The sequence below is a fragment of the Lichenostomus cassidix genome, chromosome 2, assembly GCF_008360975.1.
Source record: "Lichenostomus cassidix isolate B80296 chromosome 2, HeHo_3.0, whole genome shotgun sequence".
NCBI classification, from domain to species: domain Eukaryota; kingdom Metazoa; phylum Chordata; class Aves; order Passeriformes; family Meliphagidae; genus Lichenostomus; species Lichenostomus cassidix.
Window position 1 is genome coordinate 149,836,836 of NC_139482.1, and position 525,725 is coordinate 150,362,560.

At 44.8% G+C, this 525,725-nt stretch overlaps 10 protein-coding genes and 6 non-coding genes across 17 annotated transcripts in view; 6 read left to right on the top strand and 10 right to left on the bottom strand.

Moving 5' to 3' along the window:
* The first annotated feature begins 102,589 nt into the window (after positions 1 to 102,589).
* TRNAL-CAG (transfer RNA leucine (anticodon CAG)) lies at positions 102,590 to 102,672 on the top strand. The gene has a single exon. It is a non-coding gene; the product is annotated as a tRNA-Leu (tRNA).
* A 2,597-nt stretch (positions 102,673 to 105,269) lies between these two features.
* Positions 105,270 to 482,778, bottom strand: LOC146442497 (lymphocyte antigen 6E-like). 2 transcript variants are annotated; one of them, XR_014850292.1, is made up of 4 exons: positions 482,513 to 482,778; positions 479,983 to 480,102; positions 478,666 to 479,032; positions 105,270 to 105,285 (listed from the first exon to the last, which is right to left on the bottom strand). XR_014850292.1 is itself a non-coding variant. In XM_085053702.1 (3 exons), exons 1-3 carry the CDS (start codon positions 482,562 to 482,564, stop codon positions 478,824 to 478,826), a joined length of 381 nt encoding a protein of 126 aa, XP_084909828.1. In that variant the 5' UTR covers positions 482,565 to 482,778; the 3' UTR covers positions 478,578 to 478,823. The 2 variants fall into 2 exon arrangements, 1 of the variants encoding a protein (XP_084909828.1); XM_085053702.1 differs by lacking the exon at positions 105,270 to 105,285 and having other exon boundaries at positions 478,578 to 479,032.
* On the bottom strand, positions 146,388 to 152,502 carry ARC (activity regulated cytoskeleton associated protein). The gene is made up of 3 exons (XM_085053692.1): positions 149,266 to 152,502; positions 148,559 to 148,727; positions 146,388 to 148,169 (listed from the first exon to the last, which is right to left on the bottom strand). The coding sequence occupies exon 1, from the start codon at positions 152,011 to 152,013 to the stop codon at positions 150,799 to 150,801; it is 1,215 nt and encodes a 404-aa protein (XP_084909818.1). The 5' UTR covers positions 152,014 to 152,502; the 3' UTR covers positions 146,388 to 148,169; positions 148,559 to 148,727; positions 149,266 to 150,798.
* On the top strand, positions 168,772 to 168,844 carry TRNAF-GAA (transfer RNA phenylalanine (anticodon GAA)). Its single transcript has one exon. It is a non-coding gene; the product is annotated as a tRNA-Phe (tRNA).
* Positions 169,427 to 169,499, top strand: TRNAF-GAA (transfer RNA phenylalanine (anticodon GAA)). The gene has a single exon. It is a non-coding gene; the product is annotated as a tRNA-Phe (tRNA).
* TRNAF-GAA (transfer RNA phenylalanine (anticodon GAA)) lies at positions 170,087 to 170,159 on the top strand. Its single transcript has one exon. It is a non-coding gene; the product is annotated as a tRNA-Phe (tRNA).
* TRNAF-GAA (transfer RNA phenylalanine (anticodon GAA)) lies at positions 180,888 to 180,960 on the bottom strand. Its single transcript has one exon. It is a non-coding gene; the product is annotated as a tRNA-Phe (tRNA).
* TRNAF-GAA (transfer RNA phenylalanine (anticodon GAA)) lies at positions 185,257 to 185,329 on the bottom strand. Its single transcript has one exon. It is a non-coding gene; the product is annotated as a tRNA-Phe (tRNA).
* LOC146442504 (prostate stem cell antigen-like) lies at positions 386,207 to 390,265 on the top strand. The gene is made up of 3 exons (XM_085053693.1): positions 386,207 to 386,365; positions 388,596 to 388,697; positions 389,819 to 390,265. The coding sequence occupies exons 1-3, from the start codon at positions 386,314 to 386,316 to the stop codon at positions 390,028 to 390,030; spliced, it is 366 nt and encodes a 121-aa protein (XP_084909819.1). The 5' UTR covers positions 386,207 to 386,313; the 3' UTR covers positions 390,031 to 390,265.
* On the top strand, positions 408,429 to 414,574 carry LOC146442505 (secreted Ly-6/uPAR-related protein 1-like). The gene is made up of 3 exons (XM_085053694.1): positions 408,429 to 408,651; positions 411,554 to 411,673; positions 412,673 to 414,574. The coding sequence occupies exons 1-3, from the start codon at positions 408,600 to 408,602 to the stop codon at positions 412,885 to 412,887; spliced, it is 387 nt and encodes a 128-aa protein (XP_084909820.1). The 5' UTR covers positions 408,429 to 408,599; the 3' UTR covers positions 412,888 to 414,574.
* On the bottom strand, positions 425,988 to 431,093 carry LOC146442506 (ly6/PLAUR domain-containing protein 2-like). Its single transcript, XM_085053695.1, has 3 exons — positions 430,921 to 431,093; positions 427,275 to 427,394; positions 425,988 to 426,720 (listed from the first exon to the last, which is right to left on the bottom strand). Exons 1-3 carry the CDS (start codon positions 430,970 to 430,972, stop codon positions 426,509 to 426,511), a joined length of 384 nt encoding a protein of 127 aa, XP_084909821.1. The 5' UTR covers positions 430,973 to 431,093; the 3' UTR covers positions 425,988 to 426,508.
* Positions 444,104 to 450,638, bottom strand: LY6E (lymphocyte antigen 6 family member E). Its single transcript, XM_085053701.1, has 3 exons — positions 450,479 to 450,638; positions 445,975 to 446,094; positions 444,104 to 444,884 (listed from the first exon to the last, which is right to left on the bottom strand). The coding sequence occupies exons 1-3, from the start codon at positions 450,528 to 450,530 to the stop codon at positions 444,676 to 444,678; spliced, it is 381 nt and encodes a 126-aa protein (XP_084909827.1). The 5' UTR covers positions 450,531 to 450,638; the 3' UTR covers positions 444,104 to 444,675.
* On the bottom strand, positions 460,693 to 467,037 carry LOC146442508 (lymphocyte antigen 6E-like). The gene is made up of 3 exons (XM_085053696.1): positions 465,499 to 467,037; positions 461,808 to 461,927; positions 460,693 to 460,959 (listed from the first exon to the last, which is right to left on the bottom strand). The coding sequence occupies exons 1-3, from the start codon at positions 465,548 to 465,550 to the stop codon at positions 460,748 to 460,750; spliced, it is 384 nt and encodes a 127-aa protein (XP_084909822.1). The 5' UTR covers positions 465,551 to 467,037; the 3' UTR covers positions 460,693 to 460,747.
* LOC146442509 (lymphocyte antigen 6E-like) lies at positions 470,252 to 475,133 on the bottom strand. Its single transcript, XM_085053697.1, has 3 exons — positions 474,825 to 475,133; positions 471,494 to 471,613; positions 470,252 to 470,861 (listed from the first exon to the last, which is right to left on the bottom strand). Exons 1-3 carry the CDS (start codon positions 474,874 to 474,876, stop codon positions 470,653 to 470,655), a joined length of 381 nt encoding a protein of 126 aa, XP_084909823.1. The 5' UTR covers positions 474,877 to 475,133; the 3' UTR covers positions 470,252 to 470,652.
* Positions 482,779 to 496,560: 13,782 nt separating the features above from the next.
* LOC146442510 (lymphocyte antigen 6E-like) lies at positions 496,561 to 499,938 on the bottom strand. Its single transcript, XM_085049892.1, has 3 exons — positions 499,846 to 499,938; positions 497,654 to 497,773; positions 496,561 to 496,741 (listed from the first exon to the last, which is right to left on the bottom strand). The coding sequence occupies exons 1-3, from the start codon at positions 499,895 to 499,897 to the stop codon at positions 496,584 to 496,586; spliced, it is 330 nt and encodes a 109-aa protein (XP_084906018.1). The 5' UTR covers positions 499,898 to 499,938; the 3' UTR covers positions 496,561 to 496,583.
* A 14,834-nt stretch (positions 499,939 to 514,772) lies between these two features.
* Positions 514,773 to 525,725, bottom strand: part of TOP1MT (DNA topoisomerase I mitochondrial) — a 31,368-nt gene continuing 20,415 nt past the window's right edge. The window contains exons 5-14 of the mRNA XM_085049859.1: positions 525,202 to 525,389; positions 521,587 to 521,731; positions 520,680 to 520,823; positions 520,050 to 520,235; positions 519,515 to 519,583; positions 518,402 to 518,516; positions 517,796 to 517,923; positions 517,020 to 517,114; positions 516,390 to 516,539; positions 514,773 to 516,188 (exon numbers count right to left, since the gene is read on the bottom strand). Of these exons, the coding sequence (XP_084905985.1) occupies positions 516,086 to 516,188; positions 516,390 to 516,539; positions 517,020 to 517,114; positions 517,796 to 517,923; positions 518,402 to 518,516; positions 519,515 to 519,583; positions 520,050 to 520,235; positions 520,680 to 520,823; positions 521,587 to 521,731; positions 525,202 to 525,389 (1,323 nt within the window). The 3' untranslated portion in view covers positions 514,773 to 516,085. The remainder of the gene's footprint in view (positions 516,189 to 516,389; positions 516,540 to 517,019; positions 517,115 to 517,795; positions 517,924 to 518,401; positions 518,517 to 519,514; positions 519,584 to 520,049; positions 520,236 to 520,679; positions 520,824 to 521,586; positions 521,732 to 525,201; positions 525,390 to 525,725) is intronic.

Consider the following 525,725-nt stretch of genomic DNA (forward strand, 5'->3'; position numbering starts at 1 on the left):
CATAGGGAAGAATTTCTTCCTAATTCCCTGTCTAAATCTACCCTGCTTCATCTTTAAAACATTCCCCCCTTGTCCAATCCCTCAATGCCCTTGTAAGAAGTACCTCTGCATTTTTTGTGGTCTCCCCATCAGGTATTGGAAGACTCAAACTCACCTGGATTTCCCTGGCAACTGCTGCATGGCCAGGGAGACTCTGAGCAGGAGCTCAGCTCAGTACACAGGGGTTTAAGGATATCACTCATAAAAGGTGACAAGAAATTAATTGAGCAACAAATTATTCACTTGCTTGGTGCTTATCCTTGAATGGCTAAAATCTTCTGGAAAAAAAAGTGTTTTTATCTCCCTGACTCTGCTCCATCACCTCTTAGATTTTAGGATTACAGGCAGAACTACAGGAGGCCTAAAGCTTGGGGAAAAGGGTTCCAGGACTGCTGCTGTCCAGAGCCTTCATCTAAAGCCATCATGGCCCAGGAAGTCCTCAGATGTAATGACTTACCTTGGCCTCTCTGAAATAATTTGTCCTGAAACTCCTGGAATGACTGCAGACCTGTAGGGCTGCCTGGAGGCTCTCATCTCATTTCCCCCTTCCCTGAGCCATGATCCAACATTTCTTCAGTCAGCAGCACTCCATGGTGAGTCCCAAGCCTTCTCCATCCTTCCTATGGAAGTCTTTCTCACCCTACATCTCCTACTCCATAATCCTTGGTGGACTTGGCAGTGCTAGGTTGGAGTTGGTGATTTTAGAAGTCTTTTCCAACTGGAAGAATTCAATTATTGTGTAGCTTTAGCAGCCAGAAAGGAAATACCACCAGACACCTCATGAGGTGATGGCCTGGGAGAGCAAGAGAGCCCAAACCTTGGATCACTGGCATGAGGATGGATCAGGAAGTCCTGCTGCTTCCCACCAAAGGAGGCTGGAATGAGGGAGCACTTCTCCTCACTCTGCCATGGGGTTGTTGATAACAGCACTGCCAGAGGTGGTGGATGCAGGAGATCAGTGTGATTTTGGTTATTATGTAGTGGAGCTGCAAGGGAGGGTCACCGGATAGTTCAGCTTGGAGAGAAATTCCTGAGGTCCCCCTGAACTGTCCTGTGTCCCTGTGATTCTGCATAAAGCCACTTCAGGCTCTAGTCCTAAAAAATAAAGAACCCCTGTACACCTGGGGACACCTCATTGCACCCTCCAGTATTTAAAATGAGCTTAGAAGAATGAGGAGAAGGACAAAGGGAATGGTTTTAAACTAAAAGAGGGGAGGTTAAGATTAGATATTTGGAAGAAATTGTTCCCTGTGAGGGTGGTGAAGCCCTGGCACATGTTACCCAAAGAAGCTGTGGCTGCCCCATCCCTGGAAGTGTTCAAAGGTTGGATGGAGCTTGGAGCAGCCTGGGATAGTGGAAGATGTCCCTTGGCAGGGGTTGGAATGAGGTTATCCTTAAGGTCCCTTCCAACCCAACCCATTCTCTAAATTCATCATCATCTCACACAGAGGGAAGCAGAGCAATGCTGTGGATGTGGATAAATGGTACATTTCACACACAAGAAATACAATGTCTTGGTTGCTACACTGGGAAAAGGTGGCTGTGCTGGAAAATTGTGAAGAATCTGAAAATGGAAGAAATGCAAAGTATTTTACCTGGGCTGCTCTGGATTCACTCAACCCCTTAACCAAAGCAGCAGTAGTTTGTTCCAGAACACAACAGAGGTGGAACCTGAGATGTATCCAGGCCAAGAATTCCTCCAGGAAAACTGAAAAGGAGAAGAGTGACACAGTGAGCATCGATGCACATGAGCTTGGAACACTGATCAAAGCATGAATAGCAGGTGGCTTTTCCAAGGCTCATTTATCAGGGAGCAAAGAAACTTGTGGGGACAAGGAGTTTTATTCCTACATTTACATTTGATGCAATTTGGCTCTGAACCAGGTACTTATTCCATAAATATGACACCTAAATGAGCCCTCTATGAGCTGTCATGGCTGTTCTCTCCTCCTCTGGAGCTGGGATGCCTCTCAAGGTTGCTCCTCAAGGCAGAGAGACCTTTTCCCAACATTGGATCTTTGGATGAGTCCTCTTGGAGTTGTCCCTGCATTCCAACTGTCCCAGAATTCCAACTGGACTCTCCACATGGACAGGTGAGTCTCCCCTGGAGCAGAAACACCCTCAGGGTTTGAGATTCCTGATTGAGAGATCCTTCCTTGTCCCAGGTGGACAGATCTTTACTCATGGCAGATCTTCAATGAGTTGCTGATATCAAGCTGAATTAATAATAATGTCACATTACCAACCTATGCAGGCACTCAGTATTAATTATCATAAACTTTGTGTGGAAAATTCCATTTGGCCTAAACCATTGTCCAAGTCTGAGATTAATATTGGGCCTAGCTGCACCTTAGCTCCATCAGGAGTTTAGACAACAAGATTTAGCCACTCTGAAATTTGTGACTCATGGGAAAGTCTCTTTACCCTTTTGTGTCTCAGATCTCTCTATGCAAATCCTTCTTGTTTGATTCCAACTCAATTTTCCTTTCTACATTTCTTCCATATATTAAATAACAACTAAACTTTTTTTTTACAACATCACATTAACCCCACTTTTGCTGATACCTTTTACAATGGTCCTCTCAGTGATCTGAATCACCCCTTCACTACAGCTGCCCACACAGGAAAAGGTCCATGTGGAGTGAGACAATATTCCTGGGAGATTTTGGACACTTCACAAGGTTTTTCGCTGCAATCTCTCTCTTTTGTGGCTCAGGGGAATGCTTGGGCTCACTGTAGCTCCTGTCTGAGGTGTGTCCAAGATGAATTAAGGCCTGAGGTGAATATCTGCTGCCAAACGAGAAGAGAAAAGAGAAAAGAGAAAAGAGAAAAGAGAAAAGAGAAAAGAGAAAAGAGAAAAGAGAAAAGAGAAAAGAGAAAAGAGAAAAGAGAAAAGAGAAAAGAGAAAAGAGAAAAGAGAAAAGAGAAAAGAGAAAAGAGAAAAGAGAAAAGAGAAGAGAAGAGAAGAGAAGAGAAGAGAAGAGAAGAGAAGAGAAGAGAAGAGAAGAGAAGAGAAGACTACTGGGTCTTTTACATTCATAGTTTCCCCAACCCACTCGTAGCAAGAAAAGTCAGATTCCTCAAGGATCCATGTGGAAGACATCTCCAGGTGCTTGTTCACTCAGATCTATTTTCAGTATTTTCAGTCATGATTTTCCAAAAAATTCCCTGGACACTTGGACACTGATGCGGGCCTTGCTCATCTCCTGTGTCCCAGAAACCACCAAAAAAAAAAAAAAATGATTTTACACATTAGTAAGGAGTAACAAAGCTTCTGAAGAGGGTTTGCAGCCACCACAATGACCAATGACAGGTGAAGTCACAAGACCACCCTCCTGAATAAAGTCCCCACCATCCAGCTGTTTCCCAGATGTTTGTTTCTTTGAAAAGCCACATTTCTTGGCTCCTGAGGAGGTTGCAAGAGCCCTTTGAACAACTGAATCAGGAAGGAAAGGACAGATGTTGGATTTTGGAAGAAAACAGAGGGCAGATGATCCTGATGGTCAGCTTTAAGGGAAAACCCTTCCAGTGTCTAAAGGGGCTCCAAGAGAGCTGGAGAGAGAGACTTTGGATAAGGGAATGGAGTGAGAGGACAAAGGGAAATGGCTTTAAACCGAAGGAGGGCAGGGTTAGATGGGATACTGGAAAGAAATTCCTCCTGGGAGGGTGGTGAGGCCCTGGCACAGGTTGCCCAAGGAGGTTGTGGCTGACCTATTCCTGGACTCACTCAAGACCATTTGGACAGGGCTTGGAGAAACCTGGGATAGTGGAAGGTGCTGCTGCCCATGGCAGGGGATTGGAAGGAGATGATTTTTAAGGTCCCTTCCAACCCAAACAATTCCATGATTCCATGGTGAATTATGATTTATGCAGTACACAGCAGGATGGAGGCTGCTATTTTTTCTCATCTCTAATGGAAAATGTGAGCTTCAAAGACACAGAAATTCGAAATTAAAATACAACACTTTGCGGCAGCACTTTGACAAGTGACCTCTCCAAAGGTGGGGCAATGACCAAAGAAAATTATGCAAATGTTGGGAATGATTTGAAAGCAGGAGAGAAAGAAGGAGGCAAATTCTGCAGGAAATTTGGGAAGTGCAGGGGAGTTTTTATTCTGGGGAAATAATGAAATGAAAAGGGAAATTGTCCTCTCCTGTTCTGTGTGGGTTGAGGGTTTTCAGGGAATGGTCAATCAAAGGGCTGCTTAATGTATACCAGGAGTTTCTTGGCTTTGATCAATTGTCTGAAATAATTGGCAGTTTTTTCACATTATCTCATGTTTGCACCCATTATTACTATGATAACTCAAGCTTTGAGGCTTTGGCCAACACAGGCTTCCATCACTTGTGGATGTTTTGCGTTTCCATGGGGAATAAGAGGCCATGTCCTCTTCAAAGAGTTGGCAACCTGCTGGAAATGTGGGAGCACAGAGGAAAAGGAGTTTGACTCGAACACAGAAAATTCAGCATCAGAGGGAAGGACTAAATGCTGACCATCTGCTTCCTCCACATAAAACCCTTCAGGCCAAGCCATGGTACCACTTGAGGTGTGAAATCCTCTCTGCCAGTTTTGCTGAATTTTCTGGAAGAAGATGAAGGCAAGGAAGGAATTGCCAGGTCTCAGTTGCTGCCTGTGAATTAAACTCCCTTCTGACTCAAGATCAGAGAATTATAGAATAAAAAATGGCCTGGGCTGGAAGAGACCTCAAAGACCATCTAATTCCACCCCCCTGCCACTGACTGGGATGCCTGAGATGGGGAAGGGTTGGCATTTCAGGGTTGACAGCTATTGTTGGTTATCAAAATAGAGTGATATAAAAGATTGGCTTTTTTGATGTTCTCACTGCAAATCAGCTTGGTGTACAAAGGCTCATCCCTGTTCAGTGTCAGACAGGACTTCAGACCCATTACAACAATTAGTAAAGACAAAAGGAAATGGAAAATAGATCACACGGCACAGATAGTCAGCCAAAGAGTTCTTGTCCTTAGAATTTAATTATCTTCATTAAATAAAGCAGCTGATCTCCCTGAGCTTAGATCTGCAATCAGAACAATTTGTCCATTTTCAGCAAAACCTCTCATTGTGGTGTTAGTGGAGAAAATTCATGTGACTGGTGGATAAAAAAAGGGTGCTGGGGGGTAAAAGACTACAATGGGAGTAGGGAATGAGTCAATAAAAATATTCCTCAGTTAAGCTGAAGATTTATTTAATGGTTTTAAATCTGAAGCCTTGGAACAAAAAAAATAAAAAGTTGTTTGCCAATAAAGTTTTGGAGGCAAAACTTTGAAGGACGTTGTCAATACAGAGAAGGATTGAGACATCATCCGAGGAGAACGAGATTGCTGGTGAGAGCAGGGAGAGGAACGGATCAACATTCCATAAAACAGAGTTCAGCACGGAGCTGCTGCTGCAGCCTGGGAGGCTCAACAGATGGGAGAGAGGCTTGGATGCATCCAGGACAATCCCTAGTCAGGGAAAAATAAAATGTCAATTTTGGGGTGTACCAGGAAAGGTCTTTCCAGTAGCAGTAAAGGAGATATTTTTCAAGAACATAGTGGAATTCCTTTGGAACACTGGGTTTGCCCAGGCACCAAAGGGTCCTGGGGTTATCCAAAGTCCTGGTGACTTCCTGATGGTGAGACCAGCACAACTATGGACAGAGAGGAGGGATTCCAGGTGGGAAGGAATATTTGAAATCCTGAGGAACCAGGACCCTGTGGTTGAGCTTAGAGAGTGGCTCCTTCAGTCTGTTTAAAGCACATCAAGAGGTTCATGGCTGAATCCTTTAACCTGACAGATGCTGATGGTGAAAGAGTTCCTGATTATGAAGATGAAAATGAAAAAAAATTAAAACTGGAAGTCAGGATGTGATTCCTTACAGGAGGTGTGGTAATGCCACCCTGAGGGAGAGCTGGGGAGGTAAAAACATGATTGGTTCAAGAGAAAATTTGGAGAATTTGTTGGTTCAACAGAAGGGTGGTAGAGACAGCCACACTCAGTGAGCTACAGGACAGGGTGTTCCTCCTACCCCAGATCCATGTTCCCAAATCTGGACATCAGTGGGGGAAAAAACATTTTCCCAGCTGGAATATACAGACATGGACAGCCTGGAGAGCAGAGCCTTTAGCAGCATCCCATAAACACACATGGCACTCACACAACCATGGACAGCGTGGATGCCTCCATCCTCTTCTTCCCAGCCAACCAGAATTGAAATTGTAGGATATTCACACTAAAATATGTCCCTCCAGCAGCTGGGCTTGGTCTATCCAGCAGTTTCCCCCAGTTCTGAGTCTTTCCCAGTGTTTGGCATGAGGATCCTTGAGCTCCCTAGGCTGGTGGCCCCAGTCTAGGTGCCCCTAAATCTCCTACCCTGATCCCAGCCAGTCTGACTCGCAGCAGATTGCGTTAACATAGGCTCAAGATAGAAATAATAATGCAAATCAGCATTGAAAGTCATTAGGAATGACTTCCCCTAAGGAGACAGGACACTGTGAGGATCAGGGCAGGGCTGGACCTTGACCTGCAGCCTGGGATGTGTGAATGTCCTTTGCCATTGATGCCCATTTGTGTTAATGAAGGATTTCTTAAAGTTACTGCATTCAAAAGAGGAAAGTGGTCCAAATCCACCCAAAAATCATCTTTAGGACCAGTGGGACCAGTCTAGACTCAGCAGTGGGTTTCTCCTATCTGTAGCTCATGCTGGGGAGTCTTTTGAGTGCCATAAACCACAAAAGCTGTCAACAAGAAAGAATCCTGGGTAAAATTATATGGAAAGAAGAGCTTTCCCAAAGATGGGATTGCCTTTAAAGATAGAAGTGCCTGACTGCTCTGCAAGTTCCTCTTTTTTTGGTATTGATTTTTTGAAACTTGTGTAGGAATCCTGGAGTGTTAAGGACTGGTGGTAATTACTCCAAGTAACAACCTTTGCATACCAAACTAAGCTGTTTTCACTGGCCTTTGGAAAACCAGTGATTGTTAAAGATTGTTTGGCAAGCAGAGGAGGGACTTTCTGTTCAAAGGCATTAAGCCTGGGTGTCCTCTGCAGAGAATACAGAGGAGAAGACCCAAATTCATGTCCCTTTCTGCTTATCTGAATTCATCATCCCAGGTTATGGGGGGTGTGTTTGGGGGGTGTGTTGTGGTTGTGGTGTGGTGTTGGTTTGGGGTGGTTTTGGGGTTGCTCGGAACAGCACCGTGTTGTGAGAGGTTCCAATTTCAAAATCCAGGTTGGAATTTCCACTCTGCCATATAGAAACCACATCCAAACTTCCACCCTGATTTTCTATCTTTATAATCAAGGACTTTTACACCATCAGCATCCTTCAGGTTAAGAATTCTCTTTTGCTGCTCCCTCCCTCCTTTCAAAAGCTGTCACTTGGAACAAAGGGATGAAAATATCTTGTTTTAACCTGGCAATGAATTAAGCACAATTCTAATTGTGCTGAGAAAACAGACTTCTTGATCTTTCAAAGCTTTCCAGAGACATCTTTCCTTTGGGAGATTTGGATGGGTTTTTTTTTGGTTTTTTTTTTGGGTGCCTTGGGAATCATCCCTCAAGAGACAGGAAATAATCCAGGACCTTCATAGATCCATTTGAATTCCATCCTGTCCTCTGGACATGGGCAGGCTTGTACTAGACTTGCCCTGTTCAGATACTCACAGACTTTCAAAAGTGAAAATAGGATGTAAGTGTTGCCATTTCCTTTCCAAGAAGAGCTCTGAAGAAGGAAATCAAGGAACACCAGAGAGGAAAAGGAGGAGGGAACTTTCTTTTCCTCTCGCAAGCTTGACTAATTATAAAACTTCTTGGAAAGGCTCCCACTGAGCAGGTGAGGGGCTGAGAATGAAAACTAATCCACGGGGATGAAGTCCATCAATGATCCAATTATTTAGGATTTGATGTCTTTTGTGGCTCCGAGTCGGGCAATTCCCAGCCCTGCGTGTAGAGATGGACAGCATTTCGCACCAGTGAATTTCGGGTGGGGGGAAACACTGCCGAAACCTGCCTTGATTTACAAACGAAAGCCATTAGCATATAAATTGGTGCTGGAGGTTGGCGAGCAGCGCAGCCTCCCCGGCTTGGATGGAGCAGCGGGGCTGAGTGGGGAGGAGGCGAATTAAAGTCTTTGCTCCTTTGGAGTGTCGGCGAGAGAAAATGAAAGTCGTTTTTTGTGTCGGCTTTATTTATCTTTGATTATTTTCCGCTTGCTGGTGCTTTAATTTCTGACTCCTTCTCTCTTCTCCAGTCACTCTTGCTCTCCCTTGCTCTCACATTGGGGTTTTGCACATCCATCCAGCGCTGAAGATCCGCGTTATTTCCCATTTAGCAAAACCAGTCCACATCTTCCGTCTTTTTCCTGGATGTTTTGTCTTTGTGTGCTTTTATCCTTTTTTTCTTGACCTCTCATCTTTTCCACGTGTTTTTTTTTCTTTTTTTTTCGTTTTCCTGCTGCACTTCTCTTTCCCTGTGCCTCTTCTCTTTCTCATGAGAAAACAAGCAAAACTCCAGTAACAGCAGAGCTTCTTGGTTTCCCTGTGCTGTTCCAGTCACATTCCTCTGTCTGTACTTGGAAATTACTCTAAAAATGCACATTTCATATTAACTATCCCTTGAAACAAACTATTCTATGGTGCCTTTCCTTGACCCTGAAAAGTAGGAGGAGAAAAATCCTCTGTAGCAGCAATTTTCTGCGTCGAAAAACAGATTCCTAAACCTGTGGAAAACTCTGTCCCAACCTATCTGCCTTTTCTGGGGAGCTCACAGTGTCCATTGCATGCCTTTGTCCCACCCTGTCTCCATCATTTCCAGGGATTCTGTGCAGCAGATCTCTCTCTCTCTCTGTTTTCCAAACATTTGAGCACAAATATGGCAAGAGGATCATTTTCTCACCTATTTCCATCCTTCTTGGGGCCTTTATCTCACTCATCCCCTTCCCTTAAATACTCCAACCCTAACCACCAATTCCCTGAATTAACCATCTGCTGGTAACACCATCCTCTGAAATACCTGATTTAAAGCCATGTTGGCAAGATTACTGGTAAAGATGCTTTTCCTTGCTTTATCAAATGGGTCCAACTCCCTTTATCTATTCCTGAATCCTGAAACAGGGACTTTCCTCTTAAAACACAAGGGGTTCCTGCTTGGCTTTTATAAATAAAAGGATCCGGTTATATTTTTAGGAAACAGCCTAACAGGGAAAAGCACAAAGAAGCTGTTGACTGCAGTGACCCCAAAATCTACGAGAAAAACTGGTTTTCTAACTCACTAAAGGATACAGACAATACAAATGTCCCAGGGCTTGCTCCAATCTCTGTTCTGGTTCAATCAAAAGGATGTAATTTAAGTTGTCTGTTAAAAATTCCAGATACAGAGGTTAATGCACTCAAGCCCCCAGGCAGGGTTGGGTTTTCCAAGAGGAGTTTGGCTGTTGGGCTCCATCCACTGCTGTGGAAGGTTTTCCTGGCTCCAAGAGTTTTATTTCTCTGCAGATTGATCAAAGATGAACTTTCACACATTCATATTTTGTCACTGTGGGCACAGAGCAGGGAAGGTGTCTCCAGGCTGTCTTATGGGCCACAAGAGCATATTCCTTCTCTCCCAGTTCCCTTTGGAGGGAGGTGATTTGAAAAGAAAAATGGTTTTAATAAAGAGCTGGGTGATATCTCAGCCCTGGGGTAGTGGTACATTAATCTGCACACATTATGGGTTTAATTTGGGCCATGCAAAACCCAGAGAAAACCAATTTTAAATGTTGTAGAATGGTTTGGGTTGGAAAGGACCTTAAAGAGCTTTTTATACCAACACTTTCCACTAGACCAGGTGTCTCCAAGCCCCACCTGAGCCGTCCTTGAACATTTCCAGGGATGCTGGATTTCCAGCCACAGCCTCTCTGTGGATGAGAATGAGTGATTCCATCAAAGAAGGTTCAATGGGAAAGTGCTGCAGAGAATCAAAGAATGAAATTTCCCCTAAAGCACTCAATTACAGCTACCCTTAACAAAGGCATCATCTTCCCAACATGAATACCAGCTTTGAACATGACTTTTTGCCTTAACAGGTGGGATTTCTTTTTGTACTTCCACATGTACATTAGACAAATGAATCAGTTTCTCCCTTCATTAATTTTTCATGTATTAAGTCCCTGGTAAAATTACTCATGCTGCAATAAACCACCTCAGCCCCCTGAGCTGAGCTGGAAACATTGATGTGAAAGGAAAACCAACAGAAATATTTCCTCTGAGCGTTCCAAGGCAGGTGAGTTGTAAATATGAGCACAAACAGCATTTTCCAGAGCAATGGAAAACCTCTTGCTTGATTTAAATGATCAGAGCCCAGGTGGTGGGACAGGATTCTGGGTTGACACAGAGGGTGTTGGAGCAGATCTTTGGGAAAACTTTCCTTTTTTTTGGTGGTTCTGTAATTCAGACCTGCGACTTGAGACAGAATATTTGTTATTGGATTGGGCAGAGACACTTGAGCTGGTGACTCCAAAATCCTGGAGTAGTTCATGGAAAGCCAGACAACCTTAGAAATGGTGTTTGGAGCATCCTAACAAAGACACCCAAAATAAATAATTTAAACAATTTATTACATTCTCCCTTTTCTCTTTGTGTGTTCAGCAAGAGGTGAAGAGGTTGTAGGGAGACAAACTGCAATTCCATCACTTTAGATGAAATTAGTCCAATCCTTTCTAATTTCTCTGTGATCAGCTCTATTTGTGCTTTTCATTAACTGGGTATTGATCGGGTTGGTTCAGAGGACTGCTAATCACTGAAGAATCACAGAATGGTTTGGGTTGGGAGGGACCTTAAAGATCATCTCATTCCAAACTCCTCCCCAGGGGACACCTTCCACTAGACCAGGTTGCTTAGGGCCCCTAAACAATCTTGAAGGTCTCTTCCAGCCCAAAATATCCTACAATTCTGTGAAACTCACAGCTTCCAGGGGTGTTTTCCAACAAAGCAAGGGCATTTCAGCATTTCAGGGATCAGCCAGGATTGTATTTCCCTGCTTATAACCAATGCCAGCGAGCAATAAAAGGATGAGGTTCTGACATTTCTATAGTGAAAAGTATGACCTGTGTTTGGTTTGGTTTCCTTTTTGGTAAATCCAAGTTCTGGATTCTTGGATGTGTAGTTCCAGGCTGCCCAGGGAAGTGGTGGAATCACCATCCTTGGAAGTGTTGGCAAAACAAGTAGAAGTAGCACATTTTCATATGGGTTGGTGGGCACAGGGGCATGGAGTCAAAGGTTGTACTTGATGATCCTGAAGCTCCTTTCCAACCAAAATGATCCCAAGATTCAATATTTCTGTAGCAGGTGTGTTGCTCCAAATATTTCCCAGGATATTTGTGGGCATCTAACTGGGAATCTCGTTTTTCAGGCCACACTGTGCTCTATCTACTCAAAAGAACTGCATTTTATACTGTTTTCTGGGATAAATTGTCCCTTAAATCAGCAGGAATTTATTCTGTCAGCTCTTGATCCTTATTTCAAGGTATGGAGATGTGTCCTTTCAGCACTGCAGGTTAATGTTAGATCAGGCAAAAGGAATAAGTTGTTTACTCATCCTGCAGGTCCCACTCCAGTGCACCAGGATAGGATTTCTTCCTAAGCTGCACTTTGAAATCTTGCCGAGCCCCATGTGGCATTTGAGTGAATCTTCTGGATGAAGAGACACCGAGGAACGCTTCAGTTGCCAATACAGATGGTGGTTAAACATCAGGTCCTCATGTTCCCTGTCACTTGTCACCTCAGCAAAATGCTTCCCTGTAATTTAGCACTCCCTTGCTGATCCCCTTTTCCCAGCTGCCCATCATCTTCCAAAGAAATTACAGTAGCACATCGACATTCAGGAAAAAATACTCTCATTTTCTGAATTCCGGCATAGGGGTTGTTAATGAAAAAATTAATCTGGCAAAATCTTCCAGTCTTTTTCTCGCTCTCATTTTCTTTTCTTTGTTTGTTTTCTTTTTTCTTTATCCCTTTGTCCTACCTGTTTCTTTTTCTGGATGCATTAAGATTTAGCAGCTCATTCTCCAGCAGTTTATTGCTGGGTTACACATGGGAGAAGATTATTTTAACAAGTGCTTACCAGCAAGAGTTCTGCAACAAAGAACATTAAAAGAAAACTCCCCTAAATACTAAAAAAAGTTTAATATGTGTGTAAATTCAAAGAAAAAGGTTGCTTAAAATGTGTTGTATAGAGTGAGTGGGACAGCATAAAATACAGCAAGCTCTGGTGGCTTTCATATTGCAGAAACTGATTTTTTTATCTGGGGGTTTTCTTTATCAAAAACATCTTTCATGCCAGAGATGGTGATTCCTGGCCAGTGTAGGAAGGAAGTTCATACACCTAAGGAGGATCTCAATGCACTTTTTTCCTTTTTTATCAAATCTTCTGCCTCATTAAGCTAAAACTTAATTTGGTCCTGTGTAAAGGATCCATGAGAGTTGCAAATGGCCAATGTTAGGGGATCTAAAAATGGTTTGAGGGTGGTCTGGCAAGTTTGGGTTATTTTTATTGAGGCTTTTTTTTGGCCAATGAAAGATGACCAGGCAAGGTCTTTAATTTCAACACATCAACAAACTCTTCCAAGCTATATCTGAATGGACTTTTGGGGTGGTTTGGTTTGGGGTTTTTTTTGGTGTGTTTTTTCTTTCTTATTTATTTAACTAAATGGAGAAGGAGAAGGAGAAGGAGAAGGAGAAGGAGAAGGAGAAGGAGAAGCAGAAGGAGAAAGAAGGAGAAGAGATGGACTTCCAAAAGGATCAAAATTACCCTTTAAATGGTTACAATTGAGTTGAATTGGGTGATTCCCTTCAATCAGTAAATACATTAAGTTATGCCCTGTGTGGTATAAATTTGCCATCGAAATATTTTGAAAATATCTAATAAATCCTGTGAGAGAAAAATGCTTTTACTTCTCCTCTCTAAAAGACATACAGGGTTTTTTTTAGTTTCCAGCCTCTAGCTGGAAAAGGCTTTTCTGAAATACTTTAACAACCTGAAAGTGAAGCAAAACATTCAATTACAAGTGAAGAAAACATGAAAGTAAATCCCCAAACCAAACCAACTTGACTTTCAGTTTTGTACCAGTCAAGGTGAAAACCACCCACCTCTTTTCCTTTTTTTGGATTCAGACACTCACTGTGTATAATTCCAAGTTTCTGACTTCCTAGAAAACCGACCACTGGGAGACAGTGGATGTTTAGTAAACATGAGTATCAAGGCAATCTGTTTAAGGTCTGTATTTAGGGATCTGGTATTGCAACAACCTTGAAAGAAGTGCCCTGTGTGCAGCAGAAATGAGTCTGACATAAAGAGCTGAGGGACATGTTCATGGAAAACATGGCCTCTGGGCTTCCAAGGATAATTCCTATAAATATAAACTCCTGTTTTGACTCAGGAGAGTGCTTTTTCATAGGAGCAGTTCATGAATCATGGTAAGAAGGAATACTTCAGATTTTAACAGACACCACTTGTGCTCATCTCTATTTCACTAAACCAGAGAATCACAGAATGGTTTGGGATGGAAGGGCTGGGCAGGGACATCTTCCACTATCCCAGGTTGCTCCAAGCCCCATCCAAGCTGGATTTGGACACTTCCAGGGATGGGGCAGCCACAGCTTCTCTGGGAATCCTGTGCCAGGGCCCCACCACCCTCACAGGGAAGAATTTATTCCCAATATCCAACCTATCCTGCAGGCAGTTTAAAGTCCTTTCTCCTTGTCCTTGTGATCAAGTCAAAGCTCCCTCTCCAGCACTTTTTGAGCCTCTTTAGGCGCTGGAAGGGGCTCTGAGGTCTCCCCGGAGCCCTCTCTTATCCAGGTTGGACAGCCCCAGTTCCCTCAGTTTGTTTCCATAATGGAGGGGCTCCAGCTCTTGGAACATCTCCATGGATACCTCTGAACTTATTCCAACAGTTTTTCTTTGATCTGCTCAAGGAAGCCTATTTTTCTGTCTTGGAATCACAGAATGCCAGGTTGGAAAGAGTCTCAAGGATCATCTGGTCCAACCTTTTTTGGCCAAAGCACAGTCTAGACAGAATGGTCCAGCACATTGTCCAGCTGAATTCTAAAATTATCCAGTGTTGAGGAATCCACAACTTCCCTGGGGAGATCATTCCATGCCTCATTTTTTCTCACTGTGAACAACTTAACTCTCATGTTCAGTCAGAATCTCCCTTGGAGTAATTTGTACCCATTGCCCCTCCACTTTTCCATATTACTGCTCAAAAAATAAGGAGTTTCCAACTTTCTTTTTAGCCATCCTTTTAATACTGGAACATGGTGATGAGATCTCCCATGAGACTTCTTTTCACAATGATGAACAATCACAGCTTGTTTATCTCTGTCTTTCCTCATGTCAGTTTTTCCAGACCTTTGATCAGTTTTTGTGTACGTCCTCCAGTCTATCAACAACTTTTTTGTATGGCAGGGATAAAACTGGACAAGATATTCCTGGTGTGGCTTTACAGGCACTGCGTTGAGTGGGATAATGACCTTCATCTCTGCTGGTGAAGCCCTTGTTGTTGCCAGCTAGCATCCTGTTGGCTTTTTTTGATCCTGGCAGAACTCTGCTCATTCACATCGAGCTCAATGTCCACCAGAATTCCCAGATCTCTTTCCACAGAGCTTAGGTAGATCCCAGCCCATTCTTCCCTCCTGGATTATGTTTTCCCAGGTGTAAGACCTTACAAATGTATTCCTATCCATGGAATTGTCCAAGGCCAGGTTGGATGGAGCTTGGAGCAACCAGGTCTAGTAGAAGGTGTCCCTGCCCCTGGCAGGAGGTGGAACAGGATGATTTTTAAGATCCCTTCCAACCCAAACCATTCTATTATTCAGTGATTTTATGATTCATAGTCACCACAGGCCACACAAATTGAGTTAAACCCATGAAAATCTGCCCAGCTGAGCTCACTAAAAGCAACATGTGTTGCTACTTGTTTGTACTGAGCCGAGCAATTAAGATGCATCTCAGGTACAGACTTGACTTGTCTATTCTTATCCTTCCTCCATTATTTACAACTCTGTAGCATTTGCAGAAAATTCTGCTCCATTAAGATTCCCATCCCATCGGAATGGCAGGTTTTTCACCCCATTCTTTGTAAATCAGGCTCGGTGTGAAATGTATTATATATCACACTCATTAACACAGCCCAGGAACACATGGCTGGGAAGATAAGACACTTTGAGAAGAGGGGAAATGCTGATCTCAGCCTGCCTTCCCTGCAAAGGAAATGTCAGGAAAACTTCAGCACAATGGGATTCTTCAATCATCTTCCCCAATAACCCATTCTCCTCACTAACTACCCCTCCAAGTCTCCCTCCCGTTCCCTTTGTGTTTGGCATTTTGAAAAGCAACAGCAAATTATAAATTCACAGGAAGGTTATTGAGCCATTCAGCAGAGTCCAGGAGAGATGGAAAATTTTCTTTTATTCATCTTGCATTAAATATAAGCTCTACAAACATCACCAAGAGGGCAAGGCTCTGAATTCACAAATCAGGGAATTATTGCCTCTCCTTCACTAAACAATATCTCCATCTCCCCTAAGTTTTCAGAAGAGAGAATACTGAAATCCTTCATTCAAAAAATGAATGCTGGCGTTTCTTCCGTGGGTTCAGAAATATGTTCTTAAAAAGTTGCACTTTTCATTTTAGCAAAGCGATAAGACCTTTATCTTCTGCCAGGATATTTCAGGCACAAAACCAGAAGTTCTGACTTTTCGAGCTCGGATTAGTGCTGCATCCACCTCCTTTGAGGTGATTGATTTTTCCTGCCTGTAATTTCCTGGCACACGTTGTGCTGCATCTTTATAACTAATATTTGTTGCTGAACGCTTGTTATCGCTGGGAGCTGAGCAACTGGAGCAGAGTTTAATGTGCCACTTATCATTTTCCAAGTGCTATTATTGCCTTTCCATCAGTGCCTTCACACGAGGCTGCAGGATCACAGCGACAGTGGTGCTTTGCAGGAGTCAGCACTGATTCCCAGAAAATCTGAGATTCTGTCCCATGCCAGCCTGGGCAGCTTCCAAATAATATTTACTGAATCTCCTGCATTGGGTTGATGATGCCCCAATGATATTGGTGAATGAGAGCTGTCCATGGGTAGATGAGAACAGATTCTGAGCTACTGGGTTTTCAAATACCTTCGTATTTTCTTGAAAAGTTTCCTTCTTAACCTGGTGACAATGTCCTGGTGTTTATAAATGAGCAAAGAGACTGAAGGGCTCAGTGCAGAGGAATAGTGGAGGGAACTGAAAAGGCAGCATAATAATTTCTTCATTTTCCCCTGTAAGAAGCACAGATACTTAGCATTTGAAGCAGACTCTCATTTCTAAATTTTCTTCGTTTTACAAAAAGAAAAAAAACTCCATTGAAACATTTCCACAGTTCAAAGCACTGAGTGACTTGAAACATTTCCTTTGGATCTGGCAGTTTTTTGGTTTCCTTCCAAACAGCAACAAAATCATTCTTTTTAAGAAAGCATCAGAGAAGCCACAGACAATTTTTCTTGCTGTGGGGTAGCAGCCACACTCACATGCTGCCTCCCAGCTGTGTCCCTGCTGAGACAATCCCTTCTCACTGACAACAAAACCCATCTCAACACCAAAGAGACACCTCTCAGCTCTCTCCAGACAGAATTTGTTCCCTCCAGGGGTTCTATTCCTTCAGGGAAGATGTTGAACATGTCCAGAACAGCAGAAACTTGAATTTAGAATATCTTGCATGCTGGAAAGTCCATTCCTTCATTGGCAGAGGGGAAAAGTGCATTTTTGGTTCCTTTCTCAGAGCACAAAATTTTCATCCCAAAGTTCCTTGCCCACTCTGTGAGCAAAGGCTGTTGCTCAGAAGGATCAAATCACCACCTACAAACCCCAGATATCAAAGAGCACCTCCTGTACCTCTGTCCAGCCCTGCCCTGAGCTGAGCAGGGAGCAGAGGTGCACAGATGGGTGCAGGTTTGGAATTGTGAAAACAGAGCAGTCATTTAAAATAATTGAGTCGTTAAGGTTGGAAAAGACCTCCAAGATCATCAAGTCCATCCCTTAGCCCAATCCCACCACGCCCACTAACTCATGTCAGAAAGCACAACATTTACTCATTTTTTTAACACTTCCAGGGATGATGACTTCACCCCTTCCCTGGGCAGCCTGTTCCGATATTTAACCACTCTTCCACTGAAGAATTTTTTCCTAATATCGACTGTGATCCTCCCCTGATGCAGCTTGAGCCATTCCCCCTTTTCCTATCAATTTGAGTGGGAAGAAGAATGTTTTTGCTCACAACCTGAAGTTGTCTACAAACTCAGGGGAAAATTAGCAGCACAGTCCCTACAGATGTCAAAGAGTTAGGCTTTCCCTGCTAGAGTCTTCCTCGGCTCTGGAAGACCGCTCTGGAATGATTTGGGATGAAGTGCCAAATCTATCTGCCATAAATTCTTTACCTCCTTCTTTTTCCCTTTCTTTTGCAGCTGGAAATTGAAACTTTTCTCTCTTGTTGTCCTTGATTCTGTGACTGGATCAATTGATCACCTCAGACACCAATAGAGAGAAAATTGACTATTTTATACATTTTATAAATAATATCTCCCTCTCTTTATGGATGAGGAACATACTTGAACAAGTAATTCCTAATAAAATATGGAATATGTGGAGTTACCTCATCCATCAGGGACAGTGAGATCACCTTTGCTGGTATCAGTTGAGGTATCTCAGGAGCTGCTCCTCTCCTCAGGAGCCTTAAGGAAGATTCATGTGAAAGATGTCAGAGTCTGAACATCTCCTTGGATGGCCAAGTGTGCTCTGTAGGAGCAAAGGGCATCACCAGGTAGCTATAAATAAGAAAAGAAAGGAGAAAAGGTCCATCTGGTCTCCCAGAATGACCCAGGGGAATGTTGGGAATGTTGCCTTGGCCAAAATCCCTTCTTCGGGTCAAGCAAAGACTAAACTGCTTGAAGTGGCTTCTCCACTTCCCAGGCAAAGAGAAGGAGTTTGTTTTTTCTCTCTCAAGAGCAATGAAATTCATAGAAATCCCTGGAAAGGACAGGAAGATTTGGAGGCAGGCTTTTAACGTGCTTCACAGCATGGAAAAACCATTCTGCATTTGGTTGTAATTGGGAGTTACTCTTAAATAACTTTGCTCCTCCTCATCCATGTGCTCTTACCCCTTACAGTAGCCACCCCCAGGCTAAAATTACCACAAAAACAGTGGAAAAGAAACAGGAATTGTGAGACGCAGGATAAAAAAAAAAAAAAGCAAATTGTGGTTTTACACTTGGTCCTACGTTCCCACGAAAACACAGCAAAATCCGATTTCATCATGACTGAACAAGGCAAGAGCTCTGTCTGTTAAATCATCTTTACTACAAAGCCCTTTGGGAAGAAATTCTACATGGAAATACAAACTGCATCCCTGACAAACAATGAGCAGACTTTAGTGCACCCAGTTACGGCAGAAATTTCAACAGATGAGCTGTTGCATTGCATTTATTTTCCTCCTGCAGTGCTCAAAACACTGTTTATTCCTCAGCTCTGCCTCTCGCAGTAATGATGATACAGCACAGCGAGAAAGCTGGAGCAGAAATGAAAAGAAAGATTTGGGGGCACAGGGGAAAGGGAAGTAATCTCCAAAGGCATTATAAAAATGTAAATAATAAATGTCATTTAAAACGTCCTCTTGGGCTGAGTCATTTGCACAAAGAGAAGCTGGGTCATACAAGAAGCTGTTGGAATAATCCTCTGGGAGCGATGAATTAGAGTCAGTGGCATTGCTGCCACCATTCTTGGCTCTAATTCTTACTATTTATGGATGGCTGTTCGTTCCCATGTCCCTCCATTTTTTTGCTGGCTGCTGAAACAAGGTGAGAAGAAAAAGCTTTCTGTGGCCTTTTTTACCTGCAGGACTTGGAGCATCGGAATGAGCAGCTTAAAAAGCAGAGGAAATTTCAGATGCAGCTTGCCTCTAAATTAAGTTCATCCCTACAAGCTGCATCTGTCACCTACCCCAATTCTCACACAGTCTTCGGTGCCCTTTTAGCTTTTACGTGGAATTTAAGACAGGAGAGATTTCTGAATGTATTAAATCCCATTACAAAGGCAAGGATAATTCCTATTATCCCTCCAGCTCTGCAGCATGAAACAACATTGCCATTCTTGGGATGTAGCTGCTCCAGGTCTCAGAGTCACTCACCTCAGACACACTCAGTTCACAGCCTGCTTCAATGAGCTGCTGTGCATAAAGAAAGTGATTTTCTCCCAATCCATGCTGGCAGAGGATGCTCTGCATCCACAGGTATTTTTGTCTGATTCCAAAAAAGCCTCAAAACGTGAGGAAACATTCTAAATAGCTGATTTTTCTCTCAAAAAAAAAGCTCCAGGAAGACCTTAGAACCCCTCCCAGTGCCTGAAAGGGCTCCAAGAGAGCTGAAGAGGACTTTGTGCACGGAGATCCTTGGTCTTTAAGTTTAAGATCTGGTTTGGATTGGATAATTGGAACAAATTCTTCCCTATGAGGGTGGTGAGACCCTGGCACAGGTTGCCCAGAGAAGCTGTGGCTGTCCCATCCCTGGAAGTGTTCAAGGCCAGGCTGGACAGGGCTTGGAGCAACCTGGGACAGTGGAAGGTGTCTCTGCCCATGGCAGGAGGTTGGAATGAGATGATCTTTCAGGTCCCTTCTAACCCAAACCATTCTGCAATTCCATAATTCTGTAATTTGTGGTCCCGAATCCTCTACTCCTGGATCTCCTCAGCTGTGCACAAATCTGGGTTTTAACAATGAGTTTAATGAGCTCAGCAACTCCTCATTTAAAGAGCTCCAGGTTTTGTGCCTGTAGCATTGGCTTCGATGTTTATTCTGGAAATTATAGCTCCAGCTTCATGGATAGGTTTGATTTATAACTGCAATATCCAGGACAGAGGTTCTGCTCACCCTTCCTCACTCTTCCTTCATTCCATAGGGTCCTACAATGGTTTGAGTTGGGTTGGAAAAATGACATCTATTTCCTATTTCCAACACCAACTTGCTCAGGGCTCTGTTCCCTGGCCTGGAACAGAGCATCCTCTCCACCCTTTCAGACAGGGAAACAAAGAACTGGAGGCTCCAGGCCTGTGAGATGTGACTCAGCCATGGCCTCCAGCAGCTCTGTCTGGAGCTTCAGTTCTTCAGCTTCTCCCAGAAATAAAAACCCACTGTTCTGGCAGCCTAATTTCCCTCAATTTTTGACCCTCAGCTGTAGAGGAGAAGAGATCTTTAAAATGAGGTGATGGAGGGATGATGTGGTTGCTCTACTGAAGATCTGCAAGGGAATAGTTAATTCTGGGCTCTGCTGGGGAATGCTGTGCTTTAAACCCACCTAGAGGTTGGGTTGGACTCATATTCTCAGCAAGAGAAGTGACAATTCCTCTGTTATTCTTTGGTCTCTTGTCTGATTTATCACTTTCACCAGGCATGACAAATAGCTTGATGCCAATGTTTTTTCTGTTGTCTCTTTGCCAGGAAAGCAAGCATTTCTCCATGGCCACATTTCCTGACTGTTATTTACATCAGGCTTTCCAGAAGGCCTCAGGCTGCAGCCAGATGAGTTTGTCCAACATCTTCATGATTCCCTTAGGGTAGATAAGATACATTTGGTTATAGGATATGTTTAAACTGTTCCTGGGTCAAGGAAATATCTGAGACCTTCAGGAACATCATGTCAGCTTTCTGGCTTGCTGTAGTCAACAGCTTTAAATGGAGAATAGGGGAATTTCTACATGGTGTTAACTCCTCTTCTTGCCACCAGCAATGAAAAATATCAAATTATTTGTTCATGATGATGCCTGAATTTAAACCTGGCCTAAGCCCGCTGCAAGCCATGACCACTCATTTTTAGTCTGGGTTGTAGTTGAAGTTAAATGAGCATTAACTGTAGATGGAACAGACTGTAAAACATTTGTTGATCCTGAGGTTCCTGCTGCATGAACAAGATCCTGAGTCCTGAAAAGGATCCTGTTCATTATATCCCATAGCTCCAAATTCATGATCCCAACTCCTGGGGATCACAGAAACCATTTCAAAGGATTGTGGTTTGGATGATAGACAGGTCTGGCTTCTGGAGTAGACTCACAGCTTTGATTTGCATCTTCTCTGTAAAACTCCTGCTGCTTCTGTGAAGCTTCTGTGAAGATTTAATATTCAGACTTAACGAGGAATTGCTCCCAAATCTTTAAGTCTGCCCTAATTATAGCTCTTTCCATATGGATAATGCTGCTGTCCTTCACCTCCTTTTGCTGCTGAGGTTGATCTGTTATCAGATGTCAATACAGAGATGTCAATTTTTTGGGAGCCCTAAAAACTGAGACTCTTCTCTTGCACTGGAGACTTTCCAACAGCCAAAAGGCTGAGGCAGAATATTCACTCTGGGCATAAAGTTTTATTACTGCTTTTCTCTTTAAAGGATAAAATCCTGAGGGATCCACAGGTATTATTCACAGCTAAATGGGGATGAAGAGAGAGGTCAATGTGAGTAGACCATTTATTTGATTTCTTACATTAGGTGTGATTATATGAAACACAATAATGTTTTCTTGTTTTGTTTTTGCAGGTTGGATGGACAGGTGAAAATGCAGATGCTGCTGTAGCCTGAGTTCTGGAGCTTTATTGAGGAGCAGAAGTGTCAGAATTAGGGGAGGGAAAAGAGGCATAAAAATTGAAAATATCATTTCTGAAAGCTAAGACTAGAAATCTGCTGTTATCATCCTTGTGTCACTTGACCAAGCTCAAAACTCTGGAGTTGGTCTGGGGTAGAGGTCAGTGTGAGGTGTTTTTCTGCTTTGCACTGGCACTATTTTATCTAAATATTTATTTTTGTGAATGTTTGTTATTTATTTGTGAAACTTTGTCTACACTCACATACACACTTCACTTTATTTAACTGCTTGCTCAAGTATTTATTTATTCCATATTTTAAATTTAATTTAATTTAATTTAATTTATTATTTTATTTTATTATATATGATTATTAAAAACCCAAAACATGGCTGCATTCCAAGGATTGATCTTTCCACTTAAATCTAACTCTGATTCTATCTTTTCATATTGTCAAGCTCACCCTCATGTGCTTGGGTTGCTACTAAAGGTCAGAGCTGTCAGGAACCAGCACTGGGAGGATGGGTTGAAAAGGGTAAAATGACAGGCAGGTATGGGAAGAATGAGAATTAAAAATGCTCTCTCTTAGCAGGACAGAAAATCAAATCACCTTCTATGTAATCCTGAATTTCTTGTCATCTCCGTGCTTCTGTCCAGAGCATCCCCATGAGCTGCTTGCTGAGATGTTCTTCACCACAGGGATTAAGAAAGTGAACTCTTTTTTCCTCAACCTTAATTCAAAACACTTTTTATTTTTCAGTCCCAGGCCTAAAAGGAACCTCTTGCCTTTGCACTTCTCTACCAGGAAAGTTTCCTTGGATATTTTAGCCCTGATTGTGCCATGTGAACCCACAGTACTTTGTGCGTTGGATGCAGAGTTTTAATATTTGGAGCCTGATTTCTGGCAGAAAAGGAAATATATGTATAATATATAATATGATAATAAAATAATATTATATATATAATTATAGATGTATAAAATGCTTTCTTCTTCCATGCCAAGAGGATGGTGCCAGACTCTTGCTAGTGCAGTCCTAGGACAGGACAAGGAGCCATGGCCATAAACTAAACCACAACAAGTTCCATCTCAAAACAAGGGAGAACTTCTTTCCACTGAGAGTGGCAGAGCCCAGGGAGGTCATGGATTCTCCCTCTTTGGAGACATTTCAAACCCACATGGAATTCCTGTGTCACCTGCTGCAGGTGACCCTGCCTTGGCAGGAGGTTGGGTTGGATGGTCTCCAGAGTTCCCTTCCAACCCTAATTCTGTGATTCTGTAACAGTAGGACAAGAGGAATTGGCTTCAAGTTACAACAGGGGTGGTTTAGACTGGATATTTGGAAAAATTTCTTTATGGAAAGGGTTGTCAAGCCTAGGAACAGGATACCCAGGGAAGTGTGGAGTCACCAACCCTGGAGGTGTGGTCTTGGCACCTGAGGACAAGGTTTAGTGGTGAATGTGATGTGCTGGGTTGACAGCTGGAATTGATGACCTTAGAGGTCTTTTCCAACCTTAAGGATTCTGTGATTCCATGATTCCATGGTTTTGTGTTTCACTGAAAGCTTTCATTCCCCTGGAACAATCTTCCTAGGCAGTTCCACAGAAGAATGAGAACAACAAGGTGATGTAATTTTGGAACACAGATCTTTTATATTCCATCGCCTGCTCCATTCTCTCTGCATCACTTGGCATTGGTGATTTCCACTTGTCCAGTCCCTGCCCACCACCAGGTGCTCTAAACCCAAACTGACTCCTGGTCCTGTGATGAGGATTTATGAATTTATGGATTTAAGGATTTTTGGATCACAGCTGCGCAGCTTCCCGCTGATAACTCAGCAGCACATTCCATGCATATTCCCCAGTTATCCCACTATTGTTTCCCAGGAGCTGCCAGAGGGTTTGTGAACCTAGATCCAATTAAGATTGGGGTCAGCTTTACCCATGGCATGATAAATGTCCTACTTTATATCACCATGTCCCCAGTGATGGTCAGGATATACATTCCTGAGGGGACTTTGTTCCCATCTGATGCTCAGTTGCTCATCACTGGGCTTTGCCACCCCAAATATCTCTCTTTTGGGCCCTGCATTCATTAGGAGAAACTGGGAAGGTTTGAATTGCAACGGAGAGTGAGTGCTGGATTATGAATTATTTAAATTATTAATTATTATGATTGGATATTAGGAATAAATTCTTCCCTGTGAAGGTGGTGAGGCCCTGGCACAGGTTGTCCTGTGGATCTTCCATCCCTGGAATTGTTCAAGGCCAGGTTGGATGGGACTTGGAGCAACCTGGGATAGTGGAAATTTTCCCTGCCTATGGCATGGGGTGGAACAAGATGGTCTTCAAGGTCACTTCCAACCAAAATCATTACATTATTCCATGTAACTCATTTACTGTCTCTACCAGTCTTACCCCTGATGGTTCTCCAGGTCAGAAGGTAACACAGGTTTCCTCTGATATATATATCCAATCTAAATTTTATCCCCTTTTAACTTAAAGCCATTCCCCCAAAGTCTCTCAAATAGTAAAGAAATTTCCCAAAGTCTCTCAACAGCAAAGAAAGTCCCAAGTCAGTCTCCAAGAGGGAATATTGAGGGAAAAAAACTCTATAACTTCCTCAAGTGTTTGCTCTGTCATCAGACACAGATTATACCACCAGATGTTCTGTCAGTCTGACCCAGGATAACTATTCCTGAAGGTATCTAAAAGCACAGGAGCTTTCTGGTTCCCAAGGGATTTCCCCCAATTTCCCTACAATTATGGAGCAAATTCTCTTTGATCCCAAATTTTCCAGCCACCCCAAATGGTTGTGTCTAGCCAGAATCAACACCCTGACTATTAAGATTCCTCCAGCTGTACCCTGGCAGAATTCCTCACATGCAAATACATTTGTTTGTCTTAAATGACAGTTTGGAACAGAGATCATCTGAGTCTCATTTTTAGCCAATTACCCAGCATTTGCTTTGCCCGATTTGCATGGAGAACAACCTATTATTGCTCTCAGTCTGGGGGGAATTGTTTGCCTTTTGCAGCCTCAGAAGCTGCAGATGGAGCCTAATTTTTTTTTTTTTGTAAATATAGAAAATAAAGCATGGAGGAAATGGTCTGTCTGTGGATGTTGAGTAGGGAGAGAGCAGAGAGCAGCTCACTGCTGAAAATTGTGGCATCGATTATTGCTTGTTAGCTATGAAAAATACTGACCCAATGTCATCAAATCTCCTGCACTGCTTGATTGCAATGCAGCATTTTTAATAATCACGTCTCCATATTCTAAGGAATCTCAAAATTAGTGATTTCTTAGTGGAATTCAAGGACTCCCTACCTTACTGCTTTCCAAAATGCGAGCAAATGTCTTTTAAAATAACCTAAGTAATTTAGATGCCACACTCCCATTTACTTCAGAAGAAATTAAAATACCTCTGTAGGTCTGGTCCCTCTTTGATTTCTCAAACCTTTGTCCATTTTTCTTCTTTGTTTTCACATGTAGCAGCCAAGGAACGATTTAGCTTTGATTAGATGATGAAAAATTAGAGGCAGGACAGTTTCTGAATGCTGGTTTACCTGACTGTAAGTGTGATTTCCAGGAAGTTCCTACTCCAGTCCTATCAATTGCATTTTTATAGCCAAACCAAAATGGTGACAAAGTTTTAAAGCATTCAGGATCCCAATTACCAGGGCCCATTGAGGGTGGGGATGTGTTAGGAGTAGTTTCCTTAGTGGAAATAATTGGAGCTGTGGTAGACAGAACTTTTCCTAGTCTTGAAAATCCATACAAGAAATGCAATGTGTGCATCTCATTACCCCAGAACAAGAAAAAAATATATATAAACATGAGGACGAGAAAACTGTGATTGAAGGTCTCACAGGGAATGAAAAGCTCAGCTCTTGAAGAAGAAAAAAGAAGAAAAAAAAAGAAGAAAAAAGAAAAAAGAAGAAGAAAAAAGAAAAAAGAAGAAGAAAGAAAAAGAAGAAAAAAGAAGAAAAAAGAAGGAAAAAGAAGGAAAAAAAAGAAAGAAGAAGAAAAAAGAAGAAAAAAGAAGGAAAAAAGAAAAGAAGAAAGAAGAAGAAAAAAGAAGAAAGAAGAAGAAAAAAGAAGAAGAAAGAAGAAGAAAGAAGAAGAAAGAAGAAGAAGAAAAAAGAAGATCTGACCTGGCTTAGATCACTAAAATGAGATGATCATACATAGGAGCACCAGGAGCATGGGATAGAGAGGGAGAAGAGCCACTTCACTGAAAAGTCAATACAAGCAGAAGAAAAATATTTAATTAGGCCAGAAATAAATTTTGACTGAAAATTGGAGGATTTCAGGCGATCAGAGGAGAGAAATTCTGGAAAAGGATCCCAACAGAAGTAAAATCTTGAATGCTCAGAAGGCAAAACACAACAGGATGAGAGGAAAGAGCCTCAAGTTGTATCAGGGGAAGTTTATATGGAATATTAGGAGAATTTTTTTCCCCAAAAGGGTTGCCAGGTTCAGGGAAGTTGTTGTGTCACCATCCTTGGAGGGACTTTGTGGCACCTGTAGATGTGGCACTTGGGGACATGGTTTCGTGGTGGGTTTGGCAGTGCTGGCAGAATGGTTGGACTCAGTGATCTCAGAGAGCTTTTCCAACCTAATCAATTCTACCCTTTTATTATCACTTTAAATAACTGGGTTTGTAAGACACAGAGCCCCAGGGGGCTGGAGATATGACCCAGGAGGTCTCTTCGTGTGACATTGCCAGGCTGGGGTTCAGGTGACAAGAGGAGAAGAAAAAACCCAGCAGAAAAACATCTTTCAACACGAGATGTTGGGAAATGCAGAGTCAACCCTCTGGGTGCTGCCAGCATCTGCTTTTCTTTGCCTCTCCGCTCTGTACCTGCCAGAGACCACAAAAATGTCGATTTATGGCTTTTCTTTCTCTTTCCTCACCATGGTAGAAGGGAACTTTGTGGCCCCCAAGAGGAGAAGAACACAAAAACCCTGGACAGAGAGTATGAAATTGGTTTGTTTGTTTGTTTGTTTGTGGGTTTTTTTGCTGCCTCCAACACAGGTGTTGCTCATTTTGATGGTTTTTAACTATGGGCAACTTGTGTTTAAACAACACAAAAATAATCAAAATCCCTGTCCCTACAGGTCTTATTACTGAGGAAAGCTCTTGCCACAGCTTCCTGTCTTGGAAGGAAGCCTGGTTTTAGGAATCAGCAGAACTCTGCCAGTGGGCAGTTGGAAAGGGAAACAGGAATCCAGAGCCTTTTTTGTTTGGACCTGATGAGAATTTAACTGCATTGCTGCAATTCACAATTCATCTTTTTCCTGGTAATTTAAACTGTATTCCAGCAGGGTATAAAAAGCCTTTAGCATCTTTTCACCTGCTGGTGGAAGATGTCCCTGCCTGAGGCAGGGGAGGTTGGAATTAGGTGATCTTTAATCCAAACCATCCTAATTCTGTGATCATACAGAGTTGGAAGCAAGAGGGGTTTGTTAAATCTCACTATTTAGAAAGGAAATAACTCCTCGTGCTTCAAACTACAAACCAAGAGATAACCAGCAAGCAGAAGGGGAGAAATTCCAGTTCTTTACAGGTGAGGTTATTTCCCATTGCCCACAGGGGCAATTTTTAATGGATTTCTCTGCATTACAGAAGAGCAAGGGCTGGTGTCACTCAGACATTTTGCAGAAATAAGGACATTCCTGCAAGACCATCACCACATTGGTAATGACTCACATGTGGGATTTCAGGGGCTGTGAACACTTTGTAGGGTGAATTCCTGGAGTCAGGAGCTGCAGAAGAGAATTCTTAACGGATCAGCAGAGCCCTGTGAGAAGCTGGGAGTCTGAAAAATGGTTCTTTGCTGCTAAAGGATTCCCTCAGAAGAGTCCTGGCATTACCCACTGACAGCCACCAGAAACCACGACCTGCCAGCACCTCGGAGGGATGATTTCATTTCCAGAGGTAAAATAAATGGGCATCCATTTGTGTTAATCTACTGATATCCAGATAGAGAAGCAGCCTGGATCCCTTCAGCTGCATCAATCACCATTTCCAGGAGCTGTTTTATTCTTTTAAGGACTGGAAAAACACCCTGAAGATGTTGTGCAGACACCTGTAGAGCCTTGAGATGTTACCTGCTCCTCCTCTCGTGACACACATCTGCTGTATTGTGTGACACACACCTCATCCACCTCAGCTGGGTATTGAAAATGGGTGAGAATCACTGCATTTTCACAGGAGTTCTTGATTTAAATCAAAACTACCAAAATAACACTTTCTGGAGGGGTTACCACCACTGCACATTAAGCAGCATCCAAGGATTTTCACTTGTTCAGCCATTCAGACCTGGGGCTCCACTTTTACAGTATAAATATCTTCTTTAAGAGAAGCTGCAACCTGACATTAATGACTTATAACTGTTAAATAAACCATCTATACTACACTCACTGAGGTTGCAAATGACACAAACAGCTCTTTAATAAGTCAGTGATAATGGGAAGCAAAATGCATTAGCAGGGAAGGGCTGTGATTTAGGATTATTTGAGGGTAGCAGTAGATCTTGAAGGTCTTTGGAGTGCATCCTTACAAATATATTAATTCCTAAAGGCTGTCAGCCTTGGTTCAGTTTAATTAAAAAAAAAAAAAAAAGCAAATTAAAATGTTGCAATCTACACTTTGGGGGTTTTAAATAATAATAAACCTTACTTATATGCTCATTTTCAAAGCATTAAAGAACCTGCCACTGTGAGGCTGAATAAAATCTAAAAGTTTAATACATAGATCATGATTGTGGGTTGAAAAGACACAAGAAGTGCTTATAATTAGAGGAGGGTGATGCCTTGTGATTTTCAATGTTTTTATTGAAAAGGTTTTATATTTTGCTTCACTTCTGTTTATGGGTTATGCCTTTATTTTATAAATGCATACTTGTTTTTTATCCTCCCTTTCACTCCTTTATGACTTTCATTTACTTATGCAATATTTTTTTTTCTCTGCTAGATGGAGACATAAAAATTTATTGTTTTTTAGAATGCCCAAATTTTTTAGGCATAGAGCAACTCACGGACTTTTATCTGGGAAGATCCTTTCCCCTTTTTTTCTGATGTGATTGATCTCCCATGAATTGTGAAGCATTGGTGAGAGTGACCATGGAGGTCACACATCTTTTACAGCTGTTCCAAGACAGAATTTCAGGGGGAACCTGTTTTGGGCTCATTTTGTAATTGCCTGTGGTCACAGTGGTGCAAAAGGACACCTTTGCTTTGTTTTTTGTGCTCAAGAGTCACAAATTTCATTTTTTTTTGGCCATGATTTGGCACATGAAACCTCTATAAGTGTCTTTATAAATACATCAGCAATAAAAGGAGGGATAAGAAGATTCTCCATCTTTTCTTGGATGAGGGGGGGACCACAGTGAAAAAGGATGAGGAAAAGGTTTTAATAAGGTGGTTGTCACCTCTTCTCCCAAATATCAAGTGGCAGGATGAGAGGAAAAGACAGATAGGTTCTACTCTACCCTACAGATACCTCTGGAGTTGGAGAAGATCCCACTGGATTTAGCAGTCATCAGCTGACTGACATTGCTTTCCACTAATTTGTCTCATCAATTTTTGAAGATACGGAAATATTTAACAACTATTATGTCCTACACTGAGAAGTCTTGTCCCTTTTCTTTCTGCTGTGTGAATTATTTTGCTCATTTCTGAGGCTGCCACCTGCTATTTCCATGTCAGAACTCCCAGTGCCTCATGTTCTATTTGTCCTGTTTTGCATTAAAAAGATGATGCTGAATAAACAGTCCCTCCCTCTCTGAGGCCACTCAGGACCCTGCAGACCTCTGTCACTTCCCAACAAGTCTCATTTTCTGAAATGATGAAGCCTAATTTATTTACTCATTCTTTGCAAAGATATTGTTCCACTTCCCTGATAATCCCCATCACCTTTTCCTGAATCTTTTCCAATTTTATTCAGTTCTGTTGGAAGCAGGGGGATTTGGGAGGCACACAGTAATTAGTGAGTGCATAATGGGTATTTACAGCGGCAGAAGTCTGAAAACAAACCACTGGACTTGCCAACAATGCCATCACAATGCTCACTTTTCTCTTGTATTCCTTCTGTCTCTCCAGTGGGATCCTCCTCTAAAAGGCCTGGGAATGTCCTGGAGACAAAAGGCATCATTTAGATTCCTCCTCAGTGCCTGGCACTGTTGAGTCTGGTGTTGGATTAAACCTGAGGCTGAGCAGCCAGTGCTGCATAAACAACATTGTTTTGAATATTTATAGAATCACAGAATCATGGAATGGTTTGGATTGGAAAAAGCTTAGAGATCATCTCATTCCATCCCCCTGCCATGGGCAGGGACACCTTCCACTATCCCAAGTTGCTCAAGCCCCATCCAACCTGGCCTTGGACACTTCCAGGAATGGGACAGCCTCAAATTTTCTGGGCAACCCATTCATTTGCCTCACCATCCTCACAGGAAAAAATTTCTTCCTAATATCTAATCCAAACCTCTGCTCTTGTAGTTCCGATTGTAGATGTCATCGCCCTAATTTTTGTGTGTGGTGTAGAGATGGAACTCTGAGAAAGGAGTAGCTTTCAATTTCTGCCATTTATTATCAAGATCTATATTGGCTCTTCTCACCAGTTTAGCATCTTGAATGGCCCCACACATCAATGCCAAGAGAAAAGTTCCTGCAGCAGAAGGGCCATCCTGTTTTACATTTCCAAGTTCATCTGTGAGGTGCTGTTACACGCAAATTGAAGCATGAGATGCAATTATTCTGGAGCCAGGGAAGGGTAATAGGATGGCTCTACCTGACCTGACTTTGAAGTGTGGTTAAAACCACTTAAGGACAAGAAGAAATGTGGCTCCCTGCTGCTCATTTTCAGGGGTAAAAAGTGAATCATAGAAAAAATAGTCTCTTATTACCCAAAGTTATTCAAGGATTTGAAGCTGGCTTTGGACACTTCCAGGAATGGGGCAGCCACAGCTTCTCTGGGAAACCTGTGCCATAACATCTCCACCCTCACAGGGAGGAATTTCTTCCCAATATCTAATCTAATCCTTCCCTCCTTCAGCTTAAAACACTTCCCCTTCATCCTATCACTCCATCCCTTGTCCAAAGTCCCTCTCCAGCTCTCTTGGAGCTCCTTAAGGCACTGGAAGAGGCTCTAAGGTCTCTCCAGAGCCTTCTCTCCTCCAGACTGAAAAGCCTCAACTCTCCCAGCTCTAGAGAGCAGAGGAGCTCCATCCCTCTGATCAACTTCATGGCTTCCCCCAGACTCCTTCCAACAGGTCAACAAATTTCTGGTGTTGGAAGTCCCAATGTGACAGGAAATGTGTTCCAGTTGTTCAGTGATCCTCCTCCAATGACCATCACCTCCAGGGAAGGGAAATGAGTGACCAGGTTGGGGTTTTTTGCTGCTACAAAGAAGCAGAAATCTGTCTCAGCGAGTGGAGTGGAGTTAATGATCTCGCTGTGCAGATCTCTCTCTCATGCTCCAGTTTCCAAATGGGAAGTGGCTTTGTACCTCTGCTTCAGGCAAAGTCCTTTTGAAGAAATCATCCATGTGAACAGCTGGATTCAAAACCTGCATGGCAGAGACTCTGCTCTCCCTCATTTTGCCATCAAGAGGCTGAAAGGCAAACTGCAAACATCACTCATTTTCATTTATTATTCCAAATTATAAAGGGGAAGTGGATCTCTTTGGCTTTGGTTCTGCTCCTTTAAGTTTACCCTGTCAGGATGGAGAGCGGGGAGAAGTGTCTTCCTAGATGTGACATTTCAGCAGTATTAAAATATATTTTGGGAGAATTAAAATGCAGTGAGAATAAGGAAGTGTTTTAGCCCTCATGAGTGGAGTTCAAGCAGCTGCCAATGTTTCTGAACAGGAGAAAATACAGAATTAAAATGAATCTGCTCTACTCTCCTGAACTGATATTTTTAAAAACCTGCTTTTAAAAAGTTCCCAAGAGCACAGCTCATGCTGAGTCTTCTCCACAGCAAAATGAAGCTCTAACATATTCAGTGGCAGCTGGCCAGAGGAAAAGACATGGGAAGATGGGAAGATGGAAGGAGAACAGCAGGGAAGTGGAATGGGCAGGCTGGACAAGTGCAACTGTGTCAATCAACATCTTGACCAACAGGTAGCTGATGACTCTGCCAGGATATCACAAAAATTTCAGAAAAAACAACCACAAAACATAAATTTGGGCAATTATTTTTATTTTATTCCATACAATCATGAGTTGGTGGAGGTAGGACTGGTCAGAAATTATGCCTGACATTTTCTGACCAGTTTGGAAGTGTGAAGGACAATATGATTTATCTGCCTTGATGAAAACGTGGTATTTTGTTTCTTACTGTCAACCCAGCTGAATGAATTCAAGCTTCATTGCAGATTTGTTCTAAGGGTGATAATTCTCATTCTCTGGATGAGAAATTAAAAATGGCCACATATTTGCCATTGCAAATCAGGCAGAAATAGGTCACCTTCACCCCTATAAACACAAGAAGTCACCTGGTCATCAGAGGGACTTTGGGGCTGTTTGTTGTAAACTGGACAAGTATTTCCTTTCCTCTCTGTAAAGAGGAAAGACCTGTTCTCCTGAGCAATTTGCCAGCACTTTTCTGGCCTCAATTTTTCTAAGTGACATAATGGAAGTCCTGGAGGAGAGGGAAGTGAGATCTCTTCTTTGAGAGCTCAGTTCCAGGTAAAAGTCTTCCCTGATTATCCCCAGGGACAATGCTTCACTCTGTCCATCAAGTCCTGGCTTGCCCTTTACACAGCAATTAAAAGCATCTGAATGAAGATGGAAACAGCTGCCAGGTAGAACCTGGAAAGGGAATAAGGCTGCCTTTAAAGAGGAGCATGCTTAATCTCGATGTGCTGCTTTAAAACCTGCTCAATTATACAGGCTGAAAAACAAGAGGTAGTCCAGATATGCATGACAGACCATGGTCATCACTCCGAAATTTATTTCACTTACTGTTCCCACAGGGAGCTGGAGAGGGACTTTGGACAAGGGCATGGAGTGACAGGAAAAGGGGGAATGGCTTAAAACTGACAGAGGGCAGGGTGAGATAGGATATTGGGAAGGAATATTTCCCTGGGAGGGTTAGGAGGCCTTGGCACAGGTTTCCCAGAGAAGCTGTGGCTGCTCCATCCCTGGAAGTGTTCATGGCCGGGTTGGATGGAGCTTGGAGCAACCTGGGATAGTGGAAAGTGTCCCTGGCCATGGCAGGGGGTGAAATGAGATGACTTTTAAGCTTCCTTCTGACCCAAACCATCCTGTGATTGTATGAAAACAGCATCAGTCGTTTCTCTGCTGTAGCCTTTAAAAGATGATAGAAAAATATTCAAGCAACACCTTTGTTCCTGTCTCTCAGCATTTCTTGAAAACTAAAGCATGGACACCTTTCCAAGCACAAGCATTTCCAACCTGGTCTTCTTGATATCCAAGTTAGGTCTTAGAAAGAAGAATATCAACAGCATCTTAATATTTCCTGATTGTATTTTTTTTTTGTATGTTAATGATTGCAAGTGAACAGGTTTCTGACAGACACTTAAAGTACTACCCTGAGAATTGGGATTTCTGGATTGAGCTCCCAGCAGCAGCACAAATGCCCTGGGTGGATTTTGACAGGTTCTTTAACTTCCTTGTCCCTTAAATACTAACAGATAAAATGGAGGTTATTTTTCCTAAGGCAGTTGAGCTCAAGCACTAATGACTGTGAGATGCTGCAGCAATGGAGACGTTTGACAAATGTAAGGAATGGTGCTGCTGTTATTACTGTGATGGATCAAAACTTTACTTCATGTTCATTAACTTCATCATTTTCCTTCTGAGTGTATAAACACACTATTTTTGGCAGCCTAGATTCCAAAGGATTCATCATTAGTTATATACTAATAATGTCAGCCTGAAATTCAAAGTAGGGTGGTGCAGGTGAGCGAGGGATTTTTCCCTGCTTTTTGTAAAATCTGATTGTGAAAATTATCTCCCTTGGCACCACTGGATAAAACAAACACAGAAGTTCCCCTCGGTGACAGGAAAGAGGAAGGACTATTAATGGGTGCAGCAGAATTTGAAGAGAATAAATGTGAACAACTTTTGCAAAACATCACAGACAGAACTGGATTTTGGGTGAGCCTTGGCTGGAGCTGAACAGAAAGTGATAAATTTGGCCAAGCAAAGCTGGTCCTGCTGAGGAATTTGGGATGTCTCTGCACCAAGGACCAGGTTGAGCAGCTCCTTTGCTCTGGAGGTGTGCCCTGCAGGAGGCTGGAATGTTTGTGCCATCATCCCTGAGATCCTACAAGATTTTCCATGCCCAAAAATATTCACTGGGGCTTTGCTAAGAGTGGGACACAGGAATCATTTGGCCTCACTGATCCTGTGCTGACTGCCCAGTAAAAGGTGGGATGAACCAGAACAGATTTGACACTGGACACAACATCTGTCCTTATCACCTGAGCTGTCTCTTACAGCTCCATACCAAACAAGGATAGCTGGGATTTCACTTGATTTCGTTGAATCATCAGAACATCACTTCATTTTACAAGGAATCCGAATTTGAGGCATCTGGAGGATGAAAAGCCTCCTGGGTAAGTTTTCAGTAGAGATGACAAAAAACATTAAGTGCCACCCACAGTCACTGGTGAGAGCAATGATGGATCAAAGTACTTCAGCAAGCCCGAGTTTTCCTTGGCTGTGCTAAAAGAAAAGTCCTGGCCTTTTCTCTTTAGGAGATACAAAACAATGCATGACATTTATGGATAATTACACTGTATTGGTTTGAAAACAAACCAGTGGGAGATCACAAGTCAAGATTGAAATTAAAAATAAGTGAAATAATACAAGGAAAAGCACTGACAAAGTCAGATACAACCTAACACCCTGTTAGGGTGGTAGTAGCAGTCCGACTGAAGTAGTTCAGTTGAAGCGGTGATTCTGTGAAGGTCTAGTCTCTAGCTGAAGATCCAGTGGTAGCTCTGGTCCTCTCAGGGAACCCAGTAGACAGGGCTAGCTCAGGCAGTTCTAAGGTTAGGTTATATTTACGTGGGAACACTTGGCTCCTCCCTCCTGGGCAGAGCATCTCACAATGGGATGAGATAAGTCTATGAGTCACACGGTGGGTTTTTGATGGCTCATTGCCTGTCATGCGGGGTGGGTCGTTAGCAAGTGATAATAGCTAACGGATGGCTTATTGCCTGTCATCCGGAGTGGGTGATAGCAGCTAATGGCCCACAGCTGGTGGTAATAGAATATTTAATTACATTAATATTGCAACTTAGGACATTATCTATTCTTTATTTTATTACTATTTACATAGTTTTTACTTAAGATAAGGTCTTTTTGTGGTACACAACAGGTTTTTTATCTGCCTTTATTACCCACTAAGTATAACTAGGTTCTTGGGCAAAAATTACTTTACGGATGGGTTTGCTTTTGCTTGAGGTGGGACTAATTTAAACAGTTTCTTAAAAAAAACTTTTTACGTGTATTACAGGGACTTTATCTCTATCTACTGTGTGCAAAGGTTTGGACTCGGCAGGACCGGCTCGATTGATAGAATTCCTTGTGTTAATCATTTAGGTGGCTTTTGCTAAGTTTAGTTTTTAATTTTTGAAGGTTCCCCCGCCAAGTGCCTTCAAAGTTGTCTTAAGTAGTCTGTTGCACCGTTCAACTTTCCCGGCAGCTGGTGCATGATAGGGGATGTGGTATATTTATTTAATTTCGTGTTCTCTAGCCCAGGTGCTTATGAGGCCATTCTTGAAATGGGTTTCATTGTTAGACTCGATTTTTTCAGGGGTACCATGTCTCCACAGGACTTGCTTTTCTAGACTCAAGATGGTGTTCCGGGCAGTAGCATGAGGCACAGGGTAGGTTTCTAACTATTCCGTGGTTGCTTCTACTATGGTCAACACGTAGCGCTTTCTTTGGCGGGTTTGGGGAAGTGTGATGTAGTCAACTTGCTATACTTCCCCATACCTGTACTTTGATCATCGTTTACCATACCACAGAGGTTTCACCCGCTTGGCTTGTTTGATTGCAGCGCAAGTCTCACAGCTGTGGATGACTTGTGAGATGTTGTCTATGGTCAAGTCCACCCCTCGGTCACGAGCCCACCTGTATGTCGCATCTCTCCCTTGATGACCAGAGGCATCATGGGCCCAACGAGCTAGAAATAATTCTCCTTTGTGCTGCCAGTCTAGATCTACTTGTGACACTTTCACCTTGGCAGCTCGGTCTACTTGCTCGTTGTTACGATGCTCTTCATTAGCCCGACTCTTGGGTACATGTGCATCTACGTGTCGAACTTTCACGGTCAGCTTTTCTGCCCGGGCGGCGATGTCCTGCCAAATCTCAGCGGCCCAGATGGGTTTTCCTCTGCGCTGCCAGTTAGCCTTTCTCCAGCGATCTAACCATCCCCACAGTGCATTGGCTACCATCCAGGAGTCAGTGTAGAGATAAAGCCTTGGCCATTTCTCTCGTTCGGCAATATCCAAAGCCAGTTGGATGGCTTTGAGCTCTGCGACCTGACTCGATCCACCTTGTCCCTCGGTAGCCTGTACAGCTTGTCGTGTGGGGCTCCACACTGCAGCTTTCCACTTCCGATCTGCGCCTACAATTCGGCAGGACCCATCGGTGAAGAGGGCATAGCGTCTTTCACTCTCCGGCAGCTCGTTATACGGGGGTGCTTCCTCGGCACGTGCTACTTTCTCCTCTGCTTCTTCTGAAGATAATTTAAAAGTCTCACCTTCAGGCCAGTTTGTTATGATTTCCAGAATCCCAGGGCGATTTGGGTTTCCAATACGGGCGCGCTGTGTGATGAGGGCAATCCATTTGCTCCACGTGGCATCAGTGGCATGGTGGGTAGAGGGAACCCTTCCCTTGAACATCCACCCCAGCACGGGCAGTCGGGGTGCAAGGAGAAGTTGTGTTTCTGTGCCGATCACCTCTGAGGCGGCTTGGACTCCTTCGTAAGCTGCCAAGATTTCTTTCTCGGTGGGAGTGTAGTTGACTTCAGACCCTCTGTAACTTCGACTCCAGAATCCCAGTGGTCGACCTCGGGTCTCACCAGGCACCTTCTGCCAAAGGCTCCAGGACAGACCATGGCTCCCAGCTGCAGAGTAAAGCACATTCTTTACCTCTGGTCTTGTCCTGACTGGTCCCAGGGCTACCGCATGAGCGATCTCCTGTTTGATCTGGGTGAAGGCTTGCTGCTGTTCAGGGCCCCAGTGGAAATCGTTCTTCTTGCGGGTTATGAGGTAGAGAGGACTCACGATCTGGCTGTACTCAGGGATATGCATTCTCCAAAAGCCTATGGCGCCTAGGAAAGCTTGCGTCTCCTTCTTGTTGGTTGGTGGAGACATCACGATGATCTTATTGATGACCTCAGAAGGAATCTGACGCCGTCCGTCTTGCCACTTTACTCCCAGGAACTGGATCTCTCGGGCAGGTCCCTTGACTTTACTCTTCTTGATGGCAAAACCGGCTTCCAGGAGAATTCTGATGATTTTCTCTCCTTTCCCAAATACTTCCGTTGCTGTGTCCCCCCACACAATGATGTCATCAATATACTGCAAATGTTCTGGAGCCTCACCCTTTTCCAGTGCAGCCTGGATCAGTCCATGGCAGATGGTGGGACTGTGCTTCCACCCCTGGGGCAGTCGGTTCCACGTGTACTGCACACCTCTCCAGGTGAAAGCAAACTGAGGTCTGCACTCTGCTGCCAGAGGAATGGAGAAAAAGGCATTGGCAATGTCGATGGTGGCATACCACTTCGCTGCCTTGGATTCCAGCTCGTACTGGAGTTCCAGTATGTCCGGTACAGCAGCACTCAGTGGTGGTGTGACTTCATTCAGGGCACGGTAATCCACTGTCAGTCTCCATTCTTCACTGGACTTACGCACCGGCCATATAGGGCTGTTAAAGGGTGAGTGAGCCTTGCTGACCACCCCTTGGCTCTCCAGTTCCCGAATCATCTTATGGATGGGGGTCACAGAGTCTCTGTCAGTGCGGTATTGCCGGCGGTGCACTGTTGCTGTAGCAATTGGTACCCGCTGTTCTTCAATTCTCAGTAGTCCTACAGCAGACGGGTTATCTGAGAGACCAGGAAGGCTATTCAGTTGTCTTATGTCTTCCGTCTCTACGGCTGCTATCCCAAAAGCCCAGCGATGTCCCTTCGGGTCCTTGAAATATCCACTCCTGAGATAATCTATGCCGAGGATGCATGGGGCGTCTGGACCAGTCACAATGGGGTGTTTCTGCCACTCATTCCCAGTTAAACTCACTTCAGCTTCCAGTACAGTCAGCTGCTGGGATCCTCCTGTCACCCCAGAAATAGAAATGGATTCGGTCCCCACATACCTAGATGGCATCAGGGTGCATTGAGCGCCGGTATCAACCAAAGCCGTGTATCTTTGTGGGTCAGACGTGCCAGGCCATCGGATCCACACAGTCCAATAGATCCGATTATCCCTTTCCTCTACCTGGCTAGAGGCAGGGCTCCTCTAATCCTGTTTTTGGTGCATGATGTTCTTCTCCTGTAAATGTGTTCCTGAGGTCCCTTCAAGAGGATCAGTCATATTATCACTTCCATTCTGTCTGGAGTTCTGGCCACAAGAGACTGGGGCAGTGTTGTACCTAGATGAGCCTCCTAAAGTGGATGTTTCTTTTTTCAATTCACGTACCCGGGCTGCTAAGGTGGAGGTGGGTTTCCTATCCCACTTCCTCATGTCTTCCCCATGCTCTTGAAGGAAAAACCAGAGGTCACATCGTGGAGTTTGTTTTCTTTCCCTGACTGGAGTACGTCTGCTCCTGATGGCAGAGACTCTGGTTGGTTTCGGTGTGGCATGAAAAAATCCTTCTTTGAGCTCTTTCTTTAGTTTTTGGAGGCTCTCTTCAATTAAGCTCCGGACTTGCGCGGCCAGGTTTGTTTCTACCGATGAGACCTGGGTCCGTAGTGGAGCGGTGACAGTGTCCTCGTAAATTCTCAGTTTGTTTGTTAACACACCCACCTGGTCTTCGCCTTCCCTCCACTGCAATGTTGCCAGGTAACGAGAGTATATCTCTGGTCCGAGCCGCGCGAATCTTAGCCACATTTGTGAAGTGCACCGGACATTATCTGGGCTCTTGGGGAATCTCTCGTTGTCCGAGAAAATGATCTCTAGCACGGCCAATTCCCTCAGGCATCGGATACCTTGTTCTATTGTGTTCCATTTCCTTTGGTGCATCTGGAGGTCTTCTTTGCACAGGTATCTGTCCCGTACACTTGCCAGCAATCGCCGCCAGAGGCTGAGAGTTTCCTGGGTTTTCCCAATCCCCTGGTCAATGACCACATCCTGAGACAGGGATCCCAGTTGTCTGGCCTCACTTCCATCCAGAATAGTGTCGTTAGCTGCAGCGTCCCAGATACGGAGCAGCCAGGTCAAGATGGACTCATTCGCCTGCCGGGTGAATTCCCTCCGTAGGTCACGCAGCTCCCCCAGGGATAGAGAGCGAGTGATGATCTCTGGCTCTGTCTCTTCTGCTTGGTGAGATGGTCCTGCCGCATCCTCATCAGTTGCTGTGCGGACTGACTTGCTCTTGGATTTCTTTTTCTGGACAGGGGCAACCGCTACTGGCTTTGGCTGTTCTGATTCGGCAATGGTCTGTGTTGACACATTGACTGCTCGTTTGGTTCCTTTCCTCTTGGTGGCAGTTTTCGTGGACGTGGTGCCTGCTGACTTGTTTCTTTTCTCCTCCTCTTCGAGAAGACGCTGTACAACACCAAGTATTGTTCTGTTTCTCAGCATGAGGTACACTGTGCTGGTCGCAGAGAAGAAAGAAAACAGAACTGACAGGAAGATTATGCCATCCTTAGCATCCAGAGAGAACTCAATATTGTCAAAGATGGCTGTGCCTGGCCTGAAATGCTGGAAGAAACCGCTCTCTCCTCCTAGCCCCAGAGGGTGGGTGCGATTGCTGAGGAGATCCCAGATGGAGCAGCTCAGGTTAGGCCAGGCAGACAAAGTCGAGTAAATATACCGAATGGTGTTCATCGCCTCACAGGTTACTATGCAATAGGCATAATAAACCAATAGAGCAATTTTCATGCCATGCCCTGATCGTAACAAGAGCAATACGACGGGCAGATAGTTTCCCATTTGAGGAAAGATATAGAGAGCGAGATAAAGCACCCATATAGATAAGCTGAGCATCATGGTGATAGGATTTCTGAGTTTCCCCAGGTAGAGCCCCACGTTGGGCGCCAAAATATGTATTGGTTTGAAAACAAACCAGTGGGAGATCACAAGTCAAGATTGAAATTAAAAATAAGTGAAATAATACAAGGAAAAGCACTGACAAAGTCAGATACAACCTAACACCCTGTTAGGGTGGTGGTAGCAGTCCGACTGAAGTAGTCCAGTTGAAGCAGTGATCCTGTGAAGGTCTAGTCTCCAGCTGAAGATCCAGCAGTAGCTCTGGTCCTCTGGGAACCCAGTAGACAGGGCTAGCTCAGGCAGTTCCAAGGCCAGGTTATATCCACGTGGGAACACCTGGCTCCTCCCTCTTCGGCAGAGCATCTCACAATTGGGATGAGATAAGTCCATGAGTCACACGGTGGGTCCCTGATGGCCCATTGCCTGTCATGCGGGGTGGGTCATTAGCAAGTGATAATAGCTAACGGATGGCCCATTGCCTGTCATCCGGAGTGGGTGATAGCAGCTAATGGCCCACAGCTGGTGGTAATAGAATACTTAACTACATCAATATTGCAACCTAGGACATACACCTTGTAAAGTCCTTTGGACCATTGGATCATTGAGTCCAACCATTAACCAAACACTGCCAAGTCCACCATGTCCCCAGGTGCCACTCCACCTGGTTTTTGAACACTTTCAGGGACGCTGATTCCACCCCTTCCTTAGGCAGCCTGTTCCAATGCTTGACCACCCTGTCAGTCAAGAAATTTTTCCTAATATCCAACCTAAACCTCCTCTGGTGCAACCTGAGGCCATTTCCTCTTGTCCTGCCAAGATGCAGGAAACAACCTCAGGGTAACAACTCCTCAGATGGATATTCCCAGATCTGCCAGCTCCCTTTCCTCCATCCCTTTGGTCAATGTCTGTTCTGACAGAGGTAGGAATGCTGGTTAACATCCACCAAAGATATTCCATATTCCTGTGCCAACAAAAGAAATAATAAATTTGACGAATATTCACTTACCTGATGACAATGACCTTGCAGTGATTTGGGAAAGACCTGGATGGTCACAATCCAGTGTCAAGCACTGTTCCTTACCAAACCTCTCTGGGCTGTAGTGAGAGACATTGTCTGAGCTGGTTTTCTCACCAGAAGCCCTGTAGGGTGAATTTCCCCTTGGACTTATTACCTAATTACCTCATGAGTAGTGGTGCTGTCACTGTCTTTCCATAAATCCTCCTGATAACGAGGCAGGTGAGTGCAGATTCCAAACCTTGGGCTCCTGCAGGTTCGATGAGGAGAAACCTATCAAAGCATTGTGGAACTTGCTGTTACAGAGCTGCTGTGGAAGCAGCACGTAATTAAAAACACTCCCCTGGAGAGGATATCATTTAATCTTCTTCCCCTCGGACAGCAAACATAACAAAAGGAAAGATCTGAATCGCAGGGAAGAGAATGTTTTGGGTGTTTTTTTTTGGTTTTTTTTTGTTGTTGTGTGATTTGCTGGAATTCCTTCTATTAATTTTACTCTCGATATTGAATTGAAGGTCAATCAATATTGCGTTTCAGGTCAGTCACTGAGGCTTGTAGGTGAAAATTGTGGGTTTTATTTCAGCAAACATGACATTTCTGTGGAGCACATGAACATCCCAGACTTGTGGTTTCCAATATGCTCCCCACTCTCAAAAGCACAGCGTGGTCTCAGGGAAACAACAGGGGACTAAAAATGTGATATTTTATTGAAGAACACAGGATTTATTAGACTCAATTAGACTGTGGTCCATTTGTTCCCTTTCCTTGCCTCAAGCAATGAGTGAATTCCAGCATTTCAAAGGCAAGGGGAATTACAGTGAAGGAGGAGACACGAAATTGGAAGGGTTTTTTCACTGACCCAAAAACTCAGTTCTTGCTAAATGGAAACTCCAGAGTGAGCTGTGAGCCCTACAATGAAATTTGGGTCAAGCTTTGACTGATGTCAGGATGAAAATGTGAGCTATATTTGGGCTAAAATGAAAGGACAACTCTTGCTGCCATTTAGGGATGTGAGAGTAACACTTGTTAAACACACGACAGCAGTGGCTGAGGCACCAGCCTTGGCCAAATCCTCCTCATTCTCTACAACATATGAAATAAAACATCTTCCCTTCTTGGTCCTCCTGCTCCATCTTATTTTCAGCAAAGAAGAGAAAAAGGGTCAACAAAAAGAAACATCATTTTTAGCAAATCCTAGTTGCTTCTTGGCCCATATGCCCTTAAAAGGATAATTTTAAAGGGTGAATTCTTTTAAACCTAATTTTTTAGTGTCCACCTTTGTGCTGCGGACTGGAGAGGGCTGAGCTGAAAACTGTAAATTCCACAACAGGGTGGGTTAGTTACAAGCACCAACCTCAGCAGAACCACAGGAAAAGTTCAGTTTCTCATTGTTTATCATGGAATCAAGGAATGGTTTGGGTTGGAAAGAACCTTCAAGATCATCTTATCCACCCCCTGCCATGGGCAGAGACACCTTCCACCAGACCTGGCTGCTCCAAGCCACATTGAAACTGTCCTTGGACACTTCCAGGGATGGGGCAGCCACAGCTTCTCTGGGAATTCAATTCCAGGGCCTCACCACCCTCACAGGGAAGAATTCCTTCCCAATATCCAATCTAAACCTGCAATCCTACTCTGAATTTTTCTTTTCTCAGAGGAGTGTGTTTGGAAGACCTCACAGCTCTCCAGACCCTCTGTGAAAAGTTCACATTGCCCAAGTGCTGCTAATTTTCAATTCTGCAGCCCTGCCTGCCCTGATACTTTGAAGTAAAAGGGAGACTGATTTGAAAAATCACCTGCAGCAGCTGAATTGCTGCTCTATCAGAGCTCATTAGGATTCTCCATTTAGGAGAAAGCTTTAAAAGCCAAAGTAAAGGATCCACGGAGAAATTCACTTAGTGGAGATCAGCCCATGGCAATGTGAATGTCCTGCTGCTCCTCAGGGGAAATGCCTCTCCTTCCTTTAGGATTGGTGTCAGACATGGCTGGAGTTGAGTTTTGGGATCTACTGGTCAAACACAGATGGTGCTGGAGCACTTGGTCAAGTTATAACATCACCATAAATAGTGTAATCTGCATTTCAGGTGATTTGCTTGGAAGTGCTGTGATTACCTGCTCTGGCCTCTTCCCTGCTGAAACAGCAAATGGGATTTTCAGTCCTAATTTCTGCTTCAAATCTAATCGTCATAGTAATGCTAAAGATTAACTTCTGAAGAAGAAAAATCCACTAAAGCAAGTTAAAAAAAGTTCTGGATTTAATAATTGCAAGGATGGAGAATCCATCACAGCATTAGTTAAGCAGATTAAATAGTTAACAGCAGAGTCTTGCAAATGTATTCCTTACTTTCTTCTCTAAATTAGAGCTCTGCAAATAATTGATATTTTGGTTCACTGGGCAAATTAAAAATAAAACAGAAAGAAATTGATAAGGAAAGAAAACATTTTGGCATGAACGAACTCCTCAATTTGTGAACTCAAACACCGCTACAAAGGTCTGAAAAATGTGAAGTCTAATTATAGCAGCCCAGAACTGGAGTAATGAGGGACTAGAGAGCATGACTGATAAGCAGAAGATAATGCTCTGATGGGCATGATGTGCACAGCCCTTCAAAGAGCAACAAAAACTGACGTGAGGCATCTGTGGGATTGTGGAAAGGACAGTAAATGTTTGAAAATGGGATTTAAAGGTGAAGAAGAGCTGCTGAACGTGTGGCTCTGCTGGTGATGGAGTTTTCTTTCATGCTCTGAGCTTGGACAAGGTGATTAACTGGCTGAAATGCACACACCAAGAGGTTACCAGCAGAAAGAGAAACCCTGACCTAAAAGTGAACCTAATCCATGGGCTTGCTGGGCAGCTGGACCCTGCTGTGTGTTGGTTGGTTATGAGCATGTGGATTTTGGCTCGTTGACTTCTGAGTGAGGAAAGAGCAGCACACTTCCAACCTGGAGTCCAGGTGTGCAGGAACAAGAGATTTAGGGTTAGGATGGAAAAAGGGAATAGAGACAGCTTCTGGAAAAGGCAAACTTTTCCAGAAGGTGAAGCAGATTTTGTGAAGAGCAGCTGGCTTTATTTCTTCTTATTATTTCTTCTTCTTATTATTTATTATTATTATTATTATTATTATTATTATTATTGTTGCTGTTATTGTCACTGGTGTTATTATTATAAAAAGAAGACCAAGGATGTTCAATCCTCAGCACAGGAAGGACACAGACCTGTTGGTCCAGAGGAAGCAACCAAGATGGCCAGAGGGCTGGAACAGCTCTGCTGTGAGGAAAGACTGAGAGAATTGGGATTGTTCAGCCTGTAAAAGAGAAATGTTGGGGTTACCCATATGTGACCTTCTAGTGCCTGAAGGGAACCTGCAAATAAAATGGAGAGAGATTTTTTGCAAGGGCAGGTAGTGACAGGATGAGGGAGGATGGATTCAAACTGAGAGTGGGTTTGGATTTGATATCAGGAAGAAATTCTTCCCTGTGAGGTTGGTGAGGCCCTGGAATGAAAGTCCCAGAGCAGCTGTGGCTGCCCCATCCCTGGAAGTGTTCAAGGCTAAGTTTGATGGGGTTTGGAGCAACCTGGGATAGTGGAAGATGTTTTTTTCTCATGGCAGGGGATGGAAATAAATTTTCTTTAAGGTCCTTTCCAACCCAAAACCATTCTATGATTTTTTGTGATGATTATTTTATGATCTTAATATTTTTTCCAATATCAGTGAGGGTATGTTTTTCAGAGGCTGTTAGTCATTCCTCCATCCCTCTTTTCTTCCATTCACCCTGTGTGTGTTGCCCCCTGTCTGGCACAGAACATGACTTCTGTTGCTCTTTTCCTTCCTGTCTCCTCCAAGAAGAGCATTTTGCCTGCATCATGCTCTGTATATTTAATATACATCAAAAAGAAAAAGAAGTCAATTTTCTTGGAAAACAGCACCTTTCTAGTAATACATCCAAAAAGTTTCAACGATGTCATCCTTTTTGAAGGTTTTGAACTGATTCATTGGTTATTCCAGCCAAGGGAAGAAAAAAAAGGAGTTATTTTTTCTATTTCTTTCTACTATTTTGTGTCCTTCTGGTTTCTGTTTCCAAACCTGGTATTCCTATCCTTCCATCATGTGAAGGAGCCTCAAGATTCCTTGCAGGTCAGTGATGGTTGTGCTGCTTTTTCCACTTCTTTTATCCCTTCCTTTTAAAATACAGCCCTTCAGAATCGTTTGTCTTGTTGGAAGCAGGTAGAAAGCAGGTCAAGAAAAAACAATAAACGCAATGAATGGGAAAATCTCCCCCAAACTCACATAATAACTTTTCAACTGGTCAAACAATGCCATGACCAGGAACTTTGTTATCCTCAGAAGTGACAACTTGAAAACCAAGCTCTGAAACATTTCATTCCTCCTCCAGAGATTTCTCTGCCTCTGTTGCAGGTGTGTAATGAATGTCCTTTGGGGCCAACAGGCCATGATTGAATGAAATACCAGTAAAGCAAATGGAATGAAAATTTATAACTTCAGCTGAAGGCCCAAATATCCCCAGAAAAAAGAGATTAATAACCCATGTGGATAGAAAATATAAGCAACACACATTCACCAAAAGCTGGTTAAGCTTTTCTGGTGTGTCCAGCTGCATAAGGTTTTGTGCTGCAACAAAAATTAGGATTTACATTATAATTAGCAGATCACCAGCAATCCTTTCAATGTTCTTTCCGCTCCGGTAATATATTCATGGATTACAAAATTAATTTAAATTATATTCCCATTAGGTAGATATAGGATTTGTGGGATAACATCGCATTTTGTCACCTGATTTGGGGCACACCTGCTCCTGAGCAAGGCAGGATGAGGAAGGAAAGAAAGAACTAATCAGACATAATAAAACTATACCAGGGAATAAATGGAAAAGTGGTCCCTTGGAGATAGAGGCTTCCTAGAAGCTTCCAGCTCTTTCCAGCACTAGACTGAACTTTCCAGATCTCTTGGTTTGACTCATAACCCTAAGAAAACTTCTCCATAAGTTAACTGAAGCAAAAATTGGCAAAGTGCCCCTATGGACTTTCCACGTTTAATTATTTATTTCTTTTGTGTGTGTGAGCACTCTGAGACCTCCAGGAAGAAATGGTTTTGACAAATCCTAAATTGAGAAACCAAACTTTCAATGTTGGGCTACAGGAAACAACTTTGAGAGAAGGTGGCAACTGTGACTTCACTGCAAGCAGAAGGAAATCTTTCTGAAAGAATTGCATTTAAACATGAAAATAGTTGCTGTATCTCAGAGTGACACTAGAGATGAATGTAAGAAGAGATGCTCCAGAGCAGTCCAATCTACCCCAGCGTGTTGTCCTCTCCAGTGAGCAGTGGCAGATGCTTCAGGAAGAGTGAAAAAGCTGATTCCTCCCCACTGGACTCTCCCAGCCCCCAGCATTCTGTGAACTTCCCCTGTTGGAGATACTGTCTCTTGTTTGAAAATCTTTTGATGAAGTTTTTATTTCATGGCATCCTGGATTTGCTGGAGGAGTAACTGAATCTATGAGATTCAGGCTGTCAGAGGAAAGCAGCCCTTCCCAAGCCAGGACTCTTGGTGAAAACTTTGCCCATAAAAGTTGTGAGCATGAGACAGCCTGGAAATAGAAGAAACGCAGAAATTTAGAGCCACAAGGAGAAGTTGTGGGAGTTTGTCCCCCCTATGTTCCTGACTGAATCATGGAATCAGAGGATGGCTGGAGTTGGGAGAGAGTTTGAAGACCATCTTGTCCCAACCCTACCATGGACAGGGACACCTTCCACTATCCCAGGTTGCTCCAAACCCTGTCCAACCTGGCCTGGGACACTTCCAGGGATGGAACAGCCACAGCTTCTCTGGGCAGTCTGTGCCAGGGCCTCACTGCCCTCACAGGGAAGAATTCCTGATATCTCAGCTAAGTTTCCCCTCTTTCAGTTTGAACCCATTACTCCTTGTCCTGTCACTTCAGTTCCAGAAGAAAAGTCCCTTTTTGGCTTTCCTGAAGGCCTCTTCAGGTGCTGGGAATTCACACAACCTTCTCTTCCCCAGGCTCAACATGCTCAGCTCTCCCAGCCTATCTCCTCAGGGGAGATGCTCCAGTCCCCTTATCAACTTTGTGGCCACCTCTGGCTTTGGTCCAACAGTTCCATGTTCTTATGCTGGCACAGGCCATGGGTGGGGACAGCCACCATTACCAACCCAAATTTGAACAGTATACAAAAGACAAAAGTTGCTCATTTCTTTGAGGTGAGACTCAAAGCTATTTGAAACTCATCTGTTTGGATCTTTAAACCCAGTGATCTCAAATTTTGAGCAAACCTGTCCCCTTTTCTCAGTTCTCTCAGCACAAAACCTCCTCAACTGACTGGGCAGTCACGTGCTGTGTTCTGTTTCTGCATGCTTATTAATATGTTTGTAATGAAAAAAAATAATAAAAACCCAGAGAAAAAGTGAAACAGTTCAATAACCTGCTGAAACATGCCAGATGCTTTGGATTATTCACACTCCTGATGTTTGCCTGGACATGGACTGAGCCCAATCTTGTTAATTCACCACAAGAACATTTTGTTTATCAGGAACATGCAGTGAATTAAAAGGGGAAGTCGACTGACAGTGGCTGAGAAATAGCACAACCCTGTGGATGTTCTGCTTTCACAGCCCAAAAGTCTGTGGAGTTGGGTGGAATATGGACATTCTCTTGGTTAAGACTGAGAAGTGCTCGGATAAAAACTTGATGCTGAGTGATTTCCAGGACTACATTTATTCATGTCTCTCAGCTGAGATCTAAAAAGATGGATTTGTTGCTCTATCTGGATGATCTGGGGTGAGCTGCTGAACAAAATATCTGGGTTTGTCCAGTTTGGAGAGAAAGGCTGAGGAAGGGACCTGAGGAGAAAATGGAAGAGGGAGGTGCTGAGTTCTCCTCTCTGGGATCCAGTGATGGGATGTGTGGGATTGGTCTAAAACTGCATCAGGGGAGGTTCAGATTGGATATTAGGAAGCATTCTTTTACAGAGAGAGTGGTCAGACACTGGAATAACTTCCTAGAGAGGTTCAGGTTGGACATCAGGAGGAATTTCTTCATGGAAAGGGTGGTCAGGTACTGGAAGGGGTGGCCAGGGAGGTGGTGGTGTCCCCATCCCCAGAGGTGTTCAAGGAACAACTGGACATGGCATTTGGTGCTCTGGTTTGGTTGACTAGGTGGGGATTGGTCAGATGCTGGATTTGATGATCCTGAATTTCTTTGCTGACCTTAATGATTCTGTGATCCTGTGATTGATGCCTCATGTCCATCAGTGTTTGACTCATCTGGAAAATGCACTTAATCATTAATTTAACTTTCAGTGAGGCCTGAATTGGTCAAGCAGTTGGACCAGATGGTTGTTGTAGGTCCCTGGAGCCAGAAAAAACAGGACAAAAATCACAGTTGAAGAATACACCAATGAATGGTGACCAATCTGAAATGGGATCTGCACAGAGATGTCTCAAGACATCAAACCCACAGCTGAGTGTAGGAACAAACCAGTGCAAGAGCCTGCACTGTAGGAAAGGTAAAAAACAAAGAAAAGGCTGATTACACCTCGAGCTGTTGGCGAAATGGATTTGGAGGTTTTCCAGTTCTGCTGTTGTCTCCTCTCACCACACAGAATGAAGAGCCTGGACCAGTGAAATCCCAAAACAGAGCCTTATCCCTAGGACAGCCTGCAAGGAGATAATATCCCATCAAAAACTTGGACAGGAAAGTTGTGGAAGTCAGAATGCTCACTCGGTGTGAGTTTTACTCAGGGAATACACAAAAGCATCAAAAGCCTCTGCTTATCTCATCCAGGCCAATAAAAGGGCAGCACTAGAGGAGTTCCAAGCCTTTGGAGAAGAGCTCAGCAGTCTTCCAGGAAGTATTGATTACAGTAAACTGCATCTCCTGACAAGCTTGTTCAGTGCCAAGTCAATCATGAACGAGTTGATGAAGCTGCCTGCTCCTTTTAGGCTGCCCAAAATTGTCCTGCAGGGTTTCTCTGAAGGAAATAAAAGAGCCAGGGCCTGCTGCAAGACCTAATGCATCTTTCTGACAGGGAAGGAATTTAATGTAGCTCTGGATTTACTATCGAATTCTACTGAAACCAAGAACTGAGTGTGAAGCTGCCTGGAAGATTCCAACTCCAGTCATCCATGGTTTGGGGGAATAATCTGCCTTTTTTATGAAGAGGACATCCCCAAACCTCCTTTCCCAGCTGGATGAGATGTTGGTTGTTCAGAAGCCTAAACTCAGATGTTTGTGGGAGTATTTGAGAGAATTCAATGCCACCAAACCAGTGCTTCCCTCCATTATGAGGCTTCTCACCCTCATGCCCTGCAGCCCAAAAATATCAGATTGGTGCAGCAGCTGAACTCATCCCCTGCCAAGGGAAGATTTAAGGAACAAGGAAATTAAATGCCAACCTCTCCTTGATTTATTTGCTGATTGTCAGTCTCTTTGAGATGAAGGGACTATTTTATAATCAGGATTCATCCATTCTAGCTAAACTCAATCCCAGTAGTGTTGTTCCCTTGCCCCCAAAAAAGCCCATCCCAAAAGAAAACAAAATAAAAAACTCACCTAAGTTTTATTTTGGGGGCAGTTGTTTGCTTTATTTCCCATGTCTGAGGTCTTTTATTTCTTCTTTCATTCATCAGCCCTCTTCAACTTTATTTTTTTTTTAGTATTTCAGAGCAGGATCAGGCAAATGGCCTCACTGTAATTGAAAAATTCCTTGTCAGCTTTTTGTACCTTTGTAAAGAAAGGTACAAAAATCCATGCAGATATTTCAGTCAGCCATAAAATAGCCAATTCCCAAAGGATTAAAGGAATGGGGTGTGGGAACTGGGGGATTTGTAACTCTTATAATTTGATCTGAGTGTATGGAGGTGAAAATCCTATTTCTATTCCCATGTACTGAAAAGAACCTGGGAACAGGTTCCCTAAATTCTTGGCATGGTGGCCAAGTTTTGTGGCTGTCCCTTTGCAAGGTGATGCACATTATCTGAATGATTTTCCCACCACAAGAACGAGTGGGAGCCATGAAATTCAGAGATGATTTGCCAAATAAAATCTGGGTAATATTCCTTTTGCCTGCATCACCATCCTAGGATGGCCAGCTGACGTCCTTTGCATGAGGGTGGCCTTTCAGACAGGTCCCTTCGAAGTCCCACCCACCCTACAGCAGCTGTGGTCATGTTTGAAATTAAATATGCACTCGAGAAATAAGTTTTGGGATTTTTTTAAACTCTCATGACTGTGGAGTGACCCTCAACTTTACCCAACATCACATCAAGGAAAAGAGCTGTTAAATGCCTTCCTTTCTGTATCAACAGGATTAACACTTCTGCCCTTTTCCTTCTTCAACTAATGCCTCCTTCCCCCTTTGCCATCAAAATATTCCTCTTCCTCACATGCCAGTCGAGTTAATATAAAAATCAGTTTTAAACTGGTTGAGTGTGAGTGCTCATCTGCTCAAACACTTCTCCTGTCAACCCTGGCAACTCCTTGACTATTTTTTTGCTCTCTCTCCCGATCAGAGTGAGTCATTTGCATTTTCATGATGAGTAGCTTCCACACTCTGTGAATCTTTACAGGGTGCAGTAATGATCTTAAGGGTCTTTTCCAGCCTAAATGATTCCATAATTATTCATGTCCTACCTGCTTTCTGCTCCTCTCTTTCCTCTCTCTTCTTCCCTGCCAAACCATTCCATTCTCCCTCCCCCTGAAGGCACAAAAAACACAATGAGGTTTGTAGTGTTTCTACCAAGGCTGATAAGGTTTGTTTTATGGCCTCTGGTCTTACAAAATGGTCTCCAAGTAGCGATTAAATCCTTGAAATTCACATAATTGCTTGAAGGAACTGGGGGAAGTGGGAGATGCTGAGAATATTTCAACTGGCAGAGGAAACAATTTACAAATGGGTTTTTTGCTCTTGCTTTATTGCAGAGTAATTATGAGAAGTGGGATCTACAGCACTGGCTTTAAATATGGTAACAGTGACAATTCCTACACAGGACTTCAGAGTGCCATCAAAGGGGGTCTCACCTCAGTGATTTTTCTGTTCTAGCCCCAAGTCTTCTCTCTGCCAACCGAGCAGCAGGAGCTCATCTGGATTTTATTTGGTAAATATTAAACTAAGCTGAGCTGGCATTTTATTTTCCCCACCAAACAGTTTCAAACTCACAAGACAGAGAAATCTCATCCTGCCTTTATTGTCTTTGGATTCTGTTTTCCCTCACTGTGAACAGGAATGTGCTTCCCTCAGCTGCCATTCCAATGTTCCTGGTGTGCACAACATGGAGAAGGCAGCGTGGATGGACATGGGGGACAACATCCTTCCCTGAGGGACATGGCAGGTGATTTTTCCTTCATAAATTACAGATGAGATGGGATATGAGATAGAAAACACACAGAAGAGGCCAAGGAATTCAAAATTATCAAGGTGTGGTGGATCTGAGGGTACTGAGAACTCATTTTCCGACAAAACAATGATTTCTGTTGAGTTTGAAGGTCCTCAGGAGCTGCTGCAGGGAATTTTTAGATGCTGTAGCTGCCAGCCCAACCTTCCTGGTGCTGTAGGTAGAAGCTGTGTTTTATGGAACTCTCCAGGCTGTGCTCACTGTTCCCAGAAAAATTTTGCGGCGTTTAGTTGTGGATCCTTCACTCCCTGGAAGTGTCCAAGGCCAGGCTGGACAGGGCTTGGAGCAACATGGGAAGGTGGAAGGTATCCCTGCCCACGGCAGAGGAGTGGAATGAGATGATCTTCAAAGTCCCTTCTGACCTAAACCATTCCATGACTTTGTGATTCCCATACCCACTGCCCTTAGTTTGGATTCTGGAGTTGGATACTCCCTTTTCCATGGCTGGGATTCCTCAGCAAGGGAAATGTTTGTTTTTTTCCAAATCTGAAAATCTGGAAAAAACCCAAAAAACAGAGAACAAGCAAGGATACCCAAAGATGTGAAGATCTTCACACTGTAATTTTTTCCTCTATTTTCTACAAGAATAAATCCCATGTCCCTCCCCAAGGTAATTATTCTATTCCAGGGACAGGAACAACACAGGTCTGATTGACTATGGCAAAACATAACTTGGTTTGGAGTGATTTTTTTTTATTTTCTGGTTTTATTTTCTCCCTGGAGGAGAGCTGGCTTCACTCACCAACTTTCTGCATGATGGAATTTTACATGAATTCTATCATTGGAAATCCAGTGATGGTGGTGTGGTCAGCAGGTATAAAAGTGCCAGAAAATTAACTACATGAAGATGGACTTTGCCAATAAAATGAGCTGCAAAAATGCCAGATCCATACATCCAGGTCATTCCTGCTCTTTGAAATTTGGAAAGGAAAAAATTTGCTTTCAAACATCAAATGTCAGAAGACAATCCCATTGAGCATGAACTGGAACTTATCGAAGAAGAAGACAATAAATTAATTGTAACCACACTTTAAGAACAAATTGATAAACAGAGAAAAACAACCAGAAAGAGAGCTTTGGGGTTTTTTTTTTCTGTTGAGACTGGTTGCAAGCAGTTCATTTTTAACATTTTTGTGACTAGGTTTGAGCAGTAGAGACTGAAAGAAGAATGTAGGTTGATTTTGGGGAAGGATTAGCATAGCGAATCAATTATTGAGGAATCTTTTATAATAGCACTGAGTGCTTTTTCCATCTTTAGATTCCGAAAGTGCTCTGTTCATGCAAGAAAAACCCAGCATTTTAAACAGCTCACAATGGGATTTTCAACTGTGGTGCCCTGGATCTATCACTTGATCTTGCAGTTCACATCCCTGTTGCGTATCTCCGTCAAATCCTTGAATAACTTCTGGTAATAAGAGACTATTTTTTCTATGATTCACTTTTTACCCCTGAAAATGAGCATCAGGGAGCCACATTTCTTCTTGTCCTTAAGTGGTTTTAACCACACTTCAAAGTCAGGTCAGGTAGAGCCATCCTATTACCCTTCCCTGGCTCCAGAATAATTGCATCTCATGCTTCAATCTGCGTGTAACAGCACCTCACGGATGAACTTGGAAATGTAAAACAGGATGGCCCTTCTGCTGCAGGAACTTTTCTCTTGGCATTGATGTGTGGGGCCATTCAAGATGCTAAACTGGTGAGAAGAGACAATATAGATCTTGATAATAAATGGCAGAAATGGAAAGCTACTCCTTTCTCAGAGTTCCATCTCTACACCACACACAAAAATTAGGGTGATGATATCTACAATCAAAACTACAAGAGCAGAGGTTTGGATGAGATATTAGGAAGAATTCTATTCCTGTGAGGGCGGTGAGGCAAAGGAATGGGTTGGCCAGAAAATTTGAGGCTGCCCAATTTCTGGAAGTGTCCAAGGCCAGGTTGGACAGGGCTTGGAGCAACCTGGGATAGGTGGAACCATATGGACTTCTAAGTTCCTTCCAGCCCAAGCTTTTCTATGATGATTATATGATAAAATTACAGAAAATCCATGTAAACTCCAGGAACTGCAGTCTTCAGCAGTTTGGTAATGATTATCTGAATATCCCAGGAATATGCTAGTCTGGCTGTAATGGCAAAAGAGTGGCAATTAAACACTTAGCAGAGAAATAATCAAACGAAAGAGATTTGTAAAATGGTGTTAATATAGTCTGTGATAGAGGCAAGGACTTCTACTTCATCCAGTCCAGAACCAGGAGGACCATAAAGCTGTCTTATATTTTCCAGGAAATCCTTCTTTTAGCCCTATTTTTATAGAATACAGAATTATAAAACCATAAAAGTTAGAAAAGTGCTCTAAGATCATCGAGTCCAACTTGTGATTGATCCCAACCTTGTCACCCAGACCAGAGCACTGAGTGCCACATCAGTTGTTTCTTCAACACCTGCAGGGATGGGAACTCCACCACCTCCCTGCACAGCTCCTCCAATGCCTGACCACCCTTTCCATGAAGAAATTCTTCCTGGCGTCCAACCTGAGTCTCCCCTGGCACAACCTGGGGACAATTCCTCTTGTCCTGTCCCTTGTTCTCTGGGAGAAGAGCCCAACCCCACCTGGCTCCACCCTCCTGTCAGGGAATTACAGAGAGCAGCAAGGTTTTGAGAAAAAAATGTATTCTGCACAGGACAAAAAGATTTTTTAGAGTCAGTCCTGAGCATGACAGGACACAAGTAAATTCACCTTGCAATGGTATTTGTCCATTCTTGCCCATATTGAAATATCTTTGTCTAGTATAAACAGCATCTCTTCATCAATTTTAACATCTCTCTGGTCATTTTAAAACTCATTAATTGAGGTTCAAATAGAGCTTGATAGGGCAGAACCGTCATGGTGAACATATGCATGGAAGGAGCTTTGACATGGTGAGATCTCATCCAATACCAGCAATCCCCAAATTATCTGTTTATTCATGAGCTTTGTCTGCCCACAGTCAGCGATTAGTGAGGTATTATTGCTTCTGCTTTTCACTTAGGTCACAGAATTACTTTTTTAAAAGAAAAATCATGAAAAAAATAATTAAAACAAAGCAATAGGACTGAAGATGTCTGAAACTCCTCAGTGTCTGGAGTCTGCAATCTGTAAAGTTTGGTCTTTGGCACAATTCTTGACGCCTAACTGTTTTCACATCACTACAGAGAATCTTTTCAGGCATAGAAATTTCCATGAGTAAACTGGAAATGCCTCTGCAGAGTCATCAACCAAGACACTGCAAATATCTATTGGCAGGAGCATCCCAAAATCACTGAACTGAAGATTTCTGCTAATAATGGAAGATATTTATTGCCAGCTCCAGTTTCAGACCTGGGACAAGTGAAAGCAAAGAGTGTGTATGACATTGCTTTGGCTTGATGAGTCACTTCAGAAGTGACTCCTCCTTCACACTGAGAGTCTTGATGCAGGTCCCACCAAAATCCGTGGAGATCTTTCCATCCAATTAATTACACTTTTTGGCAGGCTCAGAGGCCTTTGTTACAGACAGGTCAGCACTTGGCATGAGTGTTAATTTACCTGGGATAGCAGCCAGGGATTCCTGGTTTTGCTGATGTTGCAGTAAAACCTTTTGCCATATGTTCCATATCTCAGGGGTTTTCTAAACCCCAGTGCATGGACCCACCAAAACTGAGGCTGGAGTAGTGTTTGATCAAAGGTTGAACTTGATGATCTTGGAGGTGTTTTCCAGCTTTAATGATTCTATGATTCCATGATTCTAGGTTATTTCAAAATCTGTTAAAGCTTCAAGTACATCTCATGCCCTCATCTTCCTTGTTTTTCTTGACCAGGTGGTGTCTTCAAGGTTTTATATCACATGAAAATGAAAAGCTCTTTAGCCTTGCTCACACCTGATTGAAGGTGGGCTCTGAGAGGGTGAGTATTGAATGCTGTAAAAGCCTTTCAGTGCTCCAAGGGGGCCTAGAAGGAAAATAGGGAGAAGTTGTTGCAGGAACTAATGAAATAGGACAAAGTGTAATGGTTTAAAACTAAAAAAAAAAGAGGAAATTTAGACTAGAAATAAGGAATAAATTTTTGCAATGAGGGTGATGAAACCCTGGCACTTGTTGCCCAGTAAGGTAGTCAATGTCTCACCCCTTGAAGTGTTCAAGGTCACATTGGACAGGGCTTTGAGCAACCTGGTCTGTTTGAAGATGTCCCTGCTCACCGCAGGAGGGTTGGACTGGATGACCTTTAAAGATCCTTTCTGACCCAAACCATTCTGTGATTCTCTGATTTTGTGTTCTTGCAAACCAACCTTTCTCCCACAACATTTTATGATGATGATTTTCACATTGATTCAAGAGTATATTTCTTGTCCTTAGAACTCAGGATGAATTCTGTCCCTTGAAAAACCCTCAGTGCTCTTGAGATCTTGATCCACTGCTGAGACTTCTTGAGCTCAGTTCTGTCCCACCCTTGTCTGTGACTGACCAGAGCACCTATGAAGAGAAGACACAGATAGAACAATCAAGTGACAAAAGAATCTTTGTTTTGGGTTGGCAAGAGTGACTTGGCTGAGGTTTGTTGTTTTCTGGCACATCCTGATCTACCTGAACAGCTCCCTCAGACTCACCTTGGACTTTGGCACTTGAAGCACTCCTCTGTATTAAGCAGCAAAACTCTGCAGCTATTTCTTTTCAAGTATAAGTTCGACTGAGTGACCTTAATAGAAAACTGCCAACAAAAGCACAAAAAAAAGTTTAATTGAATTAAGTCTAAATAATATGATCTTGAAGTTTTAATACACACTTATCTATTGACATTGTCTCGCAGCTGGAATAAAAGAACAAAGTCCTTGTTCTGCTCTTCTGCAGAGCAGGCAAATTTATAATGTACAGCAAGAGGAATCTGAAAGGCAAAGTCTTCATGTAATGTTTAATCCAATATTGGAAAGTGAACATCAAAGGTTCTGCTGCCAAAGTTTGGGACAATCATAGAACAGCAAGTTTGGCTCCCAGCAAGGAAACACCCATGGTCCTTATTTCATGTGTGACAGAGGTAAATGTTTTTACAATGTCCTGTGGGTGCATTTTGTTGGTCTCAGCACAAGTCTGATGTCTATTTAGGATTATCTTCCTTGACAGAGGAGGGAAAAGTATTTGGAAGGGGATTTTTGTTGGTTTTGAAGGCTGAGGTCCCCTCTGAATGTTGTAGCAACACCAAATGTCCCCTTGTTCTGATGGGATATTGTGTGATGTGTGTGTGGTATAATTGCCTGAACCACTTGAGCATTGCACATATAAACTCATATATTAAAACTTTAAATATGCTCTTCAGCTTCATACATCTCATCCTTCCAGTCTTTTCCATGAGAGACCTGTGTCCCCCTTTTTGTTGCTGGAAGATCATCAGCCCTTGGAGAAGTTAGGTGAGGGTTGGCATTTCACCACCTCTTCCACAGAACTTGGTGAATAAATGGCTGAAAGGCAGATCCAAAACAAAGGACGTGATTTTTTAAAGAAAGATTTTATTGAGGGTCAGCATCTCAGCCCCATCCAGCTGCTCACTTGCTCCTCCTTAGGAGGGAGAAAAGAATAAAAAGGGTAAAAGTGTGAAACTTTCAAGCTGAGATAAAGACAGTTTATTAGGTAAAGTAAAAGCTGCAAGATGGCAACTTGGGTTCAAACCATCCTTTGAGGCTGAATGAACACTCAGAAAAGATTCCTGTTGCAGATTAGTAAATAGGCAAGTTAAACCAGGCTCAGGTATGGAACTAAAAATCATTTAGTCAAAAATCAAAATTGGAAAATGGAAATGGAAGAAAACTGAGGATGCATCATCTCTGCCTGCTCTGTTTTTACTCTTTCTCAAACATTCAGGTTTGACTTATTTTGGAGCCAGGCTGTGCTTGTTCTGAACCTCCTTCCTCTGCACTTCTATCCTTGACTCCAACCCATACTTCTGTGAATACCCTGCCCTGATGAGGTAGTTGAAACTTAATCCTTTTTTTATGATTAATTTCAGTAGGAATTCTGGGGAACTGCTATTTGTAATACACATATTTCCCCGTGCTGCTCCTTCAGAGCTCAGGCAGTTGGAAATCAAATAATAAAAGTTAACATGAAGGGATTATTACAGCCCTTATAAGGACTTGGGGGAAATTATCATGCAAACAGATGGTGCTCTGAAAAAGTGTTAAAAATACTGCAGAATAATTTGTCTGGTTGACAAAAAGAATCGATATTAAAGAAATAGAGAGATAAAATGATCTTAGAGAGAGATGAGTGAGTTTTTTTTAATCCCTCATGGAGCTGCAGCATTTCCAACTTATTCTTTCTGATTTTTGCTCTGCTCTCTTTTTCATTTATGATTTTTTCATTTATGATCTCAGACTCCACTAATAATGGAAAAATTGCTGAGGTTTTATTAGGCAGTTGGGATCTTGGTTTTCAGAACAGGGTTTTCTTCCTCCCTGTCTGTAATTTTGCTCTTAGCTTTTGCCCTCCGTGCTTTTCCATAATCACCTTTCTTTACTTTCCCATTTTCCTGTGCATGGCTCAGTGATTTGTTTGCAACATAATCCTTGACTTCCAGGATAAAACCATTTGAATCATCTCATGGGTGTGATGTCAAATGGCACAAGGCAATCAATTCAAGCAATTTCAGCTGTAATCCTGGACTTCCACATCCACTGGAAAAGCAATGGATGGAGGAGGACAGAGCTCTTCTTCATCCATTGAGGGTGTAGCAAGGATGGGACAACATGGAAATTATCTGGCTGGAGAGAGTCACCTCTATTGACCTTCTGGTGGTGTAAGATCAGAAGGAAAAATCATAGAATCCTGGGATAGTTTGGGCTTGAAGATCATCTGATTCCAACCCCCTTCCATGGGCAGGGACACCTTGCACTCAGAGCTTCTTCCAGACTGGCTAGACAACTAAATAAATAAATAAATAGATAAATAAATACTTATTCTTACTCAGGTTATAACAGAAGAAACCTCAAGATGTGTTTGACCTATTCCCTGGACAGTCTTACCTCCATAAACTGGAGGAGGAATGAAGACCAGAGTCAAAACTCTAATTACAGGAAATGTCAAGGCCCAGAAATCAGACCCAAATGTTCAACACAGTGTGAGTGGATTTTCACAGAGTTGGCTCAGTCAGGCATAAGCCTTTAGATCTATGGAATTAGTGATAGGACAAGGCTTTAAAATGAAAGAGGGTAGAATTAAGTTAGATATCAGGAAAAAACTCTTTCCTGTGAGGGTGGAGAGACACTTTAAGAAGTTTTCCAGAGAAGCTGTGGCTGCCTCATCCCTGGGAGAGTTAAAGACTCTGAGCAACTTGGTCTAGTGGAAGGTTTCCCTACCCAGGGACATTGGAACTGAGCAGTCTGGAAGTTCCTTTCCAACCAAAATCATTCCCTAATTCTGTGATTCTGTGATAACTCTCCCTCTTGCTGGATTCTGCTGCTGAACTCACTTTCCTTCCATGCAACCTTCATTTAATTTCTCTTCCTTTCCATGTTTTCTGGCTGAGATCACCCCCTTGACCCACCTCCCAACACTTCCAGCTTAAGAGGAGGAGATTAATGTGCACCTTCCTGCATCTCTATGTGTACATCTTCCCCATCACCAGGTGTCAGAGACAATTACCTTCCTGGGCAAACAATGTCCACCTTTAATCAATTTCCACCAAATTAATTTCTACAAGTGTTGCGTTATTACCACGGAGGGAGATGAACAAAGGGAACGAAGACAGGCAGAAAATCCCAGGACACCAGTGCCTTGCTCCGAGAAGCAAACATAATTAATTGCAGTGGTTTGATTCCTGCACTTTCTCCTTGCCCCTGTGTCAAAACCCAGGTGCTTTAACTGGCATGTTAATTAGTTCTGTGTTCCTAAATGGAGGCACCACGATTGTTAAAGGCGTAAAATCGCAAAAGCGAAATGCTGCTGCCCTTAGCCAGCTGACAATTACCTGCCAGAGTTAAACAGATCTGTCTGTAACACTTAGATCTGAGGAGAATAAACCTCGTGGGGCTCGCTTGTTTCTTTGGGTTCCCATCATAATTCCTTAGTCACGACCTGATGTTATCTCAGAACAAAATGAAGGGAATTTTTCCATTGCTGACCATTGATTTAACTTATTGCTATTTCCTAAATCCATGTAGGCTGGGAGCATGACCAACATGTGGATATCAGGAGATTTGCATGTGTATTAATTAGACTCCAGAGCTGATGGATTTACCTAAGTTCCCTTTGAATCCTGTTCAATATGAGGCACATGTGGCAAAGCACCTCAGGGACAAGGCAAGGGGAAATGGTTTTAAGAGGAAGGAGGGGAGATTTAGATGGGATACCATGAAGAAATTCCTCCCTGGGAGGGTGGAGCATCCTTGGCACAGGTTGTGCAGGAATTCTGTGGCTGCTCCACCCCTGGAAGTGTTCAAGGCCAGGTTGGACAGGGTTTGGAGAAATCTGGGGTAGTGGAAGATGTCCCTGCCCATGGCAGGGGTTGGAATGAGATGATCTTTAATATCCTTTTCAACCCAAACTATTCTGTGATTCTATGAAATAAGAAAGGAATTCCTGCAATTACCTCTACCCAGAACCTCACAAGTTGGAGAAATAATGCTTTTATGAACATCTAGGGAGCTGGGACAGCAAACTTTCCATTTTGGCTTGACACTGTTCCTACAAATGTTCTCTGGCAAGACAAAAAACTGAATCTCTGCCCTGTTTACTCTTGATATCTCTGATATCCAAATCCATTGATTCTCCCACCATGAAGGAGATGTTCACATCACCTTCTCCTATGCACAGCAAGATGAAACTAAAAATTGTTTGGGATGACAATGACCAGCAGAATTTTTGCTTTTATTCAAGAGGACTCTTCATTGACAGAGACAGGAACATCTGCTACAATGTTAAAATATATTTTCCTAAATTGTAGGTTTAATTAGAAAAGCTGAGCTGCTATGAAAAGGGAAGTTTCACCAGTTCCTAGGTTTGTGAGGGCAGAATAAAACAAACTGAGAATATTATTATTCGCAGTTTTTAATATCTCTGCTTTTCACGCAACCCACTGCTCATTCTTCAAATTAAAATATAATTGAAAAGGAGCAACGCATTTCTATTTTCATAGTGATGATGGAGTAAAAGCCATAGGATTTTTAAGGCACCCTATACAGAGATCCTACAGGCTTTTTCCTGGTGAACTCTCCCATCAGTGTGGCAATGAAAACTTTAAATTAATTTTGTTTTCACAATGGGAAAAAGTCAGTCTCGTGGCATTGAAGCTTTACGAAGAATGCAAAGATTTACTTGCTGAGAGCCAAACACGAGTGATATTATACATGTGCTAAGGATAAAATATCCCCTTGGAAATGAGCAATTCCACCCTTTGAAAATCCAAGTGAGGGCAGGAGGTATCATAATGAAATCTAATATTGTAGTGAAAAATTGAGAAAATGCTAGTGCCATCTATTGACACAAAAATATAAAAGTGGAGGAGAAGCTGAGCTCATCTGCCTGGATCCAAACAGCAGAGAGGAGCCTGTTTGTTTTAATTACGTCAAGTTAAGATATTTGTAAATATGCAGGTTTATGTTTAGTCTTTTTAATGATGTTGTATTTTGGGTAAATATGTTGACTTTCAAATTAATCACCGTTGTAATCAAGCTGCAGAGAGAGATGGGGATTTGCCTGTAATGGGAATTAGGAGTCATTGCTGAGTGGATAAATGCTGGCATTCTGACTAATGCTCTTAAGCAGGTTTGCAGTGTCATCACAGGCTGGATCCAGGCTAGGAAGCAGGTTTAAATCTCCCATGGAATAAAAGGTGAAAAAATCTCTAGTTCCTAGAGCTTCCCTGTATTTCCACTAGAAAACATTTCCATGCCCATGTCAGGACTGAAGCAAAGAGGGATTTCCATTCCCAGCAAGCCAGCAGGAGGCAGCCAGGCAAGATGGGCACCTGACACTGAAATTCAAATATTTCAGTACCAGGGAGTCTGGATTAGCACCAAACGATCCTCTGCTTTTCAAATTCAGATTAATTCCTCTCCTTGCATTCCCACCTTGTCAACAGAGCAAATCAGACTCCGTGTGCTTGGGTCATCATTTGGCGAAAAAGAATCATCCCAAATTGGAATGAAAGGCCTGTTCAGGATTTGGGAGTGTTGAGCTCTCTGCCTTTGGAACACCAACACCTGGAGCTGCACTCAGAATCCCCCTCGGGATATTATTATTTTTTATCAGTGGCTTAGATTGAAGAATTCTGAGCAATTCTCAACAACTTTTCCTTACTCAGCCATTTTCCCTGCTAGAGGGACTTGGAGAATGTTAAGTGCAAATCAGGAAATTGGTAATCAGGAAAAAAAAGTTCAGGTAATCAGGAAAAAAATATTCTACAAAACGCTGGTGCCTGGAACTGACCATGGGTAGGGAAATATTTGGGACCAATTTGTGGTATTTCTTTATCTGTGTGACAAAAGATGAAGTTCCTGACTCCGGTGTAGGTGACTTGTAACTTTCTATACTTCCCTCCCTAAGGCAAAAAGTTAGAAAATTTGAGATTTTTTTAGCTGTCCTTACATCAGTTTAACAAAAAAAATATAAAAGTTCCATTGCATTATTTTAATAAACCTAATTTGTCAAGAGTGGAAAGGAGAGAGGAAGATAAAAAGCCTGAGAGAAAACCTGGCAGGAAAGCCTGGATGTTATTTCAATATTGACATTATTTAAAAACTGATGTGGAGGGAGGTAAAAGCTCTTTGTCAGGACTTTAGGAAGGGAAAATCAGGTTTCATCAAACTCATGCTGGTTACTGGCATGATCTTGAAGCTCCTCATTCTGAACAAGTCTGAGTTTCCTCTTCCCAGCCCAAAAGTGGTTGCAATAATGACTCATTTCCCAGGAATGATGTGGGATTTCTGTCCTTTGTGCTCAGCTTTGCCAGAGGGCCCCACGGAAGGACAAAGATTTGTATCACCCAAAACGCTGTGACATTTTCAGGCCGGTCAAACACATTCTCTTAGGTGCTGCAAGTTCAGGACCTGCTTAAAGAAAACCTTAAAATGATTCTGTCAGAGATATTTGAGTCTCTGTGTCAGCACCTTCCACCCATCTTGATTCCTGTGGCTCAGGACCACTGCTAAGTGGTCTGTGTCTCTTTGTGCATTGATCCCTGCAAATTCAGGAGGAATTATTTCCACTTCCCAGTGTTCAGAAGCACAGAGCAGAAGATCTAAACACCAACCACATCCACACACAAACCCACTGTTTTTTACCTCCAGCAAGCCAAAATTTTGCACCCCGCTAAGGAAGACTAAAGGTTTTCCTCTCTGGTAGGTTCTTCTTTTGTCTTCTCAATCCTCTTAATCTTTTCAATCTGCTTCAGAAGGACTGATGGCAATAGACCACAAATAAACAGCCCTGAAGACAAAAGCTGAATAACATAAAGAAGTGCACAGGTCGTTGCCTGAGTGGGAAATGTAAATCAGAGTCAATGAAGGAAATAAAATGTGTCAGCTGAAAGAAACCCTGGCAAAGTAAAGAGTTTTTAAAATAAATCAGGCACAGGATGTAGTGTGCAAAACCTCCTCCTCCATGGGAAATCCTGAAAAAGGATCATAGAATCCTAGAATGGTTTGGAATTTAGAATCATCCAATTCCAACCTCCTGCCATGGACAGAGACATCTGCCACTAGACCAGGTTGCTCCAAACCCCATCCAACCCAACCTTCAAAACTTCCAGGTTGTCTCTGTCCATGGCAGGGCGTTGGAACTGGATGATTATGGAATCATAGGATTATAGAATAAGCTGAGTTGGAATGGACCCATCAGGATCATCGAGTCCAACTCCTGACCCTGCACAGGACACCCCAAGAGTCCCACCCTGTGCCTCTTGAAGGTTCCTTCCACCCAAACCATTCCATGATTCTTTGATTTTTCCAAGAGGCGCAAAATGCCCTGGAGGAGAACAACTGTGACATTTGTAGATGAGTATTTTGGGAAGTGCCTTTAGCATAGCTCCAGACCACCAAATTCTGTGTCTGAGGAGCCACCCCTGTTGTGGCTCTGCCTTTTCTCACCTCTCCTGTTTGGTGCCTTGGTCTCCTGTCCTCCATCTCCATCCCTCTGCCACCCCCATTACACACCTCACTTCCCATGTTCTCCATGCCTGGTGAGCACCTAAACAGGAATTATCGCCCAAGGCAGCTGGGATGCAGATTGCTGGTGTTCAAACACTGCTGCCTAGGTGACCTTTTGAAATCCGTGGACATGAATTTTCTATCTCATTTCCCACGGGAAAATATTTACATATTGTTGAACAGGCTGAGCTCGCTGTTATCGTGTTGTTGCTGTGGCTTACAAAACGTTACCAGGAAATAATAACAATAATAATAGCAATAACAACAAATCCTAGGTTTTGTTGGAATGGGAGCCTCAGAGATGAGCTGTGGGAGCCCAGGGCACCAACATCAGAGCACAGCAAGAGAAGGTGCTTGTGGCATTCACCTCCCACTCACAGGTCCCCATGTACTGCCTGCCCCACCTCAGTTGTGGTAATTTATTCACACAACTTTAGAAAATAAGATTAAACCTCCTGGTAGTTTGTGAATATCCAGTTTTAAACAAGGTGGCTGAAAGCTCTCTGAAGAAAGGAGGTTACTGATAAGCAACACTCCTCAATTTATACATGCGGGAGAGGATTATAATAAAAATGGAGGTGGGAAAGGGGAAGGGAGGATGACCTTTGTCTTTCCAGCACCATAAAATTTCATATTCACAGCACCAAAGAGCCCTAAACACCATCGGGTTTTCCTGTCCTCTTTTTCACACCGGTTTCTGTCAAATGTTAGAGGAGGGAAAGATAACACCAAAAAGGGGAAAAAAATTGCAAATATAGCACATTCAGTGACCCTTCATCTGCTGCTCTTGGCAAGAATCTCTCAGATCAGAGTGGATTTGCTTGATTGGACCAAGTGGTGGGAGAGAAAGAGTGGGAAGAGCTTTTCTGGATACACCAAGAAGGGATGTGTCTTTCATTATTAGCTGGAATTTGAGGTTAAAATGTGTAACAAAGGGCTTGAAGGTACAGAAATCTTACAAAGAGGTGGCAATAAAACCTACCAGTGGCTGCTCACCTATTTGGCCAGGATTGTTTTGAGTTTGCTTTGCTTTGTGAGTGGGTTTGGGATCAAATGTTTACATCAGGAGTATTTTTATGTTCTGCTTTGTGAATACAGAACATTGTGAAGTCCTGGAGCTGCCAAAGCTGACATATTATAGCTATCAAATATCTATCCATTAACCAGCAATTACTATATTTTTAGTATTTCCTGTTTAGAAATGGAAACTGGAGTGATCTGGAAAATCTGAGACCACAGACCCATTCAGAGGAGAGAAGATATAACAATTGAGTTGTTCCAGCACTGAAATAGTTACTGCAGCCAGGGAATGTTCCTTGATAGTTCTGCCTCTGTGCAAAATGTATATTTTATCATAACTTAATTAAAGCAAAGAGAAATCAAAAGGTGTCTTTCTAGTTTAGACACTGAGCCCAACGTTTGGAGAAAACATAATCTACAAAGTCATTGAGACAATTCAGGTTCCAAAAGTGGGGTCCTGCTTAAGCAGGTCATGTCTGCAGTAGAAGAATCATAAATTGCAGGTTTCCCCACACATCAAGGCATAAATCACATTTGTACAGGACTGAGCCTCCCGCTCCATCCAGCTGCTGCACTGCCCTGGAATGAAAGATGAGCTGAGCCACAGCTGTCAGAGGTTGGTTTATGACCAACCTGGACTGATTCTCTTGTCTCACAGCTTTCCATGTCCCTTGAGAGAGTGGATAAACCCTGGATCAGGCTCCCAGGGAAGTTGAGTGATCCCCATCCCTGGAAGCCTTCAAAATTCCTTCTTGGAGGGAGCTCCATGATGCTGAAATTGCAAGAGAAGGAACAACCTGAAAGAATCTGAAAAGTCCTGCTTTTCACAGGGATGTGGGCAAGGTTTCTTGAAGGGCGGCATCCCCATCTCTCACTTACATGAAACAGGGAAGGAAGTAATGGACTTATGGAAGGTCATGAACATGTCAGGAGAAGAAGTTTTGTCCTTTGCTTCTCAAAAGGTGTGATAGGACAAGGTGGACTGGCTTTAAATTGAGAGAGGGCAGGGTTGGATTGGATTTTGGAAAGAAATTCTACCCAGTGAGCGTGGTGAGGTCCTGGAACAGGTTATCCAGAGAAGCTGTGGTTGCCCCATCCATGGAAATTCTCAAAGACAGGTTGGGTGAAGCTTGGAACAACTATTTCTGGTTGCTCTGCCTGGTCTGGTTGTCCCTTCCCATGGCAGGGGGTTGGAACTGTGTAGTCTTTCAGGTCCCTTCCAGCCCAAACCATTCCATGATTCTATAACTCATCTTATCCTGAAATAGATGAGGGCTCTTGGTTTGGCCAGGGGAAGCACAGGGTAAATTCTCTTATTCTTTCTCTTATTCTTTCTCTTATTCTCTTCTTATTCTCTTATTCTCTTATTCTCTTATTGTCTTCTTATTCTCTTATTCTCTTATTGTTTCTCTTATTCTCTTGACTGCACCTCCTTTGACCATTATGGGAACCAAACCAGCTGGCTCAGATGGAGAAACATCTGTTGTAGACATCTGAAATTTAGGGTCTGCATGAGGATCTCACCCTGAAAGGTATCAGGGTTTCCTGAAAGGTCTCAAGTCTTACACAAGTTGAGGTGGCATCTGCCCAGGAGGTTGTGTGTGACCTAAGAGGGAGAAGGACAGACTGGGGGTGCCTAGGGGCAGGTGAACAGAATATCTGAATTCAGGGCAAAATTTGGAAATCTGGATACACTCAGGAATTCCTGTCCCATAGGAGCCAGAGTGATGGAGACTGAAAGTGCACTAAGTATGGGTTTGTACCAGATATTCTGTCTAAATTATAGAGACTCCTCAGGTGCTCCAAAAAATGAAAACAGAACCAGCAGCCTTTGGACATTGCCAAATTTGAGACCTTAAATAAGAGGAGGACCTATCCCGCATATCACACCCTGTGAGTGACATCTGAGGAACAAGCAAAGCTATCAAAAACCTCCCCAAATAAATCCCATCCTTTATTTGTCAATACCTTCAAATTTAATCCCCAGATTTGGGGCCCCTTCCTATTCAGAAAGAAAACTAAAACCCTTTTCATTTCCCGTTGAAAACGATGCAATTCAGGCACCCACTTTGAGTTAAAAATAAGATTAAATGGGTGTGTGGCACTTTCAACCTCTCCAGAGGAAATAAGTGGGGCAATCTCCATTCCTGTTAGCAAACTCAACCATGCATCTTGCATGAGCTCAATGTCCCTGTCTCTTTCTTTCTAACTTCGCAAGTTATTGTGGAAGTACCTAAATAGGGCACAGAAGAATCTAAATGAGGCACAGGAAAAGTTCTTTTCCTGGGAAATGGGTGGATGGATGTGACCCTTTGTAGTTTTTCTTGCGCCGACTGTGGTGCTACAGCCAAATCCTCTGGAAGGTGAAGAGAGCCTGAAGATCTGGGACCAAGAAAGGTCAGAATTGGGAAAAAATCCTGCCTGCAGCCTTGCCTCAAGGTCCAGATAGAGCAAAGCAGTTCAAAATTCCCTGTTGGCTTTGGAGCTTTCCCTGGGAGGATCGACAGCAAGGATTTGGAAGCTGGAATAGTTCTGTTACCCTGAGCTGTAACTGAACCCAGCAACAAGTTGAGCCCCAGAAAAGCCATATGTGAATTATCACTGTTTAGAAGCCTTTGGAAAGAGGGGCTTTTGTTTTCCTTTGAGGAAAATGGGCCTGTGGTAAATAATATGGGAACAGGTAATTAATTTGCACAAAAATCATCCATTTTGAAAACATTTACGCTTAAGAATAATGACTTCCAGTAGCAGAAATCTCAAAAATTGGACTTAATACCCATTTCAAGTTCACTGGCAATAGCACAGCAGGTTTCCTGGATGTGGTGAGCCAGGTATTAAACAGTATTAGCAATTTCCTCAAAGTTGCTTTTTTTTCCTGAAGTGACTTTCCCAAAGGACTTGTAGGAAAAATAGATGAGAAACACCTAGAAAAAATTGAGCCTTTATTGTTATATATGTAGCACTCCATGAAATGCAGCTGCCTTTTATTTCTTTTTTATTTTATTTTTTGAGTCGCCAATTGTTTGTATTCCAAAAAAAAAAATAGTCTGTCTGGAGACTCTCTGGAAATTCTTTCCCCAAACAACTGGCAAATTCTGTGGGATCAGAGAGTTCCTAAAGATGAATCCAACGGCCCAAAGCACTCTAATGTTGTGCCAAGACTAAAACTTCTTCAAGAATGACAACAAAAAAGTTTAAAATAGTTGTTGTTTTTTTTTAATTAATTTGACTTCTCTGCGGATCCTGCCATTTATGGTAGATCTCTGGGATGCTCAGGTCTAAATCATTCACTTTGTGATGTGGATTAGTGGGCATGGTGGCATTTGGTCAAAGGCTGGACCTGAAAGCTTTTTCCAACCTTAACAATTACCAAATTCCATGATTCTGTAGCAGAAATCCCTTTTCTTTGTGAGGTTTGTTACCTGAGCTCAGGAAGGACCTTCAAATTGGACCAAAGTAATGAATGTAACAGTGCTAAAGGAGTTATCCACAAAAACCTCCATGAACTTCTGTTCTGCTGATGCTTGACCACGAGCAGATCTGTTTTGTGCCTCACTTTCTCTCTCTTTTAAATAGAATTATTCACTCCAGACTCTCCTCATCAAACTGATGTAAACTCTCCCAAACACTCAGCATAATTATTCTGAGGGGCTTCACTATTCCCTGCCACTCATTCCAGTGCCTACCTTCTCCATCCTTCCTTCCTGGTTGATGTTGCTGGAAAGACAAATTGATTTTAGCTCCCCTTTCCAGGACTCAGGAGGAGCTGACAAGGAGCTAATTAGCCCTTCCAAGGTGAACCCAGTGAAGGCAGAGGAGGAGAAGAGAGATGAGGGACTATTCTGAATGACAGCTTGAAGTGACAAGACAACTGAAGAGGAAGAGGCTTCAGCACTTGTTGTCCACAAATTGTTCTCCCATCTAATTCCTCAGCATTGCAGTGTTGAGTTCAGAGAGTTACTGTCAATTAAACAATGCCTTGGCGAGGCGTTAAATTGCAAATTCTTGCTGATGGCTGCTCAAATCCAACTTTATGGCAGGTAGAAACAGCTACCTGGGCTCAGCAATCATTAAATATCTCAGGGAACAACACATGCCCTCCCAAGGCTGAATTTTGAAGAGGGCAGCATCTGTAAAGCAGTCAAAATAAGAGTTATGGGGGATTGTGGGATCCTAACTTGCTGGAAACCAATAAATGTTTTCCATCCCTGCGCCAGTCGTAACAAAAGACACAGAGATTTTGGAGAGATGCATTTCTTTACCAGTGACTGTCCTCATCTCTTCTGAAGTTTTAGACAGCTGGGCAATAAAACTCAGAAAAAAAAAAAAACCTGATAAAGCAAAATCATCACTTTCTCCCAAGGTGATTTGTGGAGAAACATTAAAATTCTTTCATTAATATTGTCAGAACAAAAAATTATTTTTGTTTGAAAAATTTTCACCAGAACTGTCATGAAGGGGACAAAGGGGAATGGCCTTAAATGGAAACAGAGTGGGTTTAGATTGGATATTAAGAAGAAATTCTTCCCCGTGAGTGTGGCGAGGCCCAGGCATAGGTTTACCCAATAATCTGTGCCATAATTCCCTTGAACAATTCCATCCCTGGAAGTGTTCAAGGCCAGGTTTGATGGGGTTTGGAGCAACCTGGGACAGTGGAAGGTGTTTTTTCCGGTGGCAGGAGGGTTGGAACCAGATGGATTTTAAGGTCAAGCTTTTGTTCCACCAACTCCTGAGCCTTCATACAATTAAATCAAATTTTATTAATGGGTCATTCATGCATTACAAGTTCCAGGTAGTCACATTCTGGGCCGAGGTGGCCACCAGCCACCTCATTTCTTGTCTGAGGTGGGGGGTACGAGAGCCTTGGTGGCATTTGCTGCAAAATATTTCACTCTGATTTGTCCTGAGGTTTCCCGAGGTTACTGACAATCCTTTTCCTCTTTCACCCATTAGGTCTTATTTCTGAATTTGTTACTGCCATGAAAAGTTCTGGAGATCTCCCCATGGTTGTGCCTCCAGGATCTTCTAGAGGCAGGATGTGTTCTTATTCATCTGAGGTGAACTAAATAAAGGTCAGGTCTGGATAATATTTTCTCATAACCAAGACCACAATTTCCCTGAATCATCCTGTTGCTCTTGAGCAATAACCAGTGTCCTTCCCTTAATGATAATGGAAAACTTCCTTTTCCAGCACAGAAGATTTTGGGATCCTCAAATAACATCTTCGTCACTCCCAAAAAATATCATAGCAAATGAAAAAACCATCCAGCTTAAGGGAGAATTTAATGTAATATCTTGCTATGAGATGCCTCTAATGCCCAGTTTGTCTGTTGGTCTTCACTGTAGTTGTCCCTGTGGCACTGGAACAAAGGTTCTAAGTAGCTTTGAGTCAAAGTTTGACCCCCAAAGTGTTTTTTCCCACAGGAAAGTCCATTGTTTGATCCATTTGATCCGTTTGATCCATTTCAGTCTTCCTCTGAATGTTCTATCCCTTATTTGCACTCCTGCAGCTTAATCTGCCAAATTGGATTTTCAGATTTGTTACCCAGGTCAATAAACAGCTGGTCAAATATTCCTGAGCTTTTCTCGGTCTTCTGGTGGACAAATGTGAAAGTGTTCAATAAGTGGCACAGACTTCTGACTGTAGGTTGTGTCTGCTCATTTATTCTCATCTGGGCCAAAATAAGAGAAGCTGAAGAGTTTTCCAAAATCATGAAATGGTGGAATCACAGAGTAGGTCAGGCTGGAAGGGACCACAGTGGGGTCACCTGGCCCAACCTCCCTGCTCCAGCAGGGTCATCCCAGAGCACAGGATTGTGTCTCCAGGCACTTCTTGAACATCTCCATTGAGGGAGACTCCACATCCTCTCTGGGTGATCTGTTCCAGTGCTTGGTCACTGCACAGGAGAGAAGCTCTTCCTCAGATTCAGTTGGAACTTCCTGGGCACCAGTTCCTGCCCATTGCTGTTGTCCCATTTCTGGGCCCCAAGGAGCAGATCCTGGTCCCTCCTCTGATCCCTCCCTACAGACACTGATGGACATGGATGAAGTCCTCTCTCAGTTGTCTCTTCTCGAGGCTGAATAAACCCAAATCCCTCAGCCTTTCCTTGTAAGAGATGCTCCAGTCCCAAATCATCTTCAAAACCCTCCACTGGAGCTCCACGTCCCTCCTGTCCTGAGGAGCCCAGCACTGCACACAGCACTCCAGATGTGCCTCACCAGGGCTGAGCAGAGGGGCAGGATCACCTCCCTTGATCTGCTGGCAATGCTCTTCCCAATGCACCCCAGGATACCATTGGGGTACCCCAAAAATCCTTACCTTTCTCCACAGCTATCCTTCATCCTTGTCCCTGACCTGGCTGTTGCAATATATTTGTTCTGTGCTGTCACTCCCTGATTATTTCTCTGGCACAGGGGAGTTTTCCACTCATTTGTTAAAAACAGGAGCACCGTTTTCATCTCCACTGATCCTCAGTGCCCACAGAGCAATAATCATGGCAAACCAAGCCCAAAGTGGATATAAATTCAAGATGCTTGGTCTTCAGGGGATGAAGTTCACCGCCTCATCACCAGCTTTGCAGGTGATCCAGCCCTTTGGGTCCAGCAGAGCTGTTTAATCCTATTCCTGTGGCTGTGCCAGGGAAACACAAACACAAGGATGTCTGGCTGGCCTCCAGCCCTCTTCAGATGACAGGACACATATGGAAATGAGGGTGACCATGCCGAACATGGCAGCAGAGCTGCTCTCCTTAATTGCACCATCTGTCCTTGCAAGGCTCAGTGCCCTCCTGCCTTGCTCACTGAACAGGGTCCATTTTTAAGCTCTGCTTGGGTAACTCGAGTTAATCTGGTCCAGACATACCTGTGAGACTGACAAGGCTGGAAGAACAAGGATTGGATGGATTGACAGCCTGGGGCTAACACAGTTCATCTCCCAGTCTCCCATGGCCTCTTCATTAATAACTCCTTGTTTTTACAGGGAAAACTGCTTGGAGAGAAGATGCAACTTCACCAGGCCACGACTGAGATGACCTGGAACTGCCCAGACCTCAGAGTACATGAGAGCTGCAGTCACAGAGAGTCACAAAATCATGGAATGTTTTGGATTGGAAGATCGTTGAGTTCCAATCCCTCTGCCATGGGCAGAGAACATTCCACTAGACCAGGTTGCTCCATGCTCCATCAACTTGTTCACTTATACACATAAAAAATTCACAGCAATATCATGCCCAAGATGCTCCAGAACCCGTTGCTTTCATTTTTTTGCTCTTTAAGGTCTGAGATACACTTGGGTTTCTCTCTGTTTCAGGTATCGTTACTAATCCCCAGTCCTCACAGTCTTCTTCCTCCCTAAGTGCAACATTCCACACAGTGGATATTTGCAGCTTCATTTCCAACTGCACTCAGCATCTTTCAATTCTTGCCTTTTATCTGCTGAAGTTGTGGCTGTTCCATCCCTGGAAGTGTCCAAGTCTGGGTTGGACAGGGTTTGGAGCAATCTGGGATGGTTGAAGATGTCCCTGCCCATGGCAGGGGGTTGGAATGAGATGATCTTCATGTTCCCTTCCAACCCAAACCATTGTGTGAATTTATGATTCCATGAACTCATACAGAATCAACCAAAAGCTTCTACCAAAACAATCTTTCAGACCAGGACCACAACAGAAAAGATGACAGATTCTGGTAGGTGGATGGAGAGCACTGAACAAAATACAAGCACATTGGTCAGTCTTGAACCATTTTTCCAACCATCAGCTGCAAGTACTGGTGGCAAGTCCCCTTCCCCCTGGTGAGGAAAGAACTCTCCCATTTTCATACAATTGAAACAGCTCAGACCGAGGCTGAATTCAGCTGTATAATTATCCTTGTTTTCAATTCACTTTTTGTTCAAGGTCCCCTCAAAGGCAGACAATTTTGGGGAAAATGTATTTTAAAAGATGCTTTAATACTCTTCACTATAGACTGCCTTAGGCACACTGTGAATGGAGCAACTAAAATGCTCATTTTAAGCTGCAAACCAGGGAATATTTCCTGGCTGTTCCAAGCTGTCGATGCTAAGGTGACACTTGTCTGTTTTGTTCCAACATGATAATCCTTGACTTTCCTTGGTTCCACCCCTACATCACTGCTACTCCCTGAAAATGTCAGGTATTTTCTTTTGTTGAAGATATGTGAGACAAAATTCAGCTAAAGCGTTCATATTGTTTACACCAAGTGCTTTGCCAGATTTTATTCCCCAAAATAAAGGTTTCTACTTATAGCTAATGATGGGTCTGCCTTGATCCAGACCTTAAGGAATCAACCTAAGATTTTTTAGACATCCAAATATTCAGGCAGCTCCCAGCCAGCTGGTGCTGCTAAAAACCAAATTCATAAATATTTAGTTGGGAGATGGAAAAGCTGATAGACCCTGCTGTCCATTTTGTCAGGCAGTTCAGCTTGTTACCGTCATCACTTAATCCTAATAGATTTCTGTTACAATTCAGTGTAAACATCTTGAGAAACCCTAATGACTTTCTTAGAGCTCAGAGGGAAAACAGATTGCAGCTTGGATTGGTTTGGGGAGGCATCAGGCTGTTCAGTACCAAAGGGAAACTCTTGAAGAAGCTCCATAAATTGTTGTTTTTATGAAGAATTTCAGTTTCACAGCAGTAGAGAACAAGCACAAGCCACCAGTGTCTCCAGACAGCAGAATATCCCATGGTCTGAGTCATCTATTTTTGCTTTAATGTTGGAACTAGATTTTATTTTCACTTTCACTGGAGGCCATTCCCCTTGGTGGTGCTCACCTCCACAATTCCTGGTTCCTGATTGAGTAAATCAAATTTATCCATGAATTGTCAGTTTGCAGGCTTGTGGTTTGTTACCCAAATTCAGATCAGAGCAAATTCCAGCTGTTTTCAGGATATCTACTTAAATCCACTCATTTTAATAGATTCATGGACCTATCAGGGCTGGAAGAGATCAAGTCCAACCTGCAACCAAAAGTCCAACCTTCAGCTGAGGGTTCTGCTGTCTCCTCTCTATGTTGGAAAAGTAACACAAATCCAATTGGATTTTAGGAGAAGATTAAAAGGGTTTTGAGCGCTTCAAGTCAGTGAGAGAAAGACAGCAAATGACAAGACAGATTCATGTAGAAAGAGGTAATTGGAGGTTTTAAAGTCATGCTATTGGTTCATCTTCTTTTTTTCCAATATGAAAAAGAGATCTGGAAAGGGGGAAAAAAGTGGTTTTTAAGTGGATTTTGCTTCATTTATTCACCTCTAGAATCTTATTTAGTCCATGGCTACCAGAATAACCTTTATAACTTCATTTTCAAGGACTGCCTTTACCTGCATGATGAATTTGGCCAAGGGAGCCAAATTTTTCTTCTGTTTAAACCAAGATTTTCTCCCATTTGAACTAGGGCTGCTTTGCCTCCACCTCTCCATGCAATACTGGAGATTTGGAGGTGGAGGGAGGAGGAATCCATCATATTTGAATTTTGGAGGACAGTCCATCTCAGCCCAAGCACAAATCCTGTTAGTCTCAAATCAGCCCAAGATGTTCCCCCAACCTCATATCCTCCCTTTCTCTGCAACTTTGTCGCTGCATTCCTTGGAAAAAAGGCTTTGGAGCAAGATAACCACTAAATAAACAGGTTTTTAGCACATCTGCAAATGGAACAGCTCCAGCTATTGGCAACTGCAATTATTTAATGAAGCAAGGAGTTTCCATTGATTTTGTGACTCCAGATGGAAATTAAAAGGACTGTTATAATTAGCCCTAAACTCTGCTATTTATTATTGAGCTGAGCTGTGCCTGTTTGAAACTTTGGGGTTGGAAATGATGCTGAAGATGCGCCTTGTGCTCTGTGTGGATAATTCAGGCTCAAACCTATACCTGGGGGTGGTGGAGGACTCATTTATTTTTGCTTTGCCAAATCTCTGATGCCAAAAGCACAGAGCTCATGGGAGGAAACTAGGAAGACAAAATTCCAGGGAGACTTTAGACCATCTTGCAATGCCTAAAGCAGCTCTGAATCACCCCTGGCTTTGTTGTCTCTTGTCATTAACAATGGGAGAACTCTGGATGTTTTCACTATACAGACAGATTTTTCCCTTAGCCTCCTCTAGAGAGTGCTGGTAAAGTGCCAGTGGGATTTAAAGAGGATTTGAGAGGGTGCAGGACATGTTTGAGTTGGTGTAAACTGGATCTGAATCTCAAGAAGCAACCAAACAGAAGAAAACTTGGGAAAACCTGGAGTGGGATTTGTGGAGTGATAAAGGACACATCAATAATCTAGGCAAAGGTTCTACCTTGACACTGATTTACCAAGGATCCTTTTGGGAATGCTTAGAGCTCCCTATCTCAAAATTGTTAGCTGGAGAAAATGTCTGGAACGTCCTCATCCAGTCTCCAAGTATTTGTTTAATCAAATCCTTGAGATCTCCAAGAAATGAGATTTCACAAGATCCCTGGTGGCCTGTTGCACTGCTGCCTTATCCTTTGAGGGAAAAAGGATTCCCCTCCGCTAAAAAAATCAAGCTTGAATTTTTCTGTTGTAGAAATCAGGGTTTCTCATGCTCTCAGGAGTGAAAGGGTTGATGTTTTAAAACAAGTTTTAGTCTGTATCTGATTCCAAAGAGAGAGAAATGTTGCAAAGCTCTGAGTGCTGTTAATATTTCTCATGCTATTAAGGTCAAGTTTTATCAATCTGTTGGCAGAGAGCTGCAAAGGTTGAAGCCAATCAAGTAGAGAGGATGTGTAAATTGAATTATGTGTTAGAAACAATAATTAAAAAGGGAAGGGAAGGGAAGGGAAGGGAAGGGAAGGGAAGGGAAGGGAAGGGAAGGGAAGGGAAGGGAAGGGAAGGGAAGGGAAGGGAAGGGAAGGGAAGCTTATTCCCCATGTGTGTGATGTCCCTGTGTCCTCCACAGATCAAGAAGGGTCAAGTGAACAGAACAGTGAGGTGGGAGGGAATTGTACCTGGACCTGAAAAAAGAGCCCAGCTTGGTGTCAAAATCATCTTTGGTAATGAGAAAGGAAGATGTAGATCTAAGAAATCTTTAGAGCATTCTTATAGGTCATGCAGGCCAATTGCCCACCCTCAGGAAGCAACTGAGCTACAGGAGGTATCAAATAACCAACCAAATTTGAATTATTGATAAATAAGTTTTTACGCCCACCAGCACTGTGACAGCATCTTCTTGGGGAAGAAAACTGAAAATCGTGGAGTGCATCATGGAACCAGACAGAAAGAAGAAAAGAGCAATTATGCAGATGCAATTTGGTACTGAACTCTATTTAATCACTTGGGGTTTGGTGCATGCATAAAAGCTGAAGAATTCTGACATTATGTTATGAGATTAGGATATGATTAATGGGGGGAAAAAGTTATTTAGTTGGATTCTTGTGATTTACACATCCACATAAGAGTTTTCTCCGTGATCTGAGCAGTGACACTTTCTGGACAGTACAGGAAAGAACTCAGATGTTTGGGAGGTGAGACAGTAAAGGGGTTGTTCACCCAGCCAGCCAGAAAAACCTGGATAAACCATATTCATAAAAAAAGTTGGAAATTGGGAAAAAATGTCCTCCTTCTTAAAGGACATCTCCCATCTATTATTCCTTAGTACATTGTGTTTAAGCACCTTTATTTTTGGTCAAAGACTGTCAAGGCTTAGCACCATTCCCCCTTCCTGCTTTCTTTTTATCACCAAAGGTGTGTGATTTTTTAAATTTTTTTGTTCCTGCTTTTAAAAAAACTATTATTCACACCAGCTTGTGAAATAGAAAACATGGCCAGAAAAAATATGTATACAGACATCTCTTTGTATTTTTTCTGTTCTTCAAGGGGCAACAAAAAATTGTGAAGCTGTTGGGAATAGCCTGGACATATGATGGGAGATTGATCTGAAGCTGAAAGATGAGCCCTTCAGTGATAATCAGGAACATGATTTCTTCAGTGGAGTGAAACGGGGCTTAGCAGACGACTCGATTACAGTTTCTAATTACTTATCAGATGCTGCTCTTGAGTCAAGCACAAAAAAAAAAAAAAAGGTATAACAAGTTCCAGTGGCTGGAAATTCAAGTCAGCAAAATTAGAACTGAATTCAAGGTGTACATTTTAAATCACGAGGTTAAATCAACCTTCAGAACAGACAAGCAATGGACATGATAAATTCTCCCATCATTTCATCTCTTTAGGGGAAGATTATGTATTTCTCTATTTAAAAAAAGTTTTCCATGCAGTTTAGGCAGAAATAAATGGGAGAGTTTGTGGATTCAGCTGAGACAAAATTTCATGCTCTGAACTGTGTAGGTCAGATGAGGTTCTCAGAAGGGCTTTGCAAGGTTTGAAACCAAACCTGGGCTGGTTTTCTCTCCCACTACTCAAAGTAAGTTTCTTTTAAACCACATTCAGCTTTCAGCAGTAGCCCTTAATTCATTAATTTGCTAATGTTTTGAAGCTGCTGAAAAGCCACCAGGTTATGGATGTTCATTTGGAATTTGCCATTTTAGCAGATGGAAAAGAGAACTGTAAGAGAAATATTCTGGGATGTGCCAACCTCCAGACCCCAGAGCAAAGATGACGGATGATCTCCATGGATGAGGTGGACCTGGAGCCTCTTACAAAATGGTGTCCTCAAGATTTTACCTCTTAGAACTTTTCATGAGCTTCATTCCCCAAAACCAGGAAATTCTGGCTGGTTTTGCACAAACTGGGACATCTCCAAGAGCTACAGGTGGTGCAATAAATATCCAAACTCATTATTCCTCTCTGGTTCTCATGTCTCATTGACATTGGGGGGTGTTAGCAAAGACTGCCACTGCTTAGTGGGGTGCTGGAAATATCCTGAAAACAAGGAAAAGAAGATTAGGGCAGAAGAAGGAATGAATGGATGTAGATGAATCTCTGCCAGGAAGTTCCACACAAAAAAAGCGAAGGAGCAGCTGTCTCCTCAATTAACCAGCCTCTGTTGTCTTCATAAATCACTCTGTGCTGCCATATCTGAGTCTCAGAAATCCAGAGAAGTATTTGTACACTTAATTCCTATTTAAGGAGCTAAATCCCTTTTGAAATCCTTTGTCTAGTAAGTACTTCTGTGGATCTGAGCCTTGTGGCTTTAATCTAAGAGGGACTAAAAGGAGAAATACACATTCCTTGCTGGTGTGTAAGGCCACATGACAAAGGGGGAGATAAAAGGGAAATACAGAACTGCCACAATGTCTCTGGGGGTAATCTTTGGAGAAATCACCTGGGAAAGTCACCATTGCCCATGAGTGAAGGTGGAACCTCAAAAAATCAGGAATAACATGATCAGGAATAACCTGATTCCCATAAAATTGGGAATAACCTGGTCTAGTGGAAGGTGTTCCTGCCCATGGCAGGGATTGGAACTTGATGATCTTTAAAGTCTTTTCCAACCCAAACCATTTTGTGGTTCTGTGATTCTGTGAACCCATTAATCCATGATGTCCTGGATTTTGGGACAAAGGATTTAGGATTGTCAGTTGTGGTAGAGGTGGAAGCAGCTGTAAAGGGAGATTAGATTGTTCAACACCATTTCTTTTTCTCCCTGATGCAGAATGGGCTTTAAACCACCTACCATATACCTCCCATAGAACCAAGAAAGTGAATTTTACTCTGATTTTTCTTGCTCTGTGCCCATCCAGAATTCTTCAATGACAAAAAGTCAGCCTGGATGATTAGGGAAAACCCACAAACCCCTGAATCAAAGGGAATCTCTCACCCAGCCAGGCTGCAATTCCTGGTGCTGTTCAGCGTGTTTTCCAAACCCATCCTTCTTTCAGCTCTGTGGCTGCACATCACTTCTGGTCCCATGTTTGCACAGAATTTTGCACAACAGGAATCTTGTCTGAGGTAGACCTGAGGCCAACCAGCAGGAAATAATGAGTGTAAATCTGCCTCCTTCTCATATTAATCATTCCTGTACCTACCACATCTCCCTCAGAACAGCACAGCTCATTATATGGAGACAAACGCTAACAGAAAATGAGTTACATCCATAATGAGTGTCAAACCACCAGAAATGTGAGACTCTGGCCTGAGGAGAAATGAATGTGATTCACCAACCTGATCTGATCCCAAAAAGCGGGAGAACATTTCTTGCCACCTTCACATCCCTGTGGTGCACAGCGAAGAGATTTCACAGAGACCTCCAAGACCTTGTTAATTTGTGCAATTTGGCTGGAGGAAATCTGACTTTATCTGGTTTTGTTAATATTTTGATACTTTCCATGAAAAATAGCATGAGAGAATCTAATTAAACCAACACATCTTAACCTTGTTTCATTGGAGCTGCTGTAATGTTGAGCTCACTAATTTGCAAAACTAATGAATGCAGTCTTGACCCAGAGTTGCTTTTTACAGCGTCGATTTACCCAGGAAGTCTGGAAAGCTGGGGCTATTTTCTTTTTTTTTCCCTGTATTTGATTTGGATGTGTTGAGCTGAAACCCCAATTAAAACCCTGCAAAGCGAAAGGATTCCAGAATTCTGCCAAAGCAAAACAAAGTTTCAAAGCCTTTTTTTCTCCTTTTCCTCAATGATATTTGTTGGGGTCTAAGCCAAGTGCTTGCTTTGTAAGTTTTCAATCAAGAGTGGGAAGAAAGAGGAAGAAAGTGAACAAATCACTGCATGAAGGAAGTAAAGCTAAAGAGGACAAACTACAGACACAATTTGCAATTTTCCTTTCCATGTGAGTCATGAAAAAAGTCATCTCCCACCAAACCACAGCTGAATTCACTTTCTTCTCTGGTCAAGATAACATTGGAGTGTTGTCCAGGAGTACTTTATTTCCAGTGATTTTTAGTGATTTTTTAAAGGAACAATTTCAGATAGATTTTTTCCCCCTTGGTGCATTTAGATGGTCCTTTCTCATTTTAGCTGTAAATTACATTATATTAATCATACCACAATATACAGGTTATAAAGATGCAATGTTTCTTTCAGGCTTTTAATGTGCTTTGGAACTAAGTTTCAAGGTCTGGTCCAGTTAGAAAAGAAAATAATAAATTTATATAAATTTTGGGAGGTACAGCCACTTCACCTTTCATCAAACAGTAAACAGGAGCAAAAATAAAAATATTCATCCAAATGTACTTCATTTTGTGAAACTTAAATCTCAACCAGTCCTCTGAGTCAGAGGAGAGAAACACAACTTTCTAGGGTTATTTTCTGTATCTAATTTAAGACAAATCATTCACAAGGAAACTCCCATGCACAGGGAAAGACATTTTTCTGGAAATCTCTGAGGCAGTATGAGTTTCTGGCAGGACCAATATTAAGCCAGATTCATTTCCAAAATGCTGGAAGTGGGAGGAAAACCTCCCATCAATGGCAGTGTTATACACGAGGATATCAAGGGCTACTAATTTGTCCCAGACATAAATATATTCAAGAAAGCTAAATAAAACCTCTCTGGCACTAATTAAACTTTGCCCTGATTCTCAGGGATGAATTTTAATTGCAGTACACTGCATAGCTTTGATTTAATTTCCTTCTGTTGGATGCAATTGCATTTAAGCAAATCACATCCCATCGATTGGTGGTTGTTTGGAGCAAATACTATTTATTTCCTCTGCAGCAAATTATTTTTAATGGAATTCCTGGAATTGCATTTAAGTGTGTTGCAGTTAGTCGAAACAGATTGAATTAGGGCACGTTGAATGAAAAACCACTGAAAACAGGCCGGAATTAAGTTGCATCAAATTTTGTTAAATTTAATGGGACAGTGAATTGCATTTCCACTGAAGCAAGGAGAGGGAGGCAAGGAGAGCAAAATGAAGGTTGAAGGGAAGTCATCAGAGAAGGGAGGAAGCTGGGAGCAACTGGAATAAGGAGCTGAAGGCAACAGCAGTGCTGGAATATATTAGAGACAAGTATAACACATTTTTAAACTAAACCCATCTAAATACTTCCCTGGGAATTCAAGATCATCCAGTTCCAACCCTGATCCAGATCCTACCATGGTCAGGATCATCTTCCACTGATCACATTGCTCCAAACCCCAGTCTGGCCTTGGACAGTTCCAAGGACACCCACAGATTCTCTGGGCAACATTTTCCAGTGTCTCACCACCCTCACAGCAAAGTTTCTTCCTAATATCCAATCTAGTCAGAAATTTCAGAGGACAGGATTTGATGAACAAGTCAATCCCTGCTGATCTGTCTTTCTCCTGACAGGAGCTTCAGTGACATCCCAACCAGGAGAAACAGAGGAACTGAAAGCAGAGTGACTGCAGCTGGAAACCAAGGATGGAGATGCCACCAGATTTCCAATTCCATTTCCTCCACAGCCCACAGGATGCTGAGACAAGGCAGAGAAGCTTGCAAGGAAGTATGGAATGTTTCCTTCCTTCCTTCCTTCCTTCCTTCCTTCCTTCCTTCCTTCCTTCCTTCCTTCCTTCCTTCCTTCCTTCCTTCTTCCTGTAGAAGGGAGATATGGGGAAAAGGTTCTTACCTGATTTGATTTGCAATAGAATTAATTTCCCCAAGTTGGGCCTGGTTTGCCCATGATGGAACTGCTGAGTGATTTCTTCCTGTCCTCATCCTGACCCACAAGGCTTTTGCTATATTTTCTCCCCCCTGTCCAGCTGAGGTGAAGAGTGACAGGGTGGCTTTGGTGGACACCTGGTGTCCAGGCAGACTCAACCCACAACAGATATTTTTGGTGCTTGATGTGGGGTGTGAGGAATTCAAGAAAAAAGGGAGCAACTGGGAGAGGTGATGGAAAAAAAACGGACTGTAAAAGGTTGGAGAGCAGAAAAATCCTCACCAGGGGAATCCCTGCTCGCTCCCTCCTTCTTCATCCCTTAGCCAGCACTTCTGCAGGTCTTTTCTTCCCCTTTGAAAATATTTTATCCCAGAGGTGTTCCCACCATTCCTGATGGGCTTGACCTTGGTAGCTGCAGATCCATCCTGGAGCCAACTGGCATTGGCACTGTTGGACATGAGGGAAGCTTCTGGCAATTTCTCACAAAAGCCACTCCTCAAGCCCCTCACTACCAAAAAATTGCCCTGCAAACCCAATTTCCCTGGTTATTCCAAAGGTATCATCTATAGGGACACCTTGAGCAAATCAGGACTTTTCAAAAGCTTCAGAAGGCACTTTTAAAAAAAATTATTATTATTATTATTATTATTATTATTATTATTATTATTATTTGCTGTTCTTCATTTTTTTTCTCCACTACTTTCTTCCTGTTCATCCAGTTAATTGCTCGGAAGGGAAGCCTGCTCTTATCCAGGCTAACAGCAGGGTTTTGAAAGTAAATGATCCTGAAGCCCCCTTCCAACCTAAACTATTCCATGATTCTATGAAAAAAAAATACATTTCTTTCAGCTCAGTCTGAGCTGTGTGATTCCTAATATGTAGAAATATTTAGAGCTTGTTTGTGGATTTATTCAGTTACAAATTTGGAGTTTTTAATGGAAACGGCATCCCCTCCTTCTCTGCCCTTTTCTCTCACTGTGGCAGCATTTCTGCTTAAATCCAGCCAGCTGCACAACACAAACAGAGGAAAAAGTTGAGCCACTCTCTGCTGTCAGCAAAGGCTGATCTCCCCTCCTTGCCCAACCATCACTCGTTGCCTTCTCTGTGTTTAATTCTCCCATTTTGCACATTGTGCCAATTCTGGAGTGCTCTAAATGTCAGCGTAATACAACAGTAACAGTTCATATCATTATTAACTGGGAGGCTTAGGGGAATAGGAATCAGAGAGCAGCAATTCATTAGCAACGCTTCTTTATTTCTTGCTGGTAAACAGGGTTGGTGTCTGTGCAGCTCTGAAGAGAGAGGCCCTTGTAGAGATGCTCCTTTAACCCTAAAAAATGAGGAAATGTGGGATGAAAACAATCTGCCTTCCTTGGGCTTCTCAGAGATTGAGTCGGTGAGTAGTTCCTAGTGATTGATTGCCCAGAGCTCCTCAGAATTAATGGAATCATGGAACGATTTGGGTTGGAAGGGACTTTAAAGATCAACTCATTCCAACCCCTTGCCATGGGAAAAAACACCTTCCACTATCCCAGGTGGCTTCAAACCCCATCCAACCTGGCCTTGGACACTTCCAGGGACCTCACCACCCTCCCAGGCAGGAATTCTTCCCCAATATCCAATCTGAACATCCTATTGGATAAACAGCTAATTTTATCCTCAAATTTAGCATTAGACTCCAGCCTGCAGTGACACTTTAACATCCAAAGTGGTGGTCACAGCTAGTCAGGAAGAGGAATTGTTTAGCTGCAGCATTCCTTAAAGAAAAACAACTTCAAATGCTCCCCAAGGCTGTTCTTCATGCAGAAATCTCAGTAGGAGAACAACAGCAACACCAGCTTTGGAGTCAAATCCCAGTGGAATGAGCAGGCAGACAACCAGATGGCAAGAACTAATTTTATTTAAATAATTAGGGAAATTAATAGGTAAGTTGATGGAATAAAAGCATCAGAGGACATGGATAGATGCATGGATGGACAGGAAGGAGAGATGTGTCTAAAATAAGAAAGATGTCACCTTGTTTCTGGCCCAGGGGACTCCAAGTCACACAAATGAGGGCTTTTTCCCAACGTGTTTCTGCTTTACTTCATATAAATTCTGCCTGTGGTGCCATCCCCGCCTCACACAGCAAAGGTTTCTGGCTGACATTTTAAGAGATGAAGTAAGGAAATACCTAAAATAGTTCCTTTTTTTATAATTCTAAAGGAATTAGTTTGCATAACTGCAGAAGCACAAGGAATAAATGAGTTTCTGGGTGTATATTATTGCACTTTGCACAAGCTTTGCTTTTCCAGCCCTCTAGTGGAAAGGGAGAGGTATAAGGAAAGGATTTTCAGGATTCTCATCCTGGCAGTAATACTATTTCACAGAAAATCATAATAGGGAGAAAAGACCTTCAGGATCACAGTTTTTCAGTGCAGCTTCTTTCCATTTCTCACCTCCAAAGTTGCTGCAGAAAACTTCACAAAGAGGTCTTGGCTTTTTGTGGCAGTGGATTTGTGGAATCATTAAGGTTGGCAAAGACCTCCAAAATCCATCAAGTCCAAACAGCACCACGTTCATTAAACCGCATTGGGAAGTGGTTTTTTAACTCTTCCAGAGGTGGTGACTCCACCACTTCCCTGGACAGTCTATTCCAATATTCAACCACTCTTTCAGTGCAGAAATTTTTCCTAATATCTAACATGAAACTCCCCTGGCACGACTTCATGCCATTTTTCCTTGCATGGATCCAGGTGCAGGCCAAGCTGAGGATGTCTTGGCAGTGGCATCCATGTAAAAATCTGCAGGATTTGGGATTAAACAAAGCTTCCAGTGAAGTTTCCTACAAGCCTTTGCTGGCAGGGAGCAGCACTATGTAAAATATTTTTGAGGTTTAATCTCCTTAGAAATTATAGAGGGGCCAAAGCAATAATTAGAATATAAATATCTTTTATAGAGGCTGCAAAGTATTGGTAGAAGGGGGGGGCGTGATATGTAAAAATTGAGTTAGTGATGTGGGGAAAAGTGAAGAATTGGTTATGTGATGAGGAGGAAACATGGAAAGAATGAAAATGAAAGGACTCTGCTCCTGAGTTAATAGTGCTGATGGATGAAATGCCACTGGCTGAGCACAGCCCATCTTGTTATGCCTCTGCTCTGAGGCAAACGGAGCTTGAACAGCCTCCCTCCCCCAGAGAGCAAATAAAAGAGATTTAATTCAAACAAACCGCTGAGGACAAACAAGGGGATAACAATACAGTGGGAAATGGGCAAGGAGAAAGGAAAGGAGATAGACAGGCAGTGCTAAATGAACAAATAACACACTGGCAGTGGGATACTTGTGCAGGGCTGGATTACCAGGAGAGCAGGGAAGGAGAAGTCTCTGGAGGGGAATGGCAGCCAAGAATTGACTGCTGGCAGAGCACAAAATCATGGAATCATGGAGTCATTGAGGTTGGGAAAGACCTCCAGGGTCATCAAGTCCAACTTTCAACTAAACATCACCAATCCCAATAAACCAAATCACCAAATGCCACATCAGCTCCTTTTTTGCACAATTCCAGGGATGGTGGCTCTGTCACTTCCCTGGATTCCCTATTCCCGATGAAATTGTCCCCAGGCCATCCTGATTACATTCCACCACTGGGAGAAGATCAGAAGCACTCCCTGAACCCACCAGCACAGCATCTCCCTCCTCCCACCCTCCTCTCTGGTTTATTTCTCTTTTTCTTAACTCTGGGCTGTAGTTGATAGCACAAAGGCAGAAGCCACGGGGTGTTTGGTGGCTTTGTGCTCAGGGAATGTAGCCTGGAATCTTTTCTGGTCTCAAAGAGTCCCTGATCAGCCCTGAAGCCTACAAAAAACTATTGTGTTTGGGTTCAATCCACCTCACCATCTTTCCTCCCTTTATTGTTCTCTGGCAGCACATGAATAGTCTGACACAGCCTGGGTGTCAGAAAATTGAGTTTGCTTTTTTTTTGCTTATAAACCATAAAACCCCCCAGCTGTTCAGAATTTGCTTTTCCCTGCTTCTGCCTTATCACTCTATTTCTTTGAGAAGCACAATTCACTAGATTTTTGTCTTTGAGCAGTTTCACAGATAAGCAAGTGGAAGTGGGGGAAAGAAAATAAAATAATTCACAATTTATTCGAGCCTGAGAGGGGAAAAAAAGAGAGGAGGGAGATGAATACAGAGCTTCAGCAGTAATTCACAGAGACAGAACTCAGTGAGGGATGGCTGTCTGTGTGTGACAACAGTGGCACAGCACTTTTCCACACCAACCATTTTTGCCCCTTTCCATCACATCTTGCCTTTAAATAAGATGTTAATGTTTTGCACCTCTGGAACAAGAGTTTAAATCAAACATCAGGCCTCAGAATCATAACCGTTGGTTTAAAAATTAAGGTTTTATCAGAGTTAGGGCAGCAGTTTGTTCACAGCCTGTGTTTCCAGGATCAGGGTAAACAGCTCTCTGCAGGATAGAAAACTCAGGCTGAAATTCCAGGAGGATTCTCCAAGAGGCAATTTAGAGAAACATCTGGGTGTTTTCTCCCTTTTCCCTCCAGCAGTCCTGCCCAGGCCACGTTTGGGTACAATGTTCTCAGCAAGGCTGACCATTTTCATCCAAAAGGGAGAAGCTGATTTGAGAAAGAAGAAAGAGAATTTGGGGTCCTCGTGTCACTTTTGGTTGATGTCCCACAGCAGAAAAGACCTAAAAGAAACTTATGGATATGTGTCTGTAAGGGTGTGAATGACTGAAATTGGCTTCTTGGTTTTTAATTCACCTCTCCTGTCCTGTAGGGTGTCGCTGTTGAGCCGCTAGCAGAGAGAGAAGACCCGGTTCTCTGTGTGGCATAAAAGAGAGATTTTATTATTTAATTCCAACTTATATAGACTTTTCAAAGGTCACCCAGATTGGTCAGTTCGAAACCTCTCCCTAGGCAGATTGGCCAGCCCTGAACCGTCTAAATCTCGAGACACTGTTTTTAAAAACATCTAAACTTTATCTTTGTTTATAAAACACAGGAAGAAGAGAGAAAAGAACTCTCATGGGAAAAGTCGGTGCTAGCCACAGTAAGGTCTTGCCTTGAATTTTTTAATAGCTGCAATTTAATAACCTGTAATCTGGAGCACCATTGGTGACCTCTAATTCCAATCTGGTCACTGAAGGGGCAAAAGATGGGAAAGTATTGTGGTTTAATCCCAGCTGGCATCTCTTTAATCCCAACACAGCATCTCACTGACTCATTCCCGTGGGGTGGAGAGGAGAGTCAGGGAAAAGCAAAAATTCATAGGCTGAGATAAGAACAGTTGAATAATTGAAGAAAAGCAAAAGATAATAATACTGGTGCAAATAATAATAATAATAATAATAATAATAATAATGGAATAGAGAGAGAGGAAGAAAACTCAAGAGAAACGAGTGATGCACAATACAGTTGCTCACCACCCACTGACCATTGCCCAGCCAATACCAGGACAGTCCAGCCATGTGTCACTCCACTTTCAGACTCTATTCATTCTTCCAAAACATTTAGGCATTGCTGAAGGCTTAAGAAAACTCATAAAAACGCCAGTCAAAAGAGGCTGCAGTTTATTCTCACAGTGTTGTACTGAAAAAGGTGCTTTTTGCAGGGGGAAAATCAGAACCCAAAGAGTGTCTTGGTTACACGGAGTGCCTTTCAGAGAGCTAAAAAGTGGAACCAGGTCTACAAACCCCAGAGCTTTTGAGATGCATTCAAGTTGATTTTAAATTCATTAACTCGAGTATCAGTGTATTAACTGAGCTGGGATGGAATGAAGCATGAGCTAATTTATCCTTCTTGTGGGATTTTGCAGCTCCTGTTAGCTTTGTGCTGCATGGCTGGGTTGGAGTTAGCTCTGATATCTTTGTGCACAGTGACAGAGCTGCAGCTTTTATCTATTGCTCCATCCAGGGTTTGCTGTCTCTTTCACAAAACCCCAGAATTATTTAGGTTGGAAAAGACCTCCAAGTTCATCGAGTCCAACTTGTGATTGATCCCCACCTTGTCACCAGCCCAGAGCCCTGAGTGCCACATCCAGTTGTTCCTTGAACACCTCCAGGGATGGGGACTTCCCCATCTCCCCAGGCAGCCTTTTCCAAGTCTTTACAACCTTTTCCATGAAGGAATTCTTCCTGATGTCCAACCTGAACCTCCACTGGTGCAGCAGGAGGTTATTTTCTCTTGTTCTGTCCCTTCTTCCCTGGGAGAAGAGGTCGATCTACACCTTGCTGCAACCTCCTGTCAGGGAGTTGTAGGGAGGAATAAGATCCCCCCTGAGCTTCCTTTTCTCCAAGTTAAGCTCCCTCAGCTTCTCCTCATGGGAATCACTCTCTAGAACCTTCACCACTTTGTTGCCCTTCCCTGGATCCACTCCAGCACCCCAAAAACTACCTTGAAATGGGGGCTCAGAACTGGACACAGAATTCAACATGTAGTATTTTTTTAGGTCTGGCAGGGATGGAGTTAATTTTCCCCATAGCACATCTGCTCAGCAATAAAAACTAAGAAAGAAAAGAGGAGGAAGGGGTGATATTTATAATTTACAAGGTTTGTCTTCAGGGGCAGCCACTACATGTATGGAAACCCCACTTCCCAGATTTGTTAATGAATAAGGATGAAGTATTCTTCCCAACTGGCTACACTTAAAGTGCCTCAGAGGGTGCATGAATCCATAACTGGAAAATAATCTGAGATCCAGAAGTGGGTGATGATATATAAGTCATTAACTACAAGGGTATGTTCAAAATATGTAGACAAGCACACAATTTTGAAAAGATTAGTATTAAACCAAGGTGAACCTATCCTGGATTCCCATTTAGGGACACAGAATTGGATCAAAATCCTGCCAAAGTCAGTGGGAATGTCTGCAGAGGGTTTTGGACTCCATTCATTTAAAAGCTTGCAGAAGAACTAAACCTAGAAGTCTTTTCCAGGAAGGAAGAAAAGTGTTCAGTCCTTTGTCCAGTCTTGGGTCAAGGATTTCAGGGTTAGCAAGGATTATTGGTTTATTCTCCTTTGGTTCTCTGAGAATTGTCTCTCTGACTCCAGATAAAGTCAGAGAATCCTTAAGTTTGGAAAAGACCTCCAAGATCAAGTCCAACTTTCAACCAAATTCCACAACTCCCACGAAAACATATCCCCAGATATAATTTCAAACAATCTGCTCCTTTTTTTGAACACTTCCAGGGATTATGACTCCACCCCTTCCCTGGGGATACACATATCTATAAATCTATATAATTTATACATATTTATTGGATTTTTACAGCCACAAAGCATTTATTTTTATTCCATTTTTGGGGGTGTTTAGGTCATTGCATCCCAATGAAATCCAACAACAGGGAAACCATCATCTCCCTGTGGAAGCTGCTCAAACATGTCATTATTTTGTCTGTCATGTAAGAAGAAATATGCATTTTGAGCTCCTGTGCATCTGTTTTTCCTCTTTTAAGCCCCATTTTGATCTCAGAGACAACTCATCACAATTCCAGCATGGTCAAGAGAGATGTGCCAGTGGAAGTGAGAGGAGGATTCTCCTGTACCCAGTGAGATGCATTCCCACCCCCAAGGTTGTTTTGACTTTATTCCTACAAGCCCCAGGATACACACTGGATGTGTAAACATTTACATTTCATAAATCAGTCAGGGAAAGCCACTTTAAGCACTGTCTTTACGCAAAGTGCATCTTCTTATTAAGTCAAAACATATTATGCAATGACTCTAATGTGCCTCAGGTGCACTTTAAAATGTATATATCTGTTTTCAACCCGTGCTCTGTTATTTATTACATGTAGCGATCGCCGTTCTGTCCCAGCCCTGGGTGCCTGATGTATTTTGATATAATTTATAAACAGCTAATAAAACTCAAATGTTTATCGAGGCTGCCTGGGAGGAATCTGAGGTCTAACAACTCCTCTCAGTCAGCTGGTCGGCGGGAGAAGACAAACAGTGCACTGTGATGAGTCATTAAGAAGTAATTTTGCATAGATGTGGCTTGATTATATAAGCACAAATAATTCCAGCTGTATTTCCAGCCTTTCTGCTCAGGCCAATGGAGAGAGCAGCAAGAAAGAAGAGTTATTTCCATATCACAGGAGCAAAGTGGTGAGTTCCTCACTGCACAGGATCTTCCATCTTCTCAGATACTGTTTTCCACTCAAAACTCATCCCTTGGAGTCCAAATGTTTCATAAATCATCCCTTAAACTGCTGGCAGAAGGCACTTTGATCTTCTCAGGATGGAAAACCAGAAAATAGAAATGCAGTACTTTGTGCTGTGAGGGATATCCAGAGCACCAGTCCAGTGATGAGCTCGACAATGGGGAAAATTAAGTTGAATATTAGGAAGAATTTCTTCGCTGAAAGAGTGGCCAAGCATTGGAACAGGCTGCCCAGGGAGTCACCACCCCTGGTATTGCTCAAAAAATGAGTAGAAATCACACTTCACAATATGGTTGAGTTGTCATCGATGATCTTGGAGGTCTTTTCCAACTTCAAGGAGTGATTTTGTGATCCTGGGTTTGTTACTGCTCTGGCACTGGAAGCTGCTCAGCCCCACCAGGCTAGAGTTTCATTCAAGGTGACCAAACTTCCCTCCTTGGCACATCCATGCCGTGGGTGCAGACCTGATGTCACCAACACCCTTGAAACACATTTCTCAGGGCCTGAGGTGACTTTATCAAATTGTTTAGGCTTATCTTGATGATTTGTGAGATGTTTCATACTGATTTTTGCTCACAGCTTGCCTGAAAAAGATGCAAGAATAGATGGAGGCAGGCATGGACATTTGCCAGGATGGCTGTTGAAGTGCCCTGGTCTCATGGATTGGGGAGAGGAATTTTTTATTCTCCCCTGAGATGCTCTGATTTCTTCATCCAGGTAGCACAAGTCCAAGGGCTGACTTGACTCTTTTCCTCCTCAAGACAGAGCCCAGCAGCATACAAATAATCAAGTGTAGAGGCATTTCCAACAGGAACTTCTTCCATCGTTTTGAGCTCTTGTCACTCATGTTTTTCTTGTCTCTCTGGTTTTTAGGCACACAGAGAAGAAGACATTCACCTTTCACTGCTCAGAGATGAAGAGTTTGGCAGTGGAGTTCTGTAAAAAACACTGTGAGTCCTACTGGACCAGTTGTTGTTGGGAGTTAGCTGATCTTGGGATAAACAAATAGCCTGGAAACTTCAGAGTGGTGGAAAGAGCAATATCAATGTGCCTGATCCTGTCCCTCTGGGGAATAAATGAGCATTTCTCTTTCTCCCATTTTACAGAGAATGGGTCAAGCTTTGACATAAAGATTGATAAAATCAATCCCCAATTTGATTTTAGGCAACACACTTACATGTGTGTATCCATGAAAGCAAAGGGAAAACAGCAAGTGTGTTTTGATTACAGAGTAACTCAGTGGGACGTGCCTTCAAATATGAAATCAAATTATTTTGTTCTGCATTCAGGTTTCAAGCTGAGAGAAAAAAAAAAAAACACCTCTTTCATTCTAATCTGACTTTTAAGTGTATTGAAATGGAAGTTTAAAGTGTGAACTTTCCCTTCTCTTTCATACTGTGAAGGAAACTGCTTCTGACACATCCTGTGGCTTCTGCTGATCACTGATGAATGGTACTTAGGCCATCCATTAATTTCAATTCCTTCAGGTTTTAACCTATATCACAGGGGCCGAGAGATAATGAACATGTATTAAAGTGACTCTCAATGCCAGCATTCAATTAATTATAAACAGAATTTAAAAGGTATTTGGCCTTTCTGATGGCACTATCAACAGAAGCTGCTAAGAAGCAGAGAAAGGCCAGAAGTGCAGGGAAGACACCAGGAACTGGTCAGACTTTCTCCTGGATTCCAGGAATAAACCTGGAAAGACTCAGGCACATTACTGACCTCCTCCTGCCTAAGGAAAGAATGAGGAATACAGATAATTTGTCCTTTTTTTGGGTTCTCCAGTCCAGAAAAGAAACTGGCAATACTGGAGTGGCTCAGCCAGGATGGTTGGGATAGATGGATATACAAGGATATGCAAGGGAAACTGGGAGAAGGTGTTTCCAGAGTCAAGGTGAGAGAAAATCTCGTTATTGTATGAAGATCCCTAAGGAGAAGATGTAGAGAAGAGGGATCCCAGCTCTTGAGGACACCAAAAATTTGCCTGGAAAAGTCATTGGGTGACCTGAACTGCTTGGCCCTGCTTTGAACAGGTTTTTGGAGTGGTTTCCTCAAAAAGGGATATCCAACCTAAATTATTCTTTTTATGTTTCTTTATTATTCTTTAATATTTCTTTATTATTCTTTCCTTCTTTAAGTTTTATGTGGAGGGTTCCCTCTGAACTGAGTCCCCAAAAGCTTCATCCAGAGCCAGTGGATGTGGAATTTTGAGTGTAAAATCCAGTGGCTGCACTGAATATTGCTCCATTTTTTGGAACTTTAGACATTTGCCTCAAACAGAAGAAGAAAGGTTCCAGAGTAGACACCAAATGTTACAAAAAAATATTAATCCTTTATTTTTCTGTTTCTCCAGTCTCCCTACTTTCTCTCTACTGTCCTTCATTTTTCTAGGGATTTCTCAGCAACCTCTGTCTCATTTTTCTGTCCCACACTCCTTTAAACTTTAAAGACTTTAAACAGCAGCATTTAAAGTCTTTCTGTCCCATTGTTAACACGTGTTTTGGGTTTGGGGGTCCCAGGACATGCACTCCTGGAGATTACAAATTACTTTGTGCTGCTCCTGCTGTCTCCTGGAATGATTTCACCACAGCAATAGCTGGAACAGTTCATGTAAAAACATTTATTATCCATTTACCACTGTCACTCTGCTCCTGACATGACTCTTTCTTCATCCATATGAATGGAGAAAATGTGTTCTCTCCGAGAGGACAGAAGGGAATAAAAACTCTGCTCTGGAATTCCGTCTAGAACATGCATGTGAGGAGGAAAAAATGTCTTAAATATGTTTTTTACCTGCCTAATATTAGCCAGACCTGGTGTGTCCTCCCAACCAGACATTTTAATCTATGAAGACATAACAGAGGAATATTCAAATCATGGAATTATGGAATTCTTAAGGTTGGAAAAGAGCTCTGAGTTCATCAAGTCCAACTGAATAAACTCTGTCGTCATCCACCCACCGTTTGGACACTTCCAAGGATGGTGACTCCACCATTTCTCTGGGAAGCCTGCTGGACAATGTCAATTAAAATTTCCAGATTTTAGTGCCCTGAATAACTTTGCCAGGGTTAACTCCAGTGCCTAAAGATACTGAACCACATTTTCCAGCACTGAGGGTAATCTGATGTTCACTGTCCCCATGTGATACTTGATGGGGCCCTGAAAAGAGAGGAAAACAGCTGGAAAAAGGAATTATCCATTCTTTAGTCAGTCATTTCTGTAATGGCTTGAGGAAGACCTCAAAAAGAAGAAAAGGAGGCTCAGAGGAGCCCTAATTGCTCTCTACAACCACCTGAAAGGAGGCTGAGTGAGGTGAGGGTTGGTTTCTTCTCCCAGGAAACAATAGGACAAGGGGAAATGTCCTCAAGCTGTGACACAGCAGGTTCATATTGGATATTAGGTAAAGTTCCTTCACTGAAAGGGTGGTTAAGGATTGGAATGGACTGTGTAGGGAAATGGTGGAGTTATCAACCCTCAAGTGCTCAAAAATAAGCAGATGTGGCACTTGGGGATATGGTTTGGTGGATGTGGTGATATTCAGTCAAAAATTGGACATGGTGATCTTAGAGGTCTTTTCCAACTGGAAGAATTCCATGCAAACAGAACTGCTCCAAAGTCCTCAGCTCCCTGGCAGGCTGTCACTCAGTGTGTGGCTGTCTGGGCTGTGAGCACAAGGCGTCGGATGTCTGTTTATTTGTATTATTTATTAACCAAATGATTTCTCTGCCCGGCATCTGGAAAAGCGCCATAAATAAAACACAGCAGAGTCTTAAATTTCACTGCTATTCACAGGCAAATATCCGCCAGCCCTCCCTTCACTGTCACAACAAACCTCTGTAAATAACATCCAGGGCTTGCTGTCAGTGCCAAAAGACATTGCAGAGAGAATCTTCTGGAGGAGAATTGGCAGGAGCCACTGACACCAAAAACTCAGCTCTGCACCTCCAGGAGAAACTTCCTAATGAGGAGAGTGGAGCACAGGAAGAGCAGGTCCTCTTATATTTGGGGGTTGCCAGATGACCTCTAAAGGCAATTCCATCTATCTCCAGCTGTCTTCCAAATGGTTTTGAGCAAGGCTCTGAGAGGGAATTTTTCCTAAGGGACTGGATCTGTCGTGACCTGCAGCATAAAATATAAATCCACACATTGGGTCAGGTTGGGTTCCAGGTTCAGCCTGAAGTCCAAACTCATCCACTCTGCACCAGCATTGAAGGATTTAACAATCAGAGCCCAGGAATCCTCCAGAAAGGGGAAAGTTTGAATATCCTTCATTCCTACAATATGAACTCTAGGTCATCCATATGGTTTGGATAGTCCAAGGGAAGCCAAGCAGGCTGCAGTTCATCCCAAGACGTGTTTTGGAAGAAGAGTTTGAGTGAAGTTCCTCAAGTCTTGGGATATTGTACTTTTGGAGTGACACATTTCTTGGGTTTTTGGTTGGATTTTGAGCCTTGATAAGCTCACTCTGTCTTAGACAATTCCAGGGGATGATATAGGTGAAGGAAATTAGTACATGATTATCCTGTTCTAGAAAAATGGGTTTATCATAAAGCCATATCTGTGTCTGGTGAGACCAGAACTGGTAATTTTTAACAGAAGAGCCCAGAGGTAATCTCTGAGCATTTTATTCTGGGGTCTCATCAGCCCCCTGCCATGGCAAAGCCAAAAAGAGATCTTGGCTGGAGTCCTGGATCTAGTGACTCCAGGCTTTGAGGGACAGGAAATCTAGGACAGAATTAGGGAATTTCTATCCTTGATAGAAATTTCTATCCTTGAGTCATAGAATGGTTTGGGTTAGAAGGGTCTGAAAAGCCCTCTTGCTCCAACCCCCATGGCACAGGCAGGGATGCCAGGCTGTCCAAAGCCCCATCCAACCTGGCCTTGGACACTTCCAGGGATGGGGAAGCCACAGCTTCTCTGGAAAACCTCTGCCTGTGCCTCACCACCCAGTAAATACTAAAAAATCAGGACAAGGGGGAATGATTTCAAAATGAGACAGTACCTTTAGATTAGATGTTAGGATAAAAAATATATTAGGAAAAATTCTTTATTAGGATAAAATTCTTTACTGTGAGGGTGGTGAGGCACTGAAGCAGGCTGTCCAGAGAAGCTGTGGATCTGGAATTCAGATGGTGGAGCCTGGTCTAGTGGAAGATGTCCCTACCCACAGCAGGGGGTTGGAAAGAGATGATCTTTAAGGTCCCTTCAGCCCAAACCATTCCATGATTCTGTGATTCTCTGACCTTCCCACAGTCACACCTTCTCCTAAACTGGGGTTTCTGTGCCTCATCCCCTTCCCACTGCCTGTCCTCTCCTTCCAGCCAGACCCCCAGGGAGACACAGCTCATTCCTGAGCTCATTATGTTCAGGTAGAGCTCAATGGGCTCAATAATTAACGACCCTCGGAGGAACCAGGGCTGCAGTCAGACTGAGGCTTCCAGTCAGTGCAGGAGGAGCAGGGCTTGAAGTAAAAGGACTTGTAATTAATGTCCTGTACAACATGCAAATGAGATTTCCTTGCCCTTAGACCAAAGGCAACTAAATTAGTCAAACAAAAAGGGGAGAAGAACAGGAGACAATGTTTAAATTAGGGAACAGAGGGAGGACGATGTTTTTATTCCACAGTAATTTAGATTACAAATCCACTCTCCCCTGGACCAGTGAGCATTTCTGTCTGCTCAGTTGCCTAATTTGTGTTTGGCTCAAAGGAAGAAGTTATTTTGTTTAATTTTCTTTTTTTTGTTTAAATTTTCCTCTACAATTCAGAAAGCATGGAACAGAAACAGCTCTGGGAAGGAACAGCCAGGAAAGCAAAGCAAGGCAACACAGCACAGCAAGGTGATCTCTGAAAGCAAACAGGAACTCCTCAGATTCTCTCAGCTAGGTGGTTTAGGGGAAATCTTGGGGCAGAGGCAAAAAAAATTGCATTTTACAACTTGAATAATTTTTTTTTGCTCCTTACAGGAGGATGGAGAATGGGTAAGTGATTCTCTGGGGAGGGATGGAAAAGGGTGGATGTGTATTAGAGCTACTGGAAATGGAGAGAGGGTATTTAGAGATACTTACAGTGATAAAATAAAGGCAGAAAATAGAAAGATCTGGATGTGATGAACACACAGAATTACACTGCTCTTCTGTGGCTTCACTGCATTACCTCATCACTGGTTTCATCCTTCATGACCTCAGATGCCTCTCTGGCAGCTTCAGGGTTAATCTCTCCCCTCACACTCAACTGCAAAACACTGTGGAACCACAGACCTGCAAATCCATTTGGATTCACCCACTTTTCTTCCATCCATTGAGTTCAGTGAGCATCTGAGTAAAAACCAGCATAGTCCTGTGCTGAAACTTGGAGAAACCTCAGGCAGGTGGGTCTGGCTGCTCTGGTCCATTGAGATGGATTTCATCTGCTCAGATGTTGACAGATTCTTCCCAAAAAATGGCTGGAGGGGGGTGTTTTAAGGAAATTGAGGGAATTAGGCATTTTTAGGAAGTTGGGCACCTCATCCTGATGATATGGATTTGGGAAGATGAATGTAAAATTGTTTATAAACTGTAAGTAGGCAGGTGATTTTAGTTCTGTGCAGTCTGTCTGTGATGCACAGTGCAGGAACAGAAAACCAGGGAATCATAGGATAACTTAGGTCAGAAAACACCTCAAAGATCATCAAGTCCAACCCTTAACCCAGCACTGCCAAGGCCACCACAAAACAGTGTCCCCAAGTGCCACATCCACATATCTTTCAAACACCTCCAGGGATGGTGACTCCACCATGTCCATGGGCAGCTATGCCAGGGCTGGGCCAGCCTTTCAGGGAAGAATTTGATCCAAATGTCCAATCTAAACCTCTCCTGATGGAACTTGCAGCCATTTCCCCTCATCCTGTCACTTGTCACCTGGGAGAAGAGCCTGACCCCCCACCTGGCTCCATCCTCCTGTCAGGGAGTTGTGGAGAGCCAGAAGGTCTCCCCTGAGCCTCCTTTTTTCCAGGCTGAGCTCCCCCCAGCTCCCTCAGCTGCTCCTGGTGCTCCAGACCCTCCCCAGCTCCTTCTCCTTCTCTGTTCACTCTCCAGCCCCTCAATGTCTTTCCTTCCATGAGAATTCCACCTCTCACACTTGGTGTCGCACTTGACCTCTCCGATAACACTCCTGGTTTCTGCTTCTGGTTTTGTAATGAATATCCACAGGTTTCTCCTAGGAAATTTTCTCCTTTCTTTGGCATTTATGGGTGATGTCCCTGTTCAGATAGCTCAGTTTTTCTTCCAGCCAGGAGACAAGACAGGCTGAGGTTGAGAAGGTCTGGGGTTGAATATATTTGTCTTTATTGAGCTAACCTGATGTTTGATCTTTCTCAAATCACTTCCCCTCTCCATAATTCTGTTTTCCTTCCCTGTCTCCCTCTGGAGTTACTGCTGAGGTTGTAACTCTTTCAAGGGAGGAAATCAGCCCTTTTTATTTTCTTATTAAATTCCATATCCGCATTTCTCCAGGGCAAATTTCTTCGGCATTTTTCAGAGGCTTTCTCTCCACACAAGTCCCTGTGCCTTCCTTGCCCACTAGATGTCATGAAATGCTGAGCTCTCTGAGCTGTGGGCGAAGGGGACTTTCAGCTGCTTTGTAGCAAATTGCTGGAGTTCCTCCCTGGCCATCTGCTTTTTTGGAGGTAGCCCACTCAGTTGGGAGCTGTGAGCAAAAGCATCAGCTGCTGCCAGCACCGTCCTATTTTCAGCTCCGAGGAATCACGACTTGGCTGCTCTGCCAGGAACAGCAGCTCCTGGAATGTGCTGGAGTTTGGTGAGTACAGGAGAAAACCCAGAGGGAGGAGAGTTTGGCTTCAGCTGGCCCATGGTTAGACATGGGCAGCTCTGCAGCTCTTCCAAAAGATCTCATCCAAAATTTCTTCCTATCTGCTGCAGGAATAAATTTGTTGCCTTCGTTTCCGAGCTGCTGGAAGGAGTAGTTGTGCTGGGAGAAGTTGTGCTTGGGTTTGGTGGAGAGCAAACCTTCCTGGAAAGGCACTTGGAGAGAAGAAAGATGAAGTTTCCTGGCTGGAGATGTGACTCATCAAGAGATGCAAGCTCTACACAGCTTCATAGACAAAGGTCTTCAGGGTCTAAGCATTCCCTAATAGGTTTTGTGTTGTTTTCTTATTTTTCAGAACTTTCCTTTCATTTTCCTTTCATTCTTCATCTGAATAGTTACCACTTATCTCTTCTATTTTAAAGAACTCTCTTCTCTTAGGGCTGGCCTGTAGTCAGCAGGGTTCAGGTGTGGGGGAGATAGATATTTTCATTTAGTTGCTTGACTGGAGAAAAAGTGATGGTTAATGGAAGTGGTTGCTTACTTCCCAATGTTTTATTTCTTTCCTTGTGAAGGAAAAGAGAAGGAGAGGATTTCAGCTGAGGGTTTTCCAAGATGGAATTAATCAAGTTGCCCCCAACAGAGGTAACTTTTGCTAAGCCAATTTTGTGAAGATTTAAACATCACCCCACCAACTTCAGGGACAACCTGTCACCGTGGCAGGACACTTTTGTCCCCCCTCCCTCACACACTACATTGTTCCAAGTAATCTTGTTCCCATGGACAAGGTTGAGAAGATCCTGTTTCTCCCTGAAGCTCCATGTGAACATTCCACGTGAATTAGAATTAGAAACCTGAGCACATCTCTCCAGAGACTCGTGTTAACAGTTCAGCAAATGCAGGTTTTTTTCTGAGCCAACAGCTTGTCAGACCCGAATAAGACTTCCACGTTTCCATCACTGGAGGCAAAACTCTCAGGATGTTTTGCAAAGTTGTTTTTTTTTCCCTTCCAACCTCTCCTTGTTGGTGTTCTGGCCTAGTTTGTAAGTTTGATCAGGCCAGACAAGTCCCAGGAGGTGCCAGAGATGTGAGTCCCTGGTTTTTGGTTGAAAAGGAGGGTGAGACTTTGTCCATCTGGACCAAATCCCTTTTAAAACACTTTGATTCTGGGATTAAGAACACATGCCAGCTCATTTTTTTGATTACCTAGACCTGGGCTTGCATCTGTAGAGATTCAGCAGCAGAGGAAGGGCAGAGAGAAGAACAGAAGATGGCAACAAAGACGGTGAAGGCACTGAGGCATCTTTGTTGAGGTCAAGCTGAGAGAACTGGACATTTTCAGTCTCAAAAAAAGGTGACTGAGGGGGAACCTCATCAATGTCCAGCAGCATCTGCAGGGAGGGCTCAGAGGATGGACCAGGCTCTGCTCCTTGGCTCCCAGCAATAGGAGAAGAAGAAACTGGAGTCCAGGAATTTCCACCTGGACACGAGGAAGAACTTCTCTTCTGTGCAGTGACCAAGCACTGAACAGGTTGTCCAGGGAAGGTGTGGAGTCTCCCTCCCTGGAGATATTCCAGAACTGCCTGGACACTGTCCTGTGCCCTGTGCTCTGGGATGGCCCTGCTGGAGCAGGGAGGTTGGACCAGATGACCCCACTGTGGTCCCTTCCAGCCTGACCCATTCCATGATTCTGTGAGAAGAAGCACATGTTCTAAGGCTCCAGGTCCCTGCTGGATTCTGGGGAAATCACTGCAAATCCCCACCGTTTGACAGGTGAGCAAAAACTTGAGCAAATCTCTGGAATGTCAAAGAAAATCTGAGTTTCATGAGGAAACTCCTGTAATCCCTGTTCCCCTACCTGGGAGTTATCTGTGAGTTCCCTACAGAGAGAACCTGCCTTGCCTTGCCCAGAGAAGCTGCGGCTGCCCCATCCCTGGAAGTGTCCAAAGCCAGGCTGGACAGAGCTTGGAGCAACTTGGGATAGTGGAAATCGTCCCTGCCCTGGCAGGAGTGTGGAATGAGATGATCTTGAAGGTCCTTTCCAACCCAAACCATTCCATGCTCCTGTGATCCCTGCAGAGTGACAAAACCACAGGGAAGCCAGAGCTGGTCAGCAGGACCCCGGTGGGTGTGATTATTTGGGGTGAGCATCTTCTGGCAGCGTGGATGAGCCCATGTGCCCCAAAAGCAGCACAGCCTGTGCATGTCCCTCCTGTCCTGCATCCATCCCTGCACTCCCTGCTGCCATCCTCATCCTTCCCGAGCCGATTTCCTCTGGTTTTGTCTGCTTTGGAGCCAGGAGAGGGCAGCAATGCTCATGGACAGACACAGTCCCGCTGCTGTCCCCGCTCCTCTCTGCGTCTGGCAGTGACAACTCAGCGTCCTGGTCACTTTCAGACAGGCAGAGCTGTTCACAGGTGCCTCTGGCACTTCTAGCTCAGGTAAATCCATGAATAAACCTTTTTTATAGTAAAGAGAAACTACTTCTCCTCACCTTGGCTTGCACAGGGCTGTGATTGAAAGACCCTGACCAACATCCCAGGTTGTGGCCAAGCAGCCTGTCCCTTTCTTGTCATGCACATAACACCCTGGATATTTTTAATTAAGTGATTTTGGCTTGATTGCACTTTTTGATGAACACTTAAAGCCCTCCATGGCTTAGAAAATTAAAGAAACAAATTCCTTTCTCCCCTCAGCTTCAAGTAACAAATCAAAAATTAAGAGAGATTCCTGAAATAAAGGCTTTCCCTTAATAAGCATTGATTAGAGACAGAGATCTCTGCCAAGCAGTGGGAGCCTGCATCGAATGTGGATATGTCAAAAAGGTTCCATCTTTATATAAGAAAGTTTTGTTGTTGTTGTTTTGGGGTTTTTTTTACAGATAGAACAATCAAACACTGGAAAAACCTTACCAGGGATGTGGTGGAGTCCCCAGTCCTGAAGGTTCCCCATCCCTGGAAGTGTTCAAGGCCAGGCTGGAAGGGGCTGTGAGTAACTTGGTCTAGTGGAAGGGGTTTCTGCCCATGGCAGGAGGTGAAACCAGATGATCTTTCAGGTCCCTTCCAACCCAAACCATTGTAAGGATCCATGAAGATGGAATTAGACAGGGTGTTGGACAATCACTATCCCTTCTCATATGGGACATGAGACCTATGGCCTCTTCTGCCTAAAGATCCTACTGCTTGGACATGGGATGGGGACATAAAATCCTGGAGATGTCCCCCTGGATGAATGACCTTTTGTGAAGGAGCTCTCCCCAAGGTGCCTGACTTTGGAGTGTGGCTCTGCCTTTGTTCTTAGCATGCTGTGTCTGCTCCAATCCTCCAAAACCTTCTGAGTTCATGATTCATCTGCCAGGATGAGCAAACAAGACTTCCCTGCCCCTTCTCCCTCCTCAAGCCAGGATGAGCCAAAGCACCACTTGTTCTAACAATGGAGAGAGAGAGAGAGATCCACAGGCATAAAACCTTAGCTGTGGAGCTGTGCCAATCCAAAGGCAGGCAAGGTGAGAGGGAAATGGCAAATGCCTCATTGATTTCAAAACTGCTACACGATCCTGCCTGGGAGTCTGCAAAGCTGTTAAAAAAAAAAAAGGTTTAAAAGGACGCGGTGTTGACGGGGAGCTGGCAGCTTCCTTTGTGCCGGCTGTTTATTCTCATACAAAGCAATCCAAATGCGGAATGTTTACCCAATGGAAACCCCTTGGCATTGTGTTTCCCACTCTGAGCCTCACACAGCTCATCCCTCACCAGCTGGAGCTCTGAAAAACACCTTTCTTACTCACCGGTGGCCACCCACACCCAGATGCCACCAGGCCTGAAGGAGCTCGAGGAAGAGGGGTTGACCAGGATGCCTTTTCAGCCAACACAGAGGGTCCCTGACTTGCCCTCCTGCTCTTTTTCCTCCATTTCTGCCTTTAAACTAATAAAGGCATGAGGAATATTGGTTTGGTGGCTGGTGGATACTCAATTCCCCAGAGTTTGATTCCCTTCTCTGCCGCTGATGTCTCCCAGGGCAAAGGGTTCTGTCATTAAAGCCACATCCCTGTGATGGGCAGTGGTGACACAGGGCTTTGCATCCATCAAAAGCACCGAGGCTGTGAATTTGTGGTGCCAAAATCTCCTCTGTCTCTCTAACACAGCCCATTAGCCAGGGTTCAAGACTTTCCATCAGGCAGGAATGTGGGCAGAAGCAGCTGAAAATTAAAGACATCCTGCAGCTCTTCCCTTGCAAGCCCAGGAAATTCTTCTGCAGGGTAAAGTTAACAGAGATGCTGAAGTGTTCCTCTGTAATGATACAGTTATGAGAGTTCCATGTGAAATCCTCTAAAATGGGGTTTTATGTAGGATTATAGAATTATAGAATCATAGCATGGCTTGAGTTGGAAGGGACCTTGAATGCTCTGAGACCTCTTCCCCTTTGCTTTGGCTTCCCTTCTCCAAATATCACCTTTCCCCAGCCTGGGAAGACCCTCATGAAGATCTTCACCAGTGCCCAGGACCATGGATTGTTACCAGTGAACCTCCTTAAAATATCACAGAATCCAGACTGGTTTGGGCTGGGAGAAACCTTAAAGGTCCAGTTCCAACCCTGCAGCATCTGTTGCATAAAGGGTGAAATTTATTTTGCACAACTTTCTTTTCTCAGATATATTTTATGAGCCACTCCTGCTACTCTGATTTATCCCTTACCTCAATTTCCCTTTCTCTTGGAATAAAATCTCTTCCCTTTTCAATTGAAATTTAATTTCCCCAGCTCTCTTTCTGGACCCTGCAAAGTCCTGCTTCCTACTCTCAAAGGGTAGAGATGACCTCGCTCAAACCCTCTCTGGGGAGTTTCACCGAGCTTTGGAGGAGAGGAAAAACACGCAGCCATCAGCTCATGCATATGCCACTGTCAATTCATCTAAAATCTGTTGGAAAAATTCCAGCACTCTCTGCAGAGAAAGAAAAAAAAAAATACAAAGAGAAAGAAAAAGAAAGGAGCTGGCAGAGGTAAGGGGATATGCCAGAAATTATTTTGTCTTTTTGTTATTCTGACTCAAGAGGTTCTTTGGGGATTTTTCCTCCTTCATGAAGCTGGTTTGTGGTATTGCACTGGTTAAGCCCACGCTAAGCTAATTTTTAACCTCTTAGCTAATTGTTAACTTAGTGATGAGTGAGGATAGAGAGAACTCTGAGCCTTATCTTGAAATTATTAAAGTTGGAAAAGACATCAGAGACCACTGAGGCTCATCACTAACCCAGTTCAACACTAAACCACATCCCTGAGCCACATCCACCCACCTTTGAACACTTCCAGGGATGGTGATTCCCCACTTCCCTGGGCAGCTGCTCCAATGCTTGATCATCCTTTCACTGAAGAAGTTTTCCCTAATATCCAATCTAAACCATTCCTGGAGCAATTTTAGGCCATTTCCTCTTGTCCTGTCCCTTATTTCTAGGGAGAAGAGACCGCACCCTACCTGGCTGCCCCTTCCTGTCAGTTCCGGAGTTCAGGCTGCTCTTTGCTTCCCAGAGGAGAATTCTGAGTGCCCAAGGAAATCCTCCACACACTTAAAGGACAAAGTTGATGGAAAAAAAAGAAAATCCCAGGAATTCCAGGATGAAGTGGAATGCACTCCAGAGGTCAGGATGGCCGAGCGGTCTAAGGCGCTGCGTTCAGGTCGCAGTCTCCCCTGGAGGCGTGGGTTCGAATCCCACTCCTGACAACTTCTTTGCTGGCCAGGCCAATCCCACAGGGAATTCTGCTGCCTCCCCATGGAGCAGACATTCCTGGGAATGTTCCTGGCCTGCTGCAGTCCTGGGATTATCTCCCACTATTGGTTGTTCAAGTTGGCAGGGATGAGGTTGAAGAGTGTCCCTGCCACTAATTAACACCTGGCTCAGGTGGGGTTTTATTTTTCCACGTGATCAACACCTGGCTCAGGTGGAATTTTGGCTTTTTCAGTGTTTTACAGGTGCCAGGAGTGAAAAGGATTTTAGCCACTGAGTTTTGGGGCTGACTGGGGGCTCTAAATGAGGTTTGAAGGGGAAGGGGATAAACCCAGGCTCGCTAGGTGAGCCCAGGGGCACCATGCCAGCGTTGGGATTGAAATCCATCTGTTTGTGGCATGGAAGGCTCAACAGAGGGTCATGGACAGGCTGGATCGATGGGCTGAGTGTTCAAAAAATTAGTAAATGTGGCACTTTATGACACAATTCAGTGGCCATGCTGGCATTTGGTCAAACACTGGACATGATGATCTTGGAGGTCTTTGCCAAACCTATCAATTCTATGATTCTCAAACCCAGAAATCATCTTCAAACTTTAACAACAGGGCAAAAAAAACCCAAAGCAAACAAACAAACAACAACAAAAAAAATCAGCTGCAGCATTTAAACCCAGAAAAATCTTTTTATTGCACCATTTTTTTTCCTAATGAATGTGAGGTTTCATAGCTTTTATGCTGAAAATTCTTCGAGATGATGACTTTTATTGAGACTGTTTCATCCAGCACTGCAGTGTTTGGGTACTGCTGGTAGTGGAAATATCCTCATGTGACAGAGCAGGAACTCTCAGCAATAACTGCTCCACTCCTCTTTCCCAAGCATTTTTTTGGTCATAGCTTAACACCACTGCAATCAAATCTCAGATCCTGGATTTCTTCTCTCATCCTTTTTCAAAACCAGTAGCAAGTCCTTGAGATCCCTGAGCCTCCCAGGCAAAGAGGGGAGTCCAGCAACCAAAGGTGCATAAAAAGAGCAGGAAAACCTGTTTGTCTTGAAAGGCAAAGAAATTGGACCAAATGAATCATCCCATCTTCACTTTCTTAACAAAAACAATGCAGCAGCACTTTCTGCAGTCTCAGGTGTGCACCTTCCTTTAAATAACATTACCAAAGGACCTTTTCTGCTGAGGGACAGGGGGAAAAAAGACTCCAGAGCTAATGTCAGTGCAGTGATGGATTTCAAGCCAAAAAAATAAAGTCTTCCTTTGGAACAGACATTGTGGAAGGAAAGACTTGGCTGCTGCAAGAGCCCAAGTCCAACTGGGAATACAAAACCAAGAAGGTTTCCATGTCATGGTCAGAGTTGGTGACTCCACCACTGCCCTGGGCAGCCTGTTTTGATGCTTAACCACTCCTCCAATTAATTTTTTTTTTCCTAATATCCAACCTGAACCTCCCCTGGAGCAACTTGAGGCCGTTTCCCCTTGTGCTGTCATTAATTACATGGGAGAAAAGGCCAAGCCCTGGCTTTAATTAGAATATCTATGTGCAAAATAACTATTTCTCAAAATCAGGCATTCTGGTGCAATCAGCAATGAGATGCTTCCCCCAAAACTGCTGCTGAACAGAAAGAATTCAGTGTTTTGGGATCATCTCACTCCTACTGTGGGATGGTGCTCCTTCAGCACATCAAAATATCAAGTAAGTGTTGGTAAACTGCAGAGGATGGTGGAGAACAACTCCAAGTGTTTCAAAAGTCAGGAGGGAGAGGAGATTAAAAGGAAACAAAGTGTGCAATTAGTCTAATCTCTGACTAAGGGGACCAGAGCTGTCTACAGGCATTTGCAGAAAGTAAAACCAACAAAGAATGAGAAAGATTGGCTTAGAGTGGAACAAAGAGTGTTATTAGGAGCAGTGGGGAGTGACAGAAAATACAGCTTGAACTGCTTGGAGTTTAATGTATTCTGCTGTAGACATTCCTATTATATAACATTTGTATTAAGAACTTGGTCTTTCCAGAAATATCTGGGGTTTTACAGAGTAACTGATGATAATTCATCATCTTTTGTTGTTGTTGTTGTTGATTTTAAATGGAAACAATCGAAAAAATAGTTCTGGCTTTCAGGGATGGACTTGAAAAGAAACACCATCTGTGGACTAATTTTTAATAAACAGGATTATATAATAAAAGACTTTTGGTTGGAATTTACTCTGATTCACGGATTCTTGGAAAAGCAGGAGGGCACCATGAGCTCCTCCAGACACACTGAGTGATATAGAGACACCTCAGCAACAGGATGATTAAGGAAAAACACTGGAATTTGATGGTAGAGAAGGAAATTGGTTGAATTCCCCAGGCAAATATTCACTGCAGGATAAAGACATCTCCCCAAAATTTTCTCCAGTGCCTTCCAGACTTTATATATATATATATTTATATATTTTTATATATATATATGTGTGTGTGTGTACATATACACAGATGCACATATGTATATTTATACATACACAGATGCACATATATATAATTATATACACATAAATATGTGTTCACACATATATATATGGAACTGGTGCATTTCACACAGAATTTTATAGGAAATTAATATCCTACTCCCCAAATCTGGGTTACAGAGACCGGATGGTGGGGGAGATATTTCTTTTCTGATCCCATGAGGTGTAAGATCCTCCCCACAGAATGATGCAACTCAGAAGGAATACTGAAGGAATTCTTCCTCTTCTTGAGGAAGATTAGCTGCATAAATAGGAAGGTAGGTGGAAAAACAGACAGGAACACGGAATTTGCTTTTTTCAACAGCTTTTAAGTGGACGCCAACTTGGAATGCTCCACAGAAAAAGCTGATCCTTTTTTGATGAGCTTTAAGATTTGAATTCACAGCAATTTTGTGGTTTCCTTGAAGACCCCTGGCACAGCTTCAGGCCATTTCCTCGGGTTCTATCACTGACCACCACAGAGAAAAGATCTCCACATTTGTGCAATCCCATCCTATGCTCTGATATGCACCTGTAATCTCCTAGCATGCCCAGAAATTATCCTTTTTTTTACCCTGGAAATTGCTTGTTTTTCAAAAGGATGTCAAGAAGTCCATGTGTGAGAAGGAAGGATCTGGAGAGGGGGAAGGAAGAACCCCCAAATTTTAGGTATTTGCAGTGAACCAGTTGTCCATCAGTTAAGGGGAACTCACATGGTCTGCTCCATCCTCAGGGAGGCTCCGTGCTGATATCCAGACAAATCACCTCCCACACACCCTGACTAATTACTGTTCTTTGCCCAATTAGCACATACCAATCCTCCAAGAGAAAACAAAACATCTGCACCCACAGACAGGAAGGCCCTGAGATGGATCCAGAATGTGTCTCCTCTTTCCAGCAGGAAATCTGTGCTGGCTGGAGCTGTGCCTTCCCACTTGAGCACGAAATCAAACAAGAGCTGACAATAAACACACAAAAATTGTGTTTCAGCTCCTGCAGCCTCCTGAAACGCAGGGAGGAGTTGACACAGGAAAGTCAAAGGCATTTCAGTCCCACGGTTTATTCTATGCCCTGCTTAATTGCTTATAATTTACATGGGAAAAGCAATAATTTCTCGTTTCTTTCTTAGTTGCACTCCAGTGTTAAGAATCCAACTGCATTTTCCCCTTCTTTCAATCATTGGACCCAAACAGTATTTTGACAGGGCTTTTTTTCAGTCTGATTTTGCCATTACTGCATAGTGGATGGTTTATATTGCTAATTAGCATCTATTAAGGCTGTTATCCCATTCAAGCCTTGATGAATGGAGATGGAAAGGAATAAGGCATCAGAATAAATCAGAGCAGGAGAAACTGAGCTCTCCTTTGGGAAATCTCTCGGAGTTGAATGTGCTTGGATGTGTGTAGAGGAATTTTATTTACACACCTTGTATCATTGGTGTTATGGCTTTCAAACCTGTTATCCAAGGTGTGGATAGGATAAAACATGAGAGTTGTCATCCTGGGTCATCTGGGAACAGCTTCCTGTCTCCAGCAGCCAACGAGAAACTGAAGATAACCAAGAGAAATAAAAGCATTGGGGGAAAAAAAAATATAAGCAACATAAAATCAGTATTCAAAAATCTTAAATGTAGTCATTTTCCAGACCTGAGGTGTTAACTGTCCTAGATGGAAGTCATAGAAGTTATACTGGGCAATGATATCCCGGGAAAACAGAAAGTTTACAACTTCTGGAAACAGCAGCAGTAAAGGAAAAACCCAAAAAACCCTTTTGCCTCCTCATGCTGTTGGGGAATTGAATCTTTTAAAGAGCAAAGGTCACTGATTCAGAAATTATGATTATTACAGAGGAAAAGGGAATGTGATTTCCAGGGATAATCCACCAGGTGGACTCTGAGAAGCCCCAGACAGAACCCAAGACTCTGAACCTTGCAGTCCTGACACAGAAATTTTTCGCCACAAAAGTTCTGAATCAGAACTCCTTTTTAACCAGACATTCAAAAAGAAAACCAAAGGAAATATCCTGTCCCTTCAATTTCCCAGCTTTTCCTTCACCTGAGACCCCCATTTTTGGGATGTAGGGAGGCACAGGCATCTTTCTTGTTCCATATGATCTGGCAGAAACCCCAGCAGGTCTTTAGACAAACATTCCCACAGAAGAAACCACTCCTGTTATTCCATCCCATAGTGAAAAATCAATTCCAACCCTTATCCAGGGTCTTTCTTTTTTTTTTCTGTGATCTCTTCATGGGATAACATCAAAACCAAACCCCATGCAGTGAGGTTTCCTGCCTTTATTTGGACAAAACAATTCCATGTTTTCCCATGGAAGAAGCCTCCATATGTGGTTTAAGCTGGTAAAGCTGCAAAAATCCTGGTGAGATGGAGCAACAAATATGAACTCTGGAGCTGGGAAGGTGTTCCCTATGTTGGAGATCTCCATGTAATTCCATCTGCAGAAAAAATCAATTGAAAAGTTGATAGATACGACTGCAGGGGGGAATCAAAGCCCATCTGGAATTAAATCTGGTGAGGGACATGAAGGGCAGCAGGTTTTCTGCAGGAATATCAGCAGCACAAGGAAGAGTAAGGAAAATGTGGGGCTGCTGCTCAGCAGGGTGGGAATTCTGGTGGCAAAGAAGATGGAAATTGCCCAAGAACTCAAGGTCTTCTTCATTTAAGTCTTTGCTGATAAAATCAGCTTTCAAAAATCCCAGTTTCCTGGACCAGAGCAAGGAAGAGTTATCCTCAGGGAAGGAGGATCCAGTTAGGGAACACTGAGACAAAATAGAGACACAGAATGCATGGATAAAGATAGGATGGATCCGTGGGAACTGATGTGGTTGCAAAGATAGAATGGATCCTCATTTATCTTTGAAAGGTCATGGTGAAGTTCCCAGGAGTAGAAGGAGGCAAATGTCACTCCTGTCTTCAAGAAGGATGGAAAGGTAACAAGACAGGGAGTTCCTTGGGAAGCTGGTGGAGCAGCTAATCCTGGAAACTGTTTTGAAATACATGTTCAGTTCTTTGAATTTCAGTGAGGGAACTTAACAGTCATCATGGGCAATGGCTGTGGAAAACTGGAATTGATGGTTCGCTGAGATCCTTGGGTTTTGGGCTTGTCTAAGTCTCTTAATGTTGTTTGCAAGCTGCTCTGAGCAGGAACAATCTGTTCCTCAGTCCTTAACTGCAGTGGGATTTTGCTCCAAGTCTGGATCCTGCCACAGCTAAAATGTCAGACATTCCAAACTAGAATGATTTGGTTGGATTATTGACACCAAGGGCTGGAAGAACTGAATTTAAGAAGGGCTGAATGACCCACTGGAAAGGCCTTTTTTATGAGGATCTTGGAAAACCTCACCTAAACCTTGGACAATTTTCTCAGGAAAGAGATGATTCTTGGAGTTATCTAGTGCTGGGCCAGGATGATCCTGGTGGGTCACTTCCAATTTAGGATATTCCATGATTTGGTGATTCTGTGAATTCTGAAGATGTTGTCAGCACATGGATGAGGACATGAGGATAGAGGTGTTTGGATCTGGACCCAAATCCCTCCAGTCATGTATTCCCACATTCTTCTCTCAAGGACTGCAAACCAAAGCTCAGAGATCCTGGTGGGAGACAGCCAGGCAGAGCAGAAGGTCATTTTTGCTCACAACCTGCTCCTTTCAGCCCATTCCTGAGGGTCTGATCCATCCCAAAGTGCTTTCGAACTGGATTTAGATGGGTTGACCTGCTTGTTGTGGCCACTGTGTTTTCTGTGTGTTTTCCTTGTGATTTTGAGCTCAACAGAACCAAAACCCCCCTGGCAAAAGAGCAGAGATCTCAAAGGTTTCAGGGGTTATATTTTCACAAGCTGCAAAATCAACAAGGCACAAATCTGTAGGGAAAGAAACTTCATTAATTCTGATACTCAAGGTGCCACTGTTTTACTCCCTATAAACTCACAAAAAGGTGAGTAAGATAATTTTCCTCTTCAAATAAGGAGAACAAATATTATTTTACACCCTGCCAGGCAAAGGATAGAAGAGAAAAATCTCTGCCCACTCATGTTGTTTCTATTCAATGCACGACTAAAATCATATTTTCTTTGATAGAAAATCTTTATCCTGAGATAAAGACAATGCTCTGGTTTTTTTTGAAAGTCCTGGTAGAAATATAACTTATATTGGGGATAATTCACATGTTTATGAATTTAATAATTGATATTTTGAAGGTCTGGATGTTTGGGAGATCAGTGTTGTCCAACCTGTGGTGTGTCAAGCATGAGGCATTCTGCAAAAACATGGAATAGAACTTGGTAAATGATTGGAAGAAAACCCATCCAAGGAGAAAATGAATGACACACAATTCTGCCTGACAGTAAAAAGCCAAAACTGTGGCAATACAAACCCATAAATGAATACTTAGAACTGATGCTCATTTTTAGCTGTCTAAAACCCAAAAGCCACTGCAGCATCACTACAAAAACAACTGCAAAAATGGTACTGGAAAAATAACTGGAGTTATGTCAAAAAAGGTTATGAGTCCCTGGTGTGAAAGTGCAATTCTTGTGCTCCTTTTTTCACACTGTTTATGTTTCTTGGGAAGTTTTGGGTAGAGAAGTTGAGAAAAAAACCTATTTGTTTGAGTAATTTTCTGCTGAACACTCTGACAAAGGAACCTTCCACTTCCAACTGTGCATTGGAAACAGAGATAAAACAGGGGTGACCTGGCCAGGTGGGAAAGTCAAGAATAAGCAGAAATGAGGAAACTCACAGGAAATGTGTGAGCAAGCCTCATGAAATATAGAAGAAGAGAGGCTTTTCCCTAGGGATCCCAAAAAGTTTTGCTGCAATCCAGAAAATACTGGAAATTGCCAGACTAATCATGGGAGAAATGGATCTGTTTCACAAGACAACAATCAAAGGACATATTTGTTTTCAAATCCATTTTGGTTTTTATCTCATTTTCTCCAGCAAATCCAGAGTCCTTTCTTTAAAAAACACATTTATCAAGCTGGAGTTCAACAATGCAAATCTTTAGAGAAACAAAGACAACTCAATGAGGATTTTTTGTGCTCATTTGAATTCAAAATTTGGAAAATTCCCTTCAAAGCTCTCTCTGATTCCAGGATCCACCACATTGGCACTGAAGGGCTTCTCCAAACCCTTCCAGACATCTTGTCACCAGTTCATGCTCATGTCACACTGCTCATGACCAGTCTCATACTCTGAGAAATAATCAGGATGAGTGATATCTGTTTATTTCTATTGAAGCCAAGTGTGTCAACTCTGTTCTTTCTACCTGTGAGTCAATGGGCAAAACAGGAGCTGGTCAGGATTTTTAATCAGTGGCACTATAGGAATCCAGTGTTGGTATCCCAATAATAATTCTTAGAATTATGGAGGGGGGAAGACAAGAATAGCTGGAAAAGCCTGCAGGGGTAATGTTGATATAAATCCTAAACTGTGCCTGAAAGTTTAGAGTCAGAACAGCTTGGGTAGGAAGGGACCTGAAAGATTTTCATTCCAACCCCAGGGACACCTTCCACTAAACCTGTTTGCTCAAGGAAAGAAGGGTTTGTGAGTTTATTTAAATAAATATCCCCTTGGATCCCATCGTTTGAATAACTTGGTGCATTTGTGTTCACTCTTAATTGGTAGATTTTGTGAGCTTTGCTTTTTCTTTTTTTAGTTTCTTTTGTGCTGCAGTAGAGGCTCATCTGTTCCATGCTGCAGGGCCTGTGAGACACCAGGAGGTGAAGTCTGCCCTTTGGTCTCACACAAAAATAATGATTCACTGGAGGAATTGCTTTGGTTCCTGCAGTATTTTGGAGGCAGACTTAGATTTAATCCATAATTCTTTTCTTTCTCAATTCCTTCCTTCCTTCCTTCCTTCCTTCCTTCCTTCCTTCCTTCCTTCCTTCCTTCCTTCCTTCCTTCCTTCCTTCCTTCCTTTTTCCTTCCTTCCTTCCTTCCTTCCTTCCTTCCTTCCTTCCTTCCTTCCCTTCCTTCCTCCCTCCCTCCCTCCCTCCCTCCCTCCTCCCTCCCTCCCTTCCTCCCTCCCTTCCACACTTTGGCATTTTTGACAGCTCTGGCAAGTTCTAAACTCTATTTTTGCAGACTTCCAGTTCTAAGCACTGATTTTGCCTCTCAGCTTCTCACACATTTTTAATTTCTAAATGGAGATCTAAATGGCTGAGCAGGAGACTTCAAGACCAAACTGTTCAAGACCAGTTGAGCCTGGAGGTCACTGAGCTGTGTCTCTTCATTTTGGGAATCTGCCTCTTGGAGAATCTGTTGGCTTGGAGAAGCTTCCCCCGAATCCTCAGTATCCCACCTTCCAAAAACTCACCACAAAAGCAAAAGTCAGAGCTTGTGTCAGGACTATGAGAACTGAAAGAGAATGTTGGGAGGTGTTAAGAAAGGAGAATTTATTTAGGTTGGAAGGACCTTACAAATCATGTGGTTCCAACCCCCTGCTGTGGGCTGGGACATCTTTCAGCACCTTCCCCAAATTTTCAGGTTGCTCCAAGCCACATCCAACCTGACCTTCAACACTTCCAGGGATGGAACATCCAAAGCTTCTCTGGGCAACCTGTGCCAGGGCCTCACCTGACATGTTCCATGGAAATTGGGCTCAGTGAGGGCTTCTTTTTGAAACCAAACGACTTTATTTTGACAACCAAAGACCATTTCCGAGAACAATTCCCCCACTAGGTAAGAGGATTTAAGATACCCAAAGGAGGAGCTGTTTCTTGTTCTTTCTTGCTGCATCTCTCTAACCATGCCCACTGTCAAAACAAGCAGCACTGTTCCTAATTCCGGTTTATTTTTACTCAAAGCAAACATCAAACCAAACAAAAATATCCCCCTGGTTGCTTTGCACAGAAGATCAAGAAGTTTGGCACCTTCAGAGCCTCGCTGTGTCCTTCCTACAAAGGAAATAAATCTGCCATTTATGGCAGGAGAGCTCTATTTTTAGTTTAGGTCCTGATTCTGTTTCCTCTTCTTTGTGTCATTGGCGCTGCTGGGGTGCTGTCACTGAGTGACAATTTTGGCTGCCTGCTCAGCATCTTCAAACATGACCACGACAACTCTTGCACCCCAAAATATCTTGGTTTACCAACATAGTTTTGATGCTTTTACAGTACCCTGTGCACCCAAAAATCCACATATGAGGGTGACTATTTGAGTAAAATGAAGTTCTCTGTTCCTCTCAGAGTCTTGATGCTTTATAATCTTTATTTTATGCCAGTGAATCGAAGCAGAACATGCTGAATTAAGTACAGACAGCCTAGGAACTGTGCCAGCTAATAAATGCTACAGTAAACAGGGAATCCCACCTGCTTGCAGGTGTCTCTCTCGTTTTGTGGGATGAGAGCAATGGGCTTAGTAATGTTACACCATCCTAAGTCATTTCAAGGAATTCCCAGAGCAGGAAATTGCCATAGTGCAAGGGATATTGCACCAAATATCCCCCAGCAGAATTCAGAGTGGAACAGAAGGATATGAAAAGAGGAGCATCCAAACTGAGAAACTCAAATTATTCTTTGGAATAAACTCAGCATCCAAGGAATTATAGTCCCTGAATGATTTTTTTTTTTTTTTCACTGTTAATAAAAAAGAAGAACCCCAAACCATAAAAGAGTTTGTTCTTGAATCTTGGAGGAAAATACAGATGGAATGTTGCTTCCCCAACTGCCAGATCATAAGAAAACAAGAAACACAAAATGATTGCTGCTTGGAAACATTTTTTTAGTTACCTCTACTTACCTCTAATTTTCCAGATATCACAGAAAGGTTTGGGTTGAATAGACCTTAAAGATAATTGAGTTTCATGGACAGGGACAATTTCCACCATCCCAGGTTGCTCCAAGCTCCATCCAGCCTGGCCTTGGAGAATTCCAGGGGTGGAGCAGCCACAGCTTCTCTAGGAAACCAGTGCCAGGGCCTCAACACCCTCAGAGTAAAGATTTTCAGCTGAGAAACAGAGAAAATAACCCTGACAGAACAGGTGTCATGGTCCAAACCATTGATTCGGATTAGCCCAGAGCATTTCAGAGTTTTAAACAAAACACCTTGAAGGGAATCCTTGCAGAAAGCAAAGCTGTGCTTTCAGGACATGGAGGAAGACAATTAAAGGGTCAAAACCAGCCAAACTGTTATCTAAGTTCAATTTATTGATTTTTGAATGTAAAAGGGACAAATGTTGTTGGAGAAAATGCATTAGAGAAAAGGATGATGTTCTGGTCAAGCAGGTGCTCTGATGGCTCCTGGGATGATGGTTTGTGTTTAATTTTAATTATTCACTCTCTTCCTATTGTTTCTTCCCTATTTTTTTCTCTTTGTAGCCTGTTTAGGTATTCAACCCATTTTTAACACTTTTACCATCCAGAAAACTCCTTCTCACCCTTCAGTTTCACTGGGAGGATTTATTTCCCAATGTGATTTTGAGACACTGGCCATTAATATCCCATAATAATTCTCTCCAGAAAGGGTGGCTCTTAAATTGCCACGTGCATAAGTGACACTTTAACATGTCTGCTCTTCATTAACCCACAGAGATTTCTCAACTCCTAATTAGGAGCAAGAAGAGGAATCCCTTCCCTTCTTTCAAGACCTCCCTTCCCCCAGAACTTCTGCTGTAATTTTTAAACACCTTTCCCTCTGCCTTTTCATCCCACACAAGTGCACCAGGGCAGCTTTCCTGGAGATCCTTTGCATTTTCAGAGCTTCTGGGGCATGGAGAAAATTCAGAAATTAGATTGTAACCATCTGGAAAATGGGTCTTATCTGGGATGAGAAGGGAGGATAATGTCCATTTTTCGTGTGTTCTTGGCCAGCAGAGCTGGTTAAACTCCACACTGGACACATGAGAAAGAGAGAAACTGCAGCTCCTCTTAACCAAAAGCTCATGAGATCAACATCACAGAGAAACAGAGAATTACAGAAGGGTTGAAAGGGACATTAAAAATTATCCAATTCCACTAAATCAGGCTGCTCAGAGCATCACCCAGCCCATTATGGGATTTCTCTGGGGTGCCAGGTGAGTCAGTGAACCTCCAGTGGCTCAGCCAGGTCTTGGATTTACAGTTCAAACCCCTTTCCAGACTGATCTCCATCTCTGTCTCAGACAAAAAAAGCTCCTTTGACTGGTTTCAAAGTGGTGATATTTCCTGGAGAAATGTCTCCTTTCAGGGGATTTGCCTTTTTTTTAATGAACAACCCAAACATCCCATTCTTTCCCTTCACTCCAATCCCAAACCGTCACTTGACATTTTTGAGTCTTCTGAAAAATGTTCTTAAAACTTCTTACAATTTCGCATTTCATCTGGAAAAGGTGTCAGCACTGAAAAGTTCAATGAGGAAAATGAAGACTGTGAGAATTTTCCACGGGGTCTTGCTTTTCCTGTGGGCTTTGTCTCAATCAAATCCATGAGTTTTTCTTGGTGCTGGCTCTAGGGAATTTCAATGATGTGGCCATCAGGATCCCAATTCATAGAATCCCAGAATGACTGAGGTTGGAAAAGATCTCCAAGGTCATCAAGTCCAACTTGTGACCAATCCCCACCTTGTCACCAGCCCAGAGCATTGAGTGCCACATCCAGGCATTCCTCGAACATCTCCAGGGATGGAGACTCCACCACCTCACTGGGCAGCTCATCCTGATGCCTAACAACTCCTTCCATGAAGAAATTCTTCCTGAATTCCCCACTCCAGTTGATGAACAGTTCCCTGGGCAGCAGCATCAGCTGTTCCAATGCAGTTCCTCCCTTGTACCACTGAGGGAAGAGCCAATTCTTGGGTTTTGTGAATCCTGGAATGGCATGGAGCTCTCAATTCAACTCTCTCCCACAAATTTGGTGGAATTAGCAACTTGTACCCTGGAAAATCATAGAATGGTTTGGGTTGGAAGGGACCTGAAATATCATCTTGTTCCAATCCCTACCATGGGCAGGGACACCTTCCAGGTTGCTCCAAGCTTCATCAAACCTGACCTTGAACACTTCCAGGGATGGGGAATCATGATTTGGCTGTCAGAGCAGATTCCTTATAGAAGCATTAATCATTGCTGTCATGCTTCTCATTACATAATTAATATGTTAATCTGTAAGAGAAGAGGACTTGGGAAAATCTGGCATCCCAGTGATTCGTTTTGTTTCTATTTCTGCTGCATTTTAACATTTGTTGGGCTGTCACCACATTAAAGGTGAATTCCAGCTCAGGCTGGTTCTGCTTAGCAATTTTTTACCATATTTTACCATGGAGATGTCTCTTTGTGCATATGCTGGATGATATCTAAATTTTCCTTTATGTTCGCTGCCCTGAACTTATATTTACAGCAAATGATTTCACAGATTTCCATTCCATAACCAAGGGATTTATTTATAGAGAGCGGAAAGAACATTGGTTTATTTTCTTTACTAATTTGTCACTTTTAATGCTTGTCAGCCAGATTTCACATTCGAAAACACACAAAAGAAGGAATATGCAAACCCAGTTTATATTTCTGGAGGTTTCCCCATATCAAAAGGATTGAGAATTAAAAGAGAAAAAGAGGGAAAAAAATCTGAATTAATCTTATTTGGAAAGAATTCAATCCTTCTTTGGTGTTTCTTTACATAGGATTCCTGGCTTTCCATCAAAAAACCCTCCTTTCATAACACCTTACATTTTTCACCCAAAATATCTTCAGATGTTGGAAAAACAAAGTTTTTTTTTTTATAAATCTGTTAAAAAATAAAAACTGCTCACCTTTAAATCATGAAAATTCTCTTTTCAAAATCTTTCAAATCTAGTTCTAAAGCTTTCCTGGTTTTAATTAAAACTTGAAGACTTCTGGCAAACACAAACTCTTGTCATGAAAACTTGGATAAACAAAGGCCTTTTCCATCCTTGAAAATTTATTATTCCTTACAGCAGCCATAGGTTTGTTTGGAGTCACAGCTAAGATCCTTTTTCCTCAGTATTGTGCAAAAGCAAACACGTTTTTTAGGGAGTTTCATCAAGTTGTTACTCCTTGTTTGCAAATTGCGAATATTTTGTGACTTCCTGCAGGGTGTATGAGAACAAAAAGCTCCTCACACTTGATATTTCATCCCACATTCCAGAGTTATTCATCCAGCCCCAAGTGAAAACCCTAAATAGAACAGGCAAAGCCTCTCCTTGCCTTTCTCCTTCCCCTATTTCACGATGATGAACACCAAGCTTGGGGCGGTGAAAAAACACATCCATAAATGGGATTTTTTTCCCCTCAGTAAATAACAAATAGATACAGGAATGTAAATTTTCTTCTCCCCACAAACCTGTTTTTGAAGAACAGAGGTGGACAGAATCTTTGCCCAGAAGGCAATGACAACCAAATTACTCAGGTTTGTCACACAGGGACTCATTCTTGCTCCTTCCTTTAAGAATTCTGATTTAGTTTTTTTTAGCTTTTGCATTGTCTTAACCAACTAAACCTCTCCAGACAGACAGAGATTTGGGATTGTTCAGCCTGGAGAAGGGAAGGCTCTGCAGAGACTTCAGAGTTCCTTCCAGTGCCTAAATGGGCTCCAAGAGAGCTGGAGAGGGACTTTGGATAAGGGATGGAAGGACAAGGGATGAATATTAGGAAGGAATTTTTCCCTGGGAGGGTGGTCAGGACCTGGAATGGAATTCCCAGAGAAGCTGTGGCTGTTCCTGGATCCCTGGAAGTGTCCAAGGCCACGCTGGATGGGGTTTGGAGCAACCTGGGATAGTAGAGATGTCCCTGCCCTTGGCAAGGAGTTGGAATGAGATGATCTTGAAGGTCTCTCCCATTCCAAACCATTCCATGATTCCAGGATTCTGACAGTGAGCCCACAGCTGCTTGTGGAGGAGGTTCTTCTCTTTCCAGTTATAGCCAAGCTTGAGTGCAAATTGCCTGTGATGCTTTTAAACAGGGATAAGGAAAGAGGAAATTATATATTTATATAATCGAAGAGACATCTTGTGGATAATTCTGTTTTCTTTAAACTTTAAACACTAAATGTTTCAAGGAAACCTCTCCTGCTCTGGAGAGACAAGGAGCCAAATGAACCAGACTAATGAGGCAAACCCAATCAAGACATGAACAAATTGGATGTTCTTCATCTAGAATTCAGTGAGGTCATCCCATGCCACCAGCTCCTTGGACAAAGTGGGATTTCCTTGCACTATTTTCAATTTTTGGGGCTTGTTTGCTGTGCCATTGGGCTCTGGGTTGCAGCCATGCAGGAGCTGCAGGGTTTGTAGCCTTTCTTTGCCACCAGGCTGGGACAGAGGATTTGTTCTTAGGCAGCTCATGAGTGTCTGGGGACATTTGAAAGTGTCCAAGTGGCCTGAAAAGGGACTGAAAAGGGAACCATCTACCCACCAGCTCTGAAAGGGCTTTATCAGGCAGGAAAAACCCCAGCAATTAACGCTGCTCCTACTCATTAAAATGAGCCCCTTGAATGCAATAAAAGGTGCCTCAGCCCCCATTCCCAGCAAGGCCAGGGAGCTGCCCAGGGCTCAGCAGCACTCACTGCCCACACCAAACTCCCATCTGAAGCTCCAACAAGCATTTTGCAACTCTCTCTCCCAGCCATCCTGCCCAAGCCCAGGATTTTGCTTGTTATTCCTGATTTTCCTGTTGGCAAGCCAGTGCTCACAGCTGTTGCTCTGGCTTTGCTCTCAAGGTGTCAAACTGTGCCTAAATTCCTGACCTCCAAGATATTCTCCTGCCTCCAACTGCCCAGTTGTCTCAGCAGCATGGCAGGATCTTGCAGCTTTTGGGGTATCTGAGGCTGCAGGACACCCACACTTGCACTATTTGCTTTTTTTAGGGCAAACACAGTGAGATGGACTCTAGGAAATGATCATTTCTCTCTTCAGGGGTGGACAGAGATAAAATCTATTCATTCGTGGGTCTGCACTAAGTGCCAACACCAGAGGAATAAGACTTCATGTTTTCATGTTTGCAAAATGCTTTGAGGTGTCTGAATGTAAAATATCTCCTGGGAAGAAAAGAGGCAGCCTTGGATGAATTTAAGGACTTGGCAAAATGCAGAAAAACAGTCACTTCCAGTGTGACCTATAGCAAATGCTGTCATCACCAAGTTCAGCACCTGGGGATGATGAATTTGTGATTCAGCACTAATCCATGCACAGAAATGCATTGCAGGACTCTGTTGCTCAGCCAGACCCTTCACAGGGGGCAAAGCCAGGCATTTCCAACCCTGATTCATCTCTCAGCACTGAGCTGGCTGCTTCAGCAGGAGAGGAATTCCCCTCTGCAAGTGCCTGGGGATTGCACAGGGAGCTCAGGGTGGCTGCCACAGATGGCTCCAGCTGAGGAATCTCATTCCATGTGGACAGAGGCACAGCAGGGCCCAGCCTGAGCTAAATCTGCTGTAAAATCTGTAATAATATCCACAGGGATGGAGGGAGCTGCTGCTGGGTGCAAGCTGTGCATTGGTTTCTCTGGGTGCCAAACTGATTCCTCAGTCCTGTCTCTGCTCCAGTTGGCATTCCCACTGTTGATCACCAAAGCATTCTTTGTGGAAAGCTTGGGAGAAGATGCAAGGTGAGCTGAACACAGAATTACAGAGTTAGAGAATATCCTGGGTTGGAAGGGATCCACAAGGAGCATCAAGGCCAACTGCTGGCCCTGCACAGGACAGTCCCAAGAATGCCACCCTGGGCTTGAGTGATGTTCTTGAGCTCTGGCAGCCTTGGTGCTGTGACCACTGCCCTGGGGAGCTGTTCCAGTGCCCAACCACCCTCTGGGTGAGGAACCTTTTCCTGAGATCCAACCTAAAGCTCACCTGGCACAGCTTCAGACCATCCCCTCAGCTCCTGTCACTGTCACCAGAGAGAAGAGATCATTTCCTGCCCCTCCTCTTCCCCTCAGGAGGAAGCTGCAGACCCCAAGGAGGTCTCACTTCAGCCTCCTCTTCCTCAGCTGAACAAACCAAGTGACCTCAGCAGCTCCTCCTTCTCTATGGCTTCACCTGCAGATCCTTCACCACCTTCATGTCCCTCCTTTGGACACTCCCTAATACCTTTATATTCCTTACATTTATATCTGGGCATTGTTCAAAGCCTGCTTGGAGCAAATCCATCAGGGCTCTGCAAGGCTTCTCCAGGGCAGTGGCACCACTCAACTCTCACTCCAAAGGTTTTTATCCAGAGCAGATATCATGTTTCTGGATAGAAGGATCTTATCCATGGATAACAAATAGAACTCACTAGTCACTGCTGCCCAGGAGCCAAGGTCATTAGCAGTGGGTGGCTTTTCCCACTCACTTTTGTAGGATTAAGAATTTCCTGGTGGCTCTGCCCTGAGTCTTTGCACTGACTCAGGGGTGGGGTTGGTCTCTCTGTGGGGCTTCACTGCAGGACATCAGTGTAAAGAGCATCCCTGGAGCAGCATTTGTGCCAAGGCTGTGCCAACAGCAGGCATTGCCAGGCAGCACTGTGTGAGCACAGCTACTCCTTCCCAGGAGGTGAAGACATGGACATTTATGGCCAGTTTGTATCATAGAATTGTAGAATATTTTGGGTTCTTCTCCAGGCTGAACATTCCCATGTTTCCCAGCCTGTTCCAGAGCTGAGGGTCTCCAGCCCTTGGGGCATCTCCATGGCATCCTCTGGACTCACTCCATCAGCTCCAGATCCATAATTTGGGGACCCCAGAGCTGTCACAGTGCTCCAGGTGGGTCTCACAGGAGCAGAGTAGAGGGACAGAATCACCTTCCTTGACCTGCTGGTTGTGTTTCTTTTGAGGCAGCCCAGTATACTCTTGTCTTTCTGGGATGCAAATATTCACTGCCAGTAATATTGGGTTTCCCAGGATGGTGTTTGCTGAGGATCTCAGGATCTCTGCATCATCTTGCCCAAGTCCTCCCAGCTCCCTGCTGCAGGCACAATTCCAATCAATTCCTGACACAAACAATCCCACACCCTCCAGCCTCATGTCCGTGGAGATCACTGTGGCCAGAAAAACACATGGAAAATGTGAAAAAATCAAAAAGGGAAGAGTTGTCAACTCACTGGTGTGGATCTGACACCCCAAAAATCCCAGGGCAAAGAGGCAGAAACCTCTTCCCAAGATTTCTTGCTTGGCACAAGGAAGCTGGGACAATCTGTCCCCAAACTGCTTAACCTCTGTCTTTAACTCATTTAAAACTTCCCTTTTTAATTACTCACTTTACCAGGATATTTTGGTCGCTGTGTGTATTAGGCTGAATTATGATTTTTTAATGCCACAAGAGGGAAAAGAAACCTTTCACTCAGAACTGACATTTTAAAATTTTTTTTTTTCTTTTTTCTACCAAGATAAATAAAACCAGCATTCCGGTCTGAGACTAAAGTTTGTTGTTTTGAACTCCCTGTCTCTAGAGCTGAGCCTGGAAGAGATATTTTTCCCCTCCAGAAAGTTCAATATCTGTGAAAACAAAGGTCTGTTTATGTCTTTTATCAGCTGGTCACATGAGATATCTGTGTACAGGCACTGCTGTTCCTCTGTGCCACCCTTTGGAAACTCAAACACTTCACAAAACTCAAACTTATCAGCACAAGACCATTTCTTCTGGGTCTCATCTACTGTGGGTGGTGCTTTCACTTCTCATTAGCTCAGGAGTAGGGGAATAATGAGCTGTAGAAACCAGAAACTCAGTACTGAGATATTTCAAGCTCATAGACAAGTCAAGCAAGGCTTTTTTGTAAAAGATTCTTGAATATAAATATGTAAAATCTGCTTACTTGGCTTTTTAGGCAGATATCTGTTATTTTTTACGTTGTTCTTTAACTCATCAGTGCCTCCACTTCCTCTCAAGATACATGAGGATAAACAAGGCCATCACTTCAAAGGAGGAAGCAGGGAAAAGGATACTTTGACCTTCCCAAAATGCCTTGAGTGCCACAGAGAGGAAAAATATCCATTCTCCAAGACTTTTCATGATCAAGAAATCTTGTCCTGAGCTCAAATCTGTTCTATGTGATTATTTAGAGAATAAACCTCCTGCTGTTAGGTACAGTCTAAAGGCTTAGACCCTGGACTAGGCTAAAGCTGTAGACATGACTTAGAAAAGAAAGGCAAGTCTGGACATCAGCATTGAACTGAAACTTAGTGGTTTTGTCCTCTTTCCAGGAAAACTGAGGGCAAAACACAGAGTTCATTCCTGCTTCCCATCAGTGAGGAGCAAAGAAAGAGCAAGTGCAGTCTTGAGCAAAGGAGGAAGGAAAATGCAGCAAGGGCAGACCTTGTGGCAGGCTATGCCTGCAAGTTACAGTAGCAAGAGGCCAACCGCAGGGGGCTGAGACAGCCTATGCTGTCTGGGTTACGGGGATGAGAGAGAGCAGACAGTGAGCGCCTGCGGCAGATTATGCACCAGCAAAGAAGACGATTGGCCCGGAGTACTCCCCTGCCCTTTTCTCCCTTATATGGACAAAATTCTAGAGACTTCTCCTTTGTTCCCCTCTTGAGTATGTATCATTGGTTCATTTGAATTTTGTACTCTCCCTTACTACGTTATCATTGGTCTGTATCCCTGTCCCTCTTCCCTCTGACTGTCCTGGTTGGTCTGCGCACCAAACCACGCCCCTCTTCCTTCCCCATATAATCCCTTGTCACGGGTTGTTCCGTGCCTTGCTGCCTCTGGACCTCCAGACCCTTCGCCCATCCCCGCCTCTCCATCCTGCCTCTCCGTCCCACCTCTCCATCCCCGGACCCTTACGCGCTGCACCTACAATAAACCACTGGAAGACCGCAGACAGCTTGGCTGCGCATTCTTTTACTGCCGCGCGTCATCAGGGCCCAAGAGGCCTCTCCCTCCTCTCAGTGCTGGCTGTGACCACATGAGAGAGAAACCCTGTCCCTCTGCCTCCTCCCCATTGTCATCGCACCGTGCCAGCTGCTCATCAGAGGCAGGGCTCACCTCGGCAGGAAACATCCCCACTTGCAGACAGAGACTGCTGGGCCATGAGAGTCAGCGCTCTAGGTGAGGGCTGGGATGACTTTCCCGGACAAGAAGGGCTGGGAAGTGCCGGGCAGACGAACTGGCACTACAACAAGACCTAAGGTGGAAAAAGTCATAGAAGGTCACAGAAGTCACAAAGGTTCATGGAATCATAAAATCATGGAATGTTTTGGGTTGGAAGGGACCTGAAAATCACTTTGTTCCAAACCCCTGCCATGGGCAGGGACACCTTCCACAAGACCAGGGTGGTCCAAGACCCCCAGCCTGTCCTTGGACACTTCCGGTGATGGGATGTCAACAACTTCTCTGTGCCAGGGCATCACCACTCTCACAGGGAAGAATTTCTTCCCAATACCCAATTGAAATCTATCTTCTTTCAGCTTAAAGCCATTCCCCCTTCTCTTAAGTTCCCAGTAAGAAACAAACACTGCCTGTTGAAAAACAAAACTGTGAGGGGGAAAATCTCTACCCCATTCCCCTCTTCCCAGCTCTCATTGGTGACATCTAGGAAATACCCATGGTTTTGTAATGGAGAGAAGAGGGGAAGTGAGATCTGACTGCTTCTGCCAGCAGGGAGAGACCTGAAATGGGTCTAAATTTGCATTTAGATTTGCTTTTTTGGCAGCAATGTTTTCTGCCGGGTGCCAAGAGACCCCTCTGGGCTTGAATTATTTCTCCAGGAAAAAGAGTCAGCAGCAGCTATTTCATAACCAGAGATACTCTGGGGGAGGGCTGTAAAGAATGGAAGGGGCTGTAAATACTGGGGGAAACAAGCCAGGGCTGGGAGATGATTCACAAGCTGCATCTTCTGCTGGTACAGGGGGAGGAGGAGGGAAGGTTTGAATGGGTGTAAGGCAGGAAAAACCTGACATCATGAGCTGGGGGAGATGGAAAATCTCAGTTTAATGGCAGCTGTGGGACATGGTTTGGGATTTGTGCTTTTGCTTCTGGGAGAGTCAGAAATGTAGCACAGAATCCATTGGTTGGAAAAGAATTCTGAGATCATCATGTCCTGCCTTGGATTAAAACATCACCATGCACTGAATGCAATGTCCAGTTTTCTCTTGAGGATCTCCAGGCATGGTGACTCCACCACCTGTCTGACCAGTCCATCCTGATGCTTGACAACCTTTTCCATGAAGAAATTCTTCCTGATGCCCAACCTGAATCTCCCCTGGCCCAGCCTGAGGCCATTTCCTCTTGTCCTGTTGCCTGGGAGAACAGCCTGACGCCCACCTGGTTCCACCCTCCTGTCAGGGAATTGTGGGGAGCAATAAGGTCCTCCTGAGCCCCTTCTTCTCCAGGATGAGCTCCATCAGCTCCATCAGCTGCTTCTGGTGCTCCAGACCCTTCCCTAGCTCCATTCCCTTCTCTGGACACTCTCCAGCCCCTCAATGTCTTTCTTGAAGTGAGTGGACCAAAACTAGACACAGGACTCAAGAAGTGATCACAACCTGGTTATAAAATAATCCACTGTAATAGATGACAGACTTATTATTTTGATACTACATTGGCAATATTTAGATACTGTATTGGCAATAAATCTAATTATAATTATCCACATAATCCCTGCATCCTATTTCTGGCATGGAATCTTCTCCCAACAATTCTGTTACACAGAGTGAGGAAAAGCTAGAGGGCTTGGTGAGACTAAAGGCATTTCCATCAGACAGGAGGTAAATCTTGAATGAAATATAGATCAGATCTTTAGCAGCAAAAGGAGTTCAAGGGTGGCTCTGAACCGCTGAAGCAAGGGGCAGACAGCTTTGCGTGAAAACCTTGTCTCTGCTTGTTTACTAGAAAATTAAAAATTAAATAGCTCTGGACCAGACTGACATGATGATATCAGAAATACATCCTCAAAAAAAAAAAAAAAAAAAAAGGAAAAGGGCCCATAAAAGAGCAGAATACCAAGACAAGAGACCCAGAATAACACGTGGCCCCCTTTGCCTCTCCATCACTTCAATCAGCAGTAGGATTTTGCCATCCTGTGTTGCCAGCTGGGCTGGCACAGCTGGTTTTGGGTGGCTCACGTCACCTGGAACACCTCAAAGATGGTTCAACCTATTCTATTTTACTTCATACCTGGCTCTGACTCAGAGAAAAGTCAAATTTGGGCTTTTACATGGCAAAGCCTGATGGCTTGTGGTCAAACCAGCCTTGAATTACCTCAGTCCTTTCACTCATTGTGCTGACTCATTTCCAGTTCTTGCTGGGAACAACTCTTTTGGCTCAGTCCTTTGCAAAGGGGTGTAAATCACTCACAGATGAGTGATTTATCTTTGTCCATTATCAAACCTGGGCTAAAGCAGTGAATTCAGAATGAATCTGACTGTGGGGATTCTTTCCATGCTGGGAATTCTGCTCCTGGATACTCAGCCTTACAGCCTACAGGAGCTGATCCAAAGATCCCTGTCAGAATCCATTGTAATTTATATTTAAGACCATTTTCAGACCACTTGCTACAGGATTCTTACTCAGAAAGCAGAGGGGGGCACCCCTCAGTAAACTGAGTCCAGTCCTAATGGTTCAGAGGAGAGAATTCAAGTTTTCCAGTGCTTTCTTGATGAGTTTTTCCAGATTTTAAACCCGTGTGTCATTGGTTTTCAATGTCTTTTTGGGAAAGACTTTGGTTTATTGAAGCCAAAATTTTTCCCATAAATATCTTTTGGCTAAGAACGTGTTCAAGGAGATTATCTGATTAGAATCAGAATATCCTGAGTTGATCCCACAAGGATCAACAATTCCTGTGCCCTGCACAGCACAACCCAAAAATCACTCATGTGACTGAGAGTGTTGCCCAAACTCTTCCTGAACTCTGACAGGATCGGGGCTGTGACCACTTCCCTGGGGAGCCTGTTCCAGTTCCTGACCACCCACTGGATAAAGAATCTCCAACAAAATCCCTGGACCAAACCCCAAAATTCTACTTATAGAAGGTAGAGGAGGTTTTTGAAGCCCCAAACTTCTCCTGACTGTGATCAGAAGATGGAATAACCAGAGGTAATAACCAATCATCATAGCAGGAGAGCAGAGGAGAGCTGGCAGCACTCCTCCTCTATTTTAAAATTTATTTTAAAATAAATTTTTTATTTAATCATAACTTCACAGAGTGGTTTGGATTGGAAGATCATCTCACTTCAAGATCATCTCACTCCCATCAGCTCCCACACCTTCCACTATCCCAGGTTGCTCCAAACCCCTAATCTGGAGAAAGAGGGGGAAGCTCCTCCTCCATCTCTCACAAAAAAACAAACAAACAGAACAAGCTGGAGTACAACAAATTATTTGGTTGAGAATAAGATGACAGAGTGGAGCTGAAGTGCTCCAAGTCTTAGTCCAGAAATGCAAGATCTGCCATCCTTCCCTTGAGTACAAAGCTAATTCCCAGCTGGACAGCTGTTCAGATAGCTGGACTTGATCCTGTGACACCCAAAGCAGCTGATGCAGCAGATCAATGTCCTTCCCTCAAATGCTATTTCTCATGGTCACTGATGGATAACAATTCCCTGAGGCACTGAGGGTTGGCATACAGGCCTTGCTGTGAATCCTCCAGGCTTAACAAATAAAAAAATAGTCAATATTGCTTACATTTCTTTTCAGGTCTTATCATTTGCAGGTGTAGGAAGATGTATTTATTGATGACTAAGTGAGCCCAGCAGTGCCTCAGTCAATTCTTATCACTTCATTTCACTGCAGGCAGCTGCCCCATCCCTTGCTGCACTCCTGATATTTTTAGTGTATTATTGCTGTGATGCTTGGGATGCAACAGGCAGAGTTGCTTTTGTAAGGGGAGCAATATTAACCCTGAAATATTGTTGCTGGTGATACGTGAATTCCCTCTGCGCCTGAAAAATCAGGAATGCCCTAATCCATGAGTGAGGGTTGTTCTGACAACCCATCTCTGGGTGTAATTATAGCTGAAGGATGGGATCTGTCTCGGCAGCAGCTGCTGACTGGCACTGTCGCCTTCCCTTACAGCTCCTGAGCAGTCACTGAGCTCATGAATATTCATCAGCAGAGTGTTGGGAGCACTGATAAGAGCTTCAGAGAGATTCATTCAATAAAGTCCAGGCTGCAGATCCACCAGCCCGAGTGAGTGGGGATGATCTCCGGTGAAAGAATCACGACGGGGGAGTAAAGGGAGAACTGAAAAGAAATAATTTGGCACAGGGAACAACAGAGGGAAAGAATGGATTGTTCCACGCCAGGAAGCAGAGAGGAAATGGCAGTGCTGCAGTTAAACAGCACAGTTGCTTGTAAATAAAGAGGAGTTCAAGGTTTCAAAGGCATGAGGAAGCAAAAGAATTTGGTTTGGCTCAGTTCAAGGAGCAAATTCACATGGGAAGAAAGGGGCTTTAAGCAGAAAGTGGGCAGGTTTGGATGGGACATTGGGAAGGAATTCTTGGCTGTGAGGGTGCTGAGGACCTGGCACAGATTACCCAGAGATGCTGTGACAGCTCCATCCCTGGAAGTGTTCCAGGCCTGTTTGGATGGGGCTTGGAGCAATCTGGGATAGTAAAAAGTGTCCCTGCCCATGGCAGGGGTTGGTATGAGATGACCTTTCAGGTCCCTTCCAACGCAAAATATTCTACAATTCCATGATGCAAAGTGGCCAGAAATGTCCATGTCTTCACCTCCTGGGAAGGAGTAGCTGTGCTCACACAGTGCTGCCTGGCAATGCCTGCTGTTGGCACGGCCTTGGCACCAGTGCTGCTCCAGGGATGCTCTTTGCACTGATGTCCTGCAGTGAAGCCCCACAGAGAGACCAACCCCACCCCTGAGTCAGTGCAAAGACTCAGGGCAGAGGCACCAGGAAATTCTTAATCCTACAAAAGTGAGTGGGAAAAGCCACCCACTGCTAATGACCTTGGCTCCTGGGCAGCAGTGACTAGTGAGTCCTATTTGTTAACCATGGATAAGATCCTTTTATCCAGAAACATGATATCTGCTCTGGATAAAAACCTTTAGTGAGAGTTGAGTGGTGCCACTGCCCTGGAGAAGCCTTGCAGAGCCCTGATGGATTTGCTCCAAGCAGGCTCAGAACAATGCCCAGATATAAATGTAAAGAAAATAAAGGTATTAGGGAGTGTCCAAAGGAGGGACATGAAGGTGGTGAAGGATCTGCAGGTGAAGCCATAGAGAAGGAGGAGCTGCTGAGGTCACTTGGTTTGTTCAGCTGAGGAAGAGGAGGCTGAAGTGAGACCTCCTTGGGGTCTGCAGCTTCCTCCTGAGGGGAAGAGGAGAGGCAGGAAATGATCTCTTCTCTCTGGTGACAGTGACAGGAGCTGAGGGAATGGCCTGAAGCTGTGCCAGGTGAGGTTTAGGTTGGATCTCAGGAAAAGGTTCTTCACCCAGAGGGTGGTTGGGCACTGGAACAGCTCCCCAGGGCAGTGGTCACAGCACCAAGGCTGCCAGAGCTCAAGAACATCACTCTCCAGCCCAGGGTGGCATTATGGGACTTTCCTGTGCAGGGCCAGCAGTTGGCCTTGATGCTCCTTGTGGATCCCTTCCAACCCAGGATATTCTCTAACTCTCTAATTTGGGGTTCAGCTCACCTTGCATCTTCTCCCAAGCTTTCCACAAAGAATGCTTTGGTGATCAACAGTGGGAATGCCAACTGGAGCAGAGACAGGACTGAGGAATCAGTTTGGCACCCAGAGAAGCCAATGCACAGCTTGCACCCAGCAGCAGCTCCCTCCATCCTTGTGGATATTATTACAGATTGTACAGCAGATTTAGCTCTGGCTGGGCCCTGCTGTGCCTCTGTCCACATGGAATGAGATTCCTCAGCTGGAGCCATCTGTGGCAGCCACCCTGAGCTCCCTGTGCAATCACCAGGCACTTGCAGAGGGGAATTCCTCTCCTGCTGAAGCAGCCAGCTCAGTGCTGAGAGATGAATCAGGGTTGGAAATGCCTGGCTTTGCCCCCTGTGAAGGGTCTAGCTGAGCAAGAGAGTCCTGCAATGCATTTCTGTGCATGGATTAGTGCTGAATCACAAATTCATCATCCCCAGGTGCTGAACTTGGCAATGACAGCATTTGCTATAGGTCACACTGGAAGTGACTGTTTTTCTGCATTTTGCCAAGTCCTTAAAATCATCCAAGGCGGCCTCTTTTCTTCCCAGGAGATATTTTACATTCAGACACCTCAAAGCAATCTGCAAACATGGAAAACATGAAGTCTTATTCCTCCAGTGTTGGCACTTAGTGCAGAGCCACGAATGAATAGATTTTAGCTCTGTCCACGCCTGAAGACAGAAATTATCATTTCCTAGAGTCCATCTCACTGTGTTAGCCCTAAAAAAAGCAAATAGTGCAAGTGTGGGTGTCCTGCAGCCCCAGATGCCTCAAAAGCTGCAAGATCCTGCCATGCTGCTGAGTCAACAATGCAGTTGGAGGCAGGAGAATATCTTGGAGGTCAGGAATTTAGGCACAGTGTGACACCTTGAGAGCAAAGCCAGAGCAACAGCTGTGAGCACTGGCTTGCCAACAGGAAAATCAGGAATAACAAACAAAATCCTGGGCTCAGGCTGGATGGCTGGGAGAGAGATCTGCATAATGCTTGTTGGAGCTTTAGACAGGAGTTTGGTGTGGGCAGTGAGTGCTGCTGAGCCCTGGGCAGCTCCCTGGCCTTGCTGGGAATGGGGGCTGAGGCACCTTTTATTGCATTCAAGGGGCTCATTTTAATGAGTAGGAGCAACGTTAATTGCTGGCGTTGTTCCTGCCTGATAAAGTCCTTTCAGAGCTGGTGGGTAGATGGTTCCCTTTTCAGTCCCTTTTCAGGCTACTTGGACGCTTTTAAATGTCCCCAGACACTCATGAGCTGCCTAAGAACAAATCCTCTCTCCCAGCCTGGTGCCAAAGAAAGGCTACAAACTCTGCAGCTCCTGCATGGCTGCAACCCAGAGCCCAGTGGCACAGCAAACAATGCCCAAAAATTGAAAATAGTGCAAGGCAATCCCAGCTGGGGACACATCTTTGTCCAAGGACACAGTGGGATGGGGTGACCCCACTGAATTCTAGATGAAGAACTTCCAATTTGTTCATGTCTTGATTGGGTTTGCCTCATTAGCCTGGTTCATTTGGCTCCTTGTCTCTCCAGAGCAGGAGAGGTTTCCTTGAAACTTTCAGAGTGTAAGTTTAAAGAAAACAGAATTATCCACAAGATGTCTCTTCGATTATATAAATATATAATTTCCTCTTTCCTTATGACTTTTTAGAATCATCACAGGCAGTTTGCACTTGAGATTGGCTATAACTGGAAAGAGAAGAACCTCCTCCACAAGCAGCTGTGGGCTCACTGTCAGAATCCTGGAATCATGGAATGGTTTGGAATGGGAGAGACGGCAAGGACATCTCCAGTATCCCAGGTTGCTCCAAACCCCATCCAGTGCAGCCTTGGACACTTCCAGGGATCCAGGGGCAGCCACAGATTCTCTGGGCAACCTGTGCCAGGGCCTCACTGCTCTCATAGTGAAGGATTTTTTCTCAATATCCAATCTAAACCTCCCCTCTTTCAGCTTAAGGAGGTTTGCTGTCCCTCCATCCCTTATCCCAAATCCCTCTCCAGCTCTCCTGGAGCCCCTTTAGGCACTGGAAGAGGCTCTAAATTCTCCCTGGATCCTTCTCTTCTCCAGGCTGGACATCCCCAGCTCCCCCAGCCTGGCTCCAGCCCTGGAGCATCTCCATGGCCTCCTCTGGACTCACTCCAGGAGCTCCACATCCTTGGGGTGATGATCCCAGAACTGGACACAGTGCTGCAGGCAGGATGTCACAAGAGCAGAGGGGAAGGAAGAGTCAGCTCCTGTTTCTTGCTGCCTCTTTAAAAAAGAAACTTTCAGTCTGGAAAGTCCAGAAGAACGTCAGAGCCACCTCAGCTGCCTCTCAGCACAGCGCCTTTGCTAGCCCACAATTGATTAACAATTTGCTTTCATCTTCCTTTCAGAGCCTGCAGAAGGAGCTGTGCTGTGCTCAGAGTCTGGGACTCACTGTTCCAACAGGGGAGAAAAAAAAAAAAATAAAATAAAGCACCATCCCATCAAAGCTGTCATTCCCTTTGGCAAGCAAATCCATTAGAGATGCACGAGGTGCTCTCTGAAGTCTCTCCCCATTTGCTTCCCTATCGTCCAAGCGGCTGCGGATTTTTCCAGTGCTCATTCCTAATGAATCCTGCTGTTCCATGGAAATGACCCGTGTTGGGCTGCGGCAGGATGGCTCTGTCTGCCTGGATTACCTTTGGGAAGGTGTTAATGAGAGGTGGCAGGGCTGTTACGGAGGGGAGCAGCTCTGGGGATGAGCTGTGGCTCAGCTGAGCACGCCAGGGATGCCCCGAGCTGACAGAGATCACACAATGCAATTAAAAAGCAAAGTTCAGGTGGTGTCAGGCAGTGCTTGGTCTGTGGAGCATCCAGGAGAGGCTCCTTCACATCCCATTTGTCCTGGGAGGGATCCAGCTAGGGAATGACATCCCACCTGCATTGCTTCATTAGAAACAGGATGCACAAAGTGCAACCAGATTGATCAGGGGGATGGAGCAGCTCTGCAATGAGGTAAAAATGAGAGAATTAGGATTGTTCAGCCTGGAGAAGTGAAGGTTTTGGGGTGACCTAATTGTGGCCTTCCAGTAATACCAGAATATATGGAAAACTGAGATATTTATTTACAAAGCCCTGGAGTGACAGGACAAGGGGAAAAGGCTTCAGACTGCCAGAGAGGAGTTTTAGATTGGAGATTAGGAAGGTCCATTTCCACTCCAAGGTGGTGCTGGGGTGTTGGACAATTGTCTGTAATTTAATGCTAAACTGGATAAGAGAAAATAACCTTAAATTATGCCAGGGGAGATTTAGGTTGGATGTTAGGAAAATTTTTTCATCAAGAGCTTTTTAAAATATTGGAACAGGCTGCCCAGGGAAGTGTGGAGTCACCACCCCAGAGGGACTTAAAAGACTTGGAGATGTGGCACTTGGGGACAGGGATTGGTGGTTGGACTTGATGATCTTAGAGGTCTTTTCCAACCTAAATGATTTTGACTTAAATAAAATCCATGAGGAGCAGAGATATCTAGAAAAGCCAAGCACAGATATTATCAAACTAAAAATGTAGTACAAACTTGGGTTATTAGGATAAATAGCCATGGGAATAGATTCCCTTTTCTATCAGCTGGATCTTTCTGAAAAGGCTGGGAGTATTTCAAAAAGATAATTATTGCAAAAGATCTTGCTGTCGGGCAGATATAGGAACTGCTGGGAGAATTTAATAACCTGTCCTATGAAATAGGTCAGGCCACAATTGCAAAAGTCAGGAGAGGCTTTTATGAAGTTGGAAAGTCTTTTCCAGCTTTTCACTGTCCTCATGCTGGATAAAACCAGTTCATAAATGAAGCCCAAGACGTATAAAAGTCTTTTGGATGAACCACTTCAAACTGACCCTGCACTTAAGCCAGACTCCTGTCAGCCCAGATGAAAAAAGTCCACCTCTATTATCCTAAAATGAAAGTTCAATCCACCTTTACTTCTGTTTTTCTTGGCTTTGGGTTTGTTTTTTTTGGTTTTTTTTGTGTTGTTGGGTGGTTGTGTGAGATTTTTCCTGTTATGCCAACATCCTGATTCAGCCCTACAGGGTAAGAATTTCCCTTTATTGAATTATAGGCTTCAGGTGAGCTTTGGATGAATATTTTCATAAATATTTTGTTAAAGTCAGTGGAGAACAGCAGTTGATTCAGGTGTCAAATGCCATTTGAAATACTCAGGGTATTGTGTTGTCCTGCATTTACCAGTCAGCAAGGTTATAGGTGGTAACAATTGACTCCCTGGAATCAGCTCAGAACATTTTTCAAGGAAAACCAGAGTTCAGGGACTCTTTTGTGTAACTGCCAGCTGAGCTCATGCTCATTCCTCAGCTTGGAGTAAAAAATATTAAGTGAAGAACTGGTGGCAATGGCCAAATCACCAAATCCAAAATCAAATCCAATTTTAGAGCTGTATTTTTTGAAAAATTCACAGGTTTAAATAGGCAAAAAATGATGGAGTTTACATGGCAAAGAAAAACAATCAAACCTGGTTTTAGAGAGGAAAAATCCAAAGTTCTGGTTGGAAATTGAGTGAAAATTGTTTTATTATTCATTTTCTCCTGAGATATGACAAATTTAAGGTGGCTACAGTAAAATATTGTTGTTGTTGTTTTTGTTATTATTATTATTAGCTTCATTAGCTTTATTAACTCTCCTTTTCCCTATCTCTCCCGATGTATAAGATCCCAGCTGGAAATGTGTGCTGGATCCTGACACACAAATTACCAGCACAAAATGTATTTTTCTCTCCCTGAGAATGTCTCTCTCCAGCCTGGAACAGCCTGTACAATTCCCCTCCTTATTTATCTCATTAATGCATTTACACGTTGACTGTTCTTCCTCCTCAAGAAAAACATGCAGTGGAAAACTCCAGGGTCAGATTCCCATTCTTTTCTCTCCTTGAATACAAAGCTTACCCTTAGGCAGAGGTTTTTTTTGGGTTTTTTTTTTGCAGCTTGCTATTTGCAATTTGCAAAAATCAAACTCAATTTCATAAGTGGGGATATCAACTGTCTCCAAAACAGTTGGATTCAAGGTTAAGTGCCTTTCCTGAAAGGAGATGGCAGAGAATACATATAAAAAAACTGTATAAAACGCAAAAATAACACTCAGAGAACACCAACAAGACTCAATTTTCATTTAGGATTCAGCCAAAAATAATATTCTGGATGATAACAGACGATTTTGTGCCTCCTGGCTGCTGCTTGATTTCAGAGGTCCAATGGCCTTCCTGTTTCCCAGCCTGAGATTGAAATTCCACGTGCAAAACAGAGTCCTTTTGATGTCATATTAACCATGCTGGCCCTGACTGCTCACCTAGAGCTGAACAAGACTTTATTATCTAAAAATTGCATCCTGATTTAATCCAGATTTGCAGGCAGGATCAGCTCCTTTTGTGCTGCAATTCTAATTTTCTCCAGAAGGGATGAGTAGGAAAGGGAGAGGAGAGGAGAGGAGAGGAGAGGAGAGGAGAGGAGAGGAGAGGAGAGGAGAGGAGAGGAGAGGAGAGGAGAGGAGAGGAGAGGAGAGGAGAGGAGAGGAGAGGAGAGGAGAGGAGAGGAGAGGAGAGGAGAGGAGAGGAGAGGAGAGGAGAGGAGAGGAGAGACCTCATAGCCCCTTCCTGTGCCTCAGGGAGCTCCAGGAGAGCTGGAGAGTGACTTTGGACAAGGGATGGAGTGCCAGGACAAGGAGGATGTGCTTTAAACTGTCATAGGCCAGGGTTAGGTGGGATATTGGGAAGTTCCTCCCACTTCTGGCCAGGAACAGCTGCTCTTGGTGTTCCAGGATCATCCCATAACCCAGAACAGAATCAAGGCTCTTTAGGGCCAAGAGATGAGCATTGAAAGGAGCCTCTTCACCCTACAAAACCCCCCAGGCAGACAAGACAAGAGGAGGAAACAGAGACTCAGAGAACAAAGGGATTTGGGAGGTTGGGAAGCCCTTCAGGCTCTTCCCTCAGCTCCTGCTGCAGAGGCCATCTGTGTCCTCATCCTCAGGGAAGCTTTGCCTGTTCCCTCTGGAGTTCCATCTGCTCCCACACTGCTCTTTCTGCTGCCCACTTGAGGAGAAGGCCAAAGCAGAAATGCTGGGTCTGGAGCTTGGCCTGGTGGTGGCCAAGGCTGGCAGATGACATCGATTATCAGCTGTTGTTGCTGCTCTGAGGCTTTTTGCAGGGTGATGTTCAGCTTGAGGTTGTCCATGGGGCTTTCCCTGCCTGGTTTTGGCTCTGTCTTTTCAGCTGAGCAGCTCTGAGGGGCAAAGATCACATTTAGAGTTTTTATTACTATTTTAAGGCCCTTTTTTCCCCCTGGAAGGAATATCCTGGTATCTTTACCCCTTCCCTCTGCTGCTGACCCTGTTCCATGTGCATATTCCCAATTATATCCAGAAATGCTTTCCCATTAGCAGAGCTGAATTAACGCTGCCTCTTTTCCCCTTTCTCATTTTGATAAGCTCCATCTGTCCCAGGGGGAGGGAGAGTTTCAGGACATAATGATGGACTTCTGGAGCCATCTAAGAGAGAAAAGCATAAAAAAGCAACACACACAAACACACAAAAGGAAGGAGAAAAGAGAACTGTGAGGGCTCAGCCCTGGTGCTGATGCAGATTGTGGATGGCTGCTCTCCCTTTGCATGAGGCCATTAATCATCGTTTTTGCCTGGCTTGATATTTTCTTTTTTTTTTTTTTTAAATACTGCAGTAAACAGTCAGGAGCTGTGAGGGAAAGTATTCAAGCTTCACATATGTGAGGCAGAGAGCTGAGCTGGGAACAGGCAGCAGACGGGGAGTTTCAAAGGAACAGACAGATAAAAGCCCCTGCAGCAAAGAAAACCTCAGAGAGAGAACAGGAAACTCCAGCCTGGGATGATATTCAGGAAGGTTTTATTAGGAGTCTGTAAAACTCCAAGCAGGAGAGTTGAGCTGGTCTGTTTTAAAGGGATTGGAGCAACCTGGGATAGTGGAAGGAAGTTCTAACCATGGCAGGGGGTTGGAACTGGATGATCTTTTAGGTCCCTTCCAGCCCAAACCAAATATTGTGATTTTGTGATTTTGTGTCTTGGAGAAGAGAAGTTTAAGGGTGGAAGGGTTGGAAGGAAACACCTGAATGCCAGTCTGGCTACCTGTGATTGGAACACAAAACAGCTCTAACATTTTCACTGTGAACAGTTAACAATCAGCCAGAGACTTCTCAGCATCATTTCCCCAGTTTGGAAAGCATCCCAGCAGTCCAGCACTGGGAAAAGTGTGTGATTAACAGGTCAACAAAGCAGCATCTTTAATCATGCCAAACAGGCAGCTGAAAGGTTCAGGGACTGACAGGAAACCTGAGGTTCTCAGACAAAAATCCTTGTCTAGAACTGAGTCATCCTGACAGCATTAATGATAGGGAATAAAGTCAGGGAAATAATGAGAAAATGCTTTTACTGTGTCATTTCAGGAAAAGGGCACTATGCAAATTAGGCCACTATTGCGGATAATTAGAGGTGAAGAATGGATGTCTTTGATTAAAACTGGGGGCTAAGGCAGGCTGGAGCTGCAGAACAATGCCTTGTTTTCCCTTGAAAAATCCCAAATCAAGGAAAAGATAAACACAGACATCAGGGAGTTCAAAATTCTCTCTTCCAAGGGCAGCTTTGGACTCACTTATTATAGGCAATTTAAAATGCTCAGCATGTCACTCCAGACAAGTGGAAAAAATCTATGGAATGGGCTGTTAACCATGCTAGTTGCTTTTCCAGAAGATTCTGAAGCTAGCCCAAAGGAAAAAACAGGAAAAAAGCAGGGAAAAAAACTAAAGAACACCAGGGCTGGACACTTTTGGGAATTCATCTTAGAGAAATGGGTTCTCGGTGGTCTGCAAACCCCTTGAGGGGCAATTCCAGATCTGAATTCCTAAATTCTCTGCAGTCATGTTGCTCCATCTCCTCCAGCTGCCCCAGCCACTCCTGTCCCACATCTCCTGGGTCATGAGCCAGTCCAACATCTGTGGCACATGTGGCATTACCTCTTCTTTAGAGGGATGAAGGGACAAGGATGGGATTCAAAGCCCCTTTCACACAGTGTGGATCTTTCTCTTGATGAGTGTAAGGTTCTGGAGTGTAGGATAAATTTGTGGAAACTTTTTCTCTCAATGTCAGGCTGGATAAGCCCGTGAACAACCTCATCTAGTGGAAAGTGTTCCTTTGCAGGGAAGGGGAATGATCTTTGAGTTCTCTTCCATCCCAATTTGACAATTCTATGCTTTCTCCTCCTTCCCCTCCAAAGAGCTCAACACAGAGATTTCTTGCTGGGAGGAGTGGAAAAGACAAACTCCAACCAGATGCAGAGAATCTCAGCTCCTGACCTAAATATTTGCTGCATGCAGAAAGAAAAAAGTGGTTTAGATCTCTCTTCACCATCCTCACTCTGCTTTTGGCTCAGAGGCTCCATCACCGGTGTGGAAACCCCTCCTCAATCCCACGCGTGTGAACAGAGCTCTGGATTTGTTTGGTTGTTGAAACCTCCGAGGGTATTTTCCCTTTTAAAATTCTGGCTCTGTCTTTCTTTCTTTCTCCTCATCACTGGGTACCTGGGAGCCTCATTTCTCCCGGAGTTAATGGTAGGGGAGTGCTCGTTATGCAGATGCCAAGGAAGCGTCTCCTTAGCAACAGCAGCCATGGAAGCACTCGGATCTCATTTAGTTCCCCAAGCCATTCATGTCCCTTGCACTCTCAGCAGTGTCCTGCCAGAGGGACAACTTGGCTTCTGCATTTTTTCACACATCCTGGGGTAGAGATAATTCCCCAAGCAGAGATCTGAGCTCTCCCCCACCAGAAATCTCTCTGCGTCGCTGCTCAGAAATGCAGCAGTTGGAAAAACTCGGCTTCAGTGTTCAGTAAAAGAAAAAAAAAGTCCCAGCAAAGATAGGGAAAGAGGAATATTCTCAGAGAACAGAGGTGGAAGCTGGGGAGGTTTTTCAGGGGTTGTCCTCTGCAGTGATGGAATTTTCTCGGTAAAATACAGACGTGGAAAGGGAAAAGCTCAATCCCTGAGGTGCCAAGAAGTTGTGACAACAGTGAGATTTAATTGTAGGGTAGGGAAAAATACTCTCCAAAATCATGGGTGGTGATGTCAGATACTCCATCAGCAAGGTGCAGCCCCATGGCAGCTGCTGTCTCTGGACCTACTGAGGAGACACAGGACGAGTGCAAGTGGAGTTGAAAGATTTATTAAATTTAAAGTAGGGCATGACTGGGTGTGAAATAAGAGTGATGAGTGGGAGGACAGATTAGACAAAAAAAGGGTGTGCAGTGAGAAAGTCCTGGTGCAGAAAGTGTTCTTGATGAATTAATAACATCCACATGAAGAAAATCCATTGGATCACAGGAACAACCCTATTTAAAACATGGTCCCATGGACAACCAGTGACCAGGGAAGAAGCCAAAATGAACCTCTGGGATTGGAAAGGGATAGTGGCAGTCACAGAAAAGAGTGTGGGGATCCATTTTTAAAACTCAATTTCCCATATCCTGAAAATTCCAGCTCAGAAAAGGCTTCTGCAAGCAGGAAGGGGCTGTCTTGCTCCCTCCAGCCATTGGTAAAAATGAGCTAAACTGAGAAAATGTGGGGATCTTGAAGATCTTTAAAAATAGTTTAGGACATGATCTGTGAGTTGCAGTGTGCTGTGAATAATGTTCCCATGAAGGACAGGGACAGGATGGGACATATCCAAGGGAAATATGGGAAATATCCAAGGGAAATGGAGTTTCCCAGAATTCCCTCCGTGATGCCTTTGAATATTCCAGAACAAAACTTGTTGGACCAAGTCCAAAGGAGGCCATGGAGATGTTCAGAGGGTTGCAGCCCCTCTGCTCTGGAGCCAGGCTGGGAGAGCTGGGCATGTTCACCTGGAGAAGAGAAGCCTCCAGGGAGACCTCAGATCCCCTTCTAGTGCCTGAAGGGTTCCAAGAAAGCTGGAGAAGGATTTGGGACAAGGAATGGAGTGCCAGGACAAGGGGAAATGGCTTCCCACTGCCAGAGGGCAGGGATAGATGGGATATTGGGAAGAAATTCTTCCCTGTGAGGGTGGTGGTGAGACCCTGCCACAGATTTCCCAGAGAAGCTGTGGCTGCTCCATCTCTGGAAGTGTCCCAAGCCAGGCTGGACAGGATTTTGAGCAGCATCATCTAGTGGAAGATGCCCAATGGCTGAAGGGTTGGAGCAAGATGGTCTCCAAGGTTCCTTCCAACCCAAACCACTCTGTGATTCCATGAAAACCTCTGGCACTTTCAGACACAGCAAATGGGGAGGTGGCCACTTCCCTTCCCACGGCATGGGATGAGCTACAGGAAAATCTTCACCAGCAGGGGACAGGTTGTGACTCGTATTTAAGGACCAAAGAGCAGCAGGATTCAGAGCTGACACCATTCCCAGCATCTCCTGCAGGGACATTTATTAAACCCCTACCCCAGGAGTGGCAGCTCCCGTTGATTTGCAGTCAGATTTTGGCAGGGATTTAATGGCTCTGTGAGGAGCAGGGCCAAGGTCCTCGTGGTTTGTCACCTCCACCTTCCCTGCATGGTCGTCACAGCCACGTCACACTGCTTTTTATATCCATCCAGCTCATGAAATCTGTCCCTTGACCCTTCACTCTGTCCCCTCCGTGCTCCCTTGGCACTCCACAGTCCTGTCCTCCACATATTCGCTGCGTGGGAGCTTTTTAATTTGTTTGTCTCTAATCTTTCAACCCTGTGCACTGCCAAGCTCCATTTCAAATCCCAGGCTCCACCATGGCAGGCACAGAACAACTCCTGAACTTTCTTCAGGAAGTGAAATCTACCCCAAGTGGTGAATTCACCCCTTCAGCTTCTCAGATGGTGAATAACTCACCAATTACTCTCCTTTCCAGTGGTGAATTCACCCCTTCAGCTTCTCAGATGTTGAATAACTCACAAATTTCTCTTTTTTTCCAGTGGTGGATTCACCCCTTCAGCTTCTCAGGTGTTGAATAACTCACCAATTTCTCTTTTTGCTTGCTCAAGAGCTGGAAACTGAGCAACAAAAGAGAAAGAGAAACTACCCACCCACAGAGCAACTCCGAGGGCTTTGTTTCCTGGCTTGGCTTCTGGCAAGAATAGGAACTGTGAGCAGCATGCCCTTCTGGGATGCTCAGGATGAGATGCTGGAGGGTTCTGAGATCACTTGCCTAACAGAAAAATTTGGGGTTGTGTTTCCAAGAAGTCAGGGCTGAATGCAGTCAGGATATGATACTTTTTGTATTGAAAAAAAACTCCATTATTTTGCTCTCCCACAGATATTTGTGCTGCAGTGAGGCCTCTGTCTACTCCCAAAATATTCCCTCTGCTTGCACCTCCCTGATCAAATCCATCCTGTGAGGCTGCAAATCCTCATTATATCCTGACATCCTGTGTTGAGGGGATTCATTGGATTGGATTCATTTTTCACCTACATCAATAATTTAATCTTTCCTAATGTGGCAGTAAATAAGTAAAACCAAAGGGTTCATTGACTGAGGCAGGAGGAGGGAGAAGGAAGGAGAGAGAACAATGACGTCAGAATCTGCAGTTCCAAGGAAGATAAAACATTTTTTTATCTTTTTCAGAACTACAGTGGCAATAAAATCTCCAGCAAATGTAAACTGTGAGGTTGGGAATGTATGCAGAAAACCTCTCCATAGGCACCATCACCTCCGTCTGGTTTCCATAGAGATTTGGGTTCCTGCTTCCAACAGAGAAAATCCTGATTGACATTTTGTACTTTCTGAGAGGTAAAGCCTCAGCGACAGAGGAACAAGCTCTGAATGTTTATTAAAGTCCTGCTTGGCAGGGGCTGAGCATGTCAGGGCTTTCCTTATTTTATTTATTTTGAAAATTAGTCTTTATTGTTTTTATTTTCCCCCCCAAGCTTTTCTCACTCTATGGAAAAGGTGCTGGATTGGCAGCTTTGGACTCTGATCACACCTGGATTTCAGCAATCAGGTAAAGCAGCACAGGAATGGCTGAGCAGGGGGGGAAAACACAATTCCTTGATTTCTTCTGATAGTCAAAATTGCAAGGAAATCCAGATTCAGGCATGACTTCATGAGCTGCGGGGAGAATCCTCCACAAAAGCAGAAAAAGGTGGATGCCTAAAGCCACAGCAGCGTGGAAAGGGGCAGAAAATCAGATTTTTTTCTGTGCTCTGAACACATTGGAAAGTTTGGGATGAATTGGGTCATCCCAATTTCTTTCTTGGATGGCAAACAGAGCTGGTGTCCAGGTTTGTGGATCCAAGGAATGCTGGTTTTGGAAATCAGGAACTAAATATGTCCAGTTCCTGGAGAGGCAGCTCTGCCTGAGTTCACTGGGTCAAATGAATTCAAAATAACCTCACGAGGCAGACTTTCCTTGATTGTTTTCCTTTCTGCCAGGCCCTAATTCACTCTGCAGGATTTTGACCAGCACAGCTCCACCCTTTTGCTAGAGGGGACGCCAGGCAGTGATTTCTGCTGATACAGGTGACAAATATCCTAGATTTCCTGTCGTGATTCCATGAGAAATCAGCTGTATTGATATTCCACTGTTTTTCCTCCTCTTGGGATCTTGATCTAGGAAGCAACATCAGGGATGTTGAAAGGGCTCAGCCTCTTTATCTAATCTGATTTAAGGGAAAAGAAATGAAAAACAGAGTGAAGATTGTCAGGAAAAGTGTAAATTATGCAGGATTTTGATAGATCCCATGTGACATATCCCAAAAAATGACACTGAGCAGCTGTTCCAAACTCATGTAGGAAAGGTATACAGGAAGCAACATTTCCTGGATTTTCATGGCATATCTCTGCCATTCCAGGTGCTGGGGTTTCACAGACATTGTGTAAAGCTGAATCAGTCTATGCATGCATGATGAAGTGAGGTTTAACCTGAATTTCATGTGGAATGACTGGGATGAAGGCAATAGCCTGATGCCAAACAAAATCTGGGAAGATCTGAGTGGTGTTGTCCCAGTCAGGCATCCACAGATCAGTGAGAAAGAGAAAAACAAGATTTTTGCTCTCTCAATATCACAGAATCATTGAATGGTTGGGATTGGAATGGACCTAAAAAATTTAAATTCCAACCCCTGCCATGGGCAGAGACACCTCCCACTAGACCAGGCTGCTCCAAGCCCCATCCAACCATTCTGTGGTTCCCAGGAATATATCCATGGCTCCAGAGGGTGGAATTTGCTGGTGTCTGGTTTTGGCAAAAAAATATTGCCTCAGCTTGGATGTTTTTCCAGCAGTTTCTGTGCAGATTTCCAGCCTTCCCTCAGCCTTCAGCACTGATTTTTATGGTGGAAGAACTTAGGCCAGCCTAAACGCCTGGGTGTCCAAACTTAATGAGGATCAAAGGTGGCATTAATTCAGCCAAGCTTAATTCATTCCCAGACACGCCTTTCTGATCAAGCCAAAGGGAAGTGAACCACGCTGCATTAAGGTCACCTTAATCCTGAAATAGATGGAAGATTCAGGTCTTAAAGTCTTCCAAGTAATTTCTGACACAGCCGTGCCTTGGTTCAGTTTGGATTTGGTTTTCTGGAACTCCCTGTGCAAGGGGAGTCCTCAGGGGCAAAGATCTTTGGGATATAATGAATTAGTGTCTCCTCTACTTGATTGCAAGGAGATTTAGGAACCTTTACTAAAAATGAGGAAAAAAAGTGGTGATTTCTGAGGAAAGTGAGCCTGGGAAGCACAGAGCAGTGATGGAAATGCTTTCCTGGGAAAACCCACCCTGTCTTCTGTTTCCAACCCTTGAAATTCAGCCCTGTCCCTCATTTCCCACCCCAGGAAATGAGGTGGATGTGATATTGGTGAAGTCCTACACTGAACAAAGATGTCTCCAGACAATTTTCCTTCCTACCTTCACCCTCAGACATTTAGTAAATCCCTCTCTCCAGCCTCTGCCTCCTTTGGGAAAACCAACCCCTGGAATGTCCCCTGTGACTCTAGGACTGCAAGGAATGCAGGTTGCACCAAAGAGCTGATGGTCTTTCCATGGTTGGAGAATCATGGCATTGTTTGGGTAGGAAAAGACCCCCAAGGTCATCAAATTCAACTCTTAACACAGAATTGCTGAGGCCACCACCAAGGAAACCTTATTGTGTCTTTCTAGAGCCTGAAGGCTCCAAGAGAGCTGGAGATGGATGGAGGGACAGGACGAGGGGACATGGATTTATCCTGCCAGAGGGTAGATTTATATGGCATATTGGAAGAAATCCTTCCCTGTGAGGGTGGTGAGGCTCTGGCACAGGTTGTCCAGAGAAGCTATGGTTGCCACATCCCTGGAAGTGTCCAAGGCCAGGCTGGATGGGGCTTGGAGCAACCTGGGACAGTGGAAATTGTCCCTGCCCATGGCAGGGGGTGGAATGTGGTGATCTTGGAGGTTCTTCCATACCCAAACCATTCTGGAATTCTGTGATCAGCACTGACTTCCTAGAGTATTGCCCTGACATCACTGCCCAAACCTAGGACAGATTTTAAGGCTATTATTTAAGGTAAAATGTTTAAGTTTGGCTTTTTTCCTGCTGTCAAAACTGTCAGTCAATTTGGACCCTCCAAGGAGAGGATTTGTAACTTTCCAAGTGCGTAACACAGGCTTTGTGATCCTGGTCACAAAGTGGGATTATTCCTTGTTCCTGTTGGGAAAATAACTTTGTCCTGAGTGAGGAAGGATTTCACACAATTCCAATGACACACGGAATATTCTGAGTTCCTGAAATTCCTGCAGCTGAGGAGCACAGAGGGTGGAAATCTTGAACCAAGGGAAATGTCTGAGGTTATTTAGTTGAATAATCAAATGAGGAGAGGACAAAATAGGACAAAGTCACGTCAGATGAGAAATTCTCCTGATATTTCAGTGTTTTAAAAGGAAGCTGGAAAAAAACATTTCTTATTGCACCAACTCAGCACAAGCCTCAGAGTGCCAAACCAGTAAATTCCAGTTCTTTTTTGAGCTTTCTAACCTTTCTCTTACTTTTTTCTTTCTTTCTCTTGTTTTTTTTTTTTTTTGAGTTGAAGTCGGTGTTTAAGTGGTGCTTTTCAGAAAGAAGAAGTCAAAAAGGTTCATTTTGAAAATGTCAAGATTCTCTTCCTTCAGAAACATACGAAACACTTTATGCCGCCAAGTGGTCCTGTAAGATTCTGGACGAAATAAAATCTGATTTTCGAGCAGGGCTTGTATTTAAATTTTTTGTGTAGTATTATCTGAGCACATGTAGGAGCGATGGAAAAACACATCAGCTCTGTATTAAAAACATGACGGCTTTTAGTAAGTTTGGGAATCCCTGGTTTTGCATGATAAAAATTCAGAGGATCAGGAAATTGTTTGGGTTGGAAGGGACCTCAATGACCATCTCATGGGCAGAGACAACTTCCACTGTCCCAGGTTCCTCCAAGCCCCATCCAACCTGAATTTGGACATTTCCAGGGATCCAGGGGCAGCCACAGCTTCTCTGGGCAGCCTGTGCCAGGTCCTCTCCACCCTCACAGGGAAGGATTTATTCCCAATATCCAATCTCAATCTACACTCCTTCATCTTAAATCCATTCCCCTTGTCCTATTATTCCATACCCTTGTAAACTCCCATTCTGCTAGGAATATAAATTAACAAGGTGAAAGTTGATAAACATTCAGGGGGGAATGACTGAAAACCACACTGACACTGCAGGTTCACTTTAACCCAACAGGATCCTAAAAATCCCTAAATATAGCCTAAAAAGTAATGAAAATGGCCATGTCTTCCATAAAAATCATCATAAACTCTGTCAGGAATCAAGCTGGATGTACATAGCAACCTTTAAATTCCTAATGATTAAAAATCAGCTGTAAAAACCACAAAACCTGCCTGCAACTCCTCCGTGGGACAAATGAGTGTTGTAGGAACAGGTCTGGGACAAAGTCCTGCTCCATGATGGGAGAGCACCCAGAGCACCGTTTGGATGTGATAAGTGGAGCCATTAGAGCCCATTGTGTCAATAATGGAATTTTCACAGCCTGCCTTAATTATGTGGAAAAAGGAGATCCAGGGGAGCAGTTGGGCTGTGAACACACAGAACGCCTGCCTGGGAAGTCGATAAATATGATTTACATCACTGAACGCTGCAATCTCTTTGATTAAAAAAGGAGATAAAGGACAAAAAAAAGGCTAAAACCAAGGAAAAAAATGAACAAAGCAACGTGGTGGTGGGGAAGGTGGCCCTGCCCATCGCAGGGGGGTGGAACTGGATAATTTTTAAGGTCCCTGCCAACCCAAATCATTCTATGATTCTACAAAATAATTAATATATGCACTATATCCATCTTGGCTCCTTCTTGAAGCTGTCCTGAATAAGGAAATTAAGGGGCCCATCAGTGCAGTCACAATAAAAAGAGAAGGGAAATAAAAATTATCAAGAATTAATGTTTTTCTCAGTTCTGTAAGTGCTTGGTCTTACATGCCTTCTCCACCACCTCTGGAATCATGGAATCATTAAGGCTGGAAAAGACCTTCAAGATCATCACGTCCAACCATTGACCCAGCACTGCCAAGGCCACCACTAAATCCTGACCCCAACTGCCACACCCACAAGGCTTTTGAACACTTCCAGGGATGGTGATTCCACAGTGTTCCAGTGCCTGACCACCCTTCCAGTGAAGAATTTTTTTCTAATATCTAAACTGCTTCTGGTGTTACCTGAGGCTGTTTCCTCTGCCCCTGGCATGCTTGTGAATATCTGCATTTTCGATCTTGCCCCAGAAAACACAGGGGTGGTTCCCACTCTGGTTTTGAAGGGGATTTCAATAGTTTGAGGTGGTTAATCCATCCCTGGGCTACACTCATTCCAGGTGACTTCTTATTCCAAGAACCAGGAGCAGTAGTAAGGTGTTTTTTGAATTAATTACTGAGTCTAGGTCCAATGACTCTCTAGGGATTTTCATCTGCAATTGTCAGAAAGCAAGGAAATAATAATGATTAGAGTCAAACCTGGAAGACATTGGGACAAAATTGGAAACCTTATGAGTTTACCTGGCACAGCCAGGCATTTCCCAGCTTCATCTTCTTTTCCCACCTCCCATCCTCATCCTGTCCATGTTGCTCCAGTGCAGCTTTGGCCATCAGTCCTCATCCCCTTTCCCCATGACCTCTCTTTGCCCATTCTCTCAGACCTCCCTGACTGAAGCCACCACTGATCTTGTATCCTGTGGGAATGGGACGTGTGGGGATGGATGATGACAAGGGCAGATTTCCCCCTTTGTAGTGTTTTCCTGGTTTTAATTCCCACCGTACAGTGGAGTTCTGCCCCCCTCTGCTGGAAGAGCTCAGCACCTCCCGCTGAGTTCAGAACCCTCAAAGTCCCTGAACTGGAAGGGACATCCAAAGATCATCAAATCCCGCTCCTGGCCCTGCACAGAACACCCCAAAAATCCCATCCTGTCCATGAGAGCATTGTCCAAACCCTTCTTGAACTCTGGCAGGGTTGGTGCAGCTCTTGCTTTTTCGCTCTGCAAGCTTTGGGTTGTTCATGACAATTTTGGCCAAGTCCACAGACCATGAGAACTCTAAACCTGCTCACCTGTAGCTTCCCTGCACTGTCCCAGGATGGGGTGACACTGGATGCACCCTTGTCACCAGTCTGTCCCCTCAATGCTTTTTTTTTTCACTTCTTTCCTGATGCTTTTAACAAAGGCAGAGTTCAGTTGTGGAACCAAATTGCATTTTCCAAGTTTCTTTCTCACTCTTGCCAAGAGTTTGTGGTCAAATGAGCTGCAAAGAGCTGGAGACACCAAGGTCAGCAGCTCTCCTTGAGGCATTTTTGGCCATCAGATGTTTTCTGCCTTTCCAACCTGAGCTCAAAAGGGATATCTGGGAGGTGCACTGGGCATTTATTCCCTGTTGTAAAAGGAATGAGACCATTTGTTTCTCCAGCTGAGTGCATATTGCCAGTTGCATCTCACCCGGTACTGTTATCCTTCATCACTGGAAAAACACCAGGGATGGAGCAGGGAATGGAGCTAAATCCATCTGAGTGCAAAACTTTTCTGGAAGAGGAAGGACTTGAAGAGGCAGAGACCTCAATCCCAGGATTGGACATCTTTGGGGCCAGAAAATTGAGCCCAATCTATTGCAAAATAAACATTTCAGTTTAAAATGTTCTGAGCTCCTTTCCCTGCTATCTTCTCTGGCTCCAGCCTGGATAACCCTGGGATGAAATTTTTGAGGTAATGAACTCAGGGAATTGAGAATGCATCAAGCAACAAAGCCCCAGCTCCTGGCTCTCTGTTGAGTGCTGGTTCTTCTCTCACAAAGCCTCTTTGGTTGTCAAGGGGAGCTGATTGAGGTTCAGTTCCTCTCCCTTGTCCTGAACTGCCTCAGGTTTTCTGTGCATATTATTCCTCAAACATGGGCAGGGATGAGATTGTTCTCGTTTCTTTTCTAAGGGTTCTTTACTCAGTGTACCCAACAAGAGCTCTGCCCAACAATCCACAGTTCTACAAAGTGCCTCTTCTCCCTCATGGGCTACTAATGACTCTGGTTGAGAGTCTGAACAACTCAGTGCACTTCACTTTTAAATCAATCATGCACTTTTGCTGAGAAGAGCGATTTTCATAAGCCAGGTAACCCCAAAAAACCCAATTTTCAGAGGGCAGTAGATACTTGAATTGCCCATAACCCAAGGAAGAAAGACCAGAAAATGAGGCTGGAAGCAATTGAAGCAGATATTTCAAAGTTTTATTGTATAAATCTACAAAAGGCTTTGCTACAATAGCAAATAGAGTGTAGCACTATTCTACTGACAGGTTCTAGTGGCTTGGTGTGATCTTGTAACTCCAACATGACACATGAGGAATAAACTGCCTGATACAGTCAGATCTAGGGCAGGTGCTGTCGGCTTACAAAGACCTTTTGGCTTCAACCCCTATAACCTGCAGTGATTCGACGCGTTTGCCTTTTGCACAAGGTTGCTTGAATTAATAATATCTCTAGTAAAAATAAAAGCTCTAAAGTAGTTTCATCAGTAAATGTAAAATTGCCTAGGGAGGAAAAAAATGCAGTGGTTGAAATCAGCTAAAGTTCCAGAGGTACAACACATCCACGCTTCTCATTCATGTGATTCTGCCCCAGGAAAATAAACTACCAGTCCTTCCTGAAGAGGCTGGTAATAACAACCAGGGTGCTACAAGTAAAGCTCCAATTCGCTGGGAGCAACAACTGAAATCAAATCAGGCCAGGAGATTGAGTTCTGCACACTCCAAAAAGCCAGCTGGAAATGTAAAAACCTCAGGACCAAATGACCAAGTAGCACAGACAGGCTAATTCCCTAAAAAGGCAGGAAAAATAAAATGCCTATTGAGGCAGTCAAGTCCCTTGGAAGAGACTGTGGAAATGAAGCACCTCAAAATCAAATATTATTTAGACCTTAAGATGATGCCTGTGAATCTGCCTTTACATGGTTTTATGGAATTTTCCAGTCCTGGACATTTTTGCTGAGCATTGTTGGAATGTACCTTAGGTCTCACTGGCTCAGTTCAAATGCAACAAAACACCACAGAATTTAAGTAATGTGGATTTTTTCACTCAACACACACCCCCCACACTACCACACACACACACACACACATGCCCAGGACAGTTGGCTCTGGAAGAGAGAGGAACCAACTGGACCTCTTCAGCTGAGAGATGAACCAAAACTGTCTTGTCCAGCTCACTCGAGCTCTTTTTGGGCTCCCTGGGTCTGGATGGAAACAGTCGCTCCAAAGCGAGCACAAGAACCCCAGTTCTTGCAGTAACTCTGGCCCATGCAGACCCAGAGAGCGCCTGCTGTCTCACAAGGCTCCTTGCTGGCAAGACAGCTGGCCCAGATGTGCAGGCTCCAACAGTTCAGACAAGCATCTGGACCGTGGGATGCTTCTCCAAACTCCGGGAGCCCTTTGAGGTTTGGAACTGATACCCGCATGAAATGAAGCTACCCTCGAGTCAGGAGAGATGAGTTACAGCATGGCCAGCAGGGAGGGTTCGTAGCCAAGGCAGGATCAGCCTCTTGGCAAAGTTAATCAGGAAAGTTTTCTGTTTGTTTGGTTTTTTTTTTTTTTTTTTTCAGTGATGATAATTATCTGGTGAAGATTTCTTTAGGTGAGTCCCAGCGGCCCCAAATCGCAGAGGTGAGGAATAATCTCCACAGACAGTCAGACAAGCCCAGCATCCCTGCTGTCCCCAAAGCCTGGACTTGGTTCTTCTCTTCTGGCCTCTCTTTCCATTCTCAGCACTTTCTTCTGTGCTTGGAATACCTGGACCAGCTCAGGCTTTTCTTTGTCCTGTTGGAAGCATCTTCCCCCTTTCATTCTGGCTCTCAGCACCTTGAATATGGCATTGCACTGCATGGGAGGCTCTTTGGTGCATGATTTGCCCTCTGTCTTCCTGCAGCCCTTGCTTCTCCCCTGGGAAAGCTCTTGGACACAGAGAAGGAAACTTGGCAACAGCAGCAGGGATTGCTGGAAAAGAAAAAAAAAATATACCAACTCTGATTAGATTTTTCAAGTGGAGAGAAAGGGGGAATTCTCAGGAGTTGGGATTAAATTTAGCTGTGCCTGCAGCCTGGAGGATCCACTTGGTGTTGGGATCTAAGGATTTGCCAGTGGTCCAGCCAAGGGAAAGCCACAATGTGCAGTCCCTGGAGCATCAATTATTTGGGCTGGTGCTTGGATTCTGACATCAAGAATCTGAAATCCCACCTCTCTGGTGGTGCAGCCAGGCTGCTGCAGCCACTGGGGCTGAGGTTTCAAGACCAGCACAGGTATTTGCATCTGGGCTGTTCAATATCTCAGGTCAGGGCACTGGGGAGACTGAGAAAGAGCCACAAGGTAATATGGGATGTAATTACCTGTGCCAGCCTTTCCTTCAGGTGGTGGATCTGGCAGTTGGTGGCTGAGAGTCCTGAGAGCAGCTCTGATGTCGAGGCCCTTGCTTTGCAGCTTTTTTTCTGTGGCTTTCCTTCCAAATGCTGAATGCTGTGAAGTGATTCCTTCTCAGAGGAGGATCTGAGTGAGTCACTGGAAGCAAGAGGAGATAAAGCTTGTAATGCACGGCCAGCTCATCCTCAGCAGTGACTCCCACTCCCCCCATCACTCAGCCTGGGTCATTAGTGAGAAATGCTCCTTTCTCTGCACGCAGAGGTGTTGACAAACTGGGAACAAGTGAGAGCTCCCACTGTTCCTGAGACCAGCTCCCCGCAAGGCTGCAGAGCAGACCTGCAGCTTCTTTGGGATGTGCACGGATTTGGGATGTGCTGCCCCACGTGGGGACTCAAGCCCTGCAAGGACAAGGCAGGTCCTGGGGCTGAGCTAATTAAGAAACATCCCATTATTTTCCCATATTAATCAGAAAGTGCAGGATACTGCCCTCTTTAGAAACTTTTCCCAGTCCTTTATTTCCCTTTGGAAGGCTCTGCCTTCTCCTTTCTCCCAACCCCAATCCTTCACATCCCATTTCAGGTGAGTTTTTATCCCAGTGCAAGTTTTCCACTGGACATTCTGCGACCAGTGTAGCCCTGAGGAGTGCAGAGGAGAGAATGTCAGGGAGCTGCCTTACCTTCAGCCTCTTGGAAGGAGTCACAGCAAAGGCCTTCCATGCCACCAGTGCCACATGTCACTGCTGTGGCAGCACCAGGAGCATCCCAGGGTCACTCTTGTTGCTGCTGCATCCCTGTTTATTTGGTCTGGTGCTGGACGCAGATGATGCCCAAGGTGTGTCCAGCCTCAGGAAGATTTGGAGAGCCAAACTTCAGGAATGTCTTTCATCTCTCAGTCCTGTGATCAAACGCTGGCCAAAGGTGAGCTCTGAGCATTTCCCCATCTCAACATGGAAAAAGTCACAAAGTCCAAGTCCATTCCCATCTGTGGCGAGATGTTACGGGAAGTTCTTTGTGAGCAGACAACACTCTGTCCTCAGGTGCTCCAGGACAGGGTGCCAGGCTTTCCAAGAGCATTTGGAGTCTGTCTGTGTGATCCTTGCTGTGATGCACAGGTTAAAACCGTGCTGGGGCACACAGATCCTCTCTTCACTTCTTTTGGCTTTTACACGGCAAAAGCTCCTGTTGTCTCCACACATCAGCATGGACTCGATTTGCTGCTCTGGGGATATTTTGCTCTGAATTTGGGATGTGTTTGTTTGCTTCGTTCAAAGAATAAGGATTTATTTCCCTTCCCTCCCCCCACTGTCTCAAAAGAGCTCTGGTGTCTCCTCTCTCTACCTTGAAAACCCTCTCTTCTCTGAAAGGAAGGAGACTGCTCCTTCAATAAATGAGCTCAGAATTTAATTAGAAAATCTGTTTCCTGCTGAATGCACAGGATAATGTGCAGAGAAAGGATGAAATTTGCCTCTGCACTGCAGTGGCCTTGAATTGGAGTGAGCAGAAACTGAGACAAGAAGTAAACCAGTAAGAGCCTCTTGAGAGGAAACACATTAAAGCAGGTATTAGGTGCAGTGAAATGAAAACCACAGAAAATAATCCAGATTCTTAAAGCTTTCAGTTCCTGAAGCAACAGAATTTTTTTCTTCTTAACACAAAAAATAATCAAAAAAATTACTTTAATCCTTTGGAGCAAGTAAGAGCAGGAGATTGCCAAGTGAACAGAAACCCAGAGGTTAATCAGAAACAGGCAAGGGTCAAAAGAAAACTGTCCCCTCAGGACAGGGCCACCCCCTCAGAAGAGGGAGAAGGAAAAAGAGAGATCCAGATGGGTAGGAACCCTCCACCAACTGCTGCACTCCTATGAAGTCCTTGAGAGCCGCCAGCGCCGGGCGGCTGCTCCACAAGTTGGGAATTGTCTCTAGTTTCTTGTCAGGGAATTGTCATAAAATTGGCTGTTCCCCCACAGTGGTGCCAGCAGGGTCCCCAGCACCACGGCGTGGCATGGATCGGGTGAGGTGGGCAACCCCATCCTGAGGTGCCTCTGCCCCACCACCTCCCTCCCCCCACGAGCAAAGCCAATCCCTCTGCTCTGGGCTGTTGGACTGAGCACTCCTCAGGTCTCGTCTCAGCCAGAACCTCCCTCCGAGGAGAAGCTTCCTAAATAAGCCCCCTTCTCCCTTCCACGTAAGCCAGACCTCCCTCAGGGGAGCTCATATGACAGTGGCTGGGGGGCTGGGGGGCTCTGGTTGAGTCCCATTGCTCGGCACGGGACTGGCAGTGGTGGAGGGGGGCACTGTCTCCACAGAGTCTCCTGGCTGGACCTCAGGGGTCCTCTGTGGGCTGGGCTCATCAGAGTGCTCCATGTTGCCTTGGACTTCCTTCCCCCTCTGGATCAGCTGCTCTAAGGTCTTGGGCAGGGGGTAGCTCAGGAAACGCTTCAGTTTGGGCTGGAGGGTTCCTACCACGTACTGGATGATCTCCTCCTCATCTGCATCCACATAGAGGGTCTGGTAGAGGTCTCTCTTGCGCCAAAGGAACTGATCCAGGGGCTCCCCCTCCTTCTGGGGCAAATCCAGCTCCCTTTTGATAGCATCCCTAGTCAGAGTTCCCTCGCTGTACTGCAGGAACTCCTTCTTGAACTCGACCCAGTTCTTTACAGAGTCCTGCTTGTACTCCCACCACTTTTTAGCTGGGCCGTTCATGTGGTTTTGGATCTGAGACAGCCAATACTCCTCCGTTCCACCCACCTGCTTTAAGTATTCCTCCAAGTGGCTCAAGAACTCCCGGGGATCCTCAAACACCTGGGTCTCCACCGGGGAGGCTGGAGCATCCTCTGACACAGAGACCCACTGGTAGGAATCGTGGCCCTGGGGGATGCTGGGCACCTCCCCGGGAGGAGGGGTCAGGGCATACATCTGGCTCATGTCCAGGGCATAATCATAAATCTCCCCCTCACTCGGCCTTATCTCTGGACCTCCCACCCCGACAGACACTGTCTGCTTGCCCTGCTCCCCAGGGCAGTATTTGCCACCCATGGACTCCAGGCGGTCAGCCCACTTTTCCAGGCGGAAAAAGACCTCCTTCCAAACATTCATCTCCCTCTTGACCCACCTCTCCAGATGGGCAATGGTCTCCTGGCATCTGGCCAGGCAGGCTTTGATGGACTTCTTCCATCTCTGGTTATCAGTTGGGACGTGGTCCTCTAAGTTGTTCTCCAACTTCCCCACTGATTTCTGCAATCCCTTCAGCTCCCTCTCCACCTGCTTGGAGACTTCAGTCAGGAGGTGCCGGTGGGTCCTCCGGACGTGCTCCAGCATTTCTGCCCTGCACTTCCCTATCTGCAGGATCACATTGGGCTTGTTGGCAACTCCACGGTGCCCCTGGAAGGAGTGGATGCCCGCGCTGGTGACATTGTCCAGCTGCATGGCTCCGACCGTGCGAGTGGCAAACACGGAAAAAAACTTGAGTTATAAGCCCTGGCACTAGAGCTGGAGCCCAAAAACCCCCACCACAGCACTTCCTGAAAGACACACAGAGACTTCTAAACCCCCCTGCAAGGACTTTGGGACACAAACACAACCCAATCAGATATCACCGCAGAGCGAGCTCCTCGGTCCACGTGGATCCCAGAGAGAGTTGTAGGCAAATTTCTCCCGATGCCCAGCTGGAAACGCCGCTCTCACGTGCTCAGGGGTGTCCCAGAGAGATCCAGGATCCTCCAGGAACAACGAGAGGAGTTGGATAAGCTGTCCAGCCCCGCTGAGAATCTCCCAACGCCGCAAAGTCCCCGCCGGAGGAAATCACACAGAGATGCACAAAGAAGCTGCAGCAAAAATCCGGATGATTTCTCCTCCTGGCAAACTTGGTGAGCCAAAACCCGCTTTCACTGGAGATGTGAAGAACTGCTTCTCTTCCCTGTCTGAACTGCCACTAGTCCAGGCTCCTCCATCTACTTATACTCCACGCAGCTCAACATGTGGGTGGTGCCCAACCTCCTCTCGCACTCTCAGCGCTGCGTTCATTGGAGGAGAAGCGATGCCGGTGTCTGTGGCAACCCAGATTTTGGCAGCCTCCCCTCGCTCGCCACCCCCTCGCTCACGCCCCCAGACTCGACGCGAGAAGCACTTGAAAGGTGCTGGAGACAGTTGGAGAGATGGATGAGTAATCGCACCTTCCGCCTCTCGGAGCGCAGGAAAAACACTTATTCCTTCCACAACTCTTTACTCAGCAAGGTCATCATTAACATGCGTCCCCCTGGCAGGGCTCGGGGAGGGCGGGATGAGGGGGAATTCGGTGTGTCACACCCAGACGGACGCCCACAAGCCCCCCGCACACACCCCCATTCGGGGTGAGCTCACTCGGCATGCAAATGCCTGGGAATGGTGGTAAATCAGCAGGGGGAAAAAAAATAAAAGGGAGAGAAGAGAAAAGAAAAGCAATGAGGAGGGGGGAAGCAGGGGGGGAAACACTCAAAGGAGCCACTTCAGCACAAATTGGAGCGCTCTGGACTTTCTCAGGCTTTGGTAGGTGGGAGTCACCCCGCGGCTTAGACCAACCACTATCTTGGGAATTTGGGGTGAGGGAGGGGGACGACATCCTGGGTTTTTACACCGAATTAAATCCGCCCATCAAAAGCCTGTTCTGTACTTAGCTTTGAATCAGATGCTTAATCAGTGAGCCAACCCACCAGCGCAGATGAAGCTACATTTGTTCTTCTCCCTTGACAAGGCAGGAAAAGCCAACCATAAAAGGAGTCTCCGGGTCTTACATAAACCAGGGATAAAGGATTCCCTAATCCTAGAGAGTTTCCCTGCCGGAACACCCTCAGAGAGGTGCTGAGGACATCTGGGCTTTCTCGTCCTTTCCCAGTGCCAGTGGCCAGAGGCAGGGGGATGCTGATTCACCAGGACGATCCAAAAAGGGGGTTTGAGGCTGTTGGCAGAGGGGTGGTGTTGGGGGGTGCCCTGCAGTGTGCCAGGGAGGCTTAGGATGGATCCTCATTCCCAGAGCTCCTGGCTGGGTGTTTCCCGGTGGGAATTCAGCCATCCCAGAGGTGCAAAAAGAGGAGGAGGCAGGGGGTCTTTCAGTGAAGTCCTGCTGGAAGGAGATCTCAGTGAGCCCAGGAATTTGGTTCAAGCAGAATCACAAACTGGTGGTGGTTAAGTTGAAGGGTATGAGGGGCAGGGGTCAGGATTCCCTTTTTTCCCCCCATATCCACATGGTGCAGGAAGGCACAAGTCTGTTCCCTACCAGGTTCTTGGGGAACAAGGAGGTTTTTTGGGGCAGCAGCAGCTGACCTGGAAGGGCTGCAGGGTTTGGTTGTAGGGAGGGACGGACAGTGTGTGGGGAAGGAGACAAACCCCTGAGGGTATAAGATAGAAATCCTAATTCAGCAGCCCCTCCCAGTGCCACTTCTTCCCCCACGACTGCCTTGCTTACTTCTCCACTTTCACCCAGTTTTCCTAAGCACAACATTTTGGGGCAGCTCTGTTTGTTTCTAGAAAAAGTCAAAATGTCAATCACCTGAGGGGTTGGGACAGATTTGGAGCCTTTTATGCTGCTGTCTCAGCACCCCAGAGAGTCTCTGCCTTAAACCTGCTCTGCCAGTAAGAGATAACATCAACTGGGAGAGACTCTGCAGCCTTTGTATCTCTGGATTGGTGCAAAGATATTCCCCACAGGGCTTTTCACCCAGAAACCCCAGAAATGACCCATAGGATGGGGATAATATAAAGTGGCATTAACTTTGTGAGGTGACCTGCATTCAACCTCTCCTTGTCCCATCAAATGCCAGAGTCTGGGCTGAAATGGCTCTTAAACCTGCTCCAATAAATGAGTCCTTTTCCAGGCCCTCTTTCCTCCTCCCTCACTTTACAGCTGGGGAGGAATCCTGGATCTGAACGGCCTCATTTGACACTTGGCTCCTGTCGCAGCATCTCGGGATAATTAAGGATGAAAGGGACTCAGGAGGTTTCTAGCTCAGCCTCCTACTCCGAGCTGAGTCAGCTGCTGGGTCAGCTGAGATGGTTTCAGACACTGAAAACCCCAGGGATAGGGATTGCTCGGGGGAAAAATTTTGTTTCTTGTACCCAAACTGAGTGTCCTGTTGGAATTTGGACCCAATGCCTCTTGTCCTCTCTCCAGCCACCTCCAAGAAGATCCTGGTTCTGTCTCCTTGATAACCTCCCCACAGATATAGGACACAGCTGCTGCCAGGTGCCCCAAAGCCATCACTTCTCCAGGCTGGAAAAGCCCTAATCCCACACCAGGGACCATCCCTGACCATCCCGGTGGCCTGAACTCATTCCCTGTGATCAGTATTTCATTTAAGAGGCCTAAACCCAGTTGCAGCAGCTAAATATGATCTAAAATGCTCTGACTAAAGAGGGAGATTATCACTTCCATGATCGCCTGGCTGTATTTATGCTCCCACATTCCAGGATAATTTTTTTGCTGCCAGGACATGCTGCTGGATCATGCTCAGCCTGCTGAGCACTCCCAGGTCCAGTTCTCCCAGCCAGGGACTCTTTCTTCCCAAAAATTCCAGAATTAGCCCTTGCTGAGTGTCACCACATTTCTCTTGGCCCTTCCCTCCAGCTTTTCCAGGTCTCTGGGTTAATCTCATTCAGCCTCCTTTCACAGAGCTCTCCCCCTAATCACTCTCCTCCTAATTCTGTGGAGGTGGTGGGGGAAGTGGGAAAAGTGAGGACAAATGGGGGTTTTCCTTCTGGACCTGCTGGGGAACGAGTTGCTGATTAAGACATGTGTGATAAGCATTTTCTTTGTATTTCTAATTAAAGCGAGGTGCGTGGGAAGAGGAGGAGGGGAGAGGGGAGCCGGAAGCAAAGGGAGGAGGGAGATGTGGAGTGAGGTGATGGAGAGAGGCAATTTGAGGCAGACAGGCAATTTCCAGGCACAGACAGGCATGGAAGGACAAGACCCATGGATTTGGGCAGGGTGGGGAGGAGGCTTTTATGGCCACAGCAGTTTTATCCCAGGGTTTCACAAAGAGGCAGACAGAATTCTGTCGAAATTTGCTGCCTGGGCTCAGGAGAGCTGGCAGTGATGTGGGCAGAGGAGACAGCAGGGCATGAAGTCCTCTGGGTGACCACAGAGAGGGGAAAAAGGAGCAGGAAGGAAAGTGGGAAGTGAGGATGACTGTGAGCAGTTTGCTTAAAAAAAGCTCAGCAGGAGCAAGGGAAGGAGAGGAAATAGCAAAAAGCCACATCTCATAGCTGAGCAGGGATGGTGTCAACGTGGGTTGTCTCCCCAGAGCTTCCTGAAGAGTTTTAAGGAACTGTAGGTTAGGATCAGATCCAAAAAAAATGGGAAAAAAAAAGAAAAAAAAAAAGAGGAGAGAGAAAAGGAAAAGCCAATAGATTAATTAAAGGGAGCAAAAGCAGCATGAGGCAGTAAGCAGCAACTGAGTTTTCCCCTGAGGGGAGTGGGACCAGAGCAAAGGGACACTGAGTCACAGCAGCACTGCCACCTTCCCCAGCGCTGTCACTGTTGGCTGAGGACACAATGCACCCAGAGCCTGGTGGCACTCACCCCTTGGCATCTGTTCAGGCTGTGGGCTCTCACTACACCTCGCCTTGGAGCAAAAGTGTTGGGTTTGGGGGTTTTTTTGGGAACAAAAGTGTTGGGTTTGGGGTTTTTTTTGGGAGCAAAAGTGTTGGTTTTGGGTTTTTTTTTTGGGTTGCCAGGCCTTTGCCACCTCATCTGGACGAGTGCTCTGCTCAGAGGTACCTTCTGGCAAGACAAGGAGAGCAGCCTGAGCTGTGAGCCAGATGAACCTGGTGGGTGAGTGAGAAGGAGGAGATCCTGAGGGAAACTCGGGAAAGTTTCTGGTGCAGCTGATTTTGTGCTGCCTTTCCGTGGCATATGCTCTGAAGAGCTCTCCTGTGCTGCCAGGGTCCCTCCTCAGTTATGCTCTGAGATGTGCATTTTGTTCCTCCTCAGAATCACTGTCTGGAGGACTCTGTCTTTCACCCAGGACTCTTTGAAGTGCCTAAAATAAGAAGCCTGAAGCCTTGTGGGCAATTCATCCCATATTCTTGCAGGAACTAATATTTTCTAGTGGTGAACAAGGGATTTTCTGCATTATCCTATATTCCTTGTGCTAGAATTTTCCCTTCCATAATTGCTTCCTCTTTCTAGAAGAAAAAAAGAAGACAATAAGAAACCATATTTTCCCCCCTTCTGCCTCCACATCCTTTTAATCCCTATTGATTCTCCTATAGCTCACCAGACTAAGCTGCCTAGTCATTTGTTTGGTAGCAAAACCCTCGGAAGGAAATAAAATAAAGAAGAAACCAAGGTGTTGGGCTTTTAACTTCGCAAGGAACGAAATGGGGGAAAGAATAACACATTTAATTTGCACCATACGTCTCTATTCATCCCTCCCCAGCCCCGGAACACTTTATTGCACTGGAGCTGGCACTCTCAACGCTGAGTTTTGCATTCAAAACACAACTCCCACGTCAGTGGCTCTTTTGTTCCTGGCCACCCATGGTCCCCCAGGCCTGGAGCCCACACATCACTTACTGGGAGGGTGTGGAAGTAATTGAGAAACTGAGGGCATCCCGCTATCAATATTACCCATAATGATGATTGTTATTAGCGCCACTCCTCCTGGCGCAGAGTTCTCTCCGTATTCCTTTTCATCTGGAAAGCCCTACTTTGAGGGGAAGATGGAGTGCTTTGTTTTCCGACTAAAAATATCTCCCGCGTTTTGCAATTCTCTCCTCTCCTTATTTAATGAGATGTTTGTTATTTTGGTTTCCTCGCTGGGCAGAGGAAATGTTAATGAGTCTCTCCTTGCGCTGCTTTTTTGCCTCCTCAAGCCTGCCTGAGGCTAAAGCAAGAAAGCCAAAGGAAGTATCAGCATTTTTCACACTCTGGTGTTGGCTGTTATGACCCTCGTGAGGTCAGCACAAATAGAAAGACATCTCCAAATGAACTTCATTTTCCTCCCCTGCGCAGCCTTGACGAGCTGGAAAAACACATTTGTTGCCATGTCAAAAGGCCTGGTTCACAACTGGCTTGTGACATTCCTTCTGCCACGTTTTACAGCTGAGTTTGGCCCACTTTGGGCCTCTCACTTGACTCCTCGCCCACCTGTCCCCCTTCAGGGTGTCCCTCTAAGTGTTCTAGTAAAAGTTTCTGATTTTAATGCTTTTTTTTTTTTTTACTCCTCCTCAGCGGCAAACACTGCAAATCACAGGTCTGCTATAAAAAGGGAAGGTGATGGAGTAGCTGTGGAGAGCAGACCTGGTTCCTCTGCTGGTGTGGCTTGGCTGACAGAGTCCCACCATGCCAGCAGAGCCCTGCTCCTCATCCTCTGCCAGGATGGAGGTCTGTGGATCATTTCTGGCCCATGGAGTCAATTCCTTCCTCCCCTGCATCCCATTTCAGTCTGGATTTTAAACTGATACTGAGGAGCTCAGACTGCTCCAGACCTTTCCTGCTCCTTTTCATCCTGCTGTTCCCATGGGTGAATCCATGTTAAGCCTCTCAATTTTCTCAGCACCTACACTGATTTTTCCTCCTGGATTAGAGCATGTGGGAAGGACTTTAGGGGTGGTGGAAGCCTTGTTTTCCATCAGTGAAGTGAGACTGGCTCATGGGAATATTTCCAAGCTGTAAACTCCCTGCTATGGATTGTGGGAAAGATGGAGAAATGGGATTGCCCTGTGGCCATAAGAGAAAATCCTACCTTGTGGAGGTGAACAGCCAGAGAAAATCCACCACAACCACTTTTCCCCAATAAATTACAGATCCTTGCCTCTCCTGTAAGTGGCAACACCTCTGTTTCCATGAGGGGAAATGCCAGAGTAAACTTAAGGAATGCTCAGGGAAGGCTTTCCACGTGGAAAGGTATCCCCCAAGATATCATCCAAACGTATTCCTCTCTGCCTGAACCATGGATCAGTTCAGGTCCAGCTGAATGGTTTTTCTCTCTCCAGGAGCACATAACTCCTCACTCCCTAAATGCTTTATTTTCCCTCATTCAGGCTGAAATCCCAAAGCATTTCGAAACCTGTCCAGGATTTGACCACAGAGGTGCCTTTGGACAACACCCCAGCCAGGTTTAAAGCCATGCTCTGCCTAATTTGGCACCAGTGTTTCAATCTAGGTCTCCTCAGTGCTGGGACATCCCTAATAGTGAAGGGAAAACCTCAATATTTTATTAGAACTCACTTTGTAGGCATGGTTTGCTCTCTCTAAATATAGATGTGTGTCTGGCTCTTTGCAGTGGGCTCCACTGAGGCATTCCAAAGGACACTGATGGGATACAGAGCCTTTCCACGATCCCAGCAGGACATGAGGCTGCTGTTCCCAGCCCAGTCTGTGTCTCCAGAGCTCTGCCAGTTCTCAGCTCCCTGCTCTCACAGCCATCACCATCGTGAAGACACAAACTAGGCCACTGCTCACCTATTTTTAGCAGTTCTATCACCGAGTTGTGACTCAATTTACCTTTTTTCCCACCTTTCCCTTTTGCTTCTCCCTCTTCCAAGCGATTTCCCTTATTTTTGTCCTCACCAAGCATTGTTGTTAACAAAGGAATTCCTCCAAGCATCCTTGCTAATCTGGCCTATCCACGGGGAGGCAAAGCTGGAGTCAGGGCAGGAATTGTGTCCCCTTGTCCCAGGAAAACTACAGAGCAGCTGCCTCATGCAGTGAAGGGGCTCCTGCACTGCTAAAAACAGCAGGGGTGATGTGAGGTCACTTCTGAAATAAAGGGAGCCTCATTCAGCACATCCTCATCCCAGCCCTGTTCTACCAGCGTTCCCATTTCCTTTCCTTAAGTACCTCTAAATGAGAGATGGGTAATTGGTGCCAGCAGGGAAGCTCGGGGGAAACAGAAGAACGTGAGAAACAAGCAGCAGACTGTGCTAATTTCTTCTTTCCGAATCTAGGAGGCCCCAAACGTCACTAAAAGCCTTATTAAAACAGGGTTAGGAGGAGCTGGGGAGTGAGTTGCTGTGGAAAGCTTTCCAGGGATTTTTTTCCTTCCCCCCAAAAGCCATCACAGCTCCTCAGAACATCACTTCCCCCACACTGAACACAACTCCTCGGTGGCCTTAGGATGGAGGTCAGAGAATCCTAGAAAAGTTTGGGTTGAAAGGGACTTTTGAAGGGCATTTTGTTCCAGCCTCTTCCATGGGCAGCTTCCACTAGTCCTGGTTGGTCCAAACTCCATCCAGCCTGGCCTTGAACACTCCCAGGGATAGAATATCAACAGGATTAAAATAATAAATCTGGGACAGGAGTGATCCTGACACCAATATTTTCTTGCCCCCACATGATCATGGGAATTTATTCCACCTCCCTTCTCCTGAGGCTGTCTCTCAAGAGGTTTGGTCCTATCTGGAAAAAAATCTCTGCTGACAAGGGAATTTTTGTCCCCATGGATCTGTTGTATCTTAGCAAGACCGAAAAAGGAAGGGGGAATAATAGAGAAAAACAAGGTGAAGAAAGGAAAAAAAAAAAAAAAAAAGTAGAGAGAGAAAAAGAAAAAAGTAAAAAAGTGATGGAATAAAAAGAAAAAAAAGGGGAAAAGGAAAATAGAAAAAAAAGGAAAACAGAAAAATCAGTCAGTGCAGTGATAGCTGGAGTTGCTTGTGCTTGATTTTAGTGCAAGATCCCTAAGGATGGATTTGTTTATGTCCCTCAGACATGACGCGGGCAGGGCTGATCCCACTGAAGGGCCATCGCGATGGGATGGACAGCATTTCCCTGTTTCTCGGGCTCCTGATCCCAGCCTGGCTGATGCTGGGGAGGCTGTGGCAGCTCATTCCCAGCACAATAGCACTGAGCTCTCCATGGATCCCCGCAGGAATGTTGCAACAGAGAAAGGCAAGGATTAGAGGGGGGATGCAGGGATATTTGTCCAACCCTTCTAACATTTTTTCTGCCCATCGCTGCCTTCTCTCCCCTCTCACACAAAGCAGGACCTCCTCTCTGACCTTCCCCCAGGAACCTCAGCCCCCACTGCGGGGGAGGATGCTCCGTCCTGAATTTTCCACCTCTCTCCCCCGTTTTTCTCTTTTCCAGCAGCCGGATTTGGCTGCGGGGAGGGAGGGGAGGGAAAGGCAGAGCAGCGGCTCCGTGTTAATGGTGTCCTTGAGGAGACGCCGAGGGTAGCATCCATCCCTGCAGGTACCTGGAGAGCCATGAGCCATCCTGGGATGAGACACCGAGGTGGGCGAGAGTGCGGGGGAGAAGGAGGGAGTGGGAGAAGGGAGAGGGGCAGACAAAAGGGATGAGTAGTGTGTGTTTTCTGGGGGATCTGCCGCACGCTCCTGCCTTTCTTCCACCTGCCTGCCAGCAGGGAAGGGAGGCAGGTGCTGGGTGAGTTTTCCAGGGGGTGAAAATGAGCCACGGCGGCATTGCTAAAATAGGGATGCTGTGGGCATGGCTCCCCGAATGTGGTGATTGTTCCAGGGGGGTTAGAGCCAGGTTTTCTCCTCTTCAGGAGCTGCATCAGGGAGGGGGAGAGAGTTCCTGCAGTGCTGCGTTGCTCAGAGCCAGGAGGGCTCTCTGAAGGGATCATGCAATCCTGGAATCCTAGGATTTGGGTTGGAATGGGCCTGAAAGATAATCCCATTGAAACCCCCTGCAATGGGGAGGGACACCTCCTAGTAAACCAGGCTGCTCAGAATGATGCTTGGGGAGTTAGTGAAGGAGGGAGAAACCCCAAGATTTGGAGTTTTATGGCCTCCACAACACACACAGGCAGTTCCCTCCTTCCCATCCACTGCTGGTTCTCCAAAATCCTTCAACTCCATCCCCCAGTTTTGTGAGGTGAACAACCTCATCAGGGTATCCCCAGGTTTCTATCAGTGGTTATACAGATAAATAATGAACATAAGTCATGAACATAAATCTTGACCCAAAGCTCGAGTTTAGGTGGGGATGAGGAGTGAAGATTGTCTTAAAATCATGTTTATCACTGACATGGAATCCTAAAATTGTTACGGTTGGAAAAAGACCTCTGAGATCACTGGCACAGGTTGGCATTGGAGTTGGTGATGCCCATCCTGGAAGTGTCCAAGGCTAGGTTGGATGGGGCTTGGAGCAACCTGGGATAGTAGAAGGTGTCCCTGCCCATGGCAGGGGTTGGAATTAGAAGATTTTTAAGGTCCCTTCCAATCCAGGCCATTGTATAATTCAATGATTTTAAACCCTGCTCTGAACTCAGCACCACCACCATGTTCACCACTAACCATGTCCTCAAACCATTCAAAATGAGGCTGTTTTTGTCCCACATAGTCACAGGATAAGGTTCCCTTCCTGGGAATTGTGGATAACCATGTTCAGAGCACCTCTCTCTTAAATTGGACATAAATTGTGATTTCTTCACAACTGAAGAGTTCTGACTCCCCCATCACCAACTACCCATCTTTGCAAGGACTTTACATTTTGGATAGCTGGTTAAACATCCATCAGGCCAGACCGAGGGGTAAACCTGGCAGTCTAAAACCTTGGAATACATTCCCTAGGTTATGTATCCCATATGTTAGCCAACACCACAGAATTGTTTAGGCTGGAAAACACCTCTAAAATCATGAAATTCAACCATTAAACCAGCTCTGCCAATGTCCCCAGGGTGGAAAACACCTCTAAAATCATGAAATCCAACCATTAAACCAGCTCTGCCAATGTCCCTGAGTGCCACATCTACACATCTGTTAAATCCCTCCAAAAGTGGGGTCTTTGCCTCCACTTCCTGACATTTGGTCACACAGAACACACAGAGATCCCACAAGGAGTGACCAAGTCTTGTTGTGACCCAGAAATGCCTCATCTGATGTTCACCTAAGGCACAGAGGTCTGAACCAAGAAGGGATCTGAACTCACCACACCCACGCTGACCAACCCTAAAAGCACCTTATTTCCTTTCTCAGCCCCAAAACCAGAAGGTTTCTCTATCAGACCTTTGGGTCTGGATGAATTTGTGGTTTGCATTGAGTCTTGTGGGTTTTGAGGAGACCCCTGAGCCTCAAAAAGCAATTATCCAAGAACTTCCACGTAGGGTCTTGCCTGCTCTCTGAAAGGACAATCCCCCTCCCCTAAATTTGGTCACTGAATGACCAGCACAGAATGTTTTTCCCTCCTCTCCTCTCCCCAAGTACTTGTACAAGATTGCCTGTGACATTTAGAGCAGCTAAAATTATCTCAATTAAATATCTCCACTGGTTTCCCTTTGTTCTCTTTTCCTTTCTAGTTCTTTCCTTCCAGACAGCTGGAACATGTTCTTTAGACACTCTTTAAAGACAAAAGGAGAAAAAAAAAAACAAAAAACCCTCCCTACCCCAAACATTCAACAGCTAAAACTCACATTGCTTCAGCTCAGCTTTATTTAGAAACACAGTTGAAATAAATGTGAAGAATATTTTATGTTGCTCCAGGACTCATCCATAGGAGACAGGAGAGTGGTCTCACCCTCCAATAAAGTCATTTTTTTGTGGATTGAAGGTCTGGTGGAGGTGTGGGAAAAAGGGATAAAGGGCTGTGCACTGATTTTTGGGGGATCTTGGTACTGTGAGATTGAAACAAAGAGTTTTTTGCCTCTGTGATGTCCCCCCTTTTTGCCCACATGTTCATGATGACAACACCTGGCCCTGTCCACTGACCTCTCATCTTTACAAACTCCCTGCCAATCTGTTCTGGGAGAGAAAATTCCTTCCCAGCACGAAATTTGGCAGCTGCCTCCTCCCTGTGCCTGAAGCATGAATCACCAGAGTTAAGTAACAAACCCATTTATACATCAAGACACCATCACTGTCCAAGCAATCATTCTGTGTTTTTCAATGTGAAGCCCATTATTTGTAGACTCTGTTTATATTCATCTTTTCTCCCCTCTTTTGTTCCATTATTTTTTTTCCCCTGTACCTTCTAGATGTTTTGCAAAACAATGGAAAACTTCAGAAGGAGGCTGGCATATTAAGCAGAGGCAGAAAATGTTTCCCAGCCCCCAAGAATTGTTGTTTACTATTAATTTTAGGAGTTTCTGGGAAATCTCTCAGGGAACCTCACCAAAGAATGCTTGGCAAGAACAATTAGCTTGCTAATGAGGTTCTGGGCCACCTGGTTTGTGTATTAATATGTTATAAATATATTTACACACCCCTACACACTTTAAAACACCTGCTATTTTTACAAATATTTTCTTGGTGCTGCTCTTCTGTCTTTTTAGCACCTATCTCATTCCTCTGGTCTATTATCAAATAAGTGATTCCCGAATGTGTTTGGTTTATTCTGCTGAAAATTAAGTTTTGCAGGGTTGGAATAGCAATGGGTGATCCATACTGGAAGGGAGATCTGGGGAAAGCTCAGCCACTGTGAGTTTGTGGGGGAAAAGCAGGATCTGCCAGCGTTATTAAGGCTGGGAAAAGCAGCAGGACTTGAGCTGAACTGCAGGATTGCAAGAGCCAGGAATTGGCACAAAGCAAATTTAGGACAAATCTTGTGTGTCTCTTGCTCCAAGACTCTCAGAGGAGGTTTGTCCTGCTGCCTGGTCAGCTGTGTCCATGCAGGACACAACCAAGGACATGGACATTGCCCTCTCTGAGGTGTCCCCATCAAGTTCAGAAAGTTTTTCCTTAAATACATTCCCTTGTCTGATTGGAAACTACAATTTGGTGAGCACAGACCTCTGCTTTTCCAAAGTGCTCCACCACTCTGAGTGAATTACATCCAGGATGATGCCCAGAATATTTGTGGCTGTTCCATCCTTGGAAGTGTCCAAGGCCAGGTTGGACAGGGCTTGGAGCAACCTGGGATGGTGGAAGGTCCATGGCAGGGAGGTGGGGATGAGATGATCTTTAGGTTTCTTTCCAACCCAAACTATTCCAGAGTTCTAAGATCTCTCAGGTCTCTCTCTTTGATAACAGAGTAACTACAAGGAACACTAAAACACTAATTTTCTCAGAAAAAAGTGAATTAAACTTGGGGATAACTTAAATTACAGGTCTGGGGTTTATTCTCACTGGGCCTCCCCACCAGTGAGTTTGAGGGCAGATTGCAGATATTCACCCAGCCCCAGATTATTTCTCCCAGGCAGCAGCAGTACCTTCCTGCATCCCTGCATCCAAAGTTTATGTTTCAAGCACGGTGATAATGCACCTCAGGACAGCAGAGCTGTTATTCATAGCCTGAATTCCTAACTTTAAAAAAAAATAAAATTTAAAGAACCCCTAGTGCTTTCCTCCCCATAATCATGGACTGACAATCTCAGCATCTTTTAGACATCAGACTTCAGGAGGGAGAGGGAAGGGCTGTGTGACAGGCAGAGCTTGGCAGCTGGGCTTCATTAACTCTGTTTTTCAAAGCTGCATTTGTGTCTCCAGAATAACAACAAAGTTATCTGAGGCCTCATATTCCATCCTCTCCCAGCCATTGTGGTGGTGAGAACCTCCAGTGCCCTTTGTGCCATTATCTCTTTCTTTAATAACATGTTAAACAGCCATCAAAAAGGAGTTTTGGAAAACTCCTTTTATAGTTTGTCACCTATAGGAGCTTTACATTTCAGAGGTGCTGCTGCTGCTGTTGCATATTTTGTAGTTTTATTCTCAAGAAGTCCATTTTCCCCTAATGGGCTCACTTGGGGGTCTGTTCAACCAGAGGGGAAAATGGAGCTGAGCAAAATTCCTGCTGAGAGACCTTTACAAACCTCGAGAAACCTTTCTCAGAAACAGGAGTTCCACATTCTTAATGAGATCATTTTCCTAAAAGTCTGGGGAAAGAACAGAAAGAGAAAATAGTGACAGCAAAATAGAGATAATCACTAAAAATGCTCTTCAAGTAAACCTGAAGCCCTCTTGGTGTAATGAGACAGAAAATTTTCAAGAAGCCTAAAGGCAGAATATGTGTTTTTTATGACACACCAGAGGCAAGGCAGGGTCTGAAAAGCAATCACATCTCAACCCTGCAGCTGGATGTCACTCGCCTGGTGCAGAGAGTTGGGGAAAGAGTGGGGAAATGGGACAAAATCCCATCAGGGGCAGAGTTTGATGCCAAGATGTCTGCAAGAAAAACTAACATTGGTGACAAATCTGATGTGCTGACTTGGGTAGAAAAGATCGGTGTCTCCATCTGGGTGATGTCCTGACCCCCACTGTAAAAGAGTGAATTCCACAAGAGGTGGTGAATCCACAAGAGGTGGTGAATCCACGCTGACAGGGAGAGGCACATCAGGATAAATATTTGGTTGTAGTTCTCTCAGAACCATGGAATCCCAGAATGGCTTGGAGATGGGTGGGAAAGGACCTTAAAGATCACCCAGTTCCAGCTCTTCTGCCATGGGCAGGGACAACTCCACTATCCCAGGTTGCTCCAAGCCCCATCCAACCTGGCCTTGGACACTTCCAGGGATGGGGCAGCCACAGCTTCTCTAGGAAATCTGTGCCAGGGCCTCACCACCCTCATAGCAAAGAATTTCTTCCTAATATCCCATCTAAATCTACTCTGTCAGTTTGAAGCTATGTCTCCTTGTTCTGTCATTCCAGGACCTTTTAAATAATGTCTCTTCATCTTTCCTTTAGCTTCCCTTCAGGTAGTGAAAGGCCACAATTAGGCCACTCTGGAGCCTCCTCTCCTCTCCTCTCCTCTCCTCTCCTCTCCTCTCCTCTCCTCTCCTCTCCTCTCCGGGCTGAACAATCTCAATTCTCTCATTTTCTCCTCACAGCAGAGCTGCTCCATCTCTCTGATCATCTTGGTGCTTCCTCTGGACTCACTCCAATATCTCCACATCCTTCCTCTGCTGGGACAAAGAGGAAGGATGCAGCATTCTAGGTGGGATCTTTCCAGCCTGGAGCAGAGGGACAGAATCCCCTTCCTCACCTGCTGCTCAGAATTCTTTGGATACAGCCCAGGACACAATTGGCTTTCTGGGCTGCATGGATGTAATTCCATAACCTTTGAAATCTGCTTCTGGCAGATGGGTATTTTAGCAAGCACAGGCAGATTAGCATGGAGTGGTAGGAAAACTGGAAGAATGGGAGGAGGGAAAGCAGGGACAGAGGGACTGCCTGTCATCTGTTTGTCATGGCCACAGCCTGAGCCACCCGCGTGGGAGTGAGTGGTGATTAAACAGTTGGTTGGTGGCATGAAATGACACCTCCAGCACATCCCTGCCCAACGTGCCAGCAGGGTTTCACAGGCTGACACCATCCTGATGCCTCCAGAAACCGGAACATGAGGACAAGGAGGTGCCAGAGGAGATGTGTGGAAGAACATCCAGCACAAAACACAGGCTGTGACATTTTTGATGAGTTAATGCCTAAAAACGAAAAACCAGTGTGGTGTTATATCACCAGATGCTCTGCTGATCTCCAGAGATTTGTGGCTCAGGCACTGCATGAACCAAAGCAGGAAGTTCCATATTTGCAAGCTCTTCATTAAGTTTTTTTCCTCCATAAATCTTCCCAGTCATCTTTTGAACTTTTTTACACTCTGGGGATCTATAATACCCCATGGCAAAGAGTTGCACAGGTAACCAGCTACTGTGTGAGGAATCTCCTTATTTTTCTTTGTTCCAAGCTTGGCATTTACTCTTTTCCAATGATAACCTTTAGTTCCTGCATCAGAAGAATCAATAAGCCATCAACTCCTAATGATTCCTCTTTAGATCCTAAAATACCCTTTCTTTCTCTAGATCCCATAATATCCCTTTATTCTTTCTTTTCCTTGATAGGATAAACAAGGTTTACACAGCAATTCCCTGTGCAGAAGGGACTTTATTAATCCCTTCCACTGGTTAGTTTGGGCTTTTATTCCCCACATCCTTCCTGAGATGAAGATCTCAAAATAAAAAACCCAAGTAATCAAGATGTGAATGGAAAAGGAGTCTTTCAGAAGGAATGGGGGCAGGTGAGAAAGGACAACAGGAGATATCCCAACTTCACTCCTCCTTCCACTTCATTCTCTCCCTGCAGAGCTCCAGCCTTGTGATCTGAACTGAGCTGGGGAAACAGATTTAATTTCTTCCTCTTCAATAAGGAAAAGATCTTCCAACTTCTTCCATGTGACTCATCAAACTGGCACCACAAGTCTGACTTCTGATGACTTTGCCCACAGACTTTCAGTTCTGATGTTCCACCAGCTGAAAAAGCCAAGCTCCCAGCAAGCTGGCTCCTCAAATTTCTAATTTAACTGCAATGTAGCACTTCCTTCAAGGCTTGTTCTTTATCAGATCCTTCACCTCATCGTTTCCACCAACACTGCTGAGCATTTGCAAAGCGGCAGCACAGCTCAGGAATTTTGTAGGAATTTTGTACCCAGCTGAAGCTTGAGTATTTCCAGCGAGGCAGAGTGGGCTGTCAAATACCACAGTTTCCATGTTGGGATCATTTCTTCCTGTCTGAGGAAAGCTGGTGGGAAGGCAATTTCCTTGACAAGGAGAAAGCTGGTGAAGCAAAAATTGGACAGCTGGAAGGGTAGAGCTAAGTCCCAAGTGAGCCAGGAATCCACATCTTCCCTTTCCTAGGGAGAACCTGCAGATGGATCCTTGTCACACACTGAGAGCCATCAGGACAGGGATGATGTCATCTCTGTGGAGTGACAGCCTCTGAGAAAACTCTGGAGCCTCCAACTTCAAAAGGGCGTGGAGATGCTGGAGTGAGTCCAGACAAGGCCACAAGTGATGCTCTGAGGTCTGGAGCCCTTCTGGTCTGGAGCCAGGCTGGGAGAGATGGGAATGTCCAGCCTGGAGAAGAGAAGGATCCAGGGAGAACTCAGAGCCCCTTCCAGTGCCTGAAGGGGCTCCAGGAGAGCTGGAGAGAGACTTTGGACAAAGGATGGAGTGACAGGAAAAAGGGGAATGGCTTTAATTTGACAAAAGGAATGGTTGGACTGAATATCAGGAAGAAATTCTTGGCTGTGAGGGTGGTGAGGCCCTGGCACAGGTTTTCCCAGAGAAGCTGTGGCTGCCCCATCCCTGGAAGTGTTCCAGGCCATGTCGGATAGGTTTGGAGCAACTTGGGATAATGGAAGTTGTCCCTGCTCAGTGAAGGGGAGTGTAATGAGATGATCATTCAGGTCCCTTCCAACCCAAACCAGTTTTTGATTCACCAGAAGTGTGTTTAGAGGGGTGTTGGGCAACCTGGTTTGAATGGTAAAGTCTGAAAGCTCATCGTATTTCAACAGCTTTTGGGGAAATTTGGAGCCACAGCAGAGCTGAAGTAGCTCAGCTGGGAGAGCGTTAGACTGAAGATCTAAAGGTCCCTGGTTCAATCCCGGGCTTCAGCAGTGTTTTCCTGCACTTTTGTGTGCCCAGGGCTGAGCTCTCCTGTGCAAGAGACACCTGGACATCCAGGAGAGAGTCCAGCCAAGGGAGAGCAAGAGGGTGAAGGGACTGGACTGAGAATGTGGAGTTCCCATTCTTGGACACTTTCCCAAATCACCTGGATGGTCCTGGACAAGTGGCTGTAGGTGCTGCCTGAGCAGAGCTTTGGAGCAGGTGAGCTCCATGAGGTGCCTTTGGACCTCAACCAGTCTGAGCCTGTGAAATAGGGACAGGGTTTTATTATTCAGTACTTCAGCAAAAATCGTGATATAAAGGGATTTTTGTTCTTTCCACTGCCTGTTCCCAGTCCCATGCCATGGACTGCCCTGAGAAGAAGCAGAAAGATTAAGTCACGGATGTATGGCCAAGTAGGATATCAAAACTGTTTTTTGGGAATCGGAAAACCCCTTTATTCATGAAGGTGATTCTTAGCATGAATCACAAACTTGAAGCAACCCCTCTCCCTAAATTTTGTATTTTCCAGGCTGAAGTGTTCCAGTGTGTTTACCTGTTGTTTTTAGGGAAAAAAAAAGCCTGATATCAGGGCTGAAGTAGCTCAGCTGGGAGAGCGTTAGACTGAAGATCTAAAGGTCCCTGGTTCAATCCCGGGCTTCAGCAGTGTTTTCCTGCACTTTTGTGTGCCCAGGGCTGAGCTCTCCTGTGCAAGAGACACCTGGACATCCAGGAGAGAGTCCAGCCAAGGGCCAGCAGGAGGGTGAAGGGACTGGACTGAGAATGTGGAGTTCCCATTCTTGGACACATTCCCAAGTCACCTGGATGGTCCTGGACAAGTGGCTGTAGGTCCTGCTTGAACAGAGCTTTGGAGCAGGTGAGCTCCATGAGGTGCCTTTGGACCTCAACCAGTCTGAGCCTGTGAAACAGGGACAGGGTTTTGTAATTCAGTATTTTGGCAAAAATCGTGATAGAAAGAGGGAGTTTTTGTTCTTTCCGCTGCCTGTTCCCAGTCCTGTGCCATGGACTGCCCTGAGAAGAAGTAGAAATGTTGACCCACAGGTGTAATGCCAAGTAGGAAATCAAAACTGTTTTTTGGGAAAAGGAAAATCACGCTTTTAAAGAGAGCAATTTTTAGTGTGAATCACAAATGACCTTGAAGCAACCCCTCTCCCTAAGTTTTGTATTTTCCAGGCTGAAGTGTTCCAGTGTGTTTACCTGTTGTTTTTAGGTAAACAAACACGGGTATCAGGGCTGAAGTAGCTCAGCTGGGAGAGCGTTAGACTGAAGATCTAAAGGTCCCTGGTTCAATCCCGGGCTTCAGCAGTGTTTTAGGAGTTGGAATCAATGAAAAAGCCCTGGAAGTGTCCAAGAAACAACTGTATCTGGCATTCAGTGCTCTGATCTACTGGACAAGGATGTGATGGATGAAAGATTAGACTCTGTCTTGAAAATCTTTTGCAATCTTAATAGTTCTGTGATTTCATCCTTGTGGGTCCCTTCCTGTTCAGGGTATTCTGTGATTTTCTGATGTTTTCTTCCCTTTCCTGATCCTTTCCTACTCTTACCCTGGGCTTTATCAAATGGTGATGTTCAATGTGGAGACACCCCAAAAAGTTCTAAACTGTGCTTTGAGTTTGCTCCTCTGTCATTTTCTGGCTCCTGTTCCATGGAGACCTTCAGGCAAACACCAGAGACAGGACATGAAATGCCAGTTGTCCAAAAAGAGAAATGAGAAACAGCAAACCCTTGACTTTCTCAAGATCAGCCCCAACACACATCCAATCCCTTCTTCACAGCAGGACAGGGACTCTTCTTTCTCCTTTTCCCCCTGGCGGTGCTCTAAAAGCTGTGGACATCAAACTGTCTGATGCTGCAGCATCCCAAGTTATTTCCCTGATCAAGATATTATTAAAATAATTTGTGTATAAACCAACAACATCAACCTGCTTAAGCCTTGAAGAGATACCAGGAGTCCTGCTGGGGAAATGACCCTGCCAAGAGCCACCACCCAAATATAACACCACAAATACAACACCACAAATATAACACCACAAATGCAGCAGCTGCTCACCCAGGGACACCCTCTGCAGGCCTGATGTCCTCAGGCAGGATCATCTGGCTCAGGGATGGACCAGCTGGAAATTAGCCTTTATTCCAACAGTGTTTGCCTGGATCTAAATTAGGCAGGAGCCTCCTGGTCCCCAAATTGGATCAAAGTAGGTCAGAACTCCCTGCATGGTCCATGTGCAGGATTAAATAAAATCAAATTTTGTGCTTGTCTTGGGCCTCATTTTGTTATGACAACAGACCCGAGGTGTTATGAACATCACAGACATTGCCCTCAGATTTGAGAACAGCTCACACACCGTGGCTGTGCTGAAGGGCTCCAACCTCATTAACCCCCTGGAGAAATGCAGCCCTGAGCCCCAAGGCCAGAGGCAAATCCCATACCAGAGACACTGACCTGATGGTGACCTGGATGGCTTCAATGTGACCATTTTTTGGGAATAGTTCCTGGCCCCTGCTATTCCCAAAAAGTGGTTTGGACATAATAGGTTTATTTATGAGGAAAGGCTTAGAGCTGTGATTTTCAAACTGGGGAAGAGAAGGGTCTGGGGAGACCTTGGAGATTCTTGCAGTGCCTAAAGGAGCTCCAAGAGAGCTGGAGAGGGACTTGGGACAAGGGATGGAGGGACAGAACACAGGGAATAGCTTCCCACTGCCAGAGGGCAGGGTTAGAGGAGATAACTTGATAAATCCTTCCCTGTGACAGGAATTGGACACTGGCACAGGTTTCCCAGAAAAACTCACTGCAGGACACACAGAAATCCCAGAGACCACAATGCAGCAATTAGAGGAGAACAGAAAAGCTTTTTGCCTCCTCCTTCTCCTGACAGCTCATTCCCCCCGCGGCTGAAACAGCTTCAACTCAACCCTCAGCACCAGAAGTTGCCAACTTTCCCTGGATTTGGCTCAGAGAAGGGTTAAAACCTGCCGGTGCTCCCGGGGAAGCTGCGAGGGAAGGAGAGGGATGAATAACTGCGGTGGGCGGCAGGAGCGCGGGGGTGGCTGCCCTGCCAGCACCTTCTCCATCCCCCTCACACTCAGCTCCCTCCTCTCACCCCCTCTCAGGTCCCTCCAGCTCCAGGGCCCCCACACCGATCAATCAGCACATGGCAGATCCCAAAATCCATCTTTTCCCAGACTCAGCGCTGCTCCAACCCGCAGCTCTCCCCCACAAACAGCTCTGCCCTTCAGTTGTGACTCTCTGCCTTTTATTCCGGTGATTTCTGCCTCTTTCTCTGAATGATTTCAGTTCTGACTTGCTGCTGCTGTTCTTCCCCATCCTCGTGGAGTCCCCTCTGCACCTTTCCCATCAAGAGCACATTCAGGGATTGATCCACATTCAGGGATTGATCCTCACCCACCTGCCCTGACCTCACAGCTCCAGAATTGTATTTCCCTGCTGCTGAGGAGGCTGAATGGAAAGGCCAGGAAGAGAAATATATGGGAAATCCTCAGCAGGCGTTTAAAACCCCTTCCTTCAGGGAAATAAAAAATAAAAGCCAACTAAAATACAGGAAATTCAGATTTTTCTCTGATGACTTTTGTGATAGCTTGCATTCCCACAGGGTGATTTTGCCTTTGCTTTCCTTTTCATGGAATCATACAATAATTTGGGTAGGAAGGGACCTTAAATATCACCTAATTCCAGGCAGCTTCTACTAGACCAGGTTGCTCAGATCTACTTTAATATATGGGATAATTGCTCATCTGCTTTTTCCCTTGTTGTGCCCATGGCTGGCATGAGAAGGAAATTCCCTTACTCATTCACCCTTTCACCCCTCAGAAAATTGGGCAAAGTACTCCAGAATCCCTGGGAAAGCTCCCTGGGATCTGCCTCAGGGTTCTCACTGTGGCAGAGGCAGCACATGCAGACAAGAAAAGACATTGCCAGCCCTGAAGATTAATTTTCTAAATTACACAGCAGCTACAAGATGAGGGAAAAGAGAGGATTATTATTTGCATGCCATGGGAGCAATAATCCTGTGATTACTACTCCAGGCATAAAGACATTAAGGGCTGGTTGGTGCTGCAGGCTGAAGGCTGTGTAGAAGTCTGAGGCATCAAATATCCCAAATAATCCCAAGTATCTTCGGGGGGATCCTGGGAGAACTGAGGTTTTTACTGCTAAGGAGAAGTTCTGCCCAAGGGAGCCTCAGGAAGAATTCCATGACCTGGAATTCCACTATCCATAGGAGAGTCCAGCTTCTCCTAAGAGCTCAGCTTTTCCAAAAATTGAACTGAGTGCTCTCTTCAGCAGTGGTATTTGTCTGGATGTTTGGAAAAGCACAGGGTCTTAGTTCAGCTGGGGAAAAGGTGTTGCAGGTGACTTTTCCAGTGCAAATATAACCTGGGGCTGGAGCATCTCTGTTCTGGAAATTGGGAAATTTCCAAGCTGAGAAAGCTGGAATTGTCCATTCTGGAGAAATAAAGGCTCCAGAGAGATCTCAGAGCCTCTTCCAGTGCCTAAAGGGACTCCAGGAGAGCTGGAGAGGGACTTTGGGTCAGGGGTGGAGTGACAGGAAAGAGGAAATGGCTTTAAATTGACAGAGGGCAGGGTTGGATGGAATATTGGAAAGAAATTCTTGGCTGTGAGGGTGGTGAGGTCCTGGCACAGGTTTTCCAGAGAAGTTGTGGATGTCCCAACCCCAGAAGTGTCCAAGGCCAGATTGAAGTGGTCTTGGAGCAACCTGGGATGGGAGAAGGCATCAGGGGATTGGAATCAGGTGACTTTTAAGGTCCCTTCCGACCCAAACCATTCTATGATTCTGTGATTTATTCTATATGGGGATCAGAAAGGTTCTTTCATTCAGGTCATCCAAAATAACCCCAGAAAAATTAGAATTAAGATTTATCTCACTGTCTAAACTGTGTCTTAAAAAGGGGTGTGGACATGTGCCATGTAAAAAAAATTAAAATAAAATAAAAATAAAACCAAAAAAAGACAAAAATTCAAATACAGCAACTGTCTAGGACTTGCTCTGAACATGGAGAATAAAAAAATACTTTTTGGACCCAGCTCAGTTCCTCACAGGTACTAAAGCAAACAGACAGTCAAAATACCATCAAAGGGTCTTGGTTTTACTGTGTGTGGCTGATTAATTAAATACAATTTAGGTCATTAACGGGGCTGTTAACTTTTGGGGCTATGGGTTCTCCTTTCTCTTCAGTTTGAACAGCAAAACCCAATTTTATTTTTGACTGCAGGGTTCAAGTAGAGGAAAAGAACATGAAGAACTGCTCATTCCAAAGGGAAGTAGGCTATTTAAATATGCAAATTGTGCTCAGAAAAGCAGAGAGAAATAGGATTGTGGAGCTTCCTGCTGTCCCTTATCAGATGTGCAGATTTTTATTCCCCTGCCCAGGGTGGGATTCAGGCAGGAACAGGAGTAAAAACTCTTCTGGCAGCTTCTGGGAGCATCCAGGAGGTGACAGCTTGGGGAGAGTTTGAAATTCCACGCAGAAAGGTGGGTGGATTTCAGTTTGGTTCCTAACAAGTATCTACAGCATGGAAAACATCCTTGGCAAAACCCTGCAAATTCGGGAATGTATTTAATGCAAAAAATATGAAGATCCACTAGAGAAGTGATTTTAATTATTCCATAGCATGGAAGGCTTTGAACTACACTTAGGTCAGCTTTTTGAGCTCCTTGACTTGTGCCACGTGGGTTGGAAACTTCCCTTTTGCTTTGGAAATCAAATTATGTCTTTTAATCCCTCTCTCCAAGCAATTGGAATTGTTTAGGAGAAAGCTTGACCTGCTGAATTGTTTGGGGTTTTTTTTCTTCTAATGGGGAAAAACAAAAAAGAAGAAAAAAAGGGGAAAAAAGAGCAGATTTGGGAACACTTCAAGTCCCAGATAAGCAGCAAAAAGGATAAAATTATTAATTAAAAGACAGCAGGAAGAAATTTAAAAATGTCTTCATAATGAGCAATATCCCTATCCATGGTCAGAAGATGCTGGGCAGGTGTCCCTTCCCTCATGGATTTTGGTGGAGTTGATTCCAAATTCCCATTTCTTTCACCCTGACACGGGGAAACTCCTCGAGTCGTTCCTCATCAGTGTCTCTGCCTCTGGTATTTTCATGCCAGCCTGGTTCCGTGGGTGATTCTCTGCTCCAGTTTTCAAGCAGAAGTTCTCACAAATTGATGGAGGAGGCTTTGGCACCTCCACAGGAGGAGCGAGAGAAGGAGAATTGTATGGAGGAGGAGAAGCTGAAATGGGCTTTGGAAAATCATAAAATTTGCATAGAAAACGGCAGCAGCTTTTTTTTTTTTTCCTCAGTCTGAGCTTCATCAGCTGCTGATTTTGAAGTCACCCCGTTAAAGAGCCTCAAGGGTGGCCACAGATGTTCTGGGCTGCTGGAGGGAAAATAGTTTTACAGCCACCTGAAAGCTTCCAAAAAGGGAGTTCAGACTTTCTCTTGGCTCCAAATTTGCCCTGCAAGCTCCCTACTCTTGAAGCCAATCCTTTAAATAAAAACCAAGAGCAGATGTACATGAAACCAGTAGAAGGCTTGAAAATCCACAGAGGGTACATTTTGTTTTTTCAGCCGAAGATTTTTTAGCTCTTAAGGTCTTAGATCATCACCTCTAACTTTAAACTTGCTGAAGTTTCTATGTTAAGAGCTGCTTTTCTATTCTTTTTTTTCTTCCCCAGCCTCTCAATATAGACAGTAGATGCAAAACTCAGTTCCGTTTCAATTTTAGTTCTTCCCTTAGGAAAAACCTGTTAGCTCAGGGTATGGAGGGGAGCTCAACGTTCCCTAATAAATAAAATAAAACCTCTCAGCTGCCTGAACGTGAGAGACCTGCACAGAACTTCAGTCCAAGTTCATGGATGGCCTGTGGTCATCCATCAAAATGAAAGAGTTTTTTCTTAGTCCAAACCCTGGGCAACTCTGGATATCTCACAAAATCACAGAATATTTGGAGTTGGAAGGAATCCAAGAGGATCTTCAAGTCCAACCCTTCAGTGAATGGCCTGTTCAGGGATTGTTCTCTCAGATCTTCTCAGTGGTGTTTGGCTTAGGAGGGGCAATATAGAAAATAGAAATAATACAGGAAATAGAAATAATGTAGAAAATAGAAATAATATAGGAAATAGAAATAATATAGAAATCTTCTTCCTGACAATCCCATATAGGTTCCTGCACTGGAAAGACAGAAGATGCTGGAGCTTGATGTTCCTCAAGATGTCATTACAGCAAGAGAAAATATGTCCAGAAATATGAAACAAACATCAGCTTGTTTATGTGCTGATGGAGAATCCAATGGACTGGATGGGGCTCTGAGCAATCTGGTCTAGAGGAAGGTGTGCCTGTCCATGGCAGGGTGTTGGAAATGGATGATCTTTAAGGTCTTTTCTAACCCAAACTCTGATTTTTTGATTCTATGAATCAGGTGCCAGAGTGACCTGTGAGAGTCTCAGGTGAGGAGTGAGTTGTGACTTCCCAGGTGGGTCAAACATGTCCTCTTGGAGGAGATGGAACACAAACAAGATTTTTTTTTAAAAGGAATTAGATAGAAGAGCCAAAACCCCACAAACACCTGCAAATGTGCCTACAGCCATCTGCAACACAGATCCATCTATATTAATCCTTCAGCAGTGCTGAGGAATTTGTCCCATTCCAGGCTGGCAGCTGTCAAGATAAATTGCTAAAAGTCGGTCTCACACACTGCAGCAAATTAAACAGTGTTTGAAAATGTGAAGGAGAGATTTCCCGAGGAATGTGCAAGAGATTCATTAATCCAAATGAGCCAAATTTTCTGGATGCTCCATCCCTCCCTGTGTCACATTGGTGAGGATGCTTTGTCCCCTTCCCCTGCCCATCCTTAATGCCCCCAGGTCAGGTTCAACCCACAAAGTCCCTCTGAGAGCACAGCCATGGCATTTCTCAGGATCCTCCTTCTCTCACCTCCTCCAGGGAAAGTTTCTTTTCCCTTCCAGGTGAACTTTTCCCTCCCGGCTCAGGCAGGTGGGTGTGCTCTGCCTGGAGCCGGGGAGGAGGCGGGAGGCACCGGCAGAGAGCATGGCAGGGCTCTGGGAGGTGTTACTAGTTATTCCCACTCCCTGCTGAAGGGATTCTGCTGTCATTCCCAGGAGACACAAAATCCCTCCTGTGTCCGTCTTTCTCGGGAATTTTATTGTTGTAGGGGAGAGGAAAAGAAGAGTTGGGAAAGGATGAAAAATGAGTTTACTGATATTTTTTGCTCTTTGCCATGGCTTTTTATGAATATGGGCTTGGAATCATGGAATTATTTAGGTTGGAAAAGGCCTCTAGGATCATTGAGTCCAACCATCAACCCAGCAATGCCAAGGCCATCACTAAATCATGTCCCCAAGTGCCACATCTACGTGGCTTTTAAATACCTTCCAGGATGGGTACTCCACCTCTCCCCTGGGCTCTCTGTGCCAGCCCTTGACAACCCTTTCAGAGAATTTTTTCCTAATATCCAACCTAAACCTCCCCTGGTGAAACTTGAGGTCCTCCCTAGAAATAACGAGCTGGAGATGAAGGAAAAGCTCTGAGCTTTGTTCTTCTTTATTCCATTTGCTCCTGCATTCTGACTCTCTCTTGACAGATGGTTTTAGCCAGAATGATCTTCTAAGCAAAGACCCAAAATTTATAGAAAATAACATTGCACCTTGGTCCTTCCTTCCCATATTCCCTGTGCCTGCAGTTGCTCTCCAGATCCTTCATCTTTGCCAAGGAGGGTTGATGATTTGGCTGTTTTCACGTGGCATTAATTTATGGAAGTTTGTACCACTGGATCTTTAAAGGCAAGTGAGCAGTGTTCAAGAAGAGTTTTGGGCTATAACCTCAAAATTAAGAAGGAAAACAACTTCAAATGTTGGTAAAACTCATTTGTTTCCCCAAGTTTTGTGGCTTATGCAAGACCTCAGCTTTTCACTAAAAAAAGATTTTTAAAAAATCCAAGTTTAAAAATTCCTAATGGAAGAAGAATGGGGAAGAGAAGGGTTTGAGTTATCACACCTTCTTCTTCCACTTTGTTATGTCTAATGAGACCTGAGCATCCTCAGAGGGATCACCCACTGTGGCAACAGAGAGGGTGGTGCAGTGAAATTGAAATTAGGGATGGGAAGGTGGTTCCACATGGCAAAACCCTTTTCCTAGAAAATCCACTATAAACCTTCTCTGGCATCTGTTGCCCTTTTAGGACAGGAAAGAGCTCACTGAGAGCTGCTCTATATTGACTGGTAGGAACCCTGGAATTTTCACTTCCTTAGCCAGCTTAAACCCTTTCCTCACGAGGCTGACCTCTGTCTCCACCCCAAATTCCTCATCCTTGGTATTTACAACCTCCAGATGCGCACCATCAACACTCATCACCACTAACCTTTGCCATGATAGGCAAAATGTTCCAAGTTTTTCCCATCTCTGGCAGCTTCTCCCTTCCCAGATGAATCCCAAAGTCCTTTAAAATTTAAAATGCCATCTAAAATGGCCATTTAAAAATGTTCTGTATCAATGGTGACCCACGATTCTGTGTCTGCCATTGATCATCTGCTTTCCCACACTGTTTCCTCATCATTTACCTCATCTTGCAGTGTTCCAAGACGATCTGTCCTCTCCTTTCTAATCACTCCCACCTCCCCATTTCCGCCCCAGTTGGAGGTGAATCCACCTGAAAGTCCCAGGATTTTGTTAGGAACAGCCTGCTGAGCACAGCTCTGTGACGCTGGCGCCGGCATTGTGAGGGTTGTGTTTTCCTGGATAGCATGACTGCTCCTAATTCTTGCAAATAAAAGGAATTACAGAGATGGAGACTTGAGAGCTGTATGAGTAATCCAGCATCATCCCTGGGGACACGTGCTGGGATAACACACAAAAACAAGCTGGGAACACAGAGTACTTTCACCTGCAGGCTGATTCCTGCTACATTCAGGGAAGGGAAGTGTCAGTGCTGCAGCGAGGGAAACTGAGGCATGGGGATGCAATTGGCAGAGATTGTCCAGCTGGTTTGGTGGAGAGTCTAAGGAAAGGCTATTCATGATTTGTTTGGGTTGCAGCTGCATGAATTATGCATTAAAACTCAATTTATTTGCATTAGAGGAAGAAAAGACTGTGAACTCCATCCTGGGGATGTGAGGAGCAGCTGAGGGTATGTGGTTTGTTCATCTGGAGAAAGGGAGACTGAGGAGAGATCCCATCACAGTGTGAAATTTCCACATGAGGGGAACAGGAGGGGTGGACACTGATCTCTGCTTTGTGGTGAGCTGGGATGGAACCCGAGGGAATGGCCTGAAGCTGTGCCAGGGGAGGTTTAGGTTGGATATCAGGAAAAGATTCTTTCCCCAGAGGGTGGTTGGGCACTGGAACATCTCCCCAGGGCGGTGGTCACAGCTCCAAGCCTGCCTGAGTGCTTGAACAATGCTCTCAGGCATGGGGTGGGATTTTTGGGGTGTCCTGTGAAGGGCCAGGAGCTGGACTCAATGCTTCTTGTGGGACTCTTCCAACTCAGCTAATTCTGTGACTCTGTGGCTCTGTGACTCAGAGCAGTTGGGTGTCCCGGGCCATTTGGACCTCTCCACGATTATCCCAGTTTGGCCCTTCCTCACCTCACTGCTCAAACCCCTCATTAACATCCAACATCCCAGTGAATCCTCTCCCACTTCTTGCAGCCAGACATCTGAGTGTTGTCTTCACCTCTTCCTGGGTTGCCCTCAAGCCCAGTTTGGGGCCACCTGCCCAGGGATGAGCACCAAAATCTCCCTGCCACCCAAGGACACTGTGACAGCTCAGCCCTCTCCGTTTGCAGAGCTGGGATCTGTTCCACCCGCCGACTTCCCCACCTCCAAAGTCTGCAGCTCGGCGAGGGGAAGGAACATTCCATAGAAGGGAAGCAATCTCTGCCAGGAGCTGCAGAAATGGGACACAGATGGTGCCTCAAACGAGAGCGGAAGTTTATTTGGGGGCTCTGCGTGTGACGTTGTGCTGCAGAGCCTGCAGCAGATGAGAGGCGCCAGGATTTCAGAGAGGGTGAGGAGTTCAGTTTGGAGGAGTCTCTGTCCACTATTAGAGCTATTTGACTGCAAAATAGGGGGGAAAAAAGGATTAAAAGAAGAAAAACCCTACCTTGATAATATTTTAAGGATAGGAGTGTTTAATTTTGTTTTATTCATGTGTAGGTCCTGTTCTTCTGACACTCTAATCTTGATCCCAGCTGTTTGCTGGCTGGTTGTTCAGCCAGGATGGTTGTGCTGATTGGCCAGGTGGACACTCCTGAAGGAAAAAACCTGAGGATGGCATTGGCCTGGCTTTTCCCTGCCCTACATATAAAATTTTGTCTTTGTCCTCTACTCACTGAAGAGTTGGAAGGGATTTCTGGGAATCTCCTGGTGCAACCCCCTGCTCTAGCAGGGCCAAGCAGAGTCAGTCATCCAAGATCATATCCAGGTGATTTATTGGATTTCTCATAAAGGAAACTCCACAACCTCTCAGGGCAACCAATCCCTCTCATCCTCTCCTCATGAGAGATGCTCCAGTCCTTTCATCACCTTCAACTGGGCCTGTTCAGGCTTGAGAAGACACAACTGAGAGGAGATCTCATTCCTGTCCATCAGTGTCTGCAGGGAGGGCTCAGAGGTGGACCAGGCTCTGCTCTGTGGTACTCAGCAGTGACACACGAGGAACAGGCAGGAACTGATGTCCAGGAAGTTCCACCTGAGCATGAACAAGAACTTCTTCCCTGTGCAGTGACCAAGCACAGGATTGCCCTGGGAGGGTGTGGAGTCTCCCCCAGTGGGGATATTCCAGAACTGCCTGGAAACAATCCTGTGCCCTGTGCTCTGGGCTGGCCTTGAACAGGGAGGTTGGACCAGATGACCCCACTTTGGTCCCTTCCAACCTGACCCATTCTGTTAGTCCCTTCCTGGCTCTTGGCTGGACTCTCTCCTGCATGTCCAGGTGTCTCTTGCACAGGAGAGCTCAGCCCTGGGCACACAAAAGTGCAGGAAAACACTGCTGAAGCCCGGGATTGAACCAGGGACCTTTAGATCTTCAGTCTAACGCTCTCCCAGCTGAGCTACTTCAGCTCTGCTGTGGCTCCAATTTTCCCCCAAAACCTGTTGAAACACAATGAGCTTTCAGAATTTTCAGTCAGTCTTTAGTTGACTTTAGCTTGGGGAGTCAAGGAATTGTTTCCTGGAACAGGATAGAGACAGGCTGGGATCTAAAGTAATGGCTCAAGAGACCTGGAAGTGTTCAAGGCCAGGTTGGATGAGGCTTGGAGCAACCTGGGATAGTGGAAGGTGTCCCTGCCCAGGGCAGGGGGTTGAAAAGAGATGATCTTTAATGTCCTTCCCAGCCCAAACCATTCTGGACTTCTGTGATAAAACACAGCTAAATCTGGGATTAAACGGCAGCCTTGATCTGAGAACCAGCCAGGAGGAGCAGCACTGAACAGAATTTCCTGACACCTTTTCACAGAGCCCACGGAAGGATCTGGAATTATCCATGGAGCCTGGCTAATCTTTTCACATCAATCTGTCTCTCTCCACCTAATCTCCACCAGGCATTTTCACGCAGTGATGGGAGATGTTTGCCCAGCCCACCAGCTTTTCCTGCAAATAATTCTTTCCCAGGACAATCTCCCATCTTTCAGTAGCTCCAAATTCACATCTTCCCAAAATACATATGTGAAATGCACAGCAAGTTTCCATGTCTGTTAAAAATCTGGTAGTGAAAGGTGTCAGAAATATATTTAATCTGGGTTTGAATGTTCAGCTTGACAGCAGCTGATATTTAGCTGATATTTCCTCACCAGGATTTATTAGAAAACAGTTCCTGATATCTCAGGCTCTGAAACTAGGCTAGGGAAGCTCTTGAAATATCCAGACATCAGGATCATTCCCTGAGTTTTCTGTCTCCAAAAACACTTCCAGCACTGGATCCCAGTAGTGATCCCACCCATGGTCACTGAGGAACTAGTCATGAGTGGCTGAGGGCCTCAGCATTTTTGTTCTTGTGAGGTGGATAATTTTTGGGCAGCTGAGCAGTGGCAGAGAATTTCTGCTTCTTGATTTATAAATTGTCTCCTCAAAGTGACCTAAAAAATTCCAGACCCAGCTCTTGAAAGCTCTATGGTGCTAAAAAAAAATAATAAAAAAAAAAAGGCATATAACTAATCCAGGGCATGGCTAAAGACCATGGACAGACATGGACCAGACCATGGACCACACACAACATAACCCAAAAAACAGTTCCCAAAACTGATTCCATTTTGTGTCTGGTAGAGTTGCTGATAGGAGAGGAATCTACAATATTATCCAGGAATTTGGAGCCACAGGAAGGTGATTAGGCCTCAGCCCTGAAATGGGAATGAGCCATCCTTGTCTATCCTATTGAACATCTCTCTCATCTCCACCTGAACCTCTGAATCCATAAGAAGAAGGAAGCTGGGGATTTACCCCAGTAAGTTTTTCCAGTTTGAATGAGGATGGGGAAGAAATCCTGCACTGTGCCCTCTGCAAAATCATCCCCAAACCCAGGCTGAGTGTTCAGAGCAAGGCTGGATATTTTTATCTACAAAAAGTTTTGAAAGGAGCAATTTCTTGAGCTCAGTGGCTGTGGATCTCACGAGAACATCTTGGATCAGCTTGTAGGAATAGAAAACTCTTCCTTGTGTATTTTTCACACTTGGATGCTGAAAGAAAGTGAGAACAAGGATTGGACAGACAGATGATTTTTAGCTGATTGTTGTGGAGTTCATCCTAAGTGTTTATTTATATGTAAAGCTTTGCTTTGAAAAGTTTTTAATGTCTGGAGTGTGGACTTGCTCCAGGGTTAATTTTTCTTCAAAGATTCTGTCTTTGAAGGCAAATCAAAACAGACCAATGCCTATTTTAAGACATCAGTACCTCTAATTCTGTGAAATATTGAAGTTTTGTTCTTCCCTGAAGAGCTGTGAGCTGTTTAGTGTTACCAGCACTGATAATTGCCAAATTCCTGGAAGGTCAGGTGAGCACATCACTGTGACAGGGAGCAAAGACCACAAGAGAAGACCCAGCTTTTCTTTTTTTCCCTCTAAAACCCAGAAAATTTGAAAAGGTTCCTGGGATGGGATTCATCTCACCTGATTTCTCAGAGACCAAAAAGGCAAATCTGTAAACCTGACCCAATCATAGAATTTTTGGGTTGGAAAGGACCTTGAGGATCATTTAATTCATGCCCAGAACAGCGAGGTTTTATCCCTCCAAGGGATTTTCCAGAATTTGTATAAGCCCGGTACAGACATAGGCTGGGTCCTATCCAAATCTTTTCTCCAAATAAATGTAACTAATAACTCCCTTTTAGGTCTTCACAAATCTGATTCATTTTCAGCTCTTCCCGAATTTTTGGGAAGGGAGATCAATGCATTTGGATTTAGGTCTATCTGGCTGGAATGAGCCAGAGCAGATGAAAACCTTCCCAAGGCCAGTGGTGCCACCTAATGGGAAAATTCCCAGGGAATCCACCTCTCGGAAGTTCAGTCCTTAAGTGGAGTGTTGCTAGGTGACGTAGGGATGGAAATGAGGAGCTCTGACGTCAATCCCTCTTTTCTGCTGCCTTACGACCATTCCTCCGTCAATCTATTCCCTTTTCCCAGACATCCGAGCCTCAAACAGGCGACCACCCTGGGAAATTCGCTTTATTTCCTGCTTAAATCCAATCTCAGCAATCCCTGGAGCTCCTGAAGAGTTTTTGTCCTTCTTGATGCTCAGTCTTGTCTGGACAGGGAACGATGCCAGATTTTAGGATTATGGAGAGCCAAGCAGAAAACAAGGTGGAATCAGTGGCTGCCATGGGAGATACTAGGATTTTGGGGATTTTCTCAGGTGCAGATTTTGCAAATGAGGAGTGAGATAAGTTTTCTGCATTGCAACAACCACACTCAGATCCACCTGGAACCGCAGTGTGGTTCTGCAAAGGAAGCAATAATATCTCAAATATCTCAAAAGTTCCCTGGCAGCAACCTGCAGCCACTCCAAATCATGGATAACCATGACAGTGGGCAGGAATGAGCTGCCAAGCCTATCCTGGTCTGCAGAGATTATTGTATTCCCTGACTGGGTTGTCTTCCCAGCACTTACACCTATTTTTCCATGACAGTCTCACTCACCACTGCATCCCTGCCACTTTTATTTTTCAGGAATGTGCTACAGGGGATAGAGCAGGGTCTTGGTCTTTCTCAGGTCTCAGCTCTACCATTGATGAATCATAAGTTTGAAGCTGTCACAGTCAGGCTTTCTTTATTTCTTTTTCTCTCAAGTTCAAAAGTTATTTCCAAGATTCCTTCAAATTTTCCTGGGATAAAGCTGTTTGCAAGGGCTCAGAAGAAGAAAATTATGTAATGTGATGTCAAAGCATTGTTTCTGCTGTTCTGGGGAAAGGGAAACAGTGAAGAGGAGAGGAGGATCCAGTCCTCATTCAGTGCCTCACAAAGCCCCTGTGCAATTCCATGGCTGGAGAAAGGATTAACATTTAGGGCAAAGGGGAGAAACATTTAATTAAGCAGCCTCAAATCATTAATTCTAGCAAGCTGTCCCGTGGCAGGGACACCTTCCACTATCCCAGGTTGATCCAAGCCCAATCCAACCTGGCCTTGGACACCTCCAGGGATGGAGCAGCCACAGCTTCTCTGGGAAACCTGTGCCAGGGCCTCAGCACTCTCACAGGGAAGAATTTTTTCCCAATATCCCATCTAACCCTACCCTCTGGCACTGGGAAGCCATTTTCCCTTGTTCTGATACTCCAGGCCCTTGTCCAAAGTCCCTCTCTAGCTTTCTTGGAGGTTCTTTAGGCACCAGAAGGAGCTCTAAGGTCTCTCTGGAGGTTTCTCTTCTCCAGGCTGAACAAACTCAGCTCTCTCAACCTTTACTCATAAAAGAGAAGTTCCATCTCTAATAATTTTTGTGGTTTCCTCTGGACTCACTCCAGACTAAACAGCCCCAAACAGTGGTGACTCAACATCCCCACCAATTTACAGGGCAGTCCATGGCACAGGACTGGGAACAGGCAGTGGAAAGAACTAAAATCCCTTTATATCACGATTTTTGCCAAAATACTAGAATTATAAAACCCTGTCCCTGTTTCACAGGCTCAGACTGGTTGAGGTCCAAAGGCACCTCATGGAGCTCACCTGCTCCAAAGCTCTGCTCAAGCAGCACCTACAGCCACTTGTCCAGGACCATCCAGGTGACTTGGGAATGTGTCCAAGAATGGGAACTCCACATTCTCAGTCCAGTCCCTTCACCCTCCTGCTGGCCCTTGGCTGGACTCTCTCCTGGATGTCCAGGTGTCTCTTGCACAGGAGAGCTCAGCCCTGGGCACACAAAAGTGCAGGAAAACATTGCTGAAGCCCGGGATTGAACCAGGGACCTTTAGATCTTCAGTCTAACGCTCTCCCAGCTGAGCTACTTCAGCTCTGCTGTGGCTTTAGTTTCCCCAAAACCTGATGAAATATGATGAGCTTTCAGACTTTACCATTTAATCCAGGTTGCCCAACACCCCTCCAAGCACACTTTTGGGGAATGATGGAATGGTTTGGGTTGGAAGGGACCTGAATGATCATCTCATTCCACTCCCCTTCCATGGGTAGGGACACCTTCCACTATCCCAGGTTGCTCCAAGCCCCATCCAACCTGGCCTTGGACATTTCCAGGGATGGGGAAGCTACAGCTTGTCTGGCAACCCATTCCAGTGTTGGAATGGTGTGAGTGAGCACACAACAAAGAAAGAACAAATTTCAGGAAAACCCAGGCCAGGAGCAGCCTCTCCCCACAAATAACAGACTTCCACATGATTCCCTGCTGGAGCATCAACTGGGAAGCTGACATGGGAAACAGACTTGAAAACTTTCCAGTTCTCTTGGACTATTATGTCATATATTGTACCAAAATGTGCAGTGGTTTAACTACACTTAAATCACTCTAAACTACATAAATTGCTTCCAATGATCCCTCTTCTTTTCCAGATGCTGGCACTTTTTTGTTTCAGAACACAGCAATCCCGCTATCTTCTATATAATTATATAACATGCCTAGTTCATCGCTGCCTCTCCAATAAATAAGACTTATGTTCCCCAGTATACATCCAATCACACCTCATTTTCCCTGTCTTCAGTTGTTTTAAAAAGAAAGGCATTTGGAAATGACTTGGGGGATATTTGTGCTTAAATGTACTGGGTTTGGAACAAAAAAAAAAGAGCAATTTGCCCATCTAAATGTTCTAAACATTATTGTTTAACAACTTGACTTTTAATTGAAATCCCAAAACTGCAAAGAACAAGGAATGTGTGGTTTGGTTATGCAGCTGCTTGGGAATCCAGCTCCAGCTTCCTGAGCATTCCTCAGGGATTTCAGAGGGGTCCTGAGAAATTCCTCACCCAAAGAACCCCAAAATCTGTGTGCAGAGTGAGGATAGATCTGGGAATGTAGGCAATGGGCACCTCCAAAGTGTGACACCCTCTGGCTTCCCTCAGCTCAGAAGGAAAGCAGAGAAACCACAAAGGTTCCCTAAGTTTCTATCAGGATCCTGGAAGGTTCCAGAACAAGGATGTGGAGATGGAGGGAAAAGCTGGAGCATCTTCAGCTCCCTCCAGAGCAACTTCCTGCAGTTGAAGGTCATCAGTTCACTCATGTGCTTCATTCTGATGCAAGAATCATCAAATCTTAGAATGGAATGGTTTGGGTTGGAAAGAACCTCAAAGATCATCTCATTCCACCCCCTGCCCTGGGCAGGGACACCTTCCACTATCTCAGCTTGCTCCAACCTGGCCTTGGACACTTCCAGGGATGGGGCAGCCACAGCTTTTTTTGGGAGAACTGTGCCAGGGCCTCCCCACCTTCACAGGGAGGAATTTCTTCCCAATCTCCCATCTCACCCTGCCCTCTGGCAGGTTAAAATCATCTCTCCTCATCCTTGCACTCCAGGCTCTTGTCCAAAGTCACTTTCCAGCTCTCTTGGAGCTCCTTTAGGCACTGGAAGGGCCTCTAAAGTCTCCCCCTAGCCTTCTTTTTTCCAGGCTGGACATTCCCAGCTCTCCCAGCCCGGCTCCAGAGCAGAGCTGCTCCATCCCTCTGATCATCTTGGTGCCTCCTCTGGACTCACTCCAGTAGCTCCATGTCCTTCCTGGGCTGAGGAACCCAGAGCTGGCTGCAGCACTCAGGAATCCCTTCTCCCATTAGATCTGGCTGCTTCAAGAGTGAGATCCAAAGCTTTACTCCATCTTAAGTCGGGGTGAATGGTTCAGCTTCATTCTTTGTGCTTAAAAAAGCAGGTAATCTCTGACAAGGAAAAGAATTAGATTTGAGAGATGGAAAAGGACTATAGCATGTGGAAATGATGTGTGGAGGAATGGGAGGTTCTGCATTTTGATGGATTCTTGTCCTATCCCGACATGCTGCTGTGTCTCAGCACTGGGAAGTTCTTTCCCAGCCTTGGGAGACTCCTCCAGGTACTCACCCCTTTCCCATGTAGGATATGTGCTGCAACTTGCCGTGATTTCTCCTCCAAGATTCCACTATTTCACGTGGCTAATCCTCACCTGTGAATTTGGCAGCTCCTGCAGTGCACAACGAGCTTTCCTGGGTAGACAGGCATTCCCTGCCAAGATCTGAGACTGCGACTGCCAGCTGGAGGTATTTCATAGGATTTGCTGGGAAAGGGGAAACGTGAGCCTCAAAATCTTTCTGGAAGTCAGGTAGTGAACACCAGGCTGTTGGGAGGTCTCCACTTAGGATCCAGGCCTGGAAAAGCCAGCCTATTCCTATAAAAGTTTGCTGCTGGAGACATGTGAAATATAAATTGGATTTTGCTCTTGGAGTTAGGCAAGAGATGAGGTTCAAGTCCTCAGGCTGTCTGAGAAGAACTTTCAGAACCTGCTCCAGGTATCCTGGAGACCTCACTGTGGCCTTCCAGTACCTAAAGGGGATACAGGAAAGCTGGAAAGGGGCTTTTTGCAATGGCAAACAGTGACAGAAAAAGGAGGGATGGCTTTAAGTTGAGAGAGGGTAGATTTAGATTGGATATTAGGAAGAAATTCTTCTCTCTGAGGGTGGTGAAGTTGCTGCTGTGGCTGCCCCATCCCTGGAAGTGTCCAAGGCCAGGTTGGATGGGGCTTGGAGCAACCTGGGATAGTGGAAGTTGTCCCTGCCCGTGGCAGGAGAGTTAAAACAGGTTGATCTTTAAGTTCCCTTCCAACCAAACCTATTTGATTCCCTTCCCAGAGAACACAGATCAAATCTTGCAAACAACAAAAGCCTGGTGGAGCAAAGACCCCGAGTGGATCCATCTCCATTTTGACATATGAAATATGGGAATAATTGGATTTCTCTTTGAGTTGGGTGTTAGAAGGGCATTGCTTTAGAGCCAGAAACATCCACAAGCCATAAACAAGATAATGGCATCAATAATTCAGCCCCAAGCGGTGCAATTGATTCTCCACGGTAATGCATCCAGCAGGAAATGGACTCGAGTGACACCAAATTTGATGGGAAGATTGACAGCTCTGAGGCATAGAAACATTGACCTAAAGAGACTTTTGGTCACTTATCTGGGTGCTGTGTGGAAGGACTGGCATGGATCAAACATCCAGCCAGGATCTGGAGGCAAGGAAGGTTTACTTTTCCCCTTCCCCCCATATTTTTTAGGTTAACAGGTGCCAATAAACCCTCTGGATATCCTGGATGTAAAACAATCATTCAATACCCCCTCCTTGCCCCAATTAAGTTTTTCCTTCCCCTCTCCCATTCTTTTTCCAGCTTCTCCTGCCAGCACCAAACTTTCACCCTACATCAGGAAAGGGGAAAAAAAATATATATAAATGTTCCAGCCACAAAATGCTGCACTCTGGCTTTCAAACCCCTTGTCCCCCAGGTGGGAAATGACAGCGAGCAGAGCCTGTAAACAGAAAATAGCAGAGCAACTCCCACTCTCCGGAGCTGCTGCCTCTCCCTCCAAAGGCAGCACAGGGATGAGTCAGAGCTAAAAGCATCCCTCTCCCTGTGGGGTTGGGGTTCTGCCTGGCCCACCTGCCTTCCCCCGCCGAGGAGGTGGCTGCTGCAGCCCCCCGGGCACTGCCTGTGAGTCAGGAGACCCTGAGGAGTCAGAAATATCCCCAGGGAGGGAGGTAAAACCACCTGCAAGCTGCTGCTCCTCTGACATTTTAAAGGTATTTTAGCCCAGCGTGGTTTTGGAGGGGTGAAATTGGGGGAGAAGCTTCCATCAGTGTCCTCGTGTCTCTGGGAAGTCTGTGATGCTGAATTCTTTTGAGGAGGTGGAAAATTGGAGTCACCTGAGGTTTTCAGGAAGGAGCTCAGGCCTCCTGCCACATCAAGAGCTTTTGTTTTTCCAGTGAAAAAAATCTTTCAGGATCAGTGATCAACCCAAGAGCAGTGTGAGGTGGAGATTCCCTGGATTTAGCCACAGATCTGTGTCACTGAGGCTGATTATGCAAATGGGCATAACTAAATCTGTGAATAATCTTTGTCCTTCACAATTGCTCCCTGGATTATTTCCTGCCTTCTTTAATCCCTCTGTCTCTGACTGAGAGCTTCCCCCACTGAACTGTCCTAGAGCAAAGGGTGGGTTTGGATTTCTCAGAATTTCAGAGAGGTTTGAATTTCTTAGAATTTTCATTTCTAAATAATGGAAAGTGCTTGAACTGAGGGTTCCCACATAAAGGAAGACAAGTCTAAATATAAGGTTATGAAGCAAAGGGCTTCTTTTTTGTTTCATATAGAGGAAATTGAGGGGGGAAAATGGCTTGGCCCTCAGCCTGAATTTTTTAATTATTTCAGCACCAAAACCTGTATTTCTGTTATTAAAGGATTTAAATTACATCAGATAGTCATGAAATGGTTTTGGGTTGGAAGAGACCTGGAAGATCATCCAGTTCCAACTCCTCTGCCGTGGGCAGGGACACCTTCCACTATCCCAAGTTACTCCAAGCCTCATCCAACCTGGCCTTGGACACTTCCAGGGATGGGGCAGCCACAGATTCTCTGGGAATTCCATTCCAGAGCCTCACCACCCTCACAGGGAGGAATTTCTTCCTAATACCTAATCTAATCTATCCTCCTTTAGCAGTTTTTTTTCCCCAAATTAAACGGTGAACTTCAGTTATAATCCAAGTAAAAGCTCTCCTGTTGGTTAACAAGGTAGAGGGAAGACAAACCACTTCTAAATACTCCCAATAGTTGCTTAACTATGCATTAATTAGGTGTCAGATTTATTCCAAACACACAAATGTGATCATCAAGAGACAGCCAGAGGGAAAAGGGAAAAAAAAAAAGAAAAAAATATGTTGTTGGAAAGTTTTGAAAACAAGCAAACTCTGTGTTTGCTGAGTCTTCCCCCATCTGCTGCATTTCACTCTGTTCTCACAGCCTTGAGTAACAAACTCTAACTAATTGCACAGTTTTGCCTGCAAATCCACAGCCTGGTTGTTTTTAACCACCTTTTTTTTTTCTCCCAAGCATCTCTCCAGGGTGTAGAAAACCCATAATTTTCCCACCTTCCTAATGCAAGCAGGAGTGGGCGGCAGGGGTTTGTTGTGTCCATTAGACAGGACAGGAAGATTTGTCCTCAGATAATGTGGACAGCAGCAGTTGGCATCTGCTGTGGATGGTGAAGCCTAAAAGTGAAATCTGAACTATTCTGGGGAGGTTTCCAGGCCACACCCTCAGCAAGGTGGTGGTTTTGGGGCTCTGGGTGTGACCCATCATATATAGGGAGGATGTCACAGATTTTGGAACATTCTCCTTTCATTCTGGGCCACGTGGGCAGTGGAAGTTCACTCTCCCCCTTCCCTTGGTTGCATCAACACAAAAATAACAACCACAGAATTAGAATTATTTGGGTTGGAAGGGACCTGAAAGATCATCTCATTCCAGCCCCCTCCCAAGGGCAGGGACACCTTACCCTGTCCCAGGTTGCTCCAAACCCCATCCAACCTGGTCTTGAACACTTCCAGGGCTGTGGAGTCCAATCTCCTGATTTCTCAGCCTCCAAGAAAGGGCCTGGAGTTTCATCTGACAGCCTTTTCCTCCCTAAAATGGAAGGTAACTGATAACGCATAGGGATTAAAAAAAAAACCAAACTTCTGTTAATTGAGTTTGAGAAATGCCAGCCAAGTATTGTATGTAGAGAAGGCTATAGATACCCAGGCTTAGAGGCAGATATACATTCCTAAAATAAAAAATATTCTTTCCACAAAACAGCACAAGTATCTGTAAAACTGTGGACAGCCTTGCCAATAAATGATATTTCCCTAGCAGCAGTGGGAGTCTCTATTGCTGGCAGGATTCTGTCAGGCAGGACACGCCAGGCTGTCTCCTCATCACACTGACAACATGAAAAATAATTGGGATGAAACCCCCACGCGGCTGCTGGGCTTCCCCCAGGAGGAGACACAGCCCACACATGGGGTGGGTGGGTGTTTGCAATGTAGGTCATGGCAAAAAGCTTTGGTTTTTGAAGGCCACCTTCCTGCTGGGTGAGTGACAAGAGTCTTCCTCTGCAGCCTCACCTAGTCTGGCAGACTCTGTAACCTCTAGGGCTGTCGGATGAAAGCCAGGATTTTAGGACAAGAAAGAAGAGTTGAGTCTGTAAAACTCAGAGCTGGGAGAGAAACTGGAGCAAGGTGAGCAGTTCACACCTAAATGGGGTTTTTTTTCAGCTCGTTCTGAGGCAAGAACATTGCAGGGTCAGGATGTGGAGGAGTCACCATCCCTGGAGGTGTCCAAGAAAGCTTTGGATGTGGCACTCAGTGCCACGTGCTGGGTGACAGGGTGGGGATCAGTCAAAAGTTGGGCTTGATGATTTTAGAGGTCTTTCCCAACCTAAAAGATCCTGTGATGCTGTGATTCGCAGCATGCAAACTGCCTGAACCTTTTCCATATGTGCAATGGGAAAGGTTCTAATGCCAGAGAAATCCTAAAAGTTTCACTCATCTGATTCCTTCACAGGGATGGAGCACTGAGAAAAAACTGAGAGAGTTGGAGTTAATTAGCATGGAAAATAGAAGGATCTGGGAAAAACTTCCTAAAGCCTTTCAATACTTAAAGGGGGCTGATGAGAAAGATGGAAACCCAGTTTTTAGTAGGATGTGTAGGGACAGGACAAAGAGTGATGGTTTTAAACTGATAGACAGGAGGTTTTGAGTGGCTCTAAGGAATAAATGTTTTATGATGGGAGTGGTTAAACACTGGGGAAGGTTTTCCAGAGAAGTGGTAGATTCCCCATCCAAGGAAACATTCAAGGTCAAGCTGGATGGGGTTCTGAGCAACATGATTTGGTTGAAAATGTCCCTGGTCATTGCAGGACCTTTGAAGGTCCTTTCCAACCCAAACCATTCCATAATTCTATTAAAAAAGGGACTGAATGTGACCAGCTCAGATGGAGTTGTCTAGAATGAGACGAGGTGGATCCTAACCCAAATTCCTCTAAGTTAGTCATTCCAGGGACACAGTCCATCCTGGTTCCTGCATTAAATTGGCAAGAAAGCAGCCAAGTCATGGTCCCTCCTAAACATAGAAAAGAGCTCCCCTTCCCTGTTTCTTTCACAAGACAAGACCATTTTGCTGTTACATTTTTTTGGTTGCTGCAGTCCAAGGCAGGACTAAGGTGGGCTAAATCCTGCCTGGCCTAAGAACTTCCAGCTGGATGTCACAAACCCCCACAAGTCCAAACTGCTTAAAACTCTTTTCCACAGGGCAAAGTCTGCAATGTCCCATCTTTCTGATGGATTTGATAGCTGGGTTATAAAAATAAGGATATGCAAATGCCTGATTTGACCACTTGCCCATGGGCATCTTTGTTTTTCTTATGCGCCACAGTTGATAAAACCCAGATACTGTGTTGGACACACAGCTCTAAAACAAGATAATAAATAATAAACTCCTTGAAAAGAAGAGTTCATGACTGAATGAGAAACTTTCAGGATTTCTGGATCAAAATACTACTAAGGAAAATAATAATAATGAAAAAAGTAATAATAAAAAGGGTCATATCTTGGTTGATGGCACCTTGAATCACAGTTTTGCTTTTGTTCCTAGGTCATCCAGGTCCTGACCTCTCCTAGTTTCTTTTCTTCCTTGATGGAACTCCATGTCCATTCCAAGGACCACCCAAGTATGGAGCTGGTGGGAATCCTCAGGCACAGGTGGGAATCTTCAGGAAATGTGGTGAGCCTTAGCCCATCCAAGATGGATAAATTCTAATGAATTATTTGGGTGACCAATTCCAAGTGCTTCTGGAAATAACTAAAAGACACCTTCACCCCACTTCCTCAGGGTGCCCAGCTCCATCCAGGGAGATGTCTGCAAACTAAAAGAGGAGAGATTTCCATCAGATGTTAGGAGGAAGTTCTTCACTCAGAGGATGGTGAGACCCTGGCTCAGGTTGGCCAGAGAACCTGTGGCTGCCCCAGCCCTGGAAGGGCTCATGGCCAAGCTGGATGGAGCAATCTGGGTGGAATGAGATGGTCTTGAAGGTGTCTTCCAACCCAAACCATTTTGTGATTCTATTCCATGACTCCATGATCAGTAACTGCCTTCTTTCCCTATAAACTCACCTGGAAAAGTCCAGACACATTTTACGACACCAAAATCATGGGGGAACGATTCTGTCTCTGGAGAAATCCTCTCTGTCCAGAGGACACACTACAAGCCTACCAGGAAATGGCAATAATCACTGTTTCTCTCAGGGATGTATTCCAGGGGTTTAAAAAGGAAGAATTTCAAGGTTTTCAAAGGTAACTTGAAGGCTGTTTCTTGTAGGAATGATTTGGGGAAGGGGCAGTGGATTTGAGTCCAATCTGTTTAATTCAATCAACCGCTAATTAAGATGACAGGATCTTTATTAAAGCTGAAATTTGGGATAATTTGTATTTAGAAGCAACTCCAAATGTCCCTTCTTTTGGCATCAGCTCATTTCGACACAGAGAGAGCAAAAGCCACATTTAACCAGAGTTCTTGTGTAGGAATCAGAGACCTTCTGGAATTTACCACGAGCAGAGATTAGATTGAAAATTTTCATCTCCCAGTCTAATTTAACATGGTAATAAATTGAACTAAGGCATATTTAAATGGTAATTAATAGAGTGTTATGGGCTTTTTAATTGATAATGTAGGAGTTCTGAAAATCTCAATATTATGTGCCAGACAGATTGATTTGAGGTCACGGCTCTGAAGAGCATTTGGTGTAAAGCTCCAGCTCTGAGTCACCCTTGCCACTAAAAGTTTTCACTAAACCTAAATTCTTGTGTTAAAAACAGATGAAAAATGCCTGTTTTGTAAATTCAAAATTATTCTGGAGTTTGTCTTAGTTTCACAAATTATTCGGTCTCAGACAAACAAAAAACAGCAGGAAGCAGAAAACGTGTAGGAGATGCAGCCTCTCATCTAAAAAATATTTTGATTTTCTGATTGGAAATGACATTTATTCTATCAGAAGTAATTTTGAACATAAATCAAAATCTGGGCACTGAAGTGAAACATTCCCTTTGAGTGAAAGCATTATCAGTTTTCCAGTTTACCAGAGGAAAACAATGTTTGATCAGACTCGATGCAAAATAGGCTGTTGGGCTTTTCTTTCTGCTGCAGACCAGAAGGAAAATAATAAATCCATTTTCCACAAGGTCTCCTATTAAAGGCATTCATATCTGGGTTGGTAAATGTGTTTATCAGAAATGAAGGCACAGGATATGAAGAGACCTCGTGATACTTTAATAAACGCCCTGATAAAGTTTCCCAGTTCCAGAAAATGTTTGAAAGCCTATTTCTCCCTGGAACATCAATATTCAGAGCAGTTAGAAATTCCTTTCAGTATTCCACACACAATCCTTAATAAATTGGTCAGCCAGCAAGATGTGAAAGCTGCGGAAAATATCATAGCAAGTCAACAAGTTACGAAGACATCACTTTAAAATAACGCTGGGTTGCCCCACTTCTCCAGCAAAGTTCCTCAATGTGTGAAAAATTTCCCAAGTTGTGCTCTGCCAAGATAAAATCCCCCCTCGAAACTTAGGGAGTGGACTTGGAGGTGCTGGAGGAACTGGGATTTTCTGCCTCCTAAAAGGGGATTTGCAGGCATTTGCACACCTCTATTTTGGGTTCGCTGCTAAGTAGAGCATGAGCCATCCGTGCAGCACACGAGGGAGAAAACACATCCACGGTTCAGAGGGAAAGTAGGGAATGTCAGAATCTCGGCTGAGGAGGTGAGAAAGGTGTTGTTTGCATTTTAAAATGCATGTGAAGATAGCCAAGGATAGGTATCCGCTGCAGAAATGGAAAGCAGATTTCCTGCCCAGATTGGGTTTTAGGAGCTTGAGAGCAGACTTTGGGAGGGAAAAATATTTTTTTTTTCTTTCCCTAACTTGGGATTTTATAGCCAAAAAGGGAAACTTCTCTCTATGCTGCAGGGAAATCAAATTTGCAAACTACAAAACAATGGAAAAATAATCTTTTTGTTCTCAGTGATGTCTGGCGCATTCAACTTCACCTTGAGGGTTTATCTGATACTGATGTGGTCTCTTTGTTCAGCCCCAACAAATAACAAGTGAGATGTGACTCAATTTTGCAGAGCAGTTTCCATCTGAATGGAGCCTTAATCTGAGAGCCTAAATTTATGAAGGTTCTAGTCACTTCTTGCTTGTTTACATGGCTTTTCTCATTCCTGGAAAAATCACTTTAAACTGATCTCTGAGAATTGTATTCACAGAGAGTGAAATTCCTGGGAAATTTACCTCAACATTCTTCTGGTACCAACCACAGTTTTAGAGACATGGAATGGTTTGGGTTGGCAGGGACGTGAAAGATCATCTCATTCCAACCCCTGCCATGGGCAGGCACACCTTCCACTATCCCAGGTTCCTCCAAGCCCCATCCAACCTGGCCTTGAACACTTCCAGGGATGGGGCAGCCACAGCTTCTCTGGGCAACCTGTGCCAGGGCCTCATCACCCTCACAATAAGGAATTTCCTCCCAATATGTGATCTAACCACTCCTTCTGTCAGTTTAAAGCCATCCTAAGTGTCCTGTCACTTCATCCCTTGTCCAAAGTCCCTCTCCAGCTCTCCTGCAGCCCCTTTAGGTACTGGAAGTGGATCTAAGTTCTTCCTGGAGGCTTTTTTTCTCCAGGCTGGACATTCCCATCCCTCCCAGCCTGGCTCCAGAGCAGAGGGGCTCCAGCCCTTGGAGAATCTCTGTGGTCTCTGGAATTGCTCCAGCAGCTCCACATCCTTCTGATGTCAAGGTTCCCAGAGATGGAGACAGAATTCCAGGAGGGGTCCCTCGACCTTCTGATTACACATAGGTCTGGAAATAATCCAATCTCTTCCGTTTTCCCCATTCCAGGGTTCAGTAGTTCTACATTCAATGAAGAGAATATTAAAACCATGAATGCTCAGTCCCTCTACATCCAATTTCAGGTTCCTAAACTTGTTCCTAAATTTGAGCAAGGGTTCTCCTACACAGACAAACTTTCTGGTGTTAAGGATTAGGAGCATAAGGGATTGGAGAACACTGAGCTCTGTGCTCCTGAGCAAGGTAAGATATAAGCTCAGCCCTTGGCTAAATCCTGAAAATAGCTGAGAGAGGACAGCATTTGAAAGCTTTAGATTAAATCTGATTTATGTCTCTTTATTTGCATGCAAACAGGAGGAACTTTTTCTGAAGACTGGAAATTTGGAAAAATAGGCATAGAGGGGAAATGTTAAACCTGGGCTTATAATAGAATCAGAGAATCAAAGAATCAGAACTGGAAGGGACCTGAAAGATCATCCTTTTCCAACCCCTGCCATGGGCAGGGACACCTTCCACTATCCCAGGTTGCTCCAAACCACATCCAACCCCTAGAACAATTCCAGGGAAGGAGAAACAATTACTCCTACAACCTGTAGCTCAACTCTCACTTTTCAAAGGTTGGAATAAATCCATATTTGCTGGTGTGCAAACAGTGTGATGGTCACCACAAGTTAAGCTGATGTTCCTAGGCCACAAATCTACCGGTGACAAAGTTCTGGAAATTTATTCCAGCCAGTACTCCCAGGTTAGTCAGAACAGAAACCAGCAAGAGCTAAAAAATCCACAAAGAAAATTCACTGCCAATGCACAATACACAATTCAATTTCCAGAACTGCACTAAAACACCAAAAGCTGCTGCCTGCAACGCTCAAAGAGCTGTTGTTTTAACTTTCCACTTGCGTCAGTGTCTGGTACCTTTTAAGATGACAGCTTATTTGTAACTTATTCAACCTGATGCCTCCTGAGCACTGAAACGTGCCCCTGGGATGTTCTTTCTTCCCTTTTCCTCTCCGTCTCACATTTCAGATCCCTCATACATTTCAACAAGTTTGTAATAACTTTGCTTTGCCTCACTACTCTGATTGCTCCCATCCCCGGGTTATTTACCAAGCGGAGGTGCTGCTGCAGAAAGGACAAACAGATTAAGGAATTCAGCACTTTGCTGTGCCAACAGGAAAATTGCACCTCTCCGCGCACGTGGAAAAGAAACGGGGTTGGAAGTGGCACAGCAGTCAAGCTTCTCTCTGCTTTCTGCATCGTGGGGATGAGGAAGGAGAAAATAACCCCTTTTCTCCTGATTTTCCAGGGAACATTGCAGTGTTCTGTCTGCATAGAACATATCGCGGAAATAACAGTGTATTTTTATCTTTTACATTTTATTGGGCGTGATGGGGGAGCCACTGTTTGAGAACACTGCCTAAACACACATTTGGGCTGACAAAATTGAGCTGGAAATTGCTTTGTGTGGAGGAAGAAGGGTTGTAACACCTGGAGGCACCAAAATTCTCCTGTCATTTGTGAACCCCAGGTTTGGAGTCAAAATCCATCGGCTGAGTGTCGCAATATTCCCAGTGCACCTGGATTAGTGCATCTCATTATGGCAGTAAATATCCAATAGATTTAAGCTATAAGGATTTATAGATTCATGGAATGGTTTTAGTTGGATGGGATTTTAAAGATCATCTCATTCCAATCCTCTGCCATGGGCAGGGACACCTTCTTAGACCAGGTTAGTCCACTTAAATTTTTACCAACTGAGGTCACAAGTGTTGCAATGAAATATGAGAGAATTACAGCAGTATGGAAGTTGATTTTCTAAAAAAAAAATTAAAGTTTTAGAAGCTGTTTTGGGATTGAATTCCTCTTAACACATTTTCAAATACTGGAGACCTTCCAAAGGAATGAGGACCCGTGGACATTTCATCAAATCCTGGTGGATTCTTTCCAACTCAACATATTCTATAATTCTACATGGTAAATTCTGGACTGAAAAGTCTAATCGCTCAACGAGCAAAATCCCTGTTAACTCAGAGGTCACCAAAATAGAAAATTCAAAGTTAAAAATATCTCTCCAGCAGCAGATGACTTTGTTCCCTGAAAAGCAGGGCTCATCAAAGAAACCTGTTATCTGTTGAGGGAGATTTCATGTCTGGGTGATAAAGAAAGTCATGATGATAAAACCTACTTTGGTTCCACTGGATTCTAACCAGGTACCTTCCAGGCTGAAGCTGCTGCCAGATAAAGAAACAAAAAGACACATCCTACATCAATTAAAACCTGTCTCAGTCCAGCAAATTCTAATTTGAATGGGAAGGGAAGGATTTGCAGTGATTTTTATCTTCATTGCTATCAGCTTAAGAGAAGATTCTGAGCAAATATTGTTCAATATTTTTATCACAAGGGAGAATGGGTTGAAGGAGAGTGGGATTAGATGGGATTTGGGGAACTGAATGAACTTTAAGGTGCAAAATCACGTCAGTTTATCCAAGTGGATAAGGACATTCCTTGTGTGGTATTTCAACATTTAGCAGAATATCTGCAATATCAACGAGGAAAAGCTTTATAATTTTGAGTTGTGCAAAAGTTATTCCTTAATCAAAGGGCTGTAAGTTGAATTTAGCCATTAAATAACTATTTCCAAAAGCGGTTGTAATTACACTAAGCGTAATTTCAAATTAGGGATAGTGGATTCACTATCCCCTGGAATCTCTGAGACAGAAATAGGAGAGTTAGACGAAAATCAGGATTTACCATTCCTTGGCCGTTTTGAAAGACATCTTCTAAATGAGGAAAAAAGCAAAAATCATCTGTATTTCCATGAAACCAGAAGTTTCCACATCCCAGAAGCTGCTCAGCAAATCTTACACTCTCATGCACTTCATTACCAGCTGGCAATTAGCAAGCCCATTAAATGCTGGTTAATGAGAATGCTAATTACACTGAGCAGCTGCAGGTGGCTCCCAGCACTCCCAGTTCTGGGGCAGATTCTCCATCTCACTGCCCAAGGCTGGGAAATATCCATTTTCCCAAATCCCCAGCTCTGGAACAGCCCTGTCAGAGCCATCTGCTCCAGAGGTGGAGAGGGCACAGCGGATAAAACACCCAGCTCTGGATAAATCCAGCAAAACACCAACATAATGTGGGAAAAAGTGGTCCTGGCTTTGAGAAACACAGCTCTGGACTTGATCAAAGTTCATGAAATCCCAATATTGGGGACTGGTGAGGCATGTCCAGTCCTGGGGCTGGTTTTGGGACCTCATGACAAGAAAGACATTGAGGGGCTGGAGGATGTACAGAGAAGGGAACAGAGCTGGGAAAGGGTCTGGAGCACCAGGAGCAGCTGAGGGAGCTGGAAAGGCTCAGCCTGGAGAAAAGGAGGCTCAAAGGGGATCTTCTGGCTCTCCAAAATTCCCTGAAAAGAGGTTGTGGTGAGGTGAGATGAGGGTCGACCTCTTCTCCTAGGTGATGGGACAAGGAGAAATGGCCTCAAGTGACACCAGGGGAGGTTCAGGTTGGATAATATAAAAAATTTCTCCACTGGAAGAGTGACTAAACATTCCCCAGCTGCCCAGGGAGGAGGTGGAGTCCCCATCCCTGGAAGTGTTCAAAATCCAGGTTGACCTGGCACATTGTGGTGTGGTTGAGTGGACATGGTGGAAATTCAACTGGAGGTTGGACTTAGATGTCTTGTCTTGGATGTCTTTTCCAACCTTAATGATTCTATGAACTTGGGGAAAAAAAATAAAATCTTTAATTCAAATGGTTTGTCATTTTAATGTTTCTGTGGCAAAAGGAGCACAATGGGATGAGTGAGGTTGATTCTGGGAGAAGGAAATCATAATTCTAAGGGTTCCTGTGGCAGAGCATGACCTGGTGCTCATTTGAGAGGAGAATTCAGCCATGGAGAGGCTGGATTGAAAAAGCAGTCAGACTTTCAGGGGTTTTCCTCCCAAAGATTTCATGCCTGTGGTTTGCAGTGCTGAAAGATCAGAGTTCATCCCAATTCTCCCCGTGTGACAAATGTCTGTCACTGTGGCAGCATTTGGAACCCAAAGTACAGATAAACCTGTGCAGCTTTTGATGTTAATTCCAACAGAACCTTCCAGCGCTGAAAGTTCAGCATCATTATTAATACAAAACCCTTTGAGTGCAGCACTCCACCCCCAGCCCTGCACTCCACACAATTCAACTTACTTTACTTTTATTTCATCTAATTACAAAGCATTACTCACGAGAATGACGGATTTTATTACTCACTATTATACAATTTCTGTACTCGCCCGTCCTAACAAAAAAGAAAGTACAGAAAAAGAAGTTATTTGAGTAAAAAAAACACTCCCCCCCCTAATAACAAATGACTTAATTTTAAGAAAGAATTTTGATGCCAAGACACAACTTTTGCTGAATTTACCAGTTTGGTTCAAACTCTGCCTGGGTTTGACATCCAATAAATGCCACATGAAGTAATTCTCTGGTGAGCTTCAAATTTGTCACTCTCGTGACTAATTCCTTTTAATTAGACTTAAAAACATATAAGAAAAATAATGTCATCATTTAAACTGAAGCCAGTGATGTATTGATTGGATAAGGACTTAACAGCATAAGTAATCTTTTAGAAAATGATTCAAGTGAGCATATTTTTAATTTCAGGCCATTTTCTTTCACTCTCCTGGGTCCCACTGTACATAATAGCAAGATTTTGCTTGATTTTCCCTACATCTCACACTCACAGGTGCACAATGCTTTAGGGAATTCTGCTCATAAACACGGTCATTTCAAGCATATGAATTAAAATGATGAAATATTCTGATAAAATAAGGCATTTTGAAGGCATCCACAAGAGAAACACTCCCTTTTTCCCAATTGTTTTGACCACAGTTGATACATGGCTCTAACAGCAAAGGCAAAAACACTGGAAATTTACCCCCAGATAGCCAAGGAGATAAAATGTGAGAAGGAAATTTGTTGGCATCACCTTTGAGTCACATCACTTGGGATCATCCTGTGTCACTTCACAAAGTTAGAAGTTTCCAAGATTTCTTTTTGCCTAGGTGGAAGAGTCTGAAAAGCTCCTCTTTGGGGGTTGAGGTGACTTTGTGAAGCTCTCTGTAGTTCAGAACTCCACTCTTTTATGTGAGTTTCCTTCAGCATCAATGAATTGCCCAAAATTTTGCCATCCTAACCCAGATCTCTTCAAAGCACCACTGGAGTTTATTCTTCAGCATCACAGTGGTCATGGAATCATCTACAGTGATGGAGTGTTGTTGTAGCTGTTATCCACATTTGCTTGAAAAGGAATTTCCTTCTCTTGTTCTGCTTTTTTATACAGGAGTCTTAATGAAATTTTACTGAATTATCACTTGAGAGGGCCTGGGGAAACATCAGATCCTGAAAAATTTGTCCAGATTTAAGCCATCCTTCAACTCCTACAGTGCACAGGTCATTCCCAGGCAGAGCAGCCTGGGGTGGCTGGTGAGTCTGTGGGATCTTTCGAGTAATTTCCAAAAATTTTTTGCAAGCAGTTACTCCACCCTATGAAGTTGGGATATTCAAAGACCTTTTCTGGGAAGAGGGGTAGGAAATTAAACCATGTTGGGAATTCAGTCTTATATTTCTTTTTTTCTCCTTTCTTTATTATAAAAGAAGTTAGTCCTACACATTAATCCTATGCTAATGAACATCATCGTTAACATCTGAGGGATGTCCTGAATTGCTGAGGAAAGCAGTGCTCTTCCCCCTGTGTCCATTGCCAAGAACTGATTTATATGGATTTGTGAAGAATCCAGGAGAGCAGGGATAGAGCTGAGACCTGGAGCAGGCCAGAAGTTTGAGATTGGAGCTCCTTGGGAGCTGAAACTTGGAATTCCTCAGCAGCAGTTCCCCAACGTGACAATTAATAACACAAAAATAATGAGGAATTATTAAACCGGTGTGACTTATTATGGAACAAATAGCAGGAAATGTTAGGAATATGAGGATATCAGGAATGCTGAGCCCACCAAAGCAGATGGATGTGCTGAGTACCAGTTCTTGACTAGAGGAGGGAAGACCAGGTAACTTTAGCTGATTATCTTCTTGTGTTTTCCACTGTTCTTCAGGAGCTGAGGTGAAACATTACCAAGCCTGTAAGATTTTCCAGTGTCAATCACCCATTTTATTGCATCCAGTCCATTCCTTTTTTCCTTTTTTTTTTGTCATACAGTGGCAGCATCCTATGGAAACACTTGGTAAGGATGCTGTAACAAGATAAAACCACTGTTTGTTTAGGCTGTGGAATCCTCTTAGGGATTTATATCTTTAATTCTGAAGTAACTTTTTCCCATCTTGTCCCCTTGTCTAATAAATCCATGGGACAAAATCCAACTGTGACACTCAGGACTTTTAGAAGACTTCAGTGCCTTCTGCAGAAATGTCTTTGGAGCAATTTTGGCAGTGAACTGCCAATGCATTTTGGGTCTCCCATCCAGGCTTCTCCAGGAGAAATGTCCTACAAGATTAGGCGAATCAGTTAATCCATAAAGGTGATCAGATGGATTTCTTGTCATTGCCCACAGGATTTCTAGTGATAATTACCACATTCATGGTTCCTTCACTGATTAAAAAAATAAAATAAAATGCAAAGCACAATAAACCAAAACTTGTCGGTTTATTTCTAGCTTGAATTGCAGAGTTAACTCATCTTGCCTCCAAAGAGGAGTTTTACTCATGTGGTCAAGGCAACAGAAGAAAATATTCCAAAGCAAATAGGGATGTCAGCTCCAAGTCAAGCCCTGCTCAGGCCCAGTGCCAGCAGACCAACTCATTTGAGTTGTAAAAGTGTTGTAAAAATTCAGTGATCAATGCATTGGAGTTGTATGGTGAACCCTGAATTAACAAATATTGATTTTGACTTACACAAGCTGCTCCTGGCAAGAAATGGAGTTTGGCTGGTTTCAAGCTCAAGCTGCTGTCCGAGACAGTGGACAAATCTTTTTCATATTATTCCATCCTTTTCTTTCCCTTACGTTTGCTTCCCAAGGATATGAACACTGATTAGATCTGGGAGTTTCTTGCACTGTGGGGCACAAATGTGAAGGTTCTGCTGATGGTGTTTTCAAGAGGATTTTCTTGCCCTGCCAGCACATATTAATATGCACACAGTGTCTGCATATTAATGCACACTTTTGAGTTGCAAAACTTATCTCTGGATTCTCCAAAAATGACTGAATTGGCTGTTTTTATCCCTGACAGTTCTCATGCCCAGGCAGTATCAGGAACCTTTTGTCCGTGAAACAAAGAAAGGTGAAATTGCATTCTGGAAATATCCTAAAGCCACCAAAAGGAAAGGGTATAGTGCTCTGCTGAGGCAAAAAATCTTCTGGATTTAAGTCCTAACAGCCAACATGTCTTCTTTTAACTTTTACACAACGATTTGTTCCCTTAGTACAGAACAATTTCTAGAAATAATCTTACACTCAGCCTCCACAACCCCAGGCAAAGCACAGTGAGTCCCACTCCTCACAACAGGTCTTGACCCCTCCTTTATTTCCTCCAAGTGCACTTTTTTGAATCAATCCTCTCCTGGGAATGCTCAAATGTGAACAGAAGCACCATGGGAAAAGGGTGAGGAGAGGTTGTTTCTCAGCACAAATGTCAACATAATTGTCTGAGAGTTCCTTCTCCTGGAGAATCCGTAAGAGGAAAGTGTCCTTGGATGAACTGCTGGATTTAAAGCTGGTTGCAAACGCATCAGGAAGGAGAGGAAGTGGGGTGAGCCAGAAAAAAGGGAAATGTCATCCTCTAAAGCAGCTGGAATTCATGGTGAGGGGTGACAAGGCATCACCCCTCTCTGTCCCCACAGTGTGCCATGTTACAGATCTGTCATTAAATCCCTCCTATGTCTCAACCTCTTTCCTTGGAGGAAAACAGCTGAGAAAACCTGGGAAAACCCAGCACCATCAAATGATGATTCTAATTATCAGTGGCCCACATTGCTTTCAAGTAGTGGCAAAGAAAATTTCCCCTGGGCATCAATTTACAACTCACCTGGTCTGACAGTAAAACAAATCCTTGGCAAAATAAACCCCTCAGGAATTAATGAATTTATTGCATCCAGCCATCCACACCCTCTTTTTCTCTGTGGTGACTAGATCCAGATTCCTGATCTGAAGGATAAAGGACAAGAAATAGTCCTTAAATAATGAAGTGCCTCATAAAGATAGTACTTTGCTAAAGGCCAGCAGTCAGAGTATGAATAAACAGTCTGAAAAACCTGGTCTAGTGGGTGAATCCAGCCCATGGTGGAGGTGTTGGAACTGGGAGATCTTTAAGGTTCCTTCCACCCCAAGCCTGTCCACGATTCTGTGATCTGTGCTCCTTCTAATTAATCTCTTCCTCTTTAGTTCCCTAGAATCACAGAATGGTTTGGGTTGGAAGGGACATGAAAAATCATCTCATTCCATCCCCCTGCCATGGGCAGAGACACCTTCCTCTATCCCAGGTTGCTCCAAGCCCCATCCAACCTGGCCTTGGACACTTCCAGGGATGGGGCAGCCACAGCTTCTCTGGGAATTCCATTCCAGCTCCTCACCACCCTCACAGGGAAGAATTTCTCCCCAATATCCAGTAGAAGTATTCACATTTTCTGAACACCTGATGGTTTCCTTAGTCATGGGGTGATATTTCTGCTTTCTCCCAACCGAGGCTGCAGTTGGACTTGCAATTTCTTTCTCTCAGCCAGTGTAGATGTGGAGTTATGTTTATTCATGTCACATTCCAATGTTTTTCTCTCTTTTCCTACATTCTATCCCCCAGTCCTTGGTTTCCTAAGCAATATAACAGGAAAATAACTCATGGGAGAGTGAGTTTGTTGAGCGCAGACACTAAATCCACGTGAGAAGGAAATGCCACAACTTGAATAACAGCAAAAAAAATGAACCAAACACAGAATCACGTCCAAAAAAACCTGGAAAACAATTTTTTTTAAAGATATATCCAACAAAATCTTCAAACAAACCACCCCTACCATCCAACAAACAAGACCAGTTAGCCAAACTGCAATTCATTAGCAGAGAGAAGAGAAAATATTCTGAGGTTTCATTCCTGGCATGGGAATGCTGAGCAGGATGCAACCCCAGCCAAGAGAAATATGAGTTTTTATGCGGAAAAAGACAGCAGGAGATGAGGAAGCAGCTCCTGTGATGGATTTCCTGATTACTCAGAAACCCCCAGAATGTAAAGATTGGTATTTTTATTGTTTTCATGGATCTCATTTACAGAGCTGACAGGATATTTCGCCTCCAGCACAGGTTTCTTTGAACTGATTCTTCTTTTCTTTTAACTTTAGCTTCTCTCTGATCTCCACCATCAATTTCAATATATACAAGACCTCTTTCTGCAACCTGGTCAATGACAAAAGAATCCCCAGTAATGAACTTTAGGCAGTATTAAAGAATCTCAGTGATTCTCCAGTGAAATTCCTGTATCCTGAAATCTCAAGATCAGTGACTGAAGGTTAAATGACACTTAAAGAGATGCTTTTCCAACCTGATTTCCTTGGGAAATAAACTTAAGCAAGTTTTTTTGCACATGTGAGCAAAGATATGGATTTCCATTTCCTCACTGGTCACCTGGATCTATCAAGGAGGCAGAATTTCCAAATTAGGTTATTTTCTTCTACTAATTTTCTTCTAAAAGTTGGGTTTGAGTGAGCACAACCCTTATTAGATATCAGTGACCATCACAATCCTTTGTGTCTCTTCAAAACTGAACTGGAAATCGGTGCAGTGCTGCTTTTTGACCATTATAAAATTAAAAATACAGCTGGAACACTGCATGGAAAATCATAAATTATGAACATTGTCCATTAATTTATATATATTTAATCAGAGATTGTCAGTATGTCCAAGCATTTACAAAGGAGGAAAAGAAGTCATAAAATACATGGAAAAAGGAAGATTTTTATCCCTATTTTAATGATAGGCAACAAACATGCAGAACTATTTTGTGATTTTTCCAAAGTTACACATTGACAGTCAATGGAGAATGCAGAAACTCTCCCGAAACTTCCCAACAACCAGGATAAAGCAGGAGAATTTTTTCTCACTTATGGATCTCATTTTCCATTGCAAATGGATTTATCTGAATGAATTACAGCTCCAGCCAACATGTTCTGATAAAATACCAAAGTGTGGTTCCATATTTTGAAGAAATAAGTACCTTTAGCAGCTTTTGAAACATGAGAGAGAAGGAAAAAAAACACTGCCTTTTCCCTAATTTCCAATTCTCTGGAGGTCTGAACTGAAAGCTCCAGGAACTTAACTCCAAGAAGAAAAGCAAAGCAGAGATAGCAACAGAATTCCCTTTTTGTGTTCCAAAGACACTTGAATTGAGAATTTTTTGGTCTCAGCTTTTATAGGAAGTCCCAAAGAGCATCAGCTTCCAGTGACAGCAGGTCAAGCCCCAGGTCTGCTAATAATGCTTGGATTTGACTGGATTGGGATCAAACCCAGGAAAAAGGTCAAATCATCATCCTGGGGGTGTTTCAAAGCAGTGTAGATGTGACACTTGGGGACATGGATTAGTGGTGGAGCTGGCAGGGCTGGGGAATGGTTGGATTTGATGCTCTTGGAGTTCTTTCCCAACCTAAACAACTCCACGATTTTGTGATTTTTTTACCCCAGAAAATCCCTTAGCTCAGCTGCCCAATTTATCCCTGTGGAGCTGCAGTTGATAATTTGCAGCATGGCCACCCCATGCCTCTGATAAATATTCCACCCAAAAGGCTCTGTCAGATAACCTGTTATCAATAAAAAATGCCAATTGTATTTGTTTTCAGCATTAACATTGCAGTGGCAATGCTGGAGCAGGTCTGCAAGACGGAGTTTCCTCAGAGAGGAAGCGAGAAAAATCAAAATTATGCTGTTTTTCTTTTCAGCCTTTAGAACTGGAGCAGAGAACTGCAGGTGGAAACTTCAGGGATCTGGAGGGGAAAGGCAGCACCTCTGGCTCGTGTTTGTGATCATATAGATAATTGTGTGAGGGATTCCTTGTGTGTCAGGTGACTCAAACCAGCTTTAGCACCAGGGAGAGGTAGAATCCAAAAATCCTGGAATGGTTGGAAGGGAGCTGGAAGATTCCATCCCCCTGCCATGGGTAGGGACACTTTTCACTATCCCAGGTTGATCCAAGTCCCATCCAACCTGGTCTTGGACACTTCCAGGGATGGGGAAGCCACAGGTTTCTGGGAATTCCATTCCAGGGCTTCTCCACCCTCCCAGGGAGGAATTTCTCCCCAGTATCCAATCTAAACCTTCTCTCAGTGGGAAGCCATTCCCCCTTTTCCTGTCATTCCAGGCCCTTGCAGTGATTTCCAAGTCTCACAGTTGTTTTTCAGCCACTCAGTGATTCAAATAATTTTGTTCAACAAAAAATGTAGAACACAAAACCAAATTATTAATGATGCATTTAAGGCTAAACTGTCTCCTCAGCTGAATTCACCTCTCTGCTAAAAGCCTTTCTTGGTGGGTAATGTGGAAATTCACAAACGGAGGTTGGAAAACATCTCCAAGGTCATTGAGTCCAACCTGTGACCAATCCCCACCTTGTCACCAGCCCAGAGCACTGAGTGCCATATCCAGGCCTTCCTTGGACACATCCAGGCATGGGGACTCCAAACCTCCCTGGGCAGCTCATTCCAATCCTTCACAACCCTTTCCATGGAGAAATTCCTCCTTTATTTCTCGTAATTGAAATCCTTTCAGTTACCGTCAGATGGAGCTTGGGTGTGTAACATAATGTTATTTCTCTCTTCACTCCATCTCCATTTCTATCTCAGCAACAAAATGAAAAGAACAGATAAATTTATAATTTAAAAATAAATCTTTTTAGACCTTTCTTTATTTTGGCCATTTTGAGAACCTGTGCTTAAATCCAGGTTCGGAGGTATCACACAACATTGAGGTGACATAACTCTACTGAGAGACTTATTTTTCCCCTCAACATCTGACTGAAATATCTATTTTTTGTCTAACACATGTCTGGTTTTGGCTGCTTTTCTCCCTTCCAATTTCCTGTAGAAAAAAAAAAATAAAAAAGGTGATTTTTTATACCGTTTTATCTCCTTCCAGATTTATAGCAAGTCTTATTTTGTCAGCAGAGTATGAGAAGCAACCACATTCTGCAGATGGTGTAAATTGAGGAATGCCTCATAATTCCCTCTTCAATGTGTAAAATCTTCTCCAGAGCAGACTGTCCCACTCCCACTCCTGGATTTCAGGAGAATTTAATCTTCAGTATTACACTTGCTAATGGAAAACCATGGAAGGAATTCTTTTCATCATTTAAAAAAAAAAAAACAAACAAATTCCATTATAATGTAAACACTCAGATAAATCACACCCGTTTCAGTGGCATTTTCAATTTTGTTGTGAAAAACATCCCAACCAGCAATTTAATGAAGAATTTTGCAGCTTGTTTTGACTTTTCAGAAGATGAGCATTTTCACTTCTCTTTGAGAGGCTGGATTTCTCACTTGTTAACTTCACACTTCCCATCTTTTTACTGTGGAAACACAAGGAAAAAAAAACTGGAATGAAAGTGATTTTTATGATGCTTTGCCAATGCTACTTCTTTCGGTTCCCTTCATTTTTCAAGGGAAAGGACAAGGGCTAATTTAAAAATTAAGGCAAAATAATTGGCATAACTTTTAATTAAATCCCTTGGAAAAAGCTAAACTATCAGGCACTTCAAAGAAAAACTTTCTCTGTTTGCTTTTTCTTTATGAAATCCAAACAAAATGAAACTATTCATTAGCACCTGATGTGGTTTTACTGCCTGCTATTCCATTTGTTCTTTCTTCCTGTTCCTGTGTTCTTCCCTGATAAATTATACAGCCGGCAGATAATTTCAATATCATTTGTCAAGAGGAAGATTTATTAAAATACTCCTAATTTCAGTGAATTGTGTGGCTGGAAAGGAGAGTAGAAAGAGGTGTGAGATGGGTCACTCCTTCACAACCCTGATTGGATATCAGAATATCCACATTGGTCCTGAGCTCCAGGAAGGGTTTTCAGGAAACCAAGAGTGGGTTTGTCTGGTGCTGTTGGGGAAAAGGAATGGGAATTTGATGATCCTTGTGGGTGCCTCCCAGCTCAGGATATTCTATAATTCTGTGATTCTGTTTCTATGATTGTCTGATTTAGGGTGAGTATTTCTGACAAATGTGATTCCAGCTGGAAGAAGTCCCTGGAGGCTCCTTGCTCCACCTCTGGAGAGAAAGGCAATGAGATTGTTGGAGTTTGGGACATAATCTCCACTCTACACCTGCACAAGGTGAGACAAACAATGTCCTGATGTCAGATGAGGCTCTCCGGAGGTTCTTCATTTAATCCCAGAATGGTTTGGATTGAAAGGAATCCAATTCCAACCTCCTGCCATGGCCAGGGACACCTTCCACTACCCCAGGTTACTCCAAGCCCCATCCAACCTGGCCTTGGACACTTCCAAGGATGGAGCAGCCACAGTCTTTCTGGGAAACCTGTGCAATTCCAGTCACAGGGAAGGATTTATCCCCAATATCTCCTGCCCTCTGGCAGGGGGAAGTCATTCCCTGTGTTCTGGCACTCCAGACCCTTGTCCAAAGTCCCTCTCCAGCTCTCCTGGAGCATGCAAAGAGACTGGAAAGGTCTCCAAGGTCTCACTGGAGCCTTTTCTTCTCCAAGCTGAACAATCTCAAATCTCTTTCATTATTAAAATAAAGCAGACGAGTGTGGGGAGCTGAGATCTGAACTCAGGTGACAAAACCCCAGCCCTGGGCTTGTCTGCCTGCCTTTCCAACCATTCTGTTGTTTCCCTCCTGAAAACATCGCAGAAAGTTAATTCCATCAGGGATTACCCGAGGTTTGCACTTCCAAAGCATGTGCTTTCCAGCAAAACATCCAAACAAAACCACCTCTCCCTGCCGAGCACATTCCTATAATTACATCTTTCAGCAGTTCCTTCACTGTTTTGTCCCTTCGCTGAAGGCAAAGAGAAGCAAATCAGCCCTTTCTCCTGCCAGCCTTCCCTGTTCTCTGACTCACCGCCACGGAGAAGGTTTGGGTTCAGGGTCCATCCCCCCGGAAAAGGAGCTGGCACAGCTGCAGGATGCCTTTGGAAGTGAGGGGGGAGTGGGAGGCTTGCGATTGTTAAAACACAATTAGAGAGACGCTGCCAATTAGCAGGTGTCCCACTCTGCCAGGAGCTGATGGGAGCAGAGGAACAGGAAACGGGTTTGGGGGATGATGTAAGAGGAGAGGTTGTTGTCACCTGTGCACGTCGGCAGGTAATTAACCTGGTAATTAACAATCGTCATAGGAATGATTCACAAGGAGGAAATTAAGAGGGGGGTTTGGCTTCGCGATGGGAATTAGTTCAGCTCCCAGCAGTTTCTCTGCACTGACAAAAGTCCAGAAATGAGGAGGGAGGATTCTGGCAGCTCCTCCAGCCATCCCTGCTTCTCCTGTAATTAATGTATAGAATCCTGGGGTTGTAATGAGCCACTAATTAGGCTTTTGGGTATAATTCTCCCCTTGGAAAGGTGCAAAGGTTACATCCAGCAGGATTAGGTCACCTCAGGAGGTGAAGCTCTGGCACAGGTTATCCAGAGTTGCTGTGGCTGCTCCATCCCTGGAAGTGTCCAAGGCCGGGTTGGGTGGGGCTTGGAGCAACCTGAAATAGAGGAAGATGTCTCTGCCCATGGCAGGAGGGTGGAACTGGATGATTTTTCGGTCCTTTGCAACCCAAACTATTCTGGGATTCCGTGATTATTACATTGCATGAGTTTTTCAGAGGGACTTCTCTCAAACTCTGCTACCTGTGCCTCTCAGGTAGAGCAGCTGCACCTGAGAATGGAAACAAAAATCAGTGTGGAATAAGAATTCCCCCCCATTACCTTTTCTCCCTCCCAAGGAGGAAGAAATAAAGGTAAAACAGCACTGAGATAGAGCTAAACTCTTCCTTTTGACTCAGAAGTGCTTTTTAAAGTTAGTCTATCTATTAAAAAATCAACCATTTATTTTATACCGAGGCAAATTTTTTCAAAATTAAAAACTGCTATTTTGAAATTAAGGGTGAAAAGGTTTAACTCAGAAAAATGTCAAAAGAAAGGGGTTTGGCATTTCCAAAATGGAACTTTTTGTTTAGAAAATATATAGGGGAAATATGCTGACATTTAAAATATATTCCCACATTAATGGCTTGCAATGCTAAAATTGCTAAATTCAGCCTAATTCCGTAATGATTTCCATGCCTGTAAGAATTTATTTTTATTTGCAACTGTTGGGTGCTGAAATGAAATATAGAAAGACCATGTTGGCTCTAAAAGAATTTATAATTAGTTTTATGATTGTCTACCAAAGTTTGGTATTAAGTTTAGGAACAGTGTCCTGCTGCACTTGAGCTTGCTGGGCAGCCAGAAAGTATTGAAAAATCGTGGAATTTTGGAATATCCTGAGTTGGAAAGGACTCACAAAGATCAGAGTCCAACTCCTGGCCTTGCTCAGGACATTCCAACAATCCCACCCTGTGCTTGAGAGGGTTTTCCAAACAATCCCCTTCCCTGGGAGCCTCTTCAGTGCCCAACCATCCTCTGGATGAAAAACCTTTTCCTAGTATCCAACCTAATATTTCCTCCCCTTAAAGAACTTCTTGCCTTCAAAGCAAAACTATCTGTGTCAATCCCACTTTCTCACCTACTGTTAATTCCTGATATACACAAGTTAAACAAATCAGTTCAATGCCAAAGTATTGCCTGGACTGGAATGCTGAAGGAACACATAGAATTTTGGCCGAGATGTAAAACCTGGCATTAGAAATAACCACATTTCCCAGGGGTTGAGACAACTGATGTAATCCCCAGCTACAAAAGATGGGATAATAAGCATTTGACTCTTTATATCTTGGAAATTACTGTGTGGCTCCCTGGAAAATCAGTATTCGATGGGAAAGAATGAGTTTATGGCAAATATGGATTATTGGGAAAGAGCCAGAGTGGGTCTGTAAAGGCAGATGAGCTGCAGTTCAGGAACAGCAAGAGTTTGCTGGAAATCCAGTGGGGAAAAAAAATGTTTGGGTTTCCAAAAAGCCAAAATCTCTTCAGAAATTCCTTCAAAATGGAACACTAAAAAATATAATGTGCTACAGGATTGGAGAAGAAATTCTGTTTAAAAGAGAAAGTGGGACTGAATGGCCACTTTTCAGGATACAGAAGAGTGGGGTGGAATTCCAAGGTGGAGCTCCAGAAGGATCTCACAGGGGTTTGAATTAAATGAACAGGAAAGTGGCTGTTGAGCCCAGGTTGGATGCATCCCTAAATAACCTGGTCTAGATGAGGAAAAACAAATATGTGTCCATGGAAATTCAATTTAAACCATACCTGCACAGTCCTGTCCTCCAAAGTGTCCATGAAAATTTAGGAAAGACATCCTGGAATTGTTGTTGGAAATACCCTGAAATTCCAAGTTTTTTGTGCCACAACAGCCAAAAATGCTGGCAAAAAGCTGGGCATCACCAAGGATGTTTTTGGGAATAAGACAGAGGGAGGGATTTTGTTGTTACACAGAATTTTTATGCCTCATGTATGAGGTTTTCTGTGTAGTTTGTTCTCTGCCTCTCAAAACAGACCCAGTTGAGATAAGAGAATGTCCAGATAAAGTAAAATAATCAGGAATGTGGAGCATCTGCCTTTAGAGGAGGGACTGAAGAGGATGCAGAGACTCTTCAGTCTGGAGAGAAGAAATCTGGGGACGTGGAGGACTTGAAGGTGACAAAATCATGAAGAGGGTGGGATAACCAAATGGGGACTTGTTTTCAACAAAATTAAAAACAGAAAAAAAGGCCAAATTGATTCTTAATCCAGCAGACAGAGCACGGGACTCTCTGCTGTCCCTGGCAGTGGAGTCAGACAACAAAATTTAAGATAAAAGTTAATCAAAACAAAGTGGAATTGGCAGAACTCTTCCCTCTACCTCTCCTAATACAATAGCTGTGGATTCATGGGAATAAACTGCAGGAAGAGGATGATGTTTTTTGCCCCCTTAATTTCAAATTTCCCTGCTGGACGGGGAATCCTGTGCTGGAAGAACAGAATTGTGACCTAAAAATTAATTTCTTACATCCTTATCCAAGTGCTGGGTAGCAGCATGAGACGCAGGCTGTTTATTGAATTGTTAACGAGCACTTTCTGTTGAGGTTTGATGTCACGATTTCCCTTTTCCCCATTTGAATAAGGCTTATTTTTAAAACCTGATTTTATCTGAGCACTGGAGTGACCCAGTTACAACAATGGGAGGGTTGTGAACACATGAGTAACAAGGGTGTTCAATTATTCCCCGTGGTTATAAGAAGTTGAATTAATTCAGGAACCGCTGGTGAAATATGTATCAAACAATCTATTAATCATTAGTACTTCTAGGTAAAATTTGAATAAACACCAGAATAAATGACCCAGATTGCAGTGTCTCTGCATGGATTTTGTAAATGTGGGAAACATAAGATTCATTAACTCATTGAAGTCCAGACCTTGGGAATTCATTCCATAGGCTGCACAGTCTGCCTTTCAGCTCAGACCTTTGATTGGTACCTGTGATTAATTTAATTATTTTTGTGACCACCAGTTCATATTCACAAATTTAGTGGGTTCAACTCAAGCCTTCTCAGTTCAATCTGAAAGAAAATTAAAGCAAATCAAGTCCTAGTCCACTCTGAATAAAGGCAGGTCCACTTGATTATTTAATATGTTTATAAACTTCCAAGTCACATCATGTGAGTTAAGTTCCTGCTGGTGCCTCCTAAACAAGCTATTGCACATAATTATATCTTGCTGAAGCCCATAAAACACTAAAAATTATTAAAGTGCAATGACTGAGGAGAGAGGAACATGAAATTTTTGATTTTATTGTGCCTGGGAAGTGTGGATTTGTCTTTGATGGAGGACAATCAACTGTGCCTCCTAACCCTGCAAACCTTGCACAGCCCAGATGGAGCCACACATCCTGAAGCAGCTTTTCCAAGGCTATAAATTGGCACAATTGAGGTCACTGCTTCACTCCCACCAGGAATTCATCCTCCCACTGCTGGCCTGCACTCAGTGCTCCCTGAAGAGACTGAAAAACGTGATCCAGGTGAAGCTCAGCTTCCCCAGAAATCCCAGGGAGCAGCAAACCCATCGCTTGTTTGGACAAGTGAGGATGGCAAGCACAGGACTGGAAGTAAAGGTCAGACAAAAACCCACTGGAAAACAGATGGTGATTCTTCAAGGAAGGGATTTTGTTGTTCATCTCCTCCTGCAAGAGCAGAAGCACTCAGAGTTTGGAGTGTGGCTCTTGGCTCTCCACCAAATTTCTTCCTGAACTCTTTTGCTGTTCTCACATTAAAAGCATCTCCAGGGGTTCTGTTTCAACATCATCAGCATCAGATTATTCCTCAGGGCAGTCCAGCCTCACTTGCAGTTGTCCACACCAGGACATCCAGAATGAATTTCCCTATTTTCCTGCCCAAGGAGAGCAGGGCACGAGATATAAAGAAGGGAGTACTTTCCCCTTGTTTCTTTATTTTACACAGTGTCAGGATGTGGTCAAAATTATTTTGTCACCCCCAGCCTCATCCTCCACTTCTCCAGATTTCTTCTCTCTAGACTGAAGAGCCTCTGCATCCTTTTCAGTCTCCTCTAAAGACAGATTCTCCATATTCCTGATCATTTTACTTTATCTGGGCTAGGACTGCAGTAGAGACCTAGAATAAACAGTCTTCGGGTTAAAAAAAATAAATAAATTCTTTCCCAAAGTATTCCTGTTATCAGCTATGCTCTGTGAGTTATTCAGCACAAGAAAATTTAAAGGTCTGGAGTTCTTCTCCAATCCTAACTTCAGCTGGGATGACAAAGCCTGACTCCATGTTCCCACAAGGCAAAGTGGATTAATCCCAACTGCCTTTTACAAAAGGTTTGCAGCTGGTTTAACTCCTAAACTACCCCTGGGTTTGTTGGTTTGGGGTTTTTTATCCCATGCCATGGTCCTGTTTATGTATCTATTTCAATACAGGCATTTAATCAAGTTACATCCCCTTTATCCCCCTGTTCAGGGGGTTTTCTCAAGCTTGGATTTTACCCTGCCCTGCAATGAAAACCAGCCAAGGTGACATCCATCAATCTCTGCACCCCACAACTCTGTCCTGACAGAGCATTTTGTCCAATATCCCATTTCTTCCTCTTAAAACAGGACTAGTCCAACCCTTTGGATGGAGGATGTTTTGTAGAGACATCATTATTTCCACTTCTATTTTCTATTTATTTAATAATGAATACATTTATGATAAATTTATTCAAATTTGTTTTAAGACAGGATGCTCAGGATGGCCATAATTAAGTGAGCATTTTGTCCAATATCCCCTTTTTCCCTGCTAAAACAGGACTAGTCCAACCCTTTGGATGGAGGGTGTCTGTAGAGACATCATTATTTCCACTTCTATTTTCTATTTATTTAATAATAAATACATTTATGATAAATTTATACAAATTTGTTTTAAGACAGGATGCTCAGGATGACCGTAATTAAGTGGGTAATTAAGCCTGAGTGGATCAGTGGTTTCCTCCACAAAGCAGCATAACAAAAATGCAGATGGGTGAAAGTTGGAGCAACAAATTAAGTGTTTCACTTTTTCAATGTATTCTAATATATTGCATGATGAAAACTTTGGGCTCAGAAATGCTGAAAGATTTCACTTGGATCCTTTCAATGTGTTTGAACTTTCAGTACATTTTGATTTCTAATTATACTGGTCCTTTAAACATTACTGTGAAGAAAAGGGTGGTGAGGTTAAATAGAGTGGATAAAAATGTCTCATGGAAACACAGCAATAATTTGGGCATAAAATAAAGTCCTTTAGACTGACACCAATCTTTTTTCCCCCTCATTTGGTCAAGTTTGCTCTGCTTGGTTTTGGTTTGCTTTCACCTGTACCCATTGCTCTCCACCTTTCTCTCACCTTCAGTCAAACCTTTTCCTTCCTTTGGTCTGCTCCATTTTGCTCTGCAAATCCTTTTGCCCCCAGCTGTTTGCTTGCCTTCACTGCTATTTTTCATTCTTTGTTTCTCCATTTTCTCACTGAAACTCCTCCTCCTCCTTCTCCTTCTCCTCCTTCTCCTTCTCCTTCTCCTTCTCCTTCTCCTTCTCCTTCTCCTTCTCCTTCTCCTTCTCCTTCTCCTTCTCCTTCTCCTTCTCCTTCTCCTTCTCCTTCTTCTCCTTCTCCTTCTCCTTCTCCTTCTCCTTCTCCTTCTCCTTCTCCTTCTCCTTCTCCTTCTCCTCCTTCTCCTTCTCCTTCTGCTTCTCCTTCTCCTTCTCCTTCTCCTTCTCCTCCTTTTTCTTCCTTCTCCTCCTCCTCCTTTTTCTTCCTTCTCCTTCTCCTCCTTTTTCTCCTTCTCCTTTTCCTCCTCCTTCTTCCTTGTACATCCCACCCACTTCATTGCCTCTCCAGCCCTGTCCAAAGTCCATTTCCAAACTGACCCTGATCATGTTGAGGGAGTCAGGTCTCTTTTCCAACCTGGGGTGACCCAGATCTGCAAATTCCAGACCTTTGTGCTGCGATTCCCATCCATTGGCTCAGGTGGAAACACCTGAGGATGGAGCATTGGATAACAAGGGTATTAAGGTGTCCACACCACCAATGACATCCCGGCCTGTGACAGCAAAATTGCGGCCAGGGGGACCAGGGCAGTGATTGTCCCTCTGTACTTGACACTGGTGAGGCCACACCTCAAATTCTGGGGTCAGTTTAGGTTGCACATTAGGAAAGATTTCTTGACCTAAAAGGGTTTTCAAGCCCTGGCACTGATTCCCCAGGGGAGTGGTGAAATCACAACCTCTGGAGGTGTTTTTAACAAACTTGGCACTTAGGGAGGTTTAGTGGCAGTCTTAGTAATGCCAGGCTAACAGCAGGACTTAATGATCCTAAATGCCCTTTCCAACCTAAATAATTCCTTTATTCTAAGACTTGGGAACAGCTTTATCACCTGGGCCTTTCCCCTACAGGTGACAGACCCATAAACACCCCATTCAGTGCAGCCTGATGGAAGTCAGTTCCTGACTGATTTCCTGACTTGGGCACTGGGACAAAAGCTTTCAGCCTGTTTTAGGCAAATGAGCTGATATTTTTCCAAGCAGTTATTCCAGCAGGAAGGATCCCAGTGCCAAGCTTTTAGAAGATCTCATTAAAATCAGGGTTGTCACCTCCAGTTAATGTCTGGACAAACAGAGGGGAAGTGCTTTGCCCAGCGTTTCTCCAACAAGTCTAGGAATAAAATCCGGATCTCCTGAATTTGTGTCTGTTGTAGAAGTCCTTAAAAAACATCACAAATGGGTAAAACTGAGCTTTGTTCAGCTCAGCTGAAATCTGTGACCCCTAAAAGCAACAAGCATTTGATTTTTTTATTCTTTTTTCCAAACTCAAGGCCTGTTGTTCACCTCTGAGGTGCATTCTCAGCTTTTGTGCAGAGTGAAACCTCAGCCAAGCTGGGTTTTTGCCAGCTCTTAGCTCGAAATTTAATGAGATTCAGGTTATTTATTCTGTGAACACCCTGAATTATGGGATATAAAAGCAAAATGAAAGCTGTTATTTTGTTAACAATACGCAAGGCTTATAAATAAGTATTTTTTCAGCACAATGCCTGCAATGGCCTAGAATGTTTTTGATGAGCTGTAAGAATTCTGCATGACTTACAGCCTCCCAGGCCCATGGAAAAACAGTGACAGAGATTTTTGGGTCTTAAAAAGAATGAGAAATAACCAAACTCTTTATTTTCACTTTAAAATTCCTAGTCAAGCTCTTTCTAACACCAAGCTCTTTACAGGTTGTTGAGGGAGTTTGTGTCCTGGAAATCTCAGCGTCACTAAACAAGATCAGAGGGATGGAGCACTTGAGGAAAAGTTGGGATTTTTCAGCCTGGAAAAGAGAAGCTTTGGGAAGATCTAATTTTAGCTTTCCAGCACCTGAAGGGGCCAACAGGACAGAAGAAGAGAGGCTATTTACAAAAGCCTGGAGAGAGAGGACAGGGGGGAATGGGTTCAGATTGAAAGAGAGTAGGTTTAGATGGGAGCTGTGTCCAAGGAAAGTGTCTTGGAAGTGCCCAAGGAAGTGTCCCTGGAAGTGTCCAAGGCCAGGTTGGACAGGGCTTGGAGCAACCTGGGATAATGGAAGGTGACCCATGGCAGAGTAGATGGGGAATCATGGATCATGGATTCCAAAAGTGAATCATGGATTCCAAAACTAATCCATGATTCCATGATTTTCTGGCCACGTTCACATCCAACAGCCACGTGGAGATGTAAGGAATCAAGTTAAAAATCAATTTTCTCAACTCACATTTTATCCATCTGTTTGAGCATCTGGCTGCAGCTGGAAATCAAAGCACATGCTGATCCCTCCTCTCAGTGCTGAGCTTCCAAGGGCTCTGTAAGTCTCACTGGGTAAACTCCAGCCTCACCAATTTAATTCCAAATCCTCATCAAATCAGACTTTGTGCATTAACACCCAGTTTCAATGGAAGTCACACGTTGCAATCAAAGACCTTGAACACAAATAAATGGTGCAAGATGGGCTCAAGTTGCACCAGGGAAGGCTCAGCTTGGATTTTAGGAAAAATTTATTCACTGAAAGGGTGGTCAAGCATTGGAACAGGGTGATCAGGGCAATGATGGAATCACAATCCTTGGAAGTGTTGAAAAATTAGTAGATGTGGCACTTTATATGGGCATGGTGGGATTTGATCGAGGGTTGGACTTGATGATTTTGGAGATCTTTTCCAACCTTTATGATTCTATGAAAACTCAACCTGGGAGAGGTTTTTGGGCTTCTTATCACACAACCTTTTGAAGCACAAATCTGGAAAATGTAAAGAGCCCTCTGGATCAGGATGAAACCTGGCCTAGACAAACTAATGAGTGTTAATTGGCTAAATCAGCTGTTTTATCAGCTTGGCTTAGCACTGTCCTCTCTAAAAGCACTTGGGCTCTCCCCCTCAGTGTTGGGACAGAGTCGTTTTCCCCTCCTGTGACACGATAGTGGCTCAGGTGTCCATGTGTGAAAGTGGATCATGTTAAATAGATGGGTTAGAACTGCCCTGCTGATTCACTGCTGAAGGAACATTTTGTGGATTTTGATTAAGTATCTCTTGGGAAGCTGAAAAAAATCCTGAGCAAAATGTTCCAATCAAGCTGAAACTGTCTCTCTGACCTTTCCTGCACATAACATTTTCATTCTTCGTTTCCAAATTACTTTTATTCTTAGTTTTTCCCTCCCACTGACTGTGTATTCTGTTAAATCATAAAGAGTGAAATTAAAAAGTAAAAATCAAAGGACCCCATTTCTGCTTTGGTTAAATGAAATGTTTTGATTTAACCAAAGCTTTTGGCCTCAAAGGATTGTGTTATACCTTGCCACTACCTGTTTTTTTTTTTTTCCAGGCAGCTTCAAAATGAACTGGAAAAAGGATTCTGGACAAACAGAAAATCCATTGTCTGCCTTGTTCTGATAGATGGGCAAAAATAGTCACAGAATAGGATTTATATTCTCAGGGAAGACAAGTTCCTGGGTGGCAAGAGATCTATTTTAATGAGGTCTGTGTAGAACCCAGGGGTGATCCCCAAGCCAGTAGCTGGGTCAACAAAGGTGAGGAGCCACTGCATTTCCCCAAATTTCTTCCGATTGTTGCCTTTTTCAGGACTTAAATAATTCAGTTAACTTGTCTCAAAGCACTGCCAAGGAAGGAAATTCCCACAAGAAAATCCACCACAAGAGGAATTAACATAAGCACAGAGGTCAAACAGGAGGGCATTAATACCAGACCTATAGAGAGGTGAGGGTTTGGAATCAGCACACGGGACAAAATTCCAAACTTCCACTGTGCAGGCGTGTTGTAGGAGGCTACCTGCTGCCCGAGCCCTTCCCATGCCCTGGTTGCCCACGACCTGGGAAGGCCACCCATTGTGAGAAGGTGGGCGCGCCTGGAGGGGAAGCTACCCCCGGTGAGTCTGGAGCGTGCGACGGGGAAGAGGCAAAGGGTGACAGGACAGGGCTTTTCCCCCATGCGGTCACAGTCGGCACCGTGAGCGGCGACCCACGCGGCAGCATAGGAACGGGACCAGGCTACTTGCGGTCTTCCAGAGGTTTATTGTGAGGTCCACTGAGTCCGGGCATGGGGATGGTGAGGCGGGGCGGTGAGGCGGAGATGGACGAGGGATCTGGAAGTCCGGAGGCAGCAAGGCCCCAGACAACCAGTTATAGGGGATTATATGGAGAGGGAAAAGGGGAGTGGTTTGGTGCACAGACCATATGGAGAGGGAAAAGGGGAGTGGTTTGGTGCACAGACCAACCAGGGAAGTCATCGGGAAGAGGGATAGGGACACGAACCAATAATTACATAAAGGAGGAGGATACAAAATTCAAACTAACCAATGGTTTACAACTCAAGAGGGGAATAACGGAGAAGTCTCTAGAACAAAGTCTCTGTATGGGAGAAGAAGGCGGGGGAGAGCTCTGGCCAATGATCTTCTTTGCTGGTGCATAATTTGCTGCAGGGGCTCACTGTCTGATCTTCTTGTCACCCTGGCTGAGACAGCACAGGCTGTCCCTGCCCATGCAGCTGGCCGCTGCTACTGTAACTTGCAGGCATAGCCTGCCCCACCTCCACACAGGTGCAACAACAAGGAAATGTCAGGCGTGGTGAGGCAGATCTGGGTAACTAATCCTGACAAAAATTCCCACCAGACTTTTCCTGTGGGAAAAGGAAGCAACGGACCACACCCAGGCCATCCCAAGTTGTGGGAATGGCATGGCATGGCATGGCATGGCATGGCATGGCATGGCATGGCATGGCATGGCATGGCTACCCAGGACTTCCACTGTATAAAAGTGGAAACTCCAGAAGGACATTTGGGCATTCCCACCTCTGAGAAGACCACAAGAAGAAGGGCTGGTGTGACACCACAGGGTTACTTGGTGGTAACTCTTTTTATTTAGTCTGTCTCTCTTTTTCTTTCTCTCCCACCCTCTACCTCACATGTGTGGTTAAAAAAAAGCCATACTATTAATTTTGACATATGATCTAACTCACACCTTAATTCAGGCAGAAACATCTTCTAATTATCAGACCTTAGCATTATTTCAGTTATCATAACATTATTTTGGTGTCAGAATTGGGATCATAACAGCCTGACCCACCAGCTGCCTCATCTCATTCTTATTTCAGCTCTCATCCTTATTTCCTTCTCTCAGTGTTTCTGTCTCCTCATTTTAGATGGGACAGGGAACTTTTAACACAGAGAACGTCAGAGAAATCCAGCTGGCTCTCAAACCCCCCTTAATGCACCACGGGGTGCTTCATCCCCAAAATATACAAATTCCTGAACTCAAACTGTCCTCTGCACATCTTGCAACACTCACACCGTGACAAAACTGTCTCCAGCTTTTTATGGAGGAGATACTTGTGAAGCTGTGAAAAACCAAGCTGCTGTTCCCATCACTCAGGGAATGCATTTCCATAAGAGGAATCACAGCAGCCTCAGCCCTAAGGATGTCACATGTGGCATCGTGTTTGGTTCCACGTTCCCTTCTGGGTTTGGTGCCTGTTTTGCTACTTCTGACTCACACCAAGAAGTCAAAGAGTAATAACTATAATTTAGTGAGGCACATCTGGAGTGCTGTGTCCAGTTCTGGATTCCTCAGGACAAGAGGGACATGGAGCTCCTGGAGGAGGTCCAGAGAGGGTTATGAAGATGATGAAGGGATTGGAGCGTCTCTGATGAAGGAAGGCTGAGGGAGTTGGGGCTGTTCAGCCCCGAGAAGAGATGACTGAGAGGAAATCTCATCCCTGTCTGCAGGGAAGGCTCAGAGATGGACCAGCCTCTGCTCTGCGAGGCCCAGCAATGGGACAAGAGGAATGGGCAGGAACAGATCCCCAGGAAGTTCCACCTGAATCTGAGGAAGAACTTCTTTCCTGTGCAGTGACCAGGCACTGAAGAGAGACCAGAGAGGGTGTGGAGTCTCCCTCACTGGAGATATTCCAGAACCATCTGGACACAATCCTGTGCCCTGTGCTCTGGGATGGCCCTGCTGGAGCAGGATGGTTGGACCAGATGACCCCACTGTGGTCCCTTCCAGCCTGACCCATCCTGTGATTCTGTGAACCATCAAATTGTAGAATCACAGAACGGTTTGGGTTGGAAGAGACCTTCAAGATCATCTCATCCCTCTCCCCTGCCACGGATCATCTCATCCCAACTACCATCCACAAACCAGATTGCTCATCCATGGCTGATGGTTCAGTTCCACAGTTTCTCTGCAGAAGATTGGTCTGGACATCAGTGGAATTCCCAGCACAGGAACACAAACCCTGATTGCACCTAGAAATGCACACCTGGATGGGTCCTGGACCACAGACCACAAATTCCTGAGATCTCCACTTCGTGCCATCTTGTTTTAGCCACCAAACTGTGTCACAGAATAAACTTGAAGCCTATTTAAATAAGGAAAACCAGTAAACTAATTATCAAGGTTACCTCCAGAGATGTTTTCCTGCTTCCCTTCACCTGCAAACATAGCCTGGGTAACTGAATCCTAATTTAACCAATCACTAATTGCTAACTGTTAATTTAAACACCTAAGTGAAGGTGAGCCTAGCCTGAAGCTAAAAGCCATTTGCTGGCTAATTCCTATTCACTAAAGCCTCACTTTCTAAATTGGGAACTCTTTGAAATCCCATCTGCCAAAGAAAAAAAGAAATAAATCTAAATATTCTTTCCCCTTTTCACAGAAGCAGTGAAATTCTGCCTCACCTGCCCACAGTTATGCCCTTGGCAAAGGTGACAATCAAGCCCAGCTCTCTTTTGCTGGCAGAAAAGATCCAAGACATCCAGGTTTCCACTCAACTTCTCTGAAGGTACAAAAGAAAACAAAAGAAGTCATTTTCCAGCTCTGGAGTTTTGAGCTTTGTGACAGAGACAGGGATAATAATATTAATTAAAACACTATGCCAGTACTTAGTGGGAATTATTTGGCTGATATAATTAGGAAAGACAACATGTCATTATGCCAACTCCATGATGTACAAACAGCAACAACATCTCCTGTAAATTACTACAGCAATAGCAATTAGCTGTAGTTCTAATCTAACTCATTGTAATGAGCCATGAAAGGAAACCCAGGGCTCAGTGAGAGGCAGCAGCTGCTGAATCCCAGATGGATCCCATCCATGGATTTGGTGAGATGTGGTACCAGGGGCTGAAGGTTTACATGGTGGCAGAGCTGACATGGGAATTTGAGCGCAGATATGGACATGGGACAGATTTCCAGAATAGAGAAATATTGGATTCAGTGCTGTTATCAGCCTGTCAACATGCCTGGAGATTGAACCCAATTCCCGTTTTATGCAGTGAAAATCCCTCTGCCCTCCTATGCTAGGATTATACTGTGGAGTTACCCTCACCTTTCCTGACCAGAAACCTAAATTTTTGTTGATTAAACAGTGTTAATTATTCATATTTTTCAGATGTTAACTTTCCAGGAACATGGAACATCCTTGCCCTGGTCACTGTGACTTTCTTCTGCTCAGAGAAAGAACAGTTCTAGATGTGGGCAGGGGTGGTGCAGGTGCTCCTTTCATCCCCTCTCCACCTGGGAGACTCTTCCTTTTCCTAAATGCTCCTGGTGGTCTCCTCTTTCCCCCATTCCAGTTTCCCAAATCCACCAGATTTCTTCTTTTCCAAGGTTTTTCCCTTGCAGCCAAGCCATGGTCTCTCAGTGCTCCTTGCAGGTGGATTCTGAGTTCCTGGAAGGACAAACAACCTCTTGACTTCTCCAGTGAGATCCCTGCCAGTGGCTGTAGAGGCTACAGCTCCCTAAAATTCCCTTTCTTTTCCACTTACAAGAGACAGAAATTGCAGAATAAATCAAGTTTTGGTTCTTGCCCGATTTTCACCGAGCCCAAGTAGGTCTCTTCCCACTGGTGTCAACGTGTCCTGTCAAATCTCAGGCTTGGCCTGATGGAGTTGTTTATAAACAAAGAGATAGAAGCACTGAAAGAGAGGCGGTGGAAGGCAAATTGCAGAGAATCATGGAACTATTTCAGCTGGAAAAGACCTCTAAGATCACTGAGTCCACCAACCACAGTCCAAGCACTGTGAAGGTCACCACTAAACCAATTCCCCAAGTGCCACATCTGCACATCTTTTAAGTTCCTTGAGGGATGGTGGCAGGAATTGATAACCCTTCCAGTGAAGAATTTTTTCCTAATATCCATCCTGAACTTTCCCTGGGACAACTTGAGGTGGTTTCCTCTTGTCCTGTTGCTTTCTACTTGGGTGAAAAGACCAGTCCCCACCTCACCAGAACCAAAACCTCCTCAGAGAGTTGTGGAGGCACCTGAGCCTCCTTTTCTCCAGGCTGAGCCCCTTCAGCTCCACCAATCACCCCTCTAGATCCTTTTCCAGTTCCTTGCCTTTCTCCGGACACATTTGACATCATCTCTCCAGTCCCACAGAGATGGCACTGAGTGTAGGACTTCCCTTGGCTGGGACCCACTGCAGGGCTTTGGGAGGGGATTCCTGTATTCCCATATCCTCCAAGTGCTTGGAGGTGGTGAAAGGAAATAATTCCAGCTGTGGGAGGCTGCCTGGAATGTTTCTTGGCAAACCAGGAGCAGCTCTCCTCTGCAGTTCCTTTCTCCTGCCTTTCTTATTCTGCTCACAATAAATTGCAGACCAATTACTGCTGGCTGCTGGATCAGTGGGAAATGAAATGTGTCTCTTTGCCAGGGCAAGGAGAGAGGGGAAAAAAGGAGCCAAATTTACAGTTAACTCCTTTCAACTTCTTTTCATAGGTATCAGAATTAATTTCACTAATTTAATCCAGTCTTAAGCACTGAGTGTTTTATAGATACATATTTTATTGCTGGAATTATTGATACTGAAAGATCTATATTGAGCTTTTTCATGGAAAAGAGAGCCACATCCATCACATTGACATTTTATTGCCAAATTGAAATTGCAATTGAGAGAAAAATTGATTTAAGGATCCTTACATAAATCTGCATATATGTTCAATAATGTTTATGAATCTATATTCAAGAAGAAGTTGATATATAGTGATATATATAAAGATAGACACAAGCTGTGTATTTCAGTGGTGATGGAGTGTGCTGGAAGAACTAATAAAATCCTTGCTGGGAAATCTTGATTGTTATGTTATTTCCAGATTGAAATCCCTGATTTCATTTGTTTTCTGGGAATGTGGGGAAGGGGAGGAATGAGCTGACAATGGAGGGAATTCTTGGCTTCTGCTGGAGATGAGATATTCAGTCAACAGGGCCTTGATTTGGGAAATTATCCCAAATAAATGCATCAAATAAAGATCAGAGGGTTTTGACGGAATGCTGTCCGATGTGAAAGCTGTAAAAATTTACATCCAGCTCTTAAAAGGCAGCAACAACTTGGCCAAATCCTTATTTTTGCATTTATTATTGAATCATGGAATGGTTTGGGTTGGAAGAGACCTTAAAGATTATCCAGTTCCATCCCCTGCCATGGGCAAGGACACCTTCCTCTATCCCAGGCTGCTCCAATTTCTATCCAGCTTGGCCTTGGACCCTTCCAAGGATGGGGAATAAATAATAAATAGTGTCCTGTCTGTAGGAAGACATGGAAAGACAGCTGTGCTATCCATGTAAATTGAGGGAGTTATTCCTGGAGCTGATGTTGGAAAAATGCAGCACCCATGACTAGAGGTCCTTAACACTGAATTGCAGTTGAGTTTGTCAAAGGCTTTCCAGATCATGTGAAATGTTGCAGCTTGAAGGTGACTTCCATTCCAAGATTAAGAGAGTACTGGGTGGACAAAAAGTCCAGAAGAAATATTTTATAAAATGAAATCCAAAGTTCAAAATCAAACCAACAAAAAGAAATGGTGGAGTAAAAAACATTTTTCTCCATCCTAGCTCTTTAAAGTAACAAAAATAACCACTAATTTCTCTTGGGGAGAAAAAGAAAGAAAAAGTGATCCCAAAATCCAGTTGCACCAGCTCAAAAAAGTTGTTGACAGTATTCTCAAAATCCTGTCTTGCAGGGAGGAGGAGGAGGAGTGGTTCTGAACACATTTCAGTAAAACTGACAACTTTGGGTGAGTTCTGACAGGATAAAAAAAAAAAATCCCAAATCCAAAGTTTTCCTGAGTAGAACAAGAACAGCTGTGGGAAGCAGAGGGGCTGGTGGTTTATATTATAGAATTAGCAGGGAATTATGGAATGGTTTGGGTTGGCAGGGAGCTTAAAGATCATCCAGTTCCAATCCTCCTTCCCTAGGGAATCTTCCACTAGTAGGTCCTGTATGTCATTAGGGAGAAATGTAAGCAAATCCTTTTCTTCCCAGAATATTCCCAGGCATTACAGGCAGCTCTCCTTTTGGGACTAATCCCAGCTGCTCTTTCCAAAGGCAATGCACCTTTTCTTTTTTCTCCCAAATTCCCCTGTCAGTCACCTCTTCACCTTTCCCCTTTCCCAACACCCACCAGGATTCATCCTGTGCTTCCCTTGGAGCCAAGCCAGAGGCTCTGGGTGCTCTTTGGAGCTTGACTCTGAGTTTTTGGGAGTTCAGACACTCTCTTGGCTTCCCCACTGGGATAAAACTGCAGTTTCCACTGCTTTTGGAAATGCTGGGAGATCATTTCCTGCCCGACACAGCCATCAGCTGGTGGGATTTAAAATGACAACCAGGTTTATGATCGATACCCAAACATCACAGCTTCTCCAGACGAGATTTCTCTGTGCTGAGCAGGATGTCAGCTGAAGGAATTTTGTCCTCTGTCCTCATCCAGAGATGCTCTGCTCAGCCAGAGCTATCCCAGGGCTATTGTGGGAATAATTCCTGGAGATTTTGAGCACAGAGGATTAGTACACTTGAATGAGAAAGCTGTTTGCTGTTTGTTCCCAATCCAGCACTGGAAAACCTGGAAAAACAAACCTTTACCTGATGAGGAAATGCAGTATGTGCTATTTCTCATACTTCTCATATTTGTGCCACCTCAAGGGAATTTCCCAAGCAAACTTTCCCAGTGAACTTCTCCTGTTAGACTGGGACATGGCAGCTTCCATCACAGGAACCAAAACTTTGGATAAACCCACTAATCCTTCCTCAGGAAGGACTCACAGCTGAAAATTGAGCATAACACAGAAAATACCTTCTTTCTAAGCCTCCTACTTTACCTGCCTCAATTTTTCACCCTCCTTTTCCATGCCCAGCACCCAGATTCCCCAGGGAAGTGGTGGAGGATCCACCATCCTTGGAATTGTTCAAGGAAGGAGTTCATGTGGCTCTCCAGGATGTGGTTTGGTGGGGATGTGGCATCTGGTCAAAGGTTGCTCTTGATGATCTTGGAGGCTTTTTCCAACATTAATGATTCTGTGATTCCATGATCCAAAGGGGATGTAGGAATACCAAACATCTCCATCTCAAGGGACATTGCCATCCTCTTTACCTACTTCATGAGGGAGATGATGTTTAATCCTCAAAAGTTTTGCAAATAATAAAAGCTTCAAAAGCACCAACTGAAGAGATGCCATCACTGCTTGTGTACTTTGGCCTCTGCTGATTTCGTCTCAGACCCAAGTATGGAATTTTCATTTTTTCCCTTCCTTTCCAGCACTTTCTCCTCATTTCTATGAGCTGGTCCAGCACCTGCAAGCATCAGAGCCCAGATTTTCCACAGTTTTCATGCCTATCACTTTATTCAGAGGTTTTTCTATACCTCCTATTTTTTTCCTCTTCCCTTTTCAGTCCTCCACGTTCAGCTCACTGGAGGTTTCTAACCTCTCAAGGTTCTATTGAGCTACTTGGTTTTCTCTCCAGACACTTCTGTTTCTCACCACTCAAAATTCAAGCCAATTATTATGCAAAAAGAAAAAGATCTTCCATCCTCATGGTCAAGGTGAGCTCTAGAAAAAAAAAAACCATCCACACCCCCAAGGAAGTTACACCTGAGTGTGTGATTTCTCTGTGTCATCCCTTCCAATTTTGTGTGAAGCACTTTTTATTGTTTAATAGACCAAATATGAACATAGAACAAAAAGACTTCATATTTATTATCAATATAAATTTATGCAGGGCCAAGTATTGGCCTAAATGAAATGACAATACTTCCCATTCGGAATTCATCCAGCCTAGACAAACAAAATACCAATACATGAAGAAAAAACCTTGTAAGATTGATAAAGACAGCAGAATGATGACTTTAAAGTGGATTTTCCTACTTTAAATGCATAGGTTACATTTTCTTTATGCAGTCTTTAAATAATTCATTAGTCCCCAAGACAGTTTTATTAAGTCTGGGAGTATTGCTCTGGAATCCCAAGTAGCTGTAACTTCTCTGAAGCTTATGGGACCAGGCAGTTGGAATGCTAAAACATACTTGGAATGAAACAGTCAGACATTGGTGCTGGGAGACTGCATTTTGTCAGACTGGAGCTGCTTTTCATTCTCTGAGATCCCAGATCAGGAGCAATCTAGGGAGCTGATCAGCAGAGATCCATCAAAATCCAGGAGCTTTTAGAGCTTTTTTCCTACTCAGCTGAGCAGGTGTCACTCGCAACGAACTCAGGGGTTGATTTTAGCAACCATCAGGCTTTTAATTTTTGTATTTTATTTTTTTTATTTGTTCATATAACGGTTTGGGTTGGAAGGCACCTTAAAGATCATCCAGTTGCCATGGGCAGGGATATTTCCACTATCCCAGGTTGCTCCAAGCCCTGTCCAACCTGGCCTGGAACACTTCCCACCTTCTCTGGGCCACCTCTTCCAGTGCCTTATCACCTTCAGAGTAAAGGATTTCTCCCTAATATCCAATATCCTTAATATCCAATTCAATCCTTAATCCAAACTCTGTCAGTTTGAAGTAATTTTTCCGTGTCCTGTCACTACATGACTTTATCCAAAGTCCCTTTCCAGCCTTCAGCCCCCTTTAGGTACAGGAAGGTGACATAAGGTGTCCCAAAAGCCTCCAATTTGGCACCCTGAGCAACCTGGTCCAGTAAAGGGTTTGGAACTGGATGATCTTGAAGGTTCCTCCCAATCCAAACCATTTTGTGACTCCATGATCCTGAAAAAGCTAGAAAGTGAAACCACTCTGTATTTACAGGACACTCAGTAGCTTTAGCACAAACTGTTTTCCAAACTTAATTTATTTCAAAAAATTATGTCGCCTAATTAAGAAAACGCTGCTCTGCCTTAACTCCCTGTTGATGCATCCTAAATCTAAATTAAACAGGATTTTTTAAAATTTGTTGATATTAAATGAGAGGAACCTAAAGCACAACATTAATTATGTGTATTTTTAAAGCAACATTTTTAGGTCAAGGAGAACTTCCCCCAGTGCATCTCCCTGGATATTCCCACTTTAGAATATCTAAAGTTGGAATATAATATAATATATTGTATATTATATATATATATAATATATATAATATGTAATATATATAATAACTATCAGCTCATTCCTTGGCTCTCTTTCACAGGTAACAAAAACCAGGCAATTTTCTGGTATAGTTCACTTGGTCTCCTCTCCAATCTCAGACAGTTTCTGTTCTAAAGGCTTTTGACCCCTTAATCTGCTCCTACCACGAGTTTCAATTAGAATGATCCCCTCATTTACCAAGGAAAACCTGTGTTTTGTTTAATAATTCCACCTTGTGGGAAATAATACCCCAATGTGAAAAAGTCTGACAGTCTGACAGTGTAGGCAGGTTATAGCTCAAGATAAAATTATAATAACAGTAATAATTTTTCAATGATGGCAATTTTTAAATTATTGTAATGCTGGCTTGCAAGGCCATGCATCCCTGGGGAATGCTGGAACTGGAATAAGGTGTCTGCAAAGAGGGGAAAAGTAGGGGAAAAAGGTAGAATTGCAGAATATTCAGCTGTGGGATTTATCAGTTGGTTCCATTAGTAGGTTAAAAGTTGTGGTACGTGGATTTGAGAGAGTGAGTCAGATAAGGAAGTGGTTAATATCCATTTTAATCTTTAATTAAAGATTTCACCCCACAGCCTTGAGGGTGAAATCAGCTGGAGGTTAAAGGTGTAGATGCATTGATTTGGGGAATATAAACTCCCACTCCTGTCACTGGTGAGTGACCTCAGTGGCATTTAGGGAATTATGGAATCATGAAGTTTGGAACAAATCTCCAAGACCATCAAGTCCAACCTTTGACTGAATATCACCATTCCTTCTAAACCACATGGCAAAGTGCCACATCAATTAATTCACTGAACACTTCCAAGGATGCTCAATCCCCTCTGTTGATGGATCTACAAAACAATAACATTCAGGTCCTCAAAATCCTGCTCTCTCCATTGGCTTAATCAGGAATGTGTTCTAAACCCAAATTAAGTTTTTAGACCCATTCTTGGTTCCCCCACCCCTGTGAGCTGCTCCACTGATCCACTTCCTCCATATCTTCATTCAGCTCTATTCTGACATAGAACAGTAATCTCAAAAGCTTTCCCAATAGCTTTACCTCCTTTTTTCCCATTTAAACAGATCATTTTAATTTTTGTGGCATGTCTTAATTAAGATAAAAGAGCTGATTTTGGTTAGAAGTCTACCTTTGGGACACTGGCAATCTGAAGGGAGGAAATAACACTCTGGGAAATCGAAAAGTAACACATGCTGGAGTTCAGAAATTCTTAATTGTGCCAGGATAGGTTATCCCAAAGCCCTGAAGTCATGCCATGAACCTTATCTCCTTCTGTGCTCACAGCTATTATTGGTAAATCATTGATGATCTTTATCTCTTCTTAGCTGGAACACTGCTGCAATAAAAATATTAATTTCTTATCCGATCCTGTTCCTTTGGAAATCTATTTGCTCAGTTTTTACAGATGGCTTGTGAACCATTTTAAGTCCTAATATGCAACCTGTTGTTTCATTTTCCAGCGGTTTGCTTGGCTGGGTGAGGCTTTCAGGCATAGCAAGGTCAGCAGGGTGAAAATCAAGTGTAAAAATACCTAAAGCAGCTCTGAAATACTCGATGTTACTGCGCTGCTCCACCAACCTGCCAACCCAGGAGAAAATGAAAATCCTTCTCACCACATCTGAGTTAATTTGCCCACATCTGGTTTCATTACCTTGGGCACAAACCAAACCACTGTATCCCAGCTCTTTGCTGGTGAGGTGTTTTGCAGTTGTCATCCACACCAAGAGGAGAAACAATGGGCCCTGAGTGGGAAAAACAGAAAATCAGAGAATCATGGAATTGTTACATTTCGAAAAAAATGTCTAAGCAAATCCAACCTTCAACCCAGCAGCACCACCATGCTCACCATTAAATCACATCCTCAGTTTAAAATCCACCTATTTTTTGAGCACTTCCAGGGGTGATGATTCCATCACTTCCCTAGGCAGCCTCTCCCAATGGTTGATGACCTTTCCATTAATATATTTTTTTTTCTAATATCCAATCTAAACCTCCCTTGGCACACCTTAAGACAATTTCCTCTTGTCCTCCCTCCAGTCAGGGAGTTGTGGAGAACCAGAAGTTTCCTCCTGAGCCTCCTTTCCAGGCTCAGAATTGGACACAAGATCCAAAGTGTGGCCAAATCTCTTAAAAGACTGATATTCCCTGGACTTTTCTGCAAAGATAAAAAAGGATGAGCTCTCCCTTTGGAGATAGGTAGATTAAGGCTGTTGTTATTATTAATATTTAATTTCCTCCAAATTTTTTCCCATCAGAATAACAGTTTATTTAGACAGAAAAAGAAATTACTTCTCTTTTTCCCCTTGAAAACAAATAGGAAGAAAAAGGAATAATTTCCCCCCTACCACCTGATAATTATTTTTTGGGTTTGTTTAATTTTCTGTTACTCCTGAAGAATCATCAAAATTTAGGGGGGAAAAAAAGCTTATTTTTCATCTTGTTTTATTCCTCACCCTGAAAATACATCACATTTCCTTATGTCCTATCTCATTTACAAATCAGGGTTTTAAAGAGCACTGCAGAAGTCTTGACATGAGATATTGATAAACCTGAATTATAAAACAAAGGCTTAATTGCATCTCTAGAGATGGACACTTTCTCAGGATATATATGGATTTTTGCCTGGTCGGGAGGCAACACCATTGGTATTTAACTCATCACCTCTTGTTTCTCCATTTTTCATGGGAAAAGCAGGCAAGAGGCCATTTTTGGAGGTTGTAGTAAGATTTTTTTCCATGCTTTATGTATCCAAAAAAATATATATTATAAACAAAAAATAGAAAAGATATGTCCTTAACTCCTCTGATTATCTTTTCCAGCAATTTCATTTTTCTCTGACATCATTCAGTTGGATCCACACTGTTCTCCAGAATTTCTCACTTATCCCTGGCAAACCTTTGTGGGATCGATGGATGATTCATATTCCAGGCTGTAATTTCCTGTTGATTTTTGGTGACTCATTTTCATGCTAACTCAGCACCACTTAAAACTGGGCTGAAATGGGCTTATATTTGTTTAGTATTGGTTTGTACTTAAGTTTCCACAGAACCCAAAAGAGGATAAATCATCATATTAGCATTTGAATTAATGGGATTTTTTGGAAGGGATCAGGAAAAATATAGTGGGTATTTACCCTATACCTGTACTCTTGTACTTCTTGACAATTCCTTTCCCTCTTCCCATTCTGTTTTCTGTAAAGCCAACAATTCCCTTTCTCCAGTGCTTATTTCACATGAAGGATGAGAGAAAATGGGAATGTTATGTGCTCTTTGGTTTTGCAAAGATCTAAAACACGGCAATTCGCTGAAATTGAATCAAGACAATTCAAGACAATTTCATTTTTTGGTTAAAAACGAAAGCAGAAGGTTGAAGCATAAAAAAGTCGAGTTTGTTTATGGTGTCCATTGATTCTCTGTCCTTGGAAATCACAGAATCACGGAATGGTTTGGGTAGGAAGGAACATTAAAAATCATCTACTTCCAACCTCTTCCAACACCTTCCACTAGACCAGGTTGCTCTAAGTTCCATCCAACCTGACATTGAACACTTCCAGGGATGGGGAATCTGCAGGTTCTCTGGACTGAATAATTTCCTCAGATTTGAATATTTTACTTGGAGTTAAATTATGGTTCAGAACTGGAAGGAAGGTATTCAATTTCATGGTTTGTTCTGAAGAAGATTGATATTCAACAGGAGTTGACCATGAATAAAGTGAGACATGGTAGATCTGCTTGGTAACATTATAAAATCTATTTCTTCATTATTTTTGAGTTTTTCTAATTTGTGAGATTTAAAAACACATTTCCTAGCTCATGAAAACTGAGATGTGTTTTATTCATAGTCATATCCATTGATGTTTTTTCCCTTCCAAATAGATCTTTCAGGTGCCAAATAAACCATTTGGTTCCTAGCCTCAGTTTCCCAACTAACTAATACTACAAGACAGGACTTCTCCATCTCATTTTGAATCATTAATATTCCCCTCGGTGTGAGATTTCTCCATCTGATTTTGAATCATTAATATTCCCCTTGGTGTGAGATTCCTGGTGGTTTCCATCATCTCCCCCTGGAATCCCTTTTGGGTTCATCATCGTTACTCCTCCATGTGTTTCTGCTCTGTAGATGTGCTCTCCTTTCAAAAAGCCTCATTAATAACATTTTTGTCCCATCCATCATGGAAATTCCGTCAGCTGAGTGGAGCAGAGCCCAGGTGCTGCTGGTTTTAACTCACAGATCAATATTTTCCATCTGTTAAGTTGCAGAAATGACCAAAACCATTTCTCCCATCCAGGCATGTGAGGTAATCTACACAGGGAGGGCGTTATTAATTAGCACTGTGATTAACAACTGAGATGCTCATTGCTAATTCTCCCTCACCCCGTGACAGCAGAAAAGGAGAAAAACATTGTAATTTGTGGCCATTATCAACACATTTAACCCAAACAGGGCCATTTACCACCATGTCCAGCCCTGACTGCTGCAGTCCCAGGAATTCTACAGACCCCAATTTCCCAGGAATTCTGCAACCCCCGAATTTCCCTCCTACAGTTTTGCCTCCTTCGAATGTTTTTGCATCTTCTTTAGCGCTCAGGCTTTGTTGCTGTGCTCATCCAAGCAGCTCCCACCCACCTCCCCAGAGCTGGATCAAATCTTCCAGAGCCCCCAGAGAAAAGGATTTTACACCACCAGGAATTACGTCAATGAAATATGTCCCTGCAAGTGAGGGCAGAATTAAAAATTAGGCTTAGCTTGGCTTTGCACGTAGCTTATGGAATATTTTCCAAAGGATAAAGTGTATAAAGACTGACTCTTCTTTGTGTTTCATCTTTTTTATCTTTTTTTTTTTCTTTTTTTGTAAGTAGATGAGAAAAAAAGATGCAACAGCAGCAAAACAAAACACTTCATTAATCTCTGGACAGCTCTCCCCCCTCCTTACCTCTTCTGTTTTTCAAAACAGGGCTTAATAAATACAAAAGAAAAGAAAATACCAGTGTAACAACCGTAAGTGCAAGGCAAAGGTTCAGTCTGTTTATTTTCCTCTGTGAATTCCTGGGCTTTGTGTGAATCAATTTGTTGTTCCCTTGGTACTTTAGTACATAGTAAAGTAGATTTTTTAAAAATATAGATAAAATATATAAAGACTGCTCCCTTTGAGCTGGGGCTGTGTGTCAGCAAAAGCTGCTTGAGAGCAACAGAAATGAAGACAACAAATCACACAATCACAGAATTATTAAGGTTGGAAAAGTCCTCCAAGAACAACAAGTCCAACCTTCAGCCAAGTGCCACCATTGCCACTAAACCATAGGTGAAATTCCAGGTCTGCTCAATTTTGGAACACTTTTGAGGACGGTGACTGCACCATTCTCTGGGAAGCCTGCTAAGGCTTAACCAATCTTTCAGTGCAGAAATTTTTCCTAATATCCAACCTGAACGTGGAGATCACCACCGAAGTGTGCCAAAAGTTGCAATGACCAAGGCAGCAAAGAGGAGAAACAACCACAAGCTCCATGGCTGGGTTGTGTCTCATCATTGATTTGGTTGAACACTCGAAAAATTATTCCCAGCTGACCAGGAATGACCTCCTTGCCTCTCTGGATTTCACAGGGAAAGGAAAACCCTTATTTTTTTCCCCTTTTTGTTGGCTTTTGATGTATGTGCGCTTCTCTCTCTACCTCTCCAAAAAACCCTGATGGATTCTCACCCAACATCCTGCAGCCTATTCCTCTCCCTCCTTTCCCATGGGAAAACTGTCACAGTTTGAACAGTGCTGGTTTATTTTCCATGGGAAATCTGCCCAGAAAACCCACTGCAGGATGGAATTAGCCATTCCCTGTGTTATTTCCTTCCTCCATCCATCTTGGGTGGAAAACAAAACCTCCTTAAAGGTTAATGCTCTTCCTTCTTCTTCCTTTTTGTTGGTGCTGGCTCACTCCACAAGGTTTCCACTTTAATGAGCCCTCTTTAACTCGGCACTGAAACTGGGGATCTCAGGTCTCATTAGTGTGGCTAATTAACCATTCTCTTCTCTCTGTCTGAGGTTCATCTAAGTACAGAGAACCTTGAGAAAATAACGATTTGCATTATCATGCAAACTCTTTGGAAAAAAAGGGAGCCAAGTCCCTGATGGAAAATAGGAGAAGCTTTTAAGTGTGTAGGCAGGATTGAATTCCAGGATGATTCAGGAATTGCAAAAGCCGCCCCTCTTCACTTCCTAAAACTGGAGCTTTAAAAAAAGGATAAATCCCAGCGTGCTTGGAACTTGCATCAGCTTGGAGCTGGTGGGGAGAGCTGGTCCTGATGGAAGATTTTAAAAAAAAAAAAAGGCAGGAAGGTAAAACTTCCTTCTGAGACCCATACAGAGCACAGTTAATCCCTGGTTTTTCCTTGGCTGATAAGAACATTCTCATCCATCCAGTCACTCCAGAATTCCTTCATGGTTTTGGGGAACAACACAAGGGAGGCAAAACAGAACTTCAAAACCAATTGGAGCATCAGACCTGGCATGGGGAGACCTCATCACTCTCCACAACTCCCTGGAATGAGGTTGTGGTGAGGTGGGATCAGTCTCTTCTCCCTCTTACAAGGGATAGGACAAGAGGAAATGGCCTCAAGTTCTACCAGGAAAGGTTTAGATTAGATTTTAGGGAATTTTTTTCACTGAGAGGTTTGTAAATAATTTGAACAGGTTACCCAAGGCAGGGGTAGAATCACCTGCAACCTGGAAGTGTTAAAAAATGTGTGGAAATGGCACTTGAGGATGTGGTTTAGTGGTGAAAATGATGTTGTTGGATTGATGGTTGGACTTGCTGATCTTGGAGGTCTTTTCCAACCATAATTCTATTCTATGATTCCATGAGCTGATCGTGCAATCAATCCTCACATCCTAAAACCCCCACAACTTTCATGTTCAGCCAGAAAACAGGAATAGAATTAATTTTAAGGTTCTGGAGTGACCTTATTTTGGCTTTTGGTACCCTAAGGGTCTCCAAAAGAGCTGGAGAGGGACTTGGGATGAGGGATGGGTGACAGGACAAGTGGGAATGGTTTCCCACTGCCAGAGGACAGGGAGAGATGGGGTAGTGGAAGGGAATTCTTGACTGTGAGCGTGGGGAGGCTCTGGCACAGGTTGCCCAGAGAAGCTGTGGCTGCCCCATCCCTGGAAGTGTCCAAGGCCAGGTTGGACAAGGCCTGGAATAACAAACATTTGATTTCCCATTCTTTCATTATCTCTTATAACACTTTTCCTTGTAGGTGTTACATATAACACTTCCTTTCCTTATAACGCCTTATTTACATTTGAAAGTTTACTTTAGAAAGTTGCCTTTAGAAATGTAAAAATATGTCTGAATCCTTGTGGCCTCCCATGTGAATGATGCTGTTTACATAAATCCAACTTTTTGAAGGGAATATCTATCGATTTTTGTCCACAGGAGCTCCTTTTTCTGGTTGATGTTCGATGTTTAAGTGGAGTAGGGGTTAAATGATCTTTTCAAGCTCTCCTATGTCCCTTTTTGATACAGATTCTCCATAAAAAGGTGAATCAACAGGATATTACCCACTGTATGCCAGGATGGGGTTGATTTTAAAGGCAACAAGAGGATAAAAATATGGAAAACAACAAAGCGAGCCAGACGAAAGTATTTTCTGGAGGATGCAAAAGACAATGAGAGTTTTGAAGTCCTGCAGGTGTGACTCAGCACTGCTCTTAGGTTGATGTGAGGGCAGTGCTGCCCCAGGGCAGTTTAATATTTCCCAGTTAACAGTCCCTAAATATTTTGCAGCTGATGTTTGCAGTCAGGGTTGCTGTCCTGGAGCTTAGGTGTCTGGGATAACTTCAAGTGTCTGCTTTGAAAAAAGAGATGGACAGATAGCCTGAAAATCACTGCTGTAAGTGCCAAAGGAAGAGGTAGTCATAGAGACATTTTGTTATAGTATCATAGATTGAATTATTTAGGTTGAAAAAAGACCTCTAAGACCATCAAGGTCAACCTGTGACCAATCCCCACCTTGTCACCAGCTCAGAGCACTGAGTGCCACATCCAAGCCTTCCTTGGACACCTCCAGGAATGAGGTCTACAAACCTCCCTGAGCAGCCCCTTCCAATGCCTGACCACATTTTCCATGAAGAAATTCCTCCTGATGCCCACCCTGAGTGCAATTTGAGGCCACTTCCTCTCATCCTGTCCCTTGTTCCCTGTGAGCAAGGCTTGTCCCTCCTGTCAGCACAGAGGGACAACCCCTGGTCCTGTGGCCTTCCCTTTGATTCCTTGTGATTCCATTACTTTTCACTACACCAGGAGCCAGCTACTCTCTGCACCCTCACTGAATTCTGTCATCTTTTAAAGGAAACAAAACCCTTTTTTTTTTGAAATTATGATTTTCCCAAAAGAGACCTGCAAACCAAATTTTTTTTAGAAACACAGCAGAAACCAGGCATGATGCCATATCCTGAATTCTCCTCTCTTCTCCACATGCCTCATGCATTTCCAAGGATTGCAGCTCTCCCTGCGCAGGGTGATGCCATTCTGTGACTGCGTCACTGTGATCACACTGTGAGCTAAAAACCCCTCGGGCTGGGAGTCACTCCTCCAGGTTTTGCATCAGAATTGCTCCCTCCCAGCTCCTGAAATGATCCACACCTCTGTCATTCCTCAGGAGGGTGGATTTGCGCTTCATTTGCACACACTTCACTCTGTGCTTGACAGATGTCTTTGGCTCCTTGGAGAACGTCTTTATGAAAAATGTCAGCGATATCAAAATAAGCCACGGGGATTTATTCACATGTTATCACTAGAAAAGACATTCCTCCTCTGTCTTTTATTCCCTGCTTTACAGTAGCAATCATTTTCATATTCGTTTCCTCTTAAACATTGATTTTCCTGTGACTGGGCTGTGCAGTGCCAAGTCTTGCACAGGACATGAAGAAGAGATAAGAAGCTTGAGGTGTGGTGAGCAGAGTCTCCCCAGGTGGTCTGTGGGTTAACAATTGAAAGACCAAACTAGCAGAGGTAGAATCATGGAACGGTTTGGGTTGGAAGGGATCTTAAAACCAATTTATTCCACGTCCTGCCATGGCAGGGACACCTTCTTCTAGACCAGGTTGCTCCAAGCCCTGTCCAACATGGCCTTCAACATTTCCAGGGATGAGGCCTCCACAGCTTCTCTGGGCAGCCAATTCCAGTGTTTCACAACCCTCTCAGTGAAGAACTCCTTCTTAAAGGGTCAGATGTGCTCTGTCATGATCTGGACACAACACAAGCCAGGGGCTCTTGAAGTCTTGTTAAAGTCTCCCTCTTTAATGAGGATGGGGACAAGAGGGCACACCCCTGGATGTGATCCATGGAGGTCCTGAACCCAAAAAATCACCCCCAACAGGTTTTATTTATTCATCCCAACATAGTGTGTGTGTTTTTAGGGCTGGATTTGCTACTGTTTGAAGTCAGGACAAGTCTGTTCTTCCTTAGGAAAATGTTCATTTCTGTTGATGATCCTCATGGCCATGGTGTCCATTTGTTCAAAAATGCAACCCAAAATCGTGGAAGTGATGCCTTCCCTCTCTCTTGCAGCAAGATTTCTCCTTGAAAAAAGAGTGAGACTCTTTACAAGAGCTAGAAGTGACAGGACAAAGGGGAATGGCTTCAAAATGACAAAGAGTAGGCTTAGATTGGATATTAGGAGGAAATTCTTCCCTATGAGGGTGGTGAGACCCTGGCACAGGGAAAAAAGGAAAAAGAAAATCCTTCTCTTCTTTCCAGAGAAGCTGTGGCTGCCCCATCCCTGGGAATGTTCAAGACCAGGCTAGATATGTCTTGGAGCAGTTTGGGATCATGGAAGGTGTCCTGAACATGTGAATGAGATGATCTTTGAGGTCTCTTCCCACCCAAACCCCTCCATGATTCTCTGAAACACACCACAGTCCTCCCTTTTCAAAATCCTAGAGGGAAAACACGAAAGAAAGAAAAAAAAACAACTTTCAGAACTTCTTTGAATGAGTAGAAAAATCCTGGTTCTGTAATAACAGTGATGGTATTGCACCAAAATCCATAAATAATGTCTTTCAAGGTTTATTGCTCAGGCACCTAAAAGGAGAAGATAAAATTGAAATGATCACATTACAGATGTTGCACAAAGAATGACTTTTCCTGTCTAACGTTAATAGGCAAATAAGATATATTTATGTTCATACATCACCAGTTTTGAACAGAATATATTATTATGCTAAAAATGCCATAAAAATAGCTCAGCACACTTGGACTAGCAGTCATCCGTGCCAAAAATGACATCCTAGAGCTTGGTTCTTAAACACAAATCTACATGACTGTGAGAAATGGGAAAGGGTCAGAGTTAAGGTTACTGCACCTGGGTTAATTCCACCATTTTAATGCAACATCTGGCTTCCAAGACTCCCTGTTTATGTCAGTTCTTCACCCTTCAGAAATTATAATCTCCAAGATGATCTTGGGGAGATGACTCAGTCTGCTGGAAGCTGAGATCAGCTGGTAAAAAATCCTGCATCTACAGAAAATAAATGTCAGAACATGCAGTGCCCTTAAAAAAACCCCAAAGTTTTTGCCTTAAAATGTTTTAGACTTGTTGGAAGTGACAATCTGAACTTGTCTGCTATGGAAATTGTGATGGAAGGTGGATTCCTGAAAGGTCTGGAAACAATTAGGAATTGTAGATGCTGAGAATGGTTTGTGTTGGATGGGACTTTAAGGATAATAAAAGAAAAAAAACCCTGTTTTTTGTTTGTTCCTGACCAGAGATAAATGATCCAGCTTGGATCTCTGGGCCTGCAGATAATAAATCTGTTTAAAACCCTCTACATGGTCACGAAGGACCATCCTGTGTCCAATGTCCTTTCCGTGACCCTGAAAAGCAGGGCAGGGAGTCAGGGGATGAATCCTCCAGCAAAGCAAAATCCTCCAGCATGGACCCAAATGGATAAGGGGTAAGCCAGCTCCCAGGCGACAGCAGGGCCAACATCAAAAGCCTAATCCCTTTCCAGACCTCGCAGGAAAATGGGAGATAAGAAGAGGATTTTTTTAAAGGAAAAGCCCTCCAAGTTCAACCAAGGATCCCCCAACATTTTGATCTTGCTGCTCTCCCTCGCTTTCCAGGAGCCTCCAATTCCACTCCAATGTTGCAAACTTTCTGCTCTTGTCTGTCATTAAAATTTCACGAGGGCATCCAGAGGAGAAATTCCCTCCTGTGCTGCTGGCATTTGAGGAGGAGCAGAGGCACAGATCCAGCAAAGCCTCTGGATGTTGTTTGCAAGCACAGCCACATCCTGGGGTGCCCAAAACTCCTGGCACATCTGGGAGGCACTGGTGTCACCAGGAACTCCCTTCAAGCAGAGCAATATCAGCAGCCTGCTGTCCCAGGAAATGGAAGAAAACCTGGATTAACCAAGGCTCTGAAGGCACAAAAAAATCTGGATGGTCTCACCTGGGTTTTGCTTCGTCTTTGAGAACAATATGTGAATTTTGGGTCGAGGAAGGTGTTAATTAAACACACACTGACTCCTGCTAAAGCCACAGCAAGGTGCAGGCAGGTGAGATGCTGTTCAAGGGCATTTGTTTCTCTCATTATTTACACAATTCATTGTTTTTAAAGTCACTCCGTTGGCTTGTTGTAGTTTTTTTTTTTTGTTTTCAAATTATTTCTGTCAAAAGATAACTTATGGAGTGAAACATAAAGCTCGTAACAGAAAGCCACACTTCCTGCTGAGAAACCTTTTCTGAGGTCGGCTGTAGACAGGATTTTCATCCCCCAAAACTCTGGGATAGCAGTTTGGAAGGAGAAAAAATATGCTGTTTTGTGTTTGCTGTGTCAGGGGATGCCTTCCAGGTCATGGTTTACAGGACACACAGGGGAAACTGGGAGAAAAATCCTCATTTTCTGCTCTAGAGCTGCTGTAAAAAGAGAGCCTAGAAGTACAGAAGGATTTAAGAGGAATGTAACTCCATTCCTAGAAGAAAGAGAGAGATGTGGGGCAAATAGGCTTGCATTAAAAAAATGAGTATTTTATTTGTCTATTGGATAAATATTAACATTGTATTTGTATTAACATTGCATTTTTATTAAGTTTTTATGAAGAAGACCAATTGGTGGTGTTGCTCCAGGAATTCTGCCACTCTCAGGTGAGATCCCACCTGCAGAGCTGCTTCCAGCCCTGGGCTCTCAGCACAGGAAAGACATGGAGCTGCTGGAGAGAGTCCAGAGGAAGGTCTAGAAGATGATCAGAGGGATGGAGCAGCTCTGCTGTGAGGAAAGGCTGAGAGAATTGGGATTGTTCAGCCTGGAAAAGAGAAGGCTTTGGGGTGACCTAATTCCAAAACCTGAAGGAGAGGACAAGGAAGATGGAGAGGGACTTTTTACATAAGTGACAGGACAAGGGGGAATGACTTCAAACTGACAGAGAGTAGGTTTACATCAGATATTAGGAAAAAATTCTTCCCTCTGAGGGTGATGAGGTCCTGCACAGGTTGCCCAGAGAAGCTGTGGCTGCCCCATCCCTGGAAGTGTTCCAGGCCAGGTTGGACAGGAATTGGAGCAACCTGGGATAGTGGAAGTTGTTGGAAGTGGATGATTTTAAGATCCTTTCCAAGCCAGGCCATTCTGTGATTCTGTGATATAGATATAGATAGATGTAGCTGTAGATACATATCTGTATGATATAGATATAGATAAAGATGCACACAGAGATCTAAATATAGGTACTGTGAAAGAGAGAGAACAGTTCTTAGTCACATCATCCTGGCATGGAGCTCTTCACACCAGGAACTGTGTGACTGATTCTCTCTATCATGCAAGAAAGGGGATTTTGCCCCACAGGGAATGACCCAACCCGCTGTCACACCAGAGTCACCAAAATAACCCTGGGATTTCTACCTTCTTCCCAAATTTCAGCCAAGACTGTCTCAGGATTTCATGTATCTGTGTTGGAGATATGTAAAGTTCTTGGTGCAAGTCCAGAGGAAGCCACAGAGATGCTTCTGGAGCTCCTCTGCTCCCAGCCAGGCTGGGAGAGCTGGGAAAGCCCAGCCTCGAGAAGAGAAGGCTCCAGAGAGACCTCAGAGCCTCTCCCAGTGTCTAAAGGGAGCTGGAGAGGGACTTTGGACAAAGGCGTGGAGTGCAAGAAAAGGGGGAATGGCTTCAAACTCTCAGAGGGTGGGTTTAGAGTCGATACTAGGAAGAAATTCCTCCCTGTGAGGGTGGTGAGGAGGCCCTGGCACAGGTTGCCCAGAGAAGCTGAAAAATTCTCATCCCTGGAAGCGTCTAAGGCCAGGTTGGATGGGGTTTGGAGTAACCTGGGATAGTGGAAGGTGTCCCTGCCCATGGCAGGGGGTGGAACTGGATGATATTTCAGCTCCTTTCCAACCCAAACCATTCCACGTTTCTATGAAATTTACAGAAGTGAGAAGGGAGGAAGTCAGTGCAGAAATATGAAATTGTTGTCATTCTCCAGCCTCGTTCTCTCTGGAGGAAAAGAGAGCAAGGGACAAAGGGGACCTCAGTAACACCTTGGGGGAAGGTGCAGGTTGACCTCTGAGGGATGCAGTGAAATCCAGAGCTGTTGGGAACTGGATGCATTTCCAGCCTGGATTGTTTGGAGTGCTGAGCTCTCTCTTCTCTCTTTCCTAATATCCCTGTAGACAACTGATAAGAAACTTGTTCCTGATAAGGGAAAAGATTAAGAAGGGAATCTCTGGAGGAGATAAACCATCAGCTCATTTTTAGCCTTGCACAGAATGGGCCTCAGAACACTTTCAGAGCTGACTTTCCTGAATTTGCCTCCCTTTCTCTGCGGGAAAGCCCAAATTTTGGTATTTTAGGGAGCCACTGTGAATTTGAGCTCCTTTATTGGAAGGGATTTTATTTTCCATCACCATCTCTGTCATTAAGTGACATTGATTATCCACTGCTGCTTTCAGGTCACAGATGAAAATCAAGTTACCTGACTTTGCACTTTGCTGCCTGAAATCTACCAAAAATCAGGTAACAGCTAAATTTAGGAGCTTTGTTCATGAGTATTCACAACTCAAATGTGCCTCAGACAATGCTGAGAGTTGGGAAAGGAATTCAAACAAGTTTTCTTTTTAACCTGTTTAGAAATCTCTGGTTGAGTCCCATAATCATTTGACAGAGCACTTCCTCTCAGATCTTTATTCATCCTGGTTATTTAGTTCTGTACCCTGTAGGATTTATTTCCCCCCTTTAATGCAAGGCAAATTTTATGCTTGATATCAAGAATGACCATTTTCACCTTCCATAAAGTGAGAGGTTAATTGTCCACCCAAGGAGAAAGGCTCTAATGACCATTGCCCATTAAAAATGTCAGGAAGAGTCTGCTCTGCATTTTCTCTTTTGGAATAAACCCTGTAGGGAAAAGGGAGTCCACAGTGTGTAGTTTTATAGCACAATTCCATCCCATTTTCCATTCATTTCTCACTAACTCTGCTCTGTAGTCAAACAAGTCACGGCTGCATTTTACTCCTCTGGCAAATCATCCAAAAACAAATGGAGACTTTCCCAGCTCCAACTTGGCAGGTATTGTTTGAAAGTTTTTCTGCCTGGATAGCAGGGAAAGGTGTCCTGCTGTGACAGATGCAGCCAAATGAGGAATTTACCACTTGTCCTCAGCTACAGCCAGATGTGAGTCAGCTTTGTTCTGGAATTCTGCCATGAACCTACTGGAGAAGCCAAGTTGTGTGTCCATGGCTTTATACCCCAAACAGTACCAATATTACACAATATTTTTTTTTTTTCATCTAGAAACTAAGAAAAAAAAAAGAGGTCCTGTTTCAGGAAACTTCTGCTCTGTGCAATAAACTCTTCCAGTTCTGGTTGATTTTACCCAACAAAAGTGATCCAAAAGTGCACATGTGTGTCTTCAGTGCCAATTATCCAGTTGAAGAAAGATGAACAAATAATAATTCCCTTATTTTTCCCCATTCATTATTTAATGCTGGGTGTTATTTATTAATAATCAGGATGTTAATATTAGTAACCTACTCCAGACTTTGGGAAATGCTGAAGTGTCTGAGAGTGCAAGGAGCAAGGTGAGACTGGAGAGCTCCCAGCCTTGATATTTCCCTTTTAAAGGAATATCTGTGGTCTCTCAGCAGGAATGGTGGAGAGGAAGCTCCCCAGGTTTATTCCTCACTCTGCCAGGATGACCTTGAGCAGATGATTCCATGATTTTCTGCAAAGACAGCTCCTTTGTCCAGCCTTTGGAGAAGCCCTGCAGACATTCTGGTGTTCTGTTGTGCTGCAGGGGAAATTTTTGTGTTTCCACAGTGCTCAGCACAACAGGGCTTTGATCCATGGTCAAGCATACAGGTTCTGGCATAGAAAGAGGAATAAATAAGGAATATCCTAGCACTGCTTGTATTTTATCGTGGATGATCCCTGTGACCTAAAAACTACACCCAGACTTATCACACGAAGAGAATTCCTCTGGCACAAATTGTCCATGTCCTGACACAGCACTCAGGGAAGATGTGAAAATCTTCCCACAGGATATTTCATCCACTCAAAGTGGTTAAAAATGGGATAAATTCCTGGGGGAGGAAGGAAGGAGCAATAAATACAGGAATATACAACACAAAAAATCCCATGTCTGTGTCCAAAGCCCCTGGGCCACAGATGTTCTGATATGGGACAAGTGCTTCTGGGGAATATATCACTACATCCCCATTTCTGGAACTGCTCAAGGCCAGGCTGGATGGGTTTGGAGCAACCTGGGATGGTGGAAGGTGTCCCTGACCATGGCAGGATGTTGGAATGAGATGGTTTTGAAGGTCCCTTCCATCCCAAAGCAGTCTAGGGTTCAATGATACTCACCCTGTCATGGTTTTTCTTATGCACATTCTCTTAATTCCTGTGAATACTTGATATAATTTTTTAGGGACTTTATCCTGACACTGTCCAGGTATTCTTATCTAAATCCTTATGGTCACTCGTGACTTGCAGAGGACACAGATCAGACCAACAGCCAGATTTCCCCATCTCTGGTTTTCCAGAGGGTTTGGGATTCTCTCCCCTTTCAATAAATCCCAACTCTTTGTAGAGCCTGCTAATCTGAATTGAAATTCTGGAGAACAGCTCTGGGTTATTGGGATCACAACACATCTTTTTTATCAAGTGAAACAAAGAGGCCAAGATAAACATGTAGACCCAGGAGGCCTCTTCAAACCTTGTCTCTGTGTCTGTAGGTGCTTTATTTCCTTTGATATCTCAGGGCTTTGTTGTCAAAGAATTGACAAATTCTCTTGCTTTCTGGCCTTGCCCTAATCATTAGGTCTGTTAAGAGGGATTCCCTTGGGATTGATCCACAGAAACAGGTGGAGGGAGTGGGAAATGAAGGTTTTCATAGCAGCTTTGTGGAATCTCCAGTGGGAGTTGGAATGGACTCTTCCCTCTCTTGGATGCCTTGAACACTCAGCTACCCAATTTTTACAAAATTAAACCTATCATTAATGTGAATTTTGATGGACAAGGCTGAATAGGAAAGGCCTGAACAAAAAACTCACAATTAATTCCATGCCTTGGACTTGCATGGAGTGACCAGAAACACCAGGGGAGGAAACATCTCTCTAACAAGTCCCACATGAGCTTTCCCTGAATTTTTTTTAAGCTCACTCATGGATCCACAGATCTCCTGGAAGGCTGCAGTGACTCAGGGACAGGGGAGCAATTGCTGGGGAGAGCACAAGGGAAATTAGAGGCAAAGGGACTTGAAAATAAAATTTTCTCTGAGATAATTCACTCTGACACTCAGATTCATATCCACTTAAAATGGAAATGTTTTATCCTGGATCTATGGAGGTCTAAATTTAAGCATTTCTATCTGAAAATGTACAAACCAGGTTGGTTTTGGGTTTTTTTTCTCCTTTCCTTTCCCTTCTTTTCTTTTCTTTTCTTTTCTTTTCTTTTCTTTTCTTTTCTTTTCTTTTCTTTTCTTTTCTTTTCTTTTCTTTTCTTTTCTTTTTTTCTTTTTTCTTTTTATTTTGAGGTGCCCAAGTAAATGTCCTGACACCCTCAAATCCAATAGCTGGGCACTCTGTGCCAGGCCTGGAAAACCCTTTTACAGAAGAAATTTTTCCTAATGTCCAACTAAACCTCCCCTGGCACAACTTGAGGTCATTTCCTCTTCTCCTGTCACTTGTTACTTGGGAGAAGAGACCTTACAACTTCTTTTAAGGTCTTGTAGACAGTGAGAAGTTCCCCCCTGAGCCTCCTTTTCCCCAGGCTGAGCTCTCCCAGCTCCCTCAGCCATTCCTGGTGCTCCAAACCCTTCCCAGCTCCATTCCCTTCCCCTCAATGTCTTTCTCTTTTTTCACTTTATCAATGTCACCTTGTCTCCATATTGCTCCCAACCCCAAATCCCTACAGATTGAACAAATATGACCTCATGCGGTGATTGTCGATGTTTAAGAGAAACACTGAGATTCCTTGTTGTGTCCCCCTGGTATTCTATCTTTTTTTGTTGTTGTTCCTTTGGGGTTTTTTTAGTTTTATTTGGGGCTTTTGGGTATTTTTTGTTTGGTTTGGGTTTTTGGGTATTTTTTTGTTCTGTTTGTTTTCTAGTTTCATTTTTCTTTAAGAGAGACTTCACTGGGATTACTTGTTGTGTCCCCTTGTTTTTCTGGGGTTTTTTTTGTTCATTTGGGGCTTTTTTATTTTTGTTTGGGGTTTTTGGGTATTTTTGTTTGGTTTGGTTTTTGGGGTATTTTTTGTTCTGTTTGGGTTTTTTTGTTTCTTTTTTGTTTGTTTGTTTATTTTTTGGTGTTTTTTTGGTTGGTTGGTTTGGTTTTTGGTTTTGGTTTTGTTTGTTTGGGTTTTGGGTTTTTGGTTTTGGGTTTTGGGTTTTGGGTTTGGTTTGGTTTTGCTTTGTTTGTTGTTGTTGTTGGGGTTTTTTGTTGGTTTTTTTTCCTTTTTTCTTGCCACCTCTTCCCTCTTCTCTTGCACCTACACTGGGTCACTTTGAGAGGTGCAGCTCTGTGTTTCTGTCACCTCCTGGCACAATTCCATCCTCTCCCAACAGAATCCAAAGCAGCCAAGCCTCTCCTGCAGAACATGGTGATCCCAACTTCCCATCCACGTGGATCACACAGGTTTGGAGTCCATCACCAGGAGTTCCCATCTGTTTCTGGCACAGGGCTCTGCTCCTCTCTGGGAGTGCAAAATTATCCTCTCACAGATGCAGCAAACTCTGTTTCATGAGGAACCTAAAAATGAATGATCTTGTGACTCAAACTCAGTGCTGGGAAAGGAGGAGGGTTGGAGACTGAAATTTTTCTCAATGTTTTAACAACCCCAGTTTAGTCAGAGATTTTATATAAGTTAAATATCACTATTACTAAATGAAGCAAGAGGTTGGAGATTAAATCTGCCTTTGCAGTTAAGGATTACTTAATCATTTGCCTTTTGTCTTATTTTTAGCTCGGGCAGGATGGAAGGTAAAAATAAAAGTCAGTGTGACATGGTGGTGAGTGAAATTATAGGGGGAAAGTCCTTCCTGCTCTGAGCAGAACTTGTGCCTGATCCAACAAACTTTTTTCCTCAGCCTTGGGAACACTAAGAGCCCATCTTTGACAATCGCATTCTCAGCTTCATCTTCCCTTACATGAAATCTGGCTTCCTTTTTACATCACTCAGTGCTTCTAGAATGGCAAGATCTGAGCAAAAAGTCTCAAAAATTCCCTCCAAATTATTCTATTATTTTTTCTTTTTTTTTTCTTTTTTTTTTTTTTAATTTCTCTTTCTGTGTATGTGTTTAAATTCATGGAAATGCTCAAGAAAATCTCTGCATAGAACCATAGGATGATTTATTTTGGAAGAAACCTTCAAGATCATCTCATTCCAACCCCCTTTCACTAGATCAGGTTGTTCCAAGCCCCATCCAGCCTGGCCTGGAAGATTATTCCTCAGGAATAATGAATAACCAATCCAGTTTGGATATTTCCAATATTTTTGCCTTTAAAAGTAATGTGAAGGAATAAAAGAAAACGTGTCGAGTGATTTAAAGCTTTTATTTGGTTTAAATTATTGTCATTTGTATCTCCTAGCAGCGCAATAATGTGGAAGTCATTCCTGCTGCATCCCAGGAAGAGGCAAACACCTCTTTGCTGTGAGTTATTTTAGGTGACAGTGCAGAAACACTCAGCAATCCATCAGATTCCTGTAACACATTGGTTTCTCAGCACAGGCTTTTTGTGAAAAATAATGAAAGAAAGAAGTATTTGGAGTGATTTGAAAAGCTGTGAGCATTTCCCAGCCATAGCAAAAAACAGGGATAAGATAACTTGGAAATTCTTGCTTTACTTGCTGAGATCTGTTCAGATTTAAATCTCTTGGAATGGCACTGGAATCTAAATATGAGTCCAAAGATACAATTTCAGGGAAGGTGATGGTGTCTCCATCTCTTATTTCCAGGGATTTCCACCTCAAATGGTGAGAACACACACACAGCATCAGCAGCAAGTTCTAACTTTGTGCTTTCCCACCTCCCAGCCATGACAATCTCTTCCACAGTGAGTTGTGAAAATGTGAGAGGGAAAGGACTGTGGATGTCATCAGTGAAAGAGGAGGAGAGCCTTGACCCAACTGCAGCTCCTCTCCCTGCCCAAGGTTCCAGTGCTGGACCTAGAGAGGACCTGAAACTCTGGGATTTTGCATCTCAAGGTGGGAAAAAGCTCCTGATGCTCTGAGAAACTGCTTGGCTTTGTTGAGAATAATAAAATCATGGAATGGTTTGGGATGGAAGGGACCTGAAAGATCATCTCATTCCACTCCTCTACCATGGGCAGGGATAACTTCCACTATCCCAGGTTGCTCCAAGCTCCATCCAACCTGGCTTTGGACACTTTCAGGGATGGAGAATCCACAATTTCTCTGGATAATTTGCAACCCAGCCTTCCACCCCAGTCAGGTCAGCTGGGTGCAGTCACAATGCTAAAATTAAGAGCAGATGGTTCACTATAAAGTTCCAACTTTATATTTACATATATGCCAATATTTATATTTATATTTATATAAAATATCAACACCCCAGAAGTTACTCCCCTAACTGACAGGAGGTAAATCCTATTCTAGTCAGAATTTTGGGACAAAGGCCTCTTCTGAAGCAGAAATGTCTTTGTACCAAGCATGCTTTCCCCATTTTTCTGTCCTTCATCAGCTTTCTGAGCATCATGGAAATGAGAACAGCTTGAGTTTCTTTTCTTCTCTTCTTCTAAGGGTTTGGATAAAATCTCTTCAGATAGATTTTGCTTATCTCCTTCTCCAGTAATATGGAAATCTGGTGCCTTGGAGTAGATAGAGATGTTCCTTAATAGCTGGGGAGCATTAGCAGTGCTGGAAGTATCCATACAGGATATTTAGAGTCCTCGGCTTTAACCACTGCCTGTGCTTCCATGCAAATTTAAAATCCTAAACCGAGCTCTGCCTTCCTCTGACACTTCCTGACAAGTATTTGTGTGACAGAGGCACTGGGAAACTTCAGCTGGGATTGAGGCAAGGAGGTGTCTGGATGGAAATCTTGTCCCTTGAAATGATTGCAGCCTAAACACAGCTAAGGAGTGCTGATATAATTGTTTTCCAGATGGGAATTGGAGGCAGGGAGGCTGTGAATATCCTGCAGCAGCCCAGAGCCAGCTGGAATGGGAGTCAACCCAACTTCAGCCCTGTCAGGGCTGAATTGAAGTGTGAGCAGCAGGGTGAGGGAGGGGATTCTCCCACCCACTCCACTCTGGTGGAACAACTGCATCCAGTCCTGGGGTCTTCAACAGCAGAAGGATGTGGAGCTGCTGGAGCAAGTCCAGAGGAGCCACAAAGATGCTCCAAGGGCTCCTGGAGCCTCTCTGCTCTGGAGCCAGGCTGGGAGAGCTGGGAATGTCCAGCCTGGAGAAGAGAAGGCTCCAGGGAGACCTCAGAACCCCTTCTAGTGCCTAAAGGGGCTGCAGGAGAGCTGGAGAGGGACTTTGGACAAGGGATGGAGGGACAGGAAAAGGGGAATGTCTTCAAACTGACAGAGGACACATTTGGATAAGTTAATAGGAAGAAATTCTTCCCATTGAGCATGGTGAGGCCCTGGCACAGGTTACCCAGAGAAGCTGTGGCTGCCCCATCTCTGAAGTGTCCAAGGCCAGGTTGGACAGGGCTTCAAGCCGCCTGGGACAGTGGAAGGTGTCCCTGCCCAGGCCAGAATCTTTGAACAAGATGACCTTTAAGATCTCTTCCAACACAAAATGTTTCTTGTCTCTATGACTTACTGGGAACATGTTGTTCAGCTGTCCCAGTTTCCACCAGTGTGCAGCTGTTCCATCAGGAATTCTGGTTTTTATCTCCACAAGGAACTCACAGGACTTAGAAAGTTGCTCTGGCTTAGTCTTCAGCTGTTGCCTTGAAATGAGGGACCCAAGGCCAACTTTAAATCCAGGACTACCTTCACATAGCAGTGATGACTGAGGGTGGCCTTGAGCTGGATTTCATTGTCTGATGTCAGTAAAGATAAGAGCTATGAACTTTCACCATTGTAAATTTGGCCCCTGACAGTTTGAGCCATGGACCTGCACTGCTCTGTGACAGTCCCCAAGGTCCTTGGAGCAGCCAGAGCAGCTCAGGTCTGAGGTATTCCAGGAATGTTCTCATGTGAGTGGCCAGGATGGGCTGAGCATCCCTCTGCCAGTCCCACCCTCTCCCTGTGACATGTTTGGGATGGAACCCATCTGTTCCTCTGAAAAGTGGCACCATTTTCTCTTTTCCTAGGACCAACCCATCCCTTTTTCCATCCATCCACCTGTCATCCATCCATCCATCCATCCATCCCATACAAACACAACTCTCACTTTCCCAAACCCTTTCACTGACGTGTTCACCCTCATCCAGATTTTTCCCCTACCTTGTCAGAATTAAAGCTGACTCAGCTCCTGCTCCAGCAGGAGTTTCTCTCTCTCCCAGCCTTTCCCCCAGCTTTTCCTCCAAGCAGGTGACACGGGCGACTTGTTCCGAAACCACGCCGCTGACAAAATGTTTTATTCAGACAGTGACAGACGCAGGAAGGCCGGGGGGTGTTGTTGCTTGTCAAGCTAAGCAGCCCTTTCACTGCAGCTCTTAACACCTATTTCGGTTGCCAGGCGCTGAGCGAGCTCTCGGATGATCCCACATCATGGAGATGCAAAGTGACTTGACAGCTCCAGGGCGGCTCTTTACATCTGTTAGTGGAGCTCGGGAAGTTGGTGTTGGTTGCTGAGCCACGGGACTGCAGATCCAGAGAGGAATGACTGCTCTGAAGGCTCTGCATGTCTGGAAAATTGTCCTCACGGCCACGTTGAGCAGAGATCGTTTAATTCTCACAGGCTGGGAGGGTTGGGGATGTTCAGCCTGGAGAAGAGAAGACTTCAGGGAAATCTTAGAGTCCCTAAAAGGGCCCTAAAAGAGCTCCAACAGAGCTGGAGAGGGACTTTGGATTAGGACATGCAGTGATAGGACAAGAATGGCCTTAAGCTGAAGGAGGGTAAGTTTAGATTGGATATTAGGAGGAAATTCTTCCCTGGGAGGGTGGAGAGGGTCTGGCACAGGTTGCTCAGAGAAGTTGGGGATGTACAACCCCTGGAAGTGTCCAAGTCCAGATTGGACAGGGCTGGGAGCAACCTGGAATAGTGGAAGGTGTCTCTGCCCCTGGAAGGGGTTGGAACAAAATGAGTTTTAAGGTCCCTTTCAACCCAAAAATTTCTGAAAGAACATCCAGTTCCAATCCCCTGCCATGGCCAGGGACGCCTTCCACTATCCCAGATTGCTCCAAGCCACATCCCGCCTGGCCTGGAACATTTCCAGTGCAGAGGAACTCAGGAAAAATTACCCTGGCAAGAAACCACAACAATTCACTCCATTGTCCACAAATAAACACATTCCCAGTGATCTCAGGTGTATTCCCAAAGTTGTAACTTCTCTGAAAGCAAGAGGATTTTGACAGTCATAGCTTCTAGCAGCAGAAAAGAAAATGGGAATGAGTTCCGTGGGGACTGTGTTATACCTCTATTAATTAGCATGGGAACAATTAGAATTGTTCTATCTCTGCTTTATCCACCGTAAGCTCCTGTTGTGAGAAAATAATTTTCTAGCAGATTCTGTTGTAATGACAAAACATTGCTGTCCAGCCAGCAGGTGTATTCAGAAGGATTTATTTCCAATAGGGATCCCAAGGATCAGCTGCCCAGAAACTCCTTTATAAGTCTCTCTGCTCTTTATTAACTGCAATTGATATTTTCCTGGGTTTATACTCTGCTGCCATCATCTGTGCTTTGCTCATACTGCATCCTGCTTCCCACGGCACAGACCAAATTCCTCTCCAAATTGTTTTCCCTGCTGCTAGAGGGAACATTATTGATATATTCCTTTTTTAGGACAGCAGTGTCACTAATCCCACAGGGGATGGGAGCACCAGCATCTGGTTTGGGCATTGCCCACCCCACTGATTGGCAGGACACAGATGGGATTGGAGCTCGGAGGATCCTTCATAGCAGCTGTGTAAAATCCCCACGGACCAGATTTACCCACAGACATCTCAATTATTTCACCATGTGCATGTTTTTCTACCACAGAATTTCGTGGAATAGCCCAGAGACAGCCAAAGTCAAACTCACTCCAAGGACAAGTCAAGGCAGGGCTGGTAGCTGTAAATTAATTGACTTCTGGCTGTTTCAGTCATTAGTTCAGCCAGAGGTTGTGCAGTGAGTAAGTTCCTGCTGTCTGTAGCACAGAAAAGCATCTCCCAGCTCTCTTCTAATGGTTTCCTCAACAAAAGCCAGTGATTCATCCAACCCCAGCATGGGTTTTATCCATCTCACATCTGGGATGTAACTTCAGAGCCAGGAGCAGCTGTCACTCAAGCAGTGACTCTCTGAACCCAAGGAAAGTCCAGCTCTGAGTGATTAATATCAGACCTGATGCCAAGCAGCTCAAAAACCATCAAACTTCCACAGAGACGAGTCCAGGTACCTCTTCTGGGGAGAAAAATCAGAAATTTTTCCAAAAATGAGTCCTAAAAATTCCACATTTAAAGGAGCTGCTGAATTCAGTGCAGGACTTCAGAGCTAATCCAATGCTGTCCATTGGATAATAAATAAAATGGAGAACCAGGCACAGGTAGGAAATAGCTGGATCCCCTTTTCCTGCCTCTTTTCCTTCCCAGTAATTAAAATTAAAACCTGAAGTGAGCCAAAAATATAGCAATTCATATCACTTTGAAACATCTCCCTGGACAGCATGGCCATGGTACAGAGTCTGTGTGAAAGCAGTTTTCATCCTCTCCCAGTTATTGTAGAGGGAAAATTATGGATGAAGATTAATTCCAGATAAATCCTTTATTTCTAGAGAAAACAAGGGATGAAAAAGTAATTTGTGGTCTATTTTCTGTTAAACTTCTTCTGGGAGAGGAAACCAAGGAAGGAATAGAAAGGGAGAGGGAAAGGGAAAGGAAAAAGGGAGAAGGAAGAGAAGGAGGAGAAGAAGGGGAAGGAGAAGGGGAAGGGAAAAAAGGGAAAGGAAAGAGAAGAAGGGGGAAAGAAAGGGGAAAAGGAAAGGGAAGGGAAAAAAAGGAAAGGGAAAAGAAAAACAAAAGGAGGAGAAGGAGAAGGAGAAGGAGAAGGAGAAGGAGAAGGAGAAGGAGAAGGAGAAGGAGAAGGAGAAGGAGAAGGAGAAGAGAGAAGAGAGAAGAGAGGAGAGAGGAGAGAGAAGAGAGAAGAGAGGAGAGAGGAGAAGAGAGAGGAGAGAGGAGAGAGGAGAGAGGAGAGAGGAGAGAAGAGAGAAAGAAGAAAGAAAAAAGAAGGAATAAAGAAGGAAGAAGGAAGAAAGGAGAAAGGAGAAAGGAGAAAGAAAGAAGAAAGAAGAAAGAAGAAAGAAGAAAAGAAAGAAGAAAGAAGAAAGAAGAAAGAAGAAAGAAGAAAGAAGAAAGAAGAAAGAAGAAAGAAGAAAGAAGAAAGAAGAAAGAAGAAAGAAGAAAGAAGAAAGAAGAAAGAAGAAGGAAGAAGGAAGAAGGAAGAAGAAAGAAGAGAGAAGAAGAAGAAAGAAGAAAGGAGAAAGAAGGAGAAAGGAGAAAGAAGGAGAAGGCTTGGCAAAAGGGTTTTGTTTCCTATTGCAACACATCTTGTGAGAGACAAAAGCCCTGAGTCCTCTTCCCTTCCTCCCTCCACCGAAGTCCTTCATGGCCAGGAATATTCCTCTCTCATTCCATTCCTTCAGAGTCTGATTGTCGCTGTTGAGCTGCTAGCAGAGAAAGAAGATCCAGGTTCAAATTGTGGCATCAAGAAGAAAGTTTTATTATTTAATTCCAACTTATATAGACTTTTCACAGGTCACCCAGATTAGACAGTTCGAAGCCTCCCCCTAGGCCTGACTGGCCAGGCCTGAACTGTCCATATTTTGAGAAATTGTTTCAACAAACATCCAAACTTTATCTTTGTTTATAAAACACAGGAAGAAGAGAGAAAGAATTCTCACGGGAAAGGTCTGTGCTAGCCACATCTGACCCCAGTTATCATCGAGGGCAACTTCTCAGCTTTCACTTTTGCTCAGTCCCTGGGAGAAGCTGGACTTTGAGTCACAGTTTTTGCCACCTCATCGAGCTCATTGATTTCTAGAAAAAGCTTTTAGAAAAGAAAAATGAAGCTTCACTATTTAGCAGGGGAAAGAGAAGCACTTCCTGATCCTCCTCTTACATTCATTTTCCAAGCTCAAATGCCACCAGTCCAGCATCTTAAAAGCACCCTCAGGACCCACTAATTTAAGTAATGTGTGTCTGTAGTGTGACCTTGCAAGAAGATCAGGACTTAATGTCCCTCTGTTGTGTCTGGAGGATGGAACTACCCAGTACCTGCCTTTTGCTCCAATGCTGTTTAAATACAAAGCAATTATTTGTTATGAAAATTTGATAACGTTGTAATGCTTAAAAAAATAAATCCCATCTGTTTGATTCCCCCCAAGAGGAAGAGGAAAAGATTCATTAATAGAAATACACGGCATTTCTATGGGAAAAAATAACTTTATTTATGTAACTATGGGTAACCACATGAAATTAAAGTTGACAAAAATTCAGCAGAATAACATGAAAACCATCCTAGGTTTCTATTTATAATCTGAATTGTGCCAGTGGGAATCCTGAGGTTGGAGCTGTTAGAAAGCAGCCTAAGAGCACCAGACTGCATTTATCCCAGGAAATCAAAGGTACAAGGAAGACATTTCAGTGCCCACAAGATGTGGGTCAGTGGGGAGATTAGGGAACCACAGAATCATGGGATGGTTTGAGTTGGAAAGGAGCTTCAGGTTCATCTAATTCCAACCCCTGCCATGAGCAGGGACATCTTCCACTCTCACAGGTTGCTCCAAGCCCTGTCCAACCTGGACTTCAACACTTCCAGGGATGGGGCAGCCACAGCTTCTCTGGGAATTCCATTCCAGAGCCTCACCACCCTCACAGGGAAGAATTCCTTCCCAATATCCCATCTATCCCTGCCCTCTGGCAGTGGGAAGCCATTCCCTGTGTCCTGTCACTCCATCCTTGTCCCAAGTCCCTCTCCAGCTCTCCTGGAGTCCCTTTAGGCACTAGAAGGGGCTCTGAGGTCTCCCTGGATCTTTCTCTTCTCCAGGCTGAACAGCTCCAGCTCTCCCAGACTGTCCCCACAGACTTCAACCCCCTGAGAATCTTCATTTGCCAAATTGCTATCAGGCTGATTCTTTGTCCTCATCCACTCAGAGTTCTCCTCTGGGACCCAAACCCTGGAGATCACATCTGAAATTACCCTTTTTTTTAAGTGTAAAAGGGTAAAAGGTGTAAAGGGTAAAAGTCAGTGCCTTGCCAGACTTTGGGTTCTGTCTCCCTCACAATCTGCAGCAATTCTGTCACAAGAAAAAATGAAAATCTTTAGATTTTCTGTGAGATTAATCAGCTGATTATTTGTCTCTGCCACTGGTCCTGAATCTTTAAACTGCGAAGAAAGAAAGAAGCCAAATTAAAATCCAAGGAATCCTAAATCATTCATGGGATAGAAAGGCAGCGTTATGGGTTTGCAAGTGAAAAATCTCCCAAACTGATCAGATTCAGCTTTCCTGCCATCAGCAGCTCTGGTAGCCACAACCTTCAGAACCAGGCAGGGACCTTGTTAAAGGGGATATGATGACATTTCCCCCTTCCCAAGTGTCAGTGACCATCACAGGGAAACCCAGGATTTCTTCTTGGCGAAGAAAGATAAACTATTTCTGCCTGTTTTGCACAGAATAATGAATTTTGCTATTTGCTGTCACACTTCAACAGGGAGTTTTGCTCTTTTTGAAGGATATTCCTCTCTTGGACTTCATCTCCTCTGATCCCTTGGCAAAATAACCTTTCCTGGGGTTTTTCCTATTCCCATGCTGGATTTAACCAGCCGGTGTGAACCCATTTGTCAGCCTCTCCTGCCTCCACTGCAATGTCTGAATGCAAATGAATAAATCATTCCAGCTCATTTCTCATGAAAGTAGCAGGCACCTCTCAGAGAACATCGTGTACAAGAGTTAATCAAGAGAGGCCAGAAGAACAGGAAAAAAAAAAGGGAATGATTTTTCTTGAGGCCTGGTCTCAGCGGGGTGACATGAGATCAACAGAGAAAGAATTCTGGATTGGTTTAGGGTGGAAGGGATCTCCAAGATCTTTTAATTCCACTATCCCAGGTTGATCCAAGCTCCATCCAACCTGGTTTTGGACATTTCCAGGGATTGAGCAGCCACAATTCTCTGGGCAGCCAATTCCAGGGCCTCCCCACCCTCACAGGGAGGAATTTCTTCCCAACATCTCATCTGAATTTGTCCTCTTTCATTTTAAAACCATTCCCCTTTTCCTGTTACTGTCTGTCCATGTAAAATGTCACTATCCCTCTTCTTTAAGAAACCCCCTTCAATTAATCCCAAGGAAAATTGTTCAGAAGAGAAAATCCATGATGTGCATGAGAATAAAACTGGCAACTCGGAAGTGATTTAGTAAAAGTTGAACAGGCTTTTTTTCAGATCACTAGGAAATTCCAGAACTTACTGGGCTTTTCCATTTTGAAACTGAACAGCCCCTGAAATGCTGAAAACTTTGAACAAAGGCACCAGAACAGAACACTTTGGCTGAAAGCAAAGGTTTGTTTCAGTGACATCAGAACAAAACGTTTTTGCTTTTGGAGGTTGATTTCTGTGTTGGGGTTTTTGGGTTTTTTTTCCCAGTTCTTAAAATAAATTTTTCAGATAAAAGAACGAGATAAATTCCAAACAGGCAATTTCAGATGAAGGACTGAAACATTCTGTCCTTTTCAACATTGTAAAGAAATTTTTGAATGCCTGACATTTGTTGCTGAAAATGGTGTTCTTTCTGCTGTTTTTGACTTTGACTGGAGCAGAATTGCTTCACTTGCCCCTGAAGTCTGCTGAAGAATTTCTGCACCACACCAAAAAGATGATCTCACTCTCATCTCCCACCTCTTTCCTTTGCTTTCTTACACTTGGCAGCTCCAAGCTTTTGGAAAAGATGTTGATGATCCAGGCTGGATGGGACTCTGAGCAACCTGGTCTAGTGCAAGGTCTGAATGATCTTTCTCTGCATCATCCCATGCTTAAAGCGTTGCTTAAAATAAATACAGTAAAAATAAACCGGAAAACTCCTTACCAGAAAGAAAAAAAAATAGCACTTAAAACATGGTCCTTTGTGCTGTGAAGATAAAGCATCAAGGCTAAAATTCTCTCCCTGTGACGGGGAGAGGATGCAGATTTAAAGAGGTGGTAAAAATGCTGAATTTTCCTTAGGGGATACTCAGCTGTGGCTGGATATCTACAGATCTTCCTTCAGCCCCAGAGAGAGGCTATAATTCCCAAGAGCAGAACAGAGCTCAGGACATTTGCCAGAAGGTCTTGCCTTGTTCAGGGTCGTGTCTTGAGTTATCAACCACCCAGCACCTCATCCCACCCCACGTGTTGCCCACCAGGGCTGCAGAGATTCATGGAGGTCATCTGAGCTTCAGGAATTCATGTGGAGAGCAATTTTACACCAACCTGAGCTGGGGCAGCAGAGCTCAGCCTGGGTTTAGGCAGACTGGGTTTGGCTCAACTCAGAATAACTGAAGGTTGTTTTGCAGCCATGAAGACAATCAAAAGTCCACAGCAGGGTGAAGCATTTTGCTTGAAAGAGGGGAGGTTTAGATGGGATATTGGGAAGAAATTCTTCCCTGGGAATGTGCTGAAGCCCTGGGAAAAAATTCCCAGAGAAGCTGTGGCTGCCACATCCCTGGAAGTGTCCAAGGCCAGGTTGGACAGGGTTTGGACCATCCTGGGATAGTAGAAGGTCCCTGCCCATGGCAGGGCTTGGAATTCGATGATCTTAAAAGTCCCTTCTAGCCCAAATTATTCTGTGATTCCCTGATCCCAAAGGCAGGAATCTCATTCAGGGTGAGATCCACCAAGCCTTGACCACCACTGGATTCCTCTTCACTGACTGCAGAAGTCAACTGCTCAAATGAAAACATCCAAATGAGATTACTCTGTTTATCTCCCCTCTCCCCTGATACCCAAGGTGTCCACAGAGGAGCAAAACCTGGCTCTGAACTCCACAACCAAAAGTGACAAAGGGAATTGTCTTCGTATGATCTTGACAAATTTTATCATAACTTGCATAATTCATCAGATCTTCATAAGAATTGAAAGCTCAAATGGTGGCAAATCACAGAGTCCTCGAATTTTTGGGGGTGGAAGGAACCTTTAAAGATCATCCAATTCCAACCCCAAGCCATGGGCCAACCTTCCACTACACCAGGTTGCTCTGAGCCTCGTCGGTTTGCTTTGCTTTTCTTTTTTTGTTTTCTTTTTCCGCCCTTCCAGTTTCCAAAGCATCTGTTCCAGAGGAGGGAAGGAGAAAAAATTCCTCAGAGGGATGTGACATGGTGGTGACTGTGACAACAGCACTGCCACCAATGTCCTGCATTGAAACAGCACATCCTCAGAAAATTGATAAAAGACAACAAAAATCCAGCATTGAATTTGAACCTGTTTGATGCAGATCTTTTCTCCATGGTGGGATTGGCCTGTCCTGTGCAGGGACAGGAATTGGATTTGATGATCCTTGTGGGTCCCCTTTAACTCAGGATATTCCATGATTCCACGATTCCATCAGCTGCTGGGAATGAATGCATAAAAAGCCCTCTCTGCAGTGATGTTGGGCAGTAATTGTTCATCTGGTTTTACCCTGCCAATTTCTCATGACCTGCAGTTAAATATTCCAGCACTCCGAGTTCATTACAGCTTTCCTACTAATTATATCTCCTTGCAGACCTCCTACCAGCCAAATCTCAGGAGCTGGAAGCACTCAAACTTGTAATTTCTTTTTTTCCGTCCTACCTTTCTTTGGATTTCCTCTGATATTTTCTTTCTGCTTTTGTGCACAAGCCCTTAAAGCCGTTCCCACGCTCCGAAGTCCGACTCCCACTTGCTGCCTCAGCCCCAATTCAAAGTTTTCTCCTGTTGCTTTCTCCAGCAAATTCTCATTTAACTCAGTGCTCCAGTCAGTCTGTGATGGGTCTTGACAATTCTGAGGGAGAAGGGAAAGAAAGAGACAGAAGAAGAGAAGAGAGGAGGGAAAAGGAAAGAAAAAGTCTTGTAAAGATTAGTTTCTCGAGGGGGAACTAAAAACAAAAAAAACCTCAGTCTGGAGGGAAAGTTTAATTAAAAAGAGCAGAGTTTTTAATTACCAGGGAAATCTACTTGAATGATTCATTTGCATAATCCCGACGGCAGTGGGAGAACAGGCAGGAACAAGATAAGCTTTCTTTACAATCCTTCTCTTGCTTTCCCCTATCTCTCAAAAAATTACTCTGATCCTTCACTCCTCCCCTCTCTCCTTCCCTGCTGCATTGTTCTTACATCTGATGGCACATTTTGGCCTCAGGCTGTTCCTGCTTGTTTGGCTCTTTCTTTGTTCTGGGATGATTTATTTTGGTACAAATCCTGCACCTTTCCTCTTTTTGAGGTTGTCCAGGGGAGGTGAAGCCATTCCTGCCTCCTTCTCCCATGGCATCCAGACTCTGCTGAATTGTCCCTGATGGCTGAGCACCGGTGAGTGTCACCACTTGGTGACATTCAGAGTGAGAGCAGAGAGGAATTTGGCAGCAGAGGAGCTGATTAGGAGGTCAAATCATCTCAAGCCAGCTTTGGAGGTCAGCAAAGGGAGGACCATTAACGCAGCACAGCCAAGGCCACCACGAAACCATGTCCCTAACGGTCACACCTACACATCTTCTAAATCCCTCCAGGGATGGTGACTCAGCCACTTCCCTGGGCAGCTGTTCCAGGGCTTGACAACCATTTTGGTGTAGAAATTTTTCCAACTCATAGCATCATTTAGATTGGAAAAGCCCTCTAAAGTCATCGAGTCCAACTGTTCCCCCAACACAGCCAAGCCCACCACTCAATCACATCCCCAAACGTCACACACACCTCTTGAATCCCTCCAGGGATGGTGACTCAGCCACTTCCCTGGGCAGCCTGTTCCCATGCCTGACAACCCTTTTGGGGAAGAAGTTTTTCCTAATATCCAATCTAAACCTCTCCTGGGGCAACCTGAGGCCATTGCTTCTCGTCACACCACTTTTTACTTGGGAGGAGGGAATGACACTTGGTCAGTGGCCACCTGATAGCCCTGTCCTGTCCAATCCTCCCCTGGAAGATAAAAGGGTGTGCGTTGAACCTTGGCTGGGTGAGCTGCCAGCTACTCACCAAGCTGTTTTATCCTTCCCCTTTCCATTGGGACAGGGAGAAAATAAAATGGAAATCAACCAGCGGGTGAGATAAGGCAAAAGGAAAATAAAAAACAAGCAAGGTTCTGAGCACACATAAGCTAAGAAAAAAAAAATCAATCTCTACTTCCCATTGCCAAGTTGGACATCTCCTGGGTATCAGGGCTTCAGCACACATAATGGTCCCTCTGGGAAGCACATATTGAAGAGTCATGAATGCCCTTAAAAACATCCTTTCTCCCCCCAACCCCTCCCTCCTTCCCACTGGCAGTGCAGGGAACAGGGTGTGGGGGGTTTTGGTCAATTCATCACTGAGATCTCGTTCTGCTGCTCAGGGAGAGTCCTTCCCTTGCTGTCTCTCCCACACGAGACAGTTCTCTGTGAACTTCTCCAACACAGGTCCAATCTCACAAACAGCAGTCCTCCCAAAACTGCTGCAATGTGAGTCCTCCCATGGGCACCCAGTCCTCCCAAAACTGCTGTGACATGGGTCACTCCCTCCCACGGGGTGCAGTCCCCAAGGCCAGGCTGCTCCAGTCTGGAAGAAGGGACTCCCTTTCTCCACTGAGACTCCCACTGGAACACAGCCTCCTCCAGGTATCCACCCACTCCGGCATGGGCACCTCCTCCACGGGCTGCAAGTGGATTTCTGCATCCCCCATGGGCCGCAGGGGAACAATGTGCTTCGCCATGGTCCTCACCACGGCCTGCAGAAGAATCTCAGCTCTGGCACATGGAGCACCTCCTTCCCCTCCTTCTTCACTGACCTTGGTGTATCCATGTTGTTTCCCTCACCTCCTCGTCTTTCTCTGACTAGAAAAAACTGTGTTCCCCGCTTTGTTTTGATTTTCTTCCTAAATATGTTATCACAGAGGCATAACCAACATCTCTAACTGGCCCAGCCTTGGCCAGCAGCATGTCCCTCTTCAGAGCCATCAGGGATTGGCTCTGCTGGACGTGGTGGAAGCTTCCAGAAGCTTCTCACAGAATCCATCTTTGTGGCCATTCAACTTCCAAAAACCAGGCCTAGCAAAACCAACACAAAAGGAGGCTTGAAATAAGATTTTATCTCAAAGCAGGATGACTCTCATGCTTTTTACTCACATTATTGATTTGCTGCCTGTTGAAAAGCTCAATCCTTTGTAACGCACTGGAATTCAGGGACAAAAACCTCACATTCTGACTTATAAAATGTCATCTTTTCCCTTCACACACTCCTGGCCTGCCCCCAGACATTCCTCTGGTTGCAGGGCGTTGTCATCCAGCAAATCCACAGATGGGAAAATCCACTTTATATCCCAAGTGGGGAGGAATTATCCTGTGGATGAAGCAAAGTCTCACTCATCCCCAAGGCAGACAAGAAATCCTGGTGATTTTTACCTGCCTGTAAACAGCCAGTTCCATCAAAAGAGGAACATCTGAGCTCTTCCACCCCATCCATGTTCCTATTCCCCACAGCCCAGGGCTTGAGGGAGTGGAGAAGTCCATGCTGCCCGCAGAGCTCCTCCAGACAAGCGTGGATTTGAGCACAGAAATCAATATCCAGCCAGGAAAGGTGTTCAGCTCTCCTGGATCACAGCACTTCGCCCCTGGATAACCCTTTTCTCCCCCAGTGCCTGCTGAGCTGCCCCCTCCCTCCCCTGCTTTGGAAGCTTTGCAGGCTTTTCTTCCAGCAGCACTTGAAAAGGTCTTTTGTTGGTGCTGCTTTTGAGCCTCAGAAGTCAGAAAATGGATGGGAACAGCACAGTTGTCCAACCTTTCCACATTTCCTGCCATCCTTGATATTAACATGTGTTTGGGGTGCTGGGAACCAAGAAGGGTCAGGAGACAACATCCTGTGTCTGGACCTGAAATATGAGAGAGGAATAAACTGCCAGCTTAAGAACCACAGAGAGAGAGGAAATATAAGTCTCAAAATAAAGGGAATTGTAAAGATCTGGAGAGGAGCAGGGAATATTGTTCAGCTGGATGCAGGGAGACCATGTGTGCCCAAATCAGGATGTCACCACGGAGTAATTTATCCCTCCAGCCCTCCCTGACCCACAGGATGGAGGCGTGGGGAGTGCCAGCTCTGTGACTGTGTCTTTAGGCTGATGGATGGGATGTGGAACACAGATTTTTCGTGTTTAATTAAGCTGAGGGGGTGACAGGCACCACAGGAAACCTCCAGAAAATTGATTTTTCCTCACATATCCGCCCACAGAGGAACTGTTGTGTGCAGATGCCTGGAGAGAGTATTTTGGGAGATCTGCCTGTGTTTTCTTTGTCTGCTTCTGCACTTAAAACCTGGCAAGATTTCTGGAAGTAGTTAATGCTACTTCAAAAATTAATGTAGTGTCTATATTTAAATTATATTTTGAGTCTATTTTAGGTATTCCAGGGATGTTGCATCCCTCAAAGTGTTTAAGGCCACGAGATCTCAAAGCAACCTGGTCTAGTGGAAGGTGTTTGCCCATGACAAGGCTTGAAACAAGATGACCTTTCAGGTCCTTTGCACCCCAAACAATCTTGTGATTCTATGATTTAATAATAAATTTTATATTGAATATGAACATTCATACTCGTACAAAGAAAACAGAGTGCTCAGAGACTTCTATCAGAGGTGTGCAAGTCCAGAGTGAGTGGCTTTGAGGAAAAATGTGGCTATTTTGAGGAAACAGAGATATTTCAGTGGATGAGAAGCTCTGAGCTTGCTGTAAGCACAGAATGTCTGTGAGTGCAGGCAGCCAGGATGAATTTTTCCAGGCTGTGAGGGGGAGGCACCAGCTTCTGATATCCCCATTTCTGCTGTGAGCAGAATGTTGGTGCAACTCTAAATGGTGAGTTTGTCCAGAAAACAGGGATTTATCCATGCCTGGACATGCTGCAGGTGTGCAAAGAGCCAGCACAGGGTGCTTGTGAATGGATTTTTGTGGGATGGATGCAGCAGAGGGGAGAGAAAGGGATCCTCCTGACCTTCACTCCCTCTTGAGACCATTCCTGATAACCAATCCCAGCTGGACCAGCATGCACTGCTGGAGAAGGCAAAAAAAAAAAGGGAAAACAGGGGAGATTTCACCTGCCTGGAATATATCAGCTGCCAGAAATGCACTGCACTGCACCTGAAAAAGAGTAGGGACACCAGATCCTGTGCCCTAAGCAGATGCTGGAAGTGAACTGGTGTTAATGACTGTGGAAAATCAGGGATGAGAACCCAGAGAGGAGTTGGGCAAGTTGTTAATGATGTCATGAGATTCACTGCCCATCATCCCACACCCCCAGAGCTACAGGTTTGCAGTTCTCTGAGGCCATTCCATAAATTCCCCAGTCCAGTATGATCCAAAATTCACCTGTAACTGTTTCCTTATGACTCTGCCTTGCAAGCTCCTCCTTTCTCCCTGTATTCCTTCACTCCCATCCCATGGCTGCCTGCTCTGATTCTCCTGCAATGAAGATGAGAGCTCTCCTCTCTCAGACAGATATTTCACAAAGCAACTCAGACTTTTAGAGGCTCCAAATCTCTTTTCACAAAACCCCAGAATCATTTAGGTTGGAAGAAACCTTAAAAATCTTGGTCCAGCCCCCTGCCGTGGGCAGGGACACCTTCCATCCCAAATTGTTCCCATCCAACCTAGTCTTAGACACTTCCAGGGCAGCCACAGTTTCTTTGACCAAAAAATTCCATTGCCTTCCAAAAATTCCAACAAGGAGGACGAACAGGTACAAGGGGTGAGAAAAACAGCTCCCAAGGTGTATCCCATGTGTTCCATTTCCCTGGGAATCCAGGCTGGAAATGTAGCCCAGCCACGAGTGATGCTTTGTAATGAATTGAGCAAGTGGTTGAACACAAGAATCAAAATAAACCAAGTTCAAATAGCACCCCCACCAAGCTGCTTATTTCAGTCTCAGCACTCAGGGCTGCAGATTTCTGGAATTACTGATCTCTGAGAGGCTCATTGTTACAGGGTCAGGCCTCTCCTGACATCAAACCTCATCTTCAGTGCCCGGGAGATAAAAACCCCTCCTGCTGAATTAAATAGGATATAATTCACTGGGCATGTCCTGGGGTGGCACTTTCCCAGTCATGGGCCAGCTGTGCTGTTAACAAGCCCCTGCAGAAATTCCAGCAGCTGATCTGTGCTCTCTGACATCCTTCTGCACTCTACTGATGTTAAACTGCAGCAGTTTAGCAGAGAAACATGGAATGGTTTGGAAAGGACCTTAAAGATCATCAAAAATTCTTGTCCATCCTGCACTGGGCAAAGCACAGCTGCAGTCACCTCCCACGAGGAGGTTGCTGTGAACTCCTACCAGTTCAGGACAGTCAAATTCAAATAACCCAGCTTTATCCTGGGAGAATTAGGCAAAGAAACCCAAAGGAATGTATTTCTGTGTATAAGAAACAATAAAAAACTCAGGCTAAATATCACTTTTCATGGAATGAGAGGGAATTTCCAGGTAGGAGATCAGCTCTCATATCAAAATATGGATATCAAATCAGCTCTTCACTCAGGATTTGGCTTTCCAGCAGCCCATTCCTCATGGAGACAGGGAGCAGAGGAGGACCTCTAATTCCTCTTGCACCTCTCAGTGTTCATTCAGTTGCTAAACCATAGGAATATGGAATGGGAAGGGTTGGAAGGAACCTTAAAGACCATTTAGTTCCATAACCTATTCAATAAATAAATAAATAAAGCTCACCAGAATGCCACAGTTCAGGCAAGAAGATCCATTAAAGCCCCAAACTGATGTCATGTGGGACAGGAGAAATGAGATGGGAATTATCAGCTGGTGATGGCAATTATCAGCTGGTGATGGTAATTATCAGTTTTTAAGCCTGAGCATCAATTCTACACAAAATAATGGGGGGAAAAAAAAATGTTACAAGATGCAATCAATAAAGAACCAGAGGGTCAGAACACAATTAATGTCAGTCAGGGGGCTTTGTGAAAGGGGGGCTTGTCAAGCCAGCCTGATTATGTATCTGAGGAGATAACAAGATTGATGATACTGGGAAAAACCTCAAAGTGAGGCTTTTCTAAAGGGTTTGATTCATTTCTGACAGTGGTGTTAAAAGGGAAAAAAAGAAAAGAGAAATATAAATATCAAATCCATTAAAAGCTGGTCAAATAACGGATCTCAGGAAGAACTTGTCAATGGAAAATCATTGGTGACGCAGGTTCTGCAGGAGTTTTCAGCATCACTTTCAGTGATTTGGGAAGGAGAATAAAATCACTGCTGACAACTTTTCTATAAGGTAATTATTGCCTCTGAGTAGGGCAGAGGGATTCTACAGAGAGGTCTGAATTTTTTGGGAAACTGGACCAAGATGAGTCAGGCTGGTCCATCTGAGTGCAAATTTTTATATCCAGAACTAAGAAATGAAGCTCAACTTATCCAAATCCTTCCCAGTACCTGAAGGGAGTCAACAAGAAAAATGAAGTGAAAACATTTACAATGGCCTGGAGTGACAGGACAAGGGGGAATGGCTTCAAACTGGAAGAGGGGCGGTTTAAATGGGATATCAGGAAGAATTTCTTCCCTGTGAAGGTGGTGAGGCCCTGGAATGGAATTCCCAGAGAAACTGTGGCTGTTCCATCCCTGGAAGTGTCCAATTCCAGGTTGGATGGGTCTTGGAGCAACCTGGGATAGTGGAAGGTGACCCATGGCAGGGGCTTGGAATGAGATGAACTTTCAGGTCACTTCCAACCCAAACCATTCCATGATTCTCCCAAAACCAGAGCTAAATAAGGAAGTGTTCATGAAGACAAGGCAATGAAATGCAGAGTCTAAACATTACCAGTGGATTTTTCCAGGAAACCTCTGCTTCCTCTGCTCGTTTCTCCTCGTGGCACAAAACTCATCTTTAAACTTGTAAGGGACCAGACCTCAACTCCCCAAGGACACCTCACTTCCAAACCTTTGCCATCACCTTCCTTCCTATTTTTTATCCAAAACCTCCCAAAAGTGAGCACTCAGGACACTTTCCTGTGTGGATTCTTTCATTCCAGGACACTTTCCTGTGTGGATTCTTTCATTCCAGGACACTTTTCTGTGTGGATTCTTTCATTCCAGGACACTTTCTTGCGCAGATTCCTCCATTTCATCAGGAACAAAAGCTCTTACTTAGCAGAAGGTTCACGTGTGACTTCTCTTCAAAAGTTCAGGGTGAAGAAATGAACTGCAAAGGGCTCGTTTGTGCTCTATTTAACTTCCAGTGAAGTGATGATGATGCCTCAAAGCTGCCTCCTAACAGTTGTCTGCAGTCCCTGAGCCAAATGCCAGCCAGGAACAGAAATCTCCAGGAAAGGAGCAGACAAACATTGTCTTTTATAGCTTGGAAACAGCTGTTCCTGCCTTTGGGCCTGCAGGCTCGGGACTCACTGACCTGGTTTACCCAGCCCTTGGCTTCTGGTTTATATCCCCATGTCTGCTGATAATTGATGCATTTCTAATTGTTATTTAAACTTGGTTAAAGTGAATATTGGTGATTAATTATCTCTTGCCTTGCTGAAACGATTGTACTGCTAGTAGAAATATCGAAAGTGGAGGGAAATTATGCAAATTCTTTAGTGAGAGTGGTTAGGCATGGAGGGTGTTTTATTTTTATTTTGTTCTAGGAGTCTTGTTGGGGTGGTTTTTTTGAGGTTTGTTGTTTTTTTGTTCCTGGAACTGAACTTGCTGAACCTCTAAAACACCAGCCTGGCATCTTTTCTTCAAACAGCTTTGCAAAGAGGATAAAGATGGAAATAAAGAGACATATGGTGCACATGAGCCTAATTCATGCAAAGTTGCTCATCCTGGGCAGATGGAAATGAATGTTTGAGTACCTTGGCTGGAAAGATGCCTTAAAACTCACCTTCTTTTTATTTTCCCTTCATCAGCAGCCTGGCTAATGAGCAGCTCCAAGGCAACTTTTCTTCCTTCTCAGTCTTTTGGGCAAATTAATTTTGCTGCCATGTGTCCTCCTTGCCCCTCTTCTCCTGAGTTGCAATGACAGATTGATGACTTGAATGGCAGCAAATGCAAAGTACTCCCAAATATTCCCAGTGTTAATGAGGAATTAATCTGATCTGGGAGACAAAGGGAAAGGGGAAGGAGAGGCATTGATGTGGTTGGGAGTTCCCCAACACCCAATGGGTTTTGCAAAATCCACTCATGCTGCTGTTTTCCCTCCTTGCATGTCTAAATATCCTGTCTGAAAATGTTGCCCTGCCTTAGGCGCAGCTCATGTCCAATTATTGACTGCCTGGAGCTTGGGAGAATTTGTAGGAGATTCATCACTTCTTTCTCTTCTTTTTATATCTGTTTTCTTTGTTTCTCTCATCCTTCTCCTGTTGCATCACCGATCCATCAGACATTGATCTTCACATAAAGGTGCAAAGTGAGTCGACAGGCTCATGCCACATTTTATTAAGCAGCTTTCCACTGGGAATCAAGACATTGGATAAAAGAGAGTGCTGCCAGTATTTTGGAGTAATATCCACCAAAACCCTCCTCTGCAACTGTCAGGAAGACTCTGGATTTTAATATCCTGAAGTAGTTCAAAACTTGAGAATGATCAGGTGGTATCTGGTTACATAAATCCCTAATGGCTTTAAACTGGAACAGGTTTAGATTGGATATGAAGAAGAAATTCTTCCCTGGGAGGGTGGGGAGGTCCTGGCACAGGTTGCCCAGGAAAGCTGTGGCTGTCCCATCCCTGGAATATCCCAGGCCAGGTTGGATGGGGCTTGAAGCAACCTGGGATAGTGGAAGGTTTCCCTGTCCATGGCAGGAGTGTGGAATGAGATGATCTTGAAGGTCCATTCAAACCCAAACCATAATTCCATGGTCTTTAACCACAGTAATTCAGATATCCGGATAGGATTTTGAGGAACCAAATCCCTCAATGAGTAAAAATATTTTCCTGCTTTATCTCTAACTCATCATTTTGTGTGTTTTCCTTGTTTAGAAGCCTAAAGGTATTTGGTCATCAACTTGTGCAAACAGGATTTAATGGAATCATAGTTGGAAGGAAGCCACAAGGGTCATCAAGTCCAACTCCTGGTCCTGCATAGACAAGCCCAAGAATTTCACCTTGTTCCTGAGAGTGTTGTTCAAACTTCTTGAACTCCTCTTCCCTCCTGGTGGAAAACAAAAAGTCAAATTAATAACAAATCAATAAATGTGGTTTTTTGGAATGTGAGATATTCAATGGAATATTAAACCAGACAAATAGTAAACCCTGATCTGTTCAGTGGAAAACTCCCAACATTCTCTGTAAATCCCAGCACTGTTTTTATGGTTTATCCTGCACAGCAGATGTCCTCACTCCAAACCTACTTGGATTTTTCAGGGATAGGATTGTGGGGCTTATTCTTCTCCTGTTTTTTTTTTTTTTTCCCCTTCATTTTAAATTCAGAGAAAAAGCACTTCCTAAATGCAAGCACAGCTGGAATTTCCACTGCAAGGTGAAAAAAAACTAAGGAATTTACAGAGAGGGGTTTGTGCACAAGGCAGATCCTCTGGGGGTGAGCTGGAGGAGGTAAGTTCTTCACCACTAATGTCCTTATCTTCTCAAACTATCAAACCAATGCAAATCACTTCCCACTGCTGGCAGCCTGGATTTTGGAAAATATGGAACACAGCAGCAGCTCCTTGAGCGTCCTTCAGGACGTGGCTTTGTTGCAACCACAGTTGTCATCTACACTTGGGGGAGAAGATGATGGATTTGTTCATCAGCTTCGTAATTCTGAGGTTATTGAAATTAAACCTGCAAAAGGAGAAGAGAGCTGGGTTAGGAGTTTATGCCTTTGACGCATTACAAAGTCCTTGAGCTGACACAGTTCTGCTGAATTCCCTCCCAGCTCCTGCATTTTGCATGGATTTGTCTGTGTGGCATAGAAAAAGCTGGAAAAGTTGTCCTCAATTGCCACATTCACAGGTTTTTTTAACATTTCCAGGGATGGTGAGTCCACTGCTTCCCTGGGTATTTTGTTCCAATGCTTGACAAACCTTTCCATGAAGAAATTTTTGCTCATGTCCAGTCTAAACCTCTCCTGATGGAAATGTAGGCTGTTTCCACAAGGCACACAATGCCTGAATTTCAAAATGGCTGTACCAGCTTCACCCACAGTTCAAAGGAGAAATAAGTCAATTTTCTTCTTTTTCCCACAGGAATTTGTTTTTTGGCCCTGAACCTCAGTTCCTCAAATGACTGAGGTGTCAAGTCTGGGAAAGGAGATTTCTCCCTGCTGACCAAGGATGCAAAGGCAGAATAAATGATTCCAGGATAAAATGTGGAGAATGAGAAGAACTCTTTAGGAAAATGACACGAGAGGGGTAAAAAAAACCTCAGAGATAATGGAAGATTTTCATTACAGCTCTTCAAAGACCTTTTCAGAGTGGGTATTCCAGCATGGAATCATAGAGTCATGGAGTTATTACTGTTGGAAAAGACCCCTGGGATCACTGAGTCTAATCAATCCCCACCTTGTCAACCAGAGCAGAGCACTGGGTGCCACATCCAAAAATTTCTTAAACACCTCCAGGGATGGTGGCTCCACCACTTCCTTGGTCACCTCATTCCAATGCCTGACCACCTTTTCCATAAGGAAATTCCTCCTGGGAATTACATCCTGAGATCTAAGACATCATCAAATATTTGTAGATGCAAGGAGATCCTGCAGTGAAAAATATTTTTAAGTTAGCCCTTTAAAAATGCTAAAGTTGATTTTATAAACAGATTGCAGCAAGTGGGGAGGGCAATCAAAACTTTGAAAAGGCCAAATTAAATGGAGACAGGAGGAAAACTTAAGGCACTGGGAATTATCCACATGGCTTGGGAATATTCAATATGTTGCATTTTCTGGGAAGACAAATACTTCCTTCCTGGGTTTTCCAGGGTTTAAATACAAGCTGGGATTCACATGGAGGCATGTAGAGAAAATCTAAATCTAATCAGCCTTTGCTCTGGACTGAGGGTTTGCCTAAGCCCAGGTGGTGCACAGCAAAGACTTTTGTGGGATAACTTCAGCCTGTGATTGAGCTTTGATCCTTATGAATGGAAGATTTTCCAAACAAGAGAAGAGGAGGTTTTGTGTGCAATTGTCCCCAGAGTCTGAACAGATCGAACCATTTCAAACCCTCTTTATTCCCAACTCCAAAGCCTTTGGTTTCTCTCTGATCTGCCTTTGGTTTGAGCAAATATACAAGATTTGTCCTTGGAGCTGGAAATATTCCTTCCCTTTCCAGTCATTTGGCATGAGTTGGTATCCAAGGGTATTACAACTTTTATATTTTTGATGATAAATTTTTTTTGTTTGGTGGTTGGTATCCAAGGGTATTACAACTTTTATATTTTTGATGATAAATCAGAGAAAGCTGTTGCTGGAGAAACCTCTTTGTCCGCACACAATAAAAGAAGGAGCTCTTGGCTGCCATTTGCCCTCTGGTATTTTTCAGTGGTGGAAAACAAGGAAGAGAAATGAGTGCAGCCTTTGGATTGGAGCAAATCCTCATCTTCCATTGGAAGCTGCTTCCTGTCGCTCAAATTTTCAACTTTTGCCAGGGGGTGAACGTAACAGCTTGTTCCTTTTTTTTTCCCTCCTGACACTTCCCTGGAGAATGGCTCGTGGCTGCTCCTTGCAGCTCCTGGTTAAAAATAAATTCAGTTTTCAGAGGCAATTTGGATTCTGCCAGCCCTGCTGCAGGGAGGGCTCTGTGCCCTCTTTGTGTCTCCAGCTGGTTTTCCCTCTTGGAACATTACACACACCACAAGTGGGATAATCCCACACCACGCCAGGGCAACTCCAGCTCGTAATCATGGGCATGCAGGATGTGTAAAGCCAGTGCTTCCCTCTTTGGAGTCGTGTTGGGAAATAATTGTGGTAATTCTCCATCCCAGGCAAGGTTAATTAGTGCTGCATTCCCTTCCACGTCTCCAATTTTCCTCTTCAGCGTCAGGAAAACAAACAGATTCTTGTGGGAATTAAAGGTGGTTTGGTCCCTGCTGGAGCAAACAGTTTCATAGTCCTGCTTGGATTTGGTGGGATTATTCCTTGGAGAGACACTTTTCAGGGTCAGCCCTAGACTTGAGCAGAACAAAAACCTTTAGGAAGTCACACAGTGTGGTAATTCCCGTGAGAATTGCCATACCAGAAGATGGATTTGGAGCAGGAGTGATGAGGAGCAGCTGAGGGAGTTGGGGATGTTCAACCTGGAGAAAAAGGAGGCTCAGGGGGAACCTTTTCACTCTCCACAGCTCCCTGACAGGAGGTTAAAGCCAGGTGGGAGTTGACCTCTTCTCGCAGGGAACAAGCAACAGGACAAGGGAAATCAGCCCCAAGTTGAGCCAGGGAAGGTTCAGGTTGGATATTAGGGAAAATTTCTTTACTGGAAGAGTGGTTAAGCATTGGAACAAGACCCCCAGGGCAGTGGTGGAGTCACCATCCCTGGAATTGTTCAGAAAGGAAGCAGACCTGGCGCTTTGCCATGGTTTATTGGACATGGTGGCATTCAGCCGAAGGGTGAACTTGAGGATCTCAGGGGTCTTTTCCAACCTTAATGATTCCATGATCTCCACTGTCCCACAGCACCAACACCCAATTTCTCATTAAACAGGGCACTGCATTATTTCCCCTCACAATTCCTCTCCATTTTGATCTTTTTGTCCTTCAAACCCATGAAATAGGTTGAGTTTGTCCTCTATTTCCTTTTAATGCCCTTTTTTTCCCTCAATTTTACCCTCCATGCCTCTACCTGGAAGAACAACCTGCATCCCCAACAGGAGAGCAGGGTGGCAGCCAGGGAACTCTCTCAGCACTTTGCTCAAGTGTTTTTTTCTCCCCAAACCCAGCCTTGCTCCTAATGAATTCCTGTGCCACAGATCCGAATGTCAGCCGTGCTTCCAGGGATTCAGGCTGCCATCCATCACTGCTTAATCTGTCCTTAATGGGCAGCATGTGAGGAGCAGCCACCAGGAGCAGAAGGGACATTAATGGGACAGCAGAGATGAAATGGGGGCGGGAAGCTGAAAAGCCTCATTAGGTGCATGGGCAGCCCAAGGAGAGTTTGCTTTAATATCTCTGCTTTCTGTCAAGGCTGGATCATCTCTCAGAGTGAGGTTTCAAGTCACCCACATATGCTCAGGTTTTGTGAAAAATTTTTTTTTTTTTGATGGCTGAGGAATATTTGCGCAGCCATAAAAGAAAGGAATATTTTATAGCCTTTATTAAAAAAAGGCTGTACTTGAGATAAAAAGCAGGACAGCAGATGATGCCAAATGGCTTGGCAAGCCCTGAAGCTGTTCCAGGTCTGGTCACTGCAACACTTTGCTAAATTGAGCAAGGGAAAGTTTTAAATCTGGAGCTTTTCCTGCTGCAGGTAAAGATTTACTGTGTGTTAAATATCTGCTCAGAGCTGAGGCTCACTTTGGGCCCAAAGCCATCCATGCTTTTATAGCCCAAAGGAGGGACAGGGATGGTTCTGCCTCACTTTTCCTTGTGGGATTTGCAGTTCCATCATGCAGTTCCAACCCCTTTCCACTATCCCAGGTTGTTCCAAGCCCCATCAAATTTGATCTTGGAGAATTCCAGGGATGAAGCAGCAACCTTTGCCAAGGCCTCTCCACCTTCCCAGGGAAGAATTTCTTCCTAATATCCAATCTACCTCCTCTTTTAGTCTAAAGCTGTTCCACAGCCAACCTTTTATCCAAGAAAATCCACAGAGACCGAGGAAAAAGCAGGGCTGTAGGATGAAATCTCTGCATCACGGACAATTAAACTCCAACCTTCCCATTTTCACCTTTCCTCAGATGCTTTTCCTTCCTAGAAGCAGAATTGCACAAACTCTTCTCTCCTTGACTGGTTTTAGATGGTGCAACCTGTTGCTTGGGTGGGTTTATTCAGGTCTAAACCTTCCTTTTGGGAGTCTCTTGCCAAGAGTAAATTGAGTGGGCAGTTTCCATCAGCTAAATATTTTATGGGGATTTTTGTGTGTTTTGTTGGAGTTTTTTATTTTCTTTTTATGAGTTTGGGTTTTTTTGTTGTTGTTGTTGTTTTGGGGTTTTGTTTGGTTTTTTGTTTGGGTTTTTTTGTTTGGGTTTTTTTGTTTGTTTGATGTTATTTTTGGCTATGTGAGATAGGAGTCAATGCATACATGAGAAAAAATCAAAAAGTGACAGTGATGGTCTGTTGGAGTCATTACCAGGTAACAATTTCAATTCTACAAGTGGTCCTGGTGGTTCCAAGTTTTTTATTCTGATCTCTTATGAGTTCATCTCTGTGCTGAGAGAACACCTCTGGCCCTCCAGTTCCTGTGTTTATTTTGATTCCCAACCTTTGGCTCTCCCATCACAATTCCTGGTCCTCCAGTGAGATGTAAATTCTCTGAAGCCATTTTCTCCCCTTCCTGATGTTTTACTTCTGTTTCTTTCAGATTTATCCCCACCAAACAAATTCAATATCCGGGTTCCAGGCCAGAGAATCACATTCTAAAAGCCATTTCTTCCCTTCCTGATATTTTTATTTTCCTGTATTATCCAAGATGGTTCAGAATACTTTCTCACTTCTTATTTTTATTCTTTTTTCTTTTATTTATTTTGAGACAATCTGATTAATAAAGTGGTTTTCTCATCTTTATTTTTTATAGTCTAAGACCTCCTGTCTGGGACAACCAGGGTCAAGGAGAGGAGGCAAAGACATTTAACTTTATCTCACTGGCCATTGACAGGATCAACCTCCTGAAAAAATCAAAATTAAACCAGTAAACAAAGCTTTTTCTCCATAGAAAGGGCCAATATTGAAGGGAAATGAATGTGTTGGGGTTAACAAAGGGAGTGAACAGAGCTGCTGCAATGTGTTGGTTGCTGTTTTGGGAATTTTTTTCCACCCACAGGGTCTGTGGTGTTTTAGCAGTTGGGTGATTTCTCTTTTGAAGATTCGTGGAAGACCTTGGCCAGCATTTGTGCTTGTGAGTCCCTGCACACAAAAAAAAAAAACAAGAAAAAAGAAAAGAACAAAAAAAATTGAAAAGAAAAAGGACTTCATTGCTTTGTCCCAAAACTCTTCACCCAGAATTAACCACAAGCTTCATGGGATATCACTCTGCTGACCCAAACCTCACCGCTAAATACATTTTATTGCATTTTTAAATTAAAAGGGAAATCAAACAGATTAAAGAAGCACTTTTAAATTCTTCATAGCAAAGCCTTGTGTGTATATATACTAAAGTGCTCAAAATCCTTGAGGATTTGGTTAAAAGAGAGGTCAAAAATGCTGCTGGAGCAGCATGAAAACCCAGGTTTGAAGTGATCAAAGCTTCAGGCCGTGCAGGAATGGTTCTGGGAGGATGGGGGTTGCCAGGGCATCACTTGAACTCTGCAAATCGACCCTCAGAGAAGGGACAAGAAGTGACATTAGAGCAAACTCCCGTGGCTGGGACATCTGCAGACCTGAAGGCTCTTCCTGGCCATTTACCCTCCTTGACAGAAAGAGATGGTCTCAGTTGTGAGTTGTCACTTCCCATTAAAGCAACTTTCTTCCGCTTCCCCGAGTGCCAGAGAAAGAAACAACAACAAAAATCAGGGAATTGTCTGAACATCCCTCGGGGTCATTGGTAAGGAACTTTCATTAACCAGGGCCAGCTGGCTGCCAAATAAACCCTTCCTATTTCTGCACGGAGGAAAGAGCAGGGTCATTTGTCACAGCTCTTTCCAGTGCAGTGGCTCCCTGTGGAACAGACAGGAAGCTGTTGGAGAAATGTGGTTTTGGATGCAGCGTCCCTGTAGATTTCCAGGAGATCCTTTTCTTGCCAAACCCCTGGCAGTTTGATATTTGGATTAAATTCTTGCTGTGCTGTGTGGGGATAGCTGTGACAGAGGGCTGAGCTGGTGGCCATGGAGAAAGGAAAAGCTCTCAGCCACGTGTGTGAGGCTGAAATAATCCACAGAGCTTCATCCATATTCAGGCAGAACAGGTGGGGATGCTCCTGCCTGGCCAGGATTTGGGTGGTTCAGAGTATTTCCAAAATGTTGTTATGGCTGGGCATTGCTGGAGAGCCAATGAAAAGCTTCTCCAAATTTGATTTCTGTCTGTAAACTCAGACCCAGATAGAGCCTAGCTGAATTTTAACTGTATTTCTGTTACTTAAGGTATTTAGGGTTTTTTTGCCCAGTTCTGCACCTTCTGTCCTAAATTGGAGGGGGAATTCAATCACAGAATCATGGAATGGTTTGGGTTGGAAAGGACCTGAAAGATCATCCAGTTCCAACCCCCTGCCATGGGCAGGGACATCTTTCACCATCCCAGGTTGCTCCAAGCCCCATCCTACCTGGCCTTGGACACTTGCAGGGATGGGAAAACCACAGCTTGTCAGTCTGAGGGGTCTAAGACAACCTGGTCCTTTCCAACCCAAACCATTCCAGTTCTCTGACTCACTGTCAAATAAACACTGACTGAACCTATCTTGGGGATCTTCTTTGTCTGGAAACGCCTCGAAATAACAGGCAAACATCTTCCCTTCCCAGCCTCTGCATTTTCTCTCAGCCTTTTTCATTTTTACCTGGATTCTCCAGTCCCTGGAACATGGAGCAGGTTGCCTCTGGACCTCAGCCATGGATTTCTGCCTGGACCACAGCCTCAGCAGCACTTTAATGAAATTCCAACATTAAACGACAACCATTAGGCGTGGGCATAAGGAGCAGGCAGCAAATAAAAGCAAGGTTTTATTGTGCAGAGTGATTTCACCGCGCAGAGCGAGTTATTTAATTAATATTTTAAAAACACCTCGAGATGCCATCAATTAACGGAACGAGGATGTACAAATTACCTATAATTATTATTGCCTCCATAATCAGGGAACAGATTTTTCCCTCTCTTTCCGAGACATTTGGGTAAGGAGCTAATGAGGGGATTCCACTTCAGGTGTGCTGAGCTTTAGCACTTAATTTTGCCGGGTGAGTGATAAACGGCTCTGAAATATTCCTCACTCTCTTGGCCATAAACCTTTTAACAGCTTCAATTTTTTACAAACCATAGACCCTGCATTACAGCCACCACTCCACTCAGCTCAACTCCTCGTGCTGCTTAATATCCTATAAAACGGCCCTCCGAAAGAACATTTCCATGGAAACAGTCCATTAAAAATGAATTTTATAGCTTATGTTTTCTATAAATGGACAGCTCACTTAATGGCCTTTTACTATTGCACTTTGCCAGAGCGGCTTCAAATTTAGCTGTGTTTAATTATTTTATCATTTGAAACAGCACCTTTTTTTATTATTATTTTATTTTATTGCCATTGCAAAATTTCAGCCTGGTTTATTGGGCCTGGGGGTATTTTGGAGCACAAAAGGAGGTGAAAATTAAGAATCGTATCCCACACAAACTATAATAAACCAAAGTCTCCCCACTGATTTAATTGTTTCAGGATGTCCAAATTCTGCGAATTTTATCCCAAAATTAATTCTCCTTCCACCTAAAAGTGCAAAAATGTGCTGTTCAGTTGAACAAGAGGACAGATCAGCCTGAAATTACTTTTTTTCATGTCAAGATGACTTCCCAAAGTGAAGTTGCCTTTATCGCAATCTCTTGAAACCCTCTTAAAATAAGGAGGAGACATTTTTGCAATGAAAACCAGAATCTGAAAGAAGAAAAGTTAAATTGTGTCAGCACTTTTATCTGTTATCTGGACTCCTCAGCGACTGAATTAATTTGTGGTGGATCATACAATTTATCAGTGCTCTCCCCAGGGAATTCTTGGCCAGAGCTGTGGCTGTGGCTCAATTTCTAGAGAGTTCAGCAGCCTAAGGAAGTTCCTGCACTGTCACAGGTTCTTATTCATCACCAAACATCTACCATTATCGCCAACATTCCTCAACTGACATCATCATCTCCCTAAGAGATCTCAAGCTGGCTTTAGCTGAGATTTTTCCATCAAAATGTCCCTGAATTTCTTGCCTATTTCTGACTAGAAGACATTTATTACCCAGGGTCAATACGAAGATTTTGCATTGGTGTTGAGAAGTCCACAATGTTTGCATGGAAATCTTTGGTTTGTCCATTTTCCTGGAGCCACACACGTTCCTTCATGCCCAGTGCCTCTGATGCCTTTGAGAAGAGCAAGGCTGAGGGTCTGGGGACACCCTGGAGACCATGGACACAACTCTGGTCCCACGAAATTTGGCTCCAGAGGAATCATGGAATCAGGGAATGGTTTGGGTTGGAAGGGACATGAAAGATCATCTTATTACAACTCTCTTGCCATGGGAAGGGACAACTTCCACTATCCCAGGTTGATCCAAGCCCCATCCAGCCTGGCCTTGGACACTTCCAGGGATGAGGCAGCCACAGTTTCTCTGGGAATTCCATCCCAGCTCCTCACCACCCTCACAGGGAAGAATTCCTTCCCAATATCCCATCTATCCCTGCCCTCTGGCAGTGCGAAGCCATTCCCTGCTGTCCTGTCACTCCATGTCCTCATCCAAAGTCCCTCTCCAGCTCTCTTGGAGTCCCTTTAGGCACTGGAAGGAGCTCTAAGGTCTCTCTGGAGCCTTCTTTTCTCCAGGCTGGACATTCCCAGCTCTCCCAGCCTGGCTCCAGAGCAGTGAGGCTCCAGCCCTCAGAGTAACTTTGTGGCCTCCTCCAATCTCCTTCCACCAGGTCCATGCCTTGATCCCTTTCCCTCTCTTTGTCTCAGTTCCTTGACTGACTTGATGGCTTCCATGGGACTTTTTCCAGCTTTTCAATGGGTTTGGCTTCTCTGAGCAAAAAAAATAAATCTACTAGAGACGGAAAATTGCCAAATCCCTGGAAACTCCCCAATGCACACAGCTGTTAATAGTCTGCTCTGTGCTCCTCTCTCCTCTCCTGTGTCCTTCCACCAGTGTGGCTGGGATTTCTGTTGGAAAGCCCTGTCATAAAGCTGGATATGGCTTTATCCCCAGCAGGGCAGCCCCAGTCTCCTGTTGTCTGCAGTAATTCTCTGAGGGATAATGATGAATGGGTTTCCACAGATCTGAAATCACAAAAAAATTTCACTGGGAGTCAGGACCATGCCTTACTTCTTATTCTTTATTATTTTTATTTTATTTTATTTTATTTTATTTTATTCTATTTTATTCTATTTTATTTTATTTTTTTCCTTAGATGAATCAGCACAGGCCGTGATCACACACTCAGAGTAAAGGAGACCAGGAGTGAAACAAGACAATATCTTCCTTTCCCAGTCAGATTTTTCTACAAAATAAAAAGTTTGTATCCTGCTGAACGTGCCTGGGTGACCAACGGCTGGAATTAAAAAGCTCTCAGAGATTTAACAGCTGACCAGTGTTAAATTTTGCTTCCTTTTAACCATGAAAACAGCAATGGAGCTTGACTAACAAGGGACAATTAACTGGAAAACAATTGGAGTTAGAGAAGATGCTGTGAGAGGCTATAGAAATATTCTCCATTATACCTTAAAATAATATTCATCCATGCTTAATAAAAGCCTAAACATTCCTCTCTAGCCCTCAGTGTGCAGATGAAGAGATGTTTATTGTCACCAACTAACCGTAAAGTATTATTACAAACTCTGTGTGGTTCTATGAGAATTAAAACACCTGGAAGTTTCAATAGAATGGCACCTGCCAAAATTTTATTTACATAAATCTTCACCCCTGAGCCTTTCAGTGTTGATTCCAGAAGGTCTTCCCAGTTTCCATGTCCTGTGTCCTGCTAAACCAAATCTCTCTCTCAAATATATCATATATTCCATCCCTGGAATTGTTCATGACAAGGTTGGATGGGGTTTGGAACAGCCTGGTCTAGTGGAAGCTGTCCCTGCCCATGGCAGGGGGTGGAATATTGATCTTTCAGGTCCATTCCAACCCAAACCATCCTGAGATTCCATGATTCCTCAAGGAAAATCTCTGCCCCATGACCAGCAGCATTTACCCACTGGCTGCAAAATGAGCAGGTGGATTCCAGCCTCTCCATCTCCACAATAAATCCACCCAGTAAATCCAAATAAACATCAGGTTTCCTTGTCACCCAGAATTCTCTTCCAGTCTAACTGCCTGGCTGTTTTCACTGTGAGTAGGAGGTAATTCAGAGGGAATATTGACCTTCTGATAATTGCACTTTCTTAGTCCTCGGGGCCTCAGCTGCCTCTGGAATTGCAGATAATTTCTGTGAAATTCTGCTGCCCTGTCATTATTTCCAAGCTGGCACTGGAATGTCAATGTGGTTTGATGATTAATTGCAAGGTTGTGGTTTTGAGCATTTTTTTTTTTTGCACCAAAGTTGGACATTAGGAAGAATTTCTTCATGGAAAGAAGAAATTCCTTCAGGCATTGGAAGGGTCTGCCCAGGGAGGTGGTGGAGTCCCCATCCCTGGAGATGTCCAAGGATGTGACACTCAGTGCTCTGGTCTGGTGACAAAGTGGGGATCGGTCACAGGTTGGACTGAATGGTCTTGGAGATCTTTTCCAACCTAAATGATTCTGGGATTCTGAAGTGAAAAGGAAGAGGAAATTAACTTTGTGAGGAAGCTCATGGGGGAGCTGCTGCCAGCCTGTACCTAACAGTGAATTTTGGTTTGAGATTATGTAGAAAGGTTTGCTTCCGGGGATTCACATTGAAAAAGTCAAGAAATTTGGACATTTAAACTTGGTCTAGTGGAAGGAGTCCCTGCCCACAGCAGGGAGGTGAAAATAGATGATTTTAAGGTCCTTTCCAGCCCAAACCATTCCATGATTCTGTGACAGGGCATTACTGATTATGAAGCTCATCTTTCTGCATAAATCTCATTTCAACAAACATTTTCTGTCACATCTCTAGAACAGCAGACAAGAACAAAAGCTGAACTTTTCAAAACCTCTTCTTTTTTTAGGCATTTCTAAGATGAAATTTTCTTCCCTTTCATGGCAGCTATGTTTGACACTTAATTGTATTACCTGTAAAAAATTTCCACTTTGTCTTTGCTCTTATTTCCACTTCCAGCCACCATTTCTTGAATCTCTTGCAAAAATTACCTCCTTCACATAAGTCTTGAACACTTTGTGTTTGGAGAGCAATTTGATTGCCTTTTCAGGATCTTCTAGACTCCATGATGTCCTTCAAACCTTCATCTGCTGGTCCAGATGGGGAGGTTACCCCTACCCAATCCACTTTAAATTGCCATGAAAACAACCTTTTGGACACTCCAGGTAGTAAAGGAAATGTGAATTTGAGCTCAACTGCACCCTCCAGGCTGGTGTTGCCATGTTTGGTAGAGACAGATTCTGTAATTTATCCCAAAGACTCATCCCAGAGTTCACTGGGATATCTTTGTTCAAAGAAGGTTGGCAGAATCAGGGTGGACACTCAAAATTCAGGGGTTTTTATGGTTTTGGCAATCCAGCAGCTTTTTGAAGTATTAATGCTGAACAAGCAGGGGGAGGAAAGAAATAATCTTCATTTGGAGATGAAAGACTCTGTTAGGACTCAAGGCTACAGGGTTGTCTCATTCCACCCCCTCAGGTTTCTCTCATCCACATATCCAAATATTTCCCTTATCACTAAAGGGACAAAGTACTTCCCAGAGCCATTACACTCTCAGGGTAACATTATTTGTGAGATCAGGGTTTGTTCACTCAGCAAAAATAAAAAAAAAGAAACGGTAGATAAAAAACTGAGATATTTTAATATTTGGAGATATTCAAAACATGTCTGATGCTTCCTCTCATGTTTTATCCCCTCAAATCGTGGCTGGTGAGGCTTCAGTGCCACCAATCCCTATTGTTGCAGGCTTCCAAATCATTTTATTTAGGGAAATAAAATGTGGAGGGGTGATTTGAACGCTAATGATGTGAGATACGAGTTTTTTATGTATCAAATCCATCTCTGCTTAATGACCCAAGTCACTGCAGGCTCCTGGTTAAGGCAGATAACGTGGTCCTCTCAGAACACCACAGGACAAAGTGATTCCTCAATTAACAGTTCCCTCAAGTCTGTGTGGTGATGACTAACAGAGGATCTGTGAGGCAGAGAGAGATAAGAAGAGTTTAGGGTGCCTCAACCTTTTGTTTTTTAAACCTGCTCCTCATGGAAAAGCCGTCATTGATGGAGATAAATGGAATGGATCATCTCAGCTGGATGAATCCTGGGGCAGTCGGGGTTTGCTCGTCTCCCTTGGGAGGAGGGAAACATTCCTACCTGTCTCCAGTTCCACATTTCTGTTTTGATGTGGGTTTTGTATTTTCTCCTGGCCTGCAGTGCTGAACAGTGATTCACACTTGACGCAGAGCCCATCGCTGTGAGAAGCAAGGTAGAGCATTCATAACTGTGGTGGAAGTTTGAAAGTGAAAAACAAGGTCAAAATGTGGCTTTATATCACAAAATATGTTTTTATATTATTTATGACATTATATCAGGAGTGAAACAGAGCAAGTCCATGTGTTCTCCCTGGTCTGCATGGACTGCTACAGTCTGGAATTGGGTTTTTTAATATGGTTTAGATAGATTATTAGGAAGGAATTCTTCCCTGTGTGAGTGGGGAGGCCCTGACTCAGGTTGCCCAGAGAAGCTGTGGCTGCTCCATCCTGGAAGTGTCCAAGATTGATGGAACTTGGGGCAACCTGGATTAGTGGAAGGTGTCCCATGGCAACCCAAACCATCGTGGGATTCTATGGAAAAAGAGTTGAGGGGATCATTTCCCTTTGTTTTTCAACTTTTGTGCAATCCATACTCACATTCCTGCCACTGCACAGCTGGCTCAGGCCCAGCCAGGACAGAGCACCAAAGTAAGAGACACAGAGTCCTGGATTCATCATGGAAAACACCTCCAGGAACATCCAGGCCAACCTTTGGCTGAGCACCACCATGGTCTCTAAACCATGAAGCCAAGTGCCACATCCACTCAATTTTAGAGCATTTCTGGGGGTGGTGACTCCAGCATTTCCCTTTTCCAGTGCTTAACCAGCCTCCCAGTGAAAATTTTTTTCAGGATATCCAACCTGAACCACCGCTGGAGCAACTTGAGGCCATTTCCCCTTGTGCAGTTAAATTGTGTATATAGGAATTATTTACCTCCTATGCATTGTTACTGTAGATTTTACACTGTGTTTATTTACACAGAGAAACTGTGCCATGAGCAGATCCACAGATACCAGCAGAGGAGCAACAGAATAAGTCCCCAAAAAAGCAGTGAATTGACATTAATGCAGAAAAAAAAAGGAAAAAAATGAGCTTAAGTGTTTTTGCTCTTCAGAACTGCTGGACTGAAACAATTCAGGTCCATTTAACAGCTGAATTCCTCAGTGGAAAAGAAAGATTTCTCTATGAGTGAAGTCCTTTTTCTTTCCTCACAGACAATATTTAATTTAGAAATTTAGCCCCAAACAACAAGTCGTTAAGAGGCAAAGAGCTTTTGATGCTGGTTGAGTAACTGCTCCGCTCAACCCAAGCTGAAAGTTTATTTCAACAAAAGGAGCTGATTGTTTGGGGTTCATTTAACCCAAGAGAGCTTTTATCCTGCCTTCATCACTCCACTTCATCACCTGAACAAGAGCAAAGAAAGAAGCAAGAAAACAATTGATGCACCTCTTAATACAACCTGGATTTGTAATACAAGCTGGAAACCACTGAAGTCTGAGCTCTTGCTGCCCTAGGTCTTACCTGCAATCAGCAGAAGGATTTTGGAAAGATTTGTGACTGTTCCCGGTTTGGTTTTAGATGACTTCAGCAGGGTCCAACACCCTCTGTTACATTAAATCCAAGGAGAGCCCAATCCCCCAGCAAAGTGCTCCTGTTTCCCTCCCCACCTTCCTCAATCACCTCAATGGCACAGGCATAAAAAATTCACAGCCACTAATGACCTGCTTGGCCTCAGCTTTATTATCTAATTTGGAGCTCATCTCTTTTATTTTACTTTTTAATGGCCTGGTTTTATCAAAGTGTGCAAAGAGGGGCTGTTGGAGGCAAAGCTGCACACCCATAAAATGGGCTTTATTGGAGAAATTATTAAACTTATTTTATCTCAACTCACGAGTTTTGTCACTTTTATCCTTTCAATTCTCTCCTTCGTTCCCTGGGGGAATGACTGAGCATTTCTGGAGTTAAAACACAGCAGTTTTATGACATTATATGATAATTTATAAACACAAATTTTAGCAGCTGCATCTTCTGCAGGGTGATAGGGGAGAAGGAGAAATCCACATTCCCTTCAATCCATAAGTTCTGTGAGGGAGCTGAAATGTTCACATCCAGCTCAGTGTGTGCACTGAGAACCTCCCAGGATTAGTTGCAGAAGGATGTTTGGAAATCTTAAATTGTTTATTGGCATTTTCATATGTCTCATATTGCAGTGTATCTGTTGTATTGCTAATACCACTTTTGACTGTCAGATTCTCTCAGTGCCACTTAATTAGGTGTTGTTAATAAATCAGTCATTGAAATCTGGGGGTGGAAGGGACCTTAAATATCATCTCCTTCCAACCCCCAGCCCTGGGCAGGAGCACCTTCCACTAGACCAGGTTGCTCTGAAACTGCTTCAATTATAAACAAATTTAATGTGAACTGAGCAGCTTTTTCCCTGCCACAGGTACTTTGCAAGACTAATTAGGGACTCAAAGGCTATTTGAATACTGTGCTGATAATGTCATCCCTGGTGTGACAGGCTGGGAGGGTTGGGGCTGTGCAGCCTGAAGAAAAGAAGGTTTCAGAGAGATTTTAGAGTCCCTTCAAGTCCCTAAAGCAGCCTACAGGAAGGTTGGAAAAGGAATTTTTATAAAGACATGCAGTGCCACAACAAGGAGGAAAGGCTCTAAACCTGAAAGAGAGTAGAGTTAGGCTGGATATTAAGAAGAAATTCTTCCCTGGGAGAGTGGAGAGGCCCTGGCACAGCTTGCCCAGAGAAACTGTGGCTGTTCCATCCCTGGAATTGTCCAAGACCACTGGGATAGTGGAAGGAGTCCCTGTCCATGGCAGGGAATTGGAATGAGTTGATCTTGAAAGTCTTTTCCAACCTAAAACATTCCATGATTCCATGATCAGTGCAGCTCTAGCAGGAATAATTGCAAAACTCTGGTTTATAGTGTCCCTAAGATTGAGGTTAACACATCTGAACACAAATGGTGGAAAATCCAAATTCCATATTTTTTATTTTTTCACAGGTGCTTCATCATTATTCATGGATCCATCCATCCATGGCATGGGATGGAATGGGTAATTTTGCATGGAATTCATGGATTAGAGCTTGCAAATCCTTAAGGAGATTGCTCAGGTGGTTGCAGAGGGCTGAGAAGGTCTGATAGAACAGGACAAACAGGATCCAGGAATCAGGACCATGCCCAAGCCTCTCTTCCTGGTGAGAGCTTCAGGTGTAAGAGATTCTGCTCCAGATTCAAAGAGCCTCTCTAGAGCTCCTCCATTTCCCAACTTCCTCGATTTTCCAGCTTTTCCCCTCCAGCAGCACCAACAGCATCAAAAGGCAACAACTTGCTGAGATGTCATTTTCATATTTTGGTTTCTCCATCAGCCTCTTGGCACTGAGGGTCTGTAAGGTGACAATTGTCACCCCTGCTACTCTCATAGGAACCAATGTCCTTACCTTGGAGCAGCCATAAAACCTGGGATTGACAGTGACTGTGGCAATTAAATGTGGCATCAGAAAAGCCCTTGAGGTCTTGATGCCTCCTGATCATCCAGAAGGAAAAATGATAAACAACAAAGGAGATACAGAAAGGGGAAAAATCTCTGTGCAGACAGAGCCAAGCTCCTCAGATCCATTGCAGATTCCTTCTCTGAGCATCCATGGGGAATGTTTGTTTCCCTTTTAACGTCACCATTGACATTTCATTGTCACACACCTCCTAAATGCCTCACTCTTTCAGGGAAATTTTAACTGTGGCTGAGAGATTATTTACATCCCTGGAGTTTGTAGACTGTAGACTTTGGACAATTTGATGTAGTTTTTCTCCACTATTCCCTCAAACCTGTGGAGAGATGTCTTCCTCTCCTCACAGCAGTTGCCTTATAATGATCAAATGGAACTTACTTAGACTAATCCTGATGTCAAATCCCAAATTTTGCAGACAGAGATATTTGGAATCAAATTGCAGGTTTCCTCAGAGTTGCTTTTCCCAACCTACATCTGCAATGAAGAATGAGCCCCCTGTGCTGATCCAGAACACTGAGATTCATTCAAGAGTTATTCCTTTTCCCATATTCCTGAGAGGAATGTATAAACAGAAATAAAAATGAAGTCTCAGACTCTCATGGGCTTTCTTGACACTTTGTGATCCCTGTATTTTCCAGTCTGCACACACAACCTTGTCACCTTTGCACCACATTTCATACAAGGACACTTGCCCTCGATGCCACATCTCCAGCTATTCTGTTGGATTGGTGGCAGTTTAAACCAGTTCTATGTCTCATTTCATCCTTTATCTTTATCTTTATCTTTATCTTTATCTTTTGAATAGATTTTTATTTAAAAAAAACACATAATTTTCAAGTGTAAAGAAGTAAAATGCAATTCTGGAACCAGGAACTGAGAGAAAAGAGAAAGTTTTGAGCCCCATGAGAGAAATCTCTTTCTCTTGGGCTTCACAAAACTGTTTGTAGACATCTACCAAGAGAAAAAGCTCTTTAGGACAGAGAGGAGTTTGACTGCAGCTGAGATGGGATTTGTTCAGTTACAGCTACCCAGACCTTAATTCAGAAGTTTGGAAACTTTCTGTCCTTTCCTTGCCTTCTAGTTTTGATCTATTTAAGCACAGGGAAGTCACGTTAGCGAAACTGTCTTGGAAATTATGTGAGGTTTTTATGAAAATAGGAAAGTAGTGACACCTTTCACCAGACCAGGTTTCCCAGAGCTTTATCCAGCCTGGCAGTGGGAGGCTGGGTGAGGCAGCCTAGGATGAACCTGAAGTTTAAATCCTTTGAGCTTGTCACAAATTGACTTTCCAGGCTCACTGGTACACGAGGGTGTCACACTCAATGGCAGATCTCAGATGAAAGCAGAAAGAGGTGCTTAAATCAGTTGTCTTTCCAAAACCTCCCATCTCAGGCAGAAGAAATTCAGTGCTTACAGGGAAGTACCTCCAGAAATCTGCATTTCACCATGTTTGCCTAGGATTATCCTTTATTTTTTCACCTTCATGAAGGCTGGGTAGGATGGTCTGAATGAAATAAAGGGATTCTGTTTAAGGCACCTTTATAGCTTCAGTTTTCCACTGAGGAAAGGAGGGAAAGGGAACTCCAAGCCCCATCCATCCTGGCCTTGGACACTTCCAGGGATGGGGCAGCCACAGCTTCTCTGGGCAGCCTGTGCCAGGACCTCACCACCCTCACAGGGAAGAATTTATTCCTAAAATCCAATTTAAATCTACCCTCTTAGAGTTTAAAACTGCATCCCCTTGTCTTATCACAATGTGGTATCATAAAATCCAAAATTATTGACTTTGCCCACTGAGGATCCAGAGCCCAAAATATTCAAGACAGAGGCACCTTGAGTAGTTTCCCAAGGAATGGAGAGCAGCATCTTTGATGTCACAAAGCCAAGAGGAAGGAGATCTGAGTGGGAATCTTCTTCAGGAAAGAGGAGAAACCAAAAATGATCTAACACCCAGATTGTGGGAGGTGGAAGTTCTTCGTTCTTGGTCCAACAAAAATTACAAATTAATCCAACAAAATTAGGTCTGTAATGCTTGGGAGAAAGTTTTTCAGGTGTAACTGCAGAGACTGGATTTGCTTGTGTTGATCCACACTCATAAAAGGGGGGAAAAGCAAAGGATTAAACTTGAAATGCCCTAAAAGGTTATTAAGTCCACAATCCAGATCATGAAATCCAGCCATAAATCCTGGGTGTTTAATGTGGGGCAGTCACTCACTGCTGAGAAAAACAGAGAGGAAAAAATCCTCAATAATTCCACAAACCTCTGAAACAAGAAAACATTTTCACTTTCTCATTGATTGCTACCATTAACTTTAGAAAAGAGCGACTTCCCTTTTTTCAATTAAAAAAAATTAATGGATAGTTAGGTTTATCTATATTTTCAGCTTCTAAAACTTGAGACTGAAAACCATCACATTGCTCCAGGCAGGGAAATTAGGTCTAGCAAAGTGCTGTGGTAACAATGTCCTGGGATGGAGGTTAAAAAAATCCATCTTTTCCCACAAAATATTCTTACTCTGTGGTTAGAGCTCTGCCAGTTGTGAAACAGATTCTCCCAGCTCACATTTTCCTGGCTACACCATTAGTAAGATCTCGAGTAAGTGGTTTATATTCCAATTTGGCTCTTTCCAAAATTACGCTGCTGTGAAGCTAAAAAACCAGAGGGTGGTTTGGTTCCTACCACAGCATCCCGCAAAATAAACTTCCATGGATTCATGGAAAACCCTGACACAAAGGTGTTAATCTCCAGCTTCAAGAAAGAGCAATTTCCTTGGGAAAACTAATGGGGTTGTATAATAATTGTGAACAATTCCTGCAGCGCTGGAAATGTCAGCTATTATGTATTCCTGTTATTCCCACAGGCATTTCCCTTGACTGATGTTCCCATGGCTGAATAAAATGCTCCAACCCATTATCCAGGGGATTTTACCAAAGTGTTTTTCCCAAGCAATCCCCTCTAACCTTTGTGAACAGGCAAGTTCTTGTTCTCATTTTCTGACTATATGAGTAACAAAATGGATTAAAACCCACCTAAAACACAGATCTCAGGCAGCTGCCAATGGGGAATGGAAATGAATGGAAAAGGCAAAAAAGCTCCCAGTAGTTCTGCCAGGGTTTCTCCCAAACATGAGGGTATTTTCTGCAGGTTGCTCGAGGCAAATGTGAATTTATTGATGGAGAAATGTGTGAATGATGCAAAGATTGAGGAGGTGGTTGAGGTACAGGAGAGGTGTTGAGTGGCCTGATTGGCATCAGGAGAGTTAAAGAAAAAATGTGGCTCCATGGAAGTAAATTATCATGGAATTATAATCATTAAGGTTGGAAAAAACCTCTAAGATCATCAAGTCCAACGACAGCCAAAGTCACCACTAAACCATGTCCCTAAATGCCACATCTCCATGGTTTTTGAACATTCCCAGGGATGGTGACTTCATCCCTTCAGTGAAGAATTTTTTATTAACATCCAACCAAAGCCTCCTCTGGTGCGACTTGAGGATGACACAAGAGCGCCTGGATTTCTTCTCACCTCCATTTGAGTTGCTTTATTCAGGTGGGCAGGGGGAGAAAAACTCCCAAGAAGATGTCATTGGGAAAAGTTATAGGATCCCAAGAGGGGAAAGTGAGGAAGAGATGCAGGGGAGAAGGATCTGCCAGCACTAAATTCCCTGCTTTCACAGTTGATCCATGTCCTGGTTTCTTACTTGTGCTTTTATGGAAGTGTAATATTAATAATAATAATAATAATATATAATATTATAATATATTATTACTAGTATTATTATTATTGTTATTACAACCAAAACCAAAGCAAAACAAAGACAAAAATAAAAAACTCAAGACAAAATACCCTAAAAACAGATAAAAGGAATCAAAAATCTGTCAAGGAGGAAAGTTTGTATTCAGACTGGGAAAAACACCTTTCCATGCTCCTCTCTTGGAAACAACCCAGAGGCTGAGCTTCCCCTGCACCACATCTTAATGAAATCTGAATAATGGCACTGGTTCACGGCACTAAAACCAGAACTGAAACTTTTTCCAGCATTTTTCTGGAGGGTGTTGCATAAATATGATGATGAAAGTCGCCAGGAAAACAAATAATTCCTCCTCACAAATTGATTTTTGCAACCACATGATCCTGGAATTTGGTGTATCAACAGCAGAAAGAAGGAGAGGTGAGAAAAGTGGATTTTTCTAACAACCCTCACCATAAATAAATCTTCCTAATATCCAATCTAAGCCTCCCCTGCTGCAACCTTAGGCCGTTTCCTCTCATCCTGTCTCTTGTTACCAGGGAAAAGAGACTGATCCCCACCTTGTTAGCATCATAATAATTTCTTCAAATCTTTTTTTTTTTTTTTTAATGGGAATGAGGTGTACTTCATGGATGGAGAGTGGTCAATTGGAAGTAAATAAATGAGAGGAAAAAGGGAATTCAGTTAATCAGGATCTTACCTGTGTTGGTGGGACTGAGAATGTATCAGGACTTCGGAAAATAATAGAGAGAGAAGAGAAGAGAAATATGAACTCCAGGAGTGAAGAGAAATTAGTCTTTTCCTGGGCAAAGGAAAATTATAAATCTCCTCCTTCCCAGAATCACAGATTTGAAAGGAAATGCATAAAAATGACATGCACAAAGTCACTGTTTTGCAGGACATCTCTCCCAGAAGCCAGAAGGATTCAGATTCTCCTACTCAGTATTGTTGTATCAACAAGATACAACAGAAGTTCTATGCAGACACCAAGAGTTAAATAAGGAGAAACAGAAGTTGGCTGGAAATGGTTTTGTTGAACCTTGAAATCCTCTGGTTTGACTCCAGATATTTTGATGGCAACACAGCTCAAAAACAGGGTGTGATTTCATGGGGGAGCTTCATACAGAATGAAATGGAGATTATGCAGGTGTTTTCTTGGTTCTCCCATTCCCCCCTTTTCTAAAGGGGGTGACTCTTCCCACACAGGGATTTTGTTAAAAGTCCTAATTCCTTTCCCAGAGATCTCAGGTGCTGAAACAAATCAAGGTCACATCCGGTGCTTCCTCTCAGCTCCAGAAGTCGTGAAATGGAATCATGAAATGTTTTGGGTTGGAAGAGACTTCAGAGACCATCCTGCCATGGGCAGGGACACCTTCCACTATCCCAGGTTGTCCCTTCTCTGGGAACTCCATTCCAGGGCCTCACCACTCTCACAACTAAGAATTTCTTCCCAATATATGACCTAAACCTTCTCTCTTTCATCTCAAAGCCATTCCCCCTTGTCCTGGCACTCCATCCCTTGTCCAAAGTCCCTCCCCTGTGGCTAGCACAGGTCTTTCCCATGAGAATTTTCTCCTGTGTTTTATAAACAAAGATAAAGTTTGGATATTATTAAAACAGTGTCTTGAGATTTGGACAGTTCAGGCCTGGCTAATCAGGCCTAGGGGGAGGTTTCTGACTGACCAATCTGGGTGACCTCTGAAAAATCTATATAAGTTGGAATCAAATAATAAAAGCTCTCTTTTTTATGCCACACTGAGAATCTGGGTCTTTTTCTCTGCTAGCGGCTCAACAGCGACACTCCCCAGCTCTCCTGGAGCCTCTTTAGACATGGAAGGAGCTCTAAGTTCTCCCTGGAACTTTCTCTTCTCCAGGCTGAACACCTCCAGCTCCCCCAGCCTGGCTCCAGAGCAGAGGGGCTCCACAAGGGTTTAGCTCCACTTGCTAAACCCATTAATCAATTGATTGCAGCCTGAATTAAGTTTTACGCATTTTCCATCTCACCCATGGAAGCACAAAGCAGATGTTTTAGTGAGAAAGAAGTCAACTCAAATTATTATCATAAAAACTGAAGGGAAAAGGCGGGGAGATGGCAGCATTTCACTGGGTGGTTTATCAGGTGAAAAATCATTACTGAGACTCTCCCAACAACTCTCTTTCCTTTAAACCCAAACTTTATAAAATTTAAATTGTGTATTGGGGGGGGAAAAAGTTAATCACAGTAAGGATATTGTTTCTGGCTTGTCATTGTTTATCAGGCAATTAAGTGCAATGTGACATTTTCCTGACAAAGTAACTCTGTACAGCTGTGTCTTCCTCCAGACAAAACATAAAGCAAATTAGAATGTGTGCATCCATAAATCTCCATGGCTGCAGCTGTAGCAGGGGTGGGAAGAGGGGTAGGAGGGAATGATGATGCATGGAGTCTTTTCCTGGAGATCACTATCATCTCCACTTTCATTTTCCATTTGCTCTGTTTTCTTTTGATTATTATCCTGGATTTAAAAATCAGGAGCATTTTGTTGTCCCCTAATAATCCTTTTCAGGCTAGGATTTCAGCCAGTGGGAGCTTCTGGGAATCTCACACCTCTCTGGGTTTGGAAAGAGACTGAGACCCTCAGAAATGAAACAATTTGCTTAAAATCAGAGCTGTGCCACCAAAACCCTCACGAAGACACCTCAAGAACCTCCTGCAGCCCCAAGGTGAGATGATTCCAAATCTTGGTCCCTCTCTAGACAAAGCCCAGGCTTGTGCATCCAAGTCCAGTCCATTAATCCCAAATCTATCCTTCCCATCTGCTCTGGATTTATATATGTTGGCTACTTCCCATTTACCAGCTTGACCCTGGCAAGCCCAGATTTTCTGCTAAATCGGGTTTTTCCTGGTCCAGGTGCAGTCACTCCCCAGCCGGAATTGTTTGCAAACCTTGAAGCTGGAAGTGAGGAGATTCCAGGCCTCCCCTGGGTCTGTTTTCCTGGAGCAAAGCTGATGAGCCATTCCCTTGTGTAGCTGGCAAAGCCTCTCCCTGCTGTGTTTACATAAATCACAATAAATCTCATTCAGGCAACGAGCCATGTGCGAAGAGAAATCACCGCCAGATGCTCCTGCAGACGAGGACACTGAAGAAACCCTCAGCTCGTTCAGCCACCCACAATCCCAGATTTTGTGCTTAAATTTAGGATAATGGAGCCCAGGAGATGTGGGTATCAAGGTGTGGAGGTTTGTAGCCACAATTGCAGGTCAGAGAACAATTAGAGCTGGAAGGTTTTGGGAGTTAATACAAATGTTCCTCACTTATAACACAGCATTCTGAATTTTATCCCGTCAAGGGTCCAAAATAGACTATTTTTCCAATAGTTTACCTGTTGAAGGACTTAAAAGGACCTTAAAAGTAGGATTAGTAGAGGGTTGTGGAAATGATGAGTTTGAGAGAAGCAAGCTCAGATTAGCAGAGCAGCCTGAAGGTTGTCCACATCTCTCCCTGGAGGTGGAAGGGGGACTGAATATTTGGGGCAGAATTTAATCTTTGCTGTGACTCTTTTACTGTAAAAAAGCCCCAAAAACATGTCTTGAGTGAGATCCTCTACATCTGTCATGGGTCCAAAGAAGTGCTGAGCTCTTCTCCCTGTGATCCAATGCCAGGATGTGTGGGAATGACGGAAAGCTGAGCCATGGGAGATTTAGATTGGACATTAGGAAGCATTTTTGTCCTGAGAGGATGTGAAACCCTGAAACAGCCTTTCTGGAGGGGTGGTCGATGCCCCAGGCCTGTCAGGGTTTAAGAGACATTTGGACAAAGTGCTTAAAAAATAGGTTTTAACATTCAGTCAGCCCTGAAATGGTCATGAAGTTGGACTGGGTGATTGTTGGAGGTCATTTCTAACTGAGAATATTCTATTCTATTCTATTCTATTCTATCCATTCCACCAGAAAGGGAAAAGGGGGGAAAAAAAGGGGGAAAGGGGAAAAGGAGAAAGGGGAAAAGGGGAAAAGGGGGAAAGGGGGAAAGAGGGAAAGGGGGAAAAGGGGAAAAGGAAAAGGGGAAGGGAGAAAGGGAGAAAGGGAGAAAGGGAAAAGGGAAAAGATAAATAAGGGGGGGCAAAAAAATAACTTAGTCCTAAGGTGTAATAAACATTTTTCAGAAAGTATCCCAGTGATTTTTGATTTTCCAGAGCAAAAATGAAGATTCAGACAGAATATTTTCAAAACTTCAGGGCTGATATCAATTTTTAGCCATTGTTGAGCCTGTTTCATCTCTTAGTCACATCTCTCTATGGCCAATTTAATTCCCCTGCTTTCAGCAATGTACTTTCCTTCAGTTTAAAGCAGTGTCAAGGAAGGAGAAACATGCTCTGAATTAATCTCAGGAATAAATTGGTGGCAGGTTGAGAGAGAGAAGAGGGTGGTCCCAGAGGGTAAAAGACTCAATTTCTCCAGATGTAACTCTAAATAATTAATATCTTGTTCCAGGTCCCTGCTAATCCAGCACTGCTGGAGGACTCATGCTTTCCATTGCTGTTAAATGTGTTACAAATGCTCTGCATGAGTAAGCCTGGCTCACCAAGGGCCTGATCTAAGCTCAGCTCATCTCTTTGCTGCGATTGCATCCTCATTACGAGTCAAAGAAAGGCACCCTCTTGTTTTCTGTCAAAGTTGGGAGATAAACTAGAGATTTGCACTGTTTTGCTGTTTGTTTTTGAAAAATCTGTTAGTTCCAGCGCAGAAAAAGAGGGTGAAATACAGGTATTGCTTTCTAGTGGCAATCCAAATTAAAAGGATACAGTAAAGTTAATGGGGGTCTGGGCAGGGGGAGGTGGAAATCAGGATTTACTCCACCTAAAGAAAATAAATTGAAGGAATGACAATGGTCACAGTGAGTGCCAGAGGCCAGGTGTGCTGAAAACAGGAATTGACAGCAATTGGAGTTCTCAGTGTGAGCGTTGCCTTGTCCCTACCTGATTTTGTCAAATAGATGCCAAAGATGTTTAAAAATCATGGAATATCCTGAGCTGGAAGGGACCACAAGGATCATCAAGTCCAACTCCTGGTCCTGCACAGGGCACCCCAAGGATCCTGCCAAAAACCTTTGTGGTGACAACTGAGTCATTAAATTGTTCAATTTTATTGCATTGTATTGTTTTGTATTGTATTGTATTTTAATGTATTATATTAATTTCATTTTTCTTTCTGCCTCTTGGACAGAAATGGAAGCATCAAGCACAACATCAAATGTAGGACACAGGCTGTCCATGCCTGCTCCAAGGAATTTTTGGAGCTGATGTCCAGCAGCAATCCCAGTGCTCTTCCAATTCTATAACTTCAGTCCTTTTCTGGGTTTGAGCCAAGCTGAGTCAGAAGGGATCTCTTCTCCCAGCTTCAACTCCTGGGAATGTGGCATTCCTTATAATTCTCATGGTGACAACTGAGGTGGGAAATGTGGTTTCTGGATCTTCCTGGTCTGAATGTCATTGCTGAGAACGTTGCACAGTTACAAACAATATGGATTTTAGAACAATAAATTACTTTTTTGTTGTGTAGAACAAAGATAAATAAAGATAATATGAATACAGAGGAGCTACAAGGTAGTTTTGGTTCAAGAAGTCCAAGAAGCGATTTTTGGGGTTGATTTTTGATCTCTGTGGGTTCCTTCCAACTCAGGATATTCCATGATTGTATGATTCTATTTAGAGCTGTTAGTGATATCCTAGGAGGTTTCCCAACATCCAGCTGCCATCCCAGAGGGGTTTGGGTCTCCCTGTCCATCTCCAAGCCATTTACAGATGTTTCAGATATCCTCAGGTACCCTTCAGATCCCTTCACCTGAGGGAGAATCCCACTTATCCAGTATCTGGATGCAACAAATCCTAATCCTTCAGTAGAGATTAGCACAAAAATGAAACACAAGATAAGACACTTTATCTCTGTGTTTTCCTTCCCCTCACAAGCCAGATGCTTTCACACAATCCCTCCTTTGCCTCCTTCCCTGAAATCCAGGAGGGCTTTATGAAGAATATGGAATTTCTCCACGGGAGCTCAGAGTTCTTTAATCTCTTCTGAACATGTTTTAATCTTTAATTTCTCATGGATGGCAACCGATCGCTTTGAGGATTTAATTTTTTTCTCTTTTATTAAGGAGGAGAAAATGCTGAAATTTAAGTTATTTCTCGCTTGTAGATGAGGAGGGTGTGGTTCTCAGATGGTGACAAAAGGCAGCTTTGGGGTTTCATTTCTACTATTCTACTAGGAATCTATTCCTTCATGCCTCAGTTTCCCTCTTTGGGATCATATCCATGTATTTTAATGGTTTGGAGTGACAGGGCAAGGGGGAACGACTTCAAACTGGAAGAGAGTTGGTTTAGATAGGATATTGGGAAGAAATTCTTCCCTGGCACAGGTTTTGAGAGGAACTGTGGCTCTCCCATCCCTGGAAATGTCCAAGGCCAGGTGGGATGGAGCTTGGAGCAAGCTGGGATAGTGGAAGAAAATTCTGTCCATGGCAGAATTTTGGAACAGGATGATCTTTAAGGTCTCTTCCAACCCAAACCATTCCATGATCCCACAATATTCAAGGTCTGTAAATCTCTGTCTTCTCAAGGATAACCAACTGCCTGAACCAAGGATTTCACCCTAAAAAAGCCTAAATTCCAGCTCATCCAAGTGAAGATCTTCACTCCCTGCTGCCTCCAGCCAGTTTCTCCACAGTCCTATAAACATTCCCAGTACACTTCTAAAATGTGAAGCACTAGGGCTCTTCATTATATCAATATTCCATCTATCAATTTTCCTCGCTCGTCCATCATTTTTGTTTCAGATGCATCTTTGTCCAGCCTGACACTGGAATCAATGGAGATATAAAAGTGATAAATCATCTGTTTTGTTGGAAATGGCAACCTCAGAGCAGGGAACAGCCCAGCTGAGGAATACTTGGAAAAACAAGAGGTACAGAGAGGAAATATTTGCAGTCAGGGGGGCAGAACTGGCATTACTTTATACCTGACAAGTTCTTTTCACATGTTAATGATATTAGAGTGCCTTTTACTGCCTTTCCATCATTTATCTGAAGGGATAAGGAGGATAAAAAAAGGAAAAGGAAATGACTTTCATGTGACCCTGCAGTGATAAACCTGAATGCATAAAGCTTGGGAAAGAGAAAACAAACAAAAAAAAAACCAAATCAGTCTTGAACTTGCACAAAAATGTGGTTTATTTTCCATGGATTTTATGGGGAAAAAAATAAATTTCAATTTTAAGGTTTTGCAGTTTCTGTTGGGAAAAATACAAGCTGGGGTTTTTTGGATGACTTAATTATAAACAACAGGAGGAAAAATTAAAAATCAACAATAAAAATCAATAAAAATCAAAGATAGACATTAGGTATTTTTTAAAACATAAATATTGAATTAAAGGGCACTTTTTCCTCAGCAACACATTTCCAAAACCACATGGAGGGAAATCCCAACCTCCACAATTACTTCTGTATCATGATGCAAACATTTATCGTATTTTGAGGGCAATGAGCACACGCTGAGGTCTTCACTTAACTGCTCACAAAAAGGTGTTTTGTGGCACTTGGGATGCTCTGGGATATTAAATACATCCACTTTAGGACTGGAAAGTTCCCTGTGGATGTGGAACATGGAGTTATTCACATTCTTCCAGAGCTAAAACCCAACTGGTAATACCAGAACATCTAAAAAGGTCCTGGGTGTAAATAGAAGGAAACGGAGATAAATAACAGAATTCTGCACTTGATTTTTCTCCACCCTTTGGGATTTTGTGATCCTTCTGGATCCATGGCTAGGAGCACTCTGGGATTCCCTGGAGCATCTCCAGAGGCTCCAAATGGATTTGTGAGGACACAAAGTCCATCTATTTATTCATATCAACCCCTCCCCAGCCTGGGAGCTTTGTTTGACTGGAATTTGACTGGAAGCCTTTCCTTCAGACAGCTAAATCCTAATTATCCTTGTTCCTCCCTTAATTTTGACGTCTCCATCGTTATGTAATAATAACCTTTTCAGAGTGCTTTTGGCTATGGGAAATATTCTGCAGCTTGGCTGCCACAGTTTCATTTTGGGAACATTTCCCTTCACATTCAATCAGCTGCTGTATTTTTTTAATGTGAAAAATATTTATCGCTTCAGCTCTTGTAAAAAAAAGAAAGAATTAGAGGCATCTAAGTATGGGAGCTTTCAGTTTTTCAGGGCTGGTGGCATTAAATATAATCAGGAAAGTTTGTCCAGCCACAATCTGTGTGAAGTGAGAACATTTCACTGTTATCAGACAGGTTGTTAAGTGACCTTTAAGTTCTTTTTTTTTTTGCCTTTTCCCCAGCAAAGCACTTTTAACTTTGCATAGGCTCCTGAATCAAAATCTCTCCAATAATTACATTTTTCCAGCTCTTGTGCACTTGTCCCTGGATGACTCCTAAGTAAAACCTCCTAACTGCAGGGAGCTTGGGTGGTTACAGCCGTTTAGACTTGGAGAAAGGATTACTCAGGAAGTGAAGAATGACCTGAAGGCATCAGCTCTGCACAGAGCAGGGGACTCGAGCTGACTTATTGCACAATGAGATTATTGTCCTTTGCTCTTTGGCTCTTGCTGTCACCATAACCCAAAGCTTTTCCCTCATTTTCCATGACAATGACTTCCAAATCTATATGGGGTTTCTCCAGGTGAGTAACTCAGTGAACTCTCATTGTCCCCTTTGTGAGATAAAGCTGCCTCTGTATGGCATAAAATAGGTCCTGAAGGTCCTAAATTCGTGTGAGGAGCAAGTTCTCAGCATTTCCCAGATACATCCCTCATGACACTGGGGTTGCCAGCTTCTAACAGCTTCATGACATCCATGGAATAAACTGAAATTTCGAGTTTATTCCCTGCCATCCCTGTGGCTTCTGCTCTCACTGCCATTTTTTCTCAGTCTGCTCATCCCAAGTGGTTTTGTGATGAGGGAAGTGGTGTTACAGGGAATTATGAAGTCAAGGAATGTTTCAATATCTGAGAGGAGTAGGATCTCCTATTTCTTCAAGATCTATGAGGCATTAACCCTTCATCACCATCAGGAAGGTCAAGGGACTGATAACAGATGGAGAAATCCAATCAAAGGGAACATCCTGAATTGGTTGTCCTTCAGGAAAACAACAAAACTATCCTGAACTGGTTATCCTCAGGAAAAACAATAAACCCATCCTGAACTGGTTATCCTCAGGAAAAACAATAAACCCATCCTGAACTGGTTATCCCTCTGGAAAAATAAAAAAACCATCCTGAACTGGTTATCCTCAGGAAAACAACAAAACCATCCTGAACTGGTTATCCCTCTGGAAAAACAACAAAACCATCCTCAACTGGTTATCCCTCTGGAAAAAAAAAACAAAACCATCCATCCAAATGGGAAATTCAGGGACTTATAGACTAATAGAGCATAAAGCCAGCAGCACTCATTATGGGATTAAGGCAGAAGAGAATTGGGGGCTTTATAAACTTTGTGGTTTTGAGAATATATTGTTGAGGGAAGGGGGATTGGGCCTCTTCTCGCAGGGAACAACAATAGGACAAGGGAAAATGCCCTCAAGTTCCACCAGGGGAGGTTCAGATTGGATATTAGGAGAAGATTCTTCCCCAAGAAGGTTTTTGGGCACTCAAAAGGCTCCTCAGGGAATCATCACAACTCCAAGGCTACCAGAGCTCAAGAAGTGTTTGGACAATGTTCTCAGGCACAGGGTGGGATTTTTGGGGTGTCCTGTGCAGGGTCAGGAGTCAGACTGTGATGATCTTTGTGGGTCAACATGGAAGATTTCATGATTCTTTGAAGCATCAGGGTTCAAAAGTTCAGGTGGCAGTAATGGAGAAGAGGTGAGAATTTGAGGGTCAACTCCTGCATAATCCACCCAAGCCATGGGCAAAACCCATGGAGTGTGTGTGAGAATTCCTGGAGTAACTCCTGGTCAGCTCGAGAGGAGGAGCAGCATCAGTCCATTGGAGCTTTTCACATTTCTGGTAGTTCTGTGCATTGAAATGGATGTTATTTACATGGATGGCACTGGTTTGTGTTTCCTGTCTCTACTGATCTGTGTGACTGGCCATGGATATGCAGATATATGGATATAGAAATATAAAATAAAACATACTGGGGACTCCCAGCTGGAAAATGTGCTCAATTTTCCTGCTGGCTGCACCTGGGGACATGGAAGTACAGCAGCCTCTCATATATTGGGTTATTGGATTTAACAGCCTCTAACAGATCATAACAGACATCAGGGACAGGGAAATTGCTTGTACCAGGCTGGAGAGAAAAAATCAAAATAAAAAAACCCAGTTATGATAAAAGCAGAAAATGCTTGTTCAATAGTCAAGCAATCCCTCATGACCTGCTATTGTTTTTTCCTGTATATTTGGTTCCCTTGGCTCCAGCTGGGAGACAGTTCCATGGTCCTCCTGTTTCTATTATTTCTTAAATTTATTCCTTTTTTTTTTTAATTTATATTTAACATTTTTATTCTTTTTTTTTTCTTTCATTTCCCCTACACCAACACCTTCTGTCTGGCACAAAGTGTGATTTTTGGGGTTGTCCTGAGCAGAATGAGGAACTGGACTCCATGATCCTTGTGGGTCCTTTCCAACTCAGGACATTTAAGCATTCTATATTACATTGATTGCCTTCTTTACCTTGGGATTCCACAGGTGCTGCCTAGAAAAAAAAAGATAAAAATTGTGCTGCAAAGGTTTGGAAATTATTTTAGAGCTGTATTAAAGAAATGTCCTCTTAGCCTACAATTTTCTCACCTGCCCAAGGTCTCTTCTCATAAAAGAGACCCTTAATGGCTTTTCTCTGCTCACTGGAGTGCTGAGCTTGTCTTCCAGGTGGGATCTTATCAGTACAAAAGCAGGAATGTCTCCTGATTGCTTCTGGTTCTGAAATCTCCCCAAACCCTCCCCAGGCCTGTGCTCAGATCTCATTTCCTCTGCCTGTTCCAGTGACTGAGCCCTGATATCAGCGACTGAGTTATTTTTATTATTTTCCCAAATGCCTCAGTTCCCTCCCAGCCCTGTTCCCTTCCAGCTCCTGCTGATGGCTGCATTTTGCAAAGTGGCACAACCCTTCTGCTGTGATATTTTCATCCTCTCCAGACTGACATTTCCCAGCTTTAGCACAGAAGCCTGGCTCTGCTACCAGCAGGTTGTTTAATCCCTCTGTTCCTTATCTCACGAAACGAGGAGCCTAATGAGGCTGGAGCTGTTCTCTCACTAAATTGTCAGATTTTCAAAGCAAAACCCGTTTTTTCCCCCAGGGGAATATTCTCTGCCTTGATTGAGTTGATGCCTTTGGATGATGTTTTCAGCCCGATTTAGCTACACCAGAGGAGACATTAGACAACATTCCTGTTTCAAGAAGGGATTCCAAGGGGTTTTCAGGGAAACCAGATTAGGAACTCTGTCAACTGAACTCCCATGAGAAAGGCATGGACACCATGCTGAAGTGCAAAGAAAAGTTGCATTCAAAAAGGGTGGAAAAGCCACTAATTCAACCAGAATGTACAAGATTTAGACTGGATACTAGAAAAAAATTCTTCCCTGGGAGGGCAGAGGTTGCCCAGAGAAGGTGTGGCTGCTCCACCCCTGGAAGTGTCCAAGGGCAGGTTGGAGAGGACTTGGAGCAACCTGGGGTAGTGGAAAATGTCCCTGGCAGATTTAGTTGGAATGAAATTACTTTCAAAGCTCCTTTCCAACCCAAATCATTCCATGATCTTTGGGCCAAACATGAAGATGTGTCTGACTTGCTCTGTTTTATCCCAGACATCCCTTTCCCCTGCCATTCTCGTGCTGCTCCCCACATCCCATTCCACTCCCACATCCATTTTTCCTCCAGCTCTGCAGCAATTCCCACCTTGGTGCTTCCCATCCCATCCCATCCCATCCCATCCCATCCCATCCCATCCCATCCCATTATCCCATCCCATTATCCCATCCCATTATCCCATCCCATCCCATCCCTCTGCTCTGCTCATCTCACAGAGATATTTGGCAGTGCAGCCACAGCTTGAAGCTGTTTTATCCAGCGAGAGCTGATTTGTAAAGCACTGCCACCCCCTCCTGGCTACTAAACTGAGCCAAAAAAATCCTGGATATCCATAATCATGAGGTGGTTTCCAGATGAGCAGCCATGCACGAGGTGATGAGGGCAAGGCAGCAGAACATCCCAAAAATTCAGGAGAAGTGCTGGCACAGCAGGAATTTCCTAACGCAGCAAGGAAATTATCCAGTCACAAAGGCATTTTGTACTTCCAATATTTCATTTTTAATGATTTGGTTTTTATTAAAGAAAAAAAAGAATGAGGAAGAGGGAAAACAGGAACGATGGCATTCTATAAAAGGGTAACAGATCACAACAGGCTGATCCATCCAGGCTGACAAAAGGCAGGATGACAGCAATGTGGAGACAAGGAAATCTGTGTTGAATATTTTGATCATAACAGGGAGATGTCACCCTGCTAATGAGACACCTAAAATGAAAATAAGACTCAGAATTAAAATCTACAATGCAGAGCAAAGCAAACAAAACGCTGCTTTCAGGCACAGGCCTGGAAAGTTTCTTTATTTGAAGTGAATCATAGAATGGTTTGGTTTGGAAAAGACTTTAAAATCATTGAATTCCAACCCCTGCCACAGGCAGGGACACTTTCCACTGGACCAGGATGCTCAGAGCCTCCTCCAGGCTGATCTTAATATGCAAATGATCTTGAATATCTAATAAATTAAATATTTCTTGATGATCCTTGTGGATCCCTTGCACCTCAGGGTGTTCTGTGATTCCATGATATTCATCACTGTATTCTTCCCACTTCCAGTGATCTCTGTGTGTAAAGATCCCAAGCCAGGAGCCTTATCTCTGAACTAGAAAAATCTGAGTTATTTTCCTTCCCTGAACTTTTCCCAATGCTTTGCAAACTCCTCAGTTCATCATCAACAACCAAGACCTCCACAGCTTGATAAGGCTTTGTGAAGAACCAAACTCTTTTTGTTCTAAATTTGCCACCTTTGAGCCCACAAGATTTGACCTAGGAGACAACTTTTCCTCATCTGCCTTCTCCAGGCAAGTTGAGAGTTTTAAAAAGTTCTTTATTAAACCTTCTCAGTTGTCCTTTTTCTATGCTGAAGGATCTCCCTGCCCCGAGAGGAGTCCTTTGTCTGTTGTTTCTGCTCAAAAAAAACCTCTTAATTTTTAATTTTTTCCCAGCTGGCAGTGGCAGGTGATGGAGACAGCTGCCTCCACTGCTGACAAGGTGGTGGGAGGCAAAAAAGCAAATTTACAGCTATGAAAAATTTAGTATCCTAGTTTTTCCCTGTTCAAATCAGCAAGCAGAGCACTTCCCCATCTCATTTAGGTGACCTGAAATAGGTGCCAGCTCCTCACTGTGGCTGCTTGGGATAAAATTTGGCTTGATGGGGTCCTGAATTATTTGGGTTTGCCTTCAATGCTCAAAACCTTCACCCCAAACGACAAAAAGCAGTGTCTCACTGCTGTTTTAGCAGGAAAATCTCTCTGTGAGAGACATTCCCTGTTCACAGAGCTCCCCAAACTGGGAGATGCTGGGTGTGCTGGTGATTAGAGTTGCATAAAAAGTCAGAAAATTTGTGTTTTGCATAGCACAAGGTGCTGGAGCCATTTCTGTAACATCATGTCAGTCTCTGATCTAAAATAAAAAAACCAGACAGCAACAGATGTTATCTTTCCTCTACTCTCACTGCATATCTGTAAAATCTGTCCAAGTGATGAAAGGGATCAGGGTTTGCCTGGCAGGTGATTTCACACCCTTGTATTGCCACTGTCCCCTCACTCCCCTCCTGACCTTCTTTCCACAGGCTGTGCATGGCCTTTAGACTGAGCTTTTTCCATCAGATTTTTAATTTTAATCACTACAGTGGTGCCACCTGCAGCCCTGGGTTGTCACCTCCTTGTTCTTCTGCTCACCAACACTTTCATCTTCTGCTCCCCAGTTCCATCTGGGAAAAATTCCAAGCTGGGAAATTAATCCTCTCTGGTGTCTTTGGCTCTGATGAGGAAGTTCAAATAATCATAGAATGGTTTTGGTTGGAACAGACCTTCAGGGCCATCTCATTCCAACCATATGCCATAGGAAGGGACATTTTCCACTATCCCAGGTTGATCCAAGCCCTGTCCAACCTGGCCTGGGATATTCCAGGGATGGGGCAGCCACAGCTTCTCTGGGCAACCTGGGCCAGGACCTCTCCCCCATCATAAGGAAGAATTTTTTTTTCCTAATATCCAATTTAAACTTACCTTTTATGAGAACCCAGAGCTGAATCCAGGTGGGATGCATGGAGTAACTCAAGTACAGGTTTCCTCACCAGACCTAAGCAGATGTTGGCTGGACCTCCAACCTCATCTGATCTATCTCATCTGAACTTCTATCTCAGCCTCACGTTTTCCTCAGCCTCACCCTATCCTGAAATTAATCCACTCCACAGAGCAGAAACTTTCAAATCCAACACTTTTCAGCAGTTGCAAACCCACAAATTCACATTCATTGACAAATTCAGCAGTTGCAAACCCACAAATTCACATTCATTGACAAATTCAGCAGTTGCAAACCCACAAATTCACATTCATTGACAAATTCAGCAGTTGCAAACCCACCCCAACCACTGACCCAAGGAGAACGAGCAGTGCAGCTGAGCCATCCTGAGGTCTTGAAAAGGAATTCCACTGTGCTCCAGATGTGTTTGATCCAGGATTTAGTGCCTTGAGCTGGCACTGAGCCTGTCCCAACCTGAGCTGTCTCCCACACACCTGCCATGATCCTGTCACATCCCTCAGCTGCTATTCCCTAACAAACACAGAGCTGGGATGCACCATCTCCCCCTGCCTGGCACAGAGCTGCTGCTTTCACCCTAACATTTTGACACTTTTTTCCTAATTCTCATTCCCATTATGATAATGATGAGAATTGCCTTGGAATAGACAGTTCCTCCAGTCTAGGCTTATTCAGGTTTTATATTTAAAGCCTGTGATATTCCCTGTGAGGATTCCTGAGGTGGATCAGAGCAGATATTTCACAGGAACCTACAGCTTCAAAATGTGGTTGAGGACAAGAAGAGACAACCACTGCCAAAGGCAATTTGAGGAATTCTAACAAAATATTCACTCTGGGAAATGTGGATTTTTTAAAAGCAGGAGCAATTCATCACTGCAGGAAAGCTGACAACTCAGAAAAGAGGTCTTGTGATTTGGGATGTATAAAATCAAAAATATGGATACCTTGGAAAGATGTGACATGTGATTATTGTCACAAGTTCAGGGGTTAAAGGCATGAAGTTCTGGTGTGGGTTTTACACACAGTTTGTCCTTCCAGGACATCCAGGTCCTGCTGGCTCCTCCCTGTCAAGGAGGGAGAAGAGAAAATAAAGAATCATAGAATCGTTAAGTTGGGAAAATACCTCCAGGATCATCAAGTCCAACCGTTGACCAAATACCATCATTCCCATTAAATAATATCATGAAATGCCAGGTCCACTCACTTTTTGAACACTTCCAGAGATGGTGACATCACCCATTCCCTGGGAAACCTCTCCCAGTGCTTAACTACTCTTTCAGTGAAGAAATTTTTCCAAAATCAAACCTGAAATGCCCCTGATGCAACTTGAGACATTTCCTCTTGTCTTGTCACTTGTTGCCTGGGAAAAGTGACCAAAAGCCACCTTGCCACAATGTCCTTTCAGGGAATTGTGGAGGGCAATAAGATTTTCCCTGAGCTTCCTTTTTCCCAGACTGAACAAAGTGAGTATCCTCCTTAGAGGATTTGTGTTCCAGACCCTTCACCAGCTTTATTGTCCTTCTCTAAATACAATTAATGCTCACTTTAAAGCTTTGAGTTGAATATTCAGGAATGCCTTAAAAATGAAAAGCATCAACTCTCTTGCAGCTGCTCCAGTTTGGAGTCTGCAGTGGCCAAGGGATTTGTATCAATGGCAGAGCCAACCAAACTGGAGGAACATCTCCCAAACAGTGACATAATCAGACAAAATCCCTTCTTCCCTTGACTGCCATGTTTACTTCCTCTCTCTGGGAACTCTCAAGCAGAACACTGGGATGTGCCAGGGTGATGAACAGCTCAGACATTTAAATCTACATTTGTACTTAGGATCATAAACCACAGGGAACATGGGAGTCAGGAGCTTGTTCAAAGGCCAATGTTTTTTAAAATAGTCCAATCAGGCTGAACAATTTGAGCTCTTCATCAGCAGGAGCTCCTGCATTGCTTTCTATTAAAGTGTCACAATATCCACAGCCAGGGTTGAAAATGCATTTGCATATTAATCCCCATCCTGTTTTTCTCAAGGTTAGCAGAGAAAATGAAACAACCCAATCAGTCCTGGTGCTGCTGTTCATTTCATTAAAATTCATGGCTGACCTTACCATTTTTGTAACTCAAAAATGCTCTGTTAAAACTGGCAGTTCTATCACAAGCAGACAAAATTCAGAGTGCAGGAGTTTTAATCTTTAATTCCTTTTTTCCCCCTACTAAACTGGTTGAAAAATGACATAGATCTTCTTTTCCTCCCTTCCTTCCATCTTATAAATATTTTATCTTTGGGACAACACCTCAGTGAGCAGAGAACCCACTGTACTCAACATCTCTGACCACCTGTCTCCTCCAGGACACAGAAATCCACAATCCTCTCGTCCTGTCACACCAGACCCTTGTGAATAGTTTCTCCCCCATTTTTCTTGGCTCCCTTCAGGTACCAGAAGGCCACAATTAAGTCATCCCAAAACTTCTCCAGACTGAACATTCCCAATTTTTCCAGCCTTTCCCCACAGCAGAGCTGCTCCATCTCGCTGATAATCTTGGTGCCTCCTCTGGACTCTCTCCAACAACTCCATGTCCTTCCTGTGCTGAGAATCCCAGAGCTGGAAGCAGCTCTGCAGGTGGATTCTTCTCAAGTCCATGTCACCATCAGTCACCCCGGAGATCACCAAATCAATGAGGCTGGAAAAGACCTTTGAGGTCATCAAGTCCAAATGATGACCCAAAACCACCTTGGCAATCAGACCATGGCACTAAGTACCACATCCAGACTTTTCTTAAACACAGAGGTCAATATGTTGTTCAAAATGATGGTTTCAGACTAAATCTATCTTTCTCCAAAGAAATAGTGGAGAGAAATCCCCGTGAAAATTCACAGAATACACCATTTTTTGGGTTTATACTCACTTAGGTTCACATAGGAATGCCCAGGTACCTCCCCAGGGGTGGGGAGTTCCAACTGGATGATGGAATGCTGTGGATCAAGGGGCATTTTGGGAATTTTTGACACTTCTGAGAAGATACAGCTGCCCATTACACCAGCCCATGATGGCCCTTCAGCAGAGATGAGCACCTTGAGGCCACTTTGGATGTTCTGGTGCTTCCCAGGCAGGGGATTTATCCCAGCTGAGTATCCTAATTAAGGACAGAGAGACATTTCCCTCCTCACAGGATTTGCCTCTTACCTCGTTCAACTCCCAGGTGGATCCTGGGGTAGGCTGTGCTCACCCTCTGCTCCTTGGTGGGTATTTTAATTAACCCCTGAATATCTGAACCATTAACCAGCTCAATCTCTCCCATCCTCTCAGGCCAGGGATGAACGCAGAAGGACTCCAGCATTTCCAGAATATTCCTTGATCTCCAGTCCATGTCTGTAGTTACTCCACAAGCACCAGCAAGATGTTTCCAGCTGTCCTTATCTCCAGTGGGGAAGCTGCTGCCCCATTCCCGTTGGCTCATGATTTATTAAGAGCTATTTATGCCTGAGCCAATATTTCCTTCTGTTATCCCATCTATTTGCGATGTCCTCTGCAGCTCCACAACGTCGCTTTGATTTATGATTCATGTTATTTTATTTCCTTCAGAGTTCTGCTGTATTTATTTATGTTGCCCTGAAGAGACGATTTTCAAATGCACCAGTCCCAGCGACTTCATCGAGGCCCCCCTGCCCTGCCTGCACACAAATCATCTCCTTCTTTTGAATAAGTCATTGCTTTTATGGAGAGGAATAAATTTTCATAAGAATTTTTCAGATCAGACCCAGCGTGGGGGTCATTAATAAACATCTCTCACCTGTTAATGGGGACGATTTGGATTTCTGTGGTGTTTCTGTTAATAGGTAAAAGTCTAATTAAGACTTGATGAAATATAAGTTGTTGAGATTAATGTCCTTTAGTGGGGGAAGGGAATATGTTGTTATGTAATTTTATTAGACTAAAACACATTTATAGACTTTGAAAAAAAAAGCCCTGTTTTTGTTGTCTCACAGAATATGCAAAAATCCCTGCCATCTGAGCTGGAAAGAAATTCTAGGACACCAAGACCTGAGAGGCAGCAAAGACTCATCCCCTGCAGCCATTTCCAAGTATATATCTGGACTATTTTGAATATTTTAAGCCACAGCACCCCTTTCACCTCCCTTTCCTTCAGCCTTGGGGGTATTTCCACTCTGACTCCATCTGTCTCCTTTCCTTTTATGCCACTTAAGATCTGCTCCCTGGTCCCATCATCTTCTCCAGTGGCTTTGCCTCTGATGAGGAACTCACAGAATCCCAGAATGGTTTGGGTTGGAAGGAACCTTAAATATCATCCAATTCCAGCCCCGCTGCCATGGGCAGGGTGCAATCCTTGTTACCCTAGAAAACCAGAAAATTGAACAACTGATGGATATAATCACTATTTGTCTTGTATTCCCATGACTCTCCCTGAACTTAAAATGTACTCCTGGTCCACCACTGAGGAGACAGGATGTGGAGGAATGGCTTCAGACTTAGAGACCAGGTTTAGATGGGATATTAGGAAAAAAAATCTTCCCTGTGAGGGTGGGGAGGTCCTGGAAGAAGTTTTCCCAGAGATGCTGTGGCTGTCTGAACCCTGGAAGTGTCCAAGGCCAGGCTGGACAGGGCTTGGAGCAACCTGGGATAGTGGAAGGTGTCCATGCCCATGGCAGGGGTTGGAATGAGATGATTTTTATGGTCCCTTCCTATCCAAACCATTCCATGATTCAATGACCTTTTGCCAGTCCCACAAATCAATCCCACACCTAAAGCTGATTTTCCCTTCCCACCATACAACTGGAAACATCCCATAAATCACTAGGACCACAAAGTTCCCACTGCTTTGCCCCAGTTTTCCCTTTCCCACCAGCAGGAATAAACATCATTTCAATATTCTTCCCCATTGTTTGTTTTTCTTACGTCTTGGACTGACTTTGCCTCCTGAGCAGCTTTGTTCACAATCTCAGCCCATCTCCCTGCAAATCCTTGCTCATTCCCCTCACCTCCACACATGACAAATGATTGTGTCATCCTTCCACTCCAGGGTCCTGCTCCGGGTGACAATGAGTTTCTAATCTCACCCCATTGTTCATCTCTTTCTCCTCTTAATCTCCATCAGCTCCACGTGTCAACAGCACTTGCTCGAAATCACTTATCACACATGAAATTTATTTAGAATTAATCAGAGACAATTTGAGGTGTTTGTTAAAGCGGCGACAATCTCAGCTTGACCTTGCGATAGGAGTTGAGTTTCAAAGAAACAACTTTTTCCTTTTTTCCTTTTTTTTTTTAATTGTTTCTTGATACTGAGTTGAAAAACTCCCATTAAGGAACTAACAGAGGTGAAAGCTGCTGCCAGAGATTAATTCTGCTTAACAGACTTGACATTTTCTCTGGGTTTTTTGGTTGTTTGAGAAAAAAGCACACAAACTATGCAGGAATTACCTGCCCTGGCTCTGTCAGAGCTGAGAAAGTGTCATACTGAGCTGATTCCCTCCTCAAACCTCATCTCCTCAGACAGATGGGAGAAGGGGCAAGACCCAGGTCACATAGAAATGCTGTTGTTCCTCCTTTTTCTATAAATCACTTTAAATTGAGAGCAAAACATGGTTCTGAAGAGATTCTCTGGTACTGATTAATTAAACTGGGATGGTTTAACCAACAGAAACAGAGCTCTCCTGGGAGCAGAGACACAGGCTTTTCCCTATTTCCATCTTCAGGTGACTCAACCCTAAAAATAAAAAATTCAAAGGGATTGAAGGACAGTTCAGTAATTAGAGAATAGCTCCAAGCTGCTGAGGAAGCTTTGCCCACAGCTCTGGGCAATAATTCCTTCTGCAGACCCCTCGACTCAGTAGTCACAGTCAGTGATTTTACTGTTAATGTTTATTTTTCCCTTTTCTATTTAGCCAATCCTAAACAATTCAGAGCTGTTACATATTTAATTGACCCCCACTATTTATTCTGATCAATTCTGATCTGATAATTCATGGTCTATACATGTGAGGCAGATTTTGTGCCACACTCCAAGGAAACCCAAATTGAAAATTCCTGTTGGCTGTGCTGGGAATGACTGACAGCTCCTTTTCCAACCCCAGCATCTGCACAGACCTGTCTTTCCAGGAGTGCAGGAACGCTTTCCAAGTGTCTTGGCAGCTTCTTGTCAGCCAGAAAGGATTAAACATCTCCTGCTAACAGCTCTGCTGCTGCTGTGAGAGCCTCGGAGCAACTCCTCTTGAAATGAAGCAGCAGCTTGGCCAGAGCCACTGACCTTGTGCCTCCAAAGCCATTTCTCCCTTAATCAGCCTTGTCAAAGCCTGGCTCTCCCAGGGAGAAATCTCTCACTCCCCATCTCCCCACCTCCTCCATCCAAAGGTTCATTCCTTCTTGTATTCTGAGTCGTGTTCATCAATCAAGAGGAGGAGAGGGATGTGAGCTCCTGATTACTCGGGAGGTGGAAAATTAAGTCCCGCGGAATCGTTACCCCAGAGGGTGATAAATCAAATCCTACAGGAGTGCTTTTGACATCCTAGCAGAGGGTTTTCCAAACTCAGGGGTTTGTCCAGAGATGCCAGATCCTTGGTTTAGCCGTGTAATAAAATGGAATTCTCCCAAAGGGGAATTTTCTCTTCGCTGCCTGACCACCTTTTCTAATGCTGAGACTGTGCAGCACTTAGGGAGAGCAAAGTAAGGGCATTTGTTCCCTTGGTTCAGAAATCTATCCCCAAAATACTCCTTCCTCCAAGTTCCCAAGAAGTTTCAGGATAAATGAGCATATTTGGGACGAGTAAATAATTTTCTAGGGAGAAATTCTTCTGGTGGTTCTTGGGGTTGTCCTGTACAGAGCCAGGAGTTGGACTCAATGATCCTTGTGGGATTCTTCCAATTCAGGATATTTCATGATTCTACAGAATAATTTCCTAACTCTTTCTTTATGCACATTCAGCCTTTGCATCCATCTTAAACTGGCCAAGAAATTGCATATTAATGTTGTATTCCAGGAGAAAAAAAAGCTACATGGTGTAAGGAGATGACAAAGAGGGGAAGAAGAAATTTCTCACACCCACTTAAAAGTTTAAATTTTTTTGGGACAAAGAAATCCAGGACAGTTAGCAAACTCCAGTAAAATCTATAAACATGGTCACCTGTCTCCATAAAACCCATAAACATCCTAATTAAAGCAGGCAGGATATGAGGAGGGTGACTCTGAAAACATGTTCAGTGCTCCAGCAGCTGTAAAACGAGCACAGGGATGTCTGGACCAGCGGATTCCTCATGTTCTCCATCAAATCCTGTGCCAAAAAGATCCTTCAGAGCTCAGGGAGGAGCTCCCTGCTCCTTGAAAATTGATTGTGCACCAGAAGTTTATAAATTAACCCATGAACAGCTTTTATTTGGCCACAAATATCGCGCTGGACCGCGCAAATTAAAAGTTTATGTATGTGTGGAGCTATCTCAGTTGGAATTATACTTCAACACTCTCATTTGCATAAGTCAGAGATTGTAATGACTTACTCAACTAAGCATACCCATGCAGTTAATTACTTTTTTCCAAATGAAATGCCGAAATTATTTCCCAGCAGAGAAAGGCGATTGCTCACCCAAAGCAGCACAGGATGCTGTTGGTTTTAAAACAATTAATACGAAATTAATTTTAACAGGCCACTGAACCAGAGTTAGGGAGAAATGCAAAGTAAAATGTGACCAAGTCCAGCAGCTCCATCAGCAAGTCCACTTTCACCCAGGAATTCTGGAATGAGGAAACACATGAAGCACCTCAGTCTTCAGGAGGCAGCAGTCCTGGGCAGGTTGGAGAGAAAAACAGAGTTCCTGGGAGAGTGGAAGTTACCTTTGGAATGACTTCCCATTACAAACTTGGAAATGAGCAGATAAAGGCAGATTCTTCCTGTTCCCACCTCGTATTTTCACCACACAAGAGGAAGTAAGAAAGTTTCCAGGGCCTGGAGAAGGTAAAATAAGATAAAAACCTGGTTGGTTCAGTCCAGGCTGGATGGAGCTCTGGGTAACCTGGTTTTTTGGAGAGCCATCTTCAAGAATAACAAAATGAATGGATATTTTCTGCTTTCCCAGCCCAGAGATCATGGGCAGCTTGTCAGGATCCAGTCAAAAATTAGTGTTTTAAGGTCACTTATAACTTCTGGCAGAGTTCCACCAACATTAGAGATTTTCCGGTTTAATCTGAAATTAAATGAATTTTAAAGCTGGCAAATCTTTTTGAGATTTTTGTGGTTTTTTTCTCTGTCTTACTCATGCTCAGTTTGAGCAGCCTGGTCTAGAGGCAGGAGGTGGAATGAGATGATCCAGAACATTCCACCCAACCCAAACCACTCTAAAATTCTATGAGCTGATATTATTTCCAGCTATTGCAGATCCTGTACCATCCCTGCAGCCTCTTGTCGTCGCCTCAACCAGAACACATTTAAAAAGAAGAAAATATTAACTTGTGCCCTGCAGGCACTGAGACACTTTGTGAGAGGACTTTAAATGACGAGACAAGTTTTCTACAGTGAATACAGAAAACTCCAACCAGGCTGCAAACTCTGTGACAGCAAATACTGAGTCTATTCTGATCTCTGCTGGCATAAATTTATATTCCTGGCTGTCTCTGTGTGGACAAAGTGGGGGCGAAGCAGCTGATAAAGATTGAGAACAGAGAGTTTCTCTGTGATCTGAAAGTCTTGCAGCTCCACTGCACCAGGGAGTCAAAAATTCCCAGCTTAGAGATGTGGGGCTGTGATTTCCTCCTTACAAAGTGCTTCTCCAGTAGCCTGATTTGCTTTGCTTTTAATGCATGGATTATCAGCTTAATTTCCATGAGGTTTTTTTTTTAATCTGAAATTTAATGTAGAAGATTTTGTCAAGTGATTGTTGCAATTTGTTCTGCTGGGTGCTCCCGGAACAACTTGTGCCTGCCAAAAATACACCTCCTGGCTTTTATCACAGAGCTCTGGAAGATTCCTGTTATACCTTTCACTTCAGGCACCTGAGAGCCACAAAGGGCCCTTTTTTTTCCCCTTTTTCACTGTGGCAGGAGGACTCTGGTGGAAATGGAAAGGGTTTTTCCCAACAAGGATGTGGGAAAGGCATTCAGGCCAAGGTACAAGGCTGGAAAGTGTGGGAATGGCAGTGAAAATCATTCCAGCTCTCTGCACAAGGGAGAGTGGGACAGAGGGACTGGACAGATCAAAGGCCCACCTGGTTTAGGTAGGTTTAAATCAGAGGGTTGGGACTCCATGCTCTTGAAGATTCCTTCCAACCTGAACCATTCTAGGATTCTGTGAAGTGTCTACATCCCATCCCTGACAGTGACTAGAGGCAGACGCTTGAGGAAAAGTGAAGAGAAGGCAAGAGAGATCCAAAAGTGCAATAGGACAGAGAGATTTGGGACCAAAAACCATGGCAGCAACCCTAAATCCATCCCAGGAACCCTAAACCCATCCCAGTAACTTTCATTAATTCACACACAGCTCTCTCTGGAAGGAACAGCTTTCTGGGCACCAAAATATTTCTGGTTCTCAACACAGATTTTCCTTGATGAAGAATGGTTTCTGTTGCACCAAGGTAGAGCCTGGGGTGAGTGTGGTGCAGTTCTGGCCTAACAACAGCAAATATCACTCCCTTCTCTGCTGTCTCTCCTCTTTTCCTCCATCAGGAACATCCCACAACTCCTTCTCTACCTCCTCTTCTGATTTTCTTCCAATGCTTGCACAGACATCCTCTGTCCTGGCTTTTCCCCTCCCTTTCCTCTCTCAGGATGAACCCTGATGTCACTCCAATCCCTCAGGTGCAAAATCCAATTCCCCTCATGGTTTTTGCAAGCTTTTGGCAACACCTGACTGATATTAAGAGGTTGTTAAAAAAGCATCTGCGCCTCATCAACCCAGTGCTGTGACACTCCTGCAGAGCCAAGGTCAGAACTCATGGCTGTGGCTGTGCAGGGATGTTCACAGAATCATGGAATGGTTTGGGAAGGGACTTTGAAAATCATCTCATTCCAACCCACTGCCACAGGCAGCAACATCTCCCACTAGACCAGGTTGTTCCAATCCCCACCCAGTCTGGCCTGGATAGTTTGGTGAATTTTAACTTTTCACCATGTTGTCTTCTTTATTCATATTGGATATCTCGTATTTTTCACTCATTACTTATCTGTTAAAGAGAAATAGGCAAGAAAAGGCAATCTGAGTGACAGTAGGATGTTTCCTTCCCCATTAAATTAATAATTTAAATGTACTTAGAACAAATAATTTCTGGTACAGAGTTGCAACTTCTCACATCTGCTCCTCAAGTGATGCACCTGGAGGAACTTCCATGAGTCTGAACCTGTCTGGAGTCAGCAGAAGTGTCTGGGGACTGAAAGTGCTGTCCTGCCTTTTCCTCCAGGAAGATTTACTCTTCTTAAATCTCCCTGTACAGAGCATTTGAGGGTGTGAAGGAATGTGAGATGCTCCGAGCAGCTGATTTAAATCAGAATCAGAGAATATCCTGAGTTGGAAGGGAACCACAGGGATCATGGTGTCCAACTCCTGGCCCTAAACAGGAGACTCCAAGAGTCACACCCTGAGCCTGAAATCATTGTCCAAGCACTCCTTGAGCTCTGTCAGGCTTGGGGTTGTGACAACTTCCCTGGAGAGCTGTTCCAGTGCCCAAACACCCTCTGGGGGAAGAATCTTTTCCTGATATCCAACCTAAGCCTCTTCTGACCATTCCCTCATGTCCTGTCACTGTCACCACAAAGCAGAGATCAGTGCCTGATTCTCCTTTTCCCCTCATGTGGAATTTGTGACTATATTGAATCTTCTCTCAGTCTCCTTTTCTCCAGCTGAACAAACCAAGTGTCCTCAGCCACTACTCAGCTTCTCCTCAAGGTCTTTGCAGCTCTCTTTGGACTCTCTCTGCCAATTCAAGACCTTTTTTTTATATTGAGGTGCCAAAAACCTCACACAAGATTCCAGGAGAGGCCATCCCAACCCAGAGCAGGGTGGGACAATCCCTCCCTGGCCTGGCTGGTGATTCCTGGGTGACCCTGATTCTCCCAGGACAGGGATGTCCCTCCTGGCTGCCAGGGCACTGCTGGCTCAAATCCAACTTTCCATCAACCAGGGCTGGAAGAGGACTTTGGAAATCACCTCATTCCACCTCCCTGCAATGGACAGGGACAACATCCTCTATCCCAGGTTGCTCCAAGCCTCATTCAAGCTTTCCTTGAACACTTCCAGGGATGGAGCAGCCACATCTTCTCTGGATAACCTGTGCCTCACCACTTGGACAGTAAATAATTTTTTTCCTTGTATCCAAAGCCAACTCAGTGTCCAAACCACCCAGAGCTGGATATTCTGAGGCATCATTCCCAGACCCATCAAACAAGGATAGCTGCTTCTGCTCAGCACTCAGAGAGCCCCTGCCAGCCTGGACCAGGTTTTACCTGGCTTTGGAAACAGGAGAAAACACTTTGGAAATGCTGTTAGCATCAAGCTGTGGGCTCAGGGGGAACAGCTTTCCTCCAGGCACCTCTGTGGCCTCAAAATACTTATTCTGCAGAGAAAAAAAATTATATCCTTGGAGTGGAAGTTGTGACAAGTTGCAGCGTCAGAAAAATAAATATTTGAAGTACAATATATCGAATCTACTGTATATTTAATATACAAAACTCCTGTGAGAGAGAGGGTGTTCAGTGTCTTCATGACCTTATACTTTTCTTAACCCAATTTGGGTAAAAATGGAAAATAATGAAAGTTACTGTGGATCAGTAACCCACCACAGCTTCAGGACTGGGTGGGATTAAACTGAATTTTCCTTTTAAAACTTCTTTTTCCATCTCAGCTGGTAACAAAACCTTTTTGTATGTATTTTTTCCTTCTTCTTGACAAAACAGCCCTGCAAATGGAGTTTTTATGTTTTCTCTGGGAACGGCTCCATTGAGTGCTGGAGCATATCAAAAATCATCTTGCCCAATATTTTTCCACAGTGAAAAATCTGCCTTTTTCCTTCCTGCCATTTCGCTGCTGACAAATCCACAAGTTTTTCCTGCTTAAACAGATTTTGTCTGGGGCTACTCCACCCATCCCAAGCTCAGAACCACCGGAGGAATTTTCACAGCCCTTAAAGTCAAATAGAAACTCACACATTGCTGGAAGAGAAACTCGGTTCCTTGTGCTACAACATCCACTCAAGTCAATTTATTTAATGGAGTTTGCCATGAAAATTGCAACTGCTGTGAATGATAAACTCTGGATATTGTGGTCATTAAGATTTCACTGGAAGGAAGTCATGGAACAGCCTTACCTTTACCTGGAAACACTGGTGGAAACTTTTATCACTGCTGAGAAAAGCAGAGATTTCTTTCAGTTCCAGGGCAGCTTTTCTCTCTTTGTGAGGAGAAATCCTCTCTCCTCCTATGGATCCAATTGGTATGGACCCAATCAGTTCATGCTGCCTTCAATGAGAGGGAGCTGCTTTTAAAAATTAATCCATCCAGCATTTTAATTTCACATGCAGATGCAAATTAGATATTAATTACTCGCCAGCTCAACTGATCATCGAGATACCCATCAAAGTGGCTGTGCTGGGGAGGTAAAAATGATCACAGAGCTGATCTGTGCCTCGTTTCTGCTGACAGGAGATGCAATATTCTTCAGCAAAGTCGTTTCTTGCTCATCAGTCCCCTGCAGGGCTCTGGCTGAGTCCTGCTGATTTAGACTCTTCCATATCAGCTAATTCCTTGGATTTCCAGTGCATGAAACCACCCGGGCTGAGTTTTTTATTTGTAGGTGATCATCAGAGACCTGACATGCCTCTTCTTCCTGGTCATGGAATTATGGAATTACTTGGATTGGAAGGGACCTTAAAGATCATCCAGTTCCAACACTTTGCCATGGGCAGGGAGAGTTTCCACCACCCCAGGTTGCTCAGAATTACATCCAACTTGATAAGGGGGGATTAATAAGATACAGGTCTTGTTTATCCCAAGAATTATTCCCAACAGAAAATTCTCTGGGAGACCTGGGAGATGATGTGTGATAAAATATCCTCATGGCCAGTGGTGCACATGAAAGTAGATATCCCTAGACCTCTGTTTCCAGCTGAAGCTCTTCCAGGTGAGAAATGCCAGAGTGAGAGGAGCACAGAGGCAACACGAGGCCAGGAGGGAGCAGCCCAAACCAAATTCCCTGTTTATTAACCCCCAGAGTTGATGAAATAATAAAATATCACTGAAATAATAAAATATCACTGAAATAATAAAATATCATTGAAATAATAAAATATCACTGTGATACCAACTTTTTGAAGGCACTCTCCAAGCTGCCAAGTGGGGGTGAAGGGGTGGGAGGTGAAGCTGAGATAAAAGCCACCGAATTTGGCAATGCCATAAATCCTCAGTGACATCTGCAGCCAGGGAGTTCCTTTCATCACAGTTTTCAAAGTGGTTAACAGAGCGTGGAGAGAGAACAGCAAAGGCTGTTTCACCCAGGAGGGGGGAAATGTTTGGAAGTCGCAGCTCAGGAGCAGAGGCAGGAGTGGCAACCACCATGAATCCATCACGAATCCATTGCCATTTCTCCATCTTCCCTAATAAACCATGGGGCAAAGCTCTACGAAGCAGCTCAGGGCAAATTCAGGGCAGCAGTGACCCACAGGAATTATTCTGATGTTCCTCCAAGGTACAATTCCTGTCTTCATAAAACAGAAGATTCCCTGGTGGATAAACCTCCCAGATGTTTGGACATTGCTGGAACAGGTAGGGAATGGTGTTTCCTGTCATTCTGGAAGAAAATATTCTGGAGGAAAATATTCTGGAGCATGGCCAGGGAAGGGAATGGAGCTGGAGAAGGGTCTGGAGCACCAGGAGCAGCTGGGGGAGAGGATGGGGCTCAGCCTGGAGAAAAGGAAGTTCAGGAGGACCTCCTGGCTCTTCACAACTCCCTGACAGGAGGGTGGGTTGGGCTTTGCTCCCAGAGAACAAGGGACAGGATGAGAGGAAACAGCCTCAAGTTCTGCCAGGGAAGGTTTAAATTGGATATTAGGAACAATTTACTCACTGAAAGGCTTGCTGAGCATTGGAAGAGGCTGCCCAGGGAAGAATCACCATCCTTGGAAGTGTTCAAAAACCACATGGATGTGGCACTTGGGGACATGGTTTAGTGGTGGCCTTGGCAGAGCTGGGGGAACAGTTGGACCCGATGATCTTGGAGATTTTTTCCAACCTTGGTGAGTCTGGTGTAAGATTTTAGCAATATTTCATCTAAATTCCTGAGCAGGCTGTGTTTAATCCCCACCACCAAGGGACATGGCCGTTTATAAAACTGGAAGGGAAAACTGGTCACAGGAAGGTCACTCAACTTTCAAGTCTTCAAGCTGGGAAGTTTTAAACCAAAGTTATCTCCAAAGAGAGTGATAAAAAGGAAGTTCTCTGATGTCAGATCCTGAGAAAAGCAAAGCTCATTATCCTCCCAAAATCCTACAGAGCCTCCTGGTTCATCAGCTCATTTGGGGTGAAAAGCTGCACTTCTCAGGGATAAAATTTTATATTATAAAACAAGCACTGGAGTTTTTTCCTGAAAATTGGTAGTTTTACAAACCTTTGTAATTCTGGTGTTGATTTTGGACATTTTACTTGTTTTACCTTCTCTTAGCTTGGATTTTAAACCCAGCAAAGCTCCCTGGTGCTGTTGATGTGTTGTTAAAATCAGTGAAAGGAGACAATCTAGGCATGACTCAGGACACCCAGAGACAGACGGAGAAACCTCCTGTCCTCCAAAACACCAAACAAAAGCCACTTGACCCTGACTAATGTCAGTTTAACCTGTGCCTCACACACTCCTGGATGTCCAAACTGGGATTGGCATCAAGTTTTCCAACAAATCAGTCTGGATTCTCACAAGTATTATGGAGTACATCTGTATTTTATATCCTCTATATATATAAAGAAGGTGGGAATCACGGGAAATAATTTTCTGGGTGTAATTTTGCCCAGGAAAAATCTCTGGCTGTAGCAGCAATGTTTTGTTCTGCCCATAAGTTCCTGTGACCTCTGTGTGCTGGAGGGGCTTTCAGCAAATGCTTTTTTTTTTTTCCTGTTTCCTTTACACTCAGGAAATCAGAGAAAGGGAAGGCTGTAGAAATCACTCTGCTGGTGTCTCACATTCCCTCCACCAAATATTCAATCCTTTTTCTCCTGTGTTCCTACAGAAAAGGGAATTTCTGACACATCACAGTCAACCACTGCATTTCCCACGTTGTGTTTCAGAGCAGGCAGAAGAACTGGGTATTAAATTTAGGAATAAATGAATGATTGGGGCAGTAAAAGGTCTGAGCAGTGGCTGGAAAATGAATCATTATTAAAAGTTGTGTTCATCGACAGTGATCCAGAGTGGCTGGGAGATAACATTCCTGGCAGGAGTGTGGGTTGAATCTCAAACTTTTGATGGCCTCTTTCATGGTCAAAAGAGAAAAAAAGACTTTCTCTGAATTGTTTGGAAAACAATAAAATTAAGAAATCAAGTATTTGACAGGTTTGTTTTGCACCCGATTTTGGGCAATGATGTCCATGACAAACTTTCAAGGAAGGAAGGTGCCAGAACCATTTCCATCTGGCTACTAGACAAACTTTTTTTCTGCAACAAATTATTTCAGTGTCACAAAAAGTGGCCCCAGAACCAGGTGTGATTCTAGCAGAGACTCATGGAATGGTTTGAGCTGGAAGGGACCATAAAGATCATCTTATTCCACATCCCTGCCATGGGCAAAGACACCTTCCACTATCCCAGGTTGCTCCAAGCCCTGTCCAACCTGACCTTGGACAATTCCAGGAATGGGCAGCCACAGCTTCTCTGGGAATTCCATTCCAGGGCCTCACCACCCTCACAGGGAAGAATTTCACAGAATTCCAAATCCTGTCCCATTTTGCCACAGCCTCTTTGCATATTTCCTAGAGAAAAATAAAACACCAATTAAAAAATATTTACAAGCCTATTAAGAGCAACTTCCAAGTTTGCTGGAGGGTAAAAAAACAGCTTTGCCTCTATTTCATGGCCTGTGAAAAATGCAGCTCTGTCTACTGGGCTCTTGAGCTCTGCTCCAGCAGCTCCTGCTTGGAATAAATCCCCACCTGCTGCCGTAGATAATTGTGGTTAATTACCCCCCTTGACATGAAGTAGAGCAGTTGTTGCAATTTTATGAGTCACAAACTGGTAGTAATGATTCTGCCACTGAGCCTTGACTTTATATCTTAATTGGAGGGAATGTTGTTGGATGGGGAAGTGTGGAAGGATGGGTGGGGGAAAAGATGAGGAGGAAATTGATGCCCAGAAAATCTTCCACAAAATCCTTCCACAAAACGCCTGAGGTCCACAGAGCAACAGGAAGAGCAAACATCCTCTGAAGAAATAGCAAAATTTAAAGTGTAATGCATCACACATGGATTTTGGGAAGGAAAAGTGGATTGAGACATTTATTTCTCTGCCCCCAAGGATTTCAGTCAGGGCTGTGCTCACCATAAACTCCTTCTCTACACAGGTGAAAGAACCTAAGGATTTCCTCATTTCCCTCAGGTCCAAACCACTCTCTGGAGCTCCTCAGCTCCTCACTGACTGCAGGAGTAACCAAATCTCATTTAAATGCTCTGGGGAGATGCAGGAAGCCCCAGAGGGTGAGACTGGTCTTGAAATTAAGGTATTAATTAAGATTCCTTTTCATGTAATTGCACAAAGGCTTTTCCATCTCTCCCATTCTCATCCTGCTCTGCTCCATCCTGTTGCCTTGTCCTTCTCATCCTCACCAGTGGCACTGGGTGGGTTTGGAGTGGGACAGGATCCAGCACAAAAAAAATCCCATTTCCAGTTATTTCTCCAGATGTTTCTGTCATTAATAGCTGTGTCTGTGAAGGTTTCTTCAGACCAAGTTGCCTCACAAATATGGGAGTGGAGAAGGGTCCAATGCAATGGAAATACAGGACAATTTTTGGTTTTTAATGTCTGGGATGGCATTTGGATTAATGATGAATGAAGAGAGAATCAAGGATATCAGGACTGCATCCCAGTATAATCCACGTGTCCAAACACCACCTAGCACTGGGAAAACCCTTTTTCTCCAAGCCTGGAACATTAGGGAATGGCAAGAGGGAGGATGAAGCACTGAGGTTCTCTTATCAGCCTCTCATCTCCTTGCACAGATATTCCAACGTGTGCTCCTTTCATCCTGGATCAGCCTCTACCACCTTTCCCAATCCTCCTCCCTGAAGCCTTTCCTCCTTTAAAAACCTTGTTTCCCATCATGGAAATAACAAGGGAGAGGATTTCCCATGCTTTTATCTCCTATTCCCTGTTCTCAGAGCCTCTGGAAGCTTCACTTCTCCCCTCTCAGGTGCAAAAGCTCTTCTGGATGCTGCTGCTGCCTTGTCTCAGCTTTCCCCTTCACTGTCAGGTTTCCAAGGACAAGTTATGAATGAGATCATCATTTTCTTAGCTGAAGTGTAGACAATAAAGTCTTGGAAATCAGAATTACGAGGAGTTACCAGGATTCTTGCACAGCTCCAGGGATTATCCTGCTGCTTCGCTCCACTGTGTGCGAGTGCTGCTCACAGAGACCTTCAGACATCTCCAGCAGCCCTGATCTAAACCTTTTCAATATTAAAGTTTATGCAAATACATGGATGGAAAGTGAAAGGTAAGGAATTCTAATTTTCTAAGGAAAGAGAAATAATTTTAGAGTGTAAAGAGAATCTTTTCAGAGCTGCTGTCAGAAGGGAGATTTCCAGATGCTGCCACAGCCTCATCTTCCCTCAATTTTCCAACCTCAGTTTGACAAGCAGAGCCTTTGAAGGACCCTCAGCCTCTTCCAGAGCTCCAAACCACTCAGGGAAATACATAAATTCCTTGGATATTAAGGACCAAACTCTCCAGCTTCCATCTTCACTGCAGAAACGTCAACAAATCCAAACTCCCCAACAATTTCAAAGGGCAGGATTTTTCTAAGCAGTGAAAAATTTTATTTTTTCCATTTATTACATGGGAATTTTAACTGGGCCTGAGTCTAGCCCATGCCAAGAACTTCCTGAGGTCAAGGTTTTATTTGAACCTCTCATAAAAATGAATTCACACCAGGGCTGTTTACTGAGGTCATTCAGGCATCTCAAAACTGGCATTTTCCTTTGGAGTGTTTTGGCAATCTGATCATTCCCTTAACAGAAGGTTTTCAAGGGATCAATAGGGAACATTAATTCAGGTTTGCAACAACGTCTGAGAGTGGAAAGAGTTCATAAATGGCCTCATGCAAAGAGCAGCAGAGGGAGTGAAATGACTCTGGTTGACTTTGATTCAAGCCCTGAATCACAGCAGGTAAATTTGGGAATAATCAAATATGGCTTTTGTTGCTGGGCAGGATATAGAGAACCTCCAAAAAAATTCTGCTTCCAGAATTTAATAGGTGTTTCCCATGGCTCTCCCATTAATATTTAGATTTTGTTGCCAGGCCTGCTGTAGATGCCTCTCCTTAAGCTAAAGAATTGAAACTTGAGCTCAAGATTTTCAAGAGGAATTCATGGTGCTGGAATTTGGGGAATCAAACGTTCTTGGTGTTGCTTTGGCCATATTGTGCACACACATCTTAATTCTGTGGTGCATTTAAATGAGGATTTCAGGTGTGGCTGATACATTTCCAGAGAAAGTTGCCAAAAAAACCCTTTGTCCTGTGTTTTTGTAAAGCACATGGGGTTGTTTTAGTGCTCCATGGTCCAGAAAGGTACAAGAATTAACTTTATTTTAAAAATAGAGGGGAAATGTAAGACAGAAAAGAAGTGTTGATTGAGACTTTTAGGGTTTATAGTTGGATTTTTTTTGTTTTTTTGGAGGCTAAAACAGATCTTGCAGAGGTGGAACTCATCTCTTTCTATGTGAAGTATTTAGAAAATAAAGATTTCTCCCATTCCTGGGTTAATAATTTTAGTTAATAATTTTAGTCAAAGGTTCATCTCACTGAACTGAAAATGGATGGAATAAGATTGTCCTAAAAAGAAAAATCTGGAGAAAGTGAGAAAAATGGAGAATTGTCCTTAAAAGGAAACAACAGATCTTCAAAAAATATCATTAAGGTTGGAAAAGCCTTTTGAGATCATCAAACCAACACCAAATCCTCAAGTGCCACATCCACACTTCTTTTTAATCCCTCCAGAGATGGTGACTCCACCTGGTCAGCCTGTTCCAATGCCTGACAACCCTTTCCACCAAGAAATTTTTCCTAATATCCAACATAAATCTCACAACCCTGAACCTTTTATTCCCTGAACCTGCCTTTCCTGATTTTTCACCTCCACTCTCCCTCCGTGCTTCAGAGTTTAAAAATGTCTTTGTCAGGCAGGATGATCCATCCTGGAGCAAGGAATCAGTGTGGAAATACAAATATCAGAATGAAGTGCAAGCTGAGTAACCCTGAATGAACAGTGCACAGAACAAGAGTCGAGAAAAAAAATCAATAGGTTATTGAAATTGTAATTGGAGGAACTTATTTGTTTGTAATAGAGAGGTTATAAATCAAAAGGCCCTGGCTGAGAGATGGGGATCAGACAGGAGGGAAGCAGGAAAAATCAATTATTGGTGTGGTTTGGGTCTCCAGTCACGCATGGCTGAGGTTCAGTCAAAATCCTTTCCTCATAAATTAATGTTTTTATCACCCCTGGGATGAACACTGGCCTGGGAGGAGAGGGAGTGACACACAGTGATGAAGTGGGGATTTATAGACAAAACCAAGCAAAATTGTTTGGGTTTGTTGGACAGAGGGAGAAGCTGCCTGACTTAAAGGATAATTATCCCTTTGGGTCATAATAGGGCATTTACAGATTGCAGTGATGATCCCTGTGGGTTCTTCCAACTCAGGATATTCCACGATTCCAAATTCCATTTCATTGTTTGCTCCAATGTGCCTCTAAAATAAGCGCAAGGAAAAAGTTGTTAAGGAATTTCCTCCCCATTTGAGGTTGTCAGCTTTGGAAATGCTTCTCCCCACACTGAATTCCTGGCTGGTCCCAAGCTCAGGGCAATGACTCCACAAATTTCTACACCAAAACAGCTGCTGGGGGTTCCCAAAATTCCCCTGCACAGGATGCTCCATCTGCCTCATCACTTCCAGATGTTAGACCCAGGAAGCAGGAAACACCCAGGCGGGAATGGAGAACCTGGAATTTGGGAAAAATTTTGGGAAATTTTGGGATTTGGGAGGTTTAGGGCCAAATCCCAGATTTTTAGGGCCAAAATCCCATGTTTTTAGGGTAGAAATCCTAATTTTCAGTCCCAAAGTCCACATTTTGTAGTATGAAATCCCAAATTTTTATTGCCCAAATTCCACATTTTTTAGTGCTAAATTCCCGCATTTTTACTTCTCAAATCCCACATTTTCAAATCCCACATTTTTCATGCCAAAATCTCAAATTTTTAGTGCCAAAATTTCACATTTTCAGCCCCAAATGTCACATTTTCAGCATCAAATTCCATATTTTCAGAGTCCAAATCCCACATTTTTTTAGTGCCAAAATCCCACCGTTTCAGTCCCAAATCCCACATTTTTAGTGCCCAAAATTCCCTTGAGATATCTCTTAGATGACAGAGGAATCAGTCTCTGGCACTAATTCTCAGGCACTGGTGGATTAGGGAATGATTTGAAGGAATAAGTCTGACCTAGGGAATGGTCTAAAGGAATAATTCTGGCCCAGCAGCCCAGATTTTTCCCAGTTTCTGTGTTGTTTTCACTCAGCCATGTTCCCCAAACTTTTGTTGCTCAGGATCAGCTTAAAGACACCTCCTTACTCAGTTTCCCATCAAAAAAATGCTCCATGTGGTCCTCGGGATTCTGGGGGAGTGAAATCCTCCCCACTGTAAGAAAAGATCAGGATCCTGACCACCTGAGGAACAAAAATGAAGAGATTGAGAGCAGGAAGACATGGGGTGGATGTGTAAAAAAAAATCACTTTTTCTTCACCTCCTAAAATAGGCACCTGCATTTGATCTGATAAATTGTACCCCTAAAGTTCATTTGAGTGCTGTCATGTGAGGATTTTTCAATTGTAAACAACAAAATGATGAGGTTTATTTTTCTCCTATCTGAGATTTTCATGGTAAAGATCTCCAGCTGGGCTGGTTCTCCCAGGGACTCTTTGCAGCCAGTGGAGAGAAACAGATCCTGATTTATCTCAGCTGTGCTGGGCCAACACTTCACACCCACAGAAACATCAATAAATCATCTCTTTTTTTTATTATTTTATTGTTTGTGGACACAAATTCAGTCAGATGAGCCTCACCAGTGGTACCTGAGCCACACCCAAGACAGGTTATGAGGCTCCCCAACAAATCCTTTCACTCATTCAGGAAAATTTTGGGGTTTCCTGACAACAGGGCTTAATGTCCTCCTGGATTTGCAGGCAGCAGGGAAATAAAATCTGATGGAACTTGGAACGATGAAGGAATTTTTGCTGTTCAACTCCCTCCCCTCCTTGGAGTGTCCACCCCTGAAATCCAGGGAATCAGTGATGCCCCAAGGCTGAGTGTTGGGAGTTTCTCACCTTTCTTCAGCCCTCTCAATGTGTAATTCCTCATCAACATTCTCTGCCTTGGTTTCCCCTCCACAACCCATTGAAAAAACCCTCAGAGTCAAAAAATAAGGAATTCTCTCCTGTTATCCAAAGAGACTCATGGATCATCCCAGCTCTGGGCTCCCATTTCTGGATGCTGGATGATTTCTCACAGCATGGGAAAAAACTTCCACAGGGCAATTTGCAGCCCCAAATTTTTACTTTTCAAACTTCTTAGTAAATAAATCGGAAGAAAAAAAATGGTTCTTTTTTTTTAATTGTAAAAATTTCATCAGGGTGCTTCTGTGAAGTGCTTTAAGAATAAAAATAAAAACAAATTGCAGATTAAAATTGAATAGATGAAAACCTATTTCTGCAATTTGCTGCTGTTTACAGAATAAGAGGCTTGAAAAAGAGCTGCAAGAAGTTCTGTTTGCAAAACCAAATCATAAAACACTGTGAAAACCCAGCTGGGAAAAAATGAAATCCAGTATTTGACCCTTAAACTTCTTTTTATTCACATTGCCCTTGAAAATATTTCGTAAAGGCTGAAAGTCCCCATTCTGCTTTGAGGCACCTCAAATCCCAAAACCAGTGAAGGAAGAGTTTCCCAAATTGGGATTATTTGGATTATTTCAGAACAGCAGATTCCAGCTGTTGTGGTGCTTCCACTCATTGTCAGTTATCCCCAGGGAAGTGTTCCCAGCACCAATTCTGCCAGAGTTCAGGAAGAATTTGGATAATTCTCTCAGACATTTTGGGATTTTTGGGATTGATCCTTGTAGGATCCTTCCAACTGAGGATATTCTGTGATTCCAAGGATCTTTAGGGGATCAAATCATGTGAATCATCCCAACACATGAGCATCATGTTCAATAAATTGCTCAGATGGGAATGTCAGATTCAACCTGGTCATTTACAGTGTCCAGTGCAGCTCCCAAAATCCAATTTATTGTCCTAATTCGTCAGCGTGAGCTGCAGTGGAATTAATTATCTTCCTAAAATCAGGCAATCAGCAGTCTGTTTGCTTCCAGGGTTAATCTCTTAGTCCTCATTTGGATTTTATGCCTCGTCATCCTTAGACCCAGGGCAGGATTTCGTGTAGGACCTGTTCAATCAAAAAGCTGCTCTTTAGAAAGGGTGATTATTTAAATTTCCAACCAAAAAATTCCTTTCAGGAAGGAGAAAAAGCAGAGAATTGAGACACAAATTGCTCAGAAACTTCTCTCATGGCTTAACACAACTTTCATGCATGAACACAACTTGGAACATTTTAACTGAGAACTGATCATGGAAATTGTGGTGGTTTTGATTGGCCCAAAACATCAGTAAAGTATTTTTAACATCTAGGAGAAATTTGGATCCCTCAGAAGCTGTTGTAGTAGGCCTGGGGAGGTGTCTGGGGGTTGGGGTGTGGCACAAAGATGGCTCCTGTGTGTCCTGAATGAATGTTCTGGAAGTTTTTACATCAAGTCCAGCAGAGCCAACCTCTGATGGCTCTGAAGGTGATGGACATGCTGCCGGCCAAGTTTGGGCCAATTAGAGGTGCTGGTTACGCCTCTGTGAAAACATATTTAAGAAGAAATCAAAGCAAGGCAGGCATGAACTTCTTTCACTTCTTCATAGTTAGAGGAGGAGGAGGTGGAGGTAAAAATATGTGAGAGAGAACAGCACGGAGAGAGATGTGAAGGTCAATGAAGAAGGTGGGGGAGGAGGTGCTCCAAGTGTCGGAGCTGAAGACCCTCTGCTAGCTGTGGTGGTCATGGGAGGAGCAGGAGATTCTTCCTGCAGCTCATGGAGTCCATAAAGATGCAGAAATCCACCCACAGCCCCCACTCTAGAAGAACAGGTGGATGCCTGGAAAAGACTGTGAACCAGTAGGAGTCTCTTCTAAGAGTCAAAACTGCAAAGACCTTGCAAGAGAGAGAAAAACCTTTTCCTTGCTCCTGGCATAAAAGCAGCCTGGCCTCAGCTTGGGAGAGTTTGCACAGCAACCTATGGACAAAAGGACTCACGTTGCAGCAAGATTCGGGTGGGATGTTGCTTGTGAGATTAGACCCACGCCAAAGAAGTTCCCAGAGGACTGTCTCTCGTGGGAAAGACCCCGTGGCTAAGTAGAGAACCCCTCTCCCTGATTGGGCTGACCAGAGAACCCCTCAACCTGCCCTGTCTGTGCTGTTAGTTTGGAAAGAGGGAAGGAGGGTGAGTGCAGAGACTGCTTCTTAAGAGGGTAGGGGGTGAGAGCAGAGAAACTGTCTAAAGAGAAAGAGAGAAACAAGTAGAGATAAAGAGTATTTGTAGTAGAAGAATTGTAGTGATGAATAGATTTAAGAATCTGCTCTGTGGACTGAGAAAAGACCCCACACCTTGCCTTCCTACACGGGCTTGTTAATTATAAAAGAGGAAAGGGGGTGAATACTATAGGTTCTTAAGAGGGAGGGGAGGAGTGAACAAAAACTGTATGAAAAGTTTATTTTTGCCTTGCATTTATCCTCCAACTCTGTTAGGTAATTAAATCACTTTTTTTGCAACTTTAAGCTTGGAGCCTGGTTGTCCTCTTTTCGTGCGTCCTCCTGGCAATGTCCTATCTCAAACCTTGACAGAAATATTGCAGGGATGAGATGTTCATTCACCACAGCCCTCCTGGATTTGGGATCACTGAGCTCTGAATTCCCAAGACTTGCTGGAATGCTTCATCCCAGGAATATCATGCTTTGCATCAAGGGTAGAATCAGAGAATCCTGGAATGGTTTGGGTTGGAAGAAGCCTTAAGGATAATTTCATTCCAACCTCCCTGCCATGGCCAGGGATATCTTCCACTAAATCAGGTTATTCCAAACCCCATCCAACCTCGTAGCTACAAGAAACACTTAAGGAAAGAGTTGTTTGTGTTTCTTATTCAAAATTTCCTTGCTCGGAGTCAGATTCAATCTCCATTTTTATCCTAATGCCGTAAGAACATTGTCATGCCTCCTGTTTTTTATTGCATTCCATTATTTTATCCTGAGTCTTGCATTATTTATGATTTTGTTTCTTGAATTTTTAGCTCCAGAATTTAAGATGAACATTTTTTTCTATACCCATCGTGAGATTGATGTGTGGGAATCAACTTGAAAATACAAATCTGGATGAGATAAAAATCACTCAAAGTCTTTTCTGTTGTTGTAGTTTTTGTTTGTTTGTTCTACCCCAGGATTTTCCAGCTTGACCCAGGATTTATCCTTTTTTTTGAAAGCATGACCTGTCTGACAGCAGGTTATGCTCAGGCTTCAAGGATTTGGAGTTGATAAAATCAGGTAGGGAGAGTTAACACATCCTCAGCTGGAAAGGAGAAGTGCTGAAAAATAATAATTCCAGAAAAAAAAAAAAGCCCACAGGGGGATTCCAGACCTGCTACCCAGTTAGAAAAAAATACTCACAGTAATTACGGGCAAAAAAAATTTCCTTTGCTGGGTCCTGGTAAGACAAAATGTCAAATAAAGAGAGAAAAAAAAAGATTAAAACTCAAGGGAATTGGAATTCCGGGCTGCAGCTCTCTCAGGTCATCCCACTTGTATCAAATCTTTGTGGTTATTTCAAGACAGGACAAATTCCCAAGGCTGCTCTGGAATATTTTCTGCATTTTGGGAATTCCTTGTTTCCAAAATATTTCCCTGCCAGGGCAAGGTATTTCCATGTCTGACCTGAGCATTGATGGAACTCCAAAGGACTGAGAGAAGGCAGCAAATCCCAAGAGGAGAGGAATGAGTTAATGATGATGTTGAGCCCTTTGGAAGGAAAATCCTGACTGGATTGGAACAAGTGGCAGAAATCCCAACAGTTTTATCAAGGCCATAAATTCCAGCCTGGTTCTTAATAATATTAAAAGTGTGGCTTTGAATTTTAATAGAGAAAAGAGTGCACGGAAATGACGCTGGCAAATATATATAAAAATATATTTATACATAAATATATTGTTAGTGGGTTATTCTCCAGTTGTAGGTCAATATATATTAAATAAACACATATTTATACCACTTGTAAAGACAAAAATTACATTTCTTTCTCTTATTTTATTATTGTTATTTTCACAGATTCCCTGAATATTGTCAGCCAGAAGGGATTGAGTCCAGCTCTTAAGTAAATGGCCCTTACAGGGATTTTAATTGATTTTAATTTATTTTACTGCACAAAGAACCTCAGGAATCACCCAGGATACCTTCACATCATTTTTCCCCCCAAAAAAAAATCATGGAGAATTGTGTGGAGGATCTTTTTACAACCCATCAGGATAAAACACATTTTAAAGCTTTATTTATATCCTATGGAAACCAGGAACAAAACCCTCTTGATTTTAAAAGTCTGTTAATCAGAGATCTGCCCTGGAGAGATCTGGATCCTCTCTGAGCTTATTTTGATCCAGAAATGAAAATCTCATTCCATTGTAGAGGAAAAAAAACGGAACTTGAGTGTGATAAAAGCCAGAAATCCTGAACAGCACTGATGGAACATCAGGAATATCCTCCCAACAAATCAAAGGATCAAAGGCTGCAGGAGCTATTGGTATTTTTGGGTTGTGCTGAAGGAGGAAAAGCATTCCCAGATAATGGCTTCAGTCACTTGGGGCCAAACAATCCATTCAGAGGTGCAGAAAGCAGAATCTGATGGCACCAAAATATCTTTCTGGTGTTCCCACTGATGGCATTTTCCATAAATTTCCATGAGGGCATTCAGTTAATGGCAGTAATGACACTCATTGCAGGTGCTTGTACTTAATTACTCATTAACTCATTTTGCTGTTTGGGTTTAAACAATATTTCCATCCTGCCATGGGCTTCTGGGAGAGCAGAAAGTGATTCCAGAGGCACCTCTGTGGTTTCCAATCTGACCAAGGAGAAATTGGACTTTTCCTGCTCAGGAAATCACTGAGTTCTCTGGATCCTGAGTCTTTGTCTTGGGCTAAAAATGCTGCTCCAGAGCTGGAGGATCTTGGATGTCATTGATTATTTTGCAGCAAGTGGTTTAAGGGAATAAAATCCATGAGATCATCTCATTCTCTACACATCCCTGAAAGGAGGCTGGAATCAGGTGGGAATAATTTTCTTCTACCATGCAACAGGTGACAGGATGAGAGAAAATGGCCTCAAGTTGTCTCAGGGGAGGTTTAGATGGGATATTAGGGAAAAATCCATCATGAAAAGGGTTGTAAAACATTGGAACAGCTGCCCAGAGAAGTGGTGGAGTCATCATCTCTAGAAGTGTTAAAAAAACATGTGGATTTGAGGAATTGGTTTCGTTTTGATCATGGTGGTTGATGGTTGGACCTGATGGTCTCAAAGGTCTTTTCCAACCTTAAGGATTCAGTGATTCTTCCCTTGGATGAGGTGAGGAGTTAATGTCTGAGCAGGGAGCAAATCCCAGGAATTAAATGTTTCCTTTTCTGTTTGTAAAAGGCTGGGCAGCTGATTTGACCTTGAGGTTGACTCTTCACATACTAATTTTCTCTGCCCAAACAAGACATTCCCATGGCAGGAGCATCAGAACAAGATGATCTTTAAGGTCTCTTCCAACCCAAACCATTTCGTGATTCTGTGATTTTATATCCAGTCCAAAATGTTGTTCCTTCCGCTGACTTGATGAGTTGTGAGTGTGCAGAAGAGTTGAACTTCGAGAGTTATGAAGGTAAAATTCCTCCATCCACCCCATGAAACACTAATAAGGATTTTCCTGACGATTTCCTTACAATTCTGCTTGTCATACAGAAAGAAAAAGGTTCAGGGCTCAAACTTGTCACGACTCACAAACCAAAATAAATGGAGAGTAAAGTCAGTAGGTTTATTATAACTTCTTGGATTACCTTGTGCGTCTGAAAGGGTGGAAAATGACATAAAAACCCTCCAAAATCTGCTCAGAACTCAGGTGAGGATGTTTTGCAGGGTCGATGCAAATTTGGCTGCTGGACATGGAATATCTACTCATTTCAGTCCATCAGGAGCATTCATGGAAGTAAATACACCCTCAGGATGTTAAAAATAACATTTCAGGATTTTTCCAGGCTGTTTGTACATTTGGGTAATTTTCCAGGGGCCAAATCTCAGCAGAGACAGAAAAAGGACAACTCCACACCTCTTTCCAGTCCAACATTTTCCAGATTTTGTAGCTCCTTAGGTGCTCCAGCTCCCTCATCCCTGCGGCACAAATTTCCCAGGCGCTGGCTAATTGACATTCCCAGCCACTCCTTTCCCTCCTCATTCCACATTCCTCGGGAGCTGCTTCTTTTCAAAACTCATTAGTGGCATTTATCCTCATTTAAATGAGGAGAAGCCACACAGGTAAGATCTACAGATGGCTCATTGTCTGTGGAGAATCGTTAAAACTCGGGGAAGATAAAAAAAAAAGGGAAGAAGAAGATTATGCCGAGGAGATAAAAACTCCCCGCAGCAAATTATCTGTGGGAGAAAGAAAGACAAAGGTCTGCTGGAAGGCAGGGTTGGCTCTTGGGAAGGACTCGGGCAACCTCTGAAGGAGCAGAGGGGAATATGTGGAGAAAAATTCATCTCTCAAAGTGACAAGAAAAGGAAAAAGCAGAACAAAGTGATTAAAGAGGAAGGGAAGAGTGAACTGATGAGGTGGGGAGAAGATCTGCTGAAAAGGGAGTGGTGCTCAAACAAAGAAGTTATTTCTGGATGAGGGGTCTGAAAGTGTTCCCCAGAGATCAAATCCTGAAATTTTTGGCACATCCTGGCTCGATGTCCAAGCAAACCTGGGAGATGGACAAACACATTTGGACTCTGGGCCGTTCTCCAAGGGATCATGGAATCATGGAATGGTTTGGGTTGGAAGGGACCTTCAAAATTATCCAGTTCCAATCAGGGCACACCTTCCCCTAGACCAGGTTGCTCCAAGCTCCAGAAATTTGGCCTTGAATAATTCCAAAAAAGGGTGCTTTAAATCAGATATAAGGAAGAAATTCTTCGCTGAGGCAGAGGTGAGGCACTAGAACAGGATTCCCAAAGGAGCTGCCCAATCCCTGGAATGTTTTAGCAGCCAAATAACTCAGAGATATTGACTCTGCACCACTGGGTGCAGATATTTCCTTAGTTAAGCAGAAATTCCCAGTTTGGCAGCAGAGCTGAGTCTGTGCTCACTGTTTTCTCCAGAAATGCTCACATACAGCTTTCAAAGATTTAAAAATACACAGAATCATTAAGAGCATCCTGAAACAAAACACATAATTCCTATTCCTATTCCAATTCCTCTATGGAATCCCCCTCGGCATGGAAAATAAAGAAAAACATCTTGCAGTTAAAAGGGTTCTGTACAATAAGCTCTTGACCCCCAAACCACTCCTGGCATCTACCAGGATCTAATAAATCCCTTCTTCCACCCTGAGGAGTTGGGGGAAAAGGGATTTGGTGCATTTTAACTCCACTGTGATTCTCCTCGTGGGTTAAAACTCTTTTCTTCCTGCAGGTTTCTTGTTTGCTGTCCACAGTTTATTCACTGGGATTTATATGCTGACAGTATTCAGCTGATAAATCCCCCTTTATCTCCTAAATTGTTTTCAAAGCCATTTTTCTAACGATGTGCAGAGCAAGCAGAGGATCAACCTGCACTGTCGTGGAACCATTTTAATTGGAGTCATTCCAGGTTGGATGGGACCTGGAGCAACCTGGGCTGGTGGAAGGTGTCCTTGGTTTCATAGATTGAAAACAGATGATCTTTAAGGTCTCTTCCATCCCAAGCCACTCCATGATTCCATTATTCCATGATTCCATGATTCCAAGATTCCAGTGGTCAGACACATCAAGGTTCCCAGCAGCTACCTGAGGAAGTGAGGAAGTCAGGGGAGGATCTGCCTTATTACCCTATTTTTTTTTTAAAAATTGAATATTTGTGTATTAATGGGCTTTGTTTTTATTGTTTTCCTGATGGCAGATGAGCAATTATGGGATCACCCAGCTAGATCAGCAGGAATTACAGACTCAAGAGGTGATACATCCTCATTATTCATTATCCAAGGAACATTGCTAGGCATTTCCCAAATTTCTGCAGTGCCTGTGGGAATTCCTGTTCATTCTCCCACATTTTTATATAAGTAACGGAGAAAAATGAGGTGGGGGAGATTTAAAAAAAGGCTTCAAAAGGTATACATGGAAGAACAAAGAAAATAATCTGTGTTTTCCAGCTCCTTCCTGCTACGGGACAAAGAGTATTTTTCTGTTTGGTTCTGAGGGTTTAGAGATTCCTCATCTTTTTTGGTCTGACTCCTCCATCAGGTTTTCCAGCTCTGGAATCCTTGACTATAACAGCTTCTACCTCAGCCATGGAACTTTGAAACCCAAAGGATGCTGCTGCTGCTGCTGCTCAGACACTTCACTTGGTGGCTTCACTTTTCCAGATACAGGGATGAAAAACATCCTTTAAAAAACTCTAACCCTGATTTTTGAGTAATTCTACACCTCCAACAAATAAAGTCTATAAAAATCCATGGGAATACCCTGGGGCTGGAATAAAAAAAGATAAACCTGATCTATACCTGATCAAACAGATATGAAAGCACATTTGGTGGCAGGGAAATGATGTGTTCTGTCCAGGGAAGTGTGGTTAGCAGGGAAATGTTCAGGAAAATTAAATGCCATGAAAAAAGGCCAAACAAAAACATAAGATCTTCCCATGGATTATGTGAAGAGGTCATTTTCTGCAGCAGAGTTCTGAGAAAAAAAGTTTCTGTGCAATGGATTTAAGTTATTTTGCTCTCTTTTCTATCTAATAATCAGCTAAGAAGCCTCGTTATCCTCTGTCATTCCCTCTTCCCACATCTACCTGGAACCATTAACTCCATTTTCCAGCTCCTTGAGAAGTGGTTTAGAAAGGTAAAATCAGTCATAAAAAATGGGGGGAAACCTCTGGAAGAGATTTCATAGTTAGGGAGGAAAACTGCTCCCTATACAAGCAGGATGCACCTTTCAAATATCTTCGTGTTAAAATGTTATTTAAGTATGGAATGTGTGTTACCATCTAGGAAAAGCTTCATCCAGCTGTTTGTAAAACCAGATACTTGTAATTAGGGCAGCCAGAAACATTTAAAAATCATGAGATGAGGTTAAAAATTACAGGAATTATAATAAAACCTGTATTAATTCATTTAATAATGACTTTCTTGATTGTAGAACTTGCTGTTTTCATGGAATTCTGTGCCTAGAAAACACCAAGGACAGACCAGTAATAATCCTTCCTTCAGTCACAAAATATTTCTGCTTGGGGCAATCATTGATGTGGCAGAAGGTCTAGCAGTCCTGTGATCCCAAAAAGTGAAATAAAATCCCAAATATCTCCCTGGAGCAATTTTAATGAAAAGTCTGTCACCAGTCCAACTTTTCCAGAGAGCTCCTTGACCTTTTAGAGCACCCAAGGGAATCTAACAAGATATTCCAGTGGGGATTCAGAACATGTGGGAATATTTCCCCTCAGAGGTTCAAGGCTTGTCACAGATCTAGAAACTTTTGTCTAAGTGAGACTCATTTAATTTTTTTTTTGTGATTTTTTTTTTTGGTGATTTAAAGGCTGAAAGTAGAATTATGGAATGGTTTGGGTTGGAAGGGACCTTAAGGATCATCCAGTCCCAACCCCCAGCCATGGGGATTTTCCATTTTCCACCATCCCAGGTTGTCACAGCCACATCCAAGTCCACCATGGAGCAACAACTGTGTTTCCTGCCTTGCCCTCAGCAGAAACAAAGTGAGTTTAATCAAAGATTGTGGCCACTTTTATTGAAAATTGGTTTGGGCCGTTTCCACTTCATTCCATCTGTAATTAGTGAGATAAGGGAGATGGGATTTGGCAAGGAGACACAAAGTCTCAGTCCAATAACTCTGTCACCCTGGGTAAGGAGCTGCTGTCACCTCCTTGGCTAAGAACAGCATCTTTTTGTGAGCCATTTTTAGCATCAGGGATTCCTGAGCTGCTCCAAAGCCACTGGGAGAGGCTGAAAGGCAGGATGTTCATCCTCCATCTCAAAGTCTGCACTGCTCTGAGAGATTTTGATAAAGTTTTCCTCCAAAAAAAAAAAAAGTCCAGTTTTGCTTTTTCCCATTCCTTGCATCCGGCTGATACAACTTAATTTACAGACTAGAAGTGCTTCCAGAATTCCAACAAAATCTTTACACTGCTGTGCACCCTGTGATGGGCAAGAGCTCCTTCCTCACTGACCAAAGTTTTCCATATATTTTTGAGGCTACAAAAGCAAACTGAGGCACCCATGGGTCGGTCAGGGTGGTTTGAGTCATTAAATGTGGTTAGTTGTGGCTAGCACAGACCTTTCCCGTGAGAATTCTTTTCTCTCTTCTTCCTGTGTTTTATAAACAAAGATAAAGTTTGGATGTTGTTGAAACATTTTCTCAAGATATGGACAGTTCAGGCCTGGCCAATCTGGCCTAGGGGGAGGCTTCAAACTGAGCAATCTGGGTGACCTCTGAAAAATCTATATAAGTTGGAATTAAATAATAAAATATCTCTTTTATGCCACATGGAGAACCGGGTCTTCTCTCTCTGCTAGCGGCTCAACAGCGACAGTTAGCGACAAGGTTGGCATTGGAAGAAAAATGCTCTGATAATCAGAGCTGTGATTTGGGAATTGTGATTACCCAAGTCCATCCCACCCTTGGAAGGTGTCCCTGCCCATGGCAGGGGTTGGAATGAGATGATCCTTAAAGTCCCTTCCACCCCAAACCGTTCTGTTATTCCATAATTCCCTGGTGGAATCCATCACTGCTCACTGTCCTCTACAGAGTGAAAACAATGTTCATATCAATCCCACCTCAGCAGCCAACCTTGCATGGATTGAAAATAATCCCATGAGGCACAAAGGGTTAAAAGAATCCCCCAAGCCTGAAGATCATTTGGTGGTGGATGAGATCTGCTGGTGCTTTCTGCAGACAACAACAAACCCAGAGGTGTCCACAACAAAATAATTCCCACCCTGACTAAATAAAAGTACATAGAATTTTGTGGGCGTTTTTTTTAGGCAGTTCTTGAGAAATTCCAGTTCCTCTGCCTGTTCTAATCAGCCTTATCAGGGTGTAACCCTTTGATATTTATCCTGTGTTTGCACAAAATCTCAGCTGCACCTGAGTCAGAGCATTAACAGAGAGGATTCATTGAGCACACAACATCCACCCCTGCCCTGCTCTCCCTGAGCCTTGTCTGATCTGGAAACTGCAATATCACCGCTGGATTCTCTCATTTTAAGGATATTTGCAGAGGCACCTTCCACCCAAAAATCTTGGCAGAGTTTCCTTGGGAGCCATCAAATTACTGAGTGAGCATAGGAGTTGTTAAACCTTTCAGACTCTGTTTGGTTGTTGGCTTTATGTTCTCCTGTGATTCAGTTTTTATGGGCAAATGCACAGACAGCACAAATCCCTTGTGATATCCCCAAGTGGAAAAACAGAAGCAAGCAAGATTGTCTTGGAACATTTCATAGAGGGAGTGTGTGGCAATGGAACAGCATTTTCTGGGTGCATAAGTAATTAAACACACAGAAAAGATCTGACTCTCTCCAGCACTGATCACAATTATCCATTATTTTCCTCGGTGTTTAATGAGTGTTTGTGCTAAAAGCCTTTTTGAAGTTTTAACTGGAGTGCTGTGACTGACATCTGGATAATGAAATGCAGGGGTTTCATATCCTTGAAGTTCCCGTTCCCACAGTGATCCCAAAGTGCTCTGTAATTTTTACAGCTCAGAATAATGGAATCCAAAAGGTTTGGTTTCCTTTTATTCATCTCCCTTTCACGACTCTTTCTCAGTGAGCAGTTGGGTCAGGATCAGACTGAGCCAGGAAGGAAAATACTCACTTTTTGAATATCAGAACAAATTCTTTGTCTCTTGGAAGGCTCTGCCTTATAAAGCTTTGCCCTCTCAAATAAGTTCTTTAATTTCATTTTTTTTGTGAGGTCTCAGTGCTTAAAGGAGAGCTGGGAAAGCCTTCAGAGGAGGATTCATCTCTGTCCCTTCTCTGCCAAGTTAAAATGAGCTAAATCACCAGCTGGAAGCTCCTGTTTCTGTCTGCCAGCTACAGAAGGAGCCCAAACACTTCTCTAGAATGAGTCATCTAATTGATAGTTGTTAATTTAACCAAGGTGGACTCAGCTCTCAGAGTTTGGGATTGTGTGTTTTATGGGGTAAGGGACTGTTAGCTCATCCTGCAGCATCAGTCCAGTTTGGGGAGGTTTATCACAGAATTCCAAAGTGGTTTGGGTTGGAAGGAACCTTCAAGATCATCTCCTTCCACTATCCCAGGTTGCTCCAAGTCCTATCCAGCCTGGCCTTGGACTCTTCCAGGGCTGAGTTTGACTGAAGCCACCTCCCTTGATTTAAAAGCATGAAGAAAAAGTCATTTTGATTCTTCTGAGAATCTTTTCTTTACACAAACTTAGTCATCTCTCCCTTTATTTTAAATGTTTGTCCTGTTTGATATTGGAGTTTTTTAAACTTTGTTCCAACCCTTGGCTGTTGTCACACGTCTCTGCTGGATTAAAGAGCTGTTAACAATTGTGGTGGGGATTTTTTTTCTCCTCTTGAAAGGCTTTATTCACTTAATCAAATCACTCTCCCTTATTTTGTTCAGATAAACAGATGGAACATGCTCCACATAAAATCAGAAATAAGCAGGAAAGGCAACCTTAAAACGAAGGCAGATTTTCCCCAGCTTTGGGAGTAGATGAAATGAACTTTTCTGTTTGTTCTCTATGCACCCAGTGAATAAAAACATGGGATTCTGGAAGGATCTGAGTAATGGTGGGATGAATTTCTATTTCTTTGCCAGGGGGCTGGATTAGATGGGATATTGGGAAGGATTTCTTCCCTGGGAAGGTGGTGAGGTCCTGACAGAGCTGTCCCAGAGAAGCTTTGGCTGCTCCATCCCTGGAATAGTTCAAGGCCAATTTGGATGGGGATGAATTTCTCCTTGTTTGCTTAGAGGAAGTTGTAATCCCTGAAAATGGATTGTAACTAGGAGTAAGGCAAAATATCAGCAAAAAAAATTTCCTGTGCAGATGTTCACTATTCCAATCTCACAATTCCTATCACGGGCTTGAAATTCCTTGGAGGGCAGATCCTTGAGAAAGGAGCCAGAGGGTTTAAACCCAGTGGTTTAAATCTGGCCCTAATTATCCAGGTATATTCCATGGATTATGGAGATCTCAGTCACATCTCCTGAAGTTTATTATTATGGACTGTAAGAAGAGAGTCTAAATGTTTCAGCTACAATAAACTTCACCCTTCTCTCTCTCCCTGCAGCACCTCACTATTGCTCTTCCCAGTGTTCCTAAGGAGGCTTAGGCTGCTTGTTACAGCTGGATAATTCCTTTATCACTCCAAATCTCTCTGTCAGATCTCCCTCTCTCTCTCAATCTTCCCACATAATCATTCTCACAGAGTTTCTGGGTTTATTACTGGTTTTGAGCTGGAGGTTCACCCACCAGGCCCTGGCAATTCCCAGCAAAGGCCTCAGTTGCTGTCAGTCATATTTCCTCGGAGTGCTGTGAGTGAGAATCAAAGAATCAGGGAATTTTTTGGGTTGGAAAAGCCCTCTGAGATTATGGGGCACAACCATCCCCCAGCACTGCCAAGGTCACCACTAAACCATGTCCCCAAGTGCCACATCCACATGGCTTTTCAATCCCTCCAGGGATGGAGACTCCACCACTGCCCTGGGCCTGTTCCAGTGACTGACAACTTTTTTGGGGAAGAAATTGTCCACAACATCCAATCTAAACTTCCAGTGGTTCAACTTGAGGCTGTTCCCTCTTGTCCTGTTGTTTCTTACTCATCTGGCTCCACCCTCCTGTCAGGGATTTGTGGAGAGTGATAAAATCTTCCCTGAGACTCCTTTTCTGCAGGCAGAGAATTCCCAGCTCTCTCAGCCACTCCTCATCATATCTGAGCTCCAGAACCTTCATCAGCTTTGTTGTTGAATTCTGCCCTCCCACTGTATCTCAAGTTCCAACAGAAAAGCAATAAACTCATTTTCTTAAGCCATCCTAGATTTCTCTTCCTAAAAAGCAGGAGGAGAATAAATAATTCTCTGTCTTAAGTGATTCATTTCCCCCCCGAATTTTCCAGATTTCACAAACCTCCTGCTATGACACTTAAATGCCTCCTCTTTCTTCTGACACTCTGGACAATTGTGGTCTCTGTGGTTACAACACAGACTTCTTCTTCTTCTTCTTCTTCTTCTTCTTCTTCTTCTTCTTCTTCTTCTTCTTCTTCTTCTTCTTTTTCTTCTTCTTCTTCTTTTTTCTTCTTTCTTATTCTTCATCCTCTTTCTTCTTCATCATTATCTTCTTCCTTCTTCCTTCTTCTTTTCTTCTTCTTCTTCTTCTTCTTCTTCTTTCTTCTTCCTTATTCATCTTCTTTCTTCTTCTTCATCTTCTTTCTTCTTCTTCTTCTTCTTCATCCTTCTTCTTTTTTCTTCTTCTTCCTTCTTATTCTTGCTTCTACTTCTTCATCTTCATCATCTTCTTCTTCCTTCTTCTTCTTTCATCCCCTCACGATCTCATGGTTTGGTTCATCAAGTTATGCCCACACATGTGCCAAAAAATCATGGAATGGTTTGTGTTGGAAAGAATCTTCAAGATCATCCAGTTCCAACCCTCTGCCATGGGCAGGGACACCTCCCACTATCCCAGGTTGCTCCAAGCCCCATCCAACCTCGACTTCAACACTTCCAGGGAGGAGGCAGCCACAGCTTCTCTGGGCAACCTGTGCCAGGGCCTCACCACTCTCCCAGAGAAGAATTTCTTCCCAATTTCCCATCTAAACCTATTCTCTGTCAGTTTGAAGCCATTCCCCCACATCCTGTCACTCCAGGCTTCTCTAAAACTCTCTCTCCATCTTTCCTGTGGCTCCCACTGGAAGGTCACAATTCAATCATCTCAAAGCTTCTCTTTTACAGGTTGAACAATCTCAATTCTCCCATTTTTTCCTCACAGCAGAGCTGCTCCATCCCTCTGATCATCTTGGTGCCTCCTCTGGACTTGCCCCAGCAGCTCCATGTCCTTCCTGTGCTGGAACCCAGAGCCATGTTTGGAATTTCTACATTCCAACGGCCCAGAAAGGGAGGAATCATGGAGAACATCAGGACAGACACACAAAATCTGCAGCTTCTTACCACTGTCCCTCATCAGAAAGAGATTCAGTCATGACTGCAAGAAGTATCAGGAAAAAGAAAATACTGGAATTCTCTCACTGAAATATTTGGATTGACAGGCTTTAAAACAGTGATGGAGAATGGCTGCAAATGAGCTCCAATTTTGTGGGACACAGAAAAGGGCAGTAATTTGCTTTCCTGCTTACCTGTCAATCAGTGCAATCATCTGGAAGGCTTGGAAAAAAACCCCAAAATCACTGTTGACAAAGAGAGACGAATGCAAATGGTCGTTAGGGGATCTGTGTAGGTGCTGGGACACGAGGAACTTCACGAGGGAGAGGTTTAAAACAAAGTGGTTCTGATGATGGTGAAGCATTTGAAGCGAAACATTTGTTTGTGTTTGTGTGCAAAATTAGTGTTTTCGCAAATTAGCATTTTCCAGTTAGCAACGGGAGAGGCTGGAATGTTGTTTTGATGCCAGGAACTCCAGGCTGGTGATCTTGAACAGCTCAGTGTTCATTTGGCTGAATCCCTGGCAGTGGTGTTTAGCGACCCAAATGGTTGTCCTGGGGGAGGAATCACCTCCCTCAGCCCAGTGTTTTCCCAAATCAGTTGTGCTCATTCACTCAGGGTATCGATTTTCCTTCATCCCTTTTCCTCCAAGCCCTCCAGGTGGGCTGGGAAATCAGCAGAATTGATGGAGCCCTGCTGCAGCCACTCAATGCTGGTTTTGATGTACCACAAACGCTCTGCCCCAGCCTGGGGAGGTTTTTATGGAGTCACCCTTGCTTGGAAAACAATCCTCCCATCACATCCTGCCAGGGATTGGCATGTTCTTGCCATCAACAGCAGCAGGTTCTTCAACCACTTTTTGGGAGAGGCTGACAGGGAGCCCAAAACCACCAGGAAATTACAGCCCTGTGCTTCAAAAGTCGTTAAAGGATTCGCCCCTTCTCTGGAAAGTTTGGATTCACAGCTCTGGAAACAGGGGCAGGACCCAAAATACTCCTCTGATTTCCCCACAAAAATCCACACTCTCTGCTCCACAGCCCTGGATCTATAAGGAGATGATTTTTCTCTTTCCCCACATCAAGACAGTAGTTTTAATATTTTTTTTAAAGGCTGCAAGTGTACCAAAATCAAACCTTGAAATGTCAGAGTGCTCTGATTCTTTAAAATAAAGGGTTAAAGGAGAGTGTTTAAATAGAGGCCATTTTTTATCACTCATCCCCCAGCTGGGATGTGGGATATTTACACTCTGTGGGCTGTGTTATCAAATTAAGTCATATAAGGTTAGATATTGGGAATAAATTCTTGGCTTTGAGGATGGTGAGGCACTGGAACAGGTTTTCCAAAAAAGTTGTGACTGGCCCATCCCTGGAATTGTCCAAGGCCAGGCTGGATGGTGCTTGGAGCAACCTGGGATAGTGGAAAGTGTCCCTGGCCATGGCAGGGGGTTGGAATGAGATGATCTTTAAAGTCCCTTTCGACCCAAACCATTCCATGATTTTATTTCCCAGTAAAGTCTTTGATGATCTCCAAAAGGTTTACTCAGAGCTGCTGACAGGTCTCTTATTCTTTAGCAACTGCAGCTTTCAAAAAGCCAACCATTCACCTCAGAGACTCCAGGAATATATTGTGGAGGGTAAATAGACACTTGCTTGTCACTGCAGTGTAAATAGACACTTTCTTGTCACTGCAACGTAATTTAAACACAGATATATTAATTTATAATGCCAATCTGGATTGTGATTCCCCAAACTTTATTTTTCGTGGCAAATTTCTGCTTGTATCTCTCCATCCACCAAGCCTTGAGTTCCATAGGAAAAGATTTCCCACTCAAGTTCATTACCAGGCCCGCAGAGTTCACTAAACAAATGATCCCAAAATTTGGGAGTTATTGAGTCTGATGGAGAATCTCATGAGAAGCTTGCAGACAGCAGGCAAGGGTTAATTGTTCTGTTTCCTTCACGGTGACAACAAGAGGCCAGCAGGAGGAATCAGAAGAAACAAAAGCAGGTGGTTCTTCATCCAAACTGCAGTTAAGCTGTCCCAGGATATGATGGATGCTAAAAGCTTAGTGGAGCTCGTGGAATAAATGGATAGCTCCTGGAAAATAAATCCATCAAAGGCTGCTGGGACACAGAAAGCATCTCTGGAAACCATAAAACTGACTGAACAGTGGAGGGCTGGAGGGAAAAAAAAGTCTTCCTGAGCTTTCTCTGTACTTGCCATGCTTACAGTGGGATTTGGGGCACTCAGAGACAGGAGAGCACCTGGATGGGCCTGTTTTTTGGGGGTTTTGTGTGTGAGAGTGATAAATGAAACTGCACAAAGGAGGGATCCAGTCCAACTCTCTGACCAGTTCAGGGCTGACCACCCTCTTGGTGAAGAAATGCTTCCTGGTCATCCTCTCTTTTGACCGGCTGGTCCCACTGAATTTGAAGCATCCCAGGCTGGGGTTTGCCATCTTGACTGCCACGACACAAAAGAACCATTTTTGAAAATTTGGAGATGCTTCAGTTGTTATTTCACCTCGAAACTTAAGAAGGAAAAAAAAAACCAGGAAGAAATTTTGGTTTAATTAGAGAATTAAGAAGTTATTTGAATATTACAACAGAAGATGTGAATGGAAGAGTTAAAGAACAAAAATTGAAATGGATCTTGACAGGACCTGCTCTGAAGATCTGCAGGAAGCTGTAACCTTCAATATTGCTTTGCTTTCAGTGGTCTCCACTTTGATCCAGTGGATAAAATCCTCTATCTTCTTTTATTCCAGGAATCAGATCAGAAAAGTCTGAAGAATTGATGTGATGTCAGGCATCCAGTCCTACAATTCCAGGACATCGAATAAGCTCTCCACAAGAGTAGTCAGAGTTCAGTGTTTTCCAGCAGATATTTTTTGCTCCCAGTCCAATATCCAAGAGATTTTTTGGAGTCAACACTTGTTTGTATAATCACAGAGTTCTAAGATGCTTTCTGCCCTGATTTAGAAATTGGCAATGATTAATTGTACTCAAAAACCATTACAAAAGTTCTACCTCTGGATTATATTTAATATTAAAAACTAGCTCGACTCAGATTTCTTCTTTGAGTTTATCCAGCTTTGCTTTCCAAGGCAAGCTGCTGGGCTTTTGTTGGCTGAGCTAAATTGATGTAAATTTTTACAGACTGTGATCAAAGAATTTCTTGACCTTCCCTCTGCTAAGCAGACTCTGTTCATTCCATTTTAAGACAAATCCAGTTTTTAATGACTCTCCTCCAAACCATCTCCAATTTATCAACTTCTTTCCACTGTAGCACAGCCATAATCTCAGCAGAGACAAAATTAACACAGCCTTGGCCAAACTGAGGATCCATGTTTATGCCTGAAGGAATCCCATTAGTCCTTCTTGGCTCCTGCATGGAAGTAGAGGCTCATATTTGCCTGATTATCTGCCATGAGCCTTTCCCAGAGTTACTGCTTTGTATAAGCCCTATAAAAAAAAAAATCAATCCACTCTATATGGTAATTTGTAGGATGGAGTCAACCCCTGATGGATGGCTGAGCTGCTTTATTTGCTCTGTAGAATTTTGACCTCGTTGAAATACACACAATTTGTCTGAGCAGAGTTTCCTAAATGATCCCTGTGTCACCACACAGACAATCCCATCCTTCTTATTTAGTCCCTCACGAGCTCAGTGACATCTATAAAATTTGATTGTTGTATTTTATTCCTGGCATCCGAAGGTGGGGGGGAAACGCTTGATACTGAAGGGCAAAAATTGATCTTTTCAGAAGTCCATTATAAATAATTATTTAGGACTGGACTGACAGGGACTACATTAACTTGGAGAAGAGCTGTTGAACAGGGGATTTGTTATTTCCTGATCTACAGAGGAAGGAAAACACTAAATCTATTTTCTGCTGAGATGCTCCAAGGCAAAACAAGGAGAAGAAGATGACTGTGTTCTTCTGTCAGATCCAGAGTGGGACAAATAAGAGCTTCAAATGCACAAAAACCTCATCCAACACCCAGATGACATCATGGCAGGGGACATCTGTTGGTCTTATGTCTCTGCTTGCTCAGATCTTCTCTTTTTCTCCTCCTTTTTTCTCCTAATTCTGATCCCCAGTAGCTGGACATGGGTGACAAAGCAGCTTCAGAGAACTACAGAGTATCCTGGATGGAAGAGACCCAAAAGGATCATTCAACAGCTCTTCATGTGACAGAAGAAAAAATCTTCCAGAGGATTTCCTGCATCTATCGTTATCATTTCCAAAGGACAATAAAGTAACATAAAATATCCTGAGGGGAAAGGACCTGCAGGATCATCCTGTCCAACTCCTGGCCCTGCACAGAACACCCCAAAAATCCCATCATTTGCTGTCTAAACACTCATTAATTTCTGGCAGCCTTGGGGCTGTGACCATTCCATGGGGAGCTGTTCCAGTGCCCAAACACCCTACAGGTGAAGATCCTTTACCTAAAATCCAATTTAAATCTCTCTTGGCACAGCTTCAGGGGATTCCCTGGGTCTGTATCCTTCTGCCACTGAAAAATCTGGATCCAGTAATGGGCAAATGCCTCTGTGATCCTCTGAGCTATAAATCTTCCCAAAAATGCATGTTGCAAATTCCACATCCAATAAGGGACTAATGAATGAAGAAACAAGAGGAAACCACAGTCCTGAGGTGGGGATTGGTCACGGGTTGGACTGGATGATCTTGGAGGTCTTTTTCAATCTCAGTGATTCTGGGATTCTATAATTCTATCACTGAATGGAACATACCGAGGAATGGAAGCAGCAGGAAATTGTCCCACTTCTCCCAGTTTTCCATGAATTGTGACATCCTCTGGATGATCTAAGGCTACAACCCCAAAGTCTCCTGTATAGTTTTTATTTATTGGAGCAGAGCTGTGAATCAGTACTCTTATTGTTCTGGGTGTATAATAAGTGTTTGTAAATGAGTTTATATGATCATCTAATAAAAAAAAAAATAGAAAATGAAAAAAATTAACCATGAAAAAACCATGAAAAAAATTAACATCTGCTTTAATTAAAAGTATTTTTAATACAGCTGGGCAATATTTAATGCTCAGTGCATACTGCAGGAAAATATTGAGGAGTTTTTTAACCACTTGTTCAGATTTTCTCCCTGTTTTTCAGGCATTATCTGTATGGATACAAGGAATCCTCCAGAGGTAAAATCATGTCCCCATGAAAAGTGCTATTTCTTCATCCCAGTGCAGTGACAAGAGAATTTTTAGTGGAGCAGATTTGAGGTAACCCCGTTGCTATGGGGTTTTGACAACCTGGGGTGAAATGCATCCTTTTGCCTCAGGAAACACAGCAAAGTTCACTCCGAGCATTCAGAGTCTGCACATCAAAGTTAATTTACGTAGAATTAGGATGTCAGTTTAAAGCAGGAAAAACACCGTTAATTAAACACTTTGTGGCTGCTGTTGTTCCATGGTAAACAAGGCACGTGGAAAAGGAGAATCTGAGATGGATTTAAGCTGCCTTGAAACAAATTTTTCTGGACTATGAAAACTCAGAGGAGAAATTGATGAAGATAATCAACTTCGTGCCTTTCTAGGATGGAGTGACTGCATCAGTGGATGAGGGAAGGACTGCAGATGTCACTTAGCAGGGATAAGTGACCCACCTGAAGGATGGGGCCATCCAGAGGGACCTGGACAAGCTGGAAAGTCTCCCATAGGAATCTCATGAGGTTTAACAAAGTCTCCGGGGTGACCTAATTGTGGCTTCCCAACACCTGAACGTGGCTAGCACAGACCTTTCCCGTGAGAATTCTTTTCTCTCTTCTTCCTGTGTTTTATAAACAAAGATAAAGTTTGGATGTTATTAAAAACAGTTTCTCAAGATATGGACAGTTCAGGCCTGGCCAATCAGGCCTAGGGGGAGGCTTCGAACTGACCAATCTGGGTGACCTTTGAAAAGTCTATATAAGTTGGAATTAAATAATAAAACTTTCTTCTTGATGCCACACTTTGAACCTGGATCTTCTTTCTCTGCTAGCGGCTCAACAGCAACACCTGAAGGGACTGACAAGAAAGATGGAGAGAGAAACTATTTGGAATGATTCCAACTGGGAGAATAGGTTTAAATTAGAGATTAGGAAGGAATCCTTCCCTGTGGGGGTGGTGAGGCCCTGGCACAGATTTCCCAGAGAAGCTGTGGCTGCTCCATCCCTGGAATTGCTCAAGTCCAGGTTGGACAGGGCTTGGAGCAACCTGGGATGGTGGAAGGTGTCCCTGTCCATGGCAGGAGTTGAAACAAATAACCTTTAAAGCCTCTTCCAACCCAAACCATTCCATGATTTTATTGTTCAATCTGGATTTCCTTTCCAGGCGAAGACATTTTAAAGAGAGAAGTATTTAACTTTTCTAAACTGCCCCTCTCAATGGGCTTGAGGTTAAGGGAGGTCAGACTCATTGGGCTCAGATAAAAATCCTCTCCAAATTTTTTTTGCACGTCTTTTGGAGCATTTTTTTCCTCCCCAAACTGGAAACAATTGTCTGTGATATCCAAATTAGCCTGTGCAAATTTTATCAAGAGCATTTGTAATTTAAATTGGATCTACAAAAGGAGGGGGATAAAAAAATCTGTTCATTTCATGCTCATTATGTATCTCAGCGAGACTGATGACATTTTAATATTAACATTGTTATGGGTTCTATATAAAAAAAAATTAAGTCTACTTAATATTCCAGATTCTGCTGATTGGAACGCAGTTATTCTTGACAATGGAAAATCAATTGCTATTCTAATTAAAAAGAATGGCAGAGAAATAAACAAAAAAATAGAGGAATAAATACATTCCATGTTTTAGGTAGGAGCCTTTTCTCTTGGAAGCTCATCTCCTTTTGGAGTGTTTTTTTCCCTGTTGTCTGGTTTGAAATTTGAACTTGAGCTGGAAGAGCAAAGGTGTCTCAAAAAGTCAAGGAAGCACAAACAAAAAGAAGTGCCTAAAGGAATATTAAATTTTCCAAGGAGTGGGTGCAACTGGAAATGGGAACTGATCTCAGTGCAGACAGACACCTTGATTTTGTTAATCCCACTGGTTTTCCAGAGAAAGTCCCAAAGTGATTCTTGTTTTCATTGTCTTGTAAAGCAAAGGTCTGACAGAATTCCCTTTTCCCAACTCCGGGTAAAAATAGATTTTCAAGCTCTTTTTTTTTCTGCTTTTCCCCCTTTATTTTTCTTTTTGCATCCTTTTGGCTGGGAAGAAAATGAAGGAAAGATGGGGCGGAAAAAAAAGGAAGGGAAAAATTTATTAAAACATATTTTAAATGCATAATAATAATAATATATAAAAAACCAATATATAATATATATTATATATTTATTTTTATCTTTCTATCTGGAAAACTTCCCATTGGAAAAGGACTTGGAATTGCCATTCAACATCAGTGGAACATGAGCCAGTGCTGAGTTAAGGTTGGACTTGATGATCCTAAAGGTCTTTTCCAACCTAAATAATTTGATGATTCCATGATTTTAACTGCAGTGGAAACTGCCTGAATTCTCCAGTGTTCCTCCCCAAGCAGTTTCAGGTGGTGTAAACAAATATCTCTGCTAAGAAAGGGAGATCCTCCACTTGGCTGCTCTTTCCCGTATTTTCCTAGGAGATCAAGACTATTCTGAGTAGTGGAAAAGGTATAGGGGAAAGGAAAAATGAAAGAAAAAAGGTCGGAAAAGGTTTATAAGCAAATTTACTAAAAAATCATTACTGGGATTGATTTTACTTAATTTTTTCATGAATCATTATGGTGCAAAAAGCAAGGGGGTTTTTAGGTTCATACACAATTTTCCAAGGAATTTTCCCTAGCAAGGAGGATCCAGTTATCACAAATGGAGAAAAAAATGATCCTGGAGATAAAAGCACTGAAAAAGAGGTGAAATTTAAGAATGTGAGCTACAAGGAGCAGTAGGAAGAGTGGGAGATGGAGGGAGCAGGGAAATGGGAGTTGCAGGCAGCTGGAAATGATGGAGAAGGAATTCAGAGGATGTGAATCAAACTCTGAGGGGAGAGATCTGTTCCACTTAGCATTCCCTGTCTGCAACACAAGTAATCACAGGCTAATCACCCCCAAATCACCGTGGAGTCGATAAAGATTGACTTCCTGTATCGACAGAGTCAATCCCATGAATTATCCCACGAAATTCCGGTTTCTTCGTCAGGGTGGGAAGAATAATTAACGCCTTAAACAACCCGGAATTATTGACTCACTTGAGTCAGGGGAGTCTGGTGGAACTCCTGCCAAGATGCCTCCACTCCACTTGCTCACAGTTTGCCACACTCGTGTGATTAATGCAGCACTGTCAAGTGTTCATTGAAGTTTTGGAAGGAAATAAAGAAGGAATTATATAATTCAAAGTATGACTTTATGGGGAACAACAAGTGCAGCTCCAGTCCCAAAGAACAAATCCCAGCAAGGAACTCATGCAACAAAATGAGAGATTTAGGGGCAGGAGAACCTCTCTGACCTAAAGAGGTGACTGTGGGAGCTCAGTTCACGCAGCTGGACAAAGGAATTGCTGGGCATGGATTGGCTGCTGTCAATAAATACACTCGGGAGGGAAATGCCAAAGAATGGAGATGTCTGGACTGAAGGACATCACTGGCAAAGGAACAAACAGATCCAAACCAGCTGTGCATAAATGCAGGAGGGAAATTAAGAGGAGCTCATTGGAACAACCTTCCTTTTGGAAAAACAGAGGCAAAAACTTTCTGTCATGAGTGAAATGAATGAGGACATTTATTTAAAAAAGGGATTTGGAGCCATGGTAGCCATTAACAGCAGGGCACCAGCTGTAGGATGCCACATTTACTTCTGGGTTCTCATCTGCTTTCATGCCACATCTTTTGTGCCACAAAAATGATCAGAGAGCATTCCATGGGAACAGGCTGAGAGTTTGGGTTGTTTAGGCTGGAGAAGAGAAGGCTCCAGGGAGAGCTTAGAGCCTCTTCCAGTGCCTAAAGGAGCTCCAAGAGAGCTGGAGAGGGACTTTGAACAAGGGCTGGAGGGACAGGACAAGGGGAGATGATTTTAAACTCAAGGTGAGTGGGTTTAGGCGAGATATTGGGAAGAAATTCTTCTCTGTGAGGGCACTGGCACAGCTTTCCAAGAGAAGCTGTGGCTGCTCCATCCCTGGAAGTGTTCCAGACCATGTTGGGCTGGGCTTGGAGCAACCTGGGATGGTGGAAGATGTCCCTGTCCATGGCAGGGGGTTGGAACTGGATGATCTTTAAGGTTCCTTCCATACCACATCACACCATGATTCTCTGATATTCAACCAATCCCTTTTCCCTCTTTGGGCATCTGGAATTGATTCTGGAATTGGCTTTCCAGAGCCCAATCAAGAGAAGAAAATTAACTCAACAAATATGGACAGATTTAACCATCTGACTTCATTGTTATGCTGAATTTTCCCTACATTTTTTGCCCAGCCTTTCGTTTGGCTGCCACTCAACCAAGAGGCCAAAGGAGTTGAAAACCATGAGCTGATGGAAGGATAAATCCCCTTGGACACAATCAGTGTCTCTTGCTAATTGTTCCTGGCTCATTCTGACCAGCAATTAGTTCTAATATCCCAGCTAATTTAGCTCTGATGATGTGATATCACCATCAATCACTTTAATGACCCATCTGGCAAACTATTACCAAGACCAGCTTCAGCCCATGTTGTGACTGTCACCACCCAGTTCTGCTGTTATTTCTGAGTTCAAGAGCAGCCTGATTCGTGCCTGAATTTTATTTTTAACCAAGCAGAAGTTTACACCCATCCAGTCCAGATCTCAGCTTTAACCACCAGCATTTAATCGAGTCCTGATGGAATCAGTAATGAGAAACCTCCAGATGGCAAATCAGGCCACTGAGGAGCTGAATTGTCCCTGGAAGGAGCTCAGCATTCATGGATGGAAGGCCAACAGCCCCAAAATGGAGGTAATTTATTCCAGTGCTTAAAACCAAGTGGGTTAAATCTGAGCCTTTGTGCATTGGGAGCATGAGAAGAGCTAAATTCAATGTCCCATTGTTATAAAAGTCTGATTGCTTTAAACGTTTTTCTGTCCCTGTCACTGAAACAACAAAGAATTTTTCATTTATTCAGATATTTATTTATTAATTTATTTGAATATTTATCCTCATACCCCCAGTTAGAGTCATGTAAGTGTTATTAGACTGGGTTGAAGGATCAGAATTCTGTTGGGTTGGAAATGTCAATTGCCAAGTGTTTTAAAACAAATTTTGTAGCAATGAAAACAGAAATATATATCAAAACATGATTCTGCAAACCACAGTTTCTGAGGGAGACTCAGAATTCTATGTTTAATTTTCAGTTCTGCTTGCTGCTGGTCCATAATGTGGATTTCATGTCGTGGGAGCAGGAGAATCACAGACTGGTTTGTGTTGGAAGGGACCATCAAGACCATTTTGTTCCACCCTGGACAGACCCTCCTTCCACTGGACCAGGTTGCTCAGAGTCCCACCCAGCCTGGCCTTGATAATTAATGTGCAGTCTCGATTTTTAATGAGATTATCCATTAAATATCAATGAGATTATCCATAACAAGATTATCTCAAAACTTCTTCCATTTTTCAGGCAGGGAAAGTGAGGCAGAGACAAATGATTGGCAACTCAAAGCTTTTTTATAAATCCTCAGAGAATTCCTCCCTCCTGCTCTAAAGCATCTCTGCCTCTTTTTGATTCAGGTACCTCCTTTTCCTCCTAGCATCCCTTTTCCTGCAGCTCATGGGATGACAGTCCCTCACTCCATTGATGAATGTGACAAAAATCATGAAATCATTCAGATTGGAAAAGTCCTCTAGGATCGTTGAGTCCAACCATTTCTCCAGCTCTGCCAAGGCCACCACTAAACCTTGTCCCCAAGTGCCACATCCACACAACTTTTAAATCCCTTCAGGACTGGTAACTCCACAAATTCCCTGGGCAGCTTGTTCCAACACCTTTTATCACTGTGGAAATCACTGGATCAGGTTTGATTGGCACAAAAAACTTAAGAAAAATCATTCTGGATATAGACAACAAGTCTAGGACAGGAAAAAATACCACAGATGAGCTTAAAAATTATCAAATCACCCTGTAAGGGGCTCCAGATCAGGAGTGGAGGGAAAACTTTATCCCAAGATATTTTATCCCTCACCTGGGTTCTTTTTTCCCACTTTTCTCCAAATCACTGAGTTAGGCAGACTGGAGAGATTGTCTGCCAGAAAAAATTACCCATTAAAGAATTGCTTGGGATGAAAAGGATCAAGGAATTAAAGGATCCCTCCCAACCAGCTGCCAATCAAAGAGCCATGGAGCAAACAGGACACAGTTATTATGAGGAAAACTGTCAGGAGGGCTGGGGGATTAGAGGTGTTTGAGGTGTTTCAGCAGTGTTAGGAGTTAATGAATTCCCTAGAAAAAAACAGGAAAAAGCCTTTCTGATCCCTCTTCATCGATTTCTTCCCATCAAACACCTGCAGGTCACAACCCAGTCAGGACAAACGAAAATAGAATTGGAGTCAGTGTGGGAGTGTGGAATTCTTGCTGCTGCTTTAAAGCTGAGGCTTTGATACAGAGGCAGCAGCAGCAAGTGATTCAGTTTGGCTCAGCTTTCCCCCAGCAGCTTTATTCAGCCTCATTTCCCAAGTTTTTGAAGGAGAGAGGTTTTAATTTGCCACATGCTCACACACTTAGGGGGTTCCTCTCCCTGAATAATGGGGTTAAAATAGAGCAGGAGGAGCAGAGGAAATAGAGACAACTCTTGCTCTTTCCTGCAGGGTGATGGAGCACAGGCACCTCCCAGCACATCTGATGATGAACATCTGCCCTGGGGTCAAATCTCATCGTTAAAAAGGGTTAAAAACTGGGCATGAATTTTTATCAGTAAATTAAATAGTCCTGTGAGGAATTTGAGATGCTCATTTCGATGCCATTGTGATGTTAGAAAATCTCATGACAAAAATTTATTCCCCTGTGCTGTTATCAGTCACAGGCCAGGAGTGAGCAAAGGTCAGAGATCATTCCCAACAAGCAATATTTTCCTCGTTTGGGAAAGCAGGAGAGGTAAATAATAGGAAATAAGATCACTCTGTGCCAGCTGGCACAGGTCCCACAGAATGCTCCTTAAGCAATTTTAATTTTCTTACCTGGGCTCAGTCCCTCACTCCAGGGTCTGGCTGGGAATGATCTGATCCCTCAGCTTTCCCCCTCTCACCCCACAGTGCCTGTGTTCTCCCTGTTCCACCGAGAAATAACTCTTCCACAGAGTTTTCTGAATGAATTTTCCTGTCCTGAACTCCACTGACTGAAAAGGGAGCAGAAACTCCAGCTGGGTTGAGTTGCTTGGGGACAGAAACCTGAATTCCAGAGAGAGAAATTTATTAATCTATTGTGAACCACTACTGTTGGAGGGTGAGATGTATCTCTTCTCCCTGATTAAGAGAATCATGGAATCATGGAATGATTAGGGTGGGAAAAGACCTTAAATATCCAGGTTGGACTGAATGATCTTGGAGGTCTTTTCCAACCTAAATGATTCTGTGATATCCTGGGTAGCTCTGAAATAGCACCTGAAGGTTTTACAGGAGTTTGGTCTATTTAGCAGGAATAAAATCCACTCTGTCCTCCTGAGCTTTTTGTAGCAAAGGTGACAAAGAACCAAATTCCAGACAAATCAAAATATTCTGATCATCTCTTTCAAGGAATTTTAAACCCCATTTGTCATTGTGGCATCTGAGCTGAGTATCTGGAGCTGGCAGCAAAGCCCCAGCCAAGCATTCATTCCAAGATTTAATTCATTTTTCCAGGGAGCTGCAACATTAAAATGAGCTTGAAACATATTTTTCTGAGCTGTTGCCATTTTTGGGTGCTCTGATCAGAGAAGAATTTCATCTTTTTAGGGATGTTATTGGCTTAAAGTGCATCTGCTTGGCCTGAAAGTCACTGTGTGTTGTGTTGTTTTTTAAACAGAATTCCACCACAAATATTTTGAAGATCCGAGTGAGGAGTGGAAGGCTGAAAGTGGGAAAAAAATCTGGGTTTGGGTTCTTTTTTCATACCTTTTTCTCTCTCCAGGGTGCGCTGAAATGGAAAGATTTTTCTCCTTAGCAAAGATTTTTCAACCATGAACTTCCACCTACATCAGGAGTTGGACTTCAATGATCCTTGTGGTTCAACTCAGGATATTTTATGATTCTTGGGATATCTGAGGAACTTCCAGATACCCTCAATGGAATCAGTGCAGGTTTTATGGACTCTCTGGGACACCTTCTTTCCCAAAGTGTCCCAGTTTGGGGAAGGATGGCTCTGTTTGGATGACAGCTGGCCACCTTCTCTTTCATTACAGGTCAAGAGGTGAGTGTGAGGTTCACAGAATCACAGAACATCCACTGTGATCATGGAGTTCAACTCCTGACCCTGCACAGGACAACCCCAAGAATCCCACCAGGATGAGCATCTGTGTTTATAAAATATCTTGGACCTGAAAAGATCAAATATCAGTGACTTCAAAGGTCGGTGACATCAAGTATCACCTGGAGATAAAAACTGAGGTCAAAGATGGGTATGATTTGCCTCTGAAGATGTTTTCTGAACTTAAAATGGAATTCCTCATGGAATGTTCTGCTGGAATATGCAGATGGATATTTGTCACTGTCCCTGGAAGAGTTGTCACTGTATTATGTTTCATGAGATTATGGTTTATTCCAAAGGAATCACACCCTAGAGCTGCCTAAGCTTTTCCATGATCTCTCTCCAAGGAAAGCCTCAACAAAAAGCTGGGATGCCTCAACTGGTGACATGATCCTAATCCTCAAATTCAGCTGTGAGATTCTTTAAAAGTGTTTGGAACTACTTAGGACATTTATATCAGAGCAAGGAAGAGATCCTGTGCTCCTTGGATCCCAAGAAAGTGTCCAAACCACTGAGCCATGCTTCCCTTGCTTCAGGAAGGAAAAACGTTGTTTCCTGGTGAGTAACCAGGGAAAATCGACAGCACCAAAAAGCAAATTTAGCCAAAAAAGGGACAATGTGAAGGGCAGCCTGAACTCAGGAGACTGAGATGCATCCCTCCACTCCTGTCCTCCTTCCAAGGAAAGAACAATCATTGGGAGCCAATGAGGCTTGGAGGCATTTCTGTATCTCTGTGTGATCTGAATCCCCATTTCTGTGAATTTTTTTTTCCCCCAAGGTCTGGATTATGCCAAGAAAAGAGAAGCCCCAGAAAAAGAGAAAATCCTCCCTGTGTTGCCAAGATGATCCAATCTCACTTCAGAATCCTGTTTCAGGAAGTACCTTGAGCACACAGTTTACAGACCAAACCCATTCAAATTCACTCCACCGGTTCGGGATATTTTTGCTGGCAATGGGAATCTGCATTCCAGTCATCCCTTCGCTGCATTTCAGATCTGGAAAGTGGCTGAAAGAATTTTTTCTGAAACCCCAGTGCATTTCTCCTACTTCAGGCTCTCTTTCCAGCACTTTCTGGCCTCACTGAGTTAATTACTGTGTAACTGAGCGATCTGGGAGAACACAGCAAACCCAAGGGGAAGCAGGAAAAGTTCAACGTTTGCCTTTCATTCCACCAGGTTTCTCATGTATCCAGCCTTGTTTTGCTCCATCAATCCATTGCTAAATGGAAGGATAAGGCTCTTTATTCCAACCTCATGCTTCCCAAAACCCCGGGCAGCTCCAACCCCCTCCTTTTAATTATCGCTCCGAAAGCAGAGAGCCCACGGTTCCGTGAGTCACAAATTATATCTCCCAGCAGCGCATAATGCTCCTTTTCACACCTACAAAGAATGAGTCATGGCAAAATAGGAGGCAAACAACCAAAAAAAAAAAAAAAAAAAGGAAATTCGAAATTCCCCCCTCCGTAGAAGCAGAAGGAAAAACTTCAAGGGAGGAATTACTGGTGGACACAGAGCTTTTGGAAATGATAACGTTCTTTGTCATAGCTGAGTTTTGGAGTTGTGCTGGGAGCAGTGTTAATAAACAGAGGTGTTTTAGTTATTTTCCAAGAGTTTAGTTATAAACCCACCAAATTTTCCCACTTTTATCTTTCCAACTCTCTCCTGATCCCAGCAGGGCCGTGCAATGTGTGGGGCTGATTGCTGGTTGGGGTGAAACCACGAGAAATGGACAAAACCTGGAGTTTGTTTTCAGGTGAGTTTTGTCTCTGAAAGTGTCGCAGCAAAGAAACACAAGTTGAAATTCCCACTCCAGCTTTTTCCAGTTGCTCTTTAGTTGAGAAGAGCAGGAAAAGTCAAAGGGAAGGGAAGTTTCAGGGAAGTTTCAGGGAAAGGAAGGGAAGTTTCAGGGAAGTTTCAGGGAAGTTTCAGGGAAGTTTCAGGGAAGGGAAGTTTCAGGGAAGTTTCAGGGAAGTTTCAGGGAAGTTTCAGGGAAGTTTCAGGGAAGGGAAGTTTCAGGGAAGGGAAGTTTCAGGGAAGGGAAGTTTCAGGGAAGGGAAGTTTCAGGGAAGTTTCAGGGAAGTTTCAGGGAAGTTTCAGGGAAGTTTCAGGGAAGGGAAGTTTCAGGGAAGGGAAGTTTCAGGGAAGTTTCAGGGAAGTTTCAGGGAAGTTTCAGGGAAGTTTCAGGGAAGTTTCAGGGAAGTTTCAGGGAAGGGAAGTTTCAGGGAAGTTTCAGGGAAGTTTCAGGGAAGTTTCAGGGAAGGGAAGTTTCAGGGAAGGGAAGTTTCAGGGAAGGGAAGTTTCAGGGAAGTTTCAGGGAAGTTTCAGGGAAGTTTCAGGGAAGTTTCAGGGAAGTTTCAGGGAAGGGAAGGGAAGTTTCAGGGAAGTTTCAGGGAAGGGAAGGGAAGGGAAGGGAAGGGAAGTTTCAGGGAAGTTTCAGGGAAGTTTCAGGGAAGGGAAGTTTCAGGGAAGTTTCAGGGAAGTTTCAGGGAAGTTTCAGGGAAGTTTCAGGGAAGGGAAGGGAAGGGAAGGGAAGGGAAGGGAAGGGAAGGGAAGGGAAGGGAAGGGAAGGGAAGGGAAGGGAAGGGAAGGGAAACACAACATTTATGGAAGAGCTGAAAAACCTTTCTCCCAGGCAGCTGGAAAAGGGGAAAAGGCCTCAAGTTGCACCAGGGGAGGTTCAGGTTGGATAATAGGAAAAATTTCCTCACTGAAAGAGTGTTTAAGCACTGGAACAAGGAAAAGTTGGAGTCACCAACCCTGGAAGTGTTAAAAAAAAAGGAGTAGATGTGGCACTTTGTGATAGGGTTAGTTGGAGAGGTGGGATTGGGTTGAAGGTTGGACTTGATGATCTTGGAGGTCTTTTCCAACCTTAATGATTCTATGATTTTTTTATAAATAAGGAATCAGCTCCCAGTGGTTATGAGGATTATTCAGGTAGGGCACAAGAGATATTGGAGGTTGGGAATGAATGCAAAGCCAAAATCCATTCAAACAGGAATTGAAGGTGTCTGGTGTCTCCATTACAGGTAGGAATAAGGTGGGTAAGAGATCTCTGGTCCAGTCTGACCTTAAAGGAAAGTCAAGTTTTTAAAGGAAAATCAGGTTTTTAAAGGTCTCATCCATCTTGGTGTAGCTCAGTAATTCCATATATCCAGGAGATACCCAAGACCAGGTTGGATGGGGCTTGGAGCAACCTGGAATAGTGGAAGGTGACCATGCTCAAGGGAGTGAGATGATCTTTAAGATTCCCTCCAACCCCAGCCATTCCATGATTCTGGGATTCTAGGAATAAATGGAAAACCTCCCAAGCTCACAGAAGCCCAGGGTCATAATATTTCCCTTCTCTGGTCATGTCGTTGACAGAGAATTATTTGTCCCACAAGGATGACTTGGGGAATTTTACATGAATGGTTTTGTTTCTGTTTCTTTTCATTTTGCAGCTTTAATTCATCCAAAAATGAGGTGTTTCCAGGAACACACACAAGGAAGGAAGGTTTCCCTCAGTCTCAGATATTGCCAGATGAATTCCCGCCTGCTCCGTCATCCAGCGGTGATTAATGAGATCTCAGGAGTGATGCTTCTGCAGAAGATAAATTTTGGGTAAACAGGTAATCAAATAAATTTCAGAGGGAAAGGCTGTGGGGACACAGAGGGATCCGTCAGCACCTGCCAGCTCAGGAAAACAACTTCACTCAACCAGAAAATGCTGAGGAAGCTGCAGTGAAAGCCAAGCCTCGGAAAGTACAAAATTCCTCACGTTTCTCCACCCTGGAATGAAGAGAGGTTGCAGGAAAAGCAGAATATCAGCAGTTGTTCTCTGCCAGTTTCAAGCAAGTCTGTTTTGCCTTAAACATCTCTGAGTTTTTCCAGCTTTTTGTTCTTGTCTTGCTCTGCTTGTTCATTATATCAACCCCTGTCTTTGGCAGAGTTTGAGGAACTGACACCTGAGCTCTTTCCACTATCAGAAATTCAGGAAATCACCTTTTTTCCTTCTCCTCCTTTCCTTGTGGATCCATTTGAGGATGCCTTTTGTTCTTTAGGAGCAAGGAAATAAATATCAAACCCTTCTTTCCATAGTACCTAATTCACGAGTTCAAGGCTATCAAGTAATTTTGGTTGAAAATTCTTTTTTTTAATGTTTTCCTTTTATTTTTTTTTAATGGTTGTAAGAATTTGACGTGGCTTTGATCTTCAAATCATATTGTCTGGTAGGTAAGACCCTAATTGTTCATGAAATTGGTTTTTTTATAACAGGTAAAGAAATCAGTGCCAAAGATATTTAAGGTTTTGAGCTGAAGAACATGAGACTGAAATATGGGAAAAGAGATGGATACAGATCATTTTTACATAAACTTTAAACTCAAAAACTTCAAGAACCAGGGAAAATAGAAATATCAATCATTAAATGAAACTCCAAATCCAATCATTCTTAGTGACAGGATGGAGAGAATGGCTTCAAACTGAAAGGGAACAGGTTTGGATGGAAATTTTGGAATAAATTATTTATCCTAAGGGTGGTGAGGGTCTGGCACAGGTTTCCCAGAGAAGTTGTGGATGTCCCATTTTCCAGGGGGTTGTAGAGCTGTTGCATCTGAGTAGTGCAAAAAGGTGGAAAGAGATTGGGCCAATTACAAAAAAAAAAAAATTAAAAAAATTCAATTTACAATAACCCAAAGAAACATGCTTTGAGAAGCTTTGAGGATCTGTACTTCTTCCTGCCACAGATTGTCCTTGTCTTAGAGAATCCTGATTATTTTTAAAATACGGGAAATGCAATAATAATATGTTAGACATCCTTGTTAATTAAATAGAACAATGCAGAAATCTCCTCAAGGGATTATCTGTGATAGAACCTTGGGTTTAGCAGGGTTTGTACTCAGAGGGTCTCTGAGAGACCACCAGAGTGAAGTGGTGGGTGGGCAATCTTCAAAAGAAATGAGATTATTTAATCATGGAGTTTTTAATTTTGCAGATTAAGGATGATCAGACATCGATTTGTCCACCAATGGCTGGAATTTTGCTCCAAGAAAAAAATAAAAGAAAACAGGATTAGTCACTGATTAGAAAGAATAAAAGCTAAAAATAGCACTATGGTATTGTTCAGACAACGTGACTCGAGTCTTGTCTTTATTGCAGTTTCCCAGGTGGGTCTTTATTTCCAACCAAAAAGTAGGAAAAATAACATATCCCACGTCAGTATTCCAGGAGGATGCATTGCTCTAAGTTTTCTGAGTTTATCTGTGTAAATATAGATATTAAAACATGTTAGGAACCATTGTATTTAGTGCTCTCTCACCCCCTTTTGCATTAAAAACGTGGACAAAATCTCCTTTAGTGTTTTGCTTTCTGATTGTCTTCCCCAGGAAAAAAAACATCTTCCTAGGAAAAATTTTAAAAAAAAGAAAATTGGAGTGGTGATTTGGTTGGATTTTTTATTTTATATATTTGTTCCTGAGAAAGGAAATCAAATGTTCACACTGTACTTTGAACTGAAAGTGTTGGTTAAACTATGAGGGGGGAAAGGAAAAAAAAATAAATGTATAGTGAACATTTAAGGAAAATACAGCATTTTCAGGAAGCCAAAAGCAAGGAATAGGATTTAATATCAGACCTAGAGCTTAATCTCAAAATGCTCTTTGCTGTTTGGGTGTTTCTCCTCCACACTTGTGCTTTCCAGAGGCCAGGGATGGAATGGGATTCCCAGACGTCTCCAAAGAAACCCTAAAGCAGCAGCTCTTCAGGGAAAGAGATGAGAAGGAGAGCCTCATAAATAAAGAATAAAGTGATAAAAGGAGCCAGGAAAATTGTCCTGGAATTAGCAAACAATGGCAATAAGCAAAGGGAAAGTCAATAAATGCAGCATTGATTTCCTGGTGTTTTCTCTGTGTGTGAAACGCTCAGAATTTGGAGGTTTTAATCAGCTGAGCCACTCAGATTGGGGAAGGATTTTCCTGCCTGAAAAACCCTGGAGTTGGAATAGCTCAGCATCCAGAGCTGTCTTTGCAGATTATTTTATCTCCCACAAGGGTCAGCTGGAAGAGGAAACCTCAACCTTTGCAACTGAGAGCTCAGCTGGGTGAAAAAATAAAAAAGAGTGGCTGGAACAATATTCAAAGGAGAAATAATTTCCCTTGTGCCCCAAACTCATCAGTTCAGGTTCAATTTATAAAATAACTCTGCTCCTGACTGACAAAAAAAGCTCTTTTGGGTCTTTCTTTTGGCTCTCCTTTCCCAGCCAAAGGGGAGCTGGAGAGAAGTAGGATGTAAAAAAATGTATTTTCTGAGTTTAATGAAATCTTGCAGAAGGATTAACAATGGATTGAAAATGGGGGAGTTCCAAACAGGGGTTTTCTGGAGGGAACTTCTAATATTCTGCAGAAAATATTGTGAATTTCCCGGTCAGCCACAGAGACTCAGGAATTACCACTGACCACCAAGGAAATTCCAAAGGTGCAGCCTAAACCTTGTGGATTTATTTACAGCTCTCCATAAAAACAAACTGGGATTTCACAATTTAATACACTGAAAATCCACTTTATAACAACTGTGTTATTTTTTACACACTTTTTACTGTGTCTTTTTAAGGAAACACATGGATCAGAGGGCTGATAAAGTGGAATAAACTTCATGTGCTGGTGGAACAACACACTGGGATTATTTTTTTCCCTATAAATTTTGTCTTTAAAGTGTGAGGGTCACAGTTTGTGATCACTGTGTCACCTTGCAAGCAATTAAAATAACATATTTTAAGTAGTCTAGTCCCAGGCAGTCACTGGGAAAAAAAAAAACAACATTCTCATGGACTTCAGTAGATTTCAGAACTCGTATGTATGTTTTTTTTAAGGAAAAGTCCTGACTCCTTCTCCTTCCTGGAAATTATGTTAATTATTTAGGTCTTTTATTTCCTACAAGTTAATCTCCTCTTCCTATCACCCATCTAAACCATCCCAGATCCTGCAGGAGTGAGGCTTAATTGTTATTTTTTTATCTGTTTCCTGGCACTCCAACATCCAGTGGATCATTTGTGGAGCTAAGCTTTGGGATACCCTAAAAACCAGGAATTCCTCACCTCATACCACACAAAGGAACTGAAGGAAAGGCAAAAATCAGAGTTGTTCCACTGAGGAAAATTCAGGAGCTCAGTGTCCTCAGTGAACATTTGATTTTATCCTCTTGGATCTCCACCCAGTGTTGTTCCCTCTGCTTTCTTTTGGGTCATGAGGATTTATTTCCATACATATGGAATATATATAAATATAAAGCACCTCTGCCTGTGCCAACTTGGAATTCTGAGCTGCTGTTGAAGAATAAGGAATATTGGAGAGAGACACTGAGTGGATTTAGATTGGATATTGGGAAGGAATTTTTCCCTATAAGCTTTGGCTTCCACATCCCTGGAAGTGTTCAAGGCCAGGCTGGATGTTGCCTGGAGCAACCTGGGATGGTGGAATTTGTCCCTGCCCATGGCAAGGGGTTGGAATTTAATGTCCCTTCCCATTCAGCCCATTCCATGATGAGGATCCCTCGAAATTCTGTTTGTTCCTCTTTCTCAGCAGGGTGAGAATTGGAAAAGTCAAGCAGCAAATTTCCCCTGCATTAAGAAAAAAAACAGGCAACAAGTCGAGGCAGCCAGGCTGTGTCTTTTTTCAGGATTTAGAGGCTTCCTTGGCTTTAATCCCTTTGCTGATGGCAGCTGCTGTTCATTTTTCCCCTCACAGGCATCAATTCCATCACCCCAAGAGATCCATCTCTCCTGAAAGAACCTCTGAGAGTCAGAGGGGAAAAAAGGAACACAGAGGATCAGGAAGAAATCAGTGTACAAATTTGGCTCAGCACCTCTCAGACCCTGATAAGAAACAGCTCTTCTGACTGGAGAGTAAAACTTCCTGAAAAGTTAACCCAAAAATCTGGATACCAACATGGAGGGAGAAAGTTGCACCTTGGGGTGCAAATCTTGCATTCAAACCCCTTCTCTACTGAGAAAGAAGTTTTGGTTCAGCACCAGAAATGTTTGAAGAACCTTTTTCTGTCCCCTCTACCCAACAGGTCAAATAAACTCAAAGTTTTGGGGTTTGTGTAATTTTGTCAGATCCAAAGGAAAACACTTTTCTGAAGGATTTTTTTTTTAAACAAGCAATAAAAAAAGCAGGAATAGAAACAATGAGCCTGATGACTGAGTTTGTTCAGCGCCCTGTTGTGGTTCAAAATTCCACCTCAGAATTGCAGCAGACACTGGATTTACTTTCAGGTCTTTGAGATGCTGGCAGGCTGCCCAGCTCTTCCTGATCTTATAACTGAATTTGGGTTTTTTTCCTGATTTGTTTCCAGCAAGTGGAGATGGAGACTTTTATTTGCAGGTATGAGAAGCTCCCAGTGTGTTATGAAGCCTCTTCACCCCCATCTTCACTCCAGTGAATATTCCCACATTTCCCTGCACAACAGCACCAACAGGCAGAAAACTCTGTCCTGCCTGGAACAATTTTCTTCTGGAGAGATGGATTTGGATAAATCCAAAGAAAGGAGCTGAATCCACCCCATGGTTCACTGAGCAGTCGTTGGCCCTGAGGCTAATTGCAGAGGTTTTACTGAGAGTTAAAAATAGTGATTAAACATAACTGCATTAAAATATCCAGCTGACATCGTTAGAGAAAAAGGTAATGAATTGATTCCTGTGGCAACCTGGGGAGACGCTGTGCCATCGAAAAAATTAAAATTAAAATAAAGTTTTAATTTTTTTTCCCTTCCTCAAATAGATGGGAAGGAAGTAAAAAACCTTCAGAGGATTAAAAGGTGGTTTTTGTTCCTTGCTGGCCATGTCACTGCTGAGCTGAGCACTCTGTGCAAGGAGAATTTGGGGATTTTGTCTGTGCCTGGAAAGCAGAACTCCCTTATTGACTCAAACAGGCTTTGTAAAAATAATGAATGGGCAGATGGATAAAGAAAACACACGTGGATGGATGTTTCCATTTGCAGATTAATTATCTCTGGGCAGAGCCCATCATTATCTCGAAACACTTTGTTTTCAGTGGAAAACAGAACATCCTTTAGGCAAAAAATGTTTTTGTGGACCTAAGGATTGCTGATTCCAGCAGGGAATAAAAAGGAGAATTTTCTCTCCACTCCCCTGGCATCTCCTCCCCACTCTCCTGGGTTGTGCCTGTGCTTGACCCAGAGCTCAACCGAAGCTCTCAGATCTCAACAGCTCTTGAGGGACAAAATAACCACACAAAACCATTTTAATAAGTCTCTGCTCGTGGCTGGCAGGGCTGAGTGCTGCAAAAGCCAGAAGGGAAAAAAAATCAGTGCAGGTGAAGAAGAAAAAGCACCCAGTGTTGAGACTGGTTATGTTTGATGTGTAGGAACCCAAATTTTTCATTTCTAAAATCAAATTGTAAGGAGAAAATTGTAAGGAGAAATTTTCCAGAGAAACTGTATCTCAAAGGGACAACTTGCTGGTGATGGGAATAGTTTTAAACTACAAGAGGGGAGGTTTAGATGGGATATTGGAAGAAATTCTTCACTTACAAAAACCAGATTATTTTCCATGTTTGGTGAAACTTCAATTTCTAAATTAGTTGTAGTTTTAAAAGTTCCAACCTTGTCTTTTCTTGCTTTAATCAAAATGAGAGTAAACTAAAAAATGATCAGTGATTAATAACCTCAATTTTTAGCAAAACTACTTCAGAGAACCTAAGTAAAATGATCAAATTTTAGAATTTGCTCAAAAAAAAAAAAAAGGGGATTATGACCACAACCCTCCAGTTTGCTGCTTCATCCACAGTTTCCCAGCTTTTGAATAACTTCACCTAAGAAAATAAAGGAAACTGCTGCCTCCAAAACTGAAATGGGAACCACACAGAACCCACCAAGCATGCAAGTGCTCAAATGATCCCAGGCAACAAATGGCTGTCAAATGGGAAAACTGACTTAATCCCTCCTTTTGTGGATATTCCCTGCCCACAAAAATGACTTCAGGCTAAGCTGGCCACCTCTTGTCACAGAACTGTGACTCAGCTCCCTGAACCTCTTCCAGATCTACACAAATCCAGCTCTGGGAAGTGGAACTTCAGAGATTCTTGGACCAGAATTTTTTAGGAGAGGCAGGATATTGAGGGAAAAGCAGCAGTGATGAATCTGTGATGTGTGATGGGCATGAGGGGTTGTGAGGAACCCTTGGCACTTCTCTGTCTGGATCATATAAAACCTGGAGATGCTGCAAAGGATTGTGTAAGGAGGTGGAGAGTGGTAGGAGGATGATGGTGCATTGAGGGTAAAACTGATGGAGTCTGATGAGATTTAAATTAAAACAATAAATAAATTTCAGCCTCGCTGTGTCTCCTTCAGTTGTTGCTTCAGGGGTGGCGCTGATCTCCTGCATATTTTGGAGGTTTCACAGAGACTCCTGAGACGTCCAAAATATTGGAGGAAGAACCTCAGAAGTCCTTGAGGGATTGATGTGTCCAGATTTCCATTAACCAGGAGGAAAATACAAAATTAAAATCTCAGCAGTAGCTTTGCAATCTCCCAGAGTGACAATTTCTGGTTGTTTTCCAGCCAGTAAATCAGGGACATTAATGAAGGAATTTCATCTCCCTGAAGTAACTCCCTGGAATGGGAAGATTTCTACAAGGGGCAAAGGAAAATGCAGAAGTACAAGAGAGGAAAGAACATCTGATAGAGCTTGGAGGGTGGTGAGGCCATGGGATCTAAAGAAGTTGTGGATTCCCCATCCCTGGAAGTGTCCAAAACCAGGCTGGATGGGGCTTGGAACAACCTGGGACAGTGGAAGGTGTCTCTGCTCATACCAAAGGGTGAAAGAAATTATCTTTATAATCATTCTACAATTCCGTGCTAGAAATCCCATGGGATTAAAAAAAAAAAAAAAATCTATTTCCAGCACTTTAGAACACTCTCTGATATTTTTTTTTAATTTACTGTTGCCAACAAAGCCAGTGAGGAGCAGGTCATGGATTAACAGCAGCTCTGTTTATGATGGAGAGGAGATATCACTGGCGTGAAATGTGTGGCAAACATTACAGTGCTCATCCTGCCTCACAAACACCTCAAAACGAGCTTTCTCAGCCTGTTTAGCAGACCTGCTGATTTGCATATTCATTACCAATTTATTCAGCTGCCAGCAGTGACATTTTAACTATTTAAAAGCACTAAAGAAGACAATGCAACTCTTTCTTTACTTTGCTAAACAGCCTGTGAAGGCTCCAGTGTTGAATTTTCTGTGGCTGGAACACCTTCATGAGAGTGGGTTTACAAAAATCATCTGTGGGAAGGACAACACCCCACCCCATCAAGCCAAATCCTCAGCTCAGACCAGTTCTGAGCATCCTAGAAAACTTCCACAGATTTATCTGATACACAAGACCAAACTGAGATCATCTGAGGGAAGTTATTTGGATATTTTTCACAGGGACACTGCTGCTGAGAGAGGTGGACAGAGCCAGATTTTGCTGAGACAAAAGGGAGGAGATTGCTCAAGGCCTTGGATTCATGGAGGATAGATTAAGGAGCTGAGGTGGAATTTGGATGGAGTACAAGAATGTAAAGAAGACATTGAAATATGACACAGCAAGATGGGGACAGGGTAGGAAATGTTCACTTTAAAGGTCTCCAAAATCCTCATCACCCAGAAAGGGAGGAACAGAGTGAAAATAGGGATGGGATAGGAGAATTGCAGGCTGTATCTACCACCAAACTGGCACAGTTGTGTCTGCTGGCCCAATGGCCAGCTGGACAGTCCCCAGGTTGCCCACCCAAAGTGTCCATGGTGTTGTTTGGCATGTCCAGCATGGCAAAGAAACTTTGTGCCCTTCCCTGCAAGAGACATCAAAATGTTCCAAATGAAATCTGCCAGAGCTCAAAAAATGCTTGGAAAACCATGCTTGGAAAAAAAAAGAAAAATATGAAAAAAAAATTTAAAAATGCTTGGAAATCTCACATGGTGGGATTCTTGGGGTTGTTCTGTGCAGGGCCAAGACTTGGACCCAACAATCCTCATGGGTCACTTCCAGCTCAGGATTTTCTGTGATTCTCTGAAGCCATCAACACACCCAGGGTAGGGATGTCAGTTTTGGATGTGAACCTGTGTCTCCTTGTCATAAGAAAGCAGGGACAAAACTAGAAATGGCTTGTTTTGGTTCATTAGCTCTGCCTGGGGATGTCTGTGGTATGGAACATCCTTCACTAACGAGTGAGGGGAGGGACAGACACACAAGCAGGGCATTTTTTTCCCCATATTCTCTCTGCAGCACATTCACCAAAGTGGCACCTGAGTGCTTTGCAAGTATTCATGAATCTCCTCACGTCTCCCGGCTGTATTTACTGTGCATGACTTATTGAACACAATCCAGGCCATGGGAATCCAAGAGGAATTCAAAGACCCATTTGTACTGTGGCACAGTCACTTCTGTTCCACTCAGTCCTCCTGGGCACAGTTGGGGACAGGAGAATTACCCAGTTAAGTGCAATAAAATCAAAGCCATGTCAGCTATTACTCGCTATTAAAGCTTTATGCAATGTGCAGGAAGAAAGCAAGCAAGGCTCCTGTTCTTTCCTTTCCCACTTGTGTGAAATTCTTTGAGTAGTTCCCAGTGAAAATCCCAAGGAAAGTAGGTCACAAGGAGGTGAAAGGCTTCTTATGCAAGGTGGAATTTCCTTCTTGCTCGCCAGTAAACAAGGAGTTATTTCCCATCTGGTTGGCATTTGGTGCTTCAGCTGCATCACCAACCACACCTCAGGCTCTCTGATTTGGAAACAGCAGAACAGAGGGATTTGGAGAAGTTCAAGAGATCCCATTTTCAGGGAATTTAGGATCTCATCAGGGGACAACTGGCAGCACAAGATCTCTACAACTCCCCTGGAAGAAAGTTTATCAAGGTGAGGGTTGGTCTCTTCTTCCAGGTAACAAGAGACAGAAAAAGAGGAAATGGCCTCAAGTTGTGCCAGGGCATGTTTAGATTGTATATTAGGAAAAATTTAATCACTGAAATGGTTATCAAACATTGGATCAGGCTGCCCAAGGCAGAGGTGGAGTCACCATCCCAGGAAGTGTCCAAAAGCCATCTGAATGTGGTGCTTAAAGACACGGTTTGGTCCTGAACTTTGAAGCACTGAGTTGGACCTGATGATCTCGGCGGTCTTGTCCAACCACAATGATTCTGTGATAAGAAATCCTGGATTTCGTGTGAACCTTTGAAACCTTCTGCCACACACCCCTCTGAGTTTGTTCCCCAGCTGGGTTCTTTAAAATCATCTCTATCTACTCCCCTGCCACGGGCAGGGACACCTTCCACTAAACCAGATTGCTCCAAGGAACATCCAACCTTATCTCAAACACTTCCAGGGATGGGGCAGCCACAGCTTCTCTGGGCAACCTCTGGGTCTCACCACCCTCACAGGGAGGAATTTCTTCCTAATATCCAATCTAAGCCTACTCTCTGTCAGTTTGAAGCCATTGCCCCTTGTCCTGTCATTTCAGGCCCTTGTAAAAAGTCTCTATCTTTTTTATCACCCCCTTTAGGTACTGGAAAGCCACAATTAGGTCACACTGGAGACTTTTCTCTTCCAGGGTGAACAATCCCAATTCTCTCATTTTTTCCTCACAGCAGAGCTGCTCCATCCCTCTGATCATCTCCGTGGCCTCCTCTGAACTCTCTCCAGCAGCTCCATGTTCTCATGATGCAGGACCCCAGAGCTGGAGGCAGCTCTGCAGGTGAGTGTTGGGGAAGATGAAATAGGAAAGCCTTATAAATATGATTACCTGGCAAAAAATGCTGAGAATATGGAAAATATAAGTGAGATTGAAATGAAGACAAGCTTTGAGTTACCAAACCCCAGTTACTGAACAACTAGAAAACAATGGTAAGGCCGATTGGAGGTAATTCCCTCTTGATGAAACAATACCCTCTGCTTGCAGACAGGTCCAAGGCTCAGAGCAGACCCTGCCTGCTTGGCAGAGGGTCCAAAAAGCAGTTTTTAGGGTTTAAAATATAACGCCAAATGGTAATGCGATTATTCTTATAGATTGTATGTAAATGTTGTAGGATTTGTAGGTTTTTCTAGATTGGTTAATGAAAATTAGAATATTCAACACAGAAGTTGATTTATTTTACTGTAAATGGTAATCTCGCTAGCTCTAGCTCTCTCTCTTTTTCGCTCCTCTTCTACTCTCTCTCTCTTGCTTCTCTGACCTGCTTTGGGCTGAGTCTGGCAGCCCCTGGCAGCTCTCCTACACCCACACCCTTTCACAACAAACCCCATGCTCTAAGACCTGACTGCAGAGATCTCTCGTCTCTGTCCCGACCGTCCAAAACCGACCAACAGACCCTCTAATCCTACAGGCTCCAAATCTTACAGGTGAGGTCTCACCTGAGAGGGGCAGAGGGGCAGAATCCCCCCACTCTCCTGCTCTTTGGATGAACCCAGGCTATGCCTGGATTTCTGTGCTCCAAGTGCACATGGCTGGGTCATGTCCAGCCTCTCACTCCCCAACACCCCAAATCTTTCTCCATCTGCTCATCCTCAGCCTGGATTGACACTGGGATTGACCCCAGCCCAGGTGCAGCACCAGCACTTGGTCTTGTCAAACCACACGACATTCCCACTTCTCCAGCTTGTCCAGGTCCCTCTGGATGGCCCTGTCCTTCAGGTGTGTCACTGCACCCTCAACTTGGTGTCATCCACAAATTCCCAGAGACCATCCTTGATCCCTGTCTTGCCCTGTGTGCTTCAACATCATATAAAACCCTACAACTTCTTCCCAAGTACACATTTAAAAATGAAATAAAAGGTGACTTTGAAGTGGAATAAATTGTTGTAAACAAAACATTTCCACTTTCAGTCTGTTTTTTTTAAAAGAATGCAACTTTCCCTGAGCAGTTCAGGAAACTTTTCTCTGAGGAAGGGAAGAGCTTTTCATGGCATTTTTACATAACTGAAAGGTCCATTGTTGTCCTACCTCGTGCTGAACTTTCCTCACAATGAAGTTAATTATAAATATATGAAGAGTTATAAATAAGCCTATAAGGCTCTGTATTTTTCTAAATCTGTGTATATGTTCCTTACATTACATCCTGGATAAAGCTGGAGTGGTGGCGTAATACACATAATGGGATGAGTTAAATGTCAGCACAGAGTGGGCGAATCTGGTGTTATTCCAAACATTTTCGCAGGGGAGAACATTTCAAGAATTCACTGATGAATAAAGGCAAAGAGTTTCAAACAATGTTTTCTCCACTTTAGAAACTTCTGTTCCCAAAGACTTTGATGTTAGAATGGAAATTCACAGGTAACCTCCACTTCCCAAATTCACTTCTGCCAAGGAATTGCCATTTTTTGAGGTGGTTTTCCCATTGGTTTTTTTGAGGTTTCCTGGTTGGATTCCATGTCTGCTCTCACTAAGCATTATTGCTGGAATATTCCTGTTGAATCAGCCTTAACTTTTTTTTAGCTCTGTGTCAGAGTAACATCAGTGATTCCAACAGAGTGTCAAGGACCTCAAAAGAGAGAAAACTTACAGCAAATCAATTCAGGAATTACAATTTTAGGCCTTCAGTCTTTCCAGTTTTGAGGTTTTACGCCCAAACTTCAACATCTTCATTTGTCAGACTTTTTCCTGCTCCTTCTGCAGTTTCAAGTGGTGACTTTGTGGTTTTTCAGCCCTTTCTAAGTCGCAGAGACCTTTTCAAGAAAAAGAAACGCTCTTTTTTTTGCACAGCTCGTGGGATTGAGGGAGGTGAGAGAGTGGCCACAGCTCAAACAACATTTCCACCAAGAGACGTCGCCTCCTTCTGCTCCTGGCAGCGCAGAGATCAGACTGTGCTGTGACACTCAGAAAAGAGCAGGAAGAAAAGGTCAAGGAGGCTAATTTGTAATTAAAGGGATGCAATTAAAGAGATGAGTCATTCCACAAGTGAGCTGTGAACCTCAGCTCATCTCTTATCTCCGCGCACACACTGATGGCTGCTGGGAGCAGCAGGATGGAGAATGGATTTATTTGAATGTTAAACATCTGTCAGGGGCTTGCTGGAAAAAAACCAGACCCTTTAGACTTCCCAGACCACAGAGACCTCCCAGATAGTCCCTGCAAACCAGTTTCACCTCTACACCTTCCTCCTTCCCTGTATAATCCTTTCTTCATCTCACATTTCTCCTGGGAGGCACTTACCAAAAAAACAGGAGTTTTCCTGACAAAGATGCACCTGGAGAGGTGTTCTGGAAGGTTCTTCATGCAGAAAGGAAGTTATTGGAAAGAGGAGGAAGAAAAAAGCAACAGGGAAGACTTGGGAAGAGGATCACAAACCTGAGGACATCTAACCATCCTGGTGGAATTATCACGGAATGGTTTGGGTTGGAAGGGACCTTCAAGGTCACCTTGTTCCAAGCTCTTTGGACCTTCCACCATCCCAGCTTGCTCCAAGCCCCATCCAGCCTGGCCTTGAACACTTCCAGGGATGGATCATCCAAAATTCTCTGGGCAGCCTGAGCCAGGGCCTCACCACCCTCTCAAGGAAGAATGTTTTCTTGATATCCAATCCAAACCTACTCTCTAAGTTTAAAGCCATTCCCCCTCATCCAGTCACTCCAAGCCCTCTCCAGCTTTCAAGGAGACCATCTGCTGATTGTTCCAGCAAGGAAAATAAATCCTGGAACTCTGGTGACATCTTTCCCCTCTTGGTCTGTCATTCTCTTGAACCCCACCCCGAAAGAGAAATTTCCTGGGAGTCCCATCATCCCTTGGGCTGTGTTTTCCTAAGCCAATCCTGGAGCTCAGGAAGAACAAAAGCAGCTCCACGTGGCTGAGAAAGTTCTCCACGCAACAAAAATTTCGGCTGATTCATCTAATTAGAAAAAAAAAAAAGAGATTCTTCCACTAATGGCAATACAATGGCTATATATAAACATATAGGAACGTCTGTGAGAGGAAGCAGCTCTCATTCCTAATTAACTGCTGGCTCTCCTGGCTGAGCTCCAGCTCCCACTGACAGATGGTGATGAGCCACTCTCCTCCCTTTATTAACGACCTATCCGAGAGAAAATTCTTCCTCCATGTGCTCCAGAACTGCCCGGAGCCCATGGCCAGCCTTGCCTTGGTTTTCATTTAGGAAGGACTATCTGAATTCTGGCTCATTAGTGCCCACGTTGCTGAAGGCCTCTGGTGCAATTAAGTCCTCAACTGGCAGCAGATTTCTCTGTAACAGCTAAATCAGGATTGGCTCGTGATGGAAGATCACAAAAAGTGGGATAAAAGGATGGCTGCAAAGCCAAGTCCCCAGGGAGCATCTCCACAGCTCCACCCTAAGCTCTCTGAGTAGAGGAAAGGAAGAAAGTTCTTTCTGCCTTTATTAGTTTTTACTCTCAAAATACTGGTGCTGGCATGGTGATTCATTTCCATGCCTGAAGCGCCTTGAAGATGAGGAAGGCAGACAGGATAACAGGGACAATTTGTTCCTAAACAATATTTTAGAGAAGTTTGGGAGGGTTGGAAAGGCACATTTTGACCATGCAGTGACACACAGAAAGCTGAGCCAATGTCAGTCAGGGTAACCTCAGAACTGGAACCAGTATGGCTCTGCCTCTTCTCTCTTCCAGAGACGTCAGAGGGAGCAATTATCACTTCCAGAGCAGCAACATATCCTGATGTTTAAAGTTTTCCTGCTCAGAAACCTGTCAGCATGGTTGGGTCTGCCCTCCAGCCTTTGTGAGGTGCAGGGTGGTGGAACTGGATGATCTTTAGGGTTTCTTCCAACCCAAACCATTCCATGATTCTGTTTTGCACACACTGAGGAAGGTACAGCAGGATTTGTCGTTTCAGGGATGTTGGTGACAGTGGAGATGAGGTCACTGGGCAGAATCCTGACTGCTCAGGAGTGAATTTTGTTTTGAATGACAAAGACAAAAAGGAGCATCAAGTTCAGATCCTCATCCCAAGCTCAGGAATGTCCAACCCCACCCTGCCAGCAGCTCCTTTTCCCTTCCCTTGCTCACATGGCTGAGCTACAATTATTGAGGGAAACCCCAAAATCCATGGATTGAGCTTCCAGACCCTCAGTTTTATTCTCAGCTCTCTTACTGCCAATACAGTGACATTAAGCAAGTTTTTGCTGCTCTGATCCTCAATTTCCCAACACATATAAAGGGAATATTAACACTAAATTTGCTTTTCTTGTGTCTCTCTGTCCCACAGGGTAATGACCTTATCACTTATCATCCCTCCCAACGCACTTGCTCCCTCCTCAAGTTATCTTTCCCCTCAAATTATCTGTCTTTCCTCTCAAATTATCTCCCCAATTAACACCATGAAGATAATTCAAAGAAATTTTACTCTCAGCTGTCCCTGTGTTCAAACCTCCTAACTTCCATTTCATCCCTGATTTGGTGTTTCTGAGCCTGAGAGCTCAATGGTGTTTTTTTCTGCAGCTGGTGGTCCCATAAACAAAATTCCTTCTACTTGTGAGGCTTTCCTCCCCATTAAAAGAGATATCCAACTTAATGGGACAAGTTATTGAGGAATTCTATATCAGACCAGCTATGGTTATACAACCCTGTGCAGACAACTCATCAATAATATTCCTATCAGGAATTTTTCAAATGGATCACCTGGGGAGCTGAGGTCACAAAGAATGAGAGGATCCAAACCCACATAATTTCTCCCTTTTCTCTTTTTCTCTTTTTCTCTCTGTACTGAATATTCTGGCTCTGTTACAGATATTCCAGAATGGCTCCTGGATATATATCTCCAGTGGCCCTTTTTCCCACTTTTTATTTGTTCTCTCCATCTTTCTCCAGTGGGTTTGGGATGGTCCCCATCCCTATATATTTCATTCAAATTCCAGAATTCAAGGAGAATTGCACTTTTAATTGGCCTATCAAATGGGATCTTACTGTACCACACCAGCTAATTCATCCATTTTGAATATTTGGGAATCCCAGAAGCATTATATCCCAAGATGACACAGATTTATTCTGCTTTACTTGGATATGGAGGTAGATATTGAGCAGGATGAGTTTTTCACCTGTCCATTCTTAGAAATTAAACAATGAACATAAAATAGCAAAAGCCAAAGTGAAAACAACAGTTAATTATCCACCTGGATTATTTCCAAATATTCCTGTTGTCACACTTTTACATTTTTTCATAGAAACATCATGGAACATTTTGGTTTGGGGAGGACCTTCAAGATCATCCAGTTCCAACTCCCTGCCACAGGCAGGGACACCTTCCACTATCCCAGGTTGCTCCAAGCTCTGTCCAACCTGGCCTTGGACACTTCCAGGGATGAAGCAGCCACAACTTCTCTGGAGAATCTATTCCAGGACCTCACCACCCTCACAGGGAAAAAATCCTTCCTAATATCCAACCTAAATCTTCTCTCGGTTTAAAGCCATTTTTGAACACTTCTATTGAGTGTCTTAATTTTCAGGAGCACTGGCAAGAGCAGCTCTGCTAAAATATCCATTGGGGAACACTTTCCAGCTGCTGAATTGCCTGGATTTACCCTGGAGACTCCCTGGGATGAGTTATGCTTATCCAGGAGCAGCAGGCTGGGATTTTCCAGCCTTCTCCAGCATCAACTCCACATGGCTGCACTCAATTCCCAGTCCCTCTTCTCTCCAGGGAAAGCTCCTGGATTTTTTCCCAGGATGATTCCTTCGGGGGAAAATGCAATTATTCGTTGAATCATGGAATTGTTGAGTTTGGAAAAAACTTTTGTGATCGTCAAGTCCAGCCATGAGCCCAGCAGGATGCTCACCATTGACCCACATCCTCAAGTGCTGTATCCATATTTTTTTTTAAATTTCCAGGGATGAATTCCACAGTGTTTGTGTTCATTTTCTTGCCAGCTCTCCTCCCCTCTTGGACACCACCCAGCTCCTGTGTGACCTCTGCAAGTGCATCACAAATATTGTCCCAGATCAGTAATAATTGGAATGCAAAGGGAGAAAGCAGAGGTTAAATCCATTAAAAAAAGGAAAGGGAGAAGGTGAAAATGCCCTTCCATTTAGTGCAAAAATCACAGAATCAACAATTATTAAGGCTGGAAAGGACCTCTGAGATTATGGAGTCCACCTCAGTGCTGCAGTTCTTACCCAGCTCCTGCCTCTTATATTCCCTTGAACCTCTTCCCTGGTGAGTTCCCTGCTGCTCCTGCTGACTGCAGAGGCTGGGTGAAAATAAAACCACAGGCTGTGTCACCTGGAAATTGCTTTCCAAATGTTTTTTCTGCCCTGTTGGAGGGTGAGAGAACTCCCACCCCGTGGGAGCAATCACTGTGAGAGCTCAGAAAAGCCTGTGCTGAGAGCAGCAATCCCCAAGGAGACTCCAAGGGAGAACAGGATCTGTGGGAGTGCAATCAGTGCCTTTTCCTGCAAGACTCAGGCAATTCCTATCGAATCCTTGAGTGAAATCCTGGGGGGAAACTCAGGGAACAGGATTTTCCTAATATTTGCAGGAGGATCTTGGCCACCTGATGGGTCACAGGACTCATCTCTTCGGGACAAAGATGCTCCTTCAGGCTGTCCTGTCCCAGCACAGCATCCATGGGGTGGACAAGGACTTTCCCATTCTTTTCAACCATCATCCACATGCTCAGCATCCCATATTTCTGTGGTTTCTCAACCAGGACCAAAAGCATGTTGATTTTCCAGCTCCTCTTCACGATCCAGGGGTGAGGAACAGCTCAGGGATCTCTTTGTCATCTGAGAAGACACATATTTGTCCTAAAATCAGTGATTTTTACATCTGTCAGGGCAGGCAGAGGGGATGTGTGTGTTGCCTTCACTGCCTGTTGATTTATTGAACCCTAAAACTGAGATGGGAAATAAATTTGTGTTCATTTTATATAAATATATCCAAATTTGAGGCAAAATGACGCCATCATGGACCAGATGACCTCCAGTGGTCCTTTCCAACCTCACCCATCCTGTGACCCTCTAATTCTGTGGTAATTCCCCACCTCTTTGGGTCTTGAATGGTCCACCTTTAATTAACACCTGCATTAATTAATACCTTCTACCTTAAAAGCACAGAACTGGCTCCCATCTCTCAAGCCAACAAGTTTCTGTCTTACCCTGATGATTTAGGGGGACATCCAGCTTTAAAATCCACTTGGGGACTGCAAGAAAAGCAACAGTTCTGCCAACACAAATCACCTGGAACAATCTCTGGGCCAAAATTGCCAAAATTCCCTACAGAGGCTGAACTACTTCTGCTCCATATCCTTCCAACAGCAGGTATTCCCTCGAGTAAAATCCCCAAAGGGCCCTGGTGAAGAAAAAAGATCAGGGAACTCAAGATAAAGTGGGAGAAATTCAAAGTATTTTTTTTTTCCTTTTTGAGCCAAGCTGTAATTCTCTCCTTCTAACCCAAAGGGAGTCCATTTTTGAAGAATTTGTGGGAATCAGAGCTGTTCCAGCCATTCCCATATGCTTCAGGAGATCACAGGAAACCTCCAGGCCAGATCTTCAGACCTGTCCAGTGGGAGGTAGGAAGATAAATATTTTGTAGGTTTTGGGCAAATCTTTTTAGCCAGGAACTTGAGGGGTTTTTGCCACAAAAAATCAGGCAAATTTTTCAGTGAAACCCAAACCTCCCTGGCCTTGTCCAGGTGAAAAGAAGACAATAAGAAATCCTGGTGGCAGAGACACTCCCAACCATTAGTTATCCAACAAAAACAATTCAAATTTTATTGTGTGTGGTTTTTAACTTTATCTAAATATTCTGGCAAATTCAAAGTGGATTCACAAACAGGGAATGGCCATGAGTTGGGAAAGGCAGGGAGTGTGGAGAGGTAAAAGCAATAAAGAGGAAAGAAACAGGAAAACTAGCCCTGGAAATCCTCAGTTTCAATGGGGAAATATTTGATTTGTTGTTTAAGAAAACCTCTGAGGAATTCCTTGCAGAGCAGCAGGGAAAGCAGAGCTGCAGAGAGCTGGGTTAGCAGACTGATGGTAGAAATCCATCCATCCATCCTTAGAAATCTCCTCTTTGTTGTTTTCCAGATATAGAACTTTCCAGAGCAAAGCGAATTTTCCAGCAAACTAAACCTGGCTGGAGAAAAGGGCTGGTGACAAGTGAAAAATGCCATTAAAAAAAACAAAAATTGAAATTTTGGTGGCTGGTGAGGAATAGAGATGAGATTTCCTAAAGGCCAAAGACTCAAACATTCCTTAGTCTGATCCCTCCATGAGGCCACAAAGTGTCTAAAACAGAAGGAAAAACAATCTGTTCCACTTTGTTCTGCTCCAATGTGATGTGGAAGAAAAAAAAAGACCCCAAAATTCTGTTTTTTCTGAAATTTATCAAGGCTTACCAACACCTTCACTCAGGAGATTGTTGAAATAAAGAGGCATTTTCCACTTAAATAGGGACATGCAGAAGAGATAAAGGAAAAATTTCCAAAGTTTTGAGTGTCTCCATGGGCAATTTCCATCTCTGAGGTCCTGCACAGAGCAGCTTTTCCTCAGCTCCAGGACCTTCAGGAATCACAATCACAGATTGGTCTGAAACAGGAGAGACTTCAGCATCCATTTGTGGACAGTTTTGGGCACCACAGTATAAAAAATACATAAAGTTTTTAGAAAATGTCCAAAGGATGGATACAAAGGTGGTGAAGGATCTGGAGGATTCCAATCCCTGGAATTGCTCCAGACTAGGCTGGACAGGGCTTGGAGCAACCTGGTCTAGTAGGAGGTGTTTCTGCCCATGGCAGGGGGTTGGGATGAGATGACCTTTGAGGTCTCTTCCACCCAAACCAGTCTCTGATTCTATTAAAAAAAAAAAAAACAAAAGAACAAAACAAAACAAAACAAAAAAAACCAAAAAAAACCCCAAAAAAAACCAAAACAAAACAAAATAAACACCACCAGAGATAAAATATAACAAATAAAGTAAAATACATAAACCAGGAGTCAAGATTTATAATCCTGGAAAAGGAGGTTTAAACAGTCACATTCTTTTTTTTTTTTTTAAATCTATGAATCCAAGTCCCTTTCTGAGTTCCTTGCTGAAAATAACAGTGAATTTACCTATTGTTTCCATTTTTTCCACACAAAAGAGGGAAAGCAAAGCCTTCCCAAGCCTTTATGATGGATTGAATGCAGTTAGAGCAGGCAAGGTATTTACAAGTTGTGCTTAATAGAAAGGTTTATCAAAGGCTGGGTAATTACCAGGCAGTTTGGGGGCCTGAAAACAGTGTTATTAAAAAAAAAAAAAATGGAAAAGAAAGGTAGAGGAGGAAACAAAAGAGAATTAACAGGGAAATATGTAAAAGCAAAAGGCTTTAAAGCCAAACTGGTGCCTCAGCTCTCTTTACACAGAGCAAAAAGCAAATTATGACTGGGCAGGGTGAGCAAGGAAAGCAAAAAACACCTGAATTACTGGAAGTAAATAACAACAATCAAAGGTCAGGAGGTGTGGAACATGGAACACATCCCTGGCCGTTGTTTGAAGGGATATTTGATCAGGGATGCCAGGTGCAGGTGAGATCATGGAATCAGGGAATGTTTGGGGTTGGAAGAGATCTTAAAAACCATCAGCTGTGGGCAGGGGAACTTCCATTATCCCAGGTTGCTCCATCCAACCTGGCCTTGAGCACTTCCAGGGATGGAAATTGGATAAAATCTTTTCCTTTCTCTGTGAAACCACTGAGGAGCAGAGTCAGAAGGGGTTCATGACCCAGATGGACACTTTGATCCAACTGGGAATGGTTTTTCTCCCCTTCCCAAGCAGCAGGAGTCCCACAGCTTCCCCAGGTAGTTCTCTCCAAAGTCTAATCAGTCCGACTGCTAAAAATAACTGCTGCTTATCCACGCTCAGATCATTCCAGTAATTAATAGAAAATTAATTCAAGGCAGGCTGCGATGCCCCTGAGAGCAAACGACCTTGCTTTGTGCAAGGAAGGCAAATTAGCCAAGGTCCATCCAATGTGAGCCATCAAAATGGGAGGAAAAGGATGTTCCCAATCTCCTGATATTTTTTAGCCACACATTTTTTTATCCTCCTTTGGGGATCACAGGGAGGAAGAGCTCACATTACCATTCCTACTCTTCGTTATCTACTCCCTGGGCAACAATTATATCATCCTTGATATTTTTTTGGGATCCTTGACATTTTTTTTTCTATTTTCTTTCTTTTTTTCTTCACCTCTGAATGCTCTTCACACAGGTCCAGAAGTTTAAGCTGGTCTATGGAAATATGGTTCATGCAGCTCCATCCCTCTATCCATCCACATGGATCTGACTGGGCATCATCCTGCCCACGTTCAAGCAGATTAAATGAGGAGAAAATTCTCAAAGCTCTGGAAATAATCTCATTTTTCTGTGAAAATTGGTCAAACAAACGAGAAAACCCAAAATGAGATGTCCTACAAAAGGATCTCAACTCCTCAACCACTCCTAGAAGTAGCAGCCAGGTGGACAACAGGAAAATCCAATCCTGATGATGCCTTTTGCCCAGCCAAAAAGGAAGGGATCATGGGAAGGAGCTCAAAGGCAGATATTGATACACAAACAGGGAATTGAGGATTAGTGAATGGGAAATTCAGCTTCATTCCTTCAGAAAATTTTGGGTCGAGGGAGGGGATTCTCCCCCTCTGCTTTGCTCTGGTGAGACTCCAACTGGAGCATCACATCCAGTTCTGGAGTCCAACAGCAGAAGGATGTGGAGCTGCTGGAACAAGTCCAGGGGAAGCTATGGAGATGCTCCAAGGGCTGGAGCTCCTGTGCTCTGGAGTCAGGCTGGGAGAGCTGGGAATATCCAGCCCAGAGAAAGGAAGGCTCCAGGGAGACCTTAGAGCCTTTTCTAGTGCCTAGAGGGGCTCAAGGAGAGTTGGAGAGGGACTTTGAAAGAGAAATGGATTGACAGGACACAGAAAATGGCTTCCCACTGCCAGAGAGCAGGGATAGATGGGGTATTGGGAAGGAATTTTCCCCTGTGAGGGTGGTGAGGCACTGGCACAGGTTTCTCTGAGAAGCTGTGGCTGCCCCATCCCTGGAAGTGTCCAAGGCCAGGTTGGATGTTGCTTGGAACAACCTGAGATAGTGAAAAGTGTCCCTGTGCATGGCAGGAGTTGGAATGAGATGATCCTTAAGGTCCCTTCCAACCCAAACCATTCCGAAATTCTATGAAAAGTTCATCCCTTTGGCTGCTGCTGAAGCTGCAGAACCTGTAAATTCACCTCCTCCATTTCCACCCTTTCATGTCTGTTCAACCCCAGCTACCATTCCTGTCCACCCTTTGGCATCCCAGCTTTTGCTGGAGAGACTGACAAGGCAGCTGTGAATTCTGTGCTCAGACAAGGCTGTGCTATCGATTCCAAAACCTCAGGATCTTTGGCACCTCAGAAAAGGTCATGGCAGAGCAGGATGTGCAATTTGTAAAGGCCAGGCAGGGGAAGGGATCCCTGACTCCTGCCTGGGGAGCTGGGAGGGATGATTTTATCTCAGCGACAAAATCAAAAGGGGAACTGCTGGGAGCAGCTTTGAATCACGCAATAGGGTTTTGTTTTCCCTTTCATGTGTCAGTTTATTGTTTGGAATCTGACAAAACACAACCATCTGCGAGGCGGTGCCTATTTAGCCAAACTCCTGTAAATCAGTAAAGATTTAGCCAAAAAATGGAACTGGGGAGATAATTTGTTTACTCAAATTCAGGTTTGGCTTTAGGACAAGTTGGAAAATGCCCCAAGCTCCCCTGACCATGCATGCCATGGGCATATCATGGAATCATGGAATGGTTTGGGTTGGAAAGGATCTTCAAGATCATCTCATTCCAACCCCTGCCATGAGCATCTTCCACTAGACCAGGTTGATCCAAACTCTGTCCTACTTGGTTTTGTACATTTCCAGGAATGGGGAAACCTCTGGGCAACCTGTGCCAGGGTCTCACCACCCTCACAGTGAAGAATTTCTTCCCAATATCCCATCTAATCCTGCCCTTTATCAGCTTGAAGCCATTGCACTGCCAAATTAGCAAATTCCTAATGACTTCAAGCAACTGCGGGTTGATTTTTCCAATCGATTTTCCAGCTAAACAGTTAAACCAGGAGGAAATGGCAGATATTAATCAGAATTCCCATTATCTCTCCTGGTTTGTACCACTCATCTTCTGCTGTCCTAAGCATCAGAGCTTTTGGTAAAGCAGTCAGGGTTAAAAAAAAAACTTTTTTTAATGAAATAGTTTTTGTAAGAAATTGCCAATTCATCAAAATCAAATTGCTTCACGCCACTGCATCTCTCCAGCCCAATTAGTTTGTAATTAGTTAACACAAAGTGGAACAGTTCTAAGCAGAGGGACAAAGACAAGTGCTATCAGAATTCCTGCCTCTGTAAATAAAGGAGCATCTGGTCCAGGAAAGGGAAAGTGACTTTAAAGGACTGACCCTGTATCCTCTGCATCTTAATTGCATGTCCTGAATGGAGACTCACTGGTTTAGCTGTCTTTCACTCTCCATACCTGGGTTTGATCACAAAATCCATCCTGGACTTCAAATAACTTTATTATTTCTGCAGAGCGCTTCTTTGTCCACAAAATCCTATTTTCCAGTGCTTTGTCAACAGCTTCAGAACCAAGCCACAAAAAAAGCCCTGACAAGAAAGTTTCCTCAAGAAAACATTTTCCCCATATGTAAGTCCATGAGATTTATATCTCCTGTCCTCCTGGGCAGGAGATTTTTCCCGTAAACTTGTTAATTTTGGGAAAGCACCACCACTTATGGGAACTGACAAAAAACTAAGGGCAGGATGGACAAAAAAGGAGATTTCATGACATTTGCATGAAGGGGAGACAATTCAGGAGGACTTCAAGGATACCATGAGGTTACACAGGGAAAATATTAGAAGGACCAAAGCCCTCCTGAGGTGGGGATTGGTCTCTTCTCACAAGGAATAAGACAAGAGGAAACAGCCTCAAGTTAGCAGGGAAGGTTTAGATTGGATATTAGGGAATATTTCTTCACCAGAAGGGTTGGAACAGGTGGGTCAGAGCAGTGGTGGAATGGCCATCCCTGGAGGGATTTAAAGGACATGTGCTTGTGGCACTTGGGGACACAGTGGTGGCCTTGGCAGTGCTGGGAGAATGGTTGGACTTGATGATCTCAGAGGTCTTTTCCAACCTGAAGAACTCCATGATTCCCTGGGAAAGGAGGGATGAAGAGGCCATGGATTGAGGGCAGCAATGTCCCTGCTGGTCATATCTGGTCCCAGATCCACCTTTTCCTATCCTACACATTCAAAGCCAGGTTGGATGGGACTTGGAGCAACCTGGTCTGGTGGAAGATGTCCCTGCCCATGGCAGGGATTGGAACTGGATGATCTTGAAGGTCCCTTCCACCCAAAGTCCTTCTGTGATTCTGTGTTTCCTCCTGCAGCAGCTGGACTGGAAATCTCAGGTTCTCCCCCATCCACATTCTGTGGAGCCAAGAGAATTAATTTTCCTGATGGAAGGAAAAGGTCATAGACTAGGAAGCAGCAAAGGTGGTTTAGGGTCCTTGTCTGAGATCTGATTTTGCCCTGTTGTGTGATCCTAGGAAAGCCACAATTCCTGTCTGTATTCCCAACATTTTGCCACAGGAAGCTGCAACAAAGCTAGTAAGAGAAGTAAGGGAAGAATAATAAAGTTTTTTGCTGAGGGCAGAACAACTGTTTGTGGTCCCAGCCCAGGCCACTCACCCCACCCTTCACCCCAACTCCAAATCGTGGCTGCAGGAAAATGTTCTCCTTTCTCCCTGCAAACAACTCCGGGATGCACCAAGCACCACTTGCAGGATCTGGCAGGAATCCCACACTCCAAGTCTTTTCCGAGCAGAAGAACTCAGCAATTAGCAAAATAACAAAACTAAAAGAATGTCAAATGCATTTTTGATGCTCTGAAGTTGCTGACATGTTTTAAACAAACAATCTTGGGCTGCTCCCCCACGCCCGGGAGAGGTTTGGGCTCCAGCCGTGTGGCAACAGCACCATCGTATGGGAATCTCCAATCCCTGCAGCCCTTGGAATCTTCTCCATCCACTCCTCGCTCCTCACACAAGATTAGCACCGTGGTGGGATTGATTTGCAGCCATGCATCGATTTCATGGCTGTCAGCAAAAATATGTGGGAGGTGAAGGTGAAGGTTTTCTCCAGGGTTGGTCAGGCTGGCTCTGGAAATGGAAAAATCCCAAATGGGAATTGTTGGAAGTTTCGCTCTGTGCCTGGACCCTTGGAGAAACAGTCAAGGTCAAACAGGCTCCTTGCTCATTGAACTTTTATATTGCTCCCTGTGTGCATCCACAGATCCCAAAATCTTCCCTTGGGATGCAGGAATTCTGAGCATGGAATTGCTGTCGGAGGAAAGAAGAAGCACAAATAAAGGAAGGCAAGAGCCAAAAGTCCCTGAGCAGCCCAGTGACAGAGACCCCAACACCTTCCTGTGTCCTCTCAATGTTCTGCTCTTAGTGGCAACTCCAGTCTCCTTGCTGGACTCTGGAATTCCAGCAGGAATCCCAGCCTTGCATCCACATGTTCTGAAGCTCATTGGAACAACAAACATGGATATAAACCCTTGGAGTGGGAGCTGGACCATGACATGGAACAGTGTTAAATATCTACAGATGTGGGAGCTGGAACATCTCTCTGATGGCATCCAAGGGCACCTCTGGAGCAGCTGGAATAATTTTTCCTGCTTCTGGATCGTTCATGTCCATTCCAGGACATGGCACAGGAGGGTTGAAAACAGCTGGGAGCTGAGTGAGAAATACTTCAAGATGACATAGGGGACATCCAGTGTCCTTTCCACAGAATCACAGATGGGTTTGGGTGGGAAAGGACCTTCAAGATCATCTTGTCCAACCCCCAGCCATGGGCAGGGGGTCCTTCCACCAGACCAGGAGGCTCCAACCTGGACTTCAACACTTCTAGGATGGAGCAGTCACAGCTTCTCTGGAAAACCTGTGCCAGGGCCTCACTCTCATAGGGAAGAATTTCTTCCCAATACCCAATCTAAACCTACTCTTTCATCCATCCATCCATCCATCCATCCATCCATCCATCCATCCATCCATCTCTGGGAACATCACAATATCTCCTCCTTTTGAAATCTTTCTCTCCCCTTATCTAATCCATCTGTCATCCTGCCTGTCTAATCCCATACCCCATTTGGGATCCATGATTTTCTCCTTGCAGAAAAGTCTCTAATGGGATTTGCTCCACACCCACCTGGTCACTCATACTAATTTATTCCCCACCCATTCTGATTTGGGGCAGCTGAATATTCCTGAGGTTGTTTTCCCATGAACAGCCATCAGAAATCCCCACTTTGATGCCTAAAATTGGTCACTAAAATTCCTTCTCTAACATCCCATAGCCCCACAGCCTAAGTTCATCCAGGAGCTGGAATGAGGGTGTGGAACTTCAGCCTAATTTCCTCTTTGATGGCTTCTGCTTGTTTGGGTTTTTTGTTTCTCTTCAGCTGATGGATTTAAGCCAAGAAAGGGGATGTTTAGATCGGATATTGGGAAGAATTTTTTTCCTGTGAGGGTGGTGAGGCCCTGAATGGAATTCCCAGAGAAGCTGTGGCTGCCCCACCCCTGGAAGTGTCCAAGGCCAGGTCAGATGGGACTTATGGCAAGGGGTTGGAATAAGATGATTTTGAAGACTCTTCCAACCCAAACATTCCATGATCCTGTGAGTCTAAGATCTCTGTCATCTTGCAGGCTTCCCTGCAGATGACCAGAAAATTGGAGAAACTTCCTTTTGATGTCTCTCTGTCCAGATTTTCCAGGAATCGTTTCACCTTTTTTCCCCTTTTTTCCCTCAAATTCCCAGCTTGTGGCTGCAGCTCCATGTGTTCCATGACACCATGGATCGATGATCCATCACCATCTTCCCAGCCTGACATCCAGCAGGCAAACCAGGATAGAGCAAATAATCAACTCCTGTCTCCCCTTTTCCCAAACAGAGAGCTCCAGGCCAGTCTCTGTCAGGAATCTGCAATGACAGCAAAAATAGTATTAAAAAAACAAACTCCGAGTGATTTGCAGACATCATGAGATTCCCAGACTGAATTGATGGTCTTTTCCGTGAAAGTAGATGAAGTGGGAATTTCATAACCTCAGGAAAAAAAACAACACCATGTAAGCCTGTGGATAACTGTGAGTTAATGCATGTGGAATTATAACGGGACATGTTTGCCATCTTCAGGAGTCGGGCAGGAATTGCACTCCAGTTTCCCAAAAAACAGTGAGAATCAACAATTTATGTAAGGATACAGGAATTCCAGGGATCTCACACAGCCCCAGGCAAGCAGGACTTGGGGGATGGAAAAGCTCTCAGCTGTGAGATTCTCTCACAGCACCACAAGTTTTGGGGTTTTCTGTCTGCTGGCAGAAAAAAGAATAAAAATAATTGCACCAGAGAAGATGGAAAGAGCTCTTCTTCTCCCTTATCAATGATTTTTTAAAGAAATATTTAATTCAAGGCCTGGGTGGATTTGATGGAGAGGTTTGGTTTTCCCCTTGTCTCTGTTCTCCCCTCCCACAAAAAGCCAAACCCTACAGAGAAAATCATAAGGCATTAAAAAAGAAAAATAGCCTTAAATACCTCTGAATAAGGAACTCTAGAGCTTGAAAAAAATATTTTAATATTTTTAATCCATAAAATTGTCTATAAATGACCTGGTCTGCAAAAAAATGATGAGGTAGAAGTCAATATACACGGAAAGAAAACGTTGGGATTGTCTTTTTAGGTCTATTTTACACAAGAGAGTCCAAGTGCAAGTAGTTAAGATTCCCCGTGGAGGAATTAGGATTTGTCAAATCATTTCCTGCACCAGATTCTCCACTGGTGTAAATCAGGGCAGGAGTTTTATTCTCTGTCCATCATCCCACAGCCACTGATCAACGATCCACCTGCACACTTTTCTTTCAATTTGAACAAATTCCTGCTGTCCTGAGAGCTAAACTGTACAAATAAATCCCTGAAGGAAATAAATGCACAGCACAATCTTGATATCTCAGTGGGGAAAAAAAATTAAACGTTGAATTTAGCAAAAAAGCCCTGTTTTCTTTTGCCCTGGCACGTCCTGAGAAGTGGTCACAGGATGTGAGGAATGGGAGAGGACTCCTCTCAACCCACGAGAGCAAACATTCGCACTTGAGGCTGGAATGTGGCTGAACTCACCCTGTCTGTGACAGAGAATTGGCATTTTTATGGCCAAGTCTGGGTTGTTGACATTGCATCTGCTGCGAGCCAAGTGTCAAAACTTGTCCCCAGCCTGTGCCAGACAAGAGGGACTGGCAGACAAAGAGAACCAAGTCACAGATGAAACAGCTGAAAACAAAGCCATCACCAAGCCCCTTGGGTTCAACACGTCAAAATTAAGAGTTGGTCATCGCTTTTTCACAGAAAAAAAAGTGGAAATGAGGCCAAATGAGCACCTCAATACCTGGAAAAGCCCAATGCACTTTTAATTTGCCCACATACCTCCCTACCACATACCTTGTTATCACGAGTATCACTCACACGCGCAGATAAATACCCGGAGTTGTTGATTAAAAGAACATTTTGTCCTCGATTGAAACACAATGGCTCCACTCAGGGTGGCACCGGGGGTGGAGAGCCTCTTTCACAGGGTGCCACCGCAGCCTCAGTGGCTCTGAAGAAATGCATAAGGCCGGCCTTGTTCGGAAGAATTTGGGGCTTTTTCCACTCCTGTGAGCACTTTGCCCAAGGGTAGGAGGGGAGGCGGGGGTGGCAGGAGTGGAGGGGAGCTCGGAGAGTGGCAGGGAAACGGGAGAGGCACCAAACACAAATATCCCCGCGCAAAGCCACCCCTCCCTCGGTGCAGCCAGCAGCTCCCTCAGGTGCCTGCTCAGGGATGGCCTTGTGGGCACGCCTGGCTTCCCAGGATATATAACCTGCCCGGGAGGGAACAACCCAGAGCAGCCCCAGAGGTTATTCCAAGATGAAGGCTCTCCTTGTGCTCCTGCTGGGAGCACTCCTGAGCGTGGACTCAGGTAAGACCCCAGGAAGGATTCATCTCACATCCCTTCCAGAAGATTTTCAGTCTGGAGGATGGGTTGGTGATGAGGTTTGGCAGTGAGGGAAGACGTTGGCATGTTGTCATCCTGAGATATTTGGGGTTGGATGGGTGTTGAGTGGGGAAAGTGCACCGTGCCACCCTGGGGATGGTGGGATCTCAGTGTTGCCAGGAAAGATAAATCCTGAATCCTGAATTAATCAAAAGCCAAGCTGTTTAAGGCAGACCTCTGGAAGGGAAGGGTTAAGTGGGGTGGGAGGATTATTTTCCTTTTTCCCAGGCTATCATAATTGCAACATGCATGCAAAGTTTTCCTCCAGCTTCTTTTTTGACTTTTCCTTTCAGAAGTGCAACCTGATGCTGCCCAGATTTCCAGAATTTTAGTAGGAGAGTAAAAAGGACAATGCCATGATGTGTTATTTTATAGACTGGATGGGTGGGTTTTAGACACTGTCAGGTTATTATAACCTCACTGGGGAAAAACAAATGGGTTTAAAGCAGATTTCCCCTATTACCAGAGAAGAGAAGAATCAAATTTGAGCAGTTTCTCAATCACCAGATGATGCTGAAGGAATAAGCTGGGAAGAGTCTTGCACAGTCCTCGGACCTTTCTTCTGTCAGCTTCCACCAGAGTGCTCAAAATTTGATTTTTATTGCATTAAAAGTCAGATCAATGGGAAAACAGAGGGCAGCACTCTGACAAATTGAGGGTTGGCTCCTCACCTCTGTGACTGCATGAGTCATTTATACCAAAGTGGCTTGGAGAGAGAGGAACCAAATCCCTCAAATTAATTCCTGCAATCACTAATGTCTAAATAGGGGTTTTCAGTGTCCTAAAACAGTATTTTAGGCATTAGGATATGGAATTGGGGAGTTCGTGATACAAGTTTGGTGGTCATGGGGCAAAGAAAATATACATATATATGTATATATTAATATCAATTCACTCTTGCATGGCTCCAGTGACACCCTGGGGCACAAGTAGGTGACAGGAACAGGTACTTACACCATAATGTCACTCCTCTGGGGACTATTTTTCACCAGAGCTGGACACTCAGGAGCTGACAGGATTATCCTGCCTTTGCTGGATGCACAGAACAGCCCAGCAGGTGTTGCCAACACTGATTTCTATCCCCTATGGAGTGGTAAATCCAGGAGGGGTGGGAACAGGGGGTGACCTGGTGGGAGAGAGGGGTGAAAGATGTGTTTGAACTTTGCTTTCTAGGAGGGAGAGATGCAGAGAGAGAGTCATGGGTTGAGAACTGAGAAAACTGGAAGAGAATTTTTAAATTCCTGCTCCATCCCTCAGGCAGGAAGGGGCTTGGAAAAACCTGGTCTGGAGGGATGTGTCCCTGATGAGATGATCTTTAAATCCCATCCAACCCAAACCATTCCTTGATTCTCTTCAAGCCCAGCTCCATCTGGTCTCTTTCTGCTCCCTCACTGCACGGACTACATCCACAATATCTTCAGCACGTGCAAAACGGGACTCCCACCTCCAGCAGGTGTATTATTTTCCACAAAAAATTGAAAAAAAACATTTTTTTCCCAAAGCAGAGGTGGTATCTTCCTTTGAGGATCCCTAGGAATGGTTCTGTCTCCCAGTGCAAGCACTTGGTTGAGTTCCTGGAGAGCTTCAGAGAGACTGAAGGTACACGAGAGGTGTAGAGTAGATCTCACCTGCAGTTCTGGGTCCAGCTCTGGAGCCCAACAGCAGAAGGATGTGGAGCTGCTGGAGTGAGTCCAGAGGAAGCCATGGAGATGTTCCAAGGGCTGGAGCCCCTCTGCTCTGGAGCTCTGGGAGAGCTGGGAATGTCCAGCCTGGAGAAGAGAAGGATCCAGGGAGACCTTAGAGCTCCTTCCACTGCCTAGAGGGGCTCCAGGAGAGCTGGAGAGGGAACTGAGATAAGGGTGTCAGGACAAGGGGAGTCAGGTGTCAGGAGTGTCAGAACAAGGGGAAAGGGTTTCAGACTGCCAGAGGGCAGGGTTAGATGGGATATTGGGAAGGAATTCTTCCCTGTGAGGGTGGTGAGGCACTAGAATTTCCAGGGAAGCTGTGGCTGCTCCATTCCTTCAAGACCACATTGGATGGGGCTGGGAGCAACCTGGGATAGTGGAAGCTGTCCTATCCCACAGCAGAGGGGTAGAACTGGATGATTTAAAAGGTCCATTGCAACCCAAACCATTCCACGATTTCTCTCTTGCAGGTTCATCTTTGCAGTGCTACAGCTGCAAATCCCAGCTCAGCAACTCCAACTGCATGACGAAGACGGAATGTGGCGAGAACATGTGCAAGACAGATGTGATCCGTAAGGAACAGCAGGGGTGGAAAATGGCTTAGTTGGGATGTTGGACCCAAATATCTTCTGTCCCATCCAGGCTCACCCACTCTGGATACACCAGGTGGTTTGGGCCAGCAAAGCTCAGTGTGCAGAGGTCCCTCACCTGTGGAAAATGAGATTTATTTCTCTTTTGCAGCACCAAAAATTATTTGCCTGGGAGGGCAGTGGTTAATTTTTTTAAATATTTGCAAACAAGAATTAAAATGGGAGGGGTTGAGCCTGGTCCAACCTTGTCATAAAATTAGGAGGAGCTGATTTGAAGTGAATTCAATGAGAAGGACAGAATTTCATCTGTGAAAAATGATGATTTTATCCTCCCATTCTAGATCTGGTTTGCCCCATCCAGACCTGTGCTGACAGCTCAGTAGCTCCTAAACCTGGGGCACAAAACCCATCAGGGGCATGTTCAAGCTCCTCTGTCAGGCTGTAGTGGTGATAGCTCCTGTAGGAATTATCCTCGTTGGGAATGTGCAAATCCATGACATCCACATGCAGGAGAGCTGATATGTAGTAGAACTATTTGCTATTTGTTGCACACAACCAAGATTTGGTGCTCAGAATTAATTTTACAGGGTCAGACCTCCTGGAGGTCAAAATCTGCTGGCAAGCAGCAACACAAACAGCACCAAAAATGGCCAAAAAAAAAAAAAAGGGTTGTGCCTCCTAGAAACAAATAAAATAACTCTGCTACCTGAAAAGGGGATTGCCATATTTCCATAATTTCCTGGGTGTTGAAAGGATCCATGCAACAACAACGTTTGGGATTGGGCTTCACAGTGAGAGGGGGCAGGGTTAGGTGGGATATTAAGATGAAATTTGAGGGTGGTGAGTCCCAAAGAAGGTGTGGTTGCACCATCCCTGGAAGTGTCCAAGGCCAGGTTGGATGGGGCTTGGAGTAACCTGGGACAGTGGAAGGTGTTCCTGCCCATGAGATGATCTTGAAGGCTCCTTCCAACCCAAACCATTCTGTGATTCCCTGATTTTTCTCCCAAGAAAAAAGCTCAGATAAGAACAGCATCCCATTATTCAGTTCCATGGGGTTTGGCTTGTATGGAATCCTGGTAATAACAGCCCTGCTTTCCTCCCAGGGGTTGTGGGGCTCTTCAGCATCATCAGCAAGGGGTGTGACTCCTCATGCGAGGCATCCTACCAGGACTTCAACGTGGGCAACAGGAACATCTCCTGCTGCAGCACCGACCTCTGCAACGTCAACGCTGCGGGCAGCGTGAGGTCCAGCTTTGGGATGGCCGGAGGGATAGCGGCCGGAGTGCTCTGGACCGTCCTCAACAACAAATTGTGAGGAGCAAAGAGGCCTCCCATGACCACAGAAAATCTTGGAGCACCTCTCTAATAACAGGAATTGTAACCAGGAGCAGTGGGGTGTGTTGGTCACCCAGCACCCTGGGGGCTGATGGCAGCTCTTTGCCATATGATGGCTTCTGCTTTAATCTCATTGCAAAGCTCCAGTGCTACCAGATGAGGAGATTTGTGTTCATGGTATCCGCAAAACACCTCAAATAAAGTTGTTTCTCCACTGACTGTGAGTGTGTCACGTGTCCATCACTCAGTCACCGATTTGCAATGTGACCTGATGTCCCTTTTATGACCAGAACCCACCCAGTGGGTGAGGGAAAGGCTGTGGATGTGTCTGCCTGGATTTCAGTGAACCCTTTGATGCTCCTTCCCATGATGTTCTCCTGGAACAGCTGGCAGCCCATGGCTTGGGAAGGTGCACTCTTGGCTGGGTTAAAAAATCATCTGGATTCCAGGAACAGAGAGTGGTGAGGGTGGTGCCACATACAGCTGGTGGCTTGTCACCAGTAGTGTCCCCCTGGGATCAGTATTGGGGTCAGAAAAATATATTTATTGATGATCTGGATGGTGGTGGGTGGTTTTTTTGTGTTGGTGTGGGGATCAAGGGCACCCTCAGGAAGTTCACAGATGGCACCAGGTTGGGTGGGATGTGGATCTCCTGGAGGGCAGGAAGGCTCTGCAGAGGGATCTGGACAGGCTGGATCAATGTTCCAAGGCCAGTGGTTTGAGGTTCAACACCAATGAGATGTCTGAGTGCAAGGCAGACTCTATAATTTTAACATATATACATCTATCATATATATCTATACATCTCATATACATCTATAGGCCCTCTCTATAGCTGTAGATTCAAAGTTATGCCCTGCCTTCTCCAGATGGTTTATTTCATGGATATAAACTTGGATATTCCCACCTTGCATTGGGAGATCCTTTGGCAAAGGCAGCAGAAAAAGCAGCGTTCAAAGAGGACTGAGAGAAACTCTGAGGTGGGTTTTCCAAGACACACCCACGTGAAAAGATATGGTAAAAAACAAGGAAGTAAACATGGAGAGTGGACCTGGAGAGCCCTGGGTGGGAGCAACAGGATTTAAGGAGTTGTGAAGTCAGGACACCAGTGGGTGAAGGATTAAAAGGGAAGGATGATTGGCCAAGAACCCCAAATTCCTCTCTTGCTTACACCTTAAAACCTATTGGAGCTGCCAAGGGTGTGAAGATCCACAGGCTGAAATAACAAGGAATCATTTCCCTGGTGGGGACGAGTCACCTGGAGGATCCATAGCCATGGGACACAGGTCAAAACCCCATTTGGGATGAAGTCAGTGGTGTGTCAGGAGATAATGACACCGTCTGCTGTTGTGAAAGAGAAAAGTGCGTAAATCCTCGGGAGGCAAGGCATTAACAAGCTGCTAATTGTAGGAAGCTGGGAAGGGGTTTCCCCAAAGGAAAATCCAGAGGGAAGCACCTTGTTTAGATGAGTCAAACCTGGTTATTGGCATAGGGAGGATATGGGACAACTGGGCTGATTTATTCTGCTTTTCCCAAATCTCCTGAGTCATATCCCTGAAAAGGGGCTCATCCAGCTGTATGTTTCCCACTGTGCATGGCTGACCAACTCCATGAGATCTCCATTCCAGGGAATCATCTCCTTGCACTGCAGGAGTGTCCCTGACACCTCAACGCCCTGTGCCCACTTTCTGAAAAAATTCCCCATCCAGAGGTCACTCCCTACAAGCAATTTGGCTGCAATGGTCCTTTCTGGAGCCTGGGAATTTAAGTGGCCAAGGCATGGTGGCACCAGAGCCATTGGATTCCCCAGGGATATCAGGTGAAACACAACCTCTTCCACCTGCTGGAGAGGTCAAACACATTTATAAAGTCATGGAATGGTTTGGGTTGAAAGGGACCTTAGAGATCCTCTCATTCCACCCCCATGCTGTGAGCAGGGACAGCTTCCACTAGACCAGGTTGCTCAAATCCCCATCCAACCTGGCCTTGAACACTTCCAGGGATGGGAATTTTGGAAATTTGTCTGAAAAATAAGATAGAGGAGCATAAATGGGGGTTGTTCAGCTCTAGTTTGACATGGTGGTGCCTTGGCAATGCCACCGACTTGCTGGAGCACAGAATTGAGGAGTTTCTTCCTGGAGCCAAGAGATGGTTTTCCCAAACTCTGGAGGTTGAGACCTAATGTCTAATCCCTTCAAGGGGGTTCAATTCAAGAGCTCTTCAAGGTTCAAGGAATTTCAATTCCTCTGAGAAATTCCTCAATTTCTCCTCCCAATTCCTGCTCTGAAGGAGTCCAGGATTGACCAATGAATGATTCTCCTCTGGATTTACCTGGAGATAAATCCTCTCTGTGGATGTATCTGGAAGTTTCACAGGTAGGATGGAATGGAGCACCTCTCCCATAAGGAAAGGCCAAGAGAGTTGGGGTTGGTCAGCCTGAAGAAGAGAAGATTTTGGGGTGAGCTTATTGTGATGTTTCAGTGGCTAAAGGGGCTCCAGGAGAGCTGGAGAGTGACTTTGGACAAGGACCTGGAATGCCACAACAAGGGGGAATGTTTTCAAGCTGATAAAGGGCAGGGTTATATGGGATGTTGGGAAGGAATTCTGGGATTTTGGGAAGGAATTCTTCCCTGTGAGGGTGGTGAGGTGCTGGAATGGAACTCTCAGAGAGGCTGTGGCTGTTCCACTTCTGAAGTGTTCAAGGTCAGTTTGGACAGGGCTTGGAGAAACCTGGTCTGGTGGAAGGTGTCCCTGTCCGTGGTGGGGGATGTTCCAACTCAAGATATTCTGGAATTCTGTGATTTTGTGATGAGATAGTTTTGAGCAGATGCAACTGGGAGATGCCATGACTGGTGTGGACATGGTGAAGAATTGGGCAGGAGCTCCCTGTGGCTGGTGGGACTGATGGGCACCTGGCAGAGCACTTGGAATAGCCCCAAACCTCCCTCTCCATCCAGGTCACTGACAGAGTAGCCTCGACAACAACCCTCTAAATTTTGGGAAGGGCAAGGAGGTGGTGAACTGGGTGGATAAATGACTCAGCTGCAGATCAGAACTTGGGCTGGGCCAGGGCAGGACCAGGAAGAGGACAGGATGTTTTCCCAAGGGCTGGGACTGCACTTTGGCAGATGTTGGTTCCCCTCCTGCTTTAAATCCCTTAAAAAGCTCAACAGGACTCTGGGTCAGGTCTCTCTGCTCTGCACCCTCTGTCACCAGCGTGATCTGTTGGTGCAGAAATCTGCACAACATAATGAAATAATAAAAATTAAACCTGCCTGAAGGACAATTTACATTTTGGGTGCTGATAAAACATCCTGAGAGTTGATGCAAGACACATAAGCACAGCATTCATCTGAAAAACAAGGCTGGGGGTATTTTATCCATGAAAGTTACTTCTTGAGCAGCTTTATCAGTCCTTTTGTCCTCTCCACACTTCTCAAAAGGCCTAAAATTGAGGACAAGGTCTTTAAACAGCTCAGGTGTCCCAGGCCAGTGTGGATGGGGCTTGGAGCAACCTGGTCTAATGGGAGGTATTCCTGCTGCTGAGATGATCTTTCAGGTCCCTTCCAACCCAAACCATTTCATGATTCTAAGTCTTCATGATTCTATTAACTCCTGGTATAATTAACCATTATTCATTAACCCTTTGGATAAGGATTAGGCCATGCAGTATTTCCTACAGCTCATTAAAAGTTGTACCCACTGCCTTTCCCCAGTCTGAAAAATGTCACCAAATTCTTCTGAACTCAACCCAATTTGCAGCAGCTGATTACAAGCTGGATTTAAGTCACTGGAGAAAGTCTGTGGGGCAGAGAGGCTGGATGAGCTGGACTTAGGGACCAGCAGCTCCTTGCTGTGCTCCACTTTTCCTTCATGGCCTGGGGCGAGTTCCAGAGCATTTCCATTCCTCTGCCTTGTACAGATGCTATCAGGCCCAGCACATGGAAAGATGCACAGATAGTGACTTTAACGGGCCAGGGCAGAGATTTAGGCTAAAAATAAGCTCACCCAGTCAGCTGGGGAAGGCTCACCCACTCCCAACCCACCCTGCACTGCCACATTCCTGCTCTGAATCATGCACACGTTGTTGTGCAATTTGGGGACAAATGGACCAGAGAGAGCCCAATTAGCTCTGCTCTGCCTCTTAGCAAACCATGAAAACCAATCCAAACACCTGCCCTTTGCAGAATATCCCTCAATGAACTGAAGCTGCTTCTCACGCAGGACAAGCCAAGTTCATCCCTCATCATCTTGACTAATTCCACTCCCATCCTGCCACTTGACAGCTCTTAGTGGCACAGAAAACCCTCTCTGCCTCATTTCTGACCTTATCCTGAGCTCTCTTAATGCCTTTCCTAGCTCCTCCTCAGAACTCTTTGCACACCAAGTGCTGCACCCATGTTGATGCTCCTGATGCTCAGATCCTCCTGCGACCTCAACCTCCTCCCTCTGTGGCTTCTCTGATTTCTCATCCTCATTTCATGGAGGGCATCACCCTACAACGCCATCAACTCAATAAAACCTCTTGCAATTTTCCTTTCTTGCAATTTTTTACACCTGACAAGTTCACCCCTGACACTGGAATAACCTCTGTGCCTGGAATACCGAAATTTAAAGGCAGCTGCTCACCTCTGCCAGTGGTTTCCCACATGAATCACTTCAAGACATCATGACCCAGCACTGGAACCTTTCCCAGCTCCGCTGGTGGCACTGTCTGGCTGGGATAGTGTCACCACCTCCCCTGAGACAGAGGTGACAGGCACGGGGCTGAGTCAGGAAAGGAAAATATTTTGTTCCATCCTCTCTGCTTATTTTCATTCAAGATTCAATCTGGCCTTGGGGGAATCTGTGGAATGAGGACTTCCCCCAGGGCAGGGGAGTGAAAGTGGTGTGATGGACTTGTTTTCCTCAGGGGTCACCAAACACTGAGTTATTTGCAGGGACAAACCTGGGTGGTGCCACACAGGTGCCAAATGAGTTGAGATGTCTGCTTTTGGATTTACATTTGGCAGCAGCCTTTGAACTTGTAAAAATAACAGCTTTGTCTGCTCTCACAGACAAATCCGAGAAAAAATGTTGTAATCTCTGTCTGTAAATCCAACATTTCTTCAGTGAAGAGGAGGGTTATCATCCTGCTTAAAATACTATTTTTTGACACCTCTTGCACTGTCATAATTAAAAAGAGAGGAAGGTGTGGCCAAGGTTTCAAATCGTTAATTGAGGTGTGCTAATTTGAACACACCTGGCCTATTCTGCTCCTCTGCACGTGAAACGAAAAATAGAAATTTAGAAAAATAAAGGCAGACTTGCCATCAGGATTTGACCATTGAAATAAAATGGGAATATTGAAATGAAAACAATTAGGAAAACAACCCTCTCCACTCTTTTTCCTGCAGGGAGGAGGCCAGGGAATGGTAATTCTTTGTCATGTGCAGTCAGTGCTCTTGGACTGGCTCCAGATGCCTCGTGGTAAAATGACAGAGCATTTACCAACACTTCTCACACCCATGGTCTATCAAGGACAGCTGTTTCCCTGCCCTTCCTAATCCCAGCCAATTAATTTACCCTCTTTGATGTTTTTGCAGCAAACGTTCTGTTATCAGGTGCTCTTCAAGCACAGCAGCTCTGCCCTGCTTCTCCTCATCCTTCTGATGGGGAAAAATAAATATTTGCCTTTGCCATGGAGATCTGTTGATTCCCAGTATTCATGGGAAGCAGGGATTCGTTGCCAGCATGTCCCTGTCAGAAATTCTTGCCAGGTTTTCATCAGTGTTACCAGTATACATAAGAATTGAGAATTCCCTGACAGTTGGATTACCAGAAAAAATTCGATATATTCACTCGCTGGGTATCTCCCAAATTTCTTGTCTCCTTGTGATGCTTTTTTTGACATTATTATACAAGTTCTAAGGCCCATTTTGGGATAAATGAAGCCACATTGTATTCCCTGGAAGGATCCTGCTTAACGAGCACCTGAGGTGGGATACAACCCCACACCCCCCAAGGAAATGCAGGGTGAATACAGGGTGAGAAAAATTAAAATCCTTTAAAACCGTGGAACCCAAAATACAAACGACTCCCTGCTTTTCTGACCTTCCAGGAATGGGAACAGCAAGTTCCAGGCCCAGAAGTCACATTTCCAGGCCAGTGGACACCTCTGTGTGCTGAAGTTCCTCATCTCTGCTGTCACCAGATGGGTTGAGGTCAAGGATCTCCCAGACAGCTCCTGGAGATGGCAGAGGAGTTAACACAACCCAAAGACCATTCCCAGGAAGCAGTTTGGATACACTTAGTAGGTTTTGGCAGGAAAAAGAACCACAGACAATTTTTTTAGTCAGCTTCAGTGCCAGAGACTCTTCTTCAACATCTCTGTTTCTGCCCATGGCAAGGGGTTGGAATGAGAGGATTTTTGACATCCCTTCCAAAACAAACTATTTCCATTATTTCATGGCTTTTAATTTTTTTAGATGCTCTGCAGTGTCAGTTTTAAACAGCAAATAGCATTTATCGCTGTTAAAATCTCCACCAAAAAACTGAAGATATCTGAAGAGACAGAAGAGGTGTCTGTAAAAATGTAACGTTGAGCTGTGGGATTGCTGGGACAGGAGAAATCTGAGCAATCTGATGAAAGAAATTCCTCTTCCAAATGGATTCAAGAGTTCTCAAGCTGAACCTTTCCCTCCCAGCCTGGATCCATTCAATCCCTCTTCAAAATGCTCTCAGCCAGTCACTGCCTCAACCCAGGTCAAGGTCTACAAAATGGTCGTTGCTGTTGCTGGTCCATGAAAAATCCTTAGATCCAGAGTTGCACATCTGTATTCTCCATGCTCAGCAGGAATATTTAATGTCAAGGCTGGAAATGCTTGTTTTCTTTCATAGTTGTGTGGCTCTTCTGAAGAAGGTGGTGCTTTATCCCCTTCTTTTCCAATAATCCTGTTCTGGAGAAATGTCTCATTCCCAGTGATGTTTCTGTAAAGTGGAAAAGATGCAAAGAATGGAAATAGAGTCTGGAATGGCTGTTTATTCCCTGGCTGTGAAACAGAAAAGAATCAATGACTAGTGGGATGAAATTTAACAAATCCAAATGATGGATTCTGCACCTAAGATGGAGCCAAGTCAGGCAAAATATAAACCAGGAGAGGAGGGACTGGAAAACAGTCCTGCAAAAGGAATCTGACAAGACTTCCATAGCAATCATCAGAGTATCCTGGAAGCCAAGAGGACAAACTACATCCTGGGCCATTACAAGCATGTCCAGGGAGATTATCCCACTGCGTGCAGCATTGTTGTGGCTTCCCCTAAAACATTGTGTGCAATTCTGGGCCCCACAAATGAGGAATGATGGGAATGTCCTCAAATGTGTCCCCATGAGGGCAATAAAGATGGTAGAAGAGCTGGAAGGAATGTCCTTGAGGGGTCTGGGTTTGTCCAGTTTGGAGAGAAGGAGGCTGAGAGGGAAACTCATTGCAGGTTGCTGAGGAGGGGAAGTGGAAAGGGATGTGCTGAGCTCTTTTTGTTGGGATCCAGGGACAGGACATGTGGGAAAAGTTCAAAGCTGCACCAGGGGAGGTGGAGAATGGACATCAGGAAGTATATTTTTACCAAGAAGGTTGTCAAACACTGAAACAGCTTCCTGGAGGTCAATGCCTCAGGTCTATCAGAATTTGGATTGCAGAACATGTTTTAAATTCTGGTCAGCCTTGAATTGATCAGGGACTTGGACTGAATGGGCATTGTAGGACCCTTCCAACTGAAAATTCTAGTCTAGTCTAAGCTAATTGATTCTAACCCAATCTAAACAAACCTATTTAGGACAGGTGGTTCTTTCCCCACTCAGATTTCACCACCCTTTCCATAAAGAACCCCAAAATGCCAAGGGTGGAGCCCAAACAGACCAGGAAGCAAAGCGACAACACCGTGTGGTTACGCCAAGGTAAATTCCCTGCCATCACCACCCCAGTGATTCACCTCGAAATAAAATCCAGGGGACACCTCTGCATCGCGGAAATGGCAGGGAAACTTTTGCTGGCTTTGGGATTAAGATGTCGACATGAAGGAGCCCAAATCCTTGGGCTAAAGTAGAATTTACAACTGCTTCTTTCCAACTGAATGGTGGGATGAGGAGCTGGCAGCACCCTGAGGATGGTCAGGGGTGCAGGAGGCAAAGAGAGAATGCAGACATTTTGAGAAGGTGGTTGGTGAAGGGTGGATGTGCTGATCCACCTCGTGTGATGGGAGGTCTGTCCAAGAGGAGCCCAAGAGGAGAAGAGTCTCATCTGCTTCATCAGTATCAGGTTCGGAATCATGGAATGGTTTGGATTGGAAGGGAATTTAAAGATTGTCCAGTTCCATCACCCTGTCATAGGCAGGGACACGTTCCACTATCCCAGGTTGCTCCAATCTGGACTTCAACACTTCCAGGGATGGGGCAGCCACAGCTTCTCTGGGAATTCCATTCCAGGGCCTCACCACCCTCACAGCCAAGAATTCCTTCCCAATATCCCATCTATCCCTGCTATTCCCCCTTGTCCTGTCACTCCAGACTTTGTCCAAAGTCCCTCTCCAGCTCTCCTGGAGCCCCTTTAGGTGCTGGAAGGATCTCTAAGGTCACCCCAGATCTTCCTTTCTCCAGACTGGACAATCACAACCCTCTGGGCCTTTCAATGTGTTCAGTGAGATAATCAGGCAAGCAGACCCCACACATCACAGCCAAGGAAACATTTCATTCATATCACCTTATTTTCCTTGTCACCTCCCTCCAGCCCCATCCAGGCAGAGCTGCCATGAGACTCAGGAATGCTTTCAGCAGAAAGCAGGAGTAAATTTTACTCTCACCTCACTCTCATGTGGAATAACTTTCAAACCTGCCCAGTTCTCCTCCAACCCACTAGAGATGTCACCTGGTCACTTCTTCCTCCATCACTCTTTTCCACCACTCCAAATGTTGGAGTTTTCCAAACAGGGATTGCCAGGGTGCTGGCACTGCCAAAATAGTGGTGTGTGGAAGAGCTGGTTTCATCTGTACCCCAAGGTGAGCACTGTCAATAAACCCTTATTTTTAATTATTTGGGCTATTTGCAAACCTGGAATCCCAAATGATTCCTTACCCAACATCCTTGGATGACAGGAAAAGTATTCAGTATGGAGAGGTGGGCATTGGATTCTGAGGAGATCAATGGTTTTCCTGGAATATTACTGCTGGGAAGGACATAAAACATTTTCACTTAAGTCGCTGGCAAAAACCCTCCTTATATTCAGTCCAAACCAGCCTTTACTTCTGTGTGTCCATCCCAAATTCCCATTCATGGATCAGTTCTCCAACCTTGAGAGCTCCCAGGCTGACACTAAAATTGGAACATTTATTTGGAGACGTGAAGGACTGTTTTTCTCCAGTGCCACCATTTTTCTTACCTCAGCCAGTTCTTCCCTGCTGTTCAGTGTGTCCACGTTTGGGAATCCTTTCTCCTGCTAAGAAATTCCACCTCTTTTAGAATCATGGAAAGGTTTGGGGTTTAAGGGACCTTCAAGTCCATTTAGTTCCAATCCCCTGCCCTGCGCAGGGACATCTTCCACTATCCCAGATTGCTCCAAGCCCTGTCTAACCTGGCCTTGAACACTTCCAGGGATGGGGCAGCCACAGCTTCTCTGGGCAACTTATTCCAGTGCTTCACCTCTCCCACAGGGAAGAATTTCTTCCCAAATTGTAAACTAAAATCTCTTTTAGTTTAAAACCATTCCCCCTTATCCTATCACCATCTCCCTCTGTGAAAAGTCGCTCTCCCTCTTTATTAAATCTTCCTTTTTAGCTTCATATTCCATCCATTCTCATCTCCCCAGGACCCTTTGGATGGTAATTCAGGTCCCAAGAAATGCACCCAGGTGTGGCAAGCGTGGCCTTGTCGGTGGCTTGCACAATGTCCCTGCTCTGTCCCCTCTGACACAACCCCAACACCTTTTCCACGCTCCGTCAGGTGTCTCACAGAGTTTCCACCCGGGATCACCCGAGAATTCCCGCGTCTTTCATCTCCCAATCATTTCCAGGTGACCTCCTCGTTTACCGTATAACCGACTTATTACGGTAGATGATCCTATTAAATCCATGACTTGCATCCAAGCCACCTGGTTGTTTACCATATCCTGATCCTTCCCGGAATTGCTGAGGCTTCCCGAATTTGCGCCACCAGCAAATTCCGTCCTATCTGGCATCTTTCAAGGTCTTAACAGAAAATATTAAGCAAGAGCACTCCAAAAGTGAGGAACAGCATTAAAGAGTTTCTCCAGGCTCATATCCCATTCCCAACACTTTTAATATTTCCATCTCCTCCACTTCCAAGCCTCTAAAAAGTTCTCGCTCATCTTATATTGATTTAATTTCCATCTGTGCCATCCTAATAAATATTCCTACATTACCCTGTGTTGTTATTTTGCTGAACTTGTGAAAATCTGACTTTATTAACATGAAAACAAAAAAAGATAGCATTGGATTTCAGGTCTTTTCCTAGTTTTTTTATTATTTTCCCTCCTTCAAACCCTGTTCTTAATCCTGGCAATCTATCAAGGTCAGACAATGGTTGTTACTTCTCCTCATTTTAATTTAGGGGCTAAATTCTGACTTCATGATTCTGCCTTGACCAATTTGTAAACAATATTTAGGAGTAGACCACACACATTTACTGTGAAGAAACCTCCAGGTGACCTCATCTCCACCCTTGCAAGGTTCCTTTTAAAGCCAGTGAAGGGAAGCAGGTAATCCCCAGTGCCATCCACTTTTTGATGAGGCTTTTTTCCAGAGCAGATCTGATGAAATGTTGATTTGTCTGCCTGAACGGAAGAAGAAAGAGCTCCAATGAGCTCTTTTGTTCTGTATCTCAGTTCTCCAAGAGTTCTGCCATGGAAAACCTCCTGTCCTGCTTCATCCCACCTTGAATAAATTGAATTTTTTTGTTCCACCTCAGATGTGGTCTGAACACCTTTCTCCAGGCTGTCTTTACCCTCAAAATCAAAAGCACTTTCTCTATTGAATAAACAAGTGGTTAATTTAATATTCAGTTTTCATCTATCACTATTTTATTTTGCCTCTCAATTTAAAAGTGAAATAATTTTACATAATATTTAAATAACTTTTAATAATTCATTTTAAATAAATGAATAAATAACATTACATCTCTTTCTCGAGATTTAAGTCATTTTGACTATTGCAAATTTTTACTTTATGTGTTTCTCAACCTGCCTCATGTTGTTTTGTCTGCTGCTCCATTTTTCCTCCATTCTTTTAGGTTTCCCCCTCATTCTTGGAATAATCTTTGAAATTATTCTCTGATTTTAGGCCACAGTTACTCTTTCTAGAAATTTTCTCTCCACTTTTCCTCTTTTTGATGGAAAAAAAAACCAAAGAGGTTTCTGAATCTTTGATTTCAGTGAACCACAAGCTTCACACTTTGCATCAACGTCCTTCAACTCCCAACTCGCTTCTCCTTTTTCTGGATATCAACAAATATATTTGGACATCAACATATTTATCTATATATCAACCATATATCAACACTTACCTGCTTGTCTGAAACTGAATCACCCCAAAATTCAGCTGGATGAGGGCCCATTATATTTCCAAGTGTTCCTGATCCCAGAAACCAGGGTGTGCCACCTCAAAACCATCTCGGCAGGGAGGGGAGAGATGGGGAAAGAATTAAAGACACGATTGGTCTGTGCTGTGGGAGGCTAAAAGGAGCTGGAGTCAGATTAAATCAAAAGGAATCAGAGTAGCCAAACTACCCTGGAATTATGTAGGACACCCAAAAGAAGTAGGACAACAGATGGAGAGAGCGTTGGATATGGTCATTGAAGTTGGACAAGTGGATGGATGAGGAAGGAGCTTGGTTCTTCTGGGATGGATTGGCAAAATTCAAGGAATGTCCAGAGTTGGAAGAAACCCACAAGGATCATCCAGTCCAGCTCCTGGCCCTGCACAGGACATGCCAAGGATCCCAGTGTGTGCCTGAGGGTTGTTCTGTCAGGGGATGGCAGCCCTGAGATTCCCCTGTGTCCTGAGCTGTGTCCTTCACCTGTGTCCTCCTGGACAAGCAGGAGAGCAGAGGATTCTGTGGTTTTGCTCTTCTCTGGTGAGATCCTGCTTGGAGCACTGCATCCAGCTCTGGAGTCCAACATCAGGAGATGGAAATGGTGGAGCAAGTCCAGAGGAGGCCACGGAGATGCTCCAAGAGCTGGACCCCCTCTGCTCTGCAGACAGGTTGGGAGAGATGGGGCTTTTCACCTGGAGAAGAGAAAGCTTCAGATAGAGCTTAGAACCCCTTCCAGTGCCTAAAGGGGCTCCAAGAGAGCTGGAGAGGGATTTTGGACAAAGGCCTGGAGGGACAGGACAGCAGGGAATGGCTTCAAACTGACAGAGGGGAGGTTAAGATTGGATATTAGGGAGAAATTCTTCCCTGTGAGAGTGGTGTGGCCCTGGCACAGGTTGCCCAGAGAAGCTGTGGCTGCCCCATCCCTGGAGGTGTTCCAGGCCAGGCTGGATGGGACTTGGAGCAACCTGGGATGGTGGAAGGTGTCCCCCCACAAGGAACAAGATGGTTTTTAAGGTCTCCTCCAACAGAAGCCAATCCATGATTCCATGACAAAACACACACATTTACTGTGAAGAGACCTCCAGGTGACCTCATCTCCACCCTTGCAAGGTTCCTTTTAAAGCCAGTGAAGGGAAGCAGGTAATCCCCAGTGCCATCCACTTTTTGATGAGGCTTTTTTCCAGAGCAGATCTGATGAAATGTTGATTTGTCTGCCTGACTGGAAGAAGAAAGAGCTCCAGTGAGTCACCCAGGAGCCACCTATGGTAGAGAAGAAAGGCTGTGCCAAAGTCAGATGATTCCCACTCCGGATTTTTTATCCTGCTTCAATCCGTTTGTGACTCTGCAAGTTTTCAAAGGTTATTTCTGGCTGCATTTTCTGCTAATTGGTGCTCCCACAACTTTATGCCTTGACCACACAGACCCCGATGATGGGAATTGGCTTCCTCATTCCTATTCCCACGCTAGATCCCCATGGCAACATCCACCACAGGCTATTTTTATTACCTAGCAAGGGTGACTTATTTAGATTGGCTCATCCAGATCTGTATCTGGTGACAGACTTTGCTGCCAGCACGTCAGTCAAAGGCCCTGCTGATGATGCCAAAGGTTGACAAAGTGATGTCAGGTACTTCTCAGTCACAGACTCGGTGACAGTCCCTGGGTTTGACAAGTGACAAGTTCATAGCGAGGACTCTGTTTCCTTTCTCTGCACAAAGTTGATAAAGAGGGAGAATTTTCCTGATAAGGGGAAGGAAGTAGCTGTGTAACTGGCTAGTCTTTGCATGCTGTCCTTGTACTGCAGAATGTTGATAAGAGATCAACATCAGCTGAATAAAGTGTGGAGAAGGACACTGGAGACTCCCAACAAATGGGAGCCACCAGGAATATTCCCAGCACCTTTCAGCCTTGGTATTTTTTTGTTCAAGCTGCCCAGGGAAGTGGTGGAGCCACCATAGCTGGAAGTGTTCAAAAAAACATGTGGATCTGGCACTTGAGGACATGGTTTAATGGTGAACATGGTGGTGGTTGGTCTTGGTGACCTCAGAGGTCTTTTCCAATCTCAGTGATTCTAAATCATCCAACTTTCAGATGGAAAATCACATGGCCAAAGGCTCCCTACATGATGGGTCATGGATTTATGGGTCATATGGGTTTTCATAAATAGTTGGCAGGGATCATGTTACACTTCCTAGACAACTCTCAGACCAATGACAGGACTGAGGCAGATTAAAGCATGCCTGAAATGCCTGAACTGTGGATATTCATCCCTCTGGGATCCAATCCAGAATCACATCTTGGACATTTTCGCTGTTTTCAGAAAATGCTTGAGGGATCTACATTCCCAAGGCAGATCAAACACAGCTGGACAGGTGATACCCAAAGGAATTGTCCTCAGTCCTGTGGCTGGAAGAAGAGGAACCTGAGCAATTTGGTCTAGTGGAAGGTGTCCCTGGCCATGGCTGGGAGGTTGGATGAGATGAGCTTTAAGGTCCCTTCCAACCCAAACCATTCCATGATTCAATGATTCCAACCTCCAGATGATCACATCCCTGGACTCCTTTTTTTTCTCTCAGAGTGCTGAACACAACTCACGTCTTTTTGTAAAAATTGAGCAAGTCTGGAATGTTTCCTCCCATCCTTAGGAGTGCATCTGCTTTTTAGCCTAGGGATTAGTGAGCTTAAGCCAGAATTTGGGAGATGTGAGTACAATTTTTCTTCTCTGCTTAAGAGAGGTTCAACTTCTCACCTCACTTCTCCAGACTGGGGGTGCAAAGCAGCAAAACAAAGCTCAGACATGGAAAGAAAGGGGTAAAAGATCTTTAGAGATTGAGTCAATGCTGGGATTCTGGATATTTTTTTTGATACTCCCATATGTGGAGAAATTTAATATCAACCAGCCCCTGGAAGAAGGACCTAAAGAGCTCCTCGGAGGAGGCTGCTCACACTTTCACCCTTCTCCAGCCCAACGAAACCTGAATTCCTTCCTGCCTGGTGGCAGAGTTTCATCAGGAGGGTGGAGACCAACTCCACCCCAACAAGCCCAAAGTCTTGTTGTTGACACACACCCGTGAGAGGTGGAACTTCCACTGGATCATCACACATCGCTGCAGCCACAGGCACGGGCAGAGAGGTTCCCCACTACTGAGTCACAGGTGAAGATGGTGGAGCCATCCAAAAAGTCCCCTGGCAAAAATCCTGCCCCTCTGGAATCACAGCAGCTGAACTCAAGCTGCCTCAGTGCAATGATCAACAGTATCTGTATTTTCCTGCAAACCAGTTGTCACCAGGATACCTGGAAATCTGATATCTGGGAAACAGAGCAGATTCCATCCTGCAAACCAGCTCCCAGGAGGGACACTGATGTCAGGTAGATTGATGCCGTGTTTGCCATGACATGACCATGGTGTCAAACAGGACTGCTTAGTGCTTGTTTCATGGAAGATGGATTTGTCCTGTTTATTCCTGGGATTCTAAAGGAAAATGCTCTGGGGTGACCTTGTTGTGAGCTCTCAGTATCTCAAGTGGGGCTCCAGAAGAGCTGGAGAGGGACTTGGGAAAAGGGCATGGAGTGTCAGGATAAGAGGGAATGGCTTCCCACTTCCAGAGGTAAGGGTTGGATGGGATTTTTGGAAGGAATTCTTCCCTGTGAGGGTGGTGAGGCACAGGTTTCCCAGAGAAGCTGTGGCTGTTCCATCCCTGGAATTGTTCCAGGCCAGGCTGGATGGGGCTTGGAGCAACCTGGGATAGTGGAAGGTGTCTCTGTCCATGGCAGGGGATTGAAAATGGGTGACCTTTAAGGTCCCCTCCAACCCAAACCACTCTGGGATTCTCTGGAGTGGCTCAAGGAAATGCCTAGTTTTGGGTTGGACAATGTAGGAAAGAAGGTGGCAAAACAAAGGGATTTCAAAGGACCATTAGAAGGATTAAAGCATCAGAGAGCAGACTTTCCAGAGGAGTCAAAGAGCCCACCAAAATCTATCAAAGGGATATCCCAGACAAAATACATTTCTGTGGAGAAAAGAAAAATTGCAACAGTGAAAAATTAAATTTTGTAGAGGGATTTAATGAGAGCCACGGGCTGTAGGAACTCTGTAAAGCATAATAGAAATATCTTACACAGGAATAATTTTACCTGTGGCCAATAAACCACTGGAACAGCTCAGCAAAGCTTGGTGGTCACTCCCTGCCACAGAACATCTCATAAAAATTGGGGTTTTATCATTCAAACAAGAATTAAGTGTAAGGGAAGTTTGAGCAGGTGAAGCACTTCACCTTTTCACTTGTAAACACAGAATTTCTGCCATCTGCCTTTCCTGGTATTTGTGATAAGCAGAGAGAGATTATATCTCCTTATATCACCTTATAAATAAGGATAATCTCCCAGGGACAGGAGAGGGTTTGGATTGATCCCACAGAGAATTCCCGAAGGCTTTTGGCACACAACCTTTTCCCTACACACCACGCCTCATTGATATTCTCAGCTCTCCAGACCTGAAGTGACATTTCAACCAAAGTCCCTTCTGGCTCCTGTCAGTCAGTGCTCAAAACCTTTCCCAGGGTTTATTCCACCCCTGACAGAGACAGAAGGGAATTTTTAGAACCTCCTGAGTCCTGCAAGCTGTCTAAGCCTTACCTGACTGCCCTGTCAAACCACAGTTTCCACATATTTATCAGGCTTAAAGCAGGTCAGGTTTCTTCCCTGCCTTTGTTTATAAAAATAATCCAAATTTTTCTTTTGTTTAAGATCCAACCTCAATTTCCAGTCTCATTTAACTCAGGTTTGTCTTAACTCTACCAAACTAAAAGGCACCAATGTTTTCCAGTCATCTTTTGGGGTGAATCCTGCTCTCCCTGTTGTCCCATTAGTAGTATCTATTGTGTTTTTTCCATTAAGATCCCAATTTTTCCTGAGAGTGGCAGTGGAATTCCACCTGGGAAGCCAGGAGGGTGCTGCCACTGCCCAAATCAGCTTCTCTCCCACTCCAACACACACCTGGACACCACCTGTGGTTGTTTGTGTTGGGTTTTGGGTTTGTTTCCAGGGCTCCATCTCAGTGTAAATTCCTGATTATCTTTAGATCAAGGAATACCTTAAAGGTAACAGAGCTTAAAGGCCTTTCCTTTGCTCCACAATTTTACTGGAACAATCCCAAACAATCCCTGCTGCACACTCAGCCCCTCTGCAGGAGCTCTGATGTTTTCCCAGTGTCCTGCCTGATGGAAAAATCTCCAACATTTTCAAACCTTTAAGATAGAGTTAAGACAATGGTTAAGTATTTATATCCCCAGTCTTTCAACCATACATTTATCCCAAAAATTCCTCCCAATGGAATGATTTTCAGGTACAAGAGGATGTCTCCAAGGATATTTCCACTTCACAATCTTACTGTGTCAACCCCACTGTGCTTTCCCATTGAGGCACAACCACCTGGGATGCTGAAAGGTCTGGATATTTTCCAGTTTCATGGCTGTTAATTAAGATTTTGTTCAAATTTGCCTTGAGCTGCCCAGTTCCAAGCTAAGATCTGTATGTAACCAGAGTTATATCTGAGTGGATTTTTATCCTGTGTGCCCAGAGAGTTATGTTTGATCCAGGTGGTTTTGGTACTTGATTTCCAGCAGCACAGCAAGACAAATAAAGGATATTTTTCACTCTCACAGAGAATTAGGGTGCAGGTCTTTCTCTCCCACAGCTCTGTCAGCTTTGTGTCATCCCTGGCTGTGGAAATTTCAATTAGCAACACTTCTCAGGTTACTGGAAACCATCCTCCAACTGGGAAGAAGGAGAGGCTGCCGGGAATGGCAGCAATTCCCACGTGTGTTGTCATAACAAGTGTGTGACAAGCAAACACCTCATTAAATCACCTTCACTCACCTCATCTCCATCCCTAAAATCTCCAAGTGCTCCAGTGATTCACAAACTTTGCCTCTTTGGCTTATTCAGCTGTTTTATGGGAAATTGCACAACTCCGGGATTTTCCAATTTGGATCACAACAAACCCAACAAAAAAGTCTATCAGCTTTTCCTGTGAAATATAAAATACCAGTGGCTCAGTCCAAAGGCAGAAGTAAATAATTTCTCCCCAGCTCCAAGCATTTGAAGCTGTCTCCCCAAATATTGGGTGAGATGCAAAATAAATTATGATGTTTGAAAGGGTTGCCTTGATGTGGGTAAAGTGAAATTTGCTATCAGGAAGGTGCCAGAGTGGGAAAATTGATTCATTGCTCCATGTTGGGTTTATTTCCCAGCTTCAGGATAAAATTCAGTAAATAATTGACAAATTTCCAAAGGAGGGCTGAGTATCCTGCTTTTGCAGCATGACCCAGAACCTGAAACCATGTGATTTATCCCAATTCCAAACTTGGAACCACCAAATCCCACTGGCCTCCAAGTGACTCCCATGCCCAGCAGCTGAGTTAATAACCAAGGGATCCAAAAACCAGGCTTGATTTTGAACTGGACTTGGGCAATCAGACATCTTTGGGCAACCCCAGTCATGCCAGCCCAAGGAATTATTTTTCCAAAGCACGTGGGAAGCCAGCCTGCCGTCACTCGCCCCTTGACGGTTGTTGGCCAGCGCAACACGTGTGACACAAGCCAGCTCTTGGCTCGTGGAGCCAGAATGGAAGGAGCAAACAAACCTTGTCACATTCCCCATCCAAGCCCTGGCATGGGGCCACGCCCTGCAGTGCCAGCCGTGTTTTTCCTTTTCCATGGGACCAGCCCCGGGACATAAACCTGGGGAAGAGCCGAGGCATGGCAGGAGTCTGCTCGTTGTGGTGATGTCACCTCATCAGGAAACTTGTTCCTCTGCAAATCCCAATCCTGGAGCTGGGCTCTCCCCTGATCACCCCGCGGGAATCCGCCCACAGCATCAACACCAGGTGGTGGAGGGTGGGAAAACATATAAAGCTCCCCGGGAGAAACTCCCTGGAACTGTCCTGGCTGCCTGGATCTGCTCTCAGCATGAAGAAACTCCTGGTTGGATTCCTGCTGGGCCTGGCATTCGTGGAGTTGGGTAAGAGATCCTCATTCCCAGCACTCCAGAGACCCCCTGGGAAATTCCTGGGAGGAGAGGGAGGGGGAAGACCTGGTGATTTTTCCCATCATTTTCCCATCATTCTCATCATTTTCCCACCTGTGGAAATGATGCCTTTTGTATTGAAGAAGCTCAAAGGAGAGGGTGAATTGGGAAAGGGGAGATGCATTCCTGGTGGGATCCTTTGGATAGTTGTCACCCATGTCCAGGGATGGAGGGGACAACAAAAGGCACAGGGCAGGACCAGCTTGGGCAAGGGATTGAAGGGACTGCCTCGACCTAAGCTGCCACCCTGTTCCTTCAGGAATGGGATGGAATATGTTCATCCCGAGCTCCTGCCATCCCTAAAACCTCCCAGCTGGAAATCCAGAGGGGGAGACTTCAGCATAGATAAGGGTGAAGGTATGAGAAATAACTCCAATTGGAAAGGTTGATTTAACCCCCAGCTCCAGGATTTTCCCTTATTTCTGGAGACGAGGACAGAGGTGGAAATGGGAAATTCCCCTGGGTCTGGGATGGGTTTGGATCTTGGGCAAGCTGGCAGGAGGGTTGGTCGCCACCATGGCCTCCCTCCATCTGGATGTGACCAACAGCAGCTACATCCCTGCCTGAACAGCCATTCCTGGGATGACACCAACCCAGAGGGGTTTGTCCTACAGCCCAGAGATCCTCAGACTGCTTCCACAGGACCCTGGAAGATCTCAAAGGAAAGGCAGCCTGGACAGGGATCAAATATCTCCGTCTGGAGTTCTGTCTTGGATTTAACAGAATTTCTGAGAAACCAGCCAAGGTCTGAAAGGATTTTGTGGAAACAGAGTTATCAACTCTGTTTGCTCTATAGTTGAAATCAGGCAGAAGTAATTTTTTTGGGGATGATCCAAAGGGAAGCAGTTGGTTTAGGCACCCCTCTTGCAGCTGAGGGATGTGTCTGTTTGATTTGATATCAACAGATGGAAGGTCCTGTTGGACAGTGAGGAACAGGGAATTATTGGCTCAGATCAGGACACAGAGCTGTCCCTGTTCTGTTATTCTGTCCTCATCCTTATGGATTTGGGATTTCTTCTTCCACGCAACTTACCCACAAAACCCTGTCCTCTGAGTGCCCCAGCCTGAGTCAGTGAAAGATGAGGGGGTTGAGGTTTTCCTTCCTTAAAACTGCTTTTTATTGGGATTAATTCCCCCAAAGTACTTCCCAGCTCATCCATGAAAATGCTGAGGTTTGCAAATGGAAACCACCTCACCCCAAGGGTTTTGGGGCAGTTTCTCAGGTGCCTTAAGCCAGCACTGCTCCATCCATCCATCCATCCATCCATCCATCCATCCATCCATCCTTCCACCATCCCACAAATCCACAGATATCCAAATGATTGTTGATAATGCTTTATCTCTGTGAAAATATAAAACAACCTCTCGTGGATCACTGGGAAGGGATCTAGTGAGGTCCTGAGCTGGGATAAACAGGGATATCTCCTATGGCCACAGGAACATTGAACTATTCCCATGTAAAAGTCCTTTTTAACTCTGCAAAGGGGAAAAAGAAAATTTTTCCACTTTGCAGGCTCTACCCCACAGCTGAATTTTCCAAAGAAGCTGCTATGAGAACTAGATGCCTTAAAAATTCCTTCTAAAGTCAGGTGTTCAAACAAACGCCTTCAAAAATATTTATCCTTATCACAAAGCCCCAGAGGTTCCTCTCTGACAGCAGAATTGGAACAAAAATAAAAAACATCGCCGGTGTGAATTTTTACCAATAGATGGCACTGGACGCTTTCAGGTGGTTTTTCAGCGGCTGGAAGGAAGAGTAGGATAGAAAATCTCACACCAGGCTAGTTTTTGTCATCAAGCCGCACCAGCAGGACTTGGGAAAATCCACACACTCGGTGTCTGCTGGCTGTGGATGGAGAGAGTTCCCACGGAGATTTTTGAGAGCTGTTGTGACCAAGATTTGCATATTTAGAGGTGTCACTCGCTCAGCTGGCAGCCAGCAAGGGTTTGTACATCACCTCTTTAAAAAGCAGCAGTAGCCTCTAATGAAAAGGAGATTTCTGGCCACACTCAGCCCTCAGGATCCCTGATACAGCTCTGAAATTTCAATCCTGCTCTCAGCTACCGATTCCTGCAGAATTTCCCTTAAACAAGCAGGAGGGAGCTGTGAGGGGAGGGATGGGGGAACTGCCACTGTCACAGCTGGGGAATGCTGCTCTCAGCAGAAGGAGCTGCTTTTTACCATCATAAAATCATGGAATATCCTGAGCTGGAAGGGACCCACAAGGATTATCAAAGTCCAACTCCTGGCCCTGCAGAGACACCCCAACAACCCCACCCTGTACCTCAGAGTGTTGTCCAAGCATTTCTGGAGCTCTGTCAGGCTCGGTGCAGTGATCACTCCCTGGGAAGCTCATTCCACCCTCTGGGGGAAGAATCTTTTCCTAAAATCCAACTTCAACCTCCCCTGGCACAGTTTCAGGCCATTCCCTTGGATCCTGTCACTGCTCCAGAGAGAAGGGATCAGTGCTGCCCCTCCACTTCCCATCAGGAGGAAGTTGCAGATCCCAAAACCTCTCCCCACAGCCTCCTCTTCTCCAGGCTGAATTCTTACAGACGATGCTCAGACCCACCACAGATCCTCAAGGAGCAGATCCCTCTAAATCCCTCTTTTTTTGGGCTGCTGAGCCCAAAATGTCATGCTCAGGCCCAGCTCCTGCAACACCCTTGTCCACAATGCTGGAATTTGGTATTTTCCCCCCTGGCATATCCAAGTTTTGCCATTTTCTCCATATGTGCTTAGTTTTGGACACCACTGCATTTTGGTCAGGAGGATGCAGATTTGGGTCTGTTGTCCCTGCTGTGTCACCTCAGGGCCGTTCTGTCCCCCCTGCAGCCCATTCCCTGCGATGCTACACGTGCAAGGAGCCCACAGACATCTCCAAGTGCAGGACAGCCATCGTGTGTCCCCCAAAAGCCAACGTGTGCACCACCACGCTGCACTCCCTGGAGACAGGTGAGTCCCACTGAAGGATCCTGGGAGGAATCTGAGAATTCCTGCATGGTTTGGGTTGGAAGGGAGCTTAAAGATCGTTGAATTCCAAATCCCCATATTGCAGTATCCCAGTTTGCTCCAAGTCCCATCCAACCTGGCCTGGAACACTTCCAGGGATGGAACAGCCACAGCTTCTCTGGGAATTCCACTCCAGGGCCTCCCCACCCTCACAGGGAACAATTCCTTCCCAATATCCCATCTAATTTTACCCTATTCCAGTTTGAAGCCATTCCCCCTTTTCCTGTCCCTCCATCCCTTGTCCCAGGTCCCTCTCCTGCTCTCCTGGAGCCCCTTTAGGCCCTGGAAGGGTCTTCAAGTTCTCCCTGGATCCTTCCCTTCTCCAAGCTGGACATTCTCAGCTCTCCCAGCCTGGCTCCAGAACAGAGGGGCTCCAGCCCTTGGAGCATCTCCATGGTTTCTTCTGGATTTGCTCCAAGATTTCCATGTTTTTGTTGTGTCAGGACCCAGAGCAGCTCTGCAGGTTGGGATCTCACTAGAACAGACTAGAAGTGTAAAATCACCTCTCTCAACCTCCTCTCCATCTCCCCATCCCAGCTTGGATTATTCTTTGACTTCTTCCTAAGAATCCAGGTGAAATTATTCTGCTTTAAAGAGGGAAGGAGAGAAATCCATCAGATTTGGAGCCTCACGGTGAAGGATGAGGGCTCACTGCATTTATTCCCTCTGTTTTGCCTTTCCTACCCTAATATCTTTATGGACCCCGAGTTTATAGATGGTGCAAAAATCTGCAAGGATTTGTGTCCATTGTCTGTGCTGGAATAATTTTGGAAGGAGCAGGAGGGTGAGAGAGAGTCAGCAGTGAGAATTAGCAGAGCTGTTCCCACAAAAAGCAGCCTGGATTGCAGGATGGGTTAGGGATGTCCAACACCTCCTCTGTCAGCATTCCTCCATCCCATTCTCCTTCACCATTTTTTCCCCTCTCCAATCCAACTCTCCCAGGTTATCCCTTTTTTGGGAACATCACTGTGACCAGAGCCTGTGAGGAGGAATGCCTCTCCTACGACGGGATTGGAGCATCCAAGCCCAAATCCTGCTGCTACACCGACCTGTGCACGGATGACCTGTCCAGGAGCAGCAATGGGGTGGGGAGCAGCTCTGCAGCACTGGGGCTGGTGGCAGTGGTGGCTGGGACAGTCCTCCAGTGCACCCTGTGAGGTCACAAGTGTCCCAGCTCCAGGCTAAACCCCACCCTTCTCCCTGCCAAGCTGCCTCATGAACTCCTAGATGCTTTGGGAATGTCCTCCTTCTCTGACGTGGGGCTTCACCCCATCTTCATCGCTGGATTCAAGCCTAAAGTTTGGACTTAAACCCCATAAATCTCCAGTTTCCAGCTGTTCAAGCAGATGTTCCTCAGCTTCAGCTGCTTCTGGTCCTCAGGACCCACAGAGAATGAGTTGGGTTTGAAAGGACCTGAAAGATCATCCAGTTCCAACCCCAGCCATGGGCAGGGACACCTTTCACTATCCCAGGTTGCTCCAAGCCCTGTCCAACCTGGCCTTGGACACTTCCAGGGATGGGGAAGCCACAGCTTCAGCTTCTCTGGGCAACACTGGTGTCACTCCTGAGGGAGAGGAGAAGATGGATCTGGTGGCAATTGCAGAGGGATGGCATTTAATTCCAAGCATAAGCTAAGGAACGAGTTCAGAAGGGCTCAGCCTCCCTGCTTTGGGATGGGATGGATTTCTGGGAAGCTCAGGACACTCCCTGGACTGACAGCCAGGGTAGGTCAGACCTGCAAATCCAAATTTTCTCCTCTCAGCCTCTGCCTGAGCTCAGGTTGCAGTCAGAGCTCCCAGATTTCCCTTTCCAGATGTTTTAAAGACCATCCCGAGCAAATTCTTCTGTTCCTCTTCCCTCCCTCCACCCCTTCAGAGCAGAAACTGCAGGATAGGAAAAAGAATGGTCATTCCAGACCCTCAGCTCTGGGAAAAGCTGGTTAAAATTGCTGGGATCCCAGCTGGGATTTGCTTGGAGCAGCTGTAGGATTGATTCTGATGCCCTGTCTGCTGTAAAAGCAGCTGGAGTGGAAGCAGCTATGAATGAGCCAGGTGTGCCCAGCTCACAGAGATCCAGGGAATTTGTAATTTCCTCTCTCCCCATTGCCAGGGATCCTCCAGGGGAGCAGGAAGCAAGGGCAGAGTGGAGCATGGATACACCCTGTGCACCATCCTTGTGTGTCCATGGCATCCCTGCAACCTCCTCTGTGGCAAACTCTATTTTTCCCCTATTTTTTTTTCCTGTTTCCACTCTGTTTCCATAAGAAACCAAAGCAGAGAGGCTCTTTTTCCTCCTTGCACAGAGGGAATTATTTCTCAAGGTCTGTCTCAGTACCCTTTAGAAGAAAACTCTGACAACTTTGCATTCCTTGGCAGAGCTCCCTGTGAGCTCAGGAGGAGGTTGAGCCCTTTTTTCTGGGGCTGAAACCTTCAGATCTCCACTAAAACACTGACAACTTCCCTGAAACTCCCTGGCAATGCTGAGACCTACAGGGGAAAAATGCCATGGAGAGGATAATAATTGGAATTTACTCAAATCCCAGTATTCCACCCACCCTCACAGACACTGAGCTCCTGCTTCCCACTCGTCTGTTCTGTTTTTTCCCTGCTTCAAAACCAGCTGGATGTGTCAGGCCAGAAGCAAAGCCATCCTCAGATCACATTCCCTTTTCTCATCCTGGCTTCCAGCTCTGTCTCCAGTGGCCTTTCCACGTTTTCTGCAGGATCCTGGGTTCTGCTTCCCACATGTGGATGGGGCAGGGTTTGGATACAGAGGGACTGGGAGGGTTGAGGGTTCCTTTCTGGGTGAGAATTTCGTAAATAAAGTTGGATTTTCTGGTTTTCAGCCTGCAGCATCTTTCTTGTGTGCTCAGCATCCACCTGGGGAGGGAGGCTGGGGCAGCACAGGGGGCAGGGAGGGAGTTCCTGACTTTTGGGTTTCTGGCTTGTTTTGAGCTCCCAAACTGCCCTATGCCAGACAGGAGAGGAAAAACACACAGGGATGAGAAAAGGAGTGCAAAATTCCTCCTTGGAAGAGTCAGATTTAAGGCTCTCCCTGCTGGAAAAGGAGGAGGAGAAGGATAAAACCCAATCCAGTGGGACAGGAGGCTCTTTTGGGATATGCACTGGGAGAACTGGGAGATCTCATGGAGCAGCTTTTCTCGCAAAGAGAAAGTGCCTGGGCTCAGCAGCAGGGCCAGCAGGGCCATTCTGGGCTGCAGAGATGCTCCATGTGGGGATTGTCCCCTCGTGTCACCAATCCTGCCCCTCAGGGCCTCCTGTCACCGAGGTGTCACCTGCCAACACAGCCAGGAGTTTCTCCTGGAGCCACAACAAAATCAAAAGCAGATTTTTCTCTTCAAAGCACCATTAATACATCCCTTGATTAGGAGAGGTGACAAACCCTTCACAAAGAGTGTCAGGGGGACAAAATGCCCTTTTTGGCATTAGAAGTCACCTGTGCACACTGTGGCAGCCACAAGGCTGAAGAGGCATCGCTGGGAGCACTTTAAAAAAAATCGAATTTGCTGTTTCTTTGGTTATTGCTGTTATTTATCCCTCATTTTGCTCCCTAGGAGTTAAACCCACGAGTGCCACTGCCCCAGGAAATGCATTCAAGAAAAAGATTCAAAGAGCCTGGCCGGAATTTTGCGTCACCAGGTCGAGTGGACACAGGGAGGGAGAAGTTTAAATATAGGCTGGAGAAAATAGAACAGAGGAAAATGTGTCTCCAAAGGGCCACAAAAAGAGCTGCAACCTCTCAACCCTGCCGGATGAGGCTTCGCAGCAGGCAGAATCCAGAGCTGGTGTTGCTGTGTGGAAGGATTTTTCTTGTCCCTCTGAGGGTTTGTTCTTCCTGGCACATCCAGAGGTTTTATCTCCAGATTTGAGGGCATTCCTTATGCTTTATCTAGCAAAAAAATTTGCCTTTTCCATCACCTTCCAGCCCTTTTTCAAATGTGGGGTAGCCTTAGAGGTGTGGAGGATCAGTGGAATGGTTTGGGGGTGAAGGGATCTGAAAGATCATCGAATTCCAAACCCTTGCCACAGGCAGGGACAATTTCCACTAGCCCAGGGTGCTCCAAGCCTCATCCAGCCTGGCCTTGGACACTTCCAGGGATGGGGCAGCCACAGAACTCCAACACAACCTGTGCCAGAGCCTCCCCACCTTCACAGAGAGGAGTTTTCTTCCCCATCTGCATCTCCTGCTTCCAGTTACAAATCTGAAGTGCTTTTTTCCACCCAGAAATTAAGAAATAAAGAATAACAGACTCATCTTTGAGGATTTTCCAGCTGGGATACCCTGCTGAGTCCCACTCCAGCCAAAAATCAGGGCTGTGTTTGCTTGAGTAGCTTTTCCTTGTGGGTTCCATGATTTCTGAAAGGGGATTGGGCATTCCAATAAATAATTGCTCCTCTGGAAACGCAGAATATTCAGCTTGGTTTTGAACTGAATGAGCACCCAGGCTGAATCCTGGGGTTTTGCCCTGGGCAGGATTCCCAAAGAAGCATCCCAGGAGCAGCAGGATGAATATTTAAAGGACTGTGTTTCCCAGCAGGGATCATTTCCAGTTGCTTTCCACAGCAGGACACTGGTCAGACCATCAGTGGTGGTTATTATCCCAGCAAGCCCTGACTGCAGAGGTGGGGAAACATCAGGAGCTGTTCGGCTGCTTTATTTTTAAATAAAATTTATATATTTTATCTTCTTTGGAAGCGAGAGAGGGGGGAAAAAACCCACATAGCCCTCTTGGAATGTGCATTAATCCAGATGAAGGTGAAAGAAAGAGGGATGAGACAAGACAAGGGCAGAAATTACTGCAACACTCCAAGAGCAGGAAAAAGAAGGGGATAATTTTTGCAGTCGGGACATTTCATGTAAAACAGAGCTCTGATGTCATCAAACGCAGAGAGGACTTGTAGTTCTTGCTAAAAATACTTCTCCAGAATATAAATATACATTAGAGTGTAGCTGCGAGGCTTCTGGAGAGCTCTGTCACAGCCTTGTATTTACAGAGAGGGATTTAAATGTTTAATTCCACACCCTCAAAGGAAAGTCACTCCATCTGAAGGAGTTATTAATTATGAAATGCGCCTGGCAGCACTGAAGTACAGCAGCAGCGATATCATTTTCGATATCACTCCCAAATTATTCCTCATCTCAAACCTATCATGTGCGCTTTTTTCCGGTCTTTAAATAGAGCTATTTTTCCATATTAGGGTTTTGGAGGGTTTGGAGCATCTGCCTCTGACACGGCAGCACATCCTTTCCTGGATATCTTCATTTTTCTCCTGCTTGACTCTCACATCCCTAATTCCAGAGGAACACAGAAGCCTCTTTCCCTCTTTATTCTGCACAGCCCCAGGCCTGGAAACAAAGCCGAAAAATGAGGTGAAAAGAACCTTTTCAGTGTCAGCAGCAGATGTGTTGAGGGGGAAGGAAGTCGAGCAGAGTGTCGTGGTTGGGATCTTAATTTAGAAAAGTCATTTTGGGTCACTTGGATACGAGAGAGACGCTCAGAGTGTCGTAAAGGGCTGAGGCAGATGGTCTGGGTGGCTCCACTCTGCGCATTCCCATCAGGTTTGAAAACACACAGGATGTGTTTTAATCCTTCTGTGCCCTGCTCTGGGTCCTGATCCCCCTTTTTCCCCTCAGTCCCCGTTGAACAGATGGGAATTGTCACACATTGGTGGCTCCAGGCTTGCTCCAGCCACACATCTTGAGGATTGAGCTTTAAGTTGCTGAATATGCTCAGTAAATGTGGGTGAGGAGGTTGTGCCTTGGGGTGAAACGGTTTTGTACCAGGTCTGTGTTGGGCAAATTGCTGAAATCCATGAGATCCAACATGTTAAAGGCAACTGAAAGCTAAAATAGATGAAATCCATGGATCAGAGTCCCAAAAAACTACTCCAGAATCTGAACACAAATCCTACAGGCTGCCTTTGGCCAGAAGGTCTCTTAATGGAATCATGGTTTGGGTTGGATGGGTCTGTAAAAATTATCAAATTCCAACCCTTCTGCCATTCAACACCTTCCACTATCCCAGGTTGCTCCAAGCCCCATCCAACCTGGACTTCAACACTTCCAGGGATGGGACAGCCACAGTTTCTCTGGGAATTCCATTCCAGGGCCTCACCACCCTCCCAGGGAGGAATTTCATCCCAAAATCCCATCTAACTTTACCCTATTCCAGTTTAAAGCCATTCCCCTTGTCCTGACACTACAGGCCCATGTGATACAAGGGGTGAATATGTTTTCCATGTTTTCAGGTCTTTCCTGCCCATTCCAAGGACAATTTGATGGCCCTCAATCACACTAGCAGTGACACCCCAGCACTGAGCACTGTTCAAATCTTGTTTTAAGGCACAGCCTTGTCCTGAATTCATTATCCAGAATATCCTACTCCTGTCTTGTTGACAGCTGTATTTGGATGGGACATCCATCCCTTCCATCCTTGAATTAGAAACTGCTTTCACCCAATAATCAGGGAAGGAGATATAAATAAAAGATTCCCTGGAAAAGCAGGTTGGGTGAAGTCAAAGTGCTCCAGTGTCAGGACATTTGCTCCTGCAGTAATTTTGGATTTAGAATCACAGAATCACAGAATAACCTGAATCAGAAAGGATCCACATGGATCATCAAGTCCAACTCCTGGCCTCGCACAGGACACCTCCAAAAATCCCACCAGAGGAGCAGGGTGAGGAGTTTGGGATGCTTGGGAGAAGATCTGCCCTTTCTTTGAGCTCTGCTGCTCCACACACTCCTTGGAGTTCCCGGACGAGGTGCAAACACAGGCTGGGGCTCAAGGCTTTGCCTCCGTGAAATCCCGGGGGAGGGTGGAATTCTGCCAGTCGAAACTGTGCCCTGGGCAGTGTGAGCATTCCAGAGGGAGGCTGGGAGCCAGCAGGGGTGGGAGATGCTTGCAGAGGGATGTGCCACTGCTCCCAGTGAGGAACATCGACCCAAAGGGGGAACAGGCTCACCGTGAGCTCATTATCAACGTGCTTTGACGTAGTTCTTCCTCACAGATCTTCTGAATCCTTACAAAGGTGTCTTCAACCCCAGCAAAAGCTTCAATAGAACCTTTGCCACCCAAAAACCTGTTTCCTGAAATCCACAGGGACTTCACAAACTCCTGCCACGCAACAAATCCAAAGCAGCAGCTCTGGGTTGTCACCTGCTCGTGCAGAAAGCCACCATCAGACGAGCTGTGTCCTTACAAAGCCGGGCTGAAAACAAGCCAGACTCTGTTCCTAATCTCTCCTGGCTGCTGCCAATCTCCAGGGAGAGAAGCCACGGGGGAAGAGGTGTTTTTAGCATCGAGACAGCTGTCACCATGTCAGGAGATGCCACCCAAGTCTGAAAGAGCACCAAACACCCAGGGGAGGGTGACAGACTTTGACGCACTCGCAGCAGAGGAGGAATGTCAATTAATGCCAAAATATCTGACTTTTCTCCACAAAATTGGTTTTTTAAACCACATTCCATGGGCAGCTTGGGAATGGCGTCTTAGTTTATCTTTGCACAGAGCTGGCACGGCAAAAATAAGATTTCAGAAACTTCTCCTGTGATCCAAGGACAACAGCAGGTAAAAAAAAAAATCTATTTGTATTCCCCAAAGGCAACGATGTCACAGCTTGGGGTTCCTCAGGCACAGAGAGACAGTCTTGTTATCTCAAGGGGCTTTTGCTGCTAAACTCAAGCACATTCCAAGGGTCTCTTGAGCTTGTAAGAGTCAATTCTTACTCTTATTTCTTCTTATAATTTCTTCAAAGAAAAAAAAATTCATCTGAACCCTTTGTGGCTCTGCTGGCAAGGCGCTGCTCCAGACCCTCACTGGATGGTCAGAAAGCACCTGGAGAATAAATTATTGTTCTTCTCTCTGCTCTTGGATGGTATTTCCATGAGCTCCAGCCTGTTCAGATCTGCTGCTGGAAGATCAGCACTCCAAGCACAATAATTATTGTTAGTTCTGACTGTCACCTTGAGAAATCCAAGCTCTGTGCAGGATGTCGTGAGTTAGAATAACATCACAAAAAGGGTCCTTGGAGGATCTGTTGTTTTGTGTCTTCTGGGTTGGATAAAGGAGCTGAGAGATGTTTTATTCAATCTCTGAGCTACAATATTACTCCTTTATAAAGATAATTCATGAATCCTTATTCCATAGAAAAACACAGCTGAGAGTCCCACTAGTGTTGGGTTTTTTTCTTGTTTTTTTTTCTTGTTTTTTTTCTTGTTTTTTTTTAAATAAAATGCAATTCCTGGCAGGAGAGGCTGCTTTGATGAGTCACAAGGTCTCTGGGAAAGAAATATCAGGTGTGTGGAGTCAAGCCCTGACTTTCTGCTCAGGAGACAATCATTTGGTCACACAAGTGCATCCAAAACCTGTGGAAAAGGTTGTGTCATGTGAGAAGTGGCAGCAAAGTGCAAATGGATCTTCATGCATGGAATTTTCTTCCTTCTTTTTTTCTGGGAATATCTGGAGAGGAGAGGAGAGGAGAGGAGAGGAGAGGAGAGGAGAGGAGAGGAGAGGAGAGGAGAGGAGAGGAGAGGAGAGGAGAGGAGAGGAGAGGAGAGGAGAGGAGAGGAGAGGAGAGGAGAGGAGAGGAGAGGAGAGGAGAGGATGTGGATGGATGGATGGATGGATGGATGGATGGATGGATGGATGGATGGAGCTCTGTTCTAGTTTCTCCCTTGTTGCTCAATAACTTTGGTTATTTTTTCAGGCTCTTGCCAGCCCTGGAGGCCACAGAGGAGTTAATTTCATTCCCTCCAGGTTTCATGGAATCCTGTAATCATCCAAACCCTGGAATAACATATGACAACATTATTGGCTCATTAAGCATTAGGTGCACCTGAGACTAATGAGGCTTTTAGGGGTGTGTAGGAGCTGGCTACAGCCCCCCCAGATGTTTGCAGCTGGATGAGCTCCAAGATCCTCGAGCTTTGCTTCTGGGGGCAAAGAGTGACAAAGTCACCTCCTCCCAGCACCCAGGTAGAGATAACCCCAGGAAATGTCTCTGCCATTCCTGGATGCGCCCAATCCCAGGGGAATGAGCAATCCATGGGAAAGAACGGCAGCAGATTCCTCTCTGCAGCCCTGCCAGGTCCAGCCCAGAGTGGGATCATCTTTTTCCTAATCACAGGAGGAGAAATGAGGCTGAACAGTTCCTGTTCCTCATTTTTTAGCATTTTTTTTCTCCTGGAAACTCAGTGTTCAATCCCTGGGATGTATCCTGCCATCCTATAGGTCTGGAAAGATGCAATTAGTTCCCACTGGAGTAAACAGCTTTTTAAGCAAAGCAGACCCATGATACACCTGAGCTCTTGAAATACAGCACTGTTATTTCCAATGTTTTTTTAAAATTCCTCATGAGGTTTTATCCCACTCTATTTTTGGGATCCAGATGTAGGTTTTCCTTATAAATAGCTGCATATTCTAATTCTGGCTGATAAGTGGGACAAGGATGCACTGGGCAGCCAGACCTTGATTTTGGGGGGTGGAGAATGCAACATTTCCAGCCAAGCTTTCTGTGAGATCCTCCTCTCAGGAAAGCTTTGCACCTGGAAAATGCTCTGCATTCCCTGGATACAATCAAATGGGAGCACTGGGAAGAGCTCATTGCCAAGTTAACAAATCATTGGAACAAGGCTTTGAAGCTCTACAGCAACTTTTCCTCTGAGGAGCTCAGAGCCTGAATTTAGATACAAAAAACTTCAGCATCAAAGCTGGCTGATAAATATTCCTCTCATTTTATGGTCACGGAAGCAGCACCATAAACCTGGGAATCGTCATGTGTGGCACTGAACCAAAGCCCTTTGCAAAAAGTCATGAAATAAAAAACTCTGGGTGGTTCGTTAAGAGATTTAAATTATTAATTACACCAAAAAAATTAGTCTGTAAACATGTCCCTGCAAACAGAAACAATTCTGTTTGGAAGATTTTGATTGGATTTTAGGAAGGAATTCTTCCCTGTGAGGGTGGGGAGGCTCTGGAATGGAATTCCCAGAGAAGCTGTGGCTGCCCCATCCCTGGAAGTTTCCAAGGCCAGTTTGGACAGGGCTTGGAGAAGCCTGGGATAGTGGAAGGTGTCCCTGCCCATGGCAGGGGGTTGGAATGATATGATCCTGTGATCCCTTCCAACCCAAACCATCGAATTATTCCATGAAATATTCTTCATCCATGAATAAGGGAGAACTACAAAGAATGGTTCAGTTCCCATCCCACCTTCATCTCACTGCGGCCTAAGAAAAATCTATAAAACTCCATAATTCACCAAAAATGGCCCTTGGAACAGCACTTCCATCCACATGTTGGGAAGAGCAGCTGAATTCTCTCCCAAACCAGCCCAGGGAACTGGACCACAGATTCCAGAGCTGCTTTCCAACCTCATGTGTAATTCCAGATCTGCATCCATAGTGGGAGACAACTCATTTTATTTCTGCTTTACCCCAAACCACCTCTCATTAGACCTCAGCTGCTGTCACATCCATCTGGATATCTTTCCAAGAGTTTCCATTCTCCCTCAGATCCCTGAGCTGGGTCCAAGTCCTTCCCAGTTTGTTTGCAGAGGGGATAGTGGGGTTGCCATAGGGAGCAGAGATTTGCAAATCCATGACCACGGCCTGGTGACACAGCCCTGCCCTCCAGGGCCTGAGTCACACTGACACAGCATTGAAGTCAAAGATAATCTCCTTACATAACCACGGGGATTCTCCTCGGATTGAAGGAAGTCATCCAGATTTGTTTTTAAGATCAGTTTTGAAAATAACTTCCTGGATTTTAAAATTCTGCTTCCTGGTCTAGGCCGAGCTCTGCGTGTGCAAACTGGGATGCTCTGTTTGGGTACAAAAATCCAGGGGTTTTGTCCCAGGAAGTAAGGTAGCACTGGATTAACAGAGATTTTGTCTCAGGAAGTAAGGTAGCACTGGATTAACAGGGATTTTGTCCCAGGAAGTAAGGTAGCACTGGATTAACAGGCTGGGAGAGCTGGGGGTGTTCATGTGGAGAAGAGAAGGCTCCAGGGAGACCTCAGAGCTCCTTCCAGTGCCTAAAAAGACCTCCAAGAGAGCTGGAGAGGGACTTTGGGCAAGGGATGGAGTGCCAGGACAAGAGGGAATGGCTTTAAACTGGAATAGGGTAAAGGTAGATGGGATATTGGGAAGGATTTTTTCTCTGTGAGGGTGGTGAGGCCCTGGAATGGAATTCCCAGAGAAGCTGTGGCTGCCCCTTCCCTGGAAGTGCTGAAGGTATGGATGAACATGGTTTTGAACAACCTGGTCTAGTGGGAGGTGTCCCAGGAAATTAGAGGGATTCACTTCCAGAGGGAACAACTCCAGCAGCGCTGAAATTCAGATTTCACATTTTCAGCAGCAGCAGCAGCAGCAAAGGGCTTTTTTGTGCAGGGACATAAAAGAAAACCTCAGTGCCTCCTCCTCAGGATGTCACTGAAGGGCTCTGCAATCCCAGCAGGAAATCACAACTGCCTCAGCCTCTTGGAACACTTCCTCCAGGAAGAATTAACAAACACAATGGATGGAATCTATCCTGAGAGGACTGGGAGCACGACACAGATCTGACACAGATCCCTATTTTTCATGCCAGTCCAGAGCCAGCAGTGAAATGTTCTGGCAGGGCTGTTTGCTGATTCTCAGGTTCCAGTCTTATATCCTGCAGCCACCAAGCTGGATTTTACCTGGAGGGCTTCCAAGAGGGAATTCACCTGCCTTTGCCTCTGGGGAAAGGGGAGAAAGCAAAATGTATTCAGAGGAATAATGTAGGGAGCTTAGCTCTGTGTACAGTGAGGTTGTGTTTATCCAGAGTCCTGCCTGATTCCTAACTGCTCCCGAGGGAATCTGCTCAGACAGCTCCAGGCCCATGGGAAAAGCTCTCAGGTTGGTAGATGAAGCAACAAACCAGAGCCAGGTTGTCCTACAAAAATTCATGCCTGAGCTGAGCTAGGAGGAAAACACAGATCACTTTATTATTTCCCATTAACAAAAAGTTAGATGGTAACTCCACACAAATATCAGGAAGGTGTGGGATGGATGCTGCTCCAAAGCCAGACTCCACTTAGCAGGGAAAGTCCTGATTTCCTCAGACAGCTTTTGGACACGTTTTCCATGTCTCCTTGGAGTTCTCCTTGCATTGTGTGTGAAACATGAACTGTTGTCCTCTCCCAGCATTTCAAAAAAGGTGTAGAAAAGATTGAGCCAAACTTAGCCAAAGATTCCTGGTGACAGGAGAAAGGCCAGAAGTGACCAAATATTCCTAAACAAATGCAGGGAAACCTTCAGGGAGAGCCTTGAATAGTCCCCAGGAGTGAGGAGGATCAGAAAAAAAATATGGACCTTGAGGTCAACTGGGTGAGGAGGGAATTAAATTTCAGCAAAAATGAACCAAAAAAACCCTTCTGTGGCTGTTGGGGAGAAACAAATAATCAGAGACATTTCCAGAAGCAGGAAGGTGAGGACAGCTTCACACCAGGTGGCACAGAGCCAATGTATTAATTAATACATTAATTTTTATATCAGAAAATATACAAACCCACGAAGAGGTTCGTGTTGATATTGAACCATGAAGCATCACCCTGTGGTCAGAAAGCTCCACTTTGCTGCAGAAGGAGCAACTCCAAAACCTCACCCACCTAGATTTTCTGCCTTTCAGACCAGATCTCCCCCCAGAGCTGTGATCCCTGCCAGGAACACCCAGAATGCAAGAAAAATGCTACCAAACTGGCCAGAGAGCAAAGGGGTGAAGCATCCGTGGCCAATGAAGGGAGGGGAGGATCAGCTCCTCCTCGTGCAGCTCCTCAAAGAGATGACAGCACAGAGAGGTGGCTGCAATCAGCCATGGCTGATGATTTTTGGAGGGTGGGGACCTCAAAAAATCTCAGTGGTTCAAGAGAATCATCAATGGGCTGGTTGAAGGACACGGAACAATTTTACTGCTTGCCCTGAATGAAATCTCGGGATGGTTGTTGGGATTTCCCAGTTTTGTCACAGGTGGCACATTTTGGGTTAACCCACTGGGCTCCAGGAATTGTGGTTTTGGCAGAGCTGGAGAAATCCCCACCAAGGAGTGAACAGAGTTTCATGGAATGGTTTGAGTTGGAAAAGACCTTCAAGATTGTCCAGTTCCAGCCTCTGCCATGGACAGGGACACCTTCCACTGTGGCTAGCACAGGTCTTTCCCATGAGAACTTTCCTCTGTGTTTTATAAACAAAGATAAAGTTTGGATGTTATGAAAACAGTGTCTCGAGATTTGGACAGTTCAGGCCTGGCCAATCAGGCCTAGGGGGAGGTTTCTGGCTGACCAATCTGGGTGACCTCTGAAAAGTCTATATAAGTTGAAATCAAAATAATAAAGCTCTGTTCTATGCCACGCTGAGAATCCGGGATTTCTTCTCTGCTAGCGGCTCAACAGCGACATTCTACCATCCCAGGTGGCTCCAAACCCCATCCAACCTGGCCTTGAACACTTCCAGGGATGGTGCAGCCACAGCTTTTCTGGGAAACCTGTACCAGAGCTTCACCATTCTCCCACAGCAGAATTTCTTCCCAATTCCTTGTGGAATGCCTGGAAATATTGGTGTTTGTGCTCCAGTGATCCCAGTGATGCATCGTCATTTACAGAGAGCTGAGGCTGGAAAGACAACCTCAGAAGGTTCCTAATCCAAGTTCCTGATCAAAGCTCCCAGTTTTGAGGTCAGCCCAGGTTTCTAAGGATTTCATCCATGAAAACTTCATGGACTTCATCCGTGAAAACTTCCAAGGGTGGGAATTGTACCACCTCTCTTGGAAACCACATGGAAGACTTTAAATCACATTTTGATTGATTATTCCAAATATCAGGAGCAGGGTGATAATTGGAGAATATTTTTGCTGGGTGTTGGAAAGGAGATTATAGGGAAACGCAGAACCAGATCAGGATGGATCAAAATGTGACCAACACATGAGGATTTGCAGATGATGCTCTGGAGGATTAAAGCAAGCGGGAAAGTCATTCCACTGATCCCTAAATTCGGGGGAAAACCATCACATAAATCAGTCAATATTCCCAATAAATATAAATTTGCCCAAGGGGAGCTGATGGAAGAAATGTTGATGGAAGGCTACTTCCAGTGAGGGATAATGGTGAATGTCTCATCCATCTGCTGTAGGACTGACCACAAAACCTAACTCTGTATGAAATATACTGAAAGGTGGAGTTTGGGAATAAAAAAAAAAAGGAAAATTAAATGTGATCACCACAGGTTTAACAGAAGATTCTTTTTATTTTGTTCAAAAGGGTACAGAGAACATGAAACTTTAACCTCCCTGGATCAGATCATTGGCACAGGAAATTTATTCTCTTGCCTCACATTTTGGACACTGAAGTGTCTCCTTAATTTTTTAGGTACAAAGAAGGAGGTCTAGGAAGAGCAGCACAAAATGATGGAGTGGAGAAGACCTGCTCTAAAAAGGTAGGGAAAGCTTTTATCAAAGTTTTTTGCCTTAAATATCCTTCACACGTTTGAATTTTGTACTTCAAACCCAACCAGACAAGCACAGCAAAGACACTCCACAATTAATTTTGCAGGAGTTGTTGAAAAATCAATTAAAAAATTGAGTTGGGCCTTCTTGAGTTTTGCTTCTCTCTTGGTTGTGGGAAAAGGCTGGATACTAAAAAAACCCAATATTTGGGAGCTGTTCAGGGTTGGTCATGAGGCATCCACATGGAAAGCTGGGCTGGTGGGGAGTTATTTTCTTCATGGAATTTTCAGAACGAGCAACCCTCACAATCTAGTCCAGAAAAAGGCACAGAGGGAGCTTGCCAGGATCCCAACTGGCACCAAGCTGATCCTCAAACTCTCTGCACCATCAACGTTGCACAAGTCAGAGTAACAGCAGGTGACAGGACGTGTCATCCCGATGCCATCCACGTCGGAGGGGACACAGGTGTCAGAGCACATCTTGGTGACAGTCGAGACTCCCGTGAAGGGATAAACTATGGGAAAAAGAAAACAAAACAGGAAGAGTTAGGACTGGGAGAAACAGGAGAGCTGTGCTTGTCTTAGTGAAGCTTTACCATTCTTTTCTCTTGTGATGACCAGGAATTGGTGTCATAGAATTAAGGAATGGTTTGGGTTAGAAAAGACCTTAAAGATCATCGAATTCCACACTCCTGCTGCAGGTAGGGACACCTTCCACTATCCCAGGCTGCTCCAAGCCCCAAACAACCTGGACTTCAACACTTCCAGGGATGGAGCAGCCACAGTTTCTCTGGGAATTTCATTCCAGTGCCTCACCACCCTCCCACGGAGGAATTTCTTCCTAATATCCAATCTAAACTTACCCTCTTTTCGTTTAAAGCCATTCCCTGTTTTCCCATCACCCTACGACCTTTTAAAAATTTTAAATCTCATTTCTGAGCATTAACCAGGAGCTCACATTCACCAAATATTCTCTCAGAAAAACACTGCTTCCCACTAGAGCAGGAGAACTCCACATTTAAACACTGATTCATGCCAAAAGTATGGATGAAGAAGGAATTTTCCTTACCATCCTCCAGGGAATACATGGTAGTCTTGCACATGATCTCAGTCTCTGTGCAGTTCTCAATTGTCACACACTTCTCAACTGCAGTCAGTTCCTTGCAGGTGTAACACTGCAAGGATTGTCCTGTGAGGAGGGAAAACAGGAAAATATGGAAAATAATATGAGGATGGAAAATATGAGGATGGTCTCAGTGTGGGTCCTGTTTGTGCTCCTCCAGCTACTTCTCAGGAGGGATTTTCCAAAATAATCATGCTGAGATCAGGAATGGAATAATAGAATGCATTTGGACCGATGGGAATGAGAAACACAAAAGTCTGGTGGTCAAAGCACAGCCTCAGATTGGGTTCAGAGCCTTTGTGATGAGCCAAACAAGACAGAGCAACACACAGAGGAAACCCCATGACAAAGGAAAGACCTTGGGGCTGATTTATTTCTCTGTTCTCTGGATCTGCTTCTCTACTTGACTTTAGTAGAGCATCAGAAAGAGATCCCAAACTCCCAGAATCTCTCCCAGAATGATGGAGGTTGAAAGGGGCATCTGGAGCTCCACCAGTCCAATCCTTTCCCTCAAGCAGGATGACCTAAAGCCTCTTGTCCAGGAGTGTCTCCAGGTGGGGTTTTAATATCTCCAAAGATGGACATTCCACAACTGTCCTGGGAAACCTCTGCCAGTGCTCACTCACCCTCACAGTCAGAAAGTGTTTCCTGATGTTTCCTGATGTTTCCTGATGTTTCCTGTGTTTCAGTTTCCTTTCCCTGGTCCTGGCACTGGCAATTACTGGAAGGAGCCTGGCTCCATCCTCTTGGCTCTCTCCCTTCAGGAATTTATAGACATTTATAAGATTCACAATTTGAATTTTCACTTCTCCAGCCTAAGCAGTTCCAGCTTTTCCTCAGAAGAGAGGAGTTCACCCAGCCCATGCCTCAACTGCTAGTCCCTGAGGATCTTGGAAGAGGTTTTCCCAAGAGATTTCCCCATCCCTGGAAGTGTTCAAGGCCAGGTTGGACAAGGCTTGGAGCAACCTGGGATAGTGGAAAGTGTCCCTGTCCATGGCAGGGAGTGGAACTGGATGGTTTGTAGGTCTCTTCCAACCCAAACCATTCCCTGATTCCATGATTTTATTGGAGAGAGCATCAAAGTCTTTCCTGAAATCCAGTTAGAAAATATCCACAGTTTTTCAGGTCAGACACTTTATCAGGTCAGGTTTATCTGGTCAGGTTTATCCCCTTGGTGAAGGATCTGGATATACACACAAAAAAGTCAGATTTGAAAGTGAGTTGCAGGAGGGAGAATTCCCTCTGGTGTTGTCCACTCTGCCAGCTCCTTCCAAAGGCTGGGAATGTGTCCCAGACAGAAGGAATTTCTCTCCATCAAATCCACTGAGCCACGAGAACAAACTGAGCACAACCCTTCTCCTTGTGTGGAGATTCTGGGTTTGTGAAAAGAGTGTGAGCAGTTATTTTAAACCATGGAATGGCTTGGGTTGGAAGGGACCTTCAAGATCTTCCAGTTCCACTCCCTGCCATGGACAAGAGAACCTCCCACTACCCCAGGGTGCTCCAAACCCCATCCAGCCTGGCTTTGAACACTTCCAGGGATGGAGCAGCCACAGATTTTCTGGGAATTCTGTTCCAGGGCCTCACCACCCTCAAAGAGAGGGTGACAGCAGCCCCACGAGTGGATTGCATGGGAACATGTTCTGCTCTAGACAGAGACCACAGAAACAAAATTTGACACTCAAGACTCCAAATCCATCCTGATCCAGCTCCTCCTGCCTCATCTCTCACCAGTTCAGAGGTGTTCCTCATCCCTGTTAAGCTGTAAATCCCTTGGGAGCTGCAGGTGCCTCTCAGCTCCTACAACCACAGAATAACCACAGCCCAAATCTTTCAGTGCCTGAAGTCTTCTGAGACAGAGAAATTTTAGAGAAAAATACTGAAGAGCCCAGATTGTTGTGACAGAGAGCTCTCCAAGTTAAAGATAACAAATCAAAACAGTGTCTGGTTCTTCCTATGCTCAAAAAAAGCCGTTTTTGCACAAGTTTTCAGGGCGTTTTGCTCTCTGCAGGTTTTTCTGAGGAACCCAACTCTTTATCTAGGTTGTCTCCTCTGGGTCCTCCCTTCCACTCCCAGCAGACACCTCAAAGTGTGTTTTACAACCACAGCGATGAATTTTGGTTCCATCACAGCCCAGCAGCCTCTCTTTGGTCTGGGAAGTCCTTGTCACCCTGTCTGTGTGACAATCCTGGGGAAACTCCCTTAAATCCCACTGAAAATGAGAAATTATTCATCTCCCCTCAGGGCAGCTCCAATAGGATCTCAGCAGGCTCAGGCAAACAAGTCACCCCATGAAAATAGACACCATCTTAGCTAATGAGCCAGAAAAAAGCCCTTTTCTAAACAAACACAGCGATTTTCCTGCTTTCATTCAAAGCAAACTTCATTCTCTTCCTCTGCCCATCGCGACCTGATGCTTTGTTTGCATTAATTCCGTGTCTGGCAGTTGTGAAATTTGTCTTTAGGAGGAAACATCGTTTTTAGTCTCACATTTCATGATCCTGGACAAATCCAACCCACTGGATTTGTGTTCTGTCTCTGAAAAGAAAACCAAACAAGCCACCACCTGTTCCTCCCCTGCAGAATCTGCTCAGCAAGGAGGGAGGGAGGAAAATGTCCTTGCATAAAAAGGAAATAAATAGGAATTAAAAAATCCCAACATAGCTCCACATCCCAGCCAGGCACAGATAAAATCAGACCTGGCACTGTCTGGATCTGAGAATATCCCAATGAACAGTCACAGATCCTGGATTGATCCTACTCAGGATTTACCTTGGACTTCCATTGAACACCAACAGAGTTTGGGATCTACAGGTTTTGTCCAAGAAATTGTGATGGTGAAAACAAGGGGCTGATAGGGACAGAGAGGATGGAGGGAGGATCATGGAATCATGGAATAGAATCACAGAATGGTTTGGGTTGGAAAGAACATTCAGGATCATCTCATTCCACCCCCTGCCATGAGACCAGGCTGTTCCAAGCCCTGCCCAACCTGGCCTTGGACTCTTCCAGGGATTGGCATCCACAACTTTTTGGGATAACCTGTTCCAGTGCCTCACTTTGGATGATATTTAAAGTTCCTCCCAAGCCAAACCATTTTTTGATTCCACAATAAACATCAACCCCATGGTACCTGGACCACCAGCAGTGTCCCAGCCCATCCTTCCCAGTTCTAATGGCTAAAATCAGATAAATCACACATGGAACAGACTTTCTGAGAGATCCCACACACTGCATGGAACTGATTTCCAGGGATAAGTAGCAAAAAAGGTACAGAAAGTTAAAATAACATAAAAAGAAGAGGATGAGTTTGAGCATGAACATGGAAAAAGTGAGAGTGGGAATTTGCCTTACAGGAATGACATGGTTTATTCACCCTCTGCCTTGTGACACCTCCTAAAGAGCCTGACCTGACAATCCCAATGACACCATCACCATCCTCAACATCTGGAAATATTCCAAAGACAGATTTTTTTTTCCCTGAAAACCACCAAAAGCAGGAGACATGGCTTTCAGAGGGAAGAGAGTTCATCCTATCCCATCATGCTGCCTTCTCCTGAAGGAGTTTGGATAAATCCCAGCAGGAACTCACCGAAATCCATCCAAGTGACAGCAGCCAACAGAAGAAACAGAAACACCTTCATCTTGCACAGTCCTCGTTGACTGCTGACAGGGTTGTCACCACTCTTCACCAGTGTCACACATCCTGGTGGTTTGCCATGTACCGGTTCTGTCCCCAGACCCAAATCTACTGGAAAAACAAGTCTCATTGAGCTATAAATGAATTGAAGGAGCTCCAAAGCAAGCCCCACCTCTTGCTGCTCCGTCATCTCTTTTCATGTTTCTTGGAGAAGAAAATTCAGCTTCGCAGGGTGGACAATGGATGGGATTGGTTAAGCTGGTGTTTTGTGTCCAAACAGGATGTGGAAGGCCAGGGGTGTAAAATAATTCTGGTGTAAAGGTCTTGTTTTGCAGTTGGGGATATTTCCTCCCCTTTTTTGGAATGGAAAATTTCTTTTTTTAAGAAATCCTGGGGAAAAAAGCATTGGTGGATGGGAATATCAAGGAATTTAACCTCCTTTATGTTTTTAACTTCAGTGGGGCCCAGAGTTTATCAGGAGGAGGAGAATCATGGAATGGTTTGGACTGGAAAGGATCATCTCATTCCAAACCCTCTCCATGGATACCTTCCACTAAACCAGGTTGCTCCAAGTCTCATCCAGCCTGGTCTTGAAGTGGAAATCTGACTTTCAATCCCTTACCCACTGGAAAAAGCATGGAGCACTGGGAAAAAAACAGGACCAGGACCTGAAAATTTGGGCCAAGAGAATCCCTCATTATCCTGAGGAAGGATGGAATGGAGAAGCTCCTCTGCTCTCAGCCAACCCTCTCTGAGTGTGGTTCCAATCTCATGAGTTTTTTGCTTCCCAAACATTTTTTCTATTCTCAACCTGCTGCCTCAAGCATCTGCTGGATTTTCCTGCACCTCAGGCCAGCTCCACGCTAGGAAATCCTCCTCCAGCATGGGATAAGCAAGTTTGAGAGTGGAATTGCATAAAATGGGAAGGAAGAGCCTTTTGGTGGCTCTGCCAGGTGCCCTCCAAAAACAGACTAAGGAAGGGGGAAAAGCTGAATCCAGGATGGTTTTGGAGATTCCACCACCTTCATTATCCCACAATTGAAGGAACTTTATTCAGGGTTATTCACTTGAACTCTTGGAATCACAGAATCATTAAGGCTGGGAAACATGTCAAGATCATCCCATCCAACTGTCAACTCAGCACCACTAAACCCTTTCTTCCAGTGCCATATCTATGGGGTTTCTGAATGTTCCAGGGATGTGATTCCACCACTTCCCTGGTCAGCCTGTTCCAATCAATACCCAACAACACTTTCTGTAAAGAAATTTTTCCTAATATCCAATTTAAACCTTCCCTGGAGCAACTCGAGGCCAATTTGTCTTGTCCTGCCTTGGAATGTTAAAAGATTTTCTAGGAATACTGGATGAACAACCCAATCATCATCTCTCCGAATCTAAAGCTCTAGAATCATGGAATGGGTTTGGGTTGGAAGGGAATTTAAAGATCATCCATTCCCAACCTCCCTGCCATTGGCAGGGACACCTTCCATATCCCAGGTTGCTCCAAGCCCCATCCAACCTGGATTTCAAGATTCCAGGGATGGAGCAGCCACAGCTTCTCTGGGAATTCCATTCCAGGACCTCACCACCCTCACAGGGAAGAATTTTTCCCTAATATCCCATCTAAAGGTGGTCTCAATATTTCAGCAATCCCTGTTCCTTTTCCAAACCACTTCTGGGTGACGTCCACCCTCAGGAATTCCGACGGATTGTTTTCACAGTTGCCTCTCTAATACAGTAATTATGCGTATTATGAGAGCTAAGCAGTGATTTCCAGCCCCAAAATTACCTAGGGGAAGACATTTAGGTGTATTCCCAGTCTGGCATTGCCCGTGTTCAGCAGAAAATGTTATAATCCTATTAAAAGGGCGAAATCCTCTGATGATGTTTGCCTTGTTCTTAAGGAAAAAAAAAAAAAGAGAGAGAGAGAGAAAAAGAAACAAAACATGGATTGGGTGTGGCTTCGGGTTTCTGGTATTAAGTGGCCTCAAACAATGTGTGCTAAATGACTGGTTTCACCTGCACAGCTGAAATGTGATCTCCCTCGCCTTAGAAAATCTTGGATGGGAGAATCCCTGCCACCACCCTGCTCTAAATCCTGTTCCCTCCTTTGCTCCAGAGGGTGGTTTTGGGGGGTGTCAACACACCTTGTTTATGGTTTCAGTTGATCTTATCTGGCTCCTGAAATGTTTCTTCTTTTATGCACACCCTGTGCTGCTGCTGCTTTGCAGGGCTGGCAACTCACCCATAAAATAACAAGGACTAATGGGAACATTTAAATGTTGTTTTGTTGAATTATTTTGTGGGAAGCCACAACCTCTTGTAGTTGGGGGGGTTTCCCGCTAATTACAGAAAGAAAAAAAATTAAAAGACGCAATCTGTGTAAATCTGCCTCGTCATGAGATGGATATTTTAATAAATAGACTTTTTTTGTGTGTCTGTTCAAAGCGAAAATAACACCAGAACCCTCCGCATTCCAGATGAGTTTGTTGTGATAAACAAAAGGAAAAGTTCAGCCAAATGTTTACTTCCAGCCCAGGATTCCTGTGCCAAAAGCCTTTCCTGTGCTACCTTGCCAGCTGAGGCAGTCTCAGGGTGGAGGAATCTTCATCAGACCTGCCTCAGCTGCAGACTGGAAATCTCCAAATTCCAGCCTGGAAATCTCCAAATTCCAGCCTGGAAATCTCCAAATCCCACAACCTCCCAGGCTGCCCAATTCCTGGCTGAATGGGTCCTACTGCAAGTCCCAAAATTTCCCATCCACCTCCAGGGCAGAGTTTCAGGGACTAAGGGCTCTAGGCACAGAGAGCCTTCTTGACATAATTATTTTGAGCTCTCCATGTTCATTATTCTAATCAGCTCTTGATGTATCTCCTATGAATCCCAAGCTTCCAGAGCAGGCAGATACAGGAGACAAAGATGGGATTGGATTTAAGGGTGGAAAGGATGCTGACATGGAATTGTCACATCCTACTGCTTTTGCTGGAAGGGAATTTAAAGATCATCTCATTCCAACCCCCTGCCATGGGCAGCAACAACATCCACTATCCCAGGTTGCTCCAAGCCCTGTCCAACCTGGCCTTGGACACTCCCAGGGATGGGGCAGCCACAGCTTCTCTGGGAATTCAATTCCAGCCCCTCACCACCCTCACAAGGAAGGATTTCTTCCCAACATCCCACCCAATTCTGCCCTCTGGCAGTGAGAAGCCATTCCCAGCGTCCTGACACTCCATCCCTTGTCCCAAGTCCCTCTCCAGCTCTCCTGGAGCACCTTTATCCACTGGAAGGGGCTGGAAGATCTCCCTGGAGCCTTCCATTCTCCAGGCTGGACATTCCCAGCTCTCCCAGCCTGGCTCCAGAGCAGAGGGGCTCCAGCCCTTGGAGCATCTCCATGGCCTCCTCTGGATTTGCTCCAGCAGCTCCACGGGTCAGGGATGAAAGGCACTCCCGAAAGCAGCAAGGGTTGGTTACTCTGAGCACTTAATTGCTTCTGTGCAGATGCCAGGGATTAAATCACCGTGAATTTCACCACTGGGACATCACAGTCCCCACCTGTCCCTCACAGAAACCAAAATTCTGCACAAAGATTCTTGCACAAGAAAGAGTGGATTTAAACAGGTATCCCTGTCCTTCTCTATCTCCCCCATTGGTAAGGATTGTCTTTAAAAATTAAAGAGAAACCTGAAAAAGCAAAGTGAAAAATAAAGAATGCCAAGCCTGACTCTGGCCTATCCCTGTGAATTACAAGTCAGGAATGCAACCCTGCAGCTCCTTCAGAGCCATTTTCACTAAGGCACCACTCATTAGCTCATTAGTCACAGCAGCCTTATTCCTGCTAATTGATTTTACTACAGTTCCCTACAATGTATGGCCAGGATCCAACATGTTTCTGCCTGGCTTTAAAACCATTACATTAGCACAGCTTTGGAGACATCTCCTCCCTCTCCCGAGCCTCTGGAGCGTGGAAAGGTTGGGTGATTCCCATTACTGAGCTTCTGGAAGGTTCCCTTAGGGGAAGGCCGTGTGTCCCCTCAGTGTGACAAAGCTCAGGGTGCAGCTGAGCAGATCTGTGGCTTTTCACACCTGGGAGCAGGTGGGTCTGACATGGATTGGTTCTGCAGATGGATACAGGAAGTTTGGGAGTTCTCTCTGCACTGTTTTACTCCTCAGCGCTGAAATGGGACTAGAAAACGTGGAATGGTTTGGGTTGGAAATGACCTTCAAGATCATCCCATTCATGGAACAGCCTGGGCTGGAAGGGAATTTAAAGATCATCCAGTTTCATCCCCTGTCATGGACAGGGACAACTTCCACTATCCCAGGTTGATCCAAGCCTCATCCAACCCGGCCTTGAAGGGATGAGCAGCCACAGCTTCTCTGGGAATTCCAGTGCCTCACCACCCTTACAGGGAAGAATTCCATCCCAATATCCCATCTAACCCTGACCTCTGGCACTGGGAAGCCATTCCCAGTGTCCTGGCACTCCATCCCTTGTCCCAAGTCCCTCTCCAGCTCTCCTGGAGCCCCTTTAGGCACTGGAAGTGGCTCTAATGTCTCCCTGGATCCTTCTCTTCTCCAGGCTGGGCATTCCCAGCTCTCCCAGCTTGGCTCCAGAGCAGAGGAGCTCCAGTTCCTGGAGCATTTCTGTGGCCTCCTCTGGACTCACTCCAGCAGCTCCACATCGTTGTGCTGTTGGACCCCAGAGCTGGACACAGAACTCCAGGTGGGATCTACAGGGAGTGGAGAACAAGGAGGGAATTCCATCCCTTGACCTGCTGGTCACTCTCCTTTTGATTCATCCCAGGGTTCTGTTGGCTCCTGGCTCCAGCAGAGAGCTGAGGGAATGTGATTAATGCCAGACCTGGGCCAGACAGGTGAGACCACCCCAAAAAGGGTTCCTTAACTCTGCTGCTCATCCCAAATTCCCACCAAACCTCACTGGATCCCCCTTTGTGTCCCAGCCATGTGCTCGGAGCAGCACCTGAGGCTCAGCAATTTTTTTGGATGTTCCCCAGGACGAGAAGGAAGGAACAGGGTGATTTATTTTTATAAGGAGTCCTGTTCCCTCCAGGTAATCATTCACCTGCCTTTTTATTTTTTTCCCAACCTGTTTTTCTCCCTCTTTGAATTCCATGCAGGTGCCTCTTATCTCCAGGTTATTATTTAGATTAACCTCTGTGTAGCTCTTAACTCTTTCTGGGTGAGACCTTCCCATCCATCACTTCCCTGGCCAGCCACCAGCACATGGATACAGTGATCCCATGGGGGAATCTCAGAGGACTTCATAATTCCTACAGTGAGTTTATGATGTGCAGAGAAAGGATTGATCATATATTTATAACCAGGAGGAATTTTAATCCCTTCCCTGTCAATTCTTTCCCAGCTCCCTTTTTGTTCTTTTTGCTTCCAAACCGAGAGAATTTTCCCTTCCCGTCAACTCCGACTGAGGCAGCAATCACTTGTTTGGGGATGATTTGCTCCATCCAGCCTTTCCAAGGCATTGTTAATGATGCAGGAATGTAAATCACTCTCTCAGTGTAGCTGTCATGTGCCTTAATTATCCCCTGCCTTCGTTCCAGACTTAATCCGAGGAACAGGAGATACTTTCCTACCTGAGTCACTTCTCGCTGACCCAGAAGGGAAGAACAAGGACAACACGTGTAAAACACTAAATAACCCGACTGAAAAGCACCAGCTTTGCCTCCAGGCCCTTTTCATCTCCCTCTAATCCTGCAGAGCTTGGCATTGAAGCTGGAAATATCCATGTTTTTTGGCTGCTGGGAGCTGCACAAACCAGTAGAAAAGCTAAGTGAAGATTCCACTGCCCAGGTGAGAGGCTCAGTGTGTCCAGCACCAAAAACCAGCCCAGGTTTGGCCTCCAGGTGCTTGAAGATTTCAGGAAGGTGTTTCTGACCCCTGAATTGTGGCTCCCAGAGCATTTCTCCTTGGGAAAGGTGAGGAAAACAACTCCTCTCCTATGAGGAAAGGCTGAATTAGGATTGTTCTGCCTGGAGAAGAGAAGGTTTTGGGGAGACCTTAGAGTCCCTTCCAGTGGCTAAAAGAGCTCCAAGAGAGCTGGAGAGGGAAAAGGGACAAGGGACAGAGTGGCAGGACAAGGGGGAATGGCTTCAAATAAAAGAAGGCAGTTGGGAATGTGAGGCTTTGCTCCAATTTTCTGGGAAAAGCCTTATCTACTTCCATCTGATCAGGTTGTTATCAGATACCCACAACAACATCACCCATCCTGATCTACTCCTTCTTCCTGCCCAACCAGAGCCCAGCCATGGCAGAACTGGATTCTCTGAGCTGTGCCACCATGTCCCTGTGATCCCAATATTCTGTGTGGTTTGGAGCACAGATTTGAGCCCAGGCAACACGAGGAGTTGTGAGACAGATGGATTTGTTCAGCCTGGAAAACAGGCTGGCAAGGGAGGGCTCAGGGGGCTGCACAGCATCTGCCATGGAAAAAGGGTCAAAGAGGGGTTTGGGCTGGATTTATTCCTCGTCCACAGGTTCCAGGTGAACTCCTTTCTCCATCGTGTCCCTTGGGAGAAGGGGTTTGTGGTCCTGGAATGTCAGCACTCCCATCCCAGTACATCCTAAGGGAACGCACTGGCAGAACTGGGACCTGCAGCTGCCACCTCCTGACAAGAAAGGAAAGTGCAAATCCCTCCTCCCAGCCCATTTCCCAAGAAAGGGAGGAATTTTCAGGGCAATTTCAGTATTTTTAAATTGTCACTGTTCCCAAAATTCAAGCTTTGTAACTTGCTCCAACCAGCTTTACGACGAGAAACCTCCACGTGAAACTAAAATAAGGAGAAAAAATTCCTTTTATTTAAATCGCCTTGAACAAACCACCAGTGGAATTCCGACAATTGTCCTTACAAAGACCCTGAGCACTGCAAAGTGGTCACAGGCAAGGTGCCACCAGCCCTTATCTCCTGAGCACTCACATTTTTTCTTATCTTTCATAATTTGGACTGTGGCTGCTGCTGCTGGAGCCAGCAGGTTGAGCTGGTCTGAGCTCAGGTGCAAAACTGGAGAGAGGCTGGGTGAGTGAATCCCCACAATCTGAGTAATGAGAGACGCAATCCGAGCCAGGAGCACTTGGCACCTGCGGGAAACACCTGATTTAGCTCCGGGTGACAACGTGTGACAAGAATCCGTGTGAAATTCAATCCACCCGGCTGTTGGTGCTAATTGGAGTGGAGCAGGAGAGCACAGAGCTACTCACACCAATTTCTACATGAGTTTGGAGCTACTCACACCTTTTCCTCCAGGATTTTGGAGCTCTTTGTGCTCCATTTCCATGCAATTTTAATTCCTACACAAAGAACAAGTCCCTGAAGTCAGCTCAGGTGGCCAAGTGTTCCCTGTATCCCAGGAAAGGTCAGATCATGGAGACTCAGGCACGTTGTGCAACGTCTTAAATCTCTTTTTCTCGGGAGGTGATAAGCAGGAAGGTTGGAATATGGTCCTACAGCCACCTCCCATCTTTCCAGCCTCCTCCCATCTGTCCAGCTTCTCTCATCTTTCCAGCCTCCTGCAGCCTGGAGGTGCCATTTCTCTCCTTATCTCCCATGATCTCTCAAAATCCATGGACTGGGGAGGAAAGGAAGCAGGAGGAGAGAAAGTGGAGAGGGTTAGCACTGGCAGGAAGGTGGAGCTCTTGATTCAGTCAGTTCTCTGCCTTCCTTTAGCACCACTCTGATTTTGAATATTACAAAATCTCTTCCTACGCACTTTTCTTGATTCCTCCACGTCAAAACTCCCAAATGAATCAGCTTTTTGGAGACTCTTCTTCAGATCCAGAGCTTTTTACTATTCCTAAACCTGTCTTTGCCCTGGCTAGAGAGGAGACATGTCCAGAGGGACAGAAAAAAGTAGGAATTAACCCTTCTATCTGCCCTCATGAGATCCCACCAGGAATACTGCATCCAGATCTGGAATCATAAGCACATAAATGGCAGGAATTTCCTGGAGCAATTCCAGAGAAGGTCACAGAGATGCTCCAAGGGCTGGAGCCAGGCTGGGAGAGCTGGGAATGTCCAGCTTGGAGAAGGGAAGGCTCCAGGGAGAGCTTAGAGTCCATTCCAGTGCCTAAAGGGGCTCCAGGAGAGCTGGAGAGGGACTGGGGACAAGGGATGGAGGGACAGGACACAGGGAATGGCTTTAAACTGGAATAGGGAAACATTAGATGGGATATTGGGGAGGAATTGTTCCCTGTGAGGGTGGTGAGGCCCTGGAATGGAATTCCCAGAGAAGCTGTGGCTGCCTCATCCCTGGAAGTGTCCAAGGCCAGGTTGGACAGGGCTTGGAGCAACCTGGGACAGTGGAAGGTGTCCCTGGCCATGGCAGGGGGTTGGAATGAGATGATCTTGAAGATCCCTTCCAACCCAAACCATTCCAGGATCCTACAATGGAGCAGCCAGAATTCTCCCAATTCCAACCCATTTGGTGTTTCCCACCCTGGGAAGCTCAGCACAACCTTGGGATGCCAGCGAGGAACATCTGCAGAGCAAACAGGGGATGTGGCACCATTTCCCTCAGCTTTCCAAACAAAATATGGAAATATTTCCAAACTGAAATATGGAAAAGCCCATCCTGGGCCTGAGACAGGCAGATCCTTGGGGAGAAACAGGAGCTGAAAATATGAGGAGAAATATTGGGAATGCCAAGCAGGAGGGAGGTGCAGGTTTCTTGTGACCCCCAGCTGTGCAATGTCCTCCAGTCCCCAAAACACTCCCAATCCCAAAAATCACCTGCAAGTCAGGCTACAAAATACGGATTGCAAGGTGAGAAGGCAGAGAAAATGAGTTTTCACAGGAAGGAGATAGTCCAGGCTGGGATTTTCCAGAGAAAAGCAAAGATATTTTTATGTCTTTGTTTCAAAGAAGCTCCCAAGCCCATCATTGTCATGCTACACTGGTTTTACATTCCCCAGGGAATATAATCCTCTTTTCCCACAGGATCCAACTGGGATCCCCATAAGTAAAAATCAGGATGACACAGCTTTGCAGAGCTGAATACTGGGAGAGCAGGGGGAATTCTCCAGAGCAACCAATCCTCTGTGTGTCCATCTGTCCATCTGAGAGCAGGAAGAGGAGCAGCTGCCCACAGACACCCAAAAAAGGCCCTTTATGTGCCCAAAATAGCTTCCCTCTCCCACAAGGAAGAGCGAGAATCCCAAGGCCAAATCCCATCTCTGTTCCCAGCAGGGTCAGGGGCAAGTCAAGGATATTTATGAGCTATTGAAGGCAAAGACAATCCCTGTTCTTTATCCAGGCCCAGAATGGGATTCCAATGGCCTTGAGATGAAATGTAGGAATTTAACCCTCCTTTGGTCCCTAAATTCAGTCTGTTCCTTTTATCCAGCCCAGGCCTGGGCTTGGAATCCAATCCAAGCACCTTCCCTCTCACACAAAACAAGAGTTAGTACCTGGAATATCTGCAGAACCACCCAAAAACCTCATTCCAAGCCCATTTTTTTTTTATTAATTCCATATATTTTTATTAGAGTATAAGAAACAAGATGGAACATACACTTCACTGATACTTAGGTTAATATATTTAAAGGGATGGATGCTTCTTTATCCCGCTTATCCCATTACAATAAAGATAATACACAGTTACAAATGTCACAGATATGGATTAGTAAAATCAACATTTCAGTGGAACCACCTCAGATCGTCCAACAAAGCTGCAATAAAAACGTCCCAACATTTTTTTTTTCCCTGCAACATTTTATTGGCTTCATATATTTTCATTTGATGAAAAAGGACGATTAGGGCTGGAGGGAAAAAAAGTGCTCCCATGGAAAATGCTGGGAGCTGGGAAGCCTCTGAAGCCTTTTATTTCTCAATTTCCACTCTCAGAGCAAAGCTGGACAAATTAAAACCTTCGATCTGTCTCTGCTGCTGCTGGTTCTCTGCTTTGGGTGCAGTTATTTGGTTCAAAGCAGCTCATCCTCCTCGATTTTGGAGATCTGGGCTTCCAATTTTCTCCACCAAGTCTGGCAAAAGCCAGTAGGTGGCAGAACCAACCCAGGGCTTCGCTTGCCTGGGCACCATTGGCATCCCCAAAATGCAAAACTGGGCGTTTCCATCCCCATTCCCATTCCCATTCCCCAGCCTCAGGGAGAGGTGAAAAAACCCCTTCAGGATTATCCAGAGCCACTTTCATCCCAAACAGAGACCCACAGGAGCAAGAGACTTGGGACAGGGTCCTAAACCTCCAGGCACCCAGATGTGCACCACATCTGCCTTCCCCAGAGGGCATGGAGCCTATAATTCATTCCTACAACTCATTCCATGGACACAGAAAGCCCCAACAGATCTTCCCACAGAATCCTTTTTTTCACGGCAAATAAAGTCCCTGGGAGAAAAATCCCTTCCAACAACCCAAAACTGGAGTAAATCACCACCAGTCCAGGACGTTCTTGGAGTGGCAAAGTGGATCCTCGGAGTGGTAATTAAGCAACTCATCATTTGTTCTGTTGGAGCAAGGAAGTCACACGTCAGGTTTGTGGTTTCCAAAAGAAATTCTGCCCTTAAAAAAAGATAATTCCCAAAACCAGCTGGAAGAACGGTGTTCATTTTGAAGTCCTTCTCTTGGGCAAACAGCAAACCCCTCCAGATCCTGGGTGGGAAGGGTTGATGCCACTTGGAAATTTGAGCATTTTTTGACAATCCACAAAAAATTCGAGCCCTTGGCAGTGTAGTGGGAGATGGCAGCAGCTGCTGGGGAATCACAGCCACTTCCAGGATGGAAGCACTGAACCCATTTTCTCAGGAATATACAAGTATTTCACCTTAGCTCTTATTTTCAAAAAAACAAAAAAAATCCAGGATACTTTATGCTTCCAGGGAGCCAAACCTCCTCCCCTCGTAACCTCAAACAGGTGAATATCTGAGTTTTCTGCTCAGATTTTGACCTCTTAATTCCACAGTCCATATAAACACATCCAAAGCACTTCAGGGTCATCCCATCACAGCCCTCAAATTCCAAATCCAGCATTTTCTTCAACAACCCACCAGTGTGAACACTTTATAAATCCTGTGTTTTTCCTACTAATTATCTTATTATTAATGGTTTTAATTACTTCACCCGTCCTTTTCCAGGCCTGGGTTTTACAACAGCTGAGGTTCTCACCAGATCTGTCATTCTGGGGTTTTTGGGGCAAAAATAAACCTCGAGTAGGACCAGGAATAGTGAGAGTTGGCACAACTGATGAGAAAACGCTTGGGATTAAACTGTGACAAGCTGTCACTCCCAAACACACATGGATCCATCCAAGAGATCTTTGCCAGGAAAGGAAAAAACTGAAAATATCCCTTTTTTCACATTCCAAGGGTGCAGGATTAGAGCACATGGGAAGGAAGAGACAAAAAGAGAGCAAGGAGGAAAAACAAAATCTCCATACGCAATTTAACCAACCAACCCTCAGCTCAATCCCCTGGCAATTCAATTAAAATAATTCATTATTTATTGGGCTCAGCAGCCTCTGAATGCTCCTCCCACCGACCTTTGCTCCCTGGAACAACCAAATCCTTGACACCAGCTGAGGAACACTGAGATGGGAATGAGGTGGCCCTTGGAGGAGAAGACAACCAGGTCCTCAGCCCATGGGGTTGTCCAGTGTGGCAACCTCAGGATGGTCACAAAGGCGTGGCTGGACAGCAGGACAAAGCTGATGGCTTTGAAGTTCAGCTCTTTGCTAAAGGTGTTGAGGGCAGTCGAGTCCCAAACCAACCCCAAAACCTTTTTCCAGGTGGCCAGAGAAGATATAACCCCATTAATTAGAGGGCTCAGGGTGTCACCTAGGTGTCACAGCAAGTGCTGAGGGACAAATGAACCCCAAAAAAACAAGGTTTTGGACCCTCTTGGGAGGAAAGCTGAGGCACAGGGAAGCTGGGGAATATCCACCTCAGTTTAGGAAGCTTTTCCCCAATTTTCCCCGTGCTCCACGTGCATAGCAGAGGTTTGTGGGGCACCTGGAGCCCCAGCAGATCCCAGGAGGGTGCATCATCCAAAGGACCAACACAAGTGATGCATTCTTCCCAAATTAACCCCTAAATCGCAGGGCACATCCCAACAACCCATCCCTCCCGTTGGACAAGCTGTCATTAACATCTGTGTCACTTTAATTAAAAGATGGGGAGAGCGAGGAGGGAAAAAAAGAAGCACAAAACCAGTTTTGTTGAGAATATTTCTGCACCCATCCTTCATTTATCCCTCCCTGAAGAGGGGACAGAGGTGGAACTGAAGGTTTGTGAAGCTTTTGTTTGGTTTTTGACACGAAATAGGAGAAGCAGGTACAAGGCATGGCTAAAATGTGCCAACAGCTGGGTTTTGCTGCTAGAAATAGGAAAAAAAAAAAGCTCAGTGCACCTCTGATCCATCAGTGGAAGTGACAGGAAGCTTGAACTTGGCAGTTTAAGGCTGAATTTTGGCTTGGTTTGTGTCGAGCAGGTCCACAGGCAAGCAGAGTAGGTAGGACAGATGACACAGAGATGGCAGGAGGACACATCTCCCACGGGATGGCCAAGAACTTCTAGGAAAAACCTTGCCAAAACACCTGGGAAGATCCTGGGAGCTGAGGGGCAGCAGAAGTGGAAGGTTGGGTGGTGAAGTCACCTTCAGCAGTCCATGGGCACCATCAGGCATTGAGGGTTGAGCCTAAAGATCTGAGTGTTGACACCTCTGACTTCACCAAATTTCACAAATTTGTTTCATTCGGGTATCGGCGTCGCTGTTGTCACCATGAGGAGTCCAAAGCGGGGAAACTGAGGCACCAAGTCTTGGAAAAATGCAGATTCACTTGCAGAAGTCCTGCTCCCAGGGTGAATGCTCCATCAGGGTTGACTCAGACCCCAAAACCTGGCACTCATCACTAAAATGCACCCGGAAAAAGCCATTCCCGAGGGAGGTGGAACCAGCTGGCCCAGAGGTGTTTATCAAGGACAGCAACAGGCAGGAGATGGATTTGCTGCTCACAGCTGGAAAGGATGTGGAGATAAAGCACCCAAAAAGCTGCTCGAGAGGGTGAGGGACCCTCGTGCTGCGTACAGCATTGGGATTTTTCCATAAAAGAGTTCCTAATCCCTGGAGCAAGGAAACACACACACGTCCCACCTCAGGTAACAACAGGAGCAAGTTTATTCAGGTCTGGCACTTACAGAACTCAGAAGGACAAGGTAACACGGCATTGGTTTTCCAGAAAAATCAGCCCAGGATCAGAAGAAACGAGACTATTTTTATAAAAAGAGACTGCAGCTGTGAGGGGCTGGGAATGTGAACGTGTGGAATCCCTTTGGATCCCACATTCCCGCTGCCCGTGCTGGAGCAGACCTGGTGGTGCTTGGGGTGAATCTGTTCTCAGCGAGTCCCAGCCTGGCTTGAACCAACCTTAGAAATGAGGGGCGGGGGAGGGGGGAGTTATTAATTAGGTAGAAAAAGCAGAAACCCTTCCAAAAATCATCCACCTTGGCCAAGGAGGAGTGAGAGTGCAGTGAGAGACGTCCACAGGAGGAGGAGAACAGCTCGGCCAAAAACCGCCCAGGTCTCCGCCGCTTGGAAGAGCACAAAGTCTGGGAAACAATCACCTTGGAAGCCTGCTGAGAAGTAGAAGATCTCCTTGCAGACAGCAACAGAGAAGATATTGGCTAACGAGACCCGTGGGAGGCGGCTCTTGCTCAGGCAGCCCCGTCACTCGCGAGCCCGGAGGACGTAGATGAAGCTGACGAGAATTCCCAAGGCCAGGATGGTGTAACTCGCTCGGACGCTGCTGGAGCCGCTGATGTTGCACAGGAAGGAATCACAGCAGTAAACTGAGGCAGCAGCTATCCCCAGGTTGATCCCGGCGCTGGGGCAGATGGGAGAGCATCCCTTCGAGATGGACTGGCCGGATTTGCCGCCTGGATTTTGGGGTGGGGCGGAGAGGAAGGAAAAGAGAGAGGTTTAGGGTGGTTTTTCAGGATTTCTGGTCGCCTGCCCTGCAAAGGAATTAAAGCATTGAAGAGCCAGGGCAGCACAGGCAGCATGGGGAGGATGAAGTGCTCTGGGGAGGATGAAGTGGTTCTCAGAGACAGGAATCCCAGCCAGCCCATCTTATCAAGGATCACCCGTGATAAACTCCCAGACAGACCCCAGAGGCCACACAACACCCTCTGGATCAGCCAACGTTCAGCCACAACAGCTCCGCTGAGGAATCCCAGAAATCCCTCTTGAGCTTCACTCTGGGACTCCTCGAGGGAGACAGAGAGCACTGGGGAGACACTCGTGAGCCAAGTCTGCATTTCCAGAGAGGCACAGCCCACGTTAAGGGGCAGGAAAGAGGAAACCATTAGCACTGGGCTAAGAAGGGAAGTTTATAAAAGCTCCCTGGCTCTGTTTGTGCACACCCAACCCACCCACGCCGAAGATTTGGGCATGAAACTCTCCCTCCTCCTGCCAGGGAGAGCCAGGATGGGCTCTGACCCCTGCAAAGGCACCAGGATATCTGCCAGAGCACCAGCCTCCCTCAGAGCACAGAACCCCCAAAATCTCTCCAGGCACTCAGGAAGGAAACCTGGAAACCTCCCTTCCCTCCTCGTCCGCAGAGAGCGAATCGAGGGTGAGACTCAGAGATTCAGAACCCAAACACGAGGCAGAAAATCAGCAGGAATAGCAACCCTGGAGCTTCCCACACAGGAAGCCTGCAGCATGCTCCACGCTTTCACTTATTCATCAGCAAACTCCCCGCCCCCAGCCTGAAATTCCCCCCAGACTAGCGGGCATCGGTGAGGCACGTGGGCTTTAACGTGACTCCTCCTGGCAGCGCGTCCCTCCTAAGAATTCCCGTGGGATGGTCCAACACTCAGTTGCTAAGCAGAACTTTCCCTTTTTTTTTTTTTTTTTTTTCCCCTTCCTCCCCAGCCAGAGGAAGGAAAAGCCTTGCTGCAGGCTCAGCAGGTGAGCCAGCAGAGCAGCCAGGAGGGGCAGGAGGAGGTTGCTGTCACCACTCACCGAGTCCCACTCCGACATACGTCGTCACGCAGTGGTTTTCATTCTCGCCACACTTGACAGGCTTCAGGCAGGCCCAGTTGGAGGAGGCATCAGAGCAGGAAAAGCAGATGAGTGTGTGGGCTGCAGGAGAAAGGCAGAAATCAGTTAGGGGCTGGTGGGAAGATCTCCTCACTCGGAGGTCTCCACCTCTGTCACACGGGACGTCTCGCATCTGCCCACAGCCACACTTTGTGTTTCAGTTCTGTCAGTCTGCAATTAGGTTTGGGTTTTTTTTCCCCTCTATTTTTTTCCCCAAATAAATTGGCCAAGTGAAGGGTTCAAGCCTAAGGGATGCATTTCAAGCTCTTATCAGATACAACCACAGCCTGGCACTTTCTGTCACCCCCCTGTTTGCACCAAGAACGTGTTCCAGCTACACCTGCCAACTTGAAACCAAACTCCAGAGGTGAATTTTTGAGGTTTGGGCTCGTTCAGCTCAGGTGGTGACCCTGCCTGGGCCAGGGGGCTTGGAACTGGATGATCCTTAGTTCCCTTCCAAGCGAAACTGTTCTGATTTCATGATTCTGTGGCGTTGATGGGAAATGCTCCAGGCATGACCACAGGTTCAAATTTTCCATGACATGCCTTTGGGCACCAAGACCAGGCCATGCTTGAGCTGGAGCACGTGATGGAAATGATTTCTCAGCTGCAGAAAGCTCAAGACCTGCAAGGACTTGCACTGTCCCACTGCTGAGGGAGTCACAGCTATAAAGGCAGCTTATTCATCCATTCTTTTTAATTTGGAGCATGAGCATTAATTTACGTGTTTTCCTCCACGGCAATTCCCCTAAAATCATAGGATCATGGAATCATTTAGGTTGAAAAAGACCTCTAAGATCTTGGGAGTCCAACCATTAACTCAGCACTACCAAATTCACCAGGAAACCAACTCTTTAAGCAACACATCTGCATTTTTTTAACACTTCCAGGGATGGTGATTCCACCACTGTTTCGTTGTTTGGCCACAAAATTTTTCCTTATTTCCAAAGAAAATCTCCCCTGGAGCAACTTGAGGCCATTTATGGCTTATCCTACACCAGCAGGATGGACTAGCAGACTCCCATCCCTCATCCTTCACGAGGAGGAATGATTGAAAAACAGCATTTTGGGGTGGGAATTGGCTGTGGAGACAGCCTGGACCAGTGACTCAGCAGGGACATGGGCACTTTGATCTCAGTATTTTACATACAAGAACATCACAGCCACACTGCAGTTGTTGACCTACATATGCAGACAGATCAGGTCTGTTCCCAATGTTCCATGGATTTGGGATTTTGGGGCTCCCAGGCAGCCTTTCCACGAGGCACTGCCTTTTCCTGGCTGTGTTTATGAGATGCAAAACAGATTGGGGGCTGATTCAGGGTGGGAAGTGTCAGGGAGAACCATCCCTGCTCCCACCTCCTTCAGCCCCACCACTAATGGGTTATCAAGGAATCATGGAATGGTTTGAGTTGGAAGGAATCTTCAGGAACATCTTGTTCCAACCCCCTGCCATGGGCAGGGGGCACCTTCCACCATCCCAGGTTGCTCCAAGCTCTGTCCAACCTGGACTTCAACACTTCCAAGAATCAATCAGCCACAGCTTCTCTGGGAATTCTATTTCAGGGCCTCACCACACTCACAGGGAAGAATTTCTCCCTAATACCCAACCTAAACCTACTCTTTTTCAGTTTGAAGCCATTCCTGCTTGTCCTATCCATGTAAAAAAAGTCCCTCTCCAGCTTTCTTTCCAGCTTTCAAGTATTTTCCTAAGGAGGTGAAGCCCTGGGAGAGCTCCCTGAGGCTCAGCAGCCCCTGCCACGGATCTTTTGAAGAATTATTTGGACAAATATTGCTCAGCATCTGTCCCACTCTGCCACGGGATTGCACAACATCTCGAGGTCCTTCTCATTCCTGTTTCTCTCAGGGAAATAAAAGGTTTCTACGAGAAAAATGAGAAAAAAAAAATAACAATTGCTCTCAGAGGAATGAGTTTTGAGCAGCCACAGCCGAGGAGGGGAAAGAAAACAAAATATAATCTCAGAGAAACAGATGAAAGTGGGTTAGTGGGAGACCCTGAGTGTCACAGCAGAGCAGCCAAACCTCTGCTTTGGAGTGGAAGCCAACAGCACAACCCCCCAAGCAGGAATTTCCTGGACTGTCTCATGTGTCCTCCAAGGATCCTCACTCTGGCAACGATCCCTACAACAAACCCAGGTTACCTGAGCACACAGCCACCACAACCAGGATTACAAGGCCACCAGCTGAGTCAAAACCTCCAGGAGAGATTCCTCCAGAGTGGATCTCTGGATTTAGGAGAGGGGGAGGAAGATGGGAGCAGCAACTGAGTCATTGTCCCTTCCTGGGTTGGCCACAGCTCAATGTGGGACCTTGGAGCAAAACCCAGTTGTGCTCCCTAGTCTCAGGTGACTTATCCCAAACCCTTCACCTCACAGCCAGCCCGAGGAGGAAAATTGACTCATCCCAGGAATCTTCTGCAATCAGGAATGAAGTGGATTACAGGCTTCCTGTGGCCATTCTGGCAGGACAGATGTCCCCATATGCGTTTGCTCACTGTGCTGAAGGCATGAGTGGTGCAATGCTGCTCATTAAAGGCTCCAGCAACAAACAAACACACCAGAAATCTTCACACATGACATGAAATTGGGCATGAAATTCTCTGCCACGTGACTCAGTCCGTGTTCCTGTCACAGCATCTCCCACCTGTCCCCACCTTTTTTTCCTGTCACACCTACCCATTACCCCTTGTCTGAACAGAAAAAAAATCCTTCCAGGAGAGGCAGAGTTTAAGGAAGGAAATACTCAGACACTTTCTGCCCTCAGAAAAACCACTCACTGCAGAGTTGTGAGAGCACAAACAGCCTGAGTGGTTTAGACAAAAGGCACAAGAGGGGTGGCAGAATTAATTTCATGCAGCTGGAGACGGGGCAAAGAGTTGGAGCTCAAGGTTACAAGAAAAGGAAAAAAAGGGGGGGGAAAAAAATCCCAAGACTGAGCAATGCAAAAGGAAAGCCTCGTTTTCACCAGTGAAAGAATTTATGTGTTTATTTGTTTGCTGCTCGGCTTCTCGGAGGAACAAAGAGCTCCTAAAACAGAGCAGAGCATTTGGGGGAATTCCTTGAGATAAGAGGTTCTTTGAGATAAATCGTTCTTGCAGAGGGGGGGAGGAAAATGCCTTTAAAAACCCACTCTGGAGCTCGGCAGCACCGGGAAAATGCTGTTGCTTCAGCAGCTTTTCCATTCAGTCCCGATGGTGCTTTTCCATTCTCTTAGGCAAAATCCTTATCAAGATCCACAGGCAAGATCTTCAAGCAGGGGGTAAAGCTCTTCTGTGAAATCCCCCCGGCTATTGCTGGAAGTGTTTGGGGATAAAACCACCTGCAACAAACCCTTTCACCTGGATAAAAACTTACTTTTAAAGGTGAAAGAGGTTTTGGGTTTGGTTTTTTTTGGGGGGGTGGGGAATGAAACCCTTCAGTGGCTTGGCCTGGCCAGCCCATCCTCCCAGCTGGAACTGAGCACAAGCCAGCTGGGCTCTGCCCGAGACTCAACGCTTCGATTGCCACTTGCTTCCCGGATCCCACCGGGAGGGGGGAATGGGAAAGGCAGCAAACAGCCCGTTTCCTTCTCACCGGTGCCCTCAAAAGGCAAGAAGCGACCCTGTCTGCTGAGCAGGGGCTGGGAGAGCTCAGAACTCTCCCGTTTGCTCTTTGTTTGGCTTCTCCAAGCAGAGACCATAAGGGAACAATACGTGGTTTCGCACAACCCCGTGGAGTTTGGGTAGTCAGGAATGGAGCCGAGGGGAGGGAGGGCATGGCAGGCCCTGCGACTTGGGCAACTTGGCAGCTTTAACACACAGCAACAGGAACAGCCTTCTCCCCAGGTCCGGTAGCAGCCCCACAGGGCATTGTCCCTTAGGGGTCACAGCGCCAAACGATGCTCGGAGGAGCCAGAATCACGAGTGGCTCTGCCCTGACTTCGTTCCATCAGCCATTGCCGGGGCTGGGCTGCCTCTCCCCTCCACCCTCCTGCATCTCAGCGCATCCCAGCGCCGTTATCCCGGCTCGCCGCGCCGAAAAGGGGGAGCGGAGCCGGCCCTGCTCTTTGTTCGAGCCGCAACTGGGAAAAGCTCCAGGATATCCACCCGCACAGCCGGAGATGCTCACCTATTCATCCAGGCGGGGAAGCCCCGAAGTTGCTGCTCCAGGAGGGACGCTGCTGCGAGGCAGGTTTTGGAAAGACACCCCCGCATCCCGCTCCGAACCCGAACACGGCTCAGCGCTGTGCCCCCAGCCTTTTCAACCCTTATATCCCCTACAAGCCTCCAACTTCCACAGTCCACCCTGCCAGACGCATCACTCCCTTACCCCCCCCCCCCCAATTTGTTCCCAAACGCAGGGCTGCCGAAGGAGCTGGAGGACATCGAGGGGGAGGCGATGCCGGCGGGAACATCCCCCTCCCTTACCTCTCTCCACGCACAGCACCGCGGCCAGCACAGCGAGCAGGAGAGCCTTCATGGTGCGGACGATGTGGCCGGAGAGATGCGCAGGGCGGCTGGAGGAGCGCAGGGCTGGCGGCAGGGCCGGGCGCCGGGGGTGGGGAAAGGGCGGCGGCTCCGCCCAGCGGGCCGAGCTCGGCCCCCGCGCCGCCTTCCCCCTCCGCCTCCCCGGCCACGCCTCGTTTCGTTTCCCCGCTCGGGAGAACCGGGGCCGGGAAAGGGGCAGTAGGAGGAAAGTGTCGGCATGGCAGCGGTTGACCAAGGGGGAACAGAGCCAGCTCTCCCCTAGCCGTGCCCCAAAAGGCTTTTTCCAGCCCCCTTTCGAGTCCTCTCTGTTTTTCTACAGGAGTAGGGGGGCAGCCTGTATGCCGAATCCCACTCATCCGAGTGCAATTCTTCCAACTCAGTTTATTCTGTGATTCCGTGATTCTGTGACTCCCTCTACCCACAGGACCTGCTGATTTCCCGCCTCCCTCCCCTCCTCCGTGCATCTCCACTCGCAGATCCCCTGAGCGCACACACATCCTCCTCCACACACTCCCAACCACTCTGTAAACACACATTCCCTGTATCCAGGGCTCCCTGCATGGATCTCCCCCGCGAATACATAACCCATCCCTGCGTGCAACACCCCCTCTTCATGTCTGACCCCTCTGCACACACAGCCCCCACTCAAGGTCCAAGCACATAAAGAACCAACTCCCCCATCTGTTTACCACAGTCTAAATTGGATTAGACATACAGGATTGGGAAGCTTGAAGAGCCCAGCAGCTGGGGTGGCATGGGACAGCCTGGGCTGTTGGGCAGGATGAGTCTTCAGAGTGTAAATAAGTCCCCTGATGTCGGAGTGTCCCAAATTCAGTAGGTCCCATGGGAATAACTAAATCCTCTAGGAAAGGAGCTGCAGGAGGGGCAGTGGGGGAGGACTGTCAGGAAGGCCTGGGAATGGAGGAGATGGCTGGTGAGCCAGCAGGAAGCAAGCAGGCTTGACAAACTCCGTGCCACAGATGGGTTTAATTCTGCAGAGTCAGCATTTCTTGGCAAATGCATCTGTCAGAAGAAATTCCGGCTCCTGTCTGGTTGGAGGCATTCAGAGCACTCAGCTTGGGAAGGAAACCCATGCCTGCAAACCCCTGCTTCCCTTTTCTTTCCTGTGGCTCAGTTTGATTTGTCACTGCCAGGTATTCTAGCAGGAACTGACTTCCAAGCAGTTTCTGTGGTCTCATGCTTTCCACTGCAACAGGCTGCTGGGGCTGTTTCATGCTCTGGCTGACAAACCAAACGCTAAAAAAAAAGGGAAGTTTCAGCTTTGCGGTAACTTGAGAAGATGTAATTCAGACACATTTACAAAACCCCTGTCTCATACAGACCGAGGAAGTAGATTTTGGTTGGATATTGGGCAGAAAGTCTTCCCTGTGAGGGTGAGGAGGCCCTAGCTCAGGTTTCCCAGAAAGCTGTGGCTTCCCCATCCCTGGAAGTGTCCAAGGCCAGGTTGGATGGGGCTTGGAGCAACCTGGGATAGCAGAAGGTGTCCCTGCCCATGGCACAGAGGTGGAATTGGATGATCTTTAAGGTCTTTTCCAGCCCAAACCTGGGATTTGATACACCCCCCTCATCCCCAGGAGAAATGCACAAGGATCTACAGCTTCCTGGTTTTCTCCCACACATAAATTTAACATTATCAGCCCCATTTTTTCCTGGAGAGGGCTTGTCTGCTGATAAGAAGGAAGAGAGAGGACCTCAGAGTCGCAGAGGTCACAACCCATCACGGGATCTGGAGTCACCCGATGGGACTGGAATGGCTGGGAGGGAGCAGCACTAATTACAGGATGCTGCAAAAGGAAGAGGTGACCAGAGCCACCAGGAACCAGTTTGCTCTGGTGGAAGTTGCACCAGATACGGAAGGAAGACCATTTTTAGGGCTTGCTTGGACTCAGTGATCCTTTTGGGTCCCTTCCACCTCTGGATATTTTATATTTTACAGTCTAAGTTCCAAGGAATTGTGTGGGGCTGACTATAGATCTCAACACAGCAACTCTGCTGGCAGAGATTTCTGCTCTAGGCCAACCCACAAAACACTGCCCTGAACGCTCCAGCCTCTTCCTGCAAGTTTGGAGATCACTGGAGGACTTTATGGAGCCATTGGCCTCATGTTGGGAGTGCAAGGCCAAAAAAAATGTTTCTTCACAAAAAGAAGGGTGAAGTAAGAGGCAGAAGGGGTAGACTCCACCAGGAATGTGGCCTGGGCTGGGGAAAGGTGGAGACAGCTGCAAAAACACGCTCAGGGGTAAAGGAGATAAGGAATTGGCAGGACCAGAGGGCAAACTGGTGCTAGGGTAAATATTTTGTGGTTGTGGCATGCTGGGGAGGAATGGGTACATTAAAATTTAAAATCAGGAAATGATGAGTATGACAAGTTCTTTCATGGGTCAGGGCAGCAGAGATGGTGCCTAGAAGTTAAATCTAGACTAACTAAGCCTGCAAGGCTTTGGTTTTTAAACAGGCACTTGAAGAGTTCAAGCTTGAAATTCAGGCTCAGTAAAAGCTTGCTCAGTTTCTGTGAGGCTGGGTGGGACACAGAGAGGTTCCTTCCCCACCATGCTTCTGTGTTAGGGTTTGTGTGAGACTTCCTGGGCCTGGCTGTGCACGTGAGGCACCTCAACCCCAGAGGAATTTGCAAATGAGACGTTCCCCATGTTAGTGGAGCAGAACTGCTCAAACCGCTTTGCTCTGATGTCACAGGAAGGGGACAAAGTCCTTTTTTTTCCCAGTAATTGCATCGTCCTCTGGAGCTGGGAATTGTTCAGATTTTTTCCAGAGAACGTTGGAACTCCTCTGTGGGAGATTCCTGTCCCAGCTGGCAAGACCATGTCGTGGTCAAACGTGGAGAATCAGTTTGGCAGAGGACTGGGAAGACATGAAAGAGCCAAACCCCAGGATTTCCATCCTTCCTGCTTCCTCTCATCCCAAAAATTCTCTTTGTCCAGAGAAATTTGCTGCAATATAATCATGGCATGAAGGTCCTCCCTGCCCCAGGTGCTGATACAGCTTCCAAACCTTCATGGAATGCTGGAGCTGGGATGCACCACCCCTGGAATTCCTGCTCACTCCATCCTGAGAGAGGGCTGGCTTCACATTCCACCCTGGATGTTCCTCCTCCTGAAGTCCCTTCTGCTTGCTCTGGATCAGAGTTGCCCAGAAGACCTTCAGGATCATATTTGGATCATCCAGGGAAGCTCCAGACATAGATTTTCCATGGACAAACCAAGCTGCAGGTTATTCTTTGCTCTGGTGCCAAACAGGTCAGTCCTTCACCACCTCTGCTGCATCCTGTGGAGAAACACCTGGGATCACTCTCAGGCAGCTGCTGATTCCTGAAAATTCCTGAAAAAAATGTGCCCAACCAGATGCATCTTTGGGCCACTCCATTTATTATATTTTTTACAGATAGATAAAGGAATAAAACCCTCATCTGCCCCCTCCAGCCACAACCTGCAGTCAGGATCTGCCTGTCAGATTGATGAACTTTCACTCCTGGCTCACATCCACATTTCCTTTTCCTTTCTCTCCCCGAGCCTAGGGTGAAAGTGGTTTGCTGCCTGGTGCTGCTCAGCCAGTGCTGGAATTCTCACACTTCCTCCTTCCAAACGGCATGACTCACCCTCAGCCTGTGCTCGTTTTAGGCTTTTTGCAGGAAAACAACTGCGATGCTTCAAGAAGAGCTCGTTACTCAAGGAAAAACCTTAATTGCCCTGAGCAGTCTCACCAGGCTCTCCTCAGACTGTGCCCATGGCTCACTTTAAGCTCAAGCCTAATCTTTTTGGGGCTTTTAGGTGTCCCTAACTCCAGCCATGTCCTGGATGGACCTTGGCCATGTGCTGTGCTTTGTCACCATCTCTGTTTTCAGGCCTCAGGTTGTCACCTCTAGGGTTGGAATTGCTGATCCTTCTTGTCCCTTCTGTGAAAAACGAGGTCCACTCTCCTGTGAGAATTAAAAAGTTTTAATAAAAGACAATAGGGGACAGATAAAAGCAAAAGGTCAGGGCTGGGTGCTTTGGCATTCAACCAAAAAACACCTGGTATGGACAGAGACACCCTTTGCATACCCTTCAACTTAAAGCACATTCATAAACAATTATTCCAACTCTTCTCCAAATCAGTTTGCATGTTCTGGGAACTGATCTGCCTCCTGGGAGCATGCACAGTCCTCTTTAATCGATTCTGTTATCACTCCCAAATTGTGGTTTCTGCAGAGGACAGGTGCTGATAGTTGGGGTGTCAGAGGCAGGGTTTGTTCGTGGGATGTTATCCAGTTCAAGCAGGCAGTTCAGGCATTCTAACAAAACTGTAACAGCTATTTCACTGCTCCCTCTGAGCTCAGCTGGCACCAGAAAGAAAGACATTAGTGATCATTGCGCAGCAATGCTGCCTTTGTAAGAAAAGAATTAAAATCATACACGTAATATTTGCGAAAAGCCAACATTATGATTTGTATTTATCACACTTCCAACTCAGGATATTCCATGATTCTCTTCTCCAACGCTGATCCTTGGCTATGTAGTGTGGATTCCTGTCTCCAGGTCTAATTCAATCTCCTGGGTGAACTCTGGATTTGTTTTGTATTTTTTTTTTCCCAGTCTTGGCCTCTTTTGTGCCATCAGAGGTTCTGGACCACCTGCAAAGATTCCTGTGCCCTGAGGCATCTCCTGTCGTGAAACAAAAGGCTCATCTCCGGGTTTTTTGGGGGGAAGAAAGAGGCTTTTCAGTCCTTTCCCTATTCCTTCCACCAGAAAATGCATCCCTGTACAAAAAAAGAATTCACCAGGCTCCAGGGAGGTGCCACAAAATGTGCTGAAGCTGTAGGCAAGGCGCTGGGCTTGTGGGGATTTATAGTGGAAACGTTAAATTGCTGTAAAAAATGTAGGAATGGGAATGTTCCAGGGTGTGGAAGAACCGAGAGGAAACAGCCGAGCAAGGGTTAAAAGGAAAGGCATTCGTTGATTGCCGTGGAGCACCGTGCCTGTCTTCATTCAAAAGCAAAGAACAAACTGACCTTGGATAAAAAACTTCAGAGGACTAACAACAAGGGTGGGAGCCATAAAACACCCATATAAAGTAATCAGAAGGGCTGGAATACTCAGGAATTTCATCTGAAAGGGGGAAAAAGAGAAAGCGAGCTCAGACAGCATCCCATCTCTAAAAGCTGTAAAAAAAAACAAGTCAAAAATAAGGGGTTTTTGTGCTCTGCCTTTCACCTTTCACCTTCACCTTGTGCTCAACCTCAAAGGCACAGGAGAACCGTGGGGCTTTCATCTCTTGGCTGCTGGTGGCACTGAAGTGACACGGGCCAGGTGATCAGGGCACACCTACACTGGTGCTTGTGACGCAATTTAAACCATAAGGAAGAGCGTGAAACTCAAAATCCACTCCCTCCAAGATTTTCGTATTACCAAATCGCTCTCCTGTCAGATCTCGCAGGGAGTTTCATTCCTCCGATTTCCTGTGGCTGCAGAGGGGAGTTTCTCATTCCCAGAGCGGGGTCTGCTCGTTATCTAATTGCTGATTAACATCTCATTCTGGGTCCTGGAGCTGCAGGCAGGTCCCGGGTGAGCTGTTGGGAGCACTGGGCTCAGAGCCAGGAGCTGTTCCTGCCTCTCCTGGACCATGGAAAATTGTTCCCCTGGCAGCCCCAATGCTTTATGTGGAACTTAAGGACTTGCCTGAGTAAGGAATCAGCTGGAAAATGGGAAAACCTTCATTGCTGTGCAGAGCTCTCTCCATTCTCTGCCTCGGCACTGCTTTAATGTTGGCTGAAATCCTGGGAACCCTGGAGCTGAACAAACATCCCTTGGAGTGAAAATTCCCACGTGGAAGTTCTTTGCCCATCACCAGAAGAGCTTTGGGTCACTTCTGCTGTTTTATATTTCTCTCAGAGCAACCTGGTCTCCTGGAAGGTATCTCTGCTCATGAGCAGAGTGGTTAGAACAAAATTTTTAGGTCTTTTCCAGCCCCAAACATTCCATGATTCTGTGATAAAGCAAAGCCAACCCTGAACACCACAATTCTGCTCTGGTGAAGGGAACCAGCTCCTCGTGGGAATGACAGAAAGGTGACACAGAGAACCAGGAATGTCCAGGAATGAGTTCATTCTCCAGCCCCACAGGAGACACCAAGGAGATGCTGAGGCCAGAATTTTTCCGTACTTTGATGGATCCTGGTTACAGGGCTAAAGCTGCTGGTTCTGGAGGCACTTTTCCAGCTCCTCACCAGACTTTAGATGGCAGGAATCCCTTCTGATCCATCTAAAATCCCCTTTGCTGCTGTGTGAATCCTAACACGAAAAGTGGGAGGAACAGAACAAAGCAGCCTGAGCCTTCCATGCAGAGAATCTTGAAGGTTCTCATCCCATCACACACCAGTTTACACTTCCCAGTGCAACGTGTAAGATTTTTCCATGGAGTGCAGAGTTCCAGCAAGGCTTTGTGTCACATTTTTCCCCCGAAATTCAACACGTGTTGAGCTCGTGATCCAGCACAACTTCTCTTCCTGCCAGATTGCTCCGAGGGAGATTCCCTCATCCCATATTTGTGCCACATTAACCGGAGAGCTTCGCGCTTGCCCTTCCTAAATTACACCCTCTTTTCTCAGCCTGCCACTTAAATTTACTGCAATCGCCCAGAATTCTCCCTCTTGCAGCTTCTCTCAGTTTGTCACCCGTGAGCTCAGCGGATTTATTCCCCAATCCGTCATCCAAACCAGCAATTAAAACTTTGCCGTCATCCCGGAGCCAAGAGGAGCCTTTTAAATGGATCATTCCAGCCTGACAGCAAACTGGTGGCTGTGATTTGCTCGTGATTTCAGCCCGACTGGGTTTTCTTGGTTTTGCTCCTGAGCCCATCATGTGACACTGTGCCAAAAGCTTTATTTAAGGCTGAGCTGTGTGACAGGTACCACTTTACCCTCATGGATTTTGTTATCTTGTCACAGGTGGGGATAACACCCACCTGTCAGGAAATTCTTGCTGTTCATCCCCATCTCCTTGATAGCCATTTGTTTGAAGATCTATTTCAAAGCTTTTTTTTCCGAGTCTGGGTTGGTCTTTTTCCAGCTCTGTGTGTCCCCAGAGTGTCCCCTGTGTGCTTTATAATAATGGATTATTTCCACATTTCTTCATGGAAAGGCTCTGGATGTGACACTCAGTGCTCTGGGCTGGTGGCAAGGCAGGGATCAGTCACAGGTTGGACTCGATGATTTTGGAGGTCTTTTCCAACCTAAATTGAGTCTGTGATTTGTTGATATCCCAGATTTCCCTGCTGGGAAGGAGCATGAGAAACAGGCTGGGTTTGGAAGCTGTGATGAATTTTTTTTTTCCCCAATTCCTTTGTGCCTGGACATCACTTTAGCTGACAACCCTCTCTGATTTGCATATTCATATTGAAAACACTAATTTTCTTCACTTTTGATGTGTTAATTAGTTCATCTCATTAATAATCTGTGGCGGTAAAACGCGTCTCACTTCTGTGTTAGATGTGGTTGTGTCTCCACACCTGTTTTCCCTCTTACTCCACATGTGGAAGCACAAAATCATCTCCTGACTCTGCAAGCGCAGCTCAGAGTTCTTGTGAGGCTGGGAAACAAATCCTTCACTGACGTGGTGCCTCCGAAAATCACCTGGATTTCTTCTTCCAGACAGCTCAGCCTGGACCTCACACTGGAAAAGGGCAGTGGGAGTGATAAATCCGTGGGGGAAAAGGAGATTTGGCTGTCTGGGGCTAAAGTTGAGCCACAGGAGCCTCAATCTTCTACCTCCAGCCCAAGGAAAGGAGCTGCCAGTGTGGAAGAGGAGCTGTGACCTCCCAATCAGCCCAAAAATCATTCCTCACCTCCAACCAAGGACGGTTTTAAAGTGTACTTTTTCCTTCTTCATTTGAAAGAGTTCCAGAGATTTTCCAGCCGGAGGATCTGACAAAGTCCATTTGGAAATCCCCATATTTGCTTTTCCAAGACCTTCAGCTCTCACCACTGGGAGCTTTCAGTCCAGGAACCAGGTGGGTGAACAAGACAACCAATAAATCCTGTTAAATGCAGTCCCTTCACCTCCAGGATAATTCAGGCACATTCAGGTGCTTTGGCATCCAGAAATTTTAGGAAAAGGAAGGGTTTCTCCTAAATTTGTAGACAATTCTAGGAAACCCCTCAGTGGTTTGATCTTCTGGCAGCACTAAACCTGCTGTGGTGAAGAGGGAGGGAATCAGGGTCTGCAAAAGACCTGGAAGAGGTTTGTTCTCCCTCCTTAACTCTGCCCATCCTGGTTCCTCACACCCTCCACTCTTTGCTTCCCCTCCAGATGGTCTCCCCCACCAAGTTTTTGCTTTCTCATGTCCAGCGAAACCGGTTGAGATATAAATTGCTCCTTCTACTTCCTCTTTCTCGTGCCAACATGACAGGTGGTAAAACAGTAACGGCTTTAGCCTAGAGCCCAACTTTCCTGGAGTTTTTTGAAAGTACCTGAGGTGCTGGAGGGAAAAAACTGTGCAGGATATCCATGGAGTACTTGCTCATGGAATTGGGATGCAGCACAGCCAGCACAGCCCTACCAGTGCCTGCCCTGAGCAGCTGGACATCTCTTCCTTCTTTTGGGTTTGAAAACTCTTGTTCTTCCCCTTCTCCATCTTAATTTTCCTTCCCTTTTGAGGTTGGCTGTGGTGAGAGAAAATCAACGGCAGGTTCTGCTGTTAATTTGGTCTTTTGGCAGATGTCATCTCCAGGCACAGCTCACCAGGTCTGCTCAGTGGGGTGTCAGTGTCCTCTTGTCCCTGCCCACCACCGTGGTGTCACCTCCTTCTTTTCCTTCATTTCCCCTCCATGCATTAAACAAAATATTTAAAACCAGTCACCGGATCCAGAGCTCACAGCACAAAACGTGAAGTTGGTGTGGAATCTTTCATCCTCATGGAAAACCAGTGGCTCTGAAATCCAGGCACTGCGAAATTCCTCAAAAATCCACATCCTTCCCCACGTGTGACCAAAACCCAGCGGAGTTCCAGGGCAGTGCTTCAGAAAAAGCAAAGATCTCATTTAACCATCAAGCACAACACAAAGAAACCAACAACACCCTTCAATTGTTTGGACCAGCTCTGGTTTCTCCCAGGACACAGCTGAGCTAGGGACGCTGCCAGCTTTTCCTTTTCTCTTTTTCTGCGTGTGTTTTCCAGGAAAGGGAGCTCGCAGCTTGTGACCCAAGCTCTGGGCTGTTTGTGTGAATCCCTGGCTGGCTGCCCTTCTTCTCCTCTGTGACAGCCCCAGCCCTCCCTACAGAGCTTTTCTGTCTCCCCTCAGCTGCAGCTCCCGCGGGGAGAGGAGGGAGCAGAGAGCTTGGAGGGCAAAACCAAACAAAGCTCAACACAATCGCTGGTCTCCCTGCCAGGAACGTGGGGCTGCAGAAAGCCTCTCACAGTCTCGGACTGACAGGCGTTGGCAACAGCTGTGAGGTTGGTTTGGCCCTGGAGAAAAAAAGAGGGGAATATAGATATTGGGATGCCTTTTCCAGCTGGATGAGGTCCATGAGGAGGCAGTGTGAGGGCAACTCCCAGCTCAGTGTGCTGCAACCATTCTTTCCCTTCTCCTTCCCACTGCCTTTCCTCCCTCAGCCCCGTTTTTCCCTCTCTGCCTCTCCCCCTTTTCTCTTTTCTCTCATTTCAAAATGTGAACCAAGAGAGCAAAAAGCATCAGGAACAAGAAATTGCTGCCCACTGGAGGCTGGAGAAATGTCCAGAGCACTGCCCGAAATCAGCTTTCCCTTCACTTGCTTGCTCATAAACAGATGTTTGAAACCAAACTCGCTGTGGACAAAAGCATTGGTCACCCCGCTGTGCTGACACAGCTGTGGAGCATTTCCCTGTGTTTCAGGCAGGGTGGGATGTTTTTCTTCACAGAGCTTTGAAAGGAAGAGACAAAACTATGCCCTCAAGGATCTCCTCGGAGCAATAATGATTTGAAGCCTGAACATGTCCGAAAAGCCATTTTTTATGTGTTTTCTTAGGTGAGTTGGATGTCTGGGGACGCTTTGGATTCAAGCAGGCTCAGGAAATCAATGGGAGTTCAGCACCTGACTTATCCAGGCTCTCTCAAAAATCCCAGGGGAAGCTCAACCACAACACATGAATGTTTGAGAGCAGAAATTATCCCAGAACAACACTTTTATTTCAGCCTTCGTGGGGAGCTTTTCCAAACCCATCACAATCCGTAGGCAAAGATGTAAGTGACGCTGGCCAGGACTCCCAGGGACATCACTCCGTGGCTGCTTTGCCTGCTGCTGACTCCATTCACATTGCACAAGGGTTTCTCACAGCAGGAGACATTCTGGGAGCTTTGGGTTTGTTGCTGATCTGTAGCTGGACATGTTGGAGAACACATCTTGGAGATGACGTATTTAGGCTTGTTGGGCTCTAGTGCAGAAGAGAAGCAGGGAGAAAAAAGAGAAAAAGGAGGATGAAAAAGCATTGTTTAAATGTTTTTGCAGCTAAATCTGTTTTGGTGAGTAAAGAACGGCCAGGCATTAATCCTCATGGAAAATTTCATGGAGTTAATCATGGAACCATGGAATGGTTTGGGTTGGAAGGGTCCTTAAAGATCATCCACGGGCAAGGACACCTCCCACCAGACCAGGTTGCTCCAAACCCCATCCAAACCAGCCTTGGGCACTTCCAGGGATGGGGAATCCACAGTGTCACAGAATCCTAGAACTGCTAAGGTTGGGAAAGGCCTTGAAGATCACCAAGTCCAACCATGACTTCACTGAGCTCCATGTTTTGTCCATCCTGAAGTGGAATTAGCCCCTGTGGGTGGCTTTCAGGTCCAGCTGCCTGAAGTGATGCTCAGGCAGGGTCATTCCTGCCAGGATGGTTTTTCCTACCACATAAATCCAGGGAAAATGTTCTGAATGTTTTGGATAAAAGCTCATGGAGGTCTTTGAGGAGCCCCCAGGACAGACCTGAAAGAGTCAGGAGTCAGCCATGGTGCAGTTTGGCCAAAACACTTCTCAGAACAACTCTGGGAGTGGAACATCCACAGCACCAGGTTTGAATCCACTCCCTGATGCTTCTCCAAGCATCCTCAGCATGTTCTGAATTCCCAGCAGGAATACTGAGTGTTTCTGGACACTGCAGGAGTGAGCTACAAGGTCAACATCTCCTAAAAGTTGGTGATCAAGGCCTGTTGTTCCCATCCTGGGATGAAATCCCATTCCTGGGGCTGCTCTCCCACAAAGCAAACAAGGTGCTGTTCCCAAACCTACTTGTCCCCACGTCCTTCCTGATGGTCACACAGTGTTTGTCCTCCTCGTCACACATGGAAATGGTCAAACAGTCCTTGTTGGACTCCTGTTCTTGGCAGGTGTAGCACATGAATGGATAAACTAGGGGGGAAAAAAAAAATTGGAAAAAGCACATTATATGGTTTAAAAACCACAAAAGCTCCGGCGCAGAGATCTCTATTTCCTTCTTTACAGCCTGAGGAATGTTTGTGTGGGAATGACCAGTGACTGACTTTATCCCCTGACCCGTGGCAGCTGTGCTAAATCCCTCTCTGCCTCCTCTGGCTCAGGCTGCGAAGTGTTATTGATCTGTTTGCAATCCCTGGGAGCAGGAGATGTGAGTGGAATTCAAGGATTTGGGGGCTTTTATGATGGAGATTATTGCTGAGCCGTAGCGGCTCAGTGCTGAGGGCTCAGCCACGGGAATTGCCAATTACTGCTCAGGGTTTCTCCTGGGCAGGGCTTGGCAGGGAGAATTTAAAGATGCCTGGAGCAGTTTTGAGGAGGTGGACAGTGCCCAGTGTCCTACTTCTCCTTCATCTGGCTCAGAGTCTGCTGTCACATCTCCTTTTTTGTGCTTGAGCGTCACTGAACTGGGCTAACCTCAGTTCTGGGAAGGCTGGTGAGAGCACTCAGATGCTCTGTCAGACTCCTGCTTTTAGCAGAATATAAGGAATTAATGGAAAATCTTAACCCAAAGCCTGGTTCAAGTGCTAAATGCAGATTTGGTGAGATAATTTCTACATCTGCAACAGAGACAGGAAATTTATGCAGTAGTGAGTTTTCTTGCCTGCCCAAAATATCATTTCCTGCCTTCAAAACCAGAATGTGGTAGGACAGACCTCTAGAAACTAGTTTAAAAGAAAGGAAGAAGAGCAAAAACAGAGTCTGGGTGGTAAAACACACCCAAATGTGTGAAGAGCACTCCTCAGCTGGGCAGATTGAAAGGTTTTGTGGTGGTGGTTGAGTTCTGAGCTCGTGAAATCGCCCAGAGCAGAGCGTGGGGGTTTTGTGATGAGTTCCTTTAAAAACACAGCTGATTTTTGAAAGGAAAAACAAGCCCAAATGCTGGATGAGTCCCTGCTAAGTCTGGGGACAGTCTGTCACTTTGGAAAGGGCAAAAGCAGCTAGAGGACAGCTCCCTGTGAGTTGTCCCAGCTTTGCCCGATAAGAAGTTGGCAGTGAGAAAGTGGAAGGACGACGGAGGTCACACCGTGAGGTGAGAAGTTTCTGATAGAAGGGAAGGAAAAGGTCATCAGCTGCTGATCCTGTGCAGCTTTTTTGCTTTGTTCACCTCTGAAAGAAGTTGAATTTTCTCGTGCAGAGTAGAGGAGATTCAAGGAGGTTTTAAGGAATTTGTTTTTTGGCACAACTTTGAATGATGTTGTTCACATGCAAGCCCAGGAGACATGAGCTGGTGAAAATTCCAGGGGATGGGTGCAAAGCCAGGCATAAAAAGACCCTCAGAGGGTAATTCCCAAGGATTATTGGTCAAACCAACTGGAGCAATGGAAGAAGTTTTTCCCTGTGAGGGTGGGGAAGCCCTGGAATGGAATTCCCAGGGAAGCTGTGGCTACTCCATCCTTACAAGTGCCCAAAATCATGTTGGACAGGGCTTGGAGCAGCCTGGGATAGTGAAAAGTGTCTCTGCCCATGGCAAGGGGTTGGAATGAGATGATCTTTAAGATCCTTTCCAAACCATTCCATGATTCTGTAAATTTTAGTGATTTTGACAGATGAATGCAATAAAAGAGTAAAAAAACCAAAGTGGATGCAATTAAATAGAAATAAAAGACATTTAGCTAAAACTTGGACACTTAAATGTAGGGTGACAAACAGGTTCAGTTACAATTCACAACCACAGTGACAACAGCAGGAGTCAACAGTGTCACATTCTAGCCATGGATTCAGACGTCACCCAAGGGGACACGGGCAGAAATGTCATGTGCAAGATATGCAAAGTGGCCTTTCCACCCTGGCAAGGCCTCAGCTGGAACCTCAGTGCCCAAATCCGTGCACAGCACTTCCCAAAACTATGCAGAGCATTTGGAGAGGGAGGAGAAAGGGTCAGAGACCTTGGAAATGTGACCTTGGCAAAAAGGTTCGAAGGTCTGAGTTTGTTTATTGAGGATGAGAATGAGAAAAGTCACAGGAATCTTCTTCATGCAAGAAAAAAAGAAACAGCTAAGAAAGTAGGAAAATATTTTGTGTCCTGTGGTGGGAATGATGCAAAAAGAGATGCTAAGAGATATTATAACAAAATTCCTAAAGGGATGAGAGTGTCTGAGCAATTCCAGGCTGTGGAATCTTCCTTGTTGGAAACTTTCAGGGACACCTTAAACAAACATCTGCCTGGTTTTGTCCAACATTGCAGCAAGGACTTGATGATCTTAGAGGTCCTTTCCTTAATAATTCCTTAATAATTCCTTAATAACTCCTGAATAACCTTAATAATTCTGTGATTCTGTGTAAAGGATCAAGACCTTTTAGGATTTCTGCTGGACACAAAAGATCCATAACAGTGAGTTCATGGATGGAAAAGCCAAAAGACCCTCTTTGGTTGGCTGAGAGGTCAAGAGTTTTGACCAAAATTTGGTCATCAGGGTCTTGGGTGGGACCCAGGATACATGAGAGGGATCCAATGACAGTTTCCACATTTTCCTTTGTTTTAAGCCCTAAAGTTCCAAACTCTTATTCTTGATGTAGACTGGGCTACAGAAAGGTGCTATAAAAATCCTTAAATCCATTGGGGATCTGATGCCAATATAAAATGTCACCAGCAAGGAATCCCACCATGAGCCTGTGCCAACAATCTTGGATCTCTGTGACCTTTCCACTTCATCTTGGGTCACCAGGAGGACGTTGCCTTTGAAAATTCCTTTCTTCTCTCCATCTTGTGTTGTTTCATTCAGGAATTGTGGGCAGAAAATAATTTTTTTTTTTAGAATTGAATAGTCCTTTTCCCACCCCAACACTGACTGAAGCTCCTGCTCTTCCAGACACGCTGGAGAACGATTCCAAAGGATGTAGGAGTGGGGGGTTGATACATCAATGTTAATTGATTAATTAGATGCCTCTTTCTCAACCAGATTCATATCGTGGTTTCTGGGAAACCAGCAGGTGTGCAGGAGATTTTGGCACTCTGATCATCGTTCCCATGTGCCAGGAGCCATGGAGCAACACGTGTGTCTCACTCCCAGAAGGAGGACAACGCTCAGACTTCCCTTTGGGAGTGAGATGCCTTTAACATGAAAAGTTCTCTGACCTCTGCCGCTGATTTAATCTACAGAAATTCCCACTGTCGCATTTCCTAGGAAGACATGTGGCAAACCACTAGTAGGGAGGAAGCAGCAGGACAGAGGAGTCTCTAAAATACTCAAAAACTGAAATTATTGAGAAGAAAACCATTTTGTTAGGCTTTCTGTCACTTCCAATTTGCCTCCTTTTGGAAGATCCACGGTGTGGATTTAACCTGGAATACAGCACTGTACAATTAGAGCTCTATCACTGGAAAAATTAATTTATCACATTGTTATTTCTGCATCAAATCAAGGTGCAAAAGGACATTGGTGACACCATGACAACACTGCAAAGTCGGTGACAACCCCCTAAACTTTTGCCCCAACTTGTCACCTAATCCTCATTTCAAGTAGGAGCAGCACGAGAGGCTCACCTTGTTCCACGCACAGGACAGCAGCCAGCAAGGTGACAAGAGGAGTCCTCATCTCCAGCAGATCCTCCCAGCAGGGCTGGGGAGCTGTGTGGAGGGCAGGTTTTATACCCCAGCCCAACGGCAGCAGTTTTACAGGTTCCCTCTGACTCGCGGGTGGACATGAAATCAACCCGAGGGTGTGGAATGCTCATGTGGGAGTTCTCCACGCTGGAGCCCTTGGGACAAGGTGGCACCTTGGGGAAAAACCCTCTCAGCCAAACATTTCTTGCTCTTCCGGTCGTGTGAGTGATGGGAAGTCGGGATCTGCTCTCTCCTCCTCGGAATTTTTCCCTTTCCTTCCTTCCAGAGCCACTGCTCTGATGAAAGCAGAGCCTGGAGGCACAGGGAGATAGTCCTAGGAATGGATTTTTCTAATCCCTTCGGATAGACAGCACGTGATGTTCCAGGGATTGTACCGTTCACTGGCTTTAATTATTCAGCAGCACCAGGCTCAGCCTCTGAGCTGGCCTAAGCTGGTTTACCTCGAAGAAAATCAGTGTGTTTTACACTAAATTAAATCAGCTAATGGTTGGTTAAACAGGAGGTTTCCCTCAAATTTTCATGTCAGTCTTCATTTCTTTATCAATTTTCCTCCGGTTAATCCCTCTGCTTGCTCTTCTCCTGCTTGTAATCCTCGAATACCTTGTAGAATTTTGATTTAATGAAGTTTTGCTGCTTTCCAGGGATTCTTCAGAGGAGCTGCTTTTCTCCACGCCCAACAGTTTCTCAAAAATCAGGCCACAAATTGGCACCCTGGAATTGCAGCTCTGCTCTGGAAAGAGCCATTCCTCAAAGTGTCATTTTTTCAATCTCTCCTCTAAAATCGGTCCTTTTGCTTTTATTTCTCGGTGTTGCTCCTCTCCTCTGAATTCCTTAGAATCTGTTTCTGACAGTCTGGGATAGAGACCTTCATTCAAGATGCATCTTGTAAGAGCTTGTGCTGCCAAGCCTGCAGAGCTTCTTCTGAAACAAAATTAATCCTGGACAGCAGAAAGAAAATATTGTCAAACCCCACTTTTTCTGGCAATTACAGAATAATTTAACAGGCAATCCCCTGCATGTAGCCACCAGCAGGGTATTTTTGTCTGTTTCTAGTGTGAAATTAGAATTTCCTGGATGATTTCCTGATCCATGTGATTGTCTGACACTTTTTTCAGGCCCTCCTGGAATGATGTCATCAGGTGGTGAATTCCAGAGTTGTTCAAGCCCTGTGTCCAAATTCCCTGGTTTGGGAGGTTGGTGACGCCAGCAGGGATGTGGTGATGATCAAATCAAGCCTTGTGCATCACACAGAACAGCTTGGCCTTCTGCCCGAGTGCTTTATAAACAGGTTTTTCTTCCTAATTAGTGGGTGTGGCTTCTTGCTGGCATTTTGCAATGGGGGTGAAAGGAGAGAACCATTTTTACCCCTAATTTTTGGTCTTATTCATCCCATAGACTTGTTGCGTTTATTCCTTTCCCCTTCCACATCCCTGTTCCTTTTGACTTCCATAAAATCATAGATTGGGTTGGTTGGAAAGGACCTTAAAAATCATCTTGTCCCAACCCCCTGCCAGGGGCAGGGACACCTTCCAGCAGACCAGGCTGCTCCATGACCTGTCCAACCTGTCCTTGGTGACTTTGCCAACATCCATTTTATTCCTACAGGAACCTTCTGGGAATAGGATCAGCACAAGTCAACTTGGACTTGGACTTGGACTTATTTTGACTTTGATTTTGACTTTGACTTTGAAGGAGCAGTGAGGCTAAAACATTCACAGCACATCCAAAAAAATACACACAAAGGAGAGAAATTTGGGTTGGAAATGGGATTTTCTGTGTCAAACACTCAACTGGGAGTTGTCTCCAGGACATCAATGTCTTCCTTAGTGACTTGGTGGATTGATGCTGGAGCATTCCCTCTTCCTGGTGTGTGGAGAGCTGGAAAAGTCTCCAGTAAATTTGATTTTTTATCCAATAGGACAGATTACAAAACTCAAAAGCGCTCAGAGGAATCACTCAAGGATCCAGCATGGAGAGGGTGTCTCCTGCAGCCCAGGAGGAGGGACACCAAATCAGGAATAAGACTGAGGAAGACTAGAAAAAAAAAAATCCCCAAGGAAGCTGAGTCACCTCTCTGAAGTAATCTTACCATTATCCATTAGGGAAAATTAAATTTGATCTCAAATTGGAGCCAGGAGTTGGCAGTGGACTCAAATTGGAGCCATGATTTGGCTCTGTGACAAGAGAGCAGCAGTTCATTCCGGGAAAAGGGTTGGATTTTTTTTTTTTTCCATGGCTTCCAGGAGATTTTTAGACCCAGTGAAGAGCTTGCTTGGATCTTTTGCATCCATCTTGCCTCTTGCTTTGGCATTGAGGCACTGTGCTGGATCTGGGCAAATAAACAGGGAAAAGGGGGAGAAATTTCATGTTGTGCATGAAAAGGCAGGGGAATTATTCAAGGAGAGCAGCAAGCAGCACAGGTCCTTCAACCCCAATTGTGGGAAAGCTCTGAGAGAGGGAAAAGAAGGGTCAAAGTTAAAGCACCTCCTGCAAATGCCTCATTCAGGCAGGGAAAGGCCTCTTTGGCTGAGCCAGGTCCTTCTGCAGTGACTCAGAGCTCTGAAAAATAAGTTTTATATAATCCACAGGGAGACAGAGGCAGTTACCTCCCAGGAGCAATCCCAGCTGTTGGAATGAGACTCCCGTCTCCTTCCCAAAAGCCCTGCAGGCATCACAGATGTCTCTCCCATGTGAGGAGCATGCAGCCATGGGAGGCACCAGAAACCCAGGGTGATGGAAGGATTTGGAATCAGGGAGCAGCACCCGCGTGGGAGGTGTCACAGCAGGATTTCTCAGGAAGCCTGGCAGAGCCTCCTCTTACACAACAGTCCAAGGGAGGGTTCAGTGCAGGAGCTCTCGTGTTTTTAGGACCTCCTGTGCCTCAGGGAAGTTGCTGCTCCCACCTCCAGATAAGGACCTTGGGATGTGGGTCAGCTTTGGAGCACATGGATGCATTTTTCAGGGAAAAACCTATGGGCTCAGGGGGAAATCCAGCAAGAAGGAACCAGCCAGGATGGAGCTGCTCCCTTAGGGATAGGAATTCTGGATTCACAGTGTTGTTTATAAATTCTCCACGCAACAGCCATAACCAGGGCATGAAACCCTCCAGGGCTGTCCCACATGCTTCCATCCCTTTTGCCATGCCAGGATCATCCCCATCCCAAAACAGAGGCACCTGCCAGGTTCAGGCAGCTCAAGACATGACCTTATTTTAAACCTGGCTGCCAAGGGCAGGTCTGGACTCCCAAGCTCAGCAGAACAAGACCTGAGGCCATACCAGCCCCATCTTGGCCTTTCCCTCTGCCAGCCATTGTCCCTGAGGAATCCCAAACCTGTGGATGGCACAGGATGAAGGTTGTTCCAAATAGTTCAGGTGTTACCATGTTATGATCTGGGCGTGGGGCAGAATATGGACAGCCAAGGCCACAGAATTGGCTTTTTTGGGGTTTTTGGATCTGTGATGCTTGATTATCCCTAAATTTGGCAGGAAGGGATGCAGGGGGAGGAGAATAAATTGGGCAGATGGATGGAGCTCAGCTGGGATAGGCAGTGAAATCCATGGGGAAAATTGAGACTCACAGCCAAACATGGCCAACATATCCTTGGCCAACCTTACATTTACACCGAGGAGGAAACAATGAGCTAAGACAAGGAAATAGAGGCTGAGTGGAAAAACACAGAGTGAGACTGGGTGAAGAAGTCAATGAGGAAGTCTGGGAGAGAAAACACCAGGGAATGCAGAGCTGGGGTTGGATGTGGATGGGAGGAAGGTGGGCAGGAAGGGGTAAGAGCAAATCAGGATAAGCTGGAGCCATAAGTCCACATTTCCTCTCTAAAGCTGTTGTAAGAAATAAAGAAGTGACTGTTCCTGAGCATTGTTGTTCCTCTGCTCCTGGAAAATTCCTGTTGGAGTGAGCAGAACATGGAGCTGGGCAAGGAGTCTACAGAGGGAAAACCAGCTGGATAAACTGCACCCAGCTCATTGCCCTGGGAGATCTTCCTTGGGATGATCCTTATGATCCTTCTGGAAAACTCCTTCCACCTCCCTGGCAGGGTCAGAGTGAGCAAATCTAAGATTATCCACAAGCAAGGTCAGAGCAGGATAATGGCTCCCTTCAATTTCAACTCGATGAGCAAACATAAAAAATTTATTTTCAGGGTTAATATTTTTTCATAGACGAGTCTGAAAAATTCCAGGTTTCTTTCCAGAAACCATCTGTCTTTTCCTACAATTTTCCTTTCAGCACCACGCAAGAGACTTTTCTCCCTTTTCCAAAGGATCCTAATGCTTCTAAAAGAACTTCCACTGGAAGATCTTAAACCAGTTTAAAGAAAATGCTCAAGATCCCTCCCCATCAGGCCCTGCCTTGTCCCCTCTGCTTCCTGGAGAGCTCAAGAGCCACTTCCTTCCAGGCAGCTGCCCCAGAAGAGTAATTGAAAGGAAGTTAAATGGAATTCAGTTTATCCTGAAATGGAGTCACAAAAACGCCATTTCTGCCAATGCAGAAAAAATAAAATCTGGGGAGAGGCTTCCTGAAGTGAATGCAAAGTAATTTTAATATATTTCAGCATTATTCCCATTCAACTCGCCGGCAAACGCCTCCGCTTTTATCCCAGAACGTGGATACATCCAGCAGCTACGCCCAACGTGCCACACCATGCAGCCACACAATAGAATAAAATAACACTTTATTGTGCCCAGTTGCTGTTTAACAACTGGAATATTAAAGGCTTTCTCGGAGCAAAATGATACAGGGCGGGAAATGGGGGAAAAAAACGGCACGAGAGAATGGCGGGGATAAAATGAAAGGCAAAAAAATGCACGGGGTTACAAGTGCCAAGAGGAGGAGAGATGGTGACCACACGGGGCCATTCTGCACGTGCAGGGCTCCATTCCATCCCTTTCTCTCCTCAAAACATCATTTTGAGTTGTCATCAGAGCGTGGAAAGAGCAAAAATACCTCTTGATGGGATGTGACCTTCCAGGCGGGAGGCACAGGGCAGCATTCCCACCGCGGCTTGAGCCGTGCCATGCAAAGCCAAGCAGCTCATTTTCCCCCCCAAAAAAACCCCTTAAAAACCCATCCTGAGGATGCAGGCGAGGCTGGCCAGGAGCCCCAGGGTGATGATGGTGGAACTGGTTTTCACACTGCTGGCCCCGCTGATGTTGCACAGGGAGGACTCGCAGCAGCTGGTGGCGACTCCGGCTATGCCGAAGTTCAGATCAACTGTTGGGCAAATTGCAGCACATTTCTTGGTGATTCGCTGGCTCCGGTCGTTGCCTGGAGAGAAAACAGCAGGAAAAGTCCAGTTTTTCATCCTGGATTTTTTTTTTTTACGGGTTTCAGTCATAGCCTGGCTGTGCAGTCCCGTGGGGAATTTGTTGTTCTGCACTTAGTGCTGTTGGTTTTCCCTTGGGTTTCGTCACATTCCAGCATAATTTGTGTGTGTGTGACCTATGGACATCATCTCCAGGCCTTACAACTCCTCTGCTGCTTTCAGGGCCAGCCGAGGGCAAGAATTTGGGACTTATTTATACAAGATGAGATTGCAAAACCTCAGCACTGTGCCTTGGGATTGCTCCTTCCACAGCACTCTCCATTTCCACCACCTCATGGGCATAAACTTGGAGTTGAGTTTGTGCAGGGATAATAAAAATAATCGTTTTTATTCCAGCATCTCCCTTTCCCAAGTGTGTTTAATCAGCAGTATTTGACTTTAACTGAGTTTAATCAGAAATATTTTTACGGTATGTTGCAACTACGCCGAGTTCCCACCTCCCCAAGATTTGTTCTCTGCGTGCTAAAATCCTCATTAATTCCTCCACCGCACCTCCTGGTGGGAGGAGGATCAGCTGTCAAGCCAACCTGAGCCCCACCTTGTCCCCAGAGCTTTGGGAAAGCTCCACACTCACCTAATCCTGAGCTGGAGTAAGTTGTCAGGCAATACTTCTCATGATCGGCGCATTTGGTGGTACCGAGACAGTGGATGTTGGAAGTTGCATCTTTGCAGGAGAAGCAGGTCAGGGAGAAAGCTGCAAAAGAAGCACAAAAACATCCATCAGTCACCTCTGGGAGTATCCTTAGGAGCCCAAAACTGGGGATGGATGGAGGATCTGTCAAGCCCAGCGGCCACAGGCAGAAAATACATGAGTTAAATTGGCTCTGAGGACTCTCCAGGAGTCAAATTAAGCCCAAATTGCTGCCACAGCTGTGGTTTGCTCATTTAGTGACCCTCAGGAATCTTCCTGCTGGATGCTGAGTTAACTCTCCATTACAACATCTGGCATCTCCACGGTGGTTTTGGGAAGAGCAGCCCAGTCTCCCACCATTTGTAGTGTGAAGCTCTCGGGTTTTCTTTCCAACCTGGCTCCTCCAAACCTCAATTTCTGGCTGCTGGTTTTGGTATGGAGACACTGGACCAGGGAATCCCTGGAAGTGTCCAGGGCCAGGTTGGAAGAGGCTTGGAGCAACCTAGGATAGTGGAATGTGTCCCTGCCCATGGCAGGGAGCTGGAATTCTATGATCTTTAAGTTCCTTTCCAACCCAAATCTCTCTATGATTTTGACTTTCAGAGCTCTCCTGGGCCAGGAGGAAAATCTTGGATCTGTAGAAGGCTGGGCTCAGCAAATCCCTGCCTTGGCTGCAGCAGATTCCTTTTTTCCAGCCATCCACGGGTAATAACTTCCTCCCTCCAAAAAACGTGCACATCTGGAACACTCAGCATCTGCAAAGTGCTGTGCTGGAATCTGTGAATGAGAACAGCTGGCACTTGAGGAGGCTGAAGCATCATTGAGAGCAAAGAGATCCTTGGGGAAAGATTCTTTGCAAGATAAGGGGAATTTCCTCCTCATCTGTTTATCTGGCTGCAGTGTCACCCTCCAGGGATTAAACTCATCCTCATCTCCAGAATATCCCTGGCTGCAGGCGGTTAATGCCCAGCTAATTCTTGCAGCAGCTTTGTGCTTTAGCTTTGCCTTCCTTGGTCTTCATCTTCCTCACCCCTCTGCCTTGCCCAGGTTACTTTGTGCTTTTGTCAGCAATGTCCCAACCTTGTCACTGTCCTTGTTTGACCTTGGACAAGTCCTCCTGGCCCAAACAGGCTCTTTCAGTGTCCTACTAGCCCAGATCTGGCTCCAGCTCACTCCATGACCTCAGCATCTCTGTTTTCTGTAGGAAAATGCCTTTTAGGTCTCAATTCCTCCTCTGCCTCTGTGGAAATTCTGCTTTCTTTTCCCACTCCAACCTTCTTTTCCATGGCTGTTCCTCTTGAGGTCCATAATCCTCACATTCCCTAATTTTCCTCTGTTGTCCCTCACTGAATGGCACTGAGCAGAAGCCACCAGACAGCTCAGATCCCATCTCCCACCATCCCCACAGTCGTTCCAAAGGCCTCAGACTTGGCTCTCTTTGACTTCATATCCAGACTATTGCAATTTGCTTCATTACATGCTCATTCCCATCTCCAGAACTTCCTGACTCTTGCCTTTAGTGTTCTCCTGACCCTTCAGGCCCAAATTTATTTTTTCAAGTCTTTATTTTTTCTATGTTTTTAGATTTTACCCATCCAAAGCATTCGGTTTCATTCTGTTTTCTCATGGAAATTCAATACAGGGATATTCCAGCTCCACCCCACTGAGAACCACCCTTTGCTCACAGAAATCCTCAGTCCCCAAACTGGATTTTCCACACACAGAGCTCACTTTAATCCCTAGTAAATGCAGCATCTTTAATCCAAGCCCATTCCCAGAAAAACTTCCTGCATCAGTGCAGGAAGCAGTGGAGCTGGTGACTTGCCCAAATCCTGTTTCATCCCAACCTCCCAAAGCTCCTAATTTCAAAGGCCAGTTGCCCTGGGAGCCTCCTTGGCAGGTGAAGAGGGAAACACCATCCAAAGCTGAATTTTCCAGCTTCCCTCTGGGCTCCAGAGGTTTCTGACTCACCATTTTCTCCATGGCTCTGGGATGGGTTCCTAAGCTGGCACACCCTGAAGTCAGCAAGGACAGTTTTGGTGAAGCTACTGAAAAACACTTTATTTGATTTTGTGAGGTAGCTGTTGAAATGAGGACTGTCAGGGGAAGGGAATTTTATTTCTTCCAGGTGCAAACCTGGAGTAAATCCAGGCTGCCTTTGGATGTCTCCACAGCCAGACAGACCTCTGCTCTGACTGAAGAGGAATTTGCTGTCTCATTCCATGATCTTTATAAAGAATGGGAGTAAAGCTGAAGGAAAAGATCCTTTTATTGTCCTTAACATCCTCAATTTGAGCAATTCCAAGTTTCAAGCCCGTGAAATCCCACAATAGGAATATTTCCATCCTCAAATTAAGAGGTCTGTTAGTCCAGGGCCAGACTAGCCAGGAATTTGCAGGTCAAATCCCACAGGGAAAAATTCAGTTTACAAATAGGCAAAAGTGCCCCTGAGCTGAAGGAATCAACCATTCCCCTAAAATAAAGGGATAGACTTTCACTCCTAACCCAGAGCACAAGGTGTGGTCCTTGGCAGAGTCCAGCCTGGAAAACTGAAGTGCAGCTTCCCAGTGATCTCCCAAAAAAAAAAAAAAACCCAGAAAATTATCAGATTGAGAATGGGACTTTGCATCTCCATCCCAAAGCTGGGATCAGCTGGGAATCATGGAATCATCAAGGCTGGAAAAGATGTCAAAATCACCAAATCCAGGTTCACCACTAAACCCTAAACACCACATCCACATATTTTTTTAACTCTTCCATGGATGTGATTCCACCACTTCCCCAGGCAGCCTGAATGCTTGACCAGCCTTTCAGGGATGAAATTTTTCCCGATAGGTTAAGGATTAGACTCTTGAGGTCTTTTCCAACCTTAGGGATTCTGGGATCAGCAAAGTTGCCCCTGGAAGCAACAGGGCAGAGCTGAGAGCCAGGGCTGCACCTTCCTGTGGCTCAACCATCTCTGATAATTCAGGTGATGATGGTTTGGAGGTGCAACTGATAAAAAGTGAGTCGAAAAAACAAATAAATCAGGCTGTAGTGTCTAATCCAGAGTTTTACTGCACTGTCCCTGCCCTGGATATCCCTCCTGGATATCCCTATTCCTATGGAGCTTCCCCTCACTCCTCATCATCCCTCCAACTGAAATCACCCCGGAATAACTCCCAGACCTTCCTGACCCTCCAGCTTCACCATCCACGCCGCAAAACCCTGGAATATCAAAGCCATCCCCCAGCTGTGGGAGGATTTAGCGCAAAGCAATCCTCCTGGGACTCACCTCTCTCGGTGCACAGAGCCACGCCGAGCACGACCAGGAGGAAAAGCTTCATCCTTTAGAGGTCTGGCAGCCTCCAAAGCAACCAGGACTCGGCGAGGGCAGGTTTTATACCTCTGCAGTGTTTGCTTTCATGCGCAGATAATAGGCAGAGGCTGCTGTGTCAGATGATAGGTAATTGGGAGCAGCGTGCCCAGGCTTGTAGGGAGAAGGGCGTTTTTTTTGGAAATCTGGATGGGCGTGGGGGTTTTTTTTTCCCTACAAACTTCTCCTTTTCCTGGTTGTTTCACAACGCAGCTGCTCCAGCTGACGTGAACTCTGCAAACGTTTCTAATTCTGGAGAGGTGAGGGGAGGGGAAAGGAAAGCAGGAAAACAGAGCAATTTCCCCGGGAAAGAGGGAGGTTTTGCTTCCCAGGCTGCATCCTCTGAGATCGTGTCCTTGCACGGATGGAAATGGATGGGATTTAAATTTGAAATCGAATTTGGGATGGGAGCTTCTCCCAGATGTCTCGCAGGGTTGTGAAGGCAGGGAGATCAGAAAAGCAGAATCTTTCCACTGTTTTTTCACAGGGGACCAGGCATCGTTTTCTGCCTCCTTTTTAAAGCAGCAGTTCAAAATCAGGAAATGGTTCTGGGATGATTTTTATGCGGAGGAAAATGTTATCTTATTAGAAAATAAATTCCACTGGGCAAAAAGAAATGACCATTTAATTTAACAAATAGAAATAACACCCACTCCCATCGCTTTGAACAAGCTGGGGATTTTTTCACACATTCACAAAAAAAATAAATGCCAGGGAGAAAAACACAAACCAATTAAAGCACAGAGAGGGAGAGTTTGGCTGATCAAGGATCTCAACTCCTTAAATCTTCAGGAAAAAAAAAAAAGTGAAATGCCAAACAGGAGTATTCCATTAGACTTCCATATTCTCTTTATTCCTCTTTTTTTTTTTTTTAAATCATGTTTCCTATCACCCCGTATAAATCAGAACCTTCCCCATCTTCTTGGGATTGCTGTTGTTTTTCCCTCCCACTGTTGCCTTTCTGCTGTCAAATCCCAAGAACAGACAAAATCCCAGGGAAGGTCCAGCTGGATCCTTCCACGTGACCCTCAGAGCTGCAGGAGCTGCCCAAAGCCTCTACCCCTTGCTGCTCCCCATCTGCTTTATTCCCTTTTTTTTCCTAACCTCCAGCTCTCCCAGATTCCCATCTCCCGTGGAATATTTTGGGATTCCAGGCTGACCCACCTCCAGCCATCCTCTCCCCGGGAAAACACGCCTCAGGTTCCCGAGGTGATGTCACTTTTTCCAACATCCGATTTCCAATTTCCAAATTGGACTTGTAAACATCGTCCCTCTGGAGCCCTGCGTGAGTCAGGTGAGGAAATTTTGGCTTTCCCAATAGGCAGAGCACGAAACCCAGTCGGAACAGAGGCGGCAATTACCCAAAAAAGCTCCGAGGAGGGGTGAGGTTTGGCTCTGTCAGCCTCCTCAAGGCACCCGGGAGGAAGAAAACAAAGCTCCCTCCATGCCAGTGCGAAAGCTTGCGAAATGTTTTATTTTCCCCCCCGAGCCAGAAGAGATTTAATGAGTTTTTAGTGGTAAATCCATGTTTATTGGGGCCAATCCAGGGGGCTCCAGTCCCAAGGAGGTGTTTTTCCATTCCAGCACCAACCCACGTTGGGATTTATCTCCAACAGCATCCCCTGACAGGTTCAGAAATAGCAGCTCAGGAACAGCTTTTTTTTCCCCCCTTCCCTCAAAACCTCATCCAAGCCAAACCCTAAAATATCTCCTGCAAGCTGCTGAGATTTGGAGAAGGCAAGGCTGGATTTGTTAAAGGCTTTATTGCAGGATTCCTGACAGGTTTTCCGCGAGATATTCCTGAAATCTTCCAGCTGGTCCCATATGGCTCTCTGATATTTTGTCACTCACCAGGGCCAGGTGACAGAATGAAAGGAGCCCACGAGGGCAGGAAGGACACAGAGGAGAAGAAGATAAAATCCCAGTTTACGAGGATTTGGAATGTATGAAATTCAGGAAGATTTTGGAAAGAGTAGCAGGGGATTCAGCTGGAGGTGGAGGGTGAGGTGGAAAGATTTATTTCCCTTGACGCAGTGGAGTGGAGAAGGAAAAGAGGAGAATATTTTGCTTATCTTGTTCTAAACCTGCTAGAAATCGTGACATGAGAAAGGCAAAGGATTGCTTTATTTTGGGGGGAAATGCAATTTTCATCAAACAAGGGCTGAAATGCGAAAGTAGCTGTGAAATTCAGATGTTGTTGCTAAACGTGGAATTTCAACTTGGCCGAAATCTTTGAGAATCGTTTCAGAAATGATTGTGATTAACACAGAGGAAAAGTGACGGGAAAAGGGATTTTTAAAAAGTGCAAATCCCCAAGTTTCTGGGGAAATATTCCCCACAGAAACGTTACAACACTCCTACTTTAGTTATCCCATTGAAATAAATTCCAGAACACCCTTCTTGACCAGAAATTAAATCTTTATGGGATGACTAAACCTAATCCCATCTTTACAACCATCACGCAGCACTGCTGTTCCTCCCCATTGCATGGAAATACATGGAATTTGCAGTGCTGGTGGAGTTGGACTCCCCTCAAATCCAGCATAGGATTCCTCTCAAATCCAGTGCAGGATTCCTCTCAAATCCTTGAATTTGAGAAGAATTTTTATTAAATCCAGAGCAGGATTCCACTCAAATAAAGCACAGAATTCCCCTCAAATCCAGTGCAGAATTTTCCTCAAATCCAGCACAGAATTCTTATGAAATCCAGCACAAGTTTCCCCTCAAATCCAGCACAGAATTCCCCTCAAATCCAGTACAGAATTCCCCTCAAATCCAGTACAGAATTCCCCACAAATCCAGAACAGGATTGTCCTCAAATCCACCACAATTTTCCTCTCAAATCCAGAGCAAAATTCTCCTCAACTAAAAACTAAAACTGGGCTGGAGGCCTTTTTTCCAGGTGCCTCTACAAAGACCCTCCCAAAACTCAGTGCTGCACTTTTCAGCTGGGAATTCCATCCTCTCCAGCTCCAAGATTATTTTATTTGCCTATTTTAGCTGCAATTCTGCTCCTCTGAGAGCAGAAGGGGATCTCAATCTCAAGACTAAAAGGGAATCTCCATCCCAAGGGATTCAGGGGATCTTCCATCCCATCTCCTCTCCTTCCCCAAGCTTTGGAATTGCAGCAGAACTCCTGGCAAGGGAAGGAGCAGAGAGCTCTCCACCAGCTCAGATACCATCACCTCTCCCAGGGTCTTCCCACCCGTTTTCCCCACAGGGAAATCAGGAGAAATCACTCAGCAGCACCTTCTCCAAGCTGAGGGATCTCCTTTCCATGAGGACAAACTCCAGCAGTGCTTTCCTTACCTTGGACATCTCCAGCATCCTGAGGTGGGAAATTTACCTGTTTGAAAAGCCAAAATCACCCACCTTGGAGAGATCCCAGGAGAACTTTGGAGCACAAATTCCTGCCATACCCCAGGTCCTGTCTGAGCATCTACAAAACAATTCTCACTTTTGTTTGCAATGGGAACACAAACGTGTCTGACCTTTCCAGACTGACACCATTCCTTATCTCTGAAGGGTCAGGAGGAACGTCTGGATTTGTCTGGAGCAGCTGGATGCAAGAAAGTTGGGAAATTAGCCTGGAGATGACTCCCAAGTGCTAAAAAGAGGAATTCAAGGCTGATTTCTCAGGCTGGCCCTGGCGTGGATACAACAAACACACTCTAGAATAACACAAATCTTTATTTGGCCTGACAATTATCACACACAAGCTATCAAAAGAGCTTTTCCAGGGGGGAAATTAGTATAAAACAACAGGGAGGAAAAACAGGAGCTACACTGCCGTGTCATGTTGGGATGTGAAGCAACGTCTCGGAACAAAACGGGGTTGCAGCTGGAAATGCTGGGCTGAGGTTTCTCAGTTGGGGAATACCTTGTGGGTTCTCGGGTGGTCACATCTCCCACCCCCGATCACAATCCTGCCCTGAGGACACAGATCAGGCTGCCCACCATTCCCAGCAGCATCAGGGAGTAGCTGATCCGGATGCTGTTGGCGCCGCTGAAGTTGCACAGGGAGGTGCTGCAGCACTTGGTGGAGTACGCGGCAACCCCGAAGTTCACGTTGGCCTCGGGACAGTCCACGGAGCATTTCTTGGTGATGCGGTGTCCCATGTCCTTGCCTGGGTGGAGAAGGGATGAAAAAGGAGGATTTAGGGATTTAAGATTTACGGATTTTTCTGGGAGAGCTGAGCAGAGGGAGTGGATTTGCGATTTGCTTAATTTTCCGCACAGCAATTAAAGATCTCGGGGGGGTTTGATGAGGGCTGGGTGTGAATCCACATCCCCTGGATCAATGTGGGACACTGTCGCTGTTGAGCTGCTAGCAGAGAGAGAAGACCCGGTTCTCCATGTGGCATAAAAGAGAGTATTTTATTATTTAATTCCAACTTATATAGACTTTTCAAAGGTCACCCAGATTGGTCAGTTCGAAACCTCCCCCTAACCATCCAATCGAGACACTGTTTTTAATAACATCCAAACTTTATCTCAATTTATAAAACACAGGAAGAAGAGAGAAAAGCATTCTCACGGGAAAGGTCTGTGCTAGCCACAGGACGCTGGAAAATCCTTGATGGAAACCCTCACCAGCCTGACCAGTCAAAGGTTGGACTTGAGATCTTGGAGGTCTTTCCCAATCTAAAAGATTCTGTGATTGCTGTAGGACAGCAATTCCAACGTATTCCCAGATTTTTAAAAACCGTGTTATTGACATCCAACCCCTTTCCGTTCCTGAATTATCTCTCAGATCTGTCTCCTGATATCTGTGTGCTCCAACCAGCCCTTCCACAGGGCTGAGGAGAAGCTGGCAGAGTTTTTCTATAGAAACTGTGGCTGCTCCATCCCTGGAAGTGTTAAAAGGCCAGGTTGGAGCAGCCTGACCTAGCAGAAGAGAAGGATATGATCCTGAAGGTCCCTTCTACCTCAAAGCCCCACTGAGGGATTCACACACATCACGTTGAGACCCTTAAACATCAATCATCGCTTCTTTCCAACAAAACAAACCAATTCCCCCCAAAAAATTGCCCAGCAACGTCTCTGGAGGAAAAAAATTCCAATTTCTGGGACTCACCGAGGCCGGCGGTGCTGTAGGTGGTCGTGCAGTATTTCTCATGGTCCTCACACTTGTAGGTTTTCAGGCAGTTCCAGTTGGAATGTTCATTGTCACAGGTGTAGCAAAACAGGGAGGAAGCTGGAAAATGCACACAAAACACAGATTAGTGGTTCTCAGAATTTCCCTCCTGGGGAAAAAAGTGTCAAAAACCTTGGAAAATACAAGGTGGGAAGCCTGGTGTGAACATCTTTCCATGACAAGTGAAATAAATGGTTGGGATGGATTAATGGAGCTGGAAAAAAATTTGGAGAACAAGCCAAGTTTTCTTTCTGGTCTGGAGTTTTTTGGGGGGTTACATTTACATTTTTCAGGCTGAGCAGCATTTTCAGGTGATTTTTTTCTTCTCCCCACATTGGCCTCGTTGAAAGCCAAACCCCAAAAGCAAAACCCCAGTAAGGAGGGGAGGAACTGGCAGAATTTTAGAGATCAATTTAAAATATTTTCACTCCACATCTGCAAAACCCTGCCCAGACACGAATTAATAAATGCCTGATGACACCCCTGGGAGCCAAATTACTGAGGCACCACAATAAAGGGAGTTCCCTGGGAGAGGTTGCCCTGGACAATGGGTGCATTACTCCTCTCAGCACCTGGAACAAGGTGTTCTCCATGGTATTTTTCCCTCACTGCTGAGCCAGGTCTATCCCAGAGCCAGAAAAAAGTGGGAAAATTTTGGGCAAAACTCAAGTAAATTGTGTCAAACGTCCGGGCTGGCTGTTAGAACACAGGTGTGCCTCCTCATTTCCTGCAGGTGGATTCACAATTGGTGGAAACTTTCCCTTCTGTCCAAAATTCCAGGGAATGCTCCTCATTTCAGGGCAGGGGTGACAGAGGCACCCGGGCTGTTCTCAGGAAATCCTGCTGCACTTGGCTGAAGGTGAACAAAAATTATAAACCAGGGAGGGTCTGCATGAGGCTGAGATTTCCCTGGTGCTGTTTTTCCTGAGTTTTTCAGCCCAGGAAGGTTCTTTTTGCACAGAAAAGCAGCTTCCAATCGGACTTGGATTTGTTTTTGGCAAGGAAACCCCTCCCAGTGACCCTCCAAAGCCCAGCTATTGTTGATGCAAAGTCACATCTGCCCATGACCTTTGCTTAAACAATTCCAATCAACTATTTTAAAATAGAATTAAAAGCTATTTTAGTCCCTAACCATCCCAAAGAGGAGAAGAAAAAGCCTCCCCTCTGTGATCTGGGGAGCTCTGAGTGTCTCAGCACGGGATTGACTTGCCCTGAAACCTGCCCAGGTGCTTCAGGGAATGTTGGACAGGGCTTGGAACAGCCTGGGATGGTGGGAATTATCCCTGTCCATCCAGGGGTTGGAAGTGGGTGATTTTTAAGGTTCTTTCCAACCCGAACCATTTCATCATTTGCTGATTCTGTGCTCTTTCCCAGTGCAAGCTCAGGTGTCCTCCAGAGCAGGAGGTAAAATCAGCCTTGTTGCAAATTGGATTTAAGTTCTCTTCTCCATCACTTGGGAATTTTCTGCCTCCCACCTCTCCTCTCCAGGAGATTCCCCAACCTGAGCTGGGGGTTTCTGTCCTTTCTCAGGCAAAGCAAAACCCTGACACGGCGAGGATTTATTGCATTTTACAGACCCTGGAGCTCTCCCCGATCTGCTTTTCTGCCAAATTTCACAAACCACTTCCTGCTGCAGAGGGAGCCGAGTCTCCCAGCACATGCCTGAAAGCAACTGAAAGCACTGATGCTCCCTAAGTGATCCCAGGAAAATCCCTTCCAGCCAGGAAACAATAACAGCTCGAGCCATTAACGCTGCTCTAAAGCCTTTCCCGCGTCTGCCCTCCACCCTCCATTAGCTGGAGTTTTGCAAATGCAGCCAGAAATAACCTGCACGGTGCAAACTGTGCTCCTCGGGCTGGCAAATCCATGCCCAGAGCCAATATTTCCCAACTGGATATTCCCCCACAATTATCCAGGTAGAGCTGCACATCCTTTCGAGAGGACAAGCGCCGAGCGTTTTGCATCCCAAACACTCCCAGGCACTTGGAAAAGCTCTTCCCATTGAGGAGCAAAGAGCTCTGAGGCTTTCAGACGTCTGCCAGCAGCCTCGTTACTTAATTGGAATTCTGGGGAATCAAGTGAAGTGCTGGCAGGAGATGCAGTGCCAAGACCAGCCACGCTTTCATCCGCAGCAGCTCCTCGAGTTTCATTCAGGAAAAAAAAAAATCAAACCAAAGGCAAAACTCTGAGCCCTGCTCGGTTCCTGTCAGCATTTTTCAGGTCATGTCTTCGGCTGGGAGTGGTTGGAGCTGGATAACTGAGGGTGTGAGAAACCAGAATTCATCTCCTCTGGGTGACAGAGAACTCACCCAGCAGCGAGGACTCAACCACACCAAATATTTCTCGCCGAAAAAAAAGCCCTGCCAAGACCTCAGCAACTGCAACAAAAGCTGCCAAACCCTCTTATCCCTCACTGATCTCCTCGTTCCTCCTTGCCATCCTCTCCTCCTGCTTCTCTCGGCCTCCTTACCTTGCTGAGCGCACAGAACTGCAGCCAGCAGGGCGACCAGAAAAGCCTTCATGGTTGGTCCTTGTGCCTTCAGAGCCGGAGCAGTGTGGGAAGATGCACCAGGGAAGGTTTTATACCAGCACTGCCTGGTCTTGGACTTCCTTTGATTGCACTAATTTGAGGTTTGGGCAGTGCCAGCACCCAAGATGTGATCAGGCCTGGGCGTGTTTGTGCGTAGGAACCTGTTATGAGGCTGCAGATAGCGATGTTTTCTTACCTCTCCTTCCCATCCAATCTTTTTTTCCGAGGCCTACTCCTGCCTGCACGGCTAATTTGGGGAGTGATTGATCTGATTCAGACATCCAAACCCGTTTTTGGGCTGAGCCACAAAACCTGGAGCGAGTCAGAGGCGGGCTGGGGTGGCTCACTGCTTGCTGGCATCTCCCATTCTTTCTCTCCAACATGGAATGGGAGCTTAATATCTCTGGGAAGTGGGGAAAAGAGGCAAGGAAGGATTTTTGGATTGTCCAAAATCATTCAGAATTATCTCTGCAGGAGGAAGAATGTGCTTTAAGCAGAAAACAGCAGCATTCCTGCAATCATGGAATCATAGAAGGGTTTGGGCTGAAAGGGACCTTAAAGATCTTCTCATGCCACCCCTGATGCCACCATTTGTGCCTGGAGATGTCACCCAGAGGCTCCAGTGGCCCAGGCAGGGATGGGCTCTGATGATTTGTTTTGCTCTCCTGTCCTCCAGAACCATCCAGGGTTTCCAGGTGACAATGTTTGTTGCTCCCTGGAGACCAGCTCTGGGCTCTGTCAGGTTTTTCCAGTCCCTCGTGACCTTTCCAGTCTTTCTGGGCTCCTTCCTTCTGCTCCCACACCACTGCAGCACCTCTTGGCTCAGGGTGCACAAGAACCAAATGACTCAGGGTGCAGGAGAGGCACAAAGTGCATGAAGAAGAGTTAAAAAGAGTTAAAAATCTACAAATGGGAGTGAAAACGGCTGAGAAATAAAAAGAAATCCTGAAAAAAATCTTGGCAGAACCGTTTGGAGAGAGGAATGGCCAAGGGGAGCTCAGGGTCAAGGTTTGTAAGGTCACAAATGGCGTGGAAACAGAAAAAGGAACATCCTTGTGCTCTTTATTTCCCCCAAATTAATCACAGAATCACCTGAGTTGGGAGGGACCCAAAAGGATCAGTGAGTCCAACTCCTGGCCCTGCACAGGAAACCCCAAAAAATCCAACTGAGGGCTTTTTCCAAGCACTTCTGGAACCCTGACAGGTTTGGGGCCATGATCACTTCCCTGGGGAATTTGGGAAATCATTTATTGTCTCTTCCTCTGCCCACCTGCCTGCAAAATCCTGGGAAGCTAAACCTATTCCCAACCCCTGTTAGAAGTTTTTTTGCTCCCAATCATTTTTCCTTTGCCCAATTCCTCCTTTCCTGCAGCAGCTTCAGCCCTCAGTGGTTCTGTCTCAGTGTCCAGAGGGTGGAGGGGATGAGCCTGGGCTTTTCCAAGTTTTCCATTCTGTTCTCTGGTCTGACCTTGAGAAAGAATTTTGAACTCTTTCATCCTTTGGGGAGGATGTGAAAGGCCCACGTGACAGATAATGCAGCAACAGTATTTCAGAAATAATCTGGGGGGAAAAAAACATTCTCTCTGAGCAAGATTCCTTATAAATACAGGCATGAAAAACATCAGGCAGGAAACAGGATCTGCTGGAGCAGGGAGGGGAAAAAAACAGGTATTAATCCACATGTTTGTTTAATGTATAACACCAGGGTTGTCTCAGGCAGCTGGAAAAATAGAAAATTAAACCGCCTTCCCATCCATCCCATCAAAAATCCCCAAAATGAAAATGAATTATCACCCCAAATCCAGCTCATCTCGGAGCCAATCGAGCAGAAAAATGCAGCTTCTCAGCAGGAAAGAGGGAACAAGGCTTGAACACAGCCCACAACAGGCAAGAAGAAAAGCTTTGGAATTAAAACAAATAAATGAGCAGTAAATAAATGAGGCTGTTAAAGCAAAGTGCAGCTGAATAGAAAAAAAAAAAAAAAATGTCAAGTGAGAAATGGGCTGTGGGAAGTGGGAATGTGAGAAAGCTTTTAAATAGATTAGAGAGAGGGGAGGTTAATAATAATAATAATAATAAACAGGATTAATATTTTACACAGGAGTGGAAAGAGAGAAAGGAGGGAGTGGAGAAATATTGCTGCAGAGCGAAATAATTCAAGGCAAACACACAAAGCTTGGGGGGAAATAATTAAAGACAGGCAGAGTGAGGGTAAGGAATTAGGTGGGATGGGAAGGAAGTCCCTCCTGTGTGGAAAATGTATATTTTATTACGTGCAGACACAGTTTAGGTGCTCAAAACAGTCCTTCAAGGGGCTGGGAAGCTGCAGAATTCCCCAAATCCCAGTTTAACCAACCACTGGGGGCTCCTGTGTGATCTGGACGGGGAAAACATCACCTGACCCCCATCCCTGTGTCCCTGCAGGACACTGCCAAGGCTTTGGGAGACATCCCAGGCTCTGGCCAGGTCCCAAATCCACACTATTCTTGGACAATCTTGGCATTGCAGTCACGCCCAGGGCCGCTGCAGTGGCTCTGAGCTCCAAGCAGCACCACAGCACGGGGAGGAAACAGTTCCTTGGGAAGCTGAATCCAGTTTTTTCCAAGCAAGGGGTGAGGAGAGCTGGAAGAAAATCCAGGGCAAAGAGGGCTGAGGGAGTGGGAGAGCAGATGGCGCCAGGAGAACGCGGCGGGGAGGTGACAAAAGCGTCTCCCAGGGACATGAAGAAAGCAGGGTGAGGGGAGGGCAGCAAGGGTGAACCTCGCTGGAGAAACTGGGCCAGGTGGGTGTCACCCCATGGGTGTCACCCCGTGGGTGTCACCAAGGGGATGAAGCAGTTAACAGGGCCTGGGAGTTTTGGGAAAAAGAAACCTTCACCCACTTGGGGTTTGGCAGCCAGGGAGGATGTTTGTGCCAGATTTTGGGAATGCCTTGTGCAAGGCCAGGCCTTTTTTGTGTAACCCGAGTCAGACAAAGCACGGTTTCAAGCTGGGATGGAGGGATGGGATGGAGCAGCCAAATCCAGGGATGTTTAAAGGTCAACACTTCCCGCTTTGTCCCCTTTTTTGTCTCCAGAAAATGGCTCCAATCTGAGTTTCCCTCAGTGGTGCAGGGAGGAGATTCCATTTCAGCTCAGAGTTGTGAAGGGAAGCCTCAAGAGGGAAAGGAGAGGCCATGGGGAGGTGGGAGACAGGGATGGTGCTCCACATGTCACTGAGTCACACTGATGGTGCAAGAGGTCCAGCCTGACTCCAGACAACCCCAGGCTGATCTGGTCCAGTCCTTTCCTCTTCCTCAGAGGGTCAGGGAAGGCTGGGTTGCTTCATCTGGACCTGCAGTGGGTTTGGTGAAGGAGGAGAAGGGGGAAATCATGGGATTTCCAGTTTTAATCCACTCCCCCTCACCCTATCACCACTCTTCATTTATTTTAACTTCTCTGGGTCTGGTTTTTTCACAAGAAGATCCCAACTGAGAGCAGAAAAACCCAATAAGGGTGGAAAAACCCAGAAACACCCGGAAAAAAGGCAAACCTGAGGGTGACATTTTGCCTTTTCCACCTAAGGCCTGTTGCAGGCAGCCTGCTCTGTTCCTCCCTTTCCCAAATCACGTCTGGCACAGCTGTTCTGGAATGTTCTGGAATGCTCCAAACAGCAGGACAGAGTTCCTCAGGTCATTCCCATGACAGAGGCTGCTGAACTTCCAGCCGGGAGGGAGAGGAGAAGCCCAAATCCACCCCCAGGTGTTCCAGGTTGGCTTCAAGGCCAGGTTGGATGGAGCTTGGAGCACCAGGAGGTAGTGGGAGATCCTTTCCCATGGTTTGGGTTGGAATGAGATGACCTTCAAGATCCCTTCCAACCCAAACCATTCCGTGACTCTGTGACTTCCAACTCAGCGGCTTTGATGGCCACCAGGAACCTCCCTGCTGATCTCAGGGGCTGAGGAACTCGAGTCCTTTGGGGCTGCAGCCAACAGGGAACCGAAGCCATTCCGTCACATTCCCTCAGCCTCCGAGATCCTGAGGGATATTTCAGCCCCATCAGCTTGGAGAGACATCAAACAGCACCGTCACGCCGTCAACCTCCATGATTCACCTCCCCACCAAAATCCTGATGGAAAGGCCAGACCCAGACTCTGTCATCAACCAGCCAGGCCTCAGTGCCACCCAAGCCATCGGGCCACCAAGGTGGCTTGGGCACGCCCCAGCCTGGATGGTGCCCTGGCATGGGGCTTGGAAGCCACCTGGATGTAGCCATTGGGATGTAACCACCCTGTTTGGGGAGGAAAAGGAGTTGTGGGTGTGAATCATCCTCCTCGGAGTCAGGGACAAAGTTTGTCATTTGGTGGTGGCATCTCTGCAGCCAGGAATGGGAATGATGGAGATCTGGGGGGAAAAGGGCAGTGAAGAGGGTGATTGGGAGGAGGGAGAAGGAGAAAAAAAAAACAAACAGTATTCTCTTGGAATTTCCCAAAAATAATGAATTCCAGTCCTCCTCAAGGAGCACACAACTAGCTGGAACAATGCTTGGGAAGAAATAACCCCCTGTCCTTGACAAATCCCACATCTGTCATCGTTTCTTCCACTGAAAATGGGGATTTCCTCTTGTCCAATTCCAGCCCTCCTGTTTCATAACACGAGGAGTCAGCATGCAGGAGCTAAACTGGGATCATCCCTACTCCACATCATCCCACAGGCCCTGACAAGCCCTGATCCCTCTTTGGAAATCCTGGCCTGTGACAGGAATCTCAGCCATGCCAGGACAAATATTTACAAAAAGACGACCAACATCTTTGCCACGGGATATTTTGGCTAAGGTTTGAGGAAGAAAAGCAGGTGATAGTGGTTGTGTTTGTCTTCACAACACCTCCATGAGCACTGTGGGGGTTCCATGTTTATTTTGTGGGTGTTTTCAGATTAAACTCTAAGATCCAGGGTGGTGTGGGGAGCTGTCATTTGAACCTGCCAGGCCGGTGTGACACAGCTGTGGTGACATTTTGAGGGCATCCCCAGGTGTCTGCAGACAGCTTTAGTCCGTTTTGGATCGTCTTCCATAAAAATCAGCATTTTTCACGTCTACTTATTTTAATGGGCTTTGGGTTCTTGACTCATCCCTTCCATGATGGGTGTTCCAGGCAGGGAGGCCAAGAACTGGAATTTCCAAGGTTTAGTGAAAACTGGGAATCAAATGAGATAAGTATATTTTTTTATCTTTGGAAAAGGTGGGACGAGCTCCGTAGAAAATCTCTACTCTTCATGGAATCACAGAATGGATTGGATTGGAAGGGAATTTAAATATTTAATTCCAGCTCCCTGCCATGGGTAGAGACACCTTCCACTATCCCAGGTTGCTCCAAGCCCTGTCCAACCTGGCCTTGGACCCTTCCAGGGATGGAGCAGCCACAGCTTCTCTGGGAATTCCATTCCAGGTTCTCACCACCCTCCCAGGGAAGAATTCCTTCCCAATATCCCATATAAATCCACCTTTTTCCAATCTTAATCCACTCCCCCTCACCCTATCGCTCCTCCTCATTTATTTTAACTTCTCTGGGTTTGTTTTTTTACCACAAGAAGATCCCAACTGAGAGCAGAAAAACCCAGTGAGGGTGGAAAAACTCAGGCAATGCGTGGGAAGATCCGGATGCTCCGGTTTCTCTCCTGCCTCACTCCCGCTGCCCCAGCCAGGCATGGCATCAAAAGCCTGGTTGGGTGGTGAGAACAAGAGCTTGGGCTGGTCCTTGTTACGTCCAGAAACTTGTCACACCTCATGTAATGACCCTGCTGAAACCTCCCCAGCCATGGCCAGGGACAGCTGTCCCCAGGGAGAGCCCACGCTGGCGGAGGAGCTCTGGAGCCAGGAACAATCCTGGCTGAAACCATCCCAGCCCCACAGGTGTGGCCAGCAGGGCACAGAAACAAACAGTCCTATCTGAGAACTCAATCGTGGCCATTGCTGGAGGAGCTGATGGGCATTTTTCCCAGCAGGGTTGGCCAAAAGTTTGAGGCTGTGTTGTTGCTTGGGGTTTTTTTAATTATTATTATTATTTTAGGAAGGCGGGGAATGGTTTTGTCAGGGTTGGGACAGAAGGAGGGAAGGAATTAGTCCAGCTCAGGAGCATCCCTGCACATTTCAGCTGGGTTTGGCTTCTTCCCACCACCCCAGAGAGCAGCTCAAGCGCCAAAATCAAACCAAGCCGCTGGCAGAGCATCCCCTCCGAGCCCAGCTCCCAAACACAGGCTTGGAAACCTCATGGATGGCAGCCTGGGAGGGGTGTGGGAATCCAAATCCACCCACAGGATCCAGGGAGCAGCAGAAGGGTTGGAAATCCAGCCTGGCTTTGCAGGCACCACCTGCTTGCCAAGGAAAGGGCACGGTAGGAACAACTCGCCCCGTGTTGATTGTGCACATCGTGTTCCGGGGCTTGGACTCGTTTCCAAATTATTTAACTGTCAGGAGAAGGACAACCAGGTCTTGAGGGGACTTTAAAATGTGCCAGCAAAGAATTCCAGAGCGTTAAAATCGAGTCTGAGCAGGGAGAGGCATTCCCAAAGTCACGGGAATGGGAGAGTGGTGGTTTTGGGTCCTTAGTCGAGGAGCAGGGAGGAGGAAGGAAAGAGGATCTCCAGTGGAGAAAGAGCTCCATGAAAATTCCCAGAAATTTCCCCTCCCATTCCTGGCCTGGCATCAGGCTGTGGTTTTGCTCTCAGCCACCCTCCTGCCTCCCCATGTGGAAAAATCCCACATTTTCCTTTGAGCTGGGATGGAGATGGGATGAAGGAAGAGCCAACGGAAACAGATTTGGGATTGGCTGAGCAGCAGGAGAACAAAAGCTCTGCCCTTCTTCCCTGGGCATGACTTTCACAGGGACATCCTGGGAATCTCCTCTCCTCCACAGCACCAAGTGGTGCCTCTGGTGGCATTTCCAGAGCCAAAATCCGGCCATGACATCCCCTCTGTCCTGATGGTGGGATGGGTTCTGCCCATTCCCTCCAGTCCATCTCATTCCACTGGGGAAGGGTGGCCAGGAAAGAGGAGGATGCCCCACACCATCCAAGGAAACCTCAGGAATCCCCAGAAATTGCCTCCTTTGGGTTTCTCAGCCACCTGGGGATCCTGGGAAGATCCACAAAGTGCTCTGATAACGAAGAAGAGCTGCGAATCAACTTCTGCATCAGTAAATCAGTCCAAAACTTGGCATTTTCCCACTGTCAACACTGCCGTGCCAAGATACTCCTCCCAGTCCATGGCCAGGAGGAGGATTTGGATGTGTTTTGGGGTTGGAAAGGTGCCACAAGCATGTTGTGACACGTGTCCTCACGGTCTGGGGACATCCCCTGCCCTGTGCTGTTTACCTGCCTGGATGGAGCCTCTCCCTGCAGGATTTCACCTCAGGATCTTTCATGTGTTTGCTTCTTCCCGTTCCTGCGGTGCCAAATTCAGGGTGGAGGATTTGGGGTGGGAGGTGACACGATCTGTGGGGACACTGATGGGACAGCCTCCAACCCTCGTCCCTCTGGCTCCAGAGAAGAGGAAGGACCATTTCAGGAATGCCTCAACGCCACTCCTGCCAGTTTCCTTGGAAGCAGGAGAGCATCCAAGGGGGAAGCTCTGTGTTTCTGCCACCAAATCTTGGGAACTGGAGGTATTTTGGGGAGTAAAATGTAGTTAAATGTGGAAAACCACCAGACTTTGCTTCCTCTGAACCCTCCAGCCCCAGAGCAGGCAGCAAACCTTGTGAAGAGCATCTGCCTGCAGATAATCCAACCCTGCAGCAAGGGCCACGTGGCCAGGAAAAGCTTTGAATTCTAAGCAGAGGGAAAAGAGAAACGTTTTTGCACTAAAAAAGGAGAGATTTGGATCAGATATTAGGAAGAAATCCCTCTCTGTGAGGGTGGTGAGGCCCTGGAATGGAATTCCCAGAGAAGCTGTGGCTGCCCCATCCCTGGAAGTGTCCAAGGCCAGGTTGGATGAGGCTTGGAGCAAGCTGGGATGGTGGAAGGTGTCCCTGGCCATGGCAGGGGTGGGACTGGATGATCCTGAAGGTCTCTTCCAACCCAAACCATCCTGGCATTCCATGAGGTTTTCCTGCTGGGAGCTGCCTGACGAGCAGACAATCCGGTTCTCCACCTTTTCCAGGGTGGAGCTCATCCCTGAGCTCCTCCTCGCTCTCCTGTGGGCTCTGACAGTGCTGGGGAGGGGGAGGCAGATCAGTGGAGCTTCCCAAGTTTTTCTGAGGTTTTCTGGACCTCATCCCAGCATCCAGCTCATCCCAGAGACCACATCCAGGTCTCAGACCTCCTCTGCTGACACCATCAGGACACTCCAAGTTGATCCAGGGTTCCTGGATCCCACCAGACCTGCTGAGCAGCTTCAGCCCACGTGAGACCTGTCACCCTGGTGACACCAAACCGGGCAGTGGCCAAGTGACCGAGGCTCTGAGCAATGGCCACACCCTTGTCCTCACCCCCGTGTCTCCACCGAGCTCCTTTGTGACGGGGAAAAGGGCAAGGATGGCTTTCTGCAATGTCTGCAGGCCCAGTTCCTGAGAGAACTCCCAGCAAAAGCTTCCCAGGGAGTCAAGGAACAGCATTTCCGGGGGAGGGAGCGACGTGGGAGCAGCGCTGGTGTTGCTACAACAGGTTCTGGGGAGGAGGAGTGTTCCCAGGTTTTAGAGCTGCAAGGAGCTGGGAGAGGCACAGACACTGTGGGTGGGGAATGATCCTGCTCCAAGGTCATCCCTGGGCCAGCCTGTTTCATCCCTGGATGAAACATTCCCAGGGGATTGAGATCCAAAGAGCTCTCCAGGTCACCTGGGGTTGTTATCTCCATTTTTATCATGTGAATCAGACACTGAGTGACTTTCCACAAGGAAGTGGTGGAAAAGCTTGAAGTCCCACCTGGACCACCATCTCCCAAAAAACCCTGAGAACTTCCCTGCTTCACTTCCCTGGAATTGCTGGAGGAATCAGGGTGAAGACAGGGTGAAAGCTCAGAGGTGAGGAGGGAAAAATGAGGAATTTCCATTTTTAGTCCAAGTGCCGGCCCTGTGTTCTGGCTGTGACCATTCCTGAAGGGAGCCAGTGGAATTTCGAGGGGCAGGAAGATGCTCAGGGAATCCTTGCAAAGAAGAAATGTGTAGAAAAATCAGGAAAACTCTCCCAGAATGGGGGGAAAAGTCACAACACCATCCGGTTTGATCCCCAGCTTTACTCCCCAAAACTCCACCGGTGCCAAGAAAATAAATTTCTCTCCATGCTGCCAGCCCCATCCCAAAAATTTGGGGGATTCTGATGGCTTTGCAGCCCTCAGAGAGGGTGGGACAGAGGGTCACACCCCCTTCCAAGCTGCCCATGGATTGAAACCTTGCAGGGCTTTGGGATTTGGATGGAAATATTTCCCAGCAGAGGGTATTGGATGCTCCAGAATTATCCCAAAGCAAGGCACATCCCAAATTGCTGGAGAATGGCCAGGAATCAGCAGGATGGACCTGGGATCCTTCCCTGGGCTGCTTCCAAGCCAGCCAGCTCCTTCCTCACTGGGCTGCTCGCTTTTTTCCCTGGAAATCGCTCCAGGATGATGGATCCGTGGCGTGGGACAGAGGCAGCAGCTCCCTCTCGTGGGCTTTGTCTGGCTCTTCCTGCTGGAAACCAGCCAGAATTCCCCAAGAAAGTGTTTTTTTTATAATATCTTTTATCATTGTGTCTCCCCTCCCGCAAGTCAAAATATGCATTAGCGCCCCAGACGTGGAAATTTTGTGGAAAAGTGTGAATTTCCATCAAATTCCACCTCGTAGGCGGGTGGGGTTTTTATAGTTTTGCCACTTTGTTTTTAATTGATTTTATTTTCCTCACTGAGTCTGGGATTCAAAGCAACTTATTGAGGCATGGGAAGGGTCAATCCCTTGGATTCACTTGGCCAGAGCCTCTGGAAAGGTTTTGGGGTCTCCAGACCCTGTGCTGGGAGGGGAGAGTCACCCCAAAATCTGCAGTTTGGGGGGCAGACACAGACTGAGGCATGCAGCATTTAGGTAAGGCCAGGACATGATTCCCAAAAGTTATTTCAGTTTGGAATACCAGAAATCCAATGTGGTTTATGAAATCAAAAGTCAAAAAAAAAAAAATTAAAATTTTAAAGGCCACATTTATGATTTTTTGTTTTATTCCATCTTGATGCCAAACAGCACCAGGGATTTCAGCTTGTAGTTTTTGCTTTGGAAAACTCCTGATTTCCCCAAAAAGCTGGAATTTCCCCCCAAAAAACTGAATTTCCTGCAGCTTTTCCACCCAAGCTTCCAGCAGGAAACCGTCACAAGCCCAGAGATGTGTTTGTCCCTCCCTGGGAACAGCCAGGTCACTCCTCCCCTCTCCATATTCCTTGGTTTCTGTGACCCAGCAGGTCACAGGTGACGTTGGTCACCCCAAACCAAAGCAGGACCTCACCCCCTTCCCTGAACCCCACAAAGAATCAGGAAACACCTCTGGGGCTTTGAGAGAGGAGGTTTGGGGTTTTCCTGCCTGGCCCAACACTCATCTCATGGTGGGGGTGGCAGGGGGACAGTGGGGTGGCCACTGGTCACATGTCACCACCTGATGTCCAATCTTCCATGAATCCCTTCCTGGGGAATTTTTTCTCCCACTTTTTCAAGGTTTCACAGCTCTGTCCCACTTCCCCCTTCCATCCCAGCTCTCGCCCACACGTGATTAATTCCTCCACAGCATTTGGCTCTTGGTGGCTCTGATGGCAAAGGTGAAGGGTGACAACTGTCCTGCCGCCGAAGGAACCACGTCACAACTCCATCCAACACCTCCCTGAGGTGTTCAAACTGCTCATTATCCACCACCAGGCGATTATTATTCCGTTTGGAATTGTTGCTCCATCTCAACTCCACGTGATCCTGGCTGGCTGCAGGACTCCAAGGGCTCTGGGTTTGCTTTCTGCTTCCTTTTTCAGCGCCCTGCTCAGGGAATTCTCCCTCCCAGGATGGTTTTCCACGCCTTGGAGGACAATATCTCCCTCTCCCCTCTGTCCCCATGTCCATCTGGTTGGGTATTCCCTCCCTAAATTCCTGCAAAAACACCAGGATGAGCCTCTGGAGCATCTTCACCTCTCTCCAAGCCTGTGGATGGAGTCAGAGAAGCTCAGTGCAGTCTGGAGTGAGGAGAAAAAGAGGTTTTTTTTCCAACCCCTTTTTATTTAGGATCCTCCAAACACCTTCCCAATCCGAGGGGTGGATTTTGCCTCGCACAGCTTAGCTCAGAGTCATTTTCTGGGCAGCCTCATCCGTGTGTTAATGACTCCCATCTTTGGGAGTCCAAATTGGCCTTAATTCCTGGTGAGAATTAGTGGTTGGGAATCACACCCTCCTCTCCCTCCTCCCTGCACACCTCGGATGTCTCGGAGAGGAGTAATTTCCACCAGGGTTGATTGGCATGAGGGGAGGAGGGATTTCCATATCCTTGAGCTGCAGTGGGAATTACAGGATCGTGGGATGGTTTGGGGTGGGATGAACCTTCAAGATCACCCAGTTGCAATGGGAATATTTTATTACCCCAGGTTGCTCCAAACTTCATCCAACCTGGCCTTGGACACTGCCAGGGGTGGAGCAGCCAAAGCTTCCCTGGGAAATCCATCCAGGCCCTCACTCCCTTCCCAATAAAGATTTTCTCCCCAATATCCCATCTAAACCTCCTCTCTTTTACTTTATTTGTAAAAAAAAATAACCCTTTGCTCCTCAGCCATGCCCAGGATGATTTATTTCCCTTTTTCTTATCCATGGATACAAGGAAGCTTTTCTGCAGCAAAGGCACAGCAAATCAAGTAAAAATAAAAAAAAAAACCAGCCAGTTTTGCTTTAAAGCAGAAAAAAAATCCCTGACTGTGTTTTCCTGCAGGCTGGGGGAGCTTCTGTCTGCACTGCTGCAGGAAGAATAAATCCAACCCAATGAAATATTAATTATTAGAGTCTGTCCAACTGGGATTCCTCTGTGCTTTCAGAGAGCGAAGAAATTCTGGCACACAGGAGAAAAACCACACAAATCCCTTTTTTTTTTGTTCTTTTTATGAGGAAATATGTTGTGATGAGTAAATTAAGAGCTTTGGGTTGAGGGATGGGAGGGGATTTGGAGTGTTCGAGGCTGGGAAATAAAAATTCCTGAAGAGGTCTGGGAAGAGATTGTGGTGCAAATAAGAGGAAAAAGGAATCACCCAAGTTCCTTCGCACAGCAACTGTGACAAGGAGGGGGTGAAAGGGAGCAGAAATTGATTAATAAAAGAGATATATCCCGGAAAATTCCTCGTTTTGCAGCGTTTGGGAAGAAATCCTTCATCCCCAGCAGCCCCGGGCTGAGGCAGCCCAGCTCAGCACAGCTCAAAGCCCCTTTTGTCCCTGTTGTTTACCAGCAATCGGCTTGGAAGCACAACAGGGAGCGTCATCCCTTGGCTGAGGAATGTTTTGCAGATTCGGGAGCTTTGACTCGAGTTTAAAGCATTCCCATGATTTTTCCAGAGGAAAATTCCTCTAAAAAGTGCTGCCTGGGAGAAGAGAGACACTCAGAGCACCTCTGGCAGTGAAAAATCTCTGCTCTCTCATTGCTCATTTCTTCAACTCCTTTTTACCCTCATTTTTCTGCAGCCTCTGGAAACATCTCCGTGAAATATTTGGCCTCTCTGGAATCTCTGTTCTCCTTATAAAACCTCTCCAAGGTTCCTCAGCAGCTCAACTCGAATGCTGCCAATGCTTTTCAAGAGGGGAAGGGAAGGAGGAGACAATGATTTCTTCTCTCTGGTGTCCAGGACTTGAGGGAACAACTGGAGCTGCGCCTGGGGAGGGTTGGGCTGGATTTTAGGAAAAGGTTCTTCATCCAGAGGGTGTTTGGGCAGTGGAACAGCTCCCCAGGGAATGATCACAGCACCAAGAGTTCCAGAAGAGCTTGGCAAAAGCTCTCAGGCACAGGGTGGGATTGTTGGGATGTCCTGTGCAGGGCCAGGAGTTAGATTTGGAGGATCTTTGTGGGTTCTTTCCAGCTCAGGATATTCCATGATTACCCTGCAGTTGCTTTGGAGGATGTCAGAGGGAGAGGTGAATGAATGGATTGCTGGAAGACACAATTCCAGCTGGTAGGAATTGTGAATCCAGGGAGCTGCTGGCCCTGGGGGAGGTCATGTGGGTCCAACAACAGCAAAGCAAAGTGAAGGAAAGGATTCCCCAGGATGCTGGGAGTGAGGTGAGAACAGACAAACAGATGTGCACAGATGTGCAGATAAGAGGGGTTGTCATTTTTGCCCAGAAGTCACCACTCTGTGGCTCCAACAGCATCCAAAATAAGATAAAATTCCAGGAAAAACCCCTCTGGAGATGCAGGAGGTGCAGAAGGAACATCTCCCTCCCAAAGCTGCAGGACAGAGGATGACAAAAAAGACACTGAGGGGCTGGAGGGGATGGGAATGGAGGTGGGAACTGGGCTGGGGAAGGGTCTAGACCACCAGGAGCAGCTGGGAGAGCTGGGAAAGGAGCTCAGCCTGGAGAAAAGGAAGCTCAGGGGGACCTTCTGGATCTGCAGAACTCCCAGACAGGAGGGAGCAGCCGGGGAGGATCAGGCTCTGCACCCAGGGAACAGGGACAGGATGGAAGGAAATGGTCTGAAGTTGCTCCAGGGGAGGCTCAGCTTGGAAATCAGGAGGAATTTCTCCATGGAAAGGGTGTTCAGGCATTGGAAGGAGCTGCCCAGGGAGGTGGTGGAGTTTCCATCCCTGGAGGACCTCAAGGAATGACCAAACGTGGCACTCAGTGCTCTGGTGAGGACGCTGGAGCCACAGAGCTCAGGACTGAGAAGAAAACAAGAAGAAGGTTGGGAGACACCACAGCACAAGATGATGACCACAATACTTTATCTATTCCTCAGGTTTGATGTCCACACCCTGCTGGGGAACCTGGCCAGGCTCTTGAGTCCTTCAGGATCCATTTTCTCCCAGCACTGCTGAGCAGGTGAAGGACACAGTTGGGACTCCCTGGCAGCTCAGGGCCGAGCCAGCCGGGGACCTGGGCAGGCACTGAGGTTGCACAGGAAGCTTTGGCAGCAGTAGGAGGTGTAGGTAGCCAGGCCCAGCCTGAAGTTGTGGAATGGGCAGGTCTCGGAGCACTTCTTGGTGATTCTCTTCCAGAAAGACAAAATGCCTGGCCCAGAGAAGGGGGAGAATGGGATTAGCCATGGGATTTGTTGAGTGCTCCTCGTGCAGGATGGAGTTTGGTTGAGGAGTCCCATTGTCCCCCAACAACCCCAAAGATCAGCATGAGATCCATCCTGGTCCCACCACGACCCAGCAATTGTTGACAACTTCCTATGAAAGGAATTCCATATCCATGTTGGGCATCCAGCACTTCCCAGCATGGATCCTCATGTCAAGACCTTTTTAGGTGTACAATGACAATGTTCATTCCCAGATTTAAATCACATTTCTGGGCTTCTCTGCATGAGGGAAATAGTTCTGTTTCCCTGTGTATCTGGCTTGGGTCAGAACTAGTGTGACCAGCAGGACCAGGGAAGTGATTTCTCCCTTTTCTTGTCGCTGGTGAGGTCACACCTCAAATCTTGGGATCAGTTTGTGGACCCTCACTGCAATAAAGACATTGAGGGGATGGAGAACGTCCAGGGAAGGGAATGGAGCTGGGAAGGGGCTGGAGCACCAGGAGCAGCTGAGGGAGCTGGAGGGGCTCAGCCTGGAGACAAGGAGGCTCAGGGGGATCTTCTCATTCTCTACAACTCCCTGAGGGTGCAGCCAAATTGAGGTCAGGTTCTGCTTCAGGGAACAAGGAATCAAGGTTCAAATTTATTTATTCTTCCTCTGGAGGATCCTTCCCTCAATGTCCCCTGACTTTCCACGCAGAAATAAAACCACAGCTAAAGAGGACAATCTCAGCGCGTGAAGGGAAAGAGGATTTCAAACCTCCAGCACTGCCAGGTTGGGTTAGGAAGGACTCCACCTCCCACATGTCCTTCCCAACGACTCCTCAGCCCAGAACAAATCCAGCCCACACCTCACATCCCGTTCCTGAGTCCCCACCAGGGGATCCAGAGCCACCACCTACCGATTCCCACGGAGGCCACGTTGGTGACACAGTAGACATCCTTGTCCGAGCACTTCTCAGCCTTCAGGCAGCTCCAGTTGCTCTGCTCCCAGTTGCAGGTGTAGCAGTACAGGGCGTTTGCTGCAGGAGGAGACACAAAACAGGGAAGAGGGAGATGGAATCATCCTGTATCAGCCATAGTGTGGCCAGCAGGACAGGGCAGGGATTGTCCCTCTGTGCTGGACACTGCTGAGGTCAAATCCTGTGTCCAGTTATTTTTTTATGGCCATAAAGACATTGAGAGGCTGGAGTGTGTCCAGGGAAGGGAGCTGGGGAAGGGTTTGGAGCACCAGGAGCAGCTGAGGGAGCTGGGGAGGTTCAGCCTGGAGAAAATGAGGCTCAGGAGGGACCTTCTCACTCTCCACAACTCCCTGACAGGAGCCAGGTGACAGTCAGGCTCTTCTGCCAGAGAACAAGGACAGGACAAGAGGAAATGGCCTCAAGTTGTATCAGGGGAGGTTCAGGTTGGACATCAGGAAGAATTTCTCCACAGAAAGGGTGGTCAGGCATTGGAAGAGGTGGAGTTCCCATCCCTGGAGGTGTCCAAGGAATGACTGGACATGGGAATCAGAGCTTTGGTGGTGATCAGGCAAAGGATGGACTTGAGGATCTTGGATCTTTTCCAACCTCAATGAATCTGGGATTCTGTGAAATGCTACTAGTCCTGGCAGCAAAAATTATCCCCTTCTTTTCACTGAGTCTCAAATGCTCAAGGTGCAGGTCTGATAAAAGCCATGGAGCTGAAAACACCCAACCAACTCTTCCAATGCCACATCCAGCCTGGCCTTGGACACTTCCAGGGATGGAACAGCCACAGCTTCTCTGGGCAACCTGTGCCAGAGCCTCCCCACCCTCACAGGGGAGAATGTTTTCCATATATCCAACCTAAATTTCCCTTTTTCAATTTGATAGGCCAAGGGCACTGGGTTTTGTGTAATTCCTGGAGCAGGGAAGGGCAGGGACTCCTGAAAGAGTTTCCAAGGATGTGCCAAGGCCTGGAGTCACCTTTTCTACTTGCTGGGGACTATTAAACTGCAGCCTAATGAGGCAGGAAGCTTTGGCAGATGAAGAGGGTTAATTGGGGCCTCCACAGCCTAAAGTCAGGTTCCCACACCTTTGTCTTTGAGTGGGACATCAATGCCCCCAAAAATAAATCCAGAGCCTGGTTTGAAGGAAAAAGAAGATGAGGAAAAGGATTTTTTGCTCTCTGCTGTGAGAATTCAGCCCTGAGACACATGCAGTGAATGCTTAATTTTTACTGCCTGGATAATCCAGTGTGGATTAGGCCAGGCTTCACTTTGGCACTGAGGACAATCTCCCTGTCTCCCAGGCCTTGTTAACACTTGGAAATCTGTCAGGATCACTGTTCTGGTGAGCGAACAAAGCTAAATAGCAGAAAGGTATTCTTAGGCCACAATGAGACAGAAATAACTATTCCAAGGAATTCTTTTTCTGCACCAGACGTGTGGCACAATTCCAAGCGCTGGCAAAGCCTGTCCTGCTCTCCAAAATAAGGTTTATTCCCTCTGGTCTGTAGAGGATATGGGATCACATTCCTTAAAAGGGAATATTAATTCTGATTTAATTTATCATGTCTCCGTGAAATAAAATGCACAATCTGTAAAACAATTACTATGCAAATACCCACCACCATTAACCCATTCAGTCCACATCCCAACTTCTCCCTAATTCCCTGCCTTTGCCCCAAAATCTCTGAAGTCAGCAAGCTGTGGGGTCTCAGAGATGGGTAGAAACAGCTGGACAAGGCCAGATGTTGGAGGTGTCCTCGAGGACCAGGAACACAGAGCATCGTGCTGTCTCCATCAAAATTCAGAAACAACCACAGCCTTGCACCACCCTGATAGGAAATCTCCCTGGAAAGTTTCTCAAAAGCAGACCAGTGGGAACTGCCTCCTTTTTTCTGTCTTGTTCCCAGAAAAATCCAGTAGGACAGGGAAATTTCCTATCAGAAAACAAACTTTTCGCGCACCCAGACTGAGATTCCGGATAAAAACCCCCAAAACGAGCACTGTGTCCTCCAGCTGCACCATTTCAAGAGCTGAGGAATCCTCTCCCATGATTTCTCTCCCTGGATTTGAGTCCTCCCTGCCTTTAAAACCCTCAACTACACATTATCTCAGAGCAAACCTCACCTTGAGCTGCAAACAGCACCAAAGCCAGCACCGCAAGGAAGGAGAACTTCATCTTCTCCCAGTCGTAGCCCAGGAAAAACACCCTCACCTGGGGACAGGATATAAATCTTCCCTGCCTTTGGACGGAGTGATGATGAAGCCCAACGATTTGGAAAGAGTGGGCAGGGATGTTGGATTAGAGGAGAGGCCAGGAATGCACGTGGGTTGTGTTCTCACCTCGGCATTGCCTTCAGGCCAGGCTGGTGATTCCAGGGAGCAGTGAAAGCACTCTGGGAATTCACACCATTTGTTGGGATTAATCCTTTGATTCGTGTCTGGTCAGGCTGGCAGTGCTGCTGATGTCTGGGTGGGGGTTTTGTTCTGATCGTCACATCTCTGGATGGGTTGTTTGCTTTTCTCAAAGGAAAATGGGAACGAGTGGTAAAAATTAATGGAATTGTCTGAGTGGATTATGCCAAGTGTGTTTCCAAGGTTAGACCTGGAGAACTCCCAACATCTACAGGCAGGGCGAACCCAGCTGGATATTCATGAGGACAGGAAATGCATAATTTGGTTACCTGCAAAGTTTTCAGTCGTAAAATCATGGAATGGTTTGGGTTGGAAGAGACCTTGAAGATTATCTTGTTCCACCCCCTGCCATGGACAGGAACACCTTCCAGGTGCCTCCAAGCCCCATCCAACCTGGCTTTGGACACTTCCAGCAAGGGTTAAAGACATCTTTATGCCCTTTTTAAATGAACATCCAATCAAAGTCCTGCTGGATAGCAGTCAGACAAAAATGCCATCAGCCTTTGCGATTCCTCTGCACGATAACGCTTTGGGTGGAGCTGGAGCTGATAACTTCATCCCTTCTGGGGCTTCCATCTGACTGCCTGTCCCTCTTGTGCTTCCGAGGAAAGAGTTATCAGGATGTTTGGATGTCAGCAGACATCTCCATGAACCACCAAGCCACCGAGGAGCTGAGAGGGTGAAGCAGGAGGAACCCCTTGGAGGTGTCTGCTTATCGCTTCCTTCTCCATCCTGCAGGGAAAGAGAGCAGAGATCCACTGCAAACACACAGCCTGGGATTTAGGAGATGGAGAAGCAGAAGGAGAAGAGGCAGAGGGTCCAAAAATATGTGGAGGAAAGATGGATGAGGTGAGGGTTAAAATGATTGGGGGTCAACGTGATTTTCTTGGCAGGTGCCAAGTGAGATGAGCAAAATTCCCTGGAGCAGAGGTGGTGCTCATCCAGGATATTCAGAGCATCCAATGGGATCAATCACTGATCACAGTGAAGGCACAGCCAGAAAAAATTCAGAGACATCAAAACCCACCAAAATAATCACCAAAAAATAATCATAAATGTGATTATTTCCAAGGAAACCAAAAGTGGGAGGAATTCTTGCAGAGAGCTTTGTTTTGCTGGATTTGCAGATATTTTGGAGGTTTCTGACACCACCGGCTCTGCTGACGTAAAACTGGAGCAACAGGATGGGGAAGTCATCCCTGATAACCCCAGGAGCACCAGCCATTCCTCTCCCATGGATCTCCACCTGGGCGTGGAGAGGATAAACCACATCTCTTGCCCAAGAGATGAAGCTCTGCCAGGCTTGGGGAGTCCCAAGGAATGCCACAGGAGGTGTGTCAGTGCTGCCAGGTGTCACAAGGCAGTGACCAGAGAGCAGGACCTGACCCAGGGAACAAGGATTGGCCACTGTGATTCACTGTGGCATCAGGGGTGACTCTTTGGGGGAGTCTGGCAATCAGCCTGGGAAGCCAAGGCTCAGCATCCTGCAACAGGAGGAGCACCATGGGAAGGCTTGGTTCTCTTGTTTTAACCAGTTTTGACTGTTTTTTTGAGGAAAAACGTGGAAAAATAATTGTGTTGGTCTTCAGTATGATTTGGGTTGTGGAATTCCTATCCCTGGAAGTGTTCAAGGCCAGGCTGGATGGGGCTTGGAGCAACCTGGGATAGTGGAAGGTGTCCCTGCCCGTGGCAGCAAGTTGGAATAAGATGGTTTAACCCAAACCATCCCATGATTAGCAAGCTTTATTCCCTCCATTCCAATAACTGGTGGCACAAACACCTCCTGCCTGACACAGAACCAAATCCAGGGATCCAAACCTGCTCCTCACTGCCAGCAGGAGGAAGATCTCCAAGGCCATGGGAAGTGGTCCACCACGGCTCCACTGGCAGGAGTGGTTTGATGGACAACTGGAATGATGGACAAAGGTGCCCAGTGGGTCAGTTCCCATTTTGGGGGGTGCCGGTGACCCACTGAGCCAGATTTTTGGGAAGTTACCATCGTCTCCTCGGATATGTGTGATGCACGTGTGAGGTGTGGCACTGCCATGGCTGGCATTTCCTCAGGACACCAGGATGGTGGTGTCACCTTGGATGGCAGTGTCACCCTGGATGGTCAACATGACTGGAGCATGGAAGGCTTGGCTGGATCAGGGCAGAGAGTTGGAAAAAAGGTAACCACAGGCTGTGTCAGGAAATTCAACTTTCCTGGGACCATTTCCAGCCAGGAGGTGGTTATCAGTCTCTTGGGAATAGTCCTGCATTTCATTTTATTCTATTTATTTTACATGTTATGCCACCACCTTTGTTTTATTCCAGCTATCCCATGGAGTAAGGCTGGTTAATCCATGCTAGAACCGTGCCAGGGAATGTGCCAACAATTAAACAAATTAATTAAACGCTGTGGATGATGTTCCAGAGCAGGGATGTTCCTAGCAACTGTTTATTTCCCTCGCTTGGGTTCATCCTTGGAGATCAGGCATGTGAATCACGTCCTTCAGGATGAGGATTTGAACCCAGATTTTACTCTTGGCCATGTAAACGTGGCTTTGTTTGCCTCCCCTCTGGAATGTTCTGAGTGTTGAGTCTTCCTGGATGGGGAACAGAGAGCAGAAGTCAAGGAACAGGGATCTGCTCATTTTTTGGGAGACTTATTTGGGTTCTTCTCAAAATATCCACACAGGGAACAACAGATAAGGAATGCCATGATAAGGAAGGACAGAAACATCATGGATTTGTTTTATGGGAACTTTTCTTTGGAGTTTTTCCATGGGATCAGAGTGTGACACCTGCCTCAACCCCTCTCAGGTGGCATCTCAGAAGATCCCCAGATCATTCCATCCATCCCAATCCATCCCATTTCCCACCCCATTCCCAATCCCTGCACCAGGGATTGCAGGATTAAATTGGTTCTCAGCTCCAGGGATGTTCCAGCCTGAAATAAAACCTGGTGTAGCAATTGCACAATTTTGTTCCCCATCCTTAATTTTTTGTGGAGTTTTTGAGGGAGGAAGAGGCTGGATTTGGCACCACTTTTTGGCAGGGATGACAACACTCTGAAGGACACAAAAAGTCCAGGAGAAGAGGAATTCTGTGGGCTGAGCACCTCCTGGCTGAGTGGGAGCTCCAGCTCTTCCCTTCCTCAATTCCAATGACAACCAACAGTGATTTTTCCTTATTTTTTCCATCTTTCTCTTTCTCCACAGGGATTTCCTTGTGCTCATCCTGCAAGGCTCATTCCTTGAAGCCTCCCTGGTTTGTAACCTCCTCAAAATCAGGATACCAACATGAGCTGCCACCGTCACCCCCTGACACAGATTTGTCCTCACCTCAGACCTTCACAGGTGCTCAGATTCCAGGGAAACCAAGAAAATCTTGGATCCACAGAGATTTAAAACCTTTGCATGTCAAACCCTGAAGGATTCAGTCCCTGTGGTTTCTCCTGCCAATCTCCCACACATTCCCCATTCCTGGTGGCTCTGGAGGTGTCCAGGTGCTTCCCTTGTCTATTCCCATGGGGAGGAGACACTCAGGATGATGAACCAAGCGTGAGCAGCCTGGGATTCATCCAGGTGGTGAAATCCTGAGGATTTGCCCTTTGGCTTCCTCTCTCCCGAGCAGGACAGGGAAAAGGTGCCCCAGAGGCATCCCAAATCCCTGGTTATGGATGTTACCTGATTTTATGGTGGCTTTTTATGATTTTATGTGGGATTCCTGTGTTGCCCAAATGCCAGCTGGATCTGGGATTACATCAAGGATTACACCTGGAATTGGGGACATTCATGGGGGATCCCAGTGATGTCCAGCTCCAGAGGACATTCCGTGGGGCTGGAATCACTGCAGAGCTGTCATGGAATCTTTGCCAATAATACATGGGAATTCCATGCACAATTCCAAGGGTTATCCCAGAGCTGTCCACACTTTTTAGTTAGTTCCTCAGCATGGCTTTGACCTGACCAAGTCCCATCCCTGAAAATCTCATATCCTAAATCCCAGACCTTCTCCAGACACCACACTGGAAACAATACCACTGGAGATATAAATCCATTCTTTTCCAAGTCTTTTTTTTTTCCATAAACCCTCTGAAATTTCCATCTGGCTGATGAGCTGGGGCTGTGCTGATCAGGATTGGATCTTCCTCCCACTCACTTCCATTTGTTTTTCTCCCTGTGTAATTCCGTGAACAACGTGTTCCCAACGGCAAGCTCTCCTATGAGTCAGCTCTCCATGAAAAGAGAATAAATAATAAACATCTTGGAATTATTTATTTTTTTTTTTAATAGTGGATGTAGAGGGACAGTTTAGATGGGATATTGGGACTGTTTAGATGGGATATTGGGAATAAATTTTTCCCTGTGAGGGTGGTGAGGCCCTGGAACAGGTTGTCCACATAAACTGGAATCCCTGGAAGTGTTGAAGTCCAGGCTGGACAAGGTTTGGAGCAACCTGGGAGAGTGGAAGGTGTCCCTGCCCATGGAGGATGGAAGGAGATGAGCTTTAAGGTCTTTTCCAACCCAAACCATTCCATGATTCTAGGGAATCAGGATGGGAGAAAAATATTCCAAGGGCATTTCAAGTCTGTGGGTCAAGTTTTTTTGGGGAGCTGTGACAGCAAGAAGGAGGAAAACCAACCTCCATCCCAGCTCTTGATATATGCTGGTTTACTGACTTCCTAAATACCACAGGATGGAGATTCCTGGATTTCCATGCCCTGCATTGATCCCAGACAAAAGGGGATGTGCTGGGTCCAGCCAGAAGAAACCATTCTGTGAGGAGCAGAACCCCAGTTTTGATTTTCCAGTTGGGGTCAATCCTGGAGCCTTGGGAAGGTTTTTCCCACTGTGGCCATGTGGATTTCTCTCCTGTGACTCCACAGAATATCCTGAGGTGGAAATGCTGCCCGAGGATCATACAAGTCCTGCCTACTCTAGGAAAATAAAGATTAATCCTATGCAGAGCAATGTGGGGAAAGCTGGATGGAAGCTTTTCCAGGCATGTTAATTCCTGTTTTGAAGACAATTTATAGAACTATGGAATGGTTTGGGTTGGGAAGGACCTTGAAGATAATCTCAATACAACTCCTGCCATGGACAGGAACACCTTCCACTATCCCAGGTTACTCAGATCCTCATCCAGCTTGGCCTTGGACACCTCCAGGGATGGAGCAACCACAACTTCTCTGGACAACCTGTGCCAGAGCCTTCCCCATCCAATCACCCCAATCCTGCTCCTCTCTCCTTCACATCCCACATTTCCCTCTCCTCCAGACCTCCAAACTGGAATTTCCCTGCTCTGTGTCCTTGGATCACAAACCCTTCATCCTGCACTGAGTTACGGCTCAGTGCTGCTGTTTGTACAAATCCACAGCTGCTCCATACAAAGCGAAACAAAAGCGGAGCTAATTAGCCACAACCACTCGGTCAATTAGGAAAATTACTCTTCCCACTCAGCCAAGATTAAAAAAAAAAAAAAAGAAAGAAAAAAAAGCCCCAGGCAGGTCAGGACAAGTTCAGAAGCTTCAATCCAGAGGTTTTACAAACTGAAAGCATTAGTTGCTTTTCACATGGAATTGTTTGGGTTGAAAAGGACCTTAAGAAATCATCTCATTCCATCCCCCTGCCATGGCCAGGGACACTTTCCACTATCCCAGATTAATCCAAGCCCTGTCTAACCTGGATTTCAACACTTCCAGGGATGGAGCAGCCACAGCTTCTCTGGGAATTCCATTCCAGGGTCTCACCACCCTCCCAGGGAAGAATTCCTTCCCAATATCCCATCTAACCATACTCTATTTAAAGCCATTCTCCCTTGTCCTGTCCCTCCACCCCTTGTCCCAAGTCCCTCTCCAGCTCTCCTGGAGTCCCTTTAGGCACTGGAAGTGACTCCAAGGTCTCCCTGGATCCTTCCTTTCTCCAGGCTGGACATTCCCAGCTCTGCCAGCCCTTGGAGCATCTCCGTAACCTCCTCTGGATTTGCTCCAGCAGCTCCACACCCTTCTAATCCCAAATCTGGCCACAGTGCTCCAGGTGGGTCTGACCCGACTGGGACAGAGGAGGATCCACAGAAAACTCCAGATTAAAGGTGTAACAAACAACCTCGCCTTAGACTCTCACAGAGCTCTTGGACAGAACAATTCTCTGTTCTATTTCTGGAATTTTCTCTCCTGGTTTTGTCGTTTTTCGAGTTATTTTCTTTTTCTCAGCACACAGGAAGGCCCTGTGAAGATGACCCAGCAGAGCCCCTTGGAGGAGCTCTGTCAAATGTGAGAATAGAGAGGGAAATCAAACCAATAAAAATAAATAAAAAAATAAACGTAACTTTTTATTTTTGCCACAAAAGGGAGTCAGGGGTTATGCAGCCTCAGCTCAGCCACATTTCTGCTTAAAGGGCCACACTCCAAAGCCTGGCCAACTGAGGGAAAATTGAATGAAATGATGGCTGCAGCCATCCAACACAGGGTCCCACAGACAAAGGAAAAGAAACCAAATAAAATAAAATAATAAAATAAAAATTAAAAAAAAAGATGGTGCTGAGTTCCAGGGCTTGGAAGAACAGCCAAACCTTCCACAGCCAGTTTATCTCCCCTCCCCACCTTCACATCTCGTCCCTGGCAGCAGCAAAATTTGCATTTGAGGACGAATTTTAATGAGTTTACGTTCATTCCATGCCTATTTTTGTCCAAAATCTGTACTGGATCCAAGGATACAGAGGAGTGGAGGTGGAGATTTAACCCTTCCAGGTGTTCCCTCCAACTACAGAAAGTCAGGATTTATTTCTGCCTGGGGATGACCAAGATTGGAACAGGAACCCTAATTAATGATGAGTTAATTATCATTACTCCATTCTCTCCACTCCATTCTCTCCCACTTTGGCAAATCCAGCGGTCAGGAGTTGAAAATCCCAACAAAAGCTTGAGAAAGAGGTGGGAGAGATTGCACGGAATGAGCTCATTGAACTCCAGGTGACCCTGGGAAGGGATTGGAGACTTCCTCGTGGTCCCACCCTGGCAGGAAAATCTGTTTCCGAGGGGAGAGGCAGCCTGAATGCCACTCACCCACCTGGAAACGCAGCATTTTTTTGGGAAGGCATCATCCGGCTGCATCAGGCAACACAGGGCAATCCCAGGGAACTTCTGGAAGGCTGGAGAGACACCACAGCACAGGGAAGAGGGACTTTTCACACTGGGATGGGGGTGTTAAACACACCAGTTTGGAAATTTTTATATAGATTTAATCAGGCTCAGTTTGCCTTTGCGTTGGGTAAAGGAATTTTTAAAGGGTTTTGTTTGTTTTTTTTTTTTTTTAGGAGATGAGCTTTCCATATCAACACAGTAGGAGAAGCCCAAAAGATACCCAAAAACCAGCAAACATCAACAGCCATCCATGAACATCTCCCCCAGACCTGCCTCTGGCAGAGTTGGAATATCTAGTCCTGAAAGGACTGATAAGAAATCAAAGAAAGAGTGAGGATCTAATCAACATCCTGAAATTAGGACCCAACAGGAAACTGAATATTGGGTGTTGCTCAATTCTTGGCCAATGAACATCGAAACAGTGAACCTCGATGGGTTTTGACTGTATAAAGTTTGGGGAGAAATCCTGTAAAAACGTGGGTTTGGAATATTTTCCTTGGGACATCCTGGCCAGAAAATAAAGTAATGGCTGATTCTCGATCACTTCAAATATAGTGCTAGAGGGTTTTTGTTTTCTTCCCGACTTTCAGTGACAGGGGGAATGGATTTCCCACTGCCAGAGGGCAGGGTTGGATGTGATATAAACAAATTCACGAGCCAGAATTTTTTGGAATACAATATTGAACATTTATTAGGAGAACAAAGACTGGTTTGCCTTAGTTTCAGTCCCACACCTTATTCATTTTAATGCACACTTAAGTACTTTCTGTAACTGTTACATATTCATTAAGTCCAAAAAAAAACTATTTACACTTCAATCATCCCTCCTCCTTTGCTCTTTGCTCCTGTCCACCAGGCTGGTGACATCTTGGCCTTCTGGTTTGTTTCAGGGCTGATGGCTGAAGTCTTCTATCCCCTAATTCCCCTTTTTTCAGTGAGGTGTGACTGTAGATCACAGATGTTTTGGGATGCATGAGATCTGTTTGTTTTTATTCCTTCAGGACTTTGTGGCTAATCAGTTTCAAAGACATCTATTACCATGTATTTCTTACCACATTTCTAGCATACTACAGCTATTACATAGTCTAAAATTCACTCTTTGTTTCTACTTAATTATATTTTATCTAAGTGCTACTTTGCACAGTACTCTATCACTAATAAATGCTAAATTCATATATGCAAAAGCCAACATTCACTATCCCCTCATTTATCACTGATGGGATTTTGGGAAGAAATTCATCCCTGGGAGGGTGGTGAGGCCCCAGCACAGGTTTCCCATCCTTTCCAATACACCCCATTCCATAATTCTGATTCCTCTCCTCCCAGGAGAAGGGATTTAGGAACCTCCCTGCAGCTGGGAGAGCCTTTATCCCAAGGCTTATCCTTGAGCCAAGCCAATCAAATCATAATTGCAGCTTAATCCCAACTCGGATTAAGAATATTAACAAAGCCATTTATTGGGATTTCTCATGCTCCAGCTTGCACTGGCTCAGGATTAAAGTCTGGAGAAGCCAATCTCAGAGTCTGGGATAACCCAGCTGAATTTTCCCTGATTATTTTGTTTTGAATAACAGAGGGCCAATAACACTGGCCAAAAATAGGGATAAAGAGCCAGAGTAGATGTTATCCACTCATTCCCAGTGGGGCACCCAGGATGTGCAGCCATCCTCATCCCACAGCTGTCAGCTCTCCTTCCCAGGGCACAAACCTCACATCCTGGAGTTTTCATCCTCCTTTGGAAGCCTTTCCTCTGCCCCTCACTAGCCAAGCCCTCCAGTTCATCCCAGGGATCTGATTTCTCCCAGCTTTGCTCTCCTTGCAGCCATTTTTCTTGGCATCAGCACTTCCAAACACGTGGTATGGGACTGAAGCACGGAATTGACTCCACAACTCAGGTCGTTATGAAGTAGGTATGTGTTTATTCCAGCTGGGGTGCATGGCGGGTAACCCCTCCAAAGACATGCACACCCTTAGCAGCACTTCACTAGGTTTATATCAGGTTACAGATTACATATGCATAAAGTTAGACAAAGCCCCTATACATATTCATTACTTATCGCCACTTCGTATTATAATGAGTTCAAAGTTCATTTAAATATGCTCGCGCCAGCGCAGTGTCTCAGATTAATTGTGGGCGAGGGTCCTGATGATTAATTATGACAGATTCCATCCTCTTCATCACGATGAACTGTTCACCCTGTTCCCTTGCGATGCTCCCTTGGTCCTTGGTCCAAGTCCAAGCCTGAGAACTGACCTGTACCAGTCCTGGGGTCCAAGGGCGGGATGCTCGGCTACACTCAGTTTTTCTCAATTATTTGGCTCTCCTCTCTCCATCCTCCCCGATACCAGGTAGGCACAAATTCATCAAGAAAATAATAAATGGATCGCAGCTGGCATATCTTAGTAAATCATTATCCAATCTCTGGCTCTCTAAATCAGTTTAAAAATATTATTATTACTATTATCCACCTTCTAGCTCTTTTACATCAGGAATTTCTATTTTACCCTAAATCAGGACAATGGCTCTTGAGAAAGAGAAATCTATTTGCCCTTCAACCATCCTTGTTCCTTTGAGCTTTTGCCCCTTTCCACCAGCACAGCCCCTGTCCGGGGCTGGAGGCTGAACTCTCAATTCAAATTCAAATTGTAGCTAACAGCTCTGAGAGGAGGGAATGGAGCTAACAGCTCTGGCCTGATGGCTTAGCTGATAAGATGTACAAGGATGAAAAAACCAGCACAGAAACTGCTGAATCAGCCCATGAAGGACTTTCACCCTGCAGGGGGCTTTGGGGGTCTCCAAAAACCACCAGGATGTACAGAGACTGCGTGGTGCACATGCTAATGGTATTAATGACTCCTGAGAAATGATTGGTATAACCACTCCCATCCTGGGGAACGTAATGAATATTCATGATTTTACCTATAACTCTGTGTCTTTGGGGTACTGAGGGGTGTGTGTTTGGTGGAAACAATTCCCACACACCCAGTGCACCGAAAAAAGCAAATACCCACTGCTCTGACTTGGGCTCTGAAGTGTCTCTGGGCTCGATTGGGGCGAATCAGGTAACTCAGGTGAGTTTTTCCTGATTATTTTGTTTTAAATAACGGAGGGCCAATAGCACTGGCCAAAAATAGGTGTAAAAAACAAGTTCCACTCTCCTGTTAGGATTAAAAAGGTTAAATAAAAGACCACAGGGGACAGATAAAAGCAAAAGGTCAGCGCTGGGTGCTTTGGCACTCTCCAGTTTGGGCTGATTTTCCATCTGAGTGTGATGGGACAGAAAATCCAGGTTGCTCCTTCAGCACACGTTTTATTTCTGCCAAACCACAGCCACGCTCTTGTCCCCCACTAAAAAGGGCTGGAAAAGGAAATGTCTCCATTCATGGAGTTCAGAGACAACATCTCTGAATGTTGCCACAGCCTCAAATGTTCTTCTTCCCCTTTCCTCTCAAGCCAACAAAACATTCCCTTGAAACTTTCTGTTCTCCATTTCCCTTTTTTTTTTTTCCCTCATTTTTTGCAACGTCAGGAAAACCCCTCTGGAAATCCTTCACTCTCCTCTTCCTCCAATCCCCGAGGTGGTTTCCCACTTTTTACAAGTCAGCCAGGCTGCAGCTGGTTTGTTTTCCCTTTACTCCAGGAAGGGAAAAGCAGCAAATGCTCCATCACCTCCCCTTCCCTGCCTGCGCCAATTCAGATAAATCAGCCAAAATTCCATCTCCCCATCCGTCTGAAAGCCCCATCATTGCTCAGATGAAGGAGCAGCCAAGCAGATCTGCTGAGTTCCCTTCCCCAACCCGGCTGAGTCACCATTCCTGGAGGGATTGAAAAGACATGGAAATGTGGCACTTGGGGACATTGCCTTGGGGTGAACACAGCAATTAGCGGCGGCACTTGATGAACATAAAGGGCTTTTCCAACCTAAATGACTCCACGATTTAGATCACCTGATGGGCCAGGGGAGGTGAGGAATCCTGCCAGACTGAAACTGTGGAAATTCACTCTGGAAAACAGGAGGATGAGGTTTTTTTCCACCCAGGAGGATCAATAATCTGTTGGACAAAGAGCAAAACCTTGACTCATCCCCAGGAGAGAACACAGCATGGGAAGGTTTATGATGTGCACAGCTCTGGCCAGTGGATTTATATTCCCAAATCTCTAGGATGCAACAATCAGGGATGGATCCCAGTGGAGCTTCCAGCTGCTCAAACAACTTCTGTGGGGAAAGGAATTGCCTGTAGAGCCCCAGCCATCCTTGGCTTGGGGACATCAGAGCTACATCCAGCTCTGGGATCATCTGCACAAGGAGATGGAGCTGCTGGAGCAAAGCCAGAGGAGACCATAGAGGTGCTCCAGGGGCTGGGAGAGCTGGGAATGTCCAGCCTGGAGAAGAGAAGGCTCCAGGGAGGGCTTAGAGCCACTTCCAGTGCCTCAAGGGGCTCCAGGAGAGCTGGAGAGGGACTTGGGACAAGGGATGGAGGGACAGGACACAGGGAATGGCTGCACACTGCCAGAGGGCAGGGTTAGATGGGATTTTGGGAAGGAATTCTTCCCTGGGATGGTGGAGAGCCCCTGGAATGGAATTCCCAGAGAATCTGAGGCTGCCCCATCCCTGGGAGTGTCCAAGGCCAGGTTGGATGGGACTTGGAGCAACCTGGGATAGTGGAAGTTGTCCCTGCCCATGGCATGGATTTGGAAAGAGATGATCTTAAAACATTCCACAGTTCTTCCACAGAAGGACCAGAAGGAGGATCCAGGAAACTCCAGGCCTGTCAGCCTGACCTTGATGCCCAGCAAGATTATGGAACAGATCATCTTGAGTGCCAAACAGTACCTACAGCATGGCCAGGGGATCAGACCCAGCCAGCAGGGGTTTAGGAGGAGCAGGTCGTTTTTGACCAACCTGATCTCACTGATCTCCTTAATCCTATGACCAGCTGACCTGTCTGGTTGATACAGGAAAGGCTGTGGATGTTGTCTACCTGGATTTAAGCAAAGCCTTTGTCATCATCTCCCACAGCATCCTCCTGGACAAGCTGGCAGCCCACAGCAAGCTGAGGGGATTTCAGGATCTCCCAGAAGTTCTGTAAAAACTGTTGAACATGGGGATAAAATCCAAATCAGTGCAATGAAAAGAAAATGTAACTGATTTGGATTTTTTTTTTCCTGGCTAAGCTAGATGGGCAGAGTCCAGTAAGATGAAGTTTAACAAATCCAAGTGCCAAGTCCTGCTTTGGCCACAACAAGCCCTGCAGTGCCACAGGCTGGGGACAGAGTGGCTGGACAGTGGCCAGGCAGAAAGGGACGTGGCACAGGCTGGGGACAGAGTGGCTGGACAGTGGCCAGGCAGAAAGGGACCTGGGGGTAACTGGTTGACAGCTGACTGAATATGAGCCAGCAGCGTGCCCAGGTGGCCAAGGAGGCCAGTGGCATCCTGGCCTGGATCAGGAATGGTGTGGCCAGCAGGACCAGGGAGGTCATTCTCCCCCTGAACTCAGCACTGGTGAGGCCACACCTCCAGTGCAGTGGCCAGTTCTGGGCCACTGAGTTCAGGAAGGACATTGAGACGCTTGAAGGTGTCCAGAGGAGGGCAACAGGACTGGTGAAGGGCTTGGAACACAAACCCAGTGCAGAGCAGCTGAGGGAGCTGGGCTTGTTCAGCCTGGAAAACACTCAGGGGTGACCTTATTGCTCCACAACTCTTGTCCCAGGCAAGAACCGACAGAACAAGAGGACAGAGTCTTAAGCTGCACCAAGGGAAGTTTAGGTTAGACATTGGGAAAAATTTCCTCACTGAAGGAGTGATTTGGCACTGGAATTGTCAGCCCAGGGAGGTGGTGGAGTCACCATCCCTGGAGGTGTTTAATAAAAGACTGGATGTGGCTCTCAGTGTCTTGGTTAATTGATGAGGTTTTAGGTCATAGGTTGGACTTGATGATCTTAAAGGTCTTTTCCAACCTAGTTAATTCTGTGATTCTGTGGGATTGCTGCCTTTAACAGAGGACAGCTATGGAGCTGATATCCAAGGATAATCTGGCTCTGGCTCTGCCCAGGAAAAGGACAAGCAGCTGAGGCCAAGATGCATCACGGGAAATTCCAACCAGACCCAAGGAAGGAAAAGCTTTGCCAGGGCAGGCAGTGATTCATCTCCAAAAACAGCGATCCTCAAACAGGGCAGAGGAATCTCCCTCTGTGGAAACACTGAAATTCACTTTTAGAAAACACTGAACAACTCGGCAAAAGCATTTTTCTCTCCTCTGAGGAACAGGCTGAACTCCAACCCTCCAGAGGCCACCCCAACCCAGGATTTCTGAGAAGAACCTGGGCGGGGCAGCAGATGCCAAAGCAAGACAAGAGGACCTTCTCACCACCTCCTCCCACTCCTCAATTTATCTTCTACATCCCCTCTGTCATCACTGCCTGGGGCCATCAGTGTGGGACATCCCCAGGCTGAAGGCAGGGGACAATCTTCCCACCTCCCATTTATTTTTTTTATATATTTTTGGGGTTTGGGGTTTTTGTTTTGTGTTTCAAAGCTCCATTACGTCACTAAGCCAGCCCTAAGCTCATCCACTACCAGCCTGAGCAGTCACCTCTGTCCCTGGTGGATTTTGGGTGAGGTCTCCTCCCACCCACAGAGAACAAAAGGCTTTTGTGAAAAGCAAATTAGGCAACCAAGAAGTCACAGGGGAAGGCGTCACTTCTGGTTTTGTCACAACCCGCAGCTTCCCTTTTTTAAGTAAAAAAAAGGAAGCCACCAGAATGGAAAAATGTTAAAATTCTGACCCTGAATTCCACCAAATGCTGTCATTATCTTGATTTTGGGTTACCCAAAGGCCTTAAACACAGGTTTTCCTCTGCCTACAACATCATAGAAAGTTGGAAGAGACCTTTAGGATCATCAAGTCCAACCACCAACCCAACACCACCACAGTCACCACTAAACAGTGTCCTCAAGTGCCAATTCCACAGGTTTTTTGAGCATTTCCAGGGATGGAGACTTCAGAAAAACAGAGTTGAAACCATGCCTGGAATGGCCAAAGTGAGGAGGGACCGTCTGAGCACACCAGTATTGCTTGGAGTAATCAAATAACCCCAAATTATTGGGATGGGAGAGGGATCCTCCTCTCTGGGATGAGAGCATGATCCTGCTCCACAGGGTCCTGATGGAAAACCCCATCAGATTAAAAATGGGGAGATCTGTGGAATTCTTCCAGAAATATCTGGAGGATTCCAGAAAAAAACAGGGTGAGGATGGACAGGACCATTTGGGACAGCAACAACCCAGCCTGTCAGGAGTTACTCCCTTATTTTATAGGATCACAGGATGGTTTGGACTGAAAGGAACCTTAAATCTCATCCAGTTCCACCCTCCTGCCATGGGCAGGTTCACCTTCCACTATCCCAGGGTGCTCCAAGCCCCATCCAACCTGTCCTGAGACACTTCCAGGGATGGAACATCCAGAACCACACCTGGGGTGATTCACAAAAAAACCTAAAATCCTCCAGTCACGGATAATCAGAAGAAATCACTCCCAGTTTTAATGAAATGCATTCCAAGCCTTCGATTTCCAACCAAACCAGCAACAGTTTCACCACGAGAACAAACGGAAATGAACACGTGGGAAGCACCAGGAGCTTTGGAATTCCACACCCTGAACATCAGCCCTGAAATTCCAGAAGGTTTTGCTGCCAATGCAACAGTTTGCCCTCAGCTGGGGTTCTCTGGGATGTGGGATTGTGCTGTTTTACCTTTTTTTTGGGATGTGGAAAGCAGCCAATTAAGCAGGAAACAATAAAATAAGGTTTATGCTGTTGATCTCTCCCTGCTCCATTCCTAGCGGGAAGGATGATTCCAAATGATCCCAACGCAGGAGCAGCTCCAGGAACATTGGTCCCACTCCCCACCACACATCCCACAGAGCTTGGAAAATTCCCTATTTTCCAGGAAATTTCCCGTTTCCTAAACCTGTGGCTGGACAGGTCATTTCCTGCTCTGGATACAGGAGCTGAGCCAGAGCCAAGTGAAGAAAATATGGGAATAAACCTGGCTGCAAGTGAGAAATCCTCTCCCTGACCAAAATTTAACCACATTGGGGTGGTGAAAATACACTTTGCTCGTGCCAAGATGAATTTTAACCTCCTGCAGTGTAAAACTGCTTTTAAATCCAACATCTTCCCTTCCACCTTCTCCTGCCATGACCCAAATTCCCTCCCACATTTTTCCATTTTACATCCCTGCCATTTGCACAACTTTCTCCCTCCCTGGAGGTGAAAAGGCACAAAGTGCCCTGAAATGTAAAAACTCTGAGGTTTTTGCTTTCCCTGCAGTGCATCCCTAATCCAATCCCAGCTTTGATACTGCAGTTCCCTGTTTTCCTGCTGCCATCACCTCACGTTTCCCCATCCACCCCACTCAGTCTGGAAAGGAAAGTTCAGCTCCACTACACCCCAAGGAGGAGGCAGGATGAGACCTGATCTTATTCATCAGCACGATTAAGGCTCTTGTTTAATCTCCTTCCAAGACTACAGAGGAAGAATGAAAGAAAAAAAAAAAAATCCCAAGTATTTAGCAACTCCGAAGAGGAATTAAGAGTTCCCAAAGCCACTGCAGGCAGGCTGAGTGCCACGATCAGCAATACCTCTTCCAACTGGAAATCCAGGAGTTTGCTCTCCATAAAAAAACCAAAACAAAAAAAAAAACCAAACTCAGACAACCCTCAGCCCTTAGCAGCAGCAAATTAAAAAAAAAAACTAAAAAAAAAACCTTCCCAGCAGCACTAAACGAGCAGGATTTAGGATTTCACAGGGAAAGCACCAGCTCAGAATTCAAAGTCCTCTCCAGCCATGTCGATAGCCCAGGCAAACTTCTCCCTCTGCGTCCTGTTGAAGATCTTCTCGATGGGAACTCCGAATTTCTTGCACCTGGGCAGAGCACAAGACACCAGTGGGCACCAGTTGGCCAACAAGTGTCCTCCCAGCTGCATCCCTGGGAACGCCCAAGGCCAGGCTGGACAAGGCTTGGAGCAACTTGGATGGTGGGAGATGTTCCTCCCCGTGGAAAACCATGGACTTTAAGGTCCTTTCCGACCCAAACCATTCCGTGATTTCTCATCCAGGACTTACCAAGCTACACTGATCCTGGGGTCCAGGTAATTCAGCTTGGATGTGCCCAGAGCTATTTGCTTGTTCTCCTCCCTGTCCGTGGCCTGGACGTTCAGCTTGGCCAGCTGCTCCTCCAGCCTCTTCAGCAGCTTCTTCTTCTTCTGCACGTTCCTGAGGGGAAGTGGAGGAAAAAACCAAAATGTCCTAAAGCTCAGAAATATCCTGGAATGGCAAAGATGCCACTCAGGACTAACCTGTTTCCTGAGGATTTGGACCTGATACAATGCTTTTTTTAATATTTAAAAGCAAAAAAAAATAAGAAAAAAGTTATTTCCACCACCAAAGATGGACAAACAAAATCCAGCATGCAGAGAAAACCCTTGGAATGGGTTGCCCAGAGAAACTGTGGCTGTCCCATCCCTGGAAGTGTCCAAGGCCAGCTTGGATGGGGCTTGGAGCAACCTGAAATTGTGAAATAGGTGTCCCTGGAGGGAACCATCCACAAGATCTTAACCATCTTCCAAACCTTGATGGAGCAAGAAGTTCCCAATCCCAAATTTGGGTATTTCTGGTCCGTTTGGGTCACACCATCCCATCCATGGGCCCTCTGGATCCCTCTGCCAGAGAGGATTCCTAGGAAGAGCCACTCACGCTTCTGCTTTGGCATCTTTTGTGTCTTCAAACTCCTCTTCAGCTTTTTTCAACTCTTCCTGGGCTTCCTCCACTTGTTTCTTCCTGGCATCGATCTGTCAAGGGGAAAAATAAAAATCAGACAACACTTCCAAACTCCCTCAAGGTTTCAGCTTCCTCCCTCTTTTCTTTCCCACACCATTCCTCAGTTTCTTCCCAGCCCTACTTCCTGACTTGTCCCTGCAGCATTTTCTGGGATCAAGCAGTTTTTAGCATTTTCTAAAATACCATCACAGCTCAGATGCCACAACCCCTTGGAGCTCCTAAATCTGTTCATCTTCTGCACCTGCCTGAGGCTGAGGGACCTGTGACAGCAGCAGAGCCCTCGGAGAAATCCCAGTCCTTCAGCAAAAGCTGAGGACAATTAAAAGTGGTAATTTGAGGTATTTTCAAGCTGCTTTTCCTGCAGTAAGACAGTAAAAGTAATTTCTCTGAGCTTGATCTGACTATGCCAGAGCTGTGCCATCACAAAAGGCCCCCAAGTTTGGCTTGAAGACACAAAGTGATGAAAAAAAGCCCCAAACTCATAAAAACTCACCCAAATTCTGTGCTGAGTGTGCTTCCCCCAACATCTGAGGTCACCATACCCCTGGGTCTGCACTGATTAAAATCCACTATTCCCAGGACATTCCCTGATGTGCTTCACCAAGGTGATCCCCTCAAACACCACCCCAAGCCCAAAACTAAAATCCAGAGGCCAGATTAGGTCTGGGATCTCTCAGCTGGGTGTGTCTCACCTTCTCCTGGAGGACCTGCATGGACCTGGCGAAGGTTTTTGGAATTGACCTCTGATGGTTGCACAGGACAGCCACGGCTCGGTTGGCTCGGTTGTAGGCCAGGAGCTTCCCTGCAACGCTGTCTTCAGCTGGAAAGAAACAAAAATATCACTGTTTCCATCCCAGGAGCTGGGAAAAGCAGGGAATGCGGCAGGAGGAAAGGAAAACAAAGTTGCTGTCGCGTTATTTCTCCAGGGAGAGCAGTAATGGTTGTGGAAATTGGGGAAAGAATTGAGCACCACAGTTTGATGTTGTGACTCATCCCTCACACACCCGAGGAGGCAGAAATAGTGCAACAAACCAGCAACACGAGGAAAAAGAGGGGAAAATATTCCCATCTTGGCCCTCAGTTAGTCAGAGAATCCTGGAGTTCACCGTTTCTCACTCAGCAACATTCCCAACCCGCTGCTCACCCCCATAAATTACTCCCACCCTACTCCATGGAGCATCAGGTGGGACACAGGAAGTTTTAGGGACCCCAAGGCAATGGATGGACATTCTCAAGCCCTTTGGTCCCACAAGGCAGCCAGGGACACCCCGAGTGACACCACAGCCACTGGAACTCACGGTTGGTGAGCGCCTTGAGCTGCTCCTGCAGGGTGATGGAGGCGTTGTAGGTCCTGAAGACTTTGGCTGTCAAACCATCCATGAGGTGCTGGAGGTGTTTGTTCAGGAATTGTGTCTGGAGGGGAGAAAACGAGGGAAAAGTGTGGGGAAACCCACAGCAGGAATTCTAGTGTAGGACAAGGAGGAATGGCTTCAAAGTGGCAAAGGGATGTTGGGAAGGAATTATTCCCTGGGAGGGTGTTGAGGGCCTTGAAATGGAATTTCTGGAGAAGGTGTGGTTGGCTCAGTCCCTGCAATTGTTCATGGCCTTTGCTTGGAGCAGCCTGGAGAAGTGGAAGGTGTCCCTGGGCATGGCAGGGGGTTGGAACTGGAAAGTCTTTGGGGTTCCAACCCAAACCATTCCATGAATCCATGAAAGAGAAGGAATAGAACAAGCAGAAGCAGGACAAATCTCTTTTTTTTTTTTCCCCAAGACCATCTTCTGCCTGAGCAACCAAAATCAGGCATTAAAAAAAAAATTAAATCCTACAGCCTGTAGAGCTGCTTGTGGGGTCAGGTCATCATCTACCCAAAACTGGCCTAAAATTCCACCTAAATCCACAAAAAAAAAAAATATTTTCAAGGCAGCAATTTCTGCCCATCAATGCTCAAGAGGACACAGAATGGCACTTGGGGACATGATTTAGTGGCAGTGGTGGGTTAATGCTTGGATTTGATGATCTTAGAGATCTCTTCCAACCTTAACAATTCCTGATCTCACCTCCAATATCACATCCCTGTTCCACAAGCACATGGGGATGCTCATGGATCCCATATCCCATCCTGAGGGAGGAAAGGAAGTTGATTTTTCCAGGACCTGCAACCTTGTCTCCAGCAGCCTCTCCCCTTCTGTGGAACCCTGGTAAGGTCCTAAAGCATCAAAGGCTGAGGTTTGGCACCTCTGTTAATTCCCCAAACGTGGGCAGACCTTCCCAAGCTAAAAAAAAACTCCAAATGGATGAGTTGGAAGAGGGAAGGAGCAGAAATCCAACTCCTCAGGGAAGCAGAGAGGTTTGGCTTCTCCTCCCTCAGGGCCACCAGTGCTGTTCGAAAAGCCTCGAGGTGACAACTCACCGTGAGCTTGTCAAAGAGGTCCTCGCTGGGGTCCTTGTTCTTCATGAACAGCTGCAGGTTCTCAAACACCTGAAAAGGGGGAAATTCCTGGTCAGGGCCAAGGAATGAATTGTTCCCAGACATCTCCCTCATCTCTCTCCTCCTCCAGATGGACTCTGATTCAGCCTCATGTTGGCACATCCCACCAACCTTCCAAGACACCACTGGGTGTCTTCTGCCATCTTTCCCATCTCTGACATTCCAGTTTCCCCACAAACACCATAAAAAACATCTTTTCCCACGGGCAAAGGAGAATAATTTGGTATAAACAGAGACATTTCAACTCCTGACGCCCACCAGCCAACTGAGGTGGGACTTCTCCCTCATGGTTCATGGGGCAGAACAACCTTGGAAATTCCAAAATTTCCCCCGTTCTCCAGGGTTAAAACACAGACATCCAAAACCTTGCCAACAGGTTTTGGATGCAAATTTGGGACTGAGGAGCCTTGAGTGAACCCAGGAGATCGAGCACTGCCTCCATTCCTGCCCCACTCACCGCCTTCTCCACGGACACTTTGTTGTAGTAACGGATGGAGTCTTTCCCCAGGAAGTCAAACTCCACCACGTTCTGCTGCCCGTCCAGCTCGGGGTGCAGCTGGATGTGCTCCACGCGCAGCGAGCAGCAGCCAACTGTGTCTGCAGTCTCCCCTTCCTCCTTCTCATTCCCAGCTCGCAGGGCCAGCTGGAAGGAAATAGAAAAATCCATCCCATCCCAGCTCAGTTCCCCTGGCCCAGGTTGTTAAAGTGGGTGGGGACTAGAGGAGATCAGATCACCTCCACCTCTAGATTGATAGCACGATTTGGAAGGTGCCTTCAAGATCATTTGGCCACGGGCAGGGACACCTTCTGCTAGGGACAACTTCCAAATTCCACACCTCTGGGAATGCTCAAATCCAAGCTGGATGGGTCTTGGAGCCACCTGGTCTAGCGGAAGGTGTCCCTGCTCATCTTGGAATGAGATGATCTCGGAGGTCCCATCCCACCAAACCATCCCCAGATTCCTCCTGTGGAGCCACCCTGGGTGGTAGAACCAGCAAACACCAAGAACTGCAGGCTGGGGTGGGTCAGGGAAGTGAATTCCCAACTTCCACAGGGATGGGAAGCTGAGAGGTGAGGCTGTGGTTACCTTGTCAATGAAGTAGAGAGCGACTGCTCTTTGCCGCTCCTTCAACCCCTTGGACTTCCAGTCAGCTCTGTACTGAGCCCGGATTTTGTGGACAACATCCTTCAGGCGCCGAGCTACCTCGTATTTCTGCCAGTCCTTCTCCCCCTGGAATGGGAAACCAGGATATTTTCTGTTCTGTTCCCCATCTTAATTCCATCCCTACCAGTCAAGTCCTGCTCTGGAAACACCTCCAGCATTTAAATTCTGCTCAAACACCATTGTTTTCTTGGGAAAAATCCATGAAGTAAATGAACTGGAGCAGAAAGAGCTCCTCCAGGGTTTCTGTGCCATCTGCTGGCCATGCTGGATGTGGATCGTGGCCAAGTCAGGGTGTTCTCCACCAGCCAGAGCATGGCAAGGACAAAGTGGTCAAACCATGGCCAAGGATGGCTCTTTGGACACCAAAGTGGATGGACAGAGCACTTGCTCAGTTCTGCCCTCCTGGGCAGCATTTCCACTTTCTTTGAGCTCTGGAATTAGCCTTGAATCCCTTTTCTCTTCCCACATTGCTCAATCCCACCTCTTCCTACTCTCCACTTCCTGGCATAGATGAACTCAACCCAGCTCTGGTCCATATGGATCCTCTCAGCCCCTGTGGATCCTCTCAGCCCCTGGCTGGTTTCCTACAGCCTTCCCTGGACACACAAGAGAAATGTGGATTCTCCAGGGTGATCCTGAGTCACCAGGATGACTCTGCCAGGAGAACCCATTCCCTGGAATAAGTTTGGTGTTTAACCATCTCTCCTTTCCTTCTCACCGTTTCGTTTATCCCATTTTTAGAGACGGAACAAAAAAACCCAAAAAAACCCCCCAAAAAAATAAAATTGTTGATATTCCCCATCTGTTTTCCCAAATCCACCATTCCGACCTTGAGCTTGGAGCTGGGATTCAGCATGATGTACTTGGTGGCCTTCTGGATGTTCTCTGTCCACGAGGCCAGCCAGGTGACAGTGTTGTCACAGCGCACCTCCTTCCACTTGTGACCTTCTGGGGGCTCAGGAACCTTGGAATCCCTGTGGGGAGAGCAGGATTGGAGCCCTCAGACCATGAGGAAAGAGGTTTTCAGTGAGCTAAGGATGAGCACCACACTGTAGCATCACTTGGAGAAAACAGAATCCACCCAAAACTGCTCCACAACACGGAATAGTTAAATTTGGAAAATTTGTCCAAAATCATCCAATCCAACCATAAACCAGCACTGCCAGGACCACCAAACAATGTCCCAAGTGTCACATCAACACGGATTTCAAATCCCTGCAGAGCTGGTGACTCCACCACTGCCCTGGGCAGCCTCCTGACCACCCTTTCTGGGGAGAATTTTCCCCCAAATATCCAACCCAAAACTCTCCTGGCACAGCTTGAGGTCATTTCCTCTCCTCCTATAATATTCTGGGAGAAAAGGGTATGACAGTTGAGAAATATCCATGTGTTTTGATAGAAGAATTTCACAAGAAGAGAAGAATGAACTAAGAACGCATCAAGAATTCATAAGTTTATTATCTAGAAAGGAAAGAGACCTGACAAACAGATGTGATATTTTTCCAACACATCCTGCAGCTTCTACTTCTTTGCCTAAAACCGCTACAAAAATCCATAAACCAAATTAATGAGTGAACTATATAAAACACTCCTCCTCTGCCTGTACCTCTAAATAACTTCAAAAAAGTAGAAAACAGCTGCCCAAAGGCTTCACCCTCCCATCAGGGAGTTTGTTGTGGTTTGACCCTGGCTAAATGCCAGGTACCTAAATCTGCTTTTTCTGCTCTCTCCTACTGCAGATACACAGAGGGAGGAAAAAAAAAACCCAAAAAAAAAAACTTAAACACACACTGGACTCAGGAGTTGAGATAAAGCACTGGTGAGAGGAAACACACCAAAGGGCAGGAACAGGCTGAAAACTTAGAGTTGCAAAGTGATTTATTAACCTAACAGAGTCAGAGGATAAATGAGAAGTAAAACTAAGCGCTCAAGACAATTTGTTCACTCACTCCTCTCCCTTTTAAGACACTTTTTCTGCTCATTCCCCTCCCTCCTTCCAACCAACAGCTCGGGTAGGGAGCAGGGTTTGGGGTTTTTTCTTAGTCCATAAATCTATCCATCACCACAACTCTTCTACTACAAAAACTCGTTTTCTGCTCACCACTCTCCCTCTTAAGACACTTTGTCTGCTCACCCACCTCCCTCCTTCCAGCCAACAGGGTTTGGGGTTTTTTCTTAGTCCATAAATCCATTCATCACCACAATTCTACTACAAAAACTCGTTCTCTGCTCACCCTTCTTCCTCTTAAGACACTTTTTCTGCTCATTCCCCTCCCTCCTTCCAACCAACAGCTCGGGTAGGGAGCAGGGTTTGGGGTTTTTTCTTGGTCCATAAATCCATTCATCACAACTCTTCTACTACAAAAACTCGTTCTCTGCTCACCACTCTCCCTCTTAAGACACTTTTTCTGCTCATTCCCCTCCCTCCTTCCAACCAACAGGGTTTGGGGTTTTTTCTTAGTCCATAAATCCATTCATCACCACAACTCTTCTACTACAAAAACTTGTTCTCTGCTCACCCTTCTCCCTCTTAAGACACTTTTTCTGCTCACCCACCTCCCTCTTTCCAACCAACAGGGTTTGGGGTTTTTTCTTGGTCCATAAATCCATTCATCACCACAATTCTACTACAAAAACTTGTTTTCTGCTCACCACTCTCCCTCTTAAGACACTTTTTCTGCTCATTCCCCTCCCTCTTTCCAACCAACAAGGGAGCAGGGTTTGGGGTTTTTTCTTAGTCCATAAATCCATTCATCACCACAATTCTACTACAAAAACTCGTTTTCTGCTCACCCTTCTCCCTCTTAAGACACTTTTTCTGCTCATCCACCTCCCTCTTTCCAACCAACAGCTTGGGTAGGGAGCAGGGTTTGGGGTTTTTTCTTAGGCCATAAATCCATCCATCACCACAATTCTACTACAAAAACTCATTCTCTGCTCGCCACTCTCCCTCTTAAGACACTTTTTCTGCTCACCCCCCTCCCTCTTTCCAACCAACAGGGTTTGGGGTTTTGTCTTAGTCCATAAATCCATTCATCACCACAATTCTACTACAAAAACTCGTTCTCTGCTCACCCTTCTTCCTCTTAAGACACTTTTTCTGCTCATTCCGCTCCCTCTTTCCAACCAACAGCTCGGGTAGGGAGCAGGGTTTGGGGTTTTTTCTTAGTCCATAAATCCATCCATCACCACAACTCTTCTACTACAAAAACTCGTTTTCTGCTCACCACTCTCCCTCTTAAGACACTTTGTCTGCTCATCCACCTCCCTCTTTCCAACCAACAGGGTTTGGGGTTTTTTCTTGGTCCATAAATCCATTCATCACCACAACTCTTCTACTACAAAAACTCATTTTCTGCTCACCACTCTCCCTCTTAAGACACTTTTTCTGCTCACCACCTTCCCTCTTTCCAACCAACAGGGTTTGGGGTTTTTCTCTGAGCAGGGCTCCTCTGCTCAGCCATGGGGTCCCTCCAATGAGAGACAGCCCTCTGGGAATTTCTTTGACATGGCTCCAATTTCCCAAGCAGCATCCCACCCGAAATTCTGCTGCAACACGGATTTTTTTTTTTTTTTTGTCCACAGAGTGTAGATTTCCAATCCCAGGAGCAAAGCCTTTGCAGTTTTAACCCTTTCCACGAGACTCCCGCTGATCCCAGCTTTCTCCAGGCTGGATCATCTCCTCCCCCACCTTCTGCACTGACCTTGGTGTCTCCATGTTGTTTTCTCTTCACATATTTTCACCTCCTCCTCCTCCTCCTCTAGCTAAAAAAGAACTGCGTGGCTGCTTTGGTTTGATTTCTCCTTAAATATGTTTTCACAGAGGCGTCACTGATATCTCTAATTGGGCTAAACTTGGCCAGCAGCATGTCCATCACCTTCAGAGCCACCAGGGATTGGCTCTGCTGGACGTGGTGAAGAACTTCCAGAACTTTCCCTCAGGACACACAGGAGCCATCTTGGTGCCACACCCCACCCCTCAGACACTTCTTCAGGCCAACCACAACAGCTTTTAAAGAGTTTCGATTTCCCTTAGATGCCAAAGAGACCTTGCTGATGTTCTGAGCTAAGCAAAACCACCACGGAGTTGCAGAGAGCAAGAAAATTCCCCCTGAGTTTCCTTTTCTCCCCCTGAGCTTCCCCCTGCTGCTCCTTCCCACAACCAGGATTTTTATCATTTGGATGGTGGGAAAACCAGGAGAACTTTCTGGACTGGTGGGGAATGTTCTGATTCAAGGTCTTTGAATGAGTGGCTTAACATCAGCCCAGCTCCCATAACTCAGAGGGGAAAAACCACTCAGGATGTGGAAAACAGGGATTGCAGGAGATGGAAAAACCCCAACTCTGAGCAGAGGAGGTGTCCAGGTCACCCCAACCCCAAAGGAAACCCCACAAAACCCCAAAGGAAACCCCACAAAGCTCAGCTCTTCCAAGGAAAACCCACCTGCTGCAGTTGATGATGACATCTTCCGGCGTGATCCTCTTCTTCAGCATCCCCATTTTGGGGTGGTTCCCCCGGCCACGGAAGAGCCCCGGAGGTTCCGTTTTGAAGTTGCCAATCTTCTCCCGGTGCCCGTCCAGGATGCAATATCCATATTCCTCCTGGATCTTAGCCTCCTCCTCCTTCCTTTTCTGCAAAAAAAAAAGGAGCACCAGGACACCACAAATCGGTCAGGGCGGTTGGGATTGGAAAGGATCTTCAACATTTCAAGAATTCTGAGTTCCACCATTCCCCCAGCCAGATCCACAGTTCTCTGGACAGGAAGGAATCCAAAACACGATCCAAGGCGTTGGGGAAGATGAAATAGGAAAGCCTTATAGATATGACCTTGCAAGAGATGCTGAGGATATGGAAAATATGAGTGAGATGGAAATGCAGACAAGGTTGGAGTTGCAGAGTAACTAAAAAACAATGGTGTGGCCACGTGTGGCAGGACAGACACCCTCCCCCCTTCTCTCTCTCCCTGA

Bases quoted from the DNA above. Each gene is read 5' to 3' on its own strand.
- LOC146442506 (XM_085053695.1), bottom strand. From the start codon at position 430,972: ATGAAGGTGTTTCTGTTTCTTCTGTTGGCTGCTGTCACTTGGATGGAT. The intron at 427,395-430,920 runs GTGAGTTCCTGC...CCCTCCTCACAG, and splicing joins TGTCACTTGGATGGATTTCG to GACAATCCTTGCAGTGTTAC. The intron at 426,721-427,274 runs GTAAGGAAAATT...TTTTTCCCATAG, and splicing joins CATGTATTCCCTGGAGGATG to TTTATCCCTTCACGGGAGTC.
- ARC (XM_085053692.1), bottom strand. From the start codon at position 152,013: ATGCAGCTGGACAATGTCACCAGCGCGGGCATCCACTCCTTCCAGGGG.
- LOC146442510 (XM_085049892.1), bottom strand. From the start codon at position 499,897: ATGAAGTTCTCCTTCCTTGCGGTGCTGGCTTTGGTGCTGTTTGCAGCT. The intron at 497,774-499,845 runs GTGAGGTTTGCT...CTCCTCCTGCAG, and splicing joins GGTGCTGTTTGCAGCTCAAG to CAAACGCCCTGTACTGCTAC. The intron at 496,742-497,653 runs GTAGGTGGTGGC...TCTCTGGGCCAG, and splicing joins CGTGGCCTCCGTGGGAATCG to GCATTTTGTCTTTCTGGAAG.
- LOC146442505 (XM_085053694.1), top strand. From the start codon at position 408,600: ATGAAGAAACTCCTGGTTGGATTCCTGCTGGGCCTGGCATTCGTGGAG. The intron at 408,652-411,553 runs GTAAGAGATCCT...TCCCCCCTGCAG, and splicing joins CCTGGCATTCGTGGAGTTGG to CCCATTCCCTGCGATGCTAC. The intron at 411,674-412,672 runs GTGAGTCCCACT...CAACTCTCCCAG, and splicing joins GCTGCACTCCCTGGAGACAG to GTTATCCCTTTTTTGGGAAC.
- LOC146442508 (XM_085053696.1), bottom strand. From the start codon at position 465,550: ATGAGGACTCCTCTTGTCACCTTGCTGGCTGCTGTCCTGTGCGTGGAA. The intron at 461,928-465,498 runs GTGAGCCTCTCG...TTTCCCCCCTAG, and splicing joins TGTCCTGTGCGTGGAACAAG to TTTATCCATTCATGTGCTAC. The intron at 460,960-461,807 runs GTAGGTTTGGGA...CTTCTGCACTAG, and splicing joins CAGGAAGGACGTGGGGACAA to AGCCCAACAAGCCTAAATAC.
- LY6E (XM_085053701.1), bottom strand. From the start codon at position 450,530: ATGAAGGCTCTCCTGCTCGCTGTGCTGGCCGCGGTGCTGTGCGTGGAG. The intron at 446,095-450,478 runs GTAAGGGAGGGG...TTTCTCCTGCAG, and splicing joins GGTGCTGTGCGTGGAGAGAG to CCCACACACTCATCTGCTTT. The intron at 444,885-445,974 runs GTGAGTGGTGAC...CCCAAAATCCAG, and splicing joins GTATGTCGGAGTGGGACTCG to GCGGCAAATCCGGCCAGTCC.
- LOC146442497 (XM_085053702.1), bottom strand. From the start codon at position 482,564: ATGAAGGCTTTTCTGGTCGCCCTGCTGGCTGCAGTTCTGTGCGCTCAG. The intron at 480,103-482,512 runs GTAAGGAGGCCG...TGCATTTTCCAG, and splicing joins AGTTCTGTGCGCTCAGCAAG to CTTCCTCCCTGTTTTGCTAC. The intron at 479,033-479,982 runs GTGAGTCCCAGA...TTCTCCACCCAG, and splicing joins CTACAGCACCGCCGGCCTCG to GCAAGGACATGGGACACCGC.
- LOC146442509 (XM_085053697.1), bottom strand. From the start codon at position 474,876: ATGAAGCTTTTCCTCCTGGTCGTGCTCGGCGTGGCTCTGTGCACCGAG. The intron at 471,614-474,824 runs GTGAGTCCCAGG...CTTCTTTTGCAG, and splicing joins GGCTCTGTGCACCGAGAGAG to CTTTCTCCCTGACCTGCTTC. The intron at 470,862-471,493 runs GTGAGTGTGGAG...TTTTCTCTCCAG, and splicing joins TTACTCCAGCTCAGGATTAG to GCAACGACCGGAGCCAGCGA.
- LOC146442504 (XM_085053693.1), top strand. From the start codon at position 386,314: ATGAAGGCTCTCCTTGTGCTCCTGCTGGGAGCACTCCTGAGCGTGGAC. The intron at 386,366-388,595 runs GTAAGACCCCAG...TCTCTCTTGCAG, and splicing joins ACTCCTGAGCGTGGACTCAG to GTTCATCTTTGCAGTGCTAC. The intron at 388,698-389,818 runs GTAAGGAACAGC...CTTTCCTCCCAG, and splicing joins GTGCAAGACAGATGTGATCC to GGGTTGTGGGGCTCTTCAGC.